Source organism: Homo sapiens, chromosome 10 (assembly GCF_000001405.40).
Source record: "Homo sapiens chromosome 10, GRCh38.p14 Primary Assembly".
Taxonomy (NCBI): domain Eukaryota; kingdom Metazoa; phylum Chordata; class Mammalia; order Primates; family Hominidae; genus Homo; species Homo sapiens.
In genome coordinates, this window is record NC_000010.11 from 7,667,208 (window position 1) to 8,242,038 (window position 574,831).

The 574,831-nt window shown below is 42.4% G+C and overlaps 5 protein-coding genes, 6 long non-coding RNA genes and 1 pseudogene across 50 annotated transcripts, besides 34 other annotated features; 8 read left to right on the forward strand and 4 right to left on the reverse strand.

Moving 5' to 3' along the window:
• Window positions 20,039–20,333: an enhancer, noted in NCBI's record as "tiled region #2566; K562 Activating DNase unmatched - State 12:CtcfO". NCBI's record gives its function as "activates a minimal TATA promoter and a strong SV40 promoter by Sharpr-MPRA in K562 cells {active_cell/tissue: K562}" and the evidence as "EXISTENCE:reporter gene assay evidence [ECO:0000049][PMID:27701403]".
• Window positions 20,239–20,288: a silencer, noted in NCBI's record as "silent region_2114". NCBI's record gives its function as "represses an Ori minimal core promoter by ATAC-STARR-seq in GM12878 lymphoblastoid cells {active_cell/tissue: GM12878}" and the evidence as "EXISTENCE:reporter gene assay evidence [ECO:0000049][PMID:35858748]".
• On the forward strand, window positions 36,109–82,313 carry ITIH2 (inter-alpha-trypsin inhibitor heavy chain 2). Its single transcript, NM_002216.3, has 21 exons — window positions 36,109–36,311; window positions 37,901–37,975; window positions 39,994–40,026; window positions 41,815–41,984; window positions 45,974–46,078; window positions 50,419–50,581; window positions 53,649–53,756; window positions 54,442–54,570; window positions 56,244–56,360; window positions 59,743–59,911; window positions 60,496–60,621; window positions 62,745–62,926; window positions 64,604–64,789; window positions 65,131–65,270; window positions 67,715–67,884; window positions 71,414–71,551; window positions 75,939–76,052; window positions 76,875–77,073; window positions 77,584–77,756; window positions 79,386–79,497; window positions 81,980–82,313. The coding sequence occupies exons 1-21, from the start codon at window positions 36,228–36,230 to the stop codon at window positions 82,125–82,127; spliced, it is 2,841 nt and encodes a 946-aa protein (NP_002207.2). The 5' UTR covers window positions 36,109–36,227; the 3' UTR covers window positions 82,128–82,313.
• A 1,441-nt stretch (window positions 82,314–83,754) lies between these two features.
• KIN (Kin17 DNA and RNA binding protein) lies at window positions 83,755–120,786 on the reverse strand. Of its 5 annotated transcripts, none has more exons than NR_045609.2 (14): window positions 120,613–120,786; window positions 115,874–115,968; window positions 113,057–113,100; window positions 112,849–112,971; window positions 111,631–111,812; window positions 108,544–108,592; window positions 107,624–107,684; window positions 102,009–102,138; window positions 98,846–98,896; window positions 96,516–96,584; window positions 95,250–95,349; window positions 92,683–92,783; window positions 86,745–86,862; window positions 83,755–86,392 (listed from the first exon to the last, which is right to left on the reverse strand). NR_045609.2 is itself a non-coding variant. In NM_012311.4 (13 exons), exons 1-13 carry the CDS (start codon window positions 120,724–120,726, stop codon window positions 88,873–88,875), a joined length of 1,182 nt encoding a protein of 393 aa, NP_036443.1. In that variant the 5' UTR covers window positions 120,727–120,786; the 3' UTR covers window positions 83,755–88,872. The 5 variants fall into 5 exon arrangements, 3 of the variants coding, with proteins under 3 accessions (NP_036443.1, XP_006717497.1, XP_006717498.1); XR_930485.3 differs by having other exon boundaries at window positions 86,002–86,395; NM_012311.4 differs by having other exon boundaries at window positions 83,755–88,935.
• Window positions 99,912–100,113: a silencer, noted in NCBI's record as "fragment chr10:7809082-7809283 (GRCh37/hg19 assembly coordinates)". NCBI's record gives its function as "represses an EF-1alpha promoter that drives an FKBP-Casp9 reporter gene in an ReSE screen in K562 erythroleukemia cells {active_cell/tissue: K562}" and the evidence as "EXISTENCE:reporter gene assay evidence [ECO:0000049][PMID:32094911]".
• Window positions 120,739–121,058: an enhancer, noted in NCBI's record as "active region_2981". NCBI's record gives its function as "activates an Ori minimal core promoter by ATAC-STARR-seq in GM12878 lymphoblastoid cells {active_cell/tissue: GM12878}" and the evidence as "EXISTENCE:reporter gene assay evidence [ECO:0000049][PMID:35858748]".
• Window positions 120,970–140,594, forward strand: ATP5F1C (ATP synthase F1 subunit gamma). Of its 5 annotated transcripts, NM_001001973.3 has the most exons (10): window positions 120,970–121,056; window positions 128,914–128,948; window positions 129,840–129,971; window positions 131,783–131,987; window positions 132,565–132,708; window positions 132,820–132,884; window positions 135,063–135,218; window positions 135,551–135,647; window positions 139,767–139,803; window positions 140,452–140,594. In NM_001001973.3, exons 1-9 carry the CDS (start codon window positions 121,001–121,003, stop codon window positions 139,771–139,773), a joined length of 897 nt encoding a protein of 298 aa, NP_001001973.1. In that variant the 5' UTR covers window positions 120,970–121,000; the 3' UTR covers window positions 139,774–139,803; window positions 140,452–140,594. The 5 variants fall into 5 exon arrangements, with proteins under 5 accessions (NP_001001973.1, NP_005165.1, NP_001307815.1 ...); NM_005174.4 differs by lacking the exon at window positions 139,767–139,803; NM_001320886.2 differs by lacking the exon at window positions 128,914–128,948.
• Window positions 121,511–122,054: an enhancer, noted in NCBI's record as "H3K27ac hESC enhancer chr10:7830681-7831224 (GRCh37/hg19 assembly coordinates)". NCBI's record gives its function as "activates a minimal SCP1, AML or CMV promoter by ChIP-STARR-seq in primed H9 embryonic stem cells {active_cell/tissue: H9 hESC(primed)}" and the evidence as "EXISTENCE:reporter gene assay evidence [ECO:0000049][PMID:30033119]".
• On the reverse strand, window positions 132,224–151,156 carry LOC105376392 (uncharacterized). Its single transcript, XR_001747356.1, has 3 exons — window positions 151,045–151,156; window positions 141,257–141,335; window positions 132,224–132,294 (listed from the first exon to the last, which is right to left on the reverse strand). It is a non-coding gene; the product is annotated as an uncharacterized LOC105376392 (long non-coding RNA).
• Window positions 150,974–151,492: an enhancer, noted in NCBI's record as "H3K27ac hESC enhancer chr10:7860144-7860662 (GRCh37/hg19 assembly coordinates)". NCBI's record gives its function as "activates a minimal SCP1, AML or CMV promoter by ChIP-STARR-seq in primed H9 embryonic stem cells {active_cell/tissue: H9 hESC(primed)}" and the evidence as "EXISTENCE:reporter gene assay evidence [ECO:0000049][PMID:30033119]".
• TAF3 (TATA-box binding protein associated factor 3) lies at window positions 151,298–349,424 on the forward strand. Of its 2 annotated transcripts, none has more exons than NM_031923.4 (7): window positions 151,298–151,668; window positions 157,111–157,353; window positions 296,713–298,535; window positions 310,034–310,116; window positions 341,871–342,123; window positions 346,524–346,630; window positions 347,430–349,424. In NM_031923.4, exons 1-7 carry the CDS (start codon window positions 151,503–151,505, stop codon window positions 347,542–347,544), a joined length of 2,790 nt encoding a protein of 929 aa, NP_114129.1. In that variant the 5' UTR covers window positions 151,298–151,502; the 3' UTR covers window positions 347,545–349,424. The 2 variants fall into 2 exon arrangements, with proteins under 2 accessions (NP_114129.1, XP_011518043.2); XM_011519741.2 differs by having other exon boundaries at window positions 296,716–298,535.
• Window positions 151,305–151,364: an enhancer, noted in NCBI's record as "active region_2982". NCBI's record gives its function as "activates an Ori minimal core promoter by ATAC-STARR-seq in GM12878 lymphoblastoid cells {active_cell/tissue: GM12878}" and the evidence as "EXISTENCE:reporter gene assay evidence [ECO:0000049][PMID:35858748]".
• Window positions 151,493–152,010: an enhancer, noted in NCBI's record as "H3K27ac hESC enhancer chr10:7860663-7861180 (GRCh37/hg19 assembly coordinates)". NCBI's record gives its function as "activates a minimal SCP1, AML or CMV promoter by ChIP-STARR-seq in primed H9 embryonic stem cells {active_cell/tissue: H9 hESC(primed)}" and the evidence as "EXISTENCE:reporter gene assay evidence [ECO:0000049][PMID:30033119]".
• Window positions 281,639–281,933: a silencer, noted in NCBI's record as "tiled region #6244; K562 Repressive non-DNase unmatched - State 23:Low". NCBI's record gives its function as "represses a minimal TATA promoter and a strong SV40 promoter by Sharpr-MPRA in K562 cells {active_cell/tissue: K562}" and the evidence as "EXISTENCE:reporter gene assay evidence [ECO:0000049][PMID:27701403]".
• Window positions 294,783–294,947: a silencer, noted in NCBI's record as "fragment chr10:8003953-8004117 (GRCh37/hg19 assembly coordinates)". NCBI's record gives its function as "represses an EF-1alpha promoter that drives an FKBP-Casp9 reporter gene in an ReSE screen in HepG2 liver carcinoma cells {active_cell/tissue: HepG2}" and the evidence as "EXISTENCE:reporter gene assay evidence [ECO:0000049][PMID:32094911]".
• Window positions 299,879–300,173: a silencer, noted in NCBI's record as "tiled region #13617; HepG2 Repressive non-DNase unmatched - State 15:Elon". NCBI's record gives its function as "represses a minimal TATA promoter and a strong SV40 promoter by Sharpr-MPRA in HepG2 cells {active_cell/tissue: HepG2}" and the evidence as "EXISTENCE:reporter gene assay evidence [ECO:0000049][PMID:27701403]".
• Window positions 349,425–368,387: 18,963 nt separating the features above from the next.
• Window positions 368,388–375,677, forward strand: LOC105376394 (uncharacterized). Its single transcript, XR_930635.3, has 3 exons — window positions 368,388–368,493; window positions 374,553–374,918; window positions 375,286–375,677. It is a non-coding gene; the product is annotated as an uncharacterized LOC105376394 (long non-coding RNA).
• Window positions 375,755–376,506: an enhancer, noted in NCBI's record as "H3K27ac-H3K4me1 hESC enhancer chr10:8084925-8085676 (GRCh37/hg19 assembly coordinates)". NCBI's record gives its function as "activates a minimal SCP1, AML or CMV promoter by ChIP-STARR-seq in naive H9 embryonic stem cells {active_cell/tissue: H9 hESC(naive)}" and the evidence as "EXISTENCE:reporter gene assay evidence [ECO:0000049][PMID:30033119]".
• Window positions 376,507–377,258: an enhancer, noted in NCBI's record as "H3K27ac-H3K4me1 hESC enhancer chr10:8085677-8086428 (GRCh37/hg19 assembly coordinates)". NCBI's record gives its function as "activates a minimal SCP1, AML or CMV promoter by ChIP-STARR-seq in naive H9 embryonic stem cells {active_cell/tissue: H9 hESC(naive)}" and the evidence as "EXISTENCE:reporter gene assay evidence [ECO:0000049][PMID:30033119]".
• Window positions 377,504–378,047: an enhancer, noted in NCBI's record as "H3K4me1 hESC enhancer chr10:8086674-8087217 (GRCh37/hg19 assembly coordinates)". NCBI's record gives its function as "activates a minimal SCP1, AML or CMV promoter by ChIP-STARR-seq in naive H9 embryonic stem cells {active_cell/tissue: H9 hESC(naive)}" and the evidence as "EXISTENCE:reporter gene assay evidence [ECO:0000049][PMID:30033119]".
• Window positions 378,048–378,590: an enhancer, noted in NCBI's record as "H3K4me1 hESC enhancer chr10:8087218-8087760 (GRCh37/hg19 assembly coordinates)". NCBI's record gives its function as "activates a minimal SCP1, AML or CMV promoter by ChIP-STARR-seq in naive H9 embryonic stem cells {active_cell/tissue: H9 hESC(naive)}" and the evidence as "EXISTENCE:reporter gene assay evidence [ECO:0000049][PMID:30033119]".
• On the forward strand, window positions 378,126–407,991 carry GATA3 (GATA binding protein 3). 25 transcript variants are annotated; one of them, NM_001441118.1, is made up of 8 exons: window positions 378,126–378,308; window positions 385,228–385,430; window positions 385,758–385,919; window positions 388,080–388,689; window positions 391,098–391,634; window positions 396,786–396,931; window positions 402,266–402,391; window positions 406,532–407,991. In NM_001441118.1, the coding sequence occupies exons 4-8, from the start codon at window positions 388,449–388,451 to the stop codon at window positions 406,814–406,816; spliced, it is 1,335 nt and encodes a 444-aa protein (NP_001428047.1). In that variant the 5' UTR covers window positions 378,126–378,308; window positions 385,228–385,430; window positions 385,758–385,919; window positions 388,080–388,448; the 3' UTR covers window positions 406,817–407,991. The 25 variants fall into 25 exon arrangements, with proteins under 25 accessions (NP_001428047.1, NP_001428046.1, NP_001428045.1 ...); NM_001441117.1 differs by having other exon boundaries at window positions 385,781–385,919; NM_001441119.1 differs by lacking the exon at window positions 378,126–378,308 and adding an exon at window positions 382,647–382,977 and having other exon boundaries at window positions 385,781–385,919.
• Window positions 381,251–381,300: an enhancer, noted in NCBI's record as "active region_2983". NCBI's record gives its function as "activates an Ori minimal core promoter by ATAC-STARR-seq in GM12878 lymphoblastoid cells {active_cell/tissue: GM12878}" and the evidence as "EXISTENCE:reporter gene assay evidence [ECO:0000049][PMID:35858748]".
• Window positions 382,497–383,340: an enhancer, noted in NCBI's record as "OCT4-NANOG-H3K27ac-H3K4me1 hESC enhancer chr10:8091667-8092510 (GRCh37/hg19 assembly coordinates)". NCBI's record gives its function as "activates a minimal SCP1, AML or CMV promoter by ChIP-STARR-seq in primed H9 embryonic stem cells {active_cell/tissue: H9 hESC(primed)}" and the evidence as "EXISTENCE:reporter gene assay evidence [ECO:0000049][PMID:30033119]".
• On the reverse strand, window positions 383,243–386,277 carry GATA3-AS1 (GATA3 antisense RNA 1). Of its 6 annotated transcripts, none has more exons than NR_104328.1 (3): window positions 385,193–385,288; window positions 384,067–384,371; window positions 383,269–383,517 (listed from the first exon to the last, which is right to left on the reverse strand). It is a non-coding gene; the product is annotated as a GATA3 antisense RNA 1 (long non-coding RNA). The 6 variants fall into 6 exon arrangements; NR_104330.1 differs by having other exon boundaries at window positions 384,042–384,371; NR_104329.1 differs by having other exon boundaries at window positions 383,269–383,343; window positions 383,974–384,371; window positions 385,140–385,284.
• Window positions 383,341–384,184: an enhancer, noted in NCBI's record as "OCT4-NANOG-H3K27ac-H3K4me1 hESC enhancer chr10:8092511-8093354 (GRCh37/hg19 assembly coordinates)". NCBI's record gives its function as "activates a minimal SCP1, AML or CMV promoter by ChIP-STARR-seq in naive H9 embryonic stem cells {active_cell/tissue: H9 hESC(naive)}" and the evidence as "EXISTENCE:reporter gene assay evidence [ECO:0000049][PMID:30033119]".
• Window positions 384,185–385,028: an enhancer, noted in NCBI's record as "NANOG-H3K27ac-H3K4me1 hESC enhancer chr10:8093355-8094198 (GRCh37/hg19 assembly coordinates)". NCBI's record gives its function as "activates a minimal SCP1, AML or CMV promoter by ChIP-STARR-seq in naive H9 embryonic stem cells {active_cell/tissue: H9 hESC(naive)}" and the evidence as "EXISTENCE:reporter gene assay evidence [ECO:0000049][PMID:30033119]".
• Window positions 386,297–386,346: a silencer, noted in NCBI's record as "silent region_2115". NCBI's record gives its function as "represses an Ori minimal core promoter by ATAC-STARR-seq in GM12878 lymphoblastoid cells {active_cell/tissue: GM12878}" and the evidence as "EXISTENCE:reporter gene assay evidence [ECO:0000049][PMID:35858748]".
• Window positions 386,367–386,496: a silencer, noted in NCBI's record as "silent region_2116". NCBI's record gives its function as "represses an Ori minimal core promoter by ATAC-STARR-seq in GM12878 lymphoblastoid cells {active_cell/tissue: GM12878}" and the evidence as "EXISTENCE:reporter gene assay evidence [ECO:0000049][PMID:35858748]".
• Window positions 387,339–387,398: a silencer, noted in NCBI's record as "silent region_2117". NCBI's record gives its function as "represses an Ori minimal core promoter by ATAC-STARR-seq in GM12878 lymphoblastoid cells {active_cell/tissue: GM12878}" and the evidence as "EXISTENCE:reporter gene assay evidence [ECO:0000049][PMID:35858748]".
• Window positions 388,631–388,710: a silencer, noted in NCBI's record as "silent region_2118". NCBI's record gives its function as "represses an Ori minimal core promoter by ATAC-STARR-seq in GM12878 lymphoblastoid cells {active_cell/tissue: GM12878}" and the evidence as "EXISTENCE:reporter gene assay evidence [ECO:0000049][PMID:35858748]".
• Window positions 393,292–393,341: an enhancer, noted in NCBI's record as "active region_2984". NCBI's record gives its function as "activates an Ori minimal core promoter by ATAC-STARR-seq in GM12878 lymphoblastoid cells {active_cell/tissue: GM12878}" and the evidence as "EXISTENCE:reporter gene assay evidence [ECO:0000049][PMID:35858748]".
• Window positions 395,868–396,782: an enhancer, noted in NCBI's record as "OCT4-NANOG-H3K27ac-H3K4me1 hESC enhancer chr10:8105038-8105952 (GRCh37/hg19 assembly coordinates)". NCBI's record gives its function as "activates a minimal SCP1, AML or CMV promoter by ChIP-STARR-seq in naive H9 embryonic stem cells {active_cell/tissue: H9 hESC(naive)}" and the evidence as "EXISTENCE:reporter gene assay evidence [ECO:0000049][PMID:30033119]".
• Window positions 406,281–407,259: an enhancer, noted in NCBI's record as "H3K4me1 hESC enhancer chr10:8115451-8116429 (GRCh37/hg19 assembly coordinates)". NCBI's record gives its function as "activates a minimal SCP1, AML or CMV promoter by ChIP-STARR-seq in naive H9 embryonic stem cells {active_cell/tissue: H9 hESC(naive)}" and the evidence as "EXISTENCE:reporter gene assay evidence [ECO:0000049][PMID:30033119]".
• Window positions 417,923–418,125: a silencer, noted in NCBI's record as "fragment chr10:8127093-8127295 (GRCh37/hg19 assembly coordinates)". NCBI's record gives its function as "represses an EF-1alpha promoter that drives an FKBP-Casp9 reporter gene in an ReSE screen in K562 erythroleukemia cells {active_cell/tissue: K562}" and the evidence as "EXISTENCE:reporter gene assay evidence [ECO:0000049][PMID:32094911]".
• Window positions 419,072–419,573: an enhancer, noted in NCBI's record as "NANOG hESC enhancer chr10:8128242-8128743 (GRCh37/hg19 assembly coordinates)". NCBI's record gives its function as "activates a minimal SCP1, AML or CMV promoter by ChIP-STARR-seq in naive H9 embryonic stem cells {active_cell/tissue: H9 hESC(naive)}" and the evidence as "EXISTENCE:reporter gene assay evidence [ECO:0000049][PMID:30033119]".
• LOC105376395 (uncharacterized) lies at window positions 427,022–430,337 on the forward strand. The gene is made up of 3 exons (XR_930636.3): window positions 427,022–427,206; window positions 428,870–429,057; window positions 429,941–430,337. It is a non-coding gene; the product is annotated as an uncharacterized LOC105376395 (long non-coding RNA).
• Window positions 435,750–435,839: an enhancer, noted in NCBI's record as "active region_2985". NCBI's record gives its function as "activates an Ori minimal core promoter by ATAC-STARR-seq in GM12878 lymphoblastoid cells {active_cell/tissue: GM12878}" and the evidence as "EXISTENCE:reporter gene assay evidence [ECO:0000049][PMID:35858748]".
• Window positions 445,461–445,962: an enhancer, noted in NCBI's record as "H3K27ac hESC enhancer chr10:8154631-8155132 (GRCh37/hg19 assembly coordinates)". NCBI's record gives its function as "activates a minimal SCP1, AML or CMV promoter by ChIP-STARR-seq in naive H9 embryonic stem cells {active_cell/tissue: H9 hESC(naive)}" and the evidence as "EXISTENCE:reporter gene assay evidence [ECO:0000049][PMID:30033119]".
• Window positions 465,788–465,867: an enhancer, noted in NCBI's record as "active region_2986". NCBI's record gives its function as "activates an Ori minimal core promoter by ATAC-STARR-seq in GM12878 lymphoblastoid cells {active_cell/tissue: GM12878}" and the evidence as "EXISTENCE:reporter gene assay evidence [ECO:0000049][PMID:35858748]".
• Window positions 465,938–465,997: an enhancer, noted in NCBI's record as "active region_2987". NCBI's record gives its function as "activates an Ori minimal core promoter by ATAC-STARR-seq in GM12878 lymphoblastoid cells {active_cell/tissue: GM12878}" and the evidence as "EXISTENCE:reporter gene assay evidence [ECO:0000049][PMID:35858748]".
• On the forward strand, window positions 493,868–495,187 carry PRPF38AP1 (PRP38 domain containing A pseudogene 1; annotated as a pseudogene).
• Window positions 495,188–505,333: 10,146 nt separating this feature from the next.
• LOC107984206 (uncharacterized) lies at window positions 505,334–514,492 on the reverse strand. The gene is made up of 3 exons (XR_001747361.2): window positions 514,297–514,492; window positions 506,671–506,912; window positions 505,334–505,395 (listed from the first exon to the last, which is right to left on the reverse strand). It is a non-coding gene; the product is annotated as an uncharacterized LOC107984206 (long non-coding RNA).
• Window positions 513,568–550,561, forward strand: LOC107984205 (uncharacterized). 2 transcript variants are annotated; one of them, XR_001747360.1, is made up of 3 exons: window positions 513,568–513,816; window positions 514,288–514,473; window positions 547,899–548,908. It is a non-coding gene; the product is annotated as an uncharacterized LOC107984205 (long non-coding RNA). The 2 variants fall into 2 exon arrangements; XR_001747359.2 differs by lacking the exon at window positions 513,568–513,816 and adding an exon at window positions 550,003–550,561 and having other exon boundaries at window positions 514,392–514,473; window positions 547,899–547,980.
• Window positions 524,410–525,338: an enhancer, noted in NCBI's record as "H3K27ac hESC enhancer chr10:8233580-8234508 (GRCh37/hg19 assembly coordinates)". NCBI's record gives its function as "activates a minimal SCP1, AML or CMV promoter by ChIP-STARR-seq in naive H9 embryonic stem cells {active_cell/tissue: H9 hESC(naive)}" and the evidence as "EXISTENCE:reporter gene assay evidence [ECO:0000049][PMID:30033119]".
• Window positions 525,339–526,267: an enhancer, noted in NCBI's record as "H3K27ac hESC enhancer chr10:8234509-8235437 (GRCh37/hg19 assembly coordinates)". NCBI's record gives its function as "activates a minimal SCP1, AML or CMV promoter by ChIP-STARR-seq in naive H9 embryonic stem cells {active_cell/tissue: H9 hESC(naive)}" and the evidence as "EXISTENCE:reporter gene assay evidence [ECO:0000049][PMID:30033119]".
• Window positions 550,562–574,831: the final 24,270 nt, after the last annotated feature.

Here is a 574,831-nt window from a genome sequence, read left to right on the forward strand (position 1 = left end):
CGGACCCCGCCCACCCCGCGTCCCAGCCCGGACCCCGCCCACCCCACGGACCCAGCCCGGACCCCGCCCACCCTGCGTCCCCTCCTGGACTCCGCCTACCCCGGTCCCAGCCCGGACCCCTTCCACCCCGCGGTCCCCTTCTGGACTCCAACTCTCCCACCCCAGCCCAGACCCCACTTCCCCGCCCCAGACCTTCCCACACCCTGCCTCCCTGGACACCCCCCAAGCCCGGCCTCGCCTCCCTGTCCCCAGTCAGGACCCAGCTTCCCCAGGTCCCCAACCCCAAGCTCCGTTTCTCCACGCCCCCATTTCCCCCCACCTCCCCAGTCCCGGCCCCACCTCTCCTGTCCCTGTCCCCACCGAGGCCAACTTCCCAGACCCCACCTACAGCCACCCCCTTAAACCCGGCCCGCCTCCCTGTGGCCCCCACACCAGCCCCGCCTCCTCCCCAGTCCCCACCCCGCCCGGCGCCGCTTCCCGGCCTCAGTCCCACCAGAGCCGCGCCTCCAGCCCCCAGTGCTGGGCTAGCTCTGTTCGGGGAGAAGGCATTCCAAGCCTGCCTCGCCGCGCACAGCAGGGGCCACCTGTGTTGGCCCCACGGACCCCTCCCACACCCTCCCATCCTGCGGCTGTGACACTTAACCAAGGACCAGTCTCCTCTGTAGAGCCTCCTACTCCGTTTCTTGCCAACACCCACTGCCTCCCGGGCCCTACCCCACGCGCCCCCGCAACTCTTTCTTCCTCTCCCTCAAGGTGCAATATGCTTCTTTGCGGACTTGCTTAATTTCTGTCGCCAGAGGACGCGAGAAGGCCAGCCTGGTCCTCAGCACACAGCCCACCCCGCACCTGCCAGCCTGAAGCCGGCAGATCGTCCCCTCTGCATTGGCCAGGGACGCTTAATAGGCAGGACAAAGGATACTACCTGCAGTCTAGCGCAGGAGGGACTAGCAAGGCTGCCAGCCTTTATGTTCTAAGGAAACAGAGGAGACGAGGGAAGTATCTTGGTAGCGTGTAGTATTTCTGAGTTTCTGGTTATTAATCATGTAAGTGAGTGCCAGTATGTATCTTAGTTACAAACTATTGGTGATACTTCCATCCTGCCATTGGAAGAATTCTTACCCACCAGCCGTCCACACCTGGCCTTCTACAGGCTGAGTGCGTCTTTTTTATCTGGTGATACACATTGCAGTTGGGGCTACTTGTTTATTTCATGTTGCAAAGGATGTTTTTTATGTCTCTGTGATAATTTCATCTAAATAGGTGAGGTGAGTGACAGACCCTTTAAGGACCAAGAACAGGGAAGGGGCTAACTTCGGACCATGGAATAGAGAATACTATTCCATGCAGGTTACTATGGGGCCATTAAATAATCGTGCGACGTCTCCAGAAACATGGAGAATGTTGACAGTGTAATCTAAAGAGAAAATCACATCACCAAATCGTATCAACAGTATGATTGCAATTAGGTAGAAATACATATGGAGGGACATAACTAGAAAAAAAAAACATGAAAAATAAAAGCAGTGGGTAGGTTAGTTTGTGGTGAGATCCTCGAAAATATCTATTCTTGTTGAAATGCTCTTTGTTTAATGAATTAGGAGAGGTTAAAAACAAACACCTTGCTACTGTGAAATAAATGAAAGGAAAATTATTGTCATCAGCAGTTAATCCTTTAATAGCCTAACCACTAGTCAGCATGCAACCAATAAGAAACAACTGTAGCCGGTTATTTTTCCCTCCAGAGGAAAGTAACTATTTGTGAACCAGAAGTTGAATTGGACAAAGCCAGTTTATTTGCAATAGGGAACCATACAGCGGCCATTATTTCAACCCATGATTGCAACAGAACAGAGACTCCATCGTCTTTCCTTCCCTGCCATCCCTAACTTGAAATGCTGAAAGGGCCCATATTAAACTATTTTTGCCTTTATATCTGATCTCTTTTTTTTTCCCAAATTCATACTAACTGGGTTTTACAGCAGTCTAATGTTAAGAAAAGTGAGTTTTATTTTCATCTGGGAGGACCCTCTGATTCTACCCTAGACTGTGGTTCTAATGTGTTGTTTGTTTAATATAAAGCCAGTTTCTCCAACTGGATCTGTTCTTTGAGGACAAGCCTCTCCCCCAACTTCTAGAACTGTGCTAAATATATTGTTAGCACTTAAGGACCTTTTGATGAATGAGATTAGTAGATGGGAGGAATGAGTGTGGATGGTAGAGCCAGGCTGTGCCAGGGAGGTGGGGCTGGGCTATAGTGCAAACTTGACCGCTACCTAGCTGTATGACTTGACAGAGTTTCTGAACTTCCTATTATTTTCAAGCTGTAATAGTTCAGTATTCTATGTGACACCTGTGTATCTCTATGATGATCTTTAAAATCTAGGTAGGTGTGATAAAAATAAGACCTAGTGAAAGTTTTCCAAGACTGTCAACAAGCAAAGACAGTGATTTATATCAGCCTTATAAATAAGGGCCAAGGTGTCCCCACATACATTTGTCCTTTGATTCCATGTTTCTCATTTTACCTCCAGGAGGAGCTGAATTTCCAGTTACTGAACACATAAAATCTCAAAGCTAGAAAAGACCCTGCACGATGTCTAGCTCAATTCATTCACCAGGACCATGTGCCACGAGTGACAAATCACAGGGAAGGCCCCCGGGGTTCACGGACAGGATCTAGAGGCAGAGCTCAGCGACAAGGGACTCAGAGTCCAAGAATGAACAGGAGCTGTTTCTCCTGGGCCAGAGATGCTGCTCTGTCCACGCCACTTCTAGGAAATCATTCCCTCAAGTAACTGAATGATGGGCCAAAGTATTCCAGAATTGTCGAATCACACTTGTGAGAGTTATCCCTTTATCCTGGTCTCCTACTGGAGACTACCAATAGATGGGCCCAAAATCATGGTCAAAACAACCATGACTTAACGAGATTAACGAGTTGAAAGCAGGCTGCCTGTTTGTTTTCTTTTAAACCTCTCCCTTGATTTTACATCCTGACACCCCATAGCTCCTAAATCTAGCTATGGTTAGAGTTAAGCCACCACCCAGTTCTTTGGTCTCCACCTCCTCTCCCTCTCTCATCCTCCCTTCTGAGCCTCTGTAAGGCCATTGTTCTATTTGGGACAGCTCTTTCTCCCCATCCTTGGTCTACTCCTTTTTTATCTACTTATATGGCCTTGTGTGTTTCTCTTGGCCCCCTGACAACTGTGTAGAATCGCTACAGGTTTTTACAACCTTGGCTTTTTTTTTTTCTTGATTAGAGGGGACTACTAGGGAGGAAATGGGTTCCTTTTGACTTTGACTTGATGATTTCTCGGGAGCCCAGTTATAGCGTGTCAGGAGTCTAGTTATACCTACTTTTCATCTGCTTCACCAAACACTGAGTTTTGTCCACAGAGATTTGTGAAGGAAGAAATAGGGAATGCAGTTTTCTAATATATGATTGGTGATTGCTGAACTCAACTGTTCACAAAGTGTAACACTTACCATATTTTAATTATTGGCTTGCAGATTTGAGACCTAAATTAGACTCTGATTTCTTCATGGTCAAGGATTCTATCATTCTTGTTTTGACATCCTCAGGCTCTGACACATGGCCTGGAATAGAGTAGACGTGCTGTATGCTTGATGAATGAATGAAAAAATGTATATCTGCCATTATGTTACCCTGTGCTAGTTGTGTGTAATATGACAAGTTTTAGACAGACTCCGTGACCTTGAAGAAGTTACCATTTAGATATGAAGATGGAGCTAACAAAATGGACAAAATTTGAACTCAGTAGTGATTTCCTAAGAGGAGAAGGGACAAGATTGTGATTGTATTTGTGGTCTGGAAGGCTTCATGAAGGACGTGGAAATTAATATTTGCATGAATTTGATTTTGAAAGCCAAGTGGAGAAGAGAAAACATTAAGGAGACAGAGGAAGGAGGGGGAACAAGGGTGGAAAAGGCTTTGACAGTGGGGAAAGAACAATATAAAATTCTGAGGTTCAAGTCTGGGCAGTTGCCTGTGGAATTTGGTGGGGGGGGTGGGGGTGCTGAAAACTGGGAAAGTATAACACAGTGATCCCCAAACACAAATCTGCCAACCAGTGCACATTCCTGACCCCACTTTCTCCATCTGCTTCTGAAAGGAGAAAACTGAGTCATCATGGTGTATTTCTTTTTTTTCTTTTTTCTTTTTTTTTTAACTTTGAGACAAGATCTCTGTCTCCCAGGCTGGAACGGAGTTGCGTGATCTCAGCTCCCTTCAACCTCTGCTTCACGGGGTCAAGCAATTCTCCCTCCTCAGCCTCAACCATGCCTGGCTAATTTTTGTATTTTTAGTAGAGATGGGGTTTCACCATGTTTCCCAGGCTGGTCTCAAACTCCTGAGCTCGAGTGATCTGTGTGCCTCAGCCTCCCAAAGTACTGGGATTACATGTGTGAGCCACTGTGGCCCGCCAACTTCTTACTTTAAAGAACTGTCCTTTGCTCTGCCTTAAGGCTTTTGTTACTCCTTGATCAATAATAATATTGATAACACTGCCTCACTGTGAGCCCGTGGGGTGGAGAGTGAAAAGAGTATGTCCCCAGGGGAGGTATGTATGTTGGGGAGGGGATGGTATGTATGTTGGGGAGGGGATGGTAAACCAGGATCTCAGGAAAACAGTGGAAAACCTGCTTAGGTAGTCATGGTGGCTCGTTCCTCTAATCCTAGCTATTCAGGAGGCTGAGGCAGGATGATCACTTGAGGCCAGGAGTTCAAAACCAGCCTGAGTAACATAACAAGACCCCCATCAGGAAAGAAAAAAAGGAAGGAAGGGAGGGAGGGAGGAAGGGAGGGAGGAAGAGAGGGAGGGAGGGAGGAAGGGAGGGAGGAAGAGAGGGAGGGAGGGAGGAAGGGAGGGAGAGAGGGAGGGAGGGGGAAGGAAGGGGAGAGGAAGAGAGGGATGGAAAGAGAAAGAAAGAGAGAAGGAGGGAGGGAAGAAAAGAAAAATGGAAGGAAGGGAGGGAAGGAAAGAAAGACAGAAAGAGGGAAGGAAAGCAGGAAGGAGGGAAGGAAGGGAGGGAGGGAGGGGAGGGGGGAAGGGAGGGAAAGAAAGACAGAGAAAAAGGGGGAGGAAGATAAAGAAGGAAGGAAAAGAAAGCAGGAAAGAAAGAAAAGAATAACCTTCTTGATGATACAGAAATCCTGCTCACACATCCCACAAACGTAGTAGCACATGCAACTTATAACAACGACTACTATTTCTGTTTCCCATGCTGGTTGCCACTACCAATACTATAAAGTGAGTAGTTGAACACGAGTACTTTTCCAATGACATCAGTGCTGTTGGCTCCCTACCCAGTATTCATCCAGGCTGTGACACCTGTCCAGAGTCATATATGTCAAGAGCTCTATACAATTGTGTGATATGCCTAATATGAAAAGCCAAAGGAACGCAAGCCTCTGGCAGTGATCTCATCAAATCTGCTCATGCATCTACTGTGTGATTCACCAAACCCACTTTGGAGAATTTATCATATGAACGAACCTGCTCATGTACAGAAAGGTGCAGGTACAAGATTACGCATTACAGCATGACTTTGTTTGTAATGTGCACATTGGAAACAACCCATAAGTTTATTAACAGGAGTCTGGTCAGGTACAATGTGGTACTATGAAGTCTGATTAGATACAACGTGGTACAATGAAACCTGATTAGATATAACGTGGTACTACGAAGTCTGATTAGATACGACGCGGTACAACGAAGCCTGATTAGATACAGTGCGGTACTACGAAGCCTGATTAGACACAACGCGGTACTACGAAGCCTGATTAGACACAACGCGGTACTACGAAGCCTGCTTAGACACAATGCGGTACTACGAAGCCTGATTAGATACAATGTGGTATCTATGAAGGCTGATTAGATACAATGTGGTACTATGAAGCTGTACAAAAGAATGAGGAAGGCTTCTATGTCTTGCTATAGAAAAACAGCCAGTATCATGTAATTAGGGAAGAAAGAGCAAAGTGCAGGCTGACTTTAGTGTAAGAAAGAAAGAAAATAAGAAAGCATATTTATATTTGCTTGCAAGTTTTGCCATAAAGAAATTCTAGGAAACATAAACCATGAAGAAAAGTATTTGCAGGGACGGGGTGGTAAGAGGATGGGAACACGACAGATTTGATCTCAGGAAGGGATGGGTTTTGTTTTGTTACTGTATTACATATTTACTGTATTATTTTAGTATTTGATTCTTTATTGTTGACCACAGTGAATGTACTACGTATTCAGGGTTAATAAATTAATTTAAAACTACAGCCAAAAGAAGAGGAGGAGGAGGAGGAGGAGGAGGAGGAGGAGGAGAAGAATAGCTGACCCCTCAGGTCTCTCTTATTGAAGACTTTATCTCTCCTGGGTTTGCTGGGTAGATACAAAACTCAGTGGCTCACAGTGGGAAGAAACTGCACTCCCCTCTTCTAGCTTCCCCTCCTGGGCTCATGCGCATGCACACACACACACACACACACACACACACACACACACACGCCAGCCATGCTCAACTCCTTCTGGTTTCTTCAGCACCCCCATTCCTTCTTGCCCCTTGCTTTGCATGGATTCTTCTCTTTTCTGGAATGTCTGCCTCTACCTCCCCACCCCACCCTGCAAATGTCACCTCCTCCAGGGTGTCTCGCAAATCTCATCAGGTTGATAAATGTCACTCCTGCCTCCAATAGAGCACCCAGCTCTTTGTCTATGTGTCTCTTTCTCACTAAACCAAGACCCAGTGGAGGGCTCTGTCGTTGTCTTCTGCTTTCTTCCTCTTCCTCTTCCTCTTCCTCTTCTTTTTGATGGAGTCTCGCTCTGTCTCCCAGGCTGGAGGGCAGTGGCATGATCTCAGCTCACTGCAACCTCTGCTTCCCGGGTTCAAGTGATTCTCCTGCCTCAGCCTCCTGAGTAGGTGGGACTACAGGCGCGTGCCACCACCCCCAGCTATTTTTTGCATTTTTAGTAGAGAGGGAGTTTCACTATGTTAGCCAGGATGGTCTCGATTTACTGACCTCGTGATCTGCCCACCTCAGCACCTCAGCCTCCCAAAGTGCTGGGATTACAGGCGTGAGCCACCGTGCCCGGCAATCTTCTTTTCATCTTTGTGTGCTTTGTCCACATTTAGCATGCACCTGAGCTTGGGAAATGTTTGTTGAATGAATAAAGGAAACTTGGTTAGTATGGTAGACCTAGACTTAGTTTACTTAGTACACTTTCATGTTGTCATTTCCTTTGAAATACCTGTAGCATCAGTCTGCAAAGGCATTGACTGGATGCAAGACATTAGACCAAGTGTGTACCTCGCTAAAGGGGAGTATTTTTAAAGAGCAGCAGAATATCGACTCCTCCATTGCCAAAAACATGTTGGGACACAATCATCTCTCTTTTTTATTTATTCATTTTGTGGGAATTATAATTACAAAAACTGGAAAAAAGCAACTGAATTTTACGCACTTGATGTAATACTATATTGATGCTTAATCTTTTCTTAGAGTGCTGAATTCCCACGTTCTTGAATTCTTTGTGGCAAAAGAAGCAAGTTCGAATCCATGCATTTCCCCTTCCTCATCTCTATTTCTCTATCTCAAAACCTCGCCTCTTCAAGGATCTCCCCGTTTTGAAAACTCTGCTCTCAAAAACTGGTACAACCATCCTCCAGACACACTAAAAATAATTTTCCCTTGAAAAATTTTAAGGTTCATAATATGTAGCAATACATTTATTATATTCCTGAAGTCATCAGAAGGCACAATTAGCATTAATTTTGCCTTATTTCCTAAAAGTGCATCTCCCCCCCGCCCCCCCCCCCACACACAAAGCCAACACTTGCCTTCATCTTTGCTGTTCTGAATTAATGTATAATTTAGTGCCAGGCAAACAGTTCTGAAGAAATATTTATCAGATGAGTGAAGATTTATTTCTACAGAAATACTTAAATAGTGAAAAAAAAAAAATCTTAGTCCAAACTCAAGGATCCTTTTTATTTTCTTTGGGGAAGATGCCAGAGCAACAAGTTGCATCCTAGTTTTCTAGGCTTTAACCTGGGATCACAGAAGACCAGGGATAGAACAGAGGATGTGCTAACACTATGGAATATGATGCAGCTTCAGTTCCACCTGTCTCCACATCCCATGCTAGTCCCCCACCCTCGTGCTTTTTTTTTTTTTTTTTTTTGAGACGAAGTCTCACTCTGTCACCCAGGCTGGAGTGCAGTGGCCCGATCTCGGCTCATGCAAGCTCTGCCTCTCGGGGTCACGCCATTCTCCCACCTCAGCCTCCCAAGTAGCTAGGACTACAGGTGCCCGCTACCATGCCCGGCTAATTTTTTGTATTTTTAGTAGAGATGGGGTTTCACCATGTTAGCCAGGATGGTCTCGATCTCCTGACCTTGTGATCCGCCCTCCTTGGCCTTCCAAAGTGCTGGGATTACAGGTGTGAGCCACTGTGCCGGACCCGTGCTTTCTTTTACTCTATGGCATGAAGACAGAGAAGCCAGAAAAACATAAAGCTAATCCCCAGGGTGTGTTTTCTCCCTGAAGAGTTGCCAGATGTGTTTCAGACAGATGTTGGGGAATGTCCAGAGAGTTTTCGCCAAAAGCTGCAGGCATGTCTTTGGAAGGGTTTTGGCTAACGTCAGGCAGTGCTGGTCTTGTGGTTGATGCTGAGAGATACCAAATCCTAACAATGAGGCATCATCGGGTTCTTTAGGTGGTGCCGAAGGGCAGGTTGCCCGGCTGGCGGGGAGGAAAGCTTCTTCTCGCTGCAATACATGTGGCAGGTTTGCTTCACCCAGGAACAAACATACTGAACAAAATACGTAATCCATTTTCCCCTACATGTCAGAGTTATCTCCATACTGAGTTCCCATTCCCTTGAGCAGAACAAAATTTACTCTTGCCAATGTACAATAAACCATCAATATGGGTTTTCTCAAAAATCAAAGTGTTGCTTTCTTAATCAATTCAGGGTTCCTTGCCTTCCCACCTATCCATGGAGTTGGTTCTAAGTTCCATGAAGTCATCAGGGAATAGGGTGGGGGTGAGGGAGGAGCCACTGGTCTTGCCATCACCTGTGTTATGGACTGAATGTTTGTGTCCCCCCCAAATTCCTATGTTGAAGCTCTAACCCCCACTGCAATGGTGTTAGGAGGTGACACCCTGTGGAGGTGATTAGGCTTAGATGAGGTCAGGAGGATGGAGACCTCATGATAGGATGAGCATCCTATTAAGAAGAAGAAGAGAGAACCAAAGAGCTCGTTCTCTCTCTCACTCTCTCTCCTCTCTTGTCTGCACACTTTCTCTGTCATTCTCACTCTCTCTGTCTCTGTCTCTCTTTGTTCCCTCCCCCATTCCCCCACCACTGAGAGAAGGTTGCCATCTGCCAGCCTGGAAGAGAGCCCTCACCAGGAACAAAATTAGCTGGGGCCTTGATCTTGGACTTCCAGCCTCCAAAACTGTGAGACATAAATGTCTATTATTTAAGCCACTGGCCTGTGGTGTTTTGTTATAGAAGGCTGAGCTGACCAATAAAATCTGTCCAGGCTGGTCTGTGCACCATCACATCTGGTTTAGAACCATGTCTGTCTGCCTCTGTGCTGGACTCCACACAGTGGCACAACTGGCCACCAGTTATAAGGATTATCCCTCTCCACCCAAGTCCCCTTCTCCCACCTGCAAGACCTCTCCAGGATTGCTGATTTTCCACATCACATCCCACCTCCTCGGTCACCTAGGGGAACCTGGGCTCCTTCCTTCTCCATCAGGAGTGAGTCCATAGACATGACACCAAAAGCACAATCTATAGAAGAAAACAATCAATCAATTGGACTTCACCAAAATCTAAAACTTTTGCTTATAAAAGTCCCTGCTAAGAGGATGAAAACATAAGCTACAAACCAGAAGAAAATATTTGCCAACCGTGTACCTAACAAGAGACTTCTATCTAGAAACTATAAAGAACCCTCTAGGCCGGGCGTAGTGGCTCACACCTGTAATCCCAGCATCTTGGGAGGCCGAGGTGGGCGGATCACCTCAGGTCAGGAGTTCGAGACCAGCCTGGCCAACATGGTGAAACCCTGTCTCTACTTAAAAAAAAAAAAAAAAATTAGCCAGGCATGGTGGCGTGCACCTGTAACCCCAGCTACTTGGGAGGCTGAGGCAGGAGAATCACTTGAAATCGGGAGGTGGAGGTTGCAGTGAGCTGAGTTCATGCCATTGCACTCCAGCCTGGGCAAAAAGAGTGAAACTCCATCTCAAAAAAAAAAAATCTCTAAATTCAACTGTAAATAAACAATCTGATTAGTAAATAGGCAACAGACATGAACAGATATTTCACCAGAGGGGATAGGCAGATGGCAAATAAGGACTTGAAAATATGGTGAATCTTATTAGCTGTTAGGGAAATGCAAATTCAAACCACAATGAAAAATATCACTACCCACCTGTTAGAACCACTAAAATAAAAAGCAGTGACAATAGCAAAAGCTGGCAGCTTTTTGTAAAAAGCTGAATCTCTCAGAATTGAGGGTGGAAATGTAAAATGGCACAGCTATTTTGGAAAATAGTTTGGCAGTTTCTTTAAGAGAAAAAAATCCTAAAAATTAAACATATGCTTACTATATGACCCAGGTATCCCAGTCGTAGGCATTTATCCCAGTACTAGGCATTTATCCCAGAGAAATAAAAACATGTCTACATAAAAACTTGCATGTAATTTTTTTTTCTGAAACAGAGTCTTGCTCTGTTGCCCAGGCTGGAGTGCAGTGGTGCAATCACAGCTCACTGCAGGCTTGACCTCCAAGGTTCAAGTAATCCTGCCTCAGCCTCCCAAGTTGCTGGGACCACAATCACAAGTCACCACGCCCGGCTAACTTTTTTGTTACTTGTAGAGATGAGGTCTCCCTCTGTTGCCCAGGCTGGTCTCAAACCCCTGGACTCAAACAATCCTCCTCCCTTGGCCTCCCAAAGTACTGGATTACAGGTGTGAGACAACGCACCTCTCCTGTTCATAAATATTTATAGGAGCTTTATTTGTAATAGCCTCAAATTTGAAACAACTGAAATGTTCTTCAGTAGGTAAATGGTTAAACAAACTGTAGTACATTGAACACATGGACTACTACACAGCATTAAAAAAGAAAAAAACATCAATGTGTGCAGCAACCTGAATGCATCTCAAGGGCATTATGCTGAGTGAAAAAGCCAATCCGCCTGGCATGGTGGCTCATGCCTGTAATCCTAGCACTTTGGGAGGCCGAGGTGGGTGGATCATGAAGTCAGGAGTTCGAGACCAGATTGGCCAAGAGATCAGCCTGGCTAATATGGTGAAACCCCATCTCTACTAAAAACATAAAAAATTAGCCAGGCATGGTGGCAGGTGCCTGTAATCCCAGCTACTCAGGAGGCTGAGGCAGGAGAATTGCTTGAACCCAGGAGGCAGGGGTTGCAGTGAGCCAAAGATTGAACCATTGCACTCAAGCCTGGGCAGCAGAGCAAGACTCCAACGCAAAAAAAAAAAAAAAGAAAAAGAAAAAGAAAAAAAAAAAAAGCCAGTCCCAGAAGGTTATCTACTGCAGGATTCCATTTGTATACCATTCTCGAAATGACAAAATTATAGAAATAAGAGTAGTGTTAGCCAGAGAGGGGGAAGGGAGGGAGGGTTGGCGAAGCTATCAAAGGGAATTTGCATGAAGGAGATCGCTGAGATGATGAAATGTTGCTTGACTGTGGTGTTGGATACACAAAATTACACATGTGATAAGATGACATAGAACTACACCTCCCTCCGCGCGCGCGCGCACACACACACACACACACACACACACACACACACACGCAGGAGAGCACCAGAGGCTGCTGAAGCCTGAGTAAGTTTGCGGATTGTACAATGCCAATCTCTCTGATTTTCATATTGTGCTATAGTTGTGCAAGATGTTACCGGGGAAACTGAGTAAATGGTAGAGGGAACCTCTATGGACTACTCTTGCCACTTCCTATGTATCTAGAATCATCTCAAAATAAAATTTTTAAAAAGTAAAGTTTTTCATATCTACATCTTTGTGGAAGATGGGAGTCTATGTGGAGGTGGGGCAGGGAGGGGACAGAAAGGTCTTTACCTGCTGTGCCTGATATTTTTGGCAGCCATGTGTGTTGTCCAAAGGCCATCCGTCTGCTGGAGAATTTCCTCTTGCTCTGGGGAGTTCAGTCTTTGTCTGATTCAGGACTTCAACTGATGGGATGAGGCCCACCCACATTATGAAGGAAAATCTGCTTTCCTCAAATCTCATTTCAATGTAAATCACACCCAAAAACCAGCCTCACAGAAACAGAATACTGTTTGACCAAATATCTGGGTACTGTGGCCCAGTCAAGTTGACCCATAAAATTAACTATCTCACCCCCAGTGCTGGGTTGTGTCTGTTCTTTCCCAGTCCTCACCTTCCTCTCTTTCTCAACAGAACATGTCTGGTGTATTAGTCCATTCTCACACTGCTATAAAGATATACCTGAGACTGGGTAATTTATAAAGAAAAGAGATTTAATTGGCTCACAGTCTCAGCCTGTACAGGAAGCATGGTGCTAACATCTGCTTGGCTTCTAAGGAGCCTCCAGGAAACTTAAAACCATGGCGGCAGGCAAAGGGGGAGCAGGTGCGTCACATGGCCAGAGCAGGAGCTAGGACAGTACCAAGGGGATGGGACTAAACCATTCATGAGAAATCCACCCCCATGATCCAATCACCTCCCACAAGGCCCTACCTCCAACACTGAGGATTACATTTCAACATGAGATTTGGGTGGGGAAACAAATCGAAAACATATCACCTGGTAAAAGGGAGGAGGACTCGGAGTGAGGAGACCAAAAAGAAGAGACCCACCCACCCCCACTGAGGGCTCCCAGCCTAATGCTGGTCAGTGTATAAGCCAAGGACTCTGGGAACCACAATGCTTCTTCTGAATTCTGTGTTAAATTTCTCCATTCTCAGTAGAGCTGGTGGCTGCACTGCATTGTGAAGGTATTAAATGCCACTGAATCATTCACTTTAAAATGAGTAACTTGTTGCCTGGGCGCTGTGACTCATGCCTGTAATCCCAGCACTTTGGGAGGCCAAGGCAGGCAGATCACCTGAGGTCAGGAGTTCGAGGCCAACCTGGACAACATATAGTGAAACCCCGTCTCTACTTTAAAAAAAAAAAAAAATTAGCTGGGCGTGGTGGCAGGCACCTGTAATCCCAGCTATTCTGGAGGCGAGGCAGGAGAATCATTTGAACCTGGGAAGCAGAAGTTGCAGTGAGCTGAGATAGTGCCACTGCATCCCAGCCTGGGTGACAGCAAGACCTGTCTCAAAAAAAAAAAAATCATACTTTTAAAATAAAAAATGAAAATAAATAAAATGGCTAACTTGATGTTATATAAATTTTGCCTCAATGTTTAAAAAGTATTTTTAAAAACAAAAGAAAAACCCATCTCTCATACTTCAATAGTGCTAATACAGTGAACTGACACAGTAATTCGGAATTTAAAATTTGCAACAATTGCAAGTAGGCTGGGATGGAGATATAGAGAAAAATGGAAAATAATAGAATAGTGTGTTTTCTGAGACAATCTGATGGTTGAGCTCCACAGTGGCAGCCCGTCTAATAGGGGCTTGCAGCAGCAAATAATGAGCTTCAATGGCATGAACATTCTTTAAATGAGGACAGTTCTTTTGTGGAATGAAATCTTCAAAGCAGTTCAAGATTTTTTAATTTATTGAAGATATTTGTCCCTGCAATTCCCAGATGCAAATGTGTTATTCTACTAAAATATCTTAAATGTCTTGTTGATGATGTTAATTCCTAAGATGTAGAGAAACCCTAAAAGAGGTCTACATGGCTGCATCCAGGGACTTTAATTGAAATTAAATGCGTACATCAATTAAGTCCACAATGCACAATAAAGGCAGCGAGAGTTTGCATGCTAATGATAGCAAACACTTCTATTTTGCTTACGTCTGCAAGGCATCATTCTAAGTGCTTTACTAACATTAACTCATTTAATCCTCTCAACAACCGTACAAGGTAGAGGCTGTGATTATCCTGACTTTACAGATCAGCAGAGACAATGAGAGGTTAAGAACTTGCCCAACCTCACATGGCTAATAAGTGGCAGACTAAGGTAGGCTTACTTTGTTTTTCTTCTTCTTCCCAAAATACTATTTAAGCCCTACGAATTTAAGCCTATGTGTGCGTGTGTGTGTACATCCATGCATTTGTTTAATGTCAGGTTTCAGAATTTGTGACATGACACAATCTTTTTCAATGTGGCCGTGTTCCAAAAATAAAAAAGATCCCAGTGGGCGTGTTGGCTCATGCCTGTAATTCCAGTGCTTTGGGAGGATCACTTGAGCCCAGGAGTTCAAGACCAGCCTGGGCAACAAAATGAGGCCCTATCTATACAAAAAAAAATTAGCTTAACACGGTGGTGCATGTCTGTAGTCCTAGTTATTTGGGAGGCTGAGGTGAGAGGATTTCCTGAGCACAGGAGACTGAGGTTGCAGTGAGCCAAGGTCTTGCCACTGAACTCCAGCCTGGGCAACAGAGAAAGAAAAGAAAGAAAAGAAAGAAAAGAAAGAAAGAAAGAAAGAAAGAAAGAAAGAAAGAAAGAAAGAAAGAAAGAAAGGAAGGAAGGAAGGAAGGAAGGAAGAAAAGAAGGTAGGAAGGAAGGTAGGAAGGAAGAAAAGAAAGAAAGAAAGAAAGGAAGAAAGAAAGAAAGAAAGAAAGAAAGAAATAAAGAAAGAAAGAAAGAGGGAGGGAGGGAGGGAAAGAAAGAAAGAAAGAGAGAGGAAAGAAAGAAAGAGAGGAAAGAAAGGAAAAGAAAGAAAGAAAGAAAGAGAGAGAAGAAGGAAGGAAGGGAAAGAAAAGAAAAGAAGGAAGGAAAGAAAGAAAGAAATTAAGAAAGGAAGGAAGGAAAGAAAGAGAGACAGAAAGAAAGAAAGAAAGACAGAAGGGAGGGAGGGAGGGAAGAAGGAAGGAAGGAAGGAAGGAAGGAAGGAAGTAAGGAAGGAAGGAAGGAAGGAAGGAAGGAAGGAAGGAAGGAAGGAAGGAAGGAATCCCCAGGGACTATTATGAATATCTCCATGCACACAAACTGGAAATTTTTGAAGAAATTGATAAATTCCTGGAAACACACAACCTTCCAAAACTGGATCAGGAATTGAAACCCTGAACAGACCAAGATCAAGCTCCCAAATTGAATCTGTAGTAAGAAACCTACCAACAAAAAGGAGCCCTGAACCTGATGGACTCACAGCTGAATTCTGCCAGACATAGAAGAATTCTACAAAGAGCTGGTACCTATTCTTATTCTACTGAAACTATTTTAAAACACATTCTACATAGCCAGCATCATTCTCATACCAAAATCTGGCAAAGACACACACAAAAAAGAAAACTATAGGCAGATATCCCTGATGAACATAGATTCAAAAATCCTCCACAAAATGCTAGTGAACCAAATCCAACAGCACATCAAAAAGTTAATTCACCACGATCAAGTATGGTTTATTCCTGGAATGCAGGGTTGGTTCAACATGTGGAAATTAATAAATGTCATTCACCATACAAAAAAAATTAAAAACAAAAACCATATGATTATCTGTATAGATGCAGAAAAAGCTTTCAATAAAATCCAGCATCTCCTCATGATTAAAAGCCCTCAACAACCTAGGCATTGAAGGAACATACCTCAATAATAAGAGCCATCTATGACAAACCCACAACCAACATCATGCTGCATGGGTAAAACCTGGAAACATTCCCCTTGAGAACTTGAACAACACAAGGATACCCACTCTCACCACTCCTATTCAACATAGTACTGGACGTCCTAGCCAGAGCAATAAGGCAAGAGAAATAAATTAAAGACATCAAAATAGGAAAAGAAGTCAAATGATTTTTCTTTGCCGATGATACAATTCTATACCTAGAAAATGCTCACAACTCCACCAAAAGGCTCCTAGAACTGATAAGCAACTTCAGTAAAGTTGCAGGATACAAAATCAGTGTACAAAAATCAGTAGCACTTCTATACACCAATACTCCAGCTGACAGCCAAAGCAAGAACACGTCCCATTTACAGTAGCCACACACACACACACACAAACACACACACAAAATACCTAGGAATACATTTAATCAAGGAGGTGAAAGATGTCTACAAGGAGAACTACAAAACACTGCTGAAAGAAATCGTAGATGATATTAAAAAATGGAAAACCATTCCATGCTCATGGATTGGAAGAATCAATATCATTAAAATGCCATACTGCCCAAAGCAAGATAGAGTCAACACTATTCCTAAGAAACTACCAAGATCATTTCTCACTGAAATAGAAAAAAGTATTCTAAAATTCATATGGAACCAAAAAAGAGTCTAAATAGCCAAGGCCACCCTAAGCAAAACAAAGCTGGAGGCATCACATTACCCAACTTCAAACTATACTACAGGGCTACAGTAACCAAACAGCACAGTGCTGGTATAAAAATAGACAAATAGACCAGTGGAACAGAATAGGGAACACAGAGATAAAGCTATGCACCTACAACTGCCTGATCTTTGACAGAGCTGACAAAAACAAGCAATGAGGAAAAAAACTCCCTATTTAACAAATGGTAATGAGATAACTGGCTAGTCACATGCAGAAGATTGAAACTGGACCCTTACCTTTCACCATACACAAAAATTAACTCTAGATGAATTAAAGACTTAAATGTATGACCACAAATTATTAAAATCCCAGAAGAAAACCTAGGGAATATTATTCTGGACATCAGCGTTGTCAAACAATTTATGACTAAGTCCTCAGAAGCAATTCAGTGAAAACAAAAAATGACATTGGGACCTAGTTAAACTAAAGAGCTTCCACACAGCAAAATAAACGATCAACAGAGTAAACAGGCTATCAACAGAGTGAACAGACAAGCTACAGAACGAGAGGGAATATTCACAAACTGTGCATCTGACAAAGGGCTAATATCTGGAATCTATAAGGAACAATTAAACAAGCAAAAATCAAATAACCCCATTTAAAAGTGGGAAAAGGACATGAACAAATACTTCTCAGAAGAAGATATACAAGCAGCCAACAAACATGAAAAACAGGCTCAACATCACTGATCTTTAGAGAGACGCAAATTAAAACCACAATGAGATACCGCCTCACACCAGTCAGAATGACTTTTGATAAAAAGTCCAAAAATTACAGATGTTGGTGAGGTTGTGGAGAAAAGGGAACACGTATACACTATTGGCAGAAATGTAAATTAGTTCAGCCACTGTGGAAAGCATTTTGGAGATTTCTCAAAGAGCTTTAAATAGAACCTCCATTCAGCCCAGCAATCCCATTACTAGGTATATATCCAAAATAAATCGTTCTACCAAAAAGACATATGCACTTGTATGTTTATCAAAGTGTTATTCAGAGAAGCAAAGACAGAATCAACCTAGGTACCCATCAGTGGTGGATTGGATAAAGAAAATGTGGTACATACACCCCATGGAATACTACACAGCCATAAAAAAGAAAGAAATCATGTTCTTTGCAGCAACGTGGATAGAGCTGGAGGCCATTATCCTAAGCAAACTAACACAGGAACAGAAAACCAAATATCACATGTTCTCACTTATAAGTGGGAGCTAAACATTGAGGACACAATAGACATGGGGGACTACTAGAGGCAGGAGGGAAGGAGGGGAACTAGGACCCAAAACTACCTATGCTCAGTACCTTGGTGATGGGATCACTCAAACACCAAACGTCAGCATCACACAATATATCCAGGTAACAAACCTGCACATGTACCCACTGAAGCTAAAATAAAAGTTGAAATTAAAAAATAAAACAATGCATCTCTGTCCCTAATAATGCATATGCCAATTCTGTCTAAATGGAGCCATACAATTTAAATTCCTAATAAAGTCCATTAAATCTTCCTGCCCTTCTCTAGCTCCCCTCTGTTCCTCAGTTTATGCTCCCTCACTCTTAAAACTCCCCCCTGGCCAGGCATGGAGGCTCACACCTGTAATCCCAGCACTTTGGGAGGCCAAGGCGGGTGGATCACCTGAGGTCAGGAGTTCGAGACCACCCTGGCCAACATGGTGAAACCCCAACTCTACTAAAAATATAAAAATTAGCTGGGCATGGTGGCACACACCTGTAATCCCAGCTACTCAGGAGGCTCAGGCGGAGGTTGCAGTGAGCCGAGATCCCTCCACCACACTCCAGCCTGGGTGACAGAGCGAGACTCCATCTAAAACAAAACAAAACAAAACAAAAAACTTCCCTCCCATCCAATCTTGGCTTCTTGCTGCTTTTCAGCCATCTCTTTTGCTTTGTGCACTGCCAAAGTCTAAAACTAAAGCTTTTAACAAAAAGCTATCACAATGACCTCCTAACTAGTTTCTCTTCTGATTTTTCTCCTCTCTAATCTTTTTACGATATCACTAGGATTGTCTTCTTGCTCTTAAAAACAAATCAAAAACCACTTGAAATAGGTAATATTAAGGAAATATGATTCATTATGTAAGCTGTAATAATGGTGTTGTGGTTACATAAAAAGATATTCTCAGTTGAGGCTACATCTTGAGTGTTTATAAGTGCAATGATTCAATATCTGGAATTTACTTTAACATACTTCAGGAAAAGCTGGGCACCCAGGCTCACACATATAGACCCAGGTCCTAGAGAGGTGGAGGCAGGAGGACTGCTTGAGGCCAGGAGTTGGAGACCAGCCTGGACAACATAGCAAGACCCTGTCTCAACAGCAACAAAAATTTAGCCAGGTGTGGTGATGTGCACCTGTAGTCCCAGCTACTCAGGAGGCTGAGGCAGGAGGATCACTGGAGCCCAGGAATTTGAGGCTGCAGTGAGCTATGATCATGCCACTACACTCCAGTCTAGGTGACACAGCAAGATCCCGTCTCTAAAACAATTAATGATTAAAAATTTTAAAAATTAAAAATAATCCAGGAAATAAAAAGTAGGAGGAATAAATGAAAAAAAAAGTTTTCAAATGTTTAAGATGATTGAAGTGGTCATTATGGAGACATACTTTCAGTCATATCTTCCCATGAGTCTCCACACTTCAGTCATTCCAGCCTTCTGCAGACCTTACGAAAGTGCCCACATGGCCCGGCCTGGGAGCCTTTGCTCATACTGCTCCCATTGAAAACGCTTCCTGGCACCTCCACTCACTGAACCCTGCCCATTTTTGCAAGCTCTACTCAAACACTATTTCCTCCTTTCCAGATTGTCACAGTCATTTGTATCAGTACCATCACCCTTTGCATTTCTGCATGGTTAGTTAACTGTGTGATCCTTCTGCCCTATGAAATTCCTAGATCCTGTAAGACAGGAGCCACGCCTTAGCCGCTCTCATAGTCCTTTGATCTGTCCACAGTGATCAATGTCCTGTCTAGCACATAATAGGTACTTGACACATTTTTGTTCCATTGAACCCTACAGTGAATGAGTTCCTTTGTAAAGTGAAGAGCCACGTCATAACAAACAATTATAATGATGACTGACACTTGTATAGCTCTTAACTGTGTTCAAGGCTATATTTGAAATGCTTTACAAAGACTGACTCTTTACAATAACCCTATGAGATAGGTATGATTATTCCCGTTTTACGGACAAGGAAACTGATGCCCAGAGAGATGCAGCAATGTGCCCAAGGTCATAGCTAATAAATAATACAAACTCAGTCTGTCTGGCCTCAAAGACTGTACTCTTAACCACAGTGTACACTGTCTCACCTGCCGTACAGTGTAACAACGTGCACTGCCTGCAGAAATATTCGGTACATACCGATTGGTTGATTGGCTGCTTAGTTTCCTGTAATAAGTATCTACATCTTCTGTTTTGTAAGTGCCGTTTCTGAATAACACCTTATAAATGAATTACCCTTAAATATTCATTCTGTGTGCACATTTTGTATCAGAATCAATCTATAATAACAGTTACACGACTATGTTTTTGGAAAGGAAAAACTACTTCATTGCCTCTAGTGATATTGGGTGTGTATTTATTTAATACCACTGCAATAAAGCCCCCGTATTGTATTATTATTCTAGTACGACGTAGTCCTTTACATCCGCCGACTGCATATTTCATCAGCCCGCAGCGTGAGGCGCTGTTTTACCTTCAAGTTCCTGGTCCCTGGCTTAGCTCAAGTCACTTCCATCAGCTGGAAACAGGCGAGCACCTCACGCCATCTAGCGGAGACACACTTTGAAGACCGCTTCAAGGGATTTGCTTAATTATGGGAGTCTCATAGGGGCACCATCCAACAGCCACATGAAAGTAACAACAGACACTGAGTAAAACCAGAATGTTTCCCCCAATAAGTGGCTGCTCTAAAATTATTTTCCCAAACTCTCCCAGGTTGCTGCCCCTTGTTCCTGAGTCCACACAGCAGCTTCCTACGGAAAACACCCTCTGTGATTCTAGAAGAGCGCACTCTCCTCATCCATTGACCACAAAGACTTACTTTCTACACGATGTGAGGAAGGAAAACACCCTCTGTGATTCTAGAAGAGCGCACTCTCCTCATCCATTGACCACAAAGACTTACTTTCTACACGATGTGAGGAAGGGGCTCCCGGCAGAGTCAGGGTCACTGCCTGGTGCCTCCGGAGAGGCTGCAAGTTGTCATGGAAAGCACAAATGTCTGTGGGATCTAACAAAACTGAAGAGCTTCTGCACAGCAAAAGAAACTATCATCAGAGTGAACAGACAGCCTGCAGAATGGGAGAAAAATTTTGCAATCTATCCATCTGACAAATATCTAACATTCAACAACTACAAGGTACTTAAACAAATTTACAAGAAAAAAAACTCCATTAAAAAGTGGGCAAAGGACATGAACAGACACTTCTTAAAAAAAGACATACATGCGGTCAACAAACATATGAAAAAAGCTCAACATCACTGACGATTAGATAAATGCAAATCAAAACCACAATGAGATATCATCTCACACCAGTCAGAATGGCAATTATTAAAAAGTCAAAAAAACGGCAGGGCACAGTGGCTCACACCTTTAATCCTAGCATTTTGGGAGGCTTAGGCAGGAGGATCATTTGAGGTCAGGAGTTCGAGACCAGCCTGAGCAACATAGTGAAACCCACTCTCTACTAAAAATACAAAAATTAGTCGGGCCTGGTGGCACATGCCTGTAATCCCAGCTACTTGGGAGTCTGAGGCTGAGGCACTCCCAACTGGGTGACAGAGTTAGACTCTGTCTCAAAAAGAAAAAAAGAAAAAAACTCAAAAAAACGACAGATGCTGTTGAGGTTGTGGAGAAAAAGGAAAGCTTTTACACTGCTGGTGGGAGTGTAAATTAGTTCAACCACTGTAGAAGACAGTGTGACGATTCCTCAAAGACCTGGAGGCAGAAATACCATTTGACCCAGCAGTCCCATTACTTGGTATATACCCAAAGGAATATAAATAATTCTATTATAAAGAAACATGCACGTGTATGTTCATTGCAGCACTATTCACAATAGCAAAGACATGGAATCAACCTAAATACCCATCAATGATAGGCTAGATAAAGAAAGTATGGTACATATACACCATGGAATACTATGCAGCCATAAAAAGGAACAAAATCATGTCCTTTGCAGGGATGTGGATGGAACTGGAGGCCATTGTCCTCAGCAAACTAACGCAGGAACGGAAAACCAAATGCTGCATGTTCTCACTCATAAGTAGGAGCTGAATGATGAGAACACATGGACACATGGCCGGGAGAACAACACACACACGGGTCTGTTGGAGGGTGGGGGATGGGAGGAGGGAGCACATCAGGAAGAATAGCTAATGGATGCTGGGCTTAATACCTAGGTGATGGGATGATCTGTATAGTAAACCACTATGGCACATGTTTACTTACGTAACAAACCTGCACATCCTGCACATGTACCCCTGAACTTAAAATAAAAGTTGAAAAAAAAGAAAGTATAAATATGTGATGCATAGTGACCCTTCCTCAGCTAAAGCCACTCACCTTTGTTATCTATGCAAATGCTATTTGAATGTGCTAATCTGAGCTTGGCAGCAAGTTCAAGGGCCTCCCCAAGATTCTTGCAATTTCTGGGGCTTATTCTAATGGTCACTTTGACTTTCTTTCATGTTCAACTCCCAACCTCAGCACTCTCCTTCAGTGGCTGCTGTTATCCTATACCAAGATCTGGTTTCCTTCTACTTCCAGGCACAGGGAAGATTGCAATCCCCCACCCTCTTGAAATTAAGCATGGCCATGCGCCTTGTGGTGGCCAATGAACTACAAATGAAAACGCCATGCAACACTTCCAGGTAGAAGCATTCAACCCATGTGCTCCTCCATGTTTCCCTGCTCCCTGCCACATGCCTTGCCTCTTTCAGCCTGGGCCACTGGAGTGAGGGCCACACAGAGCAGAGCCCTTGGCCCAACAAAAATGGATAAGGAGTATGTCCAAGAAAAAGCAAGCTTTTGTTGTTTAAGCCACTGAGATTTGGGGATTGTTTGTTACCAGGACATAGCCTAGCCTATGCTGACTAATACACTTCCCAAAGTAATTCTCTCTGTGTGTGTCTTGCCTGCACAGATAGAGCCATGGAATATGACTCTCTTGTTTTTTAATTCTCCAAAATACTACTCACTAAAGACATCTTGGAATATAGGAAGCATTTTTTAATTAGGCATTATTCATTCTTGCTTTTAAAGATTTTTTTGCCCACCATTCTCATTGCCAAAACAACCCTTCCACACTCCTTTTGTCTCTTCTACCCTCAACTCCTACAGCACACAAAACATTTTAGCAATTCCTTTGTCTTTTTGTCTCCTCTTGAACCAATTGTTCTCAACTGTGTCAGATCTAATGTCCTGTTTTTTATAATAAATATTTTGACACTACCTCTGCTACCCCAAAAATAAAATTAATAGATAATGTACCTTATCTAGACACATGATTTTAAAAATTGAATATAAATTTTTAATTGTAATATAAAGGAGGACATGTCCATAATAAAATATGATTTTTAATAGTCACATACTTGGGCATAACCACAGGAGAAGACATTATGAAGGAGTCGGATGGTTACCAACAAATACGGATCACCATGCCTGCAACACTACAAATTCAGACTAACAGAGATATGGGGTATGGGTTACTCATGTACCCTAAGAGCAACAGTGGCAACTGTGATGTTACTTTTTTCAAGTGGTGAACATTTCTTGATTCAAAGTACAATTAACCTTGATTTACTCAGTCTTTGCATTCCCTCAAAATTCAATGTATATGCTATAGATTGCATGTTTGTGTCTTCCCAAAATTCCCATGTTGAAACCTTACTCCCAGTGGAATGATACTAGATGGGGTTTTGGAAAGGTGATTATGTTTAGGTGAGTTCAGGAGGATTAAATCCTCATGATGGGATTACTGTAATCCCAGCACCTTGGGAGGCTGAGGCAGGCAGATCACGAGGTCAGGAGATCGAGACCATCCCGGCTAACACAGTGAAACCCCATCTCCACTAAAAATACAAAAAAATTAGCCGAGCTTGGTGACAGGCACCTGTAGTCCCAGCTACTCGGGAGGCTGAAGCAGGAGAATGGCATGAACCCGGGAGGCGGAGCTTCCTGTGAGCAGAGATTGCACCATTGCACTCCAGCCTGGGTGACAGAGCAAGACTCCATCTCAAAAAAAAAAAGAAGAAGAAAAAGAAAAAGACACTAGCTCTTGCTTTCTCCACCATGTGAGGATGCAACCAGCAGGCAGCCATCTGCAAGCTGGGAAGGGAGCCCCCACCAGATCCCAGATCTGCCAGCACTTTGATCTTGGACTTCCCAGCCTCCAGAGCTGTGAGCAATAAATGTTTGTTGTTTAAACCACTCAGTTTGTGGTATTTTTGTTATAGCAGCCCACCCTAAGATAGTATATTAAAACATTTCAAAAATATTATGTGAAACAGAATTAGGTTATAGGACCAAAGAATTTTTAACCTGCCTTTCACTTACACTTACACAATATCTGGCAAGGCACTTGTATTAGTCTGTTTTCACACTGCTGATAAAGACATACATGAGACTGGGCAATTTGCTAAAGAAAGAGGTTTAATTGGGTTTACAGTTTCATGTGGCTGGGAAAGCCCCACAATCATGGTGAAAAGGAAGGAGGAGCAAGTCACATCTTACGTGGATGGTGGCAGGCAAAAGACGAGAGCAATTGTGCAGGGAAATTCCCCTTTTTAAAACCATCAGATCTCATGAGACTTATTCACTATCACAAGAACAGCATGGGAAGGACCTGCCCCCATGATTCAATTACCTCCCACTAGGTTCCTCCCACAACACATAGGAATTCAAGATGAGATTTGGGTGGGGACACAGAGCCAAACCATATCATTCCACCCCTGGCCTCTCCCAAATCTCATATCTTCACATTTCAATACCAATCATGCCTTCCCAGCAGTCCCCCAAAGTCTCAACTCACTTCTGCATCAACTCAAAAGTCCACAGTCCAAAGTCCCATCTGGGACAAGGCAAGTACCGCCTGCCTATGAGCCTGTAAAATCAAAAGCAAGTTAGTTATTTCCTAGATACAATGCAGGTATATGCATTGAGTAAATATAGCCATTCCAAATGGGAGAAATTAGCCAAACAAAGGCACTACAGGCCCCATGCAAATCCAAAATCCAGCAATGCAGTCAAATCTTAAAGTTCCAAAATGATCTCCTTTGACTCCATGTCATGCATCTGAGTAACGTTTATGCAAGAGGTGGGTTCCCATGGCCTTGGGCAGCTCCATCCCCGTGGCTTTGCAGGGTACAGCCACCCTCCCAGCTGCTTTCATGGGCTGGTGTTGAGTGTCTGCGGCTTTTCCAGGCACACAGTGCAAGCTGTAGGTGGGTCTACCATTCTAGGGTCTGGAGGACTGTGGCCCTCTTCTCAACAGCTCCACTAGGTGGATACCCAGTAGGCACCTCCCATCCCACATTTCCCTGTCTTATTGCCCTTGCAGAGGTTCTCCACAAGGACAACACACCTACAGCAAACTTCTGCCTGGGCATCCGGGCATTTCCACACATCTTCTGAAATCTAGAGGGAGGTTCCCAAACATCAATTCTTGACTTCTGTGCACTTGCAGGCTCAACACTATGTGGAAGCTGCCAAGGCTTGGGGCTTGCACCCTCTGAAGCCATGGCCTAAGCTCTAGATTAGCCCCTTTCAGCCACAGCTGGAGTGGCTGGGACACAGAGCACCAAGTCCCTAGGCTGCACACAGCATGGGGACCCTGGGCCTGGCCCACAAAACCATTTTTTCCTCTTAGGCCTCTAGGCCTGTGATGGAAGAGGCTGCTGTGAAGACCTCTGACCTGCCCTGGAAACATTTTCCACATTGTCTTGGGGATTAACATTAGGCTTCTTGTTACTTATGCAAATTTCTGCAGCCAGCTTGAATTTTTCCCCAGAAAGTGGAATTTCCTTTTCTATTGCATTGTCAGACTGCAAATTTTCCAGACTTTTATGCTCTACTTCCCTTATAAAACTTAATGCTTTTAACAGCATCCAAGTCACCTCTTGAATGCTTTGCTGCTTAGAAATTTCTTCTGCCAGATAGCCTAAATCATCTCTCTCAAGTTCAAAGTTCCACAAATCTCTAGGGCAGGGGCAAAATGCCACCAGTCTTTTTGCTAAAATATAGCAAGAGTCACTTTTGCTCAAGTTCCCAACAACTTCCTCATTTCCATCTGAGACCACCTCAACCTGGGCTTTATTGTCCATATAGCTACAGCATTTTGGTTGAAAGCCATTCAACAAGTCTCTAGAAAGTTCCAAACTTTCCCACATTTTCCTGTCTTCTTCTGAGCCCCTCAAACTCTTCCAACCTCTGCCTGTTACCCAGTTTCAAAGTCACTTCTACTTTTTCGGGTATCTTTTCAGCAGCATACCACTTCTGGTACCAATTTGCTGTATTAGTCCATTTTCATGCTGCTGATAAAGATATACCAGACTGAGACTGAGCAATTTACAAAAGAAAGAGGTTTAATTGGACTTACAGTTTCATGTAGCTGGAAGCCTCACAATCATGGTGGAAGACAAGGAGGAGCAAGTCACATCTTACATGGATGGCAGCAGGCAAGAAATGAGCTTGTGAAGGGAAACTTCCCTTTTTAAAACCATCAGATAGTGTGAGACTTACTCACTATCATGAGGACAGCACAGGAAAGATCTGCCCCCATCATTCAATTACCTCCCACTGGGTTCCTCCCACAACAGGTGGGAATTCAAGATGAGATGTGGGTGGGGACACAGCCAAGCCACATCAGCACTCATATGTTTTGTGTTACTAAAGACAATTCTTTATTTTTAAGTCTTGTCCTGTGCATAGCAGGACATTTAGCATTCTTGACTTCACTCACCAAATGCTATCAGTCTTTCAATCATCATAGCAACCAAAAAAATAACCCCATAAATTTCCCAAATGAACCCTGGTGGAAGTTCACCTCATGGTTCTAAAATATTCCAAAGTGGAACTCATCTTTTATCACAAATCAAGGGTGTATGTGTGTTTATTTTTACTTTTGTATTTATACATGCACACACACACTCACATGCACAGGTTAAGTTCTCACTTTGTGTTATGGTGCTGTAAACATCATCATTGAGGCAGATGTTGTGCAAACTAATTTTAATCAACAGGATAAATTACAATTATAAACTGATCTTTAAATCGTTTTCAAAATATTAAAAGCTTTGTTCCTGTCAGTTATAAATGCATAGAAAATTTTTTAAATGATAAAACTATTTAAAAAACCATATATTAAAATATTAAGAATTAAAGTACTTTATATATTTGTTTAAAAACTTATTCATAGTAGTTTGAGAAGGGCTCATTTTCTTCTCGTTGTACAATTTTGGATCCTAAGTGAGCAACTTGTTTATGCCTCAAGAAATTGTCCTACCCCTTTCTAAGTTTGAATCCACTTCCAGTGTGTGTGTGTGTGTGTGTGTGTGTGTGTGTGTGTGTGTGTTTTCAGTGGTCAAATATCTTCAGAACTTTTTTACAATGTGTTTTTTGCTGGTGTTCTTTGGCTTGCTTTCTCCAAGACATCATACTTTTCATCACAACCACTTTCGTTATTTCTGTCAGTAAATTCACCTTCTCAAAGTCTCTCTGGCTGCACACCTAGAGTCTTGAAGTGGGGGCAGGGTAGGGGCAATGTCAACCTTCCCCTGGTCAGCTATTTCTTCTATAACTACATTTATGATCAAACTCAAATTTTACTCCCAGCATTGTCAGTTTTCTTAGGGACTTTCATTTTTATTAGCCATTCTCTCTTTCAGTTATCCATTTTTGTAAAGTGTCACATGAGTTTATCACTGGGAGATAAGGAAGAAGCACAAGTACATACTTTGCTGTCTGTGCATGAACCCAAGAACAGATGTGCAGTGACCAAGACTGGGAAAAGAATGAGAAGCTGTGAGGCCATTGGTCACCAATCATGCTTCTATGCAAATAGCAGATGCATCATCGGCATCTGCTATTCACACAGTGATTTTTGGATGAGAGGGCTGGTAGCCAAGTGTGTGCTCTGTGCAATTCCTCACATGGACATGCTACAGTAATTGAAACTTAAACCATGTTGTTGGTGGACTAGTGTCATTTAACTAAATCGTAGTAACGTAAATCCATGCATGGCAAACAAGGACTGCTGCGATATAATATTCTATATACAGAATTGGATTTTCTGGAGAGATGATATACCCCTTCCTTAAAGACAAAAGCAGCTTCAATCAGTTGTGATTTCAAGCATGATATTTTTTTCTTGTCTATATAGACACAGAGTAATACTCAAGAAATAGGAGCCCACTGTGCAGATAAATTGACAACCTAGTTTGTTTTTTGTTTTTTTTTTTTTTGAGACAGAATCTTGCTCTGTCGTCCAGGCTGGAGTGCAGTGGCACCACCTTGGCTCACTGCAAGCTCCGCCTCCCAGGTTCACGCCATTCTCCTGCCTCAGCCTCCTGAGTAGCTGGGACTACAGGTGCCCGCCATCATGCCTGGCTAATTTTTTGTATTTTTAGTAGAGATGGGGTTTCACCGTGTTAGCCAGGATGGTCTCAATCTCCTGACCTCATGATCCACCCACCTTGGCCTCCCAAAGTGCTGGGATTACAGGCTTGAGCCACCGCACCCGGCCAACAACCTAGTTTCTATCTAGAAGAAACAAATTATGGTAAGTTTGTTTATATAGATCAGGTCCTATATAAAAAATAATGCCATACATGTTTTAAAGGGCCAATTTTTTTTGTTTTTCTTATTGCTATAACTTAAAGAATACCCTAGAACCACACTGACTCAAAATTCTTCTCTTGTTGGTCTGCATTTTATGCTGCCTTCTTTTCAAAGTTTATCTCAAATGGACTCTCCAAATAAAGGAAGAAGAAACCTAAACAAGAGGAGAGAGGTGCTCTGAGGCAAGACGGTAATGGGAGGAAGGCTTTTTCTAGCTTTCTGTTGAATTATGGAAACTTCACAGTCCCTAGAATTCATCTTTCAATAGCCTCCATCTCCAATGCAAGAATCCCTTCATTCCCTTCCTAAAATCTGGTCTTACAGCCTCTGTTTAGACACTTCAATAGCAGAAACACTAATAATAATAATATTATTAATAGCTATTTAATGGGAATTTGTTCTGTTCCAGTTATTATAAAGATCTTTACATGTGTCATTTCTCATCATCTTTAATAACATAATATTTGTTAGATGATGATTTTCATTTTTGACTCAGAATCTCTAAAACCCCATTTCCTTATGCCATTTCCATGCCCCACTTTCCTTGTAGTGGATTAAAGATGGTCCCAAATTCCTTGCCATTCTTCTAATCAGAGGTGGGGTTTATTGCCTGCCCCTCCCCTTGAATCATGGCTGTCCTTGAGACTCGATTTGCCCAACAGAAGTGCAACAGTGTAATTTCCAAATGATGGGCCTTGCAAGATAGACAACTTCATTTCTGCACACTGAGAATGCCCCTTCTTGAACCTCAGCCATGTGGGGAGAAGGCTAGGTCATGTGGGGAGGCCATGCAGAGGAGAACCGAGGTGCTCTGGTCAGCAGCCCCAGCTGTGCTCCCTGTCAACAGCACCAATGGCCAGCCATGTGAACTGAGTTGGATGTTATTCCCTAGCCGAACCTCTGCTGACCATGGGCCCAGCCAACAGACCATGCAGCAGAAGAACCATCCATCTGAAACTAGTCAACCCACAGACTCAGGAGAGAGATTAAACTGTTGCTTTGAAACACTAAGTTGTGCAGCAGTCAATAATTGAAGCATTCTAGAGGCAATAACCCTCTAGAAATACAGTGATTAAGCCCAGCTTCACAGGGCAGTTTGGCCCAACTGACTACCAGGAGAAGCTTGTCCTGGCCCAATGAATCCTGCCTCACTGCACCTCAAAGGAATGTGCTGGCAGGTGCCCAGCACTCATGGGGTGAGTTCCAGAACGGCCAGAATGGCCTGGCTTCACTCACTTGAACGCCCTCTGCCACAGCCTTGTTTGCACAGTGTGGACCTCACGCATTCTTCTGCCACATAGACTGGCACATTCTTCAAACTTCTGATTTCTTTTCCCAGATTCTGACTTTATTCCTTAATTCCAGCCTGAAGTCTCCATAGAAAAATAACCCCGTAACGAACCTCCTCAGGCCTCGCACGTGGATCATTGCCATACTTACCTCACCTTCTCATTTTTCTTGAACTGTGTATTAATAGCATATTCTTGTGCAACAGTTTTGAATCTCTATCCTGACCCACCTTCAATGGTTTAATTTAGTAAAATCTTTTATATAATATTCCACTCAGAATTGAATGTGATGTTTTAGGTATGGTCTACACTGGAGAATGCACTGAGACTTTTCTGTAGCACTTCTAGAATTTATATTCAGCATACCTTCTTTTTCACCATTCATGTTTATTTCAAGCATATTTCATTTGAACCACTTTAGTGAATTCTAGGGCCCTGTTTCTTACCACTAAATTAATTTCTTCAAGTTAACATCATTGTAGTCATCAATGCTTTTCTGGTTGGATTTGTTCAAACAACTGGTTCTATAATTAACCAGATAAAAATTCATTCCATTTTCATTTCCTACCTCATCCATGATAAACACATTACAGTCGATCTATGCTTATCGAATCTGGATCTGCCAGTTTAGAAACAGCACAGCAAAGAGGAGTAAAATTAGCTCAACTTAATGTTCAACCAAGCACTGTGTCACCACCAATTCTTCAGGCAGTAAATGGCCCCTTGCCATTTGCAAGCTCTAAAATCCAAGGGAAGAATCTGGCTATGACATATGGGAAGTGTTTATGGGTTATGTGTGTGTTACCAGCTCCTGGGGCTGCTGACAAGTTAGTCTCCCTCTCAATGTCTGACGAGGACTGGGCCCATGTCTCGGGCTTGGACTCAATATCTGACGAGGACTGGGCCCATGTCTCGGGCTTGGACTCAAGCCCGATATCTGCTATGCCTGAAGACGTGGTTCCTGTTGCCTCCTGAGACCCTTATGAAGGCCTTGGCAGCATGGAGTGACTCATGCCTGTAATCCCAGCACTTTGGGAAGCCTGTGCAGGAGGATCTGTTAAGTCCAGAAGTTTGAGACAAGCCTGGGCAACATAATGAGACCCAGTATCTACAAAAAAAACAAGAGGGTCTTAACACCATCTTCTCTGCCTAGCTTTATTTCCAGACTCTGCCCCCTTTGCCCCCACCTCCTGGACTGTCTTTCCTCTGTCCTCATTGGTGTGAGGACCCTCCCACTGCACACCTATTCTCAGTGCCCAGTGAGCTTCCACTTTGTCCCCATCCCATAGCTAGTGAGCCTCAGTCGTCAAACCCCTCCCATACACACGTGTCAAATTTCTTCCTTTTCAAAAGTTTTCTCAAACCATCTTTTTAATCACTGCATGTCATTTTTTAAATCAAGTCTACTATAAGCTCGCCAATCTATATTTACAGAAATCTAGATTTTTTCCTTTTTGAAAACTGAAGTAATCTAATAGTCATCATTTACAAGCATTTTCAATTCAGAACTTCTTTCTGTGCCCTGCCGTGTAATTAGTCTGGGAAACAATTCATTTAAATGACTTCAGGCCGGGCGTGGTGGCTCACGCCTGTAATCCTAGCACCTTGGGAGGCCGGGGCGTGTGGATCACCTGAGGTCAGGGGTTCAAGACCAGCCTGGCCAACACGGTGAAACCCCATCTCTACTAAAAATACAAAAATTAGCTGGGCATGGCAGAGTGCACCTGTAATCTCAGGTACTCGGGAGGCTGAGGCGAGGAGAATTGCTTGAACCCATGAGGCAGAGGCTGCAGTGAGCTGACATGGCACCACTGCACTCTAGCCTAGGCAACAGAGCAAGACTCCATCTAAAAAAATAAAAATAAATATGTAGAGACCAGGTCTTGCTATATTGCCCAGGTCTCAAATTCCTGGCCTCAAGTGATCCTCCCGACTTGACCTCCCAAAGTGTTGGGATTACAGGTGTGAGCCACTGTGCTGACCTGTTTTAACACTACTACTAGTAACTAGCACTTAGTTAGCACCTAATGTGTTCCAGGAACTGCTCTAAGTCCTTCATACATACTCATAGGTGAGTATTATTTGTTATTCCCATTTTTCAGATGAGGACGTTGAGGCATACAGAGATTTGCCAAAAGTCATGAACCCAGCTCGTTAGTCAAAGAGGCAGGCCAGGGAAGGGGTTGATGACGACGCTGCCGACTCACACTGTTCAGTCCATTTTCCATCGTTACCGCCAACCTCGGCCCTGTATCTTGACCCTACTCCACTTCTCTAGCCACAGCCTGGCATGGTACTTAATGTGGAGAAAGTCTGTTTTCTATACGTATTTGAGCTGTGATACCTTCCTTCTGATTGTAAAGATATTTTCTTATAGCTTCTTCAAGGATTGTCTATTTGAATTTCCAAAGATGACATTCAATTACTCTGCTACATCTTTTCCCCTCTCTTGGCCACATGACTTAACCACTCTGAGCCTCACTTTCATCATCTTTTAAATTAGAGGATCCAGCTAGATAACCTCTAACATCCCTGGTGGCTCAGATATCCAAACACACTCTTCGCCCTGTTTACACCTTGGAGGGAGCCACAATTACTCATATGAAGGTGCTTCCCAGCCTGTACCTGAAATACCAGCACCAGATCTTAGTGTGATCGTGAGACCACTTCCAGATGAGACCCCTTCCTCGCCAGAAAACACCCAGACACCCTGGGAGGAACAGCAAAAGCTGCTACACTGGAATTGACCTATCGTGGCTGGTCACATGTCTACTCTACTCTCGATTTCTCTACTCTGGCAATGGATTTGAATTTGAACTTCAGAGGTAAGGAACACAGAATAGGAAAGAACTGAAATGGCTCAACAGCAAAGCCACGTTTCCATGGCTTAAGAACCAATGAGAGAATCCGTTCCATGCTCTCTAACTTCCCATTTTTGGCTTGTGATACTGCTATTCAGTTTCAAATATTTTTCTTTTGAAACATCTTTATGTTCTGGCCTCAAATGATACAAACCCACACCTGGCCAGGCACAGTGGCTCACATGTAATCCCAACACTTTGGGAGGCCAACATGGGTGGATTACTTGAGTCCAGGAGTTCAAGACCAGCCTGGGCAACATGGTGAAACCTCACATCTACAAAATATACGCTCACACAAAAATCAGCTGGGTGTGGTGGTGTGCACCTGTAGTTTCAGCTACTCAGGAGGCTGAGATGGGAGGATTGCTTGAGCCCAGGAGGTTGAGGCTGCAGTAAGCCATGATTGCATCACTGCACTCCAGCCTGGGTGATAGAGTGAGACCCTGTCTCCATTAAAAAACTAAAACAGGCTGGGCGCGGTGGCTCAAGCCTGTAATCCCAGCACTTTGGGAGGCTGAGGCGGGTGGACCACGAGGTCAGGAGATCGAAACCATCCTGGCTAACATGGTGAAACCCCGTCTCTACTAAAAATACAAAAAATTATTCAGGCGTGGTGGCAGGCACCTGTAGTCCCAGCTGCTCGGGAAGCTGAGGCAGGAGAATGGCGTGAACCCGGGAGGCGGAGCTTGCAGTGAGCCAAGATTGTGCCACTGCACTCCAGCCTGGGCAAGAGAGAGACTCCATCTAAAAAAAAAAAAAAAAACAGAACCAAAAAAAACACACCTCTGCATTACAGAGGACAAAAAAATGTAGCAGAGTAATCAAATATCATCTTTGGAAATTCAAACAGACAATCCTTGAAGAAGATGTAACAAAATGTCTTCACAATCAGAGGAAGCCATCACAGCTCAACTATGTGTAGAAAACAGACCTGCTCCATGTTATGTGCAACCTGACCCACCAAACAAGCAGGTCAGGGTCAAATATAGCTATTTTTCTGGTGAATTCATCCAGCTTTGACTTTGGACTTTTACAAACATGCTCTTTCACAATGACAGGGCTGGAGCTGAATGCTATAAATGTGAGGCAGCTATTGTTATACTGTCAGCTAAACCACAATGACTTACACTCAGTGATGAATCTCAAGTTTGTTGATATTTCCCAGAGTTCCCAATGAGTACTAAATGTTATCTCTTTGTTCAAACATTATGAAATATTGTGATTTTTTTTCTTGTAGATTTCCTACTGATTTTCACATACGTGAAAGTGAATATTCTTGTGGCATTTATGGTAGTGATTTCCATCCTAGAAATCAGTGGATATATTCAATTCACCACGTCACAGCTGCCCAGGCATGATGGGAGGGGTTGGCAGTGGGGTGGGGAGTGCAAGGGGAAAGGGTCTCAGGTTCAAGACTCAGTAGCCTGAATACACAGCCTACGCGGTCGTGCTTCTGAACATTGAGAGAGAGAGCAAATGTTGTTTTGTTTTGTTTTGTTTTCAAGAATTTGGGATCAGGCTGAGCACAGTGGCTCACGCCTATAATCCCAACACTTTGGGAGGCTGAGGCAGGTGGATTACTCGAGGTCAGGAGTTTGAGACCAGCCTGACCAATATGGTGAAACCCCATCTTTACTTTAAAAAAAATAATACAAAGTTAGTTGTGGTGGTGCACGCCCGTAATTCCAGCTACTTGGGAGGTTCAGGCAGGGGAATCGCGTGAACCTGGGAGGTGGAGGTTGCAGTAAGCCAAGATCATGCCATTGCGCTTGAGTCTGAGCCACAGAGTGACGCTCCCTCTCAAAAAAAAAAAAAAAAAAGGACTTTGGGATCTGAAGACAGAGTATCAGCATGGAAAAAAGTCCAGCCTGCTTTTGGTTTGGTTTATTCTGAGATAATTCTGAATATCAGATTAAAATAATCAGAAAGGAAATGATCAATGGAAGGAGGTATGATTTTGAAAGTCACTGCTGTTTTTGGGAGAACATGCCATTGGGTTTTTTATTATTTATTTATTTTTTTCTTTTGAGACCAAGTCTTGCCCTGTTGCCCAGGTGGAATGCAGTGGCGTGATCTCAGCTCACTCTAACCTCCGCCTCCCCAGTTCAAGCAATTCTCATGCCTCAGCCTCCCAAGTAGCTGGGATTACAGGCGCATGCCACCACACCTGGCTAATTTTTGTATTTTTAGTAGAGACGGGGTTGCACTATGTTGGCCAGGCTGGTCTCAAACTCCTGACCTCAGGTCATCCACCCGCCTCAGTCTCCCAAAGTGCTGGGATTACAAGTGTGAGCCACCGCGCCCAGCTGCCATTGGGTCTTAATTCTCCAGAAACAGTATCTCAGTCAAGAATGCAAAGCTGTGGCAGGATTTTTCCATGAGGGGTCCACTGAGGCACTCACTGGCCAAGGTGGGCGCTCAACTAGTCCAACCTAGGCAAGGGAGGGGAGAATCTGTTTTCTCCCTTCCATTATTTCAGAAGTTATGTTTCTCCAGCAGACACACGGCTGTGCAATTTCGAAGACTGAGGGGAAACTAGGGAGGAAAATGCAGAAAACTCTCTGTTGCATGCCCTGTGAATTGGGCTTTAAATGTAGCAAGGAGCTCCAGGATCCCAGAAGTTGGCCTGGGGTGCTTGGTCCTGAGGATAAGACAACCTCCCTTGTATTGTAATTCTGCCCACAGCTGGAGCTTCCTATTTCAGTGTTGCATCCAAGAAGTTACATTTCCTGTTTGTTGCAAGAAAAATAGAATCTGACCAGGATGGAGGCTAGGCATGGGGGCTCACATCTGGAATCCCAGCAGTTTCGGAGGCTGAGGCAAGCAGATAGCTTGAGCCCAGGTGTTCAAGACCAGGATGAGCAACATGATGAAATCCCATCTCTACAAAAAATAGCCAGGCAGTGTAGTGCACACCTGTAGTCCAGCTACTCTGGAGGCTGAGGTGGGCAGATTGCTTGAGCCGGGGGAAGTTGAGGCTGCAATGAGCTTTGATCTCACCACTGCACTCCAATTCTGAGACTGGGGAGTATTGATTTGCCACTGACCTGAGCCCGGCTGATAGGGGCAGCAGGACAGACACTGTTACCTTAATCAAAGACATTCACGAAGCATTCTCACTGAAGATCTGCCCTAGTATCCTGCACAGCCACTTGCCTGGGTCTTTATAGGTAACAGGTAGACAGTCATCAAAGAGATAGGGGAAAACATGCACAATGAATTCTTTGCTCAGAAAAACCCTTCTGTGTCTTCTCCCACTTTTTCTAAATTTTTCCTGCTTTCATTTAGATCAAAGGATTTTGTTTCTTGGAATAGTTCTGCACTTGGTCCTTTAGAAAGGATGACAATTATCTGTAGGTCTCTCTGATTTTAAGATCAATAGAAATCAGCAAAAGCCAAAAAATAAAAAATAAAAATAAAATAAAAGCACACAAGCACATTCAAGCACATCCATCTGCCCCTGACTTGTCCTCACAGTAAGCAACTGCTTCTGACTTTGCTGTTTGAATAACCTCTGGGTGTTCGATCCACCCACACAGCTCAAGTTTGAGCTCCAGAACAAATATTTGTCCCAATTTTGAACAAAGTTAGAGAGTTTTTTCTTCTTTTTTCTTCTTTCTTAAAGCGAACTGTACTCCTCTGCTGTTCCTTTGAACTTGGTTCAGTAGGAAGAAGTGATATCCTCCCCAGACCATCTGCTTTGGGGAGCTTGGCAAAACTGTCCAGCAAAATGAAAAGACTCACGTGCTTTTTCATCTGCTTCTTTCTTTCTGAAGTATCAGGCTTCGAAATCCCCATAAATGGACTTTCTGAAGTAAGTACTTACAGATCACTCCTTGCTGTTGGCTTGTTCATGAGCTCAGTAAATCATCTATTGGAATCGCTATTCAATGGCCTTATTCTGTGTGTAATGGAAACTTAAGATAAAATTCATCTGAGTGCAAGTGTTTACTGTTATAATTACTGGAATGTATATTTACCTTTTAAAGCATTAACAGGTTTTGCATGAAAATTAAGTCAAGATCAATGGGCAGGCATCAGAGCGTAGCATTTATGGAGCAGAGCTGCTCACTCCTCACCTAAAAAATTGGGGGTAAGAATAGACCTAACCCAATGGTTTGCTTTGAGAATTAAATGACACAGTGTAAACTCTTCTAGCAGAGCGCCTGGACTAGTAAGTGCTTAATAATTACTAGCTGTTATGATGATGAAGAAATATTATCACTCTTTTACTAAGAGTATAAGAAAAGTCATTATCAAAGCACACTGTTTTTCATATCTAAGTGAACAGTGATATTTGTAATAAGAGCACTTTAAGTATTCCTATTAAAGCGGAAGATAGCAGGCAGGGTGGAAAAGTACAAGAATAATTCCCATGGAGTACAGGTCTCCACTTTTGTCCCTTAGCCATCTCCAATGTAAGGAAAGTCTTGGACTGAAAGTCTGTTTCTGAAAGTCATACAAGAGCTATTTTTATGCCAGAAAAGCGAAGCATGTTATGGGAACATCCCAGCAAATGCAAAGGCTTATAATACTTGCAGAGTGGATTACCTATAAAAATGCCAGAGAATATGACGGCATATTTACAAAGGGAAAATATCACTCTGTCTGCTTTGAAACTATCATATTTTCCAACACTTAAAAGCCACCAGAGTGTGTTAGAAATCTCAAATTGAAGCCAAGACATCCAAATGTGTTTGTGCTTTTTCAGTCATTTCTAACTGGCATTTCCTTTTAGAAAATACCTACATTTTTAACTTGGGGAGATGTATGGTTCATGTCTGTCCAGTCAGACACTGCAAATGCCTCCAGGGTCTACCCAGATACTTCCCCAGACACCCACCTAATCACTGGGTTGTTTTGATCTCTGTCTTACCACCTGCTGGCAAACTCAAAAATGAATTCCCATGTCCAACAAATGCGAAGGTGTTGTTACCCTCCATTTGGACACCTCTGAGACGTAACCAGCAAATAGAAATATACTAAAGAAATCATTTTATACAAAATTGTGATTGCCCAGAGGTAGAGGAAAGAATATAAAATAATGAATACCAACAGCTATCTCTTTGGCTCTAGATCTTTTGGAAATCATCATTCTCAGCAAAGTAACACAAGAAGGGAAAACCCAACACCGCATGTTCTCACTCATAAGTGGGAGTCGAACAACGAGAACACATGGACACAGGAAGGGGAACATCACACACTGGGGCCTGTCAGGGGGTGGGGGGCTAGGGGAGGGATAGCATTAGGAGAAATACCTGACGTAAATGATGAGTTAATGGGTGTAGCAAACCAACATGGCACATGTATACCTATGTAACAAATCTGCACGTTGTGCACATGTACCCCAGAACTTACAGTATAATTAAAAAAAAAAAAGTTAAAATCCTAATTTTTTTTAAGTTTGTAGACTATGAAGATCTTGTGGAACTGGCCCCAGGCAAATTTCAATTGGTGGCAGAGAACCGGAGATATCAGGTATAGTAAGGTTTACTCCCAAAAGGGGGAAAAAAAGTGAAAGAGATTATGGCAGAAGAAGACAAGTGTTAAGATGCCTTCTGCTAGATTTTCTTAAGAGTTTGTTTTTTAGCACAGAAGAGTCCAGACTTCTTACACCTTGGTGGAAGAGATCACCCAGGTGAAATAAAAAGAGAAACTCACACAACTGCTCAGCAGCCTTCACACCATAATGCTCAATTTAGTCCCTTAAAGAGTACACGACTCAGCACAGTGGCTCCCACTTATAATCACAGCATTTTCAGAGGCCAAGGAGGGAGGATCACTTGAGGCCAGGAGTTCCAGATCAGCCTGGGTAACATAGTGAGGCTCTACCTCTGCCACCCAGCTAATATATATATTAGCTGGCATGCACCTGTAATCCCAGCTATTTGAGAAGCTGAGATGGAGGATCACTTGAACCCAAGAGTTCGAGGCTGCAGTGAGCTATGATTGCACCAGCCTGGGCAACAGAGGGAGACGCTGTCCCCACTCCATTTAAAAAAAAAAAAAAAAAAAAGAATACATGGCTATGTGTTTTCTTCAAAACTTAAGATTCCGAAATTATTTCCTGCCTTGCCGGAAGGATTTCCTGTTAGGAAGACTTTTCTTATTTTAGCGATGACAGACACTCCCCCTTGCAGCCTCACAATCTCCTTCCTCTGGTCACTCTGAGGGCACCTGAGAAGGAGAATTGGCCACATTGGAAGTTGCAATCCTGGCGGCCACCAGCAGCAGTATAGACAAAACCCTCTAATTAAGGGGGTGAGTTTTCCAGAACACCAGGAAGGGCTTGGCTTCTTCCCCACGGAGCCCACATGCTGAGAGAGGAGGTATTTACGGAAGCAGCAACCCTAAGCTGATCAATGTCTTATTTTGTATGGGTGTGAATTTTTTACTTTCTGAAAATCCAGGATTTTTTTTTGTAGACTAATAATATTAAAATCCAATAAGCAAGACTTCATGTCACAATTTATTTAGCCACAAGAGAGAAAAATTTGTCATTGAGCATTGCATTCAAGAAGTCTACAAGAAGAGGTCAACCATTGACCTCACCATGTCACACAGCACAGAACCTCAGTTCACCCCGAATCAGGCAAGCTGAGCTTATATCCAACACCCGACTTCTTGGATCTATTATTAACAGCTCACCAAACATTACATGTTCACCCACCACCCTTAAGCCATTCACTTTCAAAGGCAAGGGAATCGCCTTTGTTCATTTCCTCAGGACAGTCAAGTGTATGGATAATCTCCTAGCATGGTGGTTAAAAGCATAGAATTTTCTAGGTGCCAGTCACTGTGTTTGCCTCAGGGGTTACACTGTGGAGGAAATACATGAAAATCCCTGCTTTTATGTAGCTTAGTTTAAAGGAAGAGACAGACTTTAGTCAAATAATCCCTCAAATAGAATGAATCATTATGAAACAAGGTGAGCACTCTGCAGGAAGGAATATGCTGCTGCAAAAACACTTAGTAAAGGAAACCGACCTAGTCTTGGGGTGTTAGAGATTTTCACTGGAGGAATTCTGCTGGAGCTGAGATCTGAAGGGTGAGTAGGAGTTCTCCATATGGGGGTTGAGGAACCTAGCAGGGGCACTGCAAACAGTGGGAACAGCATGCCCACAGCCTCATGGCCGAATGGAGGATCAAAGTCTCCATTCAACTGAGTAAAAAATAGAGCAAATAGCATCAAGGGGATATACGCTACCCAGGATGCATTTGGTTGAATATTTTTATTTAAAAATTACTTGTTCTAGCATTATATCCAAGAATGACACACACGCCACCAGAACTGGTTGAGAAACTTATTGAGAAACTCACCAGTGGGAAAATAGTTTTCAAGAATATTCAATATTTATGTCTCAACTCCAGTGAATGAATAACAGCTCAGTATTGAAGAAAAATAAAATTTCTTTTTTGACTGAGAAAACGGTTTTGGCTCTCAAGGTAATAAGTGACATACAGTTGAAGAATGATTGTCTAACTTCCTTTCACAGAGAAGCCTTCCAGGAGAATCGGAAGAAATGATGGTAAGTTGACTTGATGTTGTTACAGATTGAATGATTTTCCTGTTAATAATTACCAGGAAATCAATCTGGGTGTCTCTTTTTTCTTCATCACCGAGTATTTACCTGACTTTCGAAATACTGCCTTGCCCAACTGTTTGCAAGTGTTTCTAAAATTCAGCATTGAAGAGTGCAGTCTTTACAGACAGGAGAGAGGCCACCAAGAGCTGAAGGGGCCCTTCTCTTCATTTTCTTGAGTTTTGCCATATATCATAGGTTCCTTCCCACTGTATAAATTTATGTATTTATTCCTACTCAACCTTTTTGATTTATGTATTTATTTTTACGTTTTCATTTTTATTTTTATTTTTTTGAGACAGAGTTTCACTTTTGTTGCCCAGGCTGGAGTGCAATGGCATGATCTCAGCTCACTGCAACCTCTGCCCCCTGGGTTCAAGAGATTCTCTGCCTCAGCCTCTCAAGTAGCTGGGATTACAGGCATATGTCTCCTCGCCCAGCTAATTTTTGTGTTTTTAGTAGAGATGGGGTTTCACCATGTTGGCCAGGCTGGTCTCGAACTCCTGACCTCGGGTGATCCACCTCCCTCAGCCTCCCAAAGTGCTGGGATTACAGGCATGAGCCATTGCTTCCAGCACCATTTTGATTTAAAGTATGACACCTGACAGCTTTGGAAAATAAAAGAGTGCCCGTGGAAAGGAACTTTTAAACACAAAACGGCCCAGTTCCCTGAGATGTTCAGAGTAGACCATCCTGTGGCAAGAAAACAGCCTGAGGACAAGTGGCTTATGTTGTGCTTCCTGCCCTGAATTGGCAGAAACTGCCAGAAGTGCACACTTCAGGGGGAGGAAGGACACATAGATTAGCCTGGATTTTATTTTAGCTTGAGGTGAGTTGCATGGTTAATTAGTCGAAAGGTTTAATGTTGGACTACAAAGTTTGGGGAATGAGACCTGGTATTGAGATAAGTAAATTCTTTTGGAGAAAAAAGCAAAATCTAATGGGTCTCATAGTTGTCCATAGACCTGAAGGAGCTTGCAGCTCTCAGTCACCTCCTGAAAGGTGTGGGTTTCTAGGACCTTGCCTTTGAGCACACTTACATATGTGATTCTTCACACAGGAGCTGCTTTAAATCAGTAGTGATCGGGTAAGGAGGTCCAGAGTGTTGGACCAATACTTGCATCAGAATGCCCTGTCCAAGATCAATGTCTCTTGCTTACACCCGTCACTGTTCTCCTAGCTTGTTTTGACTTGGGGGAGGAGAAAAGGACTGCAGATGAAATTGTAATAGAGGAGATTAAAGAAGGTAGAGAGCTGTAAGGGGGGGTTGGTGGAGGCCATATGTGTGTTTCCACCCCACAGCACCCCTGTGTGACCCCTACTAAAGATACAACCAAGTTCCTCTTTCAACCTCGCAATCCAGTATCCTCTCCCCAGCTGATGGTCTTGCATTTGGAGTTATTACCTGGACTTCCTCAATCCAATCTGGCTTCCCACACCGTTTTCTACTTGTATTCTAATTTTTGAAAAATCATTATTTATAGACTCATAGGGCTGAAAAATGCCTTTTAGCTCAAAGTATCTTGAAACCAAGGCAGACTTCTGCTCATTGCGGGTTCCAAGAAGTTAGGAGAATGCTTAACCATACATGAATTCTGTCCTTACCAAGGCCCTGGAATTGTTCTGCTAGTAAAACAAGTAAAATGTAGTGTTGTTAACATCAAATGCACTACATTTGATGAAGTTCTGTGTGATTTTTCTATCAGTACAGTTATGCTTTCTTGCCAATTTCAGGAAGAGGTTGATCAAGTAACTCTTTATAGCTATAAAGTCCAGTCTACTATTACTTCTCGGATGGCCACCACCATGATCCAGAGCAAAGTGGTGAACAATTCCCCGCAGCCTCAGAATGTCGTGTTTGATGTTCAGATCCCCAAAGGAGCATTCATTTCCAACTTCTCCATGTGAGTAACTTCTGTGTAGAGCCAGAAATTGTAGGTGCTCTACTCACAGAATCAAAACCCCTCATAGTTAGAATGGACTTTAGTGGTCAACTGTCCCAGAGGACCGGCTGGATGTCAAGGGTCATTGTGAGGTTGGTCCCAATAATTTTCTCCTCTTCAAAGCGTTAGAACTTGTGAATTATTTGCTTTTTGTTTCTAATAAGCTAAAGCAAACTTAAGGCTATCTCTGTGGTAACAACCTCATACTTACTTGCATTTTAATATACTTTCTAGGGAGGAGAAAAATATACTGGGTTGCCCTGGCTTATAGGAAACCACATAAGAGCGTGTGCACAGCAGGTCAATGCCATCTGCCATATGTTTCTCTATGGGAAAAAAAAAACAAGTTGAGAACCACAGATTAAATCTAATTACTTATCCAGTGCTTGACCTCCTCTATAACACCGCTGACAAGTGTGTGATGATTTCCTTGATGATAAACTCACTTTTCCCAAGGCAATCAACTCAGTGATTGACAGCTCTGTTAAGAGTCCTTTCTTATACTTCAAATATTTTCCACTTTCTACCCAATGACTCTAGTGATAATCACATAGAATTTTTAAAAAGCTCTCTACAAAATACATATTGAAGTGTTCATAGATGAAATGATGTGCCATCTGAGCTTGGCTTCTTTTTTTTTTGAGATGGAGTCTCGCTCTGTCGCCCAGGCTGGAGTGCAGTGGCGTGATCTCGGCTCACTGCAAGCTCCGCCTCCCGGGTTCACACCATTCTCCTGCCTCAGCCTCCTGAGTAGCTGGGACTACAGGCACCCGCCACCATGCCTGGCTAATTTTCGTATTTTTAGTAGAGACGGAGTTTCACCGTGTTAGCCAGGATGGTCTCGATCTCTTGACCTCGTGATCTGCCCGCCTCGGCCTCCCAAAGTGTTGGGATTACAGGCGTGAGCCACCGTGCCTGGCCTTGAACTTGGCTTCTTAACAACTAAGGTGGAAAGCATGAGAGTACAGACAAATTAAGATTGGCTGAGTATTCATAATGGTGTAGCTCAGTGATGGTTTCATGGACATCTCATATTATTCCCTCTATTTTCTGTGTGTTTGAAATTTTTCGTAATAAAAGAAGGTTAAACTACTCCAATACTTTCCAAACAGTTAATACCAGTTATCCACTTGGAGCCTTCATGTATCAAAGTTAAATATTCTCTGTTCCTCTAAGTGATTGGAATGATTTCTATGTCCAAATATCAAGGTGGCCAACCCAGAGTATGTTCCAGGTGGTCAATGTCCCTCTTAAGTTGCCAAGAACACAGCAAAGTACTGTGCATAAAGTCTGGCTATTTTTTTTTTATGAAGACATTAGGTTGAATTACTTCTCATCCACTTTTGTCTTTCATACACCAAGGTAATCAGTGATCATTGTGGATAAATAGTAAAGGGTTCAACCACCATGTACTTTGGCTGCCGAAAGTGGCAGTCATGTGAACTCTAACCAAATAGGCAGAAAAAGGCATTGTGTCACTTTAATTGGTATCCTTTGAATTGGCTTTAAAATGTATCACTTTTTTTGTCTGCCTTTTCTAAAAAGCAAAGGGAGAAGGAAAGGCTTTTCTGTACTGGTATTATATGACCCCATGTCTAGAAATGACATTGAAAACTATTTTAATAAATTCCTATTTTTAAACCACACAATCAGAATTTACTCAAAAGATCTCTTATTTCTGTTTTCCTTCTTTTTTTTTTTTCTTTTTTACTTTAAGTTCTGGGATACGTGTGCAGAATGTATAGGTTTGTTACATAGGTACACATGTGCCATGGTGGTTTGCTGCACCTATCATCCCATCATCTAGGTTTTAAGCCCCACATGCGTTAGCTGTTTGTCCTAATGCTCTCCCTCCCCTTGCCCCCTACCGCCCGACAGGACACGGTGTGTAATATTCCCCTCCCTGTGTCCATGTGTTCTCATTGTTCAACTCCCACTTATGAGTGAGAACATACAGTGTTTGATTTTCTGTTCCTGTGTTAGTTTGCTGAGGAAGATGGCTTACAGCTTCAACCATGTCCCTGCAAAGGACATGATCTTATTCCTTTTTATGGCTGCATACTATTCCGTCCTTCATTCTGTTCTTTCTTTACTATCTCATTACATAGAAGATTTGAAGTACAAAGGACAGAATCGTGAAACATGCATTTACTTTTATCTCCCTCTGCTCTGAGCTGAATCTATAAGACCAGAGAAGATACCTGCTTAATTATCACAACTTAAAATGAGCTGTGTAGACCTATGTACTAGCCAAAATATCCCTTTTACCTTTTTATCAAGATCTTGAATATTCTATGGGAGATGATTTCCTTTGTCCTAAAGACCCCTTGGCCTTTGAGACTTAGTTCTGATTCGATAGAAGCATGATGGCCTTGACCAGCAGTGTGACCTTGGCAAGAGTCACCTGTCTCCTGGGGTCTGATGTCTCTCATCTAAAGGGGCAAACCCACAAGTGTGCCTCAACACACGTGCTGTTGGCATTTGGGGCAGGAAAATTCTTCAGTGGAGCTGTCCCTCATATTGCAGGATGACTAACATTCGTGGTGTCCTCCCACAAATGCCAGCAGCACTTCCAAGTCATCTCAACAACCCAAACTTCACACATTTCCAAATTGCTCCTTGGGAAAGACACTGCCCATTTGAGTACTGGAAGTTCCCATGTACTTCCAAAATTCTGGATTCTACCACTCTGACCAACCATTACTTGGTAAGGATTAGGTGCTAGCCAGCTAAAGGTAAGGTGTATAGAGATGAGATGCAAATAGAAGACAGAGGTCCCCAAGGGAGATGGTTTCCAGATAAACACCACCTTGGCAGGGGACCCACCAGCACCTTCCCCCTTTTTCTTTATTCTTTTCCACCCTTGCAGAGGAGCATAATATTCTGTCTTCATCAGCTCCGGCTGCTATGACTAAGTACCATAAAATGGGTAGATTATAAACAACAGAAATTTAAAATTCATAGTTCTGAAGGCCGGGAAGTCCGAGATCAAGATGCCCAAGGATTTCGTGTCTGGTGAGGGCCCATTTCCTGGTTCAGTCAAGATGGAAAGAGATGAGAGAGCTCTTCGAAGTCTGTTTTTTATGACAGCACTAAATGCTATTCATGAGGAGAGAGCCCTCTCCAAGGCCCCACCTCGTAATGTCATCGTCCTAGGAAGTAAGGTTCAACATGCACATTTGCGGGGAACATAAACATTCGGTCCATTGCATACCCCACAGCGATGCCAAATTCTTAGCTCACAGAATGACCTGATGAACCAGTAATGAGATAATTCGGAATTTATCAGTCACCTCCCCTAATCACATTTGTCATTCAAAGGGGATACCCAAAGAGAACCATCCTTAATCTAAAGGATGAAATTCAAAGATGAGGAAAAATCTATAAACAAACAACAGTACATGAGGGAAAGGTTTTAGGATGGGAGCCTACCAAACCCCTCTCAAGCCACACTATCCAATCAATAAAGGAAGTCCTGTCCATAAACTATTTGAATGCCTCCCTTCTTATTTCTTATAGACACAAAATGATCATTGCCCTCATTCATTAAATTAGCCTTGTTGGGTTGTTTGCTCGCTCTTGTTTGTTTTGCTAAGATTACTATTCTGGGCCAGGCGCGGTGGCTCACACCTGTAATCCCAGCACTTTGGGAGGCCAAGCCAGGTGGATCATGAGGTCAGGAGATCGAGACCATCCTGGCCAACATGGCGAAACCCAATCTCTACTAAAAATACAAAAAATTAGCCTGGCCTGGTGGCAGACGCCTATAATCCCAGCTACTCAGGGGGCTGAAGCAGGAGAATTGCTTGAACCCAGGAGGTGGAGGTTGCACTGAACTGAGATTGCACCATTGCACTCCAGCCTGGGTGACAGAGCAAGACTCCATCTCGAGGGGAAAAAAAAAAAAGATTACTATTCTGACCAACTGGTTACCTTCTGTCATTTTCTAGGACTGTGGACGGCAAGACATTTAGGAGCTCTATTAAGGAGAAAACTGTGGGCCGAGCTCTTTATGCACAGGCCAGAGCAAAAGGCAAGACGGCTGGCTTGGTGAGGTAAGGCCTGAGTGAGCAAGGCTTGCCCTTGCCTCTCAATGACGGTTTCCTCTCCTACTTCCTTCCCACAGCAGCAAAGCAGCCTCTGGAAAGGCACAGCACCTGAGCCAATGGCAACCTCCTCAGAGCCAGATGTTAGAATTAGGCACTGCAGTTTCTATTCGCCTAAAGGTCCCTCTTCAACCAATGGGTTTTGGGTGATCCCACGCTGGTTGTGCTTACATCACTGTCTTGCAGGTAGATGGATGTTCTGTAAATAAACACTGCTTTTTCTAAAGAGTGAAGAGAGAAACTACAGAAATATTGGTGATCTTGTGATCTTGTTACGAAACTTAACATATAAGCAGAAGGAAAAGTTTGAAATTTGCCTTAATGATTTATTCTGACTACTTGTAGGGATAAGGGGTTTTTTTTAATTGTAGTTGTTGTTGTTGTTGTTTGAGATGAGGTCTTAATTTTTTGCCCAGGCTGGAATGCAGTGGTTTGATCACGGCTCACTACAACCTCGAACTCCTGGCCCCAAGCGGGAATGCCTCAGCCTCCCAAGTAGCTGGGACTTGGGGTGCACCACCATGCCTGACGAATTTTTTTAGTTTTTGTAGAGATAAGGCCTTGCTTTGTTGTCTAGGCTGGCCTCAAGCGATCCTCCCATGTCAGCCTCCCAAAGTACTGGGATTACGGGCTGAAACCACCATGCTGGGCTGCGATAGGGTCTTCTTAAGCATCAGTTACTTCACTTAGGCTTTGTTTATTTTTTCCCCTTATAATCTAAGTAAGACCTGGGAATGCCAAGCCACCCTCAAAAAGTAGCTTCTCTTCAAAGGGAAAAAATCTTCAAAGGGATGTTCACCTTCTCACTCCTTGCACTGCACACTCACTATTTTTTTTTTTTTTTTTTTTTTTTGAGACGGAATCTCGCTCTGTCGCCCAGGCTGGAGTGCAGTGGTGCGATCTCGGCTCACTGCAAGCTCCGCCCCCCGGGTTCACGCCATTCTCCTGCCTCAGCCTCCAGAGTAGCTGGGACTACAGGCACCCATCACCATGCCCGGCTAATTTTTTGTATTTTTCAGTAGAGACGGGGTTTCACCGTGTTGGCCAGGATGGTCTCGATCTCCTGACCTCGTGATCCGCCCGCCTCGGCCTCCCAAACTGCTGGGATTACAGGCGTGAGCCACTGTGCCTGGCCCACGCTCACTATTAGGCCAAATGCTGCCGTGTTTCTTTCCTCCTCTCCTCTTCTCTTACATCCCCAAACTCACCTGTAGTTGAAGTTCTTTTCCTTTCATTCATGCATTTGTTCATTCAACAAAAATGCATCAAATGCAAGCTCTGTACCAGTTCTGTCAGAGACAGCAGCAACACAAAAGCGGACACCGTCAGCCTCATGCAGGAGACAGACAAGGAACCTGTGACAACAATATCTGCAGTGGGCAAGGGCTAATACGGAAGAGAGGGTACACAAAAAACACTATGGGAGTTCCGAGTGCCGAGTGTGTCATCCTGTCTGGGGGTCCAGGAAATCCCCACAGAGGACTGATGTGTCAGCTGAGCCCAAGTAGATTACAGCTGGCCTTCGTATTCATGGGTTTCACATTCTCAGATTCAACCAACTGTGGATGAAACCTGTGGATACGGAGGGTCCACTGCACCATACTGTTTTATAACAGTGACTTGGGCATCGCCGGATTTTGGTATACTTGGGGAATCCTGGAACCAAACCCCAGAGGATACAGAGCACCAACTGTAGTAAAATTCAGCCAGGTAGAGAATGGAGAGAAGAAGCTCCAAGCAGAGGAAATGCCTCTAGCCTTGCTGCAGGTGAATCAGTCCTTTTATCTTTAAGAATCATTTTGCCAGCCAGGCGTGGTGGCTCACGCCTGTAATCCCAGCACTTTAGGAGGTCGAGGCAGGCAGATCATGAGGTCAGGAGACCGAGACCATCCTGGCCAACATGGTGAAACCCCGTCTCTACTAAAATTACGTAAATTAGCTGGGCGTGGTGGCGTGTGCCTGTAATCCCAGCTACTCAGGAGGCTGAGGCAGGGGAATTGCTTGAACCAGGGAGTTGGAGGTTGCAGTGAGTCGACATTGTGCCACTGCATTCCAGCCTGGTGACAGAGCAAGATTCCTTCTCAAAAAAAAAAAAATCATTTTGCCATCTTTGTCCATCATTTTGACCACATCACCCATTCATTTATTTGTTTATCCATCACACAAATACTTACTTCTACCAGAAACTCTTCTAGGCACTGGAGATACGGCAGGGAACGCAGAGCTCCCATCCTAGTGCACCCTCAGGTAAACACGGTGTCTCACTGCAGGCTCTGTCTCAAAGCTTTGCACGAGGCCATGCTCATCTTTTTCTTCAATTATTTGATATCGCAAGCTGACTATCCACAACAACTCCCCAATCCCTTAGGCTGATTGTGCAACATCTCACCTTGCTTACTTATTTATTTCTTTTCTTTTGAAATGAAATTTCACTCTATCACCCTGGATAGAGTGAAGTGCAGTGGCGTGATCTCGCTCACTGCAACATCCACCTCCCAGGTCTAAGCAATTTTCCTGCCTCAGCCTCCCAAGCAGCTGGGATTATAGGCACCCACCACCACACCTGGCTAATTTTTGTATTTTTAGGAGAGACAGGGCTCACTACAACCTCCACCTCCCAGGTCTAAGCAATTTTCCTGCCTCAGCCTCCGGAGCAGCTGGGATTATAGGCACCCACCACCACGCCCGGCTAATTTTTGTATTTTTAGGAGAGACAGGGCTCACTGCAACCTCCACCTCCCAGGTCTAAGCAATTCTCCCCTCTCAGCCTCCTGAGTAGCTAGGATTACAGGCACTCACCACCACACCCGGCTAATTTTTGCGTTTTTAGTAGAGACAGGATTTCACCATGTTGGCCAGGCTGTTAACTCCTGACCTCAAGTGACCCACCCACCTCAGCCTCCCAAAGTGCTAGGATTACAGGCATGAGCCTCTGTGCCCAGTGTATTTACTTATTTCATTTAAAAAATCATTCCCTGTTTATCCTAACGCTGGAATCACCAGCACTGATAATTCTGCTGTTTTCTCTTTAAACCATAAACACCTCAAGATCAATGATCACATTGAACTCAGTATGTATGTGACTAAAATAAGGCCTTATGATAGAAAAACATACTCAGGCCAGGTGCAGTGGCTCAGACTATAATCCCAGCACTTTCAGAAGTGGAGGCGGGTGGATCATCTGAGGTCAGGAGTTTGAGATCAGCCTGGTCAACATGGCGAAACCCTGACTCTACTAAAAATACAAAAATTAGCTGGGCATGGTGGCGCATGCCTGTAGTCCCAGCTACTCGGGATGCTGAGGTAGGAGAATAGCTTGAGCCCTGGAGGCGGAGGTTGCAGTGAGCTGAGATCACACCACTGCACTACAGCCTGGGCAGCAGAGCGAGACCCCAGCTCAAAAAAAAAAAAAAAAAAAAGAGAAACATACTCAATTTGAGCAATAATAAAGTTTTTCTTTCTGAAGACCTTCAGAAATATCAAGAACTCCTATAGTGAGCCTCAAATGCAGTATGGGAAGAGTGTTATCTTTGAACCACCCAACCTTGGGTGTGAGTTCTGATCCCACAGTGGACTGGCCATGGGGTCTTGAGCAGGTCCTCTACAAGCCTATTTTTTTTTTTTTTTTGAGACAGAGTTTCATTCTTGTTACCCAGACTGGAGTGCAATGGCGTGATCTCGGCTCAACGCAACCTCTGCCTCCTGGGTCCTGGTTCAAGCATTTCTCCTGCCTCAGCCTCCTGAGTAGCTGGGATTACAGGAACACACCACCATGCCCAGCTAATTTTTGTATTTTTAGTAGAGACGGGGTTTCACCATGTTGGCCAGGCTGGTCTCGAACTCCTGACCTCGTGATCCGCCTGCCTCGGCCTCCCAAAGTGCTGGGATTACAGGCATGAACCACCACACCCAGCCCAAGCCTAATTTTTTTATCATCTGAAAAGTCAGGGTAATGATCTCCATATTGCAGAGCAGCTATATCAGCAATGATAGATGTCAAATTCCTGGCCCAGGATAGGGGCCAATCCCTGGTAGTTTTTTGCAGACAACACTCAAGTCAGTAAGAAGCTCTGGGAGCTGGAGATCGGGTAGGAGAGGAGACTGAAGCTCTTGTTGGGATTCAACTGATCTAGAAGCTGCACTTATCTCTAGTGTACCTACTGTTCACTTTCATGAACTACTGAGCAGAACGGACGGTCCAGGAAATTCTACATGCCCTCTGCCTAGATTCTGGGTCTTGCTGCTCAATCATGTATCTGTTGACTTTTGTTGGGGGCTTTCACCTTTAGGAGCAGCGCTCTTGATATGGAAAACTTCAGAACGGAAGTAAATGTCCTCCCAGGAGCAAAGGTGCAGTTCGAACTTCACTACCAGGAGGTGAAGTGGAGGAAGCTGGGCTCCTATGAGCACAGGATCTATCTGCAACCTGGACGGCTGGCCAAACACTTAGAGGTAAGCCTGGATCTGTAGGGTGGGCAGTGACACTGTCCTTTTATAGTCTCTGACCCTGATTTATACTTTCTGCTTGTCACTAGCACTTGTGGTGTTGGATGCCACTCAACTCTACAAGACAGTGGGATGTATTGAAAAGATGGTGGGTTTGGAGTCAGCCACACCACTTCCTTATGGCTCTCGGTCTCCTTAGCAGCCGTATTATGGTGGTTTCTGAGGTCTGCTATAACAAGTTACAGCAAACGCCACAGCTTAACACAACAGAAATTGATTCTCTCATGGAAGTCTGAAGTCAAGGTGTCTGCAGAGCTGCACTCTCTCTCTCTGGAGGCTCCAGGGGAGAGCCCGTTCCTTGCTTCTCCTGCTGTCTGGCAGCTGCCAGCCTTCCTTGACTTGTGGCCTTGTAGTCAGATCACTCCAATCTCTTCTTCCACGGTCGCATCCTCTCCTCCTCCGAGCATCTTAAATGCCCCTCTGCCTTTCTCTCACAAGAACACCTATTAGATTTGGGGTCCACCAGGTAGTACAGGATGATCTCAACTCAAGATCCTTAATTGCATCTGCAAGGACTCTTTTTCCAGATAAATCTACATTCACAGGTTCCAGAGGTTGGGCGCATCTTTAGGGGGGGAGGCCACCATTCAACCCAAGACACTAATCTTCAAGGACCAGCTATCCTGAGTCTTCGCTGTCTCATCTATGAAAAGAGTACTGTAACAGACTTTTGTTTCTCAGTTATTTTTTTTTTAACTTTTAAGTTCAGGGGCATATGTGCAGGTTTGTTACACAGGTAAATTCCATGTCACAGGGGTTGGGTGTACAGATGATTTCACCACCCAGGTAATGAGCATAGTACCTGATAGGTAGTTTTCCGATCCTTTCTCTCCTCCCTCCCTCACCCTCGAGTAGGCCCTGGTGTCAACTGTTCCTTTCTTTGTGTCCATGTGTACTCAATGTTTAGCTCCTGCTTAGAAGTGAGAATGTGCAGTACTTGGTTTCCTGTTCCTGTAATATGTGGCCAATGACAGGAGCTTGATGAAGGTTAAGTGGATTGTCTTCCCTGCCACCCCAGCCATCATCACCGCAGGGGAGCAGTGCCTCGGTCATCCACTGCATTACTATCCATCTGAACTCACCTCTGCTGTCATCTTCATCTCTTGCTATAAAGACTAAACTGCTCTTTTCTTTGCTCAAATCTTTGTGACATCCTATGACTGTTTAGTGTAAGAGGCAGAGCTAGGCAAGAGGAAACCTAAGAGAGTACAGAGGCCAACATGCCCCTCCCCCGGCAGATGGGAGAGTAAAGCAGACAGGTTGTGAATTGCCCGGAGACACGGGAGATGAAAGGGAATGAATTAATCACGATGAAACTTTAATTCCCATTTGAAAAGCTGCTCGTGGGATCAATAATGCCCACTGTTTGGCATCAGTTCACTATCAGAGTCTATGCTGTTGAGTTCTTTTCTGGGCCACTCCTAGCACATACCGTGCTTTTGCGTGAATTGAAAAAAGATGCCCGTCCTTCAGGCAAATGCAGCGCCATCCAGGGCACGTGACTTGGCCAAGATGCTCTGTACAATTAAGTGTGTTGTTGGACATTTTTCCACTACTGATGATGGATGAGTGTCAGTAACCCACATTCTCTTCCTCAATGCCATGAATCCCGTGGTAAATAATTTGAAGCAATGGTTAGATGTGATTAGCATCTAAGCCTAGGAGGAGACAATCACTGAGACTGTTGATAATAACAATATTAATAAAAACTGAGTGACAGCCTGGGCAGCACAGCGATACCTCACCTCTACTGAAAATAAATAAATAAATTAGCCAGGCATGGTGGTGCTCCCCTGTAGTCCCACCCACTTGGGAGGCTGAGGCAGGAGGATAACTTGAGCCTAAAAAATCGAGGCTGCAGTTAGCTATGATCATGCCACTGCACTCCAGGCTGGATGGCAAAATGAGACCCTGTCTCAAAAAAAAAAAAAAAAAAAAAAAGAAAGAAAGAAAAGAAAAAATAGCAGCTAAGTAACTCAGAAACAGAAAATCAAATACCACAGGTTCTCACTTATAAGAGAGAGCTGAATAATGTGTACACGGGGACATAGGGTGGGGAATGATAGACATTGGAGACTCGAAAGTGTGGGAGGGTGGGAGTGGGGAGACTTGGGAGAAGTGTGGGAGGGTGGGAGTGGGGAGACTTGGGAGAAGTGTGGGAGGGTGGGAGTGGGGAGACTTGGGAGAAGTGTGGGAGGGTGGGAGTGGGGAGACTTGGGAGAAGTGTGGGAGGGTGGGAGTGGGGAGACTTGGGAGAAGTGTGGGAGGGTGGGAGTGGGGAGACTTGGGAGAAGTGTGGGAGGGTGGGAGTGGGGTGAGGGATGAGAAATTACTCAACGGGTACAAGGTACATTACTTGGGTGGTAGTTGCACTAAAAGCCTGGGCTTCATCCCTGTGCAATATATTCATGTAACCAAACTGCATTTGTACTCCTTAAATTTATACAGATTTTTCAAAATAATTACACAAAAATATAAACAAACAAATCATAGAATTAAATTTAAAAAAGAAAAAAATGGCAGCTATGACTGTGGTTTGGTCAAGAATCACCAAAGGGGATTTCCCTAGATGAGGTCTGTTCAAAGCAAGAAGACAGAGAAGAAATAAAACAACCCAAGATTTGGGGAAAATGGTCTACTTTTGACAGGTCTACAGAGTAGATGCAGTGCTATTTAACAATGAGGGAAAAAGAAGAAGGAATTCTTTTTTTCCCTAACAATGCAAATGCTCTTATAAATAAAAAGACTCGAATAGAATGAGGAAGGGAGTCGACTCCTGGGGGAGTGAGGCAGCAGAAGGAGAGCTCTGAGTCGACAGAAGGGGGTTAAGCCTCCGTGGTGAGATGAATCCCATCGCAGGAACTTGCAGATCCTGCAGGAGAGATCGTGGAGTCGTGCCCGGGAAACCTGCGGAGGAGAAAAGCATCAGAGGACTTATTTGTAATTTTACTTCTTGCTTAAAAAGACTTTAAAGACTTTTAATGCTTTGGGTAATTTTCTCTTGCATCTCTAGGTAGATGTGTGGGTTATCGAACCACAGGGACTGAGATTTCTTCATGTTCCCGACACATTTGAAGGCCATTTCGATGGTGTTCCGGTCATTTCTAAAGGACAACAGAAGGTACCCTGAGCCCTGTGTGTTGCCAGGCATTCACAGGGCCTCTGGATTGTGGGTTCTGTTCTCCTTCTGTGCTCTGGAGAAGAGAAAAGCAGGCTGGTGTTGAGGACACTGTTGAAGAAATGGGGATCCCCAAGTAGAGCCTAGGGCCTCCCCAGGATACACAGAACAACACTCCCAGTGCTTTCCTTCCATTTTGACCAGAGATTGTCCCTTTTTGAGTCTCATTTCCCCGTCAGTCACCTGCTTAACCAGTAGCTAAAGGACAGCTTTCACATCCTATATGGCAGATTTTCATTCATTAACCATAGCAAGACATGTTCAGCTCTCTGCCTCAATGACCAGCGATAACCAACTATGACTCCTGTAAGGAGAAACTCCTCTAAGAGCATTAAAACATTTCACAAACTCTTTCCAAAGCACATAGTCAGCCCTTCTACAGGGGATGAAGGAAATTCTTCGGCTTTCTTCTAAAAAGGTCTGAAACCTTGCAAACAGCATGGCAGGCTAGAGATGCTCCCTGCAAAAGCCCTGGCATGTCCTTCCCATCAGTAATGGGTCCACCGATATCGCGGGGATTCAGAACGTCCATTGGGCAGCTCCTCTTCCCTGTGTGCTGGAGAAGGGGCAGCGCCAAGCACTGGGAAGGGGCTAGAGGCAGAGGCTCTGATGTCACCGTTCTTTCTAGGCGCACGTCTCCTTCAAGCCCACGGTAGCACAGCAGAGAATATGCCCTAACTGCCGGGAGACTGCGGTAGATGGGGAACTGGTGGTGCTGTATGACGTGAAAAGAGAAGAGAAGGCTGGTGAACTGGAGGTGAGTGCACACCGGCTCTGGTTCTACTGCCAAGCTCGTGCCAAAGAGCTGCTCCTTTTTGAACAAACTCCCAGGCCTATGGGTGGTTTCTAGCTGCCAGGGCAAGTGTTTCTAGCTGCAGAGAAGGGACTAAAATCATATTCTTTGAATATACCGCTAAGCATTATCTTTTATGTATTAAAAACTAAATGAATAGGGTCTCATGCTCTTGTCCCAGGAGGGCATTCCTGGGCCTCATGTGAAGAACAAAGGAATAATTACAGAACAGGAATTTTAAATAGGCTCCCAAGGCCCTTTGCAATTAGACAATCAAAGAAAGCACAGAGATTACGGGGTGAGGAGGAAGGCGCATCCACAGCCTAGAAAGATCAAGAGCCAGCGGTGAATTTCAAGGCCAAGGTTTATCATGAAGTTTCTTGAAAAGTTTCCTTTCCCCTTCAGTCATGTCCCAGACGTGTGTCTTCCTTTCTTTGTACTAAGGTGAGGACTCTTAGAACGTACGCAAACTCCAAGAGTCTCTCTAGGGACAGCAAGCGGAGCACACACCCTGTACCTGGATGCTGTAGTTTCCTGGAAAGAGGCAGCCAAAGGGCAGAGGAAAGAGAATTAGGTGAGCCAGTCATCAAGCCTGCAGCAGAAGACAAAGAGGATGGTCAGGAGTCCAGCTGGGGCAGCCTCTCATTAACTTCAAGAAAAATCCAAATTTTCTAAAGTGGCCCATACACGTCCTTCGTGATCTGTCTTGCTGATTCTCCAACTAGTTCCCTGAATTCTTGGATTCTACGGCCCCATCTTGCTGAACCACATATGGAGCCCCAAATATGCCATGTTTTCTCATCTCTGGGGCTGCGCTGTCTGGAACTCTCTTCCCCATTCCCCACTATCTCAACCTGGCCCAGCTCTCAAGAGAGCTTCTGAGTCTGAGCTCATCCTTAGGTCCCAGTGGAGATGCTGCTTCCTAGAGAACCGTCCCCTGGGTGCGCGTTAGATGCACACGGGGCTCTTGCCGAGCCCTTTACTTCCTAATCATGGTGTTGAACACACCGCGCTGCACATTGCCTCCACTTACCCTTATCCTCTGCTGGCTGGGAGCCTCCTGACGGGAGGTGCTCTGCCTGATTCACCGCTGGTTAGCAGGGCGCCTGGAACAGGGGCTCTCTGTAAAGACTGAGTGATGTGGAGTGGAGTGGAGTGGAGTGAAGTGGCGTGGAGTGGAGTGGCGTGAAGTCGGGTGGAGTGGAGTGGCGTGCAGTGGAGTGGGGTGAAGTGAAGTGGCATGGAGTGGAGTGGAGCAGCGTGGCGTGGAGTGGAGTAGAGTGGAGTGGCGTGGTGTGGTGTGGAGCGGAGTGCCCTGGCATGGCGTGGAGTGGCGTGGCGTGGAGTGGTGTGACGTGGAGTGGAGTGGCATGGTGTGGAGAGGAGTCAAGTGGAGTGGAGCGGTGTGGAGTGAAGCAGCGTGGAGTGGAGTGGAGCGGAATGTTCTGCTAGGAAGGTCTTGACCCTCAGAGGAGAGGAGGTGGGGGAGCAGGCAGGAAAATGTGGAGGCAAATGCACATCAAGCTCCGCCTCCTCCTCCCTGTAGACCCCTCTCTTCTCTGAGTCCCCAGGTCCCCATCTTCCTACCTTCTAAACACGAATCATGATTTGACTCACAAATACCTTCTATTTTTCAGGTGTTTAATGGATATTTTGTCCACTTCTTTGCTCCTGACAACCTGGACCCAATTCCCAAAAACATCCTCTTTGTCATCGATGTGAGTGGCTCCATGTGGGGAGTTAAAATGAAACAAGTAAGTACCCCCTTGTTTGCAGTGGTTGGGGGGATTCCCTATCTTCTTTGATCCCCTCCTAAAAATGCAATCATTCTATCCCTCCTCCCTGCTTAGGGCTGAAGCTCAGGGACTGTGGTTACAGACTGCCGGTGTCAACTCTTCCTAAAATTTTGCTATTATTGCATTTCACAGGACATACACCTCCGTCTTCTAATCATTCCTCTAGTGTAAAATTCCCTTCCTTCTCTTCTTCCTCTTTCCTGTTTCCTCTTCCTTCTCTTTCTCTTTTCCACTCTCTATCCAATATTTCCTTGAAAAACTGTCTCAAAACTCACCTCTTTGAAAAACAGAATCTCTATATAACCTCTTCTTTCAAGGATCAGTCACATTCTTTTTGCTCTTCCACATGTTTTATTATAATATCTTGTCATTGTCCACATATGACTATTGATTCAATATATACATATTATTTCTAATTATATGGTAATTGCTTGAGAGCAGCTATCCATCTTATGTTTTCCAGCTCAGAGCTCAATATAGGCTTACTTAGTGATAAGTGAGATGTACAGATGCAATACTAAAGACCAAACAAGGAAATGATTTAACTTACCCATCAATCCATCCATCCATTCAACCAAGTTGAACAACCAACTAACCAGTCATAGGGCAACTATTTTTGACCACCCAAGAGTTCACTACTACCCTAAGATCTGTAAGGAACCTAAAAGAAGTCCCTGTCAGCCAGGCACAGTGGCTCACGCCTGTAATCCCAGTACTTTGGGAGGCCAAGGCAGGTGGATCACCTGAGGTTGGGAGTTTGAGACCAGCCTGACCAACATGGAGAAACCCTGTCTCTACTAAAAATACAAAATTAGCCAGGCGTGGTGGTGCATGCCTGTAATCCCAGCTACTCGGGAGGCTGAGGCAGGAGAATTGCTTGAACCCAGGAAGCGGGAGTTGCAGCGAGCAGAGATCGCGCCATTGCACTCCAGCCTGGGCAACAAGAGCGAAACTCCATCTCAAAAAAAAAAAAAAAAAGAAGAGGAAGAAGACGAAGACGAAGAAGAGGAAAAAGAAGACCCTGTCTTTCACAGACCCTGCCTGCCTGGGTCTGTACTCCCAGGCAGGGTTTCTCAGCAGTGGGACTATTGATATTTTGGATGGGGTCATTCCTTGTTGTAGGAGGGCTGTCTGGTGCATTGCAGGATACTTAGCAGCATGGTCTATGGTCTATTTGCTAAATTTTGGTAGCACAACCTCCCCTGCATCATAACAATCAAATATAACGTCAGACATTGCCAAATGTCCGCTGGGGGGAATAATTGCCTCTGGTTGAGAAACATTGCTCTAATACAACAGTTTATTCACTGCTTCCTTCCTTCCATCACTCATTCATTTAACAAATATTTACGAAGCACCTACTATGTGTCATACACTTAGTTCATCTATGAGCAAAACAGACCCAAAGCATAAAAACAGAAACCAAACAAAAAACAGAAAAAAAACGGATGCCTACCCTCTGTGTGCTTATGAAACTTACATCTGAGGGATAGGGGACAGAGAATAAACAATACACATGCAAGTACAAATGTACAAGTACGTTCAATGGCAGCATTTTGATAAAAGTTTTTTTAAAAAATAAAAGAAGCATATGTTAAAAACCAAGAGTGGCAATTGCAGGGGTATGCAATTTTAAATAGGCTTGTCATCTAAATAGGTGGTTTCCTGGAGAAGACCTCTGAGGAGACCCTGAGAAGGTGAAGGGAGAGTTGTGCAGATATCTAAGGGAATTAAATGCAATGAACAGCTCATGCAACAGTTCTAAGTCGAAAGTGTGCAAAGAACAGAGAGAGATGCCAGTAGAGAGGGGCAGTGGGAGATGAGATCTGAGAAGTGAGAGGCAAGGTGGCTCATGGAACACCTGTGCAGTCATGATCAGAGCTGGATTCTGGAATCTGTTTTGAAGGTAGAGTAAACAGTATATCCTGAAGGGCTAGCTGTGAGGCAAGGGAAGAAAAGAGAAGTGAAAGATGCCCCAGGACTTAGCCTGAGTGACTAGAAGGATGAAGTGGCCATCCATGAGTTGACAAAGACAGAAATGTAATCAGACATTGCAGGGAATGTCCCAGTTTGGTTTTGGATGCAAAGTCTGAGATTTCTATTAAGTACCCACGTTGGCCATGGAAGCGTGGTGTTCAAAAGTGAGATGTGGAGACACACAGTTAGGACTCCCCAGCATATAGAAGGTACTGTCAGCATTGGGACTAGGTGAGAATGCCGAGGAGTAGATGGACAAGGGAGCCAAGATCAGACAACAGAGCATTCCAATATTGGGAATTTGGGAAGAAGAGGATAATTGGTGATAGAGACTAATAAAAACAATTAGTAAGTGGGGGAGAAAAATCAAGAGAGAATGAGGCCCTGGAAGACAATTGAGGAATTTGTGTTCAGGAGGGAGATGAGAGCACTTGCCGGTGCATGAGAAATGAAGATGGACCTTTGGATTTAGTGACATTAGCATCATTGGTGACCTTGACAAGGGCAGTTTCAGTAGAGTGACAGGGATGAAAACCCGAAAGGATTGGGCTTATGAGAGAATAGGAAGAGAAGATTTGGAGACAGTGTGTTTAGACAATTCCTCAAGGAATTTTATTGCAGAAGAAAGCTGAGAAATGAAGAAAGTGGATGCACATGAGGTTTGTAGAAGGGTGAGAAATAACATGTTTTTGTTGATGGAAATGTACCAATAGAATAGGGAAATTGAAGAGGCAAAGGACAATTGCTGGAGCCATGATCTTTAGTCAAAGAGAGGGAATGAAATAGTTCATGAATAGATGGGTTTGCATTAGGTAGAAATACTGCTAGTTGTTCTTTATTATCAGGTAGGAAAGAAAAATGTATGGGTACAAATATTGATGGTTGGGATTTTATGGTAGTGGGAGTCTGTGGGAATGTTCTTCTGTCTGCTGCAGTTTCTCAGTGGAGTTGGAATCAAAATCATCACACGTAAGCTAGAGAAAGAGGGTGATGGTGGTGGTTTAAAGAGAAAGATGAGGAAATAGTTTAAGAGACTGGGTGAGTAGATGGACTTGAGAAATGTATTTTATTTTCAGGCATCATAAAGGTGGCACTCGAAGTTTGTGATCCTTAACATAAAGACTAGTCAAACTGGTTGTGCATAGCAAAATAGATAGTAAAATTATCAAAAAGCCAACAGTACATGCCCAGAATAAATAAGGGGCAGGTCTGCATTGACTGAGGTGGGCTCAAGAGGTTTTCTGGAAGAAGTTTAGCTTGAGAAGAACTTGAAAGATGACCAGGATCAATGATTGGTCTTCCTAGTTCCTCTGAGGCTCAGATTTTCTGTAATGGGACCTGTCTTTATTCTCTATTGAAATAGACTGTGGAAGCAATGAAGACCATATTGGATGACCTCAGAGCAGAAGACCATTTCTCTGTGATTGATTTCAACCAGAACATTCGAACTTGGAGAAATGATTTAATTTCAGCTACAAAAACACAGGTTGCAGATGCCAAGAGGTATATTGAGAAAATCCAGCCCAGTGGAGGTGAGTGTGTTGGGCTAAATCCCAAGGAGACACTTCCTCTGGGTTCAAATCATGATTCACTTAAGAAGCATTATTCCCATCACAGTGGTCTTTCCCCAGCATTCGAGGGCCTATCTTAAATAATACATTTATTGGTAATGGATGAATGCTAAGTTTGTAGTGAAAGTAGAATTTGTAATACAGCCCACATAAGCTTTGAACCGTTTTAATGTCTCTCAGAAAAAGGTTCAGTGACACTGGCCTTCTTTATTGCCTGCATAAAGCATAAAATGTTACTATCTTCAGAGTATCTTGGCAAGGCTGATTTGGATACTTTAATCTGGTGTTTAACAAGCTAACAGTCTGTGCTTTGAAAGGGCTAGTTCATCTCTAAGGGGATAGTTTATTTCAAAGTGAATATTTCACTGCACTGGGGGACCACCAGCTTGAGCACAGTTTGTGTCACTCAGAAAGCAATGAAATGATTTTGGCATGGAATAAGTGATGGATAAGTGATCAGCCGACATATGAGTCTGAATCCAGAATGGGATTTTCTGCGTGTGGCGAGAACGCATACCCAACGTTTCATTATGCTACTTCAACAGGCACAAACATCAACGAAGCACTCCTACGGGCAATCTTCATTTTGAATGAAGCCAATAACTTGGGACTGTTAGACCCCAACTCCGTCTCGCTGATCATTTTGGTTTCTGATGGAGATCCAACAGTGGGCAAGTGTCACTTCAACCTTCTCACGACAAACACTTTCACTGTTGTTTCTTGGAATGGTGGTTTGCCTAAAAGGGGAACTCTAATGGCATTTGCCTGAGTTTCTAGAACATTTTAAACCCATGCTTCCTAAAGGAGGTCTTCTGATCCTGCAGCCCTCACCCCTTAAGCTACTGCTCAGACACTTTCAGCAAGGGCGCTCTTGAATGCCTCAGTTCCACCTCCACAATATGCAGAAATCTGAGTCTGAATTTTAATAGTATGTTGTGAGGATTGCTGATGCATTCTAGGGAAATGCATCTATTTCCTCAACTTGAGGTATGTGAAGATGGTGTATGGGGGTGGTGAATGATGAGTATTGATCCCAGATCTCCCAGCAGTACCTTTGGAGGCCACAGTAGCATATTCCCTATTATTCTCCACACTTCTCCCGGTTGCACCTGGAGAAATGACTGCTCTCTGACACAACCTTGAAGTTAAACATTTTTCTTTCTACAAAATGGGCAGCAACATCTCCCTACTTCTATTATTTATTTTTATTTTTGTTACATTAGTTTATTTTATTTATTTTTGAAGACAGGGTCTTGCTCTGTCACCCAGGAGGGAGTGCAGTGGAGCACACACAGCTCACTGCAGCCTCAACCTCCCATGCTCAAGTGATCCTCCTACCTCAGCCTCCTGAGTAGCTGGGACTACAGGTGTGCACCACCACACTCAGCTAATTTCTTTTTTTTCTTTCTTTTTTTTTTTGGAGAGACGAAGTCTCACTATGTTGCTCAGGCTGATCTCAAAATCCTGGGCTCAAGCAGTCCTCCCACCTCGGACTCCCAAAATGTTGAGATTACAGGTGTGAGCCACTGTGCCAAGCTATCTTTGTTTTACTTGTGTCTTTATTCTGGCCACTGTAAGTAATAGCGAATGCCAGATTGTGTTGCCTGAGTGTGCTGTCGTACAGACTAGGACCGAGTCTAACACGTCCTGACACAGCCAAGCAGAATGAAAATGCACGAGGCAAAAACAATGGCAGTCAGAGCTTTAGAAAGCCAGAGAGCAACCATCTTATTAATAACGAGACTAGAATGAGCCAGTGTTATGTATTTGTTGTAGAGCCAATGTTTTCTCCCTCAGATCAGATTATTTTCAAAATTCAAGTTTTGAATGAAATCATAAGGTGGAAAAGGAAATATAGTTTAAAATATTAAACTTGCCAGGCATGGTGGCTCACACCTGTAATCCCAGCACTTTGGGAGGCTGAGGTGGGTGGATCACCTGAGGTCAGGAATTCAAGACCAGCCTGGCCAACATGGTGAAACCCCATCTCTACTAAAAATACAAAATTAGCCTGACAGGGCGGCGTGTGCCTGTAATCCCAGCTATTCGGGAGGCTGAGACAGGAGAATCCCTTGAACCCAGGAGGCGGAGGTTGCAGTGAGCTGAGATCGTGCCACTGCACTCCAGCCTGGGCAACAAAGTGAGACTCTGTCTCAAAAAAAAAAACAAAATTAAACCATAATTTGGTTTAATCATGGTTTCTCACTCCTGTTTCTCAACCATTCAGTTCCTGTCCCTGGAATCAGTCACTGGTTACCAGTTTCTTGTGTATCTTTCCACAAATAGTTTATGCATGCCTGTATACTATATATACATGTTTGCACACATGTATGTGTATATGCATACATACACATACATACATTTATACATGCATGCATGCAAATGCATCCTAGGTACCCTGATATTTACCTTGTTTTTTTTTTCTCCTCTAAACATGCCCTTGAGATTGTCTGGTATACATACATAAGGAGTTTCCATGTCCTTTTTAATAGCTGCATAGTATCTCACGGTTTAAATGTATCATCATCTAACCAAGCGCCCTCATTGGTGCATATTTATGTTGTTTCCAATATGTTGCTAATTCCCAAATAATGTTGCTATGCAACACAACCCACACTTCATTTCAACATGTACGAGTGCATCTCTAAGAAAAACTAGAAATTGAGTTACTGGGTCAAAAGGGAAATGCAGTTTTAATCTGGACACACTTTACTAAACTGCCCTCCCTGGATTTTCCAGAAAATTTATGATATTGCTTCTTCATTCCTTTCCTTTCGGACATCACCAACTTTAGGCGAACTAAAACTGTCAAAAATTCAGAAAAACGTTAAGGAGAACATCCAAGACAATATCTCCTTGTTCAGTTTGGGCATGGGATTTGATGTGGACTATGATTTTTTGAAGAGACTGTCCAATGAAAACCATGGAATTGCACAAAGGATTTATGGAAACCAGGACACGTCTTCCCAGCTTAAGGTAACATTTTCTTCTGTTCTTTTTTTATTCTTCACTGGAAATCATTTAACTACCCATATCTGATGCAGGTATGATGCATAACTGAACTTAACTCAAAATGGTCATGATCTCAGCCATATTTGGTTGCAAGGATCAGGGAAGTGCCCAGTTCCTTTCTCACATGTTTCCCCCCACCCTCATATTTCTGCAGTAACAGTGAGGTATGAGGCAGATGGGTGTTGGGAACAGCTGTCCTACCCCCTGAACAAAAAGGCCTTCTGAGCGTCATCAAAGCTCCTTGTAGCTCTCCTGCCCCACCAGCAATTGGTCTTCTTATCATCATGGCCAACCGTTTTCTCTTTAACGTGCATTGGCATCTTGGTATCAATTTTTCACAGTGTAAATTTTCTTAAGTATTAAGATACAGGCTGAGTGTGGTGGCTCATGCCTGTAATCCCAGCTCTTTGGAGGCCAAGGTGGGAGGATCACTCGAGCCCAGAGGTTTAAGGCCAGCTTGGGCAACATAGTGAGATCCATCTGTTCAACAGATAATTTTTTTAATTAAAATACATATATTGAAAAGACACAAACTACTTGTTTGTTTTGATTAAATAGATGAGAAAATGATGTAGGGAAAGAACATGTTTTTCCCTGCTCTTTGTCAGTACCAGGCATCGTATTTAAATTTGGGAACAAGTAAGAGATAAGATTCTGATTTGGGGACTATTAACCCAGCTGACTTTTGTAAAAATTTAATTATTACTATTATTTTTTGAGACAGAGTCTTGCTTTGTCACCCAGGCTGGGTGACAAGTACGTTCAATGGCAGTGCAATGGTGTGGTGCAGTGGTTCAGGAGTGCAGTGCTGCGATCTCGGCTCACTGCAACCTCCGCCTCCTGGGTTCAGGCGATTCTCGCACCTCAGTCTCCTGAGTAGCCAGGATTACAGGCATGTGCCACCAGGCCCGGCTAATTTTTGTATTTTTAGAAGAGACAGGGTTTACCATGTTGGCGAGGCTGGTCTCAAACTCCTGAACTCAGGTGATCCGCCTGCCTTGGCCTCCCAAAGTGCTGGGATTACAGGTCAAGCCACCATGCCCGACCTCCTGCTGACTTTTATCATAAGTTTGTCCAAGAGTTTTTCACGCTGACCGTAACAGAAAGGGAAAAAAATGCCAGGCTCTTAAACCAAAGGTAATGTTCTCAACAAGTCTTTGTCTTCTCTCTGTTTTTAATCTGATAATTACGAGCATTTTCCCTTGTCCCAAACGTCCTGTGTGAATAAATTAAGAGGTATCTGCTGATTCTTTGAAGAATCTCAGAGTAAAATGTTTTAGATCAGCTGGGCGTAATCCCTGTAATCCCAGCACTTTGGGAGGCCCAGGCAGGCAGATCACAAGACAGAAGTTCAAGACCAGCCTGGCCAAGATGGTGAAAACCCGTCTCTACTAAAAATACAAAAATTAGCCGGGCTTGGTGGCGGGTGCCCGTAATCCCAGCTACTTGTGGGGCTGAGGTGGGATAATTGCTTGAACCCAGGAGCCGGAGATTGCAGTGAGACGAGATCCCACCACTGCACTCCAGCCTGGGCAACAGAGTGAGACATCGTCTCAAAATAAATAAATAAATAAAATAAAATGCTTTAGATCTACAAAGCAGTAGGAACATAATTTCTCTCTCTCTCTCTGTGAATTGTAGAAATTCTACAACCAGGTCTCCACTCCATTGCTCCGGAATGTTCAGTTCAACTATCCCCATACATCAGTCACGGACGTCACTCAAAACAATTTCCATAACTACTTTGGAGGCTCAGAGATTGTGGTGGCAGGAAAATTTGACCCTGCTAAATTGGATCAAATAGAGAGCGTTATCACGGCGACTTCGGTACTTCCACTTATCCATTTATTCTATCTACTAACTGACCCCCTAGATACAGTCCCTCTTGAATGTCAGCTCTGCCTGCCTGGAATCATGGGTGTAGAACAGAAGCAATCAGTGATGGAGAAGGCATGAGAATATCTCTGCCATCTTCCCAGCTATTCCATAAATCCTGACCTTTTCACCCAAGCCCAATCCCAAGCACAGGAATGCATTTCCTTCCTCCGTAGGCTTTGCCTTCCATTTCTTTTTTATTCCCATTCATTCGCAGCAGGTACTAAAAATGTGAATCAATGAACTATAATTCTGTTACCCAGTGTCTCTCAACTGAACCTTCCATCATCTAGGCTAACACGCAGTTAGTCTTGGAGACCCTGGCCCAGATGGACGACTTGCAGGATTTTCTATCGAAAGACAAGCATGCAGATCCCGATTTCACCAGGAAACTGTGGGCCTATCTAACCATCAACCAACTGCTAGCTGAACGGTAAGAAGAGAAGAGTACCCACACCACGAGATCTGCAAAACTGAAATGTCCACCGTGAATATATGAAGTCATACACAAAAAGAGTTTGGAAGCAAGAAAGACAGCACATTAGCACAGGCTTGGATTATTACCTTCCACTAGTTCTGAACACTTCAGAGAAAGCTGGGTTCACTCTTTTTCTTCTTTATTGAGGTATAACATACAGTAAAGTATGCAAAATGCATTAATTTTTTAATTTTTATTTTATTTATTTATTTTTATTTTTTTTGAGGCAGAGTCTCGCTCTGTCTCCCAGGCTGGAGTGCAGTGACGCCATCTCAGCTCACTGCAAGCTCCGCCTCCCGGGTTCACACCATTCTCCTGCCTCAGCCTCCTGAGTAGCTGGGATTACTGGTGCCCACCACCACGCCCAGCTAATTTTTTTGTATTTTAGTAGAGACGGGGTTTCACCATGTTAGCCAGGATGGTCTCGGTCTCCTGACCTCGTGATCCACCCGAGTGGGCCTCCCAAAGTACTGGGATTACAGGCATGAGCCACCGCACCCGGCCAAAATGCATTAATTTTAAGTGCACCATTCAATGGATTTTTATATCTATCATCCGTGTAATCACCACCCAGATCCAGATGTAGGTTCCCTTGTTCTCCCTCAACACCCACCCCCCTCCTCCACTGTAACCACTCTTTCAATGTCTGTGATCATCAGTTTTGCCTGATCCTAAATTTCACATAATCATGCAATCTGTATTCCTCTGTTCCTGGCTTCTTTCACTCAATATGATGTTGGTGAGATTCATCCATGTTGCTTCATGTATCAGGCATGTATTTGCATTTACTGTCTCGATCTCCTGACCTCATGACCCGCCTGCCTCGGCTTCCTAATGTGCTGGGATTACAGGCATGAGCCACTGCACCCAGCCCTGCATTTACTCTTGAAAATGGCTTCTTGTCCAAAGAGAAATTGATGATTATTAACGATTATGGTGTTCCCTAAGGAAGGGCTCCCCTATGCTCATCTATGTCCCCTCTGGTTGCTTCATGTATCAGTAATTTATTTGCATTTACTCTTGAAAACGGCTTCTTGTCCAAAGAGAATTTAATGATTATGTGATTATGATGTTCCCTAAGGAAGGGCTCCCCCATGCTCATCCATGGCCCCTCTGACTTCTCAGCTGAGCTGCATCTCAACTCTCCAACATGAAAACTATATCCCCAGAGCAATGGATGGTTGACCACCTGCATCAAAATTACACAGAGGTGTTTGATAAAAGTTCCCATTCCCAAGCCTCATTCTGTCTATAAGACAGGATTCTCAGGAAGGTGGAACAGGGTCTAAATGAGGCTGGGAAAATGAAATGCAGTTGTATGACTGAACTCATAGAGAAAATCCCTGATGTCAATAAGGTTAGAAGAAATACGCAAGGCTGTAAACTATGACTGTGAAGTAAACGAGAAATAGCTCCCTCTCTGACAGAAGCACACTAGATGTATTTACAGGTATATAGCAAATTGTTGCAGAAGTTAAATATTGATTTTAAAACAATTCCTATAAAAAGATCAGCAGTTGCTAAAGGTTGGGGAGTGGGAGATACGTGAGTAGGTGGAGCACAGAGCATTTTTATGGCAGTGAAAATACCCTATATGATACTCCAATGGTGGACACCTGTCATTATGCATTTAACCAAACCCATAGAATGTACAACACCAAGGGTCAGCCACGTTAACTGTGGACTCTGCGTGATAATGATGTGTCAGCTTCTTCCATTGTAACAAATGCACCACTCTGATGTGGGATGGATGTTGATAGTGGGGAAGGCCGTGTATATGGGGGACCGTGTGTATGCAGTGGAGACATAGAAAATCTTGATACCTTCTGCATAATTTTACTGTGAACCTAAAACTGCTCTAAAGTATAAAGTTTTAAAAAAATGCCTTGGGAGCCAGATGCATGGCTCATGCCTGTAATCCCAGCACTTTGGGAGGCCAAGGCGTGTGGATCGCTTGAGTCCAAGAGTTTGAGACCAGCCTGGGCAACATGGCAAAAGCCCATCTCTACAAAAAATACAAGAATTAGTAGGGTGTGGTGGCATGTGCCTGTAGTCTCAGCTACTCAGGAGGCTGAGGGAGGAGGATCTCTTGAGCCCAGGAGGTTGAGGCTGCAGAGAACCGTGATTGTGCCACTGCACTCCAGCCTGGGCAACAGGGCGAGACCTTGTCTCAAAAATAATAATGATAATAAATAAGTAAATAAATAATGCCTTGGGACTTAGCCAGATAAAATACTCAGCTTCTCGAAGCCAGTGAGTTCTGTTTCCCAGTTACTTTGCGGCTCCGCCCCACCCCCAGGTTGGACCCCAGCAGTGGTGGGGTGCAGGGTCAGGGAGCTGACTTGCGCTCCCCCTCCAATGCAGCCATGCTCCATAACACCTCTACTTCTTGAATACAGAAGCCTGGCTCCTACAGCTGCCGCCAAGAGAAGAATTACAAGATCGATCCTGCAGATGTCTCTAGACCACCACATTGTGACTCCGCTGACCTCGCTGGTGATCGAGAACGAGGCTGGGGATGAGCGCATGCTGGCGGATGCCCCACCGCAGGATCCCTCCTGCTGCTCAGGTCAGGGCTGCACCTGTGGGGACAAGTGGCCAGGCAGCTCTCTTGCCCCGGGGGTGGGCGAAGTCCTAGTGCCTCCGCTCTCTCCCACCCCAGCCCACCTCTTGCTCCCAGCCCTGGGCCCTCCTGTGCCCAAGCTCTTCCTGCCAGCTGGGAGGAGGATGGATTATTGCTGTGGTCGTTGACCATTTTGCTCACAAGTTTCCCAAAGGAACTTTTGAAAACCTGCGTACCCCTTCCAACATTTTTGACATCAATATTTGAAATTTTTTATCTTAGCCTGGGCAACATAGCGAGACCCCATCTCTAAAGAAAAGTTTTTTTTCATTAGCTGGGTGTGATGGTGGGCACCTGTAATCTCACCTGTTTGGAAAGCTGAGGCAGGAGGATCTCTCGAGCCCAGGAGGACCACTGCACTCCCGCCTCCTGGGGGTGCCATCACATCTCACTGCAACCTCCAATTCCTGGACAACAAATACAATTTCTATATGCAACTAACATAATCATAGTATTTTATAAATATTGACCTTTTAAAATAAAACTGTCACATCACTGTTTTCTTTTTCTTTTCTTTTCTTTTCTTTTCTTTTTTTTTTTTTTTTGAGACAGAGTCTTGCTCTGTTTACCAGGCTGGAGCACAATGGCACGATCTCAGCTCCCTGCAACCTCAGCCTCCCAGGTTCAAGCAATTCTCCTGCTTCAGCCTCCCAAGTAGCTGGGATTACAGGCATGTGCCACCACGCCCAGCTAATTTTTTGTATTTTAGTAGAGACGGGGTTTTACCATGTTGGCCAGGCTGGTCTCGAACTCCTGACCTCAGGCGATCCACTTGCCTTGGCCTCCCAAAGTGCTGGGGTTACAGGCGTGAGCCACCGTGCCTGACCATATCACTGTTTTCAATACATCTAATAAAACAGAATACTTAATTGGTTACTCACTATCACTCATTTTTAAAAAATACATAAGCAAATCCTATATTACAATTACTAGAACCTGGCCAGTCATGGTGGCTCATGCCTATAATCCCAGCACTTTGGGAGGCTGGAGTGGGTTAATTGCTTGAGCCTATGAACATGAGACGAGCCTGGTCAACATAGCAAAACCCCATCTTTAGAAAAAAATACTAAAATTAGCCAGCCATGGTGGCACATGCCCATAGTCCCAAATACTCAGGAGGCTGAGGCGGGAGGATTGCTTGAGCCTGGAAGGTGAAGGTTGCAGTGAGCCAATCACACCACTGCACTCCAGCCTGAGTAACAGAATAAGACCTTGTCTCGAAAAAAAATTATTGGAAGTTTTATATTATTCTTTTTTCTAGTTGAACTTGTATTTCCACTCCACTTGCCCAGCAGAACTATATCCTATTGTAATATATTTTTATGCTTATTTTAGTAATCACCTCACTTATCTATAAGAAAAAAAGTTTATACATTTTAATTTTAATTAAGAATTTAATTTAAAAATCATAACCATAAGATTCTGAGTATTCAAAATTCCCTTCTGAACCTGGTCTGATTAATATTACTACTAGTAGCCAAGTGAGCAAAATAATATAAATAGATTATAAATTTGTTTACAAATAAGAAGTAAAACTGGAGTGGAAATAATCTATAATCTCTTACTGGGAAAAATGTGACTGTTTTTCATGTATTCATGGGTAAGTATTATTTACGAATGGATTGAAAGAGACAGGATTCGGCATCAATTCTACTTTTAAGAGAACTTGTATGGGCAGAAGTCCTGATAAATATTGGTTGGTATAGACAAGTGGATAGAAATGGCAAGTGTCTGGTTATATTCAGTTACTCGCTTATCTGAACTCTTTCATATTATATGCCAAAACATGCATACAGACCTAGCGTCCAAAAAATTTTGTATAATTTATCAGCTGACAATGTGAGCCCTTCTTCAATTTTGTTGAAAGCAAAGAATTGGAAGCCCTGTGGTTTGTACAAGCACTTGCTCCCAATCATTGGAATCAGGTTTCTTGCCCTACACCAGTATTCCAATGGATGTTTTGCTTCCTGGAGGACTCTGGGGGAGGGGAGTAGACAAGAACTGGCCTTCTGCTTGTAAACTAGGAGAAAAGGCTTTCTTTAGGAACGAGTCTGTGTCTAAACTGAGACTCTAGAAATTGCCTTTCAAACAGTCCATGCTCTCTGAGTCCTGCAGAAAGTATCCAGGCACCCCCGAGGGTGCACACACCCAGGGCTAGGAGACCTCAGGTTTATACGTCTCTTTCTTTTCTCTTTCTTGGGGACTGGTTCTACCGAAACATATATACATATATGATATATACACACACGTGTATATATCTCATATATATATATATATATATACACGTGTATATATATATATAACAGATAACGTATAATTATAATTATATTATCTGTAATATATAATTATATATATTTTGTATTCTATATATTATATACTATGTATTCTATATAATATATATTATGTATTCTATATAATATTATATATTAAATTCTATATTCTATATTATATTCTATATTCTATAGAATATTCTATATTATATTCTATATTCTATAGAATATTCTATATTATATTCTATATTATATTCTATATTTTCTATATTATATTCTATATAATATTCTATATTATATTCTATATAATATTCTATATTATATTCTATATAATATTCTATATTATATTCTATATAATATTCTATATTATATTCTATATAATATTCTATATTATATTCTATATAATATTCTATATTATATTCTATATATTATATATTATATTCTATATATTATATATTATATTCTATATATTATATATTATATTCTATATATTATATATTATATTCTATATATTATATATTATATTCTATATATTATATATTATATTCTATATATTATATATTATATTCTATATATTATATATTATATTCTATATATTATATATTATATTCTATATATTATATATTATATTCTATATATTATATATTATATTCTATATATTATATATTATATTCTATATATTATATATTATATTCTATATATTATATATTATATTCTATATATTATATATTATATTCTATATATTATATATTATATTCTATATATTATATATTATATTCTATAAAATATTATATATTATATTCTATATAATATTATATATTATATTCTATATAATATTATATATTATATTCTATATAATATTATATATTATATTCTATATAATATTATATATTATATTCTGGGCCTTCTCCCAGACTTCGCTCCCCGGCCTGCACTGGAGTCACGGGGCCCTTCCCCGGCCCTATAAAGCGGTTCCTCCCACTGCCACCCTTGCTCAGGTTCCAGACTCCAGAGAGAACTGTATCACAGGCCTCCTCCCTCAGCAACATGACAGAGGGAGCCCGAGAGAACTCTGGAATAAAAACAGAGGAGAAAAACCTAAGCTGACAATACCTGGGGGTGCATAAAACAGATTCTTGACATGGTGAGCAATTTCCGTGGAAACGTAAATCTAGAAACTAACAGATGCAGGTTTGTCTACGCAGGGGCCCTGTATTACGGCAGCAAAGTGGTTCCAGATTCCACCCCGTCTTGGGCCAATCCTTCACCAACGCCCGTGATCTCCATGCTGGCACAAGGATCTCAGGTGCTAGAGTCCACGCCACCCCCACATGTGATGAGAGGTAACGCTTCTACACTGCTTGCACGTCCCAGAACTCAGCCGACCATAATCCTGGGAAGCATTGTGTGCATGAGGCCAGGTGCAGCGGCTCACGCCTGTAATCGCAGCACTTTGGGAGGCCAAGGCAGGCAGATCACCTGTTTTTCTATAGAAATACAGCTTATTTTGTTTGTTTTTAATCATGTATTTACAGAATCCTAGTTTTGTTCAGTCTTTAAAAAAACCTTTCTGCAAACAGTTTCAGTGGGAGGTTTGGGTAGTAGCTGTGGTCATGCCAGGAAAATGTATTTCTTTGTGAGAGTTTTGGTGGCTGTGGCTTCCTTGTGTAGTCGCAGACTTCTTTGCCCTCCGTTGTCAATTTCTTTGCCTTTCCATTGACAACCTCTCTGGCATCTTCTCCCACAGCATGTGAGACGGGGAGCTGCCCCGGGGAAATGGGAGGGAGAGCGTCTCCTCTCCTGTTCCCAGCTCCTTGCGTTGCAGCCTTCACCCACAGAGATCACAGCTGCTGGCAGTTAGCTAGTTCATCTAGAAAACCTGTGTGCAGCTTTTCTTTCCTTACTTTCCTTTTGATTAGAAAAAAGTAAATTTCAACATTCAAAGACAGAGCACATCCCTCTCCCTGAAGGAAGGTGCAAAGTCCCAGCCTGACTTGAGTGTTTGAAATTTAGAAGGGTGGCTCCTGTTGGTCCTAGAATTGTGCGGCTTTCTTGACTGCCTGGAATACAGACCTTTCCATCAGGAAAGCCTCAAAGCTGGTTCTCCAGGTTGTATGCCTAGCACATACCAAATACCATGTTGTAGCAGAGAAAACTTAGCAAGGACTTTGAATGGACATTTAATGTTATTTCAGGCAAGGCCCATGGCTCACACTTGTAATCCCAGCACTTTTGGAGGCTCAGGTGGGAGAGGATTGCTTGAGGCCAGGAGTTTGAGACCAGCAAAAAAAACAAAAACAAAAACAAAAAAACCCTTTTCAAAAAATTAGCCAGGCATAGTGGTGCACCTGTAGTCCCAGCTACTCAAGAGGTTGAGGTGGGAGGTTTGCCTGAGCCCAGAAGTTCAACGTTGCAGTGAGCTATCATTGCGCCACTACATTCCAGCCTGGGTGACAGAGGGAGACCCTGTTTCAAAAAATAAAGTAGGGACCGGGCACGGTGGCTTACGCCTGTAATCCCAGCACTTTGGGAGGCCGAGGAGGGCAGATCACTTGAGGTCAGGAGTTCGAATCCAGCCTGGCCAACAGGGGGAAACCCTGTCTGTACTGAAAATACAAAAATTAGCCGGGCATGGTGGCAGGTGCCTGTAATCCCAGCTACTCGGGAGGCTTAGGCAGGAGAATTGCTTGCACCTGGGAGGCGGAGGTTGTAGTGAGCTGAGATCATGCCACTGCACTCCAGCCTGGGCGACAGAGCAAGACTCTGTCTCAAAATAAAATAGGATAAGATAAAACAGGGTGATAAAATAGTAACTTCATCTCACCCTTAGGGCTTATCTCTAAAATTATTATTTTGGGGCCACAAGTAACTTGCTCCTTCACCTCCATTGCTGGTAGCACTTTGTACAACACTCCCGTCTCCTACCCCAGCTCCATAGGGAGTCCCACGAACCATGCAGAAGTCTCAGTTAACAGCGGCAAACGTCTGCAGCCATGCATGAGTGGGGAATCCGTGCGTAAGTTGATCATGCTGGAGGAGCAGTTGCTTTTACTGTGCCTTTCTGACCAGCAGTTTCTGAGAGCCAGACACTACCATGACGCCCAGGGAGTGAGCTGCTTAAACTGTGGCTTTGCAAAATAAAGCTTTTGGAGAAAATTGTTGAGATCAAGTTAATTTACTTTTAAATATTCTTCCCATTTAAGACTGTAGTGCTTCTTCCAAGTTTCTCTTCTCTGTTGTATGATGTAGTGAAAAGGATGAGGACTTCAAAGTTAGACAGTCCTGGAGACACATCTGCCCCATGACCTTGTCCATACACTGAAATCTCCCTAGGGCTCAAGCAGCCCACCTCTAAAACGGGGATGATAATACCCTCCCTGCAGGGTGGATACAAGTTTCTCCTTCCTAGTAGAAGCTGTTATCACTGACCAGTGTTCTGCCCATGAACCTCAGGTGCTAGGAATCTATAACATTAGTCACGGAGGTCCTTGATCTACTTTCTGCCTGATCAAAATGTCAAGCTGTGCTGACTCATTTAAACATGATGCTTCGTTTCTGTTGTCTTGAATTATGTCAACTCAATATGGCAGCACAGATTCACTGTTGCCTATCAGAAGGTCTGATTGGCGGGATTTGAGCTAATTAAATGGCAAAACCAATCGTTGTCTTTAATAAAAGCAATTTTCTTCGAACAGAATATTTCAAACTACCATATTTGTGTAGAGGAAGAAAGAGGATATCATAATGATTGTTTAAGGTTTTTTTTTTTTTTTTTTTTTTGAGACAGAGTTTCACTCTTTTTGCCTAGGCTGGAGTGCAATGGCTCGATCTCGGCTCACTGCAACCTCTGCCTCCCGGGTTCAAGCAATTCTCCTGCCTCAGGCTCCAGAGTAGCTGGGATTACTGGTGCCCGCCACCACACCCGGCTAATTTTTTGTATTTTTAGTAGAGGCGGGGTTTCACTATGCTGGCCAGGCTGGTCTCGAATGCCTGACCTCGTGATCCACCCGCCTCAGCCTCCCAAAGTGCTGGGATTACAGGCGTGAGCCACCGCACCTGGCCTGTTCTGTGTTTTTACAATGCCCTGTAGTGTCTGGCTCCAAGAACAATCAACTAACCATGTATTTGTGGACTGCAGAGCATGAACCTGGAGGTGTGAACTGAACATTTCTGGCCTGAGTGACTGCTTTAGCCACTGCACAAGCTTCCTGTAACTCCTCTGCAAACTTTTAGTAACACTGCCACCAACAACTTTCCTAAAATGAGGGTCAAGTCACATTTATTCTCAGAAACCTTTAATAGCTGCTCAACAGAATAAAGGCCCATTCTTGGTGTTTCAGGGTCTCTGTGATCTCTACTTTTAGCTCTTTTTCTCTGCATTCTTCAAGAACCTGTCCTCTGGTCGCATTGAGTTATTTTCTAAAGAAATCATAAACTCTTCTACCTCCACTCCTTCCTCATTCTGTACACTCAGAATAAAATCTCTTCCTCCTTAGCCTTTTGTCTTTCCCCGCTGTCCTCTGACCTTAAAGACAGTTCAGAAGCCACCTCCTCCATTCAGCCTTGCTGTTTGCCTGGGGGGCACTAATCATTTTCATCTTCATTCTCACAGCATTTTACTTGAGCCACTATTGCACCATGTACTTCATTCTATCTTACATTCGTGATTATGTCTGCCCCTTGCACTAAAGTATTACTTTCTTGAAGTTACTGACCATGACTTATGTTTATAGTTAACACCAAACATTGCCAAATTTAGTGATTGCACATAGATTTTTTTTTTCCTTCACCAAGTATTTGTTGAATGGTTAAATGGGAAAGAGCGGGAGAGGGAGAGTGGGGATGGGGGAGCGGGAGGGGAGGGGAAGCAAGGAAGGATTATCTAAAATAATTAGGTTCAATAACAAAGGAGTACTTTCTTGGGAGTAGCTTGATTCTTCATTGCTTTTGGAATTGAATCATATTAATCTGTATGTCAACAATAATAGTGTGTCTCCTTTGTTTTCCTGCATTGTATATGGCTCCTTAAAAAATATATCTCCAGGCTGGGTGAGGCGGCTCACACCTTTAATCCCAGGACTTTGAGAGGCTGAGATGGGTGGATCACTTGAGTTCAGGAGTTTGACACTAGCCTGGGAAACAAAGTGAGACCCCCCATCTCTACAAAAAATACAAAACATTAGCTAGACATGGTGGCACATGGATGTTGCCCCAGCTACTCAGGAGGCTGAGCTGGGAGGATGACTTGAGCCTTGGAGGTCAAGGCTGCAGTGAGCCATGATTGCAACATTGCACTCCAGCCTGGGTGACAGAGGGAGATCCTGTCTCAAAAAACACCCAACTCTATTTTTCTGTCTACACACATATTCACACACGTGTATGTATGTTTCTTATATTTGTGGGTGCATATTTGTGTGTATTTCTTATTCCTTAAGTCTTTCTTATTCATTTTTTATCTCTAGTATCTAGTCTAGTGCATACATTTTTAGCTACAAAATAAATATCCACTATATTTGTAAAATAACATAGGGTTCTGAAGAAGGCTCCGTGACAAAGGGACAATGGAGTATGAACCACTGGGTCCCCAAGACCTGGAGGAGTACCGAGCATGTAGGAGAAGCACAATAAATATTTGTTCTGATTAAATTAAAGATGTTCAGGAATGACATAGTGCTCAAAATCATCTTCCTTTTAATGATTTTGTTTACGTTTTCTTTGTATATTTTCCAGTTGAAAATGACCCACATTTCATCATTTATCTACCAAAAAGCCAAAAGAACATTTGTTTCAATATTGACTCAGAACCTGGAAAAATCCTCAACCTGGTTTCTGACCCAGAATCAGGTAAAATAAAAATAAATTATATTTGCACCAATTAGGTCATTGTCATGCTTTCCTGTCACTGCCTGGGATTTCTTTCTTTCTCAGCTTAATAGAAGTTCTATATATTTCAGTGATATTAGTGAGAAATTAAATTATAAATATATTCTTAACTATTTTGAACCATTATAGTTCAAAATATATACTCTGAGTATGAACTTGCAGATCTTGTTGTGATATAATTAATTTAAATATGAGCCAGGAACGGTGGCTTACACATGCAATCCCAGCACTTTGGGAGGCCGAGGTGGGCGGATCATCTGAGGTCAAGAGTTCGAGACCAGCCTGGTCAAAATGATGAAACCCCACCCCCCACTACTAAAAATACAAAAACAATTACCCAGGCGTGGTGGTACACACCTGTAATCCCAGCTACTCAGGAGGCTGAGGCAGGAGAATTGCTTGAACCCGGGAGGTGGAGGTTGCAGTGAGCCAAGATCACACCATTGCGCTCCAGCCTGAGTGACAGAGTAAGACTCCGTCTCAAAAACAACAACAAAAAATTTAAATACTATATGATAGTCAATTATTTAAATTTTATAAACTGACAATTAAATTTTATAACTGATATAAAATTATTAAATTAAATTTTATTAAAATTTATAAATGTTATATTAACATGTTATAAAATGAGAATCACAAAGAAGAAAATGTTAATGTAAATCTTGAAGCAAAATTATAATAATTTTCCAATATTGCCAAGTTTTTATAAATTTGAATTATAGTACCCACACATGCAAAATAAATGGCACAGAAGAGAAAACATCATTTTTTTCTTTCCTGTAGGAATTGTAGTCAACGGTCAGCTTGTTGGTGCCAAGAAGCCCAACAATGGAAAACTAAGCACCTATTTTGGAAAACTGGGATTTTATTTCCAAAGTGAAGACATAAAAATAGAAATCAGCACTGAGACCATCACCCTGAGCCATGGTTCTAGCACATTCTCCTTGTCCTGGTCCGACACGGCTCAAGTCACGAATCAGAGGCAAGTATGATTCCATCTGAACTTGGGCCTGTCCGTGACACACGACTGCATAAATAAATCCAGGCATCAGTGACATCAACATTGAAAAAAAATCATCATTTTAAATATAAGGAAGTTGAGGTTCAGAAAAATTGTTCTCACTCCCTACTCTGTTCCTGGCAGTGGGCACTGTGTGTTTTTGGTCACCGTTGGGTCCCAGGACCTAGTCCAGTGCCTGGCATCAGTAAACACTCACTGTGTATGTGCTAATCAGTGAACAAATCCACCAGCTGAAATCCATACTGACTCTATCGCAGAGTGAGCTCCAAACGCCATGATTGTGTCCTCTGCGTAGAAGCTTCCCAATGAGTTTCTGTTAATCCATCATTTATCTATAAACTGTTGCAAGCGCTTAGATAACTAGCGGAATTGTCTGGGAGGAGTGAAGAGTTCATATTAGGGGTGAGAAGAATGACTTTCTCAAAAGGTCTGTTCTGGAATGGTTTAATTCCTCTTGGACTTTCACACCAGGGTGCAGATCTCAGTGAAGAAAGAAAAAGTGGTAACTATCACCCTGGATAAAGAGATGTCCTTTTCTGTTTTACTTCATCGTGTTTGGAAGAAGCATCCCGTCAATGTTGACTTTCTGGGAATCTACATACCCCCTACAAACAAGTTCTCACCTAAAGCCCACGGACTAATAGGTAAAGTGTCTATTGACCATCTGACAAGGGTGGGGCCGCTCTAATTCTTTAGCAGCTTTGGTTGACAGTGGTTACAAGTTGAGGACATGGCAGGTGTGGACTCATGAGCACAGAGGACTAACATAGCAGTGTGGGGTCGCTCGGGAATGTGACAGCCAGGACCTTTTGCCATTCCAGACAAGGTTGTCCAGGGCCAGGATTTCAGCATCACAAACTGGGCAAGTTAAGAGAAGGGACAGATACATTTTAAGTTTTATGTTAAAGATTTTTTTCTAACTGAAGCAAGATGAACCCATTTAGGAGGTCTGTGATAACAAGCAGAACACTCTGGACAAATGTCCCTAGTATTTTAAGAAGGGCTCAAATATAAAGCCTGTGACATCACAAACAAAACTTTTTCCTGTGATCTGAGCTATACTCTCAGGTGCTCACCTCATTCTCCTGCCATCAGGGTGCTCGATTTACTTACAATCCACTAGACCAACCTCATGTATAAAATGACCATGAGCTCCAGGCATGGTGGCTCGTGCCTGTAATCCCAGCACTTTAGGAGGCCTGGGCAGGTGGATTTGCTTGTGGAGTTCAAGGGCAGCCTGGGCACCCCATCTCTACCAAAAAATTAGAAAATAAAAATAATTAGCAGGGTATGGTGGAGCCTGCCTGGAGTCCCAGCTACTCAGGAAGCTGAGGTGGGATCTCTTGAGCCCCGGAATTGGAGGCTGCAGTGAGCTATGACTGTGCCACTGTGCTCCAGCCTGGGTGACAGAGGGAGACTCCATCTCTTAAATTAATTAATTCATTAATTTATGAGATGGAGTTTCTCTCTTGTTGCCCAGGCTGGAGCGCAGTGGCGCAATCTCGGCTCACCGCAACCGCTGCCTCCCCGGTTCATGCGATTCTCTTCCCTCAGCCTCCCGAGTAGCTGGGATTACAGGCATGCACCACCACGCCCAGCTAATTTTGTATTTTTAGTAGAGATGGGGTTTCTCCATGTTGGTCAGGCTGGTCTCAAACTCCCAACCTCAGGTGATCTGCCCACCTCGGCCTCCCAAAGTGCTGGGATTACAGGTGTGAGCCACCACACCCGGCCCCAAATCTTAAATTTAAAAAAAAAAAAAAAAAAAAAAAAAAAAAAAAGGCTGTGAGTAGTGGCTCACACCTGTAATCCCAGCACTTTGGGAGGCTGAGGTGGGTGGATCGCTTGAGTCCAGGAGTTCAAGATCAACCTGTGCAACACGGTGAAACCCTGTCTCTACAAAAAATTAGCCAGGCGTAGTGGCTCACGCCTGTGGTCCCAGCTACTTGGGAGGCTGAGGTGGGAAGAACACTTGAGCCCAGGAGGTGGAGGTTGCAGTGAGCCGAGATAGCACCACTGCACTCCAGCCTGGGCAACAGAGGGAGATCCTGCCTCAAATTAAAAAAATAAAAATAAAAAAAAGATGGTGAGCAGCACAAATGTGCTCCCAGGAAGGACCCTCCCTCCCATCACCACTCCTTTTTCCTCTCAGCTTGTCTTTCCACCCTAGAAATCCTGGAGGGAGGACCGAAAGGTAGCATGGAGTCAATAATGAGCCTCTTTTTATTTAACTATGATTACATGTCAATCAATGTCTGATTCTGTTTTGCTAGGCCAGTTCATGCAGGAACCAAAGATACACATCTTCAATGAGAGACCAGGAAAGGACCCTGAGAAGCCAGAGGCCAGCATGGAAGTGAAGGGGCAGAAGCTGATCATCACCAGGTAGGCCTCGGGCGTAAGGACAGTGACGAAAAGGCCTTGTGTTAGAATTAGACCCACACAGCAAAATAGAGGAGCAAAGAAGAAGTGTCGTAGGCACTACCTACATCACACTAAGCAGTTCATTAGGAATAGACGCACACAGCATTCGCATAAGGACACTTCTGATATCCCACGTTAAATGCAAATAATGACTGGGTATCTAGGGTCATGCAATGCCAAGATTAACTAACCTGTTGTTCTCATCTTCATACTTTAGAAGCCCTCACAAGAGCTTCACAAGTTGGATAACCAGACACGTTGATCAAAGGAGAGAATCATAAAACACCTATTACCATAGTGCTGCAGAATGAATGTAGATTTTTACATCAGGCTAGAGTTTTCCTTTTGCACAGGGATCTCTGACTGCTTTTTTTGTAGCTTTTCTTACACAAACCACCCCCATATGCTTCATCTGAAGTGAGAACTTAGACGCTCATAACGCATTCTGAGTGTAAAAGTCTTACAAATCTTGATATTTTTTCCCAGTCCTTTACAGTTGTCTCACCCATGCCAAATTTGATACCGTTTTAAAGCAGCTTACCCCTTTTTAGAGTTTTTACAAAGCAGCCAACTTTGCTTTATTAGAAAGGATTCTTCACGCCCACAAATGTCATTGGCTTTGACATACTTAATTAAACCATAACATTGTAACATAAAATTGTAGTCGGAAGTATTGCCACGAAAGTAGATTTGTGAACTGAAACAATGGATTCTTAGTGAATATGCCATTCAATTAGTATCAGTTTATGGGAGGAATGAGGTACCGACGGGAATCAGTGAGCATGTGTCACAGAAGCAATGGTGAGCACAAATTATTAATGTTAATAGTAAGTTATCTGAAGTTGGTAGAAGGGCATTTACTGCCAGGCATGGTGGCTCATGCCTGTAATCCCAATGCTTTGAGAGGCCAATGTGGGAGGATCACCTGAGACCAGGAGTTCAAGACCAGCCTGGGCAACATAGTAAGACTCCATCTCTACAAAAATAAAAATAAATATAAAAATAATTATCCAGGTGTAGTAGATTCTGCCTATAGCCCCAGCTACTCAGGAGGCTGAGGTGGGAGGATCCGTTGAACCCAGGAGTTCGAGGATGAAGTGACTTATGATTGTGCCTCTGCACTCCAGCTTGGGTAACAGAGAGAGACCTGTCTCATAAATAAATACATAATATATAAATAGGCCAGGCGCAGTGGCTCACGCCTGTAATCCCAGCACTTTGCAAGGCCTGGGTGGGTGGATAACCTGAGGTCAGGAGTTCAAGACCAACTTGCCAACATGTTGAAACCCCCCCCATCTCTACTAAAAATACAAAAATTAGCCGGGTGTGGTGGCGGGCGCCTGTATTCCCAGCTACTCGGGAGGCTGAGGTAGGATAATCACTTGAACCCGGAAGGCAGAGGTTGCAGTGAGCAGAGATAGCACCACTGCACTCCAGCCTGACTCCATCTCATAAAATATGTATATATATTTATATATACATATATAAATAAATATATGTATACATATATATATATATTTACTATAATGACAAAAAGTAAATGCTGGGCCTCGATTTGGTCCACTGCAAGCACCTCATGGTTCATAACTGAAACTGAGCTGTCCCGTGGGCTGGGCACAGTGATACTTTTAAGTCTCGTTCACGCAGTGTGAACGAGATCCTTAACAAATTGTTGGCTACTTTGCCCTTCAAGTGGAGGACATGAATCTGCTCAGAAACAGCAGGTATCACTCTTAAACACAGAGAAAGTGCAGTTAAGAGGTGCCGCCAATGCATTCTTTTTTTTTTTTTTTTTTTTTTTTTTTTTTTTTTTTTAGTGACAGAGTCTTGCTCTGTCGCCCAGGCTGGAGTGCAGTGACGTATCTTGGGCTCACTGCAACCTCCACCTCCTGGGTTCAAGCAATTCTCTTGCCTCAGCCTCCCAAGTAGCTGGGACTACAGGCGTACACCACCATGCCCAGGTAATTTTTCTTTTAATTTTTAGTAGAGACAGGGTTTCACCATGTTGGCCAGGCTGGTCTTGAACTCCTGGCCTCAAGTGGTCCGCCCACCTCAGCCTCCCAAAGCGCTGAGATTACAGGCGTGAGCCACCATGCCTGGCTGCTGACTCATTCTTTAAGTGACCTGTGAGGTCAGCCTCAACACTGTGGAGTCTTGTTCCTGCCTTCTTTCCATTGGCTACTGTTTCCCTCGCTGGAAAAGCCCATATAGGTCAACTCTAAGGGTTCTTTGAGTTCTCCAAGGACGCTTCGCTGATTCTCTGTGCTTCCAACACCAAGCCCCAGACTTGGTGTTTCTTTTTCACATGACTTGGGGAGCAGCGATAGGTGGGGGGCGGCAGATGTGGTGACAGAAGGAACACGAAGAACAGCAAGGAAAAGAGGGAGTCTTGTGTCTAGAGGTGCTCAGTCTCCCCCTAACCACATGCCTTGCTTCCTTGCAGGGGCTTACAGAAAGACTACAGAACGGATCTAGTGTTTGGAACGGACGTTACCTGCTGGTTTGTGCACAACAGTGGAAAAGGATTCATTGACGGGCATTACAAGGATTACTTCGTGCCTCAGCTCTACAGCTTTCTCAAACGGCCTTAAAGGTTTATAGTTTGGGAAATTATATATATTAATATACATCTTTCCCCTGTCACTTTTGCAGATATTCTTCGGTTTGAATAATTAAAATGAACCAGATATCAGGGTGGTTAATTAAAATGAACCAGATATCAGGGTGGTTTATAAAGCCTGTAAACACACCTAAGAAAATAAACATTTTACAAATGAGCTTTTAGGATTTTGTTGCATTTTTAGATGCCGAAGTGTGTGGATCAAGGTGGTGCCGAGACAAGCCAGCGTCTGGAAGAGCCTTAAATTTGGTGTTTACTGTGATCATTTATTAATATCTTTTCTTTCTTTTTTTTGAGACAGGGTCTCGCTCTGTTGCCCAGGTTGGAGTGCAGTGGCGTGATCATGGCTCACTTCAGCCTCAAGCTGGGCACAAGCAATCCACCCACTTCAACCTCCCTAGCAGCTGGGACTACAGTCGCATGTCACTATGCCTGGCTAATTTTTGTTTTTTGCAGAGATGAGGTCTCACTATGGTGCCCAGGCTGGTCTCAAACTCCTGGGCTCAAGTGATTCTCCCGCCTCAGCCGTCCAAAGTGCTGGGATTACAGGTGTGAGCCACCATGCCCAGCTGATCATTTCACTGCTGTTGAGTCTCAGGTCCTCAACCTTGCAGATCGCGTCCATTTTTACACTGCTAGTTACATGGGAAGTACAATTATGAGAGGGTTATATGGTGAGCATAGAACAAGAAATGGGGGTTACTTGATCTTAGGTGCTTCGTAGAGATTTATACTAAAGCCCTGTTACCCTCTGTAGAGATTTATACTAAAGCAAGGATAGCCTTGCTATGGTGCCTGTGATAGCCCAGTATTTTTAGCCAAGATTCTCTTCATAGTGTTGGTCCCTGGGTCCCTTTTGAGTTTATGAGGCCTGGATTAGCCATAGTTCTCCAGGAAAACAGAACCCATAGGAGATTTACAATAAGGATTGGCTCATGTGATTATGGAGGCTTGTAAATCCAAAATCTGCAGAGTAGGCTGATGGTACAGGAGAACTAGGGAGGAGCCAGTGTTCCAGCTCAAAAGCCATCAGGCAGGAAGAGCTGATGCTGCAGATGAAGTTCGAAGGCCGTACACTAGAGAATCCCCCGACTTTGGGAAGTCAGCATTTTTGTTCTATTCAGGCCTTTGACTATTAGACGAGGCCCACCCACACAAGGGAGGGTGATTTGCTTTACTTTTTTTTTTTTCTTGAGATGGGGTCTCCCTTTGTTGCCCAGGCTGGAGCACAGTGGCACAATCTCGGCTCACTGCAACCTCCACCTCCCGGGTTCAAGCGATCCTCCTGCCTCAGCCTCCCAAGTAGCTGGGATTACAGGCGTGAGCCACCATGCCCAGCCCTACTTGGAGTTTTTGTTGCTCCCAAATTCTGCACATATTTAAAATCGCTCAGGATGTTACCTCAGATGGCTAATTATACACATTGTTAATGTTGCTAAATGAATTCTGAATCATAGTTCCAAATTCTCTGGAAGCCCTCTGTGTCTGTGAATCAAGTTTCACACAAATTTAATATACCTTGAACACAGCATCTTTTTTAGTACTCCTGGTAGAACTGTTATTTCATTTGCATTTAAACCATTTCTGAGTAATACCACTTACATGCTAAATCTTAGACTTTATTTCAAAATAAAGTAGTAAATTATGTTCTAACAAAAGACCAATGACATTTATAAGGGAGAATAAAATAAGCAACAAATTTAAAGCGAAACTAGGTTACTTTATGCTGTCTGCATTTGTATAGTGGATTTTGGTGCTAAGATGCAAGTCTGAACCAGTGTAATTCTGTGCTTTGCTGTGTTTACAACTTTCCTTAAAAAATCAATTCCTAAAATGAACGTATTTTCAAAAGTCAAATTGGTGAACTTGCACTTTAAAAAAGCTTTTTAAAGGCACATTTTTATGAATCTTCCTTTCCATAATCTGGTAAAAATCATTTTTCATTGTAGAGGCAAAACTCTTTTTTTGGACATATCCAACCCATATTTGAAAAAGCAAGTGAGCTCCTCTAAACCTAATTGCAAAATCTTAAGGAAATCTGATTGTTTCTAGAAGCTAAAGATTACTGGCTGGGTGTGGTGCCTCATGCCTATAATCCCAGCACTCTCGGAGGCCAAGGCAGGAGCATCACTGGAGGCCAGGAGTTCAAGACCAGCCTAAGCAACACAGTGAGACTCCCATCTCTTTATAGAAATAAATAAAAATAAAGATAAACTTAGTGCTGAAGAGGTAAATAGCACTACCTCTTAGTTTTCTTCTTCTATAAGAAGTGCTCACCTATGATACCCTTTTGAAAAACCTACTGCATCTTTTCCATTTCCTATTTCAAAAATAGAAAAATATTAAATATTAGAATGCTAATATTCAACATAAACTTCAAAAGTGAGATTTTAGCATTAACTCTGTTATTTGGTTAAAATCTTGAATTTAAAACTTCTACCTGCAGATATTAAGTTTAGCTTTTAGTATTTTATGTGTGCACAGTGGTCTTAAAAGTAACGATGTACTAAAAATACAAAAAATTAGCCGGGCGCGGTGGCGGGCGCCTGTAGTCCCAGCTACTCGGGAGGCTGAGGCAGGAGAATGGCGTGAACCCGGGAAGCGGAGCTTGCAGTGAGCCGAGATTGCGCCACTGCAGTCCGCAGTCCGGCCTGGGCGACAGAGCGAGACTCCGTCTCAAAAAAAAAAAAAAAAAAAAAAAAAAAAAAAAAAAAAAGTAACGATGAAAATCTTGGGGTGTTAAAAAAGAATAGCTTAAAACAAAATGAGAAGACAGGCCACTGACTGAGAGAAAATACTTGCAAAAGACACATTCGATAAAGAACACAACTGAAATATACAAACAACTCTTAAAATTCAACAATAAGAAAATGAGTAACCCAATTAAATAATGGGCAAAAAACCTGAAAGACATCTCACCAGAGAAGATATACAGGTGGCAAATAAGCCCATGAAAAGATGCTCCACATCATACTTCATCAAAGAAATGCAAATTAAAGCAATGACAAGATCCCACTGTACAGCTATTAAGATGGCCAAAATCCAGAACACTGACAACATCAAATGCTGACGGAGATGCAGAGCAGCAGGAACTCTCATTCACTGCTCGTTTGAATACAAAATGGTACAGTCACTCTGGAAGACAGGTTGGTAGTTTCTCAGAAGACTCCTGGCATATGATCCAGCAATTGTGCTCTTTGGTCGTTACGTAAATAAGTTGAAAACGTCTATCCACAAAAAACCTGCGCACAGATGTTTGTAGCAGCTTTACTCATAATTTCCAAACCTTGTAAGCAACCAAGATATCCTTCAGTAGGTGAGTGCATAAACTGTGGTGCATTCAGACAATAGAATATGCAGTGCTAAAATGAAGTGCGCTATCGAGCCACAAAAACCTAACCAAAACAACATGGAGGAACCTTACATGCATATGTTCTACCAGGTGAAAGAAGCCAATCTGAAAAAGCTACACCCTGTGTGACTCCAACTATATGACCTTCGATGGAGACAAAACTAGGGAGACAGTAAAAAGATCAGCGGTCAGCAGGGATTTGGGGGGAGACAGGGAACAGACAGAACACAGGAAACTTCTAGGGCAGTGAAACTGTTCTGTGTGATACTACAGTGGCAGATGCATGTCATTATACATTTGTCAAAACCCACAGAGACTGCTCTAAAAAGTAAAGTCTATGTTTGAAATAAAGAAAAATAGCTTATGATACTTCAAAAATCAAAGTCTAATATGAGACCTGTTGTTAGTTATCTGCAGTCATTTTGCTTAGCATAAACTCTATCAAGTTCTACAGACTCAGAGGGAAAAAACTACTGTGAAGTCTATAATCGTATTTTTATGCTTCAGATATTTTTTATTGAATTTAACCTCAAGTATGCTGCCTCATTTCATTCTGAAATAATTTCAGAAAGACGTTGGAGAATTAAATGTGGGAGGCAGACATGAAACATTTTTTCTCTGAAGAAAACCACCAAGTTGATTCCAAACGTACATACTTGGGGGAGGCATATGTAATTTGTCTGGTTTTACTCATCACTATTTGTTATCAGGGAGAACCATTCTCCTTTTTGAAATTCTTCAGACCAGATTCTTAGTAGTCCAGGCTCAACTTCTTGGCTTCATTTCTGGACATGACCACTCACTGCCATTTATTCAATACCTACTATGTGCTGGACTTCATGTCTGATGATTTATATGTATTTTCTGTAGGTCTCCCATCAACCCTGCTGAAAAACATTTTGACAATTTATACATTAAAAACATTGCAATTCAAGAACATTAACATTCTAATATTACAAAGCCAATGAACAGAACTGCCAGAATTTGATCTAAAGACTGCCCACACCCAAAACCCAGTTGCTTTCCATAATGTGCTGTCAGGTTACTTTGGAAAAACCTTAATTCATCCCTGAGGAACATTTTCTGTAAAGCTTCTGCCATCATCCTATTAGTATTTCTTTACTGCCTCTTACATTTCTGCTAACAGCATACGTTCTCCCATCTTCTGAGAATAGAAGCAATCAGCCCTCCCTGACTCTCAGTTAAAGAGAGAGATCCCAGGGTTTGGCACCATACCTGTGTCTGACGTCAGCTTATACCCATCCTCATGTTTGAAGTGATCATCCTGGTATGGTCTGTTTTTTGTTTGAACTCTTGTAGAAGATCAACTCAGGCAAGGCGTGGTAGCTCACACCTGTAATCACAACATTTTAGAAGGCCGAGGCAGGAGGATTGCTTGAGCTCAAGAGTTTGAGACCAGCCTGGGCAACATAGCAAGACCTCATCTCTACTAAAAATCAAAAAAATTAGCCAGGCATGGTAGTGCATGCCTGTAGTCCCAGCTACTCGGGAGGCTGAGGTGGGAGAATCAATGACCTAAGCCCAGGAGGACGAGGCTGCAGTGAGCCATGATTGTGCCACTGCACTCCAGGCTGGATGACAGAGCAAGACCCTATCTCAAAAAACAGAACAAAAAAAAAGAGGCGTAGTGGCTCATGCCTGTAATCCCAGCACTTTGGGAGGCTGAGGCGGGCAGATCATAAGGTCAAGAGATCGAGACCATCCTGGCCAACATGGTGAAACCTCATCTCTTCTAAAATTACAAAAATTAGCTGGGCGTGGTGGCGCATGCCTGTAGTCCCAGCTACTCAGGAGGCTGAGGCAGGAGAATGGCTTGAACCCGGGAGGTGGAGGTTGCAGTGAGCCGAGATTGCACTACTGCAATCAGCCTGGGTGACAGAGTGAGACTCTGTGTCAGAAAAAAAAAAAAAAAGAAAAAGAAAAGATAGATCATCTCTCTCTTCCCGGTGCTGCTGAAGGGTAAGATGTAAACCTAGAGTGCTCAAGAATGTAAATGTAGAGAGCCAGCACAGGAGCCAGAGACAGAGCGGAAGCCCAGGGAAGGCTGTTCACACCCGGTCCCGCTGCCCTGGAAGCTAGCGTCTGCTCCTTTCAGTCATGTGCACTACAAATATCCCTTCGTTTTTCCTTTGGCACAGGCAAATGTGGGTTTCCTGTCTTTTGCATTCCCTAATAATACACTGCCCTACTTATTTCAAACTGTATGGTTAGGCAGGGTGCTGTGGCTCACACCTGCAATCCTAGCACTTTGGGAGGCTGAGGCAGGAGGATCACTTGAGCCCAGGAGTTTGACAGCAGCCTGGGCAACACAGTGAGACCATGTCTCTAAAAGTAAAAAAATTAAAAACAAATAAAACTATAGTTCAACATTGCTGGTAGGACTGTAAAATGGTATAGCTGCTCTGGAAGAGTTTGGCAGAAGCGAAAGCTTCTGTTCACATAAAATCCTGTAAATGGGTGATCATGGCAGCATTATTCACAATAGCCAAAAAGTAGAAACAATCTAAATGTTTATCAGCTGATGAATGGACAAACAAAATACGGTACATCCATACAGTGGAATATTAAGCAGCCATAAAAACAAATGAAGCACGCCTACATGCTACTGCATGGATAAACCTTGAAAACATGATGCTAAGTGTAAGAAGCCAGTCATAAAAGATCACATATTATATGATTCCATTTATAAGAAATGTCCAGAAAGGGCAAATCCATAGAGACAGAAAGTACATTAGTGGCTGTCTAGGGCTAGGGCAGAGGGGAAAAATAGCGATTGACTATTAAAGGGTTTCATTTTGGGGTATGAAAGTGTTTTAAAATCAGACAGTGGTGATGGCTGCACAATTCTGCAAAAATACTAAAAACCACTGAATTGTATGTATATTTTAAATGAGTGAACTGTATGGTATATGAATTATTACCACAATAAAGCTGCTTCTATATTTATAGTTTGACATTTAAAATTTAGTCACACTTAGAGTTCAACTTTACTACTCTACTACTGAAAATATAGAGTGTATGAAGGATTTCCTCCAATTACATGATTCTAAATTGTCATAGATAAAACACTTTATAATAACATTCTTTAATGAAGATATAAACTCATCAAGTAAATTACAAAGGAAACAAAAATAACAAGGACAAAATTACATAGTTTGATACCTCATGAGACATAATTAAATTCTTCTCAAAGTTTAGCTGAACAACTATACAGTAATATTTTCAAAAACCTGTTTGTTTTATACAAAAGAATATACCCTAACACAGTAGAGTCTCATAATGCCTTGGCGAACACCAATTTGATGCTTTAAGATTTTAATGTATTGTTAACAAATTTTCAAACTCAGGCAAGTTTAGAAATGTCTTCATATTGAATTCCTTCAACTCTGCGTCCTTTTAAAGGGCCCTACAAATTAAAATAATTTAAAATAAGGTTAAAAACACATATTCCTAAAAGACAAAAAAATGACACCATACTTATGGATACAAATTTGCCTTTTCCGCATCCCTAAAATACCATTAAGATTGTTAACATTTGTATACATCTATGAATTTTAAGAATAATCTATGGCATTCTCATTAAGAACTACCATATTTTCTTCTGTGACATCTGACATACGTTATCAATAGACATTGTGGCAGAGACCTGCAAGCTGTTCAGTATCTCCTCTGCTTCCTGGATAAATAGCCAGTTTCCTGGCTCCCTTGTGGTTAGCTGTGGCCATGCATGGAGCTCCAGCCCATGAAAGCAAACAGAAGTGACGGTCCAGACGTGCTATAACTGACACACAATCTGCCAAGCTCCTTTTGCCTGCCCAGTGCACACAGACATGGCAACTGGAGATGCCACTTGAGGGCAGTAGAGGCACTAGCTGGAAGGACCCTGGGTTCACAAATCGCCACTTAGAAAGAGTTCCCTGATCAAAAATACCCATTTGGGGTTTTTAGAGTGAAACGTTAACTTCTACCATGTTTGTGCCATTGTCCATTTGGGGTTTTCTTTTTTTTATAGGAAATATCATTTTGTAAGCATTACGATACTCAAACATGTTTGTCTAGGTTGGCTGTGATAGTTACACTGGTCCAGATTATAAAAAGAGTCCAACTTTAACTTTATTTTCTTCTTTCATATCGAACAAAAAGGGAAAGAGGAAAACTTAATTAATGAAAGATATTTTCTATCACAAAAGCGGATATAACCTGGGAACACAGAGGCTAAGAATATGGGCTGTGAACCTACACTCCCCAAGTTCAAATCTCACTTTCAACAATTGATTTAACCTCTCTGTCCTTCAGTTTCCTCTCTGTGCCTTATTATCTCCCAGTGGAAATAATGGTAATGTCTGTATGATTGGGTTGTTGGGAAATATAAATGAGTTATTTCATATAAAGTGACTAGACCTGGAACTTAATATGAGTGAGAGCTCAATAATTTTCAACTCTAATTATTATTTAATCTTTTGTTTAAAATTTGAGAGTTGGGTCGGGCGCAGTGCTCACATCTGTAATCCCAGCACTTTGGGAGGCCGAGGCAGGTGGATCACCTGAGGTCAGGAGTTTGAGACCAGCCTGACCAACATAGTGAAACCCTATCTCTACTAAAAATATAAAAATTAGCTGGGCATGGTGGCACACACCTGTAATCCCAGCTACTTGGGAGGCTGGAGCAGAAGAATTTCTTGAACCCGGAGGCAGAGGTTGCAGTGAGCTGAGATCGCGCCATTGCACTCCAGCCTGGGCGACAGAGTGAGACTCTGTCTTGAAAATAAATAATAAAATAAAATAAAATTAAATTAAATAAAATTAAAATTAAATTTGACAGTTAATCCTCTCCCTTGCAAAATATAACATGATGATGATGACAATAATGATGATGACAATGATGATGACTCTAACCCTAGAACTGAGATTTTAACATTTTTTTACTGCTTCCCTTCACAACAAATAATTATCATATTTAAAGGAATTAAGTTCCCAGATAAAGTATAACCTAGGTTAGATTTTTCATTATCATGTTTAATGGTCTATGGTCAATTACATTTTTCTGATAAGTACCATAAATCTGGAGAATAAGAAGGGAGCCAGACATTTGGGCTTATAGGGCAAATAGCTAAAAAGCTGAAGCTATTTAGGAACAATTTATTGGATGTTAAAAATCTGCTTGATATATGTATAAATTTCAAATATTATCAACGACATGAAAACTTAAGGTGCCAGAAATGATAAAAATAACCACTTGCAAAGCTCAAGTGATGACACAAGCATATACAGAGATTTTTTTTTTTTTTTTAATGAGGACAGGCTGAAGAAAGGAAGAAAAAAAAATTAGGAGACAGATTCCCTTTTTTTTTTTTTTTGAGACGGAGTCTCGCTGTCACCCAGGCCGGAGTAAGTGGCGCAATCTTGGCTCACTGCAATCTCTGCCTCCCAGGTTCAAGCGATTCTCCTGCCTCAGTCTCCCGAGCTGGGACTTCAGGCATTTGCCACCGCGCCCAGCTAATTTTTGTATTTTTAGTGGAGATGGGGTTTCTCCATGTTGGCCGGGCTGGTCTCGAACTCCTGACCTCAGGTGATTCGTCCGCCTCAGCCTCCCAAAGTGCTGGAATTACAGGCATGAGCCACCATGCCAAGCTGGTAGATTCCCTCTTCTAAAAGAAGTACATGTTGCTTTGCAATCAAACAGAAAGGCTTTTCATGTGGATTTGCTGCTAAGTTCTACCTCAGTACAGAAGATGAAACTGGGTCTACAGTGCAGAAGGTGAGAAATTAGTTTTTGATGAATGGACACAACCTGCGAACCAAAGGTATCGAGATGGAACTCAACACAGCCTCAACAGTAATCAGTTGTTTTGTGTTTCCCTGAGATGAAAACATGAAACAGGATCTGCATTTGATAGCACTATGAAATTAATAAGGTAAGTTTCATGCATGGTCCATGCAAAAAAAAAAAAAAAAGAAATTAATAAGGGAAGGATAAGCAAGTTGTCAAGGAAATACTGGATTTTCTACTGCCTTATGCTGATAGAGTCAGAGAAAATCTTATAGAGTTTTTTGTTAAAACTCAATCTGCTAATTTAGTCAGACTGACATGTTCCTCAATGCCAAGTAGGAGTCCTTTTTCCCTTTCTTCCCCTTAGTTTACGTTAGTAACAGTTAGCAAGTAACAGCTTCTAGGTTAGCATTGTCAGGATCAGAAAGAAAAAAAAAAAGGAGAAAAGCTTGATTTACTGAAATGAGAATTCTCTCAAATAAGGACCTAAATGGTTTTTCCAGAAAACCTTCCTAGACACATATTCTCTAACAGGTCCATGGGCTTAGGGGGCCTATAAACTCCCCAAGAGAACAAATAAAATTTGGCAATTATGTGCAATGTTTTGAAGAGTCTAAACTTTCATTAAACTCTCTAAGTGAGCTATTACTCCCAAGCTCCCCCAGAAATACTAAAACTGACTGTACTGGAGATAAAAAATTCTTTTGTTTAGCATCAAAGATATGCAGTGCAGTAGTTCAGAGTTCTAAAAGGAAACTTTCTTTCTGAAGATATCTCAGACCTCACTCACAGACCTGTGAGTGAAATATCAGTTCTAAGTCAATAACCAACTTTATTTATAAGTCAGAGTTCTTTAAATTACTGTATTGATCTCTGCTACCTTAAATCCTTTATGAAAAAAGGGGAGACATTTTAAAAAGTGGTTGACCTCTGTGGTTCCCTCCCTCTTGACAATGACTTTACTTCCCCCACTAACTTTACTATGCCAAATTGAGTTTTATATTCGATATGAGGGGAAAAAAGGATATAAAACTGTACCTATTACACACACTTTCATAAAACACCAAGATTGGAAAGGAACAGACCAAAATATTAATGGGGTTTATTGTTGGGCTGGGGGACTATGATTAATTTTTATAATTATTTATATTAAATTATGTTTTTTGGGGTTTTATGCATGAGTACACATTTCTTTTATAATCAGAAAATAAAATACTTTAGCAATGGCAGAGTCACTGGAGAAAATAAGCTTACAGATTTCCAAATAGGATAGAAGGCTAACAAAAAACTCAAATTCTAAAATAAAGAACAATCCAATTAAAAAAAACTATGGCACATTTTTAAAGCATTTTGAAATTTCTGTCTTTGTGTAAACAAACTTACAGTTTCAATGACGATAGTAGCTGAAAAAGTCTTCTCATTGATGGATTCTAGGGTACCTTCATTTCCTCTGTAGCCTCCATTTAAAACTAGAATTCTTTTTCCTATGATGGAAAAGAATATAAAAATTAATGTGAAGAAATATCTCCACTTTTCTTCTAACTTGTTACAGCAAAATGTACTACACTGAATAAACATAATAAAAAACAAAACCCTTTTTCTTAGAAGTTCTCAATCATTTAAGAAGTGTGTAGTATTTTAGTGCGGTGTATGGATACTTTCACTACTCGAACATTATAAGACTTCTCATTTTTCCCCCAATTATTTGTTAAAGGAATATGTATGTTTTACTTTTAGACTGCAAAGAATATAAGGTACTTGGAGAAAATGTTCAGAGTCCAGAAGTAATCAGAGACAATTTAGCTTACTTTGTCTCTTTGCAAAATTCATAAGATGGTTTGGCAGTTTTACAAAAATTTAAACTTATACCTAACATGTGACTGAGCCATTCTATGTATTTACCCAAGAAAAAAGAAACCAGATATCCACACAAAGCTTTGTACGTATATGTTCACAGCAGTTTTATTTTTAACAGCCAAAAGCTGTAAATAAGCCAAATGTCTATCAACAGATAACTGGATAAACAAACTGGTACAGTAGTCCCCCCTTATCCCAGGTTTTGGTTACTCTCAGTCAGCGTGGTCCAAAAATAGGTGTGTAAAGTACAATAAAATATTTTGAGAGAAAGAGACCACATTCACATAACTTTTATCATACTATATTATTATAATTGCTCTATTTTATTATTAGTTATTATTCTCAATCTTTTACTGTGCCTAATTCATAAGTTAAACTTTATTATAGATATGTATGTAGGAAAAAACATAGTATATATAGTGTTTGGTACTATCCATGGTTTCAGGCATTCACTGGTGGTCTTGGAAGGTATAGGTTAAGGGGGAATACTGCATATCCATACAATGACATACAGCAAGAAAAAAGAATGAACTACAGATACGTTCCACCACATAGGTGAATCCAAAATAATTACACTGAGTGAAAGTAGCCAGACCAGAAAACAGGACACATTTATATTTATAGAAACTTAATTTATATAAAATTCTAGAAAAATATGAACTGAACTATGACAGAAAGCATGTCAGCAGATGTCGAGGAAGACAGAGGATGCAGGAGCAGAAGGTAGGAGGGAGGGATTAGAGAGGGAAATGAGAGGATCTATTCATCAGCTAGATTGTAGTGATGGTTTTATGGAAGTAGGCACATGTTGAAACTTACCAAATTGTATACTTTACATATGTGTGATTTATTGTACATCAATTTTACCACAATAAAGCTAACATAAATTTTTCTAATCTGTAAAAAGAATTTTTACTTTAGGGGGAAAAAGAATAAAGAATATGATAATAAGAAGTTCCAGAGACTGATGTTATCACTACATTGGCAATGACACCCCCAGGAAGATTTTGAGTCAGAGGTAAACAACCTGGTCAAAGTAGTGTTTGTACTCAGATACGGATAAGTTTCCAAAAGGCAAAGACACCTAAGGGGAAAAAAAGCAAAATAACACAGACTTTCACTTGACTATCGCAGAGAGCTAAACAAATACATCACAGATTGAACATTCCTAATCTGAAAATTTGAAAAGCTCCAAAATGTAAAATCTTTTGAGTGCTGACATCATGCCACAAGTGGGAAATTCCACACCTGACCTCCTGTGACAGGCCACTGTCAAGATGCAATCAAAATTATTTAAAATATTGTATAAAATTACCTTCAGGCTATGTGTGTAAGGTGTATATAAAACATAAATGAGGATGAGTATGGTGGCTCAGGCCTGTAATTCCAGCCCTTTGGGAGGCTGAAGTGGGTGGATCACTTGAGGTCAAGAGTCTGAGACCAGCCTGGCCAACACAGTGAAGCCCCGTCTTTACTAAAAATACAAAAATTAGCCAGATGTGGTGATGCATGCCTGTAATCCCAGCTACTTGGGAGGCTAAGGCAGGAGAATTGCTTGACCTGGGAGATGGAGGTTGCAGTAAGTCAAGATCGTGCCGCCACACTCCAGCCTGGGTGACAGAGTGAAACTGTGTCTCAAAAATAAATAAATAAATAAAAATAAAATAAAACATAAATCAATTTTGTGTTAAGACATGGGTTCCAACCCTAAGATATCCAATTATGTATATGCAAATTCCAAAATCCAAAATTGGAAACTCTTCTGGTCCAGGCATTTCAGATGAGAGATTCTCAACCTATAACCATAAGCCTAATATAACAAATGCTATCCATATATGTCTACGTTTTGCTTCAGGAAAAAAAAAAAAAAGTATTCCAGGAAAGGAAAATCCATTGATGCCACAAAACAGCTTCATCAGAGAGCCAGTAAACTACGATGCCCTTGAATCCAAACAGAGATGAGTTACGCTGGCAGTTAATGCCGCCAAGACAGAAAAATAACAACCAACAAGTACTGTCAAAATACAGTGGTTTGAAAATGGAACCGCTCATTTTGATGGCATATGTATTAAATGGTCTGCAAACAGATTTACCTGGTGCTGGAATTACTGTCTCTAAATGAGTCTGGTCAAGTTTCAGCTTGTCTCCAGAATCAATCATCTTCACAACAGCTGTATATTTGTCAATTACTTCCTGTCATGTAAAATGAACACTTTTATAATAGAAGAAATATGTGCACACTCATTTAAAAGGTCAAAAGCAAATGAAATGAAGACAAATAAAATATCAATCAAAAGAAAGAGTAACTCCTTCTATAAATGACACTATTTTCTAGATTCCATACATGATTTCCCAGTCTATGGTTCTCAATAAAGAACTCAATTCAAAGCTTAGTAAAGGTTTTCATCTGGAAACAATAACAGATTGGTGGTCCTGGAATAAGACTTTAAGAAATCTAACAAGAGGGGTAGTTTTGCCTAGCTTAATGTACAGTGGAAGAAGGGCAATAGGCATGCACAAGGCTGGGTGCTAGAATAAAACTAAATTTAGGAAAGGCAAAAAGGGAGAAAAGGCCTAGAATATTGATACAAACTTTAAAATCTCAGAGTAGGCCGGGTGCAGTGGCTCACATCTGTAATCCCAGTACTTTGGGAGGCTGAGGCAGGTAGATCACCTGAGGTCAGGAGTTTGAGACCAGCCCAGCCAACTTGGTGAAACCCCGTTTCTACTAAAAATATAAAAGTTAGCCAGGTGCGGTGGTGGCCACCTGTAATCCCAGCTACTCGGGAGGCTGAGGCAGGACAATCACTTGAACCTGGGAGGCGATGGTTGCAATGAGCTGAGATCGCACCACTGCACTCCAGCCTGGGCAACAGAGCCAGACTCTGTCTCAGAAATAAAAATAAAAATAAATAAAATCCCAGAGTAGCCAAAAGACAGTTTCTCAAGCAAAACACAAGAAGTCCTCATGAGACCTCTGACAGTATAATTGTTAGGCTGGCATAAAAGTAATTGCAGTTTTTGCCACTACTTTTAATATATGGCCTATCATTAAAAAATAAAGTACATTTTACTGACAAGCAAGGCATGCATGCTGAGGTTTTGAAGAGGTGCTGATGGGCCTTCATACATACTATCTGTCCTAGTAAGAAAACAGATCAACGCTGAGTAGAAACTATGGATGAAAAAGAAATATTTCTCCAACAATCATGAATTCAGCTTCCATTTCATGGAATAATCAAGAATTTTAAACATAGTACTTCTGCTACTAGGACTTGATTTTCAAGAAATACCAAAATAGCTTCACTCAGTGACCCAAGCTTTTTTCACAAATTCCATTCATAATTGCACGTCCTTACCTTAACAATAGCCTTTTTCTTATGATATTTCTCTCCCAGTTTCTTGGTTATAATTTTCACAATAATTTCCTAGAAAATAATAACAAAAAAAATGAAAGGAAAGACAGAAGTTATCGTTTGTCATTTACTTCTTCCTTTTAAACTATGTTCACCCAAAACCACAGGAAAATGTAACTGCCCTGCCAAATAAGAAATGCTGGAGTTCTCTGCCTTCCCAACAATGACAAACATTTCCTTAGCAATCTTTTATTCCTTCTTCCCCTTTCTGTTCAACGTGGTTAGCAAGAGGAAAAAAATATATACATATATATAAAAAATGTCTGATTTCTACATTGCAGATTTCTGGAAATCTAGGACTGTTATCGGTAAAATTCAACTCTAGTACTTCACGTCTTTCGTAGATGGTTTCTTTCCATTGCAGGAAGTGAAAAGCGCTGAGTTGTTCACTGCTGATAAAAACTCAGATTGCAAGAGACTCACTGGAAATTGCAAGGCACTGAGCCTGCAAGCTTATGCAGGACAGTTCTCACTATGCCCCTTTCTCATTAAGTTGCTTTGAATTTTCATACAGTTGGGATTCCTCCAGATTAGATATAGCTAAAGGTATTGTTCTTCTGACCATCTAATTCTCAAATGGGAGGGAAATCTGGGCTTACTTCTTATGAATGAATTCAGAGTTTGCTTCTTTACCATTTTTTCCTGATTTGGATTAGTTGTCTAAAAGCTAATAATGAAAATTAAATTGCCTAACAATGCAATATTACTGCAGTGATTCTATATTTGCTACTTCAAGTGAATATATCAAAGAGATGGTCAAGTATTTCATAAAGCCATGCTTAAAATCGTACTAACAAAACTTTAGGAAGGACTTTGGGGAGAGGGTATTTAATAGTAGAAAGATAGGTTTACGGAAAAATGTGAACGGTCTTATTCTGAAGTCTCTCTTTTAAGACTTTCTAAATGAAGCCAATTAATGCCAAAACAACTTCTCCAATTTAGTCATACTATTTTCTGGGCTAATTTCTCAAACGCTCTCATGGGTTCACACTCTAGTAATTGGAAGATAATTCATTACATCACTGTACTTATTGGCCCTTATCCACAGTAGATCTGTTAAAAATATTTCCTTTCTGAGTTTAAAAACTAGGCACAGTGGGCCGGGCGCGGTGGCTCACGCCTGTAATCCCAGCACTTTGGGAGGCTGAGGCAGGTGGATCACCTGAGGTCTGGAGTTCGAGACCAGCCTGACCAACATGGAGAAACCCCGTCTCTACTAAAAATACAAAATTAACCGGATGTGGTGGCCCATGCCTGTAATCTCAGCTACTAGGGAGGCTGAGGCAGGAAAATCGCTTGAACTCAGGAGGCAGAGATTACGGTGAGCTGAGATCGTGCCATTGCACTCCAGCCTGGGCAATGAGAGCAAAACTCCATCTCAAAAAAAAAAAAAAAAAAAAATTCGGCACAGTGGCTCGGGCCAGTAATCCTAACACCCTGGGAAGTCGAGGCAGGAGGATCACTTGAGGCTACTATGTTGACCAGCCTGGGCAAAAGAGTAAAACCTTGTCTCTACAAAAAATACAAAAATTGGCAGGGCATTAGTGGTGCATGCTTGTAGTCCTAGCTACTCTGGAAGCTGAGGTGGGAGGATCGCTTGAGGCCAGGAGTTTCAGACCAGCCTGGTCAATAGAGCAAGACCCTGTCTCTATTTAAAAATAAAAAAAAGAATAAGACACTCTGAAAGTTTTATGAAAATGTCATGTCTCAGTAAGTCTAAAATAGAGCATCAATAAATAATCATTTTAAAATATTGTTAAATGTTTAAAAACTATTTTTAAATTATTTTAAAACAATAAGCAATAATAAATAAGCAATAAAATATAAAACTCCCTTGAGTTTGTGAAATTAAAGCCTGCTTTTCTCCACAATGTACCTATTAATAAATGGACATTCTAGTTCCAATAAGTTGTAAACTGAAAACCAACACTTGGGCATTTACAGTTCTACTTTTTGAACTCATTTCTGAAAACATAACCTCTTGTCTTATAGCAAAAATTGAAAATTCCTGGCTCAAATTTAAGATGCCCATAAACAAGTTTAGCACTAAACTTAAAGAACATTATTAGTCTATAAGCATGAAGTAACTCTCCAATAGAGGTGCAACCAATAATTAATGATCTAATAGGAAGAAAAGTCATTATAAGTTATAACTAACTCTATCTATATAGATTATACGTGTTTGAAAAGTTTAGTTACTTATACCAAATGCTAGTTAAATCATTCACTTAAACATACATTTAGAACTTAAGAAACTCCAACTGAATACTTACAGGCTGTAGCCAGTAGTCTGTTCGGGCAGTTCTTTTCTTTTCCTCTTCAATCTGTAGAACACATAATGTCTTAAATTATCTCCCTAAAATCCTCATTGGATTTCAAAATACCATTCTATTTAGCAAAATAACACCATAAAACTGTGAAGTCCTCTACTTCACAGAAGACCAATGACATAATTTGCGAGCTCTGATAAATACAAATAAACATTACTTGTCATTAGTTTTTGATTTAAAAAAAACTTCAGTTTTTAAAAGTATATAATAAAGCAAGTCAACTGACCTAGGAAGCAAACAGACACAACTCCTATTCAGCTGAAAGACCAGCCAGTACCTGCCCTCACCCACTTTCTCCCATGTGACTGTCAGGAGCTGGAAAAGAGGCCACGTTTTCATGCAGTAAAATCATAACACATGGATCAATGTAGCACAGTGTGGTTAAGTATACAGCCTGGTAGCAAACAGGGGGCTCCCTGTTTGAAAATGACAGTAAAGCTCATGAATGAAAGGGAAGAAAAATACCACCAAGAGATAAATGAGAGTGACCAAAGAAAAGAGAGCTGTGGGGCTGTATGGCGAAAATATCGAATCTTTTTCTTTCTCAACTGCTTACAGTTAACCCTAAGTACCAATTTTCAATGGGATCAAACAATGTAATAATCCCTTGGTTGATTCGAAACCTAATTTTAGGCTGGGCGCGGTGGCTTATGCCTGTAATCCCAGCACTTTGGGAGGCTGAGGTGGGCGGATCACGAGGTCAGGAGTTTGAGACTAGCCTGGCGAACACAGTGAAACCGTGTCTCTACTAAAAGTACAAAAATTAGCCAGGCGTGGTGGTGCATGCCTGTAGTCCCAGCTACTTGGGAGGCTGAGACGTGAGAATTGCTTGAACCCTGTGAGGCGGAGGTTGCAGTGAGCCGAGGTCACATTGCTGCACTCCAGCCTGGGCCACAGAGTGACACTCCATCTCAAAAAAAAAAAAAAAACCTCATTTTAAATCCTTCACCTTTTCAACAAACAGTGTTCTAAAATTAGTATGCATTATATTCAAAAAAGGTCGATTTGGCTTTCCATTTTTCTTTGAATAAAATTAAATTTTAAAAATCCCTGTCACAGCATGTAAGACCTCTATGGTGTTGGCCCTCCTGGCTCTCTGACCTCATACGCCACCAGGTGCTTGCTGCACTCCAGTCCCGTGGGCCTTTCCTTCAGATGCTTGATCGTTCCTGTCTAGGTACCGTTCACAGGATCTCTCCCCAGGCGCTACCCTCATACCTCCTTGGCACTCAGCATTTTGTGATCATTCACTGATTCACTGCTGAACAGCTCTGACGTTAGAATGAAAGCTCCGTGACTAACAAGGACTGTTTTTCTTTCTACTATACAGACCCGGGGGCTTGCACAATGTGCAGCATGTAACAGTGACTCAGTTTCATAGTAAGTTTCATCTAAACATTATACTTGAAGCTTTTTAGATCATCCTGCATGGTGTGAGGACTAGGAACAGAGAAGACTAACAGCCAGCCGGGTGCGGTGGCTCACACCTTGTAATCCCAGGACTTTGGGAGGCCGAAGCGGGTGGATCACCTGAGGCCAGGAGTTCAAGATCAGCCTGGCCAGCATAGTGAAATCCCGCCTCTACTAAAAATATAAAAAATTAGCCAGGCATGGTGGCGGGTGCCTGTAATCCCAGCTACTCAGGAGGCTGAGGCAGGAGAATCACTTGAACCTGGGAGGTAGATGGTGCAGGGAGCTGGGATTGCACCACTGCACTCCAGCCTGAGTGACAGAACACAGAGCAGGACTCCGTCTCAAAAAAAAAAAAAAAAAAAGACTGGACGGCATTTTCTATCCCTTCACAATGAAGACGAAAATAAATGAGGAGACAGAGGAAATAATATTAAAGAAAAAAAAGTTAGCTTCTTGTATTCATTTACTCTTTCTCCTCTATCCTGCCTCTTCTCTCCCACCTATTTTCTTAATTCATTGATAAGGTAGGCTATGTGTTAGAATGGAGAAGGGGATATTTAGGAGTAAATTAAGAACCTCCTGCAGCATTACTCTAGAGTCTTGGGTAGATTTAGAGCCCAAGTATGGCCCTAAATATGGATAATCATGTACTTCCAATGATTTTTCACATAGACTTAGCCATCAGGCTAAATCAAATTAAAACCATGTCACACTAGGCCAGGTGCAGTGGCTCACACCTGTAATTCCAGCAATTTGGGAGGTCAAGGTAGGCAGATCATTTGAGATCAGGAGTTTGAGACCAGCCTAGCCAACATGGTGAAACCCTGTCTCTACTAAAAATACAAAAACTAGCTGGGTATGGTGGCACACATTTGCAATCCCAGCTACTCGGGGAGGCTGAGGCAGGAGAATCTCTTGAACCTGGGGAGCGGAGACTGCAGTGAGCCGAGATTGTGCCACTGCACTCTGTCTGGCCTGGGCAACAGAGAGAGACTGTCTCAACAACAAAAACAGCAACCAAAAAAAAAACATGTCACAGGTTTCTCGTGCTCGCTAGGAGGTGCTAAGCGGAAGTCAAAGTCAACAGGAGAGTAGCAGTTGAAGGAGGGAGGCCAACCATGAAGGACTCCAATTTCTAACTGAATTCTACTGACCGTAACAAGCGCAGGGAGTTTCAAAGACAGCACCTGAGGCATTAAAAGAAACCTATTTAGGTGGGGCATGGTGGCTCATGCCTGTAATCCCAGCATTTGGGAGTCCAAGGTGGGTGGATGACTTGAGGTCAGGAGTTTGAGATCAGCCTGGCAAACATGGTGAAACCCCATCTCTACTAAAAATACAAAAATTAGCCAGGTATGGTGGCAAGCGCCTGCAATCCCAGCTACTTGGGAGGCTGAGCCAGGAGAATCATTTGAACCTGGGAAGCGGAGGTTGCAGTGAGCTGAGATTGTGCCACTGCACTCCAGCCTGGGCAACAGAGTGAGACTCCATCTCAAAAAAATAAAAAACAAATAAATAAATAAACCTATTTAGGGGGGCTCCAACTCCAGTTCGGGGAACTGTATGTAGCTAGGTCACTATTCCCTAGTCCGTACATGATAATTTTCCTAATTTTCTATTAATCTAATAAATGGTGAAATGATTTAATTTTCCTTGGGTTCTAAGGTGTCCACACGCAATCCATAAACTGTACCTCCATGATTTCATCCAGTGCAGATTTCTTTTTCTTCTTTTCTTTAGACTGAGTTGAGCTCTGGGAAGATTCTTTTCGTTTCACTGATGCTGAACTTCCTATCGTCTTCAGTGCACTCGGTCCCAGAGTACTGATGAACAGGAGAACCATGCTTGTTACCAAGAACCATACACAGACGAATGCTTTACGATGTGCAAAATTCACAATATAGAATAAATGTGTGACATAGTAATTTACAGGAGATTAGTGAAAACCATGGAGTCCCTGTCCACATCTCTTACAGAACCATCAGCACTGTGTGAGCATTTAACCCGTGCTATCTTTAACTCTCTGTACCTATCAGCACTGTGTGAGCATTTAACCCATGCTGTCTTTAACTCTCTGTACCTTCTCCTCACTCCTTCGGTCACTGCTACTATACTTTGTATAGTAGAATGATGGTAGGCAGCTTAGGTTTTGGTGTTGAGCAGATCAGGGTTTGAGGCTACTTCTATTAGGACTTGGAGTAGTTCACTTTCCTAAGCCTCAAATCTTCATCTATAAACGAAGATAATAACATGACCCAACTCTTAACCCAAATGCAAGAATTAAATGACATGTTTTCAAATGACCGGTTTAAGTCTAGCACGTTACTCTCAGTTCTGGTTTTGTAAAGCAAAGTTCTCAACGTGTTACTTAAAAGTTTTTAACTGCTCCCAACTGCCCAGAGTTAACAGTGTAAATCCTTTTTTTTGAGATGGAGTCTCACTCTGTCGCCCAGGCTGGAGTGCAGTGGCGCGATCTTGGCTCATTGCAACCTCCGCCTCCCAGGTTCAAGCGATTCTCGTGCCTCAGCCTCCCAAGTAGCTGGGATTACAGGCAGCCACCACCACGCTGGGCTAATTTTTGTATTTTTAGTAGAGATGGGGTTTCGCAATGTTGGCCAGGCTGGTCTTGAACTCTTGACCTCAGGTGATCCACCTGCCTTGGCCTCCCAAAGTGCTGGGATTACAGGCGTAAGCCACCGTGCCCGGCTGACAGTGTAAATTCTAAATTCTTTACTGCCAATATACAACTGTCACCATTGGCCCCAGAATACCATCCTAGTCACCATCCCTGACTTACTATGTACACCAGTCACTAAGAACAATTTGCTATTGACTGAGCCATGCCCTATGCTTTCAGCCTCTGAAAATTTGCACATGCCTTGTTTTATACCTAAAATAATCTCTCCTTTTATCTCCATTTGTTAAAATTCTTTAAGGTCCATTCATGAGGGTTCTTGGATCTTGCAGTGTTTTGAACTGCCACAGTACCTTGTGGCATGCATCACACTGCACCTTGTATGATAATCATTTGTATGTACGACTCCTCTCTTGTAGTAGGGAGGAAGCATCTATTTTTTCCTGCAAAGTAGCAGTAACTATCTTGTAACTCACATTAAATAGATGCTCCATTAATACTGGCTGATCAAATGACTTTTACCCATCTAATTATTTAATGTGTCATATTTACAAAAGATGAAGCAAAGGATAAATATTTACACAAAGCTATCATGGAGCTAACCAAGAAAAAAATATATGATTAGTAGAGAATACAACAGATTTATTATTTTCCTTTATTTGGACTTTAAAAAGTGCATTTAAAGGTAGCCTTAGATTGATGAACTGCTGGGTTACTTTAAGCTTGAAGTCAACTAAAACCCCTACTTCTTTTCTCTATGGAGAATTGTAGGTAAGGACTCTGTCACTCTGTTTTTATGGGGGTTGTTTTTCTTTACCTAACTGTCAGGCTTTCCATTTACCTTTGTAAAATTTTACTCACTGGGTTTTGACCTGTAATTCAACCCACTGAACATATATTTAAACTCTGGTTCTATTACTGAATGCATTGCCCAGGGTGTGACAGCTATAAATAATGGACATGGGTTTTGAACAGGCCAAATCCACGTAAGATAAGCTCCTCAACTTGCTACTTAAATGTTCTTTAGATTTAGGTGTACTTTGAACTAGGGATCCAGGGATAATTCAGATCATAATCAACTACAATATGTCTACAAAATAGGCACTAATAACCCTAGCAAAAGAGGAGTTAGGATTAAGCAGTTATTTTTGGCTTGAGGGATCACCACTTCCTCGTCTCATGTTCACAAACCACCTACTTCCTATCATAATCTGTTGGAAATGCTTATTAATCTATTGTTTTCTAAAGACTTTTCTCCACTTAAAAAAATATATTTGCTTATTTTTCTGCCTTCTGACTCCTCTACCAATCTCCATGATACCTCAGAGGTTCTCAACAGTGAGTCCCCAAATATTAATACATCTATAAATTATTTCAGTATTTTGGTATTAATCTCAGCTTAGACACTTGAGTTTATTTAAGGCTATTATTTACTCTTCTTAAAACTCAACTGGGCCGGGCGCGGTGGCTCATGCCTGAAATCCCGGCACTTTGGGAGGCTGAGACAGGTGGATCATTTGAGGTCAGGAGTTTGAGACCAGCCTGACCAACATGGTGAAATCCAGTTTCTCCTAAAAATACAAAAAAATTAGCCGAGCATGGTGGTGCATGCCTGTACTCCCAGCTACTTGGGAGGCCGAGGCAGGAGAATCGCTTGAACTTGGAAGGCAGAGGTTGTGGTGAGCCGAGGTCATGCCACTGCGCTCCAGCCTGGGCAACAAGAGCGAAATTCCGTCTCAAAAAAAAAAAAAAAAGAAAGAAAGAAAAAGAAAATTTACTCAGCATCATTAAATGCTTAGAATGTGACAATAATGGGGAAAAAGATGATCAGAAGAGCCCAGCAAGATCTCAGGGTGATGTAAAGGGCATTCCAGGAAGGGGAGCAGCAGATGTAAAGGCAAGAAAGGGCGAGACCCTAGGCTCATTTAGGAAAGCACAAATCAATGAGCACAGCTGAGAGCAAACGGCAGGAGACATACAGGATCACAAAAGTCACTTAATAGTATGTAAAAAAATTCGAGGTCATCTTAGAGATGCTGAAACCAAGAGATGTTAATAAATGAGTGACACGGTAAGAGCTGAAGTTTAGAAAGGTCCTTTTGCTGGCAATATCAAGATTCTGTTAGAAGGGTGAGAGACTGAGACAGGGGTAAGGCAGAGTTAAAATAAAATCAAGGCAAGATATGAATATGAGCAGAATGAAAATGGAAAGTAAGGTTCCTTGAACAGCCCTCATTTTTGCTTTCAGTAACTAGAGTGAATTCTAGCCTTTCTCAAAGGAGATAAAGAAGCCCAAAGGAGAAATGGAGATGAAAATCAAGTAAACTGTTTCAAGCAATAAGGGGGCTCATTTTTGTGCCTCAACATAGCCTAAAATGTCCACTTTGATATCCACATCATTTAGTTTTTCTAGGTTTTAGATATATAAGAGATATAAATGCACAGGAGAATGAATCCCAAACTATATTATGTACCATAATTTCAGAGAAAAAACATTTTAGATGTCTTTCAATTGTATTACCCATGACACTACATTCTTATACAAATATTGTTCCTTATTCATGGACTCGGGTCACAACATATTAACATAGATAACTTATCAAATAAATTATCAAAATTGGTCAAATAAAACTAATATTTTTGCTAATATCAAGGTTTGGCATAGGGGTACAGCAGGCTGTATAGACCCCCAAAAATGTCAGGTCCTTATCCCTGAAACCTATCAATGTTACATTATCTAAGAAAAGAGTCTTTGCAAATGAGAGTAAGTTAAAGATCTTGAGATGAGGAGCTTGGCCTGGATTATCAAGGTGGACCCTAACTACAATCATCCCTTTTCTTGTAAGAGCAAGGTGGAGGGAGATTTGACACCTGGAGGAAAAGGTGATGTGAGGATGGGGCAAAGAGACATTTGAAGATGCTCGTCTTAAATACTGGAGAGATGCAACCATGAGCCAAGTAACGCCTGCGGCCAACAGAGCTGGAAAAGGCAAGGGACAGATTCTTCCCCGGAGCTCAGATTCTTCCCCAGAGCACAGCCAGCAGGCTCCTTGATTTCAAGCCAGTGATACTGATTCAGAATCTGGCCTCTAGAATATGACCTCAACATATTTCTGTTGTTTTAAGCCACCCAGTTTGTGGTAATCTGTTACAGCGACCATAGAAAACTAATACAAGGGAGGTCAATTGGGGAACACTGGAACCAATTTTAACATCCATCTACATCTAGGAATAACACATACTTCAAAAGAACAGACAGAAATGCATAAAGTTCTAAAAGTATAAGGCATGTGTGTTATATTTGAGCCGATCTTCCAGGTCATATCATGCCAATGTTAGACAATTCTTCTGGAATGTACCCAGATGTAGAACCCAAATAACCAACTTCTTGATGATATCTAATGTAGGTGTTAATTTTGAAACATTATTTTGATCAAAGTTAAGACATCTGGCAAATCATTTTAAAGTTGATCTATATTGCTGATTCAGCCTACCTATCTCCTTCCATACTCCTAGCCACTTATTCAATAGTGTAAATAAACAATGACCTACAAACAAACCCGAAAAACTTAGATCTTAAAAAAACAACATGTAAAGTACTAAGTAAAATAGAAAATATCATCTGGCTTAAAAGCAAATTCCAGTAGATACTGGTACTTGACTCTCTTGTCTTACTCATCTTTTTTAACCTCCATAACAAAACTGAATGTACTGCATGTCAGAAATAGTGAATAAAGATTTGGTGAAAGAATACATAAAAATTGCAAGAGAAGATAATGTAGAAAGTAGGTAGAACTACCTGACCACATGCTATGCCAGGTTTTGGCAAACGACAGCCTAAGGGCCAAATGCCAGCTGCCACCGGCTTTTGTAAATAAATGTACTGGAACCCAGCCATGCTCAGTTCCTTCCTGCACTGTCCATGGCTGCCTTCTCACTACAACAGCAGAGTTCAGTTATTGTGACAAAGACATCTGGCCGAAAAGCCTAAAATATTTACTATGTGGCTCTTTACAGAAAAAGTTTGCTGACCCCTGCCCTGTGCTAGACTACCTAGAAGGGCGGGCAATGACTACTGAGTGTTTCCTGGTGTATTTACACTGTACTGGGGACGAAGGAGAGAGGTTGATAATCTCTATTCTCAGAAAACTCACAATGCAGCAAGTAAAAGAAAAATGCAGATCCAGCTAACATTTAAACTGTGACAAGTGGGCTAAGACAGGAAAAGAAACAGTTTTATATAGCGAATAAGGAACCGTTAAATGGAGAAGGATTCATGGAGAAGCAAAAGTTTATTGATGTGAAACATATAATCAAAATGAGGCTTTCCTCAAAAAACACAATCATCTCATAACAGGCAAATAGGAAAAGAACAGTTGCTAGCTGGGCACAGTAGGGCGTGCCTGTAATCCCAGCTATTGATACCTGGGAGGCTGAGGCAGGAAGATCACCTTGAGCCCAGGAGTTCGAGGCCAGCCTGGGCAACATAGCAAGACCCCATCTCTTAAAAAAAAAAAAAGAACAATTGCTAAAAAAACAACGCAACCAATAAAAACCAAAAACAGGTGAAAACTACAACTAGAAAAAAATGATTCACAATACTTTAAAATACAGTAACCAATATTTCACAAAAATCCTAATGTTTTAAGATATCCGTGAATGATGCAGCTCACCTTGACTTGGAAGATGTTGCTCCGGATGAGCTACATGCTCCTTTACTCAAATTAAACGTGACTAGAAGAAAAAAATGTTATTCCATACATACATTTCAAGAAAATCATAATAAAACTTCTCAGATAAGATACTACAAAGTGTTCACAGAGGAACTCCAGGACATTTTCAATAAACGAGAGCTAAAATGTTCCTATACGGAGACCACACATTCCTGTAAAACGTCCCACACTGAAAGCCATAGAACAGGAGGAACTTGCACACCGTGTCACCGTGGCAGACCACACCGGCGCTTCCCTGCTCTATCCCCATTTCCCCTGGGGAACAGTACTCCAATTCTGTTTAGGTCTCCACGCCTCTTGCCTGTGGCTCAGGGGACATAACACCATTTTCATCTCTGGGGTGAATTCTGATTGTCTAATCCAATCAACATAATCCCAGTGACTGCTTTTTGAGTGGACATGTGACACAGTTCTGGCCAATGACATTTGAAAGGAAATCTATTGAAGGGAGGAGTGTCTTCTTGGAAAAGTATCCTTGCTCTTAACAAGATTCTAGAAGAGCATCCAGAGATGCTCTCTGCCATCCTCACGACAATGCAGAATCTGCATGTGACGGCTGGAGTGTTGGCAGCTACCCTGTGTCTAGATGGCATGCAGAACCACCTTACCTCTGGGATTCTTATTATGGCAAGATATTTCCTTATTGTTTAAGTTAATTGTAGTCAGTTTTGTTACTTGTGGCTTCAGCTATCCTATCCAATCAATTCATTAGTATTACCTTTTCATTAAATTAATAAGAACAATGTAACTCAGACACATTCGATGTCTTATTCTCAGATATGTTGACAAGTTGCATTTTTAACAAAGCCAATATAAAAGCATCTATGTTTAAAAAAAGAAAAAATAAAAAATAAAACTACCTTTCTCTTCATCATTTTCTCTGCTTAATTCCGTAAAAGTAGGGACCTCCTAAAAAAAAGAAAGTTTTAAGGTTTTGGTGTACATTGCACTTACTATCACCATTCAATAGGCCTAAATTATGACTTGCTACCTGTGTTCCCAGGCAGCTCTAATACGCAAGTGATTAAGATCCTAATTAAGAAATTACATGCTTTCGGCCAGGCGCGGTGGCTCACACCTGTAATCCCAGCACTTTGGGAGGCCGAGGCGGGCAGATCATGAGGTCAGTAGTTCGAGACCAGTCTGGCCAACACAGTGAAACCCTGTCTCTGCTAAAAATACACAAAAAATTAGCCGAGCATGGTGGTATGCACCTGTAATCCCAGCTACTCAGGAGGCTGAGGCAGGAGAATCACGTGAACCCGGGAGGCAGAGGTTGCAGTGAGCCAAGATCATGCCACTGCACTCCAGCCTGGGTGACAGAACGAGACTCCATCTCAAAAAAAAAAAAAAGAAATTACATATTTTGGCCCAGTATGGTGGCTCATGCCTGTAATCCTAGCACTTTGCGAGGCCAAGGCAGGTGGATCACCTGAGGTCAGGCATTCGAGATGAGCCTGGCCAACGTGGTGAAACCCTGTCTCTACTAAAAATACAAAAATTTAGCCGGGTGTGATGGCGGGCGCCTGTAATGCCAGCTACTCAGGAGGCTGAGCCAGGAGAATCGTCTGAATCCAGGGGGTGAGTGCTGCAGTGAGCGGAGATCGTGCCACTTCACTCCAGGCTGGGTGAAAGAGCGAGACGAGCCTGGCCAACTTGGTGAAACCCCGTCTCTACTAAAAATACAAAAATTAGCCCGGCATGGTGGCGGGCGCCTGTAATCCCAGCTACTTGGGAGGCTGAGACAGGAGAATTGCTTGAACCTGGGAGGCGGAGGTTGCAGTGAGCCGAGATCATGCCACTGCCCTCCCCAGCCTGGGTGACAGAGCAAGACTCTGTCTCAAAAAAAAAAAAAAAGAAAAGAAATTACATGCTTTGGCTGGGCATGGTGGCTCATGCCTATAATCCCAGCACTTTGGGAGGTCGAGCTCAGGCAGGAGGAATGCTTGAGGCCAGGAGTTCGAGACCAGCTTGGACAACATTGCAAGAGCCCCCCATCTCTATTAAAAAAAAAAAAAATTAGCCAGGCATTGTGGTGCACACCTATAGTCCCAGCTACTCATATGAGGCAAGAGGTTCACTTGAGCACCAGAGGTCAAGGGTGCAGTGAGCTGTAATCATGCCACTGCATTCTAGCCTGGTGACAGAGAGAGACAGTCTCTCAAAAAAAAAAAAAAAAAAAAAAAATAGAACTTACATGCTTTGCAAATATTATCCAATTGAGAATTATTCTAAATACCAAAAAGCAGCTTTTCTATGCCAAACTGCAGAAGTTTACCTATATTTTTATTTCTATTACAACTTAAACAGGAAGTAACAAAAATATAAGGCAATAAACTTTAGGAAAAGCAAAAGCTTTTTTTTTTTTTAAGTCTGTTCAAGAACAGACTAAACTAATGAATAATCAATCGTGGTATACTGGAACAATGGTTATGTCTGGGAGATGGGGTATTAATTGGCAACGAGCATGAGGAAACCCTCTGGGATACTAGAAAAGTTCTATATCTTTATCTGGGTGGTGGTTCCACAGGTTTTCTGTCACTCTTTCTACACACGTATATTTGTAAAAGTTCAGTGAACTGTACACCTAAGATTAATGCACCTCATACACTTTAATCAATGTATGTTAAAGCTCAATAACCAGTTCAAAAAACACTCAGTTTCACATACACACCAGGCTATATTTGCCTGCTCACACACAAGTGTTAGAATGTAAGCCACAGGAGGCAGGGCGTGGTGGCTCACGCCTGTAATCTCAGCATTTTGGGAGGCCCAGAAGGGCGGATCACCTGAGGTCAGGAGTTTGAGATCAACCTGGCCAACATGGTGAAACCCCGTCTCTACTAAAAATGCAAAAAATTAGCTGGGCATGGTGGCTTGTGCCTGTAGTCCCAGCTACTTGGGAGGCTGAGACACGAGAATCGCTTGAACCCAGGAGGCGGGGGTTGCAGTCAGCTGAAATCGCGCCACTGCACTCCAGCCTGGGCGACAGAGTGAGACTCCGTCCCCCCCCCAAAAAAAAAAAAAATGTAAGCCACAGGAGACAGTTTTCTGTATCTTTTGTTCACTGAGTATTCCCTGTGCCTACAAGAATCCTGGCACAGCGGAGGCGCTTATAAATATATGTTGAAATAAATGCCCCAACCTAGTTATTCTAACACCTCAGCTCCTTCCCTCCCCATTCATCTGGCTTGCACCCACTGATTCTTCAAGACTCCTGGGCACTGGGGTTGTATCCACCCTCAAATACTCTGTCCTCCCCAGGCCAGAGTAAACATTGCTTCTCTATGTTTCCACATGCTGCATTTACCTCCAGTACTGAATTAATTATAATCAGTTGAAATTATCTGTGTATATGTCTTCCCATTAGGTAGCGTCTCTATTTAGATATAAGGAAATTGAGGTTTGGAAATATTATGCAATTATACAAGATTATGAAGTTAGTATGTCAGGAATCAAACCAAGGTTTGTCAATGCCAAAAATGTGCTTTTGACACCAGGCTGGTTCTCCTCTTAGTTCAGGAACAGTGCCCACAGAACTTGATTCAACGCTGAAAAGACACAAGCTGGCTGGGCACGGTGGCTCACGCCTGTAATCCTGTAACTTTGGGAGGCCGAGGCGGCCGGATCACGAGGTCAGGAGTTGGAGACCGGCCTGACCAACATGGTGAAACCCTGTCTCTACTAACAATACAAAAATTATCTGGGCGTGGTGGCGGGCGCCTGTAGTTCCAGGTACTCAGGAGGCTGAGGCAGGAGAACTGCTTGAACCTGGGTGGCAGAGGTTGCAGTGAGCTGAGATTGCGCTACTGCACTCCAGCCTGGGCGGCAGAGCAAGACTCCATCTCCAAAACAACAACAACAACAAAAACAAAAAAGAAAAACCAAGCCATTGTGCTTCTTTAGACCTCTGGACGTTGCTTCTCAGGATGATGTTGCTTACCCACCTGTTCCTTCCCTTCCAGGCCTCTTCTCACTTGCTCTTCAATAAATTTGGCAGTTTTTTCTTCATCATCAAGGTCCTGCTTTTTCTTTTTCTCCAGTTCCAGTTGCCGGCGGATAGTTTCTGGGTCCCTGTCTATGTACTGAATATACCAGCCTTTTGGTGTCTCGTCCACTTTGCACAAGCCTTAAAAAAACAGCCACTGCCATAAATTAGCATACAATCAAAGCAAAACATAAATATGAATGTGTTTCACCTCTGCATATTTATTCATTCAAACACACACAAATCAGGCCGAGCGCAGTGGCTTACACCTGTAATCTCAGCACTTTAGGAGGCCAACACAGGTGGATCACTTGAGGTCAGGAGCTCAAGACCAGCCTGGCCAACATGGTGAATCCCATCTCTACTAAAAATACAAAAATTAGCTGGGCGTGGTGGTGCACACCTGTAATCCCAGCTACTCAGGAGGCTGAGGCAGGAGAATCACTTGAACCCAGGAGGCAGAGGTTGCAGTGAGCCAAGATCCTACCACTGCACTTCAGCCTGGCAACAGAGCGAGACTCAGTCTCAAAAACAAAACAAAACAAAACACCAAATACACTAAAACACATTCAAATACACAAATTCATGCAGCAAATGGGATTTTCCATATTTATATTTAATGAAATTTAGATACTGTATGTGAATTCAACCAACCGTGGGTGAGAAATATTCAAAAAAAGAAAAACGGATGGTTGCATCTGTACTGAACATGCACAGACATTTTTTCCTTCCCATTTTTCCCTAACAATAGAGTATAAAAACTATTTACATTGTATTAAATATTATAAGAAATCTCGAGATGATTTAAAGTATGTGGGAGGATGTATATAGGTTACATGCAAGTGCTACATCATTTTATTTTATATAAGGGACTTGAGTATCTGTGAATTTTGGTTATCAGCAAGGGGTCCTGGACCCAATCCCCCACGGATACTGAGAGACAACTGTATTACCTTGCATAGTATTTATTCAGTTCTATCTAAGTATTTAATGTCCAACAGTTATATGATGTTCTATTAACTTAAGGCAGAAATTATGCTCCCAAAATGGAATCAACTAACACGATGAAAAAGCAAAACACTGACCCAATTTTTTTTCTCTTTTCTTATCCCAAACATCTCATCCTATGAAGATTAGAAGTGGGAAAGAAAAAGCAACTTTAAAATCTCATTCTTACCTTCTCTGCCCAGCCACTTAGTAAAATCAGTCAGAGTTTCCCACTGAGTGGCATTCATGTGGATGTGCTCTCGGTGGCTGATGTATTCGTTGTAGACAATGTTGTTGTGGACCCTTTTAGTGCCTGAGAACAAAATATGACACTGATGATCATCAGAAGATTATGCCATTTATAAAGCTGTTATTTGCACAATATTTAAAATGTTTACCAAAGCGTCTCCTGAGAAGTTCTAGAAAGTCATTTCGGAATTCCCTAATAAAGAAAGAAAGGAAAGCATTAAGGTAATTTCTACAAACATATAGCATCATCTTTTTGAAATTTAAGCAGTAGTACAGTTTTTTGTTTTTGTTTTTTTTGAGACAGAGTCTCGTTCTCGTCACCCAAGCTGGAGTGCAATAGTGTGATCTCAGCTCATTGCAACCTCCACTTCCCAGGTTCAAGTGATTCTCTTGCCTCAGCCTCCCAAGTAGCCAGGATTACAGGGGTCCACCACCACGCCTGGCTAATTTTGTTTCGTATTTTTCGTAGGGATGGGGTTTCACCATGTTGGGCAGGCTGGTCTCAAACTCGTGACCTCAGGTGATCTCCACCTGCCTCAGCCTCCCAAGGTGCTGGGACTACAGGCGTGAGCCACTGCATCTAGCCAGTAGTATAGTTTTAATGTCCAAATGATATGTGAAACATCTACATGAATATGGCTATGAACCTTTAAAAACTGATCAAGGAAAGAACTCCAAAATATTATAGCTTTTAAGGATTAAGTTAAAAGTCAGTTGGGAGTTGAAATTTTTTGTCTTGGTAAAGCAGTCATAGAAACAGTTACCACATACCTTTGGAATGGGTCCTTCATGAAGTCTGTTAGTGCCACTGATGGTGGCATAATGACCCCAGTCTATCTATGACAACAAAACTGCCCTGATTCCACATGAAATTGGCACTTAATATGTCCCTCTGAGCTGGGTACACCGTATTAAGTGCTAGATAAACGTGGGTGAATAAGACATAAATCTTAACCTTCAAGGAGGTTACAATCTAGCATAACCAATCATAACAAAAGTTAAACTGAAGAAGAAGTGTAACAAAATACCATTGAAAGAGTCACAGGAGATGCCCAGAGGTGATTTCATTGTGGTCAGTGAAGGATAAGTAGAACCCTAGAGGTGAACTGCAAGAGAAAGCTATTTCCAGCTGGCACAGAAACATGAAAGCCTCACAGATCTGAGAAATGGCCTAATTTGACTAAAATTTATGGCTGATAAAAATGAGAGTGAGAGTGAGGGTAGAGTAGAATAAGGGAGACGAGGTGGCTGGGAAACCAAAATAAGGTTTGGCTAATTTTTGAAGTACCCCGAATGTCATGCGAAAGAGGCTGAGTTTTGTGCAGTCAATAGAAAAGCATTAAATAATTTTGTTTGGCCTGGGTATGATGGCTCATACCTGTAATCCCAGGACTTTGGGAGATCGAGAGAGGAGGATCACTTGAGCCCAGGAGTTCAAGACCAGCCTGGGCAACAAAGTGAGACCCTGTCTCTACACACACACACACACACACACACAGAATCAAAAAATTAGCCAGGTGTGGTGGTGTGCATCTATGTTCCCAGCTACATGGGAGGCTGAAGCAGGAGGATCGCCTGAGCCCAGGAGGTCAAGGTTGTAGTAAGCCATGACTATGCCACAAAACAAGACCCTGTCAAAAAAAAAAAAAAAAAAAAAAAATGCCTGGCATGTTGGCTCACACCTGTAATCCCAGCACTTTGGGAGGGTGAGGTGGGTGGATCACCTGAGGTCAGGAGTTCAACACCAGCATGGCCAACATGCCTAAACCCTTTCTCTATTAAAAATATAAAAAATTAGCGGAGCGTGGTGGCGCATGCCTGTAATCCCAGCTACTTGGGAGGCCAAGGCAGGAGAATTGCTTGAACCCAGGAGGCAGAGGTTGCAGCGAGCCAAGATGGTGCCACTGCACTCCAGCCTGGGCAACAAGAGCGAAACTCCCGTCTCAATAATAATAACAATAATAAAAATTTATAAACCAATTTTTTTAAAAAACTTGTTTTTATTTCCATGTGTTGATACATCTAACCCACATAAACAGAAGTTCTTGGGGTCTTCAATATTTTTTAAAAGTATAAAGGGGTCCTAGGACCAAAATGTCTAGAAGTTTGGAAAGAAAGAGATGGTAAGAAGCAAAGAAATGTTTATTAATGGTAATGATAAGAACAGCTAATCTGAATTGAATATAGGCACTCTTCTAAGCACTCATAAAGTGTTAATTCATTGACCTTCATATAAACTCTATGAAGGATCAGCAATACTTAGAAGAGGTTGCTATTTTTAGTGCCATTTTTTTTTTTTTTTTAGACAGAGTCTTGCTCTGTCGCCCAGGCTAGAGTGCAATGGTGCAATCTCGGCTCACTGCAACCTCTGCCTCCCCGGTTCAAGCAATTCTCCTGCCTCAGCCTCCTGAGTCGCTGGGATTACAGGTGCCCACCACCATGTCCGGCTAATTTTTGTATTTTTAGTAGAGACGGGGTTTTGTCATCTTGGCCACGCTGGTCTTGAACTCCTGACCTTGTGATCCACCCGCCTCAGCCTCCCAAAGTGCTGGGATTACAGGTGTGAGCCACCTCGCCTGGCTTCTTAGTGCCATTTTAGAGATGAGGAGAATAAACCACAGAAAAACTTAAGTAGGTCATCCAAAGGCATACAGTTTTTAAATGGAGAAGGATTTGAATTTGGGAAGTCTGAATGCAGAACCTATGTTCTTTGTCACAATTGTATTAGAATGAAAGACAGTTTTGTATATCTGAAGTGGAAGAAAGGAAAAACTAAGTTGTGAGAAATAATTTTGTAACAGTTTTATACTATGATTAATTTTCAAAAGAAGATAAAAACTGAGCATAGAGAGAATACAGTTAACATATAAGAAATAATAGAACTTCCAATATTTAAAATATTAACCATCTATTAAATGTTCAACTGAATAAAGCCTATAAGATAAAGAGTTCTTTGAGTTACTTACTCTGAAAAATAATCCATAAACTGCTGAGGATTTTCTGAAGCCAGCAATAGTTGTCTCTGATGAGATTCGGACATACAATGACACTTAAAGCCATTCTACAAAAAATGTAAAAGCAATAAATTCTGATTTAGGTCATCAAAATGGGCTCTAAATAGAAGTATTTAGTTAAAACCCAAAAAATCTGCTCTTTGATGATAAATTAAAATATAATCAAATCATTAGCTGTAACTACTCTATCAGGTTTTCAAAAAAAATTTTTATAGAGTTGAGCTTTCAACTCTGCTAATCAAAGAATAATCCTTGAGATCAAAGAGACAGCAAAAGAGTGTTGTAGAAAACAGACATTAATAAGAAACATACCAGGCACAGAAACAGAAGAGAGATTCCATTTTTTAGACTTAAGTTAATCAATTCTCATTGAGCACATACTTTATACAAAGTGTCAGACAAGTGCTCAAAGGAGTAAAATGGGTCATTAGTGAATTTTCACCACAGAAACTACTTTCGCTCACTTTCCTCTACTTCAGCTCATTATCCAAAATACATTGCTGCATATTATATTAACCTTGTTAAACATATTAAATCTGTACCTTCTTAAAATGACAGGAAAAAAACATACAAGTTTTGACTTAGTATACCTCTCCTTAATATTTGACCCTCATTCTTCACTAGTAATAGAAACAAAAAATGTGCCTTTCTTGTATTCCCTATCTCTATCTGAAGCACAAGCACCCAAGCCATGAAACCAGACAACATCCTAGATTCCTTCTTCTCTTTCTACCTCCAATTTAATAGGAAGTCTATTCAGCTTCTTAATAACCCATATTCAGTCCCTCTGATCAATCTCACTGACACCGTCCAGATTTCCACACTCGATTTTGCTTCAAATAGTTTCCTAATCTTTAGATCATGGACCTCTTACACAATTTTTGCCTCATCTGTGCCCTATAAGAATCATAGTTATTATTTAAATTTATTTTTAAAAGAAACTTGGTATCAGCCTCATAAATAAACAGTATCACTTTCCATATATTAAAAAATAAAATAAAATGAACAAACAATACAGTTACTAAATCCTAGAAACCCAGGAGTAGATTGGGGGGATACCCTGGCTCTGACCTTCATTCTCTTCAGCCTTCCAGTATCAGGAGATTACAGAAAAGAATTAATCCTTTACTCCTTTCCCAAAAAAATTGCATCTCAGTTTAACATTTAAGGATGGCCAGACACAGTGGCTCATGCCTGTAATCCCAGCACTTTGGGAGGCCAAGGCAGGAGGATTGTGTGAGCCTCCGAGTTCAAGACCAACCTGAGCAACACAATGAGACCTCCATCTCCACAAGATATTTTTTGAAAATTAGCCAGGCATGGGTGGTATGTGCCTATAGTCCCAGCTACTTGAGAGGCTGAGGCGGGAGGATTGCTTAAGCCCAGGAGTTGGAGGATGCTGTGAGCTATGATCGAGCCACTGTACTCCAGTCTGGGCAAGAGTAAGACCCTGTCTCAAAAACAAAAAAAAATAAGTTTAAGGATAACCAAATAGCCCTAGTTGATGAGCAAAAGCTCATTTGTACAAAAGCATGGCAGCCAATCATAAATGTTAAAAAAAAATTAGAAAAATAACCTCTTTGCAACTCCTAATAAAATAACTGACTCAGGCAAGGATGCTAAAACACACAGGTAAAAGGTTAATGGGAAACTAGATATATAGGTATGATTTCTAAGTATTACCCCAATACTCACTTGCTCTTACAAGGGGGAAAATAATACTTTCTAATATTATTTACAAGCTGTCACCTTTACTCAATTTAAGTACTACCAAACATTATTGGCTTCCTTATATGATGCTATATGAGATATACAAGATCACCTATAAAGAATACTATAGGCTGGGCATGGTGGCTTGAGCCTGTAATCCTAGCACTTTGGGAGGCCGAGGCAGGAGGAGTGCTTGAGTTCAGGAGTTTGAGACCAGCCTGGGCAACATGGGGAGACCCTATCTCTATACAAATAAAAAAGTTAATTAGGCATGGTGGCAATCACCTGTGGTCCCAGCTACTTGGGAGGCTGAGGCAGGAGGAGGATTGCTTGAGCTGGGAAGGTCAAGGTTGCAGTGAGCCATGATCGCGCCACTGTACACGAGCCTGGGCTACCAATTGAGACCTTGTCTCAAAAAAAAAAAAAAAAATCATATTCCTCCCTGCAAATGTTTAACCTGAAATTAATCTATCAAGATCACCTACAAAGTATTCTTTCTCCCCAAAATGTTTAATCTAACCCAATCAAAGCTTTTAGATATAATTTCCAGTTGACAGAAACTACGAGTTAGAAGGCAAAAGACAACCAGAGGAAACAAGTCAACATATATGGGATGCTACAGGACAACAGCCTGGCCTCCTCTCTTCAACAAGTCAATGTCAAGAAAAAGACGGCTGGGCGCAGTGGTTCACACCTGTAATCCCAGCACCTTGGGAGGCCGAGGCAGGTGAATTACCTGAGGTCGGGAGTTTGAGACCAGCCTGGCCAACGTGGCAAAACTTCGCCTCTACCAAAAATACAAACATTAGCCAGGTGTGGTGCCAGGCACCTGTAATCCCAGCCTGTAAAGTAGCTGGGACAGCTACTTGGGAGGCTGAGGCATGAGAATCACTTGAACCCGGGAGGCAAAGGTTGCAGTGAGCTGAGATCGCATCACTGCACTCCAGCCTGTGAGACAGGTGAGACTCTGTCTAGAAAAAAAAAAAAAAGAAAAAGGGGTGGAGGGAAAATGGGTTATATTCTAAATTCAGAATATAGAGAAAATTAAATTTGGAGAAAACTAAAAGTCCTAATAACTCAGAGCACAGAGGACTTTTTGGGCAGTTAAACTATTTTGTGAGATTTTATAATGGTGAATACGTATCATTATGCATTTGTCAAAACCCATAGGATGTACAACACCAAGAGTGAACCCTAATGTAAACTATGGATTCTGGATGATACTGATGTGTCAATGTAGTTTCATCCATGGTAACAAATATAACACCTCGTTGCAGGATGTTGATGATGAGGGAGACTGGAGAGGGGAGCGGAGGTCCTAATAACCAAACCTATAACAGTCTATTGCTTTTGATCGAATCTTGATTTCAAGGAGCAGTTGGAGGACAACTGAGGAAGTGTGAATGTGTATTAGATGATAAAGAGGAACTTCTATTAATTGTGTTATGTTGATGACATATACTATGGTTATATAGAAAAGTATCCTGAAATTTTAGAGATGCCTATTTAAGTATTTAAAGGTGAAATATCCTGATATTGGTATTTACCTTAAAATATTTTTTAAAAAGTAAATACGGCAAAATTACTTAAAGTGTTAAGTCTGGGTGTTACAGACTGCATGTCTGCGTCCCCTCAAAGTTCATATATTGAACCCTAACCCCCAAGGGAATGGAATTAAAAGGTGGGCCTTTGGAGATGACTGGATTTAGATGAGGTCACAAGGGTAGAGCCTGCATGATGAACAGGGTGGGACCGTATCTCAAAAAAAAAAAGAGGAAGAGAAGTTTCTATTAGAGCTTGCTCTATCTGCTTTGTGAGGATAGAGGCAGTTTCGCAAACCAAGAAGAGGACCCTCACTAGAATCTGACCATGCCAGCACCTTGATCTTGAACTTCCCAGCCTCCAGAACTGTGAGAAATAAATTTCTGTCATTTAAACCACCCAGTCTACTGCACTTTATATGGCAGTCCAAGCAGACTAAGACATTAGATAATGCATATACAGGTATTCCTTAATAGAACTAAAGAGAGTAACTGTATCAATATTAGTATGAGTCCTACCTAAAATACCTCTTCCTTCACTTGCAGAAACACTGGATTAGATTATTCCAATTGCCTCAGTGTTCTTCCACCCTTACCCAATCCAGTCCAATCTCCGGAGAAAAATATGATCACATCACTAGCCTGCACAGCATTCAATCAACCACCTCTTTAATGGGGAAAAGTGTAAATTCCATAGTGTAGCCATATAAGGCTTTTCGAGATCTGCCCAGACTCCTTGAGCCACTCTATATATACTTCACTCATTTAAAACTCAGCGACAATCCTACAAGTAGGTGAAATTATTATTCCCTCTTTACAGATAAGTAAAGGGGAATATAAGTAAATAACTTGCCCAAGACCACACGGTTGGTAAGTGGCCCTGCTTGACTTTAAATTTTGACAGTCTGATATATCCATAAACCAGATAAATCCATAATTTTAACCACAATATTATTCTGTGCCCGGTACAGTGTAGGTGCTCAATAAATGCTTGCTAGATGAGTAGTGTGGAAGAGCTTAGCTCTCCTTTTTCACCTGATCCCAAAAGAGGAGTGAATCCTAACCACCCTGTTTCTCTTAAGAGTCAAGTCAAGTAAGAGCTGATGACTGTTACTGGCATTGCCCGGGCGTCTAGTATTGCAGTATCCCCGCCCCTGTGAGGGGTGCAAAACCTTTTCTGATTTCATTTCTTTGGTGGTGGGGATCGGACTGGGGAGGAATGAGGGGTCGCAGAACACAGGCTGCCCGCTGGGCCCGGGGGCTGCGGGGAGGGACGGCTCTCGTGCGCTGAGTAGTTGACTCGCCCACTGCAGACCTCAGAAGCCTCACGACCCGGACCCCGGGAGCCCCAGCCCCGCGCCCTCAGCCCCGCGTCCAGGACCTGATCCTGGATTGCCAGGGGCCCTCCTGGGAAGACGGGGCCACTCCGGGCCCACTCACCTCGTCCCGGCACTGCTTCTGGCACATCTGGCAATACCAGCGTAGCTTCTGCAGCCCCTTGGACTTGATCCTGTTGGCGATAGCCTTGGGAGTAAGAAAATCCGACTTCCCCATGGCGACCACGGCAGCGATCACTTTCTGGACCCCAGTACTCAGCCAGCCGGAAACGGAACCGGGCTGGCGGCGGTGGGCGGGACAAATCCCAGCTGAGAGGCGGAAGGAGGTGGGGCCTGGGAAGACTGGGTTGCAACGGTCGCGAGACTCCCCTCGCCGTAGCGCGAAGAAACGAGACTGAAGAAGAGAGCAAGGTGGGAGGGGCGCGCTGGGGAGCTTCGGCGCATGCGCGCTGAGGCCTGCCTGACCGACCTTCAGCAGGGCTGTGGCTACCATGTTCTCTCGCGCGGGTGTCGCTGGGCTGTCGGCCTGGACCTTGCAGCCGCAATGGTATGGCAGCTTGCGGGAAGATCGGCAGGACCGCAAGGGATGGAAGAGCTTGGGCACGGGGCAGGGAGGAGGAGATGGGCGCGGGGGCAGATGTGGGGTCGCAGGGCCTAGCTGGGCCCCTGGCCCGTCGGAGGCGCCGGGTAGCGGGGGCTGCAGGAAGCGGCTCTGAGGTCGGGCAAGGTGTGCGCAGGGCCGGGCTCCGGCGGAGCAAGGTCCCGCCCGGTTCCCTGAGGTCGGAGGGCCACCTGGGACCTCGGGACTGCGGCCTGAGTCCAAATTGACGTCTGGGCGGTCTTGAGTTCCCTCAGCTAATCAGCACTTCCTGAGCTTCCACTTCCACTGCAAGCCAGGCCCCCAGTCTCAGGGCCTGCAAGGTGACGGGAGCCTGAGCAATAGCCCAGGGGAAGGTTAAGTCGTGCTTTTTGTCCTTGACGCCCTTTGAAACCCTGTAGTGCTGGACAGAGTGACCCTTTAAGATTCGATCGAGTCAGAGAGCGCGGCCGTCGAGCACCTCCCGTGTTGCAGACGCTTTGCTGGGTGCTGCAACAGCAAAGGCGAACATCCTAGATGCCTCTGAGGGTGGTTTTGGTGCAGAAGGGACCGTACAGATCTGTCTGAGGGCGGGGAAGGGAAGGACACCTAGCACTACCTTGAAACCACTTGCTGAAACCGTAACCCTGCAAGGTCATGAAATTGCCCCCAGGTCCTGGGGGAGGAGTTCGGTGGGCTTTTAAGTGGCATTTGTTAACTGACATGCAACTAAAGGGTGCCACGAGCCTCGAGAATTTTAAACATTAGTTCCGGGTAGGGGGACCTGGGCTGGGGGAAGTGCATATTAGAAGGCCCGGGAATGGGCAGGTAAAAGTTGGTTTGTGGGTGGTGCTGTTCAGTTTTGAAGCTTGACGGAATCTGGAAGAATTCCAGACACGCTGCTAAGGGGATTCTAGGCTGTGTCGTAGCAATTCCCTGCTCTTAACAGTGTGGAGGATTTCTAAGGCGCTACAGTGCTAAACTAGATTTTCGTATCCTAATTTATATGAAGGGACCATAAAGCATTAGTTGAAATAAATAGGTTTTTCATTAAGCAAATAACTGATAGTAATATACGAGATTTTCAGAATGATATCTGATGTGAATTAGCCACATAAAATTTTTGGTGGCTTGGCCTTGGAAGTCAGATTTTTTTTTCTCTAATATGGAAAAAGAACATTCATGGGAATTAAAAGGTCACTGTAGTTGAATTCTCAGTTGTATAGATTGTCCCACTTGTTAACCACTCAGCAGACATTAGCTGAGTGCTTCCACTCCACCCGGTGGTACTTGGAAAGTGCCCAAATGTGATGGTGAGCAAATAGATAAGGTCTCAGTCAGTTTCCTGGGACAGTGCCTGGCATGCAGTGGTGCTCTGCGAACATCAGCTCTCCTGGCCTTACCTTCTTGCCACGCATTAATGTTATCTGTCAGTATTTTTACAACCTTAGTTTCTAAGTTGATCTTTAAAAAAGTGGAAATAGTTTCTGAAACAAAGACAATATTTTACAAAAAATTTTAGAAATATCTTTTTTTAAAGCACCTGTAAGATAATTTGAAGCTCTTTTAGTGAAGGATTGTTTTAAATAAGAGCTCTCAGTTCAAGACAACTACTGTTAGGAGCTTAAATCGGAACCACAATCAGCATATAAAGGTCCTAATCCTGACCTTAATCCCTTTGGAATATTGGTTTTATAAATCATCAATCAACAGTGTTCCACTATGAAAGCATATTCTGTCTTCTTCTTTTCATGTATTCCTTCACTGCTGGTGCTTAATGTCTTTCCTTCCTCTTCTGCCATTTCTCTTTCCATGAATTATAATTGCCTTTTGAATTCAGAAATTAAAACCACTCCACAGAATTAATTTGGAAGGGGAAGAAAAGACCTTTGTCTTAACGAACCATGAAGAGGCATATTTCCATGCTTCTGTCTTGATTACTGGAAGTTTTTTAAAGTACAATTTGTTATTTTAGTTTTTGTTTTCAGAGAGGCTACCATGCTAACATAAAAACATTAGGCTTACTTAAATTCACAGTGGTTATTTTAATAGTTGTTAGGGTATCGGCAAAATACTCTAACGTTTTGAAAATTAAACCTTTTTTTTAAAGCAGCATATAAGAAAATGGAAATTAAAAATTTGAGAGAAAGAATCCCGGATTTTACTGTCTTCAAATTTGGGAAAAACATTTCTATTTCTTAGAGTTCAGTAGTCTCTAAAATGGAACTGTTTTTTAATAACGTGTCAGTAGTCATAAACTACAGATACCGATAAGGAGATGGCATTTCAGGAGAGAAAAGACAAATTGTCATCTGAGACCATGAGGGCAGATATTTACTAATAAATGTAAAAAATGTGAGGCAGCAGAGTGTAGTACTGTATGAAGAGAGAGACTCTGTAGCCAGCCCTGAAGGGCTGCATTCAGACGGCAGGGATTGAATTCTGATTGCCACTTAGCAGCTCTGTGACCTTGGGCAGGTTACTCAGTGTCTGTCCCACCAGTTCCTCATCTGTCAAATATATGCAATAAAAGTGCACAATTCAGTGGGTTAGTGTGAGGATTAGAGTATTTGCAAAGCATGTAGGACAATGGGGGAAATGCTGATAGGGATCCAAATGCTGTATATCAGTAGAGAAATGAAGAGTTTTTAAGTACAGTTTCTACATCAAATGTAATGTAAGAAGATTGCTTGGACTTGCGAAAAGAGGAAAAGAAGATGCAGTCGGGCTAGGCGCAGTGGCTCACGTCTGTAATCCCAGCATTTTGAGAGGCCGAGGCGGGCGGATCACAAGGTCAGGAGATCAAGACCATACTGGCCAACATGGTGAAACCCTGTCTGTACTAAAAATACAAAAATTACCCAGACGTGGTGGTACGCACCTGTAGTCCCAGCTACTCGGGAGGCTGAGGCAGGAGAATTGCTTGAACCCGGGAGGCGGAGGTTGCAGTGAGCTGAGATCGTGCCACTGCATTTCAGCCTGGCGACACAGTGAGACTCCATCTCAAAAACAAAAAAAAAAAGATGATGCAGTCATGGGTGTGGGTTAGGTAAGTGTGAAGGAGTCAGTTTTTGCTGGTGGCAGGTAATGGACTTTTACACGCTTAATATCAGAATTAGAGTCACTTCATAATTTTCGTTGAGAATTAGCCAATATTGCTTGCTTTTTAAGTTTTTATGTATCTTAATATACTCCTTAAAAATCTCTCAAACAATAGTTTCTTGGAAGGGTGTCATTCCTGACTCCCTCCTCCACTGCCTTCGTCAGCTGTTATAACAGCGCTGTGGAATCATGGTAGATAGTGGTAATCCACGGTCCATTTGATTCTCCCTCCACTGTGTTTCTTAGTCTCCCGAGGATCTCAGGACGTGCAATGATTCAGAGCTTTATCTCCTCATTTGCAAAACTTTTATATTTAATAAAGGAAGCTATCCCTAAAGAGAGTTCAATTAGCTCATCACTGTTCTTACTCAAATTGTACCTAACAATTAAAGTAGTAACATAGACGTCTTCAGAATTAAATGAAAGCTAAACATGAGAGTGCTTTAAAACACATGAAATTAGGGCAAATGCGTAGCATTATCACAAAAGATGCTACCTCTTCATACCTCTGACTTGGAGTACTTAAGGAAACCAAAACATTCTGTGTTTGTCCAAATATGGTATTCAATTCAAATTTATACCATATGGTATTCTCTGACTAGAAACTTGTGTCAGTTGAAGTGTCTGCCTAAAACAATAATATCCAAGAGTGACTTGTTATAACCAATAAATTTTGTGTTCAGGGAGAAAAGTCATTACTACACCAAAAAAGGAAGGTTGACCAAAAACTGGTATTACTTTTCAAGTGTGATTATGAAAAGCTGTTGTAGTAGAACAGTCATGGCAGGTAGTTTGTGCTCTGAAATAACAGAGCTTGTCAGGATTTGCCAGCTTTTATCTTTTCCTTTAGTAGATTCATTCTTAAAACCAAACCTAATATTTTTCGTGCTGTAGTGGGAGAATCACCTGAGCCCAGGAAGTTGAGACTGCAGGAAGCCATGATCACACCACTGCACTATAGCCTGGGTGAGGGGAGTGAGACCCTGTCTTCAAACCGCAAAAAACAAAGATCCACTCTTTTTGTTATACAGTTCCACGGATTTGGACAAATGCATAATGACATGTATCCACCATTACAATATCATGCCAAAGAGCTTCACTGCCCTAAAAATCCCTCCTCTACTCTCCCCAAAACCCTGACAACCACTTCTCTCAACTATTGCTAGATCCTCGGCTTTTCTGGCATGTCACATAGCCAGAATCATACAGTATTTGCTTTTTTTCAGATGGCCTTCTCTCCCTTAGCAGTATGCACTTAAGGTTTCTCCATGCCTTTTTATAACTTAATAGCTCCTTTGTGGTTTTGGTGAATAATAGTCCATTGTATGGATGTATCAGAGTTAGATTATCCATTCATGTATTGAAGGACATCTGGGTTGCTTCCAACTTTTGGCATCATGAATGAAGCTGCTTTACATGCTCTTGTGTAGGTTTTATGTGGACATAACATTTCATCTCAGTTGGGTAAGTTAAGACTAGGTTTAGGTTTGTAAAAAGCTACCAGAACATCTTCCCAAGTGGCTGTGTACTATTTTACATTCTGCCAGCCATCAATGAGAGTTCCTTTTGCTCCACATCCTCATCATCATTTGCTGGTCAGTTTCTTGGGTTTTATCCATTCTTGCAGGTGTGTAGTGATATCTTACTGTTTTAACTTGCAGTTCTCTAATGACATGATACTGAGCATCATCTTATGTGCTTTTTGCCATCTGGTTGGTTTTTGTTTTTGTTTTTTGAGACAGAGTCTTGCTCTGTCATCCAGGTGGAATGCAATGGCACGATCTCTGCTCACCACAACCTCCACCTCCTGGGTTCAAGCGATTCTTCTGCCTCAGCCTCCTGAGTAGCTGGGATTACAGGTGCCCACCAGCACGCCTGGCTAATTTTTTGTATTTTTAGTAGAGACGGGGTTTCACCATGTTGGTCAGGCTGGTCTCGGAACTCCTGACCTCGTGATCCGCCTGCCTCGGCCTCCCAAAGTGCTGGGATTATAGGCGTGAGCCACCGCACCTGGCCCTGCCATCTGTTGATCTTCTTTGGTGAAGTTTCCAGATCTTTTGCCCATTTTTTTTATTTGGGTTGTTTGTTCTCTTATTGCATTTTAAGAGTTGTTTGTTTTGGATACAAGTCCTTTATCAGAGATGAGTTTTAGAAATATTTTCTCCCAGCCTGTGGATTGACTTTTCATTCTCTTCACAGTATTTTTCACAGGACAGAAGTTCTAAATTTCAATAAAGCCCAACTCATTTTTTTCTGTCATGGATCATGCTTTTGGTGTTGTGTTTAAAAACTCATTGCCAAACCCAAGGCACCTGGATTGTCTCCTGTGGTATCTTGTAGAAGTTTTATGGTTTGGCATTTTATATTTAGGCCTGTGATTCATTTTAAGTTAATTTTTATTAAATTTGTAAAGTCATTGTACAGATTAATATTTTTGCATATTAGTGTCCAGTTGTTCCAGTGCCATTTGTTTGTTGAAAAGAATATCCTTTTTTCCTTGAATTGCTTTTGCTTTTTTATTACTGTAACTTTAGAGGAGGTCTTAACGTCAGGTAGTGTCAGTCCTGACAATATTGTTTGACTTTTCTAGGTCTTTGGCCTTCCTATATAACCTTGAAAATCAGTTTATTGATATCCACAAAATAGATATCAACTAAAATCAAACTTGCTGAGATTCTAATGGATTTTTAAAATTGTAAAACACATGGAACATGAAGTTTATCATTTTAACCATACAATTGTGTGCGGGCATTTTTAACTTCATACTCCAGTAGTTCAGGGCTGCTGCAGAGGAATGCAACTAGCTTTTTATATACACTAACCTTATATCCTGCAACCTTGTCATAAATGCTTATTGGTTCTAGGAGGGGCTATTTTTATTCTTTGGGATTTTCTACATAGATAATCATGTCATCTATGAACAAAAACAGTTTTATTCCTTCCCTTCAAATTTCTATGCCTCTTATTTTCTTGTCTTACTGCATTAGCTAAGACTTCCAGTATGATACTGAAGAAGAGTGATGAGTGGGGATTTCCTTGTCTTGTTCGCAATCTTATGGGGAAAGCTCCTAGCCTCTCCCATTAAATCAGAGATTTTGTGTGTTGTTTTTTTTTTTTTTAGCAGGTTGAGGAAGTTCTCTATTCCTAGTTTGCTGAGAGACTTTTTCATGACTGGGTGTTAGATTTTGTTGGATGCTTTTTCTGCACCTATTGATTGTATGATTTTTTCTTTAACCTGTTGACGTAATAGATTATATTATTTGATTTTTTAATATTGAACCAGCTTTGCATACCTGGAGTAAATCCCACGTAGTGATGGTGTATAATTATTTTTAATACATTGTTGGATTTGATTTGCTAATACACTGTTGAGGATTTTTGCCTCTAACCTATGCTCATGAGAGATATTAGTCACTGTCCACCAAGGTCATTCAATTAGAGAAACCTTAGATCATTCTTACTGCTTTCCTTTCTACTACGAATGTACATGTGAAGAAGTTAAATGCTTGCAAATCTAGTCTCCTATTGCTTTGCCAGCATCTTCATCCAGGTTCTTGAGGTCTCTCCTGAGGCTGTGGCAGCCTACATCCCCATGTCTTCTGTGTTCATCAAAACTCCAACCTCATTTTACGCTTGTCACTGCCATGTGAGATACTTTGCTGAAATACTAAACTGATTTGTGGGCTTATAAACATTCATTTCCCTATTAACCTACAAATAAGATTTAAACCAATTTGCTTTTTTTGATATTTAAAAATATTAATTATTTAAAGTAACAAACCCAACTCATGTGTCCAGTTTCCCCTTCTCCATTTCTCACTCTTTCCTGATCATGAATGCTCTTAAAATGACATTCTGTTCCCGAGAATCCCCTCCTCACATCTCTACTTTGTGCACACATTTCATCATGCTCAGTTCTCCTGTGTAGCTTTGCCTGCAAACACAGGCACTTTGTATGGATTTGAAGGCAGAAAGATCATCTAATATTTTTTAGCATGTCTTCCCCCATTAGGCCAGGAATTCTCTCATATTCATCTTTCACCAACATTTCATTTAAGCCTAATCATTTTGACTTCTGCACATTAGCATTTCAATTTTAAAGACTTGAAAAAAAATACTAAATGTTATGTAAATGTAATTTTTTATGAACCTTGTTTACAAGGTAACAATATGTCAGAGACCATGTCGTGTTTACCAGTGCCTGGAATTTAGAGCATCTTGGTAAATGTTTATTGAGCTAAATTGAAAAAGTTAAGAATCAGTTTATATAAACTACTTTTACACGTGTAGTCATGTTCGACTATATCATTGACTCTGTTACTGGAAGAGGTTGCTGTGAACTAAGGAAATTTTTAGAGTGGCTGGCCTTGATTCGAAGTATAGTTGGGCAGCTTAACAAGGGGAGGGGCTTTTCTGTCATGGAAACAAGATAAGCAAAGATATGGAGGTGGGACTAGAGCATGTGTGAGTCAATAGAGCATGTTGACTTCTGGGAAGGTGGTGGTACAGACAGGCCAAATAAAAGGAGGCCTTCAATACAGGGATTTGCGCCACTACTAAGGGATTTAAATATATGTCTATTCATATACATTCTGAGTCCTGTATTTGATAGATTGTTTCTTTATGGGGTATTCTTTAAATAAATATATATTAACTGAAAGTTTTTCTTGTATAATGGAACTATTTTTCAAAAAACTGAAACATTTTTAAAACTTTTATCCTCAGGATTCAAGTTCGAAATATGGCAACTTTGAAAGATAGTAAGTATGTTGTTTGTCTCAATATGTGAATTGAGAAAAACTAAATTTTGACAAATACAAATACTTTCAAAAATATACTGCTTTAGCCCATTGTGTATTTGATCAAAACTGACCAAATGGATTTCCATTGTATGTTTGGGACATTGGACTTGTTCTGAAAAGACCAGTAAGAAAGGACACCTGAGACAGCTATGTTCTGTTGTTTGTAGAATGATCATGATATAACTAGAAAAAATTATACCAGTGTTGGTGTAGGTGGGTGTATGTGTGGGAAGGGGTAAATCATGTTATATATAAATAATGTTATGGAATATGTGGTTAAGGCAACTTTCAATACCATTTAATGTTTTAAATGTATATTATTGTCTTATGTTGCCATTTGCTTGTCCTAAGTAGTAGCTAGTTTTGCCTTCCTTTTATTAGTACTATTTCTATTTTTTTTTTTTGGAGATGGAGCCTCATTCTATCACCCAGGCTGGAGTGCAGTGGCGCCATCTCGGCTCACTGCAAGCTCCGCCTCCCGGGTTCACGCCGTTCTCCTGCCTCAGCCTCCCGAGTAGCTGGGACTACAGGCGCCCGCCACCACGCTCGGCTAATTTTTTGTATTTTTAGTGGAGACGGGGTTTCACCGTGTTAGCCAAGATGGTCTTGATCTCCTGACCTCGTGATCCGCCCACCTCAGCCTCCCAAAGTGCTGGGATTACAGGCGTGAGCCACCGTGCCCGGCTATTAGTACTAGTTCTAATATTAAGACTGGTTTAGCATCGTGCTGTTTATTGTTTATCTAAGCGCTCATTATTCTGCCTTGCACTTCAGAAAAATATGTCAATAAATTCACAAGGAAGTTATACTGTAATTCCTTTGTCTTAACACAGTACTTCTATTTTTCAGTCACCAGGAGACTAAAGTCCATCAAAAACATCCAGAAAATTACCAAGTCTATGAAAATGGTAGCGGCAGCAAAATATGCCCGAGCTGAGAGAGAGCTGAAACCAGCTCGAATATATGGATTGGGATCTTTAGGTAAGGGAAGAGTGTAATTCACAAATTAGGAAGAACTGTTTCACACAAGGAAGACTACTGATGACTTACATTTAGAGCTTACAGTGATGTCAAGCCTATCTGAGCACTTGCCATGTACTTATTTTTCATCTACATCCACTTGACACGTAATGATAACAACCCGTGTAGGTAGTACAGGTAGGGACTGTTAGAATCCCTGCTTTCCAGTGAGAAAAACTGAAGCACACAGAAGTTAAGTAACTTGCCTAAGATCACATATAAAAGGATGAAGAGCCTCTGTTTGGACCTATGTGGTTTGGTGTCGAGTCTGTGTATTTGTTAGCCATTATACGTGACCATGTTAACTTTTAAAATATTCTGAAATGTTCCCAGTTGTTAAGTATACCATCAGAAGAACTTGGAAACCGTGCGTTAGATGTAAGGGCTTAATTTCATCCTATGACCTTGTAGTGTGGCATTTTAGGACTGCAGCGGGGGCGGGTGAGGGGCAGTGCAGTGGAGAGCTGGCCTTGTGGTCATGGATATGACTCATGATGGTGTTTTGAGAATCCGAACGATGTTGAAGCAGGAAAAGCAGCTGAGAACCTCCATTTTCAAGATACTTAATCACCATTCTTATCTTTTCAAAAGCATGAAGACATTTTTCCTTCAGAAATTTATGTAATCCATCCTTAATTAGTCTTCTTAATGGAAAAGAGATGAGATATGACAGTTTAAAAAGAATTTATATTGTGTTTTTAGATGCTTTTATACTTGTTTGATTATGAATTCATCTTGGAAATAAAGTTGTAAAGAGCTGGAAATGGGAAAGAAGTTTCTATTTTAACTTGTAATTACATTCTTTCTCTTAACTTTTTTATGATCATGCTGTCTTATCCTGAGTTGAGGCTATCTAAAAGAATTTTTAACTTAAGGAAGATTTATGCATATTTGATAGTAAAGAAGATCATGCAGTGAACCCCCTATTTATCTACCAAATCCTCAGTATCTCAACTGACAGCTGTCCTTTGTTTTTTTATGTGTGTGTGTGTGTTTTGTTGTTGTTTTTTGTTTGTTTTCTTTTTGTGTTTTTTTTTGAGATGGAGTCTCATTCTGTTGCCCAGGCTAGAGTGCAATGGTGCAATCTCAGCTCACTACAACCTCCCCCTCCCAGGCTCAAGCGATTCTCCTGCCTCAGCCTCCCCAGTAGCTGGGATTAACAGGCCCCCACCATCACACCTGGCTAATTTTTGTATTTTTTTTTTCTGAGTCGGAGTCTAGCTCTGTCTCCCGGGATGGAGTGCAGTGGCATAATCTCAGCTTGCTGCAAGCTCTGCCTCCCGGGTTCACGCCATTCTCCTGCCTCAGCCTCCCAAGTAGCTGGGGCTACAGGCGCCCGCCACCACGCCTGGCTAATTTTTTTGTATTTTTTAGTAGAGACGGGGTTTCACCGTGGTCTTGATATCGTGACCTTGTGATCCGCCCGCCTTGGCCTCCCAAAGTGCTGGGATTACAGACGTGAGCCACCGTGCCCAGCCAATTTTTATATTTTTAATAGAGACGGGATTTCACTACGTTGGCCAGGCCGGTCTCAAACTCCTGACCTCAGGTGATCCGCCCACCTCGGCCTCCCAAAGTGCTGGGATTACAGGCGTGAGCCACTGTGCCCGGCCTCAGCTTACAGCTGTCCTAAGAACACCTGCTTACACTAGGCAGTTGCCAGCTAAATTTAAATGCGTATTTTGGAAATAACCAACTGCTTTGTAAATTAGAGATTTATTGTATTTAGTGTATTGCATATAAAAAAATTACTGCTTTTGTTTGTTTTTAAGCTCTGTATGAAAAAGCTGATATCAAGGGGCCTGAAGACAAGAAGAAACACCTCCTTATTGGTGTGTCCTCAGATCGAGGACTGTGTGGTGCTATTCATTCCTCCATTGCTAAACAGATGAAAAGCGAGGTTGCTACACTAACAGCAGCTGGGAAAGAAGTTATGCTTGTTGGAATTGGTGACAAAATCAGAGGCATACTTTATAGGTAATTTAAATATATATTGTTTATTTTCATAAAGATGTAAGCACGAATAAATCTTCTCTCAAAAGTTTTGACAAACTCTCAAAACCTTCATCAATAACAAGGTATATTCTTCAGGGCCTTTTTTGGTATATTCACAAGGGGGTGTTTGTTTCCTTTTTCTTTTTTCCAGGATATATTGGAACATTTCTGTTTTCCTTCCCCTGTTTTCTACCTTTGCTTCTTCATCCGGATCATAAGTTGAATGCCATGTGAATATCAAAAGCTATCAGCATTAAGCCAAATGAGGCATCTGAGGAGCTGTTACAGCCTGGAAATGTTAGCAATAGTTCATTAGGATTAGAAGGAGAGGAATAAAGGGGAAAAGAATATAAAACAGACCTCATTTTTAGTTCTTAGTTCTTTGCAGGTGCTGAAGGAAAGGAATGATGATAGTGTGTGGAACAACTCAGGAAATCACCACCACCCATACCCCAAAAGACCTGATCCATGGTGACAATGTTTTCTCCTGCCTGTCCCCTGTGCTCTTTCAGCAGAAATCTTATTAAACTAGCTATGTGAGCTCTTGCTTTTCTTATAGGACTCATTCTGACCAGTTTCTGGTGGCATTCAAAGAAGTGGGAAGAAAGCCCCCCACTTTTGGAGATGCGTCAGTCATTGCCCTTGAATTACTAAATTCTGGATATGAATTTGATGAAGGCTCCATCATCTTTAATAAATTCAGGCAAGACAGATTTAGAAATCAAAGCTTTTTTATGTTCATGCTTTTGTTCATATTTTGAAATAACAGTTTAAAAATTATTTTGAGATTTACATTTGTTTTTGTCAATTCTAGGTCTGTCATCTCCTATAAGACAGAAGAAAAGCCCATCTTTTCCCTTAATACCGTTGCAAGTGCTGGTAAGTAGTTTTTCTATGATACATATTTTTTGGCATATAGAATGGAGAGATTTGTACACTAAGGCAGACAGTGTCAAGATATCTGGTGGTAGCTATAGCAAATGATTTGGGGCTGTTTCTTTTTTAGATGGAATCTTGCTGCCTCCCAGGCTGGAGTGCAGTGGCACCATCTCGGCTCACTGCAAGTTCCGCCTCCTGGGTTCACACCATTCTCCTGCCTCAGCCTCCCTAGTACCTGGGACTACAGGCACCCGCCACCAAGCCTGGCTAATTTTTTGTATTTTTAGTAGAGACGGGGTTTCACCATGTTAGCCAGGATGGTCTCAATCTCCTGACCTCGTGATCCACCCGCCTCGGCCTCCCAAAGTGCTGGGATTACAGGCATGAGCCCAGCCTTTTATTTTTTTATTTTTTATTTTTTGAGACGGAGTCTCACTGTGTCACCCAGGCTGAAGTGCAATGGCATGATCTCGGCTCACTGCAACCTTCGCCTCCCGGGTTCACGCCGTTCTCCTGCCTCAGCCTCCCAAGTAGCTGGGATTACAGGTGCACGCCACCACGCCTGGCTAATTTTTGTATTTTTAGTAGAGACAGCATTTCACCGTGTTCGCCAGGCTGGTCTTGAACTCCTGCCCTCAAGTGATCCACCTGCCTTGGCCTTCCAAAGTGCTGGGATTACAGGCATGAGCCACTGCACCCGGCCGATCTGGGGCTGTTTCTGAGAAGTGCCATCTCTTGACTTCCATGATACTTAATTCAGTCATTGTTTGATAACTCCTGCTCTATTCTGTCATTAATTGAAAAGTCAGTATCTATTGAGGTTCATCATTAGATTTTTTTGTCCTCAAGGATTGAAGAGCGTAGCTAGAAACTGGCTTTGCAAGTTATGTTTGGGACCTCTAACTACAATAAAACAGAAGCTCTAGAATAGAGAGTTGAACAGTGTTCACAGCTAATTTACATTGACTGACTCAATTCTCTTGTTTTATTGTTGGAATAAAGTCATCATTGATCATTGAAGCATCCTGGAATAATATTCTGGAACTGATTTTAGTTTTCTAAGGCTTTTTTCCCTTGTATATACCATCTATTTTCTAATACTTCATTTATTTTCAAGTATGTACTTTACACGTTAATGTTTCTGAAATTGAGATGGCTCTACCAGCCAATGGAACATCATTTATAATTGAGTACATTTTTTTCTCTCTTAATGAGAAATAAAGTAGGTGTTACAACCAGTACCATTTAATGAAATATAGTATTTTGATAATATATAGTACTGTGTCACCACTTGACCCCAATGAATGAATTTTGAAATGTACTTCTAAATTTCTACAACATTAAAACTACGATTCATACCAATTTCTAGTTCTCCCACTCTTTCATGTGCTTTGAAAGGTTTTCCCTCTCTCATTTTCCAGATTGATACATTCAGATTTCTTCAGTAATCAAATGACTAAGTTGGAATTACTGCACAGGTTGAGTATCCCTTGTGTGAATGCTTAGGACCAGAAATGTTTGGGATTTCAGAATATTTTCATATTTATAATGCAGTATCTTGGGGACAGGACCTGAGTCTGTACACCCTATACACATAGCCTGAAGGCAATTTTATGCAATATTTTAAAGAATTTTCTGCATGAAACAAAGTTTCAAATGCACCCCATCACACAAGGTCAGGTGTGGAATTTTCCACTTGTGGCATCACGTCAGTGCTCAAAATGTTTCAGATTTTGGAGCACTTCAGATTTTGGACTTTGGGATTAGGGATGCTCAACCTGTATTACACTAAATTCGTTTCAATTCATTATTATTCTTTTTTACTGGAAAAAGCATTGAGTGCTTGCTGGCTTTGTAACAGGCACATGCTAATGCTGTCCAGAGGGCTTCATAACCACGAGATATAGTGCAGTTATTTCAAATGTTGACCTAATTTTTCTAAAGTTACACATGTGGAGTAGAATATCAAATGGTTTATTTACACATTATATTTTGCTAAAAATATGCTATCATCTGTAGTGTGGAAATAGATGACATTATTAGAACAGATTCATTTACCTTATCTAGCATTAATTTCTGCTCTGTAATTATAAAGGAGTTTTACACTGAAAAGCTGTTTTTGATGAATTACTATTCCTTCCATATAACTTGAAAGAAACTCATCACTTGTTTTAACAGACAGCATGAGTATCTATGACGATATTGATGCTGACGTGCTGCAAAATTACCAAGAATACAATCTGGCCAACATCATCTACTACTCTCTGAAGGAGTCCACCACTAGTGAGCAGAGTGCCAGGATGACAGCCATGGACAATGCCAGCAAGAATGCTTGTAAGTACACAGTATGGACAGTGCCAGCAGGAGTGCTTGTGAGCACACAGTGAATCTCAGCTGAGAGGAGTCCGTGGCCGAGAGTAGCATCAACAACATTAACATGATATTCCTGTACCTGTAAGAAAGTATATCTTGATAGGTAGTTGATTTGCAAGTACTGTGAAAAGGTATCCTATGGAAGATGTAAAAATATCTTCATAACATTATTTGAGAGGCCAATTTTGGTATCCAAAAATTTCTTACTTTTAAATTAAGCAACAGAAGTTAGTTAACAAGTTATTCTACTCTAGTTTCAGATTTTTTATGTAGTGTTTTTGTTTTGTTTGTAGCTGAGATGATTGACAAATTGACATTGACATTCAACCGTACCCGCCAAGCTGTCATCACAAAAGAGTTGATTGAAATTATCTCTGGTGCTGCAGCTCTGTGAGTAATTGTAGATTGTCGCCTTCAGAGAATTTTTTTTCCTCTTGCTGTGTCTGCTTGTTTGGATGCTTAAAAGTTTTTCGTTTTTTTCTTTTGAAGTTGAAACTCATTGCTGAAACTTGCATCCTAACTCTTAGGCTATAAAGATGTGGTAAAAATGGGACCTCTTTGCTTTATTTTTATTGTTTCAGCTGGAAACACTCGGGCTTAGTTTTCGGTTTTCTAAAGGATTAGGAATGGGATGTGGATAATTCAGTATCATTTATGAAATCTTTTTTTGGAATTTAAACAATTGTAAGCCAAGCTTTCTGAGTTACAGGGCTAGTTTCAGATTTGGTTTTACATAAATCTATAAACCATTGCATGTTGGGAAGGTCCAGGAATTTTTTAATCATTATGTTTTTTAATCATTATGTTTTCTATATCAGTACCAAAAGATAGTATAGCCATCCCTCAGTATCTGCAGTGGATTGGTTCCAGTACTCACTCTCACCTCCCCCAGGATACCAAAATCTGAAGATCCTCAAGTCCCTGAAATAAAATAGCACAGTACTACATATAAAAAATGCACATCCTCTCGTATACTTTTAATCATCTCTAGTTATAATGCTATGTAAATTGTTGTTGTATTGGTTTTTGTTTTTATTATTTTATCATTATTTTTGTCTTTTTTCCAAATATTTTACATCGGCTGTTGGTTGAATCCATGGATACTGAGGGCCAACTATATACTGCTTTCCTCAAGAAAATTTCTTAGTTGTTGAAAAACTTTAATGTTTATGAAAAAAAGGTTAAGATAATGGGAATTTTATTCAAAAAGTTATTAAGTTGAATACCCACTATGTGCACAGTACAGTGCTAGACACAGTGTTAAGGATGTGATTCTCTCTTTTAAGGCACTTATATTCTAATAGGATAAGAAACATACAAGTAATTGTGATTAGATAAAACGTGTAGTAAGTTCTTTTTGACTCGTTCCTTCTTACCTCCTGCTAATCAGTTACCATGCTCTTTAAGTTTTACCTTCTAACTATCTCTTGAATCTTCCCCCTTCTTTATGCCCACTTAATGCAGATCCTTGTCATTTCTCTCCTGGGTTCAAAAAGGTAATTATTTGAGTGCCCCTTAAGTGTCAGGCCCTGTGCTAGACACTGAGGATACAGTGGTAACAGTATTTGCCTTCAGAGAGCTCAGTCTTCACAGTAAAGGCAGACACTAAATAAGAAGTCACAGCAGAACAGAGGTTGCTAAACTGTGGCCTGGAGCTAAGAATGGGTTCTGCATTTTTAAAGGGATATAAGAAAAAGGAGAGTGATAGCGTGTGACCCACAGAGTGCAGAATACTTGCTGTGTGGCCCTTCACCGAAAAAATTTGCCTATTCTTGTGACAGTGTTATGAGGAAAATAACAAAATCCATTCTCTGTTATACACTCATTCTGCAGAAACACTCGATGTATGTGATCCTATATTTTCTGGTCACCAGCACTCTTCCCAGTCCAGTCTCTTACCATTACCATTTCTCACGTCCTTGAACCTCAGCCACCTTGATCTACTTCCAGATCTACAGATTCGTCACTCTTTCTCGCGGCCAGGGAGTGGCATGTGCTGCAGCCTGAAAAGCCACTATTTCTTCCCTTGCTCCCTTGATTCTTCATCTGACTGCCTCCTGTGTATCCTTCCTTACTCAGCTGGGGGAATCCTTTCTTCCAGAAAACACTCCTTCCTTCAGTCTGAGTGAGGCAGCCTTCTGCAGCATCCTGTCTTCCATTTAGCTTAGCTCTTACAGCCTTGTATGAGGAATTGGCTTTTTATTTGTCTGTGTGCTCCTCGAGGCTAGGATGGGACCATATCTTATTCACTTTTGTGTCCCCATTGCCTGGTACATACCTCCTTCGTGAATGTTGAATGAATGAATGAAATGCCATATGTATTCAGAACTGGAAGTTCAGAAGAGGGACAAATAACATTTTATTGGGTGTATGAAAATGTGGGTCCATGGTTTTAAGAGTCAGGGAAAAGTTCATCACTATTTAAAGTGTTCCTTAAGTGTTACTTTTCAAGGGCAGAAACTGGGCAGAATGCCAGAGAGACACAACTAGAACTTTTTGAGCCAACAGAGACCTTTGTGTAAGTTGTTAGTTGGATCCATCAGCCTCGCTATCCTAAGCATTCTTCTCTTATTTTACTTTCTAAGCACAGCTGTGTTAGGACTAACCCATTCACAGCCTGGTCACCAATGTTCTATCAGCATCACAGAATACTGTCTCATGGTGTCTAGCTTGATGAACTTGGTTAGGATACTCTCTCTGTTACTCAGCTTTGTCATCTGTAACATGGGGACTAATACAAGGACTAAAACCTTCTATTAGCCATTATCCTTCTTGCCATCTACCCCATGTTAAAGCCAGGCTGATTTGTTCTTGGATCTTAAGTGTGACAAAGCCTGCGGGAAGGAACCACATTCTGAAGGTTTGTGGGCTGTGTGAGATCCAGAGAACCCAAGGGGGTTTTTTTGCTCTTGACAAACGAATGTTAGGTATGACCTATGATGATACAACTTCTGCAAAATTGAGGACCAGCCTATTTCTTCATTAGAAATGCAGGAAACCTGGCCGGGCGCAGGGGCTGACGCCTGTAATCTCAGCACTTTGGGAGGCAGAGGTGGGCGGATCACAAGGTCAGGAGATTGAGACCATCCTGGCTAACTCGGTGAAACCCCGTCTCTACTAAAAATACAAAAAATTAGCTGGGCGTGGTGGTGGGCGCCTGTAGTCCCAGCTACTATGGAGGCTGAGGCAGGAGAATGGCATGAACCTGGGAGGCGGAGCTTGCAGTGAGCCGAGATTGCGCCACTGCACTCCAGCCTGGGCAAAAGAGCAAGACTCCTTCTCAAAAAAAAAAAAAAAAAAAAAAAGAAATGCAGGAAACCTATTTAAAAGTAACAGAAACAGCTGGGTGCATTGGCTCATGCTTGTAATCCCAGCATTTTGGGAGACCGAAGCGAGTGGATTGCTTGAGCCCAGGAGTTCAAGACAAGCCTGAGCAACATAGCAAGACCCCATCTCTACAAAAATGAAAAAATTAGCCAGGCCTGGTGGCATGTGCCTGTTGTCCTAGCTACTCAGGAAATTGAGGCAGGAGGATTGCTTGAGCCCAGGAGTTTTAGGCTGCGGTGAGCTATGATCGTGCCACTGCACAAAACCAAGAATTTAGAAAAAGGAATCCACATAATTGGAAATTGAGTATTAAGTTTTTGCTTCCTAGGAAGGTAGTCTAAATCCTTATACAAAAACTTAGCTATGCAGTGCCAAGGTTGGATTGCTTGTGAATGGGTTTGCATGCTCTGTAACCTATCAGTTATTCTGAATCAAGACTTGAATATTTAAACATACTTGGAAAAGAAAAAGATCAAAAAACAAAATAAACATATTTGGCTATTTAGTAATATAATTAAGAACATGAGTAAACCATAGTATTCGAGGTCCAAGTATTAGTTGCCAGCCTAAAAACTAAATATGGCCAGGCGCAGTGGCTCATGCCTGTAATCCCAGCACTTTGGGAGGCCGAGGCGGGTGGATCACCTGAGGTCAGGAGTTCCAGACCAGCCTGGCCAACATGGCAAAACCCCGTCTCTACTAAAAAAGTACAAAAATTAGCTGGGCGTGGTGGCGGGCACCTGTAATCCCAGCTACTCGGGAGGCTGAGGCAGGAGAATGACTTGAACCCAGGAGGAGGTTGCAGTGAGCTGAGATCACGCCACTGCACTCCAGCCTGGGCAACAGAACAAGACTCCATCTCCAAAAAAAAAAAAAACCTCTAAATATATTGTGTTAATTTATAGAAAAATTGTAATTTAAATTACATATTCATAGTCTTGCCTACTTGCATGAGCATGTTTTTATTGCTTCTAACCTGGATTGAAATCTATGACTTTTTATAACAGTCATTGAGTCTGTTTCAAAGGAATCTTGTGGTAAGTATTTTTGCATGATGTACTCAAGGTATCAAGTTTAACAATTGACTTTTTTTCATTGGAAAGCATATGTGATTAACTAGCATGGATTGCTTCTTGACCTGCTTGTTTTGTGTTTGTCTTTTTCTTCTAATATAATAACCAGGGATTAATGAAAATCAAGTTCCATCCTCAGACAAGAGGTAAAGTTCACACATTCTTCCCATGTCTGTTCAGAAAAGAAACCTATTCAGATATAAGTTAAGCTAATTTAGTAATCCTAGAATTGTCCTCTGAGAGATTTAGATGGATGGGCCACTTCACAGTAGCAGCCAACTCACGGGAGCACCTGGGCAACGCTAGTGGACTTTTTTGTAGTGAGTGTGTTGATCATAGAAAATGTAGATATAAGGAAATAAACTTTGAGGATAGAGAATTAACATTATTTTGAGATATTATATATAGGTTGTGAAGAGTGGTGGTTGTCACACTTTATGGTCTCTGGACCCCTTAATGTCTGATTCATGTAGCAGAAGCCAGCTAGATTTTCATCTGTCTCTATTCATTTTGTTGTGATGTCATGGATCATGTGGCCTCTGGAAAACTCTACTGTATACTCGAGAATGAGAATATAACAGGCAAAATAACATTATCATGAAAATAGTTTTGACCTCATGAACCCCATGAAAGGTTCCCCAGACCAAAATTTTAGAATCACTGGTATAGGGTAACACTTTATTGTGTAAATTCAGTTCTCTGTACCCCACTTAAATATGTATTATTATCTCTTGACATTATTTTCCCAAAAAATGCTGTTTGATTTCTTACTTGTTCTGTACTTTGTTTTTCAGGTAAAGAAGGAAAATTCAGCCAGTTGATTTTGTTTTTAGCTTACTGCTGCCTTTGTCCGAAGAAACTGTTCCTCCATTATTTGAATTACTGAAGACAGCAAGATATTTGTAAATTATCTTAAAATAAACAACTTAAAATAAAATCATTGTTTTTCTTATATATAAGAACAATAGATATAGTTTTTGAAATGAGATGATACTAAAACATTTAAAAATATTAATATGCTACTATTAAAATTTTTTAGTAGAAGACAATTTAAGAGGCTCTTTTGATTTGGTAGTGCTCCACTGACCTTAAAATGTCTAGCCTCTATGGGGACAACGTAGAGGGAAAGGGCTGCAGCCACAGCCTCAGCCCAGTTCTGTGCCTTATTACAGCCTTAAAGAACAGTCAACAAGACCAGGCACGGTGGCTCATGCCTGCAGTCCTAACACTTTGGGAGACTGAGACTCAAGGTGGATCACTGGAGGTCAGGAATTTGAGACTAGCCTGGCCAACATGGTGAAACCCTGTTTCTACTAAAAACAAAACAAAATACAAAAATGGTGCACACTTGTAATCCCAGCTACTCAGGAGGCTGAGGCAGGAGAATCGGTTAAACCTGGGAGGCAGAGGTTGCAGTGAGCTGAGATCGCGCCACTGTACTCCAGCCTGGGCAACAGAGTAAGACTCTGTTCCAAAAAAAAAAAAAAAATGCCACAGGAAGCATTTGCTTGGAATTCTGGATACAAAATTGCAAGCATATACTTACTCTAAATTATTTAAAACATCTTTTCTAAACACTGAGAAAAGTACGATACTCACATTTAGATCACAATTAAGATTAGATGCCTGCGTTGACTCCACACTCTGAGTTGGCCATGCCAAAATTTCAGGCTTTTCCCTATTTGTTTAAAATTGATAACTTAGTTTTTTGGGTTTTTTTTAATTACAAAAGTAATATATAAATTCCAAAATACATAAAATTATAAACAATATAAAACCCATTCTTAACAAGCTCCTCTTTTAAAAACAAATGAATGCATGTATTTAGAATGGATTCTTTAAATATTTACAGCTATATTCGTGGTAATGAATAAAAAGGTTCAGTGAACTGACCAGAGCTTCAAAGTCATTTTCTAACTCCCCTCAAAGTTTTCAGGAGCCACTTCTGAAGGGGTTGGTGGCTGAGACTAGGAGAAAGAAACAGCTCACAACTGAGGAATCAGATGGAGGTGTAGTGTGAACCAGTACAAGATACCTTTTGGGAATGTTAGCAACGAACCACGTGCCTCTGGAGGCTGTGTGTATGTGTGTGTGTGTGTGTGCACGCCACTATACCTGGCTAATTTAAAAAAAAATTTTTTTTTTAGAGATGGGGTCTTGCTATTTTGCCCAGTCTGGTCTTGAACTCCTGGGCTCAAGTGATCCTCCTTAGCCCTGCAAAGTGCTGGAATTACAGGTGTGAGCCACCATGCCCATCCTGTTTTGTATTTTGCTTCTAAGCTTGGCTTGACCCACCTCCAGTTTCTAGGAGAGCAGAACACATTTGTGAGGGTGATTTGAGTGTCCTAGACATCATGGAAGGAGGAAAAGCAGGAATTTGAAATCAGTCAACATAAGTAAGAATAATCTGTGTCTGAACTGGAATACTAGCTCAGCCCTTAACAGCTGTGACCTTGGGCAAGTTACTTAATCTTTCAGTTTTATGATCTATAAGATGGAGATTAAAAGATTGTTAGGATTAAATGAGCTAATATTTTAAAATATCGAGAATCTGACAGGGAGTAAGTGCTATATTCTTGGTTAAATGTCTGCTCTATGTAAAATTAATCATCAGCTCCCTGTAGCCTTTAGTGGTGCTCTTCTGTGTACTGGCACTCTGACTCTCTGAGGATACAATAACAAAACGCCTCCTTGCAGGAGCTTACAGTCTGGAGGGAACACAAGCAAATGACAGAATGTGGTAAGTTACAATTGGTGAGCCACAAGAGGGACAGTGACTCAATTTGGGGACAGATGAAGGGGACTGAGAAGGCCGTCCAGCTTGGAGGAAGGGAGGTCTAAACAGTCCTCAAGGACCAGTGACCAACAGTAGAAATTAAACTACTAGAGCTAACTGGTGGGGAGGGAAGGCATTTCAGGCCAAGGAAGCAGAAAAAGCAAAGACCAAAATCTGTTCAAATGCACATTCTGAAAACTGCTAATACAGAGAACGAGAAAGGCAAGATAAATCTGGAAAGGTGAGTGTACCATGCTGTGTGGTTTAGACATGTAGGAAGGAATCAAAGAGTAAGCTTGAAATTTTCCCCCAACTTCTGTCCTCTCCTTTTGCTAAGTGGCATAACACAGTGGAATTACAGTGATAAATGACCACTGGTAAGGTTTATTACATAATTCAAACTGCTTTTTTTTTTGAGATGAGGTCTGGCTCTTATCGCCCAGGCTGGAGTGCAGTGGCAGGATCTTGACTTACTGCAAACTTCACCTCCTGGGCTCAAGCCATCCTCCCACCTCAGCCTCCCAAGTAACTGGGACTACACCATGCCTGGCTGATTTTTGTATTTTTAGTAGAGACAGGGTTTTGCCATGTTGCCCAGGCTGGTCTCGAACTCCTGGCCTCAGTGATCTGCCTGGCTCGGCCTCCTGAAGTGCTGGGATTACAGGAGTGAGCCACTGCTCCTGGCTATCCTATTTTCTGCAAACACCTACACAGTACCTAAAGGGCTAGGTCTGTTAATTTTAATATTCTAGGATTGAGTTTCCATCATTACAACTGTTGTCTATAATGTGCCCTTTAGGAAACTGTTTCTCTGTGTGCTTTAATATAGAATAGTTGAAGCTTTCAGAAATTTTATTATCATTATTCAAAACTCTCTAAATGAAGCTTAAGAACTGTGCAGTCACTGAGCTCCTGGCACCAACTGAAGAAAAAGTGCTGCCGTTGGCTGAAGTTGGGCTCACTGGTCCTCAACTGTAACCCTCGTCAGCATTGACCGCTACGCCCCAGTACTCGCCTTTCCCACATTGCTCTTGGTTCTTTTCCTTGTCCACCAAGACAGAATGATAAGGATCAGGCCTCTTGGATGAGTCTGAGCTCTGATCTCAGGAAGAAATTTCGTTCTACAGATCTCATGCCCCGCTAAGCTGTGTGCAGTCTCACTGCTAAAGAAGCAGCTGCTCTCCATTTCTGCCACTCCTGCTCTTGAACAGGTTCCTGATTCCTGGCCTCCACTGTTCACTTCTAGTTACTCTCTTCAAAGAGTGGCTTCACTGAGACATCATCCACATGCCATGAAATTCACCCTTCTAAATTCTACCACTCAGTGGTTTTTCATATATTCAGAGTTGTGCTCTAATCCACTCTCTATATCATTGCAAGATGAATTGTGCTAAAAGGCATTACTGAAATATGACTAACTGCTAGGTACTATTTACTAGTGAATGAGACGAACACAGATCCTGCCTCTACCCCCGCAAAGTATACAGCAAAGAATGGAATGATTTTAGTTTCGGACATCCCTCAAACATTAATTACATTTGAGTGATATATTGGACATCCAAGCAGACATTAGTCATTAGATGCAGTTAGCTACGCTAGTATAGCACTCAGGAACAATCCAAGATAAAGTGTTATATTAAGGAGTCATCTTTACACAGCTAATGATGAAATCACTGAGGTGAATCCTATGAAAAGAGAACACTGTAAAAGCAGACAAAAGCTGCCAGGCGTAGTGGCTCATGCCTGTAATCCCAGCAGTTTGGGAGGCCGAGGTGGGCAAATTGCTTGAGCCCAGCGGTTTGAGACTAGCCTCGGCCACATAGCAAAACCCATCTCTACAAAAAAGACAAAAATGAGCCAGGCATGGTGACATGTGCCTGTGGTCCCAGCTACTCAGGAGCCTGAGGTAGAAAGATTGCTTGAACCTGGGAGGTCGAGGCTGCAGTGAGCTGTGACCAGGCATGATGGTGCATGCCTGTAATCCCAGCTTTTTGGGAGGCTGAGGCAGGAGAATCACTTGAACCTGCGAGGCAGAGGTTGCAGTGAGCTGAGATCGTACCACTTCACTCCAGCTTGGGTGACAGAGCAAGACTCTGTCTCAACAAAACAAGCAAACAAACAAAAAAAGTAATAAAAGGCAAAGACATTGCAGGATAAGTCAAATCTTTGATATTGAAGCCAGGTTTCTCACTTTGGGAGAGACAGGATATGCAAATAGGACATGGGAGGAGAAAAGGGATATGTAATTTTAGACTTGAATTAGAGGCATCTGTGTGTACTTTGCACTTCAAAAGTACACATATTGCTGGGTGCAGTGGGTCACGCCTGTAATCCCAGCACTTTAGGAGGCCGAGGTGGGCGGATCACCTGAGGTCAGGAGTTAGAGACCAGCCTGGCCAACATGGTGAAACCCCATCTGTACTAAAAATACAAAAAATTAGCCGGGCAAGGTCGTGCACCTGTAATCCCAGCTACTCGGGAGACTGAGGCAGGAGAATCGCTTGAACACGGGAGGCAGAGGTTGCGGTGAGCCGAGACCAGCCATTGCACTCCAGCCTGGGTGACAGAGCAAGACTCCGTCTCAAAAAAAAAAAAGATACATATTTTTTAGTTCTTTCCACTACAAGGGCCCTGAAGCAATGATTTCCCTGTAGTAATGAAGGTCAGCTAGCACACGTCTGGGTTCTAAATAATATTCCTTTCTAAGAAGAACCAGGGCTCCTCAGAGAGATGTCTACTTCCAAGCTTAGAGCAAGAGAAGCACAAGGTGAGCCTGGAAAATCTAGTGGCACCAAATAGCAAGTCCTCCATGAATGATGGTGACACAGTACAAGAATACAGTGGCCGGCTGGAAAGGGCTCCCACTGGCCAAATACGGGACAATTTAAGCAGCAAGAGAATCACGAAGGTAATGGATCATGACACACCAGCTAAAGAAAAGAATCCGTGCTGGGTGCAGTGGCTCATGCCTTGTAATCCCAAAACTTTGAGAGGCCAAGGCAGGTGGGAGTTACAGACCAGCCCGGCCAACATGGTGAAACCCCATCTCTACTAAAAAGACAAAAATTAGCCAGGTGTGGTGGTGCACGCCTATAATCCCAGCTACTTGGGAGGCTGAGACAGGAGAATCGCTTGAACCCGAGAGGCGGAGGTTGCAGTGAGCCAAGATCTCGCCATTGCACTCCAGCCTGGGCAACAAGAGCAAAACTCCGTCTCAAAAAATAAATAAATAAATAAATAAAATGTAAAGCCATAAAAGGCATTTGGGGACAATGGGAAAATCTGAACACGCACTTTATTTTGTGGGATATTATTGTGTCAATCTTAGTTTGCTGAGTGTGATCATGGTATTATGGGGAGGTGGGAGCTGTGATGCACCATCCAGATCCCCCTTCAGAAGGACCTTCCACTGGGAATGGTGGAAGCACACAGCCCCCAGCTGCCAACCCTCGTTGGAATTGCCTCAGCTGGAGATCACCTTGCCCAAGGTCATGGCCCCCTCCGGAAGCACCTACATCCAGTGTCTGATCAGTATGAGAGTATAAAGACCCCCTGCCTGGCTCAGGACACTGCAAAGGGCCATTCCAGCCTTACAGCTCTCTGTGGGCTTGACTGAGGCCTTTGTGAGCTGGAGCCCAATGTCTCCCTATCCCAGTCCTGCTCTCTCCCCTTTCCCGTCCCCCCCTTTCCCATCCCCCTTCCTCTCCCTTCCACCTTTCCTCCTCAACCTCTCCCCATCCCTTCCCCTCCCCAAGCCCCTCCCTTCTCAACACTGCCCTTCCCTAGTCCTGCTTCCTGCCTGCCCTCCTCTTCTCTCTGCCAGGCGGTGACCCCAAGAGCCCTCCTCTGAGGTTAATCTTCATCTCAGAGACAGCCTCCTGGGGAGTCCAGCTTGGGACATTTGGTGCCGGAGAGGTCTGAAAGAGCAGATGCAAGATGGGATTTTGGAGCTGGATTCCCCCACTGGCTGGCGGTGAGGACTTCAGTATGGGTGGTGGATGGAGCACAGAGGTGCTACCTGACACAAGGCAGCAGTTCCTGAATATGCAAGTCTTAAAACTTCCACCAGGGGTGAACAGGGTAGTAAAACAGTGGAAGCAAGCTGGGACAATGTATGAATGTACCAGATATTTGAGAAATATGGAGCTCATGGGACCCCAAAAATCATAGAAACCAGGTGGCAATACTTAACTATTTAGCAGTCTGAAGCCAAGTGAATGCAGTTATGCGTGAGAGCAATCAGAGGGGTGTGGGCTTACCTGGTGAGTTACGGGGATGGTTCATAGAATAAGGGGTCCCTGGGCGAAATGGATGGACGCCAACACGTGGGCTACTCAATCTGGTCCATCAAAATAATTCAAGGATGGGTAGTCGGGGGTGAGGGCAGATACTCCCATAACCAGTCATGATTCCATGCCCCATTCCTGGATCCAAGCCAGCTTTCAGACTGAAACCCTATTGACTGAAGAAGAGGCTGAGTCTTCAGGAAGAAGAATGCTGCAGCACCAAACGGCGAAGGTAATGATCCCCCCACTCCTTTTGCAAAAGAACCTACGACCATTACTCAGGTAACGGTCCACTGGGGAAAGGGAAACCCACACATTTTGAGGAAGCTGAGAATGAAACCAGGAGATGCGGAGTCATCACGAGTCCCTTGTCAGAGTGGGGGCATCTGAGGCCAAGTGGCACCTGGAGTCTTGGCCCAGGCTCAGCTCACACTTAGACCTACTCAGTGGCCAATTCCCTGATTCCTGAATGTGTCACTGGAACAGACATACTGGGATGTTGGCACAACCCCTACGCTGGTTCTTTGGCCCATAGGTAAGAACTTTGGGCATGGGAGGGTTGAGGAGATGACTTTGAAACTGCCCCTGCAGCTGGGGCGGGGTGGGCAGAAATCATGACCTAAAGGATGCTGAGGCTGTGGGTCACTATATTTTCATTTCATCTGACAGTCTGGCTCCTGCAAATATGAGATGCATCTTGAAGGGTGAGAGTGAACTGTTGTAAACTTAGCCAAGTAGTAACCCTGGTTGCAGTTGCTGTGCCAGATGTGGTGTCTTTGCTAGAACAGATAGACATTGTCTCAAGCATATGGCATGCGGTCATTGGCTGGTGAAAGTTGTCTTTTCCATCCCAAACAGAAAGGATCAGAAATAGTTTCTATTCAGTTGGAACAGGCAACAGTATACATTTTGGTCTTGTCCTAGAGCTATGTTAATTCTCTCACCCTGTGTCATCATACACAGACGGTCCCCAACTTAACGATGGTTTAATTTATGATTTTCAACTTTGCGATGGTACAAATGGAATATGCATTCAGTAGAAACCACACTTTGAATTTTGATCTTTTCTCAGGCTAGCAATATGTGGTACCATGCTCTCTCATGATGCCGGACACAGGCTGTGAGCCACAATTCCTAGTCAGCCATGTGATAACGAGGGTAAACATTCATTGTGATAAGAAATAGATATATACTCTGGGTATGGATTTGCCTTTCCTGCTCATCTTGTTTGAGCCACTGGGTTCCCATATCACGCTATGTCAGCCTAAGGGGCCCATTTTACAATAAAGGAAACGTGGGAGTGGGCACAAGGCTATGAAACCCACGGGTCATATCATACACCACACCACTCAGAAGCTGTCAGCCTGGCAGAGCAATGGAATAGACTTTTTTAGGCACAATGAAAGCACCAGCACACAGGCAATACCTTCTGAGGATGGGCCTGATCCCCTAGGCTGCTGTGCACTCTTTAAGCCAACAACCTTTTTTCTTTTTGTAGAGACAGGGTCTCACTGTTGCCCAGGCTGGAGTGCAGTGACTCGATCATAGCTCGCCGTAGCCTCAAACTCCTGGGCTCAAGTTATCTTCTGGCCTCTGCCTCCTGAGTAGCTGGGGCTAATTTCTTTATATATATATATATATATATATATATATATATATATTTTTTTTTTTTTTTTTTTTTTTTTTTTTTGTAGAGATGGGGGTTTCACTATGCTGCTAGGGCTTGTCTTGAACTCCTGGCCTCAAGCCATCTACCTGCCTTGGCCTCTCAAAGTATTGAGATTAAAGGCATGAGCCACTGTGCCCCACCAAGTCAATGACTTCTGTGATGCTGGGTTCCCAATAAGTAGATGACACAGGGTGGAGACTGGGGTTTCTCCACTTACATCACTCCCAGGGACCCACCTGGGAAATTGTTCTTCCTGTCCTGCCACTCTGGGTTCTCCAGGTTTACAGATCCCATTTCCAAAAGGGGGAATGCTTTCACCAGAGGACCTAGCAGGAGTCCCACTGAAACATTAGCTACAGTTGCTGCCTGGGCACTTCCACTGAGACTGCAGCTAAGAGAGGAGTCATCTTTAGGAGGGGGATGGGCTCCTATTACAGAGTGGGAGGCAAGGTGGAGTGTTTGGTTTCCACATGGTCTGTTTGGGTGCCTCTTGCCCAATTTTGGGTATTCTCTTCCCCAGTTCTGATGGTACAAGGACGAGTTCAGCAGCCACAGTCTGAAAAGGGCCTGGAAACCAGGGGCTCAGACCTGCACATGAGGGTCTGCATCATGCCACCAAATAAGCTACTGAGACCAGAAGTGAGAGAAATGTAGGCCTGAGGAGGAGAATACTGAGTATCAGCTGAGGCCTGGCTGCAGCAGTCGGGGCTCTAATTTGTCTCCTGACCTTCCTCTTTAATGTTTTCCCCAGGGAAAGGGCCCCCTCCAGAATCCTGGAGGAGCTGTTCCTCAAACCAAGAAGTGTCTCTGAGGGTAAAATAGATGAACTGTGATGAATGCTCTAATCCACTGCTCAGAGCCCCCTCAGGACTGAAGGACTTCAGCTGTCCTTGGAATTGAATGGACTCAGCTGCAGTGTTCCTTTGCCTGAGAGCACACACCCTTTCCCAGGTAGCCCTCATGCAGTGACCTGTTCCTATGGGAATATAAAGGTCCAGTCTTCTTGTTTGGATTCAGGGAAGCTCTGAAGGGCCACTCCAGCTTCTGCACACTATGGCATTGGCTTGGCTGAGGCTTTCTTGCCAAGGAATTCACTGCACCCTGGCTTTCACTCCTTCCCCCAAGTCCCAGGAGGATCCCTCAATGAACTTTCTGCAGGCTCATCTCTATTTCAGAGTTGACTTCCTGGGGAACCAAGCCTGTGACATATGGTCTTGTGTATAGTTATGTGGGGGAATGTTCTTGTTTTGGGGTGATACATGTCGAGGTGTGGTGGGGTTAAGTGTCATGAAGTTTGCAGCTTATTTTCAAACTGCTGGAAAAAAAATACCTGCGTGCATATATAAATACAAAATATATAGTAAATTGGCAAAATGTTAACAATTGGTGAATCTAGTTGAAGTGTACACGTGAGTCTATGATTTTGTTTCAACTTTTCTGTAGGTTTGAAATTTTCCGAAATAAAATCCCCTCCCCTATACACAGAAAGGCAAATGAAGAGGAACAAACACCCAGGGTGGCGGCGGTAGCGGGACAGATTTGTGAAATCCAAGGCGCAAGAGAGTTTCAATGTTACAGAAGCGTTCAACATTATCAAATAGCTACAAAATAATCAAGTACGGCTAGGACTGAAAAATGTCTCATAGATTTAGCAACACAATGTTCCTGATAACTTGGGGACAGAGTGTCCAGGGAGTAAATGCAGGCACCTTGCCCTTTAGTACCTTGCTTCTCTGCAGATCGTCATTTAGCTGAAGAACCATAATTTCAGTTCTATTATTGAGTTTCCCAGACTTTGAAAAATGTGAATATCATGTTCAAAGTTCTGGAATAGTCCCTGTCGGAGGAATATAGAGCCACTCATAAACTCGCAATTTATTGGAGGAGCACATAAACTAAATACACTGTGATAAGTACAGAAGGGCATATTTAAGAAACCGCATAGTTCAGCCACTACAATCGGGCGACCTGCAGGCTGAATCTAGACTAACCGTGGGATCAGTTTGGCTTTTGAGATGTGTTCCCAATTCTGTATTTAAAAATCAAGATATTTATCCCTAAATCCGATTTCTGGCAATACTTGGATGGAGCTGGGAGAAGGCTCTGGGGTAGGCAACCGTTCCCAGGACACTCGGCCTGCGACACCGGTTTAAGGCTCGGTTTGGCCTCTGTAGGCAGCCGAGGTCCCCATCCCCCGATAGGTCACAGCCGCGATGCTCAAATCGCACACTATAGCCCACAGGCAGCTTACCTGTTTTTTTTAAAAAAAAAAAAAAAAAAAAAGTTTTATTGGAACCAGGGCTGGGATTAGAATGACATGAGTGAGTCAGGAGTTTATGGCATGGATTTGGATTTTTTTAAAAAAACTGTTAAAATATTATCGATCTTGATGACTGAGTTTTTTGAGGCCCCCATTAATTTGGCACAGAGTCCTCCTAGTTCCTGCCCTATTGCGAAGGGCTTTGAAGGGCATGCGGAACAGCTTGGACTTTATTTAATCTTTGCAGTGGCAAGCAGCTCAATACACAGATTTTTAGCTGAGGCAACACCAGCGCAGGTCTGCGTTTGGCGAGCTCCGTAAGTTCCCACGCCCCAAACTTCTCTCTAGCACATAACTCTCTAATATGACTAACGTTATTAGTGCTAACTCTCTAACCTGTCAATGTCGTATCCCAGATCCCTCGTTTGCCTCTAAAACACTGGCGTTTTCGTCACCGCTGTCCCCCAGGTGAGCGCCCCAGCACCTGCCGCCCTGGGCGCCTCCTCCACCTGCGCGCCCCACGCCCGCTTCCGGCCGGCTTCCAGGCCTCAGAGGCGATCCCGAGGAATCGTTCCGCTCCCAAGGGGCGGAGCTTTCTCATCGCCGCGCTCGGCATTCGGCTTATGCTGCCTCGCCCCGGCGGCCGTCCAGCGGGAGGCGGAGCGAGTCCAAAATGGCGGCTCTCAGGCTGGCGCGCTCCGTGCTGCTGGGGCTTTGAGGTGGTCGCCGGGGGTCCGGGGGACCCTTTCCCCGCCGCGGAAGCCCTAGAGGATGAATCGGGGACCCTGCTAAGGTCTGGCGGCGGGGCTGGAGAGCAGTGGCAGCAAGGGCTGCGGTGGCGTCCACGCAGCGGGATGTGCGAGAGTTACTCCAGGTCGTTGTTGAGGGTCTCGGTGGCGCAGATCTGCCAGGCGCTGGGCTGGGACTCGGTGCAGCTCAGCGCCTGCCACCTCCTCACGGACGTGCTGCAGCGCTATCTGCAGCAGCTGGGCCGGGGCTGCCATCGGTACTCTGAGCTCTGTGAGTACCGGGCTGGGTGCGGGAGGGCTGCCCCGGCAAGTCAAGGGTGACACCTTCGCTCTCCCTGTCCCTCCGCGTCCCCGGGGTGTGCATCCCGCACCCCGCCTCGAGATCTGCTGTTTCCTCGGCCTCCCACGTCCCTGGGCTTCCACTGCCGCTCCAAACTCTAGTCATCCTTCGGGTGCCTCTTCCTTATCCGCTAACTTCCCGCCACCAGCCCGGGAGTCGGGTCTTCGCTCCCAGCTCCACACCCTCCTACCGCTCCTCCGCTCTGAATTGTGTCTGGATCTCTCTCATTGTCTCCTGTTTGCTGCGGGTAGATCCACCCCCAGCGTGCCCTACACCCTCTTTTACCTCGGTCCTTTTTCTCCCTTGCCCGCAAACTACTACAACTAGTTGTCACAGGCGCTCCGTCTACCGGCCGTTTCTTACAAGACTGGCCATTCCTGGGCTCCTAACTACATAGACTCGTTGACAGCTCTGCTCCGTTAGGGACACTGCCTCGTCTTTCTGTATCTGTTCGTTTCGTGAACGACATCTCCATTTACTGTTTTTCCAAGGCTGACTTTGTCAGTTTCGCTGATTAGATGTACTTTCACTTACGTCTCGGTTACCAGTGAGATGTCAGTGGCTATCGAAGTAGGATAGAGGGACCGTGGGCAGTTGACAAGATTCTCCAGGTAATCTGGGCTACAGTACTTATGAGTTTTAAATGAATGTCTGGTAATATCTATAGCTAGTGGTATTTAATAATTTAATGGAAGGAATGGAATATTTTAATAGAAGCTCCACATTATCTTGTTGATGTGAAGCATTGTATGTGTGTTTGTTGAGGAGAGGAAACTACCACTCATTTTAGTTTCAAGTCATGATGTTTAAGGTGGTGAGCTGGAGAACTGAATGAAGTGTTTCATAGGATATTTTGTTTTGTTAAAGTGGTTCCTATACTGGAAAATTGAGACTCACAGACACACGCTGTATTTCTTAGGCCCCAAGTTTCGTTCCCGCTTCCACAGGGCTGCCAAAATAATCTGTCCATAGCACAGATCTGATCCTGTCATTATTCTTAAAAACATTTTAACTATACTTCGTTGGTTACAGGCTAAAAATCGAAACTCTTAGCAGTACACAGTTCCCTTTGTGAGCTAGCATTTTGCTTACCTTTTGCCAGCCTGCCATGCTAATCTGCGACCACGCTGAGCTACCTGCCTTTTCCAAAATGTTTTAAGCTGTCCATTCCTACATGCGTGCTGTTTCTTACCTAGAGTGTCCTTTGCCCGTGGCCCACCAATAGTATTACTTTTATTTTCAGATGCACTTATCACTTGCTCTAGGGAACTCATGTTATCTGCTTTCATAATTCTGTGCATATTTCTTTTATATTATTTGTCATCTTGTTTTGTAATCACCTGTGTATGTCTCTTTCCCCTCTCCAGGAGAAAAATTGATTATATTTGTATTCTGTAACCTGTAGGGCCATTATATAATAGGCACCTGAGAAATATTTGTTGAATAAATGAATGAACTGATAAACCACTACCCTAAAAGCCACTTATTGACTTTACATATTGAGTTCCAAAAATGTATATGTTTTGAATGCTTGATTTCACTGATACTTCTATTACTCTTCTTCTTTTGAGACAGGGTCTCACTCTGTCGCCGAGCGTGGAGTGCAGTGGTGCGATCTTAGCTCTCTATAGCCTCGAACTTCAGGGCTCAAGTGATCCTCCCGCCTCAGCCTTCCAAGTAGCTGGGACTACAGGGATACGCCACCATGCCTGGCTAATCTTTTTATTTTTTGTAGAGATGTGGTCTGGTTATATTGCTCAGGCTTGTGTCAAACTCCTGGGCTCAAGTGATCCTCCTGCCTCAGCATTTCAAAGTGCTGGGATTACAGGCATGAGCCACCATGCCCAGCTCACTGATACATCTGAATGTGGAACCACAAAGTAATATGCGTGCATTTTTATCTTGAAAGTACATCACCAGCTGACTACTCTTCTGGCTTTTGTTTCTTTTTCCTCTGGCCTCCGCTGCAGTGGTCCTTGAGTATACCGTTAGTGATAGGCTAGGCTAGGCTAGGCTAGGCATAGTCCAGATTATGTTTGCTACCATGTATCTTTAGATATTCAAAATGTCTCCTGAATACATAGTTACCTTTACTGCCATTTATACAAAACAGAAGGGAGCTGCCACTCTATGTGACTAGGTATTCCAAAGTCATCCAGGGGTCACTGCAGCTCTTCAGTGTAAACCTTGTTCCTAATTACCAAGTTTCCGTAGCCAGTTTCTTGGTTTCAGTGAGAATGAGATTGTCAGGTTCATTATTCCCACGTAATTTGGTGACTTTTTTTTAATGCTAATTTTGGTATACTTATTAGATATTTTTAGATTCTTTTTTCTATACCAGCCTTATTCTAAAATCAAATTCTGTAGCTCCAGGTTACCACTATGGAATCTTGTATTCCACCCCTTTAAATCCTTTCTGTTGTTTTAACAAACACTTACTGAGCATCACTTACGAACCAACCCCTGTACTAGGCATTGGAGACATAAAATTACTAAGATACAATCCCTGACCATAAGGTGTGTTCAAGAGTTCCAGAATGTCAGGAAACAACAAACTGATGGTGTTTGTTTCTTCTAAAAGAAATGTTCTCAAGTTAAAGCAAGTATTAGAAGTTACCATTAATTCAAATAATGAACAAATAATGAACTTAAGAATTGCCTTAGGGTAACAATGTCTCCAAGCATTCAAGGGCAGATGTCTCTGTCGGTGTCACATTATATGTTAAATATGTTGGCATGTACTGAAAGCAGGTGCTAAATCTTTCAGACTGACTCTTCAACACTAGTACTGTAATATTTTTTTGCATGGTACAGGGAGTAAATGTAAAAGGGATAAGAGGAGAGATGGCTGTAGGCTATAGATTCTGGGGTAGGATTACTTCACAGAAAAGATAAGATTTGAGTTGAGCTGTGAAGTATGGTTGTATAAAGGTATAGAGTATTCCAGCTTAGAGAATCACATAAACTAAGCTGTCCAGGTGAGATTAAGCATAATAAAAGTACCAGTAAGGTGTTCAGCTCCCTATGCAGCTAGTTCATTCCAAGGGTGTCTGAGTAAAATGTTCAACAGAGTGAGATCAGGTTATGGAAGGACTTGAAAGCTAGACAAAAGAATTAAAACATGTAGTAGAAAACATTGCATACTCCTAAGTAGGGGAATAGTATGATTAAAGTGGTATTTTAAGAAAATTGTACTGACAGTGATGTGCATAAGAGATTGAAGTGGGCAGAACTTGAGACTATACTGAGATAGTGACAGTAAGAATAGAGAGAAAGGAAAAAAATCTGAAATCATGGTTAAAAAAAAAAAAAAAAGGTGGCCGAAGGGGACGGGGACAGGGTTAGAAACTACCAGGTTTTGGTTTGAGGCTGCAAAGCATATGGAGGAATTTAAGATTATTATATTTTTTAGACTGAGAGAGTAATAATAGCTTTAATAGGAATAGAAGAGATGAAATGCCTGTTTACATTCAGTAAGAAGAAGAGTATTCGTTTTATTTATTTTCTTTTTTTAATGCATCACAGAAGTAACCCATACTTATAGAAAAAAAAAATCAAAGACTGCAGAAGTATGTGGAGTTAGAAGTCAGTCTCCTGCTTCCACCACAGCCCTCGCCTCTACTGCAGCTTCCACCCCTCGAACTGTTAACCATTGGCTGAATATCCTTCCAGAGGTTTCTGTATGCATTACTACACATGCGTCCAATTCTAGCAATATTTGGATTCTTTTTCATTTTACAGTGTGATTTAATTTCAGACATACTGAGTTTGAAGTGATCAAATTTCAGGATTTCAGTTAAAAAGTCAGGATTTCAGTTAAATCCTTTAGGCTATTGAAAATCAGAAAATGGAATTTTCATAGACATTTTTAAAGATGTAGAGACCTTAAGCTCTGCTAAGAATAGGCATAAGAAAAACTTGCTTTTGTAAAGAAAAAAATCTCTATATCTAACTTTTTATCTCTGTTTTATGTGGTGTTTTCTAATTACATTTGAAAATTTATAGATAAATTATCTTTATGGCTAGGCATGTTGGTGGTGCACTGGTAGTCCCAGCTACTCAGAAGGTGAAGGTAGGAGGATGGCTTGAGCCTGGGAAGGTAAGGTTGCAGTGAGCCATGATTGCCCTTCTGCACTCCAGCCTGGGCAGCAGAGTGAGACCCTGTCTCAAAAAACGAACAAAAACCAAACTTTTATGATCTAAGCCTTCTTTGTAAATATTCTTAGATTTTAAAAATTGATTTAATGGTATAATTCATTCAATAGGTATTTATTGAGTGCCAGCTATGTGCCAGCCACTGTTTAAGATTCTGCAGATGCATCAGGGAACAACAGAGGAAATGTAACCAACATTGACTTTGTCAGCACAGCACACTACTTATTTGATGATTAAAAAAAAAAAAAAGGCCAGGCACATTGGCTCATGCCTGTTATCCCACCACTTTGGGAGGCAGAGGCAGGAGGATTGATTGAGGCCAGGAGTTCAAAACCAGCCTGAGCAACATAGCAAGAACTCATCTCTACAAAATTAAAAAAAAAAAAATTACCCAGGCATGGTGGCATGTGCTTATAGTCCCAGCTACTCAGGAGACTGAGAGGGGAAGATCGCTTGAGCCTAGAAGTTTGAGGCAGCAAGGAGCTGTGATCATACCACTGCACTTCAGCCTGGGCAACAAGCAAGATGCCATCTCTTTTTTTTTTTTTTTTCTGAGATGGAGTCTTGCTCTGTTGCCCAGGCTAGAGTGTAGTGGCACGATCTCGGCTCACTGCAACCTCCGCCTCCTGGGTTTGAGCAGTTCTCCTGCCTCAGTCCCCTGAGTAGCTGGGATTACAGGCCTGCGCCACCACGCCCGGCTAATTTTTGTATTTTTAGTAGAGACGGGGTTTCACCGTGTTGACCAGGTTGGTCTCGAACCCTTGACCTTGTGATCCGCCCACCTCGGCCTCTCAGTGCTGGGATTACAGGCGTGAGCCATCGCGCCCAGCTAAGATGCCATCTCTTAAAAAAAAAAAAAAAGACAAAACACTATTTTATTATTATTATTTTTGGGGCATTTTCTGTGTGTCAGGTGCTGTTCCAGATGCTTTTGATCATCTGTAAACTACTTTGAAATTTGTTCTATAATAGCTAATCATGAATGTGGTTTTTCTGTGGTGTTCTGGCTAGTTGTCTGATTATATTTAAACTTGACTTTAATAATCAGCTTAAACATGATTCTGTGATACTCTTTAAAATCTATTAAATTCTTTCCAATAACTAGGTTAAAATGTTTGATTCTGAGCTGCATATTTACTTACTACTTTTTCTTAATATTTAAAAATATATTCGTGGGATTTCTTCAAATAATTTGATTTGCTTTTCACTTTGTTTCAGATGGCCGAACAGACCCAATTTTGGATGATGTTGGTGAAGCTTTCCAGCTGATGGGGGTTAGTCTACATGAACTAGAAGACTATATTCACAACATTGAGCCTGTCACCTTCCCACACCAAATTCCGTCATTTCCTGTTAGCAAGAACAATGTACTTCAGTTTCCTCAACCTGGAAGTAAAGATGCAGAGGAAAGAAAAGAATACATTCCTGATTACCTGCCACCCATTGTGTCTTCTCAAGAAGGTTTGTGAGTGTTTCTTCTTCATATGTTAGTGATTATTTTAATGGATTTTTAATCCTCTTAGCTTTCCATGCTATGTCAACTTTATAAATTCTGGAAACACAATAGAAACATTTACTGTTACTTACAAATTATTCTAACCCTTAAACCAACAAACTTGCAACTGACATTACCAAGCCGAGTCACGGTGTAATCAAGGTCATGTCTGAAGCATTTATCTCCTTTGTAAAGTTCAAGTAGAGGAAAACAGTGAAGCCAAAGAGAAGCCTTTCAACAGCCCTATTATATGAGAATGGGATATTAGGTAAATTAGAAAACATTTGAAACAAAAAGAAAAATTGGGGTAGCTCTTTTCCTCCTCGCTTATTATTCAGGCCATGAGTTGAATGCCATGGCTTTATACTGGAAACAGTGAGTGAATCGTGAGTATTCAGTGACATTGTGTAGACTTCTGTTTTTTATCATGAGGAGCAATGTTTATTGTTTGATCATATAGAACTTTTGATTATAAAATGATAGCTAATCAGGTATAATGGTCAGTCCAATTGCAGAGTTCCCTTTTTTCCTGCATAATTTTAGATGTTGATCACTAAGTTCACTAAGATTCTAAGGAGATATTTAAGTAATTTCTGGTCTCTAACACAAGTACACGATATTTTTTCTTATAAGAGTTGGAAAAGTTGCAATAAGTTCTTTCATTTTGTAAAAAATTCTAAAACCTGTATACTTCAGGACAATGCAAATGATGCCAGCAATTACTTTTACTTATGATTTTCTATTGTAAAATATACATAACATAAATGGACCATTGTAAAGGTGTGCAGTTCTGTGGCATTAAGTATACATTGTTATTCAGCCATCATCCCCATCCTTCTCCAGAACTTTTGTTCCCTCCCAAATTGAAACACTGTTCCCATTAAACATAACTCCCCATTCTCCACCACTTCCAGCCCCTGGCAACCACCATTCCTTTTTTTGTCTCTCTGAATTTGTCTATTCTAGGTACCTTTTATAAATGGACTTGGACATTATTTGTCTTTTTATGACTGGCTTACTTCACTTAGTATGATGTCTTCAGGGTTCATTCATGTTGTAGCCTGTGTCGGGATTTCGTTGTGTGTTTCGTTGTGTGTTTAAGGCAGAATAATATATGTACATTCCACATTTGTTTATCCATTCACTCACTGATGGACATTTGGGTTGTTTCAACCTTTTGGCTCTTGTGATTAATGCCGCTATGAACATCGATGTGCAAATCTCTGTTCAAATTCTTGCTTTCAGGTGTTTTTTTTTGGGTCTGTACCTTGAAGTAGAATTGCTGGATCATATAGTAATTGTCTATTTAATTTTTGAGGAAGCACCACACTGTTTTCCACAGTGGCTGTACCATCTAAGCTTCCTATCAGCAGTGCCCAAGGGTTCCAATTTCTTGCAATTCATTTCTTAGAATCGGTTCTACTTTAATAGCATTTTGAAGTGTTACCTATTTGTCTCAGGAAGTATGTTTAAATTTGGCATAAGTTGTTGTACAGTCTGTGTGTCAGGGTTGCCTCATCTGAAAAACTGGACAGCTACTGGACCTAAGTGGTAGGGATTTGTTGTGAATTGGTGGCTCATCATTTAGGTGCTCTGGATCTTAGCTGCAGTGGGTTCTACTGAATGATACTAACACACCGACAGCCCAGAACCAAAACTAGGACTTTGATCATAATCTACACTTAACTATTTGGTCCTTCTTGTCTTATTTTTATAGCATGCAAATATTCCATAATAAAATTCTCTTAAAGTGCTATGGTTATCATATTTAAATACTAGCAAGGAAATGTAACTAAGATAACAGGTTTAGATTAGGTAGTGAAGAAGTATGAAAAACAATTTAGTGTTTTTTTTGTTTTGTTTTGTGTTGTTTTGATACTGACTTCTGGCTGAAATTACTATATTACTATAGATTTTTGGGTTTCTTTTCTGGGTTATTTGAAGCAAAAAAAGAAACTCATTTAGTTTTATGCAAACAATATAAATTATAAACATTTTAAAAGGAAAATAACAAATCTTGAGAACACTACTTTTCACTTTTTATCTAACACATGTGGATTAAGAAGGAAAAATATTGCTGATTTGTAATATATGCATATGGTTTATAAGGATGCAGTAAGTGGTAGGCAGTACAGTAAGATGCTTGTCAAAACGTTCTCCTCTTCATAAGAAAAGGATATAAAATGCAATTCTTTGGTTACCATTTAAAAATATAACCATACAAGACCATTTCTTGTCATTTACAATCTGAAATATTTTTTTTTCATGGGTACAGCATGTTAGAAAGTTCCTGGTATTCTGATTAGTGGTGCAAAGTGAGGTACAGAGGTGAACCCCTTTGATAATGATGCTGTTCACCATGCTCTTTATTTTCCTTTTATTTCCTTAAGAGCCACAGACAGGCCAGACTTTGGTCTTAAAATATTATTAGCAAGGTCCTTCCATGGGGTTCCCTCTTATCAGCCACTCAGCTTGGTTCATGTCAAAAAAGCCTGTGAAAGTCTCCCTCCACAGCAGCTGGAGCTGGCGAGTGTGCACACATAGAAGGCCTGAAGGGGCAGCAGGCTGTGAGAGGCACAGCGTGGACCTCACGGCATCACTGAGACATGACTCAGCGAGTCACTGAGTTTCTGGTCTTCCCAAGTCACTTTACCTTTCTGAACTTTATATTCATCTGTAAAATAAGTGTAATAACACCTACCACATTGGGGAAATGGAGAATCAAGTAATTTTTTTTTGTTAACACATTTATATAAAATTGGACAGTGTTTAACATATAAAATACATAACAGTGGGCCAGGTGTGATGGCTTATGCACTTTGGGAGGCTGAAGCTTGAGCCCAGGAGTTTGATACCAGCCTGGGCAACGTCATGAGACCTCATCTCTACTAAAAATAAAAAACTTGGCTGGGCGCAGTGGCTCACGCCTGTAATCCCAGCACTTTGGGAGGCGGAGACGGGCGGATCACGAGGTCAGGAGATCGAGACCATCCTGGCTAACACAGTGAAACCCCGTCTCTACTAAAGATACAAATATTAGCTGGGCGTGGTGGCGGGTGCCTGTAGTCCCAGCTACTCGGGAGGCTGAGGCAGGAGAATGGCGTGAACAGAGGAGGTGGAGCTTGCAGTGAGCCGAGATTGTGCCACTGTACTCCAGCCTGGGTGACGGAGCGAGACTCTGTCTCAAAAAAAAAAAAAAAAACAAAAACAAAAACTTAGCTGGGCATGGTGGTGCACGCTTGTAGTCCCAGCTATCAGAGTCTGTGGTGGGAGGATCAGTTGAGCCCAGGGGTCAAGGCTGCAGTGAGCTATGATCACACCACAGCACTCCAGCCTGAGTGACAGCGAGACCCTGTCTCAAAAAAAAATAAAACACATGACAGCGAATATTAGTTCTCGTCCCCTTTTTCTTTTCTTGCTCTTAAATAATTTACTTTTGAATTGAAATACAATATACATTAGTGAAGTCACGCTATAAGGGGAATCGGTGTCAAGCTGCATTCAGTGGCACACCCATAGTCCTAGCTACTTGGAAGGCCAAGGCAGGAAGATCGCTTGAGCCCAGGAGTTTGAGGCTGTAGTGCGCAATGATTGAGCCTGTGAATGCCCACTGCACTTCAGCCTGGGCAACATAGCAGGACCCTGTCTCTGAAAAAAAGAGACGAATCAATGTAAAGTAGTGTTACCATCACGTGCTGAGGATCTGAGGGAACAGACTTACTAGCTGGGCTGGATAGGTACTTGACTGAGGAGCTGTGTGATTATCCGCAGTGTGAAGATGACAGATGAGGAGATGATGTGGAAGGAGTTATTGCCTGCTTTATCTGATTATATGTTTAGAAGTGAGACCTCTTTGAAAATATTTTATACATGCATATTTTTGCTTGGACTGTTACAGTTCTGATGGCTGGTACCCAGTGTGTTTTATCCAAGAACATTCTCTCCCCAGCTTGCCATACATATTTTCAGATTCACACCAATACCATATTTTTTTGCTTCCTATTTTATTGTGCTGAGGAATGTCTGAAAATAGTACAGCGTACTATGCCAAAGTCATTGTTGGTTCTCACAGTGTGGTCTCTAGATCACTGGTCAATGGGGGTCTTCTGGGGGGGTCTGTTGATTGGTTCAAAATATTTGCATAAGAAAGAAATATAGGCTGGGCGCAGTGGCTCACACCTGTAATCCCAGCACTTTGGGAGGCCGAGGTGGGCGGATCACTTGAGGTCAGGAGTTCAAGACGAGCCTGGCCAACATGGTGAAACCCTGCCTCTACTGAAAATACAAAAATTAGCTGGGTGTGGTGGTGCCTGTAGTCCCAGCTACTCGGGAGGCTGAGATGGGAGAATCACTTGAATCCGGGAGGCAGAGGTTGCAGTCAGCCGAGATCGTGCCACTGCACTCCAGCCTGGGTGACAGAGTGAGACTCCGTCTCAAAAAAAAAAAAAAAAAAAAAAAAAAAAGGAATATAAACCATGTACCCTGACTTATTGCAGGAAACTTACCAAGCTCAACTTAAACTTGGTAAAGATACTGTGAGGTTGCCACTTTTAGAGTTTCTATTTTTTAAAATTTAAAATAGACTATTTTTTAGAACAGTTTTGATTTACAGAAAAAATTGAGAAGTTAGTTTGGAGAGTTCACTCACATCTGAACCATTTCTTCTGTTATTAACCTTTTACGTGACTATGGTACGTGTATCACAATTAATGAACAATATTGACATGTTATTATTAAGTGACGCCCGCACTGTATTGACATTCCTTAGTTTTTACTGGATGTCCTTTTTCTGTTTCTGGATCCCATCCAGGATATCATATTGTGTTTGGTTGTCACGTCTCCTTAGACTTTTCTTGGCTGTGACAGTTTTTCAGACTTTTCTTGTTTTTGACGACCTTGACAGTTTTGAGGATTATTGGTTAGGTATATTGTCGGATGCCCCTCTAGTGGAATTTTTCTGATGTTTTCCTCATGATTAGACTGGGGTTATGAGATCTTGGGGAGAAAGACCACAGAGGTCAAGGGCCATTTTTATGACATCATATCAAAGGTCTATCCTGTCATCATAATTTATCACTGTTGATATTGATGGTGATCACATGGCTGGGGTAGTGTTTATCTGGTTTCTTCACAGTAAAGTTTCTCTTCTATCCCCTCTTCCCCTACTGTGCTCTTTGGAAAGAAGTCACTGTGCGTAGCCCGCCCTTAAGGAATGGGAGTTATGCGTCCCGCTTTGAAGGTGGAATATCTGCATATGTTGTTAGGAACTCTTCTGCATGGGGATTTCTCTCTTTCCCCACTAAGATTTCTATTTTTATTATTAAACCCTTTAAAAGTAAACATTTACATGTTTGAAAAAATTAACAAAAGTAATACAAACTTGCTGAAAAAATATATTGCCAAGTGAATTCGTTATGAAATGGAAGTGTCTCTTCACTTCCCTTCCTCCCCCTTCCCAAGAATAACCTAGTTGGCAGATGGGGCTCCTCTGCATCTTCCCGTGTGACCTTTTGCACTCCTTGGACTCAAGAATCTATGTCCACTTCAGTACCTGCCATTTCTTTCTCAAGCTCCTGCCATCCTTTTCTTGAAGCAGTTCTTGCTGTGAACACCAATTACTATCTAAATGGTTGATCTGAAGGAAATTTAAACCCTTTCTCCCAGTTCAAGAAACAGAACTTTACCAGCTATCTCAGAATAGCTTCTATGTGCCCAACCCCACCCCACCCCTTCCTCCCTCCCTCCAAAAATAACCAACCACTGTCCTGACTTTGTAGGAATTACTCCTTAGCTTTATAGTTTTATCAGCCAAATGCGTATCCCTAGACACATTAATTTAATGTTCTTCACACATGCACACCTTTTTCACTTTACATGTCTTTTTTTTTTTTTTTTTTTTTTTTTTTTGAGAAGGAGTCTTGCTCTGTCACCCAGGCTGGAGTGCAGTGGCGCAATCTCGGCTCACTGCAAACTCCACCTCCTGGGTTCAAGCGATTCTCCTGCCTCAGCCTCCCGAGTAGCTGCAATTACAGGTGCATGCCACTGTGGCTGGCTAATTTTTGTATTTTTAGTAGAGACGGGGTTTCACCATGTTGGCCAGGCTGGTCTGGAACTCCTGACCTCAAGTGATCCGCCAGCCTCGGCCTCCCAAAGTGCTGGGATTCCAGGCGTGAGCCACCCCGCCCAACCATGTCATTTACCTTTTAGTTTGTGACTCTCCTTCCATTCCTTTCTTTGTCTTACAGTTTATTTGTTAGAAATCTGGGTTGTTTGATCTGCAGAGTGCCCCACAGTTGGATGTTGCGCATTGTGCACTCATAATGCAGCTCAATGTGTTTCTCAAAATTGGCAGCAAGAATCTGAGGCTTGACCAGATTTAGGTTTGGCAAGATATCAGCTGATGATGTCCAGTTTTCACTTTTGTTGGTGTTAGCAGTGCTGATGCTCAGTGCCTAGATCCATTAATTCATTAGGGGTTACAAAGTAATGATAATACTATCACTTTGTTTTTATTTCATTCTTTAGTTGAAATAACTTTATAAGAAAATCCTTTTCCTCATCCACTATTTAGTAACTTAATGGCATAGTTTATATAGGGAAAGCAGGGTTAACGCTTGATTTTTTTCATATGGTATATTCCCAGTTTTCATGAGAATAAATTGGTTCCTTGTTATCCTTAGCAGGTGACTAGTTTCATTTAATACTCTATCATTGTGAACTCACAGATTTAAACATACTTGACGGATTTCATTCATTACTTTTTTTTTTTGAGATGGAGTCTCACTCCATCGCCGAGGCTGGAGTGCAGTGGCTCAATCTTGGCTCACTGCAACCTCTGCCTCCCAGGTTCAAGGGATTCTCCTGCCTCAGCCTCTCCAGTAGCTGGGATTACAGGCATGTGCCACCACGCCCGGCTAATTTTTGTATTTTTAGTAGAGGCGAGGTTTCACCATGTTGGCCAGGCTGGTCTTGATCTCCTGATCTTGTGATCCTCCTGCCTCGGCCTCCCAAAGTGCTGGGATTACAGGAGTGAGCTACCGTGCCCGGCCTCATTACAGTTTTTTACCCATATTGTAGCTTTAATTGTTGCATCTTTGGCCAGTGGCAGCTTCTTCACTCTTGCTTCTGAGTCCTTTTGACACATGACCCGAATTGGCTTTGGTGACGTCCTCACCTTCTGGTATATCAAAATGTTCTAGACTCAGCATGTATAGTCATGTTCTATGCTTGGTATAAATTATCTGTCCAGGAAACCCTGGTTTCTTGGAAAGTAGTATTTCTTTTCTTTTTTTAATTTTAATTTTTTTTAATTATAAAATTTCAGGTTACATTTGTATATATCTGGGGGGTGCAAAGCGATGTTATGTTTTATAAATACAATGTGGAATAATTAAGTCAAGCTAGTTAACATACCTGTCACCTCAAATGCCTATCGTTTTTTGTGGAGAGAACATTTAAAACTTACTCTCTTAATGATTTTCAAATGTGTAATACATTATTATTTTTCTTTTTCACCATGCTGTGCAATGTATCAAAAAAAGTACTCCTCCTGTCAGATTGAGGCTTTGTACCCTTTGCCTATCATCTCTGTATCCCCACATCCCCACATCCCCTGCCCCAGCCTCTGTAACCACTGTTCTACTCTCTGCTTCTTGGAATTTGGTTCTTTTCGTCCACATATAAGTGAGAACATGTGGTATGTCTCCTTCTGTGCCTGGCTTACTTCACTTAGCAGAATTGTTTGAATTCCATCTATGTTGTCACAAATGACAAAATTTCCTTCTTTTTTTAAAGGCTGAATAATAATACTTTTTAATTTTTATGGGTACACAGTAAGTATAAATATTTATGGAGTACATAAGAATTTTAATAAAAGCACACCACAATGTGTAGTAATTACATCAGACTAAATTGGATATTTACCACCTGAAGCATTTATCATTTCTTTCTTATTTATTTATTTATTTTTGAGACAGTCTCGCACTGTCACCCAGGCTGGAGTGCAGTGGTGTGATCTCAGCTCACTGCAAGCTCCATCTCCTAGGTTCAAGTTTAAGTGATTCTTGTGCCCCACCCTCCCCAGTAGTTGGGATTACAGGTGCCCACCACCACACCCGGCTAATTTTTGTGTTTTTAGTAGAGATGCGATTTCACCATGTTGGCCAGGCTGGTCTGAAACCCCTGGCCTCAAGTGATCTGCCCACCTCAGCCTCCCAAAGTGCTGGGATTACAGGCATGAGCCACTGCACCTGGCCCAGCATTTATCATTTCTTTGTGCTACAGATATTCCAGTTATACTCTTTTAGTTATTTTTAAATGTACAGGGTGCAGTAGCTCACACTTGTAATCTTGTCACTTTGGGAGTCTGAGGCAGGAGGATGATTTGAGGCCAGGAGTTCGAGATAAAATGTTCAATAAATTATTGTTGACTTTAGTCACCCTGTGGTGCTATTAAAGGCTGAATAGTATTCTGTGGTGTATATATATTACATTTTCTTTATCCACTCATCTGTTAATGGACACTTAGGTTATTTCTGTAACTTGGCTATTGGGAACAGTGCTGCAGTGAACTTGGGAGAGCAGAATCTCTTCCACATAATCTTTTCAAATCTTTTGGGTAAATACTCAGGAGTGGGGTTGCTGGATTATATGGTAATTCTATTTTGAGTTTTTGGAGGAAACTCCACATAGTTTTCCATGACTACTAATCTAAATTCCCACCAACAGTGTACAAGGATTCCCCCTTTTCTCCACATCCCTGCTAACACTTGTTACCTTTCATCTTTTTTATAGCAGCCATTCTAACAGGTGTGAGGTAATATCTCACTGTGGTTTTATTTCTGTAATGATTAGTAATGTTGAACATTTTTTCATGTATTTGTTGGCAGTTTGTATGTCTTATTTTGAGGAATGTCTATTCATTTTTTATTGGATTATTTCTTTCTGTAGGGTTTTCTTTTTTCCTTTTTTGGGGACCCAGCAATACTGCTGATTTATTACAAGTCCCCAAGAGGGCTTCAGTTTTTCTTTTCAACATCCTGTTCTGTAGCTTCCATGTCTCTTTTTGTCCATATGTGGAGGAGCCAGGCATTGGCACGGGCCATGCAGCAACTAGCAAAGGCTCTGAAATTCTTCTCCTCAGTGGTGACTTGAGCTTTCTCCTTCTCATAGACATTCTGGATGGGCATGACTGGTCCTGTCAGCTGGGTGGCCAATTGCAGTTCTTCAGCAGAACTGTCTCCCTTCCTGGGGACCGAGGGCTTCCTGGGGAAGAGGATGAGTTTGGAGCGGTACCCCTTCAGCCGCTGCACAGTGCGTGTGGAAGTGGGGCTTCAAGATCTTGCCATTCCCGCTGGGCACCATGGCTGCCTGCTGTCCTCCGGCACAGGACAACAGCCAGACTGTTCTTTCTATAGAGTTGTTTGGGTTCCTTATATATTTTGCCTTTTTTTTTGGTGGTGGTTGTGGCTCTTGTTGTTGTTGAGTTGCTTACATGTTTTGGGCGTGAGCCCCTTGTCAGATGTGTGGGTGCACGTGTTTTCCTCCTCACCCACAGGTTGTGCCTTCACTCTGCTGTTTCCTTTATTGTGCCAAAGCTTTTTATTTTGATGGAATCCCATTTGTTCAGTTTTGCTTTTGTCACCCTGCGCTTTTGGGGCCAAATATAAAAAATAATTGCCCAGACCAGTGTCTTACAGTTTTTCCCCTATGTTTTCTTTTAGCAGTTTTGTAGTTTCAAGTCTTACATTTAGGTCTTTATTCCATTTTGAGTTGATTTTTCTAAGTGGTATGAGATAAGGATCCAATTTCATTCTTCTGCATATGGATATCCAGTTGTCTCCACGCTGGGAAATAGCATTTCAAGTACACAGTCTCGGTGCTAAGGGATACTTATTATATATAACTCGGTTGTTCATTGTTTCTAGGCAATAAGTAAATAAATATTTATATACATGTAGATGTGTGTGAATAGATAGATAGGTGGATAGGGTTCCTCCTGAGTTCATGCAGATTTTCCAATTCATATTTAGGACTACAAGGTTTTTATTTTTTATGTTACATCCATAAATACTGTCATCCATACTGAGAATTCTGGTTCTCAGGAATAAAGAAGATGATAAAATTAGAATATTCCATAATTATTCATTTGCTTTATCCCAGATTACACGTACAATATTGCAACTGATACTATCATTCATGATTACTGAAACAGGTAAAAAAAATTTTTTTTGCTCATTCTGTCCTATGAAACCAATTTTCTTTCATTTTACCGTGTGTATCTTGTCAGATCATATAGCTACTGTCTTGAGTTCTGCTACCTAATTTCTGAGTTTTTTCTGATTTTGATTTATATACTTTCATGTCTTTTAGATCATTTCAAGATAGAACATTATAGGTTCATCAGTTTTTTCGAGTGTGTGTTTCTCTCGTACTTTCATTGTCTGGAGGGATGTTTTGCTATTTAGTCTTCTCTTCTTTATAGAAACTATATGTGAGTTAGTTTTCTGAGCCTTTAGAACACAGGTGTCCAATCTTTTGGCTTCCCTGGGTCACACTGGAAGAAGAAGGATTGTCTTTGGCCACACATAAAATACACTAACACCATCGATAGCTGCTGAGCTAGAAAAAAAAGTCACACACAAAAAAGTCATAATGTTTTAAGAAAGTTTACAACTTTGTGTTGGGCTGCATTCAAAGCCGTCCTGGGCCGCATATGGCCCATGGGCTGTGGGTTGACAAGCTTGCTTTAGAAGGAGATTCAGGGTAGCTCCTCTGACTTTGCAGTGCTCCCTCTTCTATCGTTTTTGCGGAATGTTCCAAATATGGGAACTTGCTCACTGAGATTTTTTGTTTGTTTTCCTCCACCACTTTTACCTGGATCTTCTCTTCCCTTCATGTCAGTTTTCCTTTTTCTGGCCAGCTGTGATTCCACTGCCAGCTGTGTCCTCTCAGCGAGGCTCTGTCCTGGCAGAGAGCAGCCAGGGTCAAGTCTGAGAGCTCCTGGGCTCAACTTCTAGCCCCATTGGATCTCACTCAGCCCCTTGTACTCCCTGTACTGGAAGTGGTCCCATCCTTCCCAGCCTCAGCCGCTCTTCTCGGGTTGGCCTGCCGGGCTTTCCAGCAGAGGCCTGGTGGCCCTTTTGGGGTTTTCCTGTTTCAGGTCAGTCTTCCCGTTGCTTCTCACTGTTTCCCTTGCATAGATGCCTCATACTCGGGTCTCATGGCGCTTGGTGGCATGTTGTCACCTGCATGTATTTTGGCACTGATGGGTGTACTCTGTCACCTGGTTATGTTGGGAAGATGCACAAACTACCTTGCCCCAGCTACCACTTTCTTCCCAGGATTCCCCTTATTGAAGCTTTTTGCTGCTTTCATCACTGTTGGGCAATTCCTGAAGCTGCTTTTCTTCAGCGCCATCATACTCCCTTAACTCTCCTTATATGATGAGCTCCATCTTGGGGCCTTTCTTGGGCACGTCTTCCCTGGCTCTCCTACTGCTAAAACATTGGTGCTTCTAAAATTTTATCCTTCACCTACTATGTTTCTCACGTTACTTAGTTTCAGAGTTGACTTTCCTACTCTCATAGTTTGAACCCCCATCTGTATGCTGATGCCTCCCCAAACTGTCCCTCTACATCCACCTCTCAGACCCTGCAACCAGTTGCAGTTGGCCATTTCCACGTTTTCTTTTTTCTTTCTTTTTTTTTTTTTTGAGACGGAGTTTCGCTCTTGTTGCCCAGGCTGGAGTACAATGGCACAACCTCCGGCTCCCTGGTTCAAGTGATTCTCCTGTCTCAGCCTCCCGAGTACCTGGGATTAGAGGCATGAGCTACCAAGCCCAGCTAATTTTGTATTTTCAGTAGAGACGGGGTTTCTCCATGTTGGTCAAACTGGTCTTGAACTCCCGACCTTGGGTGATCTGCCCACCTTGGCCTCCCAAAGTGCTGGGATTACAGGCGTGAGCCACTGCACCCGGCCCATTTCCACATTTTCTTACCACGAATACACCTGTGTTATCCATCTCAGTTGGTGGCACCATCTCTACTCAGTCACCTAAGCTAGAAACATGAGAATTAGCATTGACCTCTTCTCTCATTCTCCTTCATTCCCTATCTCTAATTCTGCTAATTTTCTTTCTTAAAAAATTTCCAAAATATTATTGCATCACTTCCTTTGTTTAAACCTTTATCTCTTGTCTGAACTGTCCTTATCCTCTAAACGAAACTATTAGACAAAAAATTAACACATCCCACATTATAAAACACTTTGTTGGCTCTCCAACTGCTTACAGTTACCAAAAATACCTATGGAGAGGAGTTTTCTTTTTTGCATCAAAATGAAAAGAGCTTTGGTTGAGTGTGATGGCTCATGCCTATAATCCCAGCACTTGGGAGGCCAAGGCAGGAGGATCGTTTGAGCCCAGGAATTTGAGACCAGCCTGGACAACATAGTGAGACCTTGTTTCTATAAAAAATTTAAAAATCTGGCCAGGCGTGGTGGCTCACACCTGTGATCCCAGCACTTTGGGAGGCCAAGGTGGGCAAATTGCTTGAAGTCAGGAGTTCAAGACCAGCCTGGCCAACAGGGTGAAATCCTGTCTCTACTAAAAATACAAAATTTAGCTGGACATGGTGGCATGGGCCTGTAGTCCCAGCTACTCGGGAGGCTGAGGCAGGAGAATTGCTTGAACCAGGGAGGTGGAGGTTGCAGTGAGCCGAGATTGCACCACTGTGCTCCAGTCTGGGCAAAAAAAAAAAAAAAAGTCAGCTGGGTGTGGTGGCTCATGCCTGTAATTTCAGCACTTTGAGAGGTTGAGGCGGGCTGATCACTTGAGGCCAGGAGTTCAAGACCAGCTTGGCCAGCATGGCGAAACCTCGTCTCTACTAAAAATACAAAAATTAGCTGGGCGTGGTGGTGCGTGCCTGTAATCTCATCTACTCGGGTGGCTGAGGCACAAGATTTGCTTGAACCTGGGAGGCAGAGGTTGCAGTGATCTGAGATTGCACCAGTGTACTCCAGCCTGGGCAAAAGAGCAAGACTCTGTCTCAGAAAAAATAAAAAATAAAACAATTAGCCAAGAGTGGTGATGTAAGCCTGAGAGGCTGAGGTGGTGTAAGTACTCAGAGGCTGAGGTAGGGGGATCACTTGAGTCTGGGAGGTTGAGGCTGAGGCTGCAGTGAGCCACTGCACTCCAGCCTGGGTGACAGAGTGGGACCCTGTCTCAAAAAAATAAAAAGGGAATAGCTGTAGTTATTCAAGAGAAAAGATGTTTATTCTTACAACGTAGATTACTTACTGATTTAATAGAGGAATGTTAATGAAGATATTTGCATGGCTTTCAGTTGCTAAAATAATGTTTGTGTATGTAAAAGCAGCCATCAAATAATTTATCCTTGATATCACATAATATATTCATAAACATTATCTCATTTAATCTTGAAACAGGTCCTAAAGGCAGATGCTGCTATCATTCCCATTTATGGAAGGAGAAATGGAAGTTTAAAAATCATAATTGAATTAACCTGCCTCGTGTTGCATTGGGAATTGGGAGCAAAGCTGGATTAGGGTTTAGTTGACTCCGTTCAGTGCTGTGTGTATGGGTACCTGCCATGAGTCGGATCCTACACAAGGAACTGGTGTTGAATATAGAGAGATGAGTGAGATATTCCTCTCTCCCCATTTTGGCCTTTCTGCTGTTGTTTGGAAGTCCCTGCTTGGCCAGGACTGTCCTAAGCAGAAGAGTACCTTTACCAAGCCAGTTTTGTTTTTTTTTGTTGTTGTTGTTTGTTTGTTTGTTTGTTTTTGAGACAGAGTCTCACTCTGTTGCCCAGGCCAGAGTGCAGTGGCCTGATCTCGACTCACTGCAACCTCTGCCTCCCGGGTTTGAGCGATTCTCCTGCCTTAGCCTTCCAAGTAGCTGAAATTACAGGTGTGCACCACCACGCCTGGCTAATTTTTGTAATTTTTGTAGAGGTGGGATTTCACCATGTTGGCCAGGCTGGTCTCAAACTCCTGACCTCAGGTGATCCACCCACCTAGGCCTCTCAAAGTGTTGGGATTATGGGCGTGAGCCACTGTGCCTGGCCAAGCTGGTTTTCTTAATGGGCAGGCAGGCTTCTTGAATACCTTCTGGCCCCCTAACATCCGACGCTATAAGCCTCCTCCACACCCAGCCTCCTAGTTAAGGATCTGGCTGCCTCTCTCTTGGCCCTCTCAGATACCTTCCTGTTCATTACCTTGTTAGGCTGGAGTTCCAGGGTCTGGGGAACGTTCCTTCTGTGTATCTAGGGAAGTTGTCTGGAGGCATTGCTTGTTTTTTTTTTTTTTTGGTTTGTTTGTTTTGTTTTGTTTTTAAATCCAGCAGCATCTGAGCCAGATAATTGCAGCTGAAATCGTACCAAGGGCTGATGTTGGGATATGCCTGTGGTGTTCAGTACACGTGTCTTAGCATAAACCTACAGGGCCCTGTGTGATCGGACTCCTGCCCACTTGACATGTTAGTTACTTGCCCCTCGTTGCTTCGTGCTTTACCTTCCAGAATCATTAAACTGCTGATGTTTCCCAAAAATAACTATGTACCTGGGTCAGCTCATGCTGGCATGGAGTTCTCGTCCATCACCATGCCCACCCTGGCTTCTTTGAGCGCCCGTATAATATATATCTCTACCATCATACTTCATATATTTTGTTATAATTGCTGGTTTTATTTGCCTCTGTAACTTACCCAGGTCTTGCTTTCTCTTTAAGTCCTACACTCATTCTCCATTTCACCATTTTTTTGGCAGAAAACCTATGGTCCTGCTACTCTATGAGAGTTGAATTCAAGACATGGAGAAACTTACTGACTCCTGTTCTTAGGGAAAGTTTTTCAGAATAATGGAGGAGCAGTCGCAAAAATTAGCTTGTCCAAAGTCACATGGCTGCGAAGTGATAGAGGTGACAGTGGGATCCCAGGTTTCATAGTCTTGGCCCCATCTTCTGTGTATCATTCATGGCCCTGGCATTATTCTCAAGGGCACAGATAGAAGAACAAAGGCTTGTATTGTGGCTCTTCGTTTGTTTCTTTTCCTTTCAAATTGGTTTCTTGAGTACAATTATTTTTTTTTTAATTGTGTTTTGTTAACATCTTATTCTTCTATTCAGGTTACTTTTTCTGCTTATTCTTGTTATCCTCAGGAATGATTTTTTACTGACAGCATAAAGATTGAAGTAGATCTTTTAGAAATCTCTGTGTCTCTTGCTTTACATTCAGGCCAGCAAGATTTAGCGCCTCAGCGGAGGTGTATACATGTCAGCAGTCAGCATGGAGAGTAGAAGTCCCAGCATACACAGATTGAGAGGGACTTTACAAATTTAAATGGACTTTGCCAAAATTCTCTGCCTTTCAAAAAGGTTTTTCCTTTAATTTATCTGGATTTATAAAAACAGAAGCACATTTCCAATGCTATAGTAAGAGATTTTTGGATGGGGGAGTATTTAAGGGATTGAAAAATTTTTTTTTTAAGTTTTAATGTTTCTAAATTAACAAAGTAATTCTATGAAGTATCTTAGGAAAATGAGTGTTTTTTTTTTTTCGAGACGGAGTCTCACACTGTCACCCGGGCTGGAGTGCAGTGGCGCCATCTCGGCTCACTGCAAACTCCACCTCATGGGTTCACGCCATTCTCCTGCCTCAGCCTCCTGAATAGCTCTGACTACAGGCGCCCGCCACCACGCCTGGCTAATTGTTTGTATTTTTGGTAGAGATGGGGTTTCACCGTGTTAGCCAGGATGGTCTCGATCTCCTGACCTTGTGATCCGCCCGCCTCGGCCTCCCAAAGTGCTGGGATTACAAGCATGAGCCACCGCGCCCGGCCTGGAAAATGAGTGTTTTGATATTTACTATAAACACCAAATTTGTCTACTTCTCTCTTCTAGGCATCCAGAATGAAAAAAAAAAAAAAGATTGGTTTTTTTTCTAAATTTAGAATTTGCCAGAAATTTAACATTTCTTTATCTGTGCTTACGGTTTTTGGAAATTTTCCCACGTGTGTGAGGGGAAGACGGGAATATCAAGGAGGAGCAGGCAATACATGCTTGTGGCTGGCTCAGTGTAAGACCCCAAAGTTAGTACTTTTGCTGTAAGTTAGGACTTACTTTGTCTTGCTTTCTTGAATTTGAATCTGAAATTGAACAGTGTACTCATTGCCTTTTATTTAGCTAATGACTGCTTACAGCCACATAGAACTTTGCTATTTCATGTTTTCTTTTCTTTCTTTCTTTTTTTTTTTTGAGATGGAGTTTTGCTCTTGTTGCCCAGGCTGGCGTGCAATGGCGTGATCTCGGCTCACTGCAACCTCCACCTCCCAGGTTCAAGCTATTCTCCTGCCTCAGCCTCCCAAGTAGCTGGGATTACAGGCACACGCTGCCACACCTGGCTAATTTTTGGTATTTTTAGTAGAGAGGGGGTTTCACCATGTTGGCCAGGCTGGTCTGGAACTCCTGACCTCAGGTGATCCGCCCACCTCGGCCTACCAAAGTGCTGGGATTACAGGCGTGAGCTGCCGCGCCCGGCCTAGAGCTTTCCTATTTCAGATAAAATAATAGCAAGTTATTTGCTTCTTTTACGGTGGTTATATACTGATGGTGTGCCATTGGTGCCAAAAGTAAATTCAAAATAATTGTTTCCTTCCTTCATTCGTCAAGGAGCTGTGGAGAGCCTGCTGTCTGCAGGCTCACTGCTTATTTCTGAAAAGAGAGGTAAAGAAATAGAGGTCCTTCCCTGCTTTCCTAGAGCTTACAGTCTACTTGGGGAAAGAAGGGCTGGACTCATGTTTATATACTATTTAAAATTATAATTTGGGATTCTTAAAGGAAAACAGAGTGCTCCAGTACTATAAACATCAGAGGTCTCTAACCTAGTGTGCTTACAGGAATAAGGGAATCAATGGATATTTTTTAAGTAGGGGGTTAGGATGATTTCATTATAAATTCTGTTGGTACTGAGAAGGATGGACTCAAGAGGAGATGTCACTGGAAGAGTCTTGATAAAGCTTGTGGTAGTCACCCAAGGGACATGATAGGAAGGACCAAATTTGGGAGATATTGGATGGTCAGGATTTGGAGATAGATAAATTGTAGAGGATGTGCTACAGAGAGGAGCCTAGGTTTCAAGCTTGGGAGATTGGCTAGGTAATCAGATATCTAAATATCCAGATCTTAAACAGACTGGCCAGATCTGGAGTGAGAATTTAGAATGGACCTTATAGTCTGCAGGCAATCCTCTAACAAAACTTTTTATTTATTTTTTTTAAATAATCAGGTAGAGCTCAGGATTGTAAAACATGACACGAACCTCGTACCCAGGGCAGACTTGGTTGCTTATGTTAAGGGCAGCAGGTACACTTGCTTTAAATCAGGTGGATGGTGGGCTTTTACCAAATGACTGCCTATGTTGGCCAGGCACCACGCCCGATGTGGGAGGCAGAGGCCCTCCTATCGTTCATTGAGTTGCGTGAGTACCCTATTTAATTAAAGATGGCCCTGTTTGTCATTGTAGGATATTGAATTAATATTGTTTTTTTTTTTTGTTTTTTTTTTTGTTTTTTTTTTTTTTTGAGACAGAGTCTTCCTCTGTCACCCAGGCTGAAGTGCTGTGGCACGATCGTAGTTCACTCCAACCTCTGCCTCCCGGGCTCAAGCAGTCCTACCACCAGCTGGGATCACAGACATGCACCACCACACTCAACTAATTTTTTAATTTTTTGTAGAGATGAGGTTTCAGTATATTGCCCTGGCTGGTCTTGAACTGCAAGGCTCAACCAGTCTTCCAGCGTTGGCCTCCCAAAGTGCTGGGATTACAGGTGTGTGCCACCACACCCAGCCTTGAATTAATATTCTTTGAGTTCCTAGAACAGAATTGCTGTAAAAGAAGAACTAAAATCAGTTTTGTTCTAAAAGATTAAACAATAACCTTAAATTTTTTAGATGCGGGCTTAAAGCTATATATATATATATTTGTCCGATGATACCTAATGGTCACTATTGTCATGTCTACCAAAAATTTAATAGCTTGGTATGTCATTGAAGCGTGACAGTTCAAAGCCATGTTTTAACTTTCTCCCCAATAAGATATATCTGTTATTTCCTCTTCCAAGCCCAAATTCCATCATTTGTAAAATGGGAATAGTAACCTCCATTGGATAATTATTATAATCAAATTAGATATAAATGTCGTATATTTTTACAGATCTTAGATATGATTTTCCAAGGGCAGGCCCACATTTACAGTCTGTTCCTGAAAAATCTCAGCACTGAATGTAATGGTTGTCATACTTTGTTTTCTGAAGAAACGCTTACAGTACAGTAAATATATGCATTTGCAATAATATCCTCCGGAATTCTTTCTAATCTGGGAATTCTGACATGCTTTGCACCTGCTAGGGCGTAGTCTGTGTCTGTCTGGGGCTTTTACTGCTTTCTGGTTAAGTGAGGCTCTCCTCTGCCTTTCCCATGGAACTGCGCAGAAGCTGCACAGGCCAGACCTTGTGAATATGTTCTTGAGACAGGGTCTTTCCCTGTCACCCAGGCTGGGGTGCATATAGCTTACTGCAGCCTCAAATTCCCAGACTCAAGCAATCCTCCCACCTCAGCCTCCTTAGTAGCTGGGACTACCAGCTTGCACCACCATGCCCAGCTAACTTTTTTTTTTTTTTGTAGAGATGGGCTCTTGCTGTGTTGCCTAGACTGGTCTTGAACTCCTGGGCTCAAGCGATCCTCCCCACTCAGCCTCCTAAAGTGGTGGAATAACAGGCATGAGCCACCGTTCCCAGCTTACAGTCATCTTTTAAATGTCTGCATTTGTCTTCCATCATTTTTTGATCTGCTTTTAGTTGTAGTCATCTACAGGTTTAAGTAACTTTTAATCTTTTTTGAACCCTTAGTCATATTGAAGATGTTTTATTTAAAATACTACTTAAATGTAGTTATTCGTATCTAGTTTTACCACAGGAAAAAAGTATAATAATATTTCTCTCTCCCTGTTGTGTGTCTCCCCTATCTCTTTCTCACTCTTTTTTTTTTTTTGAGCACTGTGATCAGTCGTTGGATAATTGTGTTGCTTAATTATTGATATTTTGTGCTTATGTCACACATACAATTAACATGCATTAATTGATTATTTCTCCCATGTAATCAGACTTGGTTTAAATTTATAATTCATTTTCACTACATATTATGTAGTGAAAATATAATGGTTAAATACACTCTTGTTAGTTAAATTTTATCATCCATTTTACTCTTTGTGGACTTCAAATTTTGCAGTATAAATAAGAAAACGGACTGTTTTATATGGAAGTGATTACAATTCAGTAGGTGGCACTCTTTCAATTTCTGTTAGTGTTAATGAATATCCAATTAAATGTCAAAGAATGTTTTAAAATCTTGAGAAAAAGCATACAACTTTAGTCATTGATGCCTTGTTTTAGAAAGGATAGTAACAATTTGTTCATAATTTAGCGTCTCTGGAACTTTGTGAGAATAGTTACGTATGAATATACTTAATATTTATTTGCCTTGAGGAAACTTACCTAAAACAGAATTTCTTTTAATAAAGGCTTTGTGATATCCTATCTGAAACTGTAGATTTTCTATTCAGAAATTTAAATTACTGTCCATTATTGTCCATTTTCCTTCCATGTTTTGATTTTTAAACATTATTACTAGAGTCCCAGTACAACATGCTTTAAAAACATTAACACAGTTCTCTCATTCTGACACAGCAGCTTTTCTTCTTCTTCTTGTTCTTTTTTTTTTTTTTTTTGAGACGGAGTCTTGCTCTGTCACCAGGCTGGAGTGCAGTGGCGCGATCTCGGCTCACTGCAACCTCCGCCTCCTGGGTTCAAGCGATTCCCCTGCCTCAGCCTCCTGAGTAGTTGGGATTACAGGTGTGTGCCACCACACCCAGCTAATTTTTTTGTATTTTAGTAGAGATGGGGTTTCACCATGTTGGCCAGGATGGTCTCCATCTCCTGACCTTGTGATCCGCCTGCCTCGGCCTTCCAAAGTGCTGGGATTACAGGCATGAACCACCGTGCCTGGCCAGCTTTTCTTCTTTTTAGTCTATGCCTGTCTTTTTCCATTATGAACATAATATTTAGCTAGCTGGATCAGTTAACACAACTTAGTTTTGCTCTTTTTATTCAGCATTATTTATGTTCTGCTTTTTTTTAACGTATCATTTGTTATGTTTTCCTTGTTCCTGTGTATTTTTTGTATTTCCTATTTTTAAAAGAATATGCCATTAGTTACTTAGCCAATCGCTTATTGTTGGGCATTTTTAATATTTTAAAATATTGCAATGTTGCATCAAATATCTTTGCACATGTTTTTCTTTTATATTATTTCCTTATGATAAATTCCCAGGGTAGAAGTTTTTAGGTCAAAGGTATAAACACATTTATGGTTTTTGACACATATTACCCATTGATTTCCAAAAGAGTTGTATCAGTTTACAGTGCCGTAATGAATGTATGATTACACCAGTGTCCCAGCAGTCTCCCTGGAATAGCATTTCAAAGTGTATTGTTTTTTTACTAGCTTAGATTAAACAATTTGGGAGGTGTGTCATTTTGTTTTAAAATTTTTAGTTGAAATGTGGGAACTACCAAAAAAAAAAAATCTCCCACTGGAATATAACTGCTGTTATTTTTTTGACGCCGCCCTCCAGGTCTTTGTGTGTGTGCGTGTGTGTGTGCACACGGTTCCTGCTTTAGCATAGCTTAAGTGTAGTGTTGAATTTTATGTCCTCCGTTTTTCGTTTAATTAAGTCACTTACTATATGCTAGTCATTAATTTCTATTTGCTGGGCAGTGCTAGGGGTAGGGGTGAACCCAAAGTGCATAAAATGCACTGAAATGATTTGGTTTGGGTGGTTCTGTTAGTCACGAAAGGGTATGTGGAAGCGAGAATGTGTTTGAGATAGGTGGTAATGTGAAAATATTTATGTTTGTGAAATATTTTTATCTTAAATGCTTGCTTGGTGAATATCTGTGAGTATTATAGCAGTATCTGATCAGATTTAGAGTGAAGGTGAGAGGTCTCATCTGAAATGAAGATGAAGAGCCTTACTCCGTGTGGCTGTATAATCTCAGCATCATTTTCAATTGGCCGTGTGAGAGGCCATTCCTTAGTATTGAGCATCTTAGTCTTTTCTGATTTTTAACTTATGTGAATAGCATTGCTTTCTTGACATTTCAGATTTTTTGTTTTTAATTTTTATTTCTATTTGTTTCTTTTCAAATGCGTTGAAGGCAACAGATTATTTCTTATGGTTGAAAAAGTTTGATTTCTGAGTTTAAAAGGATGAAGTGGTTTGTGTGTTTTTGTTTTTTTTTTTTTTTTTTGAGGCAATGTCTCGCCTGTCACCCAGGCTGGAGTGCAGTGGCGCAATCTCGGCTCACTGCAAGCTCCGCCTCCTGGGTTCACGCCAGTCTCCTGCCTCAGCCTCCCAAGTAGCTGGGACTACAGGCGCCCGCCACCACGCCTAGCTAATTTTTTGTGTTTTGGTAGAGATGGGGTTTCACCGTGTTAGCCAGGACGGTCTCGATCTCCTGACCTCGTGATCTGCCCGCCTTGGCCTCCCGAAGTGCTGGCATTACAGGCATGAGCCACTGCGCCCGGCCAAAAGGATGAAGTTTTTAAAAATAGTTTTTGATAAAATTTCTTCAAAAAGTATTGTATTAATTTACAGTACTACTGGTAATATAGAATACCCATTATATTCTGTCCTTTCATTTAAAATAATGTTTCTAATTTGATAGTTGCTTTATCTGCATTTGTGATTTTTAGTTCTTCTGGTACCAACATTTAACATAATTTGAGGAAAGTGTTCTTAACCCTTGGTGTACTGTTTGGGTCCACTGGCTCCAGTTTAGTTTTCAAGTTTTGTTTTTGAACAGTTTTAACTATTACAGTTTTGAGTGGTTTTGACTAGTTGAAAAGATTGGCATTTCATGATTTTTATTCTTTCCTAGAGGCTAACAAAAAAGGAGAAAAATGATCATTTAAAAAAACTGAAAAAAATTCATTCTCTTTTGCTGTCACCAAATATCCACTGGACCTCCTATAAAGCTAAGACATGATGAGACTTCAGGGATCATATTTCCTGCATCTTGAAACATTTTACTATTTTATCGTTGTAGGAATTATTATCATTCATCATTACTCATCAGTTATTTCCAAATATGCTAAAAAAGACTAAAATAATAAGTGGAAGAATGATGAAATCACCTAAGTAATAATGATACAATAGTGAAATAGATTGTCATCCTTCATTTTCTTACTGTGTGAGACCCAGAACATTATATTTCAAGAATAGATTAAAAAGGACTGGAAACACCTTCTTTTTAGTCTGCTTATAGCTTTCATTTGAATACAGTTGAAATTTAGAATTTTTCATTTTCAGCTTAAAATGGACAAGAAAAAAATTGACATGTTTCACAGTTATTAAACAAATCAAAATAAATGCAAAGAGATAGCATTTCTGGCTGATGAGGATTATAATGGAATTGGCCATATAAGTGAAATTTCAGACTCTGGGTCTTCAGATTACAACATCCTAGAAGAATTATAAGAAAATTCCTCTAGGATGACATCTGATAATATTTCATATTTGTCAATATGAATTGACATATGTCTAAGAACAAACAAGAAATATGGTCTCTCATCTAGTCATTCAAAAGGACTTTATCATGCAATAATATTTTTGTGACAAGAACCTAGACCATCCTGTTCTGAAAGAATATATGAGAGTTTAAAAATATTTTATGCTGTTAAGCACCAAAATTTACCTGACACAAAAGGTTACATGTGTTTAAATTCTTTTTTTTAAGACAGAGTCTTGCCCTGTCGTACAGGCTGGAGCGCAGTGGTGCAGTCATAGCTCCCTGAAGCCCTGACTTCCTGGGCTCAAGGGATCTTCCGCCTCAGCCTTCTGGGTAGCTGGAACTACAGGCATGTGTTACCACATCCAGCTAATTTTTTTTTATTTCTGTAGAGACAGAGTCTTGCTGTGTTGCCCTGGTTGGTCTCAAACTCCTGGGTTCAAGTGATCCTCCCACCTTGGCTTCCCAAAGTGCTGGGATTACAGATGTGAGCTACCATGCCTGGTATGTTTAGATTCTTGTTAAAACTTCTTTTTTTCTTAATTTTGAGACAAGAGTTTCGCTCTGTCTTCCAGGCTGGAGTGCACTGGTGCAATCTGGGCCCACCGCAACCTCCACCTACTGGGTTCAAGTGATTCTCCTGAGGCTGAGCCTCCCGAGTAGCTGAGACTACAGGCACCCATCACCACACCCAGCTAATTTTTGTATTTTTAGTAGAGACGGGGTTTCACCATGGTGTCCAGGCTGATCGCAAACTCCTGACCTCAGGTGATCCACCCATCTTGGCTTCCCAAAGTGCTGGGATTACAGGCATGAGCCACTGTGCCCAGCCTATATTTCTAATAAAATTGTTTTCACTATCTTTTTATTCATAGTTCTATGCATTCTTCATTAAATGGCTTAACAATATAAAGGTTCCATTGGAGCCAGATGTTAACTGGTACTAGCTATTCTTCCTGATATACTGAGGGTTAAAGTAAAAAATATTTCTCAGATTTAATGGCATTATTACATTTTAACACTTCTCTAGTGTACAGTCCTAATTATGTCTGACATACACAATTGGGAATAGTTAGAAGGAAATCATTCTGGACCAATCAGTAATGGAATGAAAAACTCAGGAAGTCCCAATGCCATGGTAAAGGAGAAAAACTCCTTTTTCATTTCCTTTCATGTACAGTGTGTTCAGATTAACTTTAAAGGAGAGTGAGATGTAGGTCTTAAGATTTTGTCTGCAATTGAGTATTACCTGTATATGGAGCCCATCTCAGCAGGCACCCAGTCATCAGCCAGCAACCCCTTCCAGGTCCCTCGACCTGGTCCCTCGACAGCTGCTAGATATCCTGTTGCAAATTAAATATGAAGCAGGGATGGACTTAATTTTGCATTTAAAGGATTTCTTAAAGTTCAGCCTCAAATGAAGTTGTTAGTGTTTTCATTTTTATTGAAGCTGGCTTTGTTGGAAAGGAAGGGGCAGCTAGAATTGTCCTCAGTGGTATTAAAGAAAAATGCTCTGGAAAAAATAAAGTTTATGCCTAAAGTTTGGCATAAACTTTATGCCAATATGCCTTTATATATCTATATGCCACATTTCATAACTCTTCTTATAAATACTGCACAGTTGTCAGGCCTGCCAAAATGGTATGTAGCCTACTGTGTCAGTACAGCCTGTTAGTAAACATATGTTTATAGTTTAACTGTTTCCCAGTAGGGTGTTTTTGAGACTTTCCTTTTTCAGCTTTGTCTTTCTGAATGGTAGTAACAAAGGGAAATAAAACATGGTGAGTTTATATCACACTTTGAGGGACAGGAGGCTAAACTCTAGAATTAAACTTATGAACCGCAACAACACTTACATGTTTCCTTAGGTACCAAGTGCTTCACACACATTAACTCATTGAATCCTCATAATAATCCTGTGAAGGAAGTACTAGTATTATCTTTTTTTTTCTTATAGATGAGGGAAATAAAGTGTAGGGATAACTTTTAAGGTATGTTAGAAACTGGTAGATCTAGGATTTGAATTCAGACAGTCTGACTCTAAAGAGCTTTTTTAAAAAAATTACTGAGCTATTTTTGTCTTTAGATTATATTACTACAAGTGATATTCCCGTTTGTAAGACATCATCCTAAAGGTTCAGTGATCCATAAGGAATATTTGGGATATGTTATGCCACTGGTGTCATCCTGTAGATCTTGCACTTCTGGGACGATTTAGGGTTATTGCATGGGATGTGTGAATTTATGTTTCATAAGCATTGTATGTAGGCTAAATTTTAAAAAATTATGTAATTGTGTTTTAAATGTGCATAATAGTTGTGGCTTGGAAAATTAAACTTCATTTAGTATTGCTTAGTTCATAGCTTTCTGTTATTATGTATTGCCCCCAATTATCATATATTAAAATTATAACAACTATTGGGGGGGTTCATGCGAACTTTTTTTTTTTTTCTTTTTTGAGACAGTGTCTCTCACTCTGTCACCCAGGCTGGAGTGCAGTGGCACGATCTTGGCTCACTGCAACCCCCGCCTCCCAGGCTCAAGCGATCCTCCCACCTCAGCCTCCCAAGTAGCTGGGACCACAGGCATGCACCACCATGTCTGTCTAATTTGTGTATTTTTTGTAGATACCAGGTTTTCACCATGTTGCCCAGGCTGGTCTTGAAATCCTGAGCTCGGGCAGTCTACTCACCTTGGCCTCCCAAGGTACTGGGATTACAGGCGTGAGCCACCATGCCTGGCCTCATGAAAACTTTTGATGTTAAAAAATAGGGAATATTATTTGTTAAAAATTGTTGGGATTCATTGAGTGAGAAGTTTACAGGCTTTGCTTAAAATATAGATCCTCGTATTTCCTGATAAGTCCTCTCTGTCTGGGCCAGGGTAAATTGCATAGCCAATAGCAACAAAACTCAGTGTTATTTTCTATTCTTAGTGATGTACCTGTGGATTAAATCTTTACTATGTTTTAATAAAGAAGCAAACTGGACAGTTACTACTCTTTTCATTGATTTGCTTTCATGAGTGAGAAAATGCTGCATTCATTTTATACTGCGACGGATAGGACAATTCATGATGTCAGTTTGGAGAAGCCATATGTCAGAGGCAAAAGCTATATCATACATAAATTTAAAGTTAAAAACTAATACTATTTAAGGCTGGGAGCAGTGGCTCATGCCTTTAATCCTAGCACTTTGGGAGGCTGAGGTGGACAGACCACTTGAGGTCAGCAGTTTGAGACCAGCCTGGCCAACATGGTGAAACCCTGTCTTTACTAAAAATACAAAAATTAGCCAGGCATGGTGGCACATGCATGTAATCCCAGCTGCTTGGAAGGCTGAGGCATGAGAATTGCTTGAACCCAGGAGGCAGAGGTTGCAGTGAGCTGAGATGGTGCCACTGCACTCCAGCCTAGCAAGAGAGCAAGACTCCATCTCAAAAAAAAAAAAATATATATGTATATATATATACACACACATACATACATACACTAATACGATTTAAAATATCAGCCTCACAATACATATTCTAATATTTAAGAGAGAAAAGTTTAGCTTTAGGGTTTCAGGTTTATTTTCCAGTTCGCCCAAACATCTAAGTTAGCTGTACTGTCATCTCTGTGTTTATGGTGCTTTGTACATGTGTATGTTATGGTACTTATTATTCATTTTATTCAGTTCTTTCAGCACATATTTATTGTTCTCTGATTGTGTGTGCCAGTCACTATCATGAACACAGAAAATATGTAAGTGAACAAAGCAGATAAACAGTCTCTGCTTTTGTGGAGTTTACACTTCCATGGATGGAACAGAAAGGAAATAATAAACATAACAAATAAGTAAATTCTATAGTATGTTTGGAAGAGGATAAGTACTATGAGAAAAACATAGAGCATTTTAAGGAGAAATAAAAATGCTAGAGTGTGGGAAGGAAAGTTGCAATTAAAAATATGCTAGTCAGGGGAACTAGTGAGAAAGCAACATTCTAGCAAAGACTTCAAAGAGGGGAGAGGGATAGCCAGGCAGGCCATCTGGGGAGTGAGCACTTCAAGCAGAGAGGATCTGGTGTAAGGCTCACAAAAGGGCACATGGCTGCGGTGTTTGGGCACAGTGTGGAGGTCAGTGTGACTGGAACAGGGGGTGGTTGGGGCAGAGTGTTAGGAGAGGAGGGATCAAGAGGTAGCACCAGAGATCATCATGGCAGGCCTTGTGGCAGGAGTTTGACTTTTACTCTCAGTGAGAGGAATTGAAGCATTTTCATGTTAAAACAACTTTTTTTTTTATCATAGGAAATTTTCAAGCATGTAAAAGTAAACAGACTACAACAATTAACTTCCGTCATCACCCAGCTTCACCCGTATCTACTCATGGCCAGTCTTATTCATCTGTGCCCCTTTCCCTTCTCCCCTTTCATGTTGGCTTGATGAAAAGCCCTGATGACCTTATTTTATTTTACCCACAAATGTTTTAAGCATATAACTCTAAAAGATAACTATTTTTGGCATATCTACGGTAGTATTATCACACCCTTAAAATTAATAATTATTTTTTCTTCCTTTTGTTTTCAAGACAGGGTCTCACTCTGGCACTCAAGCTGGAGTGCAGTGGTACAGTCCTGGCTTGCTGCAGCCTCAAACTCCCAGGCTTTAAGCAATCCTCCCACCTCCTGAGTAGCTGAGACTACAGGCGTGAGCCACCATGCCTGGCTTTTTTTTTTTCTTAATTTTAGTAGAGATGACGTCTTGTCATGTTGCCCAGGTTGGTCTTGAACTCTCGGGCTCAAACGATCCTTCCACCTCAGCATCTCAAAGCACTGGGATTATAAGTCTGAGCCACCATGCCAAGCCTTTCCCCCACCATCTCCCAGAGACGGGGTCTCACTTTGTTGCCCAGGCTGGAGTGCAGTGGTGTGATCATAGCTCACTGCAGCCTCGAATTCCTGGGCTCAAGAGATCCTCTTGCCTCAGCATTCAAAAGTGCTGGGATTACAGACGCCTGGCACCTAGCTAGCCACTAATTCTTGAATGTCATCAAATAACCAGTCTTTTCACATTTTAAATTTTCTCTCAAATGTTATAAACGTTTGTTGGTTTATTATGTACTGTTTTTTGAATTAGGGTCCAAATAACATCCACACGTTGTGACTGGTTGATCTCTCTCCCTCTCTCATTCTTTCTCATTCTCTGTCTCTTTCCCTTTTACATTTTCATATTTGTTGCAGAAACTGCGTTGTTTGTCCTGTAGAGTTTTTTATAGTCTGAATTTTGCTTATGGCATCCTAATGGTTTTGTTTCACGTGGTCCTCTGTTTATCCCATAAATTGGTATAGTCGGTTCTAAGAGCTTGATGAAATGTCATGTTCAATTGTTTTGGCAAGACTACTTCATAGCTGGGGGTGTGTAACTCCGTCAGAGTACACATAATATCAACATAATATCATTTGTGAATGTGTGGGTGTGATTTTAGCAAACATTGAACCATTAAGTCAATAGAAGTTGCAAATTGGTAACAGTCTAATTCTGTTTTCTTCACAAGCTGGAGTGCTTCTATAAAGAGAAACTTCCTATCATCTACTATTTGGTTTCCTGGTGGTAGAGTTTGTATATGAAAAGCTGGATGAATGCTTGATCCCTTTTCTTCATTCATCAGTTTTCAAAATAATGAATTTGTTTCCTACCTTCTTCCAATAGTCACCAACTAGTTGTGCATATGTTTTTTGAAAGTATCATTATGATCTCATGGATTTAAACAGATTTGATAGATATTAGTCCATTTATTATCCATTGATGTTCAAATTGTCCCATCTTTGGCATATGAGACCAGTGGTGTGTTGGAGCTGGCTCATACCCATTTTTGAGAGTGAGTTGGCAAATGTTGTTTAATATTCAGTCAGTTTATAGGCTGGTTGTTAAACACAGCCTTTATTTAAAAAAATCATATAAACTTATAATTAAATAAATTATACTAGAAGCAAAGGTGCTCAAACTCCATCACTTTCTAGTTATCTTATTTTTGAGGTTAAGTTTATTGTAGAGTTGGGTGAAAATACTATATAACTGTGCCTCTGAACACCTCCCAACTCCACATGTGGGGGCATTACATTGGCGGCTTGAAATTGGCCATTGTAGGAGTGTTTACATCACAGCAGTCAGCAAATGCTACAGATCATGGCATGATTTATTGTCTTTTTTATTGTCTAGACGTCAGGAGGTGGTGGTGAAAAATGTAGATTAAACTTCAAAATGTATAGTATCTGTAGCTGTTCCATTGTAAGTAGTACCAAAAATGGTATAAAAATGAGGAAATATTCTTCAACTGTTATCTGATTCAGCAAAGAAGTTGCTCACATCATTGACACGTGAAATTCTCACATACCCCTTCCTTGTTTTGCTTTAGATTAAACTAGAGGTCAGCAAACTGCCTGGCCTGCAGCCTGATTCTGTAAATAAAGTTTTATTGGAACACATCTCTTTCCATATTATGGGTGACTGCTTTGGCACTACAATGGCGGAGATGAGATGTGACAGAGACTGTATATCCCAAAAGCCTAAAATAGTTACCATCTGGTCCTTTAAGTGTGCTCTTCTGTAGTCTAAACCAACATTCATGCCAAACTGCATTCATCCATCAGTTGCAACCACAGGTTGGCCACTGATAGATAAGTTTTGGAAATATCAATAAAAACATCTGTGAGAATCAATTGGCTGCATGGAATTTATAATAAAGAGTGTTCTTTTTATTTGTAAATTATGTGCTGTGCCTCCTTTATATCAACAAAACTTAGAAGAAACACACACACAATCATTCGCCCCACTCAGCCAGTTGTTAAACATTTACCAGCATATCTCTCAATACACTTGCAATCGGATCCAGTGACCGATGTCATTACTGAAATGATTCAACCCCTTGAATGAGATATTTGGAAATTGAATAAGAAGTAAGAACCATCAGGTTTACAGGGATAATATATTCAAGGCTCATGAGAATTTAGTACTGCACAGGAATTCTGGTCAGCCAACACATATTTGCAAACATGCATAGAGTTTCTATTTTAAGTTAGTTGTTGACTTCTAGCAATAGCAGCCCCCAAACTGCCTACGTAAGATAACTGGAAGGAATTATTTGCCCCAAAACAATTTCTAGGTCCACACTGTTATGCGAGCCGCAGCGAGATACACACATGGAAGCTCTATGTGATTTTTGGCTCTTAAGAAGTTAACATGCTAAAGAGACAAAGCTAACATATACAAAGCACTTTCATTACTGCAGTGAGTATAATATGGATTCAGAATGGGGAAAGACTTCTGTGAGGTAAAGCAACTGGAAGAAGCCTGGGGAGGAGGTAGATCTTGACCTGAACCTGGACCTTGAAGGATAAGATTTAAATTTCAGTGAAGAGAACTGAAAAGAGCCCTCTAATGGGGGGGCGGGGGGAGGGGAGCTTCACTAGGAAATCAGGAAGCTAGGGAAGAAAATATGTGCATGTTTCTGTGTGTATTCGAAGGGGGCTTCCTGGTTTGTGAAGGACAGTAAGTATTCAGATCCATACGTAGATCAGTAGTATGTTACAGTAGCATGGAAGCCATTTGGAACATTTAGATTGTAGTGTGAACTTCTGAACCACTGAGTGTTGTGGATGAACAGAATGAGACAGCAAAAGTGGTATTTGTTAAACACTTTTGACTTCTGGTTGAAGATGGAGAATTAAATCTATGTATTCACCTAAGCTCCCTTATGTCACCATGCTAAAATTACAGTGAAGGGGTTTTAAGGTGTTGTTGTAGTTGTTAAGTTTGTAAGTCTAAAAAAATGAATAGAATGGGATAAAAGGCAAGAGTAACCCATTTTTTGAAACTGGAAAGTCGAGGGTCAAATGGTAAAGAACTTAGCAGACCCAGTACAACTGAATCCCAAGCCAGCAATGCGGAAACCTAAGACCCATCCAGAGCCCCAGGCTTTGTGGCTTCAGGTACTTCTGGAAGTGAGGGAGAGAAATGGTTGAAAATCTGTTTAAGAAGCAAATGGATACATGGATTTCCTCCCTGGTTTGGTGCAGCTGAGCAGCTGCCTCTACAAAAGACTGACTTCAAAGGGCCAAACAAAGGGACCGTGGGTTGAGGCCTGTGATAACACACCAGACCAGAAGGCAGGGATGGCATCCTGAAAACAAGGGGGAATTCATGGAATGTGAATACACCGGATGCCGAGATGTCCAGCCTCCTTCCATTTGAGATGCTGGCAGCCATTTCTTCATCCTTTGGGGAGGAGATTTGAGATTTCTCTAGGCATTCTGATCAAACCTAGATAGGATACCCAAAGATATTGATGGTAGGCATTTCCCAAATAAATAGCTCAATCCGATTCCTCTACAGTGGAGTCCCCACTTCCCAAGCCCTGAGTCCCACTGACATACTCAAAGCTCCCAGACAGCTTTTTTAGTTCCATTCTAAAGGCTTACCAGACAAAGGAAGAAAACATCTGATATGAAAGGGAGCAAAACCAACTAAAAAGCAACTTAGAGGAAACAGTCATGCAAGAGGAATTAATTTGAAATAGTTCTTTACACTGGGCGTGGTGGCTCACACCTGTAATCCCAGCTCTCAGGGAGGTAAGAGGCGGGAGGATAGCTTGAGCCCAGGAGTTTGAGACCTGCCTGGCCAATATAGCGAGACCCCATTCTCCACAAAAAGGAAAAAAAAAAAGACAAAAAAAAAATAAGCGTAATAGTTCTCTACTAGTATTCTAAGAGAGGACAAGAAAAGATAACCAGGAAGCAAGAGCAGGGTGCTATTTTAAAGGAGGAAATGGGGGAAAAGAAGAAGGGGAAGCCACAGAAGCAGCATTCCAGGCCAAAAGAGCTCTTGGAAATGGGAAATCATGGCAGCAGAAATTTTTTTAAAATGCAGTCGAGAACTAGAAAATAAAGGTAAGGAAATCCTAGAAAAAGCAGAATCAGAAAAGATTTTGGCTGGGCGCAGTGGCTCACGCCAGCACTTTGGGAGGCCGAGGCGGGCGGATCACTTGAGGTCAGGAGTTCGAGACCAGCCTGGCCAGCATGGTGAAACCCCGTCTCTACTAAAAATACAAAAATTAGCCAGGAGTGGTGGTGCGTGTGTACCTGTAATCCCAGCTACTCGGGAGGCCGAGGCAGGAGAATCGCTTGAACCCAGTAGGTGGAGGTTGCAGTGAGCCGAGATCATGCCACTGCACTCCAGCCTGGGCAGATGACACAGGACTTCATCTCAAAATAAATAAAAAAATAGATTTTAAAAGAGAAAAGATTTTTTAAAAATTATAGAACCAGTCCAGGAAGCCTAATATCTGAACAACAAAAGTTCAGAGCAGAAGCCTAGGAGCAGTGACCATCCGTGTGACACTGAGGACCAATAAAGCCAGATTGTTGCCTTGAATTTATTTCCCTCTAAAAGGAACAAGGGCTCCTTCGAAAAATGGCTTTTTCCAAATCTAGGGCAGAAAATCTGCAAAGTGACTTGGAACATTTTGTTATACCAAGTAGCAAGGAAGCTACCAAAGATTAGGGTTTTATCTAAAGGACTCCGAAGCCAACTTAAAGACGGTCCCACTCACTGGTGCTCTGGTAAATGTTTAACAGCTGGTTCTCAAAAAAAAAAAAAAAAAAAAAAGCAGAAAGAATGCTTCACAAGTTTATTTTACTAACATAAAAATGTGTAGTAAAACATTTACAAATACTAATGAGATAAGCAATATCCTTGTAGTAAATTCCATGTAGCCAACTGATTCTCAGAGAATGCTTTTGTTAATTTTCCCAACTTTCATGTCCGTAAGCAAACCACTGTTACAACTGACAGATGAATATAGTTCCAACGTGAATGTTGGTTGATATTTTCCTTTATGTTAATGAGGAAGACAAAAGTGAAACAACACATACGAATGTCAAAACCTCCCTCCTTGCTTAATGATATGAGTGACTTTTTTGCTGAATTGGATACTAGTTTCTGAATACTGGAAGAATATTTCCTCAGCTGTTTGTGTTCTTCACAATGGAACAGCCACAGCTCACTTATAAATGTAATCTACATTTTCAACATTTCTGAAACTTTGCCTTCCCTATCACAGGTACATAGTTTTATCCGATTAGCAAGTTAGAGCAGTTTCTTCCCACTGCCCCCTTAAACAGTCTGTCCGGGAGAAAGTTCTCTGGAGCTGGAGGAGAAGTTGGCAGGACGCCTACAGAGTAGCCATGGGTACCCCCAGAGAGGAAGGGAATTGGTGCCACACAGTCTTCGGAGTGTGGAGGTGGACACTGGGTAGTGTATCATTTGTGGATGTCACAAGCCTCTACTCAGACTTGTTCTAATGTTTTAAAGGGCATTTTGATTTTATGTTGCTTGCATTCTTCATCCTGTTTGTGAGTTATTTCATGAAAGGGTAATTGTATTTTGATTTGAGGGAAATAATGACTTTTTTCTTTCACACGGGTATAAATATCTAAGAAAAGCTCTTAGCTTTCTGTCAGCTTTTTTATGTGATTATTTACCTCAGTATCTTAAGTGATGTTTTTGTTAAGAAAGAAAAAGGCAGGGGAAAATTAGAGAAGTTATGAAAGTACTATTAGCTTTCTAAATTCATTGGGAAGAAACTCTCTTGATTTTCAGCTATATCACACCCCAGGGTTCTTTTCAACATTTCTGATTTTTTTTTTTTTTTTCTGCTAACCTTAGGGATTTCTCAGAAACTTTGCCAGCTGAATTATCTGGGGGAGGTAGGAGTAGGGGAGAGTGGAATTTGAGGATTTATGGAGTTGACAGCTTACAAAGAGGTTTGAACGGCCTCAGTAGAATATTAACATTTGGGCTCTGTTTTGTTACAAATAGGGACATGAAATCATATTGCTTCCTCTTATATCCCATAGTAAAAGAACTATGGGATGTAGTTCAAAATATATAATCAAAATAACGATTGGCCTGGCTGTTAAGAATCACTGTCTTTTCCCAGAGAATTTTTGTGATAGAATATAAGATCCTCCTCTTTATTCTAAAGCCACTGGTCTGCAGGTCATCAAAGAAGTGAGTGATGTTACAAGCAATTGCCAGTAATATTGTATCATTTGGACTTGGATTCTGGTTCTGTTCCTGAATTGTATGTTTAGTTTTTCTTCCTGGCGCTTGATCCTTTAGAACCTCCTGGATGATACAATCGTTTATGTCAGCTAGGCTACAATTATGATCATTAGCAGGGGTTGTTCTTGCATCTATACTTAACTGTTTTTTCACTAGTTCCGGATCTTACTGATTAGGTACTTTCTGAACTGGGAGGCAGAAAAATGTCATTGATTGGCAAGTTCGTATCTGTGTCATGTTGAAAATTGTCTTAGATTATTAACTAAGTTCAGTCTTTTTGTGTGTTCTGCCTGTCAATATATCTACTGTTAATGAGAACTTATTTTAGGATTGCAGTGAGTTTAATGTGTATAACATGCTTAGAACCGTGGCCGGGACATATTCACATGCTTAGCACATGTTAGCAGCTATGAATTATTTTAATGTCAACATTATCATCATCAGATTTCACTGGTACATTATAGGCTCTGTGTGTGTGTGTGTGTGTGTGCGCGCGCCTGCATGTCACTGAATGTACGTGTGAGTGTGCGTGTGTGCATATGAACATGTGAATGTATCCTCCTCCATTACTGCTGGCCTCTTCAGCGTCTTCTGGGCTCTATTCATATGTCATCTTGTCGAGGCCTTTCTAGAACACCTTATTGAAAAGTGTGGTGGCTCACGCCTGTAATCCCAGCACTTTGGGAGGCTGAGGCGGGCAGATCACGAGGTCAGGAGATCGAGACCATCCTGGCTAACACGGTGAAACCCCGTCTCTACTAAAAATACAAAAAATTAGCTGGGCGTGTGGTGGGCACCTGTAGTCCCAGTTACTCGGGAGGCTGAGGCAGGAGAATGGCGTGAACCCAGGAGGCGGATCTTGCAGTGAGCTGAGATCATGCCATTGCACTCCAGCCTGGGCGACAGAGTGAGACTCCATCTCAATAAATAAATAAATAAATAAATAAATAAATAAATAAATAAATAAATAAATAAATAAAAGAGAAGTGTGATGCCTCTTCTACATATACACATCCTGCCTTCAGATCCTGCCATGTGGATTCTGAGTTTCAGGAGGGCAGCGGGGATTTCTGAAATCATCTGACATGGGCCTTTTCTTCAGTCCATTCCAGATTGGGGGAGAATAGTAGGGACCCATATTCCAACATCGCCAGTTCCTGAAGTCAAGTCTGAGATAGGGCTGTCCACTGGGCACTGGCCGGGTTTCACCTCCTCCATTCCTACCTCATGTCTTTGCTGTTGATAAAGAACCTTAGACGCCCTCCATTTGCCCTCCATTTGAGAATGAAGTGAGGGAACAGGATACGGTTCATCTGCCCATTGTGTTGTATTCCACTTTTCCGCCGGGGCATTATGGCTGCACTTTATTTTACTCATTTAGTTTGTTTTCTTCCTCTACTAGAATGTAATCCATGAGAAGAGATATTTTTGTCAATTTTATTCACTGTTTCATTCCTAGCACTTATAATGGTGTACAGTGCCTAGTAGGCACTTAGTAAATGTTGGACAAATGGCCGTTTCCCAGATAACTTATTATTTCATAATGATTATTACGCATCCTTGGTTCATGCCTCTCAATCCATCTCATCCTAAATATGGCTACTAATGGCAGTTACATATGTTGAAATTCACCTTTTGAAATTCTAGTTTGGCCAGGAGTGGTGGCTCATGCCTGTAATCCCAGCAGTTTGGGAGGCCAAGGTGGGCAGATTGCTTGAGCTCAGGAGTTCAAGACCAGTGTGGGCAACATGGCCAAACCCTGTCTCTACTAAAAAATACAAAAATTAGCTGGGTGTGATGGTGCATGCCTGTAGTCCCAGCTGCTTGGGAGGCTGAAGTGGGAGGATTGCTGAAGCCTGGGAGGCAGAGGTTGCAGTGAGCCAAGATCACACCACTGCACTTCAGCCTGGGTAGGTGACAGAGCCAGACCCTGTCTGGAAAAAAAAAAGAAGAAAAAAAAAAAGAAAAATTCAAGAAATGAATTATTAAGCGTTTGAAAATTAGTTTTTATAAATGGTTGGTATGATAGGAGCATATGATCTATGAGAGAATAAAGTTGTACCTTTGCCCCATCCCAATCACAGCCTCTTCTTTCCTCCAAAAGTAACCCCTACACTTTTAGTGCACACATTTTATATGTATTATTTTATGAGTGTATTTGTACATTTTATGGAATTATTTCGAGATACTTCCCCTCATGTACTACTTGGTTGTCCAGAGGTGTAGTTCATATAGAAAAAAACAAAAAAGATAAATGCTTGATTTCTTTTATACATTGTTTTCAACTTAACAGAATGACTCATTGTCACCTACAAAAGGTACCAATTAAATTTTTATATCATTCTGAACTTACTGATTTAAACATTTTTAGTGGGTTTTAATCCATCTCAATTATTGTCCATATTGGAGTCCAGTTGCCCAGTCTTTAGCTAACAGGAGCCTTTTCTTTCTTTCTTTCTTTCTTTCTTTTTTTTTTTTTGAAATAGAGTCTCGCTCTGTCACCCAGGCTGGAATGCAGTGGTGTGATCTCGGGTCGCTGCAACCTCTGCCTCCTGGGTTCAAGCAATTCTCTGCTTCAGCCTTCTGAGTAGCTGGGATTACAGGCACCCACCACCATGCCCAGCTAATTTTTTTTTTTTGTGAGACGGAGTCTTGCTGTGTCGCCTGGGCTGGAGTGCAGTGGCGCCATCTCGGCTCACTGCAAGCTCCGCCTCATGGGTTCATGCCATTCTCCTGCCTCAGCCTCCCAAGTAGCTGGGACTACAGGCACCTGCCACTATGCCCGGCTAATTTTTTTTTGTATGTTTAGTAGAGATTGGGTTTCACTGTGTTAGCCAGGGTGGTCTCGATCTCCTGACCTCGTGATCCGCCCGTCTTGGCCTCTGGAGTGCTGGGATTACAGGCGTGAGCCACCGCATCCGGCCCTGCACGGCTAATTTTTGTATTTTTAGTAGAGATGGGGTTTCACTATCTTGGCCAGGCTGGTCTTGAACTCCTGACCTTGTGATCCACCCACCTTGTCCTCCCAAAGTGCTGGGATTACAAGCATGAGCCACCGCACCCAGCCAACAGGAGCCTTTTCATCTTTGCATCTATTCCTTTTGACTAGATCCTAGTGATTGTTGATATAGGTTCCTTGTTATCTGATGGGACAAGTCAGGTTCATCTTGTATATGTCATGACTGAGACGTGAAATCAGCCATTTCTCAAAAAAGTCCATAAAAAATGATTATATAATTCTGTACTGATTTTTTTTTTCATTTTAGCACTTTACAGATATTTTTCCACCATCTCATAACCTCCATTGTTTCTGATAAGAAGTCAGACGTCATTTGTCTTACTGTTCCATGGATCTCATGTGCTGTTTTTCTGTTGCTGCTTTCAGGCCTTCCTGTTTATGTTTGGCTTTCACCAATTTAACTAGGATGTGCCTAGGTGTGGTTTTCTTTCTTTTTTTTTCTCAATGCTTGGGAGTTACTGAACTTCTTTAATGTGTATTTATGTCTTTTTCCAAACTGGAAAGTTTTTAGCTATTTATTTCTTTGAATATTTTTTCCCTATCATCTCCTTCTGAGACGCCAATTAAACTTGTGTTAGACCTTTTGATATTGTTCCATAGAGTCACTGATGTTCTGCTCATTTTTTTCAGTCTTTATTCTGTCCGTTCTTCCAATTTGATAATTTATGTTGATCTATTTTCAGGGTCACTGAGCTTTCTGCTACACATGCAGTTAAGTTTGAATTTCAGATATAATATTTTTCAGTTGTAGAGTTACCATCTGGTTTGTTTTTAGAGTTCCATTTCTCTCCTGAGATTGCCAGTGAATATATTTTCCTTTATGTTCTTGAACATAGTAATAATAGCTTCTTGGGCTCCTCTTAGTGATGGTCTCATTTGATTGCCTTTCTCTTCAGTATGGATCAAAGTTTTCTGTTTTTTCACATGTCTAATAATTTTGGATTATGTTCTTGACATTGTGAGTGTAGTTTGTAGAGAAGGTGGATTCTGCTGTTTTCCTGATGTTTGTTTTTTGTTTCAGCAGGAAGTTACCTTAGTTCAACTCAAACTCCAAGCTGTTTTTCCTATGATGGGCAGCAGCAGAAATCTCTTTAGGTTTTGATTTGTGTGTGTATATGTGTCTGTTTTCTGGACTATTATCTTTATTTTTTTCTACCTTAATTGAGGCATAATTTATGTTCAGTAAACTGTACATGTTTATAACATTTTTAAGTTTTGACATATGTATATACTTGTGAAAGCATTGTCACAGTCAAAATTATGAAGATATCCATCACCCTGAAAAGTTACCTTAAGCCTTTTGCAATCCATATCTCCTCTTCCCTCCTCCCCAGGGGGATCCCCAGGCAACCACTGACCTATTTACTGTCATTGTAGATTATTTTGCATTTTTCTAGAATTTTATATAAGTGAAATCATGGTATGTACTGTTTTTTGGTCTGGCCTTTTTTCACCAATATAATTATTTTGAGATTCATCCAAAATTCTGGATATTTTGCAAATATCCATAAGTTACTCCTTTTTATTGTTGAGTATTGTTCCATTACGTGTATATGCCACAATTTCTTTACCCATTCAGCTGTTAATTGACATTGGGATTTTTTACTGTCTTGGACTATTTCAAATAACGTTGATATGAACATTTATGCTTTCATTTATCTTGGATAAATACCCAGGAATGGAATGGCTGTGAACAATAAGCTATGCTTTATCTCTGACCTAGGAGTCTGATGTCTTCTGTGAAAATCCAGGAAACTGTGGTGGACTAACTTCTTGGAAGTAGGACAGCATTTCAGACCCTTTATGATTCTTGACACTGAGTTCTTTGCATTTTCATATAAAATTTCAAATCAATGTATCATCTACAAGAAAGACTGCAGGGTTTTGTACTGGGACTGCATGGAACCCATAGACCAATTTGGAGAGAGTTGAGATCTTCACAATATTGAATTTTCTGATTAAAGAATATAAGGCTGGGCATGACAGGTCACACCTGTAATCCCAGCACTTTGGGAGGTTGAGGCAGGCAGGTCACCTGAGTTCAGGAGTTTGAGATCAGCCTGGCCAGGATGGTGAAACCCCGTCTCTACTGAAAATACAAAATTAGCTGGGTGTGGTGGTGCACACCTGTTATCCCAGCTACTCAGGAGGCTAAGGAAGGAGAATAGCTTGAACCTCAGAGGCGGAGGTTGCAGCGAGCTGAGATCGCCCCACTGCACTCCAGCCTGATGACCAGAGCAAAACTCTGTCTAAAAAAAAAAAAAAAAAAATATATATATATATATATATACACACACACATATATATATACACACATATATATATATACACACACATATATATATATACACATATATATATACACATATATATATACACATATATATATACACATATATATATACACACATGGCACATGTCTCCATTTTTTAAAGATCTTTAATTTTTCTCAGTGATGTTTTATAGTTTTCAGTGCATCTCTTATACATAATTTATAAACTTTATCCGTAAATATTTCATATTTTCAATGTTTTACATGGCATACATAGTTTTTTTCTTTAACAATAGACTTAATATTTTTAAGAACAGTTTTAGATTCATAGCAAAATTGAGCAGAAAGTACAGAGTTCCTAAATTCATCCTGCTCCTTCATCCCCTTATCCTTCCCCACTGTCAGTATCCTAAGCCAGTGTGGTAGGTACACTGATGAACCTGCCTTGACACATTATTATTACCAGAGTCTGTAGTTTTCCTTAGGTTCACTCTTGGTGTTGTACATTCTCTGTGTTTTGACAAATGTGTAATGACAAATACCTGCCATTATAACATCATACAGAGTAGTTTCACTGCCTTAGAATTTTTCTGTGTTCTACCTATTCTTCCCTCCCTTACCCCAACCTGTGGCAACTACTGATCATTTTATTGTCTCCATAGTTTTACTTTTTTCAGAAATTAATTGACAGATATCATCATTATATGTTATTACTGTGTACAACATGGCATTTTGAAGTATATAGGCACTGTGGAATGGTTAACTCTAACAAATGCATTGTGTCACATAGTTAACTCTTTGTGGTAAGGGCACTTAACATCCACTCTCTACATTTTAAAAAAATACTACAGTATATTATTCTTAACCGTAGTCACATTGCTATACAACAGATCTCTTGAAATGTGTTCCTCCTATCTAAGCGTAATAATGTGTCCTTCATGTACAGGTTTCTGTGTAGACTCGTGTTTTCATTTTTCTTGGGTAAATGTCCAGGAGTAGAATGGTGGGGTTATACGGCTTGTTTGTCTTTTTATTATTCAGCTGTGAAAGTTCTTTACCTATCCTGGTCATCAGTTTTTTATCATCTATTTGTTTTCCAAATATTTCCTCTCAGCCTGTGGTTTGCTTTTTCATTTTATTAACATTATCTTTCAAGAAGTAAATGTTTCAGTTTTAAGGAAATATAGTTTATCTTTTTTTTTTTCCTTTTTATGTTTTGTACTCTTTGTGCCCTAAGAAATCTTTGCCTAGCCTAAGATCACAAAGGTTTTTGTCCTGTGTTATCTTCTAGAAGTTTTATAGTTTTAGGTTTTGGGTGGCTGGGGTGGGTGGCTGGGAGAATGAATGTCAAAGGATCCCTGCACCATTTGTTGAATTCCATTGCTATGGGAGAAGCTTGGTAGAAATGCCGGTGGATTTGTGGATAGAGTGATGGGTTGAGGAGGGAGTCCTCACCAGTGGTGACTCATGGGAAGCTTCAGAGGGAAGTGAGTGGGGCCTGGGGGTCAGGAGCTTCAGGAGTGGAGAGGGCAGGGAATAGTGGTTCAGAAAGTAGGGGCCGGGCATGGTGGCTCATGCCTGTAATCCCAGCACTCTGGGAGGCCGAGGCGGGCGGATCATGAGGTCAGGAGATCAAGACCATCCTGGCTTACACAGTGAAACCCTGTAGAGACAGGGTTTCTACTAAAAAATACAAAAAATTAGCCAGGTATGGTGGCGGGCGCCTGTAGTCCCAGCTACTCGGGAGGCTGAGGCAGGAGAATGGTGTGAACCCGGGAGGCGGAGCTTGCAGTGAGCCGAGATCGCGCCTCTGCACTCCAGCCTGGGGGACAGAGTGAGACTCCGTCTCAAACAAACAAACAAACAAACAAACAAAGAAACAAACAGAAAGTAGGGGAGCAAGCTGCCTAGAAACCTTGGTGCGTGCTGAGCTGTGTGGGGCCTCCCTGGAGGTGGGCGTAGTAACAGGCCTGCGTGTCGCTGGCTTTAGCAGCCCCGGCAGGGTGGATGCAGCCACGTGCAAAGTAGCAACTAGGTTCATTCTTAGAGTTAGGCTTTCACAGGCAGGGGTGAAGGAAAAATAGAAAGTTGCTTAGTAAATGTGCTTCTCTTGAATGGACAGTACTTGAGCTGAGGTCAAACCTCGAACAGCAGCAGAGGATAGACACTGACAAGGACTCTCCCGTCACCTCCCCTATCCATTTCCTTCCTTTCTGCTCCTTCTAGCTGCTCCGTTTTATGTCTCTTGCATCTTGTCAGCGTTGATTTATGCAGAGAAAAGCAACTATGACCATACTTCATCCTCCCCATCGTGTGTAACAGACTGGAGCATGTGGTGCACCATGTTCGGCACCTTGACTTTCGTTTTACCCAATAGCATATCCTGTAGCTCTTTCCTGTTGGTGGGAAAGAATATTTGAGAGTCATCTTAGTGATGGATAAAGGAAACACTTAATAGCAGTTTTTTCTGGATCGTAAAGTAATTTCTGAAACTCTCCTGTGTTTTCTAAGTTCCTCCAGTATGCATATGTTCCTTTTATCATTAGCAAATGGAATGAAATTCCCTTCTTTCAGCACATGTCCACTCTGTGCCGTCACTCTTCCAGGCACGGGGGATGGAGCAGTCAATAAATAGGCAGGCTCTGCTTCCATGGTGCTCGCATTCTCATGTGGGCTAATCATCCAAATAAGAAGATGAGAGATGAGGCTGAGTGCAATGCACAAGAGAATGAACGTAGGGGCCTGTGATGGTGGCTGACCACGGAATTTCAGGGCAGGCCTTCTCTGAGAAGGGAGCACTTAAGCTGATAGCTCAGTGATGAGAGCCAGTCATCGTGACCAGCAAAGAAGAGTGTGCTAGACAGAGAAGAGTGAGCGCAAAACCTCTGAAGTGAGAGTCAACTTGATGTTTTCAAGAAACAGCAATAAGGCCAACATGCCTAGAATCTACTGAGGGAGCGTGGCGTAAGATGAAGCAGAGGTCAGTGCTTATCTGGTAATCAGGGAGAAGAATGAGGATTTTGTTTTAACTGCAATGGGAAACCATTGAAGAGTTTTAAGTTATTAGAAAGGAGAGCTATAGAAAAAGCCAAAGTTGCCAGGTGGAAAAAGACCCTAGAAAGCCCAATTAGAGGCGAGTGTTAGGAAAACCCTGCAGTGTTGGACGCATCAGGTTAAATAAAGCTTAGGTTGAAAACAAAGAGAAGTGGTTTATTAATTTGTTTTTATGGTGCGCTCTAAAAAGTAATCTCCCTGAAATGGGAACTCCAAATTTAAAAGATAAATTTTAGATCAATGTGCAATTTAAATTCCAAACTGAGGAAAGCAGTTTTTAAAGATATGATTTCGGCTGGGCGTGGTGGCTCACACCTGGAATTCTAGCACTTTGGGAGGCCGAGGCAGGCGGATCACCTGAGGTCAGGAGTCTGAGACGAGCCTGGTGAACATGGCGAAACCCCATCTGCACTAAAAATACAAAAATTAGCCAGGCATGGTGGCATGCCCCTGTCATCCCAGCTACTCAGGAGGCTGAGGCAGGAGAATTGCTTGAACCCAGGAGGCAGAAGTTGCAGTGAGCCGAGATCATGTCACTGCACTCCAGCCTGGGCAACAGAGTGAGACTGTCACACACACACACACACAAAAAACAAAAAACAAAAACCACCAAAAAAAGATGTGATTTTTAAGTATGCATTTTAAAATTATTTTGTATTTTAGAGGAAGAAATTAGTATTTAGTCATTTGTTTCTTCTAGAATTTTAATGCTGATGCTGAGATTTTAGGAAACCTAGTGTTTAAATTACAGCTCGCAAATATTTCCTGATTCATTTAAAAATTACACCCTGGCTCTGAAATTAGCCCATTTGTGTTTGTTTTGCCTTTAGGAGATCCACAGTGTAGTTCTGGAGGGTGTGTAGAATATAAGGAAGGGGCACCCTCATTCTGTCTGATGTCTGAATATGGAGGAGACAGGTACTCACTCATCCTGTATGGTATTTCAATATTGTGGAGACAGGATGGCTACTGGCAGTTTTTGATAAGGAGGATAGTTTGCGCAGCTTTGAATAGGAAGCAAGATTAATGTCTTTGTTAGCCAAAATGAACAGTTAGATTTTTATTACAAAGTTGACCCTTGAACAATATGGGAGTTGGGGGCACAGACCCCTGTGCAGAAATTCATGTGTAACTTTTGACTCCCCCAAAACTTTACTAATAGCTTACTGTTGACTGTAAGCCTTACCAATAATGTAAACGGTCGATTAACACGTATTTCGTATATTATATGTACTATGTACTGTATTCTTACAATAAATTAAGTTAGAGAAAAGAAAATATTATTAAGAAAATCATAAGGAAGAGAAAATGTATTTCCTGGTCATTGAGTGGAAGTGGGTCACCATAAAGTTGTTGATCCTTGTCATCTTCATGTTGAGTAGGCTGGTTGGGGGGTTGGTCTTGCTGTCTCAGGGGTGGCAGAGGTGGGAGAAAATCCACATATAAGGGGGCATGTGTAGTTCAAAGCCATGTTGTTCAAGGGTCAACTGTATTGTTTGACAAGCGAGATGTTCTGAAATAAGAATAATAGAAAGTCATCATCCAACAAAAGTAATGACAAGAAGAAGAACAAGAACAGCAAGCTCTGGTGACCATTCAGGAGTGGAGGCAGTGTGACATAGTGGTCCAGCTCTGGTGATTCAGGAGTGGAGGCAGTGTGACATAGTGTCAAGCTCTAGTAACCATTCAGGAGTGGAGGTGGTGTGACATTAGCGGTCAAGTCTAGTGACCATCAGGAGTGGAGGCAGTGTGACATAGCAGCCAAGCTCTAGTGACCATCAGGAGTGGAGGTGGTGTGACATAGCGGCCAAGTTCTAGTGACCATCAGGAGTGGAGGCAGTGTGACATAGTGGCTAATCCATGTGCCTTGTAGGCACACAATCTTGGATTCACATCCTGGAGCAGCCTGTTAGTAGCCATGTTCTATTGGGTGGGTTACTTAAACATTCCAAATCTCATTTCCTCTTATGGAAAATATAGATCATAAATAGTACCCACATAACAGGGTAGTAGTGAAGATGAAGTGATCATCTATATAAAGATCCTAGTGCCATGTCTTTTGGCACCTAGAAAGTACCAAGTAAACAAGAACAGTAATACATTTAATATAATAATTATGATTTTGTTATCTGTTTTACTTATAAGGCAAGTATTCACATCACCATTTTTCAGATGAAAAACATACTTAGAGAACTCTAAATTTCCTAAGATCACAGAGCTAGGAAATGCAGTGGCAGGGTTTAAACTTATGAAGGTCTGACTCCAGAATTTATGCTTTTAATCATAACTCCATATTTTTTTCTAGCAAGGTCCTTCCAAGATTGGATCATTGGATTCATAATTAATTCAGAGTGTAAAACAATACATCGTAGAACAATTCCCTATTTTGCTTGTTAATCTAAAGATTTCACATTATATTCTACTTATTTTAAAAATAAAAAATATTCTAGAAGATAGTAACTTTAGAAAAATTTTAAAATGTAGATAAAAAATGTTTACAGATAAGATAAAAGAAAGATGTCACATATAATCCCATGAAGAATAATCCTTCCTGACTTCTACCGTGTGTGTGTGTGTCTGTGTGTGTGTGTCTGTGTGTGTGTGGAGTGGAGGCAGGAGTGTAGAGACGCACACACACATACACACACATAAATACATACGTACATAGATGTTGATTTCTTTTTCCAAAATGAGATCACACCATATATTCTGTGCTCTGATTTGGGTTTTCTCCCCAGCTTATTTTATTGTGAAGGTCTTTCCATGTCTGTTAACTTATCCTCATGGGAGCATAGTGTTGCATTACCTGTGTGTGCCATCATGAATTTACATAGTTCCCTGTTGTGACATTTAGATTGTGTAGAATTTTTCACTATTTTAACAGTGCTTTTATTAACATTCTTAATCACACACATCCATTTGCGTTTTCTCATAATTTCCTTAAGAGAAATTCCTGGAAGAACTGCTGTGTTGATTGTCACCTTTTTAAGCTTTTGATACATATTTCAGTTGCCCTCCAGAAAGGCTGTCCCAGCATGCACCCCTGCAGCAGCACGGACTGCCTCCTTCCCTGTGCCTGCATCTGCAGTGCATATTATCCTTTTTGATCTTTGGCAGACTGGTGAAAAATAGTTCTGTCTTGCATGCCTTTGATTACCAATGAATATATTTATGTTTATAAACTATTTGTACTTTTTCCATTATAAATTGCTCTTTAAAAATTCTTTGCCTCTTTTATCACGCCTGACCCCTGGGTTTTGGTTGGCCCAGAGATTACTGAACTACTTTCGACCCCAAGTTTTGCATATTTAAATTTATTTTTAGGGATTTCAGGTGAGCATCTTTAAAAAAATTAGATAATTAGGAGAAATGAAAACGGCTTGTATTAGTATACAAATAGTAATGTAGGTATTGGCATAAAACAAAACTTGCTTTAAGGACTCGCTCTAAAGACATGTCTTTCCCATTACATTACTGAATAGAGGTTTAACTTTGAACTCATTCTTATGAGTAGGGAATCATAAAACTCTGATCCCAAGTCCATCATTCCTTCTTCTTTGAGCATGAAATTCTCATCAGTCATTGGTTGTACTTTGGAACTACTGTATATTAGAAACCAATTCTCACTTTTCCGGGAGTATATTGTTTAAAAAACAAATTCAGATCCATCAGGATATGTTCTCTCCATTTTTACTTATAGTTAATTCTCTGCTGCTTTCCTAATTACTTTTGTTTCTTTTCTTCCAGTGGTCGGTTAGAATATAATTTATTTACGTGAGTGTTGCCTGATGGAAGATACTTTCTGGTGGTTCATTATAAAATACATTTTTTAATGTAAACTTCATTTTTCTATTGATTTCCATTGTACAATTGGAAACTGTAACTGTTAGTGAAAAATGGCGGTCTGTTGTTGAAGAGTTAGGATGGTAACTTGTTAAACTTCTACAGACTCCTGACTTGAGTTTTTAGGCCTTAACGAGCGGCAGAACTCGACACGCTTCTGAGTTCGCCTTCCTTCACTTCTTCTCTAAGTCCTTTCCTTGAGTGTCTTAACACTCATGCCTGCCCCCACTTAACATTTTTCCCTGACAGTCTCCTGCTGGGGCCATTTTGTTCTTGATCCCTTCTTCTGCCCTGCCACCCCCACTCCATATTTAAGATGCTAAAAGAATGTATTCTAAGCCTTACCTTTCTTGAAGCTCAGAGTTTCTTGTAATATGAAAAAAAATTGTTTCCTATAAAGCTATTAAGTTCTTATATTGCTTTCAGAAGTATAATTTTCATGACTTAGATTGTATGTATCTGTGATAGAAATTATTTTTGTATAAGGAAAGACAACGGAAAATTTTTAGTCTAGACATAACAGTTTATTTTTGCTAGAAATTAAAAATAGTAATACACTGTAGTCAGTCGTTTAATATACTTGTTCTTAAACTTTATTAGTTCACTTAAAAGTTTCCTATCATACAATATAAAATTCAAAGATTTTAAAATACATGTAGCTGGAAGTCTTGTTATTTCTTGTAAATCAGACTTGCATATGTGGTAGAATTTCTACTTCAAACAAAGGAAATATTAGTAATGATGGCTATTTCATTATTGAGATCTGTGTGCTAAGCATATATTAATTGTTCCTAAAACCAGATATTCTTACAGAAATATTTATTGGATTAAAGAAATATTTACTGGTTAAAATAAATAAATTGATAGTAAATTTTCTCTGAATCTAAATTGATGACAAATAACTGCTGCTTTTTTTTTTTTTTTTTTTTTTTTTGAGACGGAGTTTTGCTCTTGTTGCCCAGGCTAGAGTGCAATGGTGTGATCTCTGCTCATTGCAATCTCCGCCTCCCAGGTTCAAGTGATTCTGCTGCCTCAGCCTCACAAGTAGCTGGGATTATAGGCATGTGCCACCATGCCTGGCTAATTTTTGTATTTTTAGTAGAGACAGGTTTTCTCCATATTGGTCAGGCTGGTCTTGAACTCCCAACCTCAGGTGATCTGCCCACCTCAGCCTCCCAAAGTGCTGGAATTACAGGCGGGAGCCACCGCGCCAGGCCAACGATTGCTATTTTGACATGACATTATATGCATGACAGCCTGAGAAGTAAAAATTCATACATTTAATGAATTAGATTTTAATTTCTTTTACTAAATATGTGAATTTTAGATTAAGAAATATTGATTAACTATCCAAATATTTCTAATATTTGTTCATCACTTAAAATAAACATGATTTGTCTTTTAGCCAGATGATATATAGTGGGAAACCACGTTTCTGAAATTCACAGTTATTTCAAAACTATAAATTTAATCGGGACGCTTTTCACATGTCAAGTTAAATATTGATTTAGGTTTAAAGTGACACAAGTTGAATTTCATTATTTATATTAAAGAAAGTCAGCGAAATTTCCATAATTAAAGTTTGTTCTTCCTGGCATTCTTTTCTAATTTTTCTTTTTTTAACCTGCAAAGTTTCCAGTTTACCAGTAGAGGGCACTGTTGTAACATGGTAGAAGTGTTGGGTTGATTTTTTTTTTTTTTTTTTTTCTTTCTTTCCCAGTAGCTACCCGCTCCTCCGCCTTTGCAGTTTGGAAAGTGTTTTTTAAAAGCAATGTTCTCTGTGTAATTAAAATCAGTTCCCTGTATAATTAGCAATGGAGCCTTATTCTTTGTGGCAGAGTTTGTGGATGGCGTTATTATTTAAGTCTGTGTTCGTGTATAGCCAATGCCAGAACTGTTGCCTATTAAAATATAGGAAGTTATATTGCCGTTTATCAGCACTAAGCAATATTGTAGATGGAAATATATAAAATTACAGTATGTTTCATTTAGGTGCTCTGAGCAAATTACTCAATGGGGAACGTTTAAAACTCCTGGTTCTATCTTGAGAAATAGCAGAGTTAATGTGCCATAGTTATAATATCTTGCTTTCAGGTGCCCTGAATAATAATACAGGACAACTAATTCTTGCAGGGTTTTCAAAACTATATCTGCATTAGTGTACTGCTTAAGAAAGCCACTGATCTACTTAGCAAATTCTTTATATAATTTCTTTTTCACGCTGCCTTAAAATCATACAATTTTGATACAGATATCAAACTACTAAAATAGTATTAAAGCACAATTAAAGTTATTTCTTTCTTTCTTAAAAGACATATATGTTATATAAAATAACATTAAATGTGCATTCATTGCCTGGCTGCCTTGGGAAATATTTGGGGGCAGGGAGTTTAGAGAGAATCCAAGCCTGAATTTTGAGTTGTCAGAGGTGTAATTCATGAAGTTATAATTTATCCATAAATCCCAAAGTCTCTATAAGTAGTTTAAAAACAAACAGAAATCTTATTTCAAGACTAAATTATAGATTATTTGCTATACAATTTTTTGGAACTGAAAAAATTAAAAGTAATAATTTAATATGTTTATAATTAATTTCATTCTGTGCTTTAATATTTGTAAAATATTTGAGAATCTGGAATCTTAGGGTTTTTAAATCTTTAATCGATAGCCATATCAAATTAGGGAATTAGTATTTTCTTCAAGATTTTTTTTTTCTAACTTTATGAAATACTCTAGCTAAAAAGTTGGCTCTGTTGAAATTGTGTTTCTCTCTAACAGACCTATTTTAAAAGGTGGAAAACGGCTTTCATTGACTTACTTTGTATCCACAGACTTAGGAAAGCAGGTAATTTAATGTTTACTTAGTGATTTACTTTGACAATAAAAATGTAGGGTAAAATTTGAGAGATGAACGAGATGGTTGAGGAACCTGTCATGTAATTTTAGAAAAACATTTAGGAATATCTTTTATGCATTAGTCACTGCAGGTGCAAATTTAGAATAGTTTAGTAGAACTGGAACAAAATGTCATTTTCTAAATCTAAGTTTCTTTGGTGTTATGGATGTCCCCAAGGGAAGACATCCGAGTTCTCCCCCCCCCCCCGTCAAAAGGGGGTGTCGAATTTGAGGGGAGTCCCCCACTCCCTTGTCCTTAGGGTACGTCATAAAGCAGATGGGACCAGGTATTTTGAAGAATCAGCCAAATAACAGAAGGACATGACAGAGGCTGTCCTAGTTCCTTGATTAAAATGTGTAAGGTTGATTAGAGAAAAGAACTTAATGCTGTTTATAGATAGAAAACTGTTGCTTTCTCATTTCTTATTACCAAAGTGAGACTGAAACAAATGTTGATTCTGTTGGCACATTTGTATTGAGCACTTAGGTTCCCTGTATCATCTTGGTCATGATTACCGCTGTGTTTCCCCTCGAGAGGCCATTGCAGGTTTTAGTCTGGGCTATTTGTATTCAGCAAGGTCAAGATAAGTTTTATCGTTACAGATAAGTCAAGTGCATTAGGATCAATAGGTAATAGTAAGTGCATTGAAGATATTATTGCCAAGCTCTTAATGATTTTTTAAAGCTGTGAGCTTGTCATATAAAATATACCTCTTATTGTTTTATCTATCTGAATGGAGCTCAGGAGTCCAATTAATTTTGCGGACATTTCAAGAAAGAGTAAAGAAACTTAAGGGCAGATTAAAGCAATGTTTTTGGAAATCCTTAATTGCTCTGCATTTAAACTTGTACTGATGAAGTTTTAGAGGCTAATTATTTTTAAAGAAATGCAAAAGGACAGCTAGTAGACAGCATTTATAAATTACAAATATTACTTGAGTTTACTTGTTAAGACAATCATTTTTTGAAGTTATATATATCTTACCCCTGGGCTTTCCTGCATAAATCAGATTTCTGCTTCTTCAGGTGGGGAATAGTGTGGAAAAAAAGACCTTTTATACTTACCAAGGGATGATGGTGAGTATTTCATTATTTTAGAATTTCTGTTCTGGCCTAAATATATAAATAAGCTCTATAAGCTCTATATATTTAAAGCCAAAAATATCCTAAACATTTTCATGATTTTTTTTCTTTTTTACTGAAAGGAATAGTTTTTATGGATTATATTAATTAATATATTAAAAATATGGACTCTAACAGATATGTTTTGTCTTAGTTTTTTTTTTCAGTTAATTTTCTGTGGCCCAAAACATGACCACAACATTAGGTGAAATGTAGATTGCATTTCTTTTCTTTTCTAGGTGCAGATTACATGGAAAACTTTTTTCATCGATTTCTTAGCTGTATGTATCATGTAACTGTTCAAAACACATAAACTAAAGAAATTATGTATTGAGCTCGGGTTTTTTTCCTTCTTCAGTACAGCCATTTTAAAAAATCCTTTCTAAACTTTTTAGACTTCTAGTTTGGAATGTTGTGGTGCCTGCTTGCATTTGTGCTTCTTAATCCTTCAAAATGTGCTGTTTTTCTTTTGATACTCAATTATAGATAGCAGTTTGTAGGTTTTCCTTGTTTTAAGTGAAGCTTTCTTATCTTAGCTGATAATTGAAATAAGGAGACTGAAACCAATCTTCATATTGATTTTATGTATTCTTTATCAGTCACTATTTATATGGTAGTAAATAATCACCATTGCTGTCATAATTGTTCCTCCTCGATATTTTTTTTCTGTCTCCATACATTGTTTATTTATTTAACCATTTAAGTTGCAGGTAATATAAGCATGTGACATCCTTTCTGGAAATTGTAAACTTTTTTTTTAAAGTCCTATAAATGACGTTCTTTGAGCCTTTGGCTTATTAATCTTTATAATATTGGTCTACATTTCCACCTACTTAGCCATTTCTCTTTCTGGCTGAATAGTGATAATTTTTCCTCAACATTAGGTCAATTTATTTTATTGCTGGATTAGATTGATTGTGTTATAAGAAAGAGAAAACCAAGAGGTACAGAAGGATGTGTGGAAACCTCCACTGAAAACGGATGCTGTCCTTCCAGAGCCAGCGGGCACGAAGGGGTTGTTGGCCTCCAGTTGAAAAGTAGCATGAAAGAGAAGTTGACTGCCTCTTTTCAAAAGTTATCTTTGTGTGGTGGTCCTAATGCAATATTAAGAAAATTAGAGCTTTAAAAACCAGAACAATGGTCCTTTTAAAATATATCTAGTTTAGTGAATTTACCCCCCAAAGCCTCTGGTGTCTAATTACTCAAAAAGGAAAAGAAAGAGGAGAAATCTTTACTAGCAGAAAAATAAATTGCAAAAAGTGGCAAGTTTTTACTTTTATGGAAAACATTTTAATTCTGTTTTAATCCAGAAGGCAATAAAAGCAGCAAATTTTAAGAGTATTCATTTTTTTCTTGTACGACTAATTTTACCGACAGAAAATAATTGAACTCCAAACAAGTGATAGTAATCTTATATTACTATTAAACTTTTATTTTATTTATTTTTCTCTTTAAGTTTTTTTATCATACTATTAAACTTTTAAATTTATATTTATAAAAAGGAAGTTTGTTTTCCTCCTTTTTACTTATAATTTATCTTGTCTGTATAATAAAGGGAGACGCTTAATGACCAAAAGAACAAATCTGTACATAGATAAATTAATTTTGTGCGGTGTTTTATATTTTTCTTTTCTTTGTTCCCAAATAGTGATGAAATCGACTATTTTAGTAAGAGAAAGACTGGATTATTGTTTAGGGTTAATTTTCTGAAATATTGTGAAGCAGTTTTTAAATTTAACAAGATTAATTATTACCTGAAAGCAATACTTTAGCTTCACATTTAGAGGTCCTCGTATTTCAGACTGTGGGCCTGGTTTTCTCTAAAATTAATTAGGAACCCTTGTAAAGAGGTATTTTCAATGAAATGGGCCATAAGCAGGTATTTTAAAGTACATATTGTTTTCTAAAAGTTTTCTTGTTGGTTTTATAAGAATCGAATATGAAAGAACAACTTATTTATTGTAGCAGGAGTTCCTGTAATGCTGTTTTTGGAAATGAGTTTATTGTCCACATAGGAGAAAGAGGAGAGAGGCAGTCTTACCTATTCCTGTAGGTGAGCACCGTATACAGAATCACGGGGGTCAGTGGTTATGTGACAGTTTGTGTGTTTACTCAGCTTACTTGAAAATACAGCTATATTGTCCTAAAAGTCAGGAAAGTTCTTTGACTTAATTATCTTTATCTTTGGAGCATAGCCAAAGTCATTATTTCCACTGAAGTTGTCATCTGTGCTTTACATTTTCTTCCATCTATTAAAACTATTTTTCCTCTTCCCCCAGCAGATTGTTGAAACTTTGGGAAGTGCATGATTCTTCCTCCAGACTCTTTTCTTGTACTAGAAATAGGACAGTGCCAGACCTATCACTTGTACTTTGATTTGCTGCCTTTATCTTTAGCAAATCTAAATAAAACTGTCATCCTGATTTTCAGATCTCTCTTTGAACTTCCTTTACTCAAATTGCCCACTTTCCTATCTGCTCACTACTTTTTTTTTTTTTCCTAATGGAGATTCCACGTCTGAGGTTTATTTTTTACGCTGTTACTGTCCTTTCTTGGATTTTTAAAATACTTTTTACTTTATAACTTATCTGTTACTTCCTTTTGGTAAACACAAATTTAGGTGATAATTACTTAGCTTAAGTGAGAAAATTGTCAGTCTCCATGAGTCTTTAGAAATAATTTATACTGATTTCATAATTTCTAAAAAGCTACCTGACTTTGTGACTTTGGGGATCATCATTAAGGACTGAGGTGGCAAGAATGGTGGTATGGAAATCTGGGAGGTTTTTCTTCTTTCATATTTGAGTGTATTTCACATAATAATTTCTCAATATTTTACAAACTGTGTAAAATAAGTAGATACATTTCTTAGCCCAGAATAGCCCACAAATATTTAATGAAAGTTGGAATTTCTTGTTCAGTTCTTTAAGACACATAGAAAAAATTGTCATAGAAAGCACCTTGTTATTTAATTCCTAAATATTTAGAATATGAATAAGAATGTAATGAGAATATGGCATTTATTGTTAGAATTTTCCAATATTGCTTTGATATAATGAATAATATAAATGCTTTCCCTTTATCATTATCTTGTAGTAAGAGAATTTAAGAATTTTAGAGGTAAAGTGCCCTCTGAGATTACAACCCTACTATTTAAAAAATAAGACAACTGAGACCCATTGTGATGAAGTGACTTGGCCAAGATCTTAAAAGCTCATTAGTGACAGACATATAGAGTGAGGTTTCTTGGTTCTTACTCCATTTTTTTTAACCACATGCTCAATTCTGTGTCCCTCTCTCTCCTTCTAGTACCGTTTATACACCGTGTGTGTTATTTTGAGAAGGGACTAGTTAATTTCTATACTGTAACGGCAATTCAGATCTCAAATACATTGGAGCTAATGTTTCTGTCACCTTACCTGTCACAGTGTCCTTTGAGTAGACGCGTACTTTGCAACTTGGCATTTATTCAGTAAACATTTTTTTTAAGTATGTACCATGTGCCTCTGGCGTGCAAAATAATAGGGAACGGGTATTATGCATCTGACCTTCCTGTGTTATTAATTCTAAAACATGATTTTTAAAACAATACATTTAATCATATAGATGTACCCAGGAGCAGATCCTGATTTTGTGAGGCCTAAAGCTTGTACAATTTTGGGAGCCTTTTTAAAGAAAGTAATATAAAATAGCAAATGCAAAAGCAGATTCAAAGGCCTGTCAGTAGTAGACTGGGTAAATAGATTGTGAAATATTATATAGCAATGAATAAAAGGCTCTCCAACTGCACACAGTGTGAAAAACATCTCTCCTCCATTGAATTGAGTGAAAGAATCCAGGCCCTCAGAGCACTTCTGCTCTTAGAAGACTGGCTGTGGTTGCCTTGGAGTATTGGGCCTGAGGAGGGAGGGGTGACGGGAGGAGTAAGGGTACAGGTGATGTTCTCTGTCTTGATCTGAGTGTGTTCAGCTTGTGGAAAGTCATCAGGCCACACACTTAGGGTATATTAACTTTGTATGTGTTTATTATACTTTAACAAGGGTATTTAAATCAGCTATATTGGAAGGGAGTCCTGTAAGTGAGAAACCCAGAGGCCACTAGCTTATAGGAAATTCCCTCTCTAGATGCACTATAATTAATTCAACCAATGTATGTATGTATGTATGTATGTATGTATGTATGTATGTATGTATGTATGTATATGAGACAGAGTCTTGCTCTGTTGCTCAGGCTGGAGTGGAGCGGCATGATTGGGGCTCACTGCAACCTTTGCCTCTGGATTCAAGTGATTATCCTGTCTCAGCCTCCTAAGTAGCTGGGACCACAGGCACACACCACCACACCCAGCTAACTTTTGTATTTTTAGTAGAGACAGGGTTTCCCTATGTTGGCCAGGCTGGTCCGGAACTCCTGACCTCAAGCAATCCGCTCACCTCAGCTTCCCAAAATGCTGGGATTACAGGCATAAGTCACCGCGCCTGGCAAATTCAACCAATTTAGTGTTACTACACATTTAGGCTCTTTCCAATACAGATATCTTTTTGAAGCTAAGAGTTTAAAAATTTATAATTTTATGAAATGTTTAATATGGCCATGTTTAGAGGTTTTTTTGAAGTGTTATTTTAAAATAGTAGATTAATAAGACATTTATATGTTCTATTTGCCCTTTTTATTTTGAGAGATTATACCTTTGTCATAAAATTACTTTCACCAATTATAGTTAAACTGTATGGTAGATTATTAATTACAAACTTACCTATGAAAGATTTTTGGAACTGTACACTATTAATGAAACGTAACTATGGTTTCAGTTGGTAACATACTCATGCATAATTGATTATATATTTTATCTCATAAGGTTTTGAGTCAGAACTATTTTTATTATACATGAAATGAAATAATGACACCCACCCTCATCTTTGTACAAGATTAAAAGGAACAACAGTGAACTGTCTTATTTGGAAAATGACATGGCATTATTTTAGAAAACATTTAGAAATTTATTATACTAATAAGCCCTAATATGGACTCCTGAAATACAAAGTGTAAACACCGGCTCTTTTTGTAAGACAATTCAGACAGCATAGAAATGACGGGAGATGGTTTTTAGGATATTTAGTATTTCTTCTCTACCTATTGGGTAACTCACTTTATTCATCTGATGGGCCATAGTTATTTACCTTTCTGGATTTATGGGTGGCTTTTAAAATATTGTTTTGATTTTGGCCTTGTTTCTTAGTCTTGTAGACTTGTATCATTAAAAATAATGATGCAATTAAATAAAATACATATTTGGATTTTTAACATTCAGTATTCAAATTCCAAGTATGTATTTTATTTCCTAGTTTGGGAGAAACAAGACCTAGTAAATGAAATAAAACCTGGCTGGGCACGATGGGTCACAACAGTAATCCTGGCAACTCTGGGAGTCTGCAGCAAGAGGAGCACTTGAGCCCAGAAGTTTGAGACCAGCTTGGGCATATGGCAGAACCCTGTCTCTACAAAAAATAGAACAAATTAGCTGGCCACCCCAAAAATATAACAAATTAGCTGGCCTTGGTGGCATGCACCTGTAATCTCAGCTACTCAGGAGGCTGAGGTGGGAGAATCACCTGAGCCCGGGAGTTCTAGGCTGCAGTGAGCTATGATCACTCACTGCTCTCCAGCCTGGGTGACAGAGTGAAACCTTGTCTCGGAAAAAATAAAAAATAAAACTCAAGTAACTTACTCCTTAGACTTTTTGGGGAAATAACTTTGATTTATCAGAGTGCCTTCATTTGACAGATTTTTGCACATCTGAAAACAAAAACTATTTTTGAATTAATATGATCACTTGTTATGAGATTTAATATATTAGGTGGTAGTCTGGAGGGAATTGGTGGATGTGAGAAATAAGAAATATGCAGCTATCCTGACTAGCACCCTGAGAAAACAGTGTGCCACAGTATTGAAGAGAAGTGAGCCACAGTTAAGTAACAGAAACCTGTATTGGAATTTTCTTAGACTACCCCACTCTCTGCCTGTATGATAGACATAATCCTGCTGACGTTGTTTCCTTTAAGGGCCATTTCTTATAAATGCATTTATATTCCTAGAATAAGCTACTCTACACAGTACATGTTGTATCTTTCCATGCCTTTAAGTCCCTCATCTAGGTGGATTTTTTTTTAGTAGTTTCTATTCTGACCACCAAGGTTATCAGATTCAACTCCTTACCTACTCATCACTAAGCCATTTACATTGTAATTTGGCAAAGATTAGTCTTGATGATGCGTGCAACAGATGTATATTTAAACGATATACCTACTAATATTACCATATCTAATTTTCTGCTAATCCAGCACATCTGTGTTTAGAGGAACAAACAGAAATAAGAGAGAAATGATTCACATTACAAAAGGATTCTCTTAGCCCAAGCATGGTGGCTCATGCCTGTAATCCCAGCACTTTGGGAGGCTGAAGCTGGAGGCTGATTTGAGCTCAGGAATTGGAGACCAGCCTGGGCACCATGGGGAAGCCCCGTCTCTACAAAAAATACAAAAATTAGCCAGGTGTGGTGGTGCATATCTGTAGTCCCAGCTACTTGGGAGGCTGAGGCAGGAGGATCACTTGAGTCCAGCAGGTCAAGATTGCAGTGAGCCATGAGTATAACTAACACTGCACTCCAGCCTGGGCTACAGAATGAGACCCTGTCTCAAAAAAAAAAAACAAAAAAAAAACCCACAAGCTCTTTTAATATACTGTTTTCCCACCATGTGTCGCAATACTTTACTGTATCTTGAGAATCTTCAGTTATATTTCAATATCCTAGGTTCCTAAACCTTAAGATATGCCTTTAATGCCGCCTCCAAGTCAGCAGTATACGAAAACTTCAAAATTCTCTTTAAAAGGACAATAGTTTAATCAAGTAAAAGACATTTGTCTCTCAGACACACACATACACACAAACACACACACACACACACACACACTAGATAGCAGGTTTAGTATAAAATTTAGCAATGAAGCTGGAACGTAATAAGTTTTTTATATCAAATAGGTATATGTTTTACAAATAAAAAGAGCAAGACACCTTCTATTTCTAGGGGGCCCCTTGAAATTTGATAGAGTAACAATCATGCATTTAGATGTAATGAAAAAATTGACCTAGAGGAAGCATGTTAGCATTCAGCTGGTAGAAGTGATGTGTAGCAGAAAGAGCTGTGACAGAAGAGCTTTCCAGCTTGAGTTCTCCTTCCAACTTTCAATTTCCTTTACTGTGTAACTTTGGAGGAGTTGCTTACCTTCTCTGTGCCCTAGTTAACGCATTAAAAAGAAAAGGATAACTGATTTTTGTGATTCTTGAGCAGAGATAATTTCACCAGAGACTTTATATGTTGGTGGACTTCCACACTGGCTGTTCTTGTAAATTCACCAGCGTGTCCTGGAATCAGTAATATAAGGAACTAGTAAGTGCAGTTAAACAGGTGTCGATTGGGCACCTACAGTGAGTTCAAAACTGAACTGAGCAGAGTTGATTTGTCTGTGAGTTTTCATGAACACAGCTATTTCCTATACTGATGCATTATAAATTGTACTGAATTATGGGAAAACAATTATAAATTTCAAGATGTTTTCTTATTCAAATTTTGGAAGGTTTTATCTAATCTGTGGCTTAGTGCAGAGATCATCTTATTGGAGACCGTCAAGCATCAATCTTAGCATGTTAGATTTGGAAGTTTTGGTCAATCTAACGTGTATTCCTCATTTACAACATGTTTGTGCAAGACATACATATACTTCACAGTCCTTGCCTCTGAGAAGTCAGTCTCTCAATAGGATCTTAGAGGTCATCCAGTCCATCTACCTCATTTTATAACAGAGGAAATAATTGTTACAGGGATGAGAAAAGGAATCTTCAGAAGTAAGAAATGAGAGGGAGAAGTTTGGTCGTTAAAAAAAAGAATGTGTTACAATTAAACCTAGGATGATGGAAAGCCCTTGAAAGGTTTTAGGGAAATAACATTGTAACCACAGGAAAAGACACGTAGGTTTATTGGATGAAAATTACTCAGGGGTATACTTGGACTCAACATAAGGAAGAATTCTCCAACAGTCAGTGTCTAAAGGTGGAGTGCTCCTATCAGAAGGCAGTGAGCAGTAAGATCACTCCCTCAATGAGCAAGCTTTGCAAAGTGATCACTTGATGAGGGTTTTGTAGAATGTAGTACGTAACCACTGGGGTAATACACCTGGGCTTTATTTTTTCCTTTGTAATAATTTCAGACTTACAGAAAAGATACAAGAATAGCACAAAGAATTCCTAAGTATTCTTTACGTAGATTCCCCAAATGCTAACACTTTACATCGTTTGCTTTTTCTGTGCTGTTTCTATGTAGATACATGTTATTTTTTGTTTCTGAACTGTTTGAAACTAAGTTGCAGACATCATGCTCCTTTGTCCTTAAATATTTCAGTGGGTACTTTCTAAAAGTGAGTGGCTTCTCATATGTAACAGAACAGTTATCAAAATAAGGAAATTAACATTGATACAATACTGTCATCCAATCCACAAGCTACACTGAGATTACATCAGTTGTCCCAGTGATACCCTCCGTAGCAAAAGGAAAGGACAGTTTGTCTGGTTGTGTTCAGTTAGGAGTCCCGTGGTGCATTCAGTCAGCCTTTCTCTTTAGTTCTTCAATCTAGAACAGTTCCTCAGCCTGTCTTTGCCTTTCATGACCTCACCACTTTGGAAGAGAACAAACTAGTTATTTTGTTAAATGTCTCTCCATTTGGGTTTGTCTGATATTCCTCATCAAATTCAGGGTGATTATTTTCATCAGAAATACCGTAGACGGTGGTGTGTTCTTCTAATGCCTCATGTGATGAGTCCTGTGATACTGATTTGATGGTAATTTTATTTGGCTAAAGTGGTGACTTCCAGATTTCTCCATTGTCAAGTTATTACTTTCTCCTTTGTCATTGATAGCTATCTGGTGGAGAGATACTTTGAGACTATGTAAATACTCTGTTTCTCATCAAACTTTTACCTACTAGTTTATCATCCATTGGTGATCTTTACTCATATTAATTATTCCTAATAGTTGCTGGATGGTAAATTTCTAATTCCATTCTTCCTTCTACATTTATCAGTTGGCATTCTACTCTATGGAAGATTTTCCCCTCCTTCCCACTTATTTATTCATGTATTGATATCCGCAGACACTTATTTTACTCAGTATATTATACTCTTAGTCCATTTTCTGTTGCTTAGAATACCTGGGTAATTTATAAAGAAAGGAATTTATCTCTTATGGTTATGGCAGTTGGGAAGTACAAGGTAGAGGGGCTACATCTAGTGAGAGCCTTCTTGCTGGCGGGGAGAGGGGACTCTCAGAGTCACCAGGCAACGCAGGGCATCACATGGCAAGGGGCTGAGCATGCTAACATGCTTGCCCAGGACCCTCGTCTTCTTAGAAAGCCACCAGTCCCACTCCCATGATAACCCATCCATCTGTGAGTGGATTAACCCAGTGACAGGAGCAGACCCCTCATGACCCAGTCACTTGTCAACTGCCCCGCCTCTCAATACTGCCACACTGGGGACTGGGTTTCGACATGAGTTTTGGAGGAGGCAAACATTCAAACCGTAGCATACTCCTTTACTGTTATTATTTATTTCACTGCTTCAGCTGTACCCGGTTTGGCCCCTGGGAGCCCCTCAAGCTCCCTCCTATGTCCTTAGGCATGTTGTCATTGTTCTTTGGACAGTCCCTTACTTTCTGGCCCAAGAAGATGATCTAGGCTCTTCTTGTACTTCCAGCTTTAGCCCTGGAAGCAGCCGTTTCTCCAAAGAGCTCTGCCTCCTTTTTTTTTTTGAGATGGAGTTTTGCTTTTGTTGCCCAGGTTGGAGTACAGTGGTGCCATCTCGGCTCACTGCAACCTCTGCCTCCTGGGTTCAGGCGATTCTCCTGTCTCAGCCTCCCGAGTAGCTAGGATTATAGGCGCCCGCCACCATGCCTGGCTAATTTTTGTATTTTTTAGTAGAGATGGGGTTTCATCGTGTTGGCCGGGCTGGTCTCAAACTCCTGACCTCAGGTGATCCACCTGCCTCGGCCTCCAAAAGTGCTGGGATTACAGGCGTGCGCCGCTGCGCCTGGCCTGCCTCCTTTTTTTGAAGAATAGAGTCTAGAATCCAGGGCACTAGGACTGGTCATTGCTATTACAATGTCATTGCTTTTAGTTCACCTTAGCAGAGCTAGGGTGCATTTATCCATATCCATACATACATCTATGTCTATTTCCATAATAATATTTCCATATGTATTAAAAGCATGATTTCATATTAATAATTCCAGTTCTGATTTAATATCATACAGCTCACTATCTGTGTAATTCTAGAATATACAGAAAACAGTTTCAGAATTGCTAACCCATACCAATATATCTGGAGTTTAATTTTTGTTCAGTTTTTTTTTTTTAATTTGTAGTTTGAAAGTATATAGTCAAAACTTTGTGTTCACAAGATACTTGGAAGGGCTGAGGGTGGGGAATGGAGTATGGGGAGTAATTGCTTAGTGGCTACAGAGTGTCTGTTTGGGTTGATGAAAAGTTCTGAAAATAGATAGTGGTGATGGTTGCATGACAGTGTGAAAATAATCAAGCCACTGAATTGCATACTTAAAAATATTTTAAATAGCAAATTTTATGTTATATAAATTTTGACACACACACACACACACACACACCCCCACACACACACAAAGTGACTAATTCCTTCCCCTACCCCCAGTGTAGTTAGTGAGGTTATTTATTTGAAATATAGTTAGATTCGTTTATTTCCATTTATATTTCTTTTTTAGGCTTTCCTCTCATGCTTGAGTTTTCTTATGTAAAATATTAATATGGCTCCAAAAAAGTCAGAATTATACAAAAAAGGTATATTCAGAGAAGTGTTGCTCCTGCATTTTGTCTGCCCCATTTCCCTCCTCACCGAATCCTTTCCACTTGGCCCCATCCACTGCTGTAGGCAACCAGTCTCATTAGTTTCTGCTTTATCCTTCCTGTCTCTTTCAGATTTATTTTCTCCTTTGCATCTATATTCAATTATCCATGTTTCTAATTCAAATGCTTCTTTCTGTGCCTTTTTGTTACTTTCCACACAGTCTTCATTATCTCCCAAATAATCAACCTTTCTTCCTTACAGGGATAAACACACACATGTTCTCTCCTGTCAGCTAATGCCTTAGTTTCACCACCATCTTTTCTCTAAATGGAGGCTCCTTGAGCTGACCCATCACTCTTTGTGGGTGCTTGCCTTCATGTTATTATTTTTGATTACCTGTTTTTAGGGTTTTAAGTTTGGAGAATCCCATTTGGGCCACATCTTCCTCTGTTGATACTTTTTTTTAATTACGTTTTTTGAGACAGTCTCAATCTGTTCCCCAGGCTGGTGTGTAGTGGCGCGACGATGGCTCACTACAGCCTCAACCTCCTGGGCCCAAGTGATCCTCCTGCGTCAGCCTCCCAAGTAGCTGGGACTACAGGGGTCCACCACCATGTCTGGCTAATTGTTTTTTGTAGAGATGTGGGGGGGTCTCACTATGTTGCCTGGGCTGGTCTCAAACTCCTTGGTTCAAGTGATCCTCCTGCTTTGGCCTCCCGAAGTGCTGGGTTTACAGGTGTAAGACACCACACCTGGCCCTGTTGACACTTTGAGATGAGTCAGCCACATTAGACATAACCAGCCGCTCCCTAATGTTTACCAAGTGTTTCATTCCCTTCTGAAGGACTGGCATGACCTGGTCCTTCTCCAAACCCCCTTCTGCATGTTCTTCATTTTCTTTCTTTCTCTCACCTCTGTCCTTTATTACAATTCTTCCATATTTGCCTTTATTTTTTAATCATGAATATGTAACTATTTTTTTCTTTACACAAAATATATAATAACCAAAGAAAAGTTTGGTTTTTGCATTTATAGACCTGGCTTAAAAATTCTAGCTTTGCCACGTTGTGGCTATATGACATTGTGAAGACCTGTGATCTGAAATTTCTTTATCAGTTAGATGAGGGTAATAATATCTCATGGGGTTAGTGTAAAAACTAAGTGAAATAACATATATACATCATAGCACATAGCTGACATCCAGTAAATAGTAAGTCCCTTCCCATTTGCACACCTTACTCCTAATACGCATTTTAACCTCAACACTTATAACATGACCTCTGCCTTCAAGAGAGATGCACTTTCGTATTTCTGTACTTGTGTAAGCCTTATTCAGGAAGCAAAACTTATGCTTACAAAATTAATAGAAAAAATATAGACTAATCTTGAATTGGAAAAATTTTAAATACCATCTCTAAGAGTATCTTTAAATTTTATTTGAAATGTTATCTTTTATATTTAAGTGATAAGAGCTAGTTAAGAGGGCCAGGCACGGTGGCTTACACCTGTAATCCCAGCACTTTGGGAGGCTGAGGCAGGCGGATCACGAGGTCAGGAGCCTGAGACCATCCTGGCTAACATGGTGAAACCTCGTCTCTACTAAAAATAAAAAAAATTAGCCGGGCGTGGTGGCAGGCACCTGTAGTCCCAGCTACTCGGGAGACAGGCAGAGAATTGCTTGAACCCGGGAGGTGGAGCTTGCAGTGAGCCGAGATCGCACCACTGCACTCCTGCCTGGGTGACAGAGCCAGACTCTGTATTTAAAAAAAAAAAAAAAAGAAAGAAAGCTGGTTAAGGAAATGATGAGGAAAACTGAATCTAAAGCAGTTTATGAACTGATGCTGTAGTTGAAGGGGTTGTTGTGTACAATCGTTGACCTGTGAACCCAGCTTGAAATGTTGCTTAGGAAATTTTTGCAAGTGTGGAAAGAACTTTTTGTGATTGCAAAGAGTCAAGAAAGGCTTTATCCTTACCATCGAGAGACTCCGGATGTAGCTCTTCTCTCTTTTTCTCTGTTTCTTTTCTTTTTCTTTCCCCACTTCTGCTGCTTTTAGGGAAAGGAAGCCGGAGATGAGAGAGCAGAGTAGATGAAAATGCAACATAAGACTTTCCTAGTGATAAGTGTGAACTGTTTAGGCAAGATGAATTGACTGCCTGGGACTAAAACAGATAAGAGCCGCTGGGAGTGTTTTGATGCTGAATCATCTGAAGTCTGAGAACAAACCTCAAGAAAAGGCTTCAATCCAAGCTAAAATCGGGGGGGATAAAGGAAAGTTAAGGATAGAGAAGAAGATCCCTGGTTATACCTTTTGGTTTATTAAAATCCTTTATAATTTTAATTGGCCACTTAAAAAAAAAAACACCAAAACAAATTATAGAATTGGAAAAGTGAAGCATTGGAAGCTTTTCTGAGCTCCAGGCCAGGGATTCCAGCTCCAATCCACAGACCAGCAATATCAGAATAAGTCGAGGAACTTTTTTAATGGAACTTTCCAAGCCCTTGAATTCATATTTAAAGTGCCCCTGCCACCACCGCCATTGTGGTGAATGTCACCCATCTGTCCAGCTTAGGTTCCCTTGCTCTGCAGCCAGCCGTCAACTCTCATCCCCAGCTCTTTCTCTCCACTGGCTCATTCTTGTCGCCTGCAAGCACACTCAGATCTCTCCCATATGAAACGTTTAAAGTTTTTCCTGAACGCTGTCTTCCTCTAGGCCAGGATCTACACCCCTTCCTTGTTTTACAACCAAGCCTCCTAAAACACTGTCCAAGCACATTTTTTTGCTTCTTTACTCCTTAACCTTCCTAAGCTTTCCTCACTCTAACCTTTTCAACAATGGTTTCCAGAGTGATGCACATAATATGATTCATTGAGACAGTGGAGAAAGTGTTTAACTTCTATTTATTTTTATCTAAATTTATAAAAAAAAAGTTTCTTGAATATTTTGATACATTAATTCATTTACTTTTGATACATTTAAACATTGACACCCCTTAATTAGTAATAGGCTCAGGTCGTATCACAGGCATGAGATCTTCTAAAGAAGATGTGGAGGTCTGCAGTGTGGAGGGTTGACAGGGCTCATTCACTCATTGGTTTGCTTTCAGTCTACAGTGATGTGTAACAGTTTATCCATGCCCAGTTAGGTGCATTTACAGGTTATGTAAGTGCCCTCACCAAATGGAAAAGGGTCTTTAAAAGATGCTAGCCTAAAAGCTTTTGGTCGAATATACTATACTAATTATAATGCAAGACAGTTGACCAAGAAGACAGTGACAGAGCTTTCGCATCTGTTCCTGGCCCCTGCTTGTCATTAGCCACGTTGTGCTTTTAAGATGACTGTCTCATCTCACCTAACAAGAAGTTGGCCTGCCAGATTCAAGGCTCTAAGTAAAACTATTTGAAGTAGAGTTTTTCTTCTCTACTGTTGGTGTATGCACACTTCCTCCGGTGTATATTGTGTCTTGAGAGATTAGCCCGTGATTGCAGCATAGGCTATAATTTATAAGGATACATAGACAGGATGGTTGAGGCACTTTTTTTTTCTACACGTGGGATATTGGAGCTGCTTTTTATTAACATCTCCAGTTCCCAGTTCGAATCCACACTTTCAGAACTTTATTTACTTCATATCCTTGTGGACGTCGACATTACTGACTTTTCCCTTCTCTGAAACTGCAGACTTGCTTGCCTTCCATGACAGTACTGTTCCTTCTTCTGCTCCAGCCTTTGCGTTTTCCTCCTCTTAAATCTTAGTATTGCTAGGGTTTTGTCTTTGATTCTCTTCTCACTCTCCACATTTGGGGAATGATCTCAGCTGTACAGATATCTTTGGTTATAACAAAAGCAACAACAACTAATATTCAGTAAAACATGCTCCATGCCGGGCACTGTTGTAAACACTTCACATCTACTCATTTAATCTTCACAACAACCCTGTAAGGCAAATACTATTCACATCTGTCTGTTACAGATGAGGAAGCAGAGGCAGAAAGAAGGTAAATAATTGGCCCTTGGTCACAGAGGTAGTAAATGGCAGAGACTGGATTCACAACCACTCTGACTCCAGGAACCTTGATTTTAACCACTCTTGGGCAGGGCTAATGTATGCCTCCTGTCCCTTCCTCAAGCCTTGACCTCTTTTGTGAGGTCCAGACTCATATTCAGTGGCTTACTGGGCAAATTCCACCTCTTAGTTATTCTTCCCAAGAAGGAATTAATTATTTCTTCCATTGGCCTGGTCCTGTCCTATATCCCTATCTTGTGAAATAGCCTCGTCTTGTGTCTTGTTTCTTGTGGTAAAAGCCTGGGTGGCCTCTTAATTGTTTCTCTTTCACACTCATCTCATCAGCTGCCTTTAATTCCTGTCAGTTGTACCTCCTAAATATTAAATTCATATTATTTTCTAATGCCACAGGTCCTGTTCTCATTTGGATTTTGAATTTTCAGTTACACCCTCTTCCAGTGTCGTTTTCCTCCCTCCTCTAGTTTATCTTCCATCCTGCTGCCAGAGCAACAGTTCTGAAACAGAAATCTATTTGGTTACTGCTGTATTTATAATTTTTCCAGTTATTTTGACTTCCAGATAAAAATCAAACACTTGGCCATGGCAGGTAAGACCTTTCATGAACCGGCTTCTGCCCAGTTTCACTCTCAGTCACTTCGCTGGGACTTTTCTCTTTTTCACCAGACTGCAGCCAGCTGAAATTCACCATGGCTCTCACCTGCCTGCCTTTCTTTTCTGTGCTTGGAAGGACCATCTCTTCTTATCTGCCTGCTAAACTTCTGTATCCCTTTTAAGATTCAGTTCATTTCAGATTCTCCTTAGCCTCTCCCAGGTACCAAGCCTAATTGGATGCTCTTGGTATAGCCCTTTATCATGCTAAATTGTCTTGCCCACTGGGTAGTGAGCAGCTTGTGTTTGTAGTCTACGTTCCATCATAGTAGAGTAGAAGCCTCTTATCCTATTAGAGTTGGTTAATCGCAGAAAAGAAGTTTAAGCATGCAATTGTTTAAAGAAGAAAAGATTCATATTACGAAAACTTTATGCATTTTGTTTTAAGATGTATAAATATGTGCATTCATCTATCTTTTCAGTACAGTCAAGACTCTTTCTGTGAGTGTTGATTGTCTGATTAGAATTTAACCTTGCTTTTCTTGCATAAAACACATTCTAGCATATCATCTATGATCTCCAGTTTCAGTTTCTTTTAAGTGAAATTAGAACTTTAAAAGCTTACAAAGCAATCAGTGCAGAATTCTTCAAATTTTAACTTCTAATTCTTTTGGTTTATTTTTAAGATACTTCCTCACACCTACGTCATACATTTTTTTCCCAAGTGATTAGTCTATATCAACTCTTTCCAAAGCTTTCGATTTAGGTTTCCTTAGAAATAAGTCTCTTTTTACATTCATATTTCCTTGGTTAATATTTAATTAAGTAACACAATTACAGTAACAAGTCCAGCTGGGAAAAACTAGTTTGAGAACAGCGTAACTGAATTTTGCTAAGCATGTAGCTGAACTTGCGGATGCCAGTACACATGGAAGCGTTGAATTGGGGCCCCGCCCTTTGCATGTCTGCAGCAGGCAGTGAGTGACAGCAGATGTGTTTTAGAGAAAAATGGAGAGGACATTTGTTAATCTAGTAAGTCAATTGAACAGAGGCTGCAGGTTTTTGATATAGGTTATCTCCCATTGGTTGCTGGTATAATTATTATTTGTTAGCTGATTTTACAATTTACCCATTTTGATATAAAGGAGTAATTTTCTGAGTCTGTTTCAGCCTTCATCTTTTATTGATTTATTTGCTTTTACCTTGAGGTACTTTCAGGAATGATTAAGGTGTACATAGTAAAAGACACAGATACAAGTTAAATTTTGTGCATATAGCCACTTTTTAAAAAAACCTATAAATTATATCATTTTTAAAAAACTTAATATGAAAAAGGTAGTTATTTTTAAATGACTATTTGTGTGCTAACTTGCACTATGGTCCAAACTAAGCAATAAATGTATTGAAAGGCATGGTTAAGTCCTATGGCATACCACTTACAGCAAATTTTTTGAAAACAGTTTTTTCTGAAGATACCAGTAACCTTTTAAAAAATGTTTTATTTTCCCTGTTTTCTGTCTTTACCTTCTTATGTTTTTGTTAGAAACTTTTTTCTTAAGATATTTGATTATGGTATAAGGCAGCTAATTTAAGCATCTGTTTATCACTGCCTGGCTAGACTGAATGTAAAATTTCAATTGAATTACCTCCCAGGAGAGCTTTGAGCTCTTAGGGTAAAACACATCATTTTCTCTTCTCTCCTCTGGGATTGTCAGCAGAAAGAATTCATCTAAATAGTTTACATGCATCTTGAAAATGTTGTATCTACCGGACTTAGCTTTGTTGTTTGTGGAACATTGCCAATATAAATGGAGTATCTACTTTGCTTGTTAACTCAAGTACAATAGTGTTATATAGTATTACAATATGTATATAAATTGTAACAGTGAATGACTTTTGCTGATAGTTAACTTATGACCAATTTTCATTAACAGATAGATTTTCTTCTTTTAAAAATTTAATTTCAAAACCCAGATGTTTAATTATTCATTTATTAAATATTTATTGAGTAATTAGTGTATTTACAACTTTATGCATTACAAAATTCAGATGCATATTATGAATGCTTATTTTGCTCCTTAGCTTCTTTCTGGAAGAGTTTCAAATTTTCTATGCTCTTTTGTCTATTTCATAAGGACTTGGCTAGGAAATAGATTATTGAACTAACTGAAAAGATCAATAAGCAGATTTAGCATGTGCTGCCTGTTGGGGGCTAGAAAGCATGCTCAGTGTGGGTGAGCTGCTGAGGAGCTTTCAGCTTCATGGAATGTATGTTCCTTTCTTCAAGTACAGATTTCATAAGAAAGAACCATAATGTACTTTTCTTTGTTCTACTTGATTACAAAATTTTGTAAACATAGTCAAAAAGCAATTGAAAACTTGCTGGGTTGCTCTAGTTTTTCTTCTGTTACAATAAGATGTGATGATTTTTTAAAAAGCAGCATATAGCATTTTATATCTTTCAATATATTAACATAGTAAATCTTAAACTGGTAAAATAGAATATATTGTCAAATTATAAAATGAAAATATTTATTATCTCTATCAGTTCTGCTGTAAAGTTTGGGTTGGTTTTTGAAACACACTGTTTCTTAGAAAAATTCCAACAGTATTTTTGGTTGGTCAGCCAGTTAGTTGGTCAGTTAGTCTATCTATCCATCTTTACTTTGAAATTTCCAAGAATCCGAAACAGAACTAGTGATTCATTATTTCAATATATTTTCTTTTCTTTTTCTTTTTTTTTTTTTTTTGAGACGGAGTTTCTCTCTTGTAGCCCAGGCTGGAGTGCAATGGCGTGTGATCTTGGCTCACTGCAACCTCTGCCTTCTGGGTTCAAGTGATTCTCCTGCCTCAGCCTCCTGAGTAGCTGAGATTATAGGCATGCACCACCACACCCCATTAATTTTTGTATTTTTAGTAGAGATGGGGTTTCTCCATGTTGATCAGGCTGGTCTCCACCTCCTGACCTCCGTTGATCCACCCCCCTTGGCTTCCCAAAGTGCTGGGATTATAGGCGTGAGCCACCGTGCCCAGCTTCAATATATTTTCTTAAAATTTATTTTATAAAAAGACTTTAACATACAGTCTTTGAGTATTTGGGATATATATTGGGAAAATTGCAGATTACTTCTAGAACTTAGTATCTTTTAAAAGAATGATGTAAAGCCCTAGATTCCTGAAAGAAAGCTTTGTTATTTAATAATCAGTTACTAATGATGAATTAGTACAAGCCTAATAGAGAAACTTTTTTTTAAATCTGTGCCTTTGGATTTGGTAAGTTTATCACTTAAAAGATACGTTGCTTTTAGGATCAGTTAAACAGAGAAGAAGCAGGGAGGAGCCATGCAATTTGTAAATTTCTGCAAGTTCTGTCTACGTCGTGACCCATCAGAATCCCTTATAAGATTTCCTCTTACTGTACCAAACATTCATATCCTCAGGTATTTTTCTCTCTGTGCTTTGCCTGTCTGTGGCTTTTGTTGCTGTAGCTAGTTGCTCCACCTCATGTTTTGTCCCATCTTTTTCACTCCCGTAGCGAGATCCGTCCAAGTGTCTTCTGCCCTGACTCTTGCCAGTTCCTTCTTATCATCCCTTTGCTTCTAGCGTAGGCCTGGCCTATCTGTGTATGCTCACCAAGGTTCCCTCTTTCCCCTGCCCTTCCTTCTTCAGCTTTTCACCTCTGTTTTGCCCGTATCAATATTTTATCAGCTATTTTCTTATCTTTATTAGGATCCTTCTTACATAAATTGATCCTCTTAATTACCACCTCCTTTAATATTTCTATATACCCATATTCATTTCATCATCCTTCTCAAAAGACCCCTTAAGAAACACAGAAAGAGGCAGAACCAGTCTGTTTCTCTCTTCTCCCTTCTTTAACTTAATGTTTTCGCCAGCAGAGTAGGTACAAAACTCAAGTTACTCCAGCTGTAGTCTTCTACCCTGTATCATCAAAGGAATTGCACATTTTGTTTTATTAGTACTAAAATTATCCTTTTTCTTTTCGCCTTTTATATTGTCTTGCAGTAAGCTCTCAGTTGACAGTTAGCCATTCTAATGGAAGCAGGGGTTTGTAATCCAAAGTTAGAGTCCCTCTCTGTATTTGACTTAGGAATGTGGCACATTTTTTCCACTTCTCCTACCCCTAAGCAATACAAATTCTCCCATGACGGAGTTACTGTCAGCAGGGACAGTCGGCCCTCAGGGAACATAGCTGGTCACAGAGCAAACGTGAAAAAAATTACCACCTAAGGTAGACAAGTATTATACAGAACATCAAAATCCATCAAGTACTCGTTGCCTGCATTACGTCTCAGCGCCATCTGGTTTGGAGAAGTTAGGTCACTGGTGGAGAGGTGGTATCCATGTCTTCATCCTAGCAAGTGTAGTGTGATGCGTCAGTGACCTGATCGATTCCTAGATGGTGACTGGACCTAGGTGGTTGAACTGTTAAAAGTAGAACAATGATTTTTAATTGGTCATTGTTTGAAGTTGGAATTCATTTTCTGGGAACCTATTTTCTGTTCATTTTTTTAGCCAATTAATATTTATTGAACACTTACTATAAATGCCAAAATCATCTATGAAAATTTTATATATGTTTGTTAAATAAATAAAATCAAATATTTAACAGAACTAATGGAACTATTTTAGTATGCTTTCCCCTGGGCTGGAGTGTAGGCTAAGACTTTATTTAAATACAGGATGGATGGTGTTTTGACTGAAGATGCCTCCAACTTTTGCTCTTCTGTTTTTTATTTGATGTGCTCAAGCTTCTAATTCCCTTTTTTGTTGTTGTTGTTGTGGATTTTTGGTTTTTGAGACTCTGCCACCCAGGCTGGAGTGCAGTGGCATGGTCTTGGCTCACCACAACCTTTGCCTCCTGGGTTCAAACAATTCACCTGCCTCAGCCTCCTCAGAAGCTGGGATTACAAGTGCCCACCACCATTCCTGGCTAATTTTTGTATTTTTAGTAGAGACAGAGTTTCACCATGTTTGCCAGGCTCCTGACCTTGGGTGATCCGCCTGCCTCGGCCTCCCAAAGTGCTGGGATTACAGTCTGCCTCTCTTTGAAAGGTAAATCCTAAATGAGGGGCAATTTCCTTGGTAACTTGATAACAGCTTTAGTGAGTCCTAACCCCTTGTTTTTATTGGCCCATTGGACATCTGCCTAGAGCATGAGTGCCTTCTGTTTCAGTGATTTCAACTTTTCTGGAAAATCCTTTGCTGTATCTGTACAGCAATGGCTTCAGTTTCCCATTAAATTTATATTTTGTGACAATTATTTCTCTTCTGAAGCCAGCAGACAGTTCTTATCTCTTCCTTAGACATCCCACGGCTCTGTTTTTAAGCATTTTGAAGACAGACAATGCTTTTCTTGAAACCAATGCATCACACTTTCTTACTGACATCATGGTCCTGGCACGAACACCTTGGCCTGCCACATCTATGCTGCTGAGTTGTCAGTAAGACTTTTGGTCATAAGTATAAGAGTCTTATTTATAATCACAAGGAAATGGGTAAAAGCAGAGGGCTCCAGGTTGAGTCTTGGGAAATTGGGGCATGATTCTAATTGAAAAGGGCCTGGGCTTTGGAATGAGACTTTCCATTGCACACATTTTTTTCCACTAATTGTGTGGCCTCTATCTACAGTTATAGAATTTTTGCTTTCTCATCTACAAAATGAGGATGACAGTATCTGTTTCTTAGGGGTGAAGTGAAGATAAAGTGAGAAAATGTGCGCAGTTTTTCTGGCGTTCAGTAGGCATTCACCAATGTCAGGGCTGCTTTCTCCCCACCCCTGCGCCTAGTTATCACGTGACAGGAATCAAGTGCCTTCAGTGAACACCGAAGCTGACCATGCGGGGGTGGAAATTCCAAGTTGGGCCAGTGACTGTAAATAGTATAAATAGTAAAATATATATGAGTAGCAGGAGTGGGAATGGAATAGGAGAATTCAGAGAAGGAAAAGGAGTGGGTTACCAATGATAGTTGAAGTAACTGCATCGGTTGCTGCTGATAGGTCCCTGGGCCTCAGTTTACCAAGCCCTGAAATGAAATATTGGAACCTTGTTCTATTGTGTATGCTAGTAAGGTAAAAACAACTCTGTTTGAACCTTTCAGTTTTCTAATAAAATAATAACCCTTCTCTATATTCTTTTTCTCAGATCTTTACTCTTGTGACTCCGTGAATGGGGGGAAAACGTAGACCAAAACCAATTCTTGCCAGAACCGTTTTCATTCTGGGGATGGTTGTAAGTTCTAATGCTGTCCTGTGCAACTACTCCCAGGAACTTGGAGGAGGTCCTACGACAAGGGAGAAGGACAGGAGGAGGCTTTTCAACTTTGTCTTTGAGACCACCACTTGTCACCAGCCACTTCCTGCCACCCACTCAGCCAGCTGGGAATGTTTGCTTCATAGATCTCTAGTTGCCATAGCCCCACACAGCGTGCATGCCACATTCTGTAACCTCTCATTCGACAGTCGCATTTGGGGACAGATTTAGCTAAGTTGCAGTAAGTGGGACAGAGGTCTTTCATAAAATAGATACTTTTTCCTTCAGTATTGAGCTTTTAGGAAAAGAGGAACATATATAATAGCAAAATACTTGATTAATAAGTGTGGTAGTTTTCTACTACCACATGACAAATTACCACAAATTTAGCAGCTTAACACAACACTGAGTTATTTTCAACAGTTTCTGTAGGACAGAAATTCATTGTGGTTCATCTAGATTCTCTCTTTAAGGTCTAACAAGGCCAAAGTCAGATGTCAGCCCAGTCGAGCCCAGATGTCAGCCCAGTTGGAAGGCCCTTTTCCAACCTTCTTTATTGGTAGATTTTTGTTCCTTGCATCCGTAGGACTGAGGTACCTGTTCCTGGCTGGCCGTGAGCCAGCAGTTGTGCTCACCTTTCAGAGGCTGCCGACATTCTTGACCACATGGTCCCTCCATCCTCAAGCCAGCAGTGACTTGTCAAATCCTCATGCTTTGAATCCCCAACTTCTTCTTCTGCTACCAGCCAGGGAAGACTCTGCACTTAAAAGGTTCACGTGAAGAGATCAGGCCCGCTTGGCAAGTCTCGCTTGTGCATCATCATCCTGGGAGCACCACCTTATTGTCTTTGCAGGGTCTACCCACACCCAAAGAGGACGGGATCACACTTAAGCCAGGTCGCCGGGGGGTCACTTTTATCATTCTGGCTACCACAGCTCATTTGACTGAATAAAGAACTTTATGTTGATATTTACTTTCCAGTAGAATTTTGAGCAAATTATTCCATTATCTTTTAGCATTGAGTAGTATACTTGAGAAATTCTGATCCGTTCTGAATCCCAATCCTATGTATACTGTCAGAGTTTTCTCTCTAGCAAATTTAGATTCTTCTCTTTATAGCCATGTTTTAAAATTTCACTGTGATTTGCCTTCATGCGTGTTTTGTTTTTTTCATGGTACCGCTAAGGCAACTGATGGGCTCTTTTAATCTGATAATCCATACCCTTCGGTTCTTAGAAGTTTCCCTGTTTTATTTTCGCATAACTTCCTTTCTCCTAGTTCCTATTCTCTCTCTCTCTCTCTTTCTTTCTTTCTTTCTTTTTTTTTTTTTTGAGACTCTCACCCAGGTTGAGTGCAGTGGTGCAAACACAGCTCACTACAGTCTCAAACTCCTGGGCTCAAGCGAGCCTCCTGCCTCAGTTTCCCATGTAGCTGGGACCATAGGCGTGTGCCACCATGCCCGGCTAACTTTTTGATTTATTTGTAGAGACAGGGTCTCACTTTGGTGCCCAGGCTGGTTTTCAACTGCAGGGCCGAGCGATCCTCCCATCTCCAGCCTCCCAAAGTGCTGGGATTATGGGCATGAGCCACCACACCCGGTCCCTATTTTCTCTTTTGGAATTCTTATTGGTTGGATGTTGAATCTCTTGAACTTTTAATATTCTTATTTTTTTCTCTTTTTATTATGTCTTTGCCTTTTATTATTCTTTTCAAAAGCTTTTCTTGATTTTATCTATCAACCCTTCTGTATCAACTGGTATGCTTTCAACTCCAAGTAATAGAATATGGAAGTACAAATGGCTTCAACAGTAATAATTCATTTTTTAAACGTAAATAGGACTGAGGAATTTATGTTCCCAAAATTGACACAGGGACTCAACAGTGTCATGAAGAATCTAACTCTTAGGCCGGGTGGGGTGGCTCATGCTTGTAATCCCAGCACTTTGGGAGGCCAAGGTGGGTGGATCACCTGAGGTCAGGAGTTCGACACCAGCCTGGCCAACATGGTGAAACCCCGTCTCTACAAAAATACAAAAATTAGCTGGGCATGATGGCGGGTGCCTGTAATCCCAGCTACTTGGGAGGCTGAGGCAGGAGAATCACTTGAACCCAGGAGGCAGAGGTTGCAGTGAGCCTAGATCACGCCACTGCGCTCCAGATTGGGCGACAGAACAAGACTCTGTCTCAAAAAAAAAAAAAAAAAAAAAAAAATCGAACTCTTCCATCTTTCTTCCTTACTTTTCTTGGTGTGTGACAGCCTCTCTCTCCCCCTCAGTTGTAAGATGTCTGAAGCTCTTCAAGCACTGGGTTCTTATAAAACCGCTGTGCAAAAGCAGAAAGAAAGAGGTAGACTCTCTTTAAGCTCTTCAGACAATTAATGTTTTTTCCTTTCACTCTGAGAATATTGTGTTGTTTTTTGAAACTGTCTTATTAAATTGTCTTTGTTTTCTTTGAGTTTTTTTTTTCTCTTTTGGTGGAGATGATCTCAAATGTTGTGGATTGCTGGGTGTGGTTTCAGACTTGCGAGTGAGGCACTCAAAAACCAAGTGAAAGTTTCATGCGTACTGTCAGGGATGGCAAGTGGTGCGTTGAACTTCAGGGTGACTGGGAATTGGCCTTTTCTTTAAAAACCATTAATGTCAGTTCCCATAGGTTTTTTCTTTTATTCTAGGTGAGATTCCCCCAATCTACCTGGAAGGGAGGGATTCTTGTAACCGGCTGCTAGCATTTTTAAGAGAGCATTTAAGAGACTGGCATTAGAAGGTTGATATTTTTGTTGATCAGATTGAAGCTTTACTCAATATTGCGATTTTCGATCCTGGGCCTCACCTACATCCTTGCCTGTGCGCAGTCTCCCTCGATCTGGAGCCGTTCTCATTCGGTCCCTCCATCCATCTGTTCCTGCCTCCTTCCCTTCCCCAGATGTCTTCTGCCCAAGGGAAGAAGGAATCGCTGCCTGGCTACTTGAGGTTGTGATGGTCATCTGGGTGGCTGGCTTCCAGCACACACATTCAGCAAGTCCCATGTCCATCTTCCCAGGGACCTGGCGCCTCTGATCCCCAGACTCCTCCATGATTCTGTCCTGAGGAGCAGTTTACTTACACATTTGCATTTCTCTTTGCAGTGTTTCTTTCCCTCTACAGTTAAACCCAGCCATTCACCCCTTCTCCATCTTCTAGAACATTGCTTTCTATTTATATTCCATGTGCAGCTTTGTGCTTGGTACTGGAAGGTTAAGACAGTCTGTGCTCAGGAAGCTTCCATTCCCGTTGATACTGAAGAACACAAAGGAAGAAATCAGAGGAAAAGCTTAGATGTTCACAGTAAACATATTACTAAATAAAATGATTTATGTATATGATAGACTATTGAGTGCTCATTAAATAAATCATGTTTTTGAAGATCACGTTAGGGATGTGCTCTATAGTATGTTGTAAAAATAAACAAAACTGTTTAGTATGATTTCCATTATGTAGGGAAATGAATATACACGTGCACAGAAAAATACTAAGAAAATGTAAACTGCAATATTAGTGACTTTTCTAGATTATGGGGTTATGGTGATTTTTAAAGGCAAGTATCTTTTGAACTACAGTGAAGATTGCCTTTCCCCTCGTTTTCCTCAGTGGACATGTTAGGCGGCGTCCACTCATATCCAACTCCCTTCTTATTTGCCTCCCCATTACATGTCTGTTAAAATATATTGAAAAGATATCCATCCTGTGTAATGGTGTAAAGCTTACACCGAATGGTATAAAATCCACTGACTGCTACAACTTAGAATAGTTATACCAGTACTTTTGCCTTTTCCTAAGGCTTTGAACATCATAGTTTAGCCACTTCCTACCATTTTCTCTGTTATTTCTTATTGCCAAAATAAGTCTTCTATTCTTTAAAAAAGTCAAGAAATGAAGAAGAATACAAATAGTGTTTTGTAGCAATTATTGATAAATTATACTTTTAATGGAGGCATTTGTTTCAAAATCATTCTTATAAGGAAACATATGATAATGTGTTATTTCTTGGGTTTGGAATTGTTTTGGTAGCCTGAAATTGGAGATAAAATGGGTGACAGCTTTGTACATGACTGCTACTCCTCGGTGGATGGCTGGAGAGAGCTCAGAGGCCCAGCTATCCAACCACTATTGTGTGGTCCTGAAAGGAGCCAAGAAAACAAGCACACACCAATGCTGGCATCATTGAAAACTCCTGTGCCCCTATAATGTGGGGCATGAAATCGAATCTCAACTAGGAAAAGGTAGAAAGTTATGAAATGATTCAGATTCTTTTAATTACTATAGAAAAACTATTTTTATAAAAATTTTTATTTCTAAAACACATTTAAGTAGCAGTTTCCCCAGTTTGGGGGGAGGTTACATAAGGAAGGTATAGGGTAGGGTAGTGTTTCACTGTTTTACTGAACTTTTTGCTCTTTAGGCTTCGTATTAAGAAGGTAAAGATTTTGATTAGAAGCACATGGATTTTCTCCTACATTAGCAGATCATAAAACTTTTTAAAAATCATAATAAATTTATCACAAAACAATTCACGTTTAGGATACCATATTAATCTTTTAAATTATTTTTTAAATGGGTGCTTCTTGAAGTAGCGGTGTATGTAGATATTTATAATTTCTTCTGGTGTGCTTGTGGTGATCATCCAAAAATTAGTTTTCTGGTTACACATTTGAAGCTACTAAGATCCACTGCATTTGATTATAATTTATTTTTAAATGCCCTCATATTATAAACCTGTATCTTTTATGGGGACTTATCTAGGTGTTGGCTGTCAATGATTTTATTAAAGCTATTTGTAATTAAGTTTAACTAACATAAAACTATAATGCATATCCTTTGGATGAAGAAAATACTTTAAAAAGAAAACTTTAAAATACATAAATACATTCTTGGAATGTTTCCAAACCTCTGCGTAGTCCATGCCACAGAAGTAAAGGGTCTTTCTCAAATGAAGTTAATTACCCACAGGGTGCATGTTGGTCACTCTTTAAAATTCTTATAAAAACAAAGAAATTAATTATCCAGTATGAAAACAAGTTCTACTCTTTCTGGCAAACATTCAATTAACTTTTTAGTGCTTGCTATTTAATGTTGTTTTTGACCAACCAACCATTGAAAACTACTTTCCTTTGAAATTGGGCTTGAGTAGAAAACAGTATTATGTGTGGCTGTTTAGATGGCCAGTTCCATTTGGCCATCAGCTTTTTTCCCATGATCTTTGAATTCAATGGCTTGTTATATTTTAGACTCACTGTGAGGTGTGCATTGAGCACAGTTATTTTGTGTATTTAGTGTTGGAATTAACATCTAAAATGTGTTGGGAATACCCAGTAAACTTCTTAAATTAATATTTTATATTAAGACGCTTCAGAAATACAATGGTATTAAAAGCACTTTACAGCTGAATGACTAAGGCTGTGACGGTCACATTTAAATAACTTTGTTTTTTCAGAAAATAGGTATTTTCATTGCCTTTCTTTCTGATATTTTGTGGATGTTTCCTTCCTATGTTTTGGAAGGTATATTCCAAATTTGATAATCTTATCATTTTGCCACATTGGCTTTCTTCCCTTTGAACTGACAGATTTGTGTGTGCACGTGGACGCTCCTCCAGACTTTATGTTCGGAACCACTGAGAGTACTGGCAGACACTAACTCCGCACCCCACGTTCGTCAGTGTGTGTGTTTTCTTAGAACCAGGACATTTCTTCTCCATAACCACCAATTAACATATTTAGGGACTTTAACATTGATGTAACATCACTGTCCAATATTCAGTTTGGACATATCCAATCCCAGCACTTTGGGAGGCTGAGGCAGGCGAATCACTTGAGGTCGGGAGTTCGAGATCAGCCTGACCAACATGGAGAAACCCTGTCTCTACTAAAAATACAAAATTAGCCAGGCCTGGTGGCACATGTCTGTAATCCCAACTACTCGGGAGGCTGAGGCAGGAGAATCACTTGAACCTGGGAGGTAGAGGTTTCTGTGAGCCGAGATTGCACCACTGCACTCTAGCCTGGGCAACAAGAGCGAAACTCTGTCTTAAAAAAAAATAATAAAAAAAGAATCTTTTCTTAGGAGATGTTATTAAGAGTCCGGGCCAATATTGACTGCGTGTGGTTGTTTTCTCATGACGAAACTCAGGGGAAAAACGTTTCTCAGGGTTTTCATAGGTGCTGTTGTTTCCTTTTCAGTGTGTTACATCAGGAGGCGTATAATGTCAGGCTCTCTGGGTGCTGGGGGATGACTGTGTAGTTCAGATGGTGTCTATCGGATGTTTTTCATGTAAAGGTCACTTTCTCCCTTTATAATTAATGAGTAATAGGCTGAGTGATACTGTGAGACTTTGCAAATGTTCTGATCCTCCGCGTTCATTTAGCATTTATTGATGATTCTTGTCAGTTATTATACTTGTGGCTGTAGAATGTTGATTTTCTATCACTTCTGTATTGAAATTCTTCCATTTAAGAAAAAAAGAATTGTCTCTCTTCCACTTCTGTACCCTTTTTTAGTGGTTAGAATAGACTCAGGTTTTTTTTTTATTTAATGTTTAAAAATAATAAAGTCATGCTTGTGCTCACCTATGGTCCCAGCTAGTTGGGAAGCCGAGGTAGGAGGATTGCTTGATCCCAGGAGTTTGAAACCAGCCTGGACAACATAGTAGGACCCCATCTCTTAAAAGAAAAGAAAAAGTTATCCTGGCATGGTGACACACCCGTGCTCCCAGCTACTTAGGAGAGTAAGGTGGGAGGATCGCTTGAGCCTAGAAAGTCGAGGCTGCAGTGAGTGGTGATTGTGCCACTGCACTCTCAGCCTGGGCAACAGAGCAAGACTCTATCTCACAAAAATGTAATAATCCATTTCTGTCATCATGTATGCTGCTGCTCAAATTGTCCCAAATTTGACAAATGAGAGGCCCCTACAGGTGACCCCTGTGTCCTTTGACAAGTGTCCATCTCAGCTTTTGAACATTTTCTTACTCTTCTGGCACAAGAAGCCCCAGGCTCACTGTGTACTTCCTTTCCTTGTCTCAGCCTTGGAAGCAACTCTTTCTCCAGGAAGCTCACCTCCTTTTAGTGAGGAAATGGTATTTAGCAAAATTTAAAATTTTTAATAAGGACAACGGTGTTTAACTGTATTGTAAGCCTGTGATTTAATATGTTTTTATCTTAGGAAATAACTTCTTACCTATAAAACAAGGAAATGTTTTGATTAGTTCATCTTTGGAATTGCTTAGCTGATGCAGTTTAGCATTGCACCATATATGAAAAATTAGAATTATAGAAGCACGATTTTCAGGAGACTACAGTTAAAGGAAAGATCAAAGTGTTGGTCTTCTCCTTTGAATTTAATCATCTTTTCCAGGCAGACATAAATATGTTTTATTTAGCCCATGTTTAAGAAATATGTATTATTTTGCTTGGAAGTTCTGTGGATATTGAAATGACTGGGATATAGATCCTCCCCTTCAGGGGCTTACAGTCTCTCGGGGGACATAAGGGACATAAGACAAGTATTCAGAGATACATAACGTGAGATAACCTACAGTAAGTGTGAGAATATTTTACGGTATTGTAGGTATCTGGAAAACAGAGAGCAGATCTGGGTCAGGGTGTCTGAGAAGTTTCACGGTGCGTCTGAGTTGGAGCAGAGTCCAGTGTACTTGGAAACAAGGGCCGCAGAGGGAAGCAGCAGTGCTAGAAGTAAGAAGAAGCCAGTTTAGAGAGGCCGTGAACTTCACACTGAACTTGTTCTGAATTCAGCGGCAGCGAGAGCCTGTTCAGTCTCGCATAGTGGGGTTGGGACACGCTCTTCCGAGGCAGTGGGTTATCTCAAATAGAGACTGTCTTGGGCAGTATGGTAGTGGCCCACACAGTAGAGTTCCAGAGGCCCTGAAATGTTGCTTCTCTGATGAGCCCTCCCTAACCAAGCAAGACTGGTTCCTTTCTATTTATGCTTTGTAGCCCTAATACAACTGAAATGAAATGATCTTTGATGTATTTTTTTCTTTAAGGCCTGTCACCCCCATTAACTGTTAATGCCATGAGAAAGACGTTGTCTGTCCAGTTCATCATTGCATATTCTACACCTAGTAGTCTATTAGTGCCTGATACACGCATTTATCTCATATTTGTTGGATAATTAAATGACTGAGAAATAATAAATGAGTGTGTAAATTAATGAGTGAAATAACAAAGGAAGGAATAAATAAAGGAAGGGAAAGATTTGCTGATACGTAGATAGTAGTGAAGGGGAAAGTTAGAATAAACAGGAGAGAAGGGCCCCAGCACACATTGCAACTGGCAGGTGGGTGGGCTGGAACTGTGTAGTGTGCACAGCGTTGGCTTTCATGATATTTAGTAGAAATTTGGAATAGTTACCAGCATTTGAAACTTGGGGTTTTTTCCAGATTCTCTGGAAAAACTGGAAGATCTGGTGACACGGGGCCGACCGTAACTGGCTGAGCTCATGGAAGCTGGCTGTGCTCCCTTTAGGCTGCACACATGAACCCCAATTCCCCGCACTTCCTCCACCACCCGCTCCTCCTCCACACTGAGCTCTCCATTGCCCTGCATCCTTTCCCTCACACTGCCCTTTTTCTTTTGCTAGAGGTGAGAGGAAAAGTGAAACGTTTCTTGTATCCGTGTCTCTTTGAGAAGTGGAAAAACCAAAGATAGACTGAAAGGCTCCAAGTAGTAGGAGGGCATTTTCTTTGAGAATGTGAAGAATATTCTTAGTCTTTAATATGCAAATAGAGTGTCCCTATGGTAAGAATACAACTCAAGGGGGGCTATTTATGAAATACACCCTACGTTAGAGTTTGAGACCCCAGAGGTAGACCGTACAGAAACCGACAAGTAGAGATGAAGCGGTAAACAGAAGAGTGACACGCGCTGCCTTGACTATAAATAGCAAAGTTTAGAGAAGCACCTGTTTCAGGGGAAGCCAATGATTTTGACATTAGAGTTTTTCTTAATTTTAATTCAAATAAATTATTAAGTATTTTCTCTCTTTTAGACAAAACCTTTGTTTTCATACACGATGAAAATGTAAGTAATTATTGCTATTCAACTTCATTCACTTTTTTAGTTTGGATAACGAGTTCAGATGGCTGGACATAGCTGTGTTACAGCCCATTTTTTGAGTGTTTTTAATGAAATTTGCAAGTCATGGGCTAAAAACATTGCAAAGCAATATACTCCTTTAAAAACTTAAGCAGGGCCAGGCGCGGTGGCTCACACCTGTAATCCCAGCACTGTGGAAAGCTGAGGCGGGCAGATTACGAGGTCAGGAGTTCGAGACCAGCCTGGCCAACATAGTGAAACCCCGTCTCTACTAAAAATACAAAAAAAATTAGTCGGGCGTGGTGGCAGGCACCTGTAATCCCAGCTACTCGGGAGACTGAGGCAGGAGAATTGCTTGAACCCGGGAGGTGGAGGTTGCAGTGAGCTGAGATTATGCCACTGCACTCCAGCCTGGGTGATAGTGCAAGAATCTGTCTAAAAAAAAAAAAATTTAGCAAAGATTCTGCTTTATGTATTTGTACTTTATCAAATATATGGTAAATGCACCAATTTTGGTAGAAAGTTATATTCAAAAGTTTGTTGGCAACTGCTGATCAGGCAAAAGGAAATGTAATAGAATGTGCTTTAGTGTATTGTGTCAGGATAATTAAAAGTGCTCGTGGATAACACTTGATGCTATGAAAGGAGTTTTCTTTTATTACTTGAGTATTTTAGAATATATATGTGATATTTCATCTCTTGTCCAATTCCTCTTTCTCCTCCAACTCAACTTTCCTTTATTTTTCCTACTGAAGTTATAGTTTCAGTGTCTTATCTTTAATTTCAGTATTGGATGGTAACATTTCTCTCAAGTTATTGGCACCTCTTCCTAACCAAAGGGTAAAACAAACAAGATATCTGATAACGCCCACATTTAAATAGAGCAGGACTGGATTATTCAATATCCATTGCTTAGTGACAAAGCTATCAGAAACAGGTGGTAACTACAGCTACATGATTCTTATTCAAAGGAAAAACCTGCTGCTGCATTGGGGAGGGGAACAATTTGCTGATTAAGATTACTATTCTAAACCTCTCTTCTTTCGGAGGAGAAAAGCCAGAAAAATACAAAAAGATTTAGGGTGGCTGTTTTATGAAACCTTAGAGGTTTCTGCTAAGACACAATTAATTTGCTTTATGGACCTGAACAAATGTGACACTGACAAAGGCTCCTTATACTTTTTTTTTCTTTCCCCAAACAGGAAAATATTGAAATTTATTCCTACAAAAGTAATGAAGGAACCAAACGAATTAAATAGAGCGCAAGCAGCATGTAAGATTTAGTTTTGAAATTCTACCAATAGGCACCTTATGCCTTTATTTTGTAAAGGAGGATCAGTTGAGCCCAGGCTGGTCTCAAACTCCAGGGCTCAACTGATCCTCCTGCCTTGGCCTCCCGAGAAGCTGGGACTGCAGGCGTGCACCACCATGCCCAGCGTACACCTTATTCTTCTGTTGGTCTCTTTTTGCCTCTTGACATTCCTAACCTAACAGCGTGATTCTTATCTAAGACTTTGCATGTGAAGTGTAGCCTTTCCCTAACCCCTTACTTTCTCCCATTCATTTTGGGCTGAAATTTAGGTGACTGTCATTGGGTGGACAGTGTTCGTAGGGCCACCTGGCTTAGCTTTCTGTAGGATTGAATAACTTACAGCAATTTTTGTAAAATGTCAAAGCCAGGTCTGGCACATATGGAGTAGCAGCAGCACACGCTGGATCTCCTGGAGTTGAAAGTAGGGGCACAGTCACACCTGTGTTGGGGTGCAGTTGCATCAGAGCTTCGCAACACCCTCGGAATCACAGCCCTTCTGCAGGGCTGTCATTGGTGCGACTTAGATCACAGATTGTGATGCCAGATGAGGTCTTTGAAATCCAGCATTGCCCAAAGTGTGCTGTTCCTATCCTTGCTGGCAGATGAGATAATTTTAGATAAAAAACAAATGGGCATTTAGATTTATTTTTTTGTATTTAATTTATATTAGAAAAATACAATTAGCCCAAGGATCCAGTGAGTTCATGGCTATTACTGCTTAGGACAAGGGTAAAGTGAGTGTTAAAAATAAGCCAATTTAAGAGAAATAAAGGGATAACAAAGAATTCAGATGTCATGCTGACATTGCAAAGAAATTATGAGGGTAATACAATAGCCAGAAGTTTGGGCAATACTGACTTGGTATGAAATGGCTTAGATGGGTGATTCGTAGCAGAGCCTTTAATGCCTCATCCATTGCCCTGCCCATTTTAATACATGCATCTCCCAGGTAAGCTCTTTCTTCCAAGGGAGGATTCTGTGTCTTGAAGTATGAAAGCTGCTATTATAATAATGTGGAGCCATGAAAGGTGTTTGGTGAGTGGGCCAATGATTAGATCTGTGTTTTAGAAAGACTCCTCTTGAGGCAGCACAGAGGGTGGGTTGAAGCTGGAAAAGCCAAGAGGGCAGGAGCTAGTGAAGTGGGCTCTGTGACAACCAGCAGGAGTCGATGGGGACTGAATCTGGAGCGGCAGCAGCAGGAATAGAAAGAAGAGGCTCAGTTCAGGAGATACGTAGAAGAAGTTGGCAGTGGTGCAGATTTGCTCAGCAGCGTATGGAATTCGCCCTGTGCCCACAGCTCTGGGTCATCTCCCATCAAGTCCTTTATTCCACATTTCCAACCTGCTTTCATTCCACTGCTCCCTGCCTTCTCCATTGCCATTTCCTCTTGTGTGTACATAGACATGTACGTTTGTTCCAAAACGAGTCACAAACTCAGATGCCTTCCAGAACCAAGCATTCAGGCATTGATTCAGAGGGCCTAGTGGTGGGGATCTTTGAACTGGAGGGGGCTTTTTCTGCCTGAAGGCCATGGCTACTGCTTAGCTCAGGTGACTCTTCCCATGCAGGAATGCAAGCCCTATGTTGCCAGGTTTTTCCATTTTAACATTAAAAATTGGAAAGTCATATAATTAATCAAAATCTCCTCAACTTTAAGCATTGGCAACTTTAAATTCTAACAATTGCTATTTCATGTGAGCGGCTGTGAAGATTAAATGGGTTAATAAATGAAAGGCCATAGACCTAACACCTTATAAATGTCATCTGGCATTACCCAACACCATCATGGTCACCGTCCCCACCCTCATACCCACCTCCTCTTCTAAATCTGGGTTACCGAGCGCTTCTGAAGGAAAGTAGCACAGAGCTTTATCTGTATAAAGCATCCAGCTAACCCTATGCCACCAGAGCCACAAAGCACATAATGAGGCAGAAGCTGATCTCAAACATTTTTCAAGCCACAAAACCCTTTCTTCAACAAACGTTTACAGGGAAACCTGATATGTAAGACAGATTAGTTTGGATCTTCTGTGTTTGAAGTGGTTATGAAGAGCTGCCTGTCTCCCAGAGCAGTGCTTCTCACTGCATCAGAAGCCTTTAGAGGCCTTGTCCAAGCACAGGTGCCTGGGCCCAGCCCCAGAGGTTCTGAGTCAGTGGCCCTGGGATGGAGCCCAGAACTTGCATTTCTAGCAAGTTCCCAGGTGATGCTGCTATGCTGCTAAGGGCTGGGAGTCCACAGTGAAGAATGTTGTGCTGGTGGCTTAGCAGGTACAAAGGTCAGGAGGGAGACATGTCCCTTACCAGCCGTCGCTGGGCCTGTCACCTCTCCCGTGGAGGCCTGCCAGGGGCCATTGCTGGAATGTGTTTGGTCGTCTAGACCAAGTGTGGGCCTCTGACCTGCAGTATCAGCCTCAACTGGAGCTTGTCATAAATGCAGGTTCATAACCCATTCTAGGCTTACTGGATCAGAGCCTCTGGGGCCCAGGCTCTGGGTTTCTGAGAGGGCTCTAGTTGATTCTTGTACATGCTGAAGTTTGAGAACTGTTGGTGTACATGCACCCTAGTCAGGAGGTGGAGGCCAGCTTAAGAAACCACCTATGGATAGAACCATATTCACTACCTCAGCACTTGGCCTCCACCACCATCTGCCCCTCAGAACAGCACTTCTGCCAAATTAAAGACTTGATTCTACCAGAAGCTTCCTTGGACTTCACTGTGCCATTGGATAAACTAGTGTCATTGGATAAAGTGCTGCATCTGTTAACAACTTAATTTCAAAAAGTGAGTCAAAGCAAAGAAGGCCAGAAGATGGAAGGAAGAGCCAAATATTTAGAAAGGGTGATGAATTAAAGTTTAGAAATATTATTTATGCTTGATAGCAATGAATCCAGGGCAAAAGGAAACTATAGTGCTTAACAGTCTAATGTATGGCAGATACTTTCTTAGGCCCATTTGATTCTCATAGCAAAGTGGAGATTTACCACTTTATATCTTTATAAAGGTATCTTTATTTGCAGAATAGGAATCAACAGAGCCAGGAGTTGAGCCTATAACATTGAAACCTTTATTCTTCCTACTCGCTGGTAGTGATGGTTACAGAAGTCCCTTAGTATCTGTGGAGTACTGATTCCAGGACCCCTGCAGATACCCAGCTCCACGACTGCTCAGGTCCCTGATATGGCATAGTGATTGCATATAACCTATGCATATCCTCCTGTATACTTGAAATCGTCTCCAGGTTACTTATAATTAATATAACATAAATGCTATGTAAATAGTTGTTATACTGTATTTTTATAGGTTTTCATTGTTGTATTGTTACTTTTATTGGTTTTTTCCCCTCAAATATTTTGTATTTGCAGTTGGTTGAGTCCAAGGATGCACAGCCTGTAGGTAGGGTACAGAGGCCAGTTGTTTCCCTGAACTCTTAGAGTTCCTCAGTCCCTCCTTATACTGAGCACTTAGTATTTGTAAACACTGACATTTTCCTACTTTTATTTAAGTATGAAGTGTCTAATAAAGATGTATAGTGTGACGTACTGCAAATAGAAAATACTGCTACAACATACAAACATCTAAATATCAGGACTTTTGAAATTATTTCTACTTTATAAATTTTATTTTATTTTATTTATTATTTTTGAGACAGAATCTTGCTCCATTGCCTAGGCTGGAGTGCAGTGGTGCAATCTCAGCTCACTGCAACCTCCACCTCCCAGATTCAAGTGATTCTCCTGCTTCAGCCTCCCGAGTAGCTGGGACTACAGGTGCCCGCCATCACGCCTGGCTAATATTTGTATTTTTAGTAGAGGCAGGGTTTCACCATGTTGGCCAGGCTGGTCTCCAACTCCTGACCTCAAATGATCCACCCACCTCGGCCTCCCAAAGTGCTGGGATTACAGGTGTGAGCCACCGCACCCAGCCTGCTTTATAAATTTTAAACATGTTGAATTCTGGGTATAAAGCTAAAATTATTTTTTCAAGGATGTTAACCTGGCTACTAACTAAAAGACAGGAATAATTCGGTGAGCTCTAAACTGAATTTATTTATTGTATACTGAATCACAAACCAGACTAGATTTTTTAAAAAATAGATCAATAAGTTCAAGCCAGAAATAATACATGCTTTCTTAAGTTGTGAAATAAGAACAAAATGCAAACAAATAGTATCTGACTGAGAGTGATATTTCACCTGTGATGTAGAGCTCTGGACCCGCTTAACCTTAGCTTCTAAGTGTCTTTGATATTTTATTTGCCACATTCTTAGCACTAAATGAAATGTATGTGTTGGGGTGCAGATGGTATTTTGACTTTAATTATATGATTTTTGAGGGAGAAGACTCACACCTGAAAGTGTAGTCTTGCTATCTAGATCTTTTAAAGAAGGTGCTTTAAGAAAAAAGTGGTGTTAATTATTGATATGATCAAAACTCACTTCTTTAGAAAATAGAAATGGCAACAAGCAAACATGAGGAAGGGACTGAGTATTCAAACCCATGAGGCATTGTGATTATATTTAGTCAGTCAGTGAAATCTGGCCTAATCTGGGACAGTAATTATTATCATTTAAGAAAACATATTTAGAGTTTTAAGAGAAAATACTTAAGTTACTGAAATTATTTGCATAGAAAAGTGAACACTTGCTTCTGAGTTTCATGGAAGATTGCAAGTCCTCTGCCACATGGCAGAGAAGCAGACCCAAAGGAAATAAAGTAATGCATTTTAAGAAATGGCTGGTGTACTTGGTATGATAGTACATACCTCGTGTCGTATTATTCTGCAAAAATACTTAGGGAATATCCTCAGCTTTGTTTGATAGATTTCAGTGGCTGGCAGCAGCAGGACGTTTACCAGAGGTTGCAAAGGAGGTGGGTTGTGGGACACAGTTTTCATTCATCCTGAACGTACGCTTAGTTTGTCTCATGTTGTGTATTTTAAAATTCTGATTTTGTTGCCAACATTTTTAAATCAGAAAAATTTTACGTAACAAATAAGCAGTGTTTACATCTTTCTTTAGAAATTTGAAGATTTGGGAACATTGAGCTTCCATTTTGGTCGACAGCCACAGTGACCTGGGGCCAAAACTTTTTTTTCTCTTTTCCTTTTTCAGGACTCCTTTCTGTAATGGGCCTAGCTTGCTTTACTCGTTCGCTTCATTTTTCTGGTTCCTAAAGGCACTTAAGTTTAAAGCCCTTACTTTAAATCATGCCCAGGCTACCACAACGAGTCATATGCACTTTCGGATCATCCAGAATTCTGAAATCATAATGATTATTCATGATTTACTTATTGCTTTTATGTCATTGTAGTTTGGGAGATATTTTTTATGTAGAATAGGAAACATATTATCCTCATTATTTCATCATCCAGGAAAGATGTCTTTGAATAGTTGAAATGGGAAAATAAAAGAGCCAACAGTTACAATAAAATATGAAGTTGAAGCCGTCTGTGTTAACTAAACCAAATACAAGTAGGAGAAAAAAATTGTAAAATGATGGTTTAGTTTTTTTATTAAAAAAAAGAAATGGAGACAGGGTCCCACGATGTTGCCCAAGCTGGTCTCAAAATCCTGGGCTCAAGCGATCATTCTGCGTTGGCCCCGCAAAGCGCTGGAATTGCAAGCATGAGCCACTGAGCCTGGCCAAAAATGATAGTTTTTATGGGTAAGAAACAACATGGAATAGTGGAAAAGATAATAATTTAGGATACTTTTTTTTTTCTGGGAACAGTCATGAGACTAACTAGTTTTACATTTCAGTAACCAGTAGATATTGGTTTTATCTGTAAAAGTAAGACTGAAAAGCAAGACCTAACCCTTCTGGTTATAAAAAACTATGATTTTCTTAATTTCTGAAATACATGGTAATTCTGAAGGTAGAGACCTTTAGAAATCTTTGGGAATTTGTAGGTTTACTATTTAGAGACTTTTGCAGATATCAGAGTTAGTACAACAAATCATTTAATATTTCCCTACAAATCCAGATCCAGTTCAATGGTTCATTGCCAGTGGCTTAATCCGTCAGTCCAGGACCTCTGTGGCTGTAGAAACGCTGTTTGGCGAGGCACTGGTGCTTTTTTTCCTTTCTGAATCGGACCCCGGAATCCCTTATGCTGGTTACCTTCACCTGTTAGGTTTTTTGTCGGTGTCTGCTCGGGCTGCCATCACAAAATGCCACAGACTGGGTGGCTTAAGCAACAGCAGTTGATTTCTCCTAGTTCTGGAGAATGGGAGTCTAGGACCGAGGGGTCAGCAGGTTTGGTTTCCCCTGAGACCTCTTTCCTCGGCTTGCAGGTGGGCGCCTCACGCAAGGGTCTTTGTGGGCCCTTTCCTCTCCGCACACACGCCCGTGATGTCTCTCTTCCTCTTCCTCTATGGACACCAGTGCTGTCAGATCAGGGCCCCACTATTCTGACCTCATGTAACCCTGATGAGCTCTTTAAAGGCCCTGTGTCTACATACAGGCACACAGGGGGCTAGGGATTCAAGGTATGAAGTGTTGGGAGGACATGGGAGGACATGATTGAGTTCATAGCAGATGGCAGTGAAAAGGAAACCAGGGTTTCTTTGAAATGCAGGATGTGCCTGGGAAGCAGCCCAAGTCACACAGCAGCCACTCCAGCTCTCATTCGCCCAGGCTTGATCCAGGCAATACTTTGCAGCCTTTTTCTATGCCCTTTTCTCATAAGTAATAGAAATAGAGAAGTCAGAAGCTTGATCCTGCTTTTAGAAGATTGCCAACCCATTTATTATGCCACAGTATTTTAAGATTAATTTTTAAAATCCTTTTGGATGGGGAACTCACCACCCAATCTGGCAAACCTATCTGTATAAACTTGTGTTCTCCAGCTTGTTGGCATCCTTTGTTCCCCAGTAGTCCTTGTCTAAGTCATGCAATGTGGTCGCTGTGCCAGGGACACTCTTCTGTCCTCTGCTTACATCAACCCATTGATGAATCTTGACATCACTGAAAGTGAGACAGCAGATACTTGTGCCTCTTTAGGGATACAGTAAGAGGTATACTGCGTCACCTATAAACTGTTCTTGCCAAATACATTGAACCTGAAGTGCAGTCAAGACTTCAGATCTAGCTACATGCTTATAGGAAACACAGCAGATAGAGATTAAGTGATACAGGAGGAGGGAAACAACTTGATCCAGAATGTGATATTCTGCCAAAGCAATGACCTGGTTTCTTCAACAAATCAGTGGCATGAAAAAAAGAGAGCAGGGGGGAACCATGATTGTTCAAAAATGACTTATGTGACATCAACCAATTGCAATGTGGTCCTCTTTTAGATACCGATTCAAAGAAACTGACTTTAAAAATGTCGGGAGTTTTTTTTTGCAATTTTTTGAGGAAATTTGTATATAGACTGGGTACTAAGATTGTCATTAATTTGCTAGGTGTGATGATGGCGATGTGGTTATACATATTCTTAAAATACCTTTTCTATTAGAAATACGTATGGAATTACTTACTGGTGAAATAATCTGATGTCCGAGATTTGTGTTAAACGATGTCGGGGTAAGAGGAAAATGGTTGGTTTCTCATCCTTCAAGTATTGGCTTATGTTAACCCCTTGGGGGAGATATTTGAAGCAGGTGTTTTCCCCCTCCTATTTCAATCATTTCACTCTGTTGGTTTGTTTCACAGCACTTATAATCTGTCGGTAAGAGTATTTTGTTTATTTATTGTCTTTCTTACCTCAGTCTATAAACTCCAGAAGGACAGGAGCCATCCCTAGTTGCCCACTTTGTACTCCGAGCCTGGTATACTGCTGACCTGTGGCAGGTTCTCAGTAAATGCATCTCAAAAGAGTGTATGAGAAGAAATTTTATTTCATATGATGTTTGCATTTTGATGTTTCTGTATTTGGACTTTTACTGTAAATTGTTAATAAAATCTATTATAAATGTCTAGTTTCTTCGTATACCTTTTTCTGAGGGATGGGGTAGTAAGTGCTTCCTAAGCTTTTATTCTTGAGAACTCAAATATGACCCATTTTAAATAGTAGTTTCTTTAGTGGTTGGCACTTGTCATTAGTCTTGCAGGTAGAGTGAAAGGTGTATTGTTAAATCACTGACCCATTAGCCTTTTCCTTGTATATGATAAACACATCTGACCACATGTGCCTGCCACACCTCATGCCCCTGAAAGCCTCGGTGCTCCCAGCCTTTTTTTTTTTTTTTTTTTTTTTTTTGAGACAGAGTCTTGCTCTGTCGCCCAGGCTGGAGTGCAGTGGCGCAATCTTGGCTTACTGCAAGCTCCGCCTCCTGGGTTCACGCCATTCTTCTGCCTCAGCCTCCTGAGTAGCTGGGACTACAGGTGCCTGCCACCACGCCCAGCTACTTTTTTGTATTTTTAGTAGAGACGGGGTTTCACCATGTTAGCCAGGATGGTCTCGATCTCCTGAGCTTGTGATCTGCCTGCCTCGGCCTCCCCAAGTGCTGGGATTACGGGCAGGGCATGAGCCACTGCGCCTGGCCGCTCCCCAGCCTTTTATGAAGAACCTGCGCTCTTCCCTTTGCTCTTCCTGTGCTGCCGGAGGGGCGAAGTCTCACTTACAGTATAGGTGAGGGCTTTTTAGGCTCCTAAAGAATCATGGGCCGGGCGCAGTGGCTCACGCCTGTAATCCCAGCACTTTGGGAGGCCGAGACGGGTGGATCACGAGGTCAGGAGATCGAGACCATCCTGGCTAACACGGTGAAACCCCGTCTCTACTAAAAATACAAAAATTAGCCGGGCATGGTGGTGCGCGCCCGTAGTCCCAGCTACTTGGGAGGCTGAGGCAGGAGAATGGTGTGAACCCGGGAGGCGGATCTTGCAGTGAGTTGAGATCGCGCCACTGCACTCCAGCCTGGGCGACAGAGCGAAACTCCGTCTCAAAAAAAAAAAAAAAAAAAGAATCATGGCACCCTAGGTTTATAATACCATGTAGGCTGGGCGCAGTGGCTCACGCTTGTAATCCCGGCACCTTTGGGAGGTTGAGGTGGGCGGATCACTTGAGGTCAGGAGTTTGTGACCAGCCTCGCCAACATGGTGAAATCTCGTCTCTACTAAAAATACAAAAATTAGCTGGATTTGGTGGTGGGCACCTGTAATCCAGCTACTTGGGAGGCTGAGGCAGGATAATTGCTTGAATCTGGGAGGCAGAGAGTGCAGTGAGCTGAGGTTGCACCACTGCCCTCCAGCCTGGGTGACAGAGTAAGACTGTCTAAAAAAAAAGAAAAAAAAAAAACCATGTAGTTTTTAAAGCCCCAGTCTTGTTAGGAGTCTAAACAGTCTGTTGTATTTATTGTGTCAGAGGAGTGAATGGATTGTAAATGTTTTAGTGTAGCTCCACCTCTTAACCCAAAGTGTTTGGTTTGGATGCTACCCAGGAGTGACTTGTTCAGGTTCTTTAGAAGATAGAAACCTTGCTTTCAGTGAGCTAGACAGTTTCCTTTGTTAATGGATTATTACATTATGTCTTTGTCTGAATCTCCTTCAGGTAATTAATGTATGTATTTCTATTTTTGACCATGTTTTAAGTTGCATACATGCATAAAGCTGTCTTATACAAAAGTAGAATGAATCATGTAATTAGCCTTATGCACCATCACCCTGCTGTAACTCATCAGCGTCACATGTAGATTTTAGTTAGCTATGAAGTTGGATAAATATGTCTGTTAATTTTAAGAATGCAAGAACTGAATTCATTCTAAAAATATGTCAGTGTATCTGCTAATATACCTATATGTCTCCCAATTTTATTACACTTTGTTTATAATAACTAACATCATGTTTAACACATAATTTTCTTTTTAATGGAAATTTCAAGGCAGTTAAACTTGCAAAAGACATGTTTTTAATAATAGGTGAGCTTTTAAAAATAAAGTGTATATATATATATTTAATTTTGTAGATCAAATCCCGGCTTAACTGCTTTAGCACAACTTGATATTTAAGGGAATCTTTTTAAAAATCCTTTTTATTTTTATGTATAAATGTGGATGGTTATATATCTTGTTGCCTTAACTCAACCCAGGAGTGTAAGTAGGTTTCTTCTTTCAACAATGGTGCTTTTCAATTTACTTACTATCTGAGCCATATTGTTTATCTTAATACATAATAATTTTGAAGTAAGTTAATTGACAAAAAGAAATGTAATTGGGTTCGTACTCAATTATTTTCTTCAGAAATATAGACTGTCTGTTGTGTGCTCGAAAGAACATAGGCTTTGGATTCATAGGGATCTGGGTTCAGAGCCTCACCACTACTTACTAAGTTTATTCATTCAGCGAATATTCATTGAGAACATCTCTGTGCTCAATAAGTCCCAGTAAGTCCTTTGACATGGCAGATATTCCAGTGGATGAAACGAGGTTGCTTATGTAGTGCCACCCACATTTTAGCTGGGGAGACAGACAATATAAAAGTAAACATTTGATAAAATTTCAGGCGGTAATAAGTGCTGTGAGAAGAAGCAAGGAGGGAAAAGAGAGCGAGGATGGAGTGTCAGAGAGGAGTTGCAGTTGGTGGAGCCATCAGGATGGCATTGAAGCAAATCGAAGGGAAGAAGTCCACATGGATAGCTCAGGTGAAAACATTTCAGGCACGAGGAACAGCAAGTATAGATGCTGTCACACAGAAACCAGCTGTGCATGAGAGGGAGTGAGCTTTGTGGCAGGACTGAATCTAGAGAGAATGGTGGGAGGTAACTGTGGAACGGCCGATGGATTTGAGAGGGAGGCAGGGGCCAGTTCCTATGGGGCCTTATAGGCCATGATATGGAATGGACTTGGGATTTTTTTCTAATCTAAAAGGAGTTTTGGTCAAGGATGCAGCATGGTCTAATTTCTCTTTTAACAAGTGCGCTTGGCCTGCTCTCTGGAGAATAGGTCGGGTTCTGAGGCCGTCACCGGTTGGGGGAATGGGGGTTTGCCCCACCAAGGTGGCCGTGAAAGCCTAACAAGCAGTTGTGCTACTGGACTAGATACGGGGTGCGAGGAGAAGAGAGGAAATGAGGAAAGATGGGAATGAAGAAGGAAATACTTTTGAAGTTATATAAGATGAAAACTGAAAATGGACCATTGGATTTGGCAAGAGAGAGGCCACTGTGGACCTTGACAAGAGCAATTTGAGTGTATGGTTGGGGCAAAAGTCTGACTGGAGAAGACCGAGGAGAGGAGTGGAAGGTAGGAAGGAGCAACAGGTACAGGCACTTTCAGTGTTTAGACATGACAAAGAGCAAACACAGGAAGGTAGCTGGGCCGGGGCATTTGTTAGTTCTGTTTTGTTTTTAGGATTCGGATATTATGGCATATTTGTATGCTCATGGATGGTTAGTGTGGGGATAAGTGGAAGAACAGAGGCCTTGAGTACATTGGCTGACTTGGGAAGAGGTAGTTCTGGTTGTTTTTACTAATGAAATGCGTAAAACAAGAAACAGTTAAGGACTGGGAGTGGGGAAAGGAGAAGGGGCGTGATGAAGGTTTGAAGAGAGACGAGAATGTATGAAATGGTCTTCATGAAGAGTGGGAGAGAGAATGATCCAGGGAAGAGGTGGGATTGCCAGGCAGTGCTGTGGGCCCATTTGGAATGTATGTTTCTGTGTTTAAAGAGGGTCCAATGCAGTGCCACATGTAGACTTAGAGTAAGGGAAGAGTGGGATTTGACCAGGATTGGGACTGGGCCAGGTGACTGTGATGTTGAGGAAGAGGCACATGGGAGGGAGAGACTGTGAGCTAGTTCAAGTTCAGTCTGTGGCACAGCTAGGAACAAGAGCTGGGAGCATGACGGGAATGTGGGTCCTGGGGTGGAGTTGGGCCTGATTCTGTGCTTGTCCTCCTATTGCTGATATAGAAGCGGATGCACCAGGGGGCAGGCCTCCAGACATCAGTCAGGAAGGGGCAAGCTGGGACCTCCGACCCAGGCACTCAGCCTGAAGCTTAGCTAGGTTTTGGATGTATTATATTCCGTAGACCGTATCTCTGCCATATTTCTATCTGTTACCTGGGAACATTTGGGTAGAAGTGGAGAGAACAGTAAACCAGGTACTAAAGTCTTCAAAAAAGGAAGAGGCATAACCCTTTCATTCCAAGATGTTTACTGCAAGGAGGGATAGCAGGTGGAAGGAAGGAGGGAAAATAGTCTAGAAGCAAAATGAAGAGCAAGGAGGCACTCACCTCACCTCCGGACAGCTTGCTGCGTGGTATACAGAAGAAGAAATTGCTACCAGTTGAGGGGGCTGTGATGGAGGTAGACTCCTCAGAGGTTTAACAGGAAGGTGAAGGGAACAGTTAGAAAAGCCCCTGGACATAGAGGAGATTTTGCTAATGACAGATTGTGCATTTCAGAGGGTACAGAATCTGAAAAAAAATGGGAGATTGAGTGCGACTAGGGGCCAGAAAACCGTGTAGGAATTAGAATCCAGTTGGATGTCCTAGGAGGCCTAGCTTCTGGCTAAGGTAATGGGGGATGTAAAATGTGATTATCGGTCTTGATTATCTCCTAGGGGAAAGTGATACTCAGTTTTCTGCAGGCCCCATCTGGGGCTTGGTCTCTTAAGCAGTTTGTGATGGTGAAGTGGACAGTATTGAGCCCGGGGAGGGATGGTCCTACCAAGTCCTTGCTGAAATCTTGCAGGGTGTACTGTCCTGGTGTTACTTAGGGTCATTGTACACGTGAGCAAGGTCTGTGGTCCTCCCAAGCTTGATGTTTTCACCTGTAGAATTAGAATGAATACTAGCCTTGCAGGTATTTAAATGATAATATGCATACAGAGCACCAGTGGGAACGGGGTTATAGTACGGTGGTCCCTCATAACCATGGAGCATTGGTTCCAGGACCCCCCATAGAGAATCCTCAAATGCTCAAGTCCCTTATGTAAAATGGTATAGTATTTTCATATAACCTACATATAACCTCCCATATACTTTAAATCATCTCTAGATTATTTATAACAGCTAATACAGTATAAATGCTGTAGTCTTTATACTGTTTTTATTGCTATTATTTTTTATTTTTTTCAAATATTTTTGATCCACGGTAGGTTGAATCCACAGATGTGGAACCCACACATACGGAGGGCTGACTGTGTATGCTTAATGACATTTTTTCCCTTGTATGTACATAGAAAAATATTGTATACATTGTTAGTCCCCCTCATATTCTGTAATGAGTTTTTCATTTGTTGATGTTAGTGTCAAATAATTTAAAATTTAGGCTGGGTGTGGTGGCTCATGCTGGTAATCCCAGTGTTTTAGGAGGGTGAGGCAGGAGAATCACTTGAGCGCAGGAGTTCAAGACCAGCCTGGGCAACGTAGGGAGACCCATTCTACAGAAAATAAAAATAAAATAAAAATTAGCCGGGCATGTTGGCATGTGGCTGTATTCCCAGCTACTTGGGAGGCTGAAATGGGAGGATCTCTTGAGTGCAGGTGATCGAGGCTGCAAGTGAGATGTGATCACACCACTGCACTCCGGCCTGCGCGACAAAATTTATTTCTTGAGTAAATAAATAATTTTTTAATTTTAAAAATTAAAAAATTTAAACATACGTGTGTGTGTGTGTGTGTGTGTGTGTGTGTGTATGTGTGTGTGTGTGTGTAAATGCTTGGTTCATTTGTTGAGTTTTTTCCCCTACTAGATGAATGCTATGGGTGCGTTGTGTGATTTCAATCTCGTTCCTGAAGTTGAGCTTTTTATGCTTTGCATTTTGTTCTGCAATTTAAATGATAAAAACATTTCTGGCCATCTTATTCCAAATAAAGTCATGTTGATTTTTGTGTAGCCTATAATGAAATAGAAAATAATCTTCTGGTATCTATTCTGTATTATTCACAGAAACAGTTTCTAAAGAACAAATCTGAATTTGTACGATATAAATCCCTTATCTTTACTTGATATAAACTGCCATTTTAAAAGTCAGAATTGAGATGAAAATCACAGTTAATTGTTGTCATTCTTTAAAATAATATGGTTAAATCTGAAAAGCTTTTTGAATTGTGGGCAAAACATTCTTGAAATAAAGCTTATCTTACCAAATATTTGAAGGAAATTTGGTAGCATTGAAATAGAATTTTTGTCAATTTAGAAAGTTAATAATTTTTTTAACAGTGATTTATACTGTAGCTAAAAAGCTGTTGCTGGTTTCCCAAATCTTAAAGCTAACTGACCTTCCATTTGAACCTAGCTTTAATGTAAACATTTTCTTGAGGTGGTTAGGGGTTGGGCCAGCCAATCTGGAGGATATTAGTGGCGTTCTGTTTGAGGGAAGTTGGAATCCCTAGATAATTCTCAGGAGCTCTTTTCTAGGCCAGAAGCTGTCTCAGACATTATATATTTATTTTTTAAGGTTTTTTTTTTACTCTTTCTTTACTGCAATGCCATATTATATATTTCTTAATTCTTCCTTGGCTTTGTTAATAATGTCTACTATCTGAAATCTAATTAATAAAATACATAATTAGCTTTACTTTGAAGTAGAAGGAAAGAGCAGTTTTATTTGGTAGTTTTTCTATCCTTTCCACTTTAGTTGCTGAGAAATATAATGTAGTATGTAGGCTACTGAGAGTGAGGTTATTACCCTACTGCCTTTAAAAATTCTCACTTTTTAGTCATCTATTACTTAGCCAAAATATTGTTGTTCAAAGCTAAATTAAGTACTTTATCAACTTTCTTTGATACCTCCCCTCCCCCGTTTAAACTTTCTGAGCGGTGTTTTTCAAACTTCAGGTCATGACCCATTAATGGTTGTTAAATCAGTTTAGTGAGTTGAAACTAGCATTTTAAAAAATTAAATAATACATAGCTCCTAGTAAGACAAGGTATTATTTCAACTTTTGTTGCACTTACACAGATATATTTGTGTGAATCTATATTGAAAAATGTAAAATACCTTTTACTGTGGGTCACCACCAAAGTTTGAAAATGATTACTACAGAGAATATTTCAGGTAAGGTTGTATAGTCTTTTTTGCAAGCATTTGCATTTTTAAATCTTGAGATTTCAGCCAAATGGCTGATATTATTGTTAGTTGAATATTGTAGAAGAAAATTTGGAAGACTGAATTTTTAAGAAACTACTTATTTTAAAATGATTTTTCTTTTCTAATTCTGACATTGTCATATGATCAAAAGCTTAAATGCCAGAGCTAAGGATAAATCATATTTCTCTTATTTCAGGGAACATTTATTAAGAATATGCTAGTTAATAGATATATTGAAATATAAATGTATAATTTTCCATCTCCAAGAATCACAAATTTTTGTTAGACTTGAATTGGAATAGATTATGTTCGTATTTGTTTTATGTTACTTCCTTAACAGTGATGGCCTGTTTACTTAATAAATTCAACTCTCAGTATTCAAACTCGAAGGAATTTTTAAAAGAAATATTTGCCTCTTGAATCTTGTCAGATTTCTCAAGCCTTATTATAATCGAGTACTTCTGTCTACTTGAATTTGTTTTTGCTCATTGAATAAGCAAACTATCACTGCACTAATGTTAATTGTGAAAAGGTTTTAGACTAGGTTTTATTTGGGTCCTAATGTGGTAGATTTCTTTATTGCTGTTTCATAGAATCAGAGGACCAGTTTATGAGTTAGAAACTTGTGGGACTTTTCCATTGTGAATGTTGTACTGTCTTAATCTCATTCCTCAATTTCTCCAAGCCTCTCTTTTCTGTAAAACATAGATGATTATCAAGTGATATTCCAAATAGCAAACAGATACCTCAATATCTTTTTAAATCCCAAGACATTGCAAATTACAACGTGCTGATTAATAAAGTAAGTTGTTCTTATGTTAAGTAACACTATTTGAATAAAAGCATGACATGTTGAGATGACTGCCTGGTGACTGAGACTTGATTGTTGACTCTGTTGTACCCTGTCCTCATTTAAATAATAGGTTTGTAAACAGATGGCTGGCAATCCCTTGATCATAGTTTATTACTAAGTTATTGGTGTTTCATAACTAACTGCCAGTTTTACATACTGGAACGTATAAAAGGTATTCTGTTTTCAAGCGATGTTAGAATACAATGCTACTTCTTGAAATATTTAGAAATCACTTGGAGTTCATTTTATCTCAGCCTTATCACTTTAGAGATAACAAAAGCAGTTAAAATGCATAATTGGAGCAGTGTCTTGATCTGTCACAAATAATAGGCTTATTAGAAAACTTGTATCTTCCAGATTCTACACTTAAACCGCTTAATAACATTAGTTTCTCTTAATGTATTATAAATCATCTATATAGGACTTCTGGTCTGCCTACCAAACAGTTAATTATCTCATGCTATCATTATTAAAAGTTTTTTCTTTCTATATGAATAAACAAAAGTCATTAAATATAAGCAACTGTATTTACATTCTACTATGAGTATGACAGAACTCTCCAATAGCAAAACCATGCATGTTGGAGGCTAACATTCTATATCCTCGATTCCTGGTATGTGAACAGAAATAGAGCGGTGTCTCATTCAACTTAGTGTTTAAAAAAATATTTTTTAAAAAATAGAGTAGTGGTAAGAACAGGGTGTCAGATGTAATTTAAAATTGCTTTGTTTCACATCTGAAATAATATAAATGTGTTTTATATGTCTGTTTATTACCTTTTGTTATAGGTTTTGTGTGTGTTATGAAAATGGACTCGTGTCCTTTGGGGTGGGGTGGAACTTTAATATCTGTATTCTGTAATATTACATGAAAACTAATGCTAACTTTTATTCTTCCAGTATGTGCCATATCTTTATGTTTAAAATATCTCAGAAAGAGCTTAATCACTTTTTTCTGGCTTTATTTTAGTTTTGAAGTATTGCTGTATTTGCTGTATAGCAAAAAAACAAAACAAAACAAAACAAAAAAACCCCTCCCCCAACAGTTGCTTTGGTTTTCATCCTGTATTCAATAGAGTAGCGGATACCTGATGGCAAAACTTTTTTGAAAAGAGTACCTCCCTGCTTTTAAACACAAAAAAAAAGGACTCCCCCAATTTTTTGGATAACTATACAAATATTGCTATAGTTGATCATCCATTGTATTAGAATAAATGGGGAAAAATTGAATTTTTGCACATAATTGACTTTTTAATACAGAAAGCAAGGCAAGATATCTTAAGAAATTTGTATAAAGCTAACATTTGATATGAAGTTATAATGGAACTGTTGAATTTCGATTTGGAAATAAAGGAGTATTCCAAGGTATAAAGGATAATTTGTACTTGAATTTTTAAAAATTTGATAGAAACAAAATTTCAGACAGTTGAAGTCTGTAGTTGACAGTATTTAGGCCATCCTTTCATTAAGATAAAATTCTCTTTGCGCACACCAATGCCATTCAAAAGAATGCTTCCGAGGTCTTGACTGTTGACACGATTACGTTTGAATACATCATTCTTAGACAGTGTTTGTGACTGACTATTCTAAATGTGGTGCCAGGGTATTTGAGAAAGTGTGAGGGAGAAATGGAAAGCCAAAACTTCTTTTTTGGTAGAGTACACCGAGTTTGTTTTATTTTGTGCTAACCCAATGAGAAAGCATATTGGTACAAAACCATGAAAGAAAGCGGTGGTTCTCTGCTAGCATGTTTTGATTTTAGAAGGTCGTCTGAGTAGTATGGGCTTTTTGTTCTGTAATGTAGCTGTTTTGACTTAGTAAGTGTCTATGCTTGCCTTTTCATTTGGGAGTTTGAAATTCCCTGTGAGCTTTGCTTGTTAAGTCCGGGGATCTGCCTATCAAATAATAACAAACATCAAAGTCAAGTGTGTAGGTCATTTGCACATCTTTATGTGGGCATGTCTCCCATTTTCTCTTTAACCTTTCCTAACACGGAACTTATTTCTTTTGGTAGAACTTAAGAATGCGCTATCTTGGTAGTGATCCTGTGAGTGAACAAATATCCTTTAAAAATCTATTCTTTTTTATTTTTAAATATGTGTAGCATTACAGAAAAATTGAAAAAGAAAAACGCTCATAATCTCACCACCCCAACAGAACACTATCTGTGTTTTTTTTTTTCTTGTGGTGAGAGAGGGACATGAATTTTAAACTTAAAGAAAAACCCCTAGTTCTCTGGTTGTCACATTTGTTTCACTTTATCATATCACACAAACATGTTCATATCTCACTTAAAACGTAAGTTGTTTAGAAAGTATAGATGGCTAAGGGTTCTACTTTTGGGGTAATTATGTCAGTTTAGTTTCCTGATACCTTATCTTACTACTGTTTCATGCTGTTAAAAGTGAGAAATACTCTAGATTTGTAAGGTTCAAACTATATAAATAATTTTTTAATTCACTTTTTCAAATGTGTAGGGTACCAAATTTCAACCCTTAGGAGACCACAGAGGTATTAACTAATACTGGCAACTTAACGAGTTTTCTGTGAACCTTGGGATAAAAGTCTATTTTTAAACTTCAAAAATGTGTACTTGACTAGAATTGTAGTTCTTTGCTGATCTTTTAAATAACTATGTTCATTACACATTTACTCATCAAATGGAACCAGAAAGCTTACATTGGTGTGGACATGTGTGTGGACCCTCTGGCAGGTCAGGCGAGGCTCTGCCATAATGGCTCAGCCTTGACTTACCACCTTGGCTTTGCACTCACCTTGGCTTAGTTGTAGGCAACAAGTAAATGCATGTGAATATGTTTCGTCCTGATGACAATGGTAATATGGAGGTGTTAACCTCTTTTATAAACATGGAGTGCTTCTTGTCTGACTTTGATTATTTATAACAAACTTACATGGTGGTCTTTGAAAACTAAAATTTCTGGCCAAGCACAGTGGCTCATGCCTGTAATCCCAGCACTTCGGGAGGCCAGGGCAGGTGGATCACTTGAGGTCAGGAGCTCGAGACCAGCCTGGCCAACATGGTGAAACCCCGTTGCTACTAAAAATACAAAAAATTAGGCATGATGGTGTGCCTGTATTCCCAGCTACTTGGTAGACTGAGGCAGGAGAATCATTTGAACCTGGGAGGCAGAGGTTGCAGTGAGCCGAGATTGTGCCACTGCACTCCAGCCTGGGCAACAAAAGGAAACTCCATCTCAAAAAAAAAAAAAAGAAAAGAAAAGAAAAGAAAAAGGAAGGAAGGAAAAGTAAGATTTTTTTACAATTTCAATACCTTGATTAATTTAATTGAAGAATATGCTGGGATTGTAATAATCTCTTAAGACTGGTAAGGCCAGGTGCAGTGGCTCATGCCTGTAATCCTAGCACTTTAGGAGGCCAAGGCCAAGGTGGGAGGATTGCTTGAGCCCAGGAGTTCAAGAGCAGCTTGGGCAACTGCCTTTTATAATTATGTACAAAGTTTTGCTTTTAGAAAGGATTTTGTTGTTTATAAATATTGAAGATCTCTGATCTTTAAAAAAATTAACTTTTGATGTTACTGGTCTGACTGAGAAAGGGTAAATTAATTTGTAGGTGTTTTTTGAATGACCTAAATAATCGTATGATATTTTCCTCTTTTACTTTCTCCCTCAGTGGGTTATTGGTTCATATTTTAATATATCAAACTTTTTTTTTATTACGCCAAGGAAGAGGTGGATTGGCCACTACGATGTTGTACATTTTGTGAATGTTCAGTAATTCCTGCCATACTTGATTGAGTAAAAGTTAAACTTCATTAATTCATAATTTTGATGATTCATTTGGGCTAAAAATCCCTTTTCAAGTATCTGATTAGGAAAAAGTATTACCAGGTCCATATAGTATAAACAGAATTGCAAAGTGCTTGTATTTTACAGTTTAAAAGAACAAAATGTTCTTATAAGACTTTATGAGATTAGCTTTTTATATGTGAACAATTGTTGCTGCTTCTTCCATGAGTTATTGTCTGTTATGGAGGTTCAGCATTACATCTATAATAAGTTCTTTTAAAATCTGTATAATTACTCTGGTCAATTGAAAATTAAAACAAAATTTGTCTTTAAAATTTATCCACTAATATGGTTACTTCAGTAATTCTTTTTTTCTTCCTTTTTAGAATCTGAATTTGAGCCCATTATATCTAAAATGAAATTTTCAGTTCTCTTTCAAGTTTAAGATTAGTAAGCAATAGTTTTTAAACTTTGCTGCTATTTAATCATGGGTAAATTTACTTTATCGTAACAACTTTTTGTAGCATTTTAGTATTAACAATGTCAGAGAGAAGAGTATTTTACTGTTTGGTTCAACGTGTGTATATATATTATCACTAGTGGTATTCTAGGGGTTGAGAATCCAAAGATGAAAGTGGCCTACCATGGAAAATACTACACATGGGGTGGGGGATGAACACAGAAAACGATAAGATCATGACAGTGGGATAACTAGGTGACTTATCAAATGATAAAGAAACAAGCACTGGTCATGCCCAAGTATTGTTGGAGGGTCCTCATTCAGAGAACACTTTCTGAGTTAATGTTATATACTCATCTTTCATGTCCATGAGTTTAAAATTAATTTCAAATGGTTTTGAGTCATTAAATTTGCAAAGGGGAGGATAATGAGCACAAATTATTTTGTCCATGGTGGCCATGTAATTGCCATTCTCATTCTTCTCTCCATTCTCCACTCACATTGACCTTTTTCTACGTGTTTTTCTGAACATCTTCCAACATGTTGGTGGTTGGAAGTCACTCAAGTAGTCCTTTGCTAGTTGTTTAAATGTTTAAGAATTGTCACCTCTAAAGCCTAGGCTTGAAAATGTGGAAGAGAATTTCCCAGCTCTGCCTCTCTTTTGTTCCCTCCACTGTCTTCCCCAAATGTCCTTTCTTCCCTCCTCCACCAGTATCTCAGTTTCTCCATACTTGGTTGTAGATAACGTGGAATCAGAATATTTTATGAGTTGCCTAACAACTAATCTACAAAAATGATTGCTCTATATTTTAACGTCAGATAATGCCCAGAATCTTTTCAGACCCTACTTCATAAAAATCACTTATAACCCCTTCCTCCTTAAATTGTGATGTTTAATTGTGATGAAATAAATATGATAATATATGTAGTTGATAATACAATAGGTACCACCCGACCAGATTTATAAAAGAAAGTATAAAAATTATGTTAATAAAATAAGAGTTATAATCATGTTTTGCTTATGAAGAGGCACTGTTTCCTTTTCTTCTCAGCAACAAGGAAGTTGCAGAAATAACGGGCTATGTTTAAAAGTGTCATCACCCTTGGAATTACAGGGTCAAGATTTTCTTCTCAAAATCTGGACATTGTTTTTTTGCTCCCCCACTTTTTTTTTTGGAGTTCTGGATGTTTGATGAAGAATTATTTGTTTTACGGCCTCTAACATTTTATTTTGAAAGGGACTAGTCTTTAAAACTTGGCTGTAAAACAAAGGATTAAGAGCTCTTCCATTTGTGCCTATTTTAGATCTATAAGGTGGGAGTAACAACACTGATTTAGAGACCTTTGACCTTCCGCAATGAAAGGACAAGGAAGTAAATACTACTCTTACTGTTTTGTATATTCCACTAAAATATAAGTTTCGGTGGTCAGGCATTTTTGCCTGTTTAACTCACTGCCGTGTCCCAGTACCTGATACCTAGTGCCACATAGGAAGTACTTAAGTATTTTTTGAGTGAGCTAATTGATATTGTTACACTATAGCGGAATTACCTTAATCCTGCACCTTTAGGTAACTGAGTGGGCCACATAAATGTGTTTTTCATGTAGTTTTACCTTTTGTGTCAAAAAATGCCATTTTAATGCATTTATGGAAATCTTCAAATTGTGTCATAGTTTTTATGAATTTCCTAACTAGAGTATTTCAAACATATTTTGCCTGTTGACTCAAGGGTGTCATTATCAATAATAATTACTGTAATTCCTAGGTGGGCCAGTGAAGCTTGTAGGATTGCCCTTGTGTTAATAACCATGAACTGTTGTGTTGGCGATTTAGAACAGATAAGGATGAATGTTGTAATGGTTTTTCTATTCCTTCTGGGGTTGTCTGTCATTCTACTCACGATGATCTAGGTAATGGCCTAAGACTGGGGCCCTTTCTCTTATCAAGTAATGCAGTGGACTTGTAGCTGTCATTTAGCAGCTTTTGTTTTCAGGTTCAGAGAGCTATATTCTGAAATACCGAGACTTCTTGAAGACTGACCTCTGGAGAAGTAGGCATATTATAAAGTAGGTTACACTGTGTAGTTGAAAGCATTGTGCTTATGTCAAAATTTTCATCTCCACAGAAGAATTTTTTTTAAGTGTTCTGCATTTGCCCCTACTGTTAGAACTGGAGTCTTGAAGAGAATATTTATTCTTTTGTTGCAAAGCAAAATTAGCAGAAACTTGAATTTAATGTAATAACAGTATTTTAGGTTTGGTTTTTAAGGGAGGTTTTTGCCTTCCAGACTGTTCTCTATCCACTTAGAAGGATTTAATTTCTAAATATTAGAAAATGTTTTATACAAAGACAGGTCTTCAACTATACTGTACTATAGTTATACTATAACTAGAATTATGAAAATCTCTTCATTTGTGTTAATTGAGAGAAGTAGTTTATTTTTTTTGTTGTTTTTTTTTTGGTAATAGTCTTCTAAAATCTATTAATAGACTACCATTATCAATTCAGTTCTTTACAGTTAAGGAATGATTGTGTGAAGTAAGATACATACAAGGAAGTAGTACCTCTGGATGGTAGGATTATGGATGTTTTTGTTTTTGTTTGTTTTTTGAGATAGGGTCTGGCTTTGTCAACTAGGCTGGAGTGCTCCTGATCTTGGCTCACTGCAGCCTCCATCTCCTGGCTTCAAGTGATCTTCCTGTCTCAGCCTCCAGGTTAGCTGAGACTACAGGCGTGTGCCACCACACCCGGCTAATTTTTGTGATTTTATAGACAAACTCCTGGACTCAAGTGACCTACTCACCTCAACATCCCAAAGTGCTGGGATTGCACGTGTGAGCCACCGTGCCTGGCCCTATATATTTTTTAATGTTCACATTGCTTATCTGTATAAAATATAATAAGGTTACATTATTTAATCAACATTACCAATAAATAAGAATATGGAGTACTCTTTCTGCTCATTTTAGATCTAGGCTTTAATTTTACAGTGGTTCTAAAGTGGTAAGATGGAAAAAAAAAATGTCCAGGCATGACAAGAAAAGAGAACAGTAAGAGTAGGTCCAAGTAAGAAATTACATGTCTGTATAAGTATTCAAGATACAGGCTAGGGCCAGGCGTGGTGGCTCACACCTATAATTCCAGCACTTTGGGAGGCCAAGGTGGAAGGATTGTTTGAGCCCAGGACTTCAAGACCAGCCTGGGCACGATAGGGAGGCCCTGACCCTACCAAAAACAAAATAGCAAAGTGGGGTGGCACACACCTGTGGTCTCAGCTACTTAGGAGCCTGAGGCGGGAGGATCACTTGAGCCCAGGGAAGTCAAGACTGCAGTGAACCGTGATTGTGGTACTGCGCTCCAACCTGGCAACAGAGTAGCACCCTCTCAAAACAAACAAACAAAAAGATACAGCCTAAGAGAAATCCTAAAAGGCCAGCAGTTACATAAGCAAGATACATATGTAGGTAAGAGGTGGGTGGGTAGAAAGGGAGGAAAAAGAGAAATACTTACTTGAATTATATATAACAAATTCTTAATCATCCATGAATAGGTTATTAGTGAGTAATGCTAAATGTCAGACCATTTAGTATATAGACTCGTACAGCCCTATTTCTAGAGTAGGGAGTACAAATTGATTTTTCTGCTCCTCTAACACAATCTTCTGGAACAAAAGGTAAATGTATATGTTCAGTGCCTTTCTAAAGCTATAAGGAGTGCATTAAACTACAGTACAATTGCTTCTTTTTGTTTAGTTAATGGGAACTTAATTCTATATAGTAGCTGGCAGTCAAATTTATTTTATGTTGGACACTAAGGGAAAAGTACCTGAGTACAGTCATCAATATTTTTAAGCGCCATTTGATCAGAGTAGGTCATGTATTCCCTAAGAAATAGAATCCAGGTGAGAAAATAATTTTGATTAATTTATAGTCAGCAGTTCTATAGATATACTCGATACTGGTATCCATTTTTTTTTCTGTTATCACTACAAAAGTAGCAGAGGATATTGCTATCTATAATATATATTTTTTATACTTTTGTATATAAAAATATAAGGGCTTATATTTTTGTAGCACCTATAAGATGTTACTATCTCTAGAAGGAAAAGGATCTTTATAAGTCCCACAAGTTTGTCTTTCCAGAATTGTTTCTACCAAATCTGTGCTGCACACTATAAATAGAACAAGAAGAACTTAATTTGACTCTACAGTACCAGTGAAGTCTGTTGCCATCTGATGCCAGTAAAAGCATCTAATACTATAATAATAGTAACATTGCCTGGTGTTTTTAATTTTTGCTTTATTTAGATATTATACTTGATTAATCCACCTGCATGGTAGTCAAAATGCATCGAGTGTTTAATATGTATCACATTATCTCATTTAATTCACCCCTCATAATAACTCAGAGTCAGTTTTGTTATTATCTTCATTTTACTGATGATGAATGAAGTCACCGTGAAGTCAGGTAACTTCTGTGTGTGCTACTGCTGATCAATGGCAAACTTGGTCCTTGAACCCCAAGAAACTCTGTTCCTAACCACTATGCCATATTTATTTTCCTGCTGACCCTGAAATTCATTATGACAGAGTCCCCTTACTATTTTCCCCTGCGATAGATTTTCCATGGATACTTGAAATTCTTGTTAATTGTGACATTGCATCTCGGGGAATTTCAGCCCATCATTTAAGTCTGGTAGACCACAGGGACAGATTCTCAATATTCTACACTTCTGACATAATGAAACTGTAAAATAAACAGACCACAGATTTTCATGAAGGTTCTAAAAGCAAGAAAATGGTAATTATACCTTGAAGAGTCTTAAATGGATTTCTTAGATAAAAAGCCCATGTTATGTTTTCAAATCTCATTGTATGTTCTGCAATTTTATTACGTAAATTAGTTCTGGGTAGTCAATCAGGCAACAAGTATTAATACTGAGTGCTTATTTCATTTAATCCACAAACATTTCTGGGCAGTTAACTATATGTAAAGGACTAGATATACAAATGACTGACAGTTCCTACCTGCTCAAAGTATTGTTTTGTTGTCTTTGGCCTCATGGATAAGACAAAAACAGAAATGAATTCATTACAATGTAATGTGGCAGATGAAATAATAGAAATGTACTGGGTCTTGAGGAGTACAAAGTGCTAGAGATACGCAACCAGAATATATTTTCCTATAATTACTTTTATTCAAGCAAATTATTATACCACCCTATATAGAGATACAGAAATGCAGAGATCCCCTATGGATTTATGTTTTAGTTACTTCTTGGAAAAACTGAGTCTTAGAAATTTAACTCGGAGCATATTCAATACTGGGAGTATAGTCACTGTTTTAAAAAGTAAAAGGAGGTGAACATGCTACCTCTATCAGTCAGTGTGACAATTGATCCTATTTAAAATATTATAAGGAATGACCTGTGCACTAAAGGGTAGTGTCAGTTTTCACCTGGGCAGATAATTCTCTTTTCCCCGCTTCTTGGAAAACACAAAAATCTCATGGAATACTGTGTGTACAGTCCACCACAGAGAGGGAATGGCATCTCAACTAGCTAGTGTTCCAGCAGATAGCACACATGCCGGAAGTACTGATTCAGTGTTTTTTACAGCAAATATCCAAAGGTCAAGAGACAGACTGAGAGAAAGAGAAGCAGGGTGTGAGAGAGGGAGGAGAGAGATTGATTATGAGTCTGGGGTCATGTTTTAAATGAGTAACCAGAATCACCAGTCAAAACAAAGCATTCCTGTATTCTCTAACTTGAAGTACTCCCAATGTAAAGATCAGTTGTGTTAACCCCATTCTTAGTCCAAAATACAAGTGTGTAGCTGACGTTGATTTATGTTCCACTTAATTTTTTTTTTTTTTTTTTTTTTTTTGGAGAGAGGGTCTTGCTCTGTCATCCAGGCTAGAGTGCAGTGGCACAGTCGTGGCTGACTACAGCCTCGACCTCTCAGGCTGAAGCAGTCCTCCCACCTCAGCCCCTAGAGTAGCTGGTAATACAGATATGCACTACCACACCGAGCTAATTCTTAAATTTTTTTGTGTGGACGGGGATCTCAATATATTGCCCAGCCTGGTCTTGAACTCCTGGGCTCGAGTGATCCTCCCGCCTTGGCCTCCCAAAGTGCTAGGGTTACAGGCGTGAACCTCTGTGCCCAGCCTGTGTTCCACTTAATATTAAATGAGCAAGACTAGAAGGAAACCCAATTCTGCCTAAATCCTTATAGTTGGATATAATAGCCTACTGCCTTAAAAGAAGGGGGGATAAGATAAAGCAAACAAAAAAAAAAATACCTGGCTACTTTGAAATAAGTAGGTATTATATTCTCTTCAAGATTACCTTTATATTTCATGTTATTGAAACAGTTAACATGTACATAGAAATTCACTGTAGGAATGCAAACGCTATGGCATTTTGCTTTTTAAAATGTCAGCTCACTGAACATACAAGTGTTTACATGAATTAAATTCCAGATCAGAGGCACATAGTGGAAAGAGTTAGATCACATCTTGCTCACTCTGCATCTCCCCAGAGCAGTAGCTTCATGCATGGCACCCACCTGAGGAAGGGAAATATCCAGTGTGGAGCCAAAGGCTGCACGACGAGCTCTGATGCAACCATTGGTGACACTTCACTTGGGCTATTGGACAGCAGATGTGTGACTGAAGGTGACTGTTTCAGTTGTGATAACATCTTCAAGGGAGTTTCTGTGCTGGGTTTCCTGTCTCTCCTTCTCATCCTGTCTTTCCCTCCTCCCCAAATCCAAGTAGAAAGAAAAGTAGGACAGTATTCACAGTGGTGAAGTGATAGTGAAAATGTCCTCAACGTTTGCACATGCACATATACACATCAGTGCTGTCTTTCATAGGTCTCTAGTGATGATTCTTTCTGCTGTAATCCTCAATTCTCAAAGGGGCAGGGAACAAAAGAAAAAAGCCCATACAGAAAAAGAATGTACAATATATAGACTATGAAATTATGGAAATCATCTTAAGCCTGTTCTTTGGCTATTATAATATTGGAGAAGAAAACATGTTTTATGGATTCAAAGATGCACGTTTTCCCCCCGATTTTAGCATTTCTGAAATCCAGATGCATCTCACAGTCACTGCCTGGCAGCTGTCATGACATGGTCGTCACCGCCTGCACACATGCACCGAAACCTGCAGAATGAGTGTCAATGGCTTGTAGGAAAATCCCAGAGATGCTCATTGAGCACAAAATGCCACCTTTCTAACACTCTCGATAGCGTAGAGATTGATACTGTGAGGCAAGGCATGAATTCTGACAACTCAAGGTTGAAAAATCATTCGGAAGAATTAGAAACTGAAAGGAAAGAACTTTTAGGACTACCTTAACCAACTTACTTCACTTTTTTTTAAATGTATGGATGAGCGATCTATTAAGAAAATCTAAGTAAGTGTTCAGTTAGTCTAAAATAAAATCCCTAAGTGATAAAAATGCATTGTCAGAATTTAATTGGCAGGAGTTTTTTCGTTAATGGCACGTAAAATAAGTGTGTCTTATAATTGATGACATCTTAGATTCAATGAAATGTGGTAGGCATTCCGTCCTTATATAAAAATCTTAATGTCCTTCCATTCTTTTATCTTACTGTTATTTATTTATTTATTTATTTATTTGAGACAGAGTCTTGTTCTGTCACCCAGGCTGGAGTGCAGTGGCACGATCTCAGCTCATTGCAACCTTTGCTTTCCAAGTTCAAGCGATTCTCCTGCCTCAGCCTCCCAAGTAGCTGGGATTACAAGCACCCGCCACCACGCCTGGCTAATTTTTGTATTTTTAGTAGGGACGGAGTTTCACCGTGTTGGCCAGACTGGTCTTGAACTCCTGACCTCAAGTGATCCACCTGTCTTGGCCTCCCAAAGTGCTGGGATTACAGGTGTGAGCCACTGCACCCCACCTCCCTTCCTTTAATATTTAAAAGTACTATGATATAGAGCAGTAATAATTGCAGTTGTAAACATCAAATGCGATCAGTTTACTAACTAATCTATTCATTTCAAAAATATTCATTGAGCCCCTCCCATGCGGCAGGCATGTTCTAGGTGCTGAAAATACATCAGTGAATAAAACCAAAGTCTGTACCGTCATGAAGCTTTGTCTGGGGGAAAAAACACATAAAACAATAAATATTAATAAATACTAAGAAGAGGCTGGGCACAGTGGCTCATGCCTGTAATGCCAGCACTTCTGGAGGCCAAGGACGGTGGATCACTTGAGGTCAGGAGTTCAAGACCAGCCTGGCCAACATGGTGAAACCGCATTTCTATTAAAAATACAAAAATCAGCTGTGCGTGCTGGTGCGCGCCTGTAATCCCAGCTACTCAGGAGGGTGAGACATGAGAATCGCTTGAACCTGGGAGGCAGAGGTTGCAGTGAGCCAAGATCGTGCCACTGCACTCCAGCCTGGGCAACAGCAAAACTCTGTTTCTAAATAAATAAATAAATAAATAAATAGAAGAAAAATAAAGCGGCCAGGCGCGGTGGCTTATGCCTGTAATCTCAGCACTTTGGGAGGCCGAGGCGGGCAGATCACGAGGTCAGGAGATCGAGACCATGGTGAAACCCCGTCTTGACTAAAAATACAAAAAATAGCCTGGCGTGGTGGCGGGCGCCTGTAGTCCCAGCTACTCAGGAGGCTGAGGCAGGAGAATGGCGTGAACCCGGGAGGCGGAGCTTGCAGTGAGCCGAGATCGCGCCACTGCACTCCAGCCTGAGTGACAGAGAGAGACAACGTCTCAAATAAATAAATAAATAAAGCAAGCAAGCTAAAGCTAAGTAGAGGGCCAGAGAATACTGGGGGGTTCATATTTTAGATATTCAGGGAAGGGGGCTCTGATAAGTGAGAATTAAATAGGGACTTACGGGAATCAGGGAGAGGCCCTACAGGTCCACTGGGGAAGCACATTCCAAAGAGAGGAAGCGCAGATTCCAGGCCTTGAGGCTGAAGACTTCTCATTGATTCAGGAGAAAAGTGCAACTGGACCTGAACGAGGGAGAGGGAGATAAAAATGGCCTAGTACAGAGGGTGTTTATAGACCATGACGAGGGCTTCAGGTAGGATTGGGAGATGGGAAGCTCGGGGAAGCCCTGCGTGGAGGAGTAGAGCACTCTCGAGTCTCATTTGGGCTGCCGATTGTAGGGGCTCACGGAGGGAAGCAGCAAGTCCTGATGGAGGCTGTGGGGATAATCTAAGAGACACGGCGGTGTCCTGGACTAGTGTGATTGTATCGTAAAACAGAGAGAAGACGTGACTCTAACCACAGTATTCAAATAACACGTGAACCCAGGGGACAACAAGGAAGACGGGCCCTGAAGACAGAGCATTAGCTGTGTGCGCGTTGCTTTCAAGACTCTGGGAATGAAACAAGCACAGTAACAATATTTTCCTGAAGTAAAACAATCCTTGCTTAATTGAAATTTTTCATTTCTCTTTTTCTTTTTTGTAATTTACTAGGCATTGTGGGGTCTGTCAAAAGCTATAAAATGTCATCCCTGGGAGCTTCTAGTTGGGGAGATAAGACGGGGATTTCTCTTACAGTTTAAAGCATTATACGATTAAGGATCAAATGTCAGCAAATTCTTTTAGAGTTAAGAAAAAGCAGAGATTTCTATGGATTGGCATATCAGAAGAGGGTAGGACCTGAGCTGCATCTTTTTTTTTTTTTCTTAATAGACTTTATTATTTAGAGCAGTTTTGAGTTCCCAGTAAAATTGAACAGAAAGTACTGAGGGTTCCCATTCACCCACTGCCTGCTCCCTCCACAGCCTCCCCCACTATCAACATCCCCCACCAGAGTGGCACATTTATTATAACTGATGAAACTACACTGGCACATCATAGTCAGCAGAGACCACAGTTTACATTAGGGGTTGCTCTTGGTGTTGTACATTCCATGGGTTTGGACAAACGTATAAAGACATGTATCTACCATTGCAGTATCATACAGACTAGTTGTACTGCTATCAACATCCTCTTTGCTGCTTCTCTTCATCCCTCCCTCCCTGTACCCGCTGGCATCCATTGATTTTTTTTTTTGGAAACTGTATTCATAATTTTACCTTTCCCAGAATGCCATAATTGGAATCACACAGTATGTGGCCTTCTCAGTTTGACTTCTTTCACTTACCAATATGCATTTCAGATTCCTCTGTATCTTTTTATGGCTTTATACTTCATTTCTTTTTAGTGCTGAATAATATTCCGTTGTCTGAATGTAGCACAGTTTATTCATTCACCAAATGAGCGACCTCTTCATTGTTTCCAAGTTTTGGCAGTTGAATAAAGCTGCTTTAAATATCTGTTTGCAGGTTTTTGTGGGGACATAAGTTTTCAGTTCATTTGGGTAAATGCCAGGGAGTGTGATTGCTGGATCCTATGGTAAGAGTATGTTTAGTTTTGTAAGAAACTGCCAAACTGTCTTCCTAATTGGCTGTATCATTTTGCATTTCCACTGGCAATGAATGAGAGTTCCTGTCACTCTGCATTCTTTCCAGGATTTGGTGTTGGCAGTGTTTCGGCTTTTGGTCATTCTAATAGGTGTGTAGTGGGATATTGTTGTTTTAATTTCCATTCTCCTAATAACATATAATGTGGAACATCTTTTCATCTTTTCCTGTGCCTATTTGCCATCTGTATATGTCTTTGGTAAAGTGTCTGTTCAGGTCTTTTGCCCATTTTTAAATTGAATGGTTCATTTTTTTGTTGTTGAGTTTTAAAATTTGTTTGTATATTTAGGTGACAGTCCTTTATCAGATACGCCTTGTAAATATATTTTTCTCATAGTCTGTGGCTTGTCTTTTCCTCACAGTTGTGCTCCATCCTGAAGGATGAGTAACAGGTGAGAGGGAATCACACACACAGGTCACAGGGAATAGTAATAGTCACAGCACCTAACATTTCAAGAGCACTTACTATGAGTCAGGCCCTGTGCTCAGCACTCTTACATGCTTTAACTTGTTTATTCTTAGCTAGAAAAGGGGTACTTTTTTTATGCTCTTTTGTAGAAGTGTCGGCAAAGGAACAGTGAGGTTAAATAAGGTACGCAAGGTTGCATAATTTGGAAGGAACAGAACCCGCTTTTAAGACCAGTCAGTGGAACATCCTGCTTGGAAATGGGGTTTATATTGAGGGCCGCTTAGAGGGGATTTTGCAATAGATGGTGGCCAGCTTGTTTAGTGCTTTAAATCCCAGAATAAGATACCTGTATTTAGATGTGAAGTATGAATGTCTTTATTAATAAAACATTTTTTCAACAAAATAAAACTTAGAGTCCTATGATTTAAAACAATAAACATATATTTTTAGATAGGTTAAATCATCTGTGGCATCCCTGCCTAAAGATTCATGGAGTTTAAAAATCCCTAACTTGAAGCAGTGGAGAGCCTTGGGAGTTTGGTGTGGCTAGGGATGGGGAGGTGTGTGGGGATAAGAAGACAGCATTGGCAGGACATGGGCCCCACTGCGCAGGAGGACAGGGTGGAGGTGGACTCTTGATGGTTATCAGGCTGTTATATTTTAGTTCAGGGGCAATGTGATGGGCGGGCCTCGCCTAAGGTAGCCAATGGGAATAATAAAGAAAATGGTGATTACAGGAGATTTTTTGAAGGGAAATGAATAATACTTGTTTAGTGACTAGATATGGATGGTGAGTGGGAAGGCTTGAAAACTCATGTCTCTAGTTGACTGAGAGAATTTGAACGGCCAGTCAGACAAAAAAAAGAAAACGTGAGCCTCCTTTAACAGAGAAATAATGAGGCCAATTTATGACCTGTTGAATTTGAAATGATAGTGAAATAGTCAAGCCAAGATGCCTAGTAGGAAATGAAAGCAAATGAAACTGAGATAAGAGAGGAGGAATCTTGAAGATAAAGATTTAGGAGTCAGCAACATTAAAGTGACAGCTAAGCTCATGAGAAGAGATGAAACTGCCGAATGTTAAGTGTTGAAAGAGACTGCAAGTTGATCAATAACTGAACCTCAGGAACAGTGGAGTTAAATCCTGAGGGAGCGGAGATTTCTGTTTGTCATTGTGGATTGACCCATGAGTTCATTTGTGCTTCTTCCTAAACCCCACTACAATGATAGGAAGATACTAAAAAATGTATAAAGCCGTAAGGATAATAGAGCAAGGGAAGAGATGGAAAGTGGGAACTGACTTAGCAGAGTAGAGGAAGCTAAAACATACCAGCCTGCAGAGAAGATTATGGGAAACAAGATGATTGCTCTCCAAGAGTTCAGAAACAGGGGTCATCAGGAACTCCAGAAGGCAGGGATGTAAAAGATATAAAAGTCTGTTTGTGCATGTTTGTTTATTAGCAAAAACATTTGAATTTTTAGTAAACTCAACATTTTAGTTTATTGGCTAAACATTGAGTGCCAAGTATTGAGTTGGGCTCAGTACTGAAATGCAGTCTAGGTGTCAGTCTCCACACTGAACAGGTGAGACTTTCCTCCCTTTTCTCCATCAGACTCCTACTGTGTAGGAAATTGGAGGATTCTCTGAAAAAACTGAGCTTTCCCAGGGAAAATACATACTGACAATAACATTTTAGAGCTAGATTATCTTACAATGTAGCCCGCCAGTTAGCAAAGTCCCAAACATTTTACATGTAGAGTGTCCAGCGACTCACGCTTAAACACCCAGTAACTACCAGAAATGAAAGGTATCCCACATGAAAAGCAGAAGCTGAAACCTCAGAAATAGAGACAATGTAGGAAATAGAAGAAAACTACACACACACACACACACACACACACACACACACACACACACACCTCTACCTACACCCCTTCCAAGAGACAAGAGCAGAAAATGTCAGAGGAACCAGCTGTCAAAGAGCCAGAGCAAGTTAGAAATTAAAAATATAATAACCAAAAGAAAATGTTCTATAGAGGGGTTTTTAAGATAAAGTCAAGGAAACCTGAACAGTTAGATAAAGAGAGGAACGATAGGAGAGAAAAAAGTGTGAGAAAACTACAGAGTTAATTCATGAGGTCCTATAGCCAACTAAAAGGAGTCCTAAGAAGAGAGAACAATGAAACTAAAGGAAATGAAATTATCAAAGAAATAACACAAGAAAATTTTTCAGAAGAAAAACGTATAAATCTATATTACAAGAGTCTAAAAGGTACCCATAACAATGACTGAATAAAAATGCATACCAAGGCACATTATTGCGAATTAGAGGAAACCAGAGATTAGGAGGAAATTATATGTGCTTGCCAGTCACATACAAAGGACTGCAATTCATAATGGAGTCAGAATGAAGGAGCAGTGGTGTGAAGGTTAGAAGATGGTAGTACATACCATCAGAATTTTGAGTGAAATAATTTCAACCTTAAATTCTATTTTCAACCACGCTGTTAGGTCAGAGGGTAGAATAGGGACATTTTAGACATGTGGAGTCTGAAAACATTTACTTCCCATACATCTCTTATCAGGAAACTACCAGATGATTCAGTCTCAATTTAATTAAATCTAATAGATATTTAAGCACCCAGTATATTTTTAGCATGATGCCATGCATATAATAACTATCTGATGAATATTTATAGATTTAGATTAAAAGGTTCAGAAGACAAAAATGATTTAAGACACAGTCCATGCCTTTGATAAGCTTATAGTTTCCTAATCCTGGATAACTCCGATAAACAACTGTATAAAAAACAGTGTGCAGTTCTCATAAAGTTAGAAACAGCCGTGGAGATTTGAGGAATGGATAGTGCAAATCAGATTGGGAGCAGTTTTATGAAGGGAATTATTATTTGAGACAGTTCTTGTAAAGTAGATAAGAAAAAAAGCATTCCAGTTAAGAAATAACATAGTGGCCAGGCATGGTGGCTTATGCCAGTAATCCTAGCACTTTGGGAGGCTGAGATGGGAGGATCATTTGAGCCCAGGAGTTTGAGACCAGCCTGAGCAACAGAGCAAGACCCTGTCTCTGCAAAAAATTAAAAACAGAAAAATTAGCTGGGTATGATGGTGCATGGCTGTTCCAGCTACTTGGGAGACTGAGGTAAGAGGATCACTTGGACCCAGGAGTTTGAGGCTGCAGTGAGCTATGATCACACCACTGCACTCCAGCCTGGAAGACAGAGCAAGACCCTGTCTCAAAAAAGAAAAAAAAAAAGAAGAAAAGAAAAAGAAAACAATATAAAATACAGAAGTGGAAAGCTCATGACCTGTTGAAGTGGTGCAGTGCTGCTGGAAGGAAGAAAAGTCAAGGAAGATAAGAGTAAAAGTTAGGTTGGAAACATAGAGAGCCACAAATATGAAGCTGAAGGTAAGGCATGGGAATCATTGAGAGATTTCCACTGGGAGAGCTGTCTTTCAGGAGGATTAATCCAGCAAGCTGAGTGACCACGTTTAGCCTGCTAGATCAAATTTGCTGACAGGTAGAATGTCTTTCCTCTCTAGTATTTCTTTACTGTTTGGCATCGAATAGGCATACAGTAAATATTTGTTGAATTAAACTTCAAATGAATAACAAAATAAAATTTCAAGAAAGAGGAAAAGTGATCAGCAGTTGTTGCTAGATACAGGTCAGCAGGGTGGGGATTATTTGTAACTGCACATGAGGATGCTACAGGGGACCATGGGGAAAGTGTTTCCAGTGAATGGCTGGGGCAGGTCAGAGAGTGAAGAGTTTCAGAGTTGAGTGGGCCGTGTAGTAATCAAGGTAAATGTGCTCTTTGGCACAATCTGACAAAGGAGGAAGAGCCACTGCCCTCTGCTTCGCCACTGCCTCACTGTATCCTCATCATCCTGGACATCCTTGCTGCGCCGATGCCTTCGAGGCTGTGAAATCCTTTCCTTCTGACTGTGTCTGTTAGGTCGGGAAAATAGTAAGTTCTCATGGGGTCAGTAAATACAAGAACTTATTTACTTGAACTGGGTGGCAGTGTTGAGGAAAAGGGCAGGGTTGTGGTAGCTGGGTTTTTACACTCGTGGGTGCTTGGTCTTAGAGAGCCTGGAGCATGTGTGTCAGCAACAGAGGGGAGAGACATCCTTGTGTTGGATCTGGCTCTGGGGTCCTAGTTTCTTAAAGTTAGTAAAATTTTACTTTGGAACTCTTTTTGTTTTTAATAATTATATATTCAATTACTTCTCATCATTTTCTCCCAAAGTGTCAAATTTACTACAGCTTCAAGGAGTCAGGAATATTTGTTTTGAGGTCAGTTTTTTTGCTTCACAAGTGGGGTTGTATCATGTGCCTCCACTTCAGTTATATCTCAAGAGGTGACAAGTTGACATTTTTATTAAGTTCTGTAATGTTCTATTAGTTATGTTCTTATAATTCTGATTTGGAAGACATCCCTCTGTGAGAGCCAGGGAAAAGGAGAGTCAGTCTAGCAATCACCCGTGACGATGCATAAATTGCGTTTTGTCGATTTCAGTCGAGCTTCCCATATAGAATGAGTATATAAATATTACTTATCTGAAAAGATACTTAGGGTAAATATTTTATCAAACATATTTTAAGCCATCTGCTTTAATTAAATTTCATTGGCTTATTTATAGAACTTATCTCTGGTAGTTCAGGTTTTTTTCAGCTGAAAATTATAATACATTTTTTTCAGCCAGAACATTTCAAAATGTACTTGTATGTTTATATGACGTTGCTTTATGTGAGTAACAGCAGTGTAACACAGTCTTGCTGATTTACCCATAAAATTATAAGCTTTGCTTTCTGAAACAAAATCCGCTGGGTTTTCCTGGAGAAAACTTGAGGGAATCCAAGCGAGTCCTAGGACATTGCTGACTGAGAAAATCCTGGGCTAGGTCCATCTCCAGCTCTCTTGTTAGGGGTTGCAAACACAGATCCCAAGAAGCGCTGGGGAATGTGGTGACAGTGAAATCCAGGGGCCCCATCCCAAGTGGGCAGCCGAGGCGTGTGGGCACGGAGTTCTAGATCTTGTGATGTTTTAGTAAAGGCAGGAAATTTAGTTAAAAAAATTTTTTTTTGTCGTTTTTGGGCTCTTAACTCTTAGAAGTGAATTTAAAATGTTTAGAACATTGTGCAGCCCACATACACAAAAATCACATTTGCAGGTTGGATTTCAGCTGTAGGCTGTCTGTGCAGGTCTTCTGCTCTTAACAGGAATTTGACCTTCGTCACAGCCCTGACTGTCCCATTCAACCACAGTCATCTCTCCTGAGTTGCTACAGTTGCCGTCCAGTCCAGTTTCTTTCTGTGTCTGTGTTTGTTTACTCCCGAAAGTCTGTCCTTACTTAGCAGCGGTTGTGATCCTGCTCAGATCAAAGGAGTCCAATCCTGTGGTTCCGGTTCCCTGTAGCTCCGTGAGACTCTGAGAACTCCACTCGGCCTCCAGCGCTGCCTTTGCCGTTGCCTTGAATGAAACAGGCGCTCGATGTTGGCCTCACCTTGCTTGGTTTCTTGGCTTCTGTCTTCTGATTCTGGCTCCTACGCATCACGTTCTGCTTGCTCCTTAGCATTGCAAACTCTGACATTTTAGATGATACGTTTGTTTCCTAGTTCGTAAGTTTTTCCTGGGTAAACATTTGGAGGGTGTTTTTTGTATTTGCCTTCTTAGCACCCTTGATACACCTTGATAGTAGGTGTACAAGATACACTTGCTGAGTGGGAGCCCCTCTTTTGCCAGCCTTAAAACCATGGCTTCCAAACCTCACACCATGCTTCATTGTCCTTGCCAGTTCTGTTCTAGCTGCCAGGAGTGCCTGAGAGCCACCAAACTTGCACACTGCTAGACACAAATTAAGATGGGCTTGAAGAATAAATACTTGTCATTTCCTCTGAGCTCAAGGCATACAGATGGTAGGTGCTCAGTACACATTAAATGCATCATTTGTGCCTCTTGGCTTTTTCACTTCTGTACCAACCAAATATAATTCTACAAGGAGAGAAAGGTAAGCAAAAATTAGTTGTGTGTGTTTTCAGCTTTTTATTAGGATGTATTCCAAAGCAAAATACTAATGAATTTGGAATTACTGTCACTATCATTTCCATCTATTACCACAGATAGTCAGGAACTGATATAACTGATTTGCTTTATTTGGAGGATGAGCAATTTCTAAAAAATCATTACCCCTAGTAAACCAAGATGAGTCAGCTCATTATAATAGGGTTCTTTATACTTTGAAAAGGGGGTGGGTTTTCTTGTTCTTTCTGCAATTGATATGCGTAAGAGGAAGAATGCAAAACCATGAATCCATTCATGAAATGTACTTTTGAAATTATTCACTGATTTTTTAAAATGTTCATGCTTGTGTGTGTGTGTGTGTGTGTGTGTGTGTGTGTGTGTGTGTGTTGTGGGGGGGAGGGAAAAGGTAGATGAAAAACTACCTTGTTTAGGCATGATTGTCAATTTTATTTTCTGTCTACTTACTGCGTTGGATAAACATACTGGAATACTGCCAAAAATTCAGGTGGCTGAATGCTAATTTTGCTGAAATTAGATGGAACAGCCATCCCCTGCCAATTTTCTGTCTAAATTATGCAGAAATTTGACTCTTGTAAGACATAAATCTGGTCAAAAATAGAGTCCTAATTTTCTAGTTAGTCAGTAAGACCATCAACAGACTAATTATTCTTGTTTTATCTTTTACTTTTTATTAAGAGAAAGAAATAAAAAATGAAACGCAGTAAAAGTTACTACGCATTTTTTTCATGTAACCCAAATGTAGATTTGCAACGTTAAAGGACATAGCAGGTCTAACTTTGTCTGAGATAGAGCAGGAGTGAGCCTCAGAAAACAATTAGTGCATCTTTCAAATGTACCATAGTTATTGAATAATTACTCAAATAATGGTCAGTAATGGAATACAAAGGGTTATCTCTTAGCTAATCCTCAAGTAATGGAATTGGTATATCTGTGATTTTTCTCTTAGCCTTCCAGGGTATAGAAGAATTAGACAAAAGTGATTATGGGAACTAGAGGGAGCCACTGGAGGCCACAAGGAAAGGGAGACCTTATCTTAAGCAATTAATCAAGAAACTCATATTTTGGGACAATTATTCAGAGTTAATTCTAAAATAGCTTTAGAGCCCCAGGTCTTGAGATATTTTTTTCCAGAATTTTGTCAAGGTCATTTAGAGCACTAGGATAATCTTACATTAGAATAAAGATTTGGTTAAAGGTATATATATTAGTCTCTACCTAGAAATATGGGCAGCATGAAAACATAGCATCGGACTACATAACTGTAGTTGTAATTTTTTACTCTATTTTCATTTTTTTTGGTAGTAAACTGCACAAAATAGGATAAGGCTTTGTCCCAGAGATGGGCAGCCTTTCCCGATGCACAGTCTGAAGTGCACTGGCCTCTGGCACCCGTGGCATTAGAGGACTGGATTGCAGTTTTTGGAGTTAGGTCAGTTTGTCTCACCTTATGAAATGTGAACAGAGGGATGCTAATCCTGTTTGCCTAGTGAGTTTTTGTTTGTGTGCCATTTCACAGAATAACTGATTTCCTATTGGGTGTGGTTGTTTTAAATCTGACCAGTCATCTTATTTACTTATTACTGTGGCATTTTTTCCCATTAGTGGATTAAAAAAACTGTTATTTTCCAGGTCTTTTGTTTGTTTGACTTACCTAATTTATCTTGTTTACCTGCATAGTGAGCATTTTAAGACCTTTCCTCAGCTTTCTCTACCTGCCTTCCTTGGTATCTTCCCTTCTTCTAGTTAAGTGGATTCCCTTTGGCCGCAGACACTCTCTAGATGCCGCAGGGAGGCCAGGCCTGCCCTCGCACTGCAGCCCCCTACCTCCTCCCACCCCTACAGTAACTACCCACCCGGCTACATCCTGAGAAGGCTGTCCCAGCAGCAAGGGTGTGCCCTTGCTCCTCTGCCCCTGAAATGCTTGTTCATGACATCATCACACAGCTGGTCTTCCTCCTGAATCAGCTCTCAGCTGAAACATCTCTTCTCCATCTTTAGACAGTGACTGTCCTGTCTAAAGTCGCCCTTTTTCTCTCCACACACATTATCCCATTTTACTGTCTCCCTAGCACTTACTGTGAATTTTCCTTTTGTATTTGTTGTTGCCTATCTGCCCTGCTAGTAAAATCTATGAATAGAGAAACCTTGTCTTTTGTTTGTTAACCTCCGCATTGCCAGGCGGACACAGATCTTAACAAATATTTGTTGAATGAATGGATGGATGAGATTGCCTTGACCTTGTTATGCACACCTGACCCTGACTGTCCTCCTGCCTTGGCCTCCTCTGTGGGGCTGAAGCCACCCTCTCGGGTCATCCATAACGTCACTGCATCCTCTACACAGCTGCTAGAGTCATCTTTCTCGAAACTAGATCAAACTATTTTAAAACTACCGGTGACTTCCTATACCCTTCAAATAAAATTCACACTCTTTCCCATGATCCATGAAGCTCTCTTGACCTACCCAACCCACCTCCTTTCCTCTTGCCTTCACCTGCTCCTTCCCATGCCTCAGACACAAAACTCGTTACGCAGTATGGCTGTCCACATGCTGTCCCTGCACCTGGAGTACTTTCCCTGGCTTGTCTCTGACTGGCTGTTTTGGTTATTCCCATCTCAGTTTCATTAATCAGTATTCACATAGTTGCTTCATTCTATTTAAGAAGGTGGTGGGCCAGGCACCATGGCTCATGCCTGTAATCCCAGCACATTGGGAGGCCGAGGCAGGCAGATTATTTGAGCTCAGAAGTTTGAGACCAGCCTGGGCGACGTGGCCAAACCTCGTCTGTATGAAAATACAAAAATTATCCAGGCGTAGTAGCACATGTCCTTGGTCCCAGCTACTTGGAATGCTGAGGTGGGAGGATCACTTGGACCCAGGAGGTGGAGGCTGCAGTGAGCCATGATTGTGCCACTGCACTCCATCCTGGGTGACAGAGTAAGACCCTGGTCTCAAACGAAAAAAAAAGAAGGAAAGTGGCACTCTACATCACTACCACCTTCCCAGTTGTTATTTTCCATTCCTTTATCCTGTTTATTTCAAAGCATGTATCACAATGATTATAACAACTTTTTTTGTATATTTGATGCTTTTCTAATATTGGACACAATGGAATACTTACCCTACTCGTTAAAACTTTTCTTTTTTTAAAAAAATAATTATTTGTTTGTTTTTGGAGGCGGATTCTCGCTACACTGCCCAGGCTGGTCTGGAACTCCTGGCCTTAAGAGATCCTCTCACCTCAGCCTCCCAAAGTGCTGGCATTACAGGCATGAGCCACCTCGCCTGGCCACAACTTTTCTTTCTTATACTTGCTTATACTTTCTCTTCATTGTTGTTGTTTTAATCTTTTCTGATTTTCCTCCAACTCATTGGCTGTCCCATCTCCTTCTCCGGCCCCTCTTCTGCTGTTATTGAAATGTCGGCAGCCCTAGAATCCTGCCCTTGGTTCTCTGCTCTGCTGTGCAATCTGCAGGTCACCTTTCCTGCATGCACGGCCCCTCCAGCCCCCACCGCAGGCCGGATAGTGCGGTTAAGAGCTTTCCATCAGCAGCTGTGAGGGCCTTCTCTGGGTTAGGCGCTGTTTAGACTCTGGGAATAGTCTAAAAGGTGTAGTTCCTTCCAGCATGAAGCTTATTGCATTTTGGTGAGGGAGACAAAAAATAGCTAAGCAAACATTCTGTGGTGTTAGGTAAGGGAGTGCAGTGGCAATGAGGCCAGGTAAGAAAGCTACTGGGAGGCGAGTTGATTGCAATGTGCAGTGATCAGAGACGGCTTCACTGAGGGGTGACATTAGAGAGCCAAATAATACGAGAGAAGCAGCCGTGAGCCGACCTGGAGGAACAGCACTGGGGCTGCTGCGAGAGCGTTGGGGAGAAGCTTGGTGAGTTTGAGAAGCATCGAAGATGCCAGCATGGCTTGATGAAGGCAGCTAAGAAGGAGGATGGGGCCAGACCTTCCAAGACCTCAGAGGCCATGGCAAGGAGCTGGGGCTTTATTCCAGTGGTGACAGGAAGCACTGGAGGCTTTTGAGCAGGGAAATGATCTGATTTGGGATTCGGAGTTGGAGAGTCAATTCCAGCCTCATCCATCACATGGCTTTATGTGAAGAAGCAGCGGTCATATTTAGCATTTTCTTAGCCAACAGTCTAACTGAAATCACCCATGTACAGACAGGAAATGACGTTCACAATTCTATGTTGACGCACTATAACTTCCTGACATACCTTTTATTAAAGAAAGTTTAAATTGTCTCAAGTGGTTTTATTGTTAAATATAGTACTTTATGACTCTGATTTTTTTTTTTTTTGGAGACAGGGTCTCACTCTGTTGCCCCGGCTGGAACGCAGTGGTACGAACATAGTTCACTGCGACCTCGAACTCTTAGGTTCAAGCAATCCTCTGGCCCCAGCCTCCCGAGTAGCTGGGTCCACAGGTGGGCACCACTGGGCCCTACTAATTTTTTTTTTCTTTTCTTTTCTTTCTTTCTTTTTTTTTTTTTTAGAGACAAGATCTTTCTTGTTGCCCAGGCTGGTCTTGAACTCCCAGCTTCAAGCAGTCCTCCTGCCTCAGCCTCTTAAAGTGTTGGGATTACAGGCATGAACCAGTGCGCCCAGCCTTCGTCTGATTTTAAGAATGTTTATTCTGTATATGATGGATGTGATAACTTTCTATTATTACTCATAGATGGATGAACTGTTCTGCTGCTCTCCCTGGTTCCTCATCCAGGCCAGGAAAGAGTTGATTGTAATTTCATAGCATTTTTCTCATAATAATCTTTAAATCCTGAATTGCTTGTTTTGTGGCTTTTGCATATGGATGGTCTCCTAGTGTGTTGGGTGTTTTGACTCACCAAATTTTGAGAGACTAGCAGCAGATTTTACAGGCTGCCTCCTAAATAGGAAGATGTTTGGAGTTGTTGGAATGAGACAGGGATAGATACATAACAACCAAAAGCTTAAATACTGATCTTTTTCCCTATCAAATTTATCACTGGGTACTGAACTAATGTTTATCTTACCAGTTCAAACTTGAGTCACCCTAAATTTGTTTTTCTTTCGAATCTTGCTTCCTAACAGTCATTGTGTCATTATACTGAGCTTTCTTTATTAAATGGTTTTGTTAAAATCTCCAGGATTATACATGCATAGTTGGGGAAAAGAGGGAAAAAAGCAAGTGTAGGAACAGCTTCCTCAGAGGGACTGACGCGCAGAGGTGCTGGGCGGGTGGGGAGCAAGAGCTGTGCCCGGCTGCTGCCGCCGCTGCTGACAGCCGCTCTCGGGTCAACAGTGTCAGGATGATTTCCCATTACTTTTTTATCGACTGCTCTTGATGATCCTGTGAAGTAAGTGGGCTCAGCATTATTGTGTGAGTGTCTGTGCGTGCACAGATGAAGAACCTTGTGCTCACCATCACAGAGAAAGAGGAAGGGGCTGGTTCTGTAAATCAGAGTCCACTTGCCCTTTGCTGTTTCCACTGTAACGAAATGCTGCCTTAATAATAAAGCACAGCCGGAAATAAAGAGTGGGCTGCTTAGCACTGTCCCCAGGACAGAGGCCATGTGGCAGGCAAGTCAGCCTCTTCGACAGGATTGTGTACCAGGCCTACTCATGGATGCCTGGGTGTCTTATATATAAGTGGACACAAGAAGGGAGAGAATGGAGCACTTAGGGCAACAGCCAAGCAGGCCCCCACCTGTCCTAGCCTTTCCCTTTGCATCGCATTATGTAAGTCCTCCCTTCTTTGACACTTGGATTTTAGAATGTCCACTTTCATGTTGCTTTAATAACTAGAACAATGTCTTCATTTTACATAGAAGGAACACAGTAAGAATTTAATAGTAACTTGAAACAACTGTAAAATTCCGTTGATCCTGAGATATCAGTTGTAAGACACACCATTCATTTATGTACCACTAAGGTAAAAACAAACAAACAAAACCAAAACATTGCCAATTAGACTGTGAAGCAATTCTTTCTTCTATAAAACATTTTTTTAACTGCATAGACCAAATACTTCAAATTTCTTAAATGGTTTGTTGACTGAAACATAGAAGGGTTGCAGTGGCCAGTCATTCTACCAGGAGTAACAGTCAAGTTCACCCATCGGCAGGCAGTGACTGCGCATCACCACTGCCTGTCCAATAAAGATAGGAAGATACTACTGGTTAGAAAAGATGGCCCAATTTCAGAGATGCACATTTTTGTTTTCACATTTTAATAAATTAGAGTCAATGATACATGGTGAAATCGTTTCTCTCATTTTTCTAATAATAGCACTGCTGGAGAAAGTACTTATTATTAGCCTGTAATGGTGGTTTAGCAGCAGAAGGCAGATGTGGTTCCCGTATCAGTGAAGCTTTGTTGGGGAAACAGACAAGAAATGCATGAACAGTCAAACAGTTATAAATTGCGACTCCTTATTTTGGGGATGTAGAATGACCAGAGAATATGTCTTTGAAAAGACAGTATTACTCTTGAGACTTAAAGGGAGAGAGATAGAGAAATATAGAACGACCCAGGGAAGAGTGTTCCCATGGGAGGGGAGCAGAATATGTGGGCATGAAGACCCTGTGGAGGGAAAGACCTTGGCACCTTCCAGAAGTTCGGAGAATAATTGTGTGTCTCGAGCAGAAAGTTCCTCACGTGGCTAGTTCTTTGAATTAAACTCAAACATGTCCTAATTTGGATTTAGAGAAACGTCTTACCAGATACAGTCATAGTGTTTTAGTTCATGAAGCATATTTATTCTTTTCATGAAATGCTTCTGAGGATGGAATCACTTTCAAGCAAAATCTTTTCTTTTAAGTCAGTAGTCCGTAAAAGTACTGGATGTTGATGAGTGTATATCCATGTAGTTATATACAGTTATCCTCATTATGCACAGATTCTGTTTCTCACAATCATTTGAAGACATGCAGAGCAGCAAAAATTCAGTCGCATGCGTTGCCTGTTCCCAGCTGAGGTCGAGCAAGGCAGCACTCTGCCTTTGGTGTCAGCTCTCGCACTATAAGGAAGTGTGGTTTTCACCATCTCAGTAGTGCCATGTTTTTCTCATTCTGTGCTTTTGTTGGTGATTTTGTGTTTAAAATGGCCCCAAAGCATAGTGCTGAAGTCCTGTCTAGTGGTCCCAGTGCCAGAGGCTGTGATGTGCCTCATAGAGAAAATGCATGTGTTACATAAGCCTCTTCTAGGCATGAGTTACAGTGCTGTGCACTGGGAGTTCAATGTTAATGCATCATTAATATCTTAGATAAGGTGTCTTTAAGCAGAAGCACATGTAAAACAAGGGTATGCATCGATTAGCTGATGAAAATGTTGTGACCAGAGACTTATAGGAACCTAACCGTGTATTTCTCTTAAGAGCAGTGGTTCAGTATTTGTTAGTTCAGTGTTACCATAACTACTGCAAATAACAAGTGACAGTATGTGTACATATGAATACATAGCTAACATGCTGTTGTGTAACAAGCCACCCCCAAACTTTAGCAGCTTAAAACAGCAACCGTTTACTAGCTTACAATTCCATGAGTTTGCATTTTGGGTTGGCTCAGCCATGCGGCTCTTCTGCTGGACGAGGCTGGGATCACCCATACATTTACTGTTGGCTGGTGGTCAGTGGCTTTGCTCCTATGCCTGGTGCTTTGGCTGGGGCTCTGGGCCACACACTTCATCACCCCGCAGGCTAACCTGGGCTCATTCCTGTGGCAGTGGTTGCAGGTTTCCCAAGAGCAGCAGGAAGGCAAGTCCTTAGTGTGCAGCCGCTTTCCATGCCTCTGCTTCTGTCACATTTGCCCATTGGCCAAAGCAAGTCACACAGCCACCCAAAATCATGTCCACCTCTTGATGAGAACAGCTGTAGAAGCCCAGTGGAAGGGCATAGATGCAGGGAGGGGAAGAATGTCTGTTCATTTTTACAGTCTGACTCGTACTTCTCATACTAAGTCGTTTATATACAAACTCATTTTTTACATACTTTGTCTTACTGTTACTCAAAAGCCAAAGAGGTAGTACTTTCTGTTAACCCAAACTGGCATTAAGAGGAAACTGAAGTTCAGAAGGATGAAGGAACCACATAGCCCAATAATTGGCAGAGGCACATCATACATGTCTCTATGATTGTAGGGTTTTTATTCTGTTTCTATTGTTTCACTTTCTGATAGATAAATGGCTAATTTGCCTAATTTGTCTTATTCCTGGGGTGGGGAAAGGAATTGCAATGAGATTAGTTTCATCCCTACAGAACAATACTATTGTCTGTAAAATAAACTGTATCCTATGCATAGTCTTACTATTTTAAGTCTAGGAAAATCATGATGATAGTGATTTGTGAATGTGTGGTGTTTGATTATAAATTTGATTTGCACAAAGGGCCTACATCCTGGATATGGAATCTTAGTTGTAACAGAATTTATCCTGAAAGACTTAAAGGAAGATGATTAAAATATTAGAGATATTGACATTGTCTGAAGAGATCTACTTGTATTTATTTCTTGCAAAAAAAAAATCCACCATATTACCATAGCCAGGCCCTATTATGCTATTGTAATCATAGTTGAACCAAGAAGAGTGATTAACGATAGCAATTTATTGTATCTGAGGAGGAGAGAAAATAGGAGATGTTGTCGTTATCATAAATCATATCATAAATAACCAAAAAGAAGCACTCAGAATGCTTGTGTGGTGTCAGCAGCCAGCCCTTTCAGACACGTTAGCCCAGGATGTAGCCATAGAAACCCCAAAGTCATATTGTTATCTTAGTCTTGCTGCAGTTATGTGATACAACAGTATTAACATATAGATTAGGCCATTTATAATACTAGGTGTCATTTCAGGTTGGCTTGCTTATATAGCATTTTAGTTTTTTATTGTGCAGAATGTTAGTGAAATAGTACTTTTTTACAGGTCACTGTGTATCTAGGAATTTATAATGCATCATATTCACTCTACTATTAATTTCTTGTGTTATTGATTGGTTGTAATGTATGAATTGTCATTGCCTAATTGTCTTGTCTTTGCTAGTAATTTCATTTTTTAAGTAAACAGGTTTATTTTAAAAATACATACCCACTTACACATGTTGAGTTGTGTTTTAAGGGTCTAATTTCTGTTACATTATAGACAGGACAATTTTAAAATATTTTATAAGGAGATGTCAATGGAATTATTTTTTAGCCTCATTTAGTACTAGAAGATATAATGATGAAGTGGATTATGATTGTTTTTGACGCCATGCCCTTCTTTTCCTTCCCAGCATCGAGTGCCTGTTTTCCTATTATTTCCTGACTGCCCCAGCCTCTTCTCCTCAGAGTAGCTTCCCAGCTGGGCCTGACCCTGACCTTCCTGGTAGTAATACCCCGTGTTCTACACTCACCTAATCCTCAACATTCCATCACGTTGTTTCACTTCGGTTCCATTTTCCCAGTCTTCTCACTTCAAAAAGTAGGGTAGAGTTGTTCATTTGTTAGTTTCATGGTCTTAAAAATATTTTCACAGCAACATTTTAAAGATACTGCCTTTACCCAAACACATAAATCAAGTGGTAGAGTTTCAGGAACTGTTGCTTGTTGGTCAGTGAGATATTTAGGGGCAGGAGTAGCTCTGTCCTGCCCTTTAGATCATCCCACACATGGCCAACTACATGTAGAGATGGCCCTAATAATAAAGATCTTCATCTCTTGGAGGAGGTCAGATGTCAGTATTCACACTTTACAGATGAGAAAACTTAGGTCTTGGGAGGTGAAATGGGCTGTGCTGGGTTGAACTTGGCTCTGTGAACCGATCCCAGGTGTCATTTCAGTTAGGTTCCCTGCCCAGCCAACATTTCCATTCCTGCCTTCATATCCCTTGATGTGGCTCCGTGTGTACCTTGTGCAGATTCCTGCCTACCGTGTGAACTGATGGCCATAAAATGTGTTTGATTAAGGACAGCCAATCATGTCTTATTTGTCTTTGTAGTCCTAGTTAACACAGAACTTTCCATAGTGAGATTCAGAGTGCACATCATAGGCAAATGAATGAATTAGTCCTAGTTAACACAGAGCTCTCCATAGTGAGACTCAAGAGTGCACGCCATAGGCAAATGAGTGGATTAGTCCTAGTTAACACAGAGCTCTCCATAGTGAGATTCAGAGTGCACTCCATAGGTGAATGAGCGGATTAGTCCTAGTTAACACAGAGCTCTCCCTAGTGAGATTCAGAGTGCACTCCACAGGTGAATGAGTGGATTAGTCCTAGTTAACACAGAGCTCTCCATAGTGAGATTCAGAGTGCACTCCATAGGCGAATGAGTGAATTAGTTCTAGTTAACATGAGCTCTCCATAGTGAGATTTAGAGTGCACTCCATAGGTGAATGAATGAATTAGTCCCAGTTAACACAGAGCTCTCCATAGTGAGATTCAGAGTGCACTCCATATATGAATGAGTGGATTAGTCCTAGTTAACACAGAGCTCTTCCTAGTGAGATTCAGAGTGCACTCCATAGGTGAATGAGTGGATTAGTCCTAGTTAACACAGAGCTCTCCCTAGTGAGATTCAGAGTGCACTCCATAGGCGAATGAGTGAATTAGTTCTAGTTAACACAGAGCTCTCCATAGTGAGATTCAGAGTGCACTCCATAGGCAAATGAGTGAATTAGTTCTAGTTAACACGAGCTCTCCATAGTGAGATTTAGAGTGCACTCCATAGGTGAATGAATGAATTAGTCCCAGTTAACACAGAGCTCTCCATAGTGAGATTCAGAGTGCACTCCATAGGCGAATGAGTGAATTAGTTCTAGTTAACACAGAGCTCTCCATAGTGAGATTTAGAGTGCACTCCATAGGTGAATGAATGAATTAGTCCCAGTTAACACAGAGCTCTCCATAGTGAGATTCAGAGTGCACTCCATATGTGAATGAGTGGATTAGTCCTAGTTAACACAGAGCTCTCCCTAGTGAGATTCAGAGTGCACTCCATAGGTGAATGAGTGGATTAGTCCTAGTTAACACAGAGCTCTCCCTAGTGAGATTCAGAGTGCCCTCCATAGGCGAATGAGTGAATTAGTTCTAGTTAACACAGAGCTCTCCATAGTGAGATTCAGAGTGCACTCCATAGGTGAATGAGTGAATTAGTTCTAGTTAACACAGAGCTCTCCATAGTGAGATTCAGAGTGCACTCCATAGGCGAATGAGTGAATTAGTTCTAGTTAACACGAGCTCTCCATAGTGAGATTTAGAGTGCACTCCATAGGTGAATGAATGAATTAGTCCCAGTTAACACAGAGCTCTCCATAGTGAGATTCAGAGTGCACTCCATATGTGAATGAATGAATTTTAGTGGCATTGAGTCACTTCAAGGAACTGGTTACAATAAATATACCTAAATTCAGACGAATAGAAAGGTATTTTTTGAAAAAAGTATGCTTTTTTGTTTTTCAACCTCTCTGCCCCACCTCTCCCGTGCTGTCTAAGCATTCATTTAAATGATCCTTTCATTTGCTAGTAAAAGAGGAATCTATTATAAAAACAGTGACATGTATGGACTAATAGGAAAGTTTGTGCATCATTGTAGAAATTAATTTCTACATCTGCATACATTTTTCATTTACAGATTCTGACACAAGATTGTGTGTACACTTTTAACCAATCATAAGAAGTCTAGCTTTAAATACGTTTAATTTTTGATGAAATATATGCAGATAGCATTTTGTTGTTCCTTTGCTTAAAGTTTAAGAATACAAGCATATTTTCTGCTTAGTTGGAGAACATGCCACTGAATTTTAAAGTTGCATGCGTCTGTGTAGTTAGTCAGATAAAAAGCTTCTATGCCATGTGCAAACAATTTCCCTTTATTTCCTAATGTCTATGAACTTTTTAGATTATAGTGTTTCTTTAAAGGCATTTACTATTCTAGTTAAAAAGATATTTTGTTCTAAGTCAATATTTATAGTAGCTTAGAATTAACCTCCCAAAAATCCTTTTGGTGTGTCAGACCTTATTGCCTTGTTCTGTTTTTGTCTGAGAAGTTTAGAAAAGAAGCATGTTTTTCTCATTATTCCTCAGGAGAATGTAGGGAGTGTGGATTATTTGTTTGTGTTATTAATGAAGGAAAATTGAAATGGAGTTTGTGGTGTCCTGCTCCCATCAACATTTGTAAAGCTTTTGAAAGATAGGGATTAATATGGATACATTTTGTTGCTTTTATGTGATTAAAAGGAATTTGACAATTGTTCTGCAGTCACACTCTGATGCTTTTAGGGTAAAGGATCGTGATGTCTACAACTTATTCTCAAAGTTTCCCAAAATTATACTATAATTAGGTAATTATATTAATAGATGTAGTTATATAATACATATGTTAATTAGTGCATCGGGTTATAGGGTATTCATGAATTCTTTGTAGTATTCTTACAACTTTTCTACGTTTGAAATTATTTCAAATTTAAAAATTAAAAAATAGGCCGGGCGCGGTGTCTCACGCCTGTAATCCCAGCACTTTGAGGGGCCGAGGTGGGCAGATCACGAGGTCAGGAGTTTGAGACCAGCCTGCCAGCATAGTGAAATCTCATCTCTACTAAAAACAAAAAAGTTAGCCAGACATAGTGGCACGTGCCTATAATCCCAGCTACTCGGGAGGCTGAGGCAGGAGAATCGCTTGACCCCGGGAGGTGGAGGTTGCAGTGAACCGGAATCATGCCACTGCACTCCAGCCTGGGCAACAGAGTGAGACTCCATCTCAAAAAATAATAATAATTTTAAAATAATTTTACAGTCAAATGTTGACCTGGAACCATTGATTGTTTAAACAAGAAGATATCTTAGAAAGCATCTCTGTCTCCCTATTTTTGTATACATTATGATCAGATACCCAGCTACCAATTAAATATCTGTCTAAAAGTGAATCTCTAGCTGTGGTGATGAATTTGTGCTGAGTCATTCATGATTTCACATCATTTCCCTTTTTGGACTGGTGAAAAAAGCATACCAGACATGCAAAACATTTGGCAGAATGAGGAGTTCCTTCTTACTGTGGCCATTTCTTATTTGAAGTATAGCATTCACATTTTAGTGACTGTGTGAAAAACATGAAAAAATAGGGTTGTTAAGAGGGGACATGAATTTTAGTTAAGATTTTTTTGAAAATAGGTATTACCACACTGTTTTAGGTGTGATTCTTCATGTCTTTAATTTTTTTTTGTTGTTAGTGTCTTTTTTCTACTAGAACTATAGGGGTTATATAATAATTTATGGGATTCTTTGATGAATGAGAGTTTAATCAATTATAACACATAATTTTCAATACATTCTCACACGTGGGAAAAGCAAATCAAAAGTCATATCACTATCAACTTTAACCAAACTTTAGCACAAGCGGAAAAGGTGACATCACTTTTGGGAATAATCCTTACTATGCCTTTAGGGACATGAGCATTAATACCTATCCAGAACTACCTTTCCTTAGTTAAATACCCACTGTCCTTCAAAGCTTCCCCAACAGCCCTCAATTGCTTTCATGGAGCGATGGGGAGATTAGGGCAGACGATGGGGAGATTAGGGCAGACGGCTGAGGTGAATTCACATCACCCACAGATACTAACTCTGGATGTGTGCTGCTATTGGTTTTACAGAGATCACGGGGAGGAGAATTGTTTTTTGTTTTTTTAATCTTCTCAAAAGGGTTACAAGGTTAACTTTCCAAGGCATATCTCTATTATTGATGGGTATTATTATTTAGCAGTTTGAATACTTACCTTTAGTAATTAATTTTCAGAATACTCTCAAGATAAATGGTGTTAAAGAACTGGTCTTATTGATCAAGGAACTAATGCGCCAAGAAGATGAACTTGTGTGAAAACTTACAACTAACAATCAATTTTTTAAATTTTTTTTTCAATATTTGTTTCTCACATATGTACAGAAGAGTCCTTTTCTCCCGTTTCAGAACACTAAAATAACAGAAAATGAGTTCTTAGTTCTTTGGAAATAAAAATCTTTGAAATATTTCATATATACACATGCTGTCTGTCTCACGCTCTCTCTAGCGCGCTCTCTCTCTCTCTCTCTCTCTCTCTCTCTCTCGATGTTGGAACACAGCTATTATTATTATTATGTCTATATTTGTGTTAAAGTAGAAAGGGCCTGTGACCCAAATTTTTTTTTATTATTTTTGCAATAACATATCAAGATTAGATATCTTGTAATATTAAGCTTATGCTGACCAAATTTTGCAGTTTTATAATACACAGGCTTCCACAGATTAGTGTAGGAAAATATTTTTAAGACATTTGTAGGATATTTTACAGATTATTAGTAAATGATGATCATTATACACATGCATGCAAAGAATACTTTGTTGCCATTCAATTATTATGAAACTGAAATTCACCTTTACCAGTGGTAGAGGCTAAACAGTTCAATAGCCATTACACATGTATCTTATTCCAAACACTTAAAACATAGAATTAAAATTATTCATGTAGTAAAAAGCCAGATACTCATTATGTGTAACCATCAACCAAGTCTGCATTTGAGCAGGCAGAAGCTAGATCAACTGTATTTATTTGTTTTAATTTTAAAAATTCTAATATTTTTAAAATAAAATATATTCACTCAAGTCGAAAACTTTTTTACCAGGAGAATGGATTAGCTACCATTGGACATTTCTGCAGCAGTGAAAATAAGTGAACTACAGCTGCCTGCATCAATCTGGGTGAATCTCAGAAACATAATGTTGGGTAAAAATTAAAAAAAAAAATTATAGTATCATACTATTTATGTAAAGTTCAAAAACAAGCAAACTACCTACAAATATGGTAAAACTACAAAGGAAACAGATTGAAGATCAAGATAGTAGTTCCCTGGGGGCTGGGGTAGGAGTGGAGAAAGCAGGGGTGGATGGGAAAGGAGCCACAGGATTGGGAGGGCCCTGCTCATGCTCTTCTGAAGCAGGCGATGGCCTCGCAGGTGTTCACTGATTATTATGCTTCATAACTTCCACGCGCGTTACTTATTCCTGCTGGTAGGTATCAGATCATTTCTAATTTTAAAAATTGTTTAAGTATCTTCACACTTTTTCCTTTTCTTATTAAAAGTTTTAGGCTTTTGGCCGGGCACGGTGGCTCACGCCTGTAATCCCAGCACTTTGGGAGGCTGAGGTGGGCGGATCACAAGGTCAGGACATCGAGACCATCCTGGCTAACATGGTAAAACCCCGTCTCTACTAAAAATACACACACACAAAATTAGCCGGGCGTGGTGACGGGCGCCTGTAGTCTCAGCTACTTGGGAGGCTGAGGCAGGAGAATGCCGTGAACCCAGGAGGCGGAGCTTGCAGTGAGCTGAGACCGTGCCATTGCACCCTAGCCTGGGTGACAGAACGAGATTCTGTCTCACACACACACACACACACACACACAAAAAAAGTTTCAGGCTTTTTTTTCTGACGAAGTCCTTTGTTCATTTTAATTGATTTTGATGCTGCAATTGAAGCTTTCTTATAAAATCTTAAGTAAATAAGAAAGTGTAAATTAAACAAATAAAAATAAGAAACCTTTGTTTGTTCTAAAAAAAATCTATTTTAAAACGTTTGTATTTTTAAGTATTCCTAAAACCAACACTTGAAGTGATTTAGTTTTATAATTCATTTCTATTCCTTTAAATAACATAAAGGAATGAATACAAGTTTTTGCAGTATTAAGTAACATAAAGGAATGAATATAAATTTTTGCAGTAGGAACTTGAAAAACAAAAGTGAAAATAAACAATAAAAACAAAATAACAAAAACAGAATAAACCTAGCTTGTGGAGTCTTACTTTAAATCAAGCTTAATGTTAAGTTTTTTTTACTGAAACACAAACAACCATCATTAATTTTTGATACCGTTATGAGTTATTTGAGCTCTAAATTCAAAGTAAACCAATATATTTTCTAAAGTAGTTGTATGAAACCATCCCAGTTTTCCTAGCCAAGCCTCACATTCTTCCTTCATTCAAAGGCCTATCTTGTAGCCATTTTGCCAGTTCTAATCTGATAGAATTGCACATTAGTAAAATAATATATCTTACTATACAGAAAAATCCAAATTTTCAAGTTATTGTAACTATAAAGCAGACCTTACATCCATAAGACTTGAAACTGTCTTACTAGTAGTCCTGGGTATCCCCTGTAGTCCCTTTCTAGGGAATGCTTGGAGTAGAGCAGTTTCCCTCTGGTCTCCCAGTATCCATAAGGCCTTCCCTGGAGAACACACACTGTTAGAGCTGAGCTATATCCAGATTAGTCCCCAGAGTTAGAAGAGCAGGATGCACCATAACATACTCTAAAGACCCGTTATCCTGCCTAAGCCAAACCTTTATCATTCTGTTTTGGCATCATTGGGATTTATGAACCTCTGTGGAGTAGGAGGAGGTTCTTTGAAATTTAGAAATGTAATATTAATAAGTGAATGTTCATTCACTTTCAGAATACCCTAAAGCTGTCTTCTTTCTGATTTTCTCATGTTTATCTGTTGGCAGTTGAGCAGATCTGAAGTCCGCCTTGTCATTCTGATAGCAAAAGCGAGGGAGGGAGGGAAAAGTTTAGATGAGCTGAATGTGGTAGGTCTAGGACAGGGGTCAGCAAACGTTTTTTTGTAAAGAGCTGGATAGTAAATATTCTAGGCTTTCTTTGTTGCATGTATAACTGGAACACAGTAGACCCCAAAGGGAGTACGTGGTTATTTCTAGTTGCTAAGAGAAGGCATTACAGAATAGGTAATACTTGAGAGCCTTAGAAGTCGCCAACATGTTAGGAAGGAAAAGACATTTCAGGCACGGGGAATCGCATGTGCAGAGGTACAGGAGTGTGACCACATATTTGGGGATTGCAGATAAGTTAGCATGGCTGGAATGGGTAGAGCACGCAGGGGCTCACTGTGAATGATGAGGTTACTTCCCTAGCTTAGAGGGAGCACCTTGTCAGTCATACTGGAGAAATTGGATTTTTATATTTTATTTTTTCCTCCAATTTCCCAGATGGAGAGGATTTTTGTATTTTAGAATAGTGATTTTCAAACATGTTTTAGCCTCACAACAAAAGCTTTTGTGGAAGCTCTGCATGTAAAATAGATAACCCCAGGCATAACTCTTCCGTGTAATAAAGAACAGCCGTTTCTACTGTGCAGTAGCCTCAGAAGGGGTTCTACAAACCCTCAATTTCCAAGGGATGCCTTTTACAAACTGCTTCTGAAGGAAGCAATGAAAGGTTTTTAAGATGAGGAACCACAAGCTCAGATTTGCGTGTTCGGAAGATCACCGTAAGACGACGTGAGAGATGGTTCTGAGAAAGCTGCACTGGAGGCCGAGACTAGGTAGAAGGTCCTTGCAGCCATACAGAGAAGAGGTGCTGAATATTGATATTAACAAGACAGAAGCAGGGGGAAAGCACATGAAAGCAAACAGAGTTGAAAACTTGTGCTGTCAATTCAGATCTGGCGGAGAAGATGGGAGAGAATCTAGAATGACCCCAGGTTCCTGACTTGGGACCTGGTGGGTGATGCCATCATTATCGCGAATCGGTAGCATAATTGATGAGGTTGTGATGTTCTTTATGATTTACTAAGTACTTCCCCATGCATCATCTCACGCGTTCTCCATCTGTGCATCCTTCATGCTTTTGCAGCATGGCTTCTGCTGTTGGCCTCATCCTCGTTGACCTCTTAAGCATTTGGCTTTGTTCACCTGCCTTCTGCATAAAACTCTTGCTCCCTTGATCTCTTTGACATCTGACCCTCCATGTATTTCTTTAGTTCTTCTTCCTTTTCTTTTTATATATAGGTATTCCTCAAAATACCTGAACCTGTTTCCTCTTGTTTCTTCCTTGTTCATATCATCCATCATGGTGACTTTAGTTATCTCAACAACACTCTTTCTCTCATGCACTCTGTCCTGTTTTCTGATCATCTGTATTATATTTCAGCTGCCGAGTAGGCATTGCAGACTAAATGTTCATCAAACTCTGTGTCTAGGGATTGAGCTAATAATCATTGTCCTTTTCTATTTCCTTATTTCCTGTTTCTGTTCATCACTACATTTATCACTCACCAAGGCTCAAAGCTTTCTTTCCCTTTTTTTTTTCTTTAAAAATAGGGTCTCGCTCTGTCGCCCAGGCTGGAGTGCAGTGGCGCAATCATGGCTCATTGCAGCCTCAACCTTCTGGGCTCAGGTGACCCTTGCACCTCAGTCTCCCAGGTAGCTGGGACTACAGGCACGCACCACAACACCCAGCTAATTTTTGTATTTTTTAGTAAAGATGGGGTCTCACTATGTTGCCCAGGCTGGTTTCAAACTCCTGGGCTCAGGTAATCCTACTCCCTCGGCCTCCCAAGATGTTGGCATTACAGGCATGAGCCACCATGCCTGACCAGGCTCAAAGCTTTGAAATTGTGTTTGAGTCCTTGCTCAAGTCTTATACCCTAATCATTTATCAGATTCTATCCATTCTATCCTCAGAATATCCTTCACCTCTGCTGCTTCCTGATCATTTCCACTGTTCTAGCTCTGACCCTTACTGCCTCTCACATCACTTCAGTAATCCATGTTATTGCTCTCCTTCAGTACCCATCACCTCCCACCCTCATCCATCCTGCGTGTTCCTGCCAGTGTGACTTTTCCCAACACATACCCCACACGTTTTTCTCTGTTGTCTAAAATCCTTCTAGGTCCAAACTACCAGTAGAATAAAGATTATGTTTCTTTTTCTGGAATTCAAAAGTCCTAGGATCTGGATGCAATTTTACTAAACCTGCTTCCTACTGCTCCCCACCTTGCACTCTACTTTCCAGACAAATAATTTTCTGTTTCTCTTACACTCCCCGTGTTTCACCTTCATCTATTTGTCATCTGACCCTTTGTCCTGGACTTCACCACTTCCAGTCTCCAACTATCCCAAACGCTGCATAATTAATCAAGCCTCCTCCGCATGATTGACCTCGCTGAGATCTGTCTCTCCTTTGACCTGCTGTAGCACTTTATCTGTCTGTGGCACTGATCACTTTCTGTGGGCTAGACATATCTGTTATTGCTGCACTAAACTGTGAGCTCTTTTAGTTGTGATTTATTTCTGATTTATTTCAGTGGCTCTTTTAGACTTTATCATTGTACATTATATGCTTAGTTAAAATGTGTTGGGAGAAATAATCTGATCTTAGAAAAACTCAGCCAAGTAGGCAGGGCAAGTAACATCGGCTCCTTTTTGAAAGATTAGGAAACAGGCTCAGAGAGGTTGAGAGAGTCCCTAAGGCTGGTTGCTCTCTAGTGCCGTAACTCTAGCCGAAAAACCATTTGTCAAGTGCCTAAACCAAGTGTATTTCATTGCACCATACTCCCTCTCCAAGTGGCTCACATCAAGCAAGCAAAATAGAAGACATAAGTAGTATATGAATTTGTCATAAAAGTCCTAAAAATACCTGTCATTCCTGATAATAATAATAATCCATACTAAGTCCTATAATAATCCATCTCTTGATTTTTTAGAGGGTGTGTGGGTGCGCACGTGTGCTTCTATGTGCATGAGAGAGAGATAGAGAAAGATGGCATTTACTGGTTAGGAAAATAATTAATTCAGGAAACAACAGAAGGCCAACTGGAAATACCGAGCAATTTCCAGATCCTGAGGTTAGGGCCAGACCATGTGAAAGGACAATGATCAATTTGTACATCTGCTGTTACTGACTGCCACTCTTTTAAGAATGATGGCACACATGTTTGGAAGATCCTTGAAAACTAACTTACTTTTTAAACACTGTCAATAATTTCCTTTTTTTTTTAGAAATCATGTTTGAACGCCGCATGTTCTCACTCATAAGTGGGAGTTGAACAGTGAGAACACATGGACACAGAGGGAGGGGAACATCACACATCGGCACCTGTTGGGAGGTCGGGGGCTGGGGGAGGGATAGCGTTAGGAGAAATACCTAATGTAAATGATGAGTTGATGGGTGCAGCAAATTAACAGGGCACATGTATACCTGTGTAACAAACCTGCATGTTGTGCCCATGTACCCTAGAACTTAAAGTATAATAATAAAAAAGAAAGAAAAAAGAAATCATATTTGAAGCATTGTTTTTATTTCTTAGGTTTTGTTACATTCCAATAATATTTATTTTTTTCTTCCTTTTTCTTCCTTTACCAGAAGAAGAAGAAGAGCAGGTGCCCACTGATGGAGGCACATCAGCAGAAGCCATGCAGGTTCCCTTGGAAGAAGATGATGAATTGGAGGAGGAAGAAATTATTAATGATGAGAATTTCCTGGGCAAGAGACCACTGGATAGTCCTGAAGCTGAAGAACTGCCAGCCATGAAGCGGCCTCGGCTATTAAGCACTAAAGGGGACACGCTAGATGTTGTGTTATTGGAAGCTCGAGAGCCACTCAGCTCAATAAATACTCAAAAGATCCCACCAATGCTTTCTCCAGTCCATGTACAGGACAGTACAGACTTGGCACCTCCCTCACCCGAGCCGCCAATGTTGGCTCCAGTTGCAAAATCACAAATGCCAACTGCAAAACCATTAGAAACAAAGTCATTTACACCTAAAACAAAGACTAAAACTAGCTCTCCAGGACAGAAGACTAAATCACCTAAAACCGCCCAGTCACCAGCAATGGTCGGAAGTCCTATTCGATCACCAAAAACTGTATCCAAAGAAAAGAAATCACCTGGACGTTCCAAGAGCCCCAAGAGTCCCAAGAGCCCCAAGGTCACGACTCACATTCCCCAAACACCTGTGAGACCTGAAACGCCCAACAGGACTCCTTCAGCTACACTCAGTGAAAAAATCAGTAAAGAGACTATCCAGGTAAAACAAATACAGACACCCCCTGATGCTGGGAAACTGAACAGTGAGAATCAGCCGAAAAAGGCTGTGGTAGCAGATAAAACGATTGAGGCCTCTATCGATGCTGTGATTGCACGAGCCTGTGCTGAGCGAGAGCCAGATCCTTTCGAATTTTCTTCTGGATCGGAATCTGAAGGAGACATTTTTACTAGCCCTAAGAGAATTTCAGGCCCGGAGTGTACTACTCCCAAAGCTTCCACTTCCGCGAACAATTTCACAAAGTCAGGATCCACTCCTCTGCCTCTTTCCGGTGGAACCTCAAGTTCCGATAACTCATGGACAATGGATGCCTCCATTGATGAGGTTGTACGTAAAGCAAAACTGGGAACACCTTCAAATATGCCCCCCAACTTTCCTTATATCTCTTCTCCGTCAGTGTCTCCTCCCACTCCCGAACCTCTCCACAAGGTGTATGAGGAGAAAACCAAGCTGCCTTCCTCCGTGGAGGTAAAGAAGAAGTTGAAAAAGGAACTAAAGACTAAAATGAAAAAGAAAGAAAAGCAGAGAGATAGGGAGAGGGAAAAAGACAAGAACAAGGACAAAAGTAAGGAGAAGGATAAAGTGAAAGAGAAAGAGAAAGACAAGGAAACTGGCAGGGAAACAAAGTATCCCTGGAAGGAATTTCTTAAAGAGGAAGAGGCAGATCCCTACAAGTTTAAAATCAAAGAATTTGAAGATGTTGATCCCAAAGTGAAATTGAAAGATGGACTTGTGAGGAAGGAGAAAGAGAAGCATAAAGATAAGAAGAAAGATAGAGAGAAAGGCAAGAAAGATAAAGATAAGAGAGAGAAAGAAAAAGTGAAAGATAAAGGCAGAGAAGATAAGATGAAAGCCCCAGCACCCCCACTGGTGTTGCCCCCAAAAGAGTTGGCCCTGCCCTTGTTCAGCCCTGCCACAGCCTCCAGGGTCCCAGCCATGCTGCCATCTTTGTTGCCAGTGCTTCCGGAAAAACTGTTTGAGGAGAAAGAGAAGGTGAAGGAGAAAGAAAAGAAAAAGGACAAAAAGGAGAAGAAGAAAAAGAAGGAAAAAGAGAAGGAGAAGAAGGAGAAGGAAAGAGAGAAAGAGAAGAGAGAGCGAGAGAAGAGAGAAAAAGAGAAGGAGAAACACAAGCATGAAAAAGTAAGCAGTTTCTCATTTTTGGCCCTATCTGAACAGAGTCCTAGTGAGAAACACAGGTAAACAAAGCCCACAATTATATCTGTATTCTGGGTGTAAATCACCCATCACTTAAGTGGAAATATGTTTATAATGAGGTTACAAAATTTGATTTTAATTCTAAAACCCATAAACCTGTAATCAAGCCCTCAACACACTAGCAGATGTTAAAAATTCATAGCCTAAGAGGCATCTAATCACAGACTATAAACTCTCTATTAGCTATAGTGATCTCTGGCAGCTTAAAAAAAACAAATCTGGGTTCTTAAATTGTGAATAATATTTATGTGAATTATCAAGTGTACTGCATTATATTTTGCACCCATATATTGAGAAAGGCAGCATCCATGTTTCTAAAAGCATGCAAAACCACGGCACTATTTTAAGAGGACAGCAAGGCCCGTGGAAGGACCACTGCCTTGGTTTTCTTTTTGGTGCGCCATTTTGGCATGTGTTTAGGATTATGCCTGTCTACAGAACTTTCCGTAGCATCTTTTATTCCTTCCGTTTTCTGCTTTAATAAGATAAGGGCACATTTCTGAGTATCTAGGCTGATCTGGCAGCCTGGTGAGTGGGCAGAAAGTAATCCCACATGGCAGAAATGTTTGACCATCTCAGTAAGTCAGACTTCATTTCATAGCATACAGCCCGACAAACTGATAGAAACCCCGCAGTTTTGTAGGCATTGGGGCCTCAGTCCTCAGGCTGTGACCTCTGCTTACCCAGCTTTGCTTTTCAGTCTGTGGTTTCTTGGATTACAGCAGCCGGCTGGGTTATTTGAAAATTTCTCATAAACTTTCCGAAAAAGTATCTCTTCATAGTGCCACCCCAGAGCTCCTGATGATCCTTTCCCTGCCCTCTAAAAGTTATCTTCTTTGAGCTTGGCCACAAAATAATACCCAGTAGTTTTGTTCATATGATAAAATTTGATGTATTTGACCTGCAGCAGATATATTACCAATAAATTCGGAGTATTTTTAACTTCAAACTTACCTAGAAAACTGAGTGTATTTGACAGCAGTAATGGCAACTCCCATTTTTCGCCTACCTTGATTTGTTCTTTGTTCTCTTTGGCTATCCTAAAATATAAAAAAGTGAAATGGGAATTCTGATATCAATAACTGAACATTGACAAGTTAACAAGACACAGAAATCCAACTCTTATTTCCATTTAAAAAATCATTTTATTTATTATTATGCAATTTCTATATAGTAGTTGTCAGGTTTTAAAGCAGATCCATACACCTTGTTTTCTCCTCCTAACACACCTGTGACATAGGTCCAGCAGGTATTATCATCGATATTTATGGAAGAGAAACTGAGCCTGAGAGAGTGACTTGTCCAAGATCAGGATGACACAGCTAGCAAGAGCCAGGTCAGTTACACTGCAGAGAGACTTCACGTGGTGAGGGGTTTGTTGTTAGAGATACTGCCTGACAGCAGTTAGTCATTTATCCCTTGTGTACCTAGTAAGTTGGCAGCTGAGCCCTCAGTAAATCAAACAGGGGACTGTTCCTGTCACCACCATCTTCACTTTGGAAAGTCAGTGGAGTTGTTTCAACAGCCATTATGAATTTGAGTGAAGCCATCAGATTAGGTTTGTAACAGCAGTCCCATGCCTTTCTACAGCATCTACCTGACTTTAGGGAAGAAAAGTCCCCCAGACCACCTTGGTGGAAGGCAAAGGCTCAGTCCCTCGAAGCACAGAGTCCACCTGAGAGAAAGATACATGTTCTTGGATCAGTTTTGCTGGGCTATGGAGCAGGTACATGGCAAAAGATAAAAATGTAGAAAATTCAGCTATCTTATAAGACCTTTATAAATAATAAATAGTAATGTCTATAGAATTAGACCTGAGTTCAGATCCTGACTTTTGTAAAATGGGTAAGTCATTTATATAAGGATTAAATGAGAACATACAAGGTGTGCTTAGTACCGTATCTGACGCATAAATGTCAGTAGATGGAGAGAGTGTTCCATTCTGAATCAAACTATAAAATGTAGGAACCTGGAGATTGCTGCTCCATTGGACCATATCAGCTAGCCTGTGTTAATATGGGCAGGTCAGCTATTAATAGGTTTTAAAAATTATTCTACTTCCTTGGCATTCTTTGGAATATTAGCCCTTGATACAAATAGGAAAGGATAAAGGTTAGGACAACCCAGGGAAATGCCATTGATAAGGAGTAGAAATTGGGATAGTAACATAAATGTTAAGACTTCCCTTTCTTCAACCCCGTTTAAATCCCCCAAGCACCACAGCATATGAGTAAACAAAAATACACCTGAAATGCGGTTCCATATGGTCCGAGAATTTTCCTACAAATCTACAGAAGTAAGGCACCAAAGGTTAAACTAAAGTGAGACATATCTGCTCACTTTATGTGAGCAGCTTTATGTAAGGCACCAAAGGTTAAACTAAAGTGAGACAAGCTGCCCCAAGAAAATGTTTTCAGCCAAAAGAATGAAGGCCACAATCTCATTTTCCCTTCTCATCATCCTGACCAAGAGCAACTCTCCCAGACACTGACCCAGATCGGCAAGCAAGAGCATTTGTTTAAATTTTTCAATCTCCACATTTATTTTACCTGCTTATAAAGCTGATACCAAGAACCAATAAAGATGTGATTAATTAAAACGGAATTTGCATGGTAGGTAGAAGGAGCTTTGGGCTTTGGAATCCAGCAGACCTGGAATAAGATCCAGGACAAGTTTTTTAGCTTCTTTAATCCTTAAGTATTTCATCTTTAGAAATAATGATAAGAACACTAAAAACAGCAAAACAGTCATAGTTAACAGTGAGTAATTACTATGTGCCAAACACCATGCTAAGCACTTTAATTCCTTACCACAACCCTCTAAGATAGATGCTGTAATTATTATCACTTTAAGATGAGAAACTAAGGCTTAGAGAGATTAGTAGACTTGCCCAAGATCACACATCTAGTAAGTGATTGAACAGGAGCCAAAATTTCAATCCAGGCTGTCAGATGCTATAATTTATGGTCCTCACTACCACACTTTTCTATATTATGTTAAAATGGGATAAGTGAAATCACTTGGTTGGTAACTCACCATAAGAAGTTCAAATTGTTTTTCTATTAGTGATGATAAATCCAGAGAGTGGTGAGTTGTGCAAGCTTTTAGTTCCCCTTCGTGGGCAGTCAGACACCTAGTCAGGGTTGGGACTCTAGACTGTCACTTATTTAAAATAGAACCACATTAACTTTTTATAAAACACATGTTAATGGCCAGGTGCAGTGGCTCATGCTCCCAATAGTTTAGGAGGCCAAGGCAGGAGGATTACTTGAGGCCAGGAATTTGAGACCAGCCCAGGCAACATAGTGAGACTGTCTCTCCAAAACAAACAAACAAACAAACAAACAAACAAAAACCTATTTTTTAAATTAACTAGGCATGGTGTTGCACATCTGGAGTCTCAGCTGCTTGGGAGGCTAAGGCGGGAGGATAGCACCACTGCACTTCAGCTTGGGCAACAGAGTGAGACCCTGTCTTAAAAAAAAAAGACATGTTAAGAGCACTTATATTATCCAATTGCAGTCACAGCCATAATAGTTGTAGCAGTGATAAATCTAACATTACATTTCAGAACAGTTTAAAATTGCTATTAATACTGTCACATTTGGGATTAAGTACAATTTTTAAAAATGTTTTATTAAAATTTTGGTTTCTGTGTGGGTTGGTGTATATATTGCATGGATCTTTGGGGTTTAGATGAGTATACAGGATTACTTTAATTACAATTCCCTCTTGTTCTTTTAAGTGATTTTTGGAGGGAGGATCATTTTGAAAAAATAAATGCATTTTTAAATTTATGTTAGTGGAACTGGATGGTTATACCTATATTCTTAAATAGAAAGTAAGCCAAAATCCATCTGTCAAAGTGGGGGATCTGTTTTTACATTCGAATATGATCTGGAAAGGCACAGTAGAGTTTCACCCCAAAAATGCTGACATCACCCACCATCTGTAGATAAGTAAGTCCAGTGCTGGCTGAGGGAGCATGGCTTTGGCAGCCACACTGACCGGGGTGGAAATTCCAGCTCTGCCACTTACTCGTTATTCACCAACCTCCCATCCTCGCAGACCCTCTGCTTCCTTCCTCCGTCTCCTTCCTCCCATTCAAAACTAGGAAGAGACAGCAGCATTCTAAAGTTTAACTTATCTCTGCTTAAAAACAGTAGTTTCATACCTTCTCGAAGAATATTCTGGCTTCAGAGGCTTTCTCTTCTGCCTTCTCTTAGAAAACAATAAATGAAGAGCAGTTTGTGTCATTTAATTAAGATAAGTAGAGGACTACAACAGTTCCTGAATTTTCATACACATATCCAATAGTGTTGATGATCAACCCCTGCATAATTGGGAGTTGTCGACAATGGAAAGCCCATAAATTCTAGAAAGGATTCTCAACATTTTTTATCCTGTTGATTGAGGAATTGTTTTATTTGAACTTTGGCTACTGAATAAACTAACTCGATAGTCAACAGTGTTAGCATCTACCACCTCTTGAGTGCCTACAGGTTCCAGGCCTTGCCAGAATTCAATGATTTAATTCTCCCAACAGCTCTGAGGGTTTGGTATAGTGGTTCCTGTTTTACAGTTGAGAAAACTGCACAGAAAGGTCGAGTACCTTGCTGTAGCCAGTGAGGGGAGGGGGCCCAGGCCTGTCTGCCCGAGGCCTGTGTTGTTTACTGCCCAGAATGGCCTTCTCAGCCACTTACCTCAGTCTGCTTTGGTGACCTAAGTGACAAATGCAAATGAGGGGGATAGGAATGGTTTGATGCTTGATGGCAAGGGCACATCATGATTTTATAAAATGTTAGTTCCTGGAGATACCTTAGAGAGCACCTGTTTAACCGCCATATTTTAAAGAGCAGGAAAGGGATATCCTTTACACTTTGATGACTTTAGCAATCAGAACAATTAAAAATTTTAATGTTTCTTTATCCCCAAGTCCTGTAGGATTTGCCCCCAAATAATCTTTTATTAAATTTAAACGGTTTGTTCTTTAGAGAATGATAAATCATCTAATTGGTTTGTACCTTTAAGGAAGGGTTTTCATCCTTTTCCTCTTTTGTTTAAAGTAATGTAGTCTCATTCCAAGTCTTTTCTCATCAGCTATTGTAATTAATTCGTGAAATGAAGGGTTTTTTTTGTAAATAAACCCAATAAAGGGGAGGGAAATGTTTCCTTCCTGTTTCTCATAACTGTATGTTCCAAGAGAAAACAAGAAACTTAATGTTTAAATGAGTATATTTAAATTTGTAGTTCACCCAAGGCCAGCTCCCAGCCTTTCTGACTCTACACTCTGAGCACGGACGGGAAAGCTCATATTCTGTCTCAGCTGTCTACATGGGGTGGCACTTGTTATACTTAACCACAACTGCACATCTTCTGACTCTCTGTTTAATATTTTAAATAGTTATCAGAGTTTACTTAGACTGTGTTTCTAAATGGAAATAATGTAAAGACCTTAATTGCTGAGAAATACAAGATGGTTACAGCCATAGTTCAGCATCCAAATGTTAGGTTATTCTGTTGAGCTTTCATCAGTACTATTTGTGAGTTTTTTTCTAACATACCGGCATAGATGGGAATCTGAACTAGCGCTTGCTAAATTTGCTGCTACCCTAGCTAGTATACATATATGGTGTTTTTTTTTTTTTTTAATGAAAGGAGTTTAACATTAAAAGAATAAAAAAATAAAAAACCTTGGACAGATTATATTGACAAAGCTGCCCATTACCTTTGCAGAAAGTCCCTGTCAAAAGATAAACTTTAAAGCTGGAATGCATGAAAGAGTTCCAAGATAGAATTTAAATTTGAACTGATTCTTTATAGATAAGCTTTTTAAAAATCCACCTCTTTGCTTCAAGTCAGGATTTTAAAAATAAATTTCCCCTTTAAATCTCTTGAGCGATTTTCATTTTTTGCAAGGCCGCACTGCTGGTGTCCTGGAAAAATGGAGAGTTAGAGCTTTATCAGTTGGTGCCCTGAGGTGTGTGGCGAAGAAGCTAAATCCTTGAAGATTAACAAAAAAAATGCAGCACATGGCAATAAGGGGCTTATATGACTACTAGTATTAGTTCAGGTGAAAGAAGTATTGCTTCTACATAAAACTGGACAAATCCACTGACAATGTATTTTTAGTTACCTACAAAGGAGTCTTATATTGCTGGACTTTACCTCTTTGGTGAATTGGGAAGCTTAGTAATCCACTGTAAATGCTCTTCTGTGTGCCCCAATTCTCAGCATTACTCCAAAGTGCTGTTCTTTTATTTTAACCCTTAAAAGCTCATCGTGGCCCCAGATTTTGGCTTGATGCCATTAAAAGATGGCATTAGTCATGTTGTCTAAGTGATTGAAGTCATCCTTTTGTTTGTTGTTTTTGGTAAGTGCATGTGAGAAATTATTTTATGATTGTAGGAAATGCCTCTGTTTTTATTTTGGTGAGCACACAGATAAAGTTAATGGAAACAAAAATCCGGGAAGAAATTTTAATTTCGAAATTGTACTTTCTGTATGTATATTATTAGCATCCTCATTAATCTTTTTCTACAATCCCTTGAATTTTCTCAAGTTAAATCTAATTTAACTTGTTTTTAGGAATGAAATAAAAGTATTTAAGTAGTTTTTAGATATATCCTGGTTTGCCTGGGACAATCCCAGTTATGTGGTATAATTAATAGCTCCCTCTTTTCCTGTCAGAGGCATCTGTGTTTAGATGATACAAACACTGTAATTACAGATGAAACTTTGAGCCGAGATAGCAGGTTGTGAATCATTCATTAATTCAACCAGTTGACTGAATACCTGTTGCCTTCCGGGCACATTTATACCATTTTAAATCTCACTTATGTGTTTCCACTTTTGTTTACTTAATTTTTACATATTGTATTATTTAGGGTTTTTTTATAGTAGATAATAAACAGACCATTTCTTGATTCCTTTGTCCTGCCAAGCCATTTAAGACAGCGTTGAAAACCCAGCTAGTTTGGTTGAGTGAAGGTGGGGCCAAGGTTAATGTCAGTTTCCATATAAACTAGTTAGCCTCCCATGGAGAACAAAATTTACAACTAACCCCAGCCATCTCACAAATATTTATCATAAGAGATATTGACAAATAAAGTGAATAGCTCCATGTAAGCCATCAATATTACCAGAAAAAGGACTCACAATGTGCGTCAGAGAGTTAAGGAGCAGTAGGGTGAACAGGGGATGAATTTGGTGTCAGGAGACCTGGATTTAGGCCATTTACTTACTAACTTTGTAACTCTAGGTAAAGCACTTACTCCTTCTGAGCTCTTACATGGGAATAACACCATCCACACCTACCCTATAGAGTTGTGAAGATAGAGTTGAATAATGTAAATAGGACACAGTTCACCAAGTGCTATACAAGTGTAAGTTATCATTATTGGGTGTTATGGTAATAAAAATGGGCCAAACACACAACTCAATAATAGTAGAGCAGAATTTTTTTAAAGGTAGGTCAAACAGCTTTATTTTAAAATCGAGCTTAAGAAAAGGTTATTGGAATGCGTACATGCTAGTGTTGTCAGTTGAAGAAATAAGAAATATCACTTCTAATACCTCATCACTGATGACTGTGTAACCCTAAAATTGTTAGAGTTGAAGAATATAAGAACTTCATATAATTTTTCATTCTCTGAATCAAAAAGACTGCATTCCGTCTCAGTTTTGCTATTTGTGTGACCTCAGAAGAGAAAAGGAAAACAAAATGGAAAAGAAAGGAAAAATGGTTTCTCCATATATGATCAGTTTACCTGTAAAATGAAACCCACATTATCTACCCTACATGTTTGTTTTTTAAAAACCTTAATGAGCACATTGGGAATATAACCAAGCACAATGCCTGGCAAATTATAGGTAGCTTGTAAATGTTTGTTTATTTTTGTTATATTTGTTTATTCTTCCACAGATAACACAGAAAGATGAGGAAGTCTTAAATAGTTCATAAGACTGGACCATTTGTTTTCAGATTTGTTTAGATATAAAACTCTTCATTTAAAAAATATATTGGAGACAGCCAGGCACGGTGGCTCACGCCTGTTATCCCAGCACTTTGGGAGGCTGAGGCAGGCAGATCACGAGATCAGGAGTTTGAGACCACCCTAGCCAGCATGGTGAAACCCTGTCTCTAATACAAATACAAAAAGTAGCCGGGCATGGTGGCATGCACCTGTAATCCCAGCTACTCGGGAGGCTGAGGCAGGAGAATCACTTAAACCCAGGAGGTGTAGGTTGTGGTGAGCCAAGAACGTGCCACTGATCTCCAGCCTGGGCGACAGAGTGAGATTCCTTCTGAAACATACACACACACACACACACACACACACACACACACACACAAACACACACACGAGACTTGAATGCTAACTAGTTATGCAAGGGTCTTGCTCCACCCGCCACCCATCCCCCTCATGACCCTTGACCCTGGACCATACTGTCTGCAGGACCAGGTAAATGAAGGAGACATCAGCCAAGAGTGATGTTGGCTAGGGGGAAGGGGCGGTTTGTGGGCAAGTTGATACGTTAAGATTTCAGTGTGATGAGATGAAATACTTATAGGTTATTTAGTTGAAAATGTTGAATAGGCATCTTCATATTTTGGCCTTAGTGTCAATCAGTGCTAATCCAGACCAAAATTTTGAAGACGTATTTTAAACTTACTTTCGAAACTGTGGGCAGGGATGAGATCACTAAAGAAACTGTAGCATGACAAGAGGAGAGGGCCAAGTAAGGTTGGGTGAAAGAAGAGGAGTTTGTAAAGGAGAAGGAAGGAGCATGAGAAGACCTATAATGGGAAAACTGGGACATGAGGACATTGGCAAGGGTTGAGGAATGAAGAAGAAGTGAGAAAACAGACAATGAAGTGAAGATTGAAATGTGTGAGAAATTGTTAGCTAGAGGTTGAAGAGAAGTTAAGAAAATGTTTAAGATGGAGTGGAGCACATTTAAAAGTGAGATGAAGGCCGGGCACAGTGGCTCACACCCGTAATCCCAGCACTTTGGGAGGTCGAGGCGGGCGGATCACGAGGTCAGGAGATCGAGACCACCCTGGCCAACACGGTGAAACCCCGTCTCTACTAAAAATACAAAAATTAGCCAGGCATGGTGGCAGCTGCCTGTAATCCCAGCTACTCTGGAGGCTGAGGCAGGAGAATCTCTTGAACCTGGGAGTTGGAGGTTGCAGTGAGCCAAGATTGCCACTGCACTCCAGCCTGGCAACAGAACAAGACTCTGTCTCAAAAAAAAAAAAAAAAAAAAAAGAGTGAGATGAAAATAATTCGTGGAACAGAAAGACTGAAGATACTGTAAATAAGCAGATGATAGAGAAAGCTTCTTTAGAAGACAGCAGGAGACAGATGCTAGTGTAATTGTGGGCACAGAGAAGTTTGTAGGGAATTGACAGAGCTCTCCTTCAATACTGGTGGCCTCACCGGTATTTCCTGTGGAGTTAGATGTGTAGAAGGGGAAAGAAGGTCATGGGAAGAGTCTTGAAAGTGCTAAAGATTGAAATCATTGCTTCATATTCATGCTTTACACTTATCTTAAGACTTACTAGGGTCAGATCCTGAAACAGGCACTAGAAAATAGCAGTAAGCAAAACGCGCATGGTCCCTGCCCTTAGCTGGGTTAGCTGGTAAACAGCTAGTATTGGAGGCATACATGAAGCTGGAATTAAAAATGTTCTTTGGCATCACTCGGTGCTCTAGGGGATGGTTTTAGGTTGGTCCTGGATGTATGGTGGAATAACTAAGAGGTAAAAGGGTTGGGGCAAGATAAGTTGATAATTCAACAAATGTCTGCCGAGCATCTCCTGCATGCAGGCATCATGCAAGGGAGCTGTCGAAGCAGTAGATCTTGATGGGCTGAGGGATTTGAAAAACAACTCTAGGAAGAGACAGATAAATACATGAGAGAAAATAATAGATTTGATCTACATGTACTATATTAACTTTATGATATGTTGATCATTATTTTATGTGTTCCCCTTTAGAACCACTATACTGTTCAATTATGATGTAATTCATGAGCTTGAAATACATAAATTAATGTTGCAGCTAGTCAGTGACTAACAGTAAACCAGTGACATTAAACATCTGGCAGTGCTTGGGACAGTGCCTTACAACAAAGAACCATCCCACCAAAAATACCAATCCTACAGCCCCACCGAAAGACTTGGAGATAGACAGTAATTTGGAAATGCAGAGCTTTTGTTTAGCTTGTTAATTCAAAATGTTGATTATATGATCTGCAAACCAACAATTGTGAAGAGACCCTTTAACATCAGACTTAGTTTCTGTGTTCTCTTCTGACGAACAGGTCAGATCTTTCTGAGGTCTTTATCTTATTTGGCAGCCATTGCCTTCACCACAAATCCATTCCAAAAGAGAATATCTGTTTTCGTTTTCTTTCTTTTTTCTTTTTTTTTTTTTTTAAGATGGAGTCTTGCTCTGTCACCCAGGGTGGAGTGCAGTGGCACAATCTCAGCTCACTGCAACCTCCACCTCCTGAGTTCAAGCGATTCTCCTGCCTCAGCCTCTTGAGTAGATGGGACTACAGGCACCCGCCACCATGACTGGCTAATTTTTTTTTTTTTTTTTTTGAGACGGAGTCTCGCTGTGTTGCCCAGGCTGGAGTGCACTGGCATGATCTCGGCTCACTGTAAGCTCCGCCTCCCGGGTTCACACCATTTTCCTGCCTCAGCCTCCTGAGTAGCTGGGACTACAGGCGCCCGCCACCACGCCCAGCTAATTTTTTGTATTTTTAGTTTCACCATGTTGGCCAAACTGATCTCGAATTCCTGACCTCATGACGCCTGCCTCAGGCCTCCCAAGGTGCTGAGATTACAGACATGAGCCACCACACCCTGCTTGTTTTTGTTTTCTTTTACAGCATTTCAGATTGTTTTACCCCTAGCCAAAAATTGAACAGTTGAATGGTACAATTACACTTAGTATTTCAACTTTCTCATTTGATAACGCAAACTTAAGATGAGTTTAATGTTTGTCAAGTTCCATAAACAGATGCTTTTATCTTATAGGGAAGACATCATCGCAGTTTTTTCTATTTATATTAAGTCTGGTAATTATTTAAATGCTCCACCAGAAATGATCTAGGTAACAATTTTTGTTTAAAAATTTTAACAATATAATTAAGTCCAAAAGTTAACCCAAACAAATAGAAATAACTACCATATTTATATAGCATGATTAAAGTTTGCAGAATTTCTCATGATGCCAGGTAGCCTTCAGTTGTACAGAATGGCCCAGATTGTCTTTCTGTCTAAATTTTAGCCATATTTAAGGCTTCAACTTTTTAACTCAGTTTGTGAGAGTGGGAGAGTAGGAGAAGTGGTAGGAGGTACTTTTGTTGAAAAACCATATTGAACTTTAATGTGCTAACTTCCACAGATAAAAGTGGAACCAGTCGCTCTGGCCCCGAGTCCAGTTATCCCCAGATTAACTCTCCGAGTCGGTGCTGGCCAAGACAAGATGTAAGTATAAACGTTTTGAATCAGGGTGAAACAAATGAAATTTAACCTTCTCTACTCTTTCCTAAGGGACTTAGAATTCCACAAGCTTCTCCCAGGTATGAACCTGTAGGGTCAAGCTTTATTTTTAGAACTCTTCGTTTTCAAGTTTTTATTGGTTTCTTTCACAGAGTAAATGCTTTTTGCTTTATTTGACGTAAAGGATTTTTTTTTTCTTGTTCTTTTTCTCTTTTTTAAAGACTAGCACCTGACATTATTTCTGCATAGTCTTTAAGGTCCCACTTATCTGAAAAATAAGAAACTCTGTACTGAATGGACTTACTGCCACATTACACCCAGGTGGATGCAATGTTACACTTTCCCAAGTACATAGTATCTGTCACCATGACAAAGAACAAAGATTCTCTTTTTGCTCAGATGGCACATGGTTTTATTCTGTACCTGTAAAACAAAGAAATGCCAAAGGCTTGGAGAGACAGTATGTAATAGTCACAACTGATGACTTAGTCCACTTTTTTTTAAGGAAGCCCTAGAAATGCAAACCCCACGTTTGCTGTTTATTTGTCTTAATTTTCATGGAATCATCATATCAACCCACTCGTCTTTACAGTTAATCTGTTGGATATTTTTCTTTTATTCATTTTTTGGGGAAGCATTAAGGCCTACAGTACTCTTACCTGATCCTAATAAGATAATGAAACATTGATTTTTTTTTTTGGAACTCATGTTGAAAATCATTCCCCTTGTTCTAAAAGCATATTATGCATCATTTAAATAAAATACACAAGATAAAAATTCTACAACCTTACTTTTCCCATTAAGCCTGAAAATGCAGTTTACATTGCAATCAAATATTGTGTTGAAAATAGGCTTACAAGGCATTCCATTTACATTCAATTTTTAGCCATAAAAGTGAGAGTAGGAGCCATGAATTTATTTAGTAGAGAGGACAGAAAATTTGCTTTGTATTCTCAGTGGTTCATTTCATCTTAAAAGTTACATGTATTGATACTGTTGCTTCTGTCAGTTCCACGTGTAGTGCAAAGAAAAAGTCCAGCATGATTCTGATGAATGTGAGCAGAGAGGCAACTTGGTTTTCCAGGGGAGTGTATACCCCTCTGAAGATTTAAAGGAGAAAATCTGATGGCTTCTGTTTTTCTCACCTAAATTCTCTGGATAATTTCCACATTACTCTTTTCGGTTGTGCCAGTAGAGACCTAGGAAATGCAGCAAAAATCCTGTGGATTCAGTGCTTTTGAAACCAGCTATCTGGTATACCTAATGCCCCTATCTTACCTACAGAAGCATGAAGAATGTCCTCATCCCTTAACCAGTAGAGCTTAGAGAAGACCCAACCAAAGTAAATCTTCCATCTCCATGCAAATTCTGCATATGGGCTCATTTCTCTAAGAGGAAGATGTTGTTATCCATCATTCAACAAGTACTTTTCTCCTGCAGTTTATATTTATTCCCATGTCTCAGTAACTCACCATTACTTAATCTTGACTCCCACACAGAAGTTTGGCTTGCTCATACCCTTTAGAGGAATAAGATTTGTTAAAAGGCATTGAAAAGCCAGGTATGGTAGGCCATGCCTGTAGTCCCAGTTACTTGGGAGGCTGAGGCAGGAAGATCACTTGAGGCCAGGAGTTCAAGGCTGCAGTGAGCTATGATCGTGCCCACTGCACTCCAGCCTGGGCAACAGAGCCAGATCCTGTCTCTAAAAATAAAAAATAAAAGGCAGCCAGATGCGGTGGCTCACGCCTGTAATCCCAGCACTTTGGGAGGCCGAGGCAGGTGGATCACAAGGTCAGGAGATCGAGACCATCCTGTCTAACACGGTGAAACCCCTTCTCTACTAAAAATACAAAAAATTAGCCAGGTGTGGTGGCAGGTGCCTGTAGTCCCAGCTACTTGGGAGGCTGAGGCAGGAGAATGGCATGAACCTGGGAGGCGGAGCTTTCTGTGAGCTGAGATCGCGCCACTGAACTCCAGCCTGGGCAACAGAACAAGTCTCTGTCTCAAAAAATGAAAAAAAAATGAAAAAAAAAAAAAAGGCATTGATAGTTATATTCAACTCACCTGCCTTTAAGCATCTTTCAGTCATTCTGTTGATTATTTATTCTGTTTTCCCCCTCAATAAATCACTCATACACCTGAGATATTGAAAGATATGAGAAATCCTATTTGGAACAGAATGTCTAGTATCACGGAAATTATAACACCCAGGTATTCTAGACAAATTGCCCTTGAAAGCATATTATATATCATGTAAACTTTCAGATATGTAGGTAATGACTGCCATGTTATATGAAGGATTAATCATTTGACCAAAGGCAGATGCAAGAAAATCCTTATAATGAACAAAGAGATAAATGAAGTGAAATAGATTACATTTTAAATTAAAATAGAGCGAGAAAGAAAGAGGACTAAATCTAATAGTAATAGAATTTTATGTAAAATAAAACTTATTCAGTAAAGTGCTTTTTGTGGGGTGGGGTGGTGGGGTGGGGGGTGGTTCTAAATCAGGGGTCAGCAAATTATGGGCCAAATCCAGGCCACTGCCTGTTTTCTGTGACCTGAAAGTTAAGAATGTGTTTTATATTTCTTAGTGGCTGGAAAAAAATTAAAAGAAGAATGTATTATGACACATGAAAATATGTAACATTCAAATTTCAGTGATCCTCCGTGGTTGTAGCATGATACATGGCTTAGTCCATGGTGATAATGGGGAGGGAGGTGACAGATTCCTGTCACTGTGCCTGTGGTTACCCAGTTTGCACACACCTTGGGGGGGAATAATACTCTTTTGAAGTGAAATTAATGAGCAGACTGGGATTCAAAAGGGGGAGTTTGAATAGTCCAGGGGGGTATTTATTGCTGAAGAACAGGCAGAATCATCTTTTGAAATTAGGAAAAACGAAAAAGCTTTACAGGGTTCAAATTATACCTTCTAGTTGGAAGATCTTTAAGACAGTATTTACTTTCTGAGTCTTAAATAAAGCAGTTATGTCTTCTGCCCTTGATCCAGAAAAGTACTTTGAGCTTGGATTGTTTCCTGTGTTCCCTATTATTGTTCCTTGAAGCAAGACAGGAATAACTTGTTTTTCCCTTGATTTAACATTCCTGGAAACTGTATTCTAAAGGAGTCAATGGTGAGTCCAGGACCTCCTCCTGATAGTGTTAAAATTCAAGATGACTTTCCAAGGACCTCAGATTCCTTTAACAGATCTTCCAGTAATGGGTGTCCAGAGTTCCCTGTAGTCTATATTGAAGATAAAACCAAAACCTAACCCTGAAATTACAGTCTCAACACCTAGAGACAACATATCCAAGTGAATTGCTGAAATATCTGGTCCAGCCTAGCAGAAGCCTTGCCTTGATGCTGGGATAGCAAGTAAGTTTCAGCTTGCCTCAGAGCCACTGCCTGCAACTCTGTTGATGGGATCCTGAGGTCCCACTTGGACTTGGGGCTGGGAGCAGGGTGAGTGTGACAGCCACCATGGAGGCCAGGGCAGGTGGCAAAGCAGGCACCAGGTTATTTGTCCTCCCCATCTTACTGTGTATTGAGTTTGGTCATTTTGAGCAAATGTAGGTAGAATTGGCTAACTTACAGTGTTCATCCTTTTCCTCATTTCTGTCAAGAAAATAGGAGCAAGGTAATGTGATGGATTTTAGGGACAGGGGCTGTTTGGATGGAACTGTCAAGAAAGACTTGGCAGAATAGGGCCTGCAACTCTTCTATAAAGCTCAAATTCAGGTAAAGGAGCTTTGTGAGAAAAAGGTGAAACACTGGTAAAGTATTAACAAAAAATACAAATTTGCATAAAGATTTGGGGCTGAATATAGGGTAGAGGAATAAGCATTCTTCCCCTCAGATTTCTCAAACGTCTCTTTTGCTGCTGTCTTCTCCCAAGGACTGAAGAGGAAGCCTCCTCCCTCTTCCATCTATTCACCCACCCTTGCCCTCGGGCAGTGGGTCCCCCATGCCCAGGTCCATGGTGAGCAGCTCCTCCTCCTCCTGCTTTCAGAGCACTCCTGCCTTTATCAGCAAGCACCAGAGAAGGGGTGACTGGTTGGGCCCCTCTAGACATCCCATCATGCATGGTCATGTTTTCTCTAATAAATATCTCATAATATATTGGATCAGGTGATATTGGAACCATTTGAGATGCCTTTCAGAGAACAATATTATTATCAATGGTAATTCTAAATTCCCTTTGAGAGTTCACAGTAGGTATTCTGTTTAACAAATATAACTCCTTTTTCAAAATATACAAATTATGTCAAGATATTTTTCAGAAACCACTTTACCTCTGGCATTAGTTTTCTTTCTGCTGACATTTTGATTTCTGGTGGCAAGTGGATTGATTTCTTACAATTCAGTAACTTCATCATCAGCCCTCGTCCTAACAAAGGTGCTGAGAATGTGATGCTTTCCTTTACATGTCATTTACTTTTTTTTGTTGCATTTCACAGAGTTTAACTTAAGCCTTGTGGGGGCTTTTTAATACTTGTAATGTCTAAATTTTTTCTATATATAATGAAAATGAGAGCTAAAGCTTTGCTTGTTAATCTTTAAAATCAATATGTATAGACACTTGTCTTTGAGTGATCTAAACTTTTCCAGTTAATGCTTTTTGACAATAGTAGTGAAGAATAATCATGGGCAGTTACAAAAATAATCATTTAAAATATTTTTAAGGAAAATAAGCATTTTATATTTTAAAATATAGCCAGATTTAGCCAAATGACATTCAACAGAGTGAAGCTTGCAGTGGTATTTTAGTGAAACATTCTTTAGAGAAATAATAGTAAATGTTTTTTATCTCACTTTCTGAATTTTCCTTTCTATACTTGAAGTGCTTTTTATTCATATATAACTTTTTTCCTAGTCTAAACAAATTTAGGGGAAAGTAAAGAGAGTATATATAGTACAGTCGGAAATAGAAATAGATCTTCTTCCCTAAGATCAAGGGAAGAAAAAAGAAGCAAATGATTGTAGGTCAAATATGATCATACCTTCCTAGCAGTAAGGGCAAAAAAATACATTTTTAAAATTAATTTGTTTTTATTTATTTATCTTTTTTTTGAGACAGAGCCTCCCTCACTCTGTTGCCCAGGCCGGAGTGCAGTGGTGTGATCTCAGCTCACTGCAACCTCCACCTCCCGGGTTCAAGTGATTCTCCGGCCTAAGCCTCCCAGGTAGCTAGGATTTCAGGCATGTGCCACCATGCCCGGCTAATTTTTTGTAGTTTTAGTAGAGATGGGGTTTCACCATGTTGCCCAGACTGGTCTCAAACTCCTAACCTCCGGTGATCCACCTGCCTTGGCTTCCCAAAGTGCTGGGATTACAGGTGTGAGCAATCTTGCTTGACTGAAATACATTTTTTTTTAAAGGAAGGTGTTTCACTTTCTCAGGAGAGAGTTTTTCAAGGCAGTAAATTTAAAAATTAACTTCTATGTGGGAGCAGATGACAAAGATGGTGTCCTCCACAGCGGTTTTTATAGGTGACCCAAAGGCATTTTTTGTTGACTTTTGCACACTTTCCAAGAGGAAAGCATGAAAGAACAGCTCAGTGCTGACAGCTCTTAAGCACCTCTTCATCTCTAGTGGAAACACTCCTATTTCCTTTTCTGAACTGTGTTAATCAAGACTCTTGGTGGCAAGTAACAGAAATCCAAATCAAACCGTCTTAGAGGGGAAAACAGCAGGGGTGGATGTGACTTCGGCGGGGCCACCTGCAGGCTTGCCAAGTATCCTAGGGCTCTGCCCACCCTCCTCTTCTCATCTGGCCTCTGCGGTGGCAGAGGTGGTCCTGGCCACTCAGGCTGTTGTGATTCTTGGTGCTCACAGTCCCTGGCGAAGCCCCGCTTCCCGGGCCTCCGTTATCAGCCCCCGTGAAGGACTTCGCTTCAGCAGCCCCTGTGGTAGGGAGGCTGCCCTGTCAGAAGGGGAAGTGGTAGGTTCCAGAAGGAAAGGAGGGCTCACACCAGAATAAGGGGCAAGAGGCAGGCAAAGGCGATTTATATGTTTTATTGTAGTTAGGAAAAGGCTGTCAGTTTTGCATTTTTATAAAAGTGTCCTGGGGAGGCAGGGCAAAGAACCTGGTTGGTGTACAAAAGGATACTTTAGATGTAACGTTTGGGAACATTTCAGAACGTCATCCTGTCAGACTTGGAAGGCCTTTTGCTTTTCTGTTTTTAATATTTTCTTCCTAACAAAACTGTCTGCTTTTGATTTAAAAACAACAACAACAACACAAAAAAAGATTAAAGAATGTTGGAGTTTTATTTTTCCCTGATTAACTTGCTACAGAAACTGAAACATTTCATAGGTATTTTGCCTACGTTAAAAGCTAAACATCATGAGCTGGACGTAGTGGCGTGCACCTATACTCCCAGCTACTTGGGAGGCTGAGGCAAGAGGATTGATTGAGCCTGGGAACTCAAGGCTACAGTGAGCTGTCATTGCACTGCTGCACTCCAGCCTGGGGGACAGAGTGAGACCCTGTCTCTAAAACAATAAATAAATAAATAAATAAATAAATTTTTAAAAAGCAAAATAACAACAATGACAAAAAGAATTTTAAGAATGACTGGTGAAGTTCACAAGTGACATTTAACATTTTTAAATGACTGTATTTAAAATTTTCAAATGACCTATTTTTAATGCTAGGGAAAGATGCTAACATTACCAGTGAAATTCCTAGGCTCTGAACAACTGCAACAAAGGTTGTGAGTTTGATACGTCATTCTTGCTACCTTCCTGTACTTACAAATTCAGCAGTCCCAAACCCATAGATCTTCATCCCTTTTCTGATTTTTCCAGAAAAGGAGTTTTTGACTTCCTTATATTACTGTCTTATTTTTACCACCTAGAACAATGATATAGTCTCTAAATTTAGTTTTTACCCCGGCACAATACTGTTTATTCATTAACACCAAAGATGCAATATGTTTACTAGAAAAAAATAGTAAACTGTCAGAAAAACTGGCTTTAGGTTTTCAGAAATACTTTTACTGCACAGTAAAACAAGTGGAGAGATTATAATCAAAGCATTTCCATCTTACTTGTAAACAATTACAGCAGTTCTTACATAGATGCCGCATTAGAAGACTCAGGAAAATTTACTGGATTCCATTCTAATGCAATTAGAGCTAATTTTGTTCTTTAAATGAATAAAAGGTCAGCTAGTAAATCTAGCTTATCTTGAGTCCAGACTTCAATAAATTGTTTTATTTAATTTGTTGTAAAAGATCTTATCCTTAATGGGTCCAGGTCTTATTAGTTCCCTTAGGTTTTAAAATATTTATGACCACCTCTTTAGATATGATTTGAATGATAGTTGGAAACTTTCTCTCCGCAGTGTTATCAAGGTCCACGATCACTAATTGAGTGAATATAGGAAAGTACTTAAGATTCATTATCTAGAAAAAGCTGATGTGGACTTCCAGAATTTAAATGTTCCTTAACCTGTGACAGGCAGAGATAATTTAGCTGTATCATGGAAACCTTTTGGATGCTATCTGATTATAATTTCTCCTAAAGATCAAACTACTCACACTTCTGGCATTTAAAAAAAGAATATGTTTCCTACAGATGAAAACACTTAGGCACTCTTTATTACCAAGAACATGGAACGTTTCAATCCTTTGCATTCTGTTATTTCCTGTTATGTTATGGGCCTATACTGTGTTCAGATACTTACATAAAGATTGCAGCTGCATGGTGCAACATCTCTTCGCTTTTCCCACGCCTGCCTGCATAGCTTCTAGAGTGAATATCCACGTCACTGCAGGACTGCTGTCATTTAGAATATGCACAGTCTTTTTTAATGTGGTAGCCACAAGTCTCAGCATGTGGAACTGCCTCGCCATGTTACCCCAGCTGATTAGACTTGCCTTTTGGGTTCCAAACCTTCTTACATCCCCCACGGCTTGTCGTCCAGGCTCTAGGAAAGAGTATGTGTCTATGGTCAGCCCTCCTCAGCTGCTGGCCTCCATTCCTACCTTGCCTGCCCCGGCTGGAACTTCGTTCCCTCTCTTAGCTCCTCTCCTCTGTGTCTTCCTCTTCTTTTTTCTCATTTTTGTCCAGCCTTTCATTCTCCCATGCTAACCCTCCTCACCTTCATCAAGCCTTCCCTCTGTATGAGAAAAAGGCTATGTAACATCTGCTTTTCATGCTGCTTCTCAAAACTTATTCTTTAGTTTTACTTTCTTCTAATTGTTCACTCCTAAACCTTCTGTATTCTGGTTTCTGCCCTAGAAACTTTTCTACAGCTTCTTGTTAAGACCATTAGATGCTTCCCAATTCCCAGTTCCAGAGAACATGCAGCAGCTCTTATTGTACAAACCCGGTCTGCCGTTTGGACACTGTCCCCTAAGCCCTTTCAGAAACTTCCTGTTCCTTTGATTTTTGTGGTACTACGCTAGACTCAGTCTCTCATTCTCTCTCTCTTTTTTTTTTTTTTTTTTTTTGAGACGGAATCTCACTCTGTGGCCCAGGCTGAAGTGCAGTGGTGTGATCTTGGCTCACTGCAGCCTCCGCCTCCTGGGTTCAAGTGATTCTCCTGCCTTGGCCTCCCGAGTAGCTGGGACTATGGGCACCCGCCCCCACACCCAGCTAATTTTTGTATTTTTAGTAGAGACAGGGTTTCGCCTTGTTGGCCAGGCTGGCCTCAAACTCCTGACCTCATGTGATCCACCCACCTCGGCCTCCCAGAGTGCTGGGATTACAGGCATGAGCCCCCATGCCCAGCCTTTCATTCTCTCTTACCATGGATTCCTTTTGTTTTTCTTTTATGGACTTATTTTTTTTCCCCCTTCTTTTCTTTTTGCCCTTGGTACAGTAACTCTGTTTCTTCTTCGTAAATGTTCTCATTTTCTCTTTAGGTTTGTTATGCAATGATGATTCCCATTTCTTTATTACTAGCTCATATTTCTCCTTCAAGAGTCAGACTAATCTGCCAAGTTACTGGAAAGTTCTGCCTGGGTGAACCAGCAGCACCTCAAAAATAGCATTTCCAAAACTGAACCCAGCATTATTTCCGCCAGTGTGGTTCTTCTTCTTTTTCGTATATGTTGGTGATGAGACCAGTGCCTCCATTTTCAAGCCATTTTGGGCATTAGGGTAACTTGAATGGAGGCAAAAACTATCTAATAGAATTGGGAGATTTTCTTTATGTCATAATGTCAGACTGGGTGTCCTGAAAACAAAGATAAATGTCTTCTTAGCTCCAAAAGTTTCCCAAGCTGAACAAAACCAAGGAAAGGCCTTGTCCTAGAAGTCTCCTTTGATATTCACTTGGACTCTCAGCATCTTGTAACTTCCGCTCAGCATCTTCAAGCTTGGCTGTCTCCTCCTTGTCTAGACACAAATGGTCAGGTCAGTAGCAGCCAATGAGAGAAAGAAGTCCATATCCTTATTCACAGGGATCCATAACTCACCCCAAGCAAAGATACCTTCAGCTAAGAAACAGGGGAAAAAAGGATATGTAGCTAGGATTTTAATAAATGAAGATTACATAAGAAGATCTGAGAAGCAAAACACTTAAAAGTCTGATCAGGACATAATAGGCTTTCAAAGAACAGATTAACTGCTTCAAAATATGTAACCTAGAAAGCAGAAGTTTCCCCCACATCTCACCCTTCCCCCAGGTTAATCACTGCTGACTGTGCCGTGTGTATTTCAGCAATTTTTATAAAAACAAATTAGGGGCTGGACATGATGACTCACACCTATAATCCTAGCACTTTGGGAGGCCAAGGCAGGCAGATCACTTGAGCCCAGGAGTTCAAGACCAGCCTGGGCAACGTGACAAGATCCTGTCTCTACAAAAAATAGAAAAATTAGCCAGGTATGGTGGCATGTGCCTTTAGTCCCACGTACTCAGGAGGCTGAGGCTTCACTTGAGCCTGGGAAATCGAGGCTACAGTGAGTCGTGATCATGCCACTGCACACCAGCTTGGGCAATAGGAGTGAGAACCTGTCTCAAAAAAAAATAAAAAAAGAACTTAGAATTATCTTACACATACTGTTCAGCAGCTTATCCCCTCCCCTCTAACAGATCATGAACATTTTTCCATGTCTGTATGACATGGTATTTCATTTTACTGTTGTATCATCATTTATCTTGCCAGTCACCAGTTTTCAAACATTTAAGTTGTCAAAGGTTTTGCTATAACAAATAAAGAAACAACATCCTCATATATAGATTTTTGTTTATTCAGTGTTACTAGGTCAAAGAATGTAAACATTTAAAATGTTTAAGAGATTATTATGCCAAATTATCTTCTAAAAGGCTATACCAATTAAAATTCTCACCAGCCGTACATGAGGATGAAATGACCCTATATTTAAGAAGAATTAGTGAAATCCTATTGTTCTAAAATTGAGCAAGACTCTGGGCAACTAGTAGTGAATTTATATGAAAAGCTAGATCCATTCTTCTCCCTCGTGGGCCTGTGAGTTCATTTCATAGAAATCCTTTCTTCTTTGGGGGAAGCTATTGGTTGAAGAATAGTTAACATCTTTATTCAGGCTATTCCCAGATCTCTTCTGAAATCTGTAGGTCCTTGGTGCTGGCTCCGTCTCAGGTGAGTTTTTCTTCATTAAGTGCACTACTCATGTGAACATAATACTACAGAGAATTGCCTTCTCTGTGATAGTGTTTGTGCTTTGGAGTACATGTATCAAATTCATCTGTGAAGGAACCTGGGAAATATTATGAATTTAGTCATAATATTTATAAGTAACTTATGTTTGTAAGTAATGTTTATAAGTAACCAATTTTTAAAAACAGTTTTTAAGGCCAATATATTTGATGTTGTTACTGCTATTAAATCAAGGTTATCAGGGCTGGGTAGGGTAGCTCATGCCTATAATCCCAGCACTGCGGGAGGATCGCTTGAGGCTGGGAGTTTGAGAATAGTCTGGACAACATAGCAAGATCGTGTCTCTACAAAATATTAAAAAGATATCCGGGGCTGGGCACAGTGGCTCACGCTTATAATCCTAACACTTTGGGAGGCCAAGGCAAACAGATGAGTTGAAATCAGGAGTTCGAGACCAGCCTGGCCAACATGGTGAAACCCTGTTTCTACTAAAAATACAGAAATTACACCTGTTATCCCAGCTACTCAGGAGGTTGAGGCAGGAGAATCACTTGAACCCAGGAGGTAGAGGTTGCAGTGAGCCAAGATTGTGCCACTACATTTCAGACCTGGGCAACAGAGTGAGACCCTGTCTCAAAAAAAAAAAAAAAAAAAAAAAAAAAAAGAAGCCAGATATAATGGTGTGCACCTGTAGTCCCAGCCATTTGGAAAGCTAAGGCAGGAGGACCACTTGAGCCCAGGAGTTTGAGGCTACAGTGAGCTGTGATCACCACTGCACTCCAGCCTGGACAATAGAGTGAGATTCTGTCTCTCAGAAAAAAAAAAAAAAAAAAATCAAGATTATCAAGTAGGCATTTTCTTTGTTTTTTATTTTATTTATTTATTTTTTTATAGTACCCCTCTGTTTTGGAAATAAGTATCTATTATAAATCCCTGTGTAAAATGGTACATTGTTTGTACTTTGCACTTAAAAGTTTATTTTTATATAAATATCACAGTAAAAATTTTTTCTGTAAAAAAAATGTGTGTCCTATTTGTTGCCTGTTTTTTAGTCATTTTATAGATTCTTTCCTGGTGTTTTATAAAATATGTTTTATCAGACTTAGCTTTGCCCCAAGTGGTGGCAGGGCTGGTCTATTGTGAATTCAAAGCATGTGATCTACCAAGATTTCAACCCAGAGGAAATGGGCCTGGAAGTCCCAGAGCAAGCTCTCAGTGGGCCAGCTGAGATCACGTGACCAGCCTGAACCAATCACTGTGCCTGTGGAGACACGGTGGCTCTGATTGGCCTGGCTTATATGTGTTGCTTGGATCTAGAGGTAGGATAAAGCCCACTCAGGCCACATGGACAGAAAGAAGGAAGAGAGAGAGGGCTGAAGGCAGGGGCAAGGCAAATGGGTGCTGTGTAGAGACAGGCAAACCCAGCAGATGCCCTGAGCCTAGACCTCTGGTATGCTGAATGCTGGAAGCCATTGGGTTTACTTATATATATTTCACGGTGCTGAGAAACATCTGTTTGCATTATTTATTTGTGAATCATTCCTAATATAAATTGTGTTGCTGTTTTAAATTTCCTATGAAATACGTTTTTAAGTATCACGATATTGCGTAGTCAAATGTAATATTGTTTTTGCACATGGTTCTGTATACATCATAGATTCTAAATTAAAACTTTTGATAGAAATTACAAAATTTGTGTTACCTTACTGTATGGGCATATTTAAAAGCTAACATCCTAGTTTCTGGAGATTCTGATCTACCAATATTTCCCATGCTGAATCATAAGCTTCAGCATTTCTTTAACAATATCTCGGCGTTTGGTATAAAACCCTTTGACCCCAGATGCAGAGAATGATTGTTAGTTAGGTAAAAATGAGATGGTGACTGGTACTGGTCCATTGGCCAAAGTTTGGAGCATAATGTTCCTGGTATATGTATGTCAACTCTGGCTGTGATATCATATACTTACCTGGTTTTATTTTTATAACTTTGTACATGCATCTTGAATATAATATTTTTCTAAAGTTTATTATAATTAGAAGATCTTTAAAATTCCCTTTAAAATTATATTTTTTCTAAGAGACCCAGTTAAAATTAACTGTATCTATTTTTAAGAGATTGTTTTAGTTTCTAGTTTAGATTAACTAGTAGAGCACTTCTGGCTAATGTTTGATATTAGCCTGGTTTTGAATATATCTCTAATGTGTGTTATAACCCAACTGAGAAATGCTGCTTGATCTGTATATGAATACGTGAGTTCTGCTAAAACACTGAGGAACCTTGAGAGTCGCTAATGCCATTAGGGTTATTTGTTCTGAACGGAATGAACAGAATGAGTAAATCACAATTGTGAGTGGTAAATGGCCATGTTCTAGTTTTTTTTCTCATCAAACCATTTAAAGCCAAGTGAGCAAGGCAGAATGGCTGGCTACCTTTTTATTGTTTTTGTCATTTTGTTTATTTAGCTTATAATTTAATACAAGGAAATTTGTATCTGCTTTATATGGAGGCTGCCTTCAAAGTACGTGGTCAGGGTAAATTTTGAATGACCGCTACATCTTTTTTCTCGCCTTGCTAGCATGAACTGTTTTTCTGTATGCATGCATACATCTGTAAATCAGTACATGTGCTCTACTGTTATTATATAGTTTTAAAGAAAATACATTAAAAGAAGAAAAATGGCTCTTAAATAAGAAATGCATTTTAGATTGTCTGGCATTTGGCTGTTCTGCTTATTTGTGCTCCCTTTACATCTAAATTAAAACAATTCAGAGATTCCCCATCAGTTCAAAGGTCTCTGTAGGGCCTGTATTGTTGACATGGGTGGGAGTGGAGTGAAGAGGAAGAGGAGCACAGGAGGTGCGTTAGAGAGTCCTGCTCTGAGCCCTTATCCCATAGACCTCCTCACAGAAGACACCAGGCTGACTCACTGTCCTGCCTGCTTGTCATGTCCCTGCAGCTGAGGCTGGAAACTTCTCGAGCCCCTCTCCGTAGTCCTAGATGTTAGGGGCAGAACCTGGAGGAGACAGAGGGCTGGGACCCAAAGCAGCTCTCAGATGCCTTCAACCCTTTTAAGACCTTCAAGGTTAGGAGCTGCAGTGACCTTCTCTTTTCTTTTTTTTCTCTTTTGTAATGATCTTTCATGTGAATCTGAAGTCAGTGTAATAATTTCAGTCGTCTCGTCTTGCCTCAGAGAAAATTTTGGAAACTTTCTTATGTACATAGATACATACATATATATGTATAGATACACACACACACATATACATACATACACATCCGTATGCATGTATATATAATAAGTGTGTATGTGTGTGTGTGGTTTTGCTTCAAACTCCCTTGGACACCTTTTTTTAAAATTAATCTTCATAAAAATTATTTAAATTCTAAAGCAACTCAAATGATTATTCATTAAATAATTTATTAATGTTTTTGTAACTAATTTATTTCTTTGCAGTATGGAAAAACACATTATTTTATTTCATCTTATATTTTACAGTTACTATTGCACCATTGTTTTTTTTCCCAAACAAATTGTTAAAATCCTCTTCATTCTCATTTTGGAAGATCATTTGTTTATTAACAGAGATATAATATTAAACAGGCAATCTCAGAGCAGAATGACAGCACAAAGGTCAGGAGTGTGATATAGATTTATACACATACACACATGCATACATAAACATATATAGTCACTTCTTAGCCCACACAGATGAATATATGTATATGTATGTGTGTGTCTATATCACATGCTCTAAATAAGTATATATACACTATATTTTTTCCATCCTATTTACAAAGTACAATAAGAATTCATATAAAGCATGGTGATTTTGGTGAAGACCTAGCAGCTTTTTTGAATTTTAATATATTTTGAAGTGGTAATGTTGGATTTTCCAAGCATGACTTCAGTAATAACTGAATTTTATAACTCTCCAGTGAGATACAAATCTTAATCACAATCTTGTTCATTTTTCAAGTTCACTGCATATCATCTTATTACCTTTAATGTTTTCAAATAACTTGGGATGTCATTTGATCCTAAAAATAAAAAGTAAAGGTGTATCTTTTATGGCTAACTTACAAATTCATTTTCATGTGAAAGCATCTTTTACTAAATAATTACCCATCCTCCTCTATAGACTGTAGGCTCAGGGACTACAGAAAGTAAAGTTTCATCCATGTTGAATGTTCAATTTCATTTGGCTTTGCTTTTTCATAGTAAAAGCACCCTCTTGTTTGCTGCAGAGCAGCAAAAGCCTTTCTGAAATCACAAAATCTTTTAGAAGTTCTGACTCCAGAGAATTTGGTTTTGAAAGGAACCCTCAAAGTACCCCAGACAACACTCTCTGGGTTTACATTTTGAAAAGTTGATCTGCATTTAACACATACTGATTTTGATTACATACATAATGTAACCATGTCAAAGGTAGTAGACTTGAAAATAGTGAATTTGGATCAGATGTTAATTCTCTCAGGAGCATAAGTAAATATCACAGTAGACGGTAGGAAGTGTTAAAGGCTGGAAGAGATACATCTAAAATTATAAAGAAGTTCAAGGTGATTACTCCCAACTAGGAAGGGCTAAAGAGGTTTGGGGAAAGTAGAATTTGAGTAGAGCCCTTTAGAGTGAGTAAAATTTAGAAATGGAGAAATGTGAAGAAAAAAATAAAAGCAAAGATGTATGGAGTGAAATAATGAATGCACATTTTCCCCTAAGAAATTTCCGTAGTATTCTGTTGACCTAGTAGTTCATATGTGCCCTAGTTTTATGATTAATGATCTGAAATCATTCTGGATTGAACGCATATTACCAACTTCTAAAAAAGTTTTTATTAATATTTTCAAACATAAAAGAGTAAAATGATACACTTTCATCTGCTGGCAACTTGGATAGATTTAACAGTTATCAAAATGTTGCCATACTTGATTCTTTTTGTCTTTTTATTCCCAACGCATTTCCAAACAAATTCAAAACTTAATATCATTTCACCTCTATATTCTTCAGTATGCAACTCTAAAAATATGGTTATTTTCTCATATAATCACAACGTTATTATCATACATAAAATATACAGACATTTTCCTTGTTACCATCTAATACCTGGTCCATATTCAGATATCTTTATTTGTCTCAAAAATATCTTCAACAGTTTAACCAGGATCCAAACCAGACTTATATCTCATAAGGACTTGTAATCTAGACCTGTTATTTTTAATCCACACTCCTACGCTCCTCCTCCTTTTTTGCAGGGGAAGGGGATGAGTTCTTACTCTGTCGCCCAGGCTGGAATGCAGTGGTACGATCATAACTCACTGCAGCCTTGAACTTCTGAGCTCAAGCCATCCTCCCACCTCAGCCTCCCAAGTAGCTGCAACTACAGGCACATGCCACTACACCCAGCTAATTTTTTTATTTTTTGTAGAGATGGGGTCTTGCTGTGTTGCCCAGGATGGTCTCAAACTCCTGGGCTCAAGCAATCCTTCTGCCTCAGCCTCCCGAATTGCTGAGATTATAGGCGTGAGCCACCATGCCCAGCCGCTTCCTTTTTGCCATGCAATTGATTTGTTTAAGAAACCAGATCTTTTGTTCAGCAGAATATCTCACTTTCTGGATTTGTCTGTTTACTTCTTCGTAGTGTCATTTAAATTATTGTTCTATCCCTGTAACTGGCATTTAGTCCTAAGTGCTTGATTAGATTTAAGTTCATTCTTTTTTTCTTAAAGGGTATTTTGCTGCTATATACTTCTTATTACTTCAGATCAGTAGGCATGGAATGTCTGATTGTCACATTCTTAGTGATACTGAATGATTTCATTGGGAAATTATTTTTTAATCTAGTCATTCCTTTCACATGTATTAGCTGAAATTCATCCCTAAAGGTGAACCTCAGCGACCCTGAAATACACCTCATACAGGAGAGGCAGGATAAATATACAATCTTTTTTTTTTTTTTTTTTTTTTTTACTTGCCAGTCTTCAGTGAAAAGAGTTGATGGAGTTGATATAGTTATCTCCAGTGATGAGCATAGGGTTTTGGAAAGGGGAAGGGTTCTGTCTCTCTCTGTCTCTTTTTCTCCCCCATCCCTCCCCCTCTCTCTTTCTCTGCTCCCCCTACCCCTTCTTCTCTCTCCCACTTCCCCTCTTCCTTTGTCCCCCTTCTTCTTTCTCTTTCTCTTTTGTTTTCATGTTCATATTGTACCATCTTGACCAACGTGAATTCCTTCATGTTGCCTACTGGGTTTCGACACAACCTCATTTGTGTTGGATAGCTTTCTTACTTTCTGGTAAAAAAAAATTCCAGGTTTATCTTGCATATTTCCTGTATATTCTTGTGTATTTCCACAGATCTGGAATTAGCAATTTCTCCAAGGAACATTGGTTCCTTCTGATGATGAATGGTGTTTAGGAATCATAATCTGTCACTAGAGATGCCCATTGCTACTGGGATGTCATTATTCTAGGCCTTTACAAGGGACAGAAATAGGAAATAGATGGGTTTGAAAAGAAAAGAAAAAAAACTATGAGTTTATACTGTTTCCAGTTCAGATTTAATATTACTGTTACGTATTTATTTATTGTTATTTAAAAAATAGAGATGAGGTCTCACTGTGTTGCCCAGGCTGGTCTCAAACTCCTGGGCTCAAGCGATTCTCCCACCTCAGCCTCCCAAAGTGCTGGGATTACAGACTGAACCACTGCGCCCAGCCACATATTTTCTTTCACATTAGAAATCCTGAGTCTTGGCCAGGCACAGTGGCCCACGCCTGTGATCCCAGCACTTTGGGAGGCTGAGGCAGGCAGATCACAAGGTCAGGAGATCGAGACCATCCTGGCCAACATGGTGAAACCCTGTCTCTACTAAAAATACCAAAAAAAAAAAAAAAAATAGCTGGGTGTGGTGGCGCATGCCTGTAATCCCAGCTACTCGGGAGGCTGAGGCATGAGAATCACTTGAACCCAGGAGGTGGAGGTTGCAGTGAGCCGAGATCACACCACTGCACTCCAGGCGACAGAGCAAGACTCCGTCTCAAAAAAAGAAAAAAAAAAAAAAAAAAGAAAAAAGAAATCCTGAGTCTTAAGAGCATTATTATAATTATTTGAGTTATTCAACAAGAATTATATAAAATAGCCTAAAAGTAATAGTACCACTATCACTACTACCACCAAGATTATTAAATGAAGTTAAAGACTAAGGTTTTTTTCAGCATTTGCTCTTAAAATACATTTCACTATGGATATGCTTACAAAATGCTGTCCTAGAGTCACTTGTAATTATTTTTGTTTCTACATGGTTATGTCATCAGCTTGATATACATTGAGGTTCATTCATTTCATCTAGTTTTGATTCATAAGGAATTTTTCTAAAACTTAACTTTCTGAATATGTGGACCATTTACCTAACTCCAAAGTGGAAGCTGTATAACAAAATACATTCAGAGAAGTCTTGCTTTCATGCCTTTTTCCCTATGACCTTTATACTCCTTATTCTATAGGTTGCCATTTTGGTTTCCTTTTTATTATTATCTTTCTAGTGTATCTCATTGCAAATATGAGGAAATGTGGATTATATATTTCTTACCTGAATATTAATGCCCTTTTAGAGATTTTATGATTCGGAACATTTGACAATAGAAGTGTAATCATTTAAGCATCTCCCTTGGAAATGGAGATTCTATAATGGCTATATTTTCCCCTAATTACTTCATGCAATTTGTTTCATTTTTCAAATAGGTCATGCCTGCATTAAAAGATAAAATGTTTGCTACTTGATATGTACTTGAGTTATGACAAGATAAAATAACCATTTTATGAGATGATGTAAATATTAAAGAGGCAGGCCACGAGCTTCAGGAATTAAATCCATTTATAGTTGTGTTATAATTATATGAATGTTAAAATTTGAGCTGTGAGGATCAAGAAGAATAAGGAATAACGATTGACTTGAAGAATCAACATAAAACCGATTCTCATAATTGTCTTTGGGTATTTGGTGTTTTTTGATCCAATCTGAAATATGGAAATGACTGTGTTACAGTTTGGCGTCTTAAGGACTGGTACTCTAAATATAATTTCTTCCAACTTCTGAATATTTATTTACATACCTAAGTTAGAAAAATCGAACACCTGGTGTGTTAGTTTTCTATTTCCACATAATAATTGACCCTGAAACTTAGTGATTTGAAGCAATAAACATCAGTTGCTTCCTAGTTTCTTGTGGTTGGGGATTTGGGTGGTTCTGGCTCAGGTCTGTCTGCAAGCTGGTGACTGGGACCATAGGCATCCAGAGGCTTCTGTGAGGGTAGAGAAGCCGCTTCAAGCTCACGCACAGCTGTCGGCAGGAGGCTCCGGGGACCTCTTCATAAGGCAGCTTCAGCATCCTCCCCACAGTGTAGCTGGCTGTCCCCATAGAAGCCACAGCCTGTTTTATGACCTATCCTTGGAGGTGACGTGGTTATTTTCACCATGTGCTGCCAGCCATCCAGCTCAGCCTGTCCAGTCCGTGAGGGAACTGTGCCAGTGTGTGAATGCCAGGAGGCCAACCACCACACTTGGGCTTAGTATTTCTGGGGCTTTTCATAAAAATCAGAAAGCAAAAATATGGAGATTATGTGTATGTGTGTATCACTGATCCAGATATGAGGTTTTATAGTAATATGATTGTGACATTTCAATGTCTTTTTTTTTTGTATTTGTTGTGAGGGGGGTTTTTTTTGTGTTATCTGTATTCTTACGTTGAGGCAGGGTCTCACTCTGGGATTTTTTTTGAGACAGGGTCTCAGCCAGACTGGAGTACAATAGTGCAGTCTCAGCTCACTGCAACCTCCACCTCCTGGGCTCAAGCTATCCTCCCTTCTCAGTCTCCTAAGTAGCTGGGACTACAGGCACGCACCACCACACTCTATTTTTTTTTTTTTTTTGTATTTTTGTATTTTTGTAGAGACGAGGTTTCCCTATGTTGCCCAGGCTGGTGTCAAACTCCTGAGCTCACACAGTCTGCCTGCCTCAGCCTCCCAAAGTGCTGGGATTATAAGCATGAGCCACTGGGCCCAGCCGAGGAGAGGGTTAGTTTAAAATACAACATGGGAATCTGTTTCTCAAGGTGGTTGGTATTTCTGAGATTGATCAAAAACTGAAATCTGAAGAAGAAAAGTAAGTTTTGGTGTAAACAATATGTTTTTTCATCGACCTGATTTTCCTCCCAAATGTTGAACTTCCTGTTCAAAAGTTTCTATAAAATTCATGGAAGTGGTTGCGATAGTTTTTACCTGTGGCATCATTTTGTTACCATTTAATAATGGCCGTTCACTTTTAGAAGTAAATAAGTAAGCCATTGTAAGGGAACTTAGGAACTTTGTGTGCAGTTTAGTAGCCAGCTATTCAGACTTTGATAATTTGGATTACTGGTTTCATCGTGTTTGCACACAATAGCTGAATAATGAGGATCATTAAACTTCTTGTGCAGACATATCCAACTTGTGTTTGCTGCTAACCCTGGAGGCTCTGTGCAGCTGGGGAGGTGAGGACGGGCTCTTTATTGACTTGACAAGCTGTGAGTTTGCATTACAGGCCAAGCAGCTCATGACCCATTCTATTTATGTCACTGGTTTGTGGTGGGGAAACAGGTAAAGAAATCCTGCTGAAAATCCCTCCTTCTGCACGTTTTTATGAATAACGCCAGTGTTTATAGCAGTGAGGGCACTGTGATCAAATCCTCCAAAAGCTGTAATGCTGGCAGCATGGAGCCATTGTGGGACCAGCTGTGGGCGGTATTGGTTTCTCTGTGAGACATTGCTTATTCAACAGAAAGCTCTGGACGAGAACTTACTATGCAATTAAACAGGAGAGAAAAAGGGATACTTCAGAGAGAAAAATATAGAGAAGCAAAGCACCGTCTAGAAGTATGAAACAAATAATGGTTGGCAATAAAGGCCAGCAGGAATTCAAAATTATTTTTACAACGATCAATTTAGATTAAGTGATGATAGTTTATCTCACAAGTGATGAAAAATTATATCATGTTATACTGTTAAATGTTTTTCTGTTTTGTTTAAAATTAAAAGGATTGTTTTTAAAACTGTTTTCGGTCATCACAAAAATAACCTTAGCTTAAGTCAAACTTTCAAACTCCAGTGAATTTTCTCTTGAATTTCAAAAGAGTTGGGAAAAATGGGTTACTTTAGTGCCTCTACACCAGTCTAACCCCTTGAAAACAAAAAGTTAGGATAAAAGTTTGTCTTGTCAACACTGAGTAGCCACTTTAATGTTTTTTCTTTTACTACTCAGAAAATCTGAGTGAGAACTATATATATATATATATATATATGTATATATATATATATATATAAATTTAAAAGGGGTAATGTAATTGAACTGGGAATGTTAGGCATTTTTGAAGGATTATCTTATTATTACAAAGTTATTTTTAGCAAAATGTCATTTCTCTAAATTGAAAAAAATGAGAACATATGCACAAGCAGACATTTCTGAGATTTTAACTATTAACCCATAAAATTGGTCAACAATCTGTTTCTATCTGTTGGCCACACTGCTAATTTTAAGCCATTCTAATGGGCGCCATTATCAGGCCTTATAGGTAAGGGAGAAATGTAGGAAACATAGGGAGAGGTGGGGCATGGTGGTTCACACCTGTAATCCCAGCACTTTGGGAGGCCAAATCACCTGAAGTCAGGAGTTCGAGACCAGCCTGGCCAACATGGTGAAACCCCGTCTCTACTAAAAATACAGAAATCAGCCGGGTGTGGTGATGCATGCCCTCAATCCCAGCTACTCAGGAGGCTGAGGCAGGAGAATTGCTTGAACCCAGGAGGTGGAGGTTGCAGTGAGCCGGGATCGCGCCACTGCACTCCAGCCTGGGCAACAGAGTGAGACTCCATCTCAAAAAAAAAAAGAAAAAAAAAGAAAGAAATGTAGGGAGAAAATTAAAGGGCACTGGAAAAGAGTCAGGTAAGGCAAATAATATTCATTATGTGTTTGGTATAGCTGAAAACAATGTAAAACCATTTCCGGAAAACAGAACAAAGCCTTCAGGATCTGATTGTACCTGGTGTTGGGAATGACTAGGTGGCTGAGGAAGTGGAATCTGTGTTGGCAAACAGAAATCTCAGTGGTCCTGTGACTCATTAAGCAGATGGAAGGAAGGTAGGCAGGGAGGAAAGAACAGAGGAAATGGTCTTGTATTTTAAAATATTTTAAACAGGCAAAAATAATTCTTTTACAGAAGTGTTCTCACTGCAGTAGTAGGTATTCTATTTAAAGCTGATTAATATTTCTTGAGCTGCTGTGTTTAATACTGCAAGTAATCCAAAGACAAGATACAAATCTTACTCTTAGGAAATTGACTGTCTAATGTGGATGAGAGAGACAGATCTGCACACAACTGGGACACAAAGCAACTATGGGCAATGTATTTCTTTGAAAAGGCAAGACCCAAAACTACGTACCAACCTTAATGTCTAAAGGCTGTTAAAAAAAAAAAAGAAAGAAAGAAAGAAAGAAGTTTTTTTTTTTTTTTTGAGATGGAGTCTCGCTTTGTTTCCCAGGCTGGAGTGCAAAGGTGTGATCTTGGCTCACTGCAACCTCCGCCTCCCAGGTTCAAGCAGTTCTCCCGCCCCAGCATCTCAAGTAGCTGGGATTATAAGTGGATACCACCATGCCCGGCTAATTTTTGTATTTTTAGGAGAACTGGGGTTTCACCATGTTGGCCAGGCTGGTCTCAAACTCCTGACCTCAGGCAGTCCTCCTGCCTTGGCCTGCCAAAGTGCTGGGATTACAGGCGTGAGCCACCGTGCCCAGCCCAAATGTATTACTTTATGTACGAAAATACCATCATTGTAGGAGGTTTTCTCTTCCCCCTCCTTTGACCCTGTCCTTGTTGGTCTGCTATGGATGATGCACTCAACTTAGACGCACTCGATTGTGCAGCTCCTTGATCTCACTCAGAGCTTTGAATTTCACAAAATCATAGTAGGACTAGACTATGGTCAACATTTGCCTGGAAGGCTTTTTAACCAAGCTATCATTTTTTCCCCAGTAAATTAATAAAGTGTAACATACACACAGAAAAGTGAATTAATTTTAAGTGTATAACTCAAGCCATCCTTAAAAATTCCTAGCAACAGTTTAGACGTATACATTGTAACAGGCATTTTCATCTTTTTCGTTGTTTTGCTTTGTTTTTTGTTTTTTGAGACGGGGTCTCACTTTGTTGCCCAGGCTAGAGTGCAGTGGCACTATCTCAGCTCACTCCTGGGTTCAAGCGATTCTCTAGCCTCAGCCTCCTGAGTAGCTAGGATTACAGGCATGCACCACCACGCCCAGCTAATTTTTGTATTTTTAGTAGAGACAGGGTTTCACTATGTTGGCCAGGCTGGTCTCGAACTCCCAACCTCAGGTGATCCGCCTGTGTTGGCCTCCCAAAGTGCTGGGATTACAAGTGTGAGCCACTGCACCCGGCCTTTTTCTTTTTTTTATGCAAGTTATGTTTGTTAATTATGGATAAATCAAAAGGAGAAAAAAGGCATCCACCCAGCACAGTGGCTTAATGCCTGCAATCTCAGCACTTTGGGAGGCCGAGATGGGAGGATCACTTGAGTCCAGGAGTTCCAGACCAGCCTGGGCAACATAGCAAAACCCCGTCTCTACACACAAAAAAATACGTATACAAAAAATTAGCCAGGCATGGTGGCACGCACCTGTAGTCCCAGCTACTCTGGAGGCTGAGGTGGGAGGATCAAATAAGCCTGGGAGGCAGAGGTTGCAGTGAGCCAAGATTGCACCAGCACACTTTAGCCTGGGCAGCAGAGTGAGACCCTGCCTCAAATAATAAATAAATAGATAAAACATCTATAATTTTCATGTAAAGGCAATTGCTGGACATTTTAGTATATATTCTTTCAAACTTTTTTCTAAGTATACACTCATACCTTCTTGTTTGCTTTTTTTATTTTCTTAGAAAAATTCCATCTTACACCTCCCTTTTTCTTGGATAGACATATCATTTGTGTGTGTGCACACATGTGTATCACCACTTCAGATAACAACATGGTGTTTGTTCATCATCTATGTAACCGATCTCCTATTCTAGGGTATTTTAAATTGCAGTTATTCTAGTTTTTATTTTTTTATTTTATTTTTTGCAGCCATAGACAGTGCTACAAATCATATTCTTTACCCCAGACCTTTACACAGCTGTCTAATGTTGCCTCAGGATACATTTCTAGAAGTGGAATTGCTGGTAAAGAGCTTGCACGTTTTTAAGTTTTCCATAATCATTCCAAATACTGGACCAACCATCTCTCCCTTTCCCCTAGCCTGACAGTACCAGGTGTTGTCAATCTTTTTCATCTTTACCAAAGAAGCCTTAGATTGTCATGTTTATATCTTTGATTACTATGAAAATGGAACATTTTTTTCTTGTCTAGTGGCTGGTTTTGGTTTTTTTATTCTATTTTCTACTTGCTGTTTCCTTTGCTCATGTTTGAATAAGAACATTAATTCTTTTTTATTCACAACAGCTGTTTATATAAGAAGGCGTAATGCTTTATTGTTGCAAGTAGTTTGCTTCACTTTGTCTTTTGCCTTTTAACTTTGCTGAGGTTATTTTATGCCATATAAAATTGTCGTGCAGTCAAATCAGCATTTCCCTTTATGGTTTCAGCTTTTGGTGAGATACTAGAAATTGTGTCCTACCCCAAGACTAAAAACATCTATATTTACTTACTTTTCTGGGAATTTTTATGGTTTTGTTTTCTTTTACCTAATTTTTAAGACGTTTAGAATTTATGGTTTGTGATACAGCTCCAATTTTGAGGGATTTTTTTAATTAACTATACCATCCAACAAGTCATAATTGAGCTAATTCTCAATTGCACATGCGTAATTATTGCATAGTAAAGCACATGAACATCTGAAAATTATTGTAGACAATAGCTTCAGTCTCTACCTCCAACAAACATTTTCCACTATAACAGCCGGCAAACAGTAAAGTTAAAACGAAGTGACAACCAAATTCTTTGCAAGCAGTTTTCTAAGGCCCCATCCGTCGATCCTGTGAATGGCTATTGTAAGATAGAAGATGTTTCCCTTGAATAACCTCCTCTTGTTGATAACTTACATTTTCAGGCTTATTTTTGCCTGCAGTCATATTTATTGATCACAACTCTCTTCTTCCTATCATCCTCTGTTCTCTCTCTTTCCTGCCCCTGAAATTAACTCCATTAACCAACAACTGAAAACGCCTGGGTTGTCCTCACACTTCCTGACCTAAAATTGTAATTCTTTCACTTGCTCTGTTTCTTCTCTTTTCTTTTTTTCTGTTTTCATTGATATCCCGTATTTCTCTCACCTGTGCTTTATCCCGTCGCACATCGTAAAGCATATTATTATGCTTTTTGGCGGGAGCTATAATTTTGAATGGATAGAAAAATACACTAAAAGTATCATGTCATCTGGAAAATTACTACTTTCTGGATCAGCTTTTGTTTCTTAGTTTGAATTCTAACACATTTTATTTTAATAACCATCATGTTAAAAGCTGAGGACATAGAAATTAGAAAGGCTTTTTGTTCCTTTGAGGAACTACTGATAGAGCAGGGGTAACAAATCTGTGTACAAACTATTCAAATTGTTTTTTAGCCTTAAGAAATTGGGTCAGTTTCTTTCATTGTTCAGTATATTTTAGAAAAGAATGAATATTCCGCACTGATTGAAGACAGATTTTTTTTAAATGTCCATAGAGTCAATTTCATTATTCTTATTCAAACCTATATCTTTGCTGGTTTTTTGACTGCTTATTCTGTCAGTTATGCAGGGAGATAAATATGCTTACATCTGTGGCTATGATTGCAGATTCATCTGTTTCTTACTGTTCTGTCAGTTTTTGCTTTATATGTTTTGCAGATGTTATTAGGTACATACAAATTTTAAACTGTTATAGCTTCCTGGCAAATTGGAACCTTTTATCATCAGGAAGTAGCCTTTATTATCACTGATGGTTCTTGCCTTAAAGTCTTTTTTGTGTGGTATTACTTTTCTTTGTATTTGTATACATCTTTTTATAGCCTCTCACTTTCAGCCCTTCTATTGCTAGATGTTCCTCTGGGCATTAGAATATATTGGGTTTCACTGTTTATACAGCCTGACAACTGAATCACTTAGACCTTTTATGTGATATAATCATTGATATTTTGAGTTTGAAATCTACCTTATTATTTTGTGCTACTTCTTTAGTGTTCAGTGGTTTTTTTTCTCTCTCTCTCTTTTCTTTTATCAGACCAAGGTTTTTTTTTTATCGTTCCTTTTTTCCTCATATTATACGTTGTTTGTAATTTTTGTGTGGTTACCCTAGAAATTACCATACTTTATTCACTACCTTTACACTACAGTTTATATAATAGAGGGACATTAAAATACTTTAGCTCTGTTTACCCATTACTGGCTTACATATCATTATGTTGTGTAATGAATTATGTAAACACTTGGAAGATCTTTATAAGTCAGTGAACCAGTATTTTCCAAATGACCAATGTATGACATTATAAAATTATGCATGGGTAAATTTTGTGTTCATAGTGCTAAACAGAGCAATAAATTTTAATGTAACAGAATATGAATGTCTGTTGATATGATTTCAGATTACACATTGCAACCAACTTATAAGAAACTATCATTTGTTGCATTTAATGCAGCATTAAAGAAGAACTTACACCATTATCCAAAAAATCTTTTAAAATACTCCTCCCTTCTCTAGTTACATATGCCTACATTAAAGAGATTTGCAAAAATTTAAAACATTGCCAGTCTTGGCCAGGCACAGTGGCATGCGCCTGTAATCCCAGCTATTAGGTAGGCTGAGGCAGGAGGATTGCTTGAGCCCAGGAGTTCAAGACCACCCTGGGCAACAGAGCAAGACGCCATTATCAAAGAAAAAACAACCAAAACATTGCCAGTCATTACCAAGTTTTTTGTCTTGGAAAATATAGTTATTTTCATAAAAAAAAATGTTATCTGTTAACATATAATGGGTTCATTGTCGTTACTTTTAAATGAATTACTAAATATTTTTAAACTTTTCAGTTTTATTTTTATTTTATTTTATTTATTTTTTTTGAGACCGATTCTTGCTCTGTCACCCAGGCTGGAGTGCAGTGGCATGATCACGGCCCACTGCAACCTCTGCCTCCCAGGTTTGAGTGATTCTCCTGCCTCCTCCTCTGGAGTAGCTGGGATTACAGGTCTGCGCCATCACACCCAGCTAATTTTTGTATTTTTAATAGAAATGGGGTTTCACCATGTTGGCCATGGTGAATCACTCCTGGCCTCAAGCGATCCACCCACCTCGGCCTCCCAAAGTGCTGGGATTACGGGCATGAGCCAATGTGCCTGGTCCAGTTTTATTTTTAATATGGTAAATATTGACAGATATAGTGCACATTTTTTAAGTTCTTAATAATTTTTAGGAATTTAAAGGGGCCCTAGGACGAAAAATTTGAGAATTGTTGCTTTAGAATTTTTTTTTTTAAATGTGCTGGTGGCAAATTCTTAGCTTTTGCCTGCCTGTAAATGTTTTTGTTTCATCTTTATTCCTTAAAGATGTTTTCAAAGACATAATTTATTTTTCTTTAGCACATTGAAGATGTTATTCCACTATCTTCTAGATTTCATCATTGCTAATTAAGAAGTCAGCTGTCACCTGTTTCTTCTTTGAGAGGAATTGTTCTTTTTTCCCTCTAGCTGCCTTTCAGATTTTTCCTCTCTATCTATGATATTTTATAGCTTCACTTTGATGTGCCTAGATATAGATTTATTTTTATTTATCTTGCCTAGGGTGTGTTGGGCTTCATAAATCTGTGGATTGGTATCTTTCGTCAGTTCTGTAAAAGTCTCAGGTACTCTTTGTTAACATTCGTCTCTGCCCCATTTTTCTTCTAGAATTATGATCAAACATGCACTAATTAGACCTTTTATTGTATTCTCTTTGCTTCTTAGGCTATGCTCTGAAAATTTATTTTGTCCTAATACTCAGTTTATAGTTCTGTCTTGTTTCCAATCTGTTGTTAAATCCCTCCTTTCAATTTTAAATCTCAGTTACTGTATTTTTTAATTTCTAGAAGGTCTGTTTGGTTCTTTTCAAATCCACTAGATCAAGTCACTCTCTGTGACTTCCTACGACCTATATTTCTAGCCTTTGCCTTTTATTATTTTTTTAACATTGTAAGCAAAGTTGTTTTATAGTTGATAATTCTTGTATCTGTGGTCTTTGTCTCTTCATACTAGCTGTTATTTCTTAACAGTTTTCCCTGATCCCACCTTACTTCCTCATAGATTTGATTATCTTTGATTATGTGCTGCTTATTTTTTTTAAAGATAATTATCTGTATTAATATGAGACCTAGATTTTAAGATACTTCCCCTCAGGATTGTGCTGTGTGCCTGGGCACATTGCAAGTCCAAATTACTTTAAAGTATCCTAGAACACCAGAGGTGAAAATTCATGCCATTCTCGTGCATCTTTACCTTATGGGTATAGCCCATTGGGAATCCTTAGTGTCGGGAGGGAGTTCTATTACACCTTCCACTTCGGGCAGATCCTGGGCTTTGACATTCGTCCTCTTCATCATAACCAAATATCAGACTTGCCTAATGCGTAAATGCCCTTGGGGTAAAGCATCTGTGTTCTGCTTACCTCTCAGGGTTCCTGCTTTTCCCTTTAGCTTTGGTTCCATCACTTGTGTGTTCAACCAGTATGGGAAACTGCCTCTAGAAGCAGTGTTTTAAAATTTTAGTCTAACCATAAAAATAGAGAATGCTTACCCTCTGGATATAAATGCCATAGCGATAACTTTGAACTCCTACATTACATGCCTTTTATGTAAGGCAAACCTCAGTACACATTGAGAGACAGTGTCATATACTTATTAAGATCACAGGCTCTAAAATCAGACTGCCTTGTTTAAATCCTGGCCCTGCCATGTAGTAGTAACCTGTGTTAATTTATGCAAGATACGTAATCTCTCTGTGCCTTGGTTTCTTCGTTTAAAAAGCAGAATAATAGCTTGCCTCATGTGGTCATTATGAAAAACAAACAAGGCCGGGCACCGTGGCTTACGCCTGTAATCTCAGCACTTTGGGAGGCTGAGGTGGGCAGATGACCTGAAGTCGGGAGTTTGAGACCAGCCTGCCCAACATGGAGAAACCCCGTCTCTACTGAAAAAAAAAATACACACACACACACACACACACACACACACACACACACACACACAAATTAGCTGGGCGTGGTGGTGCATGCCTGTAATCCCAGCTACTTGGGAGGCTAAGGCGGGAGAATCACTTGAACCCAGGAGGCGGAGGTTGCAGTGAGTCAAGACTGCGCCATTACACTCCAGCCTAGGCAACAAGAGTGAAACTCCATCTCAAAAAAAAAAAACCTAGATAAGGCAAGGCAAGTAAATATTTAACACAGTGGTGCCTGGCCCACAATTGGCTTTCAAGTGCTTAGGACAGTCAGACATATAGAAAGTGCTCAATAAATATTCATCGGTTATGATGTTAAGCATTTATGAAGTGTCTGCTGCACCAACAAGCCTGTGCTAAAGTCTCTTGATCTTTGGCTGTATCCAAGTTAGGAAGATGATCACCCTTGCAGGAAACAAATAGAGAACAATTCGACAGCAGTAATGAAGTTACTTGCTGAAATAATGGTGAAGTTTTTGAAGTAACTTAATGTTTTATGAATTTATGATCAGAATAGCAAAGAGTCAGTGCCTTTTGGTGAAAGTGGTTTCTAAACTAGGACTATGAGGAAGTGGAACCGTGAAGGCTGGCAGCAATGAGGCCAGAGGCTGTCGTGAGCAACAGCCGTGAACATGGCACGGGGCCGGCAGTTCCCATCTGGATGCAGTTTTTGAAGTGTTTCTCCACATTGAGGTTCTCACTACAACCCTCTGAGGCCACTGCATTTCTTTTCACTTTGTTGCTGAGAAAAACAAGGCCTAAAGAATTGTGTGGAATAGTAGAAAGAGACAAGCTGGGACAGTCCACAGGCTGGCAATTCCTGGTGAGGTGAGGATGGCCATATTCCATGGCCCAGAAACTTCATTTCTAGGGATGGGGCTTGGAGAAGTCCTTGAACAGTTCTATTTATGAGTCAGTGTGTAAGTTTACAAGTGAATGTCTCCTACTTTCAGTAGGATGATGGACAAAAACCTTTGGCTTACTAATACCATGGAATACAATATAGTAATTAGAATAAATAATATAGATCTCTATGTGTCAGCATGGATAAATCAGGAGACATAAAACTAAGTGGGAAAAGCTAGTTGCAGAGGACAACTGGAGTGTGACATTGTGTGTATAAAAGTTAAAAGACAGCAAACAGTAATGCAGTATGTATTGTTTATGGACACCTACAAAGGCAGGAAAGGTACAGAGAAAAAAACAAAGTACCAAGAACAATAAACAAAAACATACCTGTCTTAGGGCAGTGGTTGCTCTGGGGCAGGGAAGGAAGTTCATCTGAAACAAATATGGCAAAGGCTAACATATTTTATCTCTGATTATTACCTAACTGTCTGTTATATTGTTTTCTCTGTGTGTGAAATTATATATATATATATATATATATATATATATATATATATATATATATACCTTTTTTTTTTAATAAAGAAGCTTAAAAACAAGCTTTGGAATCAAGTAGACTTTGGTTCAAAAGCTGCCACCCGTTTACTCAAATTCCTTTCTCTTGCTGATCTTCAGTTTCCTCATCTACAAAATGGGGTAATCATTACTTCTTTGATGTTCTCATAAGGACTGGATGAGATGATGTTTGTAAAGTGCCTAGTATAACCTCTAACTTCTTATAGGTCCTCAATAAATAGTGCTTTTTATAATAAATTGAGTAATCCAAGGCCACAGGTCTAGTCTCTGGCGGCTGTAGAATTTGAACTCAGATGTCCTGGCCCCAAGTCCAGAGCTGCTTCCACTGGCGAGAGTTGTGTGAAGAGGATGCTGTTAGTGGAGGAGCAGGGTCACAGTACCACAGCTCTAGCGACCTGCGGCAGCATCACCAGGACAGAAGCTGCCGCTGCATTACCTCCTCCTTACCTCTGCAGCCCGTCTGGGAACAATCTTTTTTTTTTTTTTTTTTTTTTGAGACGAAGTCTCACTCTGTAGCCCAAGCTAGAGTGCAGTGGCGAGATCTCGGCTCACTGTAACCTCTGCCTCCTGGGTTCAAGCGATTCTCCTGCCTCAGCCTCCTGAGTAGCTGGAATTACAGGTGCACGCCACTGCACCCGGCTAATTTTTTGTATTTTTTAGTAGAGACGGTGTTTCACCATGTTGGCCAGGCTGGTCTTGAACTCTCGACCTCAGGTAATCCACCCACCTCGGCCTCCCAGAGTGCTAGGATTACAGGGGTGAGCCACCTTGCCCAGCCTGAACGGTCAATCTTTAAAACCTGGCAATCAAAGCCAAACCCAGAAGTGAGAAAGTCTTCACAGTTTTATTGACAATGGCATTGAGAGTATTAAGAAGAAACATTGGAATTAAGAAGAGAGAAATAGAAACTTTTTCTTTTTAAGCTGCTCTGTCCAGCAGCTTAGGCCAGGTTAGGTTTATGGTAATTAACAACCCAAAAATCTCAAGGGCTTCCAACAGCAAATGTGTCTTTCTTGCCCATCTCCAGTGTGGAGCACAGGCTGCTCCAGGTCCTCTCCAGCTGGAGCCACAGTGGAAGGAGCAGCCCCTGTCAGGCCCCCCCGAGGACTCAGCAGAGGTGGGGGTGGGGAGCGCCACCTCTGAAGCCGTCAGAGCTTCTGCCCCAGCACAGGAACAGGCAATTGAAGTCATATTTCTGTGAACAATGCATGTGTATTGGTTGCTAGAAATTTCTAACTGTCTGGCCATTGAGGGGAAGTTTGGAAAATGAAAAATTCGTCTGAGTAAGTGGAGAGGCCACTTCATGCAGGGCCTGGAACTCAGTTCTTGAGCTGCCTCTAGACGTTGAAGTATTTCGCTACTGGAAGAAAAGCTATTTTACGATCATGTTTTTAAGCACGGGTTTGGTTCGATGATGATCCTGTTTTGACTTTTACCTTCTCTTCTTTTGTTGACAGTGTCATCAGCAAGGTGGTCCCTGCCCCCGAGGCCAAGCCGGCGCCCTCGCAGAACAGGCCGAAGACCCCACCGCCGGCCCCCGCGCCCGCCCCCGGCCCCATGCTCGTCAGCCCTGCGCCCGTGCCGCTGCCGCTGCTCGCCCAGGCCGCCGCGGGCCCTGCCCTGCTGCCCTCCCCGGGTCCCGCCGCCTCCGGGGCCAGTGCCAAAGCCCCCGTGCGCAGCGTGGTGACTGAGACGGTCAGCACCTACGTGGTGCGTACCTGCCGCCCGCGCGGTTAGCATGGAGACGTTTTCAGATCGAGACAAGTGTGTGCTCTGAATCACTATCGAATTTCAGACGCATTTCTCTTCAAAATTTTATTATTTACTTAATTATTTTTGAGACAGGGTCTCCCTGTGTGGCTCAGGCTGGAGTACAGTGGCCCAATCATAGCTCACTGCAACCTCAAACTCCTGGGCCCAAGCGATCCTCCTGCATTAGCTTCTCAAAGTGGTGGGGTTACAGGCCTGAGCCACTGCCCCTGGCCAGACACGTTTCTTTTTTTTTCTTTTTTTTTTTTGAGACAGAGTTTCGCTCTTATTGCCCAACCTGGAATGCGGTGGTGAGATCTCAGCTCACTGCAACCTCCACCTCCCAGGTTCAAGCGATTCTCCTGCCTCAGCCTCCTGAGTAGCTGGGATTACAGGCACGTGCCACCACACCTGGCCAATTTTTTGTATTTTTAGTAGAAACGGTTTCACCGTGTTAGCCAGGCTGGTCTCAAACTCCTGACCTAAGGTGATCCACCCGCCTCGGCCTCCCAAAGTGTGGGATTACAGGCATGAGCCACCGTGCCCGGCTTTTTTTTTTTGAAAGGGGATTTCACTCTGTCACCGAGGCTGGAGTGCAGTGGTACGATCTCGGCTCACTGCAGCCCCTGCCTCCCAGGCTCAAGCGATCCTCCCACCTCTTGAGTAGCTGGGATCACAGGCAGTCACCACCACTCTCGATTAGTTTTTTGTATTTTTGGTGGAGACAGGGTTTCACTATGTTGCCCAGGCTGGTCTTGAGCTCCTGAGCTCCAGCAATCCACCCATTTCTGCCTCCCAACGTGCTGAGATGACAGGCATGAACAACCATGCCCAGCCAAGATGCATTTCTTCATTGCAGTTTTTCACTGCATTTTCAAGCTTTTGGCTGAAAAGTTACATCACAATGTTCACATAGTCAGCCTCCATAAATCATATCAAAGCTTGTTTTTATATTGTTTTGGGATATGACTATATGCATATATACAGTAATATCAATCTGTAAATGTAGAGACGCATGGTGGTACTGAAATCTCACATTGAATTTCTTGATCAAGCAATTCAGTTATTCACTTAAGAGTATAATTTATAGAATGTACACTGATATTATGAGCCAGGTAGTGTTTCTGAATAATAGCACTAATTATATTTTATTGGCTATGATCCAGAATATGCCAGGGCTTGCATATTAAATGGAAATGAACTTTGAGACCACAGAACTCCTGAGTATCCAAGCATGATTTCAAATTGTAAAACCAGCTGGACGCAGTGGCTTACGCCTGTAATCCCAGCACTTTGGGAGGCTGAGGCAGATGGATCACTTGAGGTCAGGAGTTCGAGACCAGCCTGGCCAACATGGTGAAACCCCATCTCTACTAAAAATACAAACAAAATTAGCTGGGCATGGTGGCACGTGCCTGTAATCCCAGCTACTCGGGAGGCTCAGGCACAAGAATTGCTTGAACGGGAGGCAGAGCTTGCAGTGAGCCAAGATCGTACCACTGCTCTCTAGCCTGAGGGACAAGAGCGAAACTCCATCTCAAGAAAAAAAAAAATTGTAAATCCCACCATGTCCACTGAGTCCACATTGTTCTGGGACTGTTTTTTAGTTTCTTACTCCCTGAATACACTCTGGCAGTAAAGTGTTTATACAGATTACGTTCTTTGGATACTATAGAATTAAACACACAAACACACAACGAAATATTTAAGGTGTGTGGAGCCATTGCCATTGCTGTGACTACCAACTCTGCAGACTGTGATGTGTTAGCCTACTGGTGGCCCTGACCTTGTAACTAGCTAGGTACTAATATGATTGGAAAGTGGCTGGGTAGGACTCATGGTATTTGTTGTTATAAACTGTACAATATTACATTTCTTTTTTTTATGTTTTCTTTTTTTCTTTTGAGGTAGTCTCACTCTTCTTGTCCATACTGGAATGCAGTGGCACAATACCACTCACTGCAGCCTCGACCTCCTGGGCCCCAGTGATCCCCTCACCTCAGCCTCCCGAGTAGCTGGGACCACAGGCGTCTGCCACCACAACTGGCTGTTTCTTGGCTGTTTTTGTTTGTTTGTTTTTGGTTTTTGTGGAGATGATGTCTCTCTGTGTTGCCCAGGCTGGTCTCAAACTCCTGGGCTCAAGCAGTCCTTCCACCTTGGCCTCCCAAAGTGCTGGGATTACAGGCATGAGCAACCACGCCTGGCCTATTATTAAATTTCCTTAAAGGAGTTTTGGAAGGAACTTCTAAAAGTGTGATCATCAAATTGGTCCATTCGGGGACCAATCATTGTAGGTGTTTAATTAGAGGCAACATCACCCCCAAATGGGTTGATCAGGAAAGATTTTGTACTTAACCTCCTTGACCTTCGTGTCTTCATCTGTAATTAAGGAGTTTGTGTTAAACTTGGTAATCTCTGTGGCATGTTCTAGCTCTAAAAGTTCTGGTTTTCCAGTAGATCTTTGAGCTAACTCACTTCCTGGAGATGAGTCCAACTGGAATAGACAATGTAGATGGAAAGCTTACTGGCTGTGCATGGTGTCTCACGCCTATAATCCCAGCACTTTGGGAGGCCAAGGCAGCTGTATCACATGAGCCCAGGAGTTGAGACTAGTCTGGGCAACATAGTGAGACCCCATCTCTGCAGAAAATACAAAAATTGGCTGGGCAGGGTGACATGTGCCTGTAGTCTCAACTACTCAGGAGGCTGAGCTGGGAAGATCACCTGAGCCTACCGAGGTCAAGGCTACAGTGAGCCATGATCACACCACTGCACTCCAGCCTGGGTGACAGAGTGAAACCCTGTCTTTAAAATAAAAATGAAAATTTAAAAAAAGCTTTCTACCTCATGAAGAGAGACGCTTTGTGGTTAGAGGACAAAATTTATGATTTAGATGACATACAAAGGCTAGAGAGCAAAAAGGCAAATTTTGTCACTGCCTAATGGTGTGATGTTGGAAATGCCACTTAAATTCCCTTAGCTCCGGTTTCCCCATTCATAAGCTACCCAGAGGTTGTTTTACAGGGATTAAATGAAATGAGATGTTTAGAAGAATTTAGTAAGCTATGAGGTATTTGGTATTAGTTGCTGTGGATGCCGTGGTGAAGTTCTTGTGCGGCACACAGAGTCACGGCCTTCTGACTTCAAGCAAGGTCAGCCAGCAGCAGGACTGGCCACACGTGGGAGCTTCAGGGCATAGGATGTTCCACCAGCCTTGGCCTCTAGACAGCAGGTACGGGTGACTGCTGGTTCTCACCCCTTGTTACTTTTTCTCCTGGAATTACGGAGGGTCAGAGATGTAGTTGCCCACAGATTTCTTTAGGAAGTTTTCCTGTCAATGTAGTTTGCCTTTGTAGAGTTGCCTTAAAGGAAGCCCATCACTACAGTGAAACATATATGGACCCCCAATGCACCTGTCACACACAAAGAAAGCCTTTCTAAAAGCATGTCTAGTCAGTGTGGTATTTGAAAGTCTGGGAAGAACTATCCCTTACAAAATAAACCGGATGCAATAATGTGCTCTGTTATTGTAAACACTTTGGAAGTTACCTTTTTCTTATTGCTGGTGTTGAATGCCCATCAGTGAATTAATTCTTCCAGGTTGGCTCTGTTCATGTGAAGTTTGAGGAAGTGGTGAATAGGATGTTCCCTCTTTAGAACTGCTAAGTTAAATAAAGTCAACTCTAGAGTACACAATATTTGTAGCAAAATAATGTTGAACCTTGTAGCTCTGTGGCCTCCCTATCCCCTTATTTCATTTGCCCTTTAGTTGATTGTACTTTACTAAAAATGTCATAAAGGGAATGGAAAGTTACTTAGTAACAACTCTTTTATATCCTTGATCTTATCAGCTCCTTCAGGAGAAGGGCTTGGCTAATAAGTAATAAGGTGGTGCATGCACATTTGGCTGTCTATATTAATTCCATGCCTATGAATGCGATTGAGAAAACCACATATAAAGTGGAGCTCTATAACTTTCAAAAAATCAGTTGTTACCACCCTTATAAAGACCCAAATCATTAAGAATTTACATAGTTATAGTTTTTTTTTTTATGAAAGGGGTTACAGGTCATATTGTTCACAGAGATGATTATAAAATGCTTTTTATGACTTACAAAAGAAAGCTTAGAATATTCGTTAGAAATGCCTTATCATTGAACACTTAGCGTTTTTCTGTTTCTTGATTCTAAAACAGTGATGACGCTGATCATGGCATTAATGAAGTGCTGATCTACTATATTTTTTAGTTTAATATGCCTGTTTATTCGGTTAACAGTATAAAGTAATCATTCTGATCTGGCCTCTTTTTGTTTTTTTTCCCATTCCCTCCATTTTTGCCGCTTCCGCTTTGCAAACATCAGATCCGAGATGAGTGGGGCAATCAGATCTGGATCTGCCCTGGGTGTAACAAGCCTGACGATGGGAGTCCCATGATTGGGTGTGACGACTGCGATGACTGGTACCACTGGTGAGTGCCCAGGGCGCCCTGCCGGCCACACTCATTAGGCAGCATCAGCCGCTCCTGAGATGAAGCATCCACTGAGTAGATTCCTGCCTTTGGACTGACCCAGGGCTGTCCTAGGGACAGTACATGGAGTCAAATCACTGAGCCTGTGAAGTGCAATTAACTGCAAAACCCAAGAGTGCTTAGACTATTGTTATTCACCCTAAATTCTGAATATTCTGCTTAGCTTATCTATCCTTCTTATTAAAAATAATAATACTAAAAGGAGATCCAGGGGCTTCCCTGGCCTTCCTTTCCAGTAATGTTCTGTAGGAGCTGTAGCACTGGCCAGGACCACGAAGAGGCAGCGCCTTTGTAAAGGTGGTACAAACTGCAGGACTAAAGACTGCTTATCTGTTTTTTAGACCTCTTCAGCGGTTCCTAAAAACTGAAAAGCTCAACCAGAATTTATGCAGATAATCTCGTGTTATCTTTAAAATGTCAGATACAAAAAAGATAGCAACCTGTTCAGTTATGATAGACGATATCTGTGAGATAAAGACAAAGCCGTGGCTCGGAAGACTTCTATTCCTGGCTGAGAGGATGAATGAACGGATGAGTCTCTGCAGGGGGCCTGTAAAGGGAGCATCTGTGATCTCATAGTCCGCATGCCCAACAATAGTGCTACACACAAGTTAGTGCTGCTTGACTTTGATTTCGGGTAAACATGTCATAGACTCTAAAAAATTACTTTAAAACATGGAAGGGAGAAGAATAGATGTCTGTATAAAAGTTGCTTATCTGAGCTTGTTTTCACGTGCAGGCCCTGTGTTGGAATCATGACTGCACCCCCAGAAGAGATGCAGTGGTTCTGCCCCAAGTGTGCGAACAAGAAGAAGGACAAAAAGCACAAGAAGAGGAAGCATCGAGCCCACTGACGACTCCCGAGGGGCTGGACCAAGCGGGGTCAGCCCGGGCTTCTTCCCTGGCGCCTCTGGAAGGGAGCTGGTGCAAGTCTGCCGTCACATCCACCCCCAGATGCCTGTGGATAAAGAACCCAGGAGGACTGAGGCTGGAACACACCGCGCACCTGGATTGTTCACTCCCGAGCCGCCTTGGCCTGTGGCTCCGTGGCAGTGCGACAGAAGGAAACTCAAGCAGAGGCGTGGCCTGGGGGCTGCCCCTCCTCCACTTCTCTAATACCAGTGACAAGTATTATTAATAAAGAGCGTACATCTTCCCTTTTGATTTCCTTTATTCTCTCCAGGGCCTTTTCATTGAGGTATTAGATGAGAAGATAATGTACAAACTGCCTCAACTGTAATTTAAGGATGATAGAGTCTGTATACAGTTTTCAGCCCCTTTCCCTCTATAGTAAGATAATCAGAATAACATAAAAGAAAACTCCAGTTGGAGTACCGGTAAATATTTTTGTGATAAGAATATATGAAGCTTCCCTCCTTCCCCCGTTTTTAGTACTAACATGTAAAATGTTCAGGCTTTTGTGAAATACCTTATATTTTTTAAGAAAAAGGTTTCTATCATGTCCTGTTTGCTTTTGTGCAAATTATTTTTGTTTAATGTATTTTATATCTTCGTTGCATTCTAATTTTGCCCTTCTTTAAACTGCTGGAGTCTCTTCTCACTGCTTGTACATTTCATCAACTTGTATAAAAACTCTTCAGACTAAAAGATTGCCCCTAATGTAAATAATAAATATTTATGAAGTAGTTATTTTTTAAATTTTTATCGTGTTTAATTCTGGCTTTCTCTGAAATCCACTGTGATTTCAGCCAGGTCTGTAATGACGCTGGACAGAAACAAGGCTAGAGAAAAAGCCATCGTTCAAAGAAATTTCCCTTGAGCTCAGCCTGCGCAGTGCCCGGAAACATGGTGGGGAAAGGGCCCGAGCAGTTGGAAGGAAAACAAGGCAATTTAAATTTAGAGTTTATGACTTGAAGTTGTTTTGTTTGTTGTCTATTTTGTTTTTGTAAATTTCTTTGACAGACTTTTACTAAAAGGACATGTAGTTTCCATGAAAGTAAAAAAAAAAAACAACAAAAAACCCACATATACTGTAGCATTTTGTCTTTATATTGTTTTATTTCTACAAATCTGTTCATTAATATTGTGCTTTAAGGCTGAAATGAAGTATATTATGAATTTTTTTAAGAAAACTCATCAAATTTCAGGGTATCACAAAACTTTATTATATTATTATACTGCCCACTATTTATTATATGTTATAGATGTCTGAGAGGTAAACCAAATATTTTATTTTTAATGTTAAAAAAACATCAAATTTAACTTTATTAGCATATTTTAGCAACTTTGGGATAAATACGGACTTTTACTTGATTTTGAAATAATCCCAGTGTAGGCCCATGTGCTGGATCTGTTGGATGCTAGAATATGGGCTTTGAACCTAATACAAATATATTACTAGAAAATGTGATTTTTTTAAATGCCAAGTAAATTGATATTAGTGTATGAATTAGTCATATTTTAAAACATTATGTGGTTAGAGAAATGCGGTTTTCTGCCATGAATGTTAAGTTGCAAATCAGTGGAAATGGAGTCGACCTCTTCGGAGCACAGGGTGTCATTGCCCTCGTTGTTCAAGAGGCCAGAATTTTTCTATCCCCGCTAAGAAACAAAGCATCTATGTTGAGATATGTGTTTTTTTGTTTGATTAATTTGAGATCATTCTAAATACTTTATACAATATTTTCACATGCACAAAAATGCGCGTTAGTGGTTTTTGGAGAGGGGTGAGGGGTGGGGGAAGTGCAAAATAAAGATTATTGGCTATTTCATAGTTTGCTTTTCCATTTTCTTTATTTAGGATTTAGTTCCTTGAGGCGTGGTCCATGATCTGAAGTTGCCACGTTTAAGTGAGCAGGTCACGCTACTGAAATCAGAATGGAGGTGCCTATATATAACTTTCCCCCCAATCTTACTGTCTGAGAGACTTCAGCCCATGCTACATTTAAGGAATTTCAATCAGTTTGTTGTCCCTTGCTATTTCATGGTTGCTTTCCTAAATCCAGTTCATGATTTTATAAATGGTCTTTGCAATAATAAAACCAAAGAATCATTTTCAGGGGGCTGGAGAGCTCGAGGGATTAGTAATGGAATACAGAGCCTTTCACCTCTAGGTCAGTGAGTCGGATCCAGTCCAGGTCACTAGAGACCAAAAGTTGTCACCATCTTATGACTGTTCAGTGGCCTGTGTGAAATGAACTGGTGGTCTCAGTCTCTACTGGGTGGCTGGCTGTGACACCAACCAAAGGAAGTTCAAGAAACTGCAAAGAGAAATGTGGATTAGAAAATAAAACATCCACATTACAAAGAAAAAGTTAGAAAGTTGGGCGTAGTCATTCTCCAGAAAGTAATACCGAAGAAAAAAGAGCAACTTACAAATACCACAGACAAACAGAGATTAATTTACTTTCCTTAATGAAGTCAAGCAAAACCGGAAAAGAAAAGCCTATATTGGGTGAGAGGGGAGAGGGTTAAGTGGGGAGGATGATTTGATCAGAAGAAAAAGTTCAGGGACCCAAACATCAGGGAAAAATGGGTTTTGACTTTTGAGGGAGAAGGAAATCGCAACAGCAGCAATTTGAGGAACTACTGTAGCAGAATTCGACACAAAGGAATGAGAAGTATTTCCCTTTAGAGGGCTTGCAGTGTTCCAGTTGGAAGCAAAACCCTGACCGGCTTTCATTTAGCCCAGCACTGTCATTTGAATAGCATCAATACTTTATTAAGAGAAGTAATGCGGGGGGGGCGGGGATTGTCCTGACTAGTGATTTTATTGAGGGAGATGGTATTTGAGAAACAGACCCTCACCTCATGAAACCGAGACGCTCTTCTGGTGTGATGATCTGCCGTCAGAGCCAGATGGAACTGGCAGAGCTTAATTTCTGTGGCTGACAAGGTGTTTCTCTTCCAAAGGTGTCTACAGTGAGGCACAGTGAGGATCTTTATCCCCTGACTGATTTGTGGTTCCAAATGTCCTGGAGAAAACCAGAGGCTATCAGAGTCTTCTGACTTTGTCGGGCTTTTTTCAGAGATAAAATATAGTGCATTACTCTCCTGTATCACCTAAACCGCCTTTGTTCTCCTTTCAATGGGATGATTAAACAAAGACCTACTAACCAAATTAAAGTATAAAATGAACACTGAGATATGGAAACCTTGCCACTAAGAATGCTAATGAAAAAAGTTCACTAAAGCCACGCTGGCTATGTTTTCAATACAAATAGTTTTATGGCCAATCTCTTTAGATCATAGCAGTTTTCTTTAGAAGTGTAAGTCTAAAAGTAGATGAGTTACCTTGACGGAAGAATGAAACAGATAATGTCCTGAATAATGTCTCTTTCCACAATGGTATCAGTCATTCTGTTAGGAAACTATTTCTTTGAGAATCTTGCGTTCGCTGCAGCCTAAAAAGTATAAAGTAACTATTAATCCATGTGTGCAGGCGAGTAGATGACATCGAAATGAGATATTTAGGTGGACAGCTTGTTCATTTAATCTACATATGAGTTATTAAAATGGCTAGTGGTTATTTTTTTCGTTCTGGGCAACTCAGTTTTAAATTTAGTTTGAAGAACATTGTTACATGGTTTCATTCATTTCGTCCACATTTGCTACGCACGTTTTTTGGAAATGGCAATGATGTATCAGAACCAAGTTCATTTCCAGTTGCCTGGTTTCTGAGCTGCTCTAGCCCTTCCGCTGGCTCCATGATTTTGGAATTGTTCCCAAAGTATACTATGTATTAAAGTGTATTGCATGAAATTCTAAGCGTATTCCATATTACTCTTGTCCCATTTTTCCATACATCATCTTTCTATCCACCTTAGACTGCAACTATTTTTTAATGTTACTAGAGCTTCATGCTTTTAAATTTTACATGCATAACAAAATAAGAGCTTACCAAATGTTTGCATTAACTATCCTAGGAATTAGCAGAGTAGACATGACGTGAGAAAATATATGTAGATAGATACATGTACCACACAGTTTTTGTTGGGCTTTCAGAACAGAAGTTCATTTTAGGTACATAGCCCTAAGCAACCATTTCCTACCATATCCTTAGAACCTAGTCAGTATTTTCACCTTTTGAAGTTTCGTGGGTTTTTTTTTTTTTTTTGGGGGGGGGGGGGGTTTGGTCTTGTTTTTGATTAATGAAATGTTCAGAATAGGACTATCTTTTTTTAAAAAAAAAAAAACACAAACCTGAAGAATGTCATTGTTATTATCCTTAATGAGTTAACTATTGCCAAGTTAAATGGTTTGAAGAAAATGTTTGTTCTCATCTGGTTAACTCATTTAGAGCATCAGAAGTACTTACCAGAGGAAGTTCAAATCATCCAAAAACATTATCAAGTTATATTCTGATTATTTCTTATTATACTGTTTGGGATGTGGATTAAATTTTTTCTGCTAGCTTTTAGAAAGTGAATATTTATTTATTTATTTATTTATGAGACAGGGTCTTACTTTGTCACCCAGGCTGGAATGCAGTGGTGTAATCACAGTGGCCTCGACCTCCTGAGCAGCTGGGACCAAAGGCATGTGCCACATGTCTTGCTAATTTTTTATTTTTTTGTAGAGACAGGATTGCCCAGATTCGTGTTGAACTCCTAGGCTCAAGTGATCCTCCTGCCTCCACCCAAAGTACTGGGATTATAGGCACGAGCCACTGCACCAGGCCAAAAAGTGAATTTTCTTTTTTCTTTGGAGACAGGGTCTCCCTCTGTCGCCCAGGCTGGATCGAAGTCAGTGGCACGATCTCGGCTAACTGCAACCTCCGTCTTCTGGGTTCAAGTGATTCTCCTGCCTCAGCCTCCCCAGTAGCTGGGACTACAGGCACCTGCCACCACACCTGGCTAATTTTTTGTGTTTTAGTAGAGATGAGGTTTCACCATGTTGTCCAGGGTGGTCTCGAACTCCTGAGCTCAGGCAATCCGCCCGCCTCAGCCTCCCAAAGTGCTGGGATTACAGACGTGCACCACTGCGCCCAGCCAAAAAGTGAATTATTTACAGCTGATTTCTTGATAGCCAATTCCTAATTTTCCTTCATTTTATTTATTTTGACATTGTTATTTACAACATTCACAAAAACAAATATTAGGCCCAGGATGTCCCACACTCAGCCATATTCATACATTTCTTTTTTTTTTTTTTTTTTTTTTAATTTTTCAGACAGAGTCTCATTCTTCACCCAGGCTGGAGTGCAGTGGCACGATCTCGGCTCACTGCAAGCTCCACCTCCCGGGTTCACGTCATTCTCCTGCCTCAGCCTCCTGAGTAGCTGGGACTACAGGTGCCCGCCACCACGCCCGGCTAATTTTTTGTATTTTTAGGAGAGACGGGGTTTCACCGTGTTAGCCAGGATGGTCTCGATCTCCTGACCTTGTGATCCGCCCGCCTCGGCCTCCCAAAGTGGGGGATTACAGGCGTGAGCCACCGCGCCTGGCCCACATTCATACATTTCTCTAAAAAATGTTCATCAGACATTGCTCTGAGCAAGACACATTGTGCACTGTGGGAATACAGCGGTGGAGGAGACAGCGTGCCCCAGGGCTGCAGAGAGCCGTCACAGGCTACGTACCCAAAGGCAGGACACACCTCAGAAGTGGGTGCAAACCAGAAGTGCCATTGAAAGGTGATTGTTTCTCCCTTCAGTTTGACCAGTGTTCAGCTGTAGGTCAATGAGACTAAGGAGATAGCACAAAATGTAAAGCAACATTAAACATAAGGATACATAGGATTCCGGCTGGGCGCGGTAGCTCACGCCTGTAATCCCAGCACTTTGGGAAGCTGAGGCAGGTGGATCACCTGAGGTCAGGAGTTCAAGATCAGCCTGACCAACATGGTGAAACCCCATCTCTACTAAAAATACAAAAATTAGCCAGGCATGGTGGCGGGCGCCTGTAGTCCCAGCTACTTGGGAGGCTGAGGCAGGAGAATCCCTTGAACCCAGGAGGTGGAAGTTGCAGTGAGCTGAGATTGTGCCACTGCACTCCAGCCTGGGCAACAAGAGTGAAACTCCATCTCTAGAATAAAAAGAATACCTAGGATTCCCTGTATAGAAAGTTTTTAAAGAGACTGAACCACACTGTCTTGTTTAGGGATGCGTGCAAAGATGGGAAAGCAAGAGTTCCTAATAAAAGTGAGGGTGGCGGCTGCCTCTGGGAAGAAAGGGAGTTTTGATGGGGAAGGAGTGAGCAAGCTCAGGGCAGCTTCCTGGGGACAAGGAACATCTTGCCCCTTGACCTGGGCAGTGTTATACAGGATTCTCTTTATATCTGTTTGCTAAAATTGTGTATATCAGTTTTAGCCATTTTTCTGCTTGCTGTTTTACAATTAAAACAATCTAGCCAGGCGTGGTGGCTCATGCCTGTAATCTCAACACTTTGGGAGTTGGGAGGGATTACTTGAGCTCAGGAGTTTGAGACCAGCCTGGGCAACATAACAAGACCCCATCTCTACAAAAAAATTGTAAAACTAAAAACCAGCTGGGCAAGATGGCATGCGCCTGTGGTCCCAGCTCATCTGGAGGCTGAGGTGGGAGGATGGCTTGAACCCAGAAGGTTGAAGGTACAGTGAGCCATGATCATACTACTGCATTCCAGCCTGGGTGACAGGGCGAGACCCTGTCTCTAAATAAATAAATAAATAAATATGGCCAGGTGAGGTGGCTCATGCCTGTAATCCCAGCACTTTGGGAGGCCAAGGTGGGTGGATCATGAGGTCAGGAGATCGAGACCATCCTGGCCAACATGGTGAAACCCCATCTGCACTAAAAATACAAAAAAGCCGGACGTGGTAGCACACACCTGTAGTCCCAGCTTGGGAGGCTGAGGCAGGGGAATCGCTTGAATCCAAGAGGCAGAGATTGCAGTAAACCAAGATCATGCCACTGCACTCCAGCCTGAGTGACAGAGTGAGACTCCATCTCAGAAAAAAAAAAAAAAAAAAAAAAAAACTTTGGTCATATAAAACCCCCTTTTTTTTTTGTAGTAGAGATGGGGTTTCGCCATGTTGGCCAGGCTGGTCTCGAACTCCTGACCTCAAGTGATCGGCCTGCCTTGGCCTCCCAAAGTGCTGGGATTACAGGCATGAGCCCCCGTGCCTGGCCATATAAAAAGCATTTCACGTGGTAAAAGCTCGATAAATGGTATTAATAGCTATAGTATCTATTGTGGCTTTTTTCCCCATGTTTTCATGAATTCTGGGTTTTCCATGAGTCTCCAATTCTAGATTTCAACATTTCATACAAATAAGTGATCTTAATATTACAATCAAGGATTGGGAAGCTGGACAAGACATTCATTCACTAGGCAGTTTGTAAGAACAAATGACTGATTCGATACAGGAGATGGCCAGAAGAAAGAGGCTTTCTCCCGGTGCACTTCTGAGTGGGCAACCAGTTGGATGTGACACATGTCAGTGTGGTACCGAGGTGAAGAGCAGAGGGATAGACACGACACAGCCCCACTCCTAGGAAATGCAGCCAATAGCAGGACTCACGACCAGTGTGAACAGGCAGCAGGTTGATGTGGAATGGATTTGGCTACGGTGTTTTGGAAGCACTGCACTCAACAATCTCTGAGGAGTAAACGGAATAATAAATCATGGAGAAAAGGCCAGGGGTAGGCCTCCCCTACATTCTGCACGTCCATGCTTGCATTTCCATTCTCAAAACAACCCACACAGTAAATGCATCAGATAAAGTAAGAACCCAACTTATGCTTAAAATGAGGAGAGATTTTCAAAACATTCTCGATGTAGGCCAGTTGTAGGGATGCATTCACTTATAGAGTAGAGGAGATATCACGGCACTCCTTCTCCCTGACAGATATTTAGGGATCTGTTCAGCATACAAATGTTTGTATACATATATATATATATATATTTAGATGGAGTCTCACTCTGTCATCAGGCTAGAGTGCAGTGGCGTGATCTTGGCTCACTGCACTCTCCACCTCCCGGGTTCAAGCGATTCCCCTGCCTCAGCCTCCCGAGTAGCTGGGACTACAGGCATGCACCACCATGCTTGACTAATTTTTTGTATTTTAGTAGAGACGGGGTTTCACCTTGTTGGCCAGGATGGTCTTGATCACCTGACATCGTGATCCACCCCCCTCGGCCTCCCAAAGTGCTGGGATTACAGATGTGAGCCACTGCGCCTGGCCCAAATCTTTGTGTTTGAATCATTGTGCTCAATGCAGGGGCTCAGGCTGGTCAACAGAGCTTTCTGTGATTATGGAAGTGCTCTACAATTTCTACACTTTCCCATCAGCAGCCACTGCTACAGGTGGTGATTTGCGCCTTTGAAATGTGGCTAGTGTACTGCCACTGAGAGACTGATTTTTAATTTTTTAAATTTTAATTTATTATTTATTTATCCTTTTTTAAAGAATTTATCTTGAGACAAGGTCTCAGCCTGTTGCCCATGCTGGAGTACAGAGGTGTGATCATGGCTCACCACAACCTCAACCTCCTGGGTTCAAGCAATCCTCCCCCTTCAGCCTCCCGAGTAGCTGAGACTACAGGTGTGCATCACCAAGCCCAGCTGATTTTCTTTGTTTGTTTGTTTGCAGAGTCAGGATTTCTCTATGTTGCCCAGACTGATCTCAAACTCCTGAGCTCAAGCAAACCACCCACCGTAGTCTCCAAAAGTGCTGGGATGACAGACATGAGCCACCGCACCTGGCCTAACTTTAATTTTGACAGCCACTGGTGGCTAGGAGCTACCATACTGCACAGTGCGCTACTAGAGCAGCCACAAAAGTAGATACACCTTCTCCTTCATTGTCATCCTCATCTTTCCCATGGCCAGGAAGGAGGCTGGTCCAGGAAGCACTCACAGCATAGCCATACTTCCTCACCAACTGCATGGTGGTTTATTGTCAATAAAATGAAAGAAGGGAAATGGACAGATAGTGTGACATTTTCAACTTACTAACAACTTTTCATTAAGTGTGTATTTTATGTATCCAGGAGCCTGCACTTATATACAAAATATCAGTTGTCAGTGGTTTGTATCCAATGTTAGTGAAAAGTCTCTATTTTATGTATCCAGGAGCCTGCACTTATATACAAAATACCAGTTGTCAGTGATTTGTATCCAATGGTAGTGAAAATTCTCTATTGCCTTGATTTAACCATCACTCTCCCAATGGCCTCAGCACTTACATTCTGAAACCAAGAGGTCACGTGACATCTCCATGCTGTTGTAGCTATAACATTCTGTGTTTGAGATTTGAAAACTTATAAATAAATCAGTTCTGTGTCAGAGCAAGTGACTCCAATGCCTGTTACAACTGGAATCAAGAGATGAAGGGATAAGCGTGTGGTGTGAATGGAACCACAGAATTGACTCACCTGAAGTTTTTTAAATGTGAATTTGGTTGAATTAAAGAATAGGCTTAAAGTCAAAAAAGAAATAAGGGGCCGGACACGGTAGCTCATGCCTATAATCCCCTCCCCCCAGCACTTTGGGAGGCCAAGGCAGGCAGATCACAAGGTCAGGAAATTGAGACCTTCCTCACTAACACAGTGAAACCCCGTCTCTACTAAAAATACAAAAAAATTAGCCGGGCGAGGTGGCGGGCGCCTGTAGTCCCAGCTACTCAGGAGGCTGAGACAGGAGAATGGCATGAACCCGCGAGGCGGAGCTTGCAGTGAGCCGAGATTGCGCCACTGCACTCCAGCCTGGGCGACAGAGTGAGACTCCATCTCAAAAAAAAAAAAAAAAAAGAAAGAAAGAAAGAAAGAAAGAAAGAAAGAAAGAAAGAAAGAAAAAGAAATAAGGGTGGGGTGCGGTGGCTCACACCTATAATCCCAGGACTTGGGGAGGCCAAGATGGGAGGATCACTTGAGCCCAAGAGTTCAAGACCAGCCTGGGCAACATGGCAAGACCCTGTCTCTACAAAAAAACAAAAAATTACCCAACATGGTGGTGCACACCTGTAGTCCCAGCTGGAGAGGTTGAGGCAGGAGGCGCACTTGTGCCCAGGAGTTTGGGGCTGCAGTGAGCTGTGATCATACCACTGCACTCTAGCCTGGGGCCACAGAACAAGACCCTGTCTCAAAAAAGAAAGAAAGAGGGGGCAGGTGGGGAGAGAGAGAGAGAGAAGAAAATGAGGTTCCAAAAAGGGGGCGCATACGCCATCCTTCCCAGGTTGGTTACCTCTTGCAAGAGCAGAAGGTAAAAACAGGAGCAGAAGGAAATGTCTCCAGCTGTAGAAATGGTTGTCTTGGGGGTGGAAGTGGAATGACCGAGAGCTGCTGAGGGAGTGAGGGCGTTTAAAAAATTCCTGCACCCCGGCGTGTCTCTTTAATTACAAACGGCTGGGCAAAACAGGGCAGAGGCATTTCTGTTGGTTTATTGTCAATAAAATGAAAGAAGGGAAATGGACAGATAGTGTGACATTTTCAACTTACTAACAACTTTTCATTAAGTGTGTATTTTATGTATCCAGGAGCCTGCACTTACATACAAAGTATCAGTTGTCAGTGGTTTGTATCCAATGGTAGTGAAAATTCTCTATTGCCTTGATTTAACTATTAATGTGAACATAGATTAACTTGTTCCTATACGTACACTGAAGCTACGGGCATCTCAACTGCTTCCATGCTGTTTCTAGCATTTAGGAGGTAATTTAGCCCTTTTTCAACATCTACTCCATTTCTTGAATGGCTAGTTATTTTCCCAAATGTTTTTATGTGCAAATCATTGTCAATAAACTTTGTTTCAAATCACTAAAAGCAATAGAGAAGGCTTGCCTTTGGATTACAAAATAGCGAAACCTGCTTGAGAGCTTCAAATTACCAGACTACCCGAACAAAGCGAGCCCCGTGTTTCAGTGTATAGTCACAGACAATACAGTAATTTAATGCAGTAGGAATTCTGGCTGAATTCAGAAGATGGTATTTATGCCATAAAGGGTTATTCACCCCCTTTCCCAAGTAACAGTGATGTCTGACACCTGCCCACTCGGTCTTGCAGAAGCACACCTACGTTTGTGTATATGGATTCATGTGAAGGATGTTTGTATAAAAATGCAGAATGTAATCACTCAATATAGCTGACATCACTTCATATTCTATACATTTATGGGAAAATTTTGCAGTTGTGTAGTTTCCAGATACAGAAGTCACACGACATGGCTATATATATATATATATATACTTTTTTTTTTTTTTTTTTTTTGAGACAGAGTCTCTGGCTTTGTTACCCAGGCTGGAGTGCAATGGCACGATCTCAGCTCACTACAATCTCCACCTCCCAGGTTCAAGCGATTCTCCTGCCTCAGCCTCCTGGGTACCTGGGATTATAGGTGCGTGCCACAAGTCCTGGCTAATTTTTATATTTTTAGTAGAGACGTGTTTCACCATGTTGGCCAGGCTGGTCTCAAACTCCTGACCTCAGGTGATCTGCCTACCTCAGCCTCCCAAAGTGCTGGGATTACAGGTGTGAGCCACCATGCCCGGCCGACATGTCTAAATTTACAGTATGTGTAATGCACTCAGAAACAAGGATGTGGTTGATAAGAGTGTGCTCATAATTTTCATTAAGTTCTTCATCGTGTTTCGTTAGTGCTCAAACATCAGAGGAAAAATTAAAGTTTTGGAGCAAAACTCAGGAAAGACCCAGATGAGTCCCTCCTCTCTTCCCTTCAGTCACTGCTCTGGTGTGGGGACAGCCCACGTCACTAAAGCAAACACACCTTTACACAGCTGTCTGCTTGTCTTCACTGGCATTGTCTGATTTTTTTTTTTTCACAAGAAAAGCTGATCTTTCATATTAAGAGGAGTGATGTCAAAATTAGGCAAACGGTGTGTGAAGGCGAGTGGAAAGAGTTTTATGCAAAGAAACAGCACAAGGTTTCAAAAAGCATGCTAGAATTTCAGCAGTTTTTAGACTCAGGCTAGGACGACAGATCTTTGAGCCAAAAAAACAAAACCAAAACCAAAAATCAAACACCCAAAATAAGCCATTAATCGTGTTCTACCCGAGCCAACCCACAAACCAGGGATAGAAAACAGAGAGTGCTAAGATAGGAAGGCACTATAGAAATACCGCCCAATCCTGGCCATGAAAGTCAACATTCCAAATTCCCCGACTCTCTCACACCTAATCTGATGGAGCCACCCAACGGCTTTACACAAGGTAAGTGGAGCCGGCTCCCCTCGGCAGTCTAGCGCAGCCTTTTAAATGGACTGCTATTAAAAAGCCGAGTTGAGTTATCTCTTGGGATCAGTGTGGCATTTAGTTGCTGCCCGGCCCCAGTAGTTCCAGCCACCCCTACAGCAAACTCCCACTGTGATGGGAAGCTCCACTTGGTCACTAAGGGCCGCCCTCCTCTCTGTTTTCAAGGTCTTTCCTGAAAGTTGGCCACAGAGATAACCTGGTTTCCATGCTATTATTGCATAGGAAGAAGGAAGGGTTGAGCCCAGCCCCTTTGGGAGGTGAACTTGTGGTTCCAGGGAGTCTAGGAAGTCAAACCTGATGCTTTTAGTATTAAGCTGCCCCATAGAATGACTCAAATTGGAGTTTTCTCTGAGAACCAAAAAGGGAGCTGAATTACAATAGCTCTTTCTTATTTGTGACACTTTTTTTTTTTTTTTTTTTTTTTTGGAGACGGAGTCTCGCTCTGTCACTCAGGCTAGAGTGCAGTGGTGCAATCTCGGCTCACTGCAGCCTCCGCGTCCCGGGTTCAAGCAATTCTCCTGCATCAGCCTCCCAAGTAGCTGAGATTACAGGTGTGTGCTACCACACCCCTCTAATTTGTGACACATTTGAACACACACACACACATACACACACACCCTTTTCCTAGTACTTTAGAACATATTTAACCTGTGGCTTTTGGGAATAGAAATTTTTCAACATTAAGAATGAATTTGGCCGGCCTCGGTGGCTCACGCCTGTAATCCCAGCACTTTGGGAGGCCGAGGCGGGCGGATCACGAGGTCAGGAGATTGAGACCATCCTGGCTAACACGGTGAAAACCCGTCTCTACTAAAAATACAAAAAAAAAAAAAAAAAAAAAAAAATTAGCCAGGTGTGGTGGCATGCACTTGTAGTCCCAGCTACTCGGGAGGGTGAGGCAGGAGAATTGCTTGAACCTGGGAGGCGGAGGTTGCAGTGAGCTGAGATCAGGCCACTGCATTCCAGCCTGGGCGACACAGTGAGATTATGTCTCAAAGAAGAAAAAAAGAAAAAAAAAAAAGGCCGGTCACAGCGGCTCAGGCCTGTAATCCCAGCACTTTCGGAGGCCGAGGTGGGCGGATCACCTCAGGTCAGGAGTTTGAGACCAGCCTGGCCAACATGGTGAAAACCCATCTCTACTAAAAATACAAAAATTAGCTGGGCGTGGTGGCAGGCACCTGTAATCCCAGCTACTTGGGAGGCTGAGACAGGAGAATTGCTTGAACCTGGGAGGTGGAGGTTGCAGTGAGCCGAGATTGCCCCATTGCACTCCGGCCTGGGTAACAAGAGTGAAACTCCGTCTCAAAAAAAAAAAAAAAGAATGAATTTATTTTAATATTCTTTTTATTAACTCAAACATCATTTCACCCAGGACCTCCATTTACTGGTGGCAAATCTGGTTAAGTTCGGAGGCCCAATATCACTTCTTCCATCAAAATGGATTAGTCTGCAGGTTCAGGAGGATTATAAGGTCGGGTCAAACCCCTCCCTCCTCCTGAGTGTTTTAGCAAAGATAAAATTGAAATGATGTTGTTAGTAAAAATGATTGCCTTCTTTTAAAAGATGGCATTAAAGATAACAGCATAATAATACTTTTTTCAACAGCACAAAAGTTTGCTCTCTTTGTAACTGGATTCATGAAACAGCTGGCTCCACTGTGCTTTGAGACTTTCATTTTGGGTAGGTTCTGGGCATAGCAGGCCTTACTCTGTCTCTCTATCTCATTAAAGGAATGACATGCCTCAGCAGACAAGACATCACTTTCAAACAGCAACAACAAAATAAACAAACAATTTACCTCCTCAGCTTTTTTTTTTTTTTTTTTTTTGACAGAGTCTCACTCTGTTGCCAGGCTAGAGTGCAGTGGTACAACCTTGGCTCCTTGCAACCTCTGCCTCTCAGGTTCAAGCAATTCTCCTGCCTCAGCCTCCTGAGTAACTGCCTGCCTCAGCCTCCTGAGTAACTGGGATTATAGGTGTACACCATCATACCCAGCTAATTTTTGTATTTTTAGTAGAAATGAGGTCTCACCACGTTGGCCAGGCTGGTTTCGAACTCCTGACCTCAAGCGATCTGTCCACCTCAGCCTCCCAAAGTGCTCAGATTACAGGTGTGAGCCATCATGCCCTGCCTTTCCTCAGCTTTTAAAAATCAGTCCTTAATCAGCAATCGGGGCTGGGCATGCTGGCTCACACCTGTAATCCCAGCACTTTGGGAGGCTGAGGTGGGTGGATCACTTGAGGTCAGGAGTTCAAGACCAGCCTGACCAATATGTTGAAACCCTGTCTCTACTAAAAATACAAAAATTGGGCCGGGTGCAGTGGCTCACACCTGTGATCCTAGCACTTTGGGAGGCCGAGGCCAGTGGATCACGAGGTCAGGTGTTCGAGACCAGCCTGGCCAGCATGGTGAAATCCTGTCTCTACTAAAAATACAAAAATTAGCCGGGCGTGGTGGCGTCTGCCTGTAATCCCAGCTACTCAGGAGGCTGAGGCAGGAGAATCGCCTGAACCCAGGAGGCGGAGGTTGCAGTGAGCTGAGATCATGCCACTGCATTCCAGCCTGGGCGACAGAGCAAGACTCCGTCTCAAAAACAAAACAAAACAAAACAAAACAACAAAAAACAAATATTAGCCAGGCGTGGTGGCGCATGCCTGTAATCCCAGCTACTCGGAAGGCTGAGGCAAGAGAATTGCATGAACCCGGGAGATGGAGGTTGCAGTGAGCCAAGATCTTGCCACTGCATTCGAACCTGGGTGACAAAGCAAGACTCCATCTCAAAAAAAAAAAAAAAAAAAAAAAATCAGCAATCGGTTTGGTGTAAGACTTCACTTCCCACATTGCAGGGACAAGTACCTCTGGCTCTCATATGCCTCACAAATGTTAAAAAAGCATATTTTCATATTTCTACCTGTTTCTAGTTGCTAGAAAAACATATGCATCAGTTTCTCAAGGTTCTGCCAATCTTTTGAAGACTTGTTTATAAAATGCCATTCTTAGACTGGCTCAGCTTCCATGTGACAGGAACAGAGCATACCCTGAAAAAGTATCAAGGGTCAATCTGGTTCAGAGGTTCAGCTGATGGTTTAAAATTATTAAGAGAGGCTGGATGCGGTGGCTCACACCTGTAATCCCAGCACTTTGGGAGGCCGAGGCAGGAGGATCCCTTGAACCCATGAGTTCAAGACCAGCCTAAGCAATGTAGAAAGACTGTCTCTACAAAAAAATTAAAAATTAGGCAGGCGTGGTGGCGAATGCCTTTTGTCCCCGCTACTCAGGAGGCTGAGGTGGGAGGATGGCTTGAGCCTGGGAGGTCAAGGCTGCAGTGAGCAGTGATCATGACACTACACTCCAGATTGGGTGACACGAAGAGATCCTGTTTCAAAAAAAATTAAAAATAAAAGTATTAACAGAAAAGCAGATGTTGGTGTACAAGGACATATATAGGCACACTCAGAAAATACTTCTTCCTTGTTCAGAAAAGCTAAAAATGTAGGCCCCCTTTCTAGCCCTTTAAATAAAGTTCACCATTCCAGGAGTATTTATCATGGTTAGTGGTTGCCATCAGTCATGGAAAGTTAACAAAGACCTATTGGGTTTATCTATAGGCAGCTAAACAAACATATCTTGCTCTTCTGTTATCTTCTTGTTAACAAAGCCCTATCAGGATGTTCTAAACATCAGCGTTTACTGCACAGTGGCCCTTTATCTAGGATGATATATAGAGAGCTCATCAATTAGCAGGAGGGTTTGTAGATACCTGCCATATATTCATGAGAGCACGCTGCCCTCTTTTCTCTCTCCCATCACGGACAGGTGCATGGTGATGTGGTTTCCCAGGTGGTGTCTCTGCTCACCTTCTGGGCTTTGCTTTGTCCCCCTTGCCATAGGGAAACTGTCAGGGTACATTTGGTCCAGGCAAGGCTGTGACTTGGAAACAAAGTAAATGAACAGGGCTGTTCTTCTCATCACACATACACAACCCCGTAGGACCACGCGGTTTTCTTGAAAAAACAGAGAAACACAGCCTTGGTGTGATGAAGCATTTTGCAAAAACAATGTCACCACCAATTATTTTACAAAATTTGAAGCACCAAGACAAACACTGGGCGTGTGGATGAGGGAAGGGGAGACGCTAGTTCCCAGAATGGCATCGAGAATGTATAAGTTCTTTTTCAGAAACAGGGTCTCGCGCTGTTGCCCAGGCTGGGGTACAGTGGCACAATCATAGCTCACTGCAGCCTCAGACTTCTGGACTCAAGGAATCCTCCCACCTCATCCTCCCAAGTAGCTAGTACTACAGGCACATGCCATGTACCTGACTAATTTTTAAATTTTTCGTAGAGATGGGATCTTGCTGTGTTGCCCAGGCTGGTCTCAAACTCCTGGGCTCAAGCAATCCTCCCTCCTCAGCCTCCCAAAACACTGGGATTACAGGTGTGAGCCACCGCTCCTGGCCTAGAATCTCTACCTCTTTAACTCTTTCTGAGCATGCTGCTGTTCTGTATAAAGCCCATCCCTGGGTCCCCACAGCCCGCAGGATAAAGGCACTTAGCTTGATTTATGAAGTCAAGTCACTGTGGCATGGATCTGCTTCCCTCACTTGTCCCCTACTCAGGACACACGGCATTCTTAGCGTCTGCGACATTCTCCCTTTCTCTGCCCTGTGCCACTGCTTCTTTCTTTTCCCTCCTGGAACCCTCTTTGTCCTTGCTCTGCTCTGTAAGCTCCTTGGCCTCCTCTGTGTGCCAGACTACACTTGCCCCTTTGGTGGAACATTTCAGGGCACCTCTTGGCACTCTCCCTCTGGGCTCACACATCATTGGGCGAGACTTTTCACATAGTTATTGCATCAAAAATGATCTATTTGTCTTTCTTGCCCCTCTACCTGGGGGACATCTTGAGGACAGAGAAAGTTGCCTACTTGGTAGTCTCAGAGCTTGGCAGGGGGCCTATTCAACACCATGATGAAGGAAGGAAAGGATCATGGATGAATATATACCAGCGATCTTGAATCTACTCATATGCCTAGGTGTACACTGAGATCTGCTGGAAGGAAAGAAGGAAATCCAAGGAGTGGTGGTGAGAGCTGGGGCTGTGGACAGAGAGACTGTGTCACTCATTAAAAAAAAAAAATTGGCGGGGGCAGGGGTGGGGGGCGAGATCCACCTATCTTAGAGGATGTTCTGAGTATTGGGTGAGATGATGCTTGTAACCTACTTAGTTTATGATGAATACAGTTACTGTCGTTCTATAATAATATGATTGTCCAAGCATGGTGGCTCACGCCTGTAATCCCAGCACTTTTATATATGTATATATGATTATGCCTTTTGGTGCAAGTGCCTAAGCTTCCAGTAATTTGGGTGGTCTTTTCTTGTAAGACAGAATTTCCATCAGTTTGTTTTCCCGAGATTATAACTAAGTTTGGTGAAGGATCACGTGGCATATGGTGCCTTAACACAAAACGCAGGCCTGGCATGGTGGCTTACACTGTAATCCCAGCACTTCGATATTTTCTTTGGTGCACATGGGAGGAGAGAGAGCTGAAATCTTCTCATCTGGCCGAAAGCCAGACATGTTTTCTGTCATGAATATATTAACAGAGGAGAGACCTGTATTTAAGACATTTGGCTCTGGTCGAGCTTGGTGGGTCATGCCTGTAATCCCAGCACTTCGGTAGGCTGAGGCCAGGAGTTCAAGATGAGCCTGGGCAACATAGCAAGATCCCATCGCTACAAAAAATGTTAAAAATAAAAAATATTAGCCAGGCCGTGGTGGCGTATACCTGTAAGTCCCAGCTACTCAAGAAGCTGAGGTGGGAGAATTGCTTGACCCTAGGAAGTTGAGGCTGCAGTGAGCCATGATTGTGCCACTGGTCCAGCCTGAGCCACAGAGCAAGACCCTGTCTCAAACAAAACAAAGCAGGACAAACTAACAACAACAAAAAAACCTCACAAAATGCAGATTGATCAGATCTAAAGCTGACAGGAAAGACTCCAGGCGACCAGAGTCCTAATATTTCTATTTTGGCCGGGCGCGATGACTCACACCTGTAATCCCAGCACTTTGGGAGGCTGAGGTGGGCAGATCACCTGAGGTCAGGAGTTCGAGACCAGCCTGACCAATGTGATGAAACCTGGTCCTTACTAAAAATACAAAAATTAGCTGGGCGTGGTGGCATGCGCCTGTAATCCCAGTTACTCAGGAGGCTGAGACAGGAGGACTGCTTGAACCCGGGAAGCGGATGTTGTGGTGAGCCGAGATTGAACCATTGCACTCCAGCCTGTCTCAAAAAAAAAAAAAAAAAAAAATTCTAGCTTTACCTCCATTCACCTATAAGCTTAAATTCCATTGGACAGCATGGTGGGGACACCCCCAACACCCTCCTAGATCTATAGCCTCTCTCCAAAGGCCACACTCACCCAGACCCAGGTCTCCACCCTCTGTCTTAGACCGTGTCAACAGCAGTTAGGAACTTGACATTGCTCTGACCCTCCGAACACCAGCAGCCAACTCTTTCTGCTTCCTCCTGGTCCCACATCCAGCTCTCAACCTGTACTCCAGGGGCTTGGGGGCTTCTTTTAAGAAAGCTGAGTCAGACACCAACACACCCCACTAGTCCCTGCACCCACCAGTGCAGCCAGCACCACGCATCTGCCCTCTCTGCCTGGCCCTGCCTGATCTGGAGGCTCTAGACACCGGCACCCCAAGGCGATGCGTTGTTTTCTGGTTTATTTTCACGGGAACGGTTGTTGATGTGGGAAAGAGAGCAGCCAGCTGACTCCCAGGGCAAGGCTCGCCGGCTTCCTTTCCCTCCCAACTCCCCTGCTCTAGGCCACTGCCTCTGGGGTGGGGCGCCGAGAAGGAGGCCCTGGGGACCTACCCCCGGCTCTTCTGAGCCAAGTGAGTTCCCAGCTGGCAGCCAACTTCGTTTCTATGGCGGAACTCAGGGTTCCCACGCTCTTGGAGTAGGACCAGGATGGGATCGCCCTGGGCACGTGGTATCCCCTCCGCCTGCGGGGTCACGACAGCCTAGGCGACGGACAGTCCCGGGCTTAGGGAGGGAGGCTGATCCCGGGAGCTCTCAGGAGTCCTTCCACCTGCCACCTAGGAGCCCAGTTCGCATCTCTACAGCGCCACACATCTAGGCCAGCCCAGCTCCGGTCCCAGTCGGTCTCTGCGGAGCCCCAGCCAGCTCCGCGTCTTGGTCCTGGCTTGCGGGTGGCACACAGACAAGCGACCGGGGTGGCCCGGAGAGGTCGTGCCCCTGGCTGCGAGACGACGCGACAGCAGGGCGCTCCGGGGGCCGCAGCGGCGTCGAAGGCGGTCCCTGGGGGCGGGGCTCTGGCACGAGGGGGACCCTCCCGGGTCAAGTTCACAGAGGCGGAGGGGCCTGGGCTGCGCCCCAGAGCCCCAGGGGGTCCTCTGCTCCCATAAAAAACAAAGACGGGGGCGGCGGAGGGTGTGGAAGGAAAGAAATTGAAAAGGGAGTGCGGGCGACTGAGGGAAGCTGGAGGGGAAATAGGGGCCTCGGCCACCAGTGGCCTATGTCCATAACTGCCCTTTGGTTTTGGTGGCCTTGCAGGCCGGGAATCGAGTCTGCCATGTTCGCTTTCAGACGGGCCTCCTGGCAAGCTCTTGGTTGACTGTCCCCAGATGTTCCGGGAACCCACCCCTCCCCCACACCCTCCCGCCCCAACCCTCCGCAGAGAAGCCGAGGACCACATCCATCCGCTTCCTAGGAACCTGCCCGCACCAGCAGGCCCTGTTTCCTGGACAAACTGGGCAAAGAAACCTAAGAACCGCGCGATCCCGGCAGGTGGCTTTCTGCGGAGCCAGGGCTGCCAGCGCGGCCGGGCGGCGCCTCGGGACCCGGCCTGGCATCCGCGGGCGCCCGGGGAGGGCCTTGGCGTCGGCGGGGGTGGGGGTGGGCGGCAGATCCGAAGCAGGGTCGGGGAAAAACGGCGTTGCGGGAGGGTTGGGGGGTGGCCTCTGAGGAAGTGGGACAAAAGGCTTTATTTCAGAAGGTACGCCAGGAAAGGGGCGTGGGTCACCAAGTCCTGCGCAGCAGAGTTGGCGCGGCCTGGGAGCCGGGGTCCCTTCTGACCACAGACGTGGCCACCGCCTCTTCTCATCCCGAAGGTCCCAGCCATCCCGAGGTGGTCAGAGAAGACCCCGACGGGCGGATCGGGCAGTGGAGAGACCCGTGGTCCTCGCGCCTGCTGTGTCGCTGTGTCAATGACCGTGACACTCAGGGCAATCCTTACCAACACAGAGCAGGACAACGATACCCCGCACCCCCCCGTACAAGTGCAAACTAGTTTCTGTGTTGGGGGAAAAAAGCGAATAAAAGTTTAATAAACGTGTGCTGTGTTGTGGATGACTTTGTGACGACCTCTGTTGCAAATGGCCTATGCATGCGGAATAATGGTCTCCTTGCAGAGAGGGAAATAGCTTAGTGCTATCATCGTTGCCTCGGTAACCATCAGAGTCCCCATCTAGCAAGAGAGAAATGAGTTATGAAAAGGCTTGAGTGAAGAAGGGATTAACACATGATCCCAGGGACAGTGTGTCAATCAAAATCAACTGAGAAATTACACTGCTCTATTTGAGAATTTCTCCGGAACCCGCATGGTAGTGGAGTTGGGTGCGTATTTTTTTTCCTCTCTCTCTTTTTTTCATTTGAGAAAGACGGGGAAAGTATCATCGTGATTATTCTTCATGACTATCATTGAGAATTACACTGAGGGAGGGAAGGGATCACAAAAAGGAGGGGTATTTAAGGACACAGGAGTCCCCACCCCAGCCCAGCACGTCTGGGCACCTCGCTCTTGCGCCCGTCTCGGTCCCTCCCTGAGGTCCCTCCTGCCTCCCGGGGGGACCCCTGTTCCGCTGCCCGTCTCCTCCCCGGCACCCAACTGCGGGGCACGCGCCCGTTGCTCGGCCCTAAAGGGGCCTAGAGCTGCGCCCCGGGGGCGCGGAAGGTGCGGGGAGAGGGGGTGAGGAAGGACAGTGAGGGGCCGGTCCTGGGCCCGGAGGACTCAGCAGCCGCCTTGGCAGCAAATCCTGTAGGCTGTCCCCTGCCTTGGTTGTCTCGATGTTCCGCTCAGCGCTGGGGAAATAAATCGAACCTGGTGCACACCCCTCCCCCAGGTTGTAACACAACTGCCCCCCCAGCCAACACACACGCCCAAGCACGCAGACTTTGCACACGTGACATGGGGGTCTCAACAATAAAGAAAAAAAAGAAGACCTTACAGCGCGAAGAAGCGGGCTTTAGTTAATCGATTTCAAACACGCCTGTGGTGCGGCTCAGTGACCCCCTCCGCTCGGCTGAGTCCGCTTGGACTTCCGCTCCGGCGCTTGAGTCAGGAATTTTGACATAAACCTCAATCCGCTTCCCCCCCACCCACCCCAAGAGAGGGTCTCCCCCTTTTCCAGCCCCCCAAAAAGAGAGAGATGGTTCTCTTGGAAATACTTGAGAAGCACAAGACCCTGGAAGGGACGCAAAAGTACCTGGGTCTGCTGGAATAGGGGAAAGGGGGCCTCCCTGGGGGGTGACCCCGGGATAACCACTGGGTCCCATCTGCTGAGCACTGGGGTTCAGCTGGAGGTGGGGAAGCTCAGCGGCTCTCTCTGCCCGGGTTTCTGGCCAGCCCCCGAGGGCCAGGCTAGGGGTGGCACCAGGTGCCCGGGGTGACAGGGGTCGGGGCAGCAGAACCCGCACTCCCTATTTCCTGCCAAAGCCCACAGCCTGCTCTTTTTCCCAAAAGGAAGAGACCTCGCCATCTTCTTGTCCAATTCTCTCCATTAGCAGATGGGGAAACTGAAGCCTGGAGATGACGAAATTACTAACCACCCATTGACAGGGACGAGGTTAGAGCCCAATTTTCTAAACTTCGGTTGGGAAAATTGGTCCTATTTAAAAGACAGCAAAAAAAGTTTTAAGGAAACTTTTCTCAGACTGAGAGCCTTAAGTTTGCCCAGGGAGGGGCCAGGACTGGAGGAGGGGGCTGGCTTGGGGCTGAGGCCAGCTTAGCCTGGGCCCTCTTCTCCGGGTGTCCAGCGCTCCCCTCTGCCACTTTATTCATTCATTCATTTATTCCTTCGCCCTCCCTCCGACGCCTCCCCTTCCCCGAGGAGTCTCACACAGGTTTCCAGTCTTGAGGCCCCAATGGTTAACTCAATCGCCCTGACCCCGGCGCTATTTGATATTTGCCTCCTTGACACTCATTTAGGAGCTCGCAGCGGTAACGTAGACATTGGACAAGTCCAGCCTGAAACCGAAGCCTCTTGAAAGGGGGGAGACGGGGAGAACCTGATAGCTGGAAACTCGTTTTCTCCAAAGGCTTTCGGGACATTTTAGCCCGGCTCCGGGTCCGCGGAGCGCCAGGGCGCCGCCAGTGCGGGTGTAAACGTTAAATGTTAGCTATTTGTTCCAATGATTGGCATGAAAATCGACTCTTTCTTGTCTTCTTTTTTTCCTCCTTCTCCCTCTTTCCTTTCCTTTCTCCCTCTCCCCCTCCGGATTCCCACAAATACTAATCCAACCAGTGGCCCCTCCACTGCGCCTTCCCCTCCTACCAGGCGCCACCCAAGTCCGAAAAACTCCCGATCTGGAGAAAAATAAGAAAACAACAGTGACAATCCGGCCGGGGCCGGGGCCGCGGGGAAGGGGCAATGGGGGGAACCTCTTCTGGTTTTGCTCCACTCCTGGAGGCGACACCATTCATCTGCCACCTACTCGCTGCCTCCTCTTCTTCAGTTCCTTGTATCGTTTTTCTTTTTCTCTTCTCCTACTTTTTTTTGGGGGGGGGGGCGGGTGGGCGGTTATTTCTTTTAACTGGGCTAGAGAGAATGAAAAGTGTCCGTAACATATTAGGAATTCAGGAGTGCTGTGCTCTCTATTAACGAGAGACAAACAGATGAGCAGATAAGGTAGTCACCTGGTTTCAAAAGTTCCAGTTTCTGCTTAAAGGGAGCAAAGGACAGAGACGTCTCACTCAGAGCGTGGCAGTTATGCTGCTCCGGAAAGGGAGGCTGGTCCCGCAGTTGAGGCTGGCGACAAGCCCCACTTCCCACACCCTCATCTGTTCACTGTCCAGTCCCTGCTCCCAATCGCCCTTAACCCCACTCCCGCAGTCTCTAAATAATAACATGCTTATCCCAGTCTCTCTCATTCCAAAAGGCTGGTCCAGCCTCTCCCAGCCCCACTCCACCCTCCTTTTCATTTATCTTATTTGTTCTGTCATTCCCCATAGCTTCTTCCAATGTAACCTTTCCAAACTCTGATTAGTAGAAGCTTCATTCTCTTCACTCACGCTTTTCCCCCAAGCCCCCTCTCTCCCTTTCTCTCTCCTTCTTAAAAGATTTTGGAGCCGGGAAGATAAGATATGCAATCCTCTATCGGGAATCCTGTGATATTAAAGATCAAACGTAGCATCAATGGAAGACCAAATGCAGGGGGAAACAAAAGGGGGAGGCTGGGAGATGCTCATCAGCTAATTACAGCTGCAAATATTATGCAAATTTATCTTGGCACAGAAATGGAGAAAGCGAGTTTAAGTGCGGAGATAATGCCGGAAAATTGAATGTTCATCTGGGCATGGGAAACGGCCCAGTAGGCTCCATTGGTCTGTTTCATCTAGGGAAGCACCGTTTTTATGCTCCTATCAGATCATCCGCACTTCACTGGTTGGGGCTGAGAAATTAATATTACTTATAATTGATACTTGAAATTCTTGGAGCGATGTGTCATACAGAGACGGAAGAGAGGAATCGGGGAAAAGGGAGAGGGAAGGGGAGAAAAGAAGAGAGCGGAAGAAGAGGGAAGTCACACATTATTGAATATAGAATTGCAATCTGAAGTCTGAAGTCCACTGTGCTGAGGCCAGAACGAACTGGAAGACAAAGGAAAAAATATCCCAGAAAATCTGGGATATTTTCTGGGTCTCCCTCTACCACCACCTAAAACCTGAAATATCTTTCTGATCAAGATTCAAGCTTTAAAAAAAAAATAAATCGATAATTATTTGGCTGCCTACTTAGCTTGAGAGTGTAGGACAGGGTCAGGAGTTGAGATTTGAACTCAACTCATGAGTTACTTAAATGAGAAACCTAGGTTACCCCAGGGGAGGAAAACTGCGTGGCTGACGGGTGTGACCACTCCAGGCTGCTCTTTTGGACCCAAGCAGAGGGAAGGCAGGGTGCTTTGCTCTATGGAACCTCACCTCTGCCTCTGCCCTTACCAGACCCATTTCCTCCATCTTTACTGGCCCATTTCAACCTTCTTCAAACTACTCAAGAACTATCTGGGAAATGACACTCCCAGGAAATAAACTCCAGATCCTCACACTTCAGGAATAAATGTTCTTAAGTATAGGGAAGAAGGGAGACAACGGGAACTACAGTGAACAGAAAATAATTCTTAAAAAAAAAGTCCTCATCCCATCTCCCGGTACAAAATCTGCTGCAAGCTAGGGAAAGGTGGAGAATTTCAGACGAGAGCATTAGTCGGTGCAAGCCATCCAATTACCAGGAAATTATGATCTGACGTCAGGAGGAACAATTGGAGAACGAATATGTATGAATCTCCTCTCACTGTTTTGCATATTTGCAACGATTGTTTAATCCAAGCAACCAGAAAGTAATCAACAGGCACAAAAAGCTTAAAGAGCAAATTACCAATGACTCCTGCCCCTTCCACTTCCTGAAGCCGGGAGATTCTGGTGCTGTCAGTGGTTGGGAGGGGACTCCCCGTACAGCCTTGGATTCTGAAATCCATCCTGTAAGAGGCAGCCAGTAAAGCCTGTTGCGTTGAGGTGGCTTTTGTTCCTTCGGCGTTAGGGTAAAAGACAAAAGAAACAAAAATGCCAATTATTGGACTTAATTAACCATTAAATGAGATGTGTATCCTCTTCTCTCTAACTCAAAAATGGAGGGAAGTTGATGAGGTTAGGTGTGGGGTGGGGTCTAGGAGCACCCTCCCACCCTTGTGATCTAATTAGAGGAAACCTATGCATATTCCGCCAGTGTTAACAGACAAAGCCAGGATATATATATACATATATATATAACACACACACACACACACACACACACACACACACACATGCATACTTTTATAAAAAAGAGCAATAAACATGGAGAGGAACCAGGAATTGATTTTTTTTTTCTTGTTTACTTGGAATGGGGCTGGAGTGGGCAGCAGTTAGGGTGGGAGCTGTTGGGGGGGCGAGCTCTGGTGAGGAGAGAGAACATCTCAGAAAAATTAACATTATTGGTATCTTTCTATATAAAGATGCAAATGGCATTTTATTTTAACTTGGCCCTGTGCTTTAGTCAGTGTTTATGATTAATTATCTCCTTTTTCATAAAAATAAATCATGTTAAAAATTAGGATCTCCACGCTGGGGAGAAACTAAGCACTAGTTTCAGGTCGATCTTGTTAATTTCAGCCTGAAATTGACACACTAATTAAAGAGCAGCGTGGTAAAGCACGAGCAGGCAAGATTATACTCAGCTTTTTTTTTTTTTTTTTATCAGATCTACCTTATATTTTCCCAATTAAAAACTGCGAAAAGCAGTTTCATTGCCCCAGGATAAAAAATAAGGGCCCCCTTTTCACAACATGGGCCATCACTTTCTACCATCAGATTCATTGTGATGTATTAGATGCAATAAATTATCCCATGTAACAAAACATTGGGAGCTGAAAGGCAGATAATCTGGAAAGCAGAGATAAGGATTCATTATTCCAAATCATTATGAATCCAACGTTGCCTCTGACTTCTTTCTTAATCAGCTCCTCTGATCCTGGATATGTGAGCAGCACAGATAAGGAAAGAGTCGTTTATAATTCTCCACCTCGTCTAATATTTTAAAATAAAGTCAGAGGCAAGAAAACGCCATAAAACACTGGTGAGCAGGCAAGCGCCGAATGAAAAATCACTTCCATGTTATTATATCCACAGTAAGATTTAATTAAAATTCTCCACGTCCACGTGCTTTATTTTCAGATAGGATTTTTTCCCATCACGTAATAATTGATAGGAATTTGCAAACGGGGCTATTTATTTAGGGCGCCTGGGTGGAATAGGTCTGATTTTTTTTTTTAATTTTCAGTCATTGCTTTTGAAACTTTCATTTGCGATATCCATAGTTTCAGACCACCTAGGCCCCCATCACCCACCCGCCCCACCCGGGCTACAGTTCTTGGTCCCGGAAATGTAGTCGTAGTCATGGTCCTGAAAGGGAGTTTAACAAAAATGTTCTTTTATAAGAAGAAACAGAAAACTGGGTTGTTCCCATGTGATACCTCTTTTATGCCCTCTCAATTCCTACCCCCACGCATATTTATAATAAAATAAATCTCAATGAGTGGAGTTGGAAGATTAGAACTTTCAAACCCGGTGGTGTGTGTTGTTGTGTGGAGGAGTGCACTTTAAGGAACTAAACCAATCTGAGTATTTGTAGGAAGGTAGAACAATTGAAAAGGGAGGGTGACGCTGAACACTGATGGGCAGAAAGAAAAATATTATCTGTTTTAGGGAAAAGAAACAAGTTGTTGGAAACCTGGATGAATAAATATGTTGGTTCTGCAGCTCTACACAGAGCTACTCTATGTGGCCACACGTTCTTAGGAAGATTGGAGATTCTGCCACTGATTACCTCTTCCTACAGGATCTCTTTTTCTTTATCCAACAGGTGAACTTCATATCTATGTGGCCATCGTGGAGATCTGGACACACTGTTTCTATTATCTATCAGTCATTTACTGATCCATCTTCTACCTCCACATGTCCGGTGACTTCCCTTTATATTTAAAATCCAATCAAATGCCTTAGCTTCTAGAAACGTGGTCTCATAAAATTCTCAGGATGTACCACAGGATTGAAAGTGGCTGGTGCCGGTGCCAATTAGGATGAGGCGCTTGCCTTCAGGAAGAGTCCCAAAGCCAAGCTCTGACTCCAGGACCAGGGTTCTGGTCCGTCTCTCTAGCTGGTTCAGCTCTGAATCCACACCTGAGAAGCATGAACGCCCGCCCAGGGACAAAGGGCTACAAGGCTGGTGGTAGGTGCTTCAGGGAGGGTAAATGGAGCCAGAGAGGTCGGAAGCAGGGTGCAGCGTCATGGGGTGCGAGGAAGAGGTGACCAGCAGTGGGTGTTCGTGTCTGTGTGTGGCTGTGAGTGGGTCCGTGCCTGGGCTGGGACTCTAGGCATGCACCTCACTCAAAAACTTTTCAATGAAAAGATTCCCTCCCAGAAAGTCCTAAAACCTCGGAGCAAAGCCACCCCTGTCCCCTCAGGCATGTTAGGTTAGGGCGGGTTCTGAGCAACTGGGCTCCGTTGCTCCTTAGTGTGTAAGCTATAGACAGTTGTCCCTGTATACAGAATGTCATTTACTCTCTCTTCTCTTCTCGCCCTCTGTCACCCCCAAGTATATTTACATGCACAGAAACCGGAGCCATGAATCAGTGAGCCAGAGTGGTAGCTTTTAAAATTCAGGAAGCGAATTGGGGCTTCATTAAAGCAGTATCTTTGCCGTGTGCCTGGCCTGATGTCCACTCCTCAGAGATAAATCTTCAGCCCTACTGCCCAGGAAGTCCGACCAAGCTACTGACGGGAGGATTTTTCTCACTTTGCTTCCTTCTCAGAATAAATTATCTCCTTCCTCCCCCACTTCCTCCCCATCCTCAAACCTGCCCCAACTCTCCTGGAATACCTCGGCCTGATCAGCAGGATTTCCACCCCTAAGCCCATCAAGACAGCAAGAAATGTCCAGCTGGCAGCATTTGCCCCTGTCTGATCATTAAATTGGAAAACAGCTGTATTTTTATTAAGCCCTTTGGATTTTCTTTTTAAAACCTGAGTCTCTTTGGCAGTCAAATTTCCTTCCATCAAGGCATCTTCCCTTAAAGGTAGAATTGGGGTGATGGGGAGATGTGTGTAGGCCATCAGATTTCACAACCCCTCATCAAGGAGTCACTTTGGACCCGAGAAAAGCAAGTGCCCGCGTCAGCAGAAAAGGAACGAGGAGCGAGGCCGCCAGATCGACGGGAAACAGGCGGAGAGAGGGTCGTCGGCGCTCAGGGCCGGGGTGGCCCGGGGGACGGAGGAGAGATAGGAGAGCCCGCCCTGGGTCTCAGAGGGTGCTGTTGCGTGCTGCAGGTTCTAAGGGAAAAGGGCTTTCCCCTGGCAGGAGAGCCAAAGGCGGGGAAGGGAGAAGGAGGGGCGGGAGAATGAGGACCAGAAGCCGGAGAAGGGAGGCTGGAGGAAGACGCAAGTGGCCCCTCCGACCTAGTGGACGGCGAGTTGAGGTACAGTTAATGCCCGGGCCAAGGAGACAACTGTCGCCGCCTTGGTGACGGATGCCCCCTCCCTGGGCCCCCGCCCTAGTCCCCATGGGGGGAGCAGCGCGCCAGAAGGGAGTAGGCGTTGTTGGGACCCTCTGGGGGTCTGGAATGCCAGCGACACTTCTCTTCCCAGCCGCAGGGGCCTTCCTGGGACAGGCCAGGTAGACCCCACCCCCCCGACCCCGTTCGTCAGGGCAACAGGTTGGGTGCAAGCTGTCAAGAGATGGCCTTCTCCCTGGGTCCTCAAAACGCGCCAAGAACGTGGCTCTGCCACTTGGTGGCGGAAGGCGGGAGGCACAGGGCAGGAAGGTGGAGGAGGGGCTGCATTCGTGACGACGGGGGAGCAGAGAGGGAAGGACTTAGGGACTCCCCAGAGGGCAGACAGACCTGGCCAGCTTGGCAAATCATAAATCCCTCTCCCTGGACCCTCGGCCTAAACCTACCCCCAGGGTGTGCAGCGGAGGCGCACAGGGGTTGGCTGACGGGCTGGGGTGCGCCTGGGTGGAGGCTGGTTTGGGGTTCTGGCGTCTGGAGGCAGGCCATGGAACCAGAGGAGAGGGCAGGAGGGCCCACCGCGCAGAGCTGCGGCCCGGCTCCTAGAGTGGCGCCCCCAGCCTGGGCATCGCGCTCAACTGCTCTCTGAACCCCATGTCCACGAGGGTTCGCCCTCAAACCACCTCCACCTCTGTCCACACCCCAGTTCTCCCGACTCCAGGGACCAAGTGCCTCGGCCTCCCCGCCACGAAATGGCCACCCCCAAGCCCTTTGCCCCATGAAAATAGCAACTTCTTCCTACCCAACCGGTTGGAGCACAAGAAACTTCTTAACTTCCTGGCCCAGCCACAGACAAATTTTGTTTTATTTCTCCCCAAAGATTTATTTATTTTTAAAGTCAGTCTCCATATTCTTATTGTATAAATATTGTGAAGGGAAAACTCTACCTGTCAAAACAAATGGACTCTGGCCTTTCTACCCCAATGTTTATGGAGTTTCATTTTACTCTTGCCGAAATTTATTCATGACAGATTCTCTCTCCGTGGATTATTTTGATCTCCTCACCAGCAGGGGTAGGGATGGTACGGGAGAGAGGTGGTTTTGCAGGGAGGGCTGGAGTTTACATGGCCCTATGGGTGGCCCAGCGGGATCATTTTCTTTCTGACATTTTATCTCCAGCGCGACCTCTGATTCCTGCTTTCTTATCTCACTCTGCTAGAAGGCAGATTTTCCCTAGAAGTCTTCTTAAAAAGAATTGAGACCCCTAGAGAGTGCCCCCAACCTCTGGTATGTGTGCCCAAGGATACCCCATCTCCAAATATTCTTATGCCTACTCCGAGGAGGGTCAGAGGGTAGCAGCCCGTCACCCAGCATCCTGCACCTCCTAACTTTTACGGGGCAACTACGGCTCAGGAGAGATGAAAGTAGAATGGGGGCGTTTTGGAGGCATCAGCATAGACAGAAACAGGAGAAATAGTCGGAAGGGAGAGGGAGAGCCCTGGAGGGCAGAGACCCTAACTCCTTCGACCTGCTAATGGATGCCACTGGCCGGACCAAGACAGGCTCCCCCTGGGTCCCCAATGCTCCCAAAAGTGGAAGGAAAATGCCATGCATGGGTTTATGCCTATGGTAATGACCTAGTCAACACTTCTGATGACATGTATAGTGTTAATCCCAACCCTGCCAGAAGACAGCGGGCTGTGCAGGCGCCAGGGGCCGGTCACATTTCAGGCCGCCTTTCCCCACCCCCGCCAGATCTGTCAGTTTCACACACCCCTGATGTGCGGTTTGCCTGTTTGCAAAAGGGGGTGAAATTCATTCCCTCGCTGTTTCTCCTTCCCTCCCTCCCTTTCCCTCTTCGCAACCCGGAAGAGCTCCGCTCTCTACAGTGAGCAGGAGAAGGCGGAGGGGAGGGGGCTCCCAGGAAGAACGTACATCGCCCAGGTTTTACCTCTCGCTGGAAGCCCGCCTGAGATGCGGTGAGCAGTTCCAGCGGCCAGGACGGCAGCGGCGGCCACAGTGGCGAACTCTGCCTGTCATTTCTGCCTTCAGATCTCCGGGCGAGTCAGGAAAAAAAATAAAAAACAGCTGGCCCTCGGGAGCGAGCTGCCCAGGTCAGTGAATATCACTCTCTTCCCTCTCTAACTCCGCACTCCCTCTGCCCGCTCCACGTGGAGAGAATTAGGAGGAGGCCTCCTCTCCAAAGGGCAGACTCCCTCTGAAAGAAACTAAACTAGAACCCAGTTCTTATTGTTCTTTTTGGTCACTGGAAATCTCTGGGTTTCTGTGGTGACCTTGGGCGGGTACGGTGTGTGAGTGTGTGGATGTCCTCGTTTGCAGGAAAGAGCTGGTAGAAGTAGGGATGTGAAGAAAAACCCAACGGAAGAATGAGAGCCCGTGGGAATGCTTGGAAAGGGCCGGAGACACGTTTCCCACTGCAAGGAGGGCAGAGGATTGGGGAAAACAACCCCTGTGCCCAGGAGCCTTCTTCTAAAGGTGGCTTCAGTGTCAATTTCATGTTTATTTTCCTCTGTTTAAAGGTGTGTGTTGAGGCTCATTGTCTCTGCATATAATTAAAGAAACAGCTCTGCTCTGTAAGATAAAGTTGGAACCCAGATGTGTCTGCATCTGGCATACCCCCGGGAAGCTAGGGGTCCGGAGGCTTCTTTGCTTCCAGGAGCACCCTGAGGTGGGTGAGAAAACCGCAGCCTCCCCAGAGGGTGCCCAGGGGCATCCGAAGCGGAAGGGGCAGAGAGGACAAGATTTGGACTTAACTCCCGGGACAGCAGACCAACAGACCTCCAAAAAGTCACTCAGAGGCAGTTCCCCCCTGAAGACAGATATTGTTAAAATGTCAAGGAAGTGGAGTGAATCTGGGCAGGACAGCTGCTTTACATGCCTTTTCTTTCTCTCGGACACCAACAGGGTGCCTGAGGAAAGTGACACCGGTGATTCTGGCAAGGGCAGGGGGGAAAGTGCGGCATCTCCCTCGGCTTCGTTCCCATATTTCCTGGTCCTTCTCTCCTCCCTATTGTCCATGCTCACCAGGATGCTGGGGTCGCAGATGGGAGATTAAGAACTTTAAAGGGATCCATGTTGAAGTAGCATTTCCAAAGCCTCCTCTGCCTAGCGGCTGCTGCCGAGAAGGTAGTGGTAGTAGCAGTGGGTGGGCTGGGGGTCTAGCCAGGCAGGTTGAGTCCATCCAGGCATCTGTAAATGAGATGCTTGGGGGCCCAAATGGCTGGCAGTGTGTGTGTGTGTGTGTGTGTGTGTGTGTGTGTGTGTGTGTGTCAGGGGCTTACCATGACATGTTTGTGCCATTCAGAAGAACGGAATTGTTTTCTACCCATTTGAACCCAGTCGGGGCGTGGTGTCAGTTCAGACCAAGACCCCATTGGGTGTCGGGTCGCATAGGGGGTCTGATTATGGAGTCTTTCGGTGGGATCAAGCAGGAGGCCCTGCTTGCAGCTCCCAGCCAGCTGCCCCGTAAAGCCTTAAGTCCCTGGCCCAAGAAGCCGCAGGGCTTAGAAAATGCGGAGCGGCTGCAATCCACGGGCCCATCCTCCACTCTGCACAAGAGATCTCTGCCAGCCCCAGCACTGGGGCTATTCTGTCCCCACCAAAAGCAAGGAGATCTGGCAAGCTGCATTTTTCTTTATTTGACATTTACACCCTGCCTTCTTGCAGAAGATAAACGAGGTGGGGACAGTCAGGGGCGCAGAGAAGGGATGGGAGTGGGAAGCCCTGAGCATTGTTTGGTAGGGGTTTTCTTTTGGGTTGTCCAGTTGCCCTGGGTCACACAGAGTGCCTGGGGAACCGGCAGGTAGGTGGGAGCCAGGTGGCTGAAAACCCCTCTTCTGGAGGTTAAAGCAGTTTGCGTCCTGGAACCATAGGAGGTGGCAGGGAATTAGGGATCCTGATAAGGAGTGTGGGGCAGATCCCAAAACCACCTCTGTCCTCTAGCATTCGGTTATTTTTAACTATTTCTAGGCTGCACTGAAGTGATGTCTCATTCTTGGTGCCTAAGCCATTTTACACATAAATGTGCATTCTTCTCCTGGTATATCTTTGTGTGCAGACCAAATCTTTCCCATCACCTCTTTTTTACTTAACGGTTGGAATAACCAGAGAGAGGCTTTGTAGCCTCCAAGGGAGCAAACTGAGGAATCCCCCTTTTGCTTTGGCTGCTGGGCTGACCCGAGCTGGGGTGCAGAGGTGGGTGCGGCAGCGGGCAAGAAGCTGCTGCCCGAGGCGTCCCGGCTGAGGTCCACCGGGTATCCGTCGCTGCCGGTCTGCTGGCGTTAGTGAAGAACAGGCACATGCGTCTGGTTGCTGTTTTGTTTTATATAACAAATTGCTTAGGGTCCGCGAGGTGGAAGGCAGCCTAGAGCTGAGCTGCCCGGAGGGAGGGGCTGCGGGTAGGGGGCAGTCCGGGACCAAGGGAGGCCGGGAGAAGGGTGCGCATGCCAAACCTCCTCCTTTGCACCTCTGAGTCGGGCACAAACATGGATTTTTTTTTTCACCAGGTGGTCTCTAGCATGTCCAAAGGAAGACAAGAACGGTTTGTGCTTTTAAAAGCGCGCCTCTACTGTCTCCAAGATCTGAATGGAGTCCCCCTCCCCCTCTTTTCCTATCCGTGCTGTGAACACATCCCCTGCCAGAGTGTCCCGCTACAATCACACTCCAGCTCCTAGGCTAATCTAGATGAGTCAAAACACAATAGTCCCCAGATAAAGCCCTCCTTCTCCTCCTAAAAGGCCAAACTGAAGCAGACGGAGGAGACTCGGCTGAGGCCAGCGCTGGGGGTTGGGGCTGTGGTTGGCCAGGGGGCTCAGGAGCTGGGTGGCTGTGAGGATGTGGGTGACCAGGCCGGGGGAGTGGAGCAGGTGACTCCGACTGGCCAGACTGAACACCGCGTGCACCCCACCTCACCCGGCAATGCTAAGGCCTGGTGGGCCAAGCCTTGAAATGGGTGAATTTCTGCCAGGCTGGAGCCTTTCCTTGGTGCAGGGGCCGGAGTCCTGGGTGCTATAGCGGTGTGGCTGAGCGGCCCCCTGGGACGGAGGAGAGGTCGGGTCTAGAAGTAGCAAGCCCCTGGCTAGGAGTCACTGATGCCACTGGGGGCAGGGTAAGATGTCCAAAGCCCGGGAGACCCAGGGACGCCGGCTGGGCTGCCTCCACCCCTTCTTTTCCTCCCGTGGCACCCACCTGTCCCCCCACCTGCCAAGGCCAGGAGGGAGGGAGAGAGCTGAAAAGGGCACTTTTCCTCCAGGGTGACTCCAATTCCTTTCCACTCACCCTCAAGGCGAGTTCCTTCTCTCCCACCCAACCCGGGGCTCCCCCCAACTGCCACTCGCCTCACGTGTGAGTTGTTAAACCCGAAAGCAGAAATCCCCTGCCCTCTCCCTTCCTGTCTCCCCCTTTCCGCTGCACCCCTACCTACCCAATTTTTATCTCGCTACAATCAGGGGTTTTCTCAACCGGGGAAAAGGTGGTAGTGGCGGTGGGAGGGTCAGGATCCCTCGAAGTGGAGGCCGGGGCCGGGCTGGGGGCGGAGTGCGGGGGCGGGGGGAATCTCCCAGCGCATCTCCTCTTTTTTGACTCTCCCCACGGCTCGCGGCTCTCCTGGCCTGGGCGGGTTTCCTTCCGAGTTTTAAACGGTGATCGATGAATAAGCAAAACAAACAAACAAACAGAAAAAAAAAGAAAAAAGAAAAAGAAAAAAGAACTAAAGGAAGGAAAAGAAAAAAGGGTAAATCAAATCACATACCATCCCCAAAACGATAGCTCATTTCACGGGGAAGGTAGACTCCTGGCCCGGGGCGCGTGGGCGTGGGAGCCGCGAGGAGAGTTGCCCCTTGGACGCACCCGCCTCCATCATCTTCCCATTGCCAGTGAGTTTTAGGGTCCCTCTTTCTCTGCTTTCCCCCAAGTTCCCTGCTCTCTGGGTTTTGTTTGAAGAGAGCCAGCCTTGCTGGGCCGGGATCCTCAACCAGTATTGCCCACTGCCCGACTGCCTTTTCTTCCCGTTTAGGTCTTGCTCCCCGCTCTCCGCATTTCAGCTCGCAAGGGAAAGAAAACGGGGGCCCGAGTGGCAGAGACAGAGATAATATGTATTTAACCTGCGCGGTCCGGGGCGCCCTGCCGCAGCGGGCTCCCCGCGGTGTGGCCCGCGCAGCCGGGGCCAGCGGCGGCGCCTGGAGCCGTGTCCCCGGCATAACCCTCCCGCCCGGCAGCCGGCGAGCTGTTTATACAGCTTTACCTGTGCTATAGTCCTATCCAGTAGAAACCCTTGCGCGGCCAGGGTAACCTAATCCAGGGGCCGAGGCGGAGGAGGGGGCGGTGAGGCTGGCTGGGTTGGAGACGGAGGTGTGCGCGCTCCAATACCCGGGATCTCTCCTTTGCCCCTCCTCCCACCATAGGGAAGGAAATATGGACATGGTTCGGGTGACAGAAATGGGGACCCGGGGCTAAGGAGGAAGGAGGCCAGTTTTCACGGCCCGGTCCTCCGGCTTCTCTCCTTTGAACAGGCGCTGGGGACCTCCGCGGCGGCCACAGCTGGACGCGCGCCGCGAAAGGCGCGGCGGTCCCGCGGGCGCCCGGCGTGGGCTAGAGAGGCCGGCCCTGGCCTGGCTCAGGTCGCCCTCGCCCCGCTTTCATCTTGCCCCAGTCGCCCTTTACAATTCCCACACCGAAGGCAAAGCAAGCAAGGAAAGAAGCCGGCGCCTCCCCAAGCGGACCCTCCCTTCCGCGCAGCCTCGGCCACTCTTCCAGAGCGCCCCGGTGCGTACTGCGGCGGGCGCAGGGAATCGAATTAAACGTCTCTGGGCGGTTATTGTCTTTCTCTAATTGCTCCAACAATGGCCTCTATTAAAATGGAGACACCCAATTAAAGGCCCCGCCGGGCCGCTCTCGGCTGCCGGCAAAGCTCTGGCCCCCGGCCTGCGACGTGCAGACCGCGGGGCCGCGGACCCGGCTGGTGCGGGGTACTGGCGCCGGCCTCGACACCTTTGGCCTCCACTTCCTCCCCAGACTCACAGCGACAGCGGCCGCTTCACACCGTTTTTATTGACCGATCGCAGCCCAGCAAGATTGATCGAGCTGGAATGGGAAGGGACTTCTCCTCCCCCAGGCCCAGCTCGCCAGGGCCTCGGGCCGTGCTGCAGTTTCTGGCCTTTGGTGTCGCTCCCCGCCCCCCAGCCCCGCAGATTCCCGGCTTCTTTTCTGTCTGCGCGGCCGGGACCGCCCAGGCAGGCGCCGGGGCTCCGGGGCTCCGGGGGGAGGGACTCGGCGGCTCGGCTCGGCTCCGCTTCTTTCTTCTGCCTGCAAATATTTGCTGCCTCGCTGGAAATCCGACGATTTCGCGCGCGCTCTGCTTGCAAAGTCTTTAAGTAAACACGCTCAAATGACCGCCCCGGGCGGCCCGAGGCACGCTCTCTCCCCCTCCGCGGGATTAGTAACTTTAGGACTTCGACCCCGGGGCTCCGCTTTGCCTGTTACCCAGGTCGGGCAGCGCGCGGGCGCCCGGGGCCGCTTCTCCCGGCACCTCGGCCCCGCGGAGCTCGCCTGGAAGCGCCGGTTGCCTGGCTCTGGTGGGTGGCCCGGCCGCGAGCATCTCCGCGCCCTGGGTCTGTAGCCCTAGGGCTGAGCCCCAGAAAGCCGCGCCTCCGCTCTGCGCCATGGCCTCTGCTTTCTGTACCCGACTGGGTTTCCCCACTTCCACTGGGACAGGGTCTCTTCGCCCCTGGGAGGGCGGGTGGGAGGGACTTGCACGTGGGCATGTGTTTGGGGGTGTGTGTGGTAGCTTAACCCCTACCGAGTGGAGAAAGTCCGGCTCCATTTCTCACCTTTTTCCCAAGAGGACACACATACCCCGCTCAACTTGACGCCTAAAGCAGCCGCTTCCAGGCCTGGGGTTTCGGATAGGCCAAGCCGGCTGCTGCCGACCCGCACGCCGCCCCGGGCCCCGGCTCCTCTCTAGGCGGTGGCCGCGCCGTCGCCTGCTCGGCTGCGGGATGCTTGCTCCCAAGGTCCCAGGCGTCCAGGTTGATCGCCAGCCCCTTACCCTGGTGAGGGAGGCCTTGCGCCCTGCAGAAGCCCCGGGCCCTGCGGCGGCGGCGGCGGCATCCTCCTGGTCGCCTCCTCGCTTTCCTCCACCCGAGCTCCGCCGGCTGCTCCTTGGGAGGAAGGGGACTCGCTAGACCAGGCCGAGGCCCAGGTACCTGGGAGGGGGTCGCGTCAGGTCTGCGGGAAGGCGCTCAGGCTTCTCCGCAGGAGGCCAGGATCAGCTTTGTGGCGGTGGCACAGGGAGAATCAGGACCACCTTTCCCCCTTACCCCCGGCCAGGATCCCCCTTTCCCTCCCCCGCCCGCCAAGGGAGGAGGAAGCCCGGCCTGCTCTTGCCGGCGAGGCGGGTCAGGCCGGCGCCTGGCCTGGCCCGGACCCCCGCAGCCCGGCTCTCCGCCTCAGGCCACGCGCCGCAGCCTCTCCAGCCTCGCTCCCTTCCCCCTTCCTTCCCCGTGGGTCCCGAGGCCGACCTCGGCCCTCCCTCCTCGGCATCCCCCTCCCATCCTTTTCCCTTCCCCGCTGCCCTGTGCTCCGGGCTCCGGGGCTGGGCCCGTGACGTCAAACCCAGTGTGGCGTCGGCGAGACTGGCCGGCGCGGGCCATCAAAAGAGCAACGTCCTCTCTCCCAATTACCCACTGTCAGTCCGGGAACTGGGGCGGGCCGGCTGGGAATTAAATGCTAAATACCCCCTACCGGCTGGCTCCATTACCCGGGACATCCAGCCCCAGGCCCCCCACCCCTCTCTGCCAGCCTCAAACCACCCAGACCAAGAAGGGCCTTCGAGATCTTTTATTTTTCTAAAGGTGGGGGTTGCCCTTCTCCATCCCCGGCCAGTCCGACTTGGTGCTCGCGATTGAATTTAAACGAATAATCCCTACTTCCCCATCCAAAATTAGCGGATAGGCGCCCTTGCACCGGAAGGCCTCCTCACCAGTCTTTTCTTTTTGTCTTTGAAATAATTCTTAGCCTCAGAAGTCAGCATTTTCAAGACCTGGCATCCGCAGCGTTTCTGACGCGGGGACTTCTCTCTTCGGCTCTGAGGTCTCCGCGCGCAGAACCCATGGCAGCTTTTGGTCTTACGCGTGGCTGTGAGCTGGGCTCACGCTGCGTGGCGCATCCACCCCTCGATTGACGCGCGGAGAAGCATTTTTCATTTTTTCTTTCAGCTTGTATCCTTAAATCTTAATCCCGGGCTTCTTAGCAAAAATGCGTGTGCATTCGTTTCTCCTTGTTTATGGAGAGGTTTCCGGTGAATGTTAGACAGCAACTAAATAATTAAAAGGTTTAGAGAGCGCTGTGAGCAGGAGAAGATGCGGGCAGCCTGGCTGGCCCAGGAGAGACGAGTGGTCAGAGAATGAAAGGAAAATCGATGCCTCTTAACTGGGCCGCCTAATAACGGGAGACCAAGTGGGCTCAGGAGAAACGTGGCGGGGGGGGGGGGAGCTTTCTTTAAAAAATTGGGGTTCTTTCTTTCTGTCCTATATATGGAAATTCAGCCCTGATTTCAAACAAACATCAGATTTAAGAAGGTGAGGACTCCAAAGAAGATCCAAACGCGAGACCAGGAAGATTCACGTTTCCACTACTTCTTCCAATACATTTCACTAATCTTTCTACAGGGATAGTGTTTTAAAACACGACGACCCTCACACACCAAGGTGAAGTTGAATATTGTTGTTGTTCCTTCACCGCATGAAAGGAATCCTTCAGAACTTACTTTCAGGGACGGCTTCTTCTATCTCGAATTTTTGCATTTGTAGGGAATTTTATGGGGTAGAGGAGCGAAGAGGGAACAATGTCTCCAATTCAAATAAAACCCCAAATTAAGCTCTCAGCCCCATCGGTGGGATAGCCTGCGGGGGAACCCACTCCCTCTCCTGGCAGCATTGCCCTGGGGGCGAGCAGAGAGTGGATTTGGAGTCTTCTTTTCCCGCCTGACCCCTGCTCGCCCGAGCAGCATTTTCGGGCCAGCGGCTGCAGCCACCCGGGCGCCGCTAGGGGATGCAGTGGCTCAAAGGACCGAGCGGGCGGTGCAGGTTGGAACCCGCGGGGCGGACCAATCGCGGCTCGGCCACAGCCTCGCCCGCTGATTGGTCCCTCCAGGCCCCGCCCCCGCTCGCCCCGCCCCTCTCGCTGGGGCGCCTCGGAGCCGCGTGCCCTCCGCCCCGGGGTGCCCATTGCGCAGAGCGTGGCCTGGAGACCCGCGAGCCGGGGAAGGTCGCCGTGGAGTCCCGACCAGAGGCCGGGGTTGGGGTCGGTGCAGACCGAGGGCTGGTTTCCTTGACTGTGGGAGAAACGCCGGGAGCCGGAGTAAGTAGGGCTCCGGGCGGGGCGAAAGGAAAAGTTGGGTCCCTAGAGTGAAGACCGAGTTCTTTCTGTCCGTCTACACTGAGCGTACTCGGGGAATGAGTTAGAGCCAGTCTCTTCCTCCCCTCCCCCCTTCTCATCCCTCACTGTTGCCACTCAAGTCAAAAGCACACATTGATTACAAATATTAGGTCTGGAAAGGGCAGCTGCAACAGCTGAAGCGTGTTCACTCTGGGGGCTTGAGAGCGCAGAAGGCTCGGGAAAGAGGTGACAATGACAACAAAATTGACGCGGACGCTCCAGTCAAAGGCATCTCCCCTTTATCCGATGACTCACCCTCTTAGGAAGTCGGCCCGAGAGGCAAATCTCAAAATACCTTGACATGAAACATTTTGTTTTTCTGATCAATTTAACGCGCACGTTTCCCCACATCGATGCGCTCTCCCAAACACCCTGCATTAGATCCTAATAATGATCCATGCGTGCCTATTTTTTAAAAGTCTGAAAAAGAAAATTCTGCCCATCGAAATGAACTTCATGAATGGGGCAGGCTGGCTGCACCGGGACGGAATCGTCCACCCGACCCGAATGAATTGGCAGGAGCCGCGGCCACATTTAAAGGGCCAGAGCGCGCGTTCCCTCCCGTCCGCCCCCAAGCCCCGCGGGCCTCGCCCACCCTGCCCGCCGCCCCTCCGCCGGCGGCCGCCCTCTGCGGCGCCCCTTTCCGGTCAGTGGAGGGGCGGGAGGAGGGGCGGGGGTGCGCGGGGCGGGGGGAGAAGTCCTGGAGCGGGTTTGGGTTGCAGTTTCCTTGTGCCGGGGATCCTGTCCCCTACTCGCCAGCGCCAGGCTCCTCCCCCCCGGCGCGGATGACACTAGAACCTCCTTAAGTTGCGTCGCGCCACAGCTGTCTGCGAACACTGAGCTGCCTGGCGCCGTCTTGATACTTTCAGAAAGAATGCATTCCCTGTAAAAAAAAAAAAAAAATACTGAGAGAGGGAGAGAGAGAGAGAAGAAGAGAGAGAGACGGAGGGAGAGCGAGACAGAGCGAGCAACGCAATCTGACCGAGCAGGTCGTACGCCGCCGCCTCCTCCTCCTCTCTGCTCTTCGCTACCCAGGTTGGTACTGGTGACTTTTTTTTTTTTTAAGTTTGATTTTTTGCCCCCAACCACTTGGGAGGACCTAAATCAATTTTAAAAACTCAACTCTCCTCTTTTGGAGGTTTTCTAGGGGCTGAGAGGACGGTCCCGGGACCGGTGTCCCCGAGGGAGGGACTTGCCCTCCAAGTCGTAACAGTCAGCCCTGGGACTTGCCCTCCAAGTTGCTCAGCCAGCCCCGGCTCCCGCGAGCCGGGCTGCAGGGACGTCCCCGAGAGCCCTGCGGGCTCCGCGGCCGTGTCCCCGCGCTCCCGTGCGGGTCTCGGGTGCGCTGGGCGGGCGGGCGGCGCGAGGGGAGGTTGTGCCACTCCAGCAACTCAGGGGCTCATCCAGGTCTCCCATTCTCTCCCTTGCAGGTGACCCGAGGAGGGACTCCGCCTCCGAGCGGCTGAGGACCCCGGTGCAGAGGAGCCTGGCTCGCAGAATTGCAGAGTCGTCGCCCCTTTTTACAACCTGGTCCCGTTTTATTCTGCCGTACCCAGTTTTTGGATTTTTGTCTTCCCCTTCTTCTCTTTGCTAAACGACCCCTCCAAGATAATTTTTAAAAAACCTTCTCCTTTGCTCACCTTTGCTTCCCAGCCTTCCCATCCCCCCACCGAAAGCAAATCATTCAACGACCCCCGACCCTCCGACGGCAGGAGCCCCCCGACCTCCCAGGCGGACCGCCCTCCCTCCCCGCGCGCGGGTTCCGGGCCCGGCGAGAGGGCGCGAGCACAGCCGAGGCCATGGAGGTGACGGCGGACCAGCCGCGCTGGGTGAGCCACCACCACCCCGCCGTGCTCAACGGGCAGCACCCGGACACGCACCACCCGGGCCTCAGCCACTCCTACATGGACGCGGCGCAGTACCCGCTGCCGGAGGAGGTGGATGTGCTTTTTAACATCGACGGTCAAGGCAACCACGTCCCGCCCTACTACGGAAACTCGGTCAGGGCCACGGTGCAGAGGTACCCTCCGACCCACCACGGTGAGTGCGCCCGGGGTGCCGGGGCTCCCGCCGGCCGCTTCAGCCGTCCCGGCTCGGGGAGGTCGGGAGGGACCTGAGGGCGGGGAGAGGTCAAGCGAAAGCCCCCATCTGCCGTTCCTGGTTCATTTACAAAAAAATTGGGGCCCGGAAATGGGCGAGGAAGGCCTCTGGCTCGTCGCGAGAGTGTGTTTTGAAAGAGTCGCAGCAGGCGCCTCTCCCGGCTGGTGGCCCTGGGGCCTGGCGCTCACCTGGCGGGCGCCAGGCCGCAGCCCTCCGTCTCTGCGCGGCTGCAGGTTTTGGGGTGGGGGGTCTCGGGATGTCCCCAAGCGCGGGGTGCCCTGGCTCTGCCTCCGCGGGTCCGGGCTCTCTGGGCCCGGTAGCCGGCGCCGGACAAGCACGGCTGGAACCCGGCTCTTCCAAAAAACCTGGCGTTCCCTGTTACCCGCTAGCTCTTTCTAGGCGGGTGGGCGGGGTGGAGGGGGCCCTCTGCCAGCGTCCCTCAATTCGCACATTTTCAGAAAGGCCCCAGAGACCTATTTATTCACACCCTTCTCCTTGACCTTTTCCCAGAGCTAGTGCCTTTGGTTTTTAGACAGGTCTCTTACCTCCTGGCTTCAGGAATGGAATTCTGATGCTGAAGGGGTTTGGGGGGGAAGACCCCTGTCTTAAGTTTGAGGGATCTGAGATTTCCCAGATTCCCGGCTGCACAGAATTTTCTTGCGTCTTTGCTTTCAAGTCGCCTCCTTGCCTGCAACTCTTGCCTTACTCTGTCTCTGGGTACTGCCCTCCATTAGCCTCCCACCTAAGATGTAGGATACACCCCCGTTTAAATAAAGGCAATTCCAGTACCACCTCTTTCTCCCTTTCACCTGGAGAAGTTCAGGAGAGTTCTGAAATGTAAAAAAAGAAGACCAGGCCTGTGTAGTTTGAGGAAAAAAGATCGAACACTTTCCAGCTCTAAGTTTGTTCCTAAAGAAGAAACAGGGGTAAAACATCGGGCAGAAAAAGTGTGGGGCTTTCTGAGTCCAGCCAGACCGAATTCTGCCCTGATTCCCCTACTCAGAGCCTGCCTTGACACGGATGACATAGCCCCTCCGGCAGCAGGCGTCCTCTACCCTGCTGTCGCCAGGTTTTAAACAATCGTTTCTGCGGATGGGGCGCTCTTTGCCCACGTTCTGTGCGGATCAGCAGTTAGGTGGAAATGCGGTAGAGGCAGACTTAATATTATTTACTATACTACTTCCTGCATAATATGAATCTTGACCCTTGGTGTTCAGAGAACTCTCTTTCCCTCTCCACTCCCCTCCCCTTCCTCTCCCTTAAGATTTTAGTTTCAGTATTGTTCTTAATGGTTGAATCGAATGTCAAATGCTGAGGCAGGTACTGGCTTTAAAGATCAAGAAGTGTGTGGATTTGCACTTGCTTTTTAAATGTACCCCTCAGAGTGTATGAGTTACAGCTACCTTAAGATTGTGCGTTTTAAATGAAGGCTAATCAGACTCTGTGTCTGAGTCATCTTTCATTTAAAATATACACATCAACTGGAATTTTGTGTCTTAGGGGCTCAGGTGAAAATTCACCCATGGCACTGGTGGGATCATAGCTTTATTGAGGGTGCATGGGGCTTACGTTATCTCCTTCTCCTTTAGGATTTGGGAGGGTGAGAAAAGCAGAGAAAATGGCCATCCCAGGGTCCAGCCTTGGGAACTTTCTCCAACAGCCCGAGCAATGAAAACGTCCCTGCAAATCCCATTTTAGGCCTTTTGCGGGCAGCCTGGCCGTTTCTGAGCAAGCACTGGGTTAGGTTTCCGGAAACTAACCCTGAAAGTCTCCTGACTTCTGTCCCAAGGCCTCTCCTTCCTGTATTTGGTGCTGGGAGCTGGGCCTGACTCCAGGGTCGTTTTCTGGTGTGGAGCAGTTGTGTGGCCGGGCTCCATCCTTCAGGCCTCCTCACTCACAGCCGGCTCTCTTATCAGGCTGGCTGGGATTAAGTCCGAGTCAGGGAACTCAGGGCCATTGAAGGAAACCCATAAATCAAGTCAGGTTCTAGAGAGAGACCTTGGGGAATGTGATTTAGGCGGTGTATCTGGAGAGGCCAAATAAGCAAAGGGGCCCTTCTCCCCCTCTGCAGCAACCTCTCGGGTGTCAGCCACAGGCCCTTCATTCTGCTACATTTGATGGGACATCCCTGTGGGAGAGATGGGTGAAGGATTCTGTCCCCAGCCTGACCCCCAGGTGTGCCAGGCAGGTACTCCGGGGACCGCCAGGATGAGAGAGTGGGCCTGAGCCCGGGCTTTTGCTGAAAAGGAGGCCGATGCGAGGTAGAGATTCCCCAGGTGTCCCTGACGGCCTCCCAGGGCCACACTCACCCTCCTTCTCTCTCCTGCCCTTTCCCCGTTGCCCCACAGGGAGCCAGGTGTGCCGCCCGCCTCTGCTTCATGGATCCCTACCCTGGCTGGACGGCGGCAAAGCCCTGGGCAGCCACCACACCGCCTCCCCCTGGAATCTCAGCCCCTTCTCCAAGACGTCCATCCACCACGGCTCCCCGGGGCCCCTCTCCGTCTACCCCCCGGCCTCGTCCTCCTCCTTGTCGGGGGGCCACGCCAGCCCGCACCTCTTCACCTTCCCGCCCACCCCGCCGAAGGACGTCTCCCCGGACCCATCGCTGTCCACCCCAGGCTCGGCCGGCTCGGCCCGGCAGGACGAGAAAGAGTGCCTCAAGTACCAGGTGCCCCTGCCCGACAGCATGAAGCTGGAGTCGTCCCACTCCCGTGGCAGCATGACCGCCCTGGGTGGAGCCTCCTCGTCGACCCACCACCCCATCACCACCTACCCGCCCTACGTGCCCGAGTACAGCTCCGGACTCTTCCCCCCCAGCAGCCTGCTGGGCGGCTCCCCCACCGGCTTCGGATGCAAGTCCAGGCCCAAGGCCCGGTCCAGCACAGGTAGGAGCCAGCTCTTCCCTGGAGCCTTTTCTCCTCCCTCCTCCCCTTTTCCTCAATCCAGGGCCGCACCCAGAGGGACCCCTCAGGGGAGCCGGGGTGTCCCAAAGCCTGCTGAGATGCCATTCTTCCCATTCTTCCTGCCGGGAAGGCACTGCATGTCCTCCCATCCTAGCTCACGCCTGGCCTCGGAAGCAGAGGGGAAGTGGGATCTGATTTAAAACCCCCCAATGAGCTGGGATAGGAAAAAAGACAAACAAAAACAAAGTCATGCCCTCTTCTGCCTGTCGCAGGACTTCTGGATTGGGCTGGTAACCTTTAGTCAGTTTCCAAGACCAAATGGAAGGCCGAGGGAATAATTCTTGAGTGTTTCATGCTAAAACGAAACCTCCTCAAGCCTAAACAAACACAGGTCCCTCTATGACCCCTTTGGCCTCTGTCATTCTGACTGTTCCTCTCGCTCAGCTCAAAGGGGACCACGCAGTGAGGACAGTCCTTTATTAGACGTGTAGACACAAAGTGTGTGTGCATGAGCCTGGCCAAAGCTGCACGCATATTCTCTGCGTGGAAAAGGGGGCTCTCAGCTGAACTGGGAGAAAGCGGTGGCTTTGCATTGGGGAAGCAGAGTTGAATGAAAATCAAATGTCGCCTGGCCCAGTTAGTTACCTGCAGCGTCTCCTAGAGCTCTCAGTGCAGTCAGGGGCAGGAAACCGTATTAGGACATATTGCTTGGCTGAGCTGCAGCCAGAGGAGGTAGAAAGGAACGGAAAAGTGCTCCAGGTGTGTATCTCAGCTTCCTGTGCTCTGTTCCTTTCCAAAATGCAAACGCTGCCTAGCAGCACGCTGCATTTTTATTCAGTTGGTGTCATTACTTGCATGAAGAAAAACCCCACACAAAATACTTTGGCTTTAAAAATAAATCGATCTATCACCAATTCCATTTCTAAACAAAGTAATTGAGTCAAAAGAGAGCTAGGGATTCTCTGATATTGATTTAACTGTATTATTAGACAGGGTTTGGTGAAGATTTTGATGTCTCCTTAGGCGTGTCCATTTCAGAGTGGGCATCTCTTCTCTGATCGGCTCCAGGTATCTTGCCTCCGCTGTCTCTCTACAGATCCTATATAGAAAGCAATCGTGAAAATCACTTGTCTTTTAGGGATGAGATGAGCAGCCTTGAAACCGAGCTCCCAAAGCTCCGGTTTGAAAAACTTCAGAGGGAGTACTCTGGGAGCCCAGTGACCATGAGATCAGTTTTCAGGGTTTTTTTCCAGGGTGACATTCACTCCGACTGCCTGAGCAGGACTGTCTCTATTTAGTTGATATGTTTTAGCTAATCCAATTATTTTCAGACTGCTGCACGCGACAGTTGCATTGTTTATCCTGAGCCAGGAACTTTAATAGAGTCCGGATGCGGTTAGGCTGACAGAAGAACCCAGACCTGCATGTTCAGTACATGAAAGTAGGCAGGAGGGAGAGGGAGGCAGGCTAGCTGGTGGAGTCAAAAAGAAAGCAAGAGGCCGGGAGAGCTGGAGGCACAAAGTGGCCACGGTGCCTGGCAGGGGCTGGGCTTGGGGGTGGAGGGAAGGATTAAGAAGTGGGGTGCAGCTTGACTCAGAAACACAGGCTGGGGAGCTGAATCGAAAGAGAGCAGACCTATGCATTTTGAGGTTGTGATGGGATTTCTTTTCTTTTTCTTTTTTTTTTAAAGTTCTCTTTTCTGGTAAGGCTATGAGGTTGGGGAGAGCTCGTGGTATCTGAGGCCGGCGTAGTGGTTTGTGCGGGGGGAGGGGACAGAGTGACTTTTCCAAGATACTCTGGTTTCTTTACCCTCATTTCCGTGTTTGATTTCTCCCCCTCTTGTGCACACTTTCTGCCTTAAGTTTAGTCTTTTCTTTCCTCTCATTTCTTTCCATAAGACTCTGAACATGGAGGGGAGAAAGAGAGGGCCGTGGTTTCCCTAAGCCAGAGCTAGGAATACCGATACACCGATTTTGGTTTTTTTGGCGAGGAGGAGAGGAGGCCATTTCAATTTGGCCTTTTTACTTCCTCCTTCTTAATTCCTTTCTCACAGTCGTGAAAACCGAGAACAGCACACCTGGCAGGGGCGGCGAGCGAGCTGGGACTTTTGGGAGTGTGGAGGGGAAGTTTCGAGAAGCCCCTCCTTTTGCAGGGGGTGGAGGTGGTGGGAATTCTTCAGGAGGGGATTCTCTTGGTTTTAGTGGTTGCTCTCTCTCTCTCTCTCTCTCTCTTTTTTACCCCTTTAACCTCTTCTTTGCAAATGCATTTGCTGAAGGAGGACACAGAGAAGAGAGAGTTTTTGGGGTTGTCGCTGGAAACGGTTGAAGTCGTGGTTAGGGCACCTATTGCTGTCTTAACGCCTGGGCTTTCGGGGCTGGGACGAAGCTTTTGCAAACAAAAGACAGAGTCTTTGTGTCCAGGGCCGCTTCTTAGCTCCACTGCCACCTTTCCAGTTGGGCATCTCCCTCCACTGTCATCTGATCGAGCTCCTGCCCTGCTCCCTACCCCCTCCCACAGCCTGGTTTAAGGGTTTCAGGCCAAGGCGGAGCAAGAGGCATTTGCCAGCAGCTGTTGAATGTCAAGAGGCCTCGCCGCTCTGTGGTTCTTGTCACCTAAGAGAGAGGTGTCTGCCTGAGCAGCTCACAACAGGCAGGGGTGAGGAGAGGGGAGGAAAGAAGGCAGGAGAGAGTCAGGGCCTCCATTAGGAAAACTGGCTGTTTGCTGAAGTGACAGACCAGAGGCAGCAAGGAAAAAAGAAGAAGAAAAGCCCATAGGAGGCAATGGCAACCTTGCCGAGTGAATCAAGACAGAAAATTACCCTAGTGTGCAGAACCTTGTTGAAGAGGTAACCGTTGCTAGCTTTCAAGGTGTTTCTGAAAAGGAAGCTATCACCCTCCCCACCACCCTGCAAATGAGAGGAAATCAGACTGATCATGTCAGGCTGGGAGGTCCCCCAGCACCAGGGTGCCCAGGAGCCGGGTGGCAACCACGCTCCCCGCCTCCAACCACAGCGGCCTCTCCTCACACTGCCCTCTGCCCAGTGCCCAAGTAGGGGAGGAGCCCGAGGGGGTCCCCTGTCTGGGCAGGGTGGGGAGTGGGCCTGCAGTCCTAGCTGGGACAGGGCCAGTGCTGCCCCAGAAGGGGCTGACCCAGCAGCCACCAGCGACACAAAAAGGCAGGCCTGCGGCCTGGCTTGGGCTGCAGCCGGTTACTCGCCCACTCACCCTTCACTCTTTCCTTCCAGCCTCCCCCACATCCAGTCTGCCACATCCCTCAGGCTTTTGACCCCAACTGAAAGGTGTCTGGGTGTGATTCAGGCCTGAGCCTTTTTCAAGAACTGAGAAGAGCCGTTGGGTACTTAGGAAGGCGCCTTTGGCATGCACTGCAGCGTGTTTGTGTTTAATCTCAGGGGTTCTGGGGCACAGCAAAGGCTCTCTGGGGACCCTAGGCTAAGAATCTTTTGGAATGTGGAGCAAAAAAAAAAACCTCTCTTACATCCTCATTTTTTTTTTTTTTTTAAAAAACAAAGTAGACAAAAACTAGTGGGCACCATCCCTGACTTTCAAGGGTGCAAGACCCTCTTCCATTTGCAAAAGTCTTTAACTTTCCTGAAGAACTTACCCCTGGAGAGTATCACAGGCCCCCAAGTGTGAACCCCCCTAGTTCCCTCCTACTTGATCTGGGGCTTTCCAAAGGCCCAATAGGTCCCATATCTGCCAAGGCAGATTTTTCCTCCTTTTAGGGGAATCAAAATTCTCAAGCACCCTACTGGGTTCTCTTCTTCTACCCCAGTGGTCCGGGCAGGTTGGAGGTCATTAATTACTCTCTTAAAACAAAACAGTCTTCAGAGCTCATTTTTCTTCCCTACCTACCCTCCGGGGTCCTCCTCTGGGCCTCCCCTCTCTGGGGGACCAACTTGAGTTAAGCCTCCTGTTCCTGCAAGGAAGGGGAGTCCTGGCTTTCTCTGGGCACCCAGAGAACTGGGCGCTAGAGACCCGTGTGTCCCTGGGTCCCCCAAAACCAAGGAGATTCTCCTAGAAAGCATCTTTCTCTTCCTCTTGCAAAGTTGAAATCAGTTAGCCAACTCCCCCATGTCTTGAAATGGTAATTTAAGGGATTCTTCCAAGGAGCTTTCTGGGTGGGTCTGGGTCGCTTTCCAGCCTGGGCTGAGGGAGTGAATGCTGCTCAGACTTCCTACCGGCCTGGCTGGTTTTTCGTTTATTTTGTTTGTTTGTGTTTTTGGGAAAAGAGAAACTGTAGGCAGGCCTTGGTTACTGAGCAGCCACCCCGCTTTGTTAACTTGCCTCTTCTCCTGATCTTCCTCTGATCGGCTTCACTCTGTCCTCCCAAACCTTCCCTTTTCCTTTTTCCCTCCCTCCCCCTCTTCCAGGTTCCCTGCCTAAAGTTTGCATTTCCCCCTTGCACCCCCTGGCTGGGGTCATACTTTAACTTCAGTCTCCGTAACAGCGGCTGGAAAGCTATGGAAACCCCTGCTGGGTCCTAATCGCTTCCTTTCCAGCCAGGGACATTTGCAGTTTGATTGGAAGTAAAATCTAAAACCCTAGCTAGTGAAATCAATCAGCCGATTGATCAATCTATGCATCTATTTATTATCTGTTCACCTATCTAGCCATTGATGAATCCTTCCTTTCCCCCATCCTAATCTTCATTATTTAATCAATCTCTATAGACAGACCCATGATGATAATGGGTCACCTTTGTCTTCCTTTTTTTCCTTTGAGGGAAATGAATGGAATGTTTGCCTTTTGCCACCATCCAGGGCTCAGGATTTTCTCAGGGAAGTATTTGTAGCTGGAATCTGCATTCCTCCTTGGTCCTGCCCGATCTTCTCCATCAAGTCGGGCAAGCCAAGAACAGGGTTCTGTTGCAACGATGCATCTGCCCCTTCTGCGGGCGCCTCCGTGTGTGTCGGGGGAACGGTCATGCCAGGACAGCATTCCCCAGCTCAACTTTGGAGCATCTTGGAAAGAGGTGGGGGTGGACACGCTCCCCAAAAGAGGAGGGAGAAGGAAAAAAGTTCTCCATTTTACGTTTCTCCCCCAGTTCCAAATGCTGTCAGCTTTCCTGCGTGTTTTCCTTCCCTAAGTGGCTTATCTGTGCTTTTGTTTCCAGAAGGCAGGGAGTGTGTGAACTGTGGGGCAACCTCGACCCCACTGTGGCGGCGAGATGGCACGGGACACTACCTGTGCAACGCCTGCGGGCTCTATCACAAAATGAACGGACAGAACCGGCCCCTCATTAAGCCCAAGCGAAGGCTGGTAAGTTCTCGGGAAGGGATGGATTCCATGCTGACCATTCTGGGTTTCTCATTTCCTCTCTTCCGGAAGGACAGCTTTCTGCAGGAAATTGACAGGATAGCCTCCAATCGTGTCAGCTGGCTTGGGACAGTTTTTTTTTTTTTCCTTTTTCTTTCTTTCTTTTCTTCTTCTTCTTTTTTTTTTTTTTTTTCAAATTTGATACACAGAACAGCTCTTTTCCCCTCTTTTTCCCCATCCATGTTTCTTAAGTCGCTTGTGAACATTTTAAGGAGACTGAATTCTTGGTTATCAAATCTGCAGTGTATTCCTGAATAGAATAATGGTATGAACAGGACCAGAGCAGCTGGTTTAAGTGCACTGATGAGCACCGTTTGACAGATAGAGACATTTAGTATGAGGACGGAATGTTCCAGAAACCATCCAGAATGGGTTCCTGAAGTTGTGGCGTGTGGCTTCCCAGGAAGGATTACAGACTCAGTGCAATGGATGGATTTGTTATGCTAATGCTTCAAAATGGTTGGAGCTGATTAAATGAATTTCAGAGGCTTCACCAGCAACCAGTGAGCCTAATGCCACTTTCCTCCTTTCTTGGTCTCAGCATTTGAGAACTTTCCACAGGCAATTCCTATGGGAAACGTCGTGTGAGTCCTCTCATACCTGGCATTTGGTCTTCTTTTCTCTTTGAACTACTACCAGTAAGGTGATAGTTTTTTCTCTCCTCTCTCATTATTCTTTTAAAAACTTTTTAAGCATGAGGGATCCTTGAGAAAACCTGGCTCTGTCAAGCATTTATAAGGAAGACAACTTATAGGGGACATTCATTTGCAAGCTCCTCTTTGGAAGTTTGAATAGTGAATGTATGTGACAGACAAATAACAACTCTAGCCACAGCTAAGAGATCAAAATGCTTTATGTGGTGCTGACATTCACCAAGTCGAGATGGGAGGAGGGGAATTTCCCCACGCAGATTAATGGATAAATTAGCATCCATCAATTTCTAAGGAAGGAAAAAGAACACCTCTGTATTCTTTTTAAAGAATACTTTGCCCTCCCCATCAGATTGTAGTGCAACTCAACACCTTTCACATCCTATTTTGAAGAAGGAAAAACTTTCTTTTTTTTTTTTTTTTTTTTTTTGAGACAGAGTCTCACTCTGTCACCCAGGCTGGAGTGCAGTGGCACGATCTCGGCTCACTGCAACCTCCACCTCCCGGGTTCAAGCAATTCTCCTGTCTCAGCCTCCTGAATAGCTGGGAGTAGGGACACCCGCCCCCACACCCGGCAAATTTTTGTATTTTCAGTAGAGACAGGGTTTCGCCTTTTTGGCCAGGCTGGTCTCAAACTCCTGACCTCAGGTGATCCACCGCCTCGGCCTCCCAGAGTGCTGGGATTACAGGCATGAGCCACCGCTCCCAGCCAAAGAAGGAAAACTTTCTAGGGATGGAAATGTCCACATGACTTTAATCTTTGACAATCCTGGATATCGAGGCTTTATTCTTTCTGATCTTTGCCCCCTTCTCCAACTTTCTCAACCTTCCCCCACCTCTCCTCCAGCAGTTTGGTTTTTTTTTTTTTTTTTTTTTTTTTCCTTTCTCTCATGTGCAAAGCTGACTTCCTAGGAAAAAGCTGCCGGATATCTGAGCACTGGAGATAACTCATAAACAACAACTCAGCTTCCCCAACCTAAACACCAAGATGTTTGAACGTATCAGAACAAGAAGTGTTTGAAAAAAAAAAAAAAAAAAGGCTAGAGGTGTTAGTGCAGAATGAATATGATCACACCACAAAAGAATGTTTTGAATCACTCAAAAACCTGGCCTTAGTAAAAAAAAAAAAAAAAAAAGAGAGAGAGAGAGAGAGGAAAAAAAAACAACAAACAAAAACCTTCTTGTTAAAATGTGTCTTGGTACCATTATAGTTGTTTTTTTTGTTTTTTCTGTTTTTTTTCTAATAAAAGTAAAGAAGGAAAAAGAGGGATTAAAAGTCTCAAGGCATGGGCTGATTGGTGAGCAAAAGTTTATTTGACATTTTCTTGGGTCTTCTTCCTCTGTCTGGTCAGATTGCAGAGGAGGATCGTAATTCCATTTTATGCAATTTTATCTCCACTCACCTTTCATAGGAAATCTCTAGAACTCTGAGTAATAATTGCTTTGAATTTTAGAGTTCAATGACTGTCACATTTTCATCTGTCTTTTCTTTCTTAATCATCTGTCTTTGGTGGTTTGATGTTTTTAGTTCTATAGAATTCATAAGCTACAGGGAGGTAGAACACAGGACACACTCAGATTTCTTTTTCTTTCTTTCTTTCTTTCTTTTTTTTTTTTAGCCCTGAGATGTATTTGACTTCTGAACACCTAGAACCCTTTGTTTTCTTCTTTCCTGTATTCCCTGACCCTTTATTCCAGTTCCAGCTTGCTATTTTTGTTTGATACATTTGCAGATTCACTGAAGACCACCCAGCCCATATATAGCTAGCTCTTCTGTGAGATGTGTATTTAACCCTGAAAAAACTAATGCAAGAAATAGGAGAGATGACCGAAGGGAAGACTCATAGATTCTTTTCCCCCTGGCATTGCCAGGATTTTCATACATCTCACCACTAGTGAGAGGCTGAGCTGCTTGCTTTAATATACTGTACCTCCTGCTAGTGACCCAAACAGTGTGGCTTTGAGAGACCCTAAGTTCCCATAAAGTTTGTAGTACTGGAAGCATCTTCCTTTGCTTTTATTTAGATTGCTGTCAATAGACTGCAAAAGATTACATGCTGTACCTTGTCATCTGGAGCTCTGACTTTACCAGTTGGCATTATATGCTTGTACTCTGTACATTCAGAATTGCTGGGCTAGGAAACCCAGGTGCCTGAGTGATATTAATCTGCTATATCTGAGTAGCTCTTCTAAAAAAAAAAAACACTATAGGAAGATAATAATCACATATAATTTAATTGTCAAAATCATTAAGCACTGGTTTTACGTAGTACTTTCTCCCAAAAAGTACACAAATGAAACAGTTGTTTAAGCATTAAATTACCATATTTCATAAAGGCAGTCGGGCAGAGGCATATGGGGTTAGATCAGCACTCATGGACAATGTGAATTACATTCAAGATGGACAGCAAAAGACTCCCATCTTCTCCCTTATGATAGGCCAGGGCAGTTTTTAGTTTCCAGTTCCTTAGAACACAGAAAAGAAAGAATTTTTTTAAAAAGGTCATATATACTCTGTTATTTACATCCCACAGAAGCATATCTGTGAAACAATTTAGCAACTTTGAAAGAAAAAGGGTCACTCAGGTTAATTCAAAATTGTCACTGGGTTCTCCATATCTGGCAGCTTCGGGTGTTGGCTTCAACTTTTTGCTTGATAAAATATTGATATAAAACTGTACCAGAATCCCAGGCCGGGTGCGGTGGCTCACTCCTGTAATCCCAGCACTTTGGGAGGCCAAGGCGGGTAGATCATGAGGTCAGGAGATAGAGACCATCCTGGCTAACACAGGTGAAACCCCGTCTCTACTAAAAATACAAAAAATTAGCTGGGGCGGTGGCGGGCGCCTGTAGTCCCAGCTACTTGGGAGGCTGAGGCAGGAGAATGGTGTGAACCCAGGAGGCGGAGCTTGCAGTGAGCCGAGATCGCGCCACTGCACTCCAGCCTGGGCGACAGAGCGAGACTCCGTCTCAGAAACAAAAGAAAACATAACAAAACAAAAAACAAAAAACAAAAAACAAAACTGTACCAGGATCCCTATAGTTCTTGTTCTGTGTTCTTATAACCATACCAGAATTTTCTTCATCACAGACAGAGACTAAACTCTTTCTTCTCTTACCTTTCCTTTGATAATATTTTTGATCCAGGAATGGGGATAATTTTGCAGTTAAAATTTTCTTTTTATGATGGAAGGTGAGGAGGAGAGAGAGGTTTACATTAGAAGTGACCCAACTCCATTTTCTTCCAATGGTTTTTTTCAGTTTTATTTTTTTAAAGCGTGAACAGAGAATAGTCACCTGATCAATTTAAATATGTCAAAAAGTGAAAGAAAAATCTCTCTTTTAAAGGAAATGAGGGCAGTAACACAACCAAGGAATCAAAATTCAGGTTGAGGCTGACCTTTGACCTGCAACTATGCTACTCCATGAACAGCAAGTAGGAAATGGCTGATTTCATGAAGGTGGACTGGCATCAGAGGAGGCGAGGGATCCAGGGTTCCTGATGAGTGGCAACATTCCTTGGTCTTTTGAGTTTGTTTGATTGGTGAATCAAATTTAGGTGACAGCCAGCTAAAGAGAGTGAGGGTGGCTGTCTTGTGAATGGGAAGTGACCAAGCTTGAAAGCACAGACTGTGGTGGCTCACGCCTGTAATACCGGCACTTTGGGAGGCCGAGGCAGGTGGATCACTTGAGGTCAGGAGTTCAAGACCAGCCTGGCCAACATAGTAAAACCCTGTCTCTACTAAAAATAGAAAAATTAGCCGGGCATGGTGGCAGGTGCTTATAAATCCCAGCTACTCGGGAGTGTGAGGCAGGAGAATTGCTTCAAGCCGTGAGGTGGAGGTTGCAGTGAGCTGAGATCGCACCACTGCACTCCAGCCTGGGTGACAGAGCGAGACTCCATCTCAAAACGAGAAAAAAAGAAAGTGCAGGCTGTATAAATTTAGGAGGTCTTGTTGACCTAGGATGTCCTACTTGGCGCTTCCTCAGGTGTGTCACCCATGTGTATGTGCCACACACTTGCACAGACATTCTTTGCAGAATTTGCTGTTGTGTTGGCACACTGTTCTCTTTATAACTCAGCATTTCTTTATTTGCGATCCAGAGTGTTTTTGGTGCTTGGCTTTGCGCCTCCTTTGCTGTGAATGCATCCTGATGGCTGGAGCCTGTTTGAGGATGGATATTCTTGGGAGTTGTGTTTGAAAACAACCTCTTGTGGCCCTGGACTTGGTGAAAAAGGCAACTGAAAGCCCAGTTCCAAAATGAGGCTGGCTAATTCAAAATTGCCACCCATAAAAATTAACCCTCTGGTGTACTTTGTGGGTTGAGGGTAGGAGGCTAAGACTGCCAGGGAGGAGGCCCCGGCTTCCTGCTCCTACCGGGGAGCAGCAGGTGAAACTCTGACCACGTTACTGCAATCCTGACATGCTCCAGTGGAGTGGCGACATTTTTCTTCTCGAGGCAGCTTTTGGGGATCTGTATTACTTTCATGTGGACCACTTGCTAGTTTTGATTTCAATGATAATTTCTTCCTTCCTTTTTTTTTTTTTCAAGCCTGTCTTCATAGTGATGACAACACATTTAACATTTGTTTTGATTTCACCCTCTCCTCTCTCCCCACTCTCAGTCTGCAGCCAGGAGAGCAGGGACGTCCTGTGCGAACTGTCAGACCACCACAACCACACTCTGGAGGAGGAATGCCAATGGGGACCCTGTCTGCAATGCCTGTGGGCTCTACTACAAGCTTCACAATGTAAGTGGACTGGGATCAGCAAGAACAGGGCTCGCTTCCTGATGGTGACCAGCAAACAGCGTCACCACCACCCTCTCCAAGTGAATCGCTCACCATGGGGGCAGATGACAGGTTCCAAATAATTGATGCAATAGGACCTAGCTTGGAAAACTACTTTGTCTAGCATAGCCGTGCTGAGGCCGAGGGGGCTCACAGCCTGGCAGCCACACAACCCCCTTGGTATGCATTGGACACTCCACATACCATGCAGCAATCCGATGTGCTGAGTGGGCCTGTGTGGTTTATAAGGAAAAAAAAAAAATCTTCCTTTTGGAAAACAAAAAAAGCCACCGGTCCTATTTTGTTGTTTCCTTACATTTTAAACTCTTTGCAGAAAGAGAGAATGAAAGAGAAAGGTAAATAGAATTGTAATGTGTGGCAGGGGGTCTGGAAACTAAGAGGACCCATTTGGTTACTGAGAGGTAAAAAGTCTTGGCTAAATCTGTGCTACAAATTTGAAATGGATCCTCTGTATAAAAGACATGGAAAAAAATGTCTGACAGATTTCGTCTGATGTCTTTGTCCGAACCAACTTTCACGTGTAGAGAGCTAGCTCCTGAGGAAGGTGGCTGGCCTGGGGGATGTTACCATACCAGGGAAAATAAACTGTCATTTTCTCCTTTTATATCATGTTAGCAGAGCGGTAATTGCCAGTCACCTGAATTTAGTTGTGTCATTTCTGATCTTTCCATTTGGGGTCCTCTCATTTTGTAACATATCTTAATCTTAAAAAATTTTTTTTTCAGTTTTTTTTTTTTCCTGAAATCATTCTGGCTCAGAGGCCATGATTCTAGTGAGGCTTCAAGTTTACATTAACTCTAAAGACAAAAATGGTTATTTTGGTCTTTCTCTGTGTTGCTCTCTCTCTCCTTCCTTTTTAGCTCTTTCTGATTCTCCTAAATTCTCTTGGCCAACCTGACTTTGGCAAAGTCCGGGGCTGAACAGGGAGGAGACAGGGACTTTTGCTTGCGGCGGTTCTGGCAATGAACTCATCTTACTCAGGAATACCTGGGAATTGGGGAGGAAGCTTTTCTGGTTGGATTTTTTGAGTCATAAAGAACTTCTCAGGGTGACCCCAGCACCCTGCTTCTTTTTCACTTCTTGGGAGCAAGTTGCTGTGATTCCGAGGAGCCCTGTACGCTCATTCCCTGCCTGTGCCAACTCTCTCGCTGTGGCCCTGGTGCAGTGAATGAAACTAGAGTCTTACTACGATCCCTTATTCTCCCTTAGGTCCTGGGACTGTGGTCTATATACATTTATCAGCAATTCAATCCAAGTTCTATTTTCACTTTGGGGAATTTGCTTGCTGACTACAGTAGAGATAGAGATTCGTGATTAAAATCTGGAAGGCTTGGGCTTATAAGCTATTAGGTTATTAGCATTAGGGTTTATTAGCTATCCAGTCATCAGCACTGCCTATGAAATTATTTTTGGGCTGTAATTTATGGATTTCAAAGAACTTTCATGTTACTTGATTACATTTGAGCCTGAGATAGTCCCATGATGTAGACAGGGCAGAAATTATTTTTATTTCAGTTTTACTTGAGGGAGTTATGACTCAGAAAAGCAAGTCGCTTGCACAAGGTAACGTGGCTGAGAAAGTATAAGAGTCAGGGCCCATTTCAGAGTCAGGAGGCTTTCCTGGGAAGTTGGCAGTGTCAGAACTAAGAGGAGAACCAGGGGAAAGGGAATGCTCTCTTTTTTTAGAGTATAACAAAATTGTAACAAATTGTGTGTGTGTATATTTCATCCCTATATTCGTGGAAGTATAGGAATTATAGGAGATTAACTAGCTATATGTTTTTTTGAATAGTTAGCTGGGATGAGATATGATCTCACTTGTGTCTGATCACATATATATATATTTCTGAAGAACATGAATTTCTCAAATCAAAGTAAAGCTGAGGAATCCTCTCCATGGCTCACTTCTACCTCCTCAATCTTAATGAGCTTGGTCTTCATGGCTGGGCTCCAGTGAATGGGAGACAGAAACTTCCTCATCCTCAAGAGTGGTTTTTCTGTCTTCTCTGGTTTACCAGGAATTTGTAAAAGGAGGCGATTGATGTGTATTGAACAATAAGAGATAATAATCTATTAACATTGTCATCACGTTGCGTTTTGCTCTGCCCTTCCAGACATCTCTACATGGATGCCATAAGCTCTTTCTTCTTATCTAGGTGTTGAGATAACTGCCTACCTCGGTATCAGCATCTCTCAGTGGTGTTGTGACTGGTTATCTGGGGTTGTGTGGCTACTGGTGTAACTAGATATTATATTTAGATACCTGGCTATGTATAGCTAGATATCGGCATCAGAGCTGTGTATCTGGACATTATCTTGGTGAAGATTTGATGTGGGAGTAGATTCCTGTCATCTCTGTAGGCTGCATCTTTATCTTGATGATAACTTTGAAGAAGGAACCTGGAGATGTTCCTCTGGCAGTGACCTTTCTGGGCTCTCCTGCCATCGGTCACGTTGCCTTCCTGGGCTTGGGGAAAATAAGGTCTCAGCTCCAGTGTGGGGCTTTGTTTCCTTCTCCAGGTGACCTCTCCCAGCTCAGCTTCGGGAAGCTGGGTGTTGGCTGCTCTCAGCAGGTTGGCCATTTGAATTCTTCCTTTCTTAGCTGTGATTTTCTGGCTTTGGGAACAGACAGGTAAAACCCAGAGCCAAGGGTTCTCCACCCTTGAGAACTGTGGCGGAAGGCGATGCTTTCAGCCCGGGAAGTCAGGAATGGCCAGGACACTGACATTCACTCCTTGAGTCTGTTTGCCACCCTCCCCTGGGAACATGGCCAGATGTGGAGTTTGCTCTTCCGGGCAGATGTCTGCTGTTGGGGTTAATCTGCTTCTGCCTCCCTGTGGGGAGTAACTTCTGTTTACTTTGTAAAGTTTCCTTTCTTGATTCTGGGCCCCCAAAGCAAATGTATTTTTAAAGGCAAATGAGGTTTATTAAGAAGAGAGAAATGGCAGATGTCTCCGAGACTGAAGTCTCTTGATCTTGAGAGTAGGGTCTGGTCTCTGTCTCTTTACTCTAGCACATTCTTGGTCTTTCCTTTTCAAGATGAGTGCCCTTTTGTGCTTTGCACCCCATAGGTGGTTATTAAATACATGTTGATTGGTTGGTTGGCTGTTTGTCTGGTTAGAAGTGGAGAGTCAGAGCTAGGTGGAAATAGCACTTGCAACCATTGCAGCTGCTGTTGGAATGACACAGGCAAGAGATCACTTTTGGGCCAGGCGCGGTGGCTCATGCCTGCAATTCCAGCACTTTGGGAGGCCGAGGTGGGCAGATCACAATGTCGGGAGTTCGAGACCAGCCTGCCCAATATGGTGAAACCCCGTCTCTACTAAAAATACAAAAATTAGCCAGGTGTGGTGGCAGGCGCCTCTAGTCCCAGCTACTCAGGAGGCTGAGGCAGGAGAATTGCTTGAACCCGGGAGGCAGAGGTTGCAGTGAGCCGAGATCGCGCCACTGCACTCCAGCCTGGGCGACAGCGGGAGACTTCGTCTCAAAAAAAAAAAAAAAAAAAAAAAAAAGATCACCTTTAAGAAAGGCATGGTTTCATAAAATACAACCCGGCTACATATAAATTCTAGCGGAAGATTTTATGGCACCTCTTAAAGGCCAGGTAGAAGAGAGGCAACCGAAAGTTACTCAGTAGAACAGTACAGTCCTCATTTCTTCAAGGCAGACAGCCTTAACCACCTAGAGGCTGATGGCCTGGGGAGTACTTTTCAAGTTCTGAAGCAGATTTGTCAAAGTAGCCAAAATGGCATTTCCCTCCTGAAGATTCTTCACTACCTCGATTCTTATGAAATAGTCTAAGGAAGTTCTAAAGAAATAAGACAAGTGAATTCTATTTTCGTTACCAGAGAAATACAATCGTACTAGACGGGGCTGTAATCTGGTAACTGTATGTATTTTAGTTCTTCAGTCCCTGGGAAGGAGACAGGAGAAGGTGGGAGGGAGGAAGGGGCCAGCTGAAATGGAAACAGATCCCTGATCCGGGGCGGTCAGTGGAACCCTTCTTGGTGTGCGAGAGCCTGTGCATTTCAGAGGCAGCAAAAAAGTAAAAAAAAAAAAAAAAAATTGATCTTTGTTTAGATTAACAGACCCCTGACTATGAAGAAGGAAGGCATCCAGACCAGAAACCGAAAAATGTCTAGCAAATCCAAAAAGTGCAAAAAAGTGCATGACTCACTGGAGGACTTCCCCAAGAACAGCTCGTTTAACCCGGCCGCCCTCTCCAGACACATGTCCTCCCTGAGCCACATCTCGCCCTTCAGCCACTCCAGCCACATGCTGACCACGCCCACGCCGATGCACCCGCCATCCAGCCTGTCCTTTGGACCACACCACCCCTCCAGCATGGTCACCGCCATGGGTTAGAGCCCTGCTCGATGCTCACAGGGCCCCCAGCGAGAGTCCCTGCAGTCCCTTTCGACTTGCATTTTTGCAGGAGCAGTATCATGAAGCCTAAACGCGATGGATATATGTTTTTGAAGGCAGAAAGCAAAATTATGTTTGCCACTTTGCAAAGGAGCTCACTGTGGTGTCTGTGTTCCAACCACTGAATCTGGACCCCATCTGTGAATAAGCCATTCTGACTCATATCCCCTATTTAACAGGGTCTCTAGTGCTGTGAAAAAAAAAATGCTGAACATTGCATATAACTTATATTGTAAGAAATACTGTACAATGACTTTATTGCATCTGGGTAGCTGTAAGGCATGAAGGATGCCAAGAAGTTTAAGGAATATGGGAGAAATAGTGTGGAAATTAAGAAGAAACTAGGTCTGATATTCAAATGGACAAACTGCCAGTTTTGTTTCCTTTCACTGGCCACAGTTGTTTGATGCATTAAAAGAAAATAAAAAAAAGAAAAAAGAGAAAAGAAAAAAAAAGAAAAAAGTTGTAGGCGAATCATTTGTTCAAAGCTGTTGGCCTCTGCAAAGGAAATACCAGTTCTGGGCAATCAGTGTTACCGTTCACCAGTTGCCGTTGAGGGTTTCAGAGAGCCTTTTTCTAGGCCTACATGCTTTGTGAACAAGTCCCTGTAATTGTTGTTTGTATGTATAATTCAAAGCACCAAAATAAGAAAAGATGTAGATTTATTTCATCATATTATACAGACCGAACTGTTGTATAAATTTATTTACTGCTAGTCTTAAGAACTGCTTTCTTTCGTTTGTTTGTTTCAATATTTTCCTTCTCTCTCAATTTTTGGTTGAATAAACTAGATTACATTCAGTTGGCCTAAGGTGGTTGTGCTCGGAGGGTTTCTTGTTTCTTTTCCATTTTGTTTTTGGATGATATTTATTAAATAGCTTCTAAGAGTCCGGCGGCATCTGTCTTGTCCCTATTCCTGCAGCCTGTGCTGAGGGTAGCAGTGTATGAGCTACCAGCGTGCATGTCAGCGACCCTGGCCCGACAGGCCACGTCCTGCAATCGGCCCGGCTGCCTCTTCGCCCTGTCGTGTTCTGTGTTAGTGATCACTGCCTTTAATACAGTCTGTTGGAATAATATTATAAGCATAATAATAAAGTGAAAATATTTTAAAACTACAAAATGACATCGTATCCACGTGGTGGCCGAGCTCTTCTAGAATCTGGTAGCTCTAGCTAATTTCAGAGAAAGGAGTTAAAAGAAACAACTTAACAACCAGACATGTTAAGTTATTCACTAGGAACCGATGCTAACCCCAGAGAGTCAACGTCTATTTTGGGGGGAGCTGGGAATATTTGGAGTTCTACATGCGACCTGGAGGAATTTATCCTGGGGCCGGGGTGACATCTGGGGTCCCCTAGTGAGTGGCAGTGTGTCTTCCTGCTCTCCTCCTGCCCTCGAAGGAGGACTGGGAAGATTTCCACGCTGAGATTCCCAGGCGCAAACTGCAGCTGATGCGTTCCTCGAGGTTCTCTTTGAGATGGAAACGAGCCGGCTGCTCGTGTTCATTTCTGTTTTGCTTTTCTACTGTTGAATGAATACCACCACAGTGAAGGGATTATTGGAATGTTTTCGAAACACAAAATAACCATTTTGTAACTTCTGCTGTATAGTTTTCTTTTCCTGTGGATGGAGTGTGTAACTACAGCACACATTTAAATGAAATCTCTGTTAATCGCCTCTGCACTATCTTAGCAAATATTTTAAACCTAAAGCTAAATGTTGAAATAAAGGTGTAGAGCATTACTGAGATGCAAATGGAGCTCTCTCTGGCTCCTAATTAATGACCTACAACTCGACTGTTGTTTCCAATTACTTTTGAAACACTGAAGGAAAGAATCACTGCTGGCTGTGGTAAACTTGGGAGGTTTTGTCATATAGTTCCAATGTCTTAAAGTTTGCCACCGCTTTGCTTCATGAACAGATTTGAGTTAATGCCCTTTCACCTTAAGAACAGGGAGTTCAAATTCTTGACATTCTTAGGGCTGGACAAGGGGCGGGGGACACGTGGAAAAATCCCAAACTCAGTATCTCAGCTACGTTTTGTTTAAGGTACACTTCATCCCATTCCTTCTTCAAAGAAATGTCATTTCATTGTTGTGGGCATTGATTGAACCTTCTAAGATGTTTCTAGCAGATGATGCAACAGCTGTAAAATATAAATATATATATAATAACAGTGATTCAGATCCTTTTTCTTTTTTTCTTTTTTGAGACAGAGTCTGGTTCTGTCGCCCAGGCTGGAGTGCAGTGGCGCAATCTCGGCTCCCTGCAACCTCTGCCTCCTGGGTTCAAGCGATTCTCCTGCCTCAGCCTCCCAAGTAGCTGGGACTACAGGCGCCCACCACCACGCCCAGCTAATTTTTGTATTTTTAGTAAACATAGGGTTTCACCATGTTGGCCAGGCTGGTGTCGACTTCCTGACCTCAAATGATCCACCCACCTCAGCCTCCCAAAGTGCTGGGATTAGGGGCGTGAGCCACCGCGCCCGGCCGATTCAGTTTCTTCTTTGGAATATTATCATATATTTTAATGGCCAGAATGGTTTGGTTCTTTTTTCTTTTTTCAAAAATATAAGACACAGTAGAGGAGCAATACTAAAGCGGGTTTAATCTAGAAAAGTAGAACAAGATCGCAGACCTAAAATATGGCTAAAAAATTTTTGAGTCGATTGTATTCCTAATTTCCAATCTGTTTCACCTCACTTTTGAAGTTGTTGTATTAGCACATCTATAGGAGAATATGGGGTTTTTTTTTTTTTTTTTTTGGAAAATATCTGAGGATTTGGGTTATTTCTTTAAAACATTTAAAAAGCCAACATAATAGAAAAAATTACATATGAATTGAACAGTTCTGCTATTTATAAACTCCTCTGTAGTGCTTTTGGATTTAAGCACTTTTTTCATTTATTCAACAAATACCCAAGTGTCTAAGTTGACCTTTTTTTAAAAAAATTTTTTAAAAGACAGATCAGGAAATAGAGAAATCAAGATTCCAGTGATGTCATTCTTACGTTGTGACATTTATATTGTTGTTCCCCTTTAAAACGAACTGCTTGAACTGTGGTGAGCTTCTCATTGGGCCTCTGGGTTAGTCCCTAAGCAGACAGGTTGTGATGGAACTAGGGTTACCCAGAGCTTGCTTTCTGAGATCAGCGTCTGCTTTCTAAACCTTTCTTTTCTTTTCTTTTCTTTTTTTTTTTTTTGAGACGGAGTCTTGCTCTGTTGCCCAGGCTGGAGCGCAATGGTGCAATCTCGGCTCACTGCAACCTCCGCCTCCCAGGTTCAAGTGATTCTCCTGCCTCAGCCTCCTGAGTAGCTGGGATAACAGGCATGCGCCACCACACCCAGTTAATTTTTTGTATTTTTAGTAGAGATAGGGTTTCTCCATGTTGACCAGGCTGGTCTTGAACTCCTGACGTCTGGTGATCCACCCATCTCGGCCTCACAAAGTGCTGGGTTTACAGGCATGAGCCACCGCACCTGACCCTTGCTTTCTAAAGCTTTCTAAGGTCTTAAAGTTGTTTTTAAAGTGTACTCCTCATCACAAGACTTCATTTTGGTATTTCGTAAGTTTAAAAGTGTGTGAAGGGTGCAGATTCTTTCCAGATACTGCATACGTGACTCGAGTTTAGTGAAACAACTGTTCCCCAAATTCAAGCCCACAAACTCCAATGCAATCCATTGCCTGCCTTGGATATTTTCCTCCTCATGGTAAATTGTCCTATTTACATTTTGGAGATGTAGAGATATTATTACTCCATTTTCTCTTGTTCCATTCCCCTGTCCACATCCTCAACCCCAAATCCACCCCAGAGCCATTTTTGTGATCTGCCTGGACAGAGGACATTGGTGAGCCCTCTGCAACTTCCAAGCTAAGGAGAGATTAAAAGACCAAAAGAAAACGTCTGAACAATGGCATATAATCTTATCCATAGAACAAAAATTCTAGCCATTATCTAAATCAGCAGAGCAACACACCAACACCTTTTGCCCTTCAAAATGAAGCAAACTTCTGGAAAACATCTTCATTTTTCTTTGTACCCTCTAGCTCAAGCAGATTTGACATCATCAGGTTTGACTTGTCCATACGCTTTGCAAAGAGCCCAGGAAGGGGAAAACCCTGGAATTCTGAGGCATTCATTGATCATTTGAACATGCTGTGACTATTGTCCTAGGAGTCTGGAAACTAGGGCTTCATTCCTGGCTGTGCTGCCATTTAACAGGATGATGTGAGGCTCTCTGTTTGATTTCTCTGGGAGCACACTTCTTATCTATGTAGTTAGATGAGATACTCTCTAAGACCTACTGGAGATTTTTTTTTTTTTTTTAAGAACAACTCTTCTGAGGAAAAGATTCTTCTCACCCCCAGCCATATTTTTATTTATTTATTTTTTCTGAGATGGAGTCTCATTGTGTTGCCCAGGCTGGAGTACAGTGGCACAATCTCAGCTCACTGCAACCTCCGCCTCCCGGGTTCAAGCAATTCTCGTGCCTCAGCCTCCAGAATAGCTGGGATTACAGGCGCCCACCACCATGCCCAGCTAATTTTTGTATCTTTAGTAGAGATGGAGTTTCACCATATTGGCCAGGCTGGTCTCGAACTCCTGGCCTCAAGTGATCCACTCATCTTGATCTCCCAAAGTGCTTGGGATTACAGGCATGAACCACCACGCCTGGTCCATAATTTTGACCAGGGTATTTGAAAAGCCTGATGGGAGAGTAGCCCATTAAAAATTCCAGATGGAGGCCGGGCGCGGTGGCTCACGCCTGTAATTCTAACATTTTGGGAGGCTGAGACAGGCGGATCACCTGAGGTCAGGGGTTCGAGACAAGCCTTGCCAACATGGTGAAATGCTGTCTCTACTAAAAATACAAAAATTAGCCAGGTATGGTGGTGCATGCCTGTAATTCCAGCTACTCAGGAGGCTGAGGCAGGAGAATCACTTGAAACCAGGAGGTGGAGGTTGCAGTGAGCAAGATCCCGCCACTGCACTTCAGCCTGGGCGACAGAGTGAGACTCAGTCTAAAAATAAATTAAAAAAAAAAAAAAGATTCCAGATGGGTTGGGGGAATTTCACTTCTATCTGCCCTTAGTGCCATCTTGTGAACTGCAAATTAACTTGTATTTTATGACTGTCAACCCGGGATAGGAGTCAGCGCCTCAGTCTTAGAAGTCTGCTCTTTCTGAAATGTGTCCAGGCCCCTCTCGAGCTGAATACACAGGACTTGCTTTTCCTGCTGATTTTGGCAGCCTGGTTCATATTTCTCTCATCCATTGTGTAAAGAAATTCTGCCTGAATTGCTTACAGGCTATTCTAGGGCTATAGCCAGAGTCCAGTCTTTTTTTTTTTTTTTTTTTTCCTTGTCCTGCCTGTCTCTCTTTCTCTTTGGAGAAGGGGATCAACAGAGGAAGTGGATCAGTGCTCAGAAAAGTGGTTCCTTTTAGGATGCTCTGTTCGGATCCTGGTGTCCCCGAGTCACTTCCTGACACGCCCTTGAGCTCCGGTGCAGGGGACCCTGGTCCATTAGCTACATTGTCTGTGGTGCATTTTTACAATCCCCTGTCATGTCTGTGTGCAGTTCGGCAGGCTGCACATTGGAGCAGGGATTTAGAGAGTGGGCCCTCTCCCCTCGCCCTTCCCTACCCCCACTGGTCTCAAGCTAAACAAAAGCCATGCCGTATAAAGCACTCATCTCATCCCTGCCTTTGGTGGCAGGGCTGGGTCCCCAGCAAGAGCCTGAAAGATGTGTAAACACCTGGAGGAGGCTTTGTGCTTGGGCCGGGGATTGTGTAACTCAGGGATGTTGTGTGGGGAATTGAGGTTCCCAGGACCAGGTCCTCATTCAGAGAACAGGTCTGAAGAGGACCCTGCTGCAGAGATGCGGGCTGCACAATGCCCAGACTACCACGTGCTCTGCAGGGAAACCAGCCAATCGGGTTTTGTTTTTTTGTTTTGAGGGGATTGGGTGTGGGCTGCCTGTGGGCATATGACATTTCTGAAAAATTAAAGTTTTGTTTTCTTCCCTTTTTTAACTAAATTATAAAATTAGTTAATAATTCATTGACCAAACTTGTAAAGTACCAAACTGTTTTTTAAAAGAAGCAGAATGGTCGGTTCTGGTGGCTCTCACCTGTAATCCCAGCACTTTGGGAGGCCAAGGCGGGAGGATCACCTCAGGTCAGGAGTTCAAGACCAGCCTGGCTAACATAGTGAAACCCTGTCACTAGTAAAAATATGAAAATTAGCTGGGTGTGGTGGTGCACGCCTACAATCCTAGCTACTCAGGAGGCTAAGGCACAAGAATCGCTTGAACTTAGGAGGCGGAGGTTGGAGTGAGCTGAAATCGCGCCACTGCACTCCAGCCTGGGCGACAGAGCGAGAGTCTGTCTCTACATACATACATAAATAAATAAATAAATAAATAAATAAATAAATAAAATAAGAAGAAGCCGCAGAGTTTTCCTCCTTGCTGTTGAATTGGCCACGTGCAGTGCAGTCTTAGGAAGGGTTTATCCTGAATGCTGTCTTGAAACTGATGGCCTCTAGGGGCGGGGTTGGGGGAAGCTTGCGTATAGCATTTGTTTTTTTGAGGGTCATTAAAAGTTCATCTCATGAACTGGAAGGGGTCGTTAAGTAAAAGCCACCTCGTAAACTGTGGCCACCCTCTCTCTTCTTACTGTTGGGGAGTCTCTGTTCCTCTTTATTGGGTCTACTAGGCTACGACCATGCCAAGGATAGCACAGGGACTGCTTGAGTAGTGGCAACAAGTGGCCCACACCGCCCCACAACCATCCGCAGCTTCCAAGACAGCCTCCACCCACAGTCACAGCCAACTCTGAGCAGACGCTGCCTGGCTTTCCCGCCATCGCCAACCCGATGATCCTGAGCCAGGAGCTCTGTGACTTTCCTCCACTCCAGGTAGACCATTCCCAGGCCGGGCACATGAGCTGGCCCGTCTTTGATAAATTTGAGACCCAGGTGTGTGAAAGCATCCTGTTCTTCACTTTGAACATCTTCGGGCTCCCTTGTGCCAGAGTGACTTGAAGTGCCTTGACGCAAGATGGGCCTCCGGTGGCAAATTCTCAATTTCCTGGATTGGACTCACTCTTCTGAAAACCAGACCTCTGGACTTCTGACAACTGCGTAGACCCATGGGGCCATCCCAGAAAGACAAGGGAATGGATTTGTTCAGTGCAACCATTGGGACTCACTCAGCCTGGACGATGAGAGGAATCAACCTGAGAAAATGGGCTGGGAGGCTGGCATCACACAGTGCACAGAGGCTAACAAACCAAGCTTGTAACGCATCAAACCCCCGGCAAATGACAGCAGGTGTTTCCATTGAGCACCCGCTCAGTGCTGAACTCTTTGGAGAGATTTTCTCACTTGACTCAGAAAAGCTCTGGAATGTGGGAAGATTACTCCCCTCATTTTATGCATAGGAAAATCATGGGATAGAAAGGATAAGTAATTTGCCCCCAAACAGGAGCTCAACATAAGGAAGGGTGCCAGGTCCCTTTTGCTCCTCCCAGAATCCTGCTAGGAGCACAGTGGCCAGCAGGCAAGACCCACTCAATAGGATTGGTTGAATACATGAATGCCAGTGTTATGCTGCTTTGAACACAAATAGGTCCCTTTCTTGGAGGCGAAACTGAAATCACCCATCAGAAACAGTGGCTTCCAGTCTCTCCCGATTCTTGTTAGATAGCAGGTCCTGGGAAGCTGCGAGGCAGACAGGATGTGTCTGAAGACCCTCAGAGGCCTGGAGACAGACCCACAGAATGCTGAGATCTTCAGCTTCTAGGCACACTCTACTGGAATGTCCAGTCCCAGGTCTCGATGCAGTCAGCATCGGTTTTAGTTGCCTGTAGCTGCTGTAACAAATGGTTATTTGTTATTTCCAAATAACAAATATTATTTGTAAATAACATTTAACATGTTAACATGTAAATAACACTTGTCATTCACAAATGGTTATTTGAACTTAGTTGCCTCTGACAGCACCCACATATTCTCTTGCAGCTCTGGAGGTCAGAAGCCCGCAATCACTGTCACTGGGCTAAAGTCGTGGGGTTGGCAGGGCTGGTTCCCGTAGGAGGCTCCAGGGGGGAGAATCTGCTTCCTCGCCTTCTCTCGCCTGGAGTCGGCCTGCATTCCTCAGTGCATGGCCTTTCCTGCCGTCGCGCCAACCTCTTGCTTCTGTTATCACATCTCCTGCTCATCTTTTGTCAAAAAAGAGGAGCTGGCTGTCCTTCGCTCTGGAGAAAGATACAGCTTAGAGGTTACAGCAGGGGAAGGGCTCTTGCGGTCAGATGAGATAGGTGAAGTTGGGGAGTTTTTCTACTCTGCAGAGTTCACTAGTGAACCCCAACTGGAGATGGGGACCTCAATCTTGGCTGTATTTGCTGAGGGCATTTATCAACTGAACTTGGCCTCACTGACTGTGGGTGTACCCGATACCAAAGTATTGGTTAAAGACATAAGAAACTGAAGAAATTCCTTTACCTAAGCCCAGGGCAGTTTTATACATGTCTTCTAATCTCAGAGTCAGGATGACTCTGGTCCCTTGGACCCCAAGGTGAGGTGAGAGTGTGATCTTTGTCATTGTGTGATGAATGTCCTGAGGTGCATTAGGGAGAGGGCTTCATGCAAGATCTCTCAGCAGGGCAGGGAGGAAAGCCCTCTTTCTATATTGCTTCTTGCTACATGGGGACTTTCTGTAATGGTGGAGTGTAGGAAAATGACAGGGACTTCTGCTATTCTGCCCCTTTTAATTGTAAAATTATAAATGAAGTCGTTTTCATGACAGCATTTCTACCCAATGAAAGGCTCTTTTAAGAATGAAACTTCAGGCTGGGCGCGGTGGCTCACGCCTGTAATCCCAACAATTTGGGAGGCCGAGGCGGGCGGATCACGAGGTCAGGAGATCAAGACCTTCCTGGCTAACACGGTGAAACCCCGTCTCTATTAAAAATACAAAAAATTAGCCAGGCACAGTGGCAGGCACCTGAAGTCCCAGCTACTTGGGAGGCTGACGCAGGAGAATGGCGTGAACCCGGGAGGCGGAGCTTCCAGTGAGCTGAGATCGCGCCACTGCACTCCAGCCTGGGCGACAGAGCGAGACTCCGTCTCAAAAAAAAAAAAAAAAAAAAAAAAGAATGAAACTTCAGAGACTACGGTGGGTGAGTAGCAGGAAACAGCTTTCCCTCAGCTCCCAATAAATTATACCAAGTAAGTGAGCAACTAATCCAACTACGTGTGAAGTCAACCCTTCCCTTAAGAGGTTTACAATCTCCTTGGGGTGACAAGATGTGCCTGAGAACAATTACGTCATGAATGTGGCTCTGGCTGACTGGTTGAGGAAGTGGGGACACTCACTCCCTTTCTTCTAACAGAAGACAGGAGGGCCGTGCCTCTTAATTGGATCAGGGGGCTTGGAGCTGCCACTTGGGCTCTCGAAATGTGACTGTGGGTGGCATGAAGGGATGGAACTTGGAGCTTGATTCACTTCGCTGCCGCTCTGGCCAGCACCGCTCACCGTCAGTTCCATCCGAGGCTGGCTGTCCAGGCTGTTCATGACGCAGGCCCTGTTGCACGGTTTCCTTATAGAGTCCAGAGTCAGCTCACTCCTCCATTACGTCGCACATCCACAAAGGAGGGGAAGGAGAGGCAGCGGCATCGCTGCCCGCCGCACGGACGGATCACCAGCAGCTCCGATGAAGGCGGAGGTTTTAAACTACAGTTGTGTCTAAGATGAAGTTTGGGGATTAGGTGTCTCTGCTTTCCATTACCCCAGACAGAAGTGTGCTGGCAGAATGTCTGCCCTCGGAGCCAGCTGGCTGGCCAAAGGTGAAAGGAGAGGAGGAGAAAAAGAGGCGTCTATCAATCCACTTTTTCCATCAGCACGGTCCTCTAAGGTAGACTGCTGGCCTCTCTGTCACGCCCCCGGAAACTGAAGCTCTGGGATGTGTCGGAGTTACCCAAGGACACAGAAAGCCTTGTCCCCAAGGGCCTGTCCTAGATTGTGAGACTGTTGGTATATCTGCTCTCAGCGCTAACAATAAAAAATAGAAAAGAAAAGCCCACAGTGTAAGTCTTAAATTTGAGGGAAATGCTGTATTGGCTTAGGACTGAGAAATAGATGTTTGACATCTAGATAGAAATATCCCAAATAAAAGTTGTCACCTTGATTTGTCATTTTAAAAAGTCTCATTTTTTTTGGGGGGGGCTGGGCGTGGTGGCTCACGCCTGTAATCCCAGCACTTTGGGAGGCTGAGGTGAGCGGATCACCTGAGGTCAGGAGTTCGAGACCTGCCCGGCCAACATAGTGAAACCCTGTCTCAACTAAAAATACAAAAATTAGCCGGGTGTCCTGGTGCATGCCTGTAATCCCAGCTACCCAGGAGGCTGAGGCAGGCAAGTCACTGGAACCCAGGAGGCAGAGGCTGCAGTGAGCCGAGATCTTGCCCCTGCACTCCAGCCCAGGTGACAGAGCGAGACTCCGTCTCAAAAAAAAAAAAAAGAAAAGAAAAGAAAAGAAAAGAAAAAGTCCCATTTTTGTCAATGGATGCCCATTAAAAGTCTTTGAATTGTGCTTTGCACGATGGAACTTAATGCCTGTTGAAGGTGTGACCAGTAAGAGTTCCAGCTTGATCCTAGAGTCTGAATGGCAAACATGAATTTTCGCTGAAGACAGACAGCTGTAATTTAGTAAGAAGGGATGCTCAAGTTGGGCTGAAGTTTGCAAATCAATACAATGTGTTGGCTTGCTGGGAACTTCCCTCATTTTGTTAAGGATTACATTTCTACATGGTTTGCAGACTAGATGTTAATCAGTGGCTGTTGGCCAGGGAGGCCAAAACCTACCAGCAAATAAATGCGTTTAAGATGTTAGGGAGTGACCAAAGAGGAATATGTATGCAGAGACCTGGAAAATATGAAACCAGTTAAGAACTCAAAGGTCATTTTGTTCAGGGCAAAATTCTTGTGCATGGTGCTGACAGTTTGCCCTCTGGGTGTTTTCAGAGCTTAAAGGATCAAACTTGTCCACATGAAATATGAAATGTCTAATACAGAAACCCCACGTACCCCGTCAGACCAACCTTTTTGCCCTGTAATTACCATGGCTCCAGCTTCACGTTGGATCCCACCCTATCTATTGCTCTTGCATAAGCGTGGCCTGGCTGAACATCTAGAGGACCCTTTAAAGAAGTCTTAGGTAATTAAACAAAACAGAATACTTAACAGTCTATGCAAAGGAGGGGGAGGATTATCCTTCTCCGTATCTGAGATGGGTTCCCAGTGATCCAGTGATAATGCAATTTTGCCACAATGCAGAAATCTCACCAAGGCTTCTGATGTCACTGTCAAAGTGGACTGCTGTGCTAAGAGGGGGATGAACTTGATCTTCCTCTTTCTTGCTTGCTTTTTTTTTTTTTCTGGAGACAGTCTGGAGTGCAGTGGTGTGATCACAGCTCACTGCAGCCTTGACCTTCCAGGCTCAAGCAATCGTCTCCCCTCAGCCTCCTGAGTAGCTGGAACCACAGATGCTCACACTACGCCTGGCTAATTTTTAAGTTCTTTTTATCGAGACAAGGTCTTGCTGTGTTGCCCAGGCTGGTCTCAAACTCCTGGGCTTAAGTGATCTTCCCTCCTCGGCCTCCCAAAGTGCTGGGATTACAGGCATGAGCCTCTGTGCCTGGCTGATCTTCCCTTTTTTACCAAATTGGTTATTTTCCTGCAGGTGGACAGGGTAGTGTAGGCACTTATGTTGTGGAATGGAGACTTTAAGAACCATGAGTTTTGGGCTGGGCGTGGTGGCTCACGCCTGTAATCCCAGCACTTTGGAAGACCGAGGTAGGCGGATCATAAGGTCAAGAGACAGAGACCATCCTGGTAAACATGGTGAAACCACGTCTCTACTAAAAATAGAAAAATTAGCCGGGCGTGGTGGTGCATGGCTGTAGTCCCAGCTACTCGGGAGGCTGAGGCAGAAGAATCGCTTGAACCCAGGAGGTGGAGGTTGCAGTGAGCCGAGATTGTGCCACTGCAATCCAACCTGGCAACAGAGTGAGACTCCGTCTCAAAAAAAAAAAAAAAAAAAAAAAAAAAAAAAAAGAAAAAGAAAAAGAAAAAAAAGAACCATGAGTTTTGCCAAGAGATGGATTGTGAAGAGGCGATAACTCAAGAAGATGAAGTTAGATTTACTTCCATCTTCCAGTTTCTGGCCCCCACATAGTGACAAATTTTGGTATTTGTCACAATGGTATTGGGCCCCTGTTACAGTTTCCTCATTCGGCTGCAGAACCCTGATGCAAATAGGAGCCCGTACCCTGGGCCCTCGTCAACTGATCCTTACCCCTCAGAATAAACCTGAGCTGTTCCAAGTCCTGCTCCACGCTAAGTCTGAGCTGATACATTCTTTTGAGCTAAGGTATTGATGACTCTTAATGGCTTAATGTTATCCTTCTTTGTTGAGCTTTGCATGTAAAAGAAGCCTTTAATGCCTTCAAACTTATAGCAAGCAAGTGAATCCTGTGGGAATTCTGGGCACCAGGGGAGATACAATAGTATTGGGCAGAGATGTCTTTCAACACCTAGCAGAGTGTAATTTGTCGAATAATAATTGTCAGCTGATGTGCAGGGTGACCAGCAAGTCTGGAAACACAGAAGTGATTTTATCACATAAGGAAATTAATATCAGTACAGCATTTCTGCATCCCCTGATGTTTCTAGATGTAGTGGCCACCCTGAATTCTGAGCGTTTACCATGTGCTATCATAAGTGCTCTCACTTAATCTTCCCAACAATCCTACGATGTAAGTATTATTATTTATCATCCCTGTTTTACATATGAGGACAAAGAGGCTTAGGGAAGCTAAGTTGAGTAATTAACTCATCGCTGGACTGCAGCTTTGACCGAAGAGCTGTGTTGCTACCTTTACTTTCTTTCTTTCTTTTTTTTTGAGATGGAGTCTCCCTGTGTCGCCCAGGCCGGAGTGCAGTGGTGCGATCTCAGCTCACTGCAACCTCCAACTCCTGAGTTCAAGTGATTCTCCTGCCTCAGCCTCCCGAGTAGTTGGGATTACAGGTGCCTGCTACCACGCCCAGCTATTTTTTTTGTATTTTTAGTAGAGACGGCGTTTTGCTATGTTGGCCAGACTGGTCTCGAACTCCTGGCCTCAAGTGATCTGCCCGCCTCAGCCTCCCAAAGTGGTAGGATTACAGCCATTGCACCCAACCACTACCTTTACTTTCTACTGAGGGAGGCCATCCCTCCTCAACCTCAAATAGAAACTGAAAAAGGAGCCTGAGGCCCTGTGTCCCCAGGCTTCTGGATTTCCATAGAGTATTTTCCATTGGTCCTTTCTGCTGAGTGGTTGCCTTGCAGTTTCTCCCTTGTAAGGCAGCATGACCATTAAACCCTTCATCCCAAGAGGTTATTTGCCCAACATTGCAAGCAAATCAGCACTGGGTGAAAACTCACAGCCACAGGTGCTCAGGCCTGGGCGTCCTCCTGAGTACCTGGGACTGCAGGCATGCACCACTATGCCCGGCTGACTTTTTGTAGAGACAAGGTCTCGATATGTTGCCCAGGCTGGTCTCTAAGTCCTGGGCTTAAGTGATCTTCCTGCCTTGGCTTCCAAAAGTGCTGGGATTACAGGTGTGAGCCACCGCACCCGCTTGATCTTCCCTCTTTACAAAATTGGTTATTTTCCTATAGGCACTTACGTGTGGGATGATGACTTTAAGAACCATGAGTTTTACCAAGAGATGGATTGTGAAGAGGCAATAACTTGGGGAATGTTCTTGGCAGAAGTAGGTTAAGTTTAGATTTGATCTCTTGTTGGTCATTAATAGGCTTGAGGAGCCTAGCATCATCTCCAATTTGGAAGCTCTGGTTTAAAAAAATCCCCTCCCCGCTGGGCGCAGTGGCTCATGCCTGTAATTCCAGCACTTTGGGAGGCCGAGGCTGGCGGAGCATGAGGTCAAGAGATGGAGACCATCCTGGCCAACATGGTGAAACCCTGTCTCTACTAAAAATACACAAATTAACTGGGCGTGGTGGCATGCACCTGTAGTCCCAGCTCCTTGGGAGGCTGAGGCAGGAGAATCACTTAAACCTGGGAGGTGGAGGTTGCAGTGAGTGGAGATCATGTCACTGCATTCCAGCCTGGCAACAGAGTGAGACACCGTCTAAAAAAAAAAAAAATACCCCTCCCATAGCCAGGTGCAGTGGCTCATGCCTGTAATCCCAGCACTTTGAGATTACCGGCTGAGGCCAGAGGATCACTTGAGCCCAAGAGTTCAAGACCAGCCTGGGCAACATAGAGAGACACCATCTCTACCAAAAAATTAAAAAATTACATGACAATGGTGGTGCATGCCTGGAGTCCCAGCTACTTGGGAGGCTGAGGCAGGAGAATCACTTGAGCCCAGGAGTCTGAGGCTGCAGTGAGCCGTGATGGTGCCACTGTACTCCAGCCTTGGAGACAGAGCAACACTCTGTCTCTTAAAAAAAAATTAAAATAAATTAAAAAAAGAAAATCCCCTTCTAACGCTGAAGGAGGATGTGGTTTCCTATTGGACAGACTGCAGGGAGTGGCCATTTCCTTTCAGACTGCCTGCCTGCCCACACACTTAAGCACATAACGGATTTCAGGCCCCACGTGGAGGCTTGCTACCCTGAATTAGGTCTAGGCTGGTAAAACTCAAACCAAACTAATCACAAAACACTTCGTCCCATAAAAGAACCCTCTTTTTATGACGGAGAAATTAACCAGTGTTGAGCAGTGGAGGGTAGGGAAACTGCCATAAGATATAATTATAACCATAATAATATTAATAGAGGTACACTCTGCATGCCTCTTGCCTTTCGTTCCAGATCTGAGAGTGGCTGACTGGTTAATTAATGTTAGCGAGCATGATTGGCCCTGTTGGAACTGTACATGGATCTAGAAAAAGAAGCAGCAATGTTTTGTTTGTCTGTTTTTCACTGCGAACCCCATCCTACTTTCTCTGTCTTGGGGAGTGGAAGTGGTGGGCTTAGCCTTGCTCACTCCCCCTTTTGGAGGTTGAACAGAATTAATATGCAGACAGAAGTTTTTTTGAAAATTTAAATTTAAATTTAAATTTTTGGCCATGCGCAGTGGCTCATGCCGGTAATCCCAGCACTTTGGGAAGCCGAGGCAGGCGGATCATTTGAGGTCAGGAGTTTGAGACCAGCCTGGTGAATGTGGTGAAGCCTCATCTCTGCTAAAAATAGAAAAATTATTTCTATTCTATAGCGTGTTGGTGGGCACCTGTAATTGCAACTACTCGGGAGGCTGAGGCAGGAGAATCGCTTGAACCTGGGAGGCGGAGGTTGCAGTGAACCGTGGTTGTGCCAGTGCACTCCAGCCTGGCTGACAGAGTGAGAGACTCCATTTCAAAATAAATACATAAATAAAATTTTTTTTACAGGAGAGAACTTGCTCTGGCACCCAGGCGAGAGTGTAGTGGACTGATCCTAGCTCACTGCAGCCTCGAACTTCTGGTCTCAAGAGATCTCCCTGCCTCAGCCTCCTGAGAAGCTGGGACGACAGACACATGCCACCATGCTAAGCTTGTTTTTAATTTTTTTTTTTTTTAGAGATGGGGTCTTGCTGTGATGTTCAGGCTGATCTTGAACTCCTGGCTCAAGTGATCTTCCCACCTCAGCCTTCCAAAATGCTGGGATTACAGGCATGAGCCACTGTGCCCGGCCCCCCATTATATTTCTTAGGGGTTGTGAAGGAGACTTATGAACTCTCTGTGACATCCAAGGTTAGGCGAGGTATTAGGAGTCACTGTCCTGAATTACTCTTGCACCTAGCACACACTGTGAAACCAAACATTCCCGTGTGGCATAAAATAGGTGGCCCCACTCTGTCATTACTATACGTGACATCCTTCAAGGGATGGCAGAACAAACTGAAGCATTTATAGCAAAGCAAAACTAAATGAAGATAAAAACAACTTGCCTTCTGAGAGGTGGCTATTGGACTTCATTAAGCCATTTACTGGACAATGAAAGAATCAGTCATACAAAGGCAATAAACAGGAATGTGAATGCTGCTACCCACCAGGAATTGGCCAATAAAGTCAAATTTCTAATTTAATTTAATTTAATTTAATGTTCCAGGATACATGTGCAGGATGTGCAGGTTTGCTACATAGGTAAACGTGTGCCATGGTGGTTTGCTGCACCTATCAAACCATCACCTAGGTATTAAGCCCTGCATGCATTAGCTATTTTTCCTAATGCTCTCCCTCCCTCAACCCCCTGACAGACCCCAGTGTGTGTCGTTCCCCTCCCTGTGACCATGTGTTCTCATTGTTCAGCTCCCACTTATGAGATCAATAAAGTCAAATTTCTAAGTGTCTGAAATTCCTTTTTAAAAATATAAAAAAATCCCTAGAGTTGGAAGGATGAGTAGGGCAATGCTAGGTACAAGTCATTTTTTTTTTTAATGGCACCTGTCAATGCTATAAAAAGGCAAGAAGGAAAATCATCCTTACGAAGAGAAATGGATGCCCGCCAAGGGCTGGGATTTGATCCTTCAAGTTCTCTTTTCTTCCTCTTGGAATCACTGGGTTTATGAAAGAAAGTGATGAAAATATGCAGAACGTGAGAGATTCACCGTCTTTGTCCTAAGTTTCACTTGTTACACAATACCAGACCAGGGGCTGACTTCCTTCACGCTACAGTTTTCTCCTTTCAAGAAGGTGGAATACGATGGTAATTATAGCTTGTGGGATCTTTGGCGGAGGGAGTATTGATAAGAATATGTTGTCCATGGCGGCCTATTTTGTGACCACCCCCCACAAGAGTTGTTATTCCAGCCTAGGGTGAGGTCAAATTGTTGGACAGTATTTGAAAAATGTCACAATGCAACGTGCTATTCGACTCAACGTCTAAATGTACTCTTGGCATCCAGAGTGGAATATCAGTGGTGTGGACATCAGCCCCATATGAACTCAGGGGATCCTCAGAAAAGGAAAATGTTGGGCCAGGAGTGGTGGTTCATGCCTATAATCCTAGTACTTTGGGAAGGTGAGAGGGGAGGGTTGCTTGAGGCCACGAGTTGGAGAACAGCCTGGGAAACATATAGTGAGACCGTGTCTCTACAGAAAAATTAAAAAAATAGTCAGGCATGGTGGTGTCTGTAGTCCCAGCTACTTGGGAGGTGGAGGTGAGAGGATCGCTTGAATCCAGGAAATCAAGGCTGTAGTGAGTTATGACTATACCAGTGAACTCCAGTCTGGGTGACAGAGCGAGATCCTTCCTTTTAAAAAAAAGAAAAAGAAAAGAAAGTTTATAGCTTAATGTGATCAAGGCGTTGGCCCCCAATAATAGGATCAGGTTAGTCACATGTCGGATGGCTACAAAAGTGAGTATTTACGTCTGGAGAATGTGTACCTGTGTCTTTCTCAATGGATGTGCAAGTGCTTACATGTTTGTGTGTTCACCTTGACATTCCAAATCCAAATTTAAATTAGTTTAGTGCCTGTATTTTTTTCCTTTTTCCATCAGAGCAGATATCTGAAGCTCAATATTGGGTGGGGAAGAGAATATGTGTTTGAGACGGAGTCTTGCTCTGTCACCCAGGCTGGAGTGCAATGGCGCAATCTCAGCTCACTGCAACCTCTGCCTCCCAGGTTCAAGCGATTCTCCTGCCTCAGTCTCCCGAGTAGCTGGGATTACAGGTGCCCACCACCACACCTGGCTAATTTTTGTATTTTTAGTAGAGATGGGGTTTCACCATGTTTGCCAGGCTGGTCTCAAGCTCCTGACCTCGTGATCCGCCCACCTTGGCCTCCCAAAGTGCTGTGACTACAGGCTAGAGCCACCACCCCTGGCCGAGAATAGTTTTTAGGATTTCCCTTTCTTTAAGTAGGAAAAAGGCAGTGAGATCCACTCTGATTCGCTGATGTTTGGATTGGAGGCCAGCTTTGACAAGGTCCCCAAAAGTTCAGGGCCCTGTTCTCCCTTGGTGAGGCAGGTATAGGGGAGTGTGCTGTCTGTTGTGTAGACAGGTTTCTGTTCTGTTTGCTGCTGGCCTCATGCTTTCCATGGAGCTCAGAGAGACTGGGAAGAGCCCTTAGCTCCTTGTTTCAGGGCCAATCAAGCCCTGACCTCTTACCTAGACCAGTCTCCCAAAGCATTCAGGCCAGGGCTGCAGTCAGCCGTCACTCAGATCTCTTGACTCTCTTAAAATATGAAGGTTTTAGAGTCCTGGGCAGGCAGAGGAGGGAAATACTTTCTCTTCTGCACTATCTAGAGATGTGTTTCCATGTGAGTAAGGCAGACTTGTGTGTATGTACAGCAGTGCATGTATGACAGCAGTGCATGTACAAAAATTCAATTACACCCTAAAAAGGAAAAAAAATTCAATAAAAATATAGTGTCCACTGTGCCCAGACATTGTGCTGTACCTTTGGGGGTGAACCTGTGGTATGAAAGATGCATAAAACTTCAATATTGAAGTAGAAATGATTCAGACACATTAAGACAAACAGGTCTGATTGCTTCTCCTGCCTGTTATCTTACTGACTCGTGGCTAGTGCTGATTAACAGCAGTGGCAGATTCTATATGAGTGGCTCTTCATGAAGAGAATTAATGGCTGCATAAACTCAGATATTCTTAAAATTAGGCACCAAGGCTAATTGCCATTTAACTCCCCAAGCTTCCAGAGCTGAAGTGGAGCAAAGGGCCGTGGAGGTCTGGTTGGGAGTGGGGCAGGGGTGGAGGATCACTGAGTCACATGCTTTTAGACTGTAGAAAATATATTTTCTTACCAGTAAAATGGGAGCTGCAATGAGGATTAAATGAGATAACATAGGTACAACATTTAACCTAGTGCATGGCATAGAGTAAATGTTCCATAGATAGTGACTATTATTATTAGAATAGGCCCTGCTGGGTGCAGTGGCTCATGCCTGTAACGCCAGCACTTTGGGAGGCCAAGGTGGGTGGATTGCTTGAGCCCAGGAGTTTGAGACCAGCCTGGGCAATACAGCGAGACCCTGTCTCTCTCTATTAAAAAAAAAATGCCTGACTATCAATATATTTAATACCTTTGAAAATCAGGCCATGCACGGTGGCTCACACTTGTAGTCCCAGCACTTTAGGAGGCCGAGGCAGGAAGATCACTTGAGGTCAGGAGTTTGAGTCCAGCCTGGCCAACATGGAGAAACCCCCGTCTCTACTAAAAATACAAAAAAAAAAAAAAAAAAGAAAAAGTCGGGCGCGGTGGCTCACACCTATAATCCCAGCACTTTGGGAGGCTGAGGCAGGTGGATCACCTGAGGTCTGGAGCTCACAACCAGCCTGGGCAACATGGTGAAACCCCGTCTCTACTAAAAATACAAAAATTAACTACTGGGAGGTTAAGGCAGGAGAATTGCTTGAGCCTGGGACTCTGTCTCAAAATAATCATCATCATAATAATTTAGCTGGGCATGGTGGCATGCACCTGTAATCCCGGCTACTCAACAGGCTGAGGCAGGAGAATCGCTTGAACCTGGGAGGCGGCGGTTGCAGTGAGCCGAGATTGTGCTATTGCACTCCAGCCTGGGCGACAGAGCGAGACTCCGTCTCAAGAAAAAAAACTCAGAAACAAAACAAAACAAAGAATTGGGCCTTTTTTTTGTATTCAATATGGAGACATTAAAGACATTTTAGCAGAGGAGTGATCTAATCACAGCTCCACATTTGACAATGGATATGGGATGGATTAGCGGGCAGAAAGATGGGAAAAGGAGAAACTAGCCCTAGGCCATTGCAGGAGCCCAGGTAAAAGGGGGCATCTAAGAGGGCAACTTGGAGAGATGGGGATGGATGCGAGAGAACTTGCAAAGGAGAATCAGGGGAACCTGGAAATTGACTAGATGAGGTGGACTGAGGTAGAATGAGTCTATGCCAGGTGACGGGGAAGCGACTCCTTTATGCTGCTTTCTCAAACACCCCTGGAGCCTCTTTGAAGGGTATATCAAGTCCCGAGGAGCCAGTGTTTGAGAAGAGATGATAAACTGAGCTTCAGACATCTTGAGTTGCTGATGGGGTATCTTGATCAAGTGGTTCAACAGGCAGAGAGTGGAGTTAGGAAGAGATATGCATGGGGGCGGTCTGCCCAGAATCCCCCTTGCAGTCATGGGAAGGCTGTGAGGTCACAAAGAGAGACCTTGACAGTGGAGAGCATGGATTTATCAATGGGGAATCCCATTGATTTGACAATCACCCTGCATAAGAGGTGGAAGGCAGAGAGCGCTGGAGCTGGACAGGGAGATGAGAAGGCAGTCTGAGAGGTGAGAGCAGCCTCCGGGAAGACCTGTTTCCTGGAAGCCAAGCCAGGAGGCAGCTCAAGGAGGAAAGTGAAATGTTGCAGAAATCAGGGTTAAAGAGATCACTAGCTTTTAGAAGGAGGTGGATATTTTGACTTGGGAAAAGAATTTCAGTGAGATGGTAGTAGTAGGCATCAGACAGTTAGGGGCAAAACACATGTTGGAAGACAGGAAGAAGTCCTGGAGATTTATCCTGGAAATCTTTGTCAGAGAAGAGACTGGGGTATTAAACTGATGGATGAGGCCAGGCACGGTGGCTCATGCCTGTAATCCCAGCACTTTGAGAGGCTGAGGTGGGTGGATCACTTGAGGTCAGGAGTTCAAGACCAGCCTGGCCAACATGGCAAAACCCTGTCTCTACTAAAAATACAAAAATTAGCCAGGTATGGTGGCCCATGCCTGTAGTCCCAGCTACTCGGGAGTCTGAGGCATGAGAATTGCTTGAACCTGGGAGAGGGAGGTTGCAGCGAGTTGCGATTATACCACTGCACTCCAGCCTGGGTGACAGAGCGAGACTCTGTCTACATAAAGTAATAAACTAATAAATTGAGTGGGTGAAAGTGTTGCTCTCAAGTTTTTTAGATTAGAAGTGATGCAATCAAGTTATCAAGCAGAAGAGAAGGAGTGACTGGAGTGAAGACAAGGATAAAAGGTGCCAAACAGGACCAGGCATGGTGGCTTACGCCTGTAATCCCAACACTTGCGGAGGCCAAGGTGGGAGGATCGCTTGAGGCCAGGAGTTTGAGAACAGACTGGGCAGCAGAGTGAGGCCCTTGTCTCTATTAAAAAAAAATAAATAAATAAAAGTGCAAGACTGGTGGAGCCGAATGGCGAAAAATCCTCCAGGAGATGGGAGAGAAAAGGATCAGGAACAAAGGCCCTCTCCCAAGAGAGAGAAAAAGAGAAGGAAAAAAATTCAGAAGTTGGGGTAAGGAGTGGGGTAAACAAGGCAGTGTCTGCACATGGCTGTGGTGTCTCTGGGTGTTTGATGTTAATGATGAACAGGGAAGTTGAGGACGGTCATGGCGGGAAGAGGCCAGGCCATCTACGGGGAGAACAGCAGGGCTGGGCAGGTTGGAGAGTCCAGGGAATTCCCCAGGGAACACAGCAGGGAATCCGCCGGAGATGACTGAAGGATGGTGGAGCCCTTGGGTGGACTTGGGTGAAGTTAGGGGCTTTCTGCAGGTGTACTCTGAAATTTGGGTACCAGGGCACAGAAACTGGATGGAGACTGTGGACAGGCCTGGCATGCTGGGTGGGCTGTCTTGGGGCTGGGGGATTCCTACCTTCAAGAGCAGCAAATGAACGAAACTAGCGGGACAGGCCGGGAGTTCAGAAGAAATAAAAGTGCTTTCCATTTCTTCACTTGAAGTAGGAGCGCGGGCAGCGGAAGCGTTGGGGGGACATCCATGTCCTGGCTGCCTCTCCTGCCCCGAAACCCCCCTTGGGTTCTCCTGCCAGATTCTCATTGCATGACTTTTTTCTCTCGGTGAAAGATGAGAGAGTGACTCTCCCGAGAGACAGGAAAATCTGTCCCATTGTTTGTGCGCCCCTCTGCTCCTCTGCGAGGGATATCTGGCTTCTTTACGGCTCCTCTAAATAGACCATGTTTAATCATCACTGTCAGGCGGTGAGGAGCAGCCGTCGGTGGCCTGGTGGCAGTTTATAGGCCCAGGGCCATATGTCCCAGAGTGACATGCAGGGTTGCAATTCTGCAATGACAAAGAACAGCTGCGGTGACCACAGCGTGAACCACGACTGATGACAATCTGCAGGGATTTTTGCATCAAACCGGCAGTGTGGCTCGCATAATGGGTGAGTGTATTTGGGTTCAGATTTAAAGCTGTGTACAGCGTCGAGGGGTCATGTGAGTTATCCTGAGCAGGTCCACCTGAAGCTTTGGTGGATCCTATAATATTAAAAAAAAAAAAAAAAAAAGCCTGGGTGCGGTGGCTCACGCCTGTAACCCCAGCACTTTGAGAGGCCAAAGCACGTGGATCACCTGAGGTCAGGAGTTCGAGACCAGCCAGGCCAACATGGAGAAACCCTGTCTCTACTAAAAATACAAAAATTGGCCAGGTGAGGTGGCACAAGCCTGTAATCCCACCTACTAGGGGGAGCTGAGGCAGGAGGATTGCTTGAACCTGGAAGGTGAAGGTTGCAGTGAGCCAAGATGGTGCCACTGCACTCCAGTCTGGGCAACAGAGCAAGACTCTGTTCCTGCCCCACCCCTGCCCCCCAAAAAAGGACAGCCTGGCCAATGTAATAAAACCCCTTCTCTACTAAAAATATAAAAATTAGCTGAGTGTGGTGGTGCATGCCTGTAGTGCCAGCTATTTGGGAGGCTAAGGCAGGAGAATCACTTGAACCCAGGAAGTGGAGGCTGCAGTGAGCCAAGCCGCCACTGCACTCCAGCCTGGGCAAGAAAGTGAGACTCTGTCTAAAAAAAAAAATAAATAAAAAGGAGCCGGTGAATGTGGACCAAGAGCATTGTGGTCAAACCTGGGTTGAAGTCCACAAGGTGACCTCTGGGCCTCAGACTCATGGTCTGTAAGATGGGCATGCTAATATGTGCCTTGTAGCATCATTGGGGAGATATATGTGATAGGCCACAAACGGGTGATTATTCTACACACCTCACAGAAGTGATCACGGCATGTAGTCATTGTTGGTTTTTAACATTTCTCTCCCCCACTAGATGATGTCATCCTTGAAGGCAGAAACCATGTGTCCCCAGAAGTATGTTGGCTCTCAATAAGTAGCTGTTGAATAAATGAGTTGCTGGATATTCACAACTCACATTTGCTAAGCGTGGATGTGCCAGGTTCCGTGTGTGTGTTTATGTCATTGAATCTTCGTAACAACTTAATGAGGGATGGGGATAACAACTTATTTACAGATAAATAACAACTTATTTACAGATGGGGATACAGAGGCTTAAAGAAGTTCAATAACCTGCCTCAGTTTGCCCAGCTAGTTAGTGGTTGAGCGACCTCTTATCCACTCTTAGAGGGACTGGGAAAGCCTCCAGCTGAGGATTTGAATCTCAGGGGTGTTCACAGCCACTGTGAACCAAGATAGGGAAGATGTGTGGTGGCGAGCTTTCTTCTAACTCTCTTCAAGTAGCTTCTCCTACTACAGCTGTGCAAAGAGCTAAGGCCACCTGGCCCGTCTTGCAGGCCCGTATTAGGTAAAAAATATTCAGAAGCTGTTTACACACATGAAGATGCATTAGCGACCATGTACAACAGACGGCGACCCCACCAGGGAAGTGTTGACTCGTGGTGGGGCTGGGTGGGTCGCAAGACCTGGAGTGCCTACAATGAGTTTTCTGCACCGAGCCTGCTGCTCTCTTGATTAATGGGACAGTGGAAAATTCCTCCCTTGGTTTATTTTTTTCCCTGAACCGAGAGCTCCATGTAGGAGCTGTGAGTGCCTCAGGGTGATACTTTCCCATTTGTCAGTACCTGGCGTACTCCACCCTCACCTGGACAGATGTCTCACGTTGCAGGAGGGCAAGGTGGGGATCAAGCCAGGCGACAACTCACCAGGCTTGGGCCCCATTGCTCTGCGGGGGGCAGGGGCCCTGAGAATGTGGGGTTGTTATTTTCCAGGTCCCTCTGCTTTAGTCATCTTGCTGCACGGAATGCAAAGCCTCCTGTGGCAGGAACCGAAGCTTAGCACCCTGGGGTTCCCTGATGCTGAAGCAGAAGGTCCTGCCTCTGAACAGAGCCTCGTTGACACCATTCGAGAAAGAAAGAACATTTTCTGCCTTTAAAGAGCTCTCGAAGTCTGTCCCCAGGTTAACAGTGGTTACCTCCATGCTGACTTCTACTTCTTCACAGTTTCCTTTCAGATGTTCTACAATGAGCATATATTGCTTTAGTAATCAGAGAAAGAAAACTCTAGCATGACATTAGCCTTCTGTGTGCTCACCAGATCCCTCTCTTTGGGGAAAACGAAGAAAATGGCTTCCTTTCTCCTCTGTGTGCACCATATCTCACTTCACACCCAGCGCAATTCCTGGTTCTGTAATTTTTCCTTACAGCTCCCACTTAAAACCAACCAACCAACCAACCAACCAACCAACCATGCCAGCAAACAAATCTGATAATCGATCTAAAGTATTTATTGGACTCCTATGATGGGCTTAATCTCTCAAACTCCTGGATTTTTTTTTCCTTTTCTAGACAGGATCTTGCTCTGTTGCCCAGGCTGGAGGGCAGTGGTGCGATCTCAGCTCACTGCAACCTCCGCCTGCCGGGTTCTAGTGATTCTCCTGCCTCGGCCTCCCAAGTAGCTGGGATTACAAGCGCATGCCAGCACACCTGGCTCATTTTTGTATTTTTAGTAGAGACGGGTTTTGTTATGTTGGCCAGGCTGGTCTTGAACTCCTGACCTCAGGTGATCTGCCTACTTCGGCCTCCCAAAGTGCTGGGATTAGAGGCATGAGCCACCATGCCCGGCCTGGATTTTTATTTATTTATTTATTTATGTTTTTTTTTTATGTATGTATGTATTTATTTAGCTTTTTCTTTGTTTTTGAGGCAGTCTCTCTCTCACTCAGGCTGGATTTCAGTGGTGCAATCATGGCTCACTAGAGCCTCAACCTCCCAGGCTCAAGTGATCATCCCACCTTAGCCTCCTGAGTAGTTGAGACTATAGGTGTCTGCCACCATGCCCAGCTAATTAAAATAAATTTTTTTTAGAGACTGGGTCTTCCTGTGTTGCTCAAGCTGGTCTTGAACTCCTGGCCTTAAGTGATCCTCCTGCCTTGGCCTCCCAAAGTGCTGGGATTACAGGTGTGAAACCACCACACCAGGCCCATGGGCTTAATCTCTTAAACAGTTTTTTGACTTCCTTTTAATCTTTTCTGCATATATGTAGAATCTTGCTTCTCCCGTCCTTGCTTTGGAATAATGCTGCTGAGAATTTGGGAATATTTTCCCAATAAAATAAATGATGCCATTTATTTTTCACCAAATGATAGGCTTTCTTGTCTACCACGTTAATAATTATTTTCTTCTTCTAGTGTGGTGACTCAGACGCTAAAATAAAAAAATTAAAAAAATTGTTATTTTCCTCCCATGAAATTCCTCCAAAATCTTAATTTTGGGCATTATGGTTGGGACTTTGCTCTGATAAAGAGACACCTAGAAGACGGGAGAAGTTAGGAAAGAGGTGGATCTATCTGATTTCTCTCCTGGACCTGCTCTTATTCAAATGTTTTCTTCCCACGCTGCTCCCAAAGTGAGGTCCTTTATGGAATCTGAGCTGTGCTTAGAATAATATGGAGATTAGCTTTCAGTACAGATACGCACTTCACTTTAAGTAAAACTTATTTATAAACATCAGGAGGAATGATTTGCTTTGCAAAAAGATGCTTTGCTAATAATAAGAATTCACCTTAGGATACTTTATATAGTCAACTTCCCAGTGCATAGAAATGCTATGCAGCACACCAACATGGCACATGTATACACATGTAATAAACCTGCACGTTGTGCACATGTACCCTAAAACTTAAAGTACGATAAAAAAAGTATAAAAAAAAGAAATGCTATCATTACAAAAATTCAATATGAATTCAGTAGCATAGAATTTTCAGGAAGTAAGGCATACCTGCACGTGCCTGTATTATCAGGAACCCCAATGCCATGTTTTCTCTGGAGACTGTAGGACTATCTTGTCACCCCAACGGTGATGTCACTGACAGTATTATGGAACTCAAATTGTGGTTGTGAGTGAGGTTAAGCTAATCAGCACTGAGCTCACAGCATTATTCTGTGTAAACCATTACAGAGGGGCTGTCTGATTCTGGTAATGCTAATTTCATCTTCTTATGAATGGGAAGTCAAGAGACTGGGACTCAATGTTGGTTCAGTCAATTCCTAGTGGCTGTTCTTGGGCTAATCCCATAGCCCTTGGATGCCCTTTGTTCATCTGTTTAATCAGAAGTTTGTCCTAGAGAGTCTGTGCAGGTCATTCTCGACCTAATTTCCTCATTCTTTGATCACATTCAGCTATGTGGATAGGAGGCTGGGACTCTCTTGGGAGTTGCACAGGAGATTTTGGAATTTTACTTCATCTGATTACAGTTCTACGGGTTTTAAGGAATTTCACAGAACACATAGAGGTAAGAAACAGCATTTCTAAAAGGCAGTGTTGTTTCATGGTTACATACTTCCAGGAAGGATACGAAAAACCCAGACTGGATTGACCCAAGATAAGGGATCATACATTACTGACATTCCCACTCCTCTTGCAGGACCTAGAGGGAAACTGAAGTTCTTCCGCCCAAACACTGGACTGTGAAAACTCTAGGTCACATGTAGGCTCCTGGAGATGAGGAGGCTTCTTTGCTGTGGCTGTTATCATCTTTAAGGTGCAACACTTCCCTTTTCAGCACCTCAGTTTCCCTGTCTGTAAGATGGTTCACTTGTCAATTCTTAGTTTTTGACTCATGGAACACTTGTGCAAGGTAGAAGATGATTATTTTTTATTTTTATTTTTTGAGACAGAGTCTCGCCCCATCATCTAGGCTGGAGTGCAATGGTGCAATCTTGGCTCACTGCAACCTCTACCTCCCGGGTTCAAATGATCCTCCTGTCTCAGCCTCCCAAGTAGCTGGGATTACAGGTGCCCGGCATGGTGCCCAACACAATGCCCAGCTAATTTTTGTATTTTTAGTAGAGATAGAGTTTCACCATGTTGGTCAAGCTGGTCTCAAACTCCTGACCTCATGATCTGCCCCCTTCAGCCTCCCAAAATGCTGAAACTAACAGGTGTGAGCCACCGCGCCTGGCCAGAAGATCATTATTAACTGCACTGGGCTGAGGGAGATGCACTAGATAAAAAGAAAGACCAAGGAAGCTCCACTTTCATAATGAAGCAATTCTGTCTCACAGACAGATCTTGGGAGAAGGGATGAAGTCAGAGGCTTAATCATGAGTGATTGTCTTTAATACTGAACCCCAAATCCCTGGTCAACAGCTTCTGGGAAAATGCCCCCTTTACCCAAGTGTCTGGTGACTGGATTTTTAGCCGAAGACTCCTGAAATTTCAGCTCAAGCTCAGCCTAGCTAACCAAGGTGTGAGCTCGTTCACATCCAGAATAGAACAGACACAGGCCATGCCTGGATATCCCCAGGGGCCCGAGGAACAAAGGACATCATCATTGTAGTAAAAAAGTCACCAATCCTTGGATTAGAACAACAAATTATCCTGGTTTTTTAAAAATTACAATTATTTTGAATGCCAGGACCCTTTTTTTTGGTGGGGTGGGGGTGGTGCTTTTTCTAGGCTGGGTCATTTTTGTTATCACTGTCAACTCCTTCTTACCTTCTTGTTCCTCTTTTTTTAACCAAATGTCACTGCCATCCTAGCAGATTTTCCTTGGAGCATTTTCTCCCCACCGACTGCCTTCTCCTCTCCAGGGTTCCTTCTGTAAGGTGCATTTGGGAGGCTGGGCTCTCGGGGGCTCTCTGTGTCCCTGGAACTCTACTTCCCTGGGTAGCTCCCTCCCAGTGAGGCAAGACACTTCTCCGTAAGGCAACCTGCTCTGTCACGGAGCCATGGCCCTTCACTGGGGGCTGGGTGGGCTGTGCTGTGGTGGGCTAACCTGTCTACCTGGGCTTCCTCTTGGTAGCCCCCCAAGTGCACACAGAAATGAGGTAGGGATGGAGGCACACATGCGGGAGCCATTTCCTGGAAGGGCCCCATGTTTCACTCATTCATTCTTTTGCCATCACCCTCCAGACATGGATGAGCTGGACCTGAAGTTCTTTGTTTCTATTTTTTTTTTTTTTGAGACGGAGTCTTGCTCTGTCGCCCAGGCTGGAGTGCAATGGTGTGATCTTCGCTCACTGCAACCTCTGCCTCCCAGTTTCAAGCGATTCTCCTGCCTCAGCCTCCTGAGTACTTGGAATTACAGGTGCGCGCCACCATGCCCGGCTAATTTTTGTATTTTTAGTAGAGATGGGGTTTCATCATGTTGGTCAGGCTGGTCTCAAACCCCTGACCTCATGATCTGCCGGCCTCGGTCTCCCAAAGTGCTGGGATTACAGGCCTCAAGTTCTGTCTTAGTGGAGAATTGAATTGAAAAAATCTGGTCAGACATGGTGGCTCACACCTGTAATCCCAGCTCTTTGGGAGGCTGAGGTGGGAGGGTCACTTGACCCAAGGAGTTCAAGATCAGCTTGGGCAACATGATGAGACCCCCCCACCCCAATCTTTACAAAAAAAAAAAAAATTAGCCAGGCATGGTGGTGCATGCATGTGGTCCCAGCTACTTGGGATGGGAGGGTTGCTTGATCTGGGAAGGTTGAGGCTGCAGTGAGCTAGCATTGCATCACTGCACTCCAGACTGGGTGACAGAGCAAGACCCTTTCTTTCTAAAAAAAGATTGGATTGTTATCATCTACCCTCAACCTACACAACCTTGAGGAGGAATTCTCTCTCCTCTTTTCTTCTCAATGTGGGAATCAGATATGGGAGAGGAGAGCCTGAGTGACAGGCTGATGGAGTCTAGAAAGGAGAACTCATGGGGTCCCCAATGGCTACGGGGATTTTCTACTTTGTAAGGGGAGTTCCAGAGCTCCTCAGAGGTGGTGAGGGTGAGCGCTGCTCGCTGGAAGGGCTGGTGCAAAAGCAGCGTGGGAGGGTGTGGTGTGGCCCAGGGACTCCAGCCTTCTGCTCTGAGAAAGGAGTTGAGGTACCTCCCTAAGCCACCAGCCCCAGGGAGGCAGAGGGAGTGGCTGGGACACCTCCCTAGCCGCCCACTCCCACTGGGAGGAAAAAGGGAGTGGCAGGAGGCACCTGCATGCGCCTCTTGCCGCAGGAGAGAAGCCAGAGACACCTGCTAGGGCTGCTGCCTCCCTCCCGGGAAGAGGGCGGAGCTGCTATCTCGAGCTGCTGCATGCCCGCCTGGGGGGCCCGAGGCTGGAGGCGGGGGGGGGGGGGTTGGCGGGAGCTGAGAACAGGCAGATGTTTGCCAAGGTTTCAAGAAGTTGGGAGCAGATCTCAGGGTGGCAGATGCTTCCTTGGAGAAACTTGGCCTGAATTTTCTAGGCCATTGGGATTGCTCCTAATTTAGAAGATTCAGAATCTGGAAGAATGCACTTTTGGAAGGAGGAACTAGAGGCGAAAGAATCCTGTCCTCCACAGCGTTTTCCTCCAGCCTGTCGGAATTTGCCCTGTGGTCTAGCTTGTTCTCTCCCCCAACCCCACCTTCATTCTTCATGGGGCGTGGGGGCAATGGAAAGCGGAGGATTTGTTTAGTTTGTCCTGCCTGACCTTCCTGACCTCCCCAAGTGCTGTGAAGTGCTGTGGCCTTCCCGCTTGGGGAAAACTGGGTCAACTAGATTTGAAGAGAGCCCTTTGGCTCTGCACTGGTTAGGACAGCCCAGAGCCCAGGTGACTTCTGTGCTGGTGTTTGATGCTCCATGTATGCACCTCACCCCATGTGGCTTATCACGTCCGACATCTGATATTCTTTAGAGTGCATGTGTGTCAGTTGGCTAATACGGGATTTTTTTTTTTTTTTGGTCCAGAAGTTGAGAACTCGGAATAAGCCCCTTTCTACCCTGAAACACTTGTGAGCAACTGTGCCAATCAGTGTCAAATGCCAGCCAAGGACTAGGGAAAGAGTGAGCTACCTAAAGTCTGTTTTCTTCTTTTAGTTCCCAACTCATGCTGACAGCTTGGGGATTTTCAGTGACTCAACAAACAGACAGACAGACAGAGCTCCCTGAGTGGGTTCCACACCACCAGCCATCATCCTTCTCTCTGGAGGCGTCAGCCGACCCTGAGACACCTGCAAGAGCCTCCCAGTCCTCTCAGAAATATCTGTGATAGTTGGGGAAAGAGACTAACAGAACAGAAATTCTGCTCAGTGAGAGAGGGAGGTCCCATGGAAGCTTCTATAAGCCAGAATCTTAAAAACATTTCATCTTTGGCTTCCTAAAACAACAAACAAAAACAAAACAAACAGAAATAAACCTCCTATTTGCTGGCTAAAGACTCACATCCTTAGCATATAAAAATAGAAAGCTTTTTCTTGATGTTTGTTTTAGGAAAAAGTATTCTTAATTTCCCTGTAGACCCCAGGGAACGGGCTGCTTGAAGTGAGGGGCCTCCAGGGTGGGAGAAACTCCTAAGGGCTACAGGGATTCCACATGGAGCCAGGCAGGGTACCCAGCCGGCCAGGGCCAAGGAGTCATCCCTGAAGACTCTCCCTTATCCCCGGGAGAATCTCAGACATCAAAGGCAACTCACCTTAGGAGGGAATCAGATCCCTAACTGGGATCAAATACGGGAAGAGGTTCCAGTCCAGGTAGGTGAAACTTATCATCCTGGCCATTATCTGATGCTGGCAAGAGGGAGCCCTGAGAATCACCAGGGGGCATTCCCCACGACGTTCTGGGAGCTTAAACCCCGCTGACTGTGCAGCTGGGCTTTCTGCAAGTCATAGTCATAATGATGGATGGACAGTGGCAGCCCCTCTCACCCTCACCCCCATCGTGTCCTTTCTCTCTAACCATAGATCTGTACCATCTTGAAGGAAGGAAACAGGACTTTGACAGTTCCCAAAACTCTGATCTGGTGAGATAATTTCATGAGTTTATCATGTTCAGGTGTGGTGGCTTGGACGGCATCAAAGCTGAGACGAAAGGTGTTAATTTGAGTGACAGCGTTTACATGCCCATATTGTCTCCACAGCCTCGGCTGCCCTAGGCTTATTTTCTCTAGAAACACAAGTTGGAAAATACCCAGGCACGGAACAACAAACTCCAGCCGTCTTCTCTCTTCTTGGCTTTGAACTGTGCCCTTGGCAGACCTTACCCCCTTCCCCAGCGATGGTCACATCTCCTCTTCCATCTTCTCTCCCCCAGTGGGAACTCGAGGGAAACAAACAGGGAGAACATGAGGTCCAGCACCTTCTTAGGGGGTGCTCTCCAAAAGCCCAGGCTTACAGAGGCTCATGGGAAGGCAGCGCTCAGGACGCCACTTAGATTCCTTTACCCACTGTGGGAGGCGTTCCGGGTGGAAGCCCAGTCCGGGGAAGGAGCCTTGTGGGAGTGTCACAGGACGAGCGTTCTTTTTCTGGGTGGGCTTATCATGAGACCCCCCGAGGCAACACAGCAGGGTCCTGGGCCATCAGAGCCCGAGTGTCTCCTTTCCCAGCACAACAGGCATTGGCTATAGCAAGGCCAGTGTTGGGTCATTCTTTCTGGCGGCAGCTAGATTTGGCGATCTTGAGGAACGTTGGCTCCCTGAGTTCCAGATGCTGGTATCCCACCTGAAGCATGGTGTAACATTTCGGTTGAGTGCAGAGTTTTAAAAATTTTTAATTTTTTTAAAGTTTTATTTTATGTTCAGGGGTTCCATGTGCAGGTTTGTTATATAGGTAAATTGTGGGTTTTGGGGGTTTGGCGTACAAATGATTTTGTCATACAGATACTATGCTATCACCCACCATAGTTTTTTGATCTCTCCCTCCTTCCATCCTCCACCCTCGAGGAGGCCCCAGAGTCTGTTGCTCCCTTCTTTCTATACATATGTCCTCAAAGTTTAGCTCCCACTGATAAGTGAGAACATGTGGGATTTGATTTTCTGTTCCTGTGTTAGTTTGCTTAGGATAATGGCTTCCAGCCCCATCCATGTGGCTGCAAAGGACATGATCTTGTTCTTTTTAACAGCTGCATAGTATTCCATGATGTACATGGGCCTCATTTTCTTTGTCCAGTCCATGGTGGATAGGCACTTAGGTTGATGCCATGCCTTGTTATTGTGAATAGTGCTGTGCTGAACATGCATGTGAGTGCAGTTTTGGGGGGCAGACATGTCTGGGTTCCGATAGCAGCTCTGCCACTTGTTAACTAAGAGATCTCTGGAAAGTCACTTGGCCTCAGTTAGCCTCAATGTCCTCATCCGAAAGTGAAGATAACAGTATCTCACAGGGTTCCTGGAAGGATTGGAGCAAACACAGAGTCCAGTTCTTTGCATACTGCTTGGCATTTAGCAAGCACTCAATAATGACTAGCTAAATCCCTAATCCCCACTCTCCCTGCTGGAAAACCTACCTGCCTCCTACCTCCTTCGTCTGCATGCTGCTGTGAGGGGATCCTCTAGGCTGGAGGTCTGAATCTACCTGCCCACTGTGGAGGAAATGATGAGGGACCCCAGATATTCACTGGGGAGGGAGAAGACGCAGCAGAAAACTTTTACTGTCTCTCTTTTTATTTTTATTTTTTGCTGTTTTCCTTATAGTCCCTTGAAACTTGGCAACTTGGCATGCCAGTTTTTTTCTGGAAGGGCAAAAGATGTTATGAAAACCATTGAAGGCTATTTCCCTTTTTTAAACTAAATTTTAATTTTTGTCTAAGTTATGGAAGTACACAGATGAAAATATCCAAACTTTATTGCTGAGGCTTAAGAAAGACAGCAGTTCCTTGCCTGGAACTTTGCCCACCCTCAAATCCTGATACCAAGAGGAAGCTACTTCCACACTTTCAGTTGTTTCTTGAGATAGTTCTCTTCCTGTCTCAAAACCGTGTGCTTCTATTCCCGTACTTTGATTTTTCACTTTTTTTATACATGTGAACTTTTTGTTGTGATTAGGGTTGCCAGATTTAGCAAATACAAATACAGAACACCCAGTTAAATTTGCACTTCACATAAATGATGGCTACTATTTTAGTATAAGTATGTCCCATGCAATATTTGGTCCATACTTATAGTAAATGGTTATTTGTTGCTTACCTGAAATTCAAGTTTAGGTGAGAGTCATGCATTTTATTTATTTATTTATTTTTTGAGACAGGGTCTCACTCTGTCATCCAGGCTGGAGTGCAATCGTACGATATAGGCCCACGGCAGCCTCTATCGCCCAGGCTCAAGGGATTCTCCTGCCTCAGCCTCCCAAAGTGCTGGGGTTATGGGTATGAACCACTGTGCCTGGCCCTAGTTGTGTATTTTATCTGGCAAACCTACCTATGATGCAGAAAATGTTAACTTTTCCATAGCCAGCCGATCTCTCCTGCCGTGTCTCCCAGCCACTCTATGTAGGGGAGGATGAAGAGAACATGTGCCCCTCATATATTTCCTTTCTGACACGTCCTCTCAAACCTTTTATCTCAGCCTCTTTTATGCTCAGGGGCTTTGGGGTGAAAAAGACCAAGCTCAGGTACTGTGAGCCTCCCATTGTGCCCAGGCTCTTTCAGCTTGGACACAAGTTCTCACAGGATTAATCTTCCTCTTTTTCTAACCACCCAGTATTTATTTCCTAACTCCTCTTACCATCCATGAGAAACAAAACAGAGTTCAAGGCCCAAATATATGTAGGACCTGAAATCCAGCTGGAACCTACCTGGTTCAAGCTTGGGCTATTAGAATAATCAAAAACTGTTCAGGTAATAGTGTTTAATTCCTTTAATTCCAAGAGTTAATTCCATAAAAACCAAGCAAGCAAAAAACCCCCAAAATCTAAATTCAACTCCCTATTCTTCGTGAACACCTCTCATGTAATGCCTAAGGAGGGAATTTGTGACTTAAATATTTATGATTTTATTTCCTTTGGTATTTGCTTTGGGAACAAAGTTACACTGTCCCTGTACAGGAAAACCCTGATTCTGTCCTAGAATATTTGCTCTGCCCCGAGTTTTCTGCCATGTTGCTAACAAACATCGGATGAATTCGACTTAGTTCCTCAGGGAGTTATAAATGGAAGTATGCACAGGCTGCAAATGCTCACTGCTCAGCATTCATTTTCAAGCTCTTCTGGACACACAAAACACGTTTTTTTTTTTTTCTAAAACACAAGAAATATATACTTTATGGGGTTTAGATTGGAGCTGCCTGCTATTATCTTTTTTAAAAAATTATAATTTAATTTAATTTACTTTTGTTTTCTGAGACGGAGTCTCATCTGTCACCCAGGCTGGAGTGCAGTGGCGCGATCTCAGCTCACTGCAACCTCCGCCTCCCAGGTCCACGCCATTCTCCTGCCTCAGCCTCCTGAGTAGCTGGGACTACAGGCGCCCGCCACCATGGCCGGCTAATTTTTTTTTTTTATAGTTTTAGTAGAGACGGGGTTTCACCGTGTTAGCCAGGACGATCTTGATCTCCTGACCTTGTGATCCGCCCGTGTCGGCCTTGCAAAGTGCTGGGATTACAGGCGTGAGCCACCGCGCCCGGCCCAAAAATTTTAATTTTAAACATTTTTTTATGAAAAAGAAAAAAACTACTTTATGATAAATTTAAATATATAGATTAGATTTTAAATACATACATAGATTAAGCGGGCAAATTTCCAGAAAAACACAGTCAATAAAATTGACTTAGAAATGGAAAGCCTGTATACATTTTAAACTTGAAAATAAATAGACCTATAATTTAAAGTCTATCCATTCAAAACCCACTAGGCCTATATGGTTTAACAGATTATCTCTACCAAGCTTATTTTAAACATTTTTTAACTTTTTGATTTTTTGAGACAGGGTCGTGCTCTGTATCTGAGGCTGGAGTGCAGTGGCACAATCACAGCTCACTGCAGCCTCGACCTCTTGGATTCAATTGATCCTCCTGCCTCAACTTCCCGAGTAGCTGGGACTATAGGTGAGTGCCACCACACTCAGCTAATTAGAAATTTTTTCTGTAGAGGCGGGGTCTCCCTATGTTGCCCAGGCTGGTCTTGAACTCCTGGGTTCAAACAATCCTCCCACCTCAGCCTTCCGAAGTGCTGGAATTTACAGGTGTGAGCCATCATGCCTGGCCTACCTCCTTCCAAGAAACGTTATATGGGGCACTCTTATATGGGGGTTGCCATGATTCAGGACCACAGAAAACTGTCTTATTTAAAAGTCAATAAATGAAAGTACGTCGGCATAGTGTGGAAACAAAAAGAGGAAAAAAAGTCAATAAACATGTTTTTCCTCAACTTGGCTTTCTTCCCTTTGGTTAGGTCCCCTGACCCCTTCCTCCTTCTTATCTCTGCGTCTTCATGCATGCTAAGCATGGAATGTCCTCACCGCGCCTTCCCATTCCTAGTAACCCAACCTTATCATCTGTATAGAGACCCCCAGCCAGCCAGAGCCTTCCAGAAGGTGCCTTTCAGGAACCCACAGCTCTGCCATCGTTCCTGTCCTCTGAATGTAGTTAGTTTACTATTATTGACCAGAGAGAGGGACCTTGTTTTTATAGGACTCTCAAATATTTGTTTCCTGTCCTGGTCTTAACACACACACATACCCCCACCCCAGAATCCCAAAGCCCAGCATGTTGGATGAGATGTGTGGCGGTATTCTGTGCTAATGCTTGGAATCTGTGCTCGGTCATGAAGAGTCTTGGGTTTTCTTTCAGAAAGTTCACTGAGCTTTCTCCAAGCAAATCAGTCAAGCTTTCCTTCTTAACACCTTTACCTCAAAGGCCAGAAGTATTGATTCTCCTAATTGTATGCTACATTGCATCACTGGACTGCGGCTAGTTATTATTATTATTTTTGCTACCAGTCAAGGATTCTTGTAGTTTCAAGTTTTGTTACATCTCCTTATTTCTCTTTTTATTTCTTGTTCTTAAATCTCATTCAGGGAGGAAGCTGGCTCAGGCAAGAAGCGGGTAACAATATTTAATTGGCTCTAAAATGCCATATGCATTTTAAATATGCTTTAAAAAAGGTGTAGCAGATAACTCTTTTTTAAGAAAATAGGCTGGACATGGTGGCTCACACTTGCAATCCCAGCACTTTGGAAGGTCGAGGCAGGAGGATCACTTGAGGTCAGGAGTTTGCAACCAGCCTGGCCAACATGGTGAAACCCCGTCTCTACTTAAAGTACAAAAAAAAAAAAAAAATTTAGCCAGGCATGGTGGCGCGGGCCTGTAATCCCAGCTACTCAGGAGGCCGAGGCAGGAGAACCCCTTGAACCCAGGAGGCAGAGGTTGCAGTGAGCTGAGATTGCACCACTGCACTTCAGCCTGGGTGACAGAGTGAGACTCTGTTTCAAACAAATAAATAAATAAATAAGTAAATAAAAATTCCAGGGAAAGCCCATTTTTGGTCCTTTTTGACTCTTTGTTTACGGCCCCTGTTTGAAGCTAAACTCAGCTTGAGCCTGCAGAGCCACAAAAGTACTGAATGAGACAATTCAACTCTTACTCTCTCAAAAACTGTGAACACAGCCTAGGGGAGAGACCTCTCCACCCATGTACTCAGGAACCATTTATTTAGAATAAAAAGGGTGTGAGGTATAGCGGCTGAAACACAGAATTAGACACCTGTAACTTCTAATTCTGGCTCAGACACTGACTCTGGCCTGAGGGAGCTCACTTAAAAACTGCCTCAGTTTCCCTATCTGTAAAGTGGGAATTATAACTGTAGTCACCAGGGCAGGGCTGTGACTTAATTAGCTAATGATCGCAAAAGGCTTTGAAGAGGCTCATAGAAGCTGCGGTTGAAGGATAAGATGATTATTAGGTGGACCACATCACCAGGCAGCCGGCCCTGGGGAGACTGATGGGTTTGGAATCATCTCTTGATGTCCACAGAAGTTGGGATTCAAAACACCAGGGCCCTGGGGAAGACTGACACATGCTGCCACCTGGTTAGACAGAGATCAGCAAACTGCAGCTGTTTCTCTCTCGTGAAATCACAAGAAATGGTGCTCAATCCTGGCAGGCAGAAAGGAGGTGAGGGGGAACCTGGGGCCAGGCCGACGGCTTGGGATGGGCAGAGAAAGGCCATATTGGTGATATTGAACAAATGCTCATTCCATACCAAGGCAGCCAGAAAGGGAGGAAAGACAGTTTCTGCCCTCAAAAGATTTGCAGTCTAGTTGAAGTATGAAAATCAACCCTGGCAGTGTTTCGAGAATACTGTAAGAGCTGGAGGGTTCTCCAGAAGTCAGGAGAGTGGGACACGAGTTGACGGTGACGACGATGGAATGGCACAGAGATATTTCCCTCTTGCTTTTCTCTCAAGGGATATGGAATCCTGGCCTGAGCCAGCCATGCCATTGATAAGTGATTGACTTTGAATCTGAGGCAGGAGAATCGCTTACGCCCGGGAGGTGGAGGTTGTAGTGAGCTGAGATCACTCCACTGCACTCCAGCCTGGGCAAAAGAACGAGACTCATCTCAAAAACAGAAAGAAAAAAAATAAAGGAAGAATAATCAAAATTGGTTTTTGTAATCACAGGTTTTTTTCTTTTCTTCTTTTTTTTAATGTTAGTTTCTTATTATAAAAGTAACATAGGTTTGTTTTCATAACATCACAGGGTTTCCTCTCTTAACCTTGCAGACTTCAGCAGATGCTTCCTCCTAGGAAAGTGTTTGTCCTGGGACCTGTGCGGAGACCAAGGGGGTTGGAAGGAGAAGGAGCTGGCTTGGGAGGTTTTGTCTGCTGGGCAGGCACTGACCTCCTCTTCAGGTTGGTTGTGAGAGTTTATTATTTATTTATTTATTTATTTATTTATTTATTTATTGATGGTGTCTTGCTCTGTCGCCCAGGCTGGACTGCAGTGGTACAATCATAGCTCATCGCAGCCTTCAACTCTTGAGCTCAAGCCATCTTCCTGCCTTGGCCTCCCAAATGGCTGGGACTACAGGTGTGCACCACCATGCCCAGCTAATTTTTGTGGGTTTTTTTTTTTTTTGTAGAGACATGGTCTTGCTATATTGCCTAGGCTGGTTTTGAACTCCTGGGCTCAAGTGATCCTCTTTCCTTTGCCTCCCAAAGTGTTGGGATTGCAGGTGCGAGCCACTGGGCCTGGCCTTGAGTGGTTTTCACCTCAAGTTTCTCTTCCCTGCTTTGTTTCTTGGCTGCCAGCTCTCTGGGTGTACGTTTTTCCCCTCTACAACTGGATACTGGCCTGGGAGAGGCACGCGATGCTGCATGGAGTTGTTTCAGCTTGGGCTGATGCTGTGGGGCCATCATGCTCCCTTCCCTGTGAGCCTGGAGCGCCTGCAGGAATGTGCCCTGGCCAGCCACGGCCTGCCACTGGGCCTGACCTGGGAATGAGGTTCACCCACCTTACTCCTGCTGGCTGTGGCCTCAGCCCCAGCCGAGAAACAGGCTGGCGTTTCCTTAGCTCCCACTGCCATTTTACCTCCAGAATCCCATTCATTTCGCTTGGAATATTTTCTGTCTCATTTCTGCTTCTCTTTCTTCCTGTTTTTGCAAGCAGGCAGCCATGGGCATCAGTCCCTATAAACTGTGCGTTTTTTCAACACTGAGCTCTGGCGCATTAATCTCTGTACAAATTCTGACCCACTTATTCCAGGGCCTGCTGTGTGTCAGAGGCTGAAGCATGCGTCTCCGTAGAACTACTAAGGCGGGCCTTTTAGGAGCATCACAGCAATTGTTAGCTAAGAAGGAGTTCTTATAAAGAAATGTACCAACCCAAGTCACATACACATACAGACACACACACACACAGAGACAGACACACACACACAGACACACACATACAGAGGCAGAAACACACAGACACACACACAGAGACAGACACACACAGACACACATACACAGTCACACACACAGACACACACAGAGACATCCACACAGAGACACACACAGAGACACACACAGACACACACAGAGACACACAGACACAGACACACATATACAGACACACACACCTGCACACACAGACACACACAGAGAGACACCCACAGACACACACGTAGACATACACAGACACACACACCCACACATACAGACACACACAGAGAGACACACACAGAGAGACACCCACAGACACACACATAGAGATACACAGATGCACACACAGAGACACACACAGATGCACACACAGAGACGCATACACAGATGCACACACAGAGACACATACACAGATGCACACACAGAGACACACACACAGATACACACACGCCCCCCCCCAACACAGAGACACTCAGGCACACACACACAGTCACACACACAGACACACAGAGACACACACAGACACACACATAGACATACACAGATGCACACACGGAGACACACACACAGAGACACACACGCCCCCACCCCCCACACGGAGACACACATACAAGCACAGAAAGACCCACACACCTATCTTATTCCTTTAATTAATTTCTACCAAATGTGCTTGTTCCAGTGCCACTTCTAAATTAAAAACACATTGAAGACAGAGACCCCCTCTCTCTCTTTTTTTTTAAATCACCTTAGAGTGTACACCCAATACATTCACTATTTAATGTTCCTAAATCTTGCGAGGCAGATACTCTTATCATGACATTTTACGGAACATTGCCAAGGTCAAACAGGTACAAAGGGGCAGATCCAGGACTCAACCCAGGGCCAGGCCCATGCTCTCGGTTACTATTAACTTTGGAATCTGAGGAATTGCTTTGTATGGCCTCGTCATTGTTTAGATGAGAAAGGGCCCCATGACATGGTGGCTCTTCTGAGTCTCACAGCGCATTTTCAATCTAGCTGGGACTGGAACCCATGTCTGTTGACTCCTAGTCTAGTGCTCTTGATGATGGAATAATCCACTTTGCCTCCTACAGGGAACTGGCCTGGGGTCTGTCTGGACACCCTAGAACCTGGTGTGGGGTCACCAATAACATGTCTGCTGCCGTCAAGAGCCTGGCCTAAAGACTTTTAGTCATTGCTCTTTGTTGTAAATATTCCCTTTAAAGGGAGGTGGTGTAACAAATAATGACCTCTCTTTCCCACTTAATGACATGCTCCTTTACCCCATTATCTTTAATGATAGACAGTCACACAGAGACAAGACGTCACCAAAGTCTAGGGAGCATTTGCTCTTCAGGCTTTTCTATCTTTTGGGTTCCCAAAAAAGTGATGTCTCTGAAAGCCTAAAGGCTGAGTCTTTCAGTGGGACCCTACTCAAATCCTTGAAGCTCAACAGGAGGGCGAATGCCACTGAGCCCTGTTTCTGACTCGCCCTTCTCTCCTTTGGGTGTTGCTAGACTTGGGATGAGATGTGATGTTGATGAAGTTTGATGCTATTATGGCAGGACCCTTCCAGGCACCACCTTTCTGGGTTGAGGTTGGGAGGAGGCAGTTAAACAGCAGCCAATATGGTGCTGATTGACAGCCACCGGATCTGCATCCAGTTCGCTTTTTCTATTCTACTTCCTTTTATGCAAGAACAACTAACCTTTCCCCTTCTACACCAGGGAGGAAAATAAATGACTTTGAAGGGAAATATGATCCAGGTTCTTCCAGATGGATGCCTTCATCTCTTACAGAGCACTCCTTGAGTTTTTTGCTTTTTTGTTTTGAGACAGGGTCTCGCTCTGCTGCGCAAGCTGGAGTGCAGTGGCGCAATCATGGCTCACTGCAGCCTCGATCTCCCGGCCTCAAGCGATCCTTCTGCTTCAGCCTCCCAAAGTGCTGGGATTATGGCATAAGCCACCACGCCCAGCTTCTTGGGTCTTTTTTGAGCTTTAAATGCAGATGTTTCCTTCACTTCCCTGTTGTTATCAGCATGTTGATAACTGCCATATCGCTTCATGGGTTAATTCCCTTCATTCCTAAAGTTCTTCTCAGTCCCTCTCTTCCCTGTAGTGAGAGGAAGGAGTCAGTTCAGGTTCTTAACGAAGAGAACCTTGCCTCCTTCTGTTCTTTATTTCTTAGTGGTCTCTGAGGGGTAGTAATGCCTCTGAGGTAATCTGGACCTGCCTCCCTTGGCCAGCGCAAGATGGTTTTGCACCAGCATTTTCCAGGAGTTGCGTAGGCCACTCTTGGATAGCCTCAGTCCACTGACTGGAACACGGATAGCTGCAATTTGTCAAGTATTTAGTATGTACAAGGCACTGTGTGTGGCACCTTACAGATCATCCCATTTAATCTTCATCACAATTCTGAAAGGTAGTTATTGTTATCTACAAAAGAAAGCTCAGGTTTAGAGAGATTAAGTAATTTACCCAAAGTTACACAATATATGATAGACTAGGCTTCAACTCCAGGACTTCCTGACCTCACAGCAGCTGCCTCTCCGATTTCACCAGGCTGCATGACAACGCACATCTGAGGTGACGGGGATCCCTATGCTGTTCCAAATGAGTGGGAAGGCCCTGCTTTTGGTGAAAGGTGGTCTCACATCTGCATCCCCTTGGGGGTGATTTAAAGCCCATTCCATTTCTTCTGACTCCAGCATGCAGTGTCTTGGTTTCAAAGAAAGAGGCTGAGGCCAAGTTTTACTAGGTCCTCTCTATATTTTCAGAAAGAAGAGAATGAACAGACATTCATGATCTTGGGTGGACCAGTTTGAATGTCAAGGGCTTTTAAAAGAATTTGCACTAGTGACTTAAAACCAGCTTTATTTTCCAGAGGACTTAGCCATGTTCTCTAATGTAAAAGTTTTCAGAGGGTGTGGGTTGTCATGGCAACACTCATTTGGAGGCTCTTGAAGAGTAAGCGAGAGCATAGACTTTTCTCCCTTGAAGGTATGTAGAGGCTGGGCATGGTGGTTCACGCCTGTAATCCAGTGCACTGGGAGGCCGAGAAAGGAGGATGGCTTGAAGCCAGGAGTTTGAGACCAGCCTGGGCAACACGGTGAGATCCCCATCTCTCTTAAAAAAAAAAAATTAGCCAGGTGCCTTGGCATGTGCCTGTAGTCCCAGCTACTTGGGAGGCTGAGGCAGGAGGATCACTTAAGTCTAGGAGTTCAAAGCTGCAGTGAACTTTGGTCACGCCACTGTATTCCAGCTTGGGAGACAGAAGGAGATCCTGTCTTTAAAAATAAAATTGGCCAGGTGTGGTGGCTCATGACTGTAATCCTAGCACTTTTGGAGGTCTGAGGTGGGTGGATCACAAGGTCAGGAGTTCAAGACCAGCCTGGCCAAGACAGTGAAACCCCGTCTCTACTAAAACTACAAAAATTAGCCAGGCGCAGTGGCAGGCACCTGTAATCCCAGTTAGCCGGGAGGCTGAGGCAGGAGAATTGCTTGAACTTGGGCGGCAGAGGTTACAGTGAGCCGAGATCACACCACTGCACTCTAGCCTCGGTGACAGAGTGAGACTCTGTCTCAAAAAAACCCAAACTAAACCAAACCAAAACAAAAACAAAAATAAAGAAAAAAACGTTATGTTGAGAATCCTAGATGAGAAGGGGCCCCACAGATCTCCTAGTCTAATGTTCCCATTTTACAGATGGGAAAACTGGGAGCAAGGAAGCTTACCGACTGCTCCAGTCCATACAGATGGTAGTGGCGAAGGCAGGGGAGCCACGTGGACACCAGGAGACCAGGCTCCTGCCAATCTCTGCTACTTCTTGGAGCTCACTTTTCCATGCTGCTTTGACAGTTTATAACTTGAAGATTATTTAATAGAAAGTTAAACCTAGTTTTGGTAGTAAAATCAACTCCGAAGTATTAGATACCATTTTAAAAAGCTCTGGATTAGAACTGAATTCCAGAAATGGCCCAGGGCAAAAAATCTTCACTCTGGTCACCAGTGAAAGCCCACCAGAGCAGAAGGCACAAAGGGGAGTCAGGGCAGGGTGGTTAGGGGAGTGGCATCGACTCTGCCTGCTGGTTTTGGAGAAACAAGATGAATTCTCCATCTCCGCAGCCGTTAAATGGTCACTTGCACACAAACCAGATCCACTTTCTTTCATTTCTAAAAGGGAGAGCCAGGGAAGAGATAAGAGGCAAAGCTCCCGAGGCCATAGGCGTAAAGCTTTAGCTAGCCTGAATTTTTAGCAGACGTGCGGTCACTCCCCCAGTGGTCTGATAACAGAGCTTTTACTGTCATTGGCATCCTTTCTAACAGATAGATGATCATTGCCCTGCCGTTTGCTTAATTTTATTTGTGGAAATCTGATTTCAGGATGGAGCTTTATGTTGCTTGGATTCCTCTGACAGTGCCTTGTCCTGTCTCTCGTGTGCTGTGTGTGCGATTCCAGCCCTAGCTTGGCAAGGGCTGTGCACTGCTCGAGAGAGTCCCCGACTCATCTGTAGTTCAGGGCAAAACTCTGTTTTGAGGTGAACTCCAGTTTAAGATTCAGGGCCATCTTTGGAGGGAGTATAGTGCCCAGGGGGCAGTCATGTTGTGTATTGATCCTTTCCAACAGACATTATTTATTTATTTCTATTTTTGAGACAGAATCTCACTCTGTTGCCCAGGCTAGACTGCAGTGGCATGATCTTGGCTCACTGCAACTTCTGCCTCTCAGGGACAAGCGATCCCCCTACCTCAGCCTCCAGAGTAGCTGGGACTATAGGTGTGTGCCACCATACCTGGTTTGTATGTTTTTGTAGCGACAGGGTTTCACCATATTGCCCAGGCTGGTCTCGAACTCCTGAGCTCAAGGGATCCACCTGCATCAGCCTCCCGAAGTGCTGGGATTACAGGCGTGAGCCACTGTGCCTGGCCCAGACAATATTTTTAAAGGCAAAATGATGTTAAAAAAAAAAAGCGGAGGGCTGGATGTGGTGGCTCCTGTCCATAATCCCAGTATTTTGGGAGGCCAAGGTTGGAGAATCACTTGAGGCCAAGAGTTTAAGACCAAGGCCGGGCGCGGTGGCTCATGCCTGTAATCCCAGCACTTTGGGAGGCCGAGGTGGGCGGATCACGGGGTCAGGAGATCGAGACTATCCTGGCTAACTCGGTGAAACCCCGTCTCTACTAAAAATACAAAAAATTAGCCGAGCGTAGTGGCAGGTGCCTGTAGTCCCAGCTACTCAGGAGGCTGAGGCAGGAGAATGGCGTGAACCCAGGAGGTGGAGCTTGCAGTGAGCTGAGATTGCGCCACTGCACTCCAGCCTGGGCGACAGAGCGAGACTCCGTCTCAAAAAAAAAAAAAAAAAAAAAAAAAGAGTTTAAGACCAGCCTGGGCAACAGAGTGAGATCCCGTCTCTGCCAAAAAAAAAAAAAAAAAAAAAAAAGGAAAAAAATAATCCTGGTGTGGTGGTGTGCTCCTGTACTCCCAGCTACTCAGGAGGATCGCTTGAGCTCACTAGGAAGAGGCTGCAGTGAGCCATGATGACACCACTGACTCCAGCCTGGGTGACAATGAGACCTTGTCAAAAAACAAAAACAAAAACAAAAAAAGCATGGAGGGAAAGCTTTGAAGGAGAAAAACATAACAAAGGCAAGGCCTGAAGAGTACCCTCTCTAGACTGGAGGGCAGGAGTGGAGGCAGAGATTGGGAATGGAGTGACCAGGCTTTCTGCCTTACTTTGGAGATGTTTCCACCAAGAACTGAAACTAAACTGCAGGTGTTTTCTTTGGAGACAGATGGACCCATGACAGATAAAGACATGAATTTCCTAGAGACGTTTCCTGAAGTCCAATCTCTTCAGACATGGCTAACTCTAGGAGAGCTGGCCTAAAGCTTGGTTGGTGAAATTAAATTTTGAAAGATCTATGTAAATGGTGGCCAAGTTCCATAGAGTGTCTTTGCTTCTCTCATTGTTGGCAACTTCAAAGAAATCTGAAAAGAGACGGCATTTAATCTGTGGTCACTCATGTCCTTTCATTTGTATCTGCTGATTTAGGAACTTAACTCTCTGGCTTGATGGAGGATGTGCTTGAAGTTGAGTTTGTAATCTCCTTCTTCAGTCTTAAATAATATGAATTTTTATTTATTTATTTACTTTTTTACTTATTTATTTTTTGAGGTGGGATTTCACTATGTGCCCCAGGCTGGTCTTGAACTTCTAGCCTTAAATGACCTTCCTTCCTCTGCCTCATGAAGTGCTGGGATTACAAGTGTGAGTCACCATGCCCAGCCTAAATAATATGAATTATTATGAAGAAGAGAAGAATGGAAAAGGAAGACTGTTAGCTTGCTTGGCCTGGGAGAAGCAAAAAGTTTCTTCTACTTAGATTCAGGGCAGCACCATTGCCTTAGTGCCCAGGTATGACCTAACGCTGATGCGTCTTCCTTAGCCTGGGACCCACAGACATTTGACCAGGAGTGGGGGAATGAGTTGGGTATTGGTCAACAACTTATGGCTAAATTATAAAGTAAAATGGGGCCTGTCTTGAAAATGGAATGAACCAACTTGATTTTCCCTTGAGCCTTTGAATTATGAAAACAACTTATTGGAAAACGAAGCCAAGCCAAATATACAGTATAATGTTCAAATGTTTGATCATCTATTTATTTCCCATGTATAAGAGAAATAAAACTGTTTCAACACCGCTTAAAAATAGGTAGAAAAGTAGCTCATTTAGCCCATCAAAGGCCTGAGCTTATTTATTTATTTCTGTATTAATTTACTACCGAAGAAATGGAATTAAATGGTTGTTTTGGCTGTAAATAGACTCAGCCTAAGGATCACACCACCTGCAGCCAGTCTTCTTCTTTAGCAGAGATAATCACTACTGAGTGGGAAATTGCCATGTTTGAAATTATTGCTGAAAAAAAAAGTTGGTAAAAGACCACACTTGAGACTCTTCAATCCTATGTCCTTCTCAAAGCTCCTGGCTGTGTTCATTTATGTGGAGAAAAGTCCTTTAGTGAAACATTCAAAATAACAAACATCAATTAGACTGTGTGCTCATAGGATGTCTTTCATCTTCAGACCTGAGAGTGCTCTACAAACACTCATTAATCCTTCCAAATGCTGCCGCCAGGTAGGTCCCAGGATCTTCCTTCCCCATGAGAGGGAAGCAGAGGTATCAGGAAACATTTCTTTCCCCAAATCTTTCACCTTTGTGTGGCGGTGCAGCCATCATTTCAAATGTACAGTTCCCAAACCAGAACATAGGAGGTGTATCTAGACATGTTAGCCAAACGAATACAGACTGAGCTGGAAGAAATTCTCTCTCTCTCTCTCTTTTTTTTTTTTTTTTTGAGATGGAGTTTTTTGCTCTTGTTGCCCAGGCTGGAGTGCAATGGTGTGATCTCGGCTCACTGCAACCTCCACCTCCCGGGTTCAAGCGATTCTCCCACCTCAGTCTCCCAAGTAGCTGGGATTACAGGCATGCACCACCACGCCTGGCTACATTTTTTGTATTTTTAGTAGAGATGGGGTTTCTCCATGTTGGTCAGGCTGGTTTTGAACTCCTGACCTCAGGTGATCCGCCCGCCTTGGCCTCCCAAAGTGCTGGGATTACAGGCGTGAGCCACTGCGCCCAGCCAAGAAATTCTGAGCACAATAAAAACTAATGAGTGGGAACCTTAACATAGTTTATGCTCTAAAGTAAGACTGTATAAAATAGGACCCAAGGAGATATGCCATATTTTCTGAGATGTATACCATTTTCCATTGAATACAGTATTTTATTATTATTATTTTTTACTAAATGCCCATCTCAGAGCAGAATACATTGAATACCTCTATTTCATTGTCTGTTTTCTCTTAATTCTATACACCCATGTGAGCTTGTGCACCTGTGGAGGCTGACGAGAGAAGATCCCTTGAGCCCAGGAATTTGAGGTTACAGTGAGCTATGATCATACCATTGCACTCCAGCCTGGGCAGCAGAGCAAAATCCCAACTCTAAAAATAAATACATTTTACACACACGCACACACACACTGGCTGTATACTTAGTGAAGATACAAATTTGGCTTTATTTCTGCGAAGACATTAGTGAATTTGGAATCAACCTCTATAAACATTTGCATGCTGAGTGAAGGCCAGCACCTCTGTAGTAAACTCTTCCTTTTGCCATAGGATTTTATCCTGCTTCCCTTTCAAAATTTACAAATTTGGAAATTTAGAAATTTCTGCCTGGCCTGCAGTTCACTGGGCTGGTTGGTTTGCGTGTCATGTACCTGCCTCACACAGTTAAAATTTCTTCCTGACTCCTTCTCACCTTTTGGAGAAAGAAGGCCAGGATCCAAATTGCCTGAAAGGAGTGGACTGCAATTAGCTATCGACACAGAATTTTCCTGTAGTTTGTGGAGACTATGAGAGTTAGAATCACACGGAGGTCAGAAAGAGCTGCAGGCAGAGTGAGGGAACTCTTATTTCCTTATTTTGGCCAATGGCATTGTGAGCCACCCTGCTACCCAAACCGGAAGCCTGGCGGTTGGCCACGAGTCCTTCTCATTCACCTCTAATTGGTCGTAAAATCCTGTTGATATTACCTGAAGACGTATTCGGATGGCATTCGTTCAAGCCTTCATCATTTTTTCAGCTTGGATTTTTTTCAGCAGTGTCCTAACAGGTCTCTTGGTCTTTCATCTCAGCCCACTTCAGTCATCTCCAAATTGCTGCCAGAGGGGGCTTTCTACTGTGCAAATATGAGTATGCCTCTCCCCTGGTTAGCAACTTGCACTAGCTACTCCCTTTGTTCATGACAGCATGCAACCTTCACAGGATGCCACAGCAACAGGCGTCTTCAGTCCACACACTCATTCTCAGCCTGTGGGCCACGCTGCAGCCCTCCGCAAGCTCTCTCTTCATCTTGTACCTTTTCTGACCCCTTCACCTGATTCACTTGTCACCTTTTCAGGAAAGCCTTCCCCAAACTTCCTCCTGCCCTCAGATCTGGAATGGAGATTTATTTTTATTTTTTAGAGACAAGGTCTCTGTCACCCAGGCTGGAGTGCAGTGGTGTAATCTGATCTCATTGGAGCCTTAAACTACTCCTGGGCTCAAGCTATCCTCCTGTCTCAGCCTCCCGAGTATCTAGGATTACATGTGCACACCACTACTGCTGGATATTTTTTTGTGTGTGTGGAGATGGGGTCTTGCTATGTTGCCCAGGCTGGTCTTGAACTCCTGGGCTCCAGCAATCCTCCCACCTCAGCCTCCCAAAGTGCTGGGATTGCAGGTGTGAGCCACCACGCCCAACCCTTGCTGCATCCAGCAGAACCATATGTTTATCTGTGTCAAAACATTTATCCAACATTGAACAGAATCTGCTTCTTTGCCCTCCCCATTGGACTGTGAGCTCTTTGAGGGCAAAGAATGTCTTCCACCCCAAAAGCCCCATGAAGAGAAAGGCACGTCACGGTCCTTAATAAAAGTTCACAAAATTAGTGAATTAAGACTTTACAATTATATTTCATTGTTTGTAGAAAATGGTTTGGAAATTGTTCTAATGTCATATTTTGTGGAATAATATATTGGTGCACATACTCGTGGATATACATATTTGTGTACCCACATGTATTTGTGTATAGTTTACAATTCCCAAACACGTTTCCATATGTGGTTTTGTTGGGTTGCACAGCTTCTGATAGAATTGTAGAAAAGTGATGGAAAAAGGTCCCATTAGGCTTTCTTCGGAAACGCCAAAAAGAGAAAAACAAAACCTACCCTGCTTTGCATTGAGAGTCAGTATGATTTGAATGAGCGCCTCCACTGCTTTGCGGGAAACAGTTTTCCCTGCAGCCTGTTCTTTGCATGCTTCTAGACACGCCTGGTTTACATCACCAACATCTTAGAAGGAACTCATTCAAATCCATCCTGGCTTGACTCTTTTCATTCTCTGGCAAATCCACAGAAACGTGGGTTTTCTTTAATTCCTTTGGGACTGGGCCATAGACAAAAATGCTCCTTTTAGCCTGTGGTTCATTGCTAGTCTACACTCTTGGTTTTCCTATCTATCTTCTATCTATCTATCTATCTATCTATCTATCTATCTATCTATCTATCATCATCTAACATCTATCTTATCTATGTATTATCTCTATCTATCCATCCATTCACCCATCTATCAATCATCTATTATCTATCTATCTATCATATATCTATCACCTATCTATCATCTATCTAATCTATCTATTATCTCTATCTAACTATCCATCCACCCATCTATCGATCATCTGTCTATTATCTATCATCTATCTCTACTATCTGTCATCATCATCATCTATCTATCTAATCTATTATCTATATCTATCCATCCATTCATCCACCCATCTATCAATTATCTATCTGTCTGTCTGTCTGTCTATCTATCTATCTATCATCTATCTATCTATCTATCTATCTATCTATCTATCTATCTATCTATCTTAGAGGTGGGATGTTGCTAGGATGCCCAGGCTGGACTCAAATTCCCGGGCTCAAGCAATCCTCCTGCCTTAGCCTCTCTCTTGGTAGTATCCTGTGGTCACTGACCCAGTTTCCTACACGTGAAAAGGACTCAAAGACCAAATGCTATTAGGGAGCTGATGAAAGTTATGAAGTACATGCACAGAATCATGACTTTTCAATGGAAGCAATGTATTTTTGCTGGCGTTTGCATGTCATCTGGTGTTGCTATAGGAGGGAGGAAATGACTTCCCACTCCAGGTGGCTCTGCTCGCCCTGATCTTTTAGTCTGCCCTAGCTTTTGTGCCTGCCCTCACTGTCTTCAGGAAGGTTGCTTTTCTCTGTAGAGCTTCTGCACTAATGATGTTCCCAAGAAGGTGGTCATTTAGGCATGGTCGTGTTACCACAGACATGAGACCAGTTAGGACACATGTACAGAAAAAAACATGAATTTTCTATGGAGTATCATTCAACCCAAGTCTTTTTCTTTTTTTTTTTTTGTGAGACAGAGTCTTACTCTGTCACCCAGGCTGGAGGGCGGTGCTGCGATCTCGGCTCACTGCAACCTCTGCCTCCCGGGTTCAAGCAATTCTCATGCCTCAGCCTCCTGAATAGCTGGGATTACAGGCACCTGCCACTACACTTGGCTAATTTTTGTATTTTTAGTAGATACAGGGTTTTACCATGTTGGCCAGGCTGGCCTCGAACTCCTGACTGCACGTAATTTGCCCACCTCGGCCTCCCAAAGTGCTGGGATTACAGGCGTGAGCCACATCACCGGCCCAATCCAAGTCTTTAAAACAAACCTCAGAGACAGCTAATGGGTTTGCTTTGAAGTTCCCAGCAGTGAGAAGATACTTGGTTGGTGGTAGAGCTATGCCTTTCCGAAGAAAGTCTTCAGGAACTCCATTTCACTCCTAGGTGCGTGCTTACTCTGAAATCCAGATACATAAAAAAGCACTAGCTGGGTGCAGTGGCTCACCTGTAAATCCAGCACTTTGGGAGGCTAAGGCAGGACCAAAGTTCAAGACCAGCCTGGGCAACGGAGTGATACGCTGTCTCTACAAAAAACATGAAAATCAGGCATGATGGCACTTGCTTGTAGTCCCAGCTACTTGGGAAGCTGAGGTGGAAGGATTTCTTGAGCCTGGGAGGTCAAGGTTGCAATAAGCCGTGATCGTGCCACTGCACTCTAGCCTGGGCAACAGAATAAGACCCTGTCTCAAAATAAATAAATAAATAAATAAATAAATTAATTAATTAATTAATTAATAAATTTAAAAAAAGCACCAGAGCATAAGAAATGAACATGAAATCTTGCCTTATTCTTGTTTTTTGTAGGTGCTGCCTGACATATGAAAATGAATGGAGGGGAGTTTGACTCTAAAGTCAGCCTCAGGCTTTGGGCACTGTATGGCTCCATCTGCACCAAGCACCATAGTGAATGTGGGAAGTTAATGCAGATGAATTACCGAGAAGTGGCTCTAGTGTGCTCCAGTCAGTGGTCTGAGCTATTTTAGTTGTTTTAGTGATTGAATCAAATGACCCCATTTGCTTGCATTGTTTGATTGCTGGTTAGTCTGGAAACTGTCAATTTTATATTAACAAGTCTTAACAGGAACTATGGTAATAGGCAAACCAAATGGATATAATACTTTTTTTTTTCTCTTTTACTTTCCAAACTATTTTATTTAAAAAAAACCTGCAGTGCAGTATTAAAAAGCAATACATTCAGCAGGAGTGACAACCAACAGAAACAAAGGGAGGAGGGTACAGAATACCAGGGACCCTACCTCAACTGATCCCCAGGTCTGGAGGCCAGGGGCAGACTGGGAAGGAGCACGGGTGGTGGGGAAGGGAGAAAAGGGCACCCACCAAAAAGGAAAAGGCAGAACAAAACATTTATATAGGAAATGTCTAGTTGAACTCGAGGATCTTGGGGAGATGGAAAAGCACCTTTTTTTCCCCAAAAATAATGGATATAATACTTTAGATAAGGCGTTTGCGTATCGCAACATGATTTTTCACAAGATCCATCAGGCATGTTATATAGAAATTTAAAAAATTTTGCTCTAAAATGGGCATAGGACCAAACACACATGTTTATTTGCTTAAAGTGCAAACAATTGTCTTCTATATTAAACCATAGAGAGGCTAAGAGGTTTTCCAAGGAACCAAAGAAGTCACATGTGTAAGAGTTTGTATCATTATATGATTGAAAATAGGAGAGTTTATTCTATTTGATTTGAGATTTTGGTCTAGCAGTCTTGTTAAAACTTATTTTGTTTCTATGCTTTCTTACCATAGGGCTGATACTACACATATAAAAAGAATCAACCCAGGAAATCAAAGAAATCTACTCTATCTCCCAGCCTCTATTTTCTAAATGTTTTAATATTTCAGTCAAGGTTGTTTGCTTAAGCAAACGAGTGGATGGTGATTTCCTTGAATGAGATGATTATGGGAAGATAGGCTAAGATGGGAAAATCAAAAGTTGTCTCTCTCTTTCTCTTTCTCTCTTCCTTCCTTCCTTCCTTCCTTCCTTCCTTCCTTTCTTTCTTTCTTTCTTTCTTTCTTTCTTTCTTTCTTTCTTTCTTTCTCTCTCTCTCTCTCTCTCTCTCTCTCTCTCTCTCTTTCTTTCTTTCTTTCTTTCTTTCTTTCTTTCTTTCTTTCTTTCTTTCTTTCTTTCCTTTCTTTCGAAGAGGTCTCACTGTGTCACCCAGACTGGAGAGCAGTGGTGTGGTCTCAACTCACTCCAACCTCCACCTCTTAGGTTCAAGCGATTCTCATGCCTCACCCTCCTGAGTAGGTGGGACCATATGCCCCCAAGCCTGGATAATTTTTGCTTTATTTTGTAGAGATGGGGTTTTCCTATGTTGGCCAGGCTTGTCTTGAACTCCTGACCTCAAGTGATCCACGTGCCTCAGCCTCCCAAAGTGCTGGGATTACAGGCATGAGCCAATGTGCCTGGCCTTCTTTTTTTTTTTTTTTGAGACAGGGTCTCACTAGGTTGCCCAGCCCGGAGTGCAGTGGCTATTCATAGGTATGATCATGGTGCATTGGAACCTTCAACTCCTGGGCTCAAGAGATCCTCCTGCCTCAGGCTCTTGAGTAATTGGGACTATAAGCACAAGCCACTGTGACCGGCTCATGAGTTGTCATTTGAACACATTAATTTTGAGTGTCTTTAAGACATCCAGTTGGAATTGGATAGGAAGCCAGGGCTAGAGATCTGAATTTGGGAGTCATCACCATGTAGATGATATTGAAAATTAAAGTTCTGTATCAGAACACCCAGGAAGAGATGTGGTAAAGGTAAAAGCACCTAGGACTTGTCTGACTTCAATCTTCTTCTTCATATAGCATAACATACCCCCTGTGACTACAAGGATGCAAGATGGAAAAACACAACTCTAGAAGCCTGGGCTTACTCTGCCTGGTCTTCAGTCTCTTTCGAGGCCATTTGTCATAATGAGCTCACGATAGAATCTCCAGGTGTGTCAATGACAGGTGGCTCTTTTGGACAGTAAAATGCTATGGGAATAAGAGCAGGGAGAGCCCAGGGGAGTGCAAGGAGGCGGAAAAGCAGCAGGTTGTGTTACTATGTGGACGAGAGGAAATGAATGAACCCAGGCGACAGACCAAAGCTGAGTTGCAGAAACCTTGACCCGGAGTTCTCACATAGCAACCTGGATCGTGGTCCAGGACCACTCTGAGACTCCTGAATGACAAGTAATCAATCCACAACATATTGATTTATTTACTGAGCACCTGGTGGATGTTCAGGTATTGAGTCTTTCCTGGTTCCACCAGAAGAGTTTTGAGAACAAAATAGACACCCTCATCCATGCTTTGGCAAAAAAGAGTTTCATTTCTTTTTCTTTCTTTTATTTTTTTGATTTTTTTTTATAAGAGATGGGGGTTTTGCTATGTTGATCAGGCTGGTCTCGAACTCCTGGCCTCAACTGATCCTCCCATCTCGGCCTCCCAAAGTGCTGGGATTACAAGCATGAACCATTGCATCCCACCTCATTTCTTGAATATGTTGTGGGATTCAAGTTGTCCTAGAGTTGGAGAAGGCCAGAGAAGGACAAACACAAATATCGAAGTGTAATTTTGGTGACATTTGCCCCACTCATCATGGGGATATGTTTCTGAAGTTCAGAGCATCAACACTAGAGTATTTGCATTGTGTTTTTGATGGTTCTGATGTTATCATGCAGATATATTGCCGCTTTTTCTTTTAACAGCTGAATTGAGAATATTTTATTGCTTACAAGGAACATAAAACTATTAAGATCACTATTAAGATTAAATGCTTAAGCACTTACCTGTTCACAAAACTCATTCTGTTAGCTTCCTTCAGACACATAGTAGGTGCACAATGTATGTAGGCTGAGCAAAGTAATGACAAGTTGGGTTGGTCAAAATAATTTTGTTTGGACAGAGTCTTTGCCTGAAAATATTAGAAAACATAACAATATTGGGATGAAGCAATGTGAAGGAAAAAAACAGAAAATAGCACAGAAACATATTAAATGAAGAAACTAACACTATAAATCCCAGCATTCTGGGAGGCCAATTGGGGAGGATTGCTTCAGCCCAGGAATTCAAGACCAGCCTGGGCAACATAGTGAGACCCCTTCTCTAAAAAAAAAAAAAAAATAACTAGGAGTGGTGGCACACACCTGTAGTCCAGCTACTTGGGAGGCTGAAATGAGAGGATTACTTGAGCCCAGGAGACTGAGGCTGTCATGAGCTATAATCATGCCACTGCACTCTAGCCTTGGTGACAGAGGGAGACCTTGTCTCAAAAAAAAGTTTCTTTTCTTTTTGCTTTTTTTTTTTAATTCTTCACAAACAGCATTCCCATTAAGCCTAAGTGCAGGGAAAACTGCAAATTATATCACGGTAAATTCCAGAAGGAGATTCCCCAGAACAGAAAGGGTAGAATGGGAGAATTGGCTAGCCATGTTTCTATGAGGCTGGGAAGCCTTTCTAGAGACGTTCAGATTTTAGGAGCTTCTTGAATAAACATCCAGTGCACTTTATTTTGATTTCTGATCTGGTGACTGGTTTCCAAGAATTGGGTCAGGTTGTCCTGCCATGTGCTTCTCTCTTTGGACATATTCATTTCTGTTTCCTCACTGGGTTCTTCTGTTGATCAGATGTAAGACCTCTGTTTTCACTCTAATCACACATCTTGGATTTCTGCTCTCCTTGCACCTTATCCTGTTTTCTGTTTCTACCTTATGATGACCAGTTCTTTATTGCCCAGTGGCCATTCATGTTTCATGTGTGCCAACGTGTGGCAGTAACGCCGGCTGAAATTTACTTAGTACCCTATCTCAGAAGAGATCAAAGTACTTTTACAAACAGTATCTTGCTAATCTTCCATATACCATTGTAGAGTAAATAGGAAACAGCTATTATTATCCTTATTTTACACATGAGGAAATGGGAGCTCAAAGTGATGAAATGGTTGGCTCTATGGTACAAGTACACAGTGGGCTAGGTGTGGTGCTGTGTGTGTTCATTTGGTAGGTTCTTGTGACTTTCTAGGCAGATAGTCTTTCTTGCTAAAGCTATATAGGGAGACAAGAACATCAGAGCTTGTTTTCCTTTTTTCCCATTAGATTCGTACTAATTTTTTTTTGTAGTCTTTGGCCTATTGCCTTAGGTGGTGTTTATTTTTCAGGGGAGCTGTTTATAGTATGAGCTTGGACTCGAATATTGCTGAGATGTGAGCAAGTTGCATATCAGAATCAAATCCATGGCTAGGACTTATTTTTGGTTTGGGAGATCTCTGAGAAAAGAGTGATTCTTCATCAGAAAGTGACTCTCTTGAGAGGCAGGAATGGGAGAAATCGTCTCTCATGGTTCCCCGTATCTTTATGCTTTTTGGACTCGTAATAACACTTTGGGGTGAATTTCAATGGGTCAATACCCTTGTGACAGAGATACTTAATGGGAAATTGTGATCCTGAGCTTTCTGTTGGCAATGGGCTGTAGCCTATCAAATCACTGGCTTATTTGTTATGGTTGCTAAATTATGTTTTTGGAGAAATTCAGGACCTGCTTTGCCTGAGGACTTTTAAAACAGTGCTCAAAGTCGAAGGAGCTTTATCTTGAAATGTTTTATTGGATGTTCTGAAACACCCTTATGCAAGAATGATGAAGGCCAGGTATGTGTAGGGTAAGGTGTGGTCTTCGTACAGTTGCCAAGTGAGACTTGCTTTTTTCTTTTTTTAAGTTTTGTTGAGACTTGGGCAATCATGATTTGGTTTTCTTCCAGGTCAATCTGCAACATACTCCCTAAATAATCTTGCATTCTCTCAGGGCTGTGGCACTTCACTTGGGCTATGTAGATCTGACAACACATTCAGACTGAGCTGTCATTCTCAAGTAAGAGGGCACAGTCATGTATCCCTAAAAGGTCTATGGGGATGTTACTCAACATTGGCTGCTCCAAGAATGGGGAATGCTGAATTTTCCAACTCTTCCATGAGCCATTTGTAGGCTGCTTTTACAAATCTGGGATCATGTCAGCTGGATTTCAGATAACTGGATTGATTATCTAGTAAAATAGATAAAAACTGAACTGGGGAGAAAGTGAGTGGGTCAATCGGCTCTGTAGTTGGCTATGAAAGGCTAGCAACAGAATGGAAATATCGCAGTGGCTTTACCACTCTCCTGGGCTAGCTGCTTAGGTTCCAAAGCCTCAGTTTCTTCCTTCATAAGTGGATATTCCTGTCCTACTTATTGGGCAAGAAATGTGAGGATTAGATGATACACTACATGTGAAAGTCCCTCATACACTGATAAAGCTCTGTAGGGATCACTGATGATATCTGTAAAATAGGAATAAAGATATCCAGTTGGTAGGATTGTTGCAAAGACTAAATGAGATAACCTATATAATGCTCCTAGCATATTGCTTTACACATGGCAATAAACAACATGTAACCTCCCCCACAACTTCTTTTTTTTTTTCCTTTTCAAAACTCTGATGTTTATTACTTTTACCCTCACTTTGACTGTTTTTTGAGCTATAGGAGAAGCTAGAATTTGTAGTTCGGTCTTTGACCTGGGTTGCTCCTTCCATGGGTTCGTTTCCTTTGGTTTCCTGCGCTGGATCAGGCGTTGGTTCTCAAGTATGGATATTTAGGGCTTCAGTTCCTATGCTCCTGGATCTCCTGGCTCCAGAGTTTCTCGATCAGATACCAATGCCTCCTGGCAGAGCTGTCACTGCTGAGATCAATCACTTTTTCTTCTACGATCTCATGATGCATACAGAGGCTTTTAGAATTTAGCCCTTATTTTATCCTAATTTTTTTTTTTTTTTTTTTTTTGGAGACATGGTCTCACTGTCACCCAGGCTGGAGTTCAGTGGTACAATCTCGGCTCACTGCAGCCTCGGCCTCCTGAGCTCAAGCGATCCTCCTACCTCAGCCTCCCAAGTAGGTGGGATTACAGACGCACACCGCCATGCTCGGCTAATTTTTTTTGTATTTTTTGTAGAAACAGAGTTTCACCATGTTGTCCAGGCTGGTCTGGAATTCCCGGGCTCCAGCGATCCTCCCACTCCAGCCTCCCAAAGTGCTGGGATTACAGGTGTGAGCTGCTGTGCCTGGTCTATCTTGTCTAACTTGTATCTAATCTCTAATTTTCTATTGTAAACTCCATGATGGCAGGGACCATGTTTGTTTATTTTTGAATGCTACACAGCATCTAGCTTAGTTTCTGGCACACAATAGGCATGCAATACAAATGAATGGGCAAATGCAGGAGTGAATGAAACTAGCAACTATCAACCCCCTCAGTGTGGTTGCTTATAGATATCACTTTCTGGGATATTCTGTTAAAGCCAGTGACAGGCTTTATTTATGTTTTTCAGTCATGCAATCTGTTGGTGGCTAAGGGAGGGTCTCATCACAATGATCTCTTGAAATGGTAATATTCTGATCACCTGCTATTTTGAATAGTGTTCCATAACTTCTGCTCTGGTGACTCATTATGACTTAGTCTCTATCCTGCCAGAAAAGTTAGTTTCATTCGTTGAAAAAAAAAATGAGTCCAGTTGGTGACTCAGATCCGTCCGACTAGTTGTTCGGTTGCATGTAGGTGAAACAAACTGGTCGACTGGGTTTTCCATTTTTGAACTGGTGGTTTTGATCTCGGCAGAGGTAGACTCCATGTGACTCAAAGTAGCATTGGAAGGGATAATTCTGCCTGGTGGTCAGAAGACAGGATTAGAAAGAAACAGGAGGACACTTGAATTACACATCCAACCCAGCCACCACCTGGCCTTCGGCAGGTTACGCAAATTTCCTTGTCAGATATTTCCTGAAATAGAAAGGGGAAGTAGTGGATGGGATAATAGCAATGCTTCTGAGAATCTGTGCCCCACTGTGGGTATAAGGTGTACCTGTTGCTCAGGGACATGGTAAAATACTCTGAAGTGTGCAGTGCTATGAAGGGAATGGGGCTCTGTTTCTTATCTCTTTACTCCTTAACTTGCACTTGCCTACACCCCCTGCTTGCCACTTTCACTGGGTTCCAGGACCACTAGGCTACTTAAAGTACTTAGAAAGAAACTTTATCTGAGGCTGGTCCGAGTGCAGAGTGTCAATTGATCACAACCAGTTGCAGATCTCTTTTCTTTCTTTTTTCTTTTATTTGGGTTTCAGACAGGATCTTGCTCTGTTGCCTAGGATGGAGTGCAGTGGCACGATCACAGGTCACTGTGGCCTCAACTTCCTGGGCTCAAGCTATCCTCCTGCATCAGCCTCCCGAGTAGCTGAGACTATAGGCACATGCCACCATGTTCGGCTAATTTTTTAATTTCTAGTAGAGATGAGGTCTCACTGTGTAGCCTGGCTGGTCTTGAACTCCTGAGATTAAGGGATCCTCCCACCTTGGCCTCCCCAAGTGCTGGGATTATAGGCGTGAGCCACCACGCCCGGCCCATTACAGGTTTCTTTGTTCCATCTTTATGCCCACTATATCACTTGACTAGCCAAAAAACCCCAAAGAAATGAACATTATTTGAAAAATAATATGTATGACAGAGTAATATTGTGTCCTTATTTAGGAAAAAAAAATCTTTATTTGAAAGCTTTATTTTTTCTTTTTCTTTTTTTCTTTTTTTTTTTAAGACAGAATCTTATTCTATTGCCCAGGCTGGAGTACAGTGGTGTGATCTCGGCTCACTGCAACCTCTGCCTCTCAGGTTCAAGTGCCTCAGCTTCCCAAGTAGCTGGGACTACAGGAATGTGCCACTGCACCCAGCTAATTTTTGTATTTTTTGTAGAGATGAGGTTTCACCATGTTGGCCAGGCTGGTCTCAAATTCCTGACCTCAGATGATTAGCCCCCCTTGATCTCTTAAAGTGCTGGGATTATAGGAGTGAGCCACTGTGCCCAGCTGGAAGCTGTTATTGTCTAATATGCCACCATTATGACAAGTATGCCTGGGTGCTGTGCTTACAAAAGCAATACTACACATAATGTATTGCTGAAGACCCTGTTTTGAATGCTCACAGATAATAAGTCATTTAAAATTTCATAGTTAGTAGATAGCTTGAGGAAAAAAGGAGGGAAGAGAAACAAAAACGAAAACAAAGATTCACTAGTGCTTCGGTGTTTTAGAGACTTAAGCTCCGAGCTTTCGTCTCTGAGAATAATCCATTTTGGAGGTTCCCTCCAGCCTTCTTCTCTTCCCTTCCCCGATCTTTTCTTTTTTTCTTCTATTCTATTTCTTCCCGTCATCTTTTTCTCCTCCTGGTATCTTTCTTTTTCCTTCTCTTGGGGTAATTGGAGAGGGAGGATGTGGTCAGAATTGATGAGGTGAGAACGATTCCAGTTCCCTTTTTCCTCCACCTCAAACCCGTAGCAGATGTGAAGCTTAATCACATCATCTCAGCCCAGACCACGAATGGAAACTCCAGAAACCTCAGTCTAGGGACATTATGGCCACAACCACACTCTCAGTGGCAGAATCATTCTAGAAAGCATTCTGACCATAAATGTCGGTCATGTCGGTTAGAAATTCATCTACAGAGCAGTGAAGAAGGCACCACAAGAATTTGTTGGTGTTCGTTGATCACATCAACATGTGAATGAACCATCCTGATTTGGTAGGGGAGCAGAGTCCTCCAAGCCGAGAATCTTAGCGTGCTGTTATTCACTGCTGTTTCCGTCCACTCCTTGCATTTCTAGTTTGAGTGCCATTGTTTGTGTGGTGACACCAAAAAGGGAAACTGTGTACTCGGGAAGGGACTGGTCTTAGAAATAATGATATTCCTTAGCTCAGCGTAACTTGCGTGGTGACTTGGATTCTATAATCTTGAAGAAGATGATCATTGTGTAGTTTTCTAATTGATCAAAAGACAGGAAGATGATGAGGACAGAAGGCCGTGAGTTGTGCCTGTGTAATACACCAGCTTATCATTGAGATTTGGGTTCATTTTCACCACTTTTATTCATACCAATTTCTAAGCTCAGGGGAGCTTACGCTCATTTCCAAGAGACACCATCACTTCTGATGTGATCATGTCTAGAACCAAGAAACTGGTCTCATTAACATCCTCACAGGAGATCAGTGGTCTGACAATGTATCTTGGTATCGGTTGATTTGGGCACTGAACACATGTAGATCTGGATCAGAGAGCCATAGTGTAATTCACTCTTGGAGAGACCTCAGGTAACAGATGGAGAAACAATGTCACCAAAGGATACTCTTTATGATGACTTGCTTTTCATTCCTGAAAGCAAGCTTGAGCTTGATGGTAAGGCTCCTAATTTTATAAAACAAGGAATTTGCAATAGATCAGGTCGCTTCCAACCATGGTTGGGGAATTCAATTTAATGCAACTAGCATTAAAATACTGCAATAGGAAGGAATATAAAAATGTCAGAGTTCCTCAAATGTAAGAACAGTGTATATGCTCTTTCTTGAGATTTTTCACTCAGTCACATATATACCCATATGTATGTATTAAATCAATATTAACTTTCTTATGGTGGAAAAAGGTTGCGGGTCACCATGATAGGTGATTACTTTATTCTCTCTAGATCATTAGAGCCATGATGAAGGCAATTTCAGTTAGGGGAGGATGCTTTGTCCTTGGTTTATTTAGTACAATATGTTCCTTTCTACAGAAGAAGAGAAACAGCACTTAAAAATAACATTCTTTTCTTTTTCTGAAATAAATATACGCTTATTTTAGAAACTATAGAGAATACAGATAAGCGCAAAGAAAAATAAATTAAAATTTTATCTCGCTACCTGGAGATAACTATGTATAAGCGTGTTTTGATGTGCATCCTCTCACTTTTTTAGGATGTGTGTGTGTGTTAGATGGGATTATAGTACATATAATTTTGTAACCTGTGCTTTTCAAATAACCATGTATTATGAGCATATTAAGTATATGTTTCTAAAATGCCACTTAAAATAGTGGAATTGGCCGGGCGCGGTGGCTTACGCCTGTAGTCTCAGTACTTTGGGAGGCCAAGGCAGGCGGATCATCTGAGGTGAGGAGTTCGAGACCAGCCTGGCCAACATGGTGAAACCCCATCTCTACTAAAACTACAAAAATTAGCCGGGCCTGGTGGCAGGTGCCTGTAATCCCAGCTACTCAGGAGGCTGAGGCAGGAGAATTGCTTGAACCTGGGAGGCGGAGGTTGCAGTGAGCCGAGATCACGCCATTGCACTCCAGTCGGGGGGACAAGAGCAAGACTCTGTCTCAAAAATAAATAAATAAATAAAAATAAAATAAAAATAAAATGGTGGAATTGCACTCAGTTTAGGTACTTTTTAAAGGCAATCGACATGTGGAGAAGTGAAGTGTGGATTTAGAGGACATTGCCAGCCATCGTGGCACTCAGTGCTTGTGAATGGAAAATGCCAAGATGGGTCCAAAGACAGAGAGAAGCAGCAACACGAGTGCTCTTAGGGAGAGGGGGGTATTTTGAGAAAACTAAAATCTGAGCTACTATAACAGGAGTAAAAGAGATAATCCTTCCTATTCTCTCCGACTTTGATGTGGAGGAGTTCACAGATACCAAGAAGTGCCAAAAAATGTATTTTCTACTTTATTTACCACCCAGGCTGGAGTGCAATCACAGCTCATCGCAGCCTCACACTCCCAGGCTCAAACAATCCTCCCACCTCAGCCTCCTGAGTAGCTGGGACTATAGGCATGCACCACCATGCCTGGCTCATATTTTCTATTAATTTTTTTTTTGTAGAGATGGGGCCTCACTATGTTGCCCAGGCTGGTCTCAAACTTCTGGGCTCAAGCAATCTTCCTGCCTTGGCCTCCTGAAATGTTGGGATTACAGGCGTAAGCCACTGTGTCCAGTTAAGAAATTTATTTTTCATTCAGATGGACACAAAGTGAACTCCAAGGACATGAACACCTTATTTCAAATGGGGTAAAAATTGTACTGGATTTTAGAACTTTCTTAGGCTACCTGTCATAAGCACATGACCCATATGATTTTATAATTTTTCAAAGCTCTCTTTTTTTTTTTTTTTTTGAGACACAGTCTCACTCTATTACCCAAGCTGGAGTGCAGTGGTGTGATCTCAGTTCACTGCAACCTCTGTCTCCCGGGTTCAAGCGAGTCTCCTGCCTCAGCCCCCTGAGTACCTGGGAACACAGGTGTTCATCACCGTGCCCAGCTATTGTTTTTGTATTTTTAGTAGAGACAGGGTTTCATTCACCATGTTGGCCAGGCTGGTCTCAAACTCCCTACTTCAAATGATCCACCCTCCTCGGCCTCCCAAAGTGCTGGGATTATATGTGTGAGCCATCACGCTCGTCCCAAAGCTCTTCTCAAAAAATGATCTCATTTGGACTTCCTGAGAGCCCTGTATGGAGAAGTAGGGTAGTCCTTGTTATCTGTATTTTACAGACAACTATACTGAGACTGGGTGAGATGAGGTATTATTCTTCTGCCATCATCAAGATGCAGATAAAGTAATTGAATCTAGACTCCATGGCTTCTGGTTCCTGATGTGGGTTTCACTATGTGGCACCAACCATCAAGCCCATTTTCACCATCATCTGTGAATGCCATATGGCTCTGCCTTGGGATTTTTGGCTCTTCAAGGAAAACAATAAGACTTAGTTGAATGAGACCTCGACCTCTTATTTCTAGGATCTTCTAATCTGAGATAAAGAGTTGTTGTGATTATCCAGAGAATGACAATAAAGAATTCTTAGACAGTGTTTGAAATGGAGCTGAGGGTAAATAACACACGAGTGAAATTTCTTTATAAAACTGTGGTGTTTGTCTGCTTTGGGGTTGATGTTTCCTTATAACAACAATGCTGAATGCCTCATGCAATGCAATGCTCTCCTGATGGGAGGGATTAAGGCTGGACCCATCTGAAGAGTGCTGCTTTCCAAAGAACAGAGGGCGTTTCCACTGAGGTAGTTTCATAGTCCCATGAATAGACTCTTCTGCTCATTTAAGGACCTTCCTAACATATCTGTAGAAATGAACAGAATATTGAAACCCCACCAGAAGAGTAACCTCTGCCTTTCTCATGCTTTCAGTGTGCTGACTTGCTTTTTTTTGGGTTCTCAAATGATGCAATCTGATAGTGCAGCAGCTTCCTGTTTGAGGGTTAATTATTTCTTTTTATGTCTATATTTAAGATGCTTAAATTTGTGATTCATTCTTTATAATTTGATCTAATGCTTAGAATATGTCCACGTATATCACATTAACATTTTTCCTTTAAGAGTGATTATTTTCCCCTCTGAGCCATTGCCAATGGACGTAGATCATGAAAACAGGTTGATAAATGCAGCCATCTCAGCGCAACCTGAAATTTGCAGTTGCTGTGGCCATGAGTCAAGACAGAGCCAGCTGTGTCCACATGGGAAATCGCCATTCCCCCAAGGTTGGTTCACATCTATATCCCTGGGCGATGCACACCTTTTTAGTTGAACCAGGGCTCTGTTGTAGTCCAATGACTCTGTTTTGGGTAATGTTCCAGCCCCCACAAGCTCCACCTTTTTGGCTTCTTTGCCTCAAGAGTGAAACCAAGAAATGACTTACAGGGTGGGAGGGAGGAGATTAGAAAATACATTCTCCCCCATGTGAGGGAAGGGCGGGGAAGAGTTTGAAGTTCATTTGAGGTGACAAAAACCCATCTTCCCCCTTTCTCCTTCCTTGGCTCTGTTCAAATAAGCAGAAGCTTTACCAAATTCTCAGAACTGAGCCCATTTCTATTTCGTCAGTGCCTATTGTTCCGGAATCAGTGCATCCTTGCAACGGAGAAGGTGGCACTTTCTATTCCCCAGCAGCGAGACCATGATGAGAGAAGGAAGAGAGTGAGAAGAAAAGGAGAGAAGCAGGAACCAGGAGAAGAAAAAATGAGGAAGTAACCAGGAGTGGGGAGGAAGGAGGCGAAGAGGCTGAGAGAGGGACGGAGCCGCGTGCCTCGGAGGGAACACCTTGCCTTCTTGGCCTTGCCAGCAGCTTCATGGCTGTCCCTTTTGTGCCTGGGACTTCCTCTTCTCCAGACACTGAGTTGCTGTCTCACTGGTAACAATAAGTTAATTGAACAGCCTGTCAACAGATGGGCACACAGTGGCTCTCAGCTCTGGACTCTTTGTTAGTGAGACTTATTTGTAAGTGAGAAAGTCTGAAATAGCACCTGTCTCTTAAGAGAGCATGTGTGCTTGCACACACATGTGCATGGACACACACACGTGCATGCACACACTCATGCATGCAGATACACACAAGTGCACACACACACGCACACACACACCACCGCCACCTTTCTTTTTTTTTTTTTTTTTTTTTTTTAGGTGGAGTCTCACTCTGTCACCCAGGCTGGAGTGCAGTGGTGTGGTCTTGGCTCACTGCAACCTCTGCCTCCCGGATTCAAGTGATTCTCCTCCCTCAGCCTCCTGAGTAGGTGGGATTACAGGGGTGCACCACCACACCTGGCTAATGTTTTGTGTTTTTAGTAGAGATGGGAGTTTTGCCCTGTTGTCCAGGCTGGTCTTGAACTCCTGACCTTAGGTGATCCACCTGCCTCTGCCTCCCAAAGTGCTGGGATTACAGGTGAGAGCCACTGTGCCCGGCCTCTGCACCACCTTACGCCAGGCCCCTTCTCTGTCCCCTGTGTGAGCCCAGGCTTTCCACAATTCAGCCTTTCCAATGCTTTCAGAAGTCATGGTGTATTTCTAAGTAAGGAGTATTTCCATCTGAGCTGTTAGGGATAAAGACTCTGAGTCATTTCCATCTGAGTCATTAGGGATAAAGACTCAGAATTTGTGCCACCGAAAATGTGGTTATAAAGGAGGAATGGATGTACTCTACTGCAATGCTGAAATGAATTAATTATGTCCTGAGGCTCAAATCTATCTCTTTTCATCTATTTTTTTTTTTTTTTGTATTTCACCCTCTGTACAGAGCTGAAGTGTAAACCTGTCTCTCCTTGGACACATATTGCACCCTTACCACTTCTTTCCATTTGCATCACATAGCACTTCCCAGGCAAGTTCCACTATTTTGCAGGTGGACAGAGGTTGAGAGCTTTCAGCTACAAGTGGCAGAGACCACTATGCTCGGTATTCATCTCTTTCTTTGTCCTGATGCCCTGTCACAAAGCTGGGCCTGGGTGCATTACCTGTTTGACTGATTTGACTGAATGGATGGGTCAACTGCTCTGTGGTTTAGTAAATATAAGCCAAAGCAACTGTCCTGGAGAAAACATGACCATCAAATAGATTAAAATGGAATGAACTCTTCTGTGTCCTATAGACTCCTTCTCCCTCCCCTTATCCTAACACAAAGACTGGGGCTGGATGGCCCAGTACACCCCACCCTCCACACACCTGTGGAGCTTGTTTCACCTGGGCAAGGTTTGGGGTCTCCACCATTGCCTCGCCCAGGCAAATAACGAGTGGGAGATGTACCAGGAATTGCTGGCCCCCTTGCCCCTGTGTGGTCACCTTAGGAAGGCTGAATTGATGATCAGGGAGGTCTGGAGGTTATATGTGAAGAGCTCAAGGCAAGGTCATCTCACCTTAACAGTTAGTAGGAGGCCATTCACGTACACGATGTAGTTGCTAAGGGACTTGTAACCACTCCCATATTCCTCCTTCAGTCAAAAGTCACCTCCCTCTTACCCAGAAAAGTCTCAAGGCAGTGAAAATAGAGTTGAATTAGTGGCTCAGTAAACTCTGATGCACAGGAGACTCATCTGGGAAGCTTGTTAAAGGATGTAGGTTGGGCCTGGTGGATGATGCCTGTAATCTCAGCACTTTGGGAAGCCAAAGCAGGAGGATTGCTTGGGTCCATGAGTTTGAGACCAACCTGGGCAACATAGGAAGACTCCTCTCTACAAAGGGGTGGAGGGGGAAAGGAAAGAAAAATGAGCCAGGCATGGTGGCGTGTGCCTATAGTCCCAGCTACTTGGGAGGCTGAATTGGGAGGATCGCTTGAGCCTAGGAGGTTGAGGCTGCAGTGAGCTATGATTGTACCACTGCACTCCAGCCTGGGTAACAGAGCAAGATCCCATCTCAAAAAAAAAAGTAGCTTTAGGATCCGCCTCACCCTGATGTGTTTTGAGCCAGCAGGTCTTGGGTTCGGCTGAAGAATCTGCATTTTGAGTAAGGGCTCTTGGACATTCTGACGCACGTGGACACAAGACCTCATTTTGAGAACCACTGGAAAGAAGTTTTTTGGCTCCTGGAGCCTGCATTTCCCAAATGCTTCCCTCAGAAAATCAGCAAGACCCCATACAATGAGCCCCAAGGAAGCACTGTACATCGTATTAGGTCCCGATGAGAGAGAGGCAGAGAAATGTGAACTCTGCTCTTTGCCCCCTGGGAAGGAGCCCCTTTAAAGTGTCTGTGCAACCCTCACAGGAGAGCGGAGGACAATGACTGGGTTGAAGGAAGCTCCTAAATCAAGGAGGGCAATGGTGCGAGGGAAGGAGCATGCTTCATTGATCCCATGCCATTGAGATCTGGAGTTGAATCCAGTGCCGACTAAGCCCTGACTTCTTGATACCACTCACACAGTGGAATAATGAGATGGCGGTTTGACTCATCAGCTGTCTAGAAAGCCTTATCACATCCTAAAGTAGAAACACCACTTAGTAAGGTGGGCTTCAAACAAAGGGGATCTTCTGGCCTCAGGACACTCCTGGGGAAATGTGGGGTGAGAGAGCAGGGCATGGGACCCAGGGCCCTCGGCATCAGTACAGGAATTCAGGGAAGGTGAAAGCCTCGTCCTATGGGAACTGGTGTGGCCTGGGTTTTTCTTCCAATTGCTTCGGAAGGAAATGCTGGAGCCTCAGGGAAAAGGTCACCCAGGCAGTAGGTCAGTGCTCCCACCTGAGGGAAGACAGGAGCTGGGGTGGGGACAGGGAAAGAGTTTTCAGTGGCATTGGAGTCTTTGCTTCTTGAGGCCAAGTTCTCCCCTGGAAGCCAGGGATGGGTGGAAAAGCAGTCACCGTTGGCAAGGAAGTGTGGGAGGCCTGGGTGTGTCCCAGGAGGACAGGACACTGGGAGAGATTGTCCTTGGAGGGGCGTGGCTGAGGCCACTGCTGCTCTTCAGGCTGATGCATGGTGGAGGAAGGCCCCTGGAGGAGAAGAAACAAGGCCAAGGCCAGTGAAAGGCAGGCAGGAGCCAAGACCTGTCCTACCTACTTCAGGAAGCTTCCTGGGGGGGAGGAGACTGGGTGCAAGAAGGGGAGACTGGGTACAAAAGCTTGAGCTCATTTCTGTTTCTTGCAACTTAAAAACAAGCTGTGTTTCTACCCACAGTGGAGTCTGGTGTTCCCGTCCCAGGTCTGTGCCCATGAGAAGGGACAGAGAGACTGAGGGAGAGTGGCCTCCGCTGGTGGGGTCCCGGGGCAGGGCGGGGCTGACAGCTGCTTCTGGGTCACAAGTGATCCCAGGCCAGGTGAGAAACGAATGCAGGTGGCTTCTGGGACTTGTGAGCAATGTGGCTGGGGAGGTGCCCCGTCTCTCTTTGGGGCTCTGGGGTCTTTGTAGAGCAGTGACTGGCATTTTCCTCATCTCACCCAAAGCTGCCTCCAGAGTGATAGAAAGAGTCCTAGCGAGTGTCCAGGTATAGGTTCCCTCTCCTTGTACCTGGACAAGGTGAGGACCATCTTTGGAGCAAGAAGCACATTCTTAAAGAACCAGCCACAAACTAGGTCAGTTTCAGGGATGGAGTGTTGCAATGCTTCCAGTGAGAGGCACATGGGTGTTGCCACTTGGGAGAGGCGAACGGGTTCTGGAAAAATGCCCCCCACCCCACCCCCATCCCCACCCCCACTCTGCTTAACTTTCTTGTTTCATATTAGAGCTAAGCAATGGTTCTATTTTTTTATGTAGTTTTTTTTTTTTTTTTTTTTTAATGAGTGAGACGGTTTTTCCCCTTGCACCTCTTTTGATTTGGTTCTCAGGAGTAGTTTGGAGTTTAGCAACAATGGCCTCTAAGCTCTGTGGATTCTGATGCCTGTGAGGCTCCTCAAATGGTGATTTAGAGTCAAGGGAAGACGCAGTGTTGGGGCTGGAAAGGGCCTCACAGATCACCCTTGACTGATGGCAGAGCTGAGACACTGAGGTTTGCCCACCGTCTGGGAACAAAGTTGCTGCCTCTATACTAAGCCGCTTCAGAGAAATGACTATAGACATCTTTCTGAAAACCCTTCAGAGAAGCAGATCCATCATTTTCTGTGACAGGGCGCTTCAGCGTTAACCATTTCTGAAGCTTAGGAAGTGGTTTTTATTTTATTTTATTTTTCGAAGAGTGTAGGGGCCTGGGGAAGAGGGTTGTTCCAACTTCTTGTTCCAATATAATTGTAGGAAGATTTGACATTGCCATCTTTTTGGTCAAGGAGCTGGGACCTGAGAAGTGTAGCAAGGCTATGTTTTTTCAGAACCTTCCCGTTTCTTTTGGATTTGAGTCTGGTGAGTTTCAGAGCTGGTTGTAAATCAAACTTATGAACAAAATGTATAAGCATCTCTAGCTTGTAGACGTGTACCAGGCAACCTATCATCTCTTCCTGATTTGAATGCCCATTACATTTTCCCTGTATCACTTTTGTAGTATTTTTTTTTTTTGAGATGGGGTCTCACTCTATCACCCCACCTGGAGTACAGTGGTACGATCACAGCTCACTTCAGTCTTGACCTGCTGGGCTCAAGCCATCCTCTCGCCTCACCCTCCTAAGTATCTGGGATTGCAGGTTCATGCCACCATGCTGGGCTAGTTTTTGTAGAGGTGGGATTTTGCCAGGCTGCCCAGGCTGGTATTGAACTCCTGGGCTCAATCGATCCTCCCACCTCAGCCTCCCAAAGTATGAGGATTAGAGGCATGAGGCACTGAGCCTGGATTTTGTGGTATTTCTAATACTTGTTCCCGTGCTACAGTCATTCATTTAATACATCATCGCTCCTGTACTGGATGTGAAGAGCTCTGAAGGCCTGAACTGTGTCCGGTCAATACCTTGCACTTGGTAGGTTCTTGAAACAAGATGTTGGGTCAATCACATTCCCCACTATGGCAGAGGCCATCGTTTGTAACCTGGCACCCACCAGCGATGGATGAACCTCATTTTGGAGGTCATGATTCTCTGTCATTGTTGTCTAGTTTCTTTTATATCTCTTTGCACAGAAAATGCAATTAAAAATACAAATGAATGGGTCACATTTTTAAAAGATTTTTTTTTTGGAGGGAATATTGAAAAAAAAACATGTTAATAGGTTGTCAGTGTTGAGGTATCAAGATTCCAGCCTAAGAGGACACAGGGATTGACTTACAGAAAACTTGCCCTTACTCCATGTCCCCTGAAGGGGTCCTGAATGTGTGGGGCTGGGGGATGTGGGGACAGGAAGCCTGTCTCAGGTTCAGAGGGTTAATGATACCATCCTCTCAGAGGCAAATTTCTGTGGGAGGTACTGCCCTGCATTTAGAGAACCTGCCCATGATAGGTTTGAAATCTATTTGGGCTCAGAGGGAAGTATGACCTGTCAACATCTCCTTTCTATCGTTGTTCATCTGATTTTTTTTTTTTTTATTGTAAGCCATGAAAAAAGGATGCTTCAATGTTTCCTTTCAGGAAGAAGAACTGGAATTTGATTGTAGGAAGTGAGCCCTTTGAGCTTGCTGGCAGCCTCTGACCATGAGCTGCATTAAAAAATGCTTCCCAGGTCTAGGTCTGCATTTTTTAATGACTAAGTGGCCTTTGTCTATTTCCTTCCAAGATGGTGCCCAAAGGCTTGGGGGCTTTGAGTTGGGGAGTCAGCATTCTGACAGACAGGTCCCAGTGAGCATGCACACTGTACTGGCCACCTGGAAGGGACTTGAAGAGGACAAAACGTTCAGATCAATTTCCAAAGCTGTAGATGCTTTTGGCTTCTGCGATCTGGGTTGGTGCTTAAGGCCTGTCACTGGCCACACCTGGCCTTTCTGAGCCCATGGCTGGCCCTTCAGTGGCATGGGCCCCAAGAGTGTATCTGTTTGCTCATTTGTTTGGGGAGAGGAGGTTTGGTATGAGGGGCAGTTGGTGGAAAATAAAGAGCAAGAAGACAATTTCCATTCTATTCCTAGTGGAACAATGAATTATTTGGGAGTGAATTGATGTGGGGGAAATACCAAATATTTTTAACTCTTAAAGCAAAAGGGATTACTGAAAGATCATTAAGTCTACCTTTATTTTGCTACACAGGAAGACATTATGAAGAAATGCCTCTTTGTGTCCGTTTGCATTTAGAAATTCCTTGAGGTTGCCTGGAGGTTATCATTGCAGCAAGTCACAGCTGCTATGAGCTTTTTCCAGGATGTGCGCCTTTCTGCTGAGGCCTCAGTTCTGTAGTTTTGAAAGTCCTCTGTTTGTAGACAGATGCTCCATTAGTTCTTAATGCTCCTGTTAAAACTCAGAAAAAACAAAGGGACCTAATTCTTTTTGTAACAAAACACGAGCTGTTCTGATTATGATTGCTTCTATTCCTGCAAAATCACGCTGATTCTTGATAAAATGCTGCAATCACACGGTATCGTTCATTCTGTTTCTTGAAGGGCGTGCAAACGTTTACGCATGAAAGCCCACTGTGCTCTGGCGGGCTGGGTAGATGGGGAAAAGATCAGAAACAGAAGTTGTTCTGGTTTGTTGGCTGAAATGGAAAAGTCTGTGAAGTTGGATTCTCACATGCAAGATTGTAGTCACTTTTCCTTCTCATCATGTGCCCTCATTATGCAAGAGAGCATTTTCTGTAGCAGTGTCAACAAAGGAGAAATACATCAGCAGATTATGCTGTTCTGAGATGTTTTCTCAATGCTTGAGCTGGATTTGCTCGTAAGCACCTCCAGTTCTCTCTCCTGCTACAGGAACTAGTAAATCCAACAAACATTTGTCCGGTTCCAGATTGCACACAGCCAGTGCTGTATAAGGGCACGGGGAGAGACAAAGTGGGTTAGATCTAGTCCAATCCCCCTGGGTGCCTCTTAGGAAGTAAGATTCTCACACGAGAAGACTAAAATGGTCACAGAAAGGACAGAGTCACTATATATACTGAGGACCCAGTGGATGACACAGACAGACTGCTGTCAGAATTCAGAGAAAGCAAAACTGCAACACCGTAGGACTGATTGTCCCAGAAGCCTTGGTTCTGGAGGAAAGAAGCCCACCCTTTAGCTGGAGGTGTAATATTTTCTTTCACTTCTTTCTCTTCTCTGAGTTCATAAACATATACGAGGATCTGGGTTGTAACTTGCCTTTAACTTGCAGTGTATGCTAGAAAATGGAAGTGCTTACCTTGACCTCTCTTGAGTAAATGCTGCCTTAGCTAGAAAATAGATGTTTTCTTAGCGATTGCTAGGGATATGTAAAAAATTGCCATGGAAAATCAGTGTTCTCAAGCATCAAAGTCAGCCAGGAGGGTTATAAACAGAGTATGGAGACTGCAGGCCTCTACTTCTGTCTCTGTCCCAGACTGGCAGTTTTATTTTAAGCAAATGGTCATCTTTGAACAACAAGAATGACAACGATGACAATAATGACGAAAGTCTAAATAAAAGAATATCTTGTCGATTGTTGTAAGGATGGGAAACAACTATGATCCTATTATCCTCAAAGAACTTCTAGGTTCTTTCCTGTTGGGTTCTCCAACTTTACCAGTCGTTTTTTTCCTGTCAATCATTTGTGTTTGTAAAAGGCAGAGGGCTTTGGAATGAGACAGTTAGGATTTGTAATTTGGCTCTGTCACTTAGTAACTGTGAACTTGGGTGAGTCACTCACCATCTGGGAGCCTCAGTTTCCCCATCCAGACATGATGGTAATATGTCTACTTCTTTTTTTTTTTGAAATGGAGTCTCACTCTGTCGCCCAGGCTGGAGTGCAGTGGTGCGATCTTGGCTCACTGCAAGCTCCGCCGCCCGGCCTGGTAATATGCCTACTTCTTCGGATTGCTGGAAGATTAACTGAGATTGATCCTTGTGAAATGCATAGCAGAGAACTGGCATGTGCTAAGGACTCAATAATAGCATCTCTTGTTATGCTTTAAGGATCTGTTTCATGGCTGTGACCAACTTCAGGGGATCCACACAGGTGGGCTGCTGTCCTGAAGAAAAGTGGGAGTGTGCTTCCCCCCCTCTGCAAGGTTGGGGCAGCCCTGGCCTGCAAGAGTGGCTCGAGGGGTGTCAGTCCCATCTGCTTTAGATGCCCTCCTTGTTGGTGTTTGGATATTGGTCACACTGATTTCATGCTGCACCTGGGGTGCTTGGTTTATCTGATCTACCAGATGATGTTTGGCTGCAGAAAGGACACAGCCAGAGCCAGGCACAGCAAAGAATCAGCGGTGATAAATCTGGACAATTGAAGGTGTTGGAATTGGGCAGTTGGGCCTCATCCCATGCCGTCCTACCTCCCTCTTCTTTGAGATGTTTGGCTTAGTACTCCCAAGGGAGAAATGGGGACTGAAGCCTTGCAACGAGGGGTGGAGATGAAATGCCTAAGTGCACACAGGCAATGCGGCTGGAACTTCTGTGCCCCTCCTGGCTCCATCACTTCCCAGTTAGGCCATCCTGAGCCTGTTATCTCACCTCTTTGTGCCCTGGTTTGCTCATCTCTAAAATGAGGAGAAGAATCATACCTACTTCATTAGGTTGCTATTGGATTAAAGGACTTAATATACACAAAGCAATAAGCAGTTTCCAGCATATAATAAATAAATGTTAACGCACTGATGCTCAATACATGTTAACTATTTTAATTCATCATCCAACTCACTTAGATTCGAGTGGAATTACAGTCAGTTCCCCGAGGAAGGTAGGTTGTTTTCTGTCCCCGTGGCCCTTGGTTATTACGAACTTTAATAAGGATACTATTCCCTCCCCTTGTACTAGATTTTCCTCTGTCATTACAGCTTCCTGCCACTGACATACCTTTGCTGTGATTAGTAGGTGTAGGAAAAATGTTGTGGTCTGGTCTATGTCGTGAAAATATTTGCGGGAGGCCCCTTTGATTAGCTTTGTTACTGCTTTTAATGCCCAGCACATGGGCAGTCACACGTGTTTGGAAAGAGGACATATCGCTTTTCAAGACAGATGATCAAAAACTAGCTTTCATTCAATTGTGGAGTCAAGGAATTCCAGCAAACGTTCCTAAGAACAGCCACCAGATATTTGCTGGTATTCTCCCTGTGACCGTCAACGTTCTTTATAATTTTTCCCTGCTCTATACATTCTACCCTGGGTCTCTCAATGATGCAGATATAAAATGACATCTGAATTTTAATATTTTTGATTTTATTTTTATCAAAGTTGCACATGTACATAGTTTAGAGAGTCAGATTATGAAGCTTATTATGAAAAATGGCAATCCCTTGCCCAAAACCCTCCTACACTTTCCTAATCTCCAGAGAATATCACTTTTTTTTTTTTTTTTATGAAGTCTCACTATGTTGTCCAGGCTGGTCTTGAACTCTGGGGCTCAAGGGAAACTCCTGCCTCAGCCTCCTGAGTAGCTGGGACTGCAGGCATGCTTTTCAACAATTTTAATTGTTCCTTTGGTATTAACCTCCGTTATCACTAAGTAACATGTTTTGAATGCTATTTCTTGAATTTCACCATTAGGCATTTTCTATTTTCTTTCCAATGCTGGAGATGAAACTTTCTTTCTCTTTCACCAAATCTGCCCCTCAGCTACCTCTGATTACCTCTCAACATTCACTCCCCTCTCCCCATTCTCCCACTACAGTTATGTAGTAAATGTGGTCATGCTGTTTTACGTGAGTGTTAATCACAACCAAGACTTTTAAAATACTATGATTACCCTGTTTTCTTACAAAATGTTTTCACTTTCTTGGAGTTAATAATTGTCTTATTTTTATTTAGTTTTTTAAAATAATGATCAGAGCCAGGTGCAGTGGCTCAAGCTTGTAATCCCAGCACTTTGGGAGGCTGGGGTGGGTGGATCACCTGAAGTCAGGAGTTCGAGACCAGCCTGGCCAACATGGCAAAACCCTGTCTCTACTAAAAATACAAAAATTAGCCAGGCATGGTGGCGCACCCCTTTAATCCCAGCTACTGAAGAGGCTGAGGCAGGAGAATTGCTTGAACCTGGGAGGGAGGCGGAGGTTGTAGTGAGCTGAGATAGTACCATTGCATTCCAACCTGGGTGACAGAGGGAAACTCTGTCTCAAAAAATAAATAAAATAAAATAAAGATAAATAAGCCCTGAAACATCTGCTTGTTTTAATCTCTGCTCCATGTGTTCACATTCATCTGGTGTGCAATAAATTTATGTTTTGGAAAGCTCTTTGCTTGTGATTGACAACCTGGTGATTGCTCTCTGGCCCTGAAATTTTCCTTCCCCTCATCCTAAAGATACTCTTTGGCCCTTTAGGGGGTTGGAGCCCTGTTTCCTGGTCGCTGTGTCTTCATGTCTTCCCCCTCCTTTCCTCACTTCACTTGCTGGAGAATCTCCTCTGGCTTTCTGTTTTCTCCCTTCAGTATTTTAGTATCTTGTCTTTGTCTCCAGTGATTAAAGCTTCACAAAGCTCTACCTTGCTGTGGGTCTCTTTTCATTCATTCTCTGGGGGCACTCAAGCTTTTATAATCTGGAAACCCACGTGCTTAAATTCTGGGAAAATTTCTTGAATAATGTATTTGATAATCTCACTCCACCTTTCTTTTTTCTTTGTGTTGGAATTCTAAAACAGATCTCTAATTTTTTTTTTCTGCCCAGGATGGAGTACAGTGGTGCAATTATAGCTCACTGCAGCCTCGGCCTCCTGGGCTCAAGGGAGGCTTGCACGACCCTTGGTGCTAACTGTAGCTACTATCTAAGCAATCTCTGCAAGTTGACTGGTCTTCAAGAGATGAACGTTCCATGCAGTAGAGGGGTGGAAATGGTCCCTCTTCTCTTAACCTTTTCCCCTAACCTATCAATTCAAGCTTCTGCAAATTCAACAAGCAGTTGGAGATGGTGGGAGATCCTAGACAATGTTTCTCTTTATAATACCCATATTGCCCAAATCTCTTAAACTTTCCAAAGATAGTACTTACTGAAAGCCGGTTTTCACCTTAAAATCTTAGATCTGGAAGTGTTTATAAAAATGGTTTAGTTCATGTTTCTAGATGAATATACAAAGGCCAAAGCTGTGAACTGGCTCACCCAAGGTCACACAGGCAATTTGAGGGACAAGACCTTGATTCTAGCCACAAATGGAAAAGAAGCAGTTTTATCTACTTTTAAGGACAGTTTGGCCAATCATCGACTGTTTGGAATCTTTATGAGTGCATAGGTCCTTCTGTTTCTTTCTGTGGCTAGGGAGGTGGAGAGCTGTTTATTTTTAGTTTAAAAAAGTGATGATGTAGGCCAGGCACAGTGGCTCATGCCTGTAATTCCAGCACTTTGGGAGGTCAAGGTGCCAAGGTGGGAGGATTGCTGGAGCTCAGGAGTTCGAGACCAGCCTGGGCAACATAGTGAGACTCTTTCTCTACTAAAAATAAAAAAAATTAGTGTGGTATGGTGACACATGCCTGTGGTCCCAGCTACTTGGGAGGTTGAAGCAAGAAGATCACTTGAGCCCAGGAGTTCGAGGCTGCAGTGAGCTATGATCTTGCCGCTGCACTTCAGCGTGGGTGACAGAGCAAGACCTTGTCTCAAAAAGGTGGAAATAAAAATAAGAAAAGCAAAGATGTGAATAGAATATAAAATTACACATAAAAGTTGCATCCAAGGCCAGGTGCAGTGGCTCACGCCTGTAATCTCAGCACTTGGGAGACTGAGATGGGATGATTGCTTGAGCCTGGGAGTTTGAGACCTGCCTAGGCAACAGAGCAAGGCCTCATTTCAATTTTTTTAAAAAATGAAAAAATAAAAAAAGAATTGAAATTTTGTAACAAAGAAAAAATACATAGAAAATAATGAGAAGTAAGTGAGAGAGAGAGAGAGGCTTTTCTAGCCAACTTTCAGCTTACATCCATATGATCAAGGCACATCTCCTTGGGAGCCAGGTTCAGAGGACAGCAGTTGTACTTAGTATCATGAGTAGCAGTCGCTCAAATGTGGAAACCATAAAGAAGATCCTTAGTTGGAAAACTCTGATTTTCAGATGAAAACCATTGCTGCCTTCATTCTGCTTCAGCTAGGTGCCTTAGCGTGCCCGCTGATGTTGAGGAGGGGACAAAAGCCCTCCCTGGCCACCTTCTGAGGCAGCAGAGGTGCCTGCAAGATGGTAGCTTTCCTCTTATGGTTTACGATCCTCCTTCTTCCTACCTGGGGCCAGCGAGCAGGCTAAAGAACGAAAATGAGCGGAATAGTCAGACGCACGTTGATCCGGGGTCTGAAGCAATCTGCAGCCTCAGAGCTATGGCAAAATGCAGAGCGTTTGACTGAAGTACTTCGTGCAGTTGGTTGGCCAAACAACCAATGTGGTTGGGAAAAGAAGCTAAATTTGATGGACTTGATCAATTCATAAAACTGGTTCGAGCATGTGGGGGCACAGCCCTCACCTCGCTGTTTCTCGCATCTCTAACTGCACTTATCAGCAGGGATGGCTTTGATTTGCATAATATAAGAAAAAAGCAGCTCAATAAAAATGCACTTGGTTCTGTGTCTTTACATGAGTGACTAACAAATCAGCACAAGGGAAGCTTTTGCAAATGAGAGATTAAATTTCCTTGTTTATGTTGGAAATCTCCCTCCGTCTCTGTCAGCAGATGTGCTATAACATTCTTTCCGTGCTGGGCAGTTTTCAGTCCGTTTGTTATTTTTATTTCTTTTGTTCTTGCTATTAGCCTTCAGAGTGACCGTCTCTCTGGGGTAGATAGAAACTCTTGTCTGGGCTTAGGGAAGCCTTCCTGGGGGGCGGAGGGTGGGGGTGGAATGGAGAGAGGATTGGCAGACAACCTACAGGATGTTCAGTGCCATTTGAATTTCAAATAAATACGTGGAGTTTATTTATTTTTTTAAGCATAAGTATGTCCCAAACATTGCATGGGATGTACTTATACTAAAAAAAGTACCCTTGTTTATCTGAAATTCAAATGGGACTGAGTGCCCTGTGTTTTTATTTGTTAAATTCAGGGAGACACAGAGCCCCTTTGGTGAGGGGAGGAAGGGCCTGTGGGGCTGAGACATTTCCAGGGCTGTAGGGTGGGAGCTGCTCTTCCCACTATCTTTTTCTTTCCCTAGACAGAAAGAAGACTAGGATTTTTTTTTAAATTAAATTATTTTTTAAAATTTTTTGTGGGAACAGGGTCTTGCTGTGGCTCAGGCTGCTCCCAAACTCTTGGCTTCAAGAGATCCTCTCACCTTGCCCTCCCAAAGTTTTAGGATTACAGGCATGAGCCACTGCACCTGGCCTTAGGCTAGGTTTTAACTCAAAGCTGGCACTTACTTGTTTTAGGGACCACGGTGAGGACAGTGAGTCATTGCCTTGGGCACAAACCCAGTAACAGAGATAAATAATATTTGAATGCAACGTAAGAGAAACTGTAAAATGAACGCTTCTGTCTTTATTTAAAAATTTCATAATTTGTTCGTCATTAATCTTTGGTGTGGTGGCATGCACCTGTAATCCTAGCTATTTGTGAGTCTGAGGCGGGAAGATTGCTTGAGTCCAGGAGTTCAAGGTTGTAGTGAGCTATGATTGTGCCACTGAACTCCGGACTGGGCAACAGAGTAAGATCCCGACTCAAAAAAAAAATGCTCCAATGTTATGTTAGTCGATTGTTGTATCGACATTTTTTAGCAATACAAATACTTGGAATCTTTAGTGTGATAGTTTTGTTTGTACTTGTGTTCCGTGATATTTAGAAATCCTAGATAGCTATGGTTTGTGCATTCAACTCATGGTTGGTGCATGCAAACCCAGTGTTTTAGACTTGCCACATGGAGTAAATGGAGCCAAATGTCAGTCAGTTATATCACCCATTTGGCTGAGAAAGACATGCGCTGTTTACATAATAATCTGTGTACACACATATGCACGTGTGCACGCGTGTGCGCACGCGCGCGCGTGCACACACACACACACACACTCTCTCTCTCTCTCTCTCTCTCGCTCTTTCCCTCCAATACATAAAGATTTAAAAGCAGACATTAGGCTACTCTGGGCACTTATCCTAAAAAAGTATAAGTACCACCCTATGGGGTACTTATGGGTGGTCCTGCTCTGCGAGAACTAAAAAGAAACTTTATTTTTATTAAAAAAACCCAACAAAAATAAATACAAAATAAAAGTAAAGATTAGAAGAGTAAAAATATGGGAGGGGAGCTTAAAAAAGTGGGCAAGGGATGTTTAAAAAATACAGAAGAAAGAAAGGTTGGGGTAGCATTGGCGTTAGTTAAATGAATGAATGATTGGAATGAATGAATGCGGGAAGGAGGGAGGAAACAAAGACACCCCTGGGCTCCATGAAGCACATTGCAAAGAATATGATGTGGGGGTAGATCCCAGTGGGGCAGGCAGTGATCACTCGATAGCCTCTCCTCTGTTGGGTGGTGGCTGAAGCTCTCCCATCCCCTAGCCCAGAGCTCCGGTAGTGATGGATAACTCGCATTCTAGTTACTGCCTTTATTTTTGCATCAATTAATATATCTGTGGTATTCTGAAGAAGAGTGATCAACTGCTCCATTTAGAAATTAGAGCTATCTCAAAAATAAATCCGATGTACAGTATTTTAGCAGGTTATGTGCACTGAATTTAGGAGTTTGTGAATGAACAAGAGTAGGAGTCTCTTAATGAACAGTTTCACCTACATGAATTTATCCTAAGAAAATCTTGAATTTGAGCAAAGAGTAACTGACATTGATGTTTTCTGTAGAGGTGTTTCCAACAGCAAAGACTGCACACTACCTAAACATTATGGATGAATTGTTAACTAAATTATGAAACAATTATATGGTGAAACTGTGTACAGTCATTAAATAGTCACGTTGTAAAACAATATTTAACAATGTGGGGAAATGTCCATTTTATAGATTGTTAGATAAAGAGATTACACAAGAATGAATGAAGTATGATCATTAAAAAAACATTATCATGTATCTAATCTATGCATATCATCTATCTAATTATATATAATCTTTATATATATCTAGTCTATATAGAATTATGTGAAAAGTGATATAAAGGAAAGAAAAACCTAGGTTCTACAACAAAATGTTGACAGCAGCAGTTTCATTCGATGGTGGGATTTTAGATGATTTCATTTTCCTTCTTCACAGTTTTCACTGTTTTTGTTTTTTGTAATGAACACATTACTTTCACAGTTATAGATTAATTAAAACCATTCACTTTTAAAGGAAAAAAATCCAGATTATAAAATAATTATGTGGAAAATGGTCTTATCACATGTGTGGCTATGTATGTCTGTCATGCCTAAAAAAATGGATCATAAATAAATGCAACAAAATATATACAGTTTCCATAGGTGATAAAATTGCAGGTGATGAATACTTTTTTTGTATATTACAATTTTTTTTTTTGCCAAAAGCATGTAATACTTTGGAAAGCAGAAAGAAAATATAATAAAAGGAATTGGCCAGGCGCAGTGACTCATGCTATAAACCCAGCACTTTGGGAGGCTGGGGTGGGTGGATCACCTGAAGTCAGGAGTTCGAGACCAGCCTGGCCAATATGGTGAAACCCTGTCTCTACTAAACATACAAAAATTAACCAGGCTTGGTGGCGGCCGCCTATAATCCCAGCTACTGGGATCCACCGTCCTGGACCTCCCAAAGTGCTGGGATTACAGGCGTGAGCCACTATGCCCTGCCTTAAGATGCAATTTCAAAGGAAAGTTACTTATAAGAGTTAATGCAAACTCTCAGAGTTATTCTTACACATGGATCACTGTAGACACTTCTGCTTACTGTCTTTCTGCCAGGTGTTTCTCCATCTCATAGATAGTGGTGAGATAAATTTTCTGAAGCACACAGATACAATCATGCCACATCCCTGTTCAAAAACCATAAATTCCTGTTATGATCCCTCAGAATAAACTCCAGCCTTTTTCTGCCCATCGTGAAGTTCCTTCACTGTCTTGTGGCAATCTGTTTTCCTGTCTATCCTTCCAGACTCCACAATATTCATGGATTCATCAGCCCATATTTAATGAATTCTTATTACATGTAGGACACCATGCGAGGTGCTGACATACGTAGTTTGTTCTCGTCGAACTAGACAATTCAGCTTTCTCATCTGTGATTTGTGGTTAGTCATCTCTGTGTTTTCTCTTAGGCTGTTTTCTTTTTATGAATGTTCTTTCTTCCACTTGTGCTTTTCAAATTCCACCCTTTCTGCGAGTCCCAGTCCAGGTGACACCTACTAGTTCCAGGTGGTAATGGCTTTATTTTTATGAAGAATTCCTTCTTTGTACATTTCCTTTTTTTTTTTGAGACAGAGTCTCGCTCTGTCTCCCAGGCTGGAGTGCAGAGGCACGATCCCGGCTCACTGCAAGCTCCGCCTCCTGGGTTCAGGCCATTCTGCCTCAGCCTCCCGAGTAGCTGGAACTACAGGCGCCCGCCACCTCGCCCGGCTAATTTTTTGTATTTTTAGTAGAGACAGGGTTTCACCGTGTTAGCCAGGATGGTCTCGATCTCCTGACCTCGTGATCTGCCCACCTCGGCCTCCCAAAGTGCTGGGATTACAGGCGTGAGCCACCGCGCCTGGCCCCTTCTTTGTACGTTTCGTACAGCTCTCCTCACACACTGTATTTTACTCCAGCAGGCAGAGATTTTGAGTCACACAGGGACCAACCTGCTTGGGCCAGGGCAGGGCTGGGGGAGGGTTGGGTGGAGATGGGGAGTTCCCCAGAGAGGAGCGAATATCAGAATCGTGGTGAGCAGGACCTGCGGTGGTTTAAAACAGATTATTAAAAATAACCATTACTAGGCCGGGCACGATGGCTCACGCCTGTAATCCCACCACTTTGGGAGGCTGAGGTGGGTGGATTGCCTGAGGTCAGGAGTTCAAGATCAGCCTGACTAACATGGTGAAACCCCGTCTCTACTAAAAATACAAAAATTAGCCGGGCGTGGTGGCAGGTGTCTGTAATCCCAGCTACTCGGGAGGCTGAGGCAGGAGAATTGCTTGAACCCTGGCGTGGAGGTTTCAATGAGCCGAGATTGTGCCACTGCTCTCCGACCTGGGTGGCAGAGCAAGACTCTGTCTCAAAAAAAAAAAAAAAAAAAAATTACCTCCTGTTTATTTTTTAGGTTAGTATGACATTTATTTGGACCCTTTAAATGACAGTATCAAAAGGGGCATGGATTAAAAATGGTGAGCCACACTGCTTGATGGGATTGTGTGAGTGCCTCTATAGCTGCTGATTGAATGAATGAATATAAAAGAGTACATGAAAATTACTTTTTCCACCCGTCGCGGTGGCTCACGCCTGTAATCCCACCACGTTGGGAGACCGAGGCCAGCGGATCACAAACTCAGGAGTTGGAGACCAGCCTGGCTAACATGGTGAAACCCTGTCTCTACTAAAAATACAAAAATTAGCCAGGCATGGCGGTGTGCACCTGTAATCCCAGCTACTTGGAAGGCTGAGGCAGGAGAATCGCTTGAACCTGGGAGGCAGAGGTTGCAGTGAGCCGAGATCACACCACTGCATTCCAGCCTGGGGTGACAGAGTGAGACTCTGTCTCAAAAACAAACAAAGAAATAAACAACAACAAAAACCCCACTTTTCCAGAGTTAACTTGAGGCCTCACTCTTGGTGTTGTACATTCTATGGGTTTTCACAAACACATAATGACATGCATGCATCCACCATTGTAGCATCATACAGAATGGTTTCATTGGCCTAAAAATCCTGTGTGCGTAGATTATTCATCCCTCCCTCTCCCCAAGTCCCTGGCAATCACTGATTTTTTTTTTGAGACAGGGTCTCACTCTGTTGCCCAGGCTGTAATGCAATGGTGTGATCATAGCTCACTGCAGTCTTGAACTCCTGGGCTCAAGCAATCCTCCTGCTTTAGCTTTTTTGATTTTCAGTAGAGACGGGGTCTTGCTATGTTGTGCAGGCTGTTCTTAAACTTCTGTATTCTAGCAGTCCTCCTGCCTCAGCCTCCCAAAGCGCTGGGATTACAGGCATGAGCCACTGTGACTGACCTACCACTGATCTTTTCACTGTCTCTATAGCTTTGTCTTTTCCAGAATGTCATATAATTGGAATCATATAATATGTAGCCTTTTAAAGACTGGCGTCCTTCACTAAGTAATATGCATTTAAGTTTCCTCCACGACTTTTGGGGTTTGATAGCTCGTATCTTTTTCAAGCCGAATAATATTCCTTTGTTTGGATGTACCACAGTATATTTATCCACTCACCTACTGCAGGACATCTTGGCTGCTTACAGATTTCGGCAATCATGAATAAAGCTGCTGTAAACATCCATCTGCAGATTTCTGGGTAGATGCCAGTTTTCAACTCCTTTGGACAAATACCGAGGAGCACAATTGCTGGGTCATATGGTAAGAGTAGGTTTAGTTGTGTAAGAGATCACCAAACTGTCTCCCAAAGGGGCTGCACCATTTTGCATTCCCACCAGCCATGGATGGAGAGATCCTGTTGCTCCACGTCCCCTCCTGCATTTCGTGTTGTCAGTGTTCTGGATTTTGGCCATCCTAGTAGGTGTAATAGGTGTGCAGTGGGAACTCACTGTTGTTTAATTTGCATATGCCTGATGATATTTGATGAGGAGTATCTTTTCATATGCTTATTTGACATCTGTAGCTCTTCTTCAGTGATGTGTCTATCCAGATTTTTTGCCCATTTAAAAACTGGACTTTTTGTTTTCTTATTGAAAAAGTATTTTTGACCACAGTTTGCCCATGTGTAATGGGAAAGGGAGTTCCAACCAATGCTCCAGCGATCTAAAGATGACACAGTCCAACACCAACTCAGGTAGAGGTGACACTATCCAATGCCAGCTCAGCAATCCAAAGGTGACACAGTCCAACACCAACTCAGAGTAGAGGTGACAATATCCAATGCCAGCTCAGCAATACAAAGGTGAGACTGTTCAACACCAACTCAGGGTAGAGGTGACACTGTCCAACAGTGAGCAAGGTAGAGGTGACACTGTCCAACACTGACTCAGGTAGAGGTGACACTATTTAACACAAACTCAGGTAGAGGTTACACTATACAATACTGACCCCAGTAGAGGTGACACGGTCCAACACCAACCCAGGTAGAGGTGACACTGTCCAACACTGACCCATGTAGAGGTGATACTGTCCAACACCAGTCCAGAGAGAGGTGATACTGTCCGGTGCTGAACTGGTAGAGGTGACACTGTCCATCATGTTACCGAGCCAGGTAGAAGTGACGCTGTCTGACACTGACTCTGTAGAGGTGATACTGTCTGTGACTGATTTGCTGAAAATGACAACTTCTTCCAAAGCAGCATTTTGAGAAGTTAATAATAATGATAATTTTTGATTTCCATCACAACTTGGCTCTTTTTTCACTCCCTGTCCTTGGTGTGACCGTGTAGCTGGGTGGAAACCCAAAGGCTGAATGCACCTTCCTCAGAGGTGGGTGTTGAATGATGCCCACATTGAATGACTGTGGTCCCAGACTCTCTCTCTCACTGCTCCATTTGCCTGGGCTCCCCTGTACCCTTCTGTCTACCTCACTGGGAAGTCCTTACAGACACTCTCTAACCAACACCAGAATAGGGACCTTCTTCTGAACTTTCCATCCTGTCCTTCTGCTGTCAAAGTGCCTCTCACAGGGTCTTGGTGACTACTATCCTTCCCGTGAGACCCAGGTTCAGTAGCCACCAAAAGCAGGTTAGATTCTGGGACTCTGTCTTGTTTACCTTTGTATCCTCAATGTCTAGTAGACATGAAATCAATCTAAATTAAATCTAAATTAAAAGAATATCTGCAACAGATATTTGTTGCACATCTGTGTGCTTGGAATTGTGCTGTTAGGTTTGGAAAGCTTCACAAAAAACTCCAAAGATTCCTACCCACTAGGATTTTACATTCTTACAGGAAATGATTATTTGAACAAATAAGTGTGAATTAAAATTGCAGAGGGAGAAGATGGATTCTTATGTTAATTTATTCACAATATTACCATGAATTTGCAAGAATGAAAATGTACCTACATCTCTATATCTTTTTGTGGCTTGAGAGCTCATTCCCTTTTAGCACAGATATATGTTATATATCTATCTAATATCTATATCTATCTATTTATCATCTCTCTCTCTCTCTCTCTCTGTCTATCTATCTTCTATATCTGTCTATCATGTCTGTCTGTTTAATTTTTTGTACTTTCCCACACCATGATCTCTGCCTCGAGGTGAACAGGTGGAAAGAAGCCAGAAGATGCCCTCTCAGCTCCTTTCCAGCTAGGATTTTATCAGCTGGACATGGCCACACGTGAGGCTTGGATTTAGATGTGAGTCTCAGAGGCTGGAGATGGGCACAGTTTCCGTTTTGCTGGGGAGGGTGGTAGAGACACTGAGCCTCTCTGGAAAGTGCTGTGGTGGACCCAGTGTTCTGGGACGGTACCTTCAGCAGTTTGCAGAGGGAGGACAATTTGAGGACTGCTCTTGGCTGGTTACCTTTTGAGCCTAATTCTCTGGCTCTCCAGGAACTTGTGTGAGCTTCCTAATAGTCTTTAATAAATTTTCTGCTTAGGCTAGTTAGAGTGTGCAACACAGAGCCCTGGTGAACGCTGACTGCTCTCCTGGGTGCACCCTCAGCCCCGTTCTTTCCTCCAGTTCCATGCTGTGTTTAGTCAGGAATGACTGGGCAGAGATGACCTCAGCCAGCCTTGATTCCTGCCAGGGCTGTCTCTCTAGTGGGAATTAGAGATCTCCCAGCCTTGGAAGGCAGCAGCTGCCATCAGAAGGGCAATTTATTGAGTTTGGGATGAAATCCAACTTTTTATATAGGTAATTATGCCAGAATTCAGGTCAACCTCTAGGCTGGGTTGACTCATATTCCGAGATATATAGGAAGTAAAACACTATTTGAGCTCCACTGTAGCATTTCCCGTGGAGCTTTAAAATGTCTTTTAATTATTTGTACATTTCCATTGAACTGCAAATGATTCTGCTCTTCTGAGTACCACGCTTTGTCTGCTTGAAAAATAAAGACACCAAAAGACTGCAGATGAAGGACTGTAGTTAAAGGATGGAATGTTGTCATGAACACTTTGAGAATGGTGACAGTTGGTATTTTCCCAAAGTAAACTCAAAGGTTCAAATTATTAAAAAGGCTGAGGTGGCCAAATTTGTCTACTGTACTACAAGATCTTCTAACAAGATCAAGACTAAATCCTGGCCAGGAAAACATTGACTTTAGTATTTGTGTTGGTTCTGGGTTTTCAGTGTTGAAATCTTCCTTGCCCTATTCCCTCTCTTTTCCCAATGCCTCTAGAACTATCTGAGATATGGGACTGGTGTGGTGAAAACAATTATTTTGTTAGCCTTTGTCAGAAACATGAGGGGAAGAAAATGTACATAAAATTAACATAAAGTCAGGCAGTGGCACCTGGGAGCCAAAATCCCCTCTGTCATCAAATTCCCCGTTTTTGTTGGTGACCTCGCTCATGGCGAACGAAGCTGCTGGAAACTTCTTGGTTTAGCTCTTCTACTCTGGTTTCTTTCACGGGCAATTAAACTTCCGGGTCTCACTTTCCTGAGAGCTCACCTCTGCTGCTCTTACTTGCATTCTTTCCAAATCTGACAGTCAGTCATCCCATCTCTGGCACACCCTCAGTTATATCTAGGAATCCCTAGGTTACTTTGAACACACGAACGCACACTTTATAACTTAGTAGCGGGGAGACAGGGGAAACATCACAGTCCATATTTTACCTTTTCCATGACACCATCTTCTACTCCCTTGTCTTTCTTTCCACAAATCCTTCTTCACCCATCAATCAAGGGCACTTCCTGTGTCATCCAGATGGCACTTCCTGTGCCATACAGAAGCTCTTGCCAGGGATAAGTTTTGGCTGAATTGTCAGCTTGTTGATTATAGCACAGCTTAATTATAGCTGTATGGCATTAGTCATAAAGGGCTCAAGGGCCAGAGAGTGGGCTTGTGTAACCTTTGAGGGTTCACTTTACAAGTAGGTTTTGAGGAGTAAACACAAAGTAGAGTAGGTTTTGAAGAGTAAATATCAGATACCTCAGCTTTAAGAAGAAGTACTTTAGACATGCTTCTGGCTCAGGATGAGGTCAGCTCTGTGGATGACTCAGAAACCTTTACCTTGTAAAGAGCCATGGTTGAGGCATAGATGTTTGATATAAAATATAAAACTTTGGTGTATTAGTTCATTCTCACATTGCTATAAAGAAATACCTGAGACTAGGTCATTTATAAAGAAAAAGGTTTTATTGGCTCCTGGCTCCACGGGCTGTACAGGAAGCATGGCAGCTTCTGCCTCAGGAAAATTCCAATCATGGCGGAAGGTGAAGGGGCAGCAGGCACTTCTCATGGCCAGAACAGCAAGAGAGAGAGGGACGAGGTGCCACACACTTCTAAACAACCAGATCTCGCGAGAATTCACTATTAGGAGAACAGCACCAGTGAGATGGTGCTAAACCATTCCTGACAAATCCCACCCCACGATCCAATTACCTCCCACCGGACCCCATCTCCAACACCTCCAACACTGGGGATCACACGTTGAGATGAAATTTGGGTGGGGACATAGATTCAAACCATAGCATTTGGTAACTTCTTCTGTGAGAACAGCCACTCTAACCTATACTCTTTATCCCTGGACATGTGCAACTTCAGACCAATCAAACCATAAGCACATCCAACCAATCAGAACCCCCGAAAGCCCTGATGCCCACCACCAGGTCACTTAGAAGGTTGTTTATGCAATCATCAGAGTGCAGTAAGCAGATTGTAGAGCACTGATGTGGCGCTCTGTCAACAACACATCTTAGTGCTTATCAGCACTTTCAAGCATGTCCGGCTTTCTTTTGCTGTGTTATTAGTAGTCCATCTTTTCCCCATCTTTGTTACTGTTCCATTGCCTGGATTTTTTCCTACCATCTAAACTTCAGGACAGTGTGTCTAAGCCAAAGGGGCTATCTACATGGTAAAAACGATTGATCACCAGTTAACCGTAATAAAAATATTGTGCCTACTTAAAAAAAAGTAAGTGGAATTTATTTAAGAATTTGAGCGCTGCAGTGTTTCCAGTTTCAAGATGGTCTCCTAAGCTGTTTAGTGAAACTTCTTCCACCTTTCTCCATCCCTCTAGGTGGTTATTTATTTATTTATTTATTTATTTATTTATTTATTTATTTTTTCTGAACCTGGATGTAACACATTAAAGGACCCGACGCAAATAGAATCGAAGGCATTCTAAAATGGCTAACCGTACACTGAAGGATGCGCACAGCGTCCGCGGCACCAACCCTCAATATCTGGTGGGGAAGATCATTCGAATGCGAATCTGTGAGTCCAAGCACTGGAAAGAGGAGTGCTTTGGACTTATGGCTGAACTTGTAGTCGATAACGCCATGGAGTTAATGTTTGTGGGTGGCGAATATGGTGGCAACATAAAACCAACACCCTTTCTGTGTTTAATCTTGAAGATGCTTCAGATTCAATCCGAGAAAGGTATCACTGCAGAGTTTATAGAAAATGAAGATTTCAAGTATGTCCACATGTTGGGGGCACTTTACATGAGGCTGATGGGCACTGCAATTGATTGCTACAAGTACTTGGAGCCTTTGTACAATGACTATCGAAAAATCAAGAGCCAGAACAGAAATGGGGGTTTGAACTGATGCATGTAGATGAGTTTATTGATGAACTGGTGCACAGTGTGAGAGTCTGTGATATCACTCTGCCCCGGCTACAGAAACGCTAGGTATTAGAGGAAACTGAGCAACTGGAGCCTTGAGTTAGTGCTCTGGAAGAGGACATAGATGATGTGGAGTCCAGTGAAGAGGAAGAAGAGGAGGATGAGAAGTTGGAAAGAGTGCCATCACCTGATCGCCTCCGGAGAAGCTACGGAGACTTGGACAAGCCCCGTCCATCTCCCACACTGTGCTACAGAAGGAGTAGGAGTCTGTCTCCCAGAAGGCGGAATCGATCTCCCAAAAGTAGAAGCCCCTTCTCCCGCCGAGAAAGGCATCCGAGCAAGGGTCCAAGACATCACCGCAGCAGATCCCGAGACCGGCGGCACAGATCCCGTTCCAAGTCCCCAGATCCTCACCGTAGTCACAGACACAGGAGCTACTCAAAATCTCCCAAAAGGTCTAAGAAGAGCCACAAGAAGAGCCGGAGAGGGAATGAGTAAGGGACTCAGTTTGGCTTTAGTCCAAATGGGCTCCTGTGGATACGAGGATATCTGTCTATGTGGAAGGATTAAGATCTTCCCAGGCAGCTATAAGAATATTTTAGTTTTTTCTTATCAAGTTTCTCAACCTTTATTTTCAATGAAGGAGGTGCTGAGTTTTATATCTCTTTTTAATCATAATCAACAACAGTTTCTGACCCAACTTACCTTGACTGTATTCAAACTTATGAGGGTAGAAAGGATCTGAAGGTTGGGGTTATGAATGACAAGGATTGGATGTGTCCACCTGATGACGTTTTCCCTTTTTATTAAACTGGACACACCTGTAAAAAAAAAAAATTTGAAAAGGGCAAAAACCTAATTAGGTCATGCACAAAGGGTAAAGACAGGCGACTTGAAGAATACAGTTTCTCTCCTGTAGGTTTTTGCCTGGAGCCTTGCCACCTCTTGATCTGCTTGTGTGGTGTTTTCTTTCCTCCTTAATCTCCAAAGGATGCAGCTTCATACTCTGGACAGGAAAGGGGCCAGCTGTAGGGTGAATGTCAGAGAAAGCCAGAAAGGAGAAGGGGAGTTCTTTCAAGTCAACACATGATGGGCGTACACACAATGGAAATGAAGCTCCCCACTGCCATTAAAAATATTATTTCTCACCGTGTTTAACCACCAAAGGGGTCTATGCAAAAGCTGATACTGATGCAGTTCTGAGTGGGTTCTGATTTTATTGACATGACTTCCATGATTTTCTAAATACTGTATCTTTCTTTTTCTTCCTGGATCCAGGGTTAGCCATCAGGATGCGACTGTGTGGGCGACCTTAATATTTCTCAAAGTGACAAGTGTTTCTTTCTTTCTTTCCTTTTTTTTTTTTTTTTTTTAAATACAAGGAGTCTCGCTCTGTTGCTAGGCTAGAGTGCAGTGGCGCAATGTCAGCTCACTGCAACCTCTGCCTCCCGGGTTCTGTCTCAGCTTCCCAAGTAGCTGGGACTACGGGTGCGTACCACCATGCCCAGCTAATTTTTGTACTTTTAGTAGAAATGGGGTTTCACCATGTTGGCCAGGATGGTCTTGATCTCTTGACCTCATGATCTGCCTGCCTCGGCCTCCCAAAGTGCTGGGATTACAGGCATAAGCCACCGCACCCAGCCTCTGTTTTTGACCCAGAAGCAGTGGGGTTGCTGGTGAGGAGAACACAAATGTAGATATTAAACAGTTGACACTTGCCTATTGGTTTTTCAATACTACCCACCTTTTCTTTTTTGAAAAATAATGGACTTATATGTTTTCTTGGGGATCTCTATCTCAATTTTACTCTTTACAGATTCACCAACAAGAGCTTATGAACACACTCAAGTGTGTCCTGTTTTCTCCTCCCATGTTATTAACAGTCCATCTCTTCCTCACCTCTGTTACTGTTTCATTGCCTTGATTTTTTTGGTCCAACTTAAACTCCAGGACAAGCCAAAGGGGTTATCCAAAGGTCTCAGTTTTACTACCTTTTTTGTTTCTTTGTTTTTTAAAGGATTATCCTTGCAGTCAACCAACAAACCAATTGCCTGAACCAATGAGAGGTAAGTGCCAAGTGGCACAAAAAGAGCAGAATATTCCAAAGGCTCCTGTGCACCTGCAAGTCTGGTGGCCAGATATGACAAGTTAGTGCTTCTTTGTTTGTTAGCCTTCCAGAGAGAGCTGTCCCCACAACAGTCATTGGAAGTGTACTTGAGAGGATTTTAAGTAAATACCACCATGAGGCCAATGTGTGCGAACTGTCAATTTGTATTTCTATGATGTGTGACTGTGCTGAAGCAGGCACCATGAATCATTCAGGATTACCCTTACGGAGAGCCTCTAATTCTGCCTGAAGGATTAGGGAAGCAGGGTTCAAATGCCATTCATCAGCCCTGTCTTTCAGGGAGCACTAGTAAAGTCATCCTGTGCCTGACCTACAGTTGAAGCACTCAATTTCTGAGTCTCAGAGAAAGGTCACCTAAAGGTAATGGAATATTTTTGTCAAGGTAGCAAAGTCCTGCTCCCTAAGCTGGCTTGGGAAAATACTCTCTGGGACCGAAGATGAGGAGGAGGGGAGACTCTTAGGGAGAAGAGAGACAATGGTTCATTGCTCTGGGTATTTCTGAAAAAGGTCTTCCTGAATCATAGGTATTAATGCTGCTTTTAAGGGTATTCCTACTGAAATGCAATGTTAAAATCTTCTCAAAGGAGAGTACATTCACTATCAAGTAGATGCTAAACAGACGAATAGGAGACGTTTTTTCAACAAGTAGTTTGCAATTCCCTTCCTTTTGTATCTTCTCGGTTCAGGCCTTTGGATAGTATCTGGATCTTTTTTGTGCTTGGCAACCTTAATTATTCTCTGTTAATCACTCTGGGTGTTTGACTGATTAGATTTATATTTAAATACTGAACCAACTTTTACAGAGCAGTGGACTTTATGGAATCATTAAGAATGAGACTAAGAAGTTCAATGTAAAGAATGTATATACCCAAAGGAATATGAATCATTCTATCATACAGACACAATCATACATATGTTCATTGCAGCATTATTCACAATAGCAAACTAAATGCCAATCAGTGATAGACTGGATAAAAAAATGTGGTACATATATACCATGGAATACTATGCAGCCATAAAAAAGAATGAGATTATGTCCTTTGCAGGAACATGGATGAAACTGGAGGCCATTATCCTTAGCAAACTAACACAGAAACAGAAAACCAAATACTGCATGTTCTCCCTTATAAGTGGGGGCTAAATGATGAGAACACATGGACGCATAGAGGGGAACAACACACACTGGGACCTGTTGGAGAGTAGAAGTTGGGAGGAAGGAGAGGATCAGGAAAAATAACTAATGGGTACTAGGCTTAATACCTGGGTGATAAAATAATCTGTACAACAACCCCCTGAGACACAAGTTTACCTAACAAACCTGTACTTGTACCCCTGAACTTAAACTAAAACTTAGAAAAAATGAATGAAATAGCCTAGGTTTGGGATTTTAATATTTGGTGTTGTCTTCAATGACTCGCCCCAAATATTTTGTAATTGTTGTGAAGACATTTTCATCATGGCTGATGGCTTTTGGCACAGTGGATCACTCCTGGACATGCTTTTACTCTTGGCCTCCTGCATGGTGTCCTACTCTGGCTCTTCTTCTACCCCACCTCCCTGGCTTCTTCATGTTGGGATGCCCTAAGGCTCTTCTCTTGGCCCCTTATGTTCTCTCTCTCTCTCTTTTTTTTTTTTTTTTGAGGCGGAGTCTTGCTTTGTCACCCAGGCTTGGGTGCAACAGCACGACCTCGGCTCACCGAAACCTCCACTTCCCAAGTTCAAGCGATTCTCATGCCTCAGCCTCCCGAGCAGCCGGGGTTACAGGCACCCATCACCATGCCTGGCTAATTTTTGTATTTTTAGTAGAGACAGAGTTTCACCATGTTGGCCAGGCTGGTCTCGAACTCCTGACCTCAAGTGATCTGCCCACCTCAGTCTCCCAAAGTGCTGGGATTACAAGTGTGAGCCACTGTGCCTGGCCCCTTATTTTCTCCATCCATACTTGTGCCTTAGTGATTCATCTTGCCTCATGCACTTAAGCATCATCTAGAAACTGGTGACTCCAAAATTTACAACTCCAGACTGGACCTCTCTTTTGAACTCTAAACTCATATTTTGACCTGCTTCCTCAAGATTCCCACTTGGGTTTTCAAATTTAACCTGTCTAAAACTGACATCCAAATGATCACCTCTCCAAACCTACTCCCACTACAACCTTCCTCATCTCAGCTCATGGAAATGCTACTATTTTCATTTCTTAGGCCAAAATTCATTTATACCCCTAGCACAGATCTGTCTCATGAACTCCAGACTCATATTTTCAGTTGCCAACTCGACTTCTCTACCTGACTGTCTCACGATCATCACAAACTTCTATCCAAGGCTAACTCCTCCAAACACAACCCAGCTGTAGCCCCACTCATGGCTCCTTGGTGGATGCTAATTCTACCTTTGCATAGGTCAAAAATCATGGAGTTATCCTTGACTTTTTTCTTTCTCCCGCATCCACATTTAAACTGTCAGCAGATCCTGTTGGCTTAGCCTTCAGAGCTTATCTATAACTTTATTGCTTCTCACTCCTCCTCCCTGTTTCTAACCACATCACCTTTCTCATGATAGTGCATATCACGTTTTTTTTTTTTGAGAGAGAATATTTCAGGACACATGGAAATTATGTAAAATTTATTTATTTAGTTTATTTATGGAGATAGGGTCTCGCTCTGTTGCCCAGGCTGGAGTGCAGTGGCATGATCTTGGCTCGCTGCAACCTCTGCCTCCCAGGCACAAATTATTCTCCTGAGTAGCTGGGACTACAGGTGTGTGCCACCACGCCTGGGTGATTTTTGTATTTTTTTGTAGAGATGGGGTTTCATCATGTCGCCCAGGCTGGTCTCAAACACCTGGGCTCAAGTGATCTGCCAGCCTCAGACTCCCAAAGCGTTGGGATTACAGGCATGAGCCACTGAGCCCAGCTGATATTTCAAAGATCTTTATTCTTAGTCTTTTCACTCTGTATGGTGTCTTCTGATGGACTGAAGTTCTTCATTGCAGTGTGGTTGAATTTAACAACCATATTTTTTATGGTTTGTTTTTATATGTCATGTTTTAAAAAGTATTTTCTACCTTGAGGTCATTAAGATATTTGCTTATTTTTCCTTTTACAAGTTGTATAGTTTTGCCTTATAAATTTAGGTATTTTAATCAACCTGGAATTGGCATTTGTGTATAGTGCATTTCTTAATTTCCAAATACCCAAGAGTTTTCTAGTTAACTTTTCATTTTTGACTTGTAGCTTAATTACATTGTGGTGAGATAATGAGAATCTCTATGATAATCTTTGAAACTTGCTGAAACTTGCTTTATAGCTCGGCATATGGTCAATCTGTGCACAAGCTTGCAAAGAACATGTATTCCACGGTAACTGGGTGAAGGGTCCTACATGTGTCTATTAGGTAAGACTTGTTTATTATGTTGTTCAAAACTTTCTTATTCTTTCTTATTTTTATGTGCTAGATATATCAGTTATTGAATGAGTTGTGTGAAAAATCTTTCACTATGATTCTAGATTGTTTTTTCTTACAATTTTGTCAGTTTCTGCATTATGTATTTTAAGACTGTGCTATGAGATACAAACAGATATGCAATTATTATATCTTCTTTGTGACTTTATTTTCTCATATTTATGAAGAGATCTTTCAAAAATTAAATAGCTGAGATTAATATATCTTATACCATATACTTTTCTTTTGGCCAATACTTAAATGCATATTCTTTTCCATCCCTTTATTTTTCACCTCTCTTTATCTTGTTTTAGATGTGCAGTTTGCAAAAAGCTTATGGTCAAATTTCATTTCATTTTATCTGCTTGAATTAGTCTGTTCTTATGCTGCTAATAAAGGCATATCAGAGACTGGGTAATTTATAAAGGAAAGAGGTTTAATTGACTCACAGTTCCACATGGCTGGGAGGCCTCACAATCATGGCAGAAGGCAAAAGGGAAGCAAGACATGTCTTACATGGCAGCAGGCAAGACAGCTTGTGCAGGTGAACTCCGATTTATAAACCCATCAGATCTCATAAGACTTATTAGGTGCCACAGGAACAGTATGGGGGAAATTGGCTCCATGATTCAATTATCTCCACCTGGCCCTGCCCTTGACATGTGGGGATTATTACAATTCAAGGTGAGATTTGAGTGGGGACACAGAGCCAAACCATATCACTGGTCTACCAATCTTTGTCTTTTAATGAGAAGCATTTAGTCTATGAATTATAAATGTAATTGCCCATGTATATGTGTTTAAATCTTTTATAGTACTTTTTATTTTCTGTTTGTCCCTTCTTTCTCTTATTTCTTGCCTTTTTTCTCATTCTGTTTTTTCCTTTACCTGGAATTTGTATATATTATTTCCATTTTGTCACTAGCCTAGAAATTAAAACATGCTTATTAGTTTAACAATGCCTAAGTTAAATGATACTTCATTTTCCTCTCAAAGACACTTAGAACACAGTAACTGCAATTATATTTCTCCTAATTTATCTGATATCATTGTTTTGTATTTTAATTCTATTTTTTAAACCTCTCAGGACATTTTAATTGCCTGATGCAGTCTTAGTTTCGATTTCCCACATTATAATATATTCCATCTTGAAGCTTAGAGATTCTCTCTTGCAGTCTGGAATTACTTTTCTTTTTCCTGAAGTACAACCTTTAGATTTTTTTTTGTAGGGTCTGTTGGTGGCAGACTCTGGTTTTGCATGTCTGAAAATGTCTTTGTTTTGTCCTCATTCTTGGACGATATTTTTGCTGGGTATAGAATTCTAAGTTAATAGTCTTTTCTTTTCCCCCAGCACATCAAGGATGTAATTTCAATGTCTTCTCTTGCTGCAGTTGAGAAGCTAGCCGTTAGTTTGTCACTCCCTTGAGGATTATCTGTCATTTCTTTTTGGCTACTTTAAAAATCTTTTTCTTGGATATTTTGCACATTCACTATGATGTCTAGCTGTGGATTTCATTTTATGTATCTTGCTTTAGATTCTCTTGTCTTCTTGAATTGGAGTGATGTCTATTATCAGTTCTGTAAAGTTCTTCTCAATTATCTCTTTTAAATATTGTGTCTTCTACATTACTTTTCTTTCTTCCTCTAGAACTCTGATTACACCCTAAAAATTGGGAGCATTATTAGTCTTCTGTCTTATCCCCATCTTTCTTATTCTCTCTTTCTTGTCTCTGTAACTTTCTCTCTCTTGCTTCAGTCTGAATAATTTCTTCAGAATCATCCTTCAGTTCATTAATTCTTTCTTCACCTGTGTCTAATCTGTTCTTATACCTGCTTTTGTTTTAATTTTAATTATTCTTATTTTTATTTTTAACAGGTTTATTTAATTATTCAAATCTGTGTAATAATTCTTTATACATTTTTAGGCCCTCCAAATATTTTCAATTTTGTCCTTTGTTAATTAGACATAGTAAACTTAATTATTTAATATTCTGCTTCTGATAATTCCAATATCTGAAAACTTCCACAATCTTTTTCTTCTGACTGCTGTGTCTTCTGTTTCTCCATCAAGTGTTTAGTGACTGTTTCCCTCTGAGCTGCTCATGGTCCATGGAATTTTATTTTTGGTAATTCTTTGATGTGGGGGGTGAAGCAGAGTCTCTTCAGAGAGTATTTATATATGCTTACTGTACTTCATTGATCTTGGGATTACTTTAAATACATTCTCAATATGAGGTATTTAAAAAAATTTTATTCCTCTCTCTCTCTGTCTCAATATTTAGATACAATAAATTCAAGCTACAAATCCACACTGGGGCTAGCCTGTCATGAGAACTCAGGGTCTGGCATTCCTGTTCTTCCTAGACCCTGCTCTGGGGCTGTAGATGAGAAAGTGCCCACCTTGGGCAGGTCCTGGCCTTCATCTCCTATACCCTTTACCCCATACGGATTTGCCAGCTCATTGATTCTTTTAAGGAGATGACATTTCTTTTCATGCAGAATTTTAGTTCTTTTCAGCAAGTGAGCCATTTTAGGAGATGAGCACACCATGTTTCCAGCGTGTACCCATTTCATTTTTAAATAGTGGCAATTATAGGACATAATACCTCTCCAAGAGCTTTTACTGTATTATTTCAAAAAATATTTATTAGCATATCTGTCCCACTCGATACATATATAACTTTATATATGTATATATAATATGTATATAAATAACTTTATATATGTATATACTATATGTGTGTGTGTGTGTGTGTGTGTGTGTGTAATTTTGCCCTGGATACAATGAGATGTGATTCTATAGATTTCAACACGTAGTGAGTATTGATGAAGAGTTCAGTTCTGAAAATATTTATTGATACTTAGTCCTCGTGAGTAAAGCACTGTACTTGTGACTGGGGTGTGCTGAAGACAGATGAATGGCATCATTCCTGCCCTTCAGAAGCTCCAAATCTAGTATTGGAGATAGGCATTAAAACTTTTAAAAAAATTTTACTTTTGCAGACAGGGTCTTACTCTCTTGCCCAGGCTGGAGTGCAGTGGTGTGACCACAGCTCACTGCAGCCTTGAACTCTTAGGCTCAAGCAATCCTCCTGCCTCCGCCTCCCAAGTAGCTGGGACTAGAGTCATGCACCACCACACCCAGTTAATTAAGAATTTTTTTTAGAGATTGGGTCTTGCTATATTGCCCAGACTGGTCTCAAACTCCTGGACTCAAGCAATCCTCCTGCCCCAGCCTCCCAAAGTGTCGAGATTACAGGCACAAGCCACTGTTCCCAGCCAATATTAACTTTTATACTGGAGAACCCAATGATAAATGCTGTAGTGGAGGATGTACAACAAAGAACGGTGAGATTATAGGTGTGGAACAGACTGGGTGGGGGCAGGAGAGAGGGCATTTATGAGAGAGGTCATAGCTGTTTGAGCAAAGACATGGAAATGGGAAGATGCAGGACATGCTGGGGAAATGCTGAGTGTCCTGGGTGGGTGAACCTGAGTGTGGGAGTGTATGCTCGTGGCCATGCGTGTGAGTGTGTGGGCAGCAACTGTGATGCTGAGGAGATGGTGATGGGCATCATGGTAAAAAGAAAGGCTAGAAAGGAGTATATTAGTCACAGTTCTTGGAGAAGCAGAACTTGGAGAATGTGTGTGTAAGTGTGAGTGTGTGTGTGTGAGTGTGAGTGTGTGTGAGTGTGAGTGTGAGAGTGTGTGTGTTGGCTCAAGTGATTGTGGATGTCTTGTGAGTCCAAAATCTGATGATGGAGGTCTGCAGGCTGGAGACTCATGAAAGAGCTGTCATTTGAGCATGAAGGCTGTCTGCTGGGAAACCAGGAAGACCTCCTGCTGCAGATGCAGTCTGAAGGTGTCTGTGGAGAAGCTCCTCTTGCTTGAGCAAGTTCAGCCGTTTTGTTCTATTCTGGTCTTCAACTGATCAGATGAGGCCCACCCACATTAGGGAGGGTGATCTGCTTTAATCAAAGTCCACTGATTTAACTATTAATCTCACTCCAAAACACCCTCCCAGAAGCACCCAGAATATTATTTGACTGAATATCCAGACACCATGGCCAGGCGAAGTGGACACACAAGATCAATTGTCACAGGTAGGTTCTAGCAAAACTGTAGAAGAGTTTGAATGCCATTATGAGGAGATGGGATCCTCTCTTCTATTCAACTGAAAGATGGAACTATTTTGAGTAGGATGATAACCCAGGTAAACGTACCAAGGGTGGGCAGGAGGGCAGAGAAAAATATTCCAAAGGTGAGACATTGTTCTTAGGAAAGGATGGAATGGATTCTGTCTACTATTAGTTTTGGGTCTGTGGATGAATTATTTCATTCCTAGAGTTTGTTTTCTCATCTGAAAAATGAGAACAAAAACAATCTGGGCGTGGTGGTGCACGCCTGTAGTCCCAGCTACTTGGGAGGCTGAGGCAGGAGGATTGCTTGAGCCTGGGAAGTCGAGGATGTAGTCAGCTATGATCATGCTACCATATTCCAGCCTGGGTGACAGAGTGAGACCCCATTTCCAAAACGAGCAACAAACAAATAAACAAACAAACAAAACAAAATGAAAAGAAAACTGGGATTTGCTTCATAGTGTTGTAAACACCTAGTTGAAGAATGTGGGCTCACTGCCTGCCTCTGCCTTCCTGCCCTGGTGAGCTAGCAGGCATGGGCTGAGAATGACTCTGTAGTAGCCAGGCTTCAAGGTGGCCCCCAGGGGCCCCTGCTGCCCATTGTATCAGGGCTGGTCTGCAAGACCAACAGTGTTTGGCGAAGTGATGTGCCATTTCTGAGATTAGGTTATAAAAGACTTGGGCTTCTACCTTGAGCATTCTCCACTCATTGCCTCTCCATCCCTCTTGGGTCCCTGGCTTCTGGGTAAGCTGGCTGCCACTCTAGGGAGAGGCCTTGGTGGGAAGACACTAAGGCCTCAAACCAACAGCCAGAGAGGAACTTAGAGCCAATGCCATGTGGGGGAGCTTGGGGGACGCTGTTGAACTGTCCCATGACTGCGTCCTGGTTGATTGATTCCAACTTCATGAGTGACCCAGCTCATCCACTCCTGGATTCTAGACCCACAGAGAACTTGTTCATTTTGAGAAAAATCTTTGCCGTTTCAAGCTGCTAAGTTTTGGTAATTCATTATGCATCAGTGGATTGCTAGTAGAATGCTACTGGCATTCAGCAAATACCTGCAATCTTGGAATATGCGAGATGCAAGGAGGGAGCAGGAACTTAGCACTCTATCCTTTTCCAGGTAGAGTTGGTGCATCGCGGGGCACAAGGGAAAAGGGACTTCAGATGGGGTGGAGTTTATGAGAAGAGAAATCTGGAAAGAAAAAGAGGAGAGTTAGGGCATGAATATTCTCTGATGACCTTGAGAACATGTGTGTGTGATGCCCAAGACAAGGCTGAGGAAATAAGGCTGTGCCCTTGACACAGTGCGAAGGAATGAAGTGGTGGGCTCACGTGCACAGTACCCCTGGGCAGCACCCCCACCATGACATACATGCACGCACACTCACACGCATGCACGCACACGCATGCACACACGTGCATGCACACACACATGCATGCACACACACATGCACACAGACACACATGCATACACTTTTTGTTTTTTGATGGAGTCTTGCTCTGCCACCTAGGCTGGAGTGCAGTGCTGTGATCTCAGCTGACTGCAACAGCCACCTCCCAGGTTCAAGCAATTCTCCTACCTCAGCCTCCCAAGTAGCTGGGATTGCAGGCATCCACCATGATGCCTGGCTAATTTTTTTGCAGTTTTATTAGAGACAAGGTTTAACCATGTTGGCCAGGCTGTTTCCGAACTCTGGAACTCAAGTGATCTGCCCGCCTCGGCCTCCCAAAGTGTTAGGATTACAGGTGTGAGCCACCACACCCGGCTACATGCACACACTTTGAATGACCATCCCAGGCTTCCACTTGCCTATACTGAACCTGTGTGTGAACTAGAGCAAGGTTCTCTTCTGGACAGTCAATTTAGAACAAGGAGCCACCCCTAGGCATCCTTGGGCCTACAGGCACATGGCTTGGCAAGGAGACTACACCTTTTTGTGGGGAAAAAGCGTCTCTTCTTCCACATGGACACATACCAGTGCCAAGGCTCAGGGCTTGGCAAACAAAACACAGGCTGAACCTCAGACTGCACTTTCCCCTGTGTCAGCCGCCTTGTGCAATGCATAAACCGGACAACTATACTACAACTTGCAGCCACCTGAATGTTTCTGTAAAAAGCTGCTAGACATTTATATGAATTTGGTTCAGGGAAGGGAGCAGGGCTAGAGGTTTTTAGCATCAGAATCAGTAAAGAGTAGTTCTGTTTTGCAGAGCAGTGGCTCATTATGGACTCTGGACAGTGAGGAGTGTCAATACCCTGATGATAATCTGTGTGGGACACCAGTGATGATTCTCATGTTTTCCTGTCCCCTGAGGATGGCATGGAAGACACACTGCAGGGCTGCAGGAGGCCTGCCATCCGGGTACATGTAAATAGCAGCCAAGTGTTCACCCCATGCTGCTCCCTTGAAGAAATCCAAGGTGCCTTCCAATTTTTAAAATCAAAATGCCAACTTTCTGTTCTTACCTTTCCTGCAGATTCCTCTGTTATATATAAAGCTTAGACAAAGAAGCTCTTAGTGTCTTTATGGTTTTGAACCAAACAAACAAACTCATAAATATAAGGGCCAAAGATCATTGTAGGATGCCACTGAGTTGCTCAAAGTTCAGGTTTATGGTTCATGGCTGGTCACATGACATTCAGTGGTGAGAGTGCAGGGAATGTCGTTCATTCATCCACCATGGACTAAGGCCAATCACGTGTCATGCCTAGTGGTAGAAATAGGTATATAAATAGATATTTCTAATACAAAATCCTCTTATCGAGAAGCTTTCTAATGTGTCTTGGCCACTAGAAAAACATGGTGGGTCTAGAGAAAGAAAAATAATTTTCTTCTTTCAAAGGTAACGCATTAACCTCTTTGTAATCATTTGGCAGCTAGTATCTAGGTTAAGGGCAACTGATTTACGTAAGATGAGCAATAAAGAAAATGCATTAAAAGGAATTTGTCCAGATTTCCACTTTGTAGTGAGTGGCAAGAAACCAAAGCAAAACACAACAAAACGAAAACCCCGCAAGTATAACTAGCAGAAAAAGCTTGGGATTCCAATGGTATTTTTAGTCTTTTGAATTAATCTACAGGTAAATGACTTGAACCAGTATGTCAAAAGTGACTGGGCATAGTGGAATACAGAAATGGGCGCTGAGGACAAAGACGGCTCAAGGTCTTACACAGATCAGGAGCACCAGCAAACTTTGAGTCACTTTGAGAATTTTGAAAGGAAATGTAAAGTAGTGGCCCTGAGGATAGGATTAAATGTAATAATCATGTTTTGTGGAAGGGTAAATGGCAAAAACACAGCGTGGGCAAGATAGGCTGATTTCATGTACAATGCACATTCGCTGAAGTAATATTTAGAAGCAGAAAAAATGGATACGTCTTGGGAAGGGGAATGTAATAAAACCCCACATCAACAGCAAATTATTTTGTCACGTGAAGCTGATGCAACATGAAAAATGGATGAGAAGTGCGGTACCTCCTGTTGCGATCGTGTAGAACATGTGGGCAGCTACAGAGCAGAGCTGTCTCCCATGAGAATTCATAGCATTAGGTTACAGCCCTGGCTGGACCAATGCAGGGACAGCTCCTGCAAGCTGGACGCAGTGGAAGGTGAGGGGCGGGCCACGGGTGGGGGAAGTGGGAGTGCATGGGGAGGGGCCTCTGGCCAGGAGCTCTCTGGGACTGCCTGGTGGAGAGTTTATACCTGGTTATACCAGGAAATGCTCTGTCTTGTGCTGATTCACTATTTGGACTTTAAAATCTGGTAATTACAAGGGCAACAACTTCACATTCATTTTGGTCACTTTTATACATTTCGGTAAATTCAGTATTTGGGGGGCTATTACCCAGGACAAAGAAATCGGGTTAACAGAATGCAGGAGATGCTTTTGAGCACGTGCTCCTGATTGTACAGATTCTCCCGTTTGGCCAGGCACGGTGGCTCGCACTTGTAATCCCAGCATTTTGGGAGGCTGGAGCAAGAGGATTGCTTGCTTCCAGGAGTTTGAGACCAGCTTGGGCAACATAGTGAGACCCTGTCTCTACAAAAAATAAAAAATTAGCCAGATGTGGTATGCATGCCTGTGGTCCTGGTTACTCAGGAGGCTGAGGTGGGAGGATGGCTTGAGCCCAGGAGGTGGAGGCTGCAGTGAGCTGTGATTGTGCCACTGCACTGAGACTGGGTGACAGGGAGATCATGTCTTGAAAAATCAAAAAGAAGATTCTCCTAGTAGATCTAGGTCTGGGGTAGTCTACATTTAATGCTACAATTTCTGTTCCTTCTTTTTCTTTTTATTTGTTTTTTGAGTCAGAGTCTCACTCTATCACCCAGGCTGGAGCACAGGGGCATGATCTCAGTTCATTGCAACCTCTGCCTCCCAGGTTCAAGCAATTCTTCTGCCTTAGCCTCCCAAGTAGCTGGGACTACAGGCATGCATTTCCATACCCAGGTAATTTTTTGGTATTTTTTAGTAAAGACAGGGTTTCACCAGGTTGCCCAAGCTGGTCTCAAACTCCTGACCTCAAGTGATCCGCCCACCTCAGCCTGCCAAAGTGCTGGGATTACAGGCCTGAGCCACCACACCCAGCCTTTTCCTTTTTTTTTTTTTTTTTAAGCATACACACACACACACACAAACACATAATGCATAATAACTATGTAAAATAAACTTAAACTCAAAATGTCTACTTTTGTAATCAAATTTTGTCATGCTGTTAGTCATGATTTAATGTAATCTTACCTTCAGACTGGACAAAAACAACTCTTTCTTTCTCAGCTCTAAATTCTTATTCTGGAAATGGACCCCAAATCTGAGATGGTAGCAAACCCAGTGCCCAAAGCCCCATTGGGATTTGTCTTCTCTTTCTAGTCATTCATCAGCCTTGGTCTCACATAGACTGTCCTTTGCTTTGGCTGTTCTATCCAGTTAAGAGACAAGCCTTAGTCGACTTTACTGTTAAGTATCTTCACCTAGGATAAAAATCTACCTTCTTTTGATCTTTTGGAGTCTTCTCTGAAGATGCATGTCAAGTGACAGGGCTCCTTTATATAGCAAGTGCTATATAAAGCCTATTTTATGAAAACATAAAACTATATTAAATATACAATAAAAAGTTTCCATGGCATGAACACACATCATGTGATCTCTTTTCATGTGCACTTATTCTTTTTCCCTTCTAAACTCTTGCACTCTGTGTCATAGGTGCATATCATTATGAATATAATATGTATAATTAAAAAAAGTATTTTAGCCCTATATCTTCAAATATATAATAAACCTGCTTGGATATAGACCAAATATGATAGTGCCCAGAGCAGCACTGACAAGATACGTTTTTGATTAATTAATTGGTTGATATTTTCCACTGGCATTTGGTTGATGCATTTAGGCAAAGAGAAAATCCATATTTGATTTACAGAGCCTAAATACATGTTGTGAATTTAGAGCAATCACATACATAAAAGTTACAGTTATCTGCCATTCATGGGAAATAACTGTATAAAAGACTCAAATTTGGCCAGGTGCGGTGGCTCACACCTGTAATCCAAGCACTTTGGGAGGCCAAGTGGGGAGGATTGCTTGAGCCCAGGAGTTTAAGACCAGCCTGGGCAATATATTGAGACCCTGTCTCTACAAAAAGTAAAAATAATTTAGCCAGGTATGGTTGTGTGAGCCTGCAGTCCCAATTACTTTGGAGGCTGAAGTGGGAGGCTCCCTTAAGCCAAAGAATTTGAGGCTGTAGTGAGCTATGATTGTGCCACTGTACTCCAGCCTGGGCAACAGAGCAAGACCCTATCTCTAATAACAACAACAAAGACTCAAATTTGCTATTTTGTTTTATATTATCAAAATTGTTTAAAATTGGAGTAGGTAGTAGAACATCTTTTCCAGGAGGTGTTTGGATAGTGTCTTAAATTATTTACTGTTCTGTTGGAAGGCTGTACTATCAACTGATTCTTTTTTTTTTTTTGAGATGGAGTCTTGCTCTTGTCATCCAGGCTGGAGTGCAGTGGCGCTATCTTGGCTCACTGCAACCTCTGCCTCCCAGATTTAAACGATTTTCCTGCCTCAGCCACCTGAGTAGCTGTGATTACAGGTGCCTGGCAACATACTTGGCTAATTTTTGTACTTTTAGTAGAGACGGGGTTGCACCATGTTGGCCATGCTGGTCTTGAACTCCTGACCTCTGGTGATCCACCTGCCTCGGCCTCCCAAAATGCTGGGATTACAGGCATGAGCCACCGCCCCCAGCCCAACTGATTCATTTTACAAAGATTTCTCTCTATCTCATGCCCTTACCTCATCTTCATTTAATGAGTTAAACCAAGGCTTTTTTTCCCCCCAGGCTGGAGTGCAGTGGTGCAATCATGACTCACTGCAGCCTTGACCTCCTGGACTCAAGTGATCCTTCCACCTCAGCCTCCTGAGTAGCTAGGACTACAGATGTGCACCATGATGCCCAGCTAGTTTGTCTTCATTTTGAGAGACAGAGTGTCACTATGTTACCCAGGCTGGTCTCGAACTCCTGGGCTCAAGCAATCCACCCACCTTGCTTTCCTGAAGTGCTGGGATTATAGGTGTAAACCACTGTGCCTGGCTAATAAAGGCTAATGACAGCTAAGAACAGAGCCACACAGAAAATGGGCAAGAGCATGGTTTACCCAGCCTTTGAATCAAATTCATACAATAATATACCAACATGAAGAAAAAATGATGGACAGAACTTGAGACCTGGAAAGACTAAGAATCCATAGATTAAGGTCCCCTTGAGTCATTTACATTAAATATATATATATATATATATATTATTACACAGAACATGCCTAAGATTTTGATTAATTCAAACTTAACCTAAGCCTAAAGAGCATAATCTGTCTTGGGATTTTACACCTAAGTGGTGGATCACTTTTGTGTTGAACTCACAAAACACATCATTATCATTCAACACATCATTATCATTTGAATAAAAGGGTGACATTTTTATTCAGGGGTGAACATATATGAAGACATGGAAAAGACCTACTGAGTAATTTGAAACTATCTAATTAATTTTTGATTTACTAGATAATCCATCATTTTTGGCTGGTATACTGCAAGGGGAATTTTCTACTAAAAACGTGTGTATATTTCTTTGATTCTCACTTGCTTCCTATAATCTTAAGTAGTTATCTAATGTAGACAGAACAAACTGAGGATTCTACATAAGACTATAGATAACTTGGGTGAAATGATGTACCTTGTTACAAATTATGTAATACAAATTTTGTATTATGTACAGTGTACATAAATGAAAAATTTTACCCAAGGACAGAATATATTGAATCCCAGCATATCCGATTACACCATGTAAATTAACAGTTAAAAGTGCAATTCCTTATGCCTTAACATTCCATTTCATCTTTTGACCGGCATTTTTCTGGAGCCTATGATACCATTAATTAAAAAAAGCCACTCTGGCCGGTTGCAGTAGTTCATGCCTGCAATCCCAGCACTTTGGGAGGCTGAAGCAGGTGGATCATGAGGTCAGGAGATTGAGACCATCCTGTCCAACATGGTGAAACCCCGTTTCTACTAAAAATACAAAGATTAGCTGGGCATGGTGGTGTGTGCCTGTAATCCCAGCTACTTGGGAGGCTGAGGTGGGAGAATCACTTGAATTGGGGAGTCGGAGGTTGCAGTGAGCTGAGATCATGCCACTGCACCCCAGAGTCTAGCCACAGAGCGAGCAACTCCTTCTCAGGTGGCTTCCCTCTAAGTTACGTCTTTGTGGATACTCTAGGTTTATGTCATTGCTTGAAGCTGTCCTCATGCTGATTCTTCTGCTGGGGGGAGGGGAGTGCTTCATTTTAGACTGTAACTGGCAGTTGGTAGGTGCCGTGCTGTCATCCGATAGTCTTAATGAATGTTACAGACACAGTCCTAGTGTTGATTTAATGGAGGTCCCTCTTTTCACAGATGGTAACACAGACACAGAGAAGCAAAGCCACTTGCTCAGCGTTCCACAGCTCGTTGGTGTCCAAGTCAAGCTTAGAATTAGGGTGTTGGTGTTCTGGCCATACTATATTTCTGCAATTTTTCCCCTTCAGCGTCACAATTCTGGCCTAATCTTGTTTCGTAATGTTGAAGCAATTCTTGTTTAAACCAAAAGGTATTCTGTTTATTACTTAAAGTGACATTTGGGTCCCCAGCCTTTAAAAAAATTTATTTTAAGTTCTGGGGTACATGTGTAGGATGTGCAGGTTTGTTACACAGGTAAACCTGTGCCATGGTGGTTTGCTGCACCTATCAACCCATCACCTAGGTATTAAGCCTGGCGTGCATTAGCTATTTTTCCTAATGCTCTCCCTCCCACCAACCCAGCCCCAGACAGGCCCCAATGTGTGTTTTTCCCCTCCCTGTGTCCATGTGTTCTCGTTGTTCAGTTCCCACTTATAAGTGAGAACATGTGGTGTTTGGTATTCTGTTCTTGTGTTAGTTTGCTGAGGATAATGGCTTCCAGCTTCATCCATGTCCCTACAAAGGATATGATCTTATTCCTTTTTATGGCTGCATAGTATTCCATGATGTATATGTACCACACTTTCTTTATCCAGTCTATTGTTGATGAGCATTTGGATTGATTCCATGTCTTTGCTATTGTGAATATATGCATAAAGATACTTATGCAAGCATGTATCTTTGTAATAGAATGATTTATATTCCTTTGGGCATATATCCAGTAATGGGATTGCTGGGTCAAAAGGTATTTCTGGTTCTAGATCTTTGAGGAATCTCCACATTGTCTTCCACAATGGTTGAACTAATTTACATTCCCACCAACAGTGTAAAAGTGAAGCGATTATTAATGCCATTATATCTGAAAATTTTGTGCATGTACATAACAAAAATAAGCACTCTTCTTAAATAAAAAGGTCACTTTTTACACAGAATCAGAACAGTTGGGACAGCAAGGCCTTCAATGATTCTCTTTTGTAGACCTTCCATAGGTAAATGACACTCTCCTCATTTTACTTGCTTTGAATTGTTCAGCTGAAATCTTGACCTACAAACATATTATATGTCAAGTGGCTAGAAAAACAGCAGGGGGGAAATCAGCTTTATTGCATTTCCTGTTAGGAGAATATCCTTAAATTATATCGAATTCTTGCCTTGTAAAGCACCATATGGCTCTTTTGCTTTCGTGGTGGCTGCTTTACCACACAGCCTCTTTGGAAAGTAATTAAATTGAACAGACACTGCCCTTGATTTAAAGTCAGAGGGAGAAGCAGTTAATTGAATAGAAATGACAGTTCTTTTTTTTTTTTAAAGGCTAGGCCAAGCTTACAGAAAACAAAAATATCAAAAGGGAATTGCCCTAAACAGTCAAGATGAATGATTTGCTTGGTGAATACGATTTATTCTCTTTCACTCGAACGCTTTCTCTCCAGGCAGGCAACAGTGGGACTTTGCGATTCCTCGTCACCTTGGTACAGAGGCTCTCTAACCTTTTCTCACTGGATTTTTCTGGTCCGTTTTCAGGTTGGAGGGTGAGGGTGACAGAAGCTGGGAAATGAAAGATGGGATTGTTTTCTTGTCATCCTGTATCCCTGCCACCTGGCGATGGTGTTTCTGGTGAGTGGAGATACATAATGGCTATCTCAATGCAACATGCTCCTTATTTCCTGGGGGTCAGGCACCAGGAGGACCAGGAGGGCAGAAGATCTGCTGAAATGTGACCCTATGTGGAATAGGGATGAGAGTCCCTGAGCTTGTAGAGGGGTCTGAGGAAATGACTTCAAGGGAAAGTTCACAGAACTCTGAAATCAATAGCTAAAAGTAAAAATGCTCATTTTCAAGAACAAAGTATCATTTAAATGCTCCCAGGGGGTGAATGAAGAGAAGGAGCTAATCCTTGTCAAGTGATGGATATAAAATAAAAACCCAAAGTGGAAAAAAAATCAAATTTCAATGCTAAAATCTACCGCCACATACAGAGAGAGCTGTAAGCTCCTAGGACATTTGTATTGAATTCTTCATAGCTTTTGCTTTTAAATGATATCCTTTTCATCTTTAGCTAAATCCTTAACCTTATGCACATCGCAGGAGAGTTACCTGGAACTTGATGGATCTGTACAGAGGAGAAGACTGAGTTGGGGCATCGGCAAAGACAGTGTTTCTCCATGCTCCCGTTATTCTTCCAGAGCTGTCAGGAGTGGAAATCATTTCACCTTTGCACTTAGAATAAAGCAACTCGGCATTAACAGTAAATTGGCTTCGGCATACTCTTAGGTAAGCAAGTGCTTCTGCCGGCCGAGTCCAGTTTTCTAGTCTGCAGGTCAGGGAGCAGGTTTGCGTAATCGTGGGGAAGGTGAATGTAGAGGAGGCGGGAGAGGCAGTCAGGAGAGATTCAGGTAAGTCTTGGCTTGGCTACGAATGAACTGTCTTTTAGGGGATGCCAACTTCCCTCTTGAAGCAACAGTTCCCTTATTGCTATAAAGTGAAGGCATCAGGGCTGATGATCTCTAAGCTCCTTTTAGCCCTGACATGGCTGTGTGCCAGGCCTCTTCACACCTACCCACTGTGTGTAAATGGCGGAGTCACACACAAGCTCACACCACCAGGCACTGGCTGACTGAAGGGGGTGATCTGAGATGGGCCTAGATTTAAGCTGGGATCACAGGCTTCCAATGTAGGTGAATTATTTTTAAGCAGCTCCTATATTTTAGGGACAAGTGCACAAAATGAGAGAATTCTTCCCTGCAAAAGGGAATTGATCTGCAATTTCAAAGCATAAAAAAAGTGATATTTTTGTTCAGGAAGGGTTGATAACTTTTCCGTACAAAACATTTGCAAGTTACAGTCTTTCTAAATTCCTTAATCATAAAATAAAGATATTGGCCTGGGGATTTAAGCACTATCTCCCAATGTGCATTTTGCAGTGAAATTTCAAGAACTAATAACAAATGTCTGGGGGTGGGGGTGGGGGAAGGACCCTGCTTATAAACTAGGCTATGTGGGCATCATTACTACTGGACTTCCGAAAAATTTTAATATGCTAATAGTACATTTCAAACTTTTAAGGTGGGAATATAGTATTTACTTAACTCATTTAATTATAATTCCTTTAATTATAGTTAATCTTTCCCCCACAAACTCATGATTATTATTTTTTTGGGGGCAGGTTAAAGGCAAAGTTTTATTAAATAGAATGCAAAGACATCAATCATAAAAGAAAATAACATCTTACTAAAATCAAAAATTTTTTGCCAAAAGACGTCTTTGAGAAAACGAAAAGATAAGCTACTGGCTGGGAAAACATATTTTATATAAATAGCATATTTTACTTTGTTGCTATCTTTACCTATCCCTCTACTTTCTTTTTCTCTTTTCAAGTTTTATTTTGGGTTCAAGGGAATTCACTGTTATTATTACTATCTTAAGTTGCTGGTGTTCTGAGGACGATAGTTAGGGGAACATTGCCTCAGGGAGTCTATGTTTTTAATCTTCACTTATTCTCTTGAAGAGCTGTCCCCTTGGTGTCTCAGCAAGGGAGTTTCAACTTAGACATATTGAAGAACTTTCCATTGTGAAATTGTGTCACAGTTGAATGAGGAAGACTCTAGGATTTTTCCTTTCCCAGAATTTTTGTTCCATCGTCCACAAACCATGGTTTCAGTTCTCATTCAATCAACTTTCCTAAGGTTCTTGTTAAACACTCCGATTTGTGAATGAAAAAAAGTGACCTTTCAAACAAAGAGCTAACAATTAGAAAAAGTGTCATCAGCACTCATGTCAAACCAAGCATGGTTTTCTGCAACAATTGGGAGTAATATTTGGAGGGTTTTTTCTTTCCTTTTACTTCACATTATGGCCAAGAAGTCGGCATTAGCATTTTCATGCAATCTGCGGGTGGTGTTGCTTATCTCTGCTGTTATGTAACCCTCATTACTCATTAGGATGTGGTGTTCCTATCGTGTGGCCTCAAACATTTCTCAGACAACAGAATTGGATGTAATATTTGGTAGCAGAGTATTCAAGCTTACCAAAAACTTTTCACATTTGTGGATTTAAAAAAAAAAAGGTATACGCTACTTTCGCTGGGTTTTGTTAAAATGTTTCTTCTGTTTTGGCAGGTTTTGGTTTGAAGACAATCTAATTGTTTGAAAAATATAGGTTAGCATACCACCTAGGAAAGTCCCTCCCTGAAGCACAGTAGACAGAACAGGAAGTCACAAGTGGCTGGCAGAGATTGCTGCTCCTAGCTTCTCAGTGTTCTCCCAGCATGCACATCTCTTCTGATTGGTTTGAAATCCACAGTGGATAATGAGCAGGGAGAGGCAGCATTGATTTGTTCTCCTTGGGTTTCTAGATTACAGTAATTTTCACTGAGGCCATTGCTTGCCATTGTACATTTCTGGTAAGCTGAGTTTTGTATATTACCCTATGATTATGATTCTAGGCACTGGGGTGGTGGCCGTTATTTATTTTTGAATGAATGAATAAATGGATTGTACAAAGCTTGGTATCCTGAAAAAATGTGCACATGAACTCCAGCTCCATCAATAACTAGCTGCCTGCTCCCGGAGAGCAGAGATTTTCTTGGCTGTAGTTTCTCCTCTAGCTTAGATTACAGTCTTCTCCCGGTAAAGTTGACTCCATTTCTCATAGAATACAGCAGAGTCTCATAGCAGAGTTATGACTCAGTTTCTATACCATTCTTGTCCCTGGATTTGTCAGAATTCCCAGCAGACAAAGGAACAGAACTCGATCTGGCACCTTCTTTCTGTACCAGTCTTTACTCCGGACTCCAATCTTTCTCTCTTCGGCTACCATGTAACTCACCCCACCCTCTCCAGGCCATAAAAATATCCCAGAAAACAAAAATATTTCAAAAACATCTAAATGCTAAAAAGAACATGTCATTTACTATTAGCTTACTACGTTCCACATTTTCATGCTCTATTTTACTGAATCCACACAACAATTGTGTTGTAGTCGTGATTATTCCCATTAAATGACATAATGAGGCTAAAGGGGTTGTCCTGGACACAAAGCCACACAACTAGAAAGTATGGGAGCTAGGATCAGAACCCAAGGATCTACTTTGGGAGGCCGAGGTGTGTGGATTACCTGAGGTCAGGAGTTCGAGACCAGCCTGGCCAACATGGCGAAACCCCGTCTTTACTAAAAACACAAAAATTAGCCAGACATGGTGGTGCATGCCTGTAAGCTCAGCTACTCGGGAGGCTGAGGCAGGAGAATCACTTGAACCCGGGAGGCGGAGGTTGCAGTGAGCCGAAATCCTGCCTCTGTACTCTAGGCCTGGGTGACAGAGCAAGACTCTGTCTCAAAAAAAAAAAAAAAAAAATCCCAAGGCTTTTTGTCTTCAAAGCCTGTGCTGTCTCCTTACAAGAAAAGTGAGAGCCTTGGACCAGCCCCGAGGTTCCTTTTGGCTCTCTGATTCTCTGTGCCTATGTTGCCATTGTCTTCCCTACTCTGTATCTTACTCTGTGTATTTCACCACCTCTGATTTTTTTTAGCACCCCTAATTTTACAGCCCCAAAGCAATAGCAATCACGTGTCCTGATGCGGCAAATATTGAGAAGTTTATTTGTTAAGTCTGGGTTTGAGCCAGATGTCACCATGGTGTTTCTGCAGCCTCCTGCAAGCTGGGGGCTGTGTTTCATCTTTTCATATCTAGAATAACCCGTGAGGTCAGTTTTATTATTATTGCTACTGTGCAGGCAAAGAAAATGAGGCAAAGAGAGGCCACACAGCTACTAAATAACAAAGCCAGTCTTAAATCTAGGTCTTTTGTCTGGAAGTCAAGTGTTATTTTCATTCAATGCTGGCACAGAGCAGGCATTTAATAAATATCCATTGAATTAATAAATGAATGACAGGATCATGTCTTAATTTTTATTTATTTGTTTATTTATTTTTTCTGAGATCGAGTCTCTCTCTGTTGCCAAGGCTGGAGTTCAGTGGTGCCATCTCAGCTCACTTCAACCTCCATCTTGGGTTCAAGTGATTCTCCTGCCTCAGCTTTCTGAGTGAGTGGGACTACAAGTGTGCACCACCATGCCCTGCTAATTTTTCTATTTTTAGTAGAGACGGGGTTTCACCATGTTCGCCAGGCTGATCTTAAAGTCCCGACCTCAGGTGATCTGCCTGCCTTAGCCTCCCAAAGTGCTGGGATTACAGGCATGAAACACTGTGTTTGGCATGATGTCTTAATTTATTTTCTGTGCTCTTAAAACACAAAATGTAATTCCTATGCAAGGTGTAATCTCTTCATGCCTGTAATTTCAGCACTTTGGGAGGCTGAGATGGGAGAATTGCTTGAGGCCAGGAGTTCAAAACCAGCCTGGACAACATAGAGAGACCCCTATCTCTACCAAAATTAAAAAAAATTAGCTAGGCATGGTGCTGTGTGCCTGTAATCTCAGCTACTCGGGAGGCTGAGGTGGGAGGATCACTTCAATCCAGGAGGTCAAGGCTCCAGTGAGCTGTGATTGTGCCACTGCACTCCAGCCTAGGTGACAGAGTGAGACCCTGTCTCACAAAAAACAAACAAACAAACAAAAAAAAACAGAGAAAGAAGTATTTGTTTAATCACAATAATGATATGTCTCCTTTTATATGCTTCTCCCAATGTGGAACTTATTTCCCCATGATTATTTATTTGCTGAATTTTAAATAAGACGTCTCCTTAGTGATGGTTTTTCTTTTCCTACTGGTCTTTACCAATATGAAAACATTGCTTTCTCTTCCTTCTTCAGGGCCTCTATGGAATGATGAGAGAGCTGCCTAATTCTTCTTTGCCTCAGCATTCTTCCCCAGAAAAGAGAAAATAAGAGTAGCTTTCATGTGAGATAATGTGTATAAACTGTAAAGCAAGCACAAATGTTTATTATTATTTTTTATCCATTGTGCTTTCATAAGAAATGCCTTGAACAGCAGGGTATGCATTTGGAGCAGTTTTTTCCAGCAGAGGATGAAGGGGAAATTTTCTTGGTTCATCTCTCATTGTTGTCAGCATTATCATTACTATTATCAATGAACATTTATTGAGTACTTATCATCAGTGGGGCAGGGTATAAGATCTGCTGAGAAGCATAAGATATCCTCTTTGTAGCAGAGAGATTTATAATTTAATTAGGAAGACCACATATGCTAATGGATTAAATAACAATGTGGAGTATCCCAAGATAAATGCCAAGTGAATACTTTGTTTTATTTTGTTTTGTCTTTTGAGACAGGGTCTGTTGCCCAGGCTGGAGTGCAGTGGCACAATCACGACTCACTTACGGCCTCAACCTCCTAGGCTCAAGTGATCCTCCCATTTCAGCCTTTGAAGTAGCTGGAACTACAGTGCACCACCATGCTTGGCTAATTTATTTTATTTTATTTTTTGTAGAGACACAGTCTTGCTTTGTGACCCCATCTGTTGTCAGATTCCTGGCTTCAAGTGATCCTTCCTCCTCGGCCTCTCAAATTGCTGGGATTACAGGCATGAGCCACTGTGCCTGGCCACCAAGTGAATACTATGGCTACTAAAACCTACAAGAAGTCAGAGGGGAGACCACATTGAAGACAGTATAATGAGATGCTTGAGCTGACCTTGAAGGATGATTGAGTAGCATTTGGTAGTCAGTGACCCAGTGGTGCGTCTGTTGGCCAACGATTAGGGAACAGTTAGCTATGGAAAAGAGATGCACTGCAAGGTCCAGGCCTTAGTCACACTGTACTCTGGCCATCTGAACTAGCCAGTGATAGACCTTATCACTGTGGGTTTTCAATCCATCTGCTTTTCTTTTTTTGGATCCAGGAGACATTGACAGTATAAGGCCTAAGGAAAATTTGTTAAGTAGTTGTTTGTCATAATATTTATTGTACTCACTGAGATTAGGCTAGATACTTGAGATATGTGCATCTTTGTATCAACAAAGGCTGAAGGAGAAAATTAGTTTGGGGTTTTGTAATCTTGAAAATGACAGCCAGTAAAATAAGATTCACATATCTCCAGAATTGTTTATATCTGACTTTTATTTCACAATGTGTTCCACGCCCTGTATCTCAACCTACTGGCTCTTCCTCGCAATGAACAACTCACTCATTTTACACTTCTGGCCAGTAGTTCTGCTGGCAGCTCTTCTCCAGGTTGCAAGCTGACCATTTTGCACAGATTCTATGGAATGCAACCCTGACCTTGCGATTAATTAGCTTTGGGACTTGGTGCAAGTCACTTTCTGTTTGCAGGACTCAACCTCCCAGTTTAGATCGTGAAATAGCTGGGCTAGACCAATGTATTTCAAATCCCTTTTAGTAGCTAAACCATTTCCTCCTGCAGAATATTCTATGGAATCTCAATTTATAATAGTAGAGTTTTCTTTTTCCTTTTTTTTTTTTTAAATTGAGCAGTCCCTGAACCAGAATAGGTACAGAGAGGCTCCCTGTAACAGTAGAGTTTTCTGATGAAGACAGAGGTGAAACAGGGGTAAAGGAATGCAAAGTCCTGCCGATGGGCCTTTTCCTTAGTGGCTTTAATCACCAGAGCACTGTGGAAACCAGGTGGGGTACAGTTGAATTGAAGGACCTTAAAATCTGTTCCAGTGATAATATTTGGTTATTCGAACTCTGCTCATAGAAACAACATAATGGAATTACTTTACTTTATTATCCCGGCATGTCATTGAAATTGAATCCCATGAAAGTTTCATTTCTTTGGAAAAACTCCACGTCACAGAGACTATGGGACTTGATTTAATCTGGGAGATCACATCGTAAAACCCTTCCCTGAGGAAATATTTGAGCTGTTTTTTGATCTAATGTATTTTGTTTATTATCTGAAGGTTGCTGGTTGTTAGGAAAGGTCTTTAGGAGGGGGAACGGCATAGGTCAAGTCCTGAGGGGAATGGTGCACTTCACAATTAAGAACCTGGGGGAAGGTCAGAGGATGGAAGACAGAAGTTCAGGGTGAGAGTGGGAGGGAATTACATTGCAGGTGGATATAGAGGCTGAATCCTGCAAACCTAATGGGTCATGCTGAAGATTTAGGTCTTTAATCTCAGAGCAAGGGGCAGACACTGGAGGGCTTTTAAGGGAGGCATATGTGTTACAAGGTCAGGGTAGTGTTTTCTGTGTGGAGTGTGGATTGGAGTGGGGAGAGGGCTGAGCAAGAGTGTCGAAACCCCATCTCTATGGTGGGTGGATCACCTGAGGTCAGGAGTTTGAGACCAACCTGGCCAACATGGTGAAACCCCATCTCTACTAAAAATACAAAAGTTAGCTGGGGTGTGGTGGCGGGTATCTGTAATCCCAGCTACTTGGGAGGCTGAGACAGAAGACTCGCTTGAACCCAGGAGGCGGGGGTTGCAGTGAGCCGAGATCGTGCCACTGCACTCCAGCCTGGGCAACAAAGAGTGAAACTCCATCTCAAAAAACAAACAAACAAACAAATAAAAAAATACAAAAATTAGCTGGACGTGGTGGCGCACCTGCAATCCCAGCTACTTGGGAGGCTGAGGCATGAGACCACTTGAACCCAAGAGGCAGAGGTTGTAGTCAGCTGAGATGCCATCATACTCCAGCCTGGGAGAGAGAGCAAGATTCTGTCTCAAAAAAAAAAAAAAGGAGAGAGAGAGAAAGAGTGAGTGTGGAGAGAAGAGTTAGGGTCTAAGGGAGGGGCGGAAAGGGATGTGGGCACACCGGAAGATTTTCAGGAAGTGATATTGATGGGGCTTGGTGAATGACTTGAAATGCGTGGGAACGGAGAGAGGGAACAAAGGCCATTCCTAGGTTTCTGGCTTCTGCAGCTGGACAGATTGTCTTTCTATTTCCTGAAACAGAGAGGAAGACCACGTCCAGAGCGGAGAATCTGGCATTTTGGGGGAGGTTTCAGAAACAGGAAGGTTGAAGGGTGCAGTCATTGGATGGGTACTTTGATAGATGGATCTAGAATGCCGAGAAGAGTTCTGGGCTGGAGATGTAATTTGGGAAGTCGCTGATCTAATGATATTCATCTGGCAAACAGACCACGGGCATGGCAGAGATTGCCGAGGGAAAGAATACAGGATGAGAAGAGAGAGTCTTTTCAGAATCTCTACCATTTAATCACCTAGTCAAGCAGAATAAACTGGCAAGGCGGATGGGTCGGGTGGCTGCAGAGAGGACGATGGCTGGAGAGGGTGGGGTCACTGTGTGGAAGGCTTGAGCATTAAAGTAACTACCAGGGGATTTTGTAACGTGAGATCTACGTAGCTCTGGTGGCTGTTGAGAACCCCTGCAGTTGGAGAGTGGGAATGGAAGCTGGGCTGGGCGGGAAATGGAGGCGGAAGGTCTGGAAGAGGTAAAGGGAAAAGCGGCAGTCTCTGGAGGATGTGTGTAATTGAAGCTCAGTTCCTTTAAAATCTCCAAATCCATGTGATCTCTAGAGATGATGTAGAGGCTTGAACATGTTAATGCTAATGGAAGGATCTGGAAGAAGAGGAACAGTGGACTTGAAAAGAGAGAGACGAACTAATAAAGAATAGACGCTTCTCAAGAAGGCAGGAGAGAGTGGGATCCAAGCCACAAATGGAGAATGGGCTGACGGGCGTGCCTTTGACTCCCGGAGGTATTAGCAGAGTATCTTGCTGTGTACCTCATTAGAGCAGTCAGTTCAGTGGGCACTATATCTCAATTATTCAACCACGGCCGGGTGCAGTGGCCCACTCCTGTAATCACAGCACTTTGGGAGGGCTGCTTGAGCCTAGGAGTTCAAGACCAGCCAGGGCAACATGGAGAGACCCCATCTCTACAAAAAAAAAAAAAAAAAAAAAAGAAAGAAAAGAAAAGCCAGGTGTGATAGCATGTACCTGCAGTTCCAGCTACTCAGGAGGCTGAGGTGGAAGGATTGCTTGAGCCCAGGAGGTCAAGGCTACAATAAGCCCAGATCATGCCACTGCACTCCAGCCTAGGTGACAGAGTAAGATTCTGTCTGAAAGAAAGAAAGAAAGAAAGAAAGAAAGAAAGAAAGAAAGAAAGAAAGAAAGCCCAAACAAATCAAAATCTGTAATCTTCTTAGAGAGACATAACTTTGGGTATATACATTTTCTGTGTGTGTACTGTATAACTCATGTAATATTCCCCAGAGAACTAGCATTTGAAATACTAGTCAATTTATGTAAAACTCCAAGCATGTTACATAGCACATGGTAGATTCTCAACAAACATCTTTCCAAGGGAGGAGGATCGCTTGAGCCCAAGAGTTTTAGGTTAAAGTGAGCTATGATCGCACTACTGCACTCCAGCCTGGGTGACAGAGCCAGACATTATCTCTAAAAATAATTTTTAAAAAATCAATTATTTAACCACTGATTAAGCACCTACTGTATACCCAGTATGTGTTAGCAACGGGGGCTGCAAAAATGAATTACAGTGGAAGTACAACCAAGCTAGTGGGAGAGGTGACGCAGGGGTCGTGACACAGGGGTGTCGGAGTACCACTGTGTTGAATGGCCTTGTGTGTTCAGTGCTTAGCTTGGTGAGATCTGCTGAAACACAGGAGTTCTAGGCTCTTCTATGCAGTGACTCATCTCCTTACCTGAAACAAATTATTTAAATTTTGTGTGCCTCAGTTTCTTTGTTTACCAAGTTAGGATAATAATAGTGGCTTACCTTAGAGGAGCACATTGAGAAAAGTCTAATTGATAGGGTTTGGCTTTCTGTCCCCACCTAAATCTCATCTCAAATTGTAATTCCCTCGTGTTGACTGAGGGAGGTGATTGGATCATGGAGATAGTTTCCCCATGCTGTTCTCTTGATAGTGAGTGTGTTCTCACAAGATTGGATGGTTTTATACGACAGTTTTTCTCTGCTCTGGATCCTCTCTCTCTCCTGTTGCCATGGAAGACGTGACTGCTTCTCCTTCTGCCATGATTGTGAGGTTCCTGAGGCCTCCCCAGCCATGCAGAACTGTGAGCCAATTAAACCTCTTTCCTTTATAAATTACCCAGTCTTGGGTAGTATCTTTAAAGCAGTGTGAAAATGGACTAATACACTAATAAAACAACTGAACAGTAAATGGTAAAGGGTTTATTAGCAATTAGTGCTACATGAATGCTGAATTATGAACTGAGATTACATCTTTGTCAAAGGTAAAAGCCAGTTGGGCAATGTTCTAGAATTAAATCTCAGAACAACAGCTTACTTTCACAAGTTACCTAGGATAAAAACTTGTCCCCTTAATAATAGGAACATGTATTGAAAAAGTGCACAGTAAAAAGTCCAAAAGGAAACGTCATTTAAGCCTTTTAAATTGTTCTATGTGGATAAGGATTTTTTTTTCTTGAAGATATTGAGGAAAAGGAGGAGATTTCCTCATTCCCTCATTCACTCATTCACTCATTAATTCATCAAATATTATTTGTTGAACCTGACAGTGTTTAACAAATCTCTGATAATTCTTGGACCTCTCTGGCCATTGATACACTGGCTTTCAGTTTTCATAAGTGAGAAATAGGCCAGGTGCAGTGGCTCATGCTGGTAATCCTAGCACTTGGGGAGGCTGAGGTAGAAGGATTGTTTGGGGCCAGGAGTTTGAGACCAGCCTGGGCAACATAGCAAGACCCCATCTCTAAAATAAAATATGAAAATTAGCCAAATGTGGTGGCGTGCACCTGTAGTCTTAGCTTCTCAGGAGGCTGAGCTATGAGGATTGTTTGAGCCTGAGAGGTTGAGACTACAGCAAGCTATGATGGTGCCACTGTACTCCAGACTGGGTGACAGAGCAAGACCCTGTCTCTAAAATATAAGTTAAAAGCAAATAAACAAAAAACATAAGTGAGAATAGACCTTTTAGTTATTTTAAAGCATTGTGTGTACAACTCAGAGAACAATGAGCCTTAAAGTACATATCCAATTAATTAAAGCTAATAAATCTGATTGAACAAATATTAGTAACTCAATCTTTCAAAAGTGTCTGAGAGAAAAAGAGCTGCTATTTTTTGAGTGTTGACTTGTGCTGGGCTCTGTAACCTTATGTATCTAATCTCATTTAGCCCTCCTAGTAGCTTTGCTAATAGGCATCATTATCTCCATTTTACAGATAAGCAAAGTGTGGCTTTGAGAGATTGAGAAATTTGCTTATGTTTACACAGCTATTAACTCAACTCTGCCTCATTCCAGAATTCTTTCTCCTTCCATTCTCTGCTCTCTTTCAAGAAGTAAGAATCTAGGCCTCCTCCCCAGCCTTCCATGCAAATAAAACATATGTGGGTGTTTTTATAAATGCTCACTAAGTATTTACTTTTTTTTTTTTTTTTTTTTGAGATAGGGCCTCACTCTGTCATCCAGGCGGGAGTGCAGTGATCACGGCCCACTGCACTTAATCACGGCCCACTGCAGTGATCATGGCCCACTACAGTAATCATGGCCCACTGCAGCCTCAACCTCCCCTGGCTCAGGCGATTCTCCCACCTCAGCCTCCCAAGTAGTTGGGACTACAGGTGCATGCCACCATGCCTGGTTAAGTTTTGTATTTTTTTGTAGAGACAGGGTTTCACCATGTTGCTCAGGCTGGTCTCAAACTCCTGAGCTCGAGTAATCCACTGGCCTTGACTTCCCAAAGTGCTGGGATTATAGGCCTGAACCACCGTGCCTGGCCACTATTTGTTGAATGAATAAATCAGTGAAGCAGTATTTATCAAATTGTAGTAGTATGTCACAATTCTAAGGCCAAGGATAATTTATGTAAATTTAAAAAATCTATTTAAATTAAGGAGTTATTGTTAAATTTTTATGAGTGATAATGGTATCATGGTGATGCTTAAAAAAAGAATCCTTAACTTTTGGAGATAGACTCTGAAATGTTTACAGATGAAATGACAAGAATGTCTGATATCCACTTCAAAAATGATGAGATGGAGCGGAGAGTTTAGATTAAACAAGATTGGTCGTGGTTTGATAAGTGATGACCCTTGATGTGTACCCAAGGGCTCACTTGACCATTTTCTGTTATCGTATACATTTAAGATTTTTCATAATAAAATGTTTAAAAATTAAGTTTCAGTGGGACAATAAATAAATAAAGGGAGTAAACACTGTGGGGAAGTCTCCTAGTTTTTTATTTTTAAATAATTGCTTTATTTTCACCAAATTATTAAACATAACTCTCTATGAAACCACTTTGGGGGAGGGTATTTTCTGTATCATTTATCTTTTAAAAGTTTACTCTCTTGATGCAGAGAGAAGGATTGATTTCCCTAATGTATTGTGTGAATTTGAGTGAGTCATACCCTTTGTAGGTGGGTTTCTTACCTGGAAATGAGAGAATCAGTCTAGATAAATATCTGGGATTCTTTCCATTTCTAAAATTCTATAACTCCGACTAACCAGGAAAATACTACGTGTGTCATTCCTTTGCTGTTTAGTCTTTAGCCCTTAGCACCCATATTCATGGACAAACAGCATAAGAATCACGACACACCTTGAATTCAGGGGATTAGTCCCCCTACATCACGCCTTGAATTCAGGGGATAAGCCCACCTACATTTAAAACTGCCTTTAGGGCAGAGCGCATTCCTAGTAGTTCTCCCTAATTCTAGCTGACCGAGTAGGGCTTGTCACAGAGGGCAGGAGATTTAAGATGCAAACAGTATTGGTTATCTTGAAGAAGACTCCTTATTTCCTGAGAGATAGAATTAAACCAGAATACGACTGAAATGAAAAGCCTTCTTTTAGAGCACTCCACGTAAATGTTGAGTAGATACACCTTTCGCTTAGATACAATCCAATTAAAGCCAAACTGGTTTAAGGAATACGCAAGGGTACAGGGTTGAGCAACGACGTTCTCATGTGAATTCAACAGGTAACAGACCCACCTAGGAGCTGATGTGATTTGACAAGCTTTGTCCTCAGGTGTACTGTATTTGCGCATGTAGCAACTATGTCTCCACCCACAGAGCAGTGCCAAGGGCCTAAAAAGACTCATCTAAGAAAATGGTAACAAATCAGAAACATGCTTAAGATGCTGTCCTGTAGCACTGAAAAAATTTGTACCCAGAGCTTGTATTTGTAGAATCAGGATTTCCTATTTTCCTGTACTTCAAATCTGTCTGAGGGAGTGCGCTTTTACCATTATTATAATTTACCATGTATTTAGTATTAAAAAACATATTATTAACATGTGGCTCACACCTGTAATCCCAGCACTTTGGGAAGTCAAGGCAGGCAGACTGCTTGAGCCCAGGAGTTTGAGACCACCCTGCGTAACATAGCAAGAACCCATCTCTAAAAAAAAAAAATAATAGCTAGGCACGGTGGTGCACATCTGTAGTTTCAGCTACTCAGGAGGCTGAGGCAGGATAGCCTGAGCCCGGGAGTTCGAGGCTGCAGTGAGCTGAGATCGCACCACTGCACTCCAGCCTGAGAGACAGAGTGAGACTCTGTCTCAAAAAATAAAATAAAATAAAACAAAACAAAAACCAAAAGCAATTTGGAACCCTCCTATGGAGACATAACCCTTGGGCATATATTTTGTGTATGTGTACTGTACAACTCATGTAATATTCCCTGGAGAACCAGCATTTGAAATACTAGTCAATTTATGTAAAACCCCATACCCATTACATAGCACATGGTAGATTTTCAAGAAACTTTTCTTTTTTACGTTTCAGATGTTCTCTCTCAGCCTTCACCTCACTGAGTCTTCTTACTCATCATCTCTAACTTCTGAGTCCACTGCTATGCCACATGTGATGGCTAATTTACTTCAAGAAAGCTCATTGCTTACTTTTTCTGTGGTACTATTTAAAAACTTACAAATAGGGAATGTTTCTTTTGGATGTATGGTCAACCTCTGCTTCTTTTCTTTTCTTTCTTTTTTTTCTTTTTTTTTTTTTTTTTTTTTGAGACAAGGTCTTGCTTTGTGGCCCAGGCTGAAGTGCAGTGTCACAATCTTGGCTTACTGCCTCTACCTCCTGGGCTCAAGCAATCCTCCCATCTTAGCCTCTTGAGTAGTTGGGACTACAGGTGTGCGTCACCATGCCTGGCTAATTTTTTTTTTTTTTTCTGAGACAGTGTCTTGCTCTGTCACCCAGGCTGGAGTGCAATGGCGTGATCTCAGCACACTGCAACCTCTGCCTCCCAGGTTCAAGCGATTCTCCGCCTCAGCCTCCAGAGTAGCTGGTATTACAAGTGCGCACCACCATGCACAGCTAATTTTTGTATTTTTAGTAGAGACAGGGTTTCACCATGTTGGCCAGGTTGGTCTCGAACTCCTGACCTCAAGTGATCCACTTGTCCGGGTCTCCCAAAGTGCTGGGATTATAAGCGTTCCACTTCTGTTTTTTATACTTATAAGCCAAAAAATGAAAATAAAGGCATTAGTAAATCCTCAGTCAAATGGCTGTGGGGGACCCTCTTCATCTTAGTGAACATAAGGAGCTTCTTGGGATTAACTTGGATCACATTTACAAAGATACAAAGCTCTCATTTTTGAATTATGGTCATAAAGTGCAGAAGAGAAGCAGAATGCAGGTTTTAAGAAATGCAGCGTAAATCTTGAAGATTCTTTTCTTTTCTTTTCTTTTCTTTTTGAGACAGTCTCACTCTGTTGCCCAGCAGGCTGGAATGTGGTGGCATGATCTCGGCTCACTGTAACTTCCTCCTCCCAGGTTCAAGTGGTTCTCCTTCCTCAGCCTCCTAACTGGGATTGCAGGCATGTGCCACCATGCCCAGCTAATTTTGAATTCTATTTTTTAATTTTTTAAGTAGAGATGGGGTTTCACCATGTTGGCCAGGCTGGTCTCGAACTCCTGACCTCAAATGATCTGCCTGCCTTGGCCTCCCAAAGTGCTGGGATTGCAGGCATGAGCCACTGCGCTCAGCCAAAGATTCAGGTTTTAAACTTTCTCCCTCCCTGTCTCCCTCTCTCTCTCCCTCCCTCCTTCTCTCTCTCTCTTTCTCTTTTTCTTTCTTTTTGTAGAGACAGGGTCTCACTATGTTACCCAGGTTGGTTTTGAACTCCTGGACTCAAGCGATCCTCCCACCTTGGCTTCCAAAGTGCTGCGATTAGAGGTGTGAGCCACTACACCCTGCAGGATTCAATTTTTAGCTGCATGTAAAATGTAATCCTCCTGGAAAAGAATGAACAAATTGTAATGATGCAAATTAGAGCTATCACTGTAATGACAGTGGTTTGAAGGCAAGGTTGCCATTATTGTTTATGATTAAATTCTTGCATCTGCCATGTTGCTCCTCTGATATTACCATATGTTAGGGGTGTTTGTGGGACTAGCATGAAGATACCCATTAAAACACCAGCAAAGACCTAATAAAACGGCCTTTAATTGAACTATAAAAGATCCTAAGGATAAAGTTGCATTTGATACAGATCTCTCTCTCTATCTATATAATCTATATTCATGTTTACATACACATCCATAACATGAATTTAATTGTTTACAATCTGTAGTTATACTATCTAAATTATTTCTCACTCTGTCACTCAGGCTGGAGTGCAGTGGCACAATCACAGTTCACTGTAGCCTCAACCTCCTCGGCTCAAGCAATCCTCCCACCTCAGCCTTCTAAGAAATCGGGACTAAGGCGCATGCCACCTAGCCCAGCTATTTTTTTTTTTTTTTTGTATTTTTTTTTTGTAGAGACCACGTTTTGTCATGTTGTCCAGGCTGGCCTGTAACTCCTGGGCTCATGTGATCAGCCTGCCTTGGCCTCCCAATGTGTTGGGATTACAGGTGTAAGCCACAGCACCTGGCTCTGATTCTTTTAAAATTTATTTTTATTTATTACTTATTATCCTTTTTTGCAGAGATGGTGTCTTGCTATGTTGCCCAGGCTGGTCTCAACATCCTGGGCTCAAGTGATCCTCCTACCTTAGCTTCCCAAAGTGCTGGATTATAGGAGTAAGCCACCGCAGTCAGCCTTTCTGATCTTAGTGACACCTATAATAAACATTATTTATATGCTTCTTTCTGATAAATGAAATGTTGAATTTCTTGTTTTAAGCTTAAAATAGTCTCATTTGGAGGTTTATTAACTCTAAAATACTCTCAACAACTTACCTATATCAACTTCTACTGTAATCAAATGAATGTAAATAGAAATAAAAATATGATAGCATTGCAACCCTACAAAATTGGCAAAGCCCAAAGAAATAATCACACTATATTGGCCAACAATGTGAGAAATGAAGGAGTTTCATTTACCGCTGGCAAGAGTGCAAATTGATGCAACTTTCTGGTACAGCAGGTTGGCTCTAAGATTTCAAAGTCTTAAAAGTGCTCATAACACAAACCTAACAATTCTGCTTCTCTTCTAATAATTTACTCTTAGGAAATAGCGACAGAAAAAGGATAAATATATGAAATATACATTTTAAACTGTGAAGCCCTAGAAGCAATCCAAATGTCTAACAAAGAGTACTGGTGAAATGAAGTCTGGTGTATCCATATGATAGCCTACTATGTAGCTAATAGAAATAGTTCCGTGGGAGAATGTTTCCAAATAGCAAAAAGATTCAGGATATGTTGCTTAGTGAAGATAGCAGATTACAATACACTATTTACTATATGGTTATAATTCTATACCAGAGATGTATAGAAAAATGGAAAATATTAACTTAATTTCCGACTAGGATATTACAAGTGTTTTTACTTTTTTTTGTTTTTTTCAAAATTCCCATAATTTCTCCAATAAAAAATATGATTTTGGGCCAGGTGCAGTGGTGCATGCCTGTGATCCCAGCACTTTGGGAGGCCGAGGTGGGCGGATCACTTGAGGTCAGGAGTTCGAGACCAGTCTGGCCAACATGGTGAAAACACATCTCTACTAAAAATACAAAAATTAGCCGGGCATGGTAGTACACACCTGTAATCCCAGCTACTCAAAGAGGCTGAGGCACGAAAACCACTGGAACTTGGGAGGCAGAGGTTGTAGTGAGCCAAGGTAGTACCACTGCATTCCACCCTGGGCGACAGAGTGAGACTGTCTAAAAAAAAAAAAAAGGTTTTAAAGGGAGGAGAATGCAATAAAATTGTAAAAATCAAAGTTTATCAGACATTGAAACTTACTACTATTTTTGAAGGCTGGGTGCGGTGGCTCATGCCTGTAATCCCAGCACTTTGGGAGGCTGAGGCAGGCGGATCACCTGAGGTCAGGAGTTCAAGATCAGCCTGACCAGCACGGAGAAACCTGGTCTCTACTGAAAATACAAAATTAGCTGTGTGTGGTGGCGCGTGCCTGTAATCCCAGCTACTTGGGAGGCTGAGGCAGGAGAATCGCTTGAACCCAGGAGGCGGAGGTTGCAGTGAGCCGAGATTGCACCACTGCACTCCAGCCTGGGCAACAAGAGTGAAACTCCATCTCAAAAAAAAGGAAGAAAAGAAATTTATTACTGTTTTTATAAACTTAATTAATTATATTGATCTTTGGGTATATGATTAATACTTGCCATGTAAATATTAACAGTAAGCAAACCTTAATATAATTATACATGTTTCTAATATTATGTATCGATTTTATGTAACTATATATAATGTCTCTCTATGTATGATACACTATATCACACCTATCATATAGATATGACATGATGCCTTAACGCTTCACAGCTTATAAAGTGCCTTTTCAGAGATAATCTTATTTAGCTCTTAGATCATGTATAAAACGTATTATCTCCATTTTATGGAAGCAAAAAGAGAGGTTAAAAACTTTAATAACCTGCTCAAAAGTCTCTGCTGGTCAGGCAGACCCCCTGATGTCTGTACCTCCAGAGCTACTTCTGCGTCACCCAGGTGGGTTTGCTGTATGAGGCTGTGTTTGGGAACATGACTTGGCTGGCAGGGTATCTGAGACGGCCACTTTATTGGAATTCTAGGATATCAGAATTGCTTCTTTTTCAGAAAGGGCGTGGAGTAGGACAGTCATTCTCTTTGGTTAAAGTTAACTGCAGGATAATCAGCTGCTCTGCAAATTTCACTGGGCTTTGTTTCCTATTCTTTCTTCCTTTTTAAGCCTTTGCTTTTCTTTGCATTTAGAAAAGTCTGAAAATCGTGGCTTGTGCCAGCTAAACTAACGGGCATGAAGAAATACACACCATCCTCCTTGGTTGATGGTCAGAGTTTTCAAGGAAAATCCATGTGATAGCAGCGAGTGGGGTCAGAGTGACAGAATCCCAAGGACAAGATTAAAGTCCAGGGAAAAGGGCTGAGAATCCTCGCATCAGCTGCATTTCCCCACCTGGGAAATTTTCTTTCAGAGATAAAGCCCTCATTTTGGCATGCATTAGAATGACCTGGAGAGCTGGTTACAACCCACCTTGCTGTCCCTTCCTCACTGTTCCCCGACCCCCCACCAGAGTTTCTTTATTTTGAGACAGAGTCTCATTCTGTTGCCCAGGCTGGAGTGCGATGGCGCGATCTCGGCTCACTGCAACCTCCGCCTTCCAGGTTCCAGGGATTCTTGTGCCTCAGCCTCCTGAGCTGAGACTACAGGCATGCCACCATGTCCAGCTAATTTTTGTATTTTTAGTAGAGACGGGGTTTCACTATGTTGGCCAGGCTGCTCTCAAACTCCTGACCTCAGGTGATCAGCCCGCCTCGGCCTCCCAAAGCGCTGGGATTACAGGGTCACGCATCAGGCCTCCCACCAGTTTCTGATTCAAGTAGTTTCAGGGTGGAGCCTGGAAATGTGCATTTATAATACGTTCCCAGGTGATACAGAGAATCAGATGGTGCTGTTGGTCCCAGGACCGCACTCACAGAGCTGCTGCTTTAGGAGTTTCAGGGGGATATTTCTCTTGCAGAGGAACAGTATCCGGTACTTAAGGATAGAAAGATGAGTAAGAGCTCATAATTACAGAACTATGTGGTAAGGACTGCAGTGAATACGTGTGCTCAGAGGAGTCTGTGCTTAGCAGCGTCTTGGCAGGATCCAAGAATGCTTTATGGTGGTCCTGTTCAAAGGAGGAGGGGTCTCATTGGGCTTGAAAATAATTCCAAGCAGACACAACAGGAAAGCAAAGGCATAGGTAAAGGAGATTATTGTGATGTAAGCTCTGAAGCAGTCTTCGGAAGTAAATATTCTTCACGCAACCTATTTCTGTTGCTTTCTATAAATAGCGTATTGGCTATTATTTAATTTATATATATTTATATATATTATTTAATTTATATATATTTATATATATTTAATTTATAATAATAATTAAATATGCAGTGACTTATACCTTAAATGTTCCAAGTTACTTACTTGATTAAAAAAACTGATTTTAGTTGGTTTCTTGTTTAGTGAACTGATAAAAGATATGATGGCTTTCTGAGGAGTGACACTAGGTGGGAGTTGGAGATTTTGGCAGGGCACTGCTCGGAAAAGACGAGATTGCTGCCAAGAAAATCCAATAGGAGTAATTCAATCCGCGCTTCCTGGATAATGAGTTTATGTACAAATTTAAAAATATGAGATTCAAGGACTTAGAAACTCACTTGAGAGATATTTCCATAGGTCAGTTATAATTGATTTTATAATTGCAAAACGGCCTTTATAAAAGCATAGTACTGTCATCTGTGAAAATCATTAGGTAATTTTACTGTGTTAAAAGAGTAGGTTACATGACGTTTAACGTCCATTTCAACTCTAAGATTTTTATCACATTATGACGAATACATGATTTTGAATTTAAAGATTTATTTAAAAAAGAAGGTAGGGTGCAGTGACTCACGCTTGTCATCCCAGCACTTTGGGAGGCCGAGGCAAGCGGATCACCTGAGGTCAGGAGTTGGAGACCAGCCTGGCCCACATGGTGAAACTCCATCTCGACTAAAAATACAAAAATTAGCTGGGCGTGGTGGTGGTCGCCTGTAATCCCAGCTATGCTGGAGGCTGAGGCAGGAGAATCACTTGAACCCAGGAGGCAGAGGTTGTAGTGAGCTGAGACTGCGCCATTGCACTCCAGCCTAGGTGACAAGAACAAAACTCCGTCTAAAAAAAAAAAAAAAGGATGGTGATTTTAGCAAAGGAGGAATGAACTGTAGGCAAAGTTCTAAGCGTGTTCTATGCACCATTCTGTTTCATAGCACAGATGAAACATAGTAGGTGTTTAAGTAAATATTTAAAGTGTGGTTGTTTGATAAAGGATTTTTTTTTTTCACAGCATACTTGTGATATTGTTTCTGAAGACATAAACAACAAAAAATTTCAGAGATGTTCCTATATGAGCAAAAAATAAAAATAAAAAATTGAATCCCTCATTTAAATCATTTGGAAAGTAAACGACTTTGGCACATTACGTCCAGATATTTCAGGCCTTAAAATTATTTTCTTTCTGAACTCTTTAGAAAATTACTTCAAATCTCCTTTTTGTGAAAAAGTTTCAAAAAACAAGTGTCAGCTATTACTTATGGAAAAGTTTTCTTTTGGAAGTGCTTGGAGCTCCAGGCTTGACTTAATATGTCTGTGTCTCGGTGCATTGTGTAAGCTGAAAGGGGGTCAGTCTATTGCTTTTGACATGACTTTTCTTTTTTTTTTTTTTTTTAGATTTAATTCTGTGTTTCCATTTGCCTCCATAGAGAGAGTTTAAAGAACTCTGCCAATTCTGGCCTATGAAAGTGCATTAGTGAATTATTTTATGTTTTAGTGTGTAAATTTAAGGGGTATAAGTGTAGTTTTGTTACATGGACATATTGTGTAGTGGTGAAGTGTGGGCTTTTGGTGTATCCATCACCTGAATAATGTACATTATAGCCATTATGTAATTTTTTATCTCCCACCTCCTCTCACCCTCCCACCTTTCCTGGCCTAAGTGTCTGTCATTCCAGACTCTATTTCCATGTGTAGACATTATTTAGCTCCCACTTATACATGACAACATGCAGTATATTTTTTTTTTTTTGAGACAGAGTCTTGCTCTGACACCCAGGCTGGAGTACAGTGGCAGGATCTCAGTTCACTGCAACCTCTGCCTCCTGGGTTCAAGCAATTCTCCTGCCTTAGCCTCCCAGGTAGCTGGGATTACAGGCACGTGCCACCACACTTGGCTAATTTTTTGTATTTTTAGTAGAGATGAGGTTTCACCGAGTTAGCCAGGATGGTCGTGATCTCCTGACCTCTTGATCGGCCCGCCTCTGCCCCTCAAAGTGCTGGGATTACAGGCATAAGCCACTGTGCCCAGCCGAGAACATGCAGTATTTATCTTTCTTTTTTCTGAGTTGCTTTACTTAAGATAACAGCTTCTAGTTCCATCCACGTTGCTGCAAAAGACATGATTTCATTTTTTTTATGGCTGAATAGTATTCCATGGTGTATATATACCACATTTTCTTTATCTAATCATCTGTTGATGGACCTACAGGTTGATTCTATAGCTTTGCTTTTGTGACTAGTGCTGAAATAAACATATTAGTGCGGGTATCTTTTTGATATCTTGATTTCTTTTCCTTTGGGTAGATATCCAGTAGTGGGGTTGCTGGATTGACTGGTGATTCCATTTTTAGTTTTTTAATTCTCCATACTGTTTTCCATAGAGGCTGTACAAATTTACATACCCACCAACAGTGTATAAGTGTTCCTTTTTTTTCCGCAACCTTGCCAACATCTGTTATTTTTTGACTTTTTAATAATAGTCGTTCTGGCTACAAAATGATATCTCATTCTGGTTGTAATTTGCATTTCTCTGATGATTAGTGATGTTGAGCATCACTGAGCTTTTAGAAACATGACAGAAATCCCAGTATTTTGAGATTTGAGGAAAAGCTCTCAAACAATGGAAAAGTTTGTGCTCTTCTGATCGGCTCAGCAGGTGTAATCTGGCCTTCTGCTGGTAGCATTCTAGAGCTGAAAAAATCATCTTACCTTAAGTCTTTGATGGCATTTGCCATCAATGGCATGAGATGTTTATGAGGTCCCACTAATTTTGAAGACTTGCAAAAAATATAATTTGATACAAGAAGTGATTTTCGCTTATGTGCCAGTCTTTGGCCAAGATTTAGCCTAAGAGCTTATCTTCTCACTGCGAATGTGGCACAGGGACCAATTGCCAACCAGGTAAGCACATAGAATAATTTCGAGGTCTTATAATGTGGCGAAGTGCACACAAAAATATTTAATGATGAACTGAGAGAAGAGAAAAGGAGACATAGAAAAAGAGAAGTTGAAGGAAAGAGGGAGAGAAAGTTGAGGAAAGGAAGAGGAGGAAGAGGGAGATTTAACTGAATTTCATCCTATATTCCCAAGACTGATCATTATTTCCATGGAAAATCTCTGAAAATAACAAGAGTTACCTTCTTCTAAAATAACAAGAGTTACAGAATGGGGCTTATTGTCTGACTATAATTTCTTAACAATTGTGCCATTAAAATTCAGTTAATAAACAAGGTAGTTACCAGCACATTTTTACCACCAAGCCAAATACTGCACCCAATATGTGGAAAGCATTTATCACCTAATTGATTATGTTTATTAAACAGCTATATTTAATAAACAATAACTTATTTTTACACAAAAATCCAGAGGCACAAGCTGCTTTTTCCTTAATTCTGTCCATACCAAATTATCTGAAATGATTTCAAATTGTGTAATTATCCTAGAGTACTGTGAAGTTTCTAGAAATCATCCACAAATTGTTTCTTTAATAAAATAAAATAATAATCTGTAAAGAAGCATGGACAGAACTTAGTTCTCTAATAATATAAAATAAAATGTAAGTTACAACTAACTGGTTAGAATTTACTAATTTCCCATAATTTGTTTGGAAAATGATTAACCGCTGTGAGCAGTACCTCATACCTATGTTCCCAACACTTCGGGAGGCTGGGACAGGAGGATCGCTTGAGCCCAGGAGTTCGAGATCAGTCTGGGCAACATAATGAGACTCCATCTCTGGAAAAACAAGACAAAAATTAGCCAGTTGAGGTGGCATGCACCTGTAGTCCCCGCTACTTGAGAGGCTGGGGCGAGAGGATGGCTTAAGCTTACGAGGTTGAGGTTGAAGTGAGCCAAGGTCATGGCACTGCACTCCAGCCTGGGGGACAGAGCAAGACCCCGTTTCTAAATAATAAAGAAAAAAATTATTAACCATCTTTCACACATTTAAAGAAATTCATAGGACATATTTGTAAGGTACGAGGCGTATAAAGGTTTTCTGGATAGGTCACCTTTATGTAATATTTTTGCTGTCATGGTAATGAATGGGAAAGTGCAGACTATGTTTTAGGTGGATTTTGTGAAATCTCTCAAACTGAGTTCAAGTGGGACATAGTTCTATAGACATTTGACAACATGCTTTGAAAGACCCCAGTGATGAAATTTTGTTCCCAGACTGTTATTCTTCGTATTTCCTGTTTGTTTTATGCATAGTTACTTTCTGGTCTTCCAATATCCTTGAAGTAAGACAACTGGTCACTCCTTAAGCATCATGTGCAATAAGAGGTTACGTCACAGCCACTTGCAATGGGCGTGTCTATGTGAAGTGTGCTGATATTATTTGAAATTAGGAATCTGTGTTTCGGCTTGTCCTTTTATGATTAAAAAGACCATCCATCAACATGGTAGAGAAGAGCCACACACTTTACAAAGCCCTGGAAGGAAATAATCAGGTTCCTGTTTTAGGTGACAGAATTAATTGTTCTAAGAAATTCTGGCTTTTCTCTTGTATGTGCTCAGAGGTGAACCCTTCCACATGGTTGATCTAAATCCAGGAAAATGTTGTATGCATTACATACTGTAAATTTACTACAGAGCAAATATCTCCAGGAAAGGACTTGGCACATAGATATCTGCCTTGGTCTTTGTGTACCTATGTAATACTTTGCACTTAGTAGGCTGTCAAGCACTGTTTATTTACTGTGACTTAATCTGCTGAATTGGTAAGATTCCTGTATTGGCTTACTCTTTAGTGAACTGATGAAACATAAAGTTAAGAAGAAATTAGAGTGGGAGGGACACGGTGGCTCACACCAGCAATCCCAGCACTTTGGGAGGCCGAGGTGGGTCAACTTGAGACTGGGAGTTCAAGAGCGGCCTGGCCAACATGGTGAAACACTGTCTCTACTGAAAATACAAAAAATTAGCTGGGTGTGGTGTCACATGTCTGTAATCCCAGCTACTCAGGAGACTGAGGCATGAGAATCGCTTGAACCCAGGAGGCAGAGGTTGCAGTGAGCCGAGATTGTGCCACCCGCACTACAGCCTGGGCGACAGAGTGGGATCCTGTCTCAAAAAAAAAAAAAAAAAAAAAAAAAGAAGAAGAAATCAGAACAGATGGTGATTCTGAAAACAAACATACAAGCAAAAAATAATAAAAAAGAAAAAATAAAGAATAAAAAAAGGCTTAAGAAAACAGTCTTGTCTCTTTTCTCAAGAGCCATATCTTTTCCATGAATGAAGATTAATTATGATAGGATAGAGATTTGCTATCTATTTTGTTGCTATTCCTGCTACTTTTTATTCATGTTGAAGTGTGGAGGTTGCATCACCCTATGTTGACTTCCATTTTTTGGGGCTCATTTCTTTTTTTGAGTACTTTTGCTGTTTTCGAGGTTGTGTTTTCTTTATGGTGACCTGTGCTAATGGCTCTCTTATGTGTTTTGAAACTGGTAAGGCAGTAGCTTTAAAGACATCAAAGGCCAGGTGCAGTGGCTCACACTTTTAATTCCAACAGTTTAGGAAGCTGAGCTTGGAGGATCGCTTGAGCCATTACACTGGAGTTCAAGAACAGCCTGGGTAACATAGCAAGACCCCATCTCCACTTGAAAAAAGAAAAAAGAAGAGGCATCAAACTATTTGGAATGATACTGAAAAATTTAATTAGAATGTATATTTCAGTAGTTCTCAAGCTTCTTGATGTTAGTATCCTTTTACCCTCTTAGAAATTACTAAGGACCACAGTTGCTTTTGTTTATGTGTGTTATATCTATGCTTTTACTCCATTAGAATTTTAAAGAGAATGCTTTAAAAATGCTTATTTTAAAATTTATTTAAATGTCACTCTAATAAATTAAAACATATGAAGTAACATAACTAATATATTTTTATGAGAAATAATTGTGTTTTCCAAAGTAAAACAAAATTAGTGAGAAGAGTGACCTTGTTTTCCATTTTATACATCTCTTTACTGTCTGGATTCAGTGGAAACAGCTGGATTTTCATGTCTGCATTCTGTTGGTGGTGGCCTCACATGTCTATGTAGCTGGAAAACAGAGGCCCTTTCATCCCCCTGAGCCTATTTTGGGGACCCATAGGGCTTATTCGACCACACTTTGGGAACTGCTGGCACATTTAACAGTAGAATTACAACTATGAATTCTCTGTAGAGAAAACATTCAAAACTTGGGGTACTGGTCCATAGGAAAATAGAATTTTATATGATTTTCCTGGACACTCCTGAGGGGTTTTATTTTACTTTACCTCGAATTGCATTCATTTCGCTTGGGTTAATTTTGATAATCACTTGTCCTCTGGCTGAAAGAGCAGAGTGATCTTTAGAATCTATTACTATCTGTACTTACCATTGTGTTAATGGTCACCCTGCAATCACCATAAATGTTTGTTAGTCTGTCATTTAAAAAAATGACACAACTATGGTCCCCCTAGGGTTTTCCTCTCCTCTAAGACACCTTTGCCCTGATGGAATATTCCAGATCTGTGCTACTCTCACCTAGATGTAGTGATAGATAATGATGAGTGGGTTGATAAGCAGATGAATCTGGTTACATGATCAGCATAGTGAAATCCTGGAGATAACTATCTGGTTTTATGGACAGTTTTATGAAGATACTTTTCAGACTTCTGCTATTGCCCTGAAATGGCAGCAGTGAAAACATGCCAGTTGTACTTCATGTTAAAAATCTTAGGGCTCACCACAGACTTCACAGGTTGCAAACCTTATGGTGAGTTTGTCTTCCTTAATTTGCCTACTTCTAGGCTTCTGATGATGCAAAATCAGAGTATAGCCACGCACACAGTACTTACAGTGTTGAAAATTCTAAAAGAATTTGGAAGATCTAAAAGCATCAAAGAGAGAAAATAGAAGTATTGATCTGCATGTATCTCATTTTCTTTTTCTTTTTTTTTTTTTTTGAGATGGAGTTTCGCTTTGTCACCAGGCTGGAGTGCAGTGGCACCATCTCGGCTCACTGCAACCTCTGCCTCCCGGGTTCAAGCGATTCTCCTGCCTCAGCCTCTCGAGTAGCTGGGACTACAGGTGCGTACCACCACTCCTAGCTAATTTTTGTATTTTTAGTAGAGACGGGGTGTCACCCTGTTAGCCAGGATGGTCTCGATCTCTTGACCTCATGATCTGCCCATCTTGGCCTCCCAAAGTGCTGGGATTACAGGCATGAGCCACCGTGCCCAGCCTGTATCCCATTTTGTAAACCTAGTTTCCTTCATCCAATGGCATGATGGAATAAGTTCAATTTTGGATGGCTGACATAAATAGTGACAATCTCACTTTTGAATTTATAGAGTTTAATATTGAGTACTCAATATATATATTTGTTGAGCAAATAGAAACCTTAATTAAAAATTAGCTATAAATGATATTTCCTTATTCTTACAGAGTCGATGAAGGTGGAAAGAAAATAGGTCCATAACTTTTATAGTTCACCAGGGAGATGTTTGTATTTAACCTATCATTTTTAAATCAGAAGATATTATTTAGTGGCAGTTCTATAGAGAGCTATTTCTTTGTCTGAATATCTCATATTGGCAAGTTCTTTGGCTTTCATGTAACAAACATTACTTGGTGGACTTCTACTGAATATCTGTCATGTGCCATGCAAAGCTTTGGACCTAAGGATGTAAAAAGGAGGGTGAATCAGTCTTTCCAGAGGCTTATGGTCTAAAGGGAGAGACTGACCAGGAGAGAAGAGCTGGAAAGAGGCAGGCACAGGGCCTTCTGGGAAAATGGGAGAATATGCTTGTCTTTCCCTGGAAGGTCAAAGAAGGCTTTCTAGAGGAGGAAACATGGTAAGTGAGTCTTGGCTCAGAGAAGTTGAGCGGGTAGTATGCATATATCTGTCAGAGTAAGCCATAGGCTTAGAGTGGAGAAATATACAAGGACCCTCAAACAGAACTCATGTGATTGTAAGTGACAGAAACTCAACGCCACCTAGTTTAAGCCAAGAGGCAATGTAGTGGCTAACACATTGGCTGGGAAGTCTGGCTTTAGAAACAACTCCATTCAGAAACTCATATAAGGTCATCATCTTGCTCTTTCTTTCTTGGGTTTGTTTGTTACTTGGAGTTGCCCTCCTCCTCTTCTCCTTCAGAGAGACTTTTGGTTCAAATAGGGAAGAGAGCCACTATGGTTCCCTGTGCACATCCATCTGTCTCTTTACCCAATAGGCTTCAGTTCAAACAATCTCAGTGATAGCCCCCGACTGCCATTGGTTCATTCCTCTGGTGGGGGCTTGAGCATCTGATTAGTAGCTTGACACAGGTTCAACTGGAGTGGAGAAGGAGCAGTTCCCAAATAAATGGCTGGGCACATGTGGTGGTGGTGGCAGTATCCAGGTGGCTAAACACACAGAGAGAATAGTTGTCTACAAGAGTAGACAAATTTGACTCAATTGCTGTGAATTTGACAAAGATCTTTCTTAGCATTAGGATTGATTTTTTTTCAAAGCTCATTTAGGTATTTACCTAAGTAGTTTTATACTTTCCTGGATTTTTTTAAAAGGGGATTTTGTTTTATTTCAGAAAATACAGACTCCTCAAGGAGGGTAATAGCTAAGGGCTTTCTTTAGAACTTGCACATATCATAGCTTATCCTTTTTCTATCGTAAACATTTTTATGTAGCTAAGGTTTGGTCAAGCAAATATCAAGGGGGTAATGAAATCCTAGCAGGGCAGAATCTGTGGATGGAGGAGAGAGTAGCCCGGTCTTGGCACCTTGGTTGTGATGGGAAGATTACTGTGGACCATTGACAATCACCGACTCTCTTGTTTCATGCAGAGGCTAGAACAAGGACTTTACCCAAGTGGTAGGGACATTTAGAGAAAAGTAGAGAAAAAGAGAGATCAGGAGCAGGCTGGGCTGGATCCAACTAAAAGAGGAGCTTGACAATCACTGGAAATGTGATAAGATGGAGAGAACTTTATTTTATAGAATTTACCTCGGGGAAAATACTCTATTGGTTAGAAGCTGCTTGAGGCAAGGGCCAGGCTTAAGTGGTAGCTAAACCACCTTCAAAGGCACAGGTCTGGTTAACCCTACAACTTTGCATTTGCTGAGTGGGTATGTGAGTTTGGCAGCAGAGGATTCCACAGCTCAGCTTCTTACCTGAATAAATACTGAAGAAATGTTTACAGGATATTGGTTTGTGGCATCTGATCATTAAATTTTCTGGAGCCACTCAACATGGCTTATGCAAACAGCATGCAGTTCTCGTCCAGGGCCACTTTCTGTTTGGGTGCTACGTGTAAAACAGTTAGTACCAGGGTAATGGTGATGGAGTGCTGGCTTACAGGGCATTCATTCCCATGGTAAATTCTGGAAAAAATATTAGGTCCACCATATCAGGCATTTTCATGAAACGTTCCTGACAGTGTTCTTTAACTCATGACTTTAGAAAACAACAGAAGTAATTACTTGCGAAGAGTAAAAACAACACAGTGCAGTAACTGTTAATTTAGAGACAGAAACACAACTAATTACCTGGGACTCCTGCAAGCATAGTCTTGTTTAACTGCTGATCTTTTTTCTCTAGGTAGCAAGTCTCATAGAAGGCTGGTCAGAATTGCAGTCTTTCTGCTTTTCTAAAGTCCTTTCAGACTGGTGTCGTTTTCTTCTTGGATGCCATGGCTCCTTGTTCGCCATTGTCATATCTTTTCTTATTCACCATGAATGAAGATAAATTATGATAGGATAAAGATTTGCTATCCTTTCTATTGCTATTCCTACTACTTTTTATTCATGCTGAGATGTGGAGGTTGCATTACCCTATGTTGACTTCCATTTTCTTGGGCTCATTTCTTGTTCTGAGTTTTTATACTGTTTTCAGGGCTGTGTTTTCGTTTTGGTGACCTGTGCTAATGGCTCTCTTAGGTGTCCTGAAACTGCAAAAGCAGTGGCTTCTCTTTACTATTATTACTTTTTAGACAGAGTCTTACTCTGTCACCCAGACTGGAGTGCAATGGTGAAATCATAGCTCACTGCAGCCTTGCATTCCTGGACTTAAGTGATCCTCCCACCTTGGCCTCCCAAAATGCTGGGAATACAGAGGTGAGCCACCACACCCGGTCAGCAGTGGGTTTGCAAACATTTTTGACCATGGCTTACAGAAAGACATTCATGTTACATGGTGCCCAGTACACACAGACATACATAATTGACATGGAATGTTCTTGGAGTGATACCATCCTTACTGCACATGATGGACTCCACTCTATTCTATTATTCTATTCAATTCTATTTCTTTTAAAAAATTTTCCTTTTACAATTCACGTGATTCAAGAGCCATGGTTTGAAAAACACTGCTCTAAGACTTGTCCCCCTTGCAAGGTTTTCAAAAAAGTAGAAATCTCTCAAATCACATTCCTGGTCTTCTAAGGACATGCCTCATAGAGCCCCAGGATCAATGGCCAGAGTGGCTATGTCATTTCCTCCTGGTAGGCTCACAATATTTGTGGTACCTCAGTGATTCAACTGACACCATTCTAATCACCAGACTGGAAGGGACTATTTATATATTCCTTGGGGGCAAATGCTTAAAAATTTGTTAGAGAGGCTGCTTGAAAGACAGTATTCCAAGAAAACCAGGACTCAACAGGTTATTTTCCTTTAGTCTCTTCCCTTACAAATTGTTTTCCTGGCCATTAAACTCATAGATGCCCTTTTAGAATCCAGTGCTATTTGTTCAATACTATTCTGATAATCATCAAATGAGCCCATTATTATTCAAATTTAGTTATACCAATTGTTCATAAAACCATCATTAAATCAATAAAAATCTGATTTCAAGTGCTTAGTCCCCAAATAGCTCTCAGGCTTATTTGCCTCTCCCCAGATATATAAATCTGATGGGTGCTTGGGAGTTTGTATACTTTTCTTGGTCCACTTTTTCATACTTGTCAGAGGTCAGTGTTATTAGATGTTTGAGGTTCACTGTGTCTAAGGTGATTGAATAACCTTTGCAGATCTTTCTGTGGCAGGACTGCTATTGCCCACCCAAGAGCATCCTCCTCTTCCTTACCAGCTTGGGCAACATGGTGACACCTCACCTCTACAAAAATAAAACTACAAAAATTAGCCACGTGTGGTGGCACATGCCTGCAGTCCTATCTACTAGGGAGGCTGAGGTGGGAGGATCGCTTGAGCTCAGGAATTCAAGCCTGCAGTGAGCTATGATCATACCACTGCACTCCAGCCTGGGGGACAGAGGCCAGCCCAGCAAAAAACACTTGTTTATTCAACCTCCCTTCCCTCAGGACAGGTCATGTGACATAGTTCTGACTAATGAATGCCCCGATAGCGGTATTTCCTGTTTCAGCAAAGCAAAAGCCCTCCCAGAAACCCTTAGCTCATTTCTGAGGGTTTCTGGGAGGGATTTTGCTTTCCTGAAACAGCAAATACCCCTATCTGGCTATTCAGCAGCCATCTTGTAACTACAAGGTAACAAGTGTGACAATGAGGATGTACTAGCTAAATGTCATTGAGCAGATATGTAGAAAGAGCCCAGGATGGGCGTGATGGCTCACTCCTGTGATCCCAGCACTTTAGGAGGCTAAGGTGGGAAAACTGCTTGAGCCCAGGAGTTTGAGACTAGCCTGAGCAACAGAGCAAGACCCCATCTCTACAAAAAATAAAAAAAAATTATCTGAACGTGGTGGTGTGCTCCTGTGGTCCCAGGTACTTGAAAGGCTGAGGTGGGAGGATCGCTTGAGTGCAGGAGATTGAGGGTGCCGTGAGCCATAACTGTGCCACTGCACTTCAGCCTGGGCAACAGAGCAAGACTCCATTACAAAGCAAAAAAAGAGCCTGGATCCCTGATGGCAGCCCAGAGCAGCAACATCAGCTATGGATGGCCCACTTGCAGATCTCTGATTATGTGAAGAAAATATTAAGCCTCTAACTACTAGTTCGTGTTCTTGTTCTTGTTCTTGTCCCTGTTCTTGTTCTTGTTCTTCTTGTTGTTGTTCTTCTTCTTCCTCTTCCTCTTCTTCCTCTTCCTCTTCCTCTTCTTCTTCCTTTCCTTGACAGAGTCTCGCTCTGTTGCCCAGGCTGGAGTACAGTGGTGCAATCTCTGCTCATTGCAGCCTCTGCCTCCCTGGTTCAGCCTTCTGAGTAGCTGGGACTACAGGTACACACCACCACACCCAGCTAATTTTTGTATTTTTAGTAGGGACAGGGTTTCACCATGTTGGCCAGGCTGGTCTCGAACCCCTGACCTCAAATGATCTACCCGCTTTGGCCTCCAAAAGTGCTGGGATTACAAGTGTGAGCCACTGTGCCCAGCCATTAATACCAGATTTTATTTGTGACCTGTAATCAAATAAATGACATAACTGATTCATTCCATTTTTAAAATTTCTGCATCTGTCTTACTCTTTGATGAAAATTTGATAACTACAGATTACTATGATGAGCACTTCAAGTGTCACTAATTAGACCCAAAGCTATTTTAGAGTAATTGCTAACAAAAGTGCGTTGATGTTCTTCCATATGGCATCCAAGTGTGAGAAGCTCTTTCCCCAAACTATCTCAACAGGATTAAAATGCTTTGAGAATGACTGTTCTTTCATTTTTTCACGTGGTCCAAGGTTTAAATACTCCTAGCCACATAGAGCATAGGGCTGAACCCTGATCTAGAAATGGTGTTTTCAAACTTTAATTGTTCATTTTAGATTGGCTCATCACCTTCAAGTTTAGATAGTTGTTGGAATGTTATGGTTCTAAGAAGGTAAGCCTCTCTAGAGTTGAGGTTTTCTTGATTTGGAGGCTCTTTCTGATCTTATTTAGGACACTGTAAAGGAAAGTATTGTGACAACAGCTTTTTTTTTCTTTCTTTTTATTTTTTTTTGAGACAGGGCCTTACTCTGTTGCCCAGGCTAGAGTGTAATGGTGTGATCATAGCTCACTGCAGGCTTGAATTTCTGGGCTTAAGGGATCCTCCCACCTCAGCTTCCCTAGTAGTTGGGAATACAGGCATGCACCACCACACCTGGCTGATTATTTTTATTTTTGTAGAGATGGGGTCTTGCTATGTTGCCAGGCTAGTCTCGAACTCCTGGACTCATGTGATCCTCCTGCCTTGGCTTCCCAAAGTGCTGGGATTAAGGGCATGAGCCACCATGCCTGTCCCAACAACGCTCTTCTTAGAGCATTTAAGAGGCCATTTCTGCTTGGGAGGAAGAGAAAGATTGCATGAGAGTGAAGGCAAGTCTCCTTAATCAAACCTTTGTTTCTTTCTTTTGCCCTTTGGGATCTCTCAGCCAAGACAGAATGCTTCAGAGTAATGTGTCTATTTTCTGATCCTCAGATGTGTTTGTTGTTTTAGATAGATAGAGATAAGACAAGCTAGACAGTCAATAACAGTTCTGTCTGATAGAAATATAATGTGAGTCATGTATGTAATTTCAACTTTCTAGTAGATTAAAAAGTGAAACAAAACAGGTGAGATTAATTCTAGTAGTGTACTTTAGCACGAGATAACCAACATCTCATTTAAACTGTAATCTGGCGGTGGCTCATGCCTGTAATCCCAGCACTTTTGGATGCTGAAGTGGGTGGATCATTTGAGGTTAGGAGTTTGAGGCCAGCCTGGCCAACATAGCGAAAACCTATCTCCACTAAAAATACAAAAATTAGACAGGCAGTAGTGGTACACGCCTGTAATCCCAGCTACTTGGAAAACTGAGGCAGGAGGATCATTTGATCCTGGAAGGCGGAGGTTGTGGTGAGCTAAGATTGTGCCACTGCACTCCAGTCTGGGTGAGAGAGTGAGACCCTGTCTCAAAAACAAACAAACAAACAAACAAAAACATGTAATCAATACAAAATTTATTAGAGAGATATTTGCATTCTTTGTTTTCTTTGAATATGAAATCTTGTGTATATTTTTTACTTACAGCACATCAACTTTGGATTAACCAAATTTTTTTATTTTTATTTTTAGATGGAGTCTCACTCTGTCGCCCAGGCTGGAATGCAGTGGCGCAATCTTGGCCCACTGCAACCTCCACCTCCCAGGTTCAAGTGATTCTCCTGTGTCAGCCTTCTGAGTAGCTGGGATTACAGGAGCACACCACCACACCCTGCTAATTTTTGTATTTTTAGTAGAGACCGGGTTTTGCCATGTTGGCCAGGCTGGTCATGAACTCCTAACCTCAAATGATCCGCCCGCCTGGGCCTCCCATAGTGCTGGGATTACAGGAATGAGTCAACAAGCCCAGCCGGATTAACCACATTTTGAATGCTCCACCTAGCCACATGTGGCAAGTGGCTGCCATATTGGACAGTGCTTAACTTTCCCTCTACCTCTTTGCATGGCAGTCACTATTCCACTGCAGCCTGGCTATTTTTGCTCTCCTCACCCATTACAACCTTGTAGCTGTCCTCCAAAGAACAGTGCCCTTAGTAACTGTCTCTTCTGTTTTGATCTAGACCTGGCTCCAGTGGCAGGAGATATATCAACACAATATCAAGATGTTCTGAAGGTCTCTTTAGATGACATTTTACTGCATTGACTCCATTCTTTTGTTTTTATCTGTATCAGAGAAATTACAACGGAAACGAGAAATGTTATGAACCAGATGCCGAAAAAGTCCCAGTGGCAAGAATCAGAAGAGGGCACAAAGGTACTCAGAGATCCCCGCTACAAGTATAAGAGAAAATAAAGGCAACAAGAATGGCACAAAAAACACGTGTAAAACTGATGAACGTGGCTTTTTCAAGAAGGATTTGCACATAATCATTAGGCTATGCGACTAATGCCATAGCCTAGGCTGAATGTGCTTGGGAGTTCCTGAGTTATGAAAACAATTATTATATCTTAGAAGTTCTTCTTAGTGTGCTCCTGTGACTGATTGGCATATAGAACACAGAGGTTTCTTTCCTGTTCATGTAACGCTATCTTTATTTTTCTTGCAGTACAATTAAGATGTTGCCGTAATAGACATAATGTCTTCCTCAAATTAATGAGATGCTTCCTTTATGCCCTTGATTAGGCAAGAATCTTTCTTTGGCAAATCATATTTTTTTATGCTGATAAAATAGAAAGCTTCTTTATGATGCCTTTTAAAAATAAATGAAATTATTTTTGAGCATATGACAAGTTTATCATATTTACTCTTGAAGAGTAAATATTTGAAAGTCCCATGAAAGAGATGTTTGAAAGTCAGATAATATCCACTGCACATTAAAATCTACATAGATGAGGCAGAAAAAACTCCACTTAACAATTTTAAAACATTTTCCTCCAGTTTGCACCACACAAAAACCTTTAAGAAACTCCTGGCACTTTACACATGGGTTATAGCTTATATTGCAGTAGGCTTGAGATTAAACTCAGGGCATATATGGGACAAATGTATTTTTCAGAAGGAACTCTAGTTATGCTGAATCCTCATTAATTTCCAACCAATTTCTAGTGTTGACTACATGAGGAAGATTTCTATCAGTGAGAGTCAGAGAAAGTCCCTCCATTGGGAGAGCATGCACAGGCAGCCTTGTAGAAATAAATGAACAGAGTACTTAATGAAGAAAGACTTCAATTTTAACTCCAGCTCGGGCCCTTTCTTTATTTTTTCTGGCTTGCTTTCTTTTTCTTTCTTTCTTTCTTTCTTTCTTTCTTTCTTTCTTTCTTTCTTTCTTTCTTTTTCTTTCTTTCTTTTTCTTTCTTTCTTTCTTTCTGTCTTTTTTCTCTCTCTCCTTTCTTTCTCTTTCTTTCTTTCTTTCTTTCTTTCTTTCTTTCTTTCTTTCTTTCTTTCTTTCTCTTTCTTTCTTTCTTTTTTCTTTCTTTCTTTCTTTCTTTTCTTTCTTTCCTGCTTTCTTTCTTTTCTTTCGAGATGATGTTTTGCTCTTGTTGCTCAAGCTGGAGTGCAGTGGCGTGATCTTGGTTCATGGCAGCCTCCACCTCCCAGGTGCAAGCAATTCTCCTGCCTCAGTCTCCCAAATAGCTGGGATTACAGACATCTGCCACCACATCCGGCTAATTTTTTTTGTATTGTTAGTAGAGACGGAGTTTTACTGTGTTGACCAAGCTGGTCTTGATTTCCTGACCTCAGGTGATCCACTGCCTCAACCTCCCAAAGTACTGGGATTACAGGCATGAGCCTCTGCACCCGGCCCAGCTTGGGTTTTTTCTAGTTATGTGACTTTAGACATGTCCCTTAGCCTCCTTCACCCAAAATGGATAGAATAATAATATCCTGTCTGTCTCAAGGGTGGACTGTGAACCTTTTGGGGACTGGGATCCCCTTTGCTTTGCAGGTCTGGTGCCTCCCACTAGTACTTGAATAGCAGTGACTGGGTCGATCTTTATTGAATAATGTATCAAACAAAATGTTTGATGTAACATTACTTGTAAGCCTCATGATGTTATACTAGTGTAAAATTTTTTAAATATTCTGTTTCTTGCTAAGGTTATACTTCTATGCTGCAAGTTTAAAACTTCAAATAGAGATTTCTTGCTTCTAAGAACTAACTTTCAAGGGAGAAGCATAGAGAAAAATAACATGGTTTTGAAGTTGAGGTTATTTTGTCACCTAAGCCTTTGATAGTGATGGTGTGGAGAGTGATCTGGGGTGAAGAATATAGTTTGTGGTCACATTTCAAAAAGTGGGGCAAAAGTATTTTCTTTCTTTCTTTTTTTTTTATAGGTGTGCTTTTATTTAAAAACTACATGAGAAACAGACTTATTGGAAGAAATGCCTTTTTTTTATTACATCCTCTTAACAACCAAGCTAGTAATCTAGCTCAAGTTGGCAATATGGCCCGCTAAAAGTCCTTGGGGGACATGCACTAATGGGCAGATGAGAGTGACTTGTTGACACCTTCATTGTTTTCATCCTACACTGGACATCAGTCGTTTGGCCCATTTTTCAGAGACCCACTTGAACTGTCTGAACCTATGAACTTCCCGAAAGTCTGGCCACCAAACTGCATTAGGAGAGTCATGGCTGCACAACCGAAGGGCATTCATTTTATTCCCTGCCTTGGTGCAAGGGTCTCCCCAAACCAAGATGGACACATGTACTTCCTTTCAAGAGGCCACAAACAAGAACATTTCATTCCATTCTGAGATAATGATCCTAATTGGTTAAAATCACTTCAGAATTTGCTTGTCTTCTTATTAGTACAGAGACCAGAGTGGAGCTTTATTAAGAAAAATGTGATTTTGATACCCCATTCTCCATGATGTGCTTATTTCACATTGCATGCCTATATCAAAACATTGCATGTACCCCATAAATGTATACACCTACTATGTACCCACAAAAATGAAAAATAAAAAATAGAGAATAAGCTACAAAAATTTTTAAAAAGAAAAATGTTTTTATTTATTTTTATTTATTTATTTTATTTTTTATTTTACTTTAAGTTCTAGGATACATGTGCAGAATGTGCAGATTTGTTACATAGGTATGCATGTGCCATGGTGGTTTGCTGCACCTATCAACCTATCATCTAGGTTTTAAGCCCCGCATGCATTAAGTATTTGTCCTAATGCTCTCCCTCCCCTTGCCTCCCACCCCACTACAGGCCCTGATGTGTGATGTTCCACTCCCTGTGTCCATGTTTTCTCATTGTTCAGCTCCCACTTATGTGGTATTTGGTTTTCTGTTCCTGTGTTAGTTTGCTGAGAATGATGGCTTCCAGCTTCATCCATGTCCCTGCAAAGGACATGAACTCATTATTTTTATAGTTGCATAGTATTCCTTGGTGTATATGTGCCACATTTTCTTTATTCAGTGTTTTTTAAAAAAGGGATAACTATGTGAGGTGTTGGATGTGTTGATTAGCTTGATTGTGTTACTCACATTTCATGATATATATGGGTATCAGATCATAATATTGTACACCTTAAATATATACAATTTTTATTTGCAATCATACCTCAATAGAGCTGAAAAAAATTTAAAAACGTGTTAAAATTCAGACAGGCATCAAGATGAGCTGTGTCTTTATACAGCAAACTCTGCACAGATCACAGACATCAACACTGTGAATGAGCAGACAAGCTTGTTTTCTGTACCTAAAGCCTTGTGAGAGTGGACCCACAGAGAGAGAAGCAATTGGCAGGTTCACTATAAATCTCTCCCATTTGTTGGTTAAAACAGGTTGCCTAAGGACTGCTAGCAGAAATCACCCCAGGTTAGTTTGATTGCCTTATGAACTTGAAATTAATAAAATCACTCTTCAAGAAAATCATTTATAGGACATGTTCATTATTAATGACTATTTCTTGACATAATATAGAATTTATTCAAATTAAAACTTTATTGTGATCTTTTGGTTACAAGATGCGAGAGACATAGGCCAGAGATAAAAACATCATCTTAACCTATGTGTGCATATAGATCTGTTCTACAGAGGTTACCATCAGAGACTTCTCACTGTGTAGACAGAATAGCAATAGCTGCAAGTTAGTGGCTATTTTCTGCCCACTGGAAAATTTCCTTGGAGTTTCATGTGATTGATGATTATGAGGAGGATGATAGTTGCCACATATTGAGTATCAGTATCTCACTAAATGCTTCAATAGCCACCTAGGATGGCAAACTATTTTTCCCATTTTACAGATGAAGAAAGAGGCTTGGGAAATAATTCGCTGTCCAAGATCAATATCTAGGAAATAGTAGAACTGGATTTTGAATCAAGTTAACTCCAAGGCTTGCTACTACCTTGCAGGGATGTCACACCAGTAAGGTTTATTCTTTCTCTGAACTTATAATTAGTATATAATTTAGAGGCAACCACAGTTCTTCATCTTCTAATCCTCATTTTGAAGTGATCTTGAGTTCAACTTGAAACTGATGCTGTATTTACTGCAATACAGAGCACCTGAAACAATGCCTGGCCCACAGCAGATGCGCAAAAAAATTCTTGTTAAATAAATATTCTAGAGGTGACTCATGCTTGTAAACTCAGCACTTTGGGAAGCCAAGGCGAGTGGATTGCTTGAGGCCAGGAGTTCGAGACCGGTCTAGGCAATGTAGTGAGAGCCTTTCTCTACAAAACATTAAAAAAAAATTAGCTGGGCATGATGGTGCATGCCTGTAGTCCCACCTACTTGAGAGGCTGAGGGAGGAGGATTGCTTGAATGCAGGAGGTTAAGGCTGCAGTGAACCGTGATCATGTCACTGCACTGGGCAACAGAGTAAGGCCCTGTCTCAATAAATAAATAAGTAAATAAAAAAGTAAAAAATAGATATTCTAGCTTGTTTTGGGGTAGTTGTCAGCCCCTGGTGGGAAGAAGGCAGATTGGAGACAGCCAAGAACATGTATTAAAATTAAAAGTAAACATTTTTCACTATTTTAAATAATCCATGGCATGGCCTGTTTAAGCAAGGGGGCAAATTGCAAATAGCACTAGGAAAATGTTTATCATAAGCAAAGGAATATACTTAAGAAATGAGCACGGCTGTGTGTTTTCCCATTTGGTGATAGACGAAAATCAGTGTTTAGTCTTCTCATTTAAAATTTACTGAAACGAAAACATAATCCCAGTTAATTACTGTTCCCTAAGGTACCTGGTTGCACAATGTTTTATAAAATTAAAACCTGCTAAGCGTCCATGAAAAAAAAACCACACTTTTGATGCAAAACATTGAAAAAAAAAAAGAAAATAAAGAAGAGAAAAGGAAATAACAGAAGCCCAGTGAGCACCTTTAATTCTTGTCATGTCTGTATGAATAACCTGGGACAAGGGAGCTGATGAGAGTTATGGGCTTTTACAAAATTTCTTAGGACTGATTTCTACCTAAAGAACAAAAGAACAGGAAGATCCAAGGGGCGACACTTGAAGGGGAGCTCATCATCGTGACCTGTCACTTCACTCGTCCTCAGGCCGACTTTAAAATTAGGAGGAGACTGGCCAGATGCCATGGTTCACACCTGTCATTCCAATGCTTTGGGAGGCCAAGGTGGGAGGATTGCCTGAGTCCAGGAGTTTGGGATCAGGCTGGACAACACAGTAAGACCCTATCTCTACAAAATATAAAAAAGTTAGCTGGGTGTGGTTTTGCATCTGTAGTCCCAGCTACTTGGGAGTCTGAGGTGGGAGGATCACTTAAGTCCAGGACATAGAGGCTTCAGTGAGCTGTGACTGTACCACTGTACCTCAGCCTGGGCAAGACAGTGAGATCCTGTCTCAAAAAAAAAAAAAAAAAAAAAAAGAAAGAAATTAGGAAGAGACACCACAGAGTCACAGTTACAATTTCAATCCCAGCAGATAAGGCTTCTAAGTCTTCCTGTTTCAGGGCTATTTCTCCAAGGAGGGAAAATATGAATTTGAGATATATAAGAATTGGGTTATGGATTCTCAAAAGAATGACCTCATAACCCTTGGGAAACCAAACACACAGTTCAGCGTGTATGTCTGCACACCAATCTTTCTTATTTTTGTTCAGTCTAAATGAAGATATACTCATAATGGTTGGGTGTTGTGGCTCACACCTGTAATCTCAGCACTTTGGGAGGCCCAGGTGGGCAGATCGCTTGAGGCCAGGAGTTTGAGACTAGGCTGGCCAACATGGAGAAACCCCCATCTCTACAAAATATACAAAAATCAGCCAGGCATGGTGGCGGGTGCCTGTAGTCCCAGCTACTCGGGAGGCTGAGGCAGGAGAATCATTTGAACCCGGGAGGCAGAGGTTGCAGTGAGCCGAGATCACGCCACTGCACTCCAGCCTGGGCGACAAGAACAAGACTCTGTCTCAAAGAAAAAAAGAAAAAAGGAAACAATGTAAACTCCATCTCAAAAAAAAAAAGTACTCAATGTTGTTAAAGATATTTAAAAAAATAAAAATCCCTTTCATATATACATAATAGGCCATACTCAATTGCCTTATAAACAGGGTCCTCAATGAATAGTTGTGAGGGTATTCGAGTGACACTATTCACCTCCCTGAGCATATATTGGGGAAAAATGAAACCAAAATCCAGCTTCAACTTTCCTGGCAGAGTAAAAACATGAAATAGAGTCCCTAAAGAGACAAACGAAGCGTAAGAAGAGGTCAGTTGTGTTTTCCCTTAAAATCCATGTGACCCTCAGGAAGTTAGTTATTCACTGAACTCCAGTTTCCTTACTTGTAAATATTGAGATAATAATAACCGTACTCTTGAGGGGTCATTAGGGACACAGACCAATCAGAAGTGATATCTGGCCAATTGTACTGGACGTCGGCCAGGACTTTGTACTGGAGCAGACCAGCTGAACATCAACCTTGGATTGGGGATTAAATACAAGTAAAAATGCCTTGTACAGTGTGTAGCTCATAGAAGATTCTCGATAAATGTTAATCATCTCCCATCGCTGAGAAGCTGAGATTGCTGTGATATGTGATAGGAATTATCTACAACTTCCCGTGGGATTCAGAATCAGTTTGAATAGCTATGACAATATTATTCTTAGTCCTGTTAGTTTAGGTTCAGTTGGTCTTAAATGGTTATTCTGAAAACATGTTTATTTCCCTACAGTGCTCATTGGCTTTGAGCATATAGGACAACAAAAGAATGCACAATTCTGAGACTATCCTTCTGTTGAAAGTAGGCAAATGTTTCCCTTCATATTCCTGATCTCCAGATTCATCTGCGGAGAGAATGAAGGTAAAATAGTTCATTTTAGGGGTGAGAATTGTACCAAATTAATAGAGAAGAACATTAAGAAGGGACTGTTTTATTACAACTTTTTTTTTTTTTTTGAGGCAGAGTCTTGCTCTGTTGCCCAGGCTGGAGTGCAGTGGTGCAATCATGGCTCACTGCAGCCTCCAACTCCTGGGCTCAAGTGATCCTCCCTCCTTAGCCTCCAAAGTAGCTAGGACTTCAGGTGCATGCCATCACACCGGACTAATTTTTAAATTTTTTTGTAGAGACTGGGTCTTGTTTTCCCACGCTGGTCTCGAACTCCTGACCTCAAGCCATCCTTCTACCTTGGCCTCCCATACAACTATTTTCTGGACACAATTTTTATGTTGAGTATAGTTGTTGGGCATGACACCGTCAATTCTCTGCTGATTAGTACTGATGGTGTACCTATTTTCCACATTATACAGGATTGGAATCCATACCTATGATAGAACTAGTTTGGGAATATTAGTTCTTCCAGGATGCTATTACATTTTACTTAGTCATCTAAGTCACTTCCTTTCCTTAATCAAAGAAAGCGAATCCATTTGAAGTCAGAATACATTCAATGTTCTGTAATGCTGTTATCAGTCAAGCTATAGTTTTTTAGGAATCAAATTCATGATTTGCTTTCATGAGACGCTGAGATGGGGAGGGAAACTGCAGTGCCATGCCAAGGGGGATGCTGGTAAGGCATCTGACTCTTTTCTATCCAAGAACTCATTTCCTGCCTCTCTTTCTTTTTCTTCTTTTCCTTTGAGACAGAGTCTCGCTCTGTTGCCCAGGCTGGAGTGCAGTGGCGTGATCTTGGCTCACTGCAACCTCTGCCTCCCGGGTTCAAGCAATTCTCATGTCTCAGCCTCCCAAGTAGCTGAGACTACAGGTGTGAGCCACTATGCCTGGCTAATTTTTTTTGTATTTTAAGTAGAGACGAGGTTTCACCATGTTGGCCATGCTGGTCTCGAACTCCTGACCTCAAGTGATCTGTCCACCTCGGCTTCCCAAAGTGCTGTGATTACAGACATGAGTCACTGCACCTAGCCTATTTCTTGCCTTTCAACAGCCCCGATGAAATCCTGCTATTCCCCAATGTTCTATTTAAGTTGTGCCTATTTTTTTTAAAGCTTTAACCTGTTGGTAAAAGTGAGAAATTTAGGTCTTTTCTTTACAAATGCAATATTATTTAAGTTAGAGAAATACACCTGACAAAATCCAGAAAGTAGCTTTACAAATAATTATATAATGTCTAGTCCCAACTAGTTTTGCTGTGGCCTGCCTAGAAGTATCAACCAGGTAGTAAAATTCAGAAAATAATCATTATTATTTTTTAAAAGCTGGCATACATTTTGCTCCTCCAAATAAACAAGTGAGAAATGACTTTCCATGCTATTTTAATCCTTAGCGATAAGCCACTTCAGAGACATGCTCAATCTTTGCACGTTAGGTCACCTTCCAGTGGCCTGGGAGCTGGGACTTGAGGAGCTCTTTTTCTGGTACTGTAATTCTTGCAGAATTCATCTTCAAGGATGTAAAAAGGCCATCTTTTAAATGTTTGTGAAACTCTGATGGAATTGCTGAGAGATGCAATCAGTTACCTTTCTCTCATGACCCTAAAATTCATGTGATCAGTTACTCTAATTTTTGTAGGCACATTGCGCCATTCCTTCTGTGTGTTAAATCATGGATCCTGGCATAAGAACCACTGGGAAAGCTACATCTGATCCAAAGTTGTTGTCAGCAGGTTAGTGCTAACACCTTAAAACCACACACACACACACACACACAAACAAACACACACACACACACACACCCTCCTTTCTTCTTACCTTCCAAATACTGCACAGAGAGAGTCCTTTAATAAATCAGTGTTTTAGGGACATATTCCTTAAAAGCCTTCGTAAGAGCTTTGATTCTGCTTGCTGTGATGATGTGTGAATGGCCTAGACAGAATCAATGGTATCTCATCACAAATCATGCCGTCTCACAAGGGCTTGGTGGTGTAAGCCAAAAGCATTGGTTTTTTATCATCCGCACTGATTGCCATTCTTATAGAAAACTGGGACGGATTACAAACGAGCTAGCAGATATTCCACTGTGGGTCCATGAAGGGATTTCTCTGTGAAGGAGTGTGCACGTTAAGATTTAACAGAAGCCATAGGCTTCCACTGGAGCGGGCGGGATTCACACAAGGTACACAACACTTTGTCAGGCTTGTTAGATGCTGTGATGAGGAAGAACCAAGGATCTAAGCCCCTCACTCTGTATGAAAGATGCCCTGAACAAGCACACGTTTTTGAGACCAACTCATCGGAATTGTCAAATCCAGGGGAAGAGCTCCAAGGTCCTACTCAGATCTGGCCAGCCCATGGATCTCCTGGTTTCCTAAAGTGTCGCAGAGTCAAAGATCAGGGCTGGTGGCTGTTCTCGTGAAATCCTTGGCAAAAGACTCAGGGATGTCCCACAGTCACCTTGTTTATGGATTGCCACTAACGCGGGGGAAATTGACTGCAAGCCGGTTCACTTGGATTCCTGCTCTTGTGTATCAGCCATTGACACAGCTGTTCAGATTCCAGTTCAAAGGTGTTAGAAGGCTGGTGTGGGTCCCTGCTGGAGCAGCCCGCAGTGCTGATGAATCATGCAGGTGCAACATGGTGTCTCCTCCCTCCCAAGCATTTTCTCTTAGGAAATATCTGTGATGACAAACTGTTTACTGTATCCTATTTTCCATCACCTTGAGTTCCTTGCAAGGCCATTTACCTATTAATATAATGCATCTGCCTATTTATCACTATCCATCAGGCTATCTGTTTCCAGAGGGCCCGTCAGATAGCACCTAGGCACTCTGAACGTGTACCCAGCAGGCATGCTAGAACTTGAACTGGGCTGGGAGTCCTACTTCTTGATCTAGTTTTATGGAGAGCAATTAGCAAAAAGGGAACAGGTTTATAGGTAGCACTGAAACTTTAAAATGTTTCATATGCATCATAATCAAGCTCTTAAAAAAAAACAACTCTGGAGGAAGATGATTAAATCTCTCCTCTCTCTTCCTCAGCCTACCTATATTTGAAGTAGGGGAGCTACTCACTCTGGGAACATTAGCTTCCTCTTCTAACGGTTTATGTACTATACCTACCACTGCCCCACTTAACAATTCGTGCTTTTTCCCTCAAAACCTTGGATGTGTGCCGAGTGGAACCATAATGTGATTTTAAGCCATAGCAATGATGCAGTTGCAACCAATATGGCTCTGGATCCAGTCCAACTGCACACATTATGTGTCTTGTGTCTTTTGCAGCTTGTGGCCAGCAGAGGAGAGAGTAGGAGTGAGGGCCAGTCTGGGATAAGACAAACAACAGTGAGGGCCAACTTTTCCAAGCAGGATCCAGCATGTTTGCTGTTAAAAGCATAGGAATTAATTTCACTCATTGTCACCTATGCTAAACCCTCTGGGGGACACATTTGCCATCAAATGAGACAGTACCATCAAGAATTGCCAACTGAAGGTGGCACTTAGAAGAGGTGGTTCCGTAATAGCTGCAGATTCGTCTGTAGCTTAAAATATAATCAGACAGGGTGCAGAGCAACGCTGCTGGTTTAGCTTGCTTGGTTTCACAGGAAGGGCAGCCTCATGTGTCTTCCTCCTTCCCAAGGTCCCTCGTCCACACCTGGATCACACACTCCCTTGCAGAGCTTAATTTCCCCTAACTCTGTACCCTTCCTGATCTCATCCTTTCTTTATGGCTACAATGAGAACACACACGCACCCAGAATTTTTCTTTTTTCCCTTTTTATTTATTTTTATTTTTTAGAGCCGAGGTCTCTCTCTGTTGCCCAAGCTAGAATGCAATTGCACAATCACAGCTCATTGTAGCCTTGAACTCTCAGGCTCAATGGATCCTTTTGCCTCAGCTTCCCAAATAGCTGGGACTATAGACGCATGCTACCATGCCTGGCTAATTTTTAAACTTTTGTTAGAGACAGGGTCTCGCTATGTTGCCCAGGCTGGTCTCAAACTCCTGGCTTCAAGCCATCTTCCTGCCTTAGCCTTCCAAAGTGCTGGGATTACAGGTGTGAGCCACCATGCCTGGCCCCCAGAAATTTTCACAGAGCTCGTTTCCTTGCACTGAATTCCCTTAGCAGCAGCACGGACTTATTCCTCCATTTCCCATTCTTTCATTCCTTCAGCTACCATGTGCCTTTCCTACATACGCCTTTCAGATGAGTCTCAGGTTGTTTCTTGAAATCTTTGGTGTTATCTCCCAGCTACCTGCTAACTAATTTGAAACAGGGGACCACATGGTCTTGGTCTTCCTGGCTTTATTACAATATTTTATTCTAACGGGCTTCAGAAATGTGGCTGATATTAATTTTACTCTCATCTTCTAAAGGCCAACGACACCCAAAATTTCATTTTGTATCTCTTGTCCTCCTTTTGGACTTGAAATTCTGAATGTCTAATGTCCATGGGCCACTGATTATTAAACAAGAATAAGCCCAGAGTTTGCTGGGCTTATGTTCACTGTTATGATCTAGAATCTATTCTGTTTTGAGAAAGCGAAGAACGTAGAAAATGACATTTTTTTTTTTTTTTGGTAATTGAGTGTTAGAAGCCCAAGATGGGTACCTGTAGATTTTCTCCTTCTTGTACTTTAGATTTTCTCCTTCTAAATTATGTCTTAAAATAGTTTAAAAATATTTTTCCCTTGTATGGAATATTTTAGGTTACTCTTCAAAGATCTAAATTTAAAATGTGATCATTCTTCAGTGTTTAAAACCCTTAACATGAAACTGACATAAATCTCTATTTAATTTTATTACAACATTTTGGTAATAGGCTCTAGTATTATATTAATTGAGTTATAATAACTAAGGGAAATTGAGGCAAGAATGGGAGATGCTATTTTATAACACATTAAATCATAGGTCAGGCCTGGTCATATTGGTTCAACTTCTACCACTAAAATGAAATTATTAATTTAGTTTAGAAAATTGCTCCTGTAATTCTGGCAGAGAGATGGACAAGACAGCACAGGCAAGCAGTAATTTTTGACACTTAGGTTAATTTTATTATGTGCTTTATGTATTTTCAATAAAATATATAGGTAATTAAAAATTGAACTGTGGTGCTTTTTTGGATTTATAATAATTAGCACATACATTGGACTTTATAGTTTCAAAAGCTTTATACATCATTAATTAACTATGAATGAGGTAGTGAGTACGATTATACCCATTTTACAGGTGAGCAAACTGAGCCATGGGGTGCTTAAGTCAATTGCCTAAGCGTTCCCAGCATACCAGGGGAGAAGACGGTTGAACTACAGAGCCGGTGACATCAGTCCTGGCGTCTTCTTGCCTTTAGCCATTAATGGTTGTAAGGTACTCAGGAGTAACAGACAAGTGCAGCCACGAACTCCTATCTTGTTTTTTTTTTTTCCATTTTGGGAGGATTCTTGTTAATACTTTAATACGAGAACCTTAAAAGTTCTTAATTATATTGGGCAGCCACATCCCTTGGAGGAAGGTAAAGTAGGTATTATTACTTGTCCTTCACAGGTGAGTAAACGGAAACCCAGAGTGGCAGCCCAAAAGGCCAGTGAACCAGTGACAGATCCTAAATAGGTGGGTACCAGAAGCACCATCCACAAACCCTGACGTTCTGACAGCCACGCTTCCACTACTCGACCTCTGAGGGCCATGAAGCTGGTAAAATGGTATCTAATGACAGCACCAAAAAGAACCCAGCATTTACTTCTTTGACCTTTTCGGAGTGTGTGCATTTAAATTTCAGCACCCTGCAGATCACCATCATGAAGTCTTTCAGAATGCAAAGACAGGCGGAGCATGATGGTTCACCCTTGTAATCCTAGCACTTTGGGAGACTGAGGCAGGTGGATCACTTGAGGTCAGGAGTTCAAGACCAGTCTGGCCAACATGATGAAACCCCATCTCTACTAAAAATACAAAAATTAGCTGGGCATGGTGGTGCACACCTGCAATCCCAGCTACTCAGGAGGCTGAGACAGGAGAATTGCTTGAACCGGGGAGGCAGAGACTGCAGTGAGCTGAGATCAAGCCACTGCACTCCAGCTTGGGTGACAAAGCGAGACTCTGCCTCAAAAAAAAAAAAATGAGCAAAGAGAATCCCAGCCCTCTCCATGATTCTTCCTTTGCCAGGAAGAATGAAGAAATATTCCTCAAAAATACCTTCTATTCACCTATTCACCGTCACCCACCCCACCTTCAAATATCGGAGCTACTGGGTATACTAGTTTTATTTTCTGTCTCTCTCTCTCTTTTTTTTTTTTAGAGACCAGGTCTTTCTATGTTGCCCAGGCTGGTCTTGAACTCCTTGGCTCAAGTGATCTTCCTGCCTCAACCTCTCAAGTAGCTGGGATTACAGGTGTGCATTTCCATGCCTGGCTTTATTCTCTTTTTAAACACAATATATTCAGAAAGTAGTTCATCCTGTGATTCCAGTGCTCAAAAAAGATCAAGAATGAACTTTCATAGAAAACACATTTTCCTATGCTTGCTCTTCTGTGTGTGGTAACCAGATGGGAGCATTAAATGATAGAAAACTCACTGTTCCACAGGCCAATAGTCTCACCTTCCCTTGCTTCTAGGAAATGGTTTTAGGTGCAGGCACAATTCTAGAGAGAACCAAGTTGCCAGCATGGCGATTCCAACCTTGCTTGGAGCAATTAGTTGTATCCATTCCCTGGAGGATGGGGACACAAAAATCTTATAGGAATCAGGGGTTGTAGCCCAAGGCTGACGTTTGTATCAACAGGGGCTGAAGTCCCCCTTTTATTTTAATATTTACAAATAGAAAATGCAGTGCCTTATATGCTGTTTTCTTATGGTGGAGGTAGTCCTTCATCGGATTTAGAGAACCTGGTAATTTTAAAAGTGAAATTGAAAATAGGAAAAGAGCAGGGTCATCAGGCTCAATGGTAATTGTGTGGAAAGGCACTGTGGAAGGCCAGATCTTGGCACTCTGGAATAATTAGGAGGTCATGTTGGCAATAAGGTTTTAATATAATCACCTCGTGAAGACAGGGAGAGCAATTCTTGCCCCTTCACTCTGTTATAAGGCTACGGGGATAAACATCCATATCTCAGCAGATCTAGAGAGTGGGATGATGACACAGAGCAGTGTGAGCTGTGGCTGCACAGAGAGCCAAGGCAGCTACTGCAGGACACACCTGAACTGAACTTGAGCTTAAGAGAGATGTGCCATCCTTAACTTTCTCTTTCACTTTTCTGGAAAGTGCAAGGGCTTGTGTATCTTTCACAGAAGCACGGTTTTGTCCAACCTGGACAGGTTGTTGCACAAACAGCAAGACCCTGGGAGGGACACACATGGTGGTCATGAAGGAGGAAAGCGATACGCTTGCAGCCAGGCACAGAAACGGAACTCTCTGGCGATCAATGGCAGGATACTTATACTCGCTAATGTGCATTTTTTCTCACGAAAAATATTATGTTTGATATTTTCGAAAGATATTGCACTCTCAGTGTCAATTTACTTTATAAGCATAAATCAAACATAACTAAAAGGGCAGGGTGCAGTGGCTTATGCCTGTAATCCCAGGACTTTGGGAGGCAGAGTTGGGAAGATTGCTTGAGTCCAGGAGTTCAAGACCAGCCTGGGCAACATAGAGAGATCCTGTCTCTACAAAAAAAAATTAAAAAGTTAACTGGGCATGGTGGTATGCACCTGTAGTCACAGCTACTTGGGAGGCTAAGGTGGGAGGATCACATGAACCTATTAGGCAGAAGTTACAGTGAGCTGTGATCTAGCCACAGCACTCCAGCCAGGGCAGCAGAGGAAGACCCTGTCTCAAAAAACAAACAAACAATAAGAACAAAACACAAAAGCCCCAAAACCTAAAAATAAAATAATTGGCCAGGCATGGGATTTCACACCTGTGATCACAGCACTTTGGGAGGCCAAGGCAGGCAGATCACTTGAAGTCAGGAGTTCGAGACCAGCCTGGCCAACATGATGAAACCTCGTCTCTACTAAATTACAAAAAAATTAGCTGGGTGTGGTAGTGGACACCTGTAATCTCAACTACCTGGGAGGCTGAGGCAGGAGAATCACTTGAACCTGGGAGACGGAGGTTGCAGTGAGCCGAGATTGCACCATTGCATTCTAGCCTGTGTGACAGAGTGAAACTCTTTTTTTAAAAAAGAAATAATAATAATAAATAAAATTAAAAGTAAACGGTGCTTATGATATGCTTAGTGCTCTATGTACATCAGCTGGCTCAATCCTTACAAGAGCCCTGTGAGGCATGCAGCATTACTGTCTCATTTTTCAGATAAGGAAACTGAGGTCTAGAAAGGTTAGTTGCCCAACATCACATGCCTGCTAAGAGAAAGAGCTTTAACCGGATTCCCAGTTCATTCCATACTGATTCTTTTAATGACTTCACTTGCAAAGGTTGTGGGGAGGATGAAATTAGACAACTCATCTTAACACCATAGTATCTGATACTTAATAAATACTCAATCACTGTGAGTTATAATTTGTAGTCATTGTCAACCACTATGCTTATAATAACCAGTTTCTGTTGAGTTTGCTGCATTGATTAAGGCCAATAATATCATAGGGTCAGGTGATGTCATTTTTTTCTTTAAAATTTTTTTTCATTCATAATTAAAAAAAAATAGAGATAGGTCTTGCTATGTTGCCCAGGCTGGTCTCAAACTCCTGGGCTCAAGTGATTCTCCCGCCTCAGCCTCTCAGAGGGCTAGGATTACAGGTGTGAGCCACCAGTGCCTGGTCTCATTTTCTTTTCTATTTAGAATGAGCCAGGCTGGGTGTTAACCACCCATGTCAGGCTGATGTACCCTTCTCTAATGATTTATGCCATACACACAAGCTGTGATTTCCTTACACCCACAGGCTTGTTCAACCAGTCCCATGCCCACCATCTATCTTGAATCAGCAGCACAGGAAGGAAGCAGGAGATCCTGTCTTGTGCTAACATTTCCAGCTTCTTCACCAAGACTTCCTCTGGCTTCTCTTTGAAAGGTTTTGCTGGTGCAGGTGACAGGGGCAGCATTTGCCACTAAAATGCTGGTGTCCTTCATGCCTAAAGGCAGCCTGTACCAAATGACATAAACAATGCAATCTTAAATTACTCATTTTGGAAATGCATATGTAAACAAACACAGATTTTTAGGCCTCATTTGGGAGACAAGAACATTGGGATTCATGTTCCCTTTGATTTTATCAGTAATTTATCAGATTGAGAAAATTAATGGGATTTATTCAGCAATGGATGAGGAAAGATGCAGCTGGCAGTTCTTTATTCTGGCCTATGCTAAATAAATCATTTCACATCTTTCTGCCTGATTTTTTTTTATTTCTGGAAAGCTAGCCTTCCTTAGGGCATAATTCACAAGACTTATTTTTAATTACTTTGCAGATACGATACAGTAGGATTAAGAAAACCCTGGTTTAGGAATAAGTGAAACAAATACTGTTAAACTTTTGGACTAGTCACGCTTGTGGTCCTTAGTAAGCTGGTAATACTGCCTCTGCTGTCTTTTAGTTTGTAGGATCTTGAGCCCATGGATAGAACACTATAGAAGAAAAATGGCTGTATTCATTGAATAGCATTATTGCAGCTGCTGTTTATTACCTATCAATATCTATTCCCCAAAACTCACATTAGAAGAAGCAGAACTGGAAAAAAAGAATGACTGAATGAATGGTTTCTAGCTGTTATAGATTCTCATTATTTCGAAAAATGCATCTTGATATTTCAGCCAGTTCACTGGCACCTGCTTGTGAAGATACCCTCTGTGGACTGAGAGTTATCTATGGACGCACTTTCTAGATGTTGCTTCAAGAAGATTTCTTCAATGTCAAAGGGGCTTCTAGGACTATATTAGCTCTGCATTAAAGTGGTGGCATTATTTGTATCTTGGGGAGTGGCTATTTTTCAATGACAGACATGCATTTATTTAAGTGAAGAATTAAAAAAAAAACCGCAAGTTTATGGTCATTCTATGGTAATGCGGATTCTGTTATTTGACATGTAGATATAAAACCGTGTGTTTAAAATCCCTTGCATGGCTCCAAAATTCAGGTCTCAGTTGCTACTTGGAAACAGGCTGACTATTCCAAGGAGTCCTAGATTCTAAGGTACAAACTGAGATGAAAACAAATAAAAAAGGATAGAGTGCTAAGAAAAAATGAGGGTGATAGCATGAGGTACTTTCCCCAGCAAAGCACATGTACTTTGCCTCTTCATGTTAGAAATTCTCAATCTGTGCTGTAATTTTGGGATGGTGGCCCATTCTATCATGGGGTCATTTAGTCAACAGTAGCAAAAGGGACTTCACATACATAATAAATAAAGAAAACTTTCTTGAGATGCTCATCATTTACATTAGCTATTTGGAATTGGGTTTAAAATCAAATTCTCTTAGGAGCCTAATAACTACCAGAGAAAGTGATTGAGCATAAGAAGTAGAATTCAAAAACAGCAAAACGGCTGGGCACAGTGGCTCACGCCTGTAATCCCAGCACTTTGGGAGGCTGAGGTGGGTGGATCAGGAGGTCAGGAGTTCAAGACCAGCCTGGCCAAGATAGTGAAACCCCATCTGTACTAAAAATACAAAAATTAGCCCGGCATGGCGGCAGGTGCCTGTAATCCCAGCTATTCAGGAGGCTGAGGCAGAAAACTGCTTGAACCCGGGAGGTGGAGGTTGCAGTGAGCCTAGATTGAGCCACTGCCTCCAGCCTGGGCAGCAGAGTGAGACTCCATCTCAAAAAACAAAAAACAAAAAAACAAAAAGCAACAACAACAAAAAAAACCTCGGAATTTAGAAATACAAACCCATGCATTTGACTGAGCTCCTAAACTCTTTATTTTTTGCAACACTTAGCATCATGTAGCTTGTTTGTTTTTGCTGGATATAAAGGCCTGAGAGTGACTGGGAGGCCATTGAAGATAGATGGAAACGCCTCTCTATGGCATTGGCTGGAGGAAACCATTAAAAAAGTGAAAAGTTAATTGTACTTATTGAAGAGATTGTGCCACGTCAGCATAAGCATTGTCTGTTTTAATGTAGGCCTTGGCCAAGGTCCCATGAACCATTAATTAATATTATGGTTTAGTTGTCAGCAGGTCAACATGGGTGCTAAATTTCATGATTCGTCTGTAAAGTTAAAACATAGACTTAAAATCATGACTGTGAAGTTAAACTATGGATTTAAGATCATGACTGTATCTTTCTTCTGGGCACACATAGCCATCTAGGATACATTGATGTCTAGACTATTTCTCTAACTCTGAACGAATCTAGGTCCCTATAAAGAAGAGTGCTGAGTTTTGGTCTCTCCTTGAACTGTCTGCTTGCTGGGTGTTTTCATTGAGGCTTTCCGAGGCTAGTGTCTTTTAGTTTCTCGTGCTAAATTTACTGTCTCCTACCTTTAAGAGCTGCTTTAAGGCTTGTTTGGACCATCTATGCCAACTCCATTGAGAAATCAGCAGTTTCTTCTCATAAAGTCTTTATGAGTCTCTTGAAATCATCTGGTAGTGGAGAATGTAAAAAGACTTGATGATTTTTCCCCCCAATGGAATTTAAAAGCCAAAGCACCAAAATTACTCTTAAATCAGAATTTACATCCTAAATTATTTCAGAGATACATTTCACTGCCTGGTACAAAACCTGGGCGTAATTTCAGATTTGGGGCAAAGAAGGGTCCACCTCATTAAAATTTACCACTGCAATCTCTATTGTTCCCTCCAGCGCTCCCATTTATGGGGCTGACATCACCCAGAGATGAGGGCGAAGTTTTTGTGGCACTGTTTCAAAAGCTAAACACCTCTCAGTTAGTCACTAAGTTAATAGCAACACAAGAACTGTTAAAGATGCACCAAGCTCACTAGAACTGGAATTACAACAGAGTAACTTCTTGCTGTGCCGAAGGGGGAAAGCTGAACAAACAAGCACTTCCAGCCGGATCAGAAATGGGTAGAACGACATCTGAGACAGCTGAAAGTGGCTTCATGGAAACCCAGATCCAAGGGTGGCTAGTGGCTAGGATGGCGGGTGTTGAAATGTTATCTTGAGGGCTTAACAGATCTCTTCTCTACCCATCACTGGCTTGGTTCAATGTCAAGATGGCATGGGACATTCTTCTTGTACCTGGATTTGACTACTCACAGTTTCCTCTTAATATTCTCCCTTATTTTAATCTGTGCCAATGGCAAAGTTTCAGCCTGGAATCAGGCTGGATACTAAGCAAGAAAAAGTTCAACTTAATTTCAACCCATTCGCTTCCTCTTCTCCGGCTCTGATCACAAACTCCTCTCTCCTTCTATGTAAACTTCTAGTCTTTGTATATCTCTTTAGTCAATTTTGCAAAAAGAAATAAAATACACAGAATAAAACGGCAAAGACCGTCTTTTTTTTTTTTTTTTACTATAAAAACTTCAAAAAGTCATTCTACTTTAGACTGTATATGGGCGTTTTTTCTTCTTCTGAAGCTGTTGCTCTAAAAAATCTGAGAGATGTTTTATGTTTTTGCAGCTGTATGGCTTTAAGACAGGCTCAGAATCATTTATTGGCATTTCTGACCGAACTTCTTGTTTTTATAGGTGTGTAAATGTGTTATCGAAGATATTCTGGCGTTTACCAAAGATTCAAGTTTGTAGGCTTTCACTAAGGAAGACTGCTACTTTTCTCTCTCTCTCTCTTCTGCTTTCTCGAAAGAGAAGAAACGGTGTACTTGACAGGTGTCCTGGTGTTGTGCACTGTCTTCGACTAAATTTATTTTGCTTGAGGTTATTTGCGCTACAAATCTAAAATTCCAGGACTCAAGACAAGATTTTTTCCCCCTTTCCCCTCCCCTCTGGCCATAGCTTGTCAAGCGTTTTATGTGAATGTTACTGTTTCATTTCCATTTCTCCAGAAACATCATTTTTACATCATTTCAGATTTATCTCACCGAACTTTACCAATGATTCCAAAACCTGTCTCTGTATCAGAATTATGTGGGGAAAGATGTTTAAAATCTCCACGTGGGGGCCTAGAAATCTGTATCTGAAACTCTCCCCAGATGCCCATGGTGATGGACGAGTGTGGGAGGCGCCGATGGAGAGGTGTGTGTGCAGGAAGGCAGACAGAAACGGAAAAAGGGGCCTCGTCGTTGCCACCTTGGTAGAAGGCAGGGTCCAATCAATTGTTCTCTTATGTTTGGATTAAACAAACATTTATTGAATACCTACTATGTGCTGGCAGCATGCCAGGCACGAGAATGTTGAAATGAACAAGAGCCAGCTACAACCCTGATGTTCCCCTAGTCTAGCGAGAGGGACTGACGCGGAACAGAGACACTTTCCATTGAACGCGGTTGTGTCAAGACGGAGCTCGAGGCGGGACACTTAGCTGAGCTCTGGGGTTGAGAGAAGGCTCCTGAAGAAGGCACCTAAGGTGAACCTTGACAGGCAGTGATGGCTGCTGTGTGGAGGAGGCTGCAGGAACAGTTCACACAAGTGTGGTCAACCAGGAGGGCAGGGGTGGGGGGTGGGAAGGGGGGGCGGGAGCCGGGAGGCAAGCTGGGTGGGGCGGGGCTATATGGGACAGGGCCGGGCTAGACGAGATGGGGCGGGGCTATGCAGGGTGGGAGGGGCTAGGCTGGGCGGGGCTGAGCAGAGTGGGGCAGGGCTAAGTGGGGAGGGCAGGGCCAGGGCGCAAGGGGCCTTGTTTTCCGAGTTTATCAAACAGAATCAAGGCTGATATTGATATTTCTCATGGGGGGAATGGCACTCACCCCCCCCGCCCCACATTCCCAGAGACCAAGCAATAGACAACTCCAATGTAGGAGAAGAAAAGAAAGAGCGTGCTGCATTAAAGGGGAATTAGTCAGCACACGGCACTTATTTTTATATGAAGCAAGTGTCTCCCACTATTCTTTAGAATGAAGGCTGTGATTATTTCCTGGGCATGACTGGGGATCTATAAGGGCAGAAGGTAAGTCTGGCACGAGGTGATCACTCTCAGTCCAATTTTAGTCAAAGTCTGGCATATAAAAAAACCAAGCACAAATAATTAATATTAATAGTATTATATTCATATGTACTGGTAATGTTTATAATGTTAACAATAGCTAACGTTTAATAATACTTTTTAAGTGCCCGGCAGTATCCTATATACTTTACATGCATCAATTTGTTGAATCATTGCAACATTCTTATGAGGAAACCATTATGATAGAGTAGACAAAGCTACCCATCAAAAGTTGGGTCTCTGTAGTTTTTTTTTTTTTTTTTTAAGAGATGGGTTTTTTTCTCTGTCACCTAGGCTGGAGTGCAGTGGCACAATCTTGGCTCACTGTGGCCTTGAACTCCTGTGCTCAAGCTATCCTTCCACCTTAGCCTCCACAATAGCTGGGACTACAGGCATGCACCACCATGCCTGGCTAATTTTTTTTTTTTTTTTTTTTTTTTTTTGAGACAGAGTCTCACCATGTTGCCCAGGCTGGTCTCGAACTCCTGGGCTCGAGCGATCTTCCTATCTCAGACTTTAAAAGCACTGGGATTACAGGTATGAGCCACTGTGCCAGGCCCACAGCTGTAGGTCCTAACTTCTGGCCTGCCTCCTTTGTGCTATTGTTTTCCTGTAAGATAGCTCTGTCATATTGTTTGGTGCTTGCCTTTGCTGCTTCATGAGGCACAAGCACCTCTAAAGGACAAATTTTCACAGCCTTTATTAGTTGCAAACGTTTATACACTGCTTGGGGTGAATATGGGTCTTTGACTCTCAGAATCCATTTCCATCCCTTTCTGGTGTGTTTTCCTGAACTGCAGAGATTAGGAAGCTGAAGAACACGTTATTTGACTCCCTTGCAGCGAGGGTTCTGGATGCAAATTAGATTTCACTACTCAGGTGATTTGACATGACATTTGGCGATTTTTTCCACCACAGATATGGCGGTGAAGACATGGAGTTTTTCCACTGCCATATTTTGGTATCCATTAGCTGGCTTTGTGGATTCCGAGTGGCATCTGCCTCAGGAGTGGCGGCAGCACCTGATCCAAGCTTCCTGGTCCAGGAGTGGTGCCCGATCCCTGTGGTAATTATTTCTGTGCTATTATTTTCTTTCTAGTTTTAGCACCCAAGTGGGTGTCCCTCATCACCAACCTAAAGTTTAATTTTGCCTGTTTCAAAAGAGTTTTTATATATGTCTTTTAAACAGTATGGCATTTTAAAAACTCATTGAGACAACTTTACATGAACCCAAGGAGAAGAGAGTACCGCTGGTGAACAGACAGGCTCGGGGGATAGTGCTGATGGGTTCGTGCAGCAGGAAAAGCTTAAGCTGGGGTGCAGGATTGAGAGAGGACTTGTGGGGGGGCTCCTATCTGGCAGGAGCAGGGTGTGGGGGAGCTGACCCGGTGCCTTCACCCCATCCCCTCTGCCTTCCCTATCTGCCATCAGTGGGCGATTGAAGGAAGAGGAGACTGTGCTCACCACTGCAAGGACAGGTGCAACAGGAGTCCACTAAAGCCCAGGAAGACGATGGTGATGGGCTCAAAAGCAGCTGTGGACCCTGGGACATCGTGATGTGACACTGGTGCTTCCAGCCTGTCTCGGCCCCTTAACTATCAACCATGGGGCCTTTAACCTGAACGAGGGGAGACTTAGTGGCAGCACTCACCTTTCCTGTTGAAGATCTGAAAACAGAAGGGAAAATGAGAGAAAATCAGGCAAAATGCAAGGAACAAACAAAACACCCACGTAGGTTTTTCTGGTGGGGCTGGCAGCTTGGTGAAAAGTTCAGGGGAATGGGAATGGGAGAGAATATAGGATTTGTAAAAGGGTAGAAAAGGCAAAGTTCTGCTCTTCTGGCCAAGCCTGCTGAGTTTCAATGTTCATTTTATTTTCCCCAAATAATAAAAATAAGTTTCTGGCTGCAGCTGAGTGACAAGGCACAGAAATGGGGTGCTATGAACGTGCGAGGGGGGAAGAAAAGCACCATTCCAAACACCAGGCTCGGATTCTCTTTGTGTGGGCAGAAGGTTTTATTATTATTATTTTATTTCATACATCATTAAAATGCTTTGGCATTTTCCCCAAGTCAGCATGTTTTAAAAAAGTTAATGAGGAAGGAAAACACTAGAGAAAAATAAAATTCTGATTATTTGTAAAAAGGTGCTATGGAAAGCAGGGGCTAAAGATTTCTCCATCATTCTCCCCTCCTTTTTTTTTCAGGGACGCTCTCTGCTGATGGACTTCACTTTTCCTTGGCCATGAGAGCTTTTCAGTGTGTAATTGAAGTCAGAGAATGCCTGTGATTCTAGTCCCCCATCCTTTCTGTGGCCTTGGGCAAGGTGCTTAACCGCTGGGTGCCTCAGTTTCCCCCTCTGTAAAATGGGGATAATCATACTTAATTGCTTCACCATGCTGAGGTAAGGATTAATTAGTTGATGTTTGTAAATGGCTTTGAAGCCAGAAAATGCTACAACAGAGCTGGGCATTATTCTTAATAATACATTTCAACTGAGTTGATAATTGCATTTGCTGTCTCAAATTTCCCTGGCAGTTTCAGCTGATGAACTTATTTTTCAACTTCACTCATTAAAAAGAAATAAAAAGCAGCTCTGCTGGCAGAGAATGGCTCTGGTCTTCATTGCAAGGATGAGCTCAGATTTGCCATGGGTGAGTGTATATCTGCTCCATAGGAATTCAGTAAGAGGCTCTGTAAAATAGCAAATGGGATGCAAGGTTGCCTTTATGGCTAAGCAGCTTTTTTAAAAAGGAAGAAAATGCTCGTCACAAATGTGCAAGGTGAGAATCAAGCAGATCTGGGAGGAAACCACTTTCCAGAATTGATTCAATTCCTATTCTCTGGACCTAACCGCAAAGTGGTTTATCTGTTGTCTGCCGTGAGTTGTTTTTTTCTCTTTGGTCCCCTTTTCTGGCCTCCACCCCTTCCTGTGCTAGGTCACTTCAGGGTGCGTGGTGTGTGTGTCTCAAATCTCATGCAAGATCCATGTCTATCCCCCGCTTCCCTTTGTGTCAACTCAAAGAATCATTTTTGCACAGTTGAGCTCAGACCCGTCGAAATGAGATGAACGTTGCAGTGGGATGATATCACAGCAAAGCCCTTGTTCCATGGCAGGGGTTCAAGAAATATTTGTTTAGTGGAGCCAGGTCTTTGAGACTTCCTGAGTTCCTGATGCTGAACACCTAGTAAAATGATGTCATATAACTGCCTAGGCTAGGAGGTGCAGCTTCAGCAAGGACCGATGCTCCCAACAGGCCTTTGTTTAGATGTGCATTTTGCATAATTTTCCCGAAAGGGGCATCGTACTTTGCTTTTATCTACCCACACTCTCATTTAGTGATTCTTAAAGTGAAGTCTCTAGGCTGACACCAGGGAACAGGCTAAAAATGAAGAATCTCAGACCTCACGTTTGAGAACCATGGGTCTGGTTCAGTCCTCGCTTGATCAATAACAAATTCCGGGGGGCCTGGGCTATGGGCTGCTGTCAGTAGCCACTCGGCTGAATAAGGAAACAAAACAACCCATGCCAGAACTCAGGGCCTTTCGCCCGGGAACATCTTGCCTGGAAAACCTGAATGATCTTCTTGCAATTGGCCTAGAACTGAGGAGGAAGGCTTGGGTGACTCTTTTAGCTGTCTCAGAACTCCTACCTATACTTCCCAACCGTAGGAAGCCTGCCCAACCCATTCCAAGTCCTTTTCTCTGAATTTGTCATCAGCGGTGCCACTCAAATGAATACTTACACTTATCTGGTATATGAGGTTTCTGTAATTTGATGCCAGCATTTACTTCTTGGGTCAGTTGGATGCTCCATGAGGACAGATACCATGTCTTCGTATACATGTATATATTTCGAGACAGAGTCTGGCTGTTTCCCAGGCTGGAGTGATGTGGTGCAATCATCACTCACTGCAGCCTCAACCTCCCAGGCTCAAGCCATCCTCCTGCCTCAGCCTCCTGAGTAGGTGGGACCACAGGTGTGTGACACCATGCCTGGCTAATTTTTAAATTTTTTGTAGAGACAGGGTCCCATTATGTTGCCTGAGCTGGTCTCAAACTCCTGGCCTCAAGCGATCCTCCCACCTCAGCCTCCCAAAGTGCTGGGATTACAGGCGTGAGCCACTGTGCCCCAGCGTGTCTTCATATATTTGATGTCCCACTGTGGTTTTCACAGCAGTGTGTGCTCAGTGGAGTTTTGCAGGTTGATTCCTACAGGACCGTGACCTAGAGACTTCCATCCTTTCCAGATAGAGAGGTGTCCAGCATCCGGATGGGGTCGTGAGCAGGGAAGATAGTTGTGGAGCTTGTCAGTTGTGGGGCTCATCTTTGCTTTAGGTAAGTATTTGGCGTGAACATCAGGCTATCCCCTGCTTGGTGAGAACTTTGTGAAGGCACAACTTTGCAATCATCCAGCAGACTTTGAATTACAAACTTTTTTTTTTCGAATGGCAGCGCTTACGCTATTGGGAGGCACAGGAAAGGTTTCTTGGTGTTTTGAATCCTAATGGCAACTTTGAATCTTAGGTACCCCCAGTTTTATCATATTAATACATTTTATTGGAATTATGCATCAAGTAGTCAATCAACAAAGATGTGTGAAATGTTCCCTATATGCTAGGATTTTCTGAATCTCACTTGCTGGTTAAGGGAAACCCTCAGCTGAAGTCCTCAGTCCCTGACTTTGGAAAAGACTGTGATTTAATTGTGAGAACCCTGGGTTGCCTTCAGCAGATGCTAGAGTTGATTTGAGTAATTCAACTTTGAGTAATTCAGGCCTAAGGGCTTGATACTGCCCTTTGAGAATGATAAATGGTACAACAAGGACAGGACTGGCTCCTTTTAAGCTCAGTATCTCCCATCTGCAGGACTCCAGGGTGCCCTACAATCTTGAACTGATATCCTAGGGATAACAGTAATTAGAGTCTTCAACGTAGTTGGCAACTATTCATTAGCAGCTCTCAGGGAAGGAGAGAGAGAAGAGGAACAAATGACCCAGAATCTTTCCCATTTTGCAGACATGGGAAACCGAGGCAGGAAAAATCAGATGCCTTGCCTAAAACTACATTCTGAAAACTGAACTTAAAACAGAGGTGGCTTACTTTCCCGTAAATTTTGGAGGTCTATGGAAAGACACAACTTTTCACTACGTATCAACGTTTCTCAACCTTCGTACCACTGACACTCTGGACCAGATAATTCTTTGTTGTGTGTGTATGTGTACACTCGTGTGCATGCTGTACTAAGCACTGTAGCATGTTTAGCTCTATCCGTGTCCTTGACCCACTATATGCCAGGAGCACTCCTCCACTCCCATTTGTGACAGCCCAAAACATCTCCGGATATTACCAAATGTCCCCTGAGAGGCAAATTGGTTCAGGTTGTGAACCATTCTTTTATACTGAAGATGTGAAATTAATATTCTGTGTGGTAAGCTGCTTATGGTCCCTCCAATTTACTAAGCATTGACATTGACTGAACAAATAGCAGCATCACTTTTCTGGACATCTGGGTGTGGTGGTGCAAGCCTGCAATCCCAGCTATGTGGAAGGCTGAAGGGGGAGGATCACTTGAGCCCAGGAGTTCGAGACCAGCCTGGGCGACACAGGGACACCACTGTCAAAAAAACCCAACAATCCCCAAACAAAGTTCTTTCTCTGTGAGACGCTGAAGCACACACACAATGGCCAGGAGAATGTTTCAAACAGAAGAGTTGATGGCATCTCCAGTGGTGGTGCTTAGACTTAGGACAGAGAACCATGCACTGTCTGGCTCTCCATTAGAAGGTAGCCCCATGATTTTGGAGACCTGAGTCTATATGA

What these genes read in the sequence shown, in the direction of transcription:
- ITIH2 (NM_002216.3), top strand. Translation starts at nt 36,228, where the DNA reads ATGAAAAGACTCACGTGCTTTTTCATCTGCTTCTTTCTTTCTGAAGTA. An exon ending in GGGGAGTTAAAATGAAACAA is followed by an intron (nt 56,361 to 59,742) that starts GTAAGTACCCCC and finishes CTATTGAAATAG; the next exon opens with ACTGTGGAAGCAATGAAGAC. An exon ending in TGATGGAGATCCAACAGTGG is followed by an intron (nt 60,622 to 62,744) that starts GCAAGTGTCACT and finishes CACCAACTTTAG; the next exon opens with GCGAACTAAAACTGTCAAAA.
- KIN (XM_006717434.5), bottom strand. Translation starts at nt 120,726, where the DNA reads ATGGGGAAGTCGGATTTTCTTACTCCCAAGGCTATCGCCAACAGGATC. An exon ending in GCAACATCTTCCAAGTCAAG is followed by an intron (nt 102,139 to 107,623) that starts GTGAGCTGCATC and finishes CCTGTTCATCAG; the next exon opens with TACTCTGGGACCGAGTGCAC. An exon ending in CACTGGATGAAATCATGGAG is followed by an intron (nt 98,897 to 102,008) that starts GTACAGTTTATG and finishes TGTGTTCTACAG; the next exon opens with ATTGAAGAGGAAAAGAAAAG.
- ATP5F1C (NM_001001973.3), top strand. Translation starts at nt 121,001, where the DNA reads ATGTTCTCTCGCGCGGGTGTCGCTGGGCTGTCGGCCTGGACCTTGCAG. An exon ending in TAATACCGTTGCAAGTGCTG is followed by an intron (nt 132,885 to 135,062) that starts GTAAGTAGTTTT and finishes TTGTTTTAACAG; the next exon opens with ACAGCATGAGTATCTATGAC. An exon ending in CAATGCCAGCAAGAATGCTT is followed by an intron (nt 135,219 to 135,550) that starts GTAAGTACACAG and finishes TTTTGTTTGTAG; the next exon opens with CTGAGATGATTGACAAATTG.
- TAF3 (NM_031923.4), top strand. Translation starts at nt 151,503, where the DNA reads ATGTGCGAGAGTTACTCCAGGTCGTTGTTGAGGGTCTCGGTGGCGCAG. An exon ending in AGAAACACAAGCATGAAAAA is followed by an intron (nt 298,536 to 310,033) that starts GTAAGCAGTTTC and finishes TAACTTCCACAG; the next exon opens with ATAAAAGTGGAACCAGTCGC. An exon ending in TGCGATGACTGGTACCACTG is followed by an intron (nt 346,631 to 347,429) that starts GTGAGTGCCCAG and finishes TTTCACGTGCAG; the next exon opens with GCCCTGTGTTGGAATCATGA.
- GATA3 (NM_001441116.1), top strand. Translation starts at nt 388,449, where the DNA reads ATGGAGGTGACGGCGGACCAGCCGCGCTGGGTGAGCCACCACCACCCC. An exon ending in GTACCCTCCGACCCACCACG is followed by an intron (nt 388,690 to 391,097) that starts GTGAGTGCGCCC and finishes GTTGCCCCACAG; the next exon opens with GGAGCCAGGTGTGCCGCCCG. An exon ending in TCTACTACAAGCTTCACAAT is followed by an intron (nt 402,392 to 406,531) that starts GTAAGTGGACTG and finishes ATCTTTGTTTAG; the next exon opens with ATTAACAGACCCCTGACTAT.